The 576716-nt window shown below is 39.1% G+C and overlaps 3 protein-coding genes across 3 annotated transcripts; 2 read left to right on the forward strand and 1 right to left on the reverse strand.

The window, feature by feature from the left end:
• The first annotated feature begins 152373 nt into the window (after positions 1 to 152373).
• LOC134489119 (contactin-4-like) lies at positions 152374 to 403485 on the forward strand. The gene is made up of 21 exons (XM_063291601.1): positions 152374 to 152495; positions 153346 to 153521; positions 209179 to 209274; positions 246314 to 246517; positions 255741 to 255843; positions 257091 to 257275; positions 268396 to 268532; positions 270218 to 270347; positions 280806 to 280956; positions 312908 to 313035; positions 374166 to 374341; positions 376974 to 377094; positions 383326 to 383484; positions 385428 to 385577; positions 391393 to 391463; positions 395806 to 396040; positions 397938 to 398053; positions 399158 to 399344; positions 400124 to 400236; positions 400859 to 401027; positions 402578 to 403485. Exons 2-21 carry the CDS (start codon positions 153380 to 153382, stop codon positions 402676 to 402678), a joined length of 2874 nt encoding a protein of 957 aa, XP_063147671.1. The 5' UTR covers positions 152374 to 152495; positions 153346 to 153379; the 3' UTR covers positions 402679 to 403485.
• A 12188-nt stretch (positions 403486 to 415673) lies between these two features.
• TRNT1 (tRNA nucleotidyl transferase 1) lies at positions 415674 to 423781 on the forward strand. Its single transcript, XM_063291602.1, has 7 exons — positions 415674 to 416115; positions 417550 to 417743; positions 418799 to 418937; positions 421203 to 421329; positions 421604 to 421797; positions 422393 to 422646; positions 423502 to 423781. The coding sequence occupies exons 1-7, from the start codon at positions 415956 to 415958 to the stop codon at positions 423748 to 423750; spliced, it is 1317 nt and encodes a 438-aa protein (XP_063147672.1). The 5' UTR covers positions 415674 to 415955; the 3' UTR covers positions 423751 to 423781.
• Positions 423782 to 428970: 5189 nt separating this feature from the next.
• Positions 428971 to 458403, reverse strand: CRBN (cereblon). Its single transcript, XM_063291603.1, has 11 exons — positions 458280 to 458403; positions 449273 to 449385; positions 448319 to 448521; positions 446842 to 446991; positions 442742 to 442904; positions 437241 to 437303; positions 435507 to 435591; positions 434639 to 434754; positions 433695 to 433759; positions 431668 to 431799; positions 428971 to 430327 (listed from the first exon to the last, which is right to left on the reverse strand). The coding sequence occupies exons 1-11, from the start codon at positions 458344 to 458346 to the stop codon at positions 430144 to 430146; spliced, it is 1341 nt and encodes a 446-aa protein (XP_063147673.1). The 5' UTR covers positions 458347 to 458403; the 3' UTR covers positions 428971 to 430143.
• Between the last annotated feature and the right edge of the window lie 118313 nt (positions 458404 to 576716).

Consider the following 576716-nt stretch of genomic DNA (forward strand, 5'->3'; position numbering starts at 1 on the left):
GCTTCTGATCTCATCATATCATTGATTGAAAGTACAAATCAGACTAACATTTGCTGTGTGTTATTTTAAAAATAGTTTAAAAAAAGAAGCCAGATGTTTTTATCTCTTTTGCTTTTATACCTGAAATGATTCCATAGCTTGCTAGATAAATAGCATTTACAGTATATTACATGTGTTACTGAACATTTTTAGACTCCGCATGTCATGCACACTTGCAGTTCCAGTGGTATAGTCTCTTGAATTTCTTTCTTAATCTCCTGCCATTTACTGGTGGTGAAGGATGAACAAAAAACATGAAGGGACCCAGTTGATCTGTTGTGCACTCTTAATTTCTTTCCCACGGAAGGGAGGGAGGGAGGAAGGAAGGAAGGAAGGAAGGAAGGACGGACAACTTGCAAGCTATCACAAAGAATTATAAAAGCCTAGTGGGAGAATTTCAGCAGGCTAGGTTTATCGCATTTTTTTTTTTATGAAGTTAGGCACATGGCTATGGTTCATGCTCCATTTGGGCAGGATGTTATCGCTCCACAAAAGTAATCTACTCAGTGGATCCTCCTCTGCCTTCCTTGTTATTTATAACCATTCCATTTTATAATATTAGCTGTAAGACTCCTCCTTCATCTTCTGCTTGTGAAACTTAGCAAGCAGTTTATTCCCTACAGGCTTATTTCTTCCTATAAAGATGAAAGGGAGAGAAGTAGTATAGAGAAAAAGAAAGGTTAACAGGCTTCAACAATGATTGTTTATTGATTGACTTTAGGAAGATCCCTTTACTTACTCCTCGAAAGTTCTTGGAGGAAGCAGTAAAGAAAATCTGAATACCTGTAGTTTTTGGAAAGTGTCTGTATTTCCTAATACTTTATATTATACACTTCATTTATTGATAATGTATAATGTATAATTTATTTTATTTATATATCACTCTTCCCTATGTAGGAGCCCAGAGCAATATAGAAAAGAACAACAAAAAGTCCAATAAAACAATTGAATTAAATGATCAGGTATGAAATCAACAGTCCTAAAAGACAATGAAATATAACAGTTAAAACAAAAGCAGTTTATAATGCAATCTAGATTTGGAGGAAGAGCAGACATATCTTAGCTATTGCTTAAAACAAGTTGGCGAGCAGCTACACTCCAAATTCCATAATCAAGACAATGCCACTGAAAAGGTCACGTTCCTGGCCACCACACTGTGAGCTAAACCTGTTAAAGAGGGAGGAATTGTTTTGATGCCAATGAAAATATTTGCAAAAATTTCCGCTTCCTTTGGCTGAATCTTAGTTGAAGATGGCTTTTTATTTTAAATTACTGCTTTAGAAAGTTAGAAAAAATAAAAGATATTATTTTAATCCAAGAAATGAATATTTCATTGGATAGAGTCTGACAGATTGGTTTGTCTCTTACCAAGAGATGTCTAACTGCAGCAGCTAAAACACATTGGATGTGTTACATCTGTCACCACTACAGAGACAAAAATAAAGCCTGTAATTACAATATGGAAGAAACAAATCACAGTGCAATTACTCACAAAAGGATATGTAACAGACTGTAAAACTGCTGGCATTATATTCTTTCATTTTCACAAACCATTGTGCTAGATCCAGTAAAGTCTGCATAGCACTCAACAAATTGGTCAGGAAACAGCAAGCTAATTATTTATTGGTAAGAAAAAGTAATCAGCTGCTGATAACCATTATTCATTCCATGTTACTGATTTTCACACAGGATAATGATAGCTTGTCCAGTGAAGGGTTATTGTAAAATTCTGTCTGAAGGCTGATTTGCCTGAGAAAGCCATTAACCAGATATAACTGTATTAACTATGTAAAACATTTAAAGTGCTTGGGAAACAAAAAAAAACGAGTTTTTATGGATTGGGACTGGAATGTAATCAAGCATCAGCTATTTAAAAATCCGTGTGATACTACAGATAACTTTCATTAATTATATTAATTAAAAAGAAAACCTCCTGAATTCTTTAGAAGAATTCTTCTTGCACAGAAATAGCCTATTCAGATGTTAAAGACAATCATATACAGTATAGAGGATGATACCTGAGTTGGTCCAGGCAGTGCTTACTACACTGTTAAACCAGGTGTAGCTGTAAAGAGGACAGTTAGCAGCAAGGTGGATGGATTTGATTAGGATGGTAATGGATACACCACTGAGAGTTCTGAAAGACCAAATTGAAAAGACACTGAAACCTTATCATCTAACAACTGACTTCACTGTCATTGAGCAATTGATCTCATAAGGTCTAAGATATTGTTAGACATAGTTTCCCCCCCCCCCCCGTCAGAAGCATCCAACAAGGTGCTTCTGTATTGAAAGGATTTGCTGGTGACGTCACTGTTGCCTGGGGGATGCCCGAGCGGGCTCCTTTCGTGTCCCTGTTATTTTCCCACCAAAGGGGTACCTATTCATCTACTTGCATTTGCATGCTTTTGAACTACTAGGTTAGCAGGAGCTGGGACAAGTTTACGGGAGCTCACTCCATCACATGGTTCACACTCTTGGGTTTCGAACTGCCAAGCTGCCAGCCTTAATGGTTCTCTGACTCAGCGTCTTAACCACTGAGCCACCACGGCCCCATTAGACATAGTGGTGATATCTAACACATGTCCATATGTTTGGCCACATGTTACCATTGGGTTGAATTTCATTCTAGCATCTACAAGTTATTTTTAGTATTTAAAGTTCTCATAAAATGCAGTGGTGTTGTATACCTTGCTGACTGGAGTACATTTATGAATTGTTTATTCATTTAGTCGCTTCCGACTCTTCGTGACTTCATGGACCAGCCCATGCCAGAGCTTCCTGTCGGTCGTCAACACCCCCAGCTCCCCCAGGGACGAGTCCATCACCTCTAGAATATCATCCATCCACCTTGCCCTTGGTTGGCCCCTCTTCCTTTTGCCTTCCACTCTGCCTAGCATCAGCATCTTCTACAGGGTGTCCTGTCTTCTCATTATGTGGCCAAAGTATTTCAGTTTTGCCTTTAATATCATTCCCTCAAGTGAGCAGTCTGGCTCTATAACATTTATGAATATTTTATTTTTATTTTATTATTTTATTTATTTTCCATCCCGCCTTTATTGTTTTTATAAATAACTCAAGGCGGCGAACATACCTCATACCCCTTCCTCCTCCTGTTTTCCCCACAACAGCAACAACTCTGTGAGGTTGTTTGGGCTGAGAGAGAGGGACTGGCCCAAGGTCACCCAGCCGGCTTTCACGCCTCAGGCGGGACTAGAACTCTCCTACCACACCTGATTGGCTCTTGGGCTGAGAGAGAGTGACTGGCCCAAGGTCACCCAACCAGCTTTCATGCCTAAGGTGGGACTAGAACTATGCCTTCAAACTTATCTAATATGTCTGAAGAACAAATTTATACTCTTCACGATGAATATCTTATGAAAAAGCTATTTAAAGGGGAGTTAGAAGATATTGTAATAAAAAAACACATTTGTTTGAGCTAAAAACACATAATGGATCCTCTCCCCTCCCCCCAAAAGATACCAGATATAACAATTATGCTCAGATAGCTTCATTAATTTTAAAGTCTGACATGACAAATTTGTCATGTTCTTTCTCTACCTTTTATGCATCATTCATTGGGGTGAGTTGGCTTAGCATTGCCAGAATTAAAAAAGAAAAGAAAAGAAGAAAGCGATTTCAATATGTTTTCCTAGTATATCTGTTATCTAACTATTTATTCACATGGGAAATGTAGACCCCTCCTTTTTAGCACAATTTAGCACTTTACTCTTAAATTGGTTGTAGCAATTTGAAAATATCCACAGAAGCATCAAAAGTAATAATACTGTAAAGACTTAAACCATAAGAATAAAGGTTGCCTTCACTTAATGACCATTTGTTCAGTGACTGCTGAAGGTTACACCCGGTCCCCAAAGTTGTGGCTGTTGCAGTGCCCGCACTGTCGTGTGATCAGAATTCGGGTGCTTGGCAGCTCGCCATCGGTCATGACCACAGGGGTGCTTCAACTCCCGCCACCCGCCTGTCTCCCCCACATCTTTGCCCTTGTGGCTGCCCTGCACAGTGGCACTCCTTGGTGGCAGCAGTGCTCAGGCTCAAGTAGAACCCTGGGGCCTTTAGCGGTCTTAGCCAACCACCACTGCTCCCAGGCCTCTACTTCAGTGTTGGCCCCACGGGCTAAACCAGATAGGAATCACAACCAGATGAGCTAATTCTGCTTTATTTAAAGCTACACTGACAGAATCTTGCAAGTCTGAAAGTACAGTCCTCCCCGTCTCCATTATAGGCTGAGAAGCTAGGGAGGGTCTCTTCTGAGCCTCTGTCCCACCTACTCTCCAGCTGTGAGCTGTGCTGTCTCTTATCTGACCATTCCTTGGCAGCTTCTCTTTAACCAATCTCCCAAGGTCTTTCTCACATACCATTACATCCAGCCACAGCGCCGCCACCTAGGAGTGCCATTTCTAGCCCTGATCTCATATCTCTTGCTGCATTTGCTTCTACTTCAGCTGCAGCACCACCACCAGGAGTGCCACTATGCAGGGCAGCCAAAAGGTCAGAGGTGGGGGGGAATAGGCAGGTGGGGGGAGTTGAAGAGGAGACAGAGGAGGCAGGACTGGGGCTTGGGACTGGGAAGGACCAAGCCAGGAATGGCTTGGATCGGAGTGGGTCCTCACCTAATGACCAGTGGGACAGCAATGGTGAGTGTTGGGAGTGCTGTTGCTAAGTGATGCAGTCATGTGACATCGTGCGACATTGTGCGACATCAACCGCATTGCTTAGCGATGGAAATTCCAATCCCAAATACTGCTGTAACTCAAGGACTATCCATTGTGGATACAAATGAAGCAGGAGGTGTTATAGTAAAACCACTCAGCTTGTAAGCTAAATTGACAAAAAAATTGGTTCAGGCAGATTTTATGAGGAATGGAATTAAAGAGTTTCCACAGAGCTTCCATCACTGTTGGAAATGGAGAAAAGCTATGTTTACAAGTTCTTAAAGAGGGCATACTCATTTAATAATTTGTCATGTTATTTCTCTACCTTTTATGCATAGTTCATTACATTCACGTGGTATTCATTATATTCACGTATGAACTTACCCAATTTAGGCCTTAAATTTCTAAAAATAATACTTAAAACTCTGGATTATGCCTGTGTGTGAATAGAAAACTTGGAAAATTATCTGAAATATTATCTGCGTTCATGCTAAGAGCAACAAAAATAAGATGATAAAACGGCATAGGGTTTTTTTCCTTTCCTATTTAAATGTTTTTTTTTTAAGTGAATGTATATGCTTTGAGATGTAACATCTATTTTACTTGCCATTTACTTACTACAAAAGCAGAACGTTGTAGTGTTGTTATTTGGTGGCCTGCTAACAAATTTCACCAAGGTGATTTTGGGGGAACTTTGGAAGCCACCTAAAAGGGATCTGTCCGTTTCCAAACACAGGTCTGGGTGACCTTGGGCCAGTCCCTCTCTCTCAGCCCTAGGAAGGAGGCAATGGCAAACCACTTCTGAAAAACCTTGCCAAGAAAACTGCAGGGACTTGTCCAGGCAGTCTCTGAGAATCAGACATGATTGAAGGGATAAAACAAAAACAAAAACATTGATCTAGCAGCTTCCCAGCAACCATCACCAGCTGGTCGTCTACAGAGCATTGCAGATTGTCACATGGGATGTAAACTAAACAAAGGACACCACTTTATTTATTTATTTATCTATTTAAAGCATTTATACAGCCACTCATCTTGTATCAACTCTGGTGGGCTCCCAACCAACTTTTAAAGCAACATCAATAATAAAACAACCTAATACATACGTATATCTATTAAAAATCACAAACATTAAAAACCTGGCACCAAAGTTAAGCTTTCCCATGCAGTCCATCATTAAATCCTCTTGTCCATCTCACCCTATCCCAGTGTTTGGGGGAAAAGGCAGGTCTTAGGTGCTTTCTGGAAGGCTAGGAGGGTGGAGGCCTGCCAAAATTCAAGGGGAAGGGTGTTTCATAGGATAGGAACTGCCACAGAAAAGGCATGCTTCCTGGATCCCATAAGATGGCAGTGTTTAAGGGAAGGGACTCGGAGTGTGCCCACCCTATCTGATCTGACAGGATGGGTAGATGTCCTTAGGGAGAGGCGGTCCTGCAGGTAACAGTAATTGAAACCTGGCAGCCTTGAGTTTCAAGAACTGTTTTAAAAATTTCACAAGTCTTGCCAAAGAAGCAGAAAAATAATTACCTTTTTCACAGAGAGAGACATAGAGTTTGCAATTCTGGTAGCATTTATTTGATCTTTCAAAAATGGAATAAATTCTTTGTTTTAAAAAAAAAAAACATCCTTGCTATTTATATTTACAGAGTATTTCCTTTTTAAAATCAAAGCTTTTAAAGGGTTTTGTACTCCAAAAACTCTTCATTAGAGTAATACCATTGAACCAACTCTAGAGCGTCAGCAGTTTTTGTTTTTTTTTAACCTTCTGAGTACCAATCTGATGAATGGACATCCTGTGGTTAAGAAAATTACACACACTTAATACCTGAGGCAAGTGTATTGCAATCTCAGCATCATCTTAAATTATTATATTGTTTCTTTTAGCCAAAGGGAGTGTTAACACTTTCCTGTTATCACCCAAAGTGATAAATTATTTCCTGCATGTGTTCAAGGGCAATCTCAAGACAGCCTTTCACTGGTTATAGAATTAAAGAATGAACTAGTACACTTGCTGTACTGTGCACCTTTATTGTTACTTGTTCTCCATTTTTATTTCATATTTCATGGGTTTGTATATGAATTCCACACTTCAGACACTTTTATGTAGTTCTCTGATCAAAATGTTTGCTCTTTGTTTAACTATTTGGAAAAGTTGCCCATGACATTTTCTGTATTTCTTAAAATATCTCAGAATATGGACATTTCTCAGAAAGAATCTTAATGTTGAAAAGATATTGGATTTTTGTGATGGAGGACTAATTAAAATGTTCAGACTTAAGGGTCTGATGGATCTGGATGGTTTTCTGAATGCGTGTGGAGAATTTCCCATGTTGCCTGTTGGGAATAGTGTCAGTGCTCTAGCTGATATGTGGAATATAGAGGCGGCTTGCACAGTTGATATAATCTCTGCTAATTCTTAGAGCCAAATCATCCAATTGATGATGATGATTGCTATTGTTCCATTTTTATTATTTTAAGAGTAGTTGTTGACCCGTACTAAATATGAGATAGTAAGAAATCGTTATTAAACCTCCATCAACATTAATATATGTTTGTATCTAAAGCAGTTGGAGAAATCTCTGCTGAGCTTTTCATTGCAGCCTTTTAAATACTGCTGCATCTTTTCTTCTTTTTTCATATACAACATTCATAATAATGATTAGGTTGTTCTTGAGTATGACACCATTCCTTTTCTTATGTATTCCTATTATACTTTTACCTCCCTGTCTCAAATTATCCTCAGTTTACAATGTTGATGATTTACTGAAGCCTTTCTAGAAGTAATAGAACAGGAACATATTAAATACAACGATCAAGCGTAACTTAAAAGTAAATGGAGTTTAAAGCATGGAATGTTGTATGAAAAATAACAGGTACATAAATATGTGAACTATGTTATTGAACTGATCCTCAGTAAGGTGAAAAATGTGTGGTGAATCATCTATCACTGAACAAAACATTACAGAATGCAGTCCTCATCTAATTCTCTTGCCATTGTGTTCAGGCTTTGTGCTGGAAATGTATTGTTGTGTCCCTAACCCATAATTTATGTACTTTAAAAATATTTTAGGCCACCTTTAACAGTACAGCCTTCTCAATATGGATTATGTAATCATAAACTTGTAATAAAACAGAAATAATTAAAAATCAATAAATGCCAGTAACAATACAAATCAACATCTAGCACTGTAAAGAGTTACAGATGAGGCATAAGGAAAAAATGGTGAAAAGAAATGAGTCTTCTAAGAGCTTTCTTAACAGCTATAAAGATAGATTTATCAGAGCTTAGCTGACCACATACTCCATGGAACAGAGAACATAACAGAAGAAGGACTATCCCTTGTATCTGTCGTGAGTACTGATGGCGAGCAGGAGGGGGCCTCTATCCAGGGGGGAAAATGCATGCGTAGTACTGAGGAGTTAAGCAGCCATTCAAAGAGACACAGATCAGACCCGCCTTGACTTTCGGGGTTTATCTGTCTGGGTTTTTCCCACGCTTCAGTTTGTTAGGATTCTGTTAATGTAGCAGTAATAGACACTAGAGACCTACTCCTCGTCTCAGTGTGATTCCTGACTGTTAGGACAGTATCACCAACTTCCCTCTGCATCTTCAAGACAAATAATTGTGTATTTAATTAAATCCTTAATCTCTATCTTAAAGGATAAGATAAAAGTTGGTGTGCCCCTTTCTATTTCATTAGAAATAAAATGGTGGAGTAATGGAAAGCTGAATAGTTGAATAAATCAGTGCAAGCAAAATACACCCTTTTCCTACGAACAGAATTCAGCTTGTAAGCCTCAGTCCATCCTACATGGAGCCATCAGAGCATAGGGGACTCCTAATCTCTCTGTAAAACTTGTTGCAGCCATAGTAGTACATGCATAAAGCAGGGATTCAACAATTGTTGTTCTTTAAAATATAATTATGGTTTACATTTTATAATCAAACATAATGCAATATACTATTTCATCAAACAAAAGCTCCATCAAACATACAAAAAAGGTATTCTTCATTATCATGCACGTGGTTTTTAAATGGCACATATTGCACAACCTGCTACAGTTTTGCCTTGTGAGATACTGGCCTAAAATTAATATTGCGTGCCCATGTGTGGGCCATTTTTAATTAGTTGGCGCATCGTAATAAATACTGTAGTTTGGGATAATAGAAAAAATGAGAGTTTTTTCTTTGTTACCGTAGACTAAGAGTTAATTTTGTAATTGTACTTACATTTGCTGCAGAAGAAATCAGACACTTCTTCTTTCTATTTCTTTCATTTTTTTCTGCACTTTTTCTTCTTTCTTTCCTTCTTTCACTCTTTAATTAGTTTGTGTTAGTTTTTATGTTCTTTGTAAAACTTTTAATAAAATTTATTTTAAAAAATACTGTAGTTTGGGGAGGCAGGTCATCTTTCTCTTCCTTCTCTTTTCCCCCCATTTAAACCTAGGATGGGGAACTCATTCTTTCTTCTGTAGTGTAGAGGGAGAGAATCAAATAGTAGCTGTGATCAAAAGAGGGTTTTAATTCCAGAAGCCTTATTCTAAATCTGAGCAACAGGCTAAAAACAAGGGAACTTACTAAAGCAAAATACTCTGGTTATGAGAAAAATAATTTTTCATCAGCAGCTTTCTTGAGGAACTGTACTGCTGTGCAACAGGCCATTGTTGTTTCAGACTGAACAAAGATTAATTTAGAGGATAAATGACTGCCACCTGCCAATCATATAGAATGTTACACCAAGACTGAGATAACACATAAATTAATTTAGGTTTATCCTATTTGCCCATTAGCTGTGTTCTTTGTCAAAACCCACAGCTTAGGAAATAGGCAAATGCTATATATATATTGACTGATTATTAATTTACTAACAAGATATATACACCAATCGAAGAGAATATTTGTAGCTCAGGATTGAACTGTGGAGTTTTTGGTGCTCTCTGAGCCTTGTTGTTTTCTTGCAGTCAGTTCATTGCCAGACTAGGCAACATCTTCAGTGCAAAAAAAGATACAGACAGAAACAAATTTAAAAAGAGGTCATTAAAAAAAAAAATAAGCAACTCACAGTAGAGAAATACTTAAGTTGTTATGTGCTATCAGGATGGTACTTAAATTTTATTGTTACAAAAAGTTACAGGCAAAAATAGGGTGGTTTGGGATGACTCTTTCCCCCAGGCCCAGCAGTGATGATCCACAGTTGACTGTCAAGGGGTCTTAAAATAACCTATATGGAACACATCCTCTAACAGCACATATCCATGAGCATCCCTCTTACACATAATCACAACGTATTCTGAACATAATCAGCTTATATAATGAACATAATCAACAGTACAGGACTCTTTGAATCGTATTTGTAACAAAGGATGAGGGAAGTAATGCTTTTGTATATTGCGCTGTCTTGTCCTGATATATTATCACTTACTCCATCCCATCATATCCTTTCAACATTTACTAAAATTCTCTACATTCTGTGCCATCTCCACATTGCCTGTATTTCAACGCTCACTAATGTTGCCTGCACATCTCATGATTCATACGTGCAATATTTTTTCTCAGATATATTTCTTGAAAGGTCTTTATCATTTAAAATAGTACTTAATTTAATAAGTGAAACATTACAAGTTTTACAGTGGCCATTCTTTATTTGGAATTGGACATGGAAATGCAGCTGGTAGAATCTGGCATCATGCTGTTAGTGTTATTAGTAAATGTATATGGTCCTAAACCAAAAATTTGGATAATTTAGAAGTAATTTAGCTATTTTTACATTACAAAGAAATAGAAATGGTGTTTATGCTCTTCCGTGTCATGTGCCATAGTTCTTTTATATAGGGTCTCTCTTGCAAGTTCTTTTTATGATTAATTTATCTCTGAATTTCATTAGCACCTGGCATCTGATTCCCATGAAAAAATTATATCCCAGAGTAAAGATCTTCCAGTTATTGCTTAGGAGAGCATATTCTTGCTCCTTTCTACAGTTCACTATTATCTTGAGATAAGTGGCATAGAGAGATTAATGTTCATGACCATGCTGTTGGGTGATAATTTATCACTTCGCTATCAGTTCTACATTGCCCTAAATTTTTGTTTGCCAAGAGGTAACTAATAATAATCTACATTCCTTCCATTAAGAAAAATATAGAGCACAAAAAGAGTTGTTACACCTGTGTGAAAATTACCACAAAGTCTACAGAGCACTTCTTGAATGGGATGAAAAATAATGTCTCCTGCATTAACTATCATATAAATATAATCCAAAACTGCTTGCCAGGGGTTCTTGAAGGAATTTACTGTCCGCTCCCCAGTGTTTTCACTGGTTAAAGGTAAAGGTAAAGGTTTCCCTTGACGTAAAGTCCAGTCGTGTCCGACTCTAGGGGGCGGTGCTCATCTCCGTTTCAAAGCCTTGGAGCCGGCGTTGTCCATAGGACACTTCCGGGTCATGTGGCCAGCATGACTCACGGAACGCCGTTACCTTCCCGCCGAAGCGGTACCAATTAATCTACTCACATTTGCATGTTTTCGAACTGCTTGGTGTGCAGGAGCTGGGACGAGCAACGGGAGCTCACCCCGCCGCGCGGTTTCGAACCGCCGACCTTCCGATCGACAGCTCAGCAGTTTAACCCGCAGCGCCACCGCATCCCACTTCACTGGTTAAGAAAGCCTTTTTTTTTTTGCATGCTGAGGTCTCATCAATTTATACAAAATTCAGTACACTGTATTGAAGGCAATAAAAATCTACAATAACAAGGTTTGATGAAAGGAACCTAAATGTAGGCAAATAATGGCAATGTTTGAAAATGCAGCCTGTTTTTGGAGGGATCTGAGATCTTCCATTGTGTTAGGGACATCACTCATCAGGCTTTATGCTCAGGCTTGGCAATAAATCACCAATATCCAGACACTGAGTCCTTAGCTCAATTCTTAGCTTGACTTGGCAGAAAACTCACAGGCCCGATTCAGCTAGATTAGAATTTTTATTGTGGGCATATGAAGCCTCTGATGCAACAGTTGATTGCCAACCCCAGTGCAGAGATGTCAGAGATTTTCTGCATTCTCAAGGGTAAACTGTAGGTTTCTTCCTCCAGCCTTTTCAAATTAACAGCTGGTTGACAGGTCATTTAGTGGCCTTAGGTGGTTGAAATATTTTTATGAAATGTCAGTCTCTAGCCAGGGAACTGCTAGTAAACAGCCTCAGGCCTTACATCACCTGCATTTTCAGCCTAAGGAAGCCTAGCGGGAAACTACATCAACATTATCAAATCCTGGCCACATAGTCACATAAATTTAAACCATGATATAATTTGCTAATTTCAGGGTTGATTGGACTTCCACATCTAGCCATGGCATTGAATCAACCCAGAGTTGATTCATTCAGTAATTCAAACTTATTAAGCTCTGGTTTATTGTTCACTTACGAGTTTAAATTATATAATTGCCCAGAAACAACTTGTTGTATATTAAACCAAAAATGTGCTTAGCCCCTGACTTATTGATGAGTCTAGTGCAAACTGCCCACAGGACAAGAGAGGTAACAAGCCACCTTCACAATTGCTGGTAGAATAGAGGAATATTTAGATCTAACAGCATCGGATGAGTCTGCAGTCAAACATTACATTTTAATGTTTGGGGGATATGAATAAATTCTTTCCAATGTTAAGAGAGAAACCCTAACTTCAAAGTACTTACCATACTGTGGACCAGTGATCCTACAGAAATGTCTCTCTGTTCTACCCTCTCAGGAGAGGAGTAATTACATAAGTATACCCGAGCAGAATATTGCAGCCTGTTTTTGTGACATGTTGGTTTAAATTACCAAAAATTCAGCAGTAGCTCCCAGCGGAATATTATTTTTGTTTATCCCATCAATGGACAGCTTTTATAGATTATTTTTCATTATATTTGCAGTTAGAATGTATTGCAAGTTTATCTTGGCTTCCATCATCTGAGAGCAAGAATGAATATCTATTGTCCATATGGAAGGGCATGCTAATCATACGAAGATTCTCCGTTCAACCTATACTGGTTTCAACTTTTTAATATTTTATAGACAATGAATTCTTGCACCTTTATTCTGCTATAGGCAATACTTGCTTTTCATAAAGTAAAGCTCATTTCTTGTGCCTTTTGGAGCGGTAGGTCAAAAGCAGGAATAAAGAATATTGAATATTGATGTGGACAAATACTATCATTTACTGAATGCATAAAATACCTTATTCTTTGGAAAAATTACATGCTCCAGTAGATGACTATCTTAAACTTTTATTACTCAGATATCCTAGTACCTTGAATGCTATCATGTCTTTGTTTATTAAAACCTTTTCTGTCCATCTAATTTAGGGGATGGAAATTAAATACAAATTAAGAGCCATTGTGCACATAAAAAAGAAAAAGAAAAGCACCTATTGTGTAATAGTTTGGGAGCAGGGGCAGTTGTCAGGTGAGTGAATGCTTATGGTGTAAATGAGCTTCTCTTCTGTTGACTACTGTTTACTGCAGCTAATTACAATGTTGCATGAAGATAACTCTGTGCATGTTAAATTGATGCCAGGGGTTTCCATACTACCTCAGCTCCCACACAAAAAGGTATCCTCACTGCCCTTTGATTCAAATTTTATGTTAACAGAATTATGCAAGCTCCTAATTGTGAATTTCACCCTCCCTCACTAAATCACAGTTTAAGCTCCTTGCTTCTCTATGCTGACAACACTCTGGCTATTCTCTCTCTAATCCCCATTGGTCTTCATTGCAGCCTCCAGGCATTAGTTTGAATACTGTCATTCAGAAAGACTGAAAATAAACTAAAATGAAGCTGTTTGTTTTACAAAGAGATATTTATTTATTTATTTGATTTATATTACCGCCCCTCTCCCCCAGTGGGGGACTCTGGGCAGTTCACAATAAAAAAGATAATAAATATTACCAGTGTAAGTCCAAAATTAATGGTTACCCAGAAGAACAGAGTAAAGGTGTTTAAATAGTTAGGTATTTACTTTTAGTCCTTGATTTCCTGGATGAATAAAACCTGCAAAGTTACAGCCCAAGCTCAAAAGGCCATCAGATTTTCTAGCTGGTTAGGCAATCTCTGGGTCTGTTAATCCAACAAAGCACCTGAACATCTGTTTAATATAAATCATTGGGTAACTATTCCCTCTCAGTGCCAACTATTCCTCTGGAATTTAAGGAACTATGAGTTGATTTATAATATGGACACTAGGAGGGGTAGGAACTTCATAGTAACAATTAGGTTCTCACCTTGGTACAACAGATCATAAAAGAACCACATTTTCAGCCAAGATAATCGTCTACAAAGCTCAGCAACCATTTACAATCCTAAAATTGCAAACTGTGCCCACAGCAATGATAGAAGCTAGATACCAGTAAAGCTCTGTTGAACAAAGCCTCCGCCCTCATGGTTACTCTCAGATTGAGGATTTACAGTGTTATCTTCCATTCCGCCCATTATATTTATCAGTCTGTGAGAAGTAGATTGAAACCAGGTGGGCAGTCTCTCGGCTCAGTTGAGATGAAGAAAGATATGCTTGCTTTTATCTGATTTTAATGAATGAATGTCCCACTGCATAGCTATTTGGGGGGGGGGGGGACACAACACTGGCTGCACAAAAGAGTCATTTAAATCACATGGAAATGGTAGGTTGTGTGGGGTAGCTGGATTAAGGTCTCAGGGGTACTTTTAATTGTTTTGTAATATTAATAGAAGTAACAGACTATGGCTATTCATATTTAACAAGTAAACTTTCTAGATTTGCCAGCTGCAAGGGGAAGACCTTGGTTCCTGCTGCCATTATATTGATTAATGCTAAAGTGCATAACCTTCTGTTATTTGGCACTCACTTTTGTTGCACAGTGTTAACATGCTAGCAAAATGTGTATTTGAGTCACAGACTCCTTAGTATGCTAACAGTTATCTGTGATCCAATGTGTCTGTGATCAGATTTAAGAGCCACAGTTCAACACATTCTCAGAGGACTTTCTTGGGAACTGGTAAAGACTCCCATGTAATTCACAGAAGCATTGTCACTATTTCTTACCCAAGCCCCTGCATAATGCTCTACCATAGGTCATAAGACGTGCCTGTACTATATACGATCATCACTCTCTGAGTCCACTGAGAGACAGGGCAGATACCAATGGTATATTCTGTTTTGTTTCTTCGAAAAAAATTATGTAAGAATGGAAAGCAAAGTGTTCTCTCCTTGGTAGTTCCTTGATTAGGCTCTTGTTTATTGCTTGATTGTTTGTCTGGTGTTAATCCTGCTGTTAATATTTGCTTGTTTGAGTGTTGACTGCTGGCAAGGAAGTGTTTTGGTCTTTTAACATCTGCTACCCAATTTTGAGGAGTCCAAATAAGGATGAAACAGTAATGTGGTGCCTCTTTATTGTAGGAGGATACATGAATTGTGCTGGCTGGTGGGTTTTTGGGTTTTTTTTGATCCAACCGTGCTGTCCTCATTCGAAGATTTCCTTGCTTCCTCCGCTCATAGCTCTTTTGTCTACTGTTTTTCTCTTACACAAAATATTTCACAAAATGTACTGAAGGGCACAAGAACAAGCACAAATAAATTTCTAGGAAGGCTGCCTATACTTAAAAAAAAGCTCCCAAGAAATAAGGGGAGAAAAACCTATTTAGTTTAAATATTAAAATAAGCAAATATTTACATCCAAAGGGCCATCAAAGTTACAAAATGGTGCTGGAGAGTATTTCCTGTGGGGCGGGTTATGACTAAACTGCAACTCCATCAAAATGCAAAGGAAGTGCTGTTAATCACACATTCTTGAGAACTCAGTCTAGAGTTATTCAACTTGCAGTGGCCAGGGTTGTGCTTCTCTGGAAGCAGCAGAAGTACTATTTCTTAATCGTGGGATATACTGTATAAGTAACCAGTGTGACAAAGGCAATTTGTCTTCTGGATAGCATTTCTTCCACGAAGAATCACAGATTTGCTTTCTATGTTGGGCTTCTATTATTATTTTAAGTACATATGTTTTATTTGTCCAAATCTCTTTCCAGATGATTGCTGAGCCCTTGAAGGTTGGAATGTGTCAACATAATCTTAATTCATTTTTGTTGGTTGCATACATCTCTGTTTCCAGCTTGTTAAAGTTATGGTATTGGCCTTCAAGGTGCTAAATGCTTTGGGGTAGCTAACTTCAAAACTCTTGTCTATATATTTAAAATTAGCAAATATACAGAGAGACTATACAGGTTACCGATTGGCAGCTTTCTTTGAAATGAACCTCAAAGTCTTTTTATCTATTCTGAGTGCACAGAAAAAAATTACTTGGCCTTCTGACCAATGGAGAATTGCCAGGGTTTCTCATTTTGGTTTTGGAGCTGGAGACAGCTATGTTTCCATCCATAAAAACTGGAGAGATTTCTATCTGGTCTATAGGAATCTATCTTGCTAGGACCACTAAGACCACTGTAAAAGCAGTGGTCTGGGGCTTTCTCTTTCTCCAGGCTTACAATCTCTCTGGAAAAGCTGGTGGTCAGGTAAGACAGCTGTGGATCTCTGGAACATTCACTTCTACTTCACTAAGAATCTGAGGTTCCCAAACTGTAGATTTGTAAATGCCAATTGCTGGTTTGGGGAAACTGCAGTTAAAGGAAATGGTAGCTGGAACACTTGCTAATCAGATTTAATCTACCAAAACAAAGAGACAAGGAGATGACATTGTGGTAAGCCAAAAAAGAAACATTAATAACTACTTGACCATAATTTGATTGTCTTATTAGCTGGGAAACCCACTTTTGTCTGGATTAGCATATGACCAGGCTGATAACTAGGTGGCTTCCTAGAGGTTTGCTTGTCACACACCTATGTTCTTATTGTTTATTCGTTCAGTCACTTCCGACTTTTCGTGACTTCATGGACCAGCCCACGCCAGAGCTTCCTGTCGGTCGTCAACACCCCCAGCTCCCCCAGGGACGGGTCCGTCACCTCTAGAATATCATCCATCCTCCTTGCCCTTGGTCGGCCCCTCTTCCTTTTGCCTTCCACTCTCCCTAGCATCAGCATCTTCTCCAGGGTGTCCTGGCTTCTCATTATGTGGCCAAAGTATTTCAGTTTTGCCTTTAATATCGTTCCCTTAAGTGAGCAGTCTGGCTTTATTTCCTGGAGTATGGACTGGTTTGATCTTCTTGCAGTCCAAGGCACTCTCAGAATTTTCCACCAGGACCACAGTTCAAAAGCATCCATCTTCCTTCTCTCAGCCTTCCTTATGGTCCAGCTCTCACAGCCATATGTTACGACTGGGAATACCATCGCTTTAACTATGCAGACCTTTGTTGTCAGTGTGATGTCTCTGCTCTTAACTATTTTATCGAGATTTGTCATTGCTCTTCTCCCAAGGCTTAAATGTCTTCTGATTTCCCGACTGCAGTCAGCATCTGCAGTAATCTTCGCACCTAGAAATACAAAGTCTCTCACTGCCTCTACATTTTCTCCCTCTATTTGCCAGTTATCAATCAAGCTGGTTGCCATAATCTTGTTTTTTTTGAGGTTTAGCTGCAAGCCAGCTTTTGCACTTTCTTCTTTCACCTTCATCATAAGACTCCTCAGTTCCTCTTCGCTTTCAGCCGTCAGAGTGGTATCATCTGCATTTCTGAGATTGTTAATGTTTCTTCCAGCGATTTTAACTCCAGCCTTGGATTCCTCAAGCCCAGCACGTTGCATGATGTGTTCTGCGTACAAGTTGAATAGGTAGGGTGAGAGTATACAGCCCTGCTGTACTCCTTTCCCAGTCCATTGATCCATGGTCTGTTCTTACTGTTGCTACTTGGTCGTTATACAGATTCTTCAGGAGGCATACAAGATAACTTGGTATCCCCATACCGCTAAGAACTTGCCACAATTTGTTATGGTCCACATAGTCAAAAGCTTTAGAATAGTCAATAAAACAGAAATAGATGTTTTTCTGAAACTCCCTGGCTTTTTCCATTATCCAGCTGATATTGGCAATTTGGTCCCTAGTTCCTCTGCCTTTTCTAAACCCAGCTTGTACATCTGGCAATTCTCGCTCCATGAATTGCTGAAGTCTACCTTGCAGGATCTTGAGCACTACCTTACTGGCATGTGAAATGAGTGCCACTGTTCGATAGTTTGAACAGTCTTCAGTGTTTCCCTTTTTTGGTACGGCGATATCTGTTGATTTTTTCCAATCTGATCGCCATTCTTGTGTTTTCCAAATTTGCTGGCATATAGCATGCATTACCTTGACAGCATCATCTTGCAAGATTTTGAACAGTTCAGCTGGGATGCCGTCGTCTCCTGCTGCCTTGTTATTAGCAATGCTTCTTAAGGCCCACTCAACCTCACTCTTCAGGATGTCTGGCTCTAGCTCACTGACCACACCATCAAAGCTATCCCCGATATTGTTATCCTTCCTATACAGGTCTTCTGTATATTCTTGCCACCTTTTCTTGATCTCTTCTTCTTCTGTTAGGTCCTTGCCATCTTTGTTTTTGATCATACCCATTTTGGCCTGGAATCTACCTCCGATGTTTCTAATTTTCTGGAAGAGGTCTCTTGTCCTTCCTATTCTATTGTCTTCTTCCAATTCCGCACATTGCTTGTTTAAAAATAATTCCTTATCTCTTCTGGCTAACCTCTGGAATTTTGCATTTAATTGGGCATATCTCCCCCTATCACTGTTGCCTTTTGCTTTCCTTCTTTCTTGGGCTACTTCTAGTGTCTCAGCAGACAGCCATTTTGCCTTCTTGGTTTTCTCTTTCTTTGGGATGTATTTTGTTGCCGCCTCCTGAACAATGTTGCGAACTTCTGTCCATAGTTCTTCCGGGACCCTATCTACTAAGTCCAGTCCCTTAAATCTATTCTTCACCTCCACTGCATATTCCTTAGTAATATTAGTGAGCTGATATCTAGCTGATCTGTGGGTCTTCCCTAATCTCTTTAGTCTGATCCTAAATTGTGCAAGAAGAAGTTTGTGATCTGAACTACAGTCAGCTCCAGGTCTTGTTTTTACCGACTGTATAGATGTCCGCCACCTTTGGCTGCAAAGGATGTAATCAATCTGATTTCGCTGTTGTCCATCTGGTGAAGTCCACGTATAAAGCCGTCTCTTAGGTTGTTGGAAGAGAGTGTTTGTTATGCAGAGTAAGTTGTCTTGGCAAAATTCTATCAGCCTATGTCCTGCTTCATTTTGTTCTCCCAGGCCATGCTTACCTGTAATTCCAGGTGTCACTTGACTTCCCACCTTAGCATTCCAGTCTCCCGTGATACAAATAACATCTCTTTTAGGCGTGTTGTCCAGTAGGTGCTGCAGATCCTCATAGAACTGCTCTACTTCAGCTTCTTCAGCATCTGTGGTTGGGTCGTATATTTGGATCACTGTGATGTTAGATGGCTTGCCCTGAATTCGAATTGAGATCATTCTATCATTTTTCGGATTGTGTCCAAGCAGTGCTTGAGCCACTTTACTATATACTATATATAGTATGTATATGTATATGTATGTATGTGTGTATATGTATATATATATACATACATACATACATACATACTATATACTATACTAATACACACCTATGTATTAAGCAATTTAATTAATGTTTCACCTCATGCTTTCATTTTAGAGGGAAAAAAACCCATGTATTTTTAGAAGTAAAGTTAACAGAGACTCTACAAAAGGTCTCTCTTCACTCCTAGGACTCAATCAAACCTTTCAGCCTTCTGACTGTCCTTTTCAGACTCAGGCTGGGGAAAATTTAAAAAAAACCTCATACTAAAATCCAATATTTATAGCTCTACACAATGCCTTCAGAAGAGATTTATTTGGCAACACTGTCCATAGTAATGGGCCTCTTGAAAATACTTGATCTAGACCACCACTTGGGATGGTTTTTATATTCTAAAACAGCCTTCTCCAAACTTCAGATATGTGGATTTTAACTCCCAGAATTCTCAACAAGTTTTGTGCTAGCTTTGTAATTAAGGATCATCCGGCATATTCTATGTATAGTTTTTCATAATATTTGAACATAGAATATTGGATTTATATTTTGCTTTTCCATAAAAAGGTAGCTAATCATAAGAGTATAAAATACAAAATAATTTAATTAAAAGGCCAATTAAACTTAGAAATAAATGTAAATAATGCAAATGTAGAATATAATTCATTATAAACATAAAAAAACATCAACGGCATAGTAAAAGTGTTAAAAATTCCAATGACTAAATTTAAAAGATGCATTTTAACACTCTTTCTGACAGCAGAGTACCTGTAAATGCCATCATAACTCCATGGAGTGTGCAAGCCTCGTTGTGGGAGTGAAATAGGAAATGCATGCTTGAAGGGTGGAAATGATCAGATTTGGGCATCTTTAGAAGAGCCTTTACTGCAGAACCTGAATATTTGGAAAAGTTTTATACAGGGTAGGCACTGTTTAAACCATGAAGGATTTTATGTATTAAACCAAGACCCTGAATTGTGCTTTGAAAGCAACTAGGTTAAACAGTACAGTACAGAGTGATGGAATCAGAATACCTTTCATTAGTTAGTAGCTTTGCTGCTTCGTTTTGCACCAGTTTAAGCTTCCAGGCATCCTTTAGAAGCAGAATGTACAGATTGTATTGCTGTGTGAAGTAACCAAGGTATGGATAACTATTAGGAATGGGACAACTAGCACATTAAGTGTAATTATGCAAAAGTATTGCTTACTTCTGCCACCATCTGGAGCTCCAAGAGCAATGCTAAACCAGAAACCTGCTCTTTCAATGGAAAATAAGACTTTCAAAGGAAGTCTAATTGCATTAAACAGGTCCTATTTTCTAATGAATAATCATACAGTTGTCTTATCTGTATTTAATTATCATCTTATGTATGATAATCCAGGACAATTTTTCTACAAATACCAATAAATACTTAAATAACTAATATATATATAACTCATATTAACCAGCAGAACCAATTTAAAATGTTTTGGAAAATAAATAGAATAAAAAGGAATATGAAGTCACCAAACTTACTTCCTTGTCACATCATACACTAGGTATTTGGAGAAGAGCTCTGTATGGTGATGCCAAAAAAGCACAGGCTGGTGATTTCAGTCTATGAGATTCCACTGATCAAAGCCATGTATAGAATTAATACTTTTAAAACATGATAAAATGCTGAAGTGTTTCCAGTCCAGCTGTATTTATCTGGAATAGCTGGAATAGTTTCATTCCAATTTGTGATAGCCTAGAAACGACTAAGTACCTGTATTGTAGAAATGTCTTGTACCTGTTTTCTTCACTGCTGCATTTTGTCCAATGTGAAATACACAAACATGTTAGGCAATTCTGGAACAAGCCTGAGCAGACAACAGAAACTTTTTGCAAAGGTTACTTTTAGAACATTGTTGACTGATGGAGACTTTCTTTGGCCATTTGCATGTTGTTCTAATGCAAGGTTTTTCAACCAGTTTCCGTGGAACCCTAGGGTTCCATGAGAGGTCACTAGGGATTCCCTGGGAGATCACGATTTATTTAAAAAAATATTTCAAATTCAGGCAACTTCACATTAAAGAGGAAGGTTTCATTCTTTATTTTTAGTTTAAGAACACTGTTAATGCATATATACAGGCCTATGCATGAAACGAATATAATAATTTTGTAACTTCTGGCCTATATTTGAGCCTGAATGTACAGGGGTTCCCTGAGGTCTGAAAAAAATATTTCAAGGGTTCCTTCAGGGTCAAAAGGTTGAGAAAGACTGTTCTAATGTATGCATGGCTAATTGAGCCTACACAAATATTACTTTTTATTTGTTACTTTTATTTCTCTTCTATCATTCATCTTCTGTGTACCTTGTCAATTAATATATCCAAAACAATTATCTCTCTGAAATCTTGTATTTGTTTTGTGGATATCTGCCAAAAGCGTATTTTATAATTGCTTATGATTCAAATACTGTAGTCATCACTGATTACTTCAAATATATTGGATAACAATTTGCCATGCATTTATGTTTTCTGTGTCAGATCAGCAAATAATTTCATACAATGAAGAGCCCATTATTAAAGTTAGAGACCAAACAGAAGTAGCAAATGGCTTTAACTTTAGAGTAGTAAATTCTGATTAAATTGTTGGTCCTTTTAGGAAAGACAGAAATGATTCCATTTCATAATTTTATTTAAAGAGGCACCATTTCTGGTAGTGGATAGTTTAAAATTCATAGGTAAGAAGGCATGATAAATAATATAGAAGGGATCATTATTCATATTACCAAGGCTCATTCAGAGCCGCTGACATGCATTAAATTTTATTTGGCATATGACCATTTTCTGCTTTTCATAGTATGTTCCTTTTAGTTATGAAACTGAAATATTTTTATGTTACTTATGCATCTGATTTAGCTGTAATTGTGTAAAATTAATATTCTTGCTATAAGCACAAAACTGCTTGGAAGTCACAGGGTCAAAGAAGATGTATGTTATATTTGAAAATTCATTCTAATATAACTATCAGCCATTCTATTTCATATTTCATTGATACCACTGAAATTAGCTGACAGATTTGTGGCTTGCACCAGCCATCTTATTCAACCATGGCATTATTTATGTAATACCCATATAGTAACACATGAAAAGAAAAGTTTTGCATTTGTGTTGTATTATTCATAGTTATTTCAGTAAGGGTACCACAGTTTTCAGCCAGAGTTTGTCAATATTCTCCATAGAGGTTTGGAAATCAAATTTCAAATTCGTATAAATGAAGACAGAAATAGTATGCATTCATCTCTGTGCATACAGAAGTTTTTTAGAATTTAGATAACAATAAGCATTTTCTTGAATACTTCCTGCAGGGACATCTTGTGCAAAATTCATGTTCATGTATTTCTTTGTAGTTGGACAACTGAGCTGATGGATGGGTGAACAATTTATTATTGTTGTAGGATTATTTTTTATTATTTATGTATATTATTAGCAAATCCTAGAATCTGTATTATGTGTAATGTTAACGGTTAAACAAATACATTTTTAAAAGGCAAAGATGTTGGAAAGATCTAAAGTCCCTTCAGTAGAACACTACTGACAATGATTATTATTCCATTACAAGATCTTACTGTGTAACAATATTCCTAAATGGCTTACAACTTCATGAATGCATTCTTAGAAATCCATTGGGATAAAAGTCACTATGTTTTCATGTCCGAACACAAACATATTTTTGTATGTAGGTTATTTTTGTGTAGAAAGGGTTTAATGCACTGAATACTTATGCAATAGATTATTGTCATATTTTATTTGGAAAACTTGTTTAGTGAAGGTGACAGAAGGATAGTGTGTAATGTTGCTCCTAACCTTTCCTATTTACTACTGATATCTCAGCAGATTCTTACAGGGCAGTAAATAACAGTAGGGCTTGTGTTCACCCCCTAATGTTCCTAGCAAGTAATCTGTAATGGTTTCTCCAACAAAGATAGAACATGAAATAATATAATATAAAATATGCTTTAAAGCATCCCCTTTTAGAGAACCCAAGCTCACATATCCAGCTTTCCACGGTGAAGACAATTCTGCTGACCATGAAGAAAAATAAATAGAGATATAAATAAATCCTGTCAAAGGTCTTTCTTCATCTATTTGTTTCAATAGATGCAATTTTGTCCTATGAAACTTTATATACTACAACAATATTGTTCTATACAGCAGCTTTCCCTAATCTATAACCTCTAGTCAGAATGACAAATATTCGTTATAGATGTGTGTGTGTGTGTGTGTGTGTGTGTGTGTGTGTATTCTTATATTGCATTGGATTAATTGAATACAAAGTCCAGAACATTTGGGGACATGGGGCAGGAGAGTCTACCTAAAACTTCCAGCATTCTAAAATAAGTACAAGTCAACTCAGTATCAAATGTTCTCCAGTATTCAGTTTTATTTACATACGAGATTATACCAAGTAATGTCTATCTCCCTGCAAAACATGAAAAATGTAGTAGTACTACTCTTTCCAGCAATGTTTTGTTTTTTCCAATACAGTTCATGGAAATATACTTAAGGAAACACAGTGAGACTTACCTTTTGTTTGTAAAAAACTAATTGAAATAGTGTATATAACTTTAAACATGCAGTACTTTTTAAGAGAGTGTGTTGGCATGAAAGAAGTTATAAAAAACCTCTCAACAGCTGGAATTGTCTAAATTATAAGCAGAATAATTAATCTGAATGGATTCAAAACATAGGTTATGGACAATGGTGGTGTTTGCTGGGTAGAATGGCATCTATCCATGGAACTGATACCTTCTTCTCATTCCACCACCTGCATAAATCCCAGAACTGTTCCAGGAGGTTGGCCAATTCTCTGGAGCAGATCTGGAGTGTGAAGGTTGAGGGAGGAGAGGAGCAAAGGAAAGTCATGTGGCACAAAACCAAACAAAAAACAAACATCTGACTGAAGTAATACAATTCACTGTAGAAAGATTCACTACATCTATCAAAATTATTTTCACCTAATATTTACAAAACTGTTTGAACATGAATCCTTTATTGACTGATATCCTTCATCATTTGATGTTAGAAACAATAACAAAAGATATATGCATTTTTATGGTGATGATTATTTATTTTATTTATTTATATTTCAAATTTCTGTCACTGCCCGTCTCCCCCAAAAGGGGACTCTGGGCAGTTTACAACGAAGTAAACAAATTAAAACCATAAGACATAAATTACAATACAAACCATCATTATAAATAGATAAATATAAGATCCACGTGGCAAAAAGCTCTCACTGAATAAGGAGGGCACTACGGCACCAGCCACCCCCAGGAAAAACTGTTGTCCTTCCCATCCCAAGCAAGGCGGCAGAACCAGGTTTTCAAATTCTTCCAGAAGGTTGGGAGCAGAGGTGCCTGCCTCACCTCTGGGGGCAGAATGTTCCAAATGGCAGGTGCCGCTGCAGAGAAGGCTCGCCTCCCGGACTCACCAGATGGAATTCCCTTGTCAACAGGGTCTGTAGCATGCCCTCTCTGCATGACCTGGTGAGACAGGACGATGTAATGGGGGTGAGATGGTCCCTCAGGTACCATGGCCCCATGCCATGTAGGGCTTTAAAGTTGATAACCAACACCTTGAATTGGACCCGGAAGTAAACCGGTACCCAGGGTAGCTTGCGCAGGAGTAGTGTCACATGCGCTGATCTTGAGGCACCAATAACTACCTACACGGCTGCATCCTGGACCAGTTGAAGCTTCCGGATGCTCTTCAAGTATATCCCCATGTAGAACCTATTGCAATAGTCTGTATGGGAGATAGCCAGGGCATGAGTGACTCTTCAGAGGGCATCTCGCTCCAGGAAAGGGCGTAGCTGGTGTACAACACGAAGTTGCACAAAGGCCCTTCTGGCCACAACTGCCACCTGCTCTTCGAGCAGGAGTCACGAGACCAGGAGGACTCCCAGGTTCCTCACTGAGTCTGAATGGGGCAGCGCAACCCCATCCAGAACTAAAGATGACAACTTCCTGGATATGGAGGAGCCATCAACCCACAGCCACTTGGTTTTACCAGGGTTCAGTTGAAGCCTGTTGTTCCCCATCCAGGGAATATTATGATGTTTGTATGCCACCCAGAGTCACTTGTTTATGAGATGGACAGTTATATACATTTTGAAGTATAATATATATATTACTCTTTGTTCTTTCAAATAACTAAGCTATACAGAAAAGGTACATTAAATGCAGATGCTAAGATGCACATCTAATTGGATTAACAGTTGAATTCAAATACATTAATTGCTTTTGGGAACTGGAAGCTATATTTGTATGGAATGGAATTCTTTTTCTGTGCATACATTTCTGTTCACTGCTTAGAGTTGCCCTGGATGGATGGGAGGCGATATAAATTTGTTAAAGAAATAAAACAAAATATTTTTAAACACTCTGAGATCTTTGACTTGTCTTCACTATCTCTAAATTTCAATTAGGAATTTTCCTAAAGCTATGAAGTAGACAAATTAATCAGAAAGTTAGGATGAACTGTCATTAATAGCTAGCATGCTATTTCCAAAGGCTTAGAGTTTGAAGAGGAATGATATTGGGGTTGGGGGTTCAGGTGGAAAGGTAAGACAGAGAGTATACCTGAGTCACAAGGGAATGCAAACCATATTGAAAAGATGATGAGCTATTGATCTCCTGAGGGAATGTTCTGAAAACTTCATCTGAAAATGCTGTTTAAAAAAAAAAAAGCTTGCCAAAAGTATCAGGCATCCTGAAAGAAATTAGAATAGTTTTTTCTTGGGTTTATTCTCTTCCATGTTGAAGGGTTGATGTTTTTTGTGATGGAAGAGCAGAGAAGTAACAACTGAAAAGGCTTATTGACTGTCCTGATTGTACAGTATTGAGAAACTGGAAATACTTGATAGGGCATCTGTTTTGAATACTTATTCTACAGTTTCCATTATGTACGGGACACTGTCAAATTTGATAAAGGGCAGATTTTTATCCAAGGATTCAGATTTCCTTGAAAATTCTCTGCTCTCTCACTTATCAATAAATGGGGTTACACTGTGAAAAATGAATGCAAACAGTTAATATATCATCCAAGAATTCTTTCCCTAGTATTTATAGAAAGTTCTATCATTTGTATCTTTCCTGTTTCTGATAGTGAAGTCCTTGAACCAGTTACATCTTCCAAGTGAAACTTCTGGAAGTGTTTCAGAAGCAGCAGGATCTTGGTAGCTTCAGATAAAAGAACATAGATTTCCCACTGCACTCCAAGATGATGCTGTAGCTGTAGCAGTTCTTGTTTTCTCATGCTTTTGTTTAATTTTTCCATCTATTTTTATCCATTTTAATGTATCTCAAGGTCCTCTTGATTTTACTGGAATTGGAACTGTTCCCATATCAGTTAATGACAAAATACACCTCCTCTCCTTCCTGAAAGAAGACTGACATTTAAATGCATACCTGAATGCTCTGGAAAGTTTGATTCACAAGACTGCTTCAGCAATGTTCCTGCAGTCCGATTTACTGGCAAAACAATGCTCATTTGTGTCATCTATTCAAATTTAATTGTTATTAAGAAGAGAAATTGATACGCTGCATAGCTTTCTAAAATATCCCTGCCCTTTCAGCTGAGCAGATCCCCTCTGACTCAGAGAGGGCCAATACAGTGTCTCCCAGAGAAGCTGAAATACCTCCATCGGTCAGCAAGCAGAATATCCCTTTGCTTAGTGTAGCATCTGTGTATGTTCTCCAAGCAAATGAAATTTCCCTAGTTATCAAAAAACAACAAAATTGACACATACAGATAGACTTCCCATAAAACATTTGCTTTCTCAGCCAACTCCTACACAATTGCCAAAGGATCTGGGAAGCCAGTTTCTAACTCCTACCTCAATTTTGCAAGTGGAGTTAGAAACTGGCTTCCCAGCTCCTTTGGCAATTGTAGAATTGTCCTTAAATTTAAAACTTCAATCATCCTACCTATGGTATTTAAAAAAAAAAAAAGCTACCTTAAACTCTCTCTGCAATCTATCCCAGATGCATTTTTCTTGACATTGAAGGTTGCACCATTGCTACCCAACTCTGACTGCAGGCATAGTGCCAACACTTGCAACCATAAAACAACCTTGAACAACCAAAGAAGTTCTGATCAGTGAACTCTTAATTCTCTTAGCTCCACCAATCTTACCAGAAGAAACCCTGATGATGGATATTTTCTCTCAGTCATCAGGGAAAGAAAGCTAATCTTTTGAAAAGATGTGATTTAAAAGAAGCTCTCTACATAATGCTAATTTGAATTAACTCCAGCATCCAGTGTCAGACCCAAAAGTGCAGGAAAGTCATTTTCTCGGTATCAAGTTGCAAGGATATTGGCCCTTCAGATCCCAGCAAATGGCTTACACCAACTGCATCTTAATTTTTATTCACATCCCCTGGAACTTCACCCAGTATGGAAGCAGAATCTCTCCTGTCCCCTGCATAACCCCCATCAAAGCTGAAAGCTACAGATCTTGTTGACATAAACACTGTGGCCAACTCTGTGCAAAAATCAGACATTGCTTATTCCAATGGTTCCTTTATTCTCCATTGATCATACCCCACATAATTCAAATATGTGGGCTCTTGAGATCAATTCAGCTTCACATACACTGGCCTGCACGTCAGTCAAGGAACTCACCTCCACTATGGGTCAACTGCTGCAGAATGGCATTTATCCACACGGCATGCCATATGGCAGCTTTCATGGAATACTGCTAGTTGGCATGCTAAATGTGAAGATCCAGCTTTCATCGCTTCTTCGAGGCAGTATGAAATCCCTTGTTTCCTGTGACTTAGGAATGTGAACCTATAAAACTAAAAAATTAGCTACACCTTGTTAGCAACACCTAGCCTGAAGAGTGTCTGCACCCATGGGGATATTAGCAAACTTATTTCTTCTAAATTTTGTGAAACAGTTTCCTCCTGCGTAACTGTTTTGATTCACTAACAGTGGCCACTGAGTTGAAAAGGACACAAATTTGCTATTAATTAGCATAATCCCCTGCCTCCAAGTAGGCTTATCTCACAAACCAGCAGCATCTGGGACTAAAGACTGGCTGCTTGAACTGACAGCCAGTTCTCCAATTAGAGATGGTTCTAGTGGGAGATTTTAATACAAGATGGGTTCTGAGGATGAAACCCTCTTCTGACACTTCATGACTTTACTGGGATCATTTTCATTCACTTTGAAAGGTGATACCCTGACTCAGGATGCCCCAGAAAATGCTGTGTGCAAGAAACATCTTTGTACTAAGTGGTCAAACAAGCTAGCAAGCATTTGCAGTCAATTCTTAAAAGACTCCTGAAGTTCTACTGTTACAAAAGTCCATGGGAGATTTCAAAATGATCCATTCTGACTTAGGTATTTTTCAGAATATGAACAGATCAGTGCAGAAATATACAAAGCCCAACTTTATGCCAGTTTAGAATGTGCATGACACATTTTCTAAATCATGTTGATAAAAAATGTATTCACACTAAGACCCTAGTGATTGCCACACATAAAGCTGTCAGGGGCTGCAATGATTCACTTATCAGGAAACCTTTTACTCCCCCCCAAAAAATGAGTAAAGAGAATGAAGAAGTGGGTGAGCCCACTATCCAATTGGGACAGACTATCCAATCAGTTCAAGCTCAAAATAAAACCATGTTCGGGTACCATGTCTCCCCTTCAGCAACAAGATCCAAATAAGGATGGACAATTTAATATCCAAGGAAACCTGAGATGTCTGCTCTGTTTCAAACAAGAGTCAGGGATTCAGACATATACCCAGCCCTTTTGAATCCTTTATCTGATTGGGCCCCAGTTTCAAAGTCAGAAATATTCATCTTAATCACTCAGCTGAAAAATGGCAAAACCTCCAGAGAGGTCTGATTTTTCTAGAGTGGCTAAAACTACATGCCAAATGATGGGCCTGTCTTGCCCCCCACCCCCAAGAATGGAGCAACTCTGTAGTAGTTCTAAACTATTAAAAAGGCAACAAGACCAACCCAACTAATTACCTTCCAATCATCCTCCTATGCATAATTAGTAAAGTATATGTGAAATATCCCTACTAGAAACTAGATGATTAGGTGAACAAAGAAAGAATCTTAGCTGTGGAAAAAGCAGGCTTTACATCAGCCGTTTAATAGCAGATAAATATATCACCTTGTATCATCTGTCTGCAAAATATGCCAGTCTACCAAGAGGCACTCTTTATGCCATCTTTATAGATCTGATGCAATTCCTTACAATTATGATAAAAAAATAATTGATTTTGATCTATTAAGATCTTCTCCAATTAATAATAATGCTGCACAAAAATACCACAATGCAGGTCAAATGTATAAACAGTGGAAGACTCACTCTGCCTATTCAAACCTCCAAATCAATCAGGGATATATCCAGCCCCCTTCCTTACTTTTTTAACTTTTATTTTAATGATGTTGTACTGGCCCTTAAAAGACCTGACAGGATGCTCAGGATGAAGATGTCCACATGTTCTTCTGACTGATAGAAGAAGGCCATGAAGATGCAGACTGCCCTTGGGACATCTGCTAAGGACTGACCGGAGAGAATTTGGTATCAAAATGCCACCAGTCCACTGTGAGAAGGAACAAGGGAGAAGCTTATACTCCAATTTGGCCCTAGAAGAACCCCCACTACCACAACCATGCACACATACATTAATAAATTCAATTCAATTCATAGATAAGGTTAAGTAGAATCTTTAATACTTGCTAAATAACAGCTAATCTAAAACAGAATGAAAGATTCAGCTCTCCTTGACCCTTAACCATTGTTTAATATTCAATCCAAAAAGAGTTAGGTATAGATCATTGAGTCATATAATTGTTGCACAGGTAGAAAGAAGTCAAGAATTTTCTAAAGAATTTACACAGAAGAAAAGTCAGACTGTTATACAGAATATGTAATGTAGTTTCCTCGTGTTATTTTCTCAGATATTTGGACTGCATATACCTTGTTAAAGGACAATCAAATAGATTCCAACACAAACGGTACTGTCGGATGAAATTTGTAATGAAATTGCACTACTTCATTCAAGACTTTAATAGAAGATTGTAATGATATTTTCTCAAGTGGCTTAAGTCCTGTTTGAGTATTAGCAAATTAGGCAAAATTAGGCTTTTCTTTTTGAAGCTCACTCTGGTACATACCAGACTGAAGGTATTGCATTTGGACCTTGGACATTTTATTAATAGGGATCAACCACTGTTTCATGGCCAGATGTCATAAATATTTTTGGGGGGTGCCAAGGGTCAAAATGATGCAAAGGGTATGGGTCTATGTCATACACACAGGGAAGACTGACATTTTCCATGTTTTCTATTGTCGTCGTTGCTACTATTATTTGCAGTTGTACATTTTCCACCTTTAAAGCCTGGGAAATTGTGCTTCCACTTTTCAGTAGACTTCAGAATAGGAAAGAGTTTTGTAGATTACAGATTATGGAGTGAGGCACCAGGGATGGTGCCTCACTCCATAAAGACCATTAAGATATTAATAACTTGGGAGTATTCACAGGAATAGTAGTCCAACCACTACCTGTGTTGCTTAAAGAACATTAACCTTCCGCAGATATCCATGCTTAGATGTCTGCAACAGGAACATTTTCATGTTTACAACTGGTGTGCTGGCTTCCATACAGGCAAGTATCCTGATATTGCAAGAACCCAGCTTATGAGGAAGATAAGATGCATATGGAGAATAAGGCTGGTGTAGTGATTAAGGCATCAGGCTAGAAACCAGGAGACTCTGAGTTCTAGTTCTGCCTTAGGCATGAAGCCAGATGGGTGACCTTCGGCCAGTCACTTTCTTTCTCAGTCCTAGGAGGGAGACAATGGCAAGCCATTGTCCAGGCAGTTGCCAGGAGTCAAGGCTGACTTGAAGGCACCAAAAAAAAATAATAATAATGCATACATGCATACACACATGCAAAAAAGTTTTGTTCAAGCAGACATCCATATCAAAGACCTGAATATGAACATTCTACCACACATTTCATAGCTGCTTTCTGTCAAGGAAAAAAAAAAAGTAATGACAGCATAGACACTCTGCCCTACTCTGAACTTCCTTTTTACTATAGTTACAGTAGTTGTTTCATAGCAACCTGAAAACTGTACTTTCAATTCCCCCTCTTCTTTTTGTCTAAATTGCACTCATCCACAAATTGGACTTTAGTTTTTATTTTGAAAAGTGACAGTTTTGAGACAAATGGAGTTTACCATTTCTTTCACACAATTGCTGTCAGATCCTGACAGGAGTTAGAAGCAGCTGGGCAATAGGTTTGAAAAGATTTTCACAAAGGAAGAAAAAGAGTAAGAGGATGGATTTGACAATATCATACCATGGGGTACATGGAAATACACAACATAGAAAGGGAATGTGAGAATCCAGCCTGCCTCTGACTCAGAAAATGAAACTCTTTCTGAGTCAGAGGAGGAAATGGAAACTTACCGGGCTGAAACCGGGAAAGCAAAACCTAGAGATGAGTCAGCAGTGCAGGAAGAGTCAAAGGTGCTGATTGGCCACGATTCGGAGGAGGATTTGAATCCTCCAATCAGCACATGCCAGTGATGGGCAGAAAAGTGTGCAAAAGAGAAGGCAGCCCAATTGGCTGCAGAAGGGAACAGGTATGCGAAGGATCGACATAAAAGGCAGACACATGAAGAGCAAACTGCTGGAGACAACTGATCCTACAAGCCTGCAGCATCTGCAGAAGAGTCCCTACCAGTGTCGGAGACAGCGCCTGTTACCGAAGAGGAATCAGCGCCAGCATTCTGTCCTAACAACCAGGAAACACACTGAGACAAGGAACTGGTCTCTAATATTTATTGCTAGTACTTAACAGGAATCCTAACAAACTGAAGAAACGTGGGGAAAACCCAGACATATAAACCCCAAGGGTTAAGGCGGTCCTGATCTGTGTCTCTTTGAATGGCTGAACAATTCATCAGTGCTACGCATGCACTTGACAGTCTGGATGGGAGCCCCCTGCTCGCCATCCTTACTCATGACACATTCTCCACCAGAGGACTTGAATCCTGCTTCTGCTGCCACTGATGATCTTCTCCTTGCCAAACCCAGCAACCTCAGTCTCGTGTCCATCCTCAGATCTCTGTGGTCACCTTGTGTGTGTTCCGGGTTCACTTCTCACCACGTTTTGAGATTCCAGCTGTGTCCAGAGTCTCCAGTCCAGCCTTGCTGCACCTCCAGTCTGCAGTCTCGCCTCAAGCTTTCAGTGCAGCCTGGCAACGTTTCTAGCTCGCCGCTTAGTTCCAGGTCTCCCATGGGGCTTCAGTGTGCCTTCAATCTCCAGTCTCGCTGTGAATCTCCAGTCCAGTTCAGCCACGCTTTGGGTGCTCGACCTTGTTCAGGAGTTTCACACCTATCTGGTTGCAAACCTGAATTGCTACCTAGTCCAGGGCTTCCAGCTGAGTCCAGCCTTGTTCTGAGTTCCCAGCCTTGCTCCAAGTCTCTAGTCCAGAGTATTCAGCCTAGTCCAGAGCTTCCAGTTGAGTCCAGCCTTGCACTGAGTTTTCGACCTTGCTTTAAATCCCAGAAGTATCCAGGGGCCTCTGGTTAGGCCTGCCCAGTATTCCGGTGCCACCCTATTTCGAGTGGTGTTCCAGTTCAAGATCATTTGACTTCAGCTTCAGTAGCGCCTCGTACTGCAGCTTCTCCCAGCCCTCCAGTCTCTGTTAAAGAGTCCTGCTCTGCTGCCTTTCTGCCGTCTCCTCCTGCAATCTTGCCAGTTTCCTTGTTGCTGCCTGGTTGGTCTTGATTGAACTCAGTTCTTTCTTGATTCTAAGGACTTATTTATTGTAAATATTTATTTAATAACAAGTATTTTTGATATTTAATCTGCCTGGCCGCCTCTAAGTCTGATCAGGACAGGGAAGAACAACTTTGTGTGGTGATGATAATGGTGATGATACAACTTTATTAAAAGTCAGCTAATAAACTATATAAATTAAACTGGATGCTGATGGACCTTTTTTGCACTCTTTCAGCTTGGCCTGGTAGAGAATGCATTGAGTGTTCTGCTTATCCTCAGCCCTAAGTTAAAGAATATGGAAGTAAATACCATCTTATTGGATAGAGTATTTCTACATACTACTATACTTGGGGAGAGTCTGTGTCAGTGCTATGAATGCATGTGTGAGCCTATACGTACGCACACATGCATACATACTCTGTGTGTTTGTGTGTGTGTGTGTATTCAAGAGTGGAACAAGTTCAAGAGTGGAACTACCAGCAGCCACCTCCTCTACATGGATGACATCAAGCTGTATGCTAAAAGTGAATGAGACATTGACTCACTGATTACCAACATGGATCTACAGTGAGGACATTGGGATGTCATTCGGACTGGAGAAGTGTGGCTGGATGGTAGTAAAAAACGGAAGGTAGTCAAGACTGATGGAGTGGAACTACCAGTGGGCCACATAGCAGACATATAGGCCAGCTACAAATACCTTGGTATCCCACTGTCACATGGGAACCATGATTAGGAGGCAAGGAAGACAGCAACATCCAAGTATCAGCAAAGGATAAGACAGGTCCTGAACAACCAGCTCAATGGGAAGAACAAAATCCATGCTATCAACACGTACACCCTGCCAGTCATCACATACCCCACCAGTATAGTGAGCTGGCCAAAGGAGGACATTTATTTAGTTTATTTATTTATTAATCAAATTTATACACCACCCACTTCACTATATAAGTGACCCTGGGCAGCTTACAGATAAAAAGACATGGAGGCTGCTGATGTGAAGACCCGGAATCTCCTCACAATGTATGGAGGTTTCCACCCCAAGTCCAGCACACAGAAAAGAGGATGGGCAGGGTCTGGCGAGTATCAAAGCCACTGTCCTGGGTGAAATCCAGAGCATCCAGGAGTGCAGGTAGTCCTTGTTTAACAACCACAACTGGGACCAGAATTTCAGTCTCTAAGCGATGCAGTTGTTAAGTGAGGTATCATGTGACCAGACCTGATTTTCTGACCATTTTTATACAATCATTAAGCAAATCACCATGGCCGTTAAGCAAATTGCGGCAGACATTAAATGAATCAACGGTTCCCTATAGATTTGGTTTGTCTGAAGCTGTCTGGGAAGGTCACATGACCAAAGTGTACTGCAACTGGTTGTAAATGTGAGCTGGTTGCCAAGCGCCCAAATAGCGATCACGTGACCATGGGGGTGGTGCAACAGTTGTAACTTCAAGGATGTAAGTAACCTTTTTAGCCCATCTCCAAACTGTTGTTAAACAAATGGTCATTAAGTGAGGACTACCTGTACATCAGTAAGATGGCACCCAAAGATGAACTGCTGAGAGAATGCCTAAGGCAGCAGCAGACATGGAAGGAAGAGCAAGCAGGGGAAGTGCCATGGCAAGACAAGACCTTGCATGGGATGTACCATTGACAGATAGCTGAGGTAGCTGACCTTGGGAAATCCTACCAGTGTCTAGAAAGGGTTGGACTAAAAGACAGCACCGAGGCAGCACAAGAACAGGCACCAAGCACCAGATGCATAGAAGCAGGGGTCTATCACACTAGACAGGACCCAAGGTACAGACTGTGCAGAGAAGCCTCAGAGACAGTCAGGGCATGGTGTAAGATGCAGGCAGGAACAGCATACACTGAACAGCACAACCGAGTAGCTGGCATTGTGTAGAGGAGCATCTGCACAGTGTATGGGCTAGACCCTCCCAAGTCCAGATGGGAGTTTCCATGGAAGGTTGTGGAGAATAACAGGGCTAAGATCCTGTGGGACTTCCAGATGCAGACAGATGGGTAGGCACTGGCCGATCACCTGGACATCGTGGTAGTAGACAAGGACCAGATGACAGTGGTGGTGATAGATGTAGCAGTGCCAAGTGACAGCAACATGAGGAAGAAAAAGTATGAGAAGCTGGAGAAGTACCAGGACCTGAAGGATGAACTAGAGAGGATGTGGAAAGTGAAGGCCAAAGTGGTTCCAGTGGTGGTAGGGGCACTTGGGGCTGTGACTCCCGAACTGGGAGAGTGGCTCCAACAGATTCGAGGAACAACATCAGATCTCTCTGTCCAGAAGAGTGCAGTGCTAGAAACATCTAAGATATTGCGCAGAACCCTCAAACTCCCAGGCCTCTGGTAGAGGACCCGAGGTTGAGGACAATATATACCACCATAGGGTGAGAAGGGAATTCTTTGTATGTATGTATTATGTATTTATGTATGTATCTACGGTGTGTGTTTTAAATTCACTTTATTCACTTTAACCTCTTAGTAATCTTCCTTAATCTCACTCCCATAATGCATTCTTTCAGAGTTTTCAGAGAAACTGTTAGTGTTTTGTACTTGATAGATTTTTTTTTTACCACAATCTAATATTAATTTAACTTTGGCTATTATGCACAAGTGTCTTGAATTGAGGAAGTTAGTTGAATTGTGCCTTACTTGGTGTCATTAAAAGAAACTGTTGTGACTGCTATTACTTTTATAACTATTAGAAACAACTGGTATATGCATCTAGAGCACATATCTTTCACAAAATCAAAAATGGATTGTGCTGTGCTTAGCATACTTTATGAAATATCGTTGAAAGTGACTATAATAATAAGGGCAATAATAAACAATAATAAATATTTAGTACTATCTGTCCATAAATACCAAATTGCTTTTTAAATATTAACTAAGGCTCAGTACACCCCTGTGGAGTAGGTAATTATCACTGCTATAACCATTTTGCATATGAGATACAAAGAGATTAATGACCCTGCATATTACAAATAGGAAATGAAGCACACTGTTTATGTAAGGAGGTTCAAATTTTCTTTTTAATGAGATTGTTATGAAGGCCTCTGAATATTTCAAGTTGTGAATCTGTTCTCCCCCTCTTTTTTTTTTTTTGAATTGGTAATTAAGAGAGTTGGGTTTGTGAGCTAGAGGATCCTTGTAGGTAGTCATAAGCAAAGGAATTTAGATAAATATTTCGAATTTCACTAAAGATTTTTTTATCAGAATAGCAGATATTGTTAAAATCTTTTTAACCACTGTTGCTTTACCCCTCATATTAATGGTTTAGTTGTGAAATTATACTGAAATACACAAACAAATTGAAGAGTCCAGCTTACTAACACTTCATTGTTCCCATTTTATTGTAATTCACTTTTATTTTATTCAGTCAGCTCACCTCAATGTTAACTCAAGTCTAACATATTTTTTTTTCATTTAACCCAAGAGACTTCAGTGTCATTGGTATAAGTTGTATAAATAAATACAGTACATACATAAAAATGACTGAGGTTTGTTATTTTTCTGAGTTCTAGCCACAGAGTAGTAAGATAAAAAATATATAGTTTGTTGCAGATAGCTGCAGTATTGCTCATTTTAGGCAATCTCATCTTTGTCAAAGTTACACTTAGAATGTTTCTGACCCAGGTCTTCCATAGATGTTTCTTTGTGTGGTCTATTAAGTGACAACAGATCAACTAATGTGGGTCAAGAATTCTTACCATGCTTTACCACTTACCACTGAATGACGAATTACAACTTTTTCTATACATACATGAATGTTTATAAAGAGGAATAAAATAACATTAATATAAGGGGTGGGGGGAAAGGATGAATAGTCACTGAGAAGAAAAGTTTGATTATTGGTGGTCATCTGTCTACTATTTGATTCCAGTTGCTGGGAAACGTGAGTAGAACACAGCATCAAAGTATATGATCCTTTGTCCTGATCTAACATGGCTCTGCCTTTATTTCTCTAGGGATATATATCTGACATCTGGATGAAAGCTATTGTTTATTTGTGACACATGTAGAAAAGGGACAGGGCTCTGATCACACAGTTGAGGCTGCCATCTTGACTTTTTTTACCGTTTTTACACACCTGACTGGATTCTTCCATGTTGAACAATTTATTAAACTCCTAAACTGTCTTGAATTGCTGTGAAGGACTAGTTTCAAAACATCCCTTCCATTCAGAATTTTAGCTAGCTATGATGACCTTTGTCAGGATCCCAGCTTCTACATCCTCTCCCACATTTTCTGCTTCTCTCCATTTCCATCATTCAGCATCCTTAGTTGTTAATGAGTTGGTTTATGTTTTCTTCCACCTTCGCATTTTTCAGCATTGTTTAAGATCTTAATCCGTACATGTAAAGCTTACAGTGCCTCACATAATTAATAATAAAAAGAAGTAGTAGCTGTCTGTGCCACATGATTGTATGGCAGTCTTTGTAGCATTAATACCCAAACAAAATTAGGCTAGGAGTTTTTAAAATTTGTATACAGATATCTGGACAGAATTTTTGTATTTACCTAAAAAAAGAAGACTGTTTTTCCCAAAACAATTAACCTCTTAGATTCACTGATTAAAAGATGGAAATGAATTTTCTATCTAATATTTGGAGAGGGTCATTTTAAATTAAGAGTTTCCTTAATCGGTACATATGTCATGTTCTGTCATAGTAACTGCAAGAAGTGCCTTTTATATGCTTTGTTTTTATTAGGCTTATATACACATGATCACTGGTAGATGACTGGTCATATCTGAGTGAATATGTGGATAATGATTCAAATGTATTAGACGTAACCTTCCTTTTTCTTGCCCAGTTATGATAATTACTTTTCAGCTGACACAGCCTGCAGATGTGCTGCAGATGTGGTGAGAGTATTTGGAGAGATTAAAACAATGATGATGATGGTTATTTATTTAAATTTATTAGCGGCCCAACTCCAATGGACTCTGGGCGGCGTACAATGTGTGTACTTAAATCTTGCTCTGTCTAAGTGGGCAAGAATAGTGATACAAGATTCTATGCAACATGTGATTTATTAGACCTTCCATTTCTATGTCTATGTCTATTGAACCCCACTATATTGGATCTTTTATTATTACCATCATAGATTCAACATAGTATGCTAACAAACACAGGCAGATGAGGTTATATGACCCATGAATTGGGCAGTTTACTGTCAGAATAGGTAAAGGATGCCTTCCGAAGATTCTACATTTATGCTACCAACTCCTCCTGCCCTGGTTCTATTATGTGGGGTAAGAGGGGCTGAGAAAGAGTCACGCTACCAAAGATACCTTGTGAGTTTCTGTGGCTGAGAGTGGATATGAACCTGGATCTCTCAATCCTAGTCCAATGCCTTCACCTCTATACCATAATGGCTATGGGACTGAGAATTAAATTGTCTCTTTGGTGGATTATCTATGGAACAGGAAGACTGTAAATATTTTGTTTCATCTGGACATCTCAGCTGATCCATCCTTCCTTCCTTCCTTCCTTCCTCCCTCCCTCCCTCCCTCCCTTCCTGTCAGTCTTGACTCCTGATGATGCAGTTTTCTTGGCAAGATTTCGGAAGTGGTTTGCCATTGCCTGATTCCCAGAGAGATAGTGACTGGCCCAAAGTCAGCCATCTGGCTTTGTGCCTAAAGCAGGAAAAGAACTTACAGTCTCCTGGTTTCTAGCCTAATGCTTTAACCACTAGACCAAACTGGTTCTCTCAGTTGATTTCTACTGAACATTATATATTTCTGAACCTTCTGATCAGGAGATTTGGCATTGTGGAATTGATTCTCTGTTCTTTTTGGTGGACATGCTTTTTGTTTGTTTTGTGTGCAGGGAGGTATTTTGTTTTGTTCTGTTTTTTTAGAACTTGAGAACTTGATTTATGACCACAGTTGGGACCGGAACTTAGGTTGCCAAGTGATGCATTAACTGAGGCATCACATGACTGCACCCAATTCTATGACCTTTTTGGTGTGAGTGTTAAGTGAATCATATGGTCATTAAGTGAATCATGTGGTTGTTAAGTGAATCTGGCTTCCCCTGTTGATTTTGCTTGTCAGGAGCCGACTGGGAAGATTGCAAATGGAAATCATGTGACCCCCGGATGCTGCAACTGTTGTAAATACATGATGGTTGCCAAGTGCCTGAACTTTGATCACATGATTGTGGGGACAATGTGACAGTTGTAAGTGCAAGGACTGGTTGTAAGTCACTTTTTTCAGTGCCGTGTTATTTCGAACAATCACTAAATGAATGATCATAAATTGAGGACTGTGTGTATATGAGACACCAATTTGACGTTGTGGCTATTGACCTATAGCAATCCTCAGGGATTTATTTTATCTTCCATGGTATTGAACATATATAGAAACCATTAATGACATTTTGTGGGAGTTTTGAGTTCAGGGCACCAACATGACATAAAAAAAATCTAAATTCAAGAAAGCTGTTCTTCTAAATTCAAGAAAGCTGTTCTAAACCAGCATTTGATGTCAATAGTATATTCACTGAAGACCATTTGAAATGTAATACAAAGCAGCAGAAGTGTCTAATCCAAAGGCAGATTTTTTTAAAAAATGAGTAAATGGTTGTAATTCAAATATTTGGAGCCTAAAGTGATTTGTTTGCTGAAACAGCTGGTGAGGGGTCCTCTTAACGTCTTGTTTCTGTGTTTGTAACTGAAGCTGCTTTATGATTTGGTAATAATTTTGTATTTTATTTGTATTTTATAGTGTTAGCTTCTCTTGTGTAGGAGAGCTATAATAATTAAATAAACAGCAAATATGAAGTGTATATAACAAATATGTGACATATTGCATTTCAAAGATATCAGATGTTATATTCAGCTCATCATCTCAAACTTAGGAATTTTAATAGCTTTTTATAATGGTATACATTTAGAAGCTGGTTGTCCAGTCTAGAGAAATCAGCCTCAGTACAATTGTCAAAGCACTCTGCAGATGCAATCAACTATACAGTAGATTGTGTCTGATTCTACTTCTTGAAGTAGATTGAACAGCAAAAATAAAAGAGATATGAATTAAACAGGTGACATAAATAAAAGCTCAAAATTGGTAAATTGATGACTATTATCACCTTAATTTTATTCCATAATATCTCAAACAAAGAGCCATGATTGTAATACTTCCTGAAAAAAATCTAATTTAGCGAAACTAATATCTAGTAACTTATGTTAATGCAGGGTTTCTGAAACTCTGTATTACTATGACCCCCTAAAATGATAAATTCTTTTTTATGACCCTGTCCATTAATAAAACTAATGATTTCATTGGGCTAGGGTTAGGCAAGAAATACATTTACTATTTACTTTTAATAATTACATTGTATCTGTATATTAACCAAACTTTACAAATTTATGAAATAAAACTATTTGATTAGAAATAAAAACGAACTTTAAAACTATATTTTGAATGAGAAGAATAAGCTTGCTTACATAACCGCTTAAATCTGAATTAAATTTTTGAGGAAGCCATTCTCATATATGTACTATCTATGACAGCTTTATCCATTTCAGTTGCATTAAGAGCCTCAAAGCACAAAATACATCACACTTTAGTCAAAGCAAATTACAAACTTTATCAACATTTTTGACAGCAATGGGTTTTAGAGGATAAATGTTTTGTAAAATAGATAGGTGAGTAGAGAAATGTCAGTTCAAAATAACATTCTGTAACATAAATAATACTTTATGGAATACAATACTGTTGGCATTTCAGAAAACTTTTGTGCCTCTGCTATAGAATGGAAGGAAACAGAAAACCAATTTGTGAGGTTAGCAATATTCAAAAGTCTGAGCATAACTGCCATGCCTGGGGCAACTCTGTGACTCCCCACAAGGGGATCTAAGTTTCATAGCCCCTGCCTTACTGTTTCAAGTGTTAGATCCTTGTTGTTTCTGCCAGGGAATACTAAAACTATGAGTTATTAGAACTTTCAGTATCAATCTGCAATCCCAAATTGATGAAAGCTTGAGCTTCTTGTCCCATTACACTTGTAATATACCAAATACTACTGCTTTTAAAAATAAATTTATGTAGAATTAATCCAGACTTTACTAATTCATTTCGTTACCATTTAATTACACTGTTCATCATTTTGATGCTTTAGTCTATAACTATATAAATTTATAGACTCCCACCACCACCACCACCACCAAAATAAGTTTTAATTCATTTCATTCACTGGGTTCTTCTATCTAACAACTTACGTTATAATCAATGTCATTAACTTTAAGTTGTCACAACACTTTGAGCCCAACATTCTTCACTGGTTTTGATGCAACAGTCCAACACTCTAGCTCCTCTAGAAGTTGTCCCAGTTCTTTCTTACTCACTTCCCAGTTCTGTATCTTCTGCAATGACAATGAGCTCATGGACAAATTTATTCAAACCTATGCTTGCAAAAAGGAATTTTTAAATAACTGAAGAGTGGAAAGAATAATATCAGGGCAACATCACAATACATCAATATTTTAGCTTTTTCACAGCAATTCAAGAATTAAGGTAAGGCTTTCATTTTACTCCAATTATATACAGGTACTTGTTAGTTTTATTGATTTCATATGACCAGTGTTCAAAACAATAAATTCATTGATATTACTTTTATTGGCATTTTTTCAAGCACATAAACATGTTCCATGTGCAGCTATCATGGTGTCCTTTCAACACCTATCCAGTTGGTCTCTACTGTTTTTATCTGATATCTGGGAAATAAATAGAGTTGGGAAATTAATCTACAACTAACCAGAAATACATGTTTGATTGTAAACTGTTCCAGATTCAATGTTCAGTCTACTAACTAAAAATTCAGTCATTTTGTTTATATACTTTATAAATGTTTTATTGCTTTTTATACTTTATTATTGTTTTTCATTTTAATATAATTTAATGCTTAAACTTTTAACATTTGTTATTTGTCCTAAGAGTGGAAAATTGATGATGATGATGATGATGATGATGACAACGACACTAACTCTTTCTTTCTACAAAGAATGCAGTAAGTGTCAGGAAAAATAGACAAATAATATGGCATTATTAGAATAAATGTTACCTCCATTCCATACAGTAAAAGAAGTTATTCTTCCTAAATTTTTACTACTAGTCCCCAAGACTCCACCCATTATTGATTCAGGAAATATGAAGATTGCATCATGTAAATATCAATGCAAAGCACCATGGAGAGTTCCCTGCAGTAGTTAAATGAGGCCAGAGGAAAGGCATTTCTGTTTTTAGAGCAACATGACCTGCCATATATAGATAGCAAAGATAATATTCAGCCTAATTTCAGAGATTTATGTAATCATCTGTTATATGTCCATAGCAAGATTACAGCATTACTGGAATTCATGAGCTGTGCCTTTCTTTCTTTCTCTCCCTCTCTCTCTCTTTCTCTCTCTCTGTATTTGCAATGTGTTTGCTTTTAATTAAAGATCAGTCTTTTATATTCTTGATCATTGAACAAAATGAGCCTGTGTTTGGCTATCCCTTAACAGGGATTATGTGTCCTTATGTGTGCAAGGTCTTCAAACATGTGCATTTTTGATTCATGTGCTAATTGTGCAGGTCCTTGGGGGAGGGGAAGGCATAAAGCAGCAGAGCCCTGTATTTCCTGATTAATGCTGTTGTGTGCTGAGGCACACAGGACTCAGAAGAGAGCTGTTAGGCTTCTCCAGTCCCAGCTGAGAATATGGTTCCATTATCTCCCAGCTTCATAGACAATCCATAAGGGCCTGTTCTGCCTGGTTGATCAGGGTTGGGGAAGCAGTGGCTGAGAGCTGAGATCTTTGTTTGATTTGCTGTAACATGTAAAAGAGAAACTGGGACATTGTACTGTAAGTTCTGTAAGTACCAGTTTTTCCTTCTGAGCTGCATGTGAATGTGACTTTGCCTGCTACATTTAATTTTCTCTTCCACTGCTCTGTGGAATTGAACAGGCAAGATGGAAGGTAATCTGTTTACAAGCTGTAACTTCCTCTGCCTGTGTAAGATGTAGATATGAGACAATTGATTCATGTAAGCAGAGAAGTTGACTTTTTAAAATGGATCTTTATGTGCAAGTGTGAGAAAGTTTAACAGAATTATTTGGTATTTTACTTTATAGCATTGGATATTTCCCACTCCAAACATCTGGATGCTCTTTTTTTTCTCTGTTCCTTTATAAAGTAAGAAGGCAGTGACATTAAAAGACTATTTCTGCAAATAGAAGGATAATCAAAAAGCATTTGGCATGAACTGTAAACAGTCTGTTAACTCCCCTAAAATAACATTAAACTTATTTCAGATTGAGGGTGGTAAAGTATTGGTAAACTTAATTGTTTTGATCAATGCAGTCTATAGCTAAATGTCAGATTAGTTATATCGTGTGTATGTGTGTGTTAGAGTGTGTTCACTCTAACACACTCTAACACACATCATTTATGTGTGGAATCATTTATATAGCTGGAAACGTTTTACTGTATAAAACTACTAGAATGAGTTTATTTCTATGACCTGAATTTTTTAGCTAATTGTAGTAGGAATATAAGTGTTTTAAAATACAGTAGAGTCAAAATAGCCGTGCAACATGAATGTTGTAACTGACCTGCAAATTCATTGCAGAGCATTTTAGCACTCTGTATGGCTAGTTGAATTTTTCAAAAGAGTGTGTCTCATGTATTTCCTTAGATTTCCCTCTGTTTCTTAATGGCAGTTGACCCTAAAATATATGGTCTATTTATGTACTCTCTTCCAATGCCTGAACTCAATTTGGCAAAGGGAGTTCTCTTCTAAGCCATCCCTGTTCAAAAACCAGCATACTAAAGAAGTTGAATGAAACCATGTGGTGTCTTTTTCCCCCTTCCTTGAATAGGCAATATGTTTCAAAGCAGAGCAAAACCACAGGCTGTGAAGTATGAAAGTGCCTTACCGCTGAGGATAGAGTATGTTCTCATTAGGTTTGGTTGATGTGAATTGTTAGAGAAAAAGCAGAATGTTGCAATAGATAGTTAGATAGTAAAGAAAACATTCTTTAAGCCTTGGGGTCTTAGGAGTAAAATAAAGGAATTGTAACGGGAAGAAATGGCTCACAATGAGTATAGCTTCTCTCTCTGTGCTTCCAAGTGTACCTGAGTTATTGTAGCTTCCAGGTTTCAGTTGATGTTTCAGTTTAGAACTCTGTCTTCATGGAAAGTGCTAGTCCGAATTAAGTTGGTTAAATTCATAGAAATACAGTCATGGAGTTTTCTCTTTTCAGCAAGTGTGTTGAGATGAGTGTATGTGTGTGTATGAAAAAAGTGTAGCCTTGGTTTAAAAAAAAGATTAAATGTGTGTATGTTTTATACAAAGGGCATGTGAATATTTTTTCACTCTATTTTCTTTAACTTCAGTTTTTGTGTAAGTCTCTAACAAATTCTAGTGATACTAACATATCTAACTGGCTATCTCATATATGTCTATTTAGGAATAAATCCATCAGATTTAATAATGGGACTTGTAACCATGTATTTATAGGTTCCAGTGTTACTTTACTAACCAGCACAAATCTGATTTTCGCTTCTTACCAATATATAAGAATATCTCTAGTTTATCTGGCTACAGTATATGGATGAAAGAATGCATATAGGTGGGAATACTGCTAATGCTGACAAAAGCTGATAGAATGCTTAGAGAGTACAAACAAAACTAATCACTTTTCAAAGCTTGCTTAAGCTTAATTCTTTTTAATGAAAAAGACTGGCACTGCTAGGGTTTTCAGTGCATTTAGGCCAGTGACCTTAATAACTTTACATGGCTTTCTAATTGCTTGGAACAATTTGAAGATCTATGCTTCTGACTGCCTCCTTTGTTATATGAATGAAAATCTGATATAGGTGACAGCTGCAAAGAACAACCCTAGAAAGAACTGAATAGCTCTGATGGGATTAAAAGCCATGCTGTTCATTATGCATTGTGTATAAAATAGCTGACGTTAAGAGGTTGCCAGCAAAACCTTATTGTATCAGATAAAGCAAAGCAAAACAATATTTGAATCAGCATCAGATACTGAGAAATGTATATTGGGCTGAGCAGCGATTTAAAAGAAAACTGTTGAATCAGCAGTATTTCAGAATGTTCTCCAGCAATGGCAGGATCCTTTTAGTATGTGTATCAGTAAGAATCTGTGCAATAGCAGGAATAAATGGTTGTATATCTTAGTAGGAAAATGAGCCAAGCAACCATTTTCAGAGTGATAAGTGTGTTACCACATTCTTGTAAAAACAGACCCTTGTGACACTTAAAGGCAAATACACTGATCATAGAGTAAAACATTGTATATTTCAATTTATGTAATTGACTGTAGCCTAAAATAGCTTAAGCTACATTTCTTATTCTTTAAGATGCCACAGTAATCATTTAGGTGATAACTTTAGCATATAGAGAGGCTATATGCACACATATAGACAGGAATATTATGGACAAGAACAATGCTATTTATAGTGTTTGCAAAATGTAACTTATCTGACATTTTGACTTCATATTCTGTGTCTGCCATTCCTTTAAAACAACACCACCCCCAAAACTAGGGAATCTGTATTTTTTGTCTGTATTTCATCAGCATTCTTTGGCATGATGGAAATGAAACTGAAGGTGTGTCTGCTGGGTCCTAACTGTATGTTCCATCGCAGAGATCATTTTCTGTATTTTGACCACAAATTAATATCAGCATTTTAAACTTTTAAATGTAACAATGCTGCTCCTGAAAGAAGACTAATAGTTGCAGTAATTAGTCATATTCTACATTTGCCAGGCCTATAGAAATGGATAAAGTCAAATATAGAGGACACATGAAAAGGACAGTGCATGCATGAGAATATTTTCCCTAACATCTTCCCTACTTTATGCCAAACAAATTGTTATTTTTAATGGCCAATTTCTTTACAGTGTGCATTGTAGACAGCAGATGTACTATATACAACCCTCAGGAATTCTTACTGTTACTTACGTGTTAGTTTTCAAAAGGAGCTTGAATTCTGCACTTGAAGCCAGGTTATCTAGAGAGAAACAGCACTCTGTTCCAGCCCTGGCTTCTTTTCCTTCTTTCCCGTGTCAATGGAAATATGTGCATAACTTTAGGTGCCAATCCATCTTCCTTAAAACAGAGTGCTTGGGAATTCAGAGCACAGGAGCAGAACAAATTGTTGTTCTTTAATGTTTTGTACTTCATTTAATTAAAAACTTCCTATATCCCAGCTAGGTAACCAACTAAGTAACCCTACATGAATCAGAATCTGAACTTGTGAGAATTTGTATTTTATTTCCTGTAACTAGTAGGAGGAGAGAAAACGATTTTTCTTTTTTTACTATACCCAGATTCTGTGTAAAAGAGAACCTGAAAGCATACTGAAGTTTTGTTTTTTTTAATGGCATTCAATGTCTTTCAGAGAATTCAAGATAAGGATTACTGATAGAATCAATTTTGGAAATAACAGTTTGCTCCTTCTTATTCATAGAGTCTTTATTTGCACAATTTGGTAAATTGGATTAGTTCAGAATTCTGGCTTATTGCAAAAAGTATCAAGCTAACTTCGATTACCAATCATGCCTGCTTGCTTTTGTCTGCCAGAAGGAGAAGTTACATGAACCACAGTTCCTCTGTGTCTTGATTACCATGACCAAGAAGTCATTTTCCCTGTCCCCTCTGCAAAATTTTAGGAAATTAAAGACAAGGACAGACCTTACCTTCTGGTTCCAGCTTATCAGAAAAAAGGTGTTCTTTGGGGTGGGGTGGGGTGGGGTGGGGGGGAGAAGCAAACACTATCGCTCTTGATTTGTACACTGCAGTGAATAAATGACAGAGGTCTTCTGTAGTCATCCCTTGGGCTAAATGCTGCTCATTCAGGGTAAGCCATTTTAGCTGGTTAGGATAAGCAACCACAGCAGTCGTTCAGATGAAGGTACCCTATATGTTACACCAGTATGATTTAGTTGTTAAACATTGGACTAAGATAGAAGAGACCCACATTCATTTTTTAGCAGTAGAAGCTCCCTGGCTGACTTTGGGCCAATCATTTATCTCAGTGCAGCCTATCTCACAGGAATGTTGTTGTGAGGAAAAATTGGAGGAAGGCGAGCTATGTGCATTTCCTTGAGCTCCTGAAGAAAGATGGGATGAACATCTAATGGACAAGGAAAATAATTTTCTGTATAGTATGCAGGACATGGTCATGGGCATTAGTTAAGTGCATTATAAAATATATTAGCAGTCATCTGCTAATAACTTAATTGTGATTGATTCTTCCTGCAACAGATCTAGAGTTTCAGAAAGCCACCCCCCTCTCCAGGATAGTATAAACTGAAAAAGACTAACAAAATACACCAAGGCCAGTTTTCTTTCTTCTTTGCCAATTTGCACTTTGTAACCTGTGGCTCTTGTTTCTCAGAGGTCATATTTTTGCCTGCTATGTTGCCATTTAACTGTCTCTGTTACTAGAGGATGTGATGGTTCTATGGTACTTTAGTGTTCAGTGGCATCCTGCTACTGATTCCAGTTGTTGCAGATCAATAGCATGGAAGGAATTCTGCTCTCTTATGAGTTTATTCCATGTGCCAGTTTAACCGCTGACTGGACTACCTTTGGCCCACTTCAGTATGCATCTGTTGTGTTAAACAAAAATGGTAAAAGCAAGCACCCCTATTTAATTCACTGTGTCTGGATTTGAAGCAAGCATCTCCATCTAAGTCACTAGGCTGCATCCAACGGTGCTGCATGCCGTTTTCTTTTTCTGTCTTTCCAAGAGTCCACTTCATAAGATCCAAGTTAGATGGTGACAGCAAATACATACCCTCACTGAATCATGTGGACATTTTGAAGAGGGCATGGGTGAGAGGAAAAAGTGAGGAAGTAAATATGGAAATAGAATTGAGGGCCTAGGTGTCCAGACGATTTATGTATATGCTCAAATAGTGTGCACAGAGCAGTTCAAGCTTCTTTGGTGCAAGTGCCATTAAGCTTGTGCAGCCCTACTCAGCAGGGTCCTTTTGAAGTTTGTTTTGGTTTGGTTTTTAAATAAGAACCCTGCTAGACTAGGGTTGCATAAGCAAAGTAAACAAGCAAATTTAGCATGAAGTTTTTGCATGGTCAAAAAATTAAGGGAATAGTCTACATGTTACATTTATTTAAAACCCCTTCAACATCTTTGAAGCCTGTAGTTATTGTTAAGGCCATTCTTTAAATATTTTTATATCAGATCTATTTCTTGAAGTGTTACATATGAAAATGATAATATATCTCTTCAGACTGTTTCTAGGCACATTTACTTTGAATTATATATCTAGAAATTAGGACATACTTCTCAAATAAATGTGTTTAAAGTTATATTTCAAACATCTTTCATGGAATGCATTTGCTGTATGATGTGTCTTACAGAGAGAAAGAGGAAGGGCATGCACATGCTTGTTTTGATTAAGATGATGGGCACTCAAAATAGAACTGGTGATTTTCTTTAAGGGATGCCTTATTGAAGACAAAAGTATTAACATAATGACAGAGAACAGAATCATAATTTATTTCTAGAATTGTATCAATGTCACAAGCTGCTAAAATGATTAGATTTTTCCCTCCCTCTCTGTTTTGTGATGAGAATTACAAGGACAAATGTTGCCCCTGAATAAATATCCATACCATAATCTATTGAGCCAGGAGATAATTAAATATTTTATGTCATTAATGCAGTATATGAAAATAATTTACTTATGTTTCCTAAATATCAATATATTTGATGGGCAGTAGCCAACCAATGAAATGGAAGCACTGATTCAGGTTAACCTAGTAAGTCCTCTTTCTATTGTTTTTATTCTTTCTATCTAATAAATTAATTTTACATGATAAACTAACACACATTTATATAGCAGTCTCTGCATTCTTTAAACTATCACGTGAAAATCTGATTTCTTTATACTTGCAGCTCTGGATTTACAACTTTCTGTTGACTGCATTTTGTTTTGTGTTCTGAAACAATCACTCAAAATGTTTTCAGTATTGCTTAATAGTTATTACCCAAGCATTTGTACTGAAATGTCTAAAATAAAACGTAAGGATCATAACTAAGACCTTTATGTGGGAAGTTGAGAAAAGGGTTTAACACCCTTGCCTTCTGTTCATATGCTTGCTTTCTAAAAGAAGGAAAGACTAAAGAGAAAGTTAAGGGCTGTGCCTGGAACAGTCTTTTTTTTTGGCAAAGAAACACTTGTGATTTAATGTTGAAAAGAAAGAATAAGAAGCATTGCAAAGAAATAAATTACCTGCTCTGATGACAAACAAAATGTGATGGAGATCAAACATTTAGGAAAGCCCACCATCTCAGGCAGTTGGCAAGGAAAAGTCAAGAAGACAGCTTTAAGATTCTCCAGAAAGAAGCCCTTATATCAATAGGAAGAAATTTAAATATTTGGCAGAATGTTTGCTGCTCTCCACTAAAGTGTATTGGCACTGCAAACAAAATGTGCAGAAGGCCAAAGGAACAAGCTCATTGTGACCAGATGAAATTCAGGGAAACAGTTCCCAGAGAAAAGGAAAGGTTGTGTATGAGTGGGAAAAATATCAACAACACTGGGAGAAATGCAAGAACAGCTGTCATGTTTGCTGGTAAGTGGCCAAATAAATTACTATGAAACTTAAATAGCTTGCAGAGTAAAAAGGATATTTAGAGGTATCGTAGCCTCTAGCAGCTTTTGATGACTGAGCACATTAATACCATCACAATGCAAGCTTTAAAACAACCCCTATTCTCTGGGAAATTGTGAGAATCACACCAGGAGTATTGGAAAGAGTCAGTCTTTTTTGTGAGACAAATGCTTGTTTCATAGTTTTTATTTAACGAGAATAGTTTAGTGAAGGAGAAGTTAGGAAAGTAGCTAATTGCATCTGTGTATCTAGTGCTGTTTTACTTGAATACAATTCTTAAAATTCAAGTAAAATACCTGTATGTTATAGAGGTTTATCAAAACAATCCTTGTTTCTGTGCATGTGATGTGTTTATGTTGCTAAAACACTACCTGGATTCCTCTGGTCTCTAGGAATTGAGTACAACTCATGGGACTCTTCACCTTTTTTAATTAGTTGTGGTTAAGGGAAAGCAGTTTCCTTAAAGTTTTGTAGTTATATATGTTCAAGCACTATCCTTGGTTTAGTGATGGTGACAAATCCAGGCTGGACACAGGCCAACTACTGTTTGGGACTAGTGTCAAGGAGCACTACAAGAATAAACTTTTTTTTCTTAACTGAGCAGTGTCCTGCTCTCTTGTTATCCATTTTCTATTTCTTATACCCTGTTTCTATGCATGTATGCTTATCTATCATAACTTATCCTGGAGCCTACTTCTATACTCTAACTTTGCTCAGTTCCATAAGTTCTTAGTCCTGTTCTATTGCATCTTAGTTCTAGAACTATAACAATTAGTTCTCTATCTTGTATTCCAGTTCCATACCTTGTGCTTACATTCCCAGCTGACCCTAATCAACCCTAGGTGTTCTTAACCAGTTCAACATTTACATCATTTACATATACTTAGTTCTACATCTCACCTTTAACTTACATCCTTTTACTCTTTATTCATAATAGACGCCTGACTTCACATGGGCAGAGGTGTTGATGGAAAGGACTCTTTTGATATTTACCATCCATCACTGCAGAGAGCAGTGCATCAACCTAGCTAGGACAAATGGCCTGCAATGTCTATAATTTGTTAAGAATTGACAGTAAACAGCTGGCTGAGCAGTAAAGGCAAACTTGGAGTTATGTTGTCTTGGTACCATGCTAGTATCCTTGGTGCCAACCAGTATCAAGAATCCTCTCCTTCAATATTTATTTTGCTTGACTGTATCCTAGAAAGGAGATATAAGGAGACATAACTGAGTTTGCATAAGAAAGCTGTTTGGTGGATCAAGCATACTTAATTTAATGCTGAAAATTAATCAATAGGTTGCACCTCTTAATTATTTATGGATATTGAGCCTGAAATTTTAGGGCTGAAAGAGATACTTAGTATCATGAGTACTGATGGTGAGCAGGAGGGGGCCCCTATCCAGGGTGGAAAATGCATGCGTAGTACTGAGGAGTTAAGCAGCCATTCAAAGAGACACAGATCAGACCCGCCTTGACTTTTGGGATTTATCTGTCTGGGTTTTTCCCACGCTTCTTCAGTTTGTTAGGCTTTTCTCTCTAATGTAGCAGTAATAAAACACTAGAGACACATTCCTTGTCTCGGCATGGTTCCTGGCTGTTAGGACACTTACCCTTCTTTCAAATGATCTTCTTTTCTATGACACAATCCAAGCCCCCCAAAGCTAAATCCCAATTATCAAAGTAATTAATGTAACCCTAACCCTGCCCCAGGCACTTGGTGGACCCTACTGAATTCTAGAGGAAATTTGGGCTTGTTCCTTGGGGCTCTGGTACATGGTTCAACTGAGGGGTTGGTTGCTCCTGGAATGAGAGGATGACTGTGGCCTTGAATTGGATCGTGCCTATGCAGTCTCTCTCTGCTTGTGGATCCCAGAATGCAGGAAGTACAGGAGTGACATTGTGAAGTTGCTTGTGGTGCAGTCTTGCCTGATTATCTGGGAAGAGACAGGAACCTTGGAGCTGTAAGCTCAGCTATCTGTCTTTTAGACCCTGTCCCACCTGGTTGATTAAGATCTCCCAGGAGATGGCAAGTGGTTCAGCCCATGCAATGGTGAATGCTTCTCTTGGGAGAGGATGGTTCCATTCACCTTGAGGAGGTGGTTGTACATTCCCTCTTTAAGGGACCATCACTAGATCCAAACAATCTGGACTTGCTCACAGTGACTCATGCCTTAGTTGCCTTCCGTTTGGATTACCATAACATGCTCTACATGGGACTATCCTTGAAGAGTACTAGTAGAATCTAGTAGAAAGGGCAAAATCTAGTAGAAGGGGCATGCTTTGGGTCCCCTCTATCAAAAATATGTTGGACTGTAAAACTTTGCTTTCTCACTGACAGCAGCTGCCCTATGAAACAGCATCTCCCTGGAGATTCAGTTGGCCCAAGTGTGTTAGCCTTTCATAAGGCAGACATGAAGACCTGGCTGTTTCCCCAGGTATTTGGGTCAGGAGGTTATTGCTTATCCTTGGGTGACACAGGTTATATGTTGTGTTTTTTGTTTGTTTTTAATCCTTGTACACTGCCCAGAGTCACTTGTATGAGATGGGTAGCCAAATAAATAAATACATCTTGGAACTAACTAGAACAGTACACAAACATTATAAGTGCTTAGGACTTACTAGAAAACTATTTAATGCAAAATGCATCTAAACCACTGGCATGGGTATCTCTCTGTGGAATATTGATGCCCACATACCAGGTTTTTGTATATTATGAGGTTTCCTTAATTTAAAATGTGATTATTAAAGCAAGATACTTCCAGACACATTCTAGTTCTTGACAAGTTTTATGTCATGGATGGAAAAAAAAAACATTGGTGTGACTGACAAATTTTCCTTGAATGTTTCATAGCACAGGCATGGTACTGAACTTGGAGTAATAACTAAGGATTCTAGGTTTGCTTTGTTCAAGCATAGAACTGGAGATATAGATAATAAATTGCTAGGGGTCATCCTAATCCGTCAAAGAATGTTCAGCAAACATTTCAGTGAAGTAATAATGTTAAAGGTTAGAGAGGTGGAGGTGGGAACAGAATTGTTTTGTTGAGCAGGGCAGACTAAGTGGTATTGTACTGCTCTAAAAATAGAAATAGCATAATTATTGCTTGTCTGTACAAATCAGGTACTGTCCCTGATAGAAGAGAGGAAGTAGAACGGCAGTTTCATTAAACTCTGGCAAAGATGTCCATCATTTTATCTATACTTTTCAATTCTATTTGTATAACTAAACATTCAAATGAACTGTCTTGATGTTAAAAGTAAGCACAAAAACTCATGTGGCATTTTCCTCTCACGTATGTTAAGTAATGAGAGCCAGTTTGGTTTAGTGGTTAAGGCACCAGGCTAGAAACCGGGAGACCGTGAGTTCTAATCCCACCTTAGGAGCAAGCCAGCTGGATGACCTTGGTCCAGTCATTCTCTTTCAGCCCTAGGAAGGAGGCAAGGGCAAACCACTTCTGAAATCTTGCCAAGAAAACTTCAGGGACTAGTCCAGGCAGTTGCCAGGAGTCACTGACTTGAAGGCAGAAAAACAAAACATGTTAAGTAATAAATTCTTATTTTCTGGTATTAATACGTAATTTTAGGTTGTTTATTCTTTTAATGGATTAAGAGTTATAAGGAATTTTGATCAGGAAACATCAGTTTAAGCCGCAGCACCCAAGCATGAAGGAAAGAATGGTCTGTTGAGCTTCCCATAGAAATAAGCTGCCAGCCAGAGCATAGGACCCTCTAACTCAATATGCCAGTAGCTCCCAGATATTCAGGCAGATTCTGTCTCAGCCCTATCTAAAAAGGGCAGGGATTGGATATGGAGCCTACTGCTTAAATAGTGATATGCTTGGTTATCTCCTCCATTTTACTACTGATACAATAGGCATTTGTGATGGCTTCTGCAGACCTGACTCCATAGAATCCTCTATAATGTGCATAGGAGAAAAAATGTTCCTAACAATGTTATTTCAAAACAATTGATGATGTGATATTACTAATGAACTAAAAAAAAAATGCAGCAGTTGCTCTCTCTGTCTTTTCTGCCATGTCCTCAAGTCTGAGCATTTGTCTTGGGCCTCACCCCTCCTGATTCTTCATTTTTTCACATTCCGGTTTTTGTAACCTGCTTTGTTTTAATATGTTCACAATTGTCAAAATAGTTGGACATCTAAGTTCTTGATTTTCATTTTTTTCCATTTTTGAGACCTGATGGTATCTAGCCAAGTTAGAAATCTAGGTTTTTCAAGGAATATAGAGAGATGTGGAACTTGGTTTAAAGGTGGGGATCTACTGCTTCTAGTGACTTTTTGCTTGCCTTAAGCCCAATCTCTGTGCACTATTTAGCCATTTTTCCCAACGAATTATGGTTCTTCTTTCAACAGGTAATAGATTTTGAACCACTCCAATGCTGTTCATAAGATATTAAACTTGTATTTATATCTTGTTATATTTAAGTTACTGATGGTCTTGGTATGTTTGAGAAATTTCATCTTAAGCCTTCTGTTATTAAAACAGGACTTATACTAACTTGCCCTCTTCAGTTATTTGCCTGCCCTGTGTTATCTTTTGAGGCTGCTTTTCTTCTCAATGTAGGAAAGAATAATTAATGTCAAAGAGAAAACAAAAGGCAAAAAGCTGCTGCTGTATCAATTGCTCTTTTATAGAGAAACAAAAGACATCCATGCAGCATGTACTTGTAGTAATTGAACAATCTAGTGACATCTAGAATACTTTATTAATGTAGCACCTTATTAAGTTATAAATAATATGAACAAACTTAGTATCTGCTGGAGGCATGCTAGTTATTCATGTAATGAGGTTAGTATGAATGAATTGACTTCTCAGTGGTCTGATTGTGCTGTCTTGTCAACGTTACAACACAAATTGGAATTTACATCATAAGGGACTGTCAGAAGATAGGTAGAATTAAATTATCTGAGTAGATGTTCATGAACCCCCCACCCCTCCACACTAACCCATGGTGCTGGGGAAAATGATGTTGACAACATTAAAAATAAACAGTGCTTGCATAAGTCATATGGGAGTGTCAGTATATGAAAATCAGATTACTTGTTTTGGAAGTTATTGCATCATTTATGTTGCTTGTGTAAGGACAGCAATTACCAGAAGGTGTATCTCAGGAGACTTCACACAACACCCAGGACACTAATATTATTCTTCACAAGATTTCTGGAGCACTTTCTTTGGAGGAGACACTTTGTCTCACCAGCCTCGGCTGCTGTTTCAGCTTACATAACTTAGGAACCTTGTTCCTAATCAAGTTAAGAAGGCTGCTTATCTTCTCTTTTTACTAGCAGAGAAGTGCTTCCTCTGTACTTTTGGGAAAACTGAAGAAAAAATTCCTTAGCAAGAGATGCCATGGCTGATAAAACAGTTGATGAATGTGAATAAGACTTTGTCATTGTGAGACCATACTAGGCGCTCTCATTGTTTCTATTACATATTGTCAGCACTGTAATGTTAAGTGTTATTGTTATATACTAATAATATATTAGTAAATAACTAATATATTGGGGGATGGGAGGAATAGTGTATATTCAAATTATTTATCTCATCAACTATAGAGGTAGAGTTATAATCAGGCATTAGCTTTTTAAAAGAAAAGGAATGTACCCTTTAATTGTTCAGTAGCACAGAAGTCTTTATGCTAAAGTGAAGTGAAATATCAAATCAATTTAGCAAAGTAAACTTAACGAATCTATACACAGAGGGTTATTATTGTATATTTCATAGTGATGGAATACCTAATGTAGTCTCAAATAGTAATTTCAGACATTTTTAAATGTTAATCATTAACAGTATTTAACAGGCAGTATTTTAATTTAGTATGCAGTAGGATATTTCTTCTCTGTTTTAAAGTGTTTTTAAAATATTTAACGTATTTATGAGGATTGGTCTTCCTATATTTCAGCAATGTGTAGACTGTTGAATGCAAGAGGGAGGGAGGGAGGGAGGAAGGAGGATAGATGTAGGACAGAAAATGAGAAATTAGGCTTTAGGAGGATACAAATGCTTGGACTGGCTCAGTTTCCACAAGTTTACATTGGGCCCTGTGGGTAGAGCATGGGCAGGACCAGGAGAAAAAAGAAAACCACTCTGCTATTTATTCTGGACTGTCGTTCTTAGGAAATATTTTTAAGTTTTTTCCCAATGATAATTCCAGTTTCTACTTGTTTATTTACTTCTGAAAGCCCCATGATAGAGACCAGACCACGAAACAGACTCCAGGGAAGTCCAACACTGCTTTTATTAAAATGGACTGTTATAACAGAATCTTGAAAGCCTTATTTGCTTACTTCCCCCCCCCCCACTGCCAAATACTCCTGTGAAGCTAAGGACGTGTCTGAGTCATTTCCTCCTCCCCTCAGATTGTTTTGGGCTTGAGTCACACTTCTCACCTCCTCGCTTGGAAATGGATCTTGGCTTATCTCCATCATGGTTGTCTTCTTTATGCTCTATATCACCTCCCTCCTCAGCCTCAGTCCCCTCTCCTGTGTTTCCAGGAACCTCCAAGCCAGGGCCATGGAAACTAACTGCAGATGTGCTGCTCCCCTCATCTCATTGCTCTGGGAACAGATATGGCTTATCTCCATTAAGGTCATCTTCTTTACTCTCTATAATTTCCTATAAATCAATGTCAGACATGCCTCTGAAGTGGTGGTGATTCACACAACTCTATTGCAATAGAAATATTAGAACATTATTCCTCTCTCTTCTGCACTGGTCAGATCATACCTGAAATAGTGCATCCTGTTATGAACACTGTATTTTTGGAACAACATTGATAAACTGAAATACATCCAGAAGAGAACAACCAAGATGATAAGGGGCCCAGAAGGAAAAATGTATGATAAATGGTTGGAGGCACTGGGTATATTTAGTCTGAAGAAGAGAAGGCTGCAAGGAGACATGTTGAGCTATCTTTAAGTATCTAAAGGGTTGTCACATAGAATAGCAGAGAGAATTGTTGAAAGTTGTCCCAGAACATAGGATAAAAACAGTAAGTTTAAATCAAAAGGAAGTACATTTCAGTTGGACATCAGGACAGATTCCCAATTGGTAAAAGATAATGGAACAGAGTAGAACCAGTTTGGGGTAGTGGTTAAGGCATCAGGCTAGAAACCCAGAGACTGTGAGTTCTAGTCCCACTTAGGCACAAAGCCAGCTGGGTGACCTTGGGCCACTAACTCACTCTCAGCCCTAGGAAGGAGGCAATGGCAAACCACTTCTGAAAAATCTTGCCAAGAAAAGTGCAGGGACTTGTCCAGGCAGCCTCCAACAATTGGACATGATTGTACTTAGAAGATGGTGGACTCAACTTCCCCAGAGGTGTTTAAACAGATTAGATGGCAGTCTTTGGGGGAAGTTGTAGTAATGGAGTTTGGCACTGGGAAGAGGTTGGACAAGATGATCTCCAGGATTCTTCCCACCCCTTAAAAAAAATATATATATATATACATTTTATATAATGGCATGAAAAGGAAGAAAACAGGTAAAAGGAAAGTAATTTTCCCCCTTTCATCTTCAGTGCAAATGACTCCACCTTTCTTATTGATTCAAGTTCTGCCTATTATACTGCACGTATTTTTTTCTGCAAAAAATGTGTGATAGCATAAATCTTTGGGTAACACAGAAATACTTATTACAGGCATATATCTGTATTTCATTAATAAAATGGTATTTTCACAAATGTTACATGATTGGCTGTATTTCTGCAATACTGGATTAGTGGGAAAGTAGTCTGTTTCTTGGGATGGTAGCAAAACAAAGTCAGATGTTTGACTTTGGGATTTGTCATATATGTTCTCATCGTGGAATATATTCCCTGTGGTTAAAAAAAAAACACACACACAGACATATTTGCTTCATTTCTATATCACATATGAGGTGACCTGGCCCTGCTAGAGAGTCTGCATCCTCAAGTTCCCCATTAAAAGATTTATTTATTTATTTACTTTCCTTCAGCTGAAATGCATATTTCATTGCTGTAAGTGACAACTCAAAGGCTGGGTGTGACACTTCATTTCTTCCTCCTGCAGTGATACGATGACAGCTGTCGTGGGGAAGAAAAGTTTCAACAATTAAAATTCTTCCAAAGAAGAATTTTACAGCATAATGGGAATAACCTCTGGGGTGGGGGGAAATGCTGGGCCACCATGTATTTTGAAGACCATTATTATCTATGTTTAAAGAAACTCATCTTAATTTAAATTTCCTATTATAGTGGTATTATAATATTCATGTTAGAAATGCCACAAAAATATTCATTGCTTTGGGTTATATACATTTCAGTGTGGCTGTATTTTGTATGTTGATGCTTGTGAGTTGGAAATGATGAAAAGTTATATTATTATATTAGTAAACCATGATTTAGAAACTGTAACAGCAGGGATCAGCTAACCCACTAAGCTCCACATCAGCAAACTACATTATGACTTCACAGGTTGTCTTAACCCAGCCATTGTATAATACCTGTGTTTAGGTCAGATCAGATAAGGATTGATTTGAACTTGTCCTGAGCCAAAGTTCTACCACAATGTATCCATATGATCAAAACGGGTCCACGGCTACAATTATTTTTCACCTGAGCATCCAACATCTTGGGACAATGAGGGCAGAATGGATCTTTCAGAGCAGTGTTGCTGGCTGGGGAATTCTGGGAGTTGAAGTCCACACATCTTAAAGTTGCCAAGGTTGATAAACAATGTTTTAAAGCATCTTTTAGAGCTCTGACAAATGACAGCCCAGTGTACTGAAGGGCTGTTGAGTTCTAGTTTTCTGAGATGCATCACATGGATGACGATGGATTTGCATTTTGGATTTGAGGAAGAAATGAAACTAGTGCTCCCCCCCTTTTTTTTTTTTTTGTTCAGTGTGGCAGGTTGGAGGTGGGAGAGTTTCATAGAGTTTAAACGCACAGTTTTGTGACTTTATCACACATGTTTCTTGGTCTTTCCATAATTAGGTAGACAGTGTTCCCCTTTAAAAGATGAATTGTAGTTTTGATGTTACACAGGTTAGGAAATCAGTTTCTATCTTTTCCTCTCTTGCACACGTGCAAACACTTGTTATGCTGTCTATTTGTGCCCTCTGTATTTTCTACTTAACTTGGATTAAAATTGTGAGTTATTTTTAAATGTCTGTGCTACTTGCTAGAAAATAAGTTGATTCATCATTAAGTTGATGTTCTTAATATTTTCTTGTAAGTTCTAGTTTTTTATAAACTTTATTATTTGTGTAGCATGTAGGGGAAGAAACCACATTCTTGTTATGGTTGCAGAATATTCTTTAATCCATAAAACTTACGTTGCAGAGTCAGAAATATATAAGGTTACTAACAAACTGCTGTGTCTTCCTTTCTTTTCCTTCATATGTGATACTTAAAATGGATTGTCTGAAGGTCACAGTCATTTCGGATTAATACGCAATCTCCATCTGTCTCTTGTTTTTTAAAAATTTTGATTAATCTGTCCCAATCTAAACTGCAGATATGCTACAAAACATGACTCAAGATCAGATTTTTCCCTTTTCCTCCTTATTTGAGTTGATTTAGTACTCTAGCCCAGTCTTGTGTTTAAGAATTTGTCTAGCAGAAATACGTGACATGGAATAGTTGAGCAAGCAAGCTGTCAGTCGAGGAATGATTCATTCATCATAAAAGTCCATTTCTTCCATAATCAGTGGATGGATCTCTCTGTGTTTTCTCTGCCAGCTTGCAACAGGAAAATACTTTTTTTTTAGACAAGTGAGCTCAAGGAGTACTTAGTGGCTCTTTAATTTCTAGGGAGTTTTTAAGTCTGAACGAGCATATGGAGAGGTGTGATCCACTGTAATTTGGGGGTTTCCAAAAAAAAAAAAGCTTTGATAACATTTGTCACCAAAGATTACTAAACAAACCCAGTTGTTACAGTATAAGAGGATAGGTGTTCTCATGTATTGGAAACTGGTTAGAACAGCAAACAGTAGGAGCAAATGAACAATTTTCACATTGAAAAGATGTGCAAAATAGTGTGTCCTGGAAATTTTCATTGTGACAAAGCTTGCTGATGGTACCAAACAGTTTAAGATTGTGAAATCAAAATAGGATTGCATGGAGCTCCAAAAATTTATCTTCAGCTTGGGTAACTGGACCTCAAAATGCCATGTTCAGTTTAGTGTAAACAAGTGCAAAGTGATACTTGCTGGCACAAAAGAATTCCAGAATCTTCATACATATTAATGTGATTTTAGCTGGCAGTGACTGCTAAGAAAAGGGAACTTGGAACATGATAGATGATTAAGTAAAAATATTGAACCAGTGTGTGCGATGCTGGTAATAATTTTTTTTTTTAAGTTGAATTCTTGGCTTAGAATCATTAGGAAGTTAATTGAAAAATAAAACTGCCAATATAGCAATGAGCTTTTGTAAAACTTGTAATCATGTACAGTTCTGGTCAGCAGATTTTAAAGACTATTATAGAACTGAAAAAGGTCAATTACTAGGGGACTAAAGTAGCACAGTTGGGTGTCATGGTTAAGGTATTGGGCTAGAAACCGGGAGACTGTGATTTCTAGTCCCACCCTAGGCACAAAGCAGCTGGGTGACTTTGGGCCAGTCATGCTCTCTCAGCGCTAGGAAGGAGGCAATGCCAAACCACTTCTGAAATCTTGCCAAGATAACTGCATCAACTTGTCTAGGCAGTCACTAGGAGTCAACAGTGACTCAAAAGCACATACACAAAGTAACACTTATTTGATGAAAGACTACAGTGATAGTCAGCTTACACTGAGTAAGAGGGAAGTAAGAGTATGTAAAATTATGCATGGATGTGCAGAAAAGTTTTCTCCCTCTCTTCCAGTTTCAGAACTCAGAGTTATCCTTTGAAGCTAAACGTAGGAAGTCTCAGGACTAAGGAAAGGAAATAGTTGATACTATAATTGAGGCATTTCCAATCCCCAGACCCTCCAAGCTGCTTTGAATCAAGCCAGGTAATCATTTGCCCTCCTGCCAACCATGGAATGCTGTGAACCAATCTCTGCTCTCTTCCAATTGGTTCAATCAGGCACTGCAAAAATGATTATTTAATTGGTGATCTGCACCTTGAGATATAGAAGCTCCTGAAATAACATAATCTCCTTATCCCTGCTCCACACAGAAAGTGTGGAGCAAAGAAACTGTTCAAACTTAGTCTCTTAAACTTATCAATCCTTTTATATTTTTCTTGTAGTGTTTTTAATACTTTTACCTCTGGGACATTTTAAATCTTTTTTAAAGCATCTGATGCTTTTAAATTATTGCCGGTTTTATTTATTTATTTATTTATTTATTTTCATTTGCTTTGTATTTAGATTTGAATGGATCTTTGCCTGGAGAATGATTAGTCAATACATCTTAGATATAAACAAAGTAGATAACTATCAATTTGTTTATTTTTGGAAAAAGTTTTTTTTAAGGTTTGCTTTTAATGCTGCTAAATAGAAGTCAGTAGTTAACCTTCAGGACAAATATTCACTGCACAGTTCATGTATTAAAATAATTTAGTAAGTGGAATATACTGAATGAACAAACATTTTGTTACAGCCCAAGACCTGATCATAAAAGTTAACACTATTGGAGAATACAGCAAAATCTCAGTAATTAAGTAAGTTGCTTACTTCTGTTGTTTAGTTTAAACATAGTGAAGCCTTATAGCTTGGGCACAGGATTTAGCAATTGTCTTTTAGGAAAAAAATAAATACCATTGTTCTGAATGGCCAGGCAGTCTATTTATTAAGGACTGGATTATTTGGGAGTGCAATTCCTTGTAGAATCTACACCTTAGAAAATTGTGTTCTAAGGTTTTCAGTTTCATCAGAGTCACAGGAGCATCATCTGTGCAAATTATATCTACCATCCATGTTTGCAGAAGGAAGGGCATTGAAACATGCTATAGAGAATGCCCAGCAATACTGTGGTTATGATAACTTATATACAGTAGGTATTGTGCAGGTTCCAGTTTCCTTGATTCATTATATCGTCAGTATAGCCTTGGGCAGCTACAAGGTTATTCTAGAGTTCCATATCCTCTAATCTTCATTTGATGGTCTCCATTGCTTAGCAAAGCTCATGGTTAAAAGGAAATCAGGAGACATAGCCAAATGGAACAACTTGCTGGCTACAGTTCTGCACCATTTGTTTTGGAAGGTGTCCCACACTGAAAAAGACTGTAGGGAATATATTGATTTTGAGCTAGTAAGATGTAATGAATTGCCAAGTTCTACTTTCTACGCTAGGTAGCCCAGCCTCCGATCTGAATGTATTGTTAGGGACACTAAGAAAGTGTGACTGTCTTCTCTGAGATAAGTGAAGGTTTATACAAGGCTGCAGTTGCATTCAGTAGAGAAGCTGTGCTGATGTTTTCACTGCAAACAATTTAGTAGCTATGGGTACAACATACCATGATTCCTGAAGAATCATATATAGATATAGATAGAGAGATAGAGAGATTAGAAGATTTGAAGAATAAAATAAATGACCACACAAAAGGAAAAAAAAAAAGAAAATGAGAAAAGACATAATGGTTGGAAAATAAAATATCAGTCAATAAAGGGAATTTACAGTTGTCATAAAATTTAAGATTCATTATTTCATTGTTTAAATAATTAATAGAATATATAAAACTAAATTCATATCAATTGTAAATTACCGCAAACCTCTAAATGTTAATATTTACATTGATATCACCACTATTTGTCATTATCTAAAATAAATGCACATGATTTTATGAAAGAAAAAAGAAAAAAAAGCAATCAGTAAAAACAACATTAAGTTCTAGATTCCCTCCTATTGTTCCCAACTGGTGATTACATCACATTATTTATAAGCATTAAAATCGCTTCTGGTTACTATCTTTACATCAGATAGTAAAGGTAAAGGTTTCCCTTGACATTAAGTCCAGTCATGTCCGACTCTTGGGGGCGGTGCTCATCTCCGTTACAAAGCCGAAGAGCCGGCATTTGTCCATAGACAGTTCCGTGGTCATGTGGCAGGCATGACTACACAGGACGCCGTTACCTGCCCGCCAAAGCGGTACCTATTAATCTACTCACATTTGCATGTTTTCGAACTGCTAGGTTGGCAGGAGCTGGGACTAGCAACGGGAGCTCACCCCGTCATGCGGATTCGAACCGCCGACCTTCCGATCGGCAAGCTCAGCAGCTCAGCGGTTTAACCCACAGTGCCACCAGATATTTTCCCCTTTAACCCACAGCACCATCAGATATTTTCCCCTTAAAACCATAATGTAAACATCCAAGTTTGCCTTGTTGTATGACATGTAATATATAGGAAGCCATTCCTGCCTAATTTAGTCAAACTTATATTCTGGCTGTTTACAGTTACATTGCTGTGTATTCCCCAAGTTTGGTTTCGCAGTCTGATATTGTTGGCAAAGTCTCTTTCTTCCAATATCGAGCCACATTTGTCCTTGTGGCCATCAGTAGATAGAACGATTCTTAGCAGGAAAAACAGGTTTCAATTCAAGCTTTGTTTTTAAGCTTTTTTTGATTAATGTTGTGTATTTCTTTCCAGTACTTTTGATATGTTTTATACCATCTGTAAATCATTTTGCATAAATTTTCTCTTATATCATAACTTGGAGTAAATTTATTGAATTTTTCCATAACTCCTTCCAGTGTTGTAATGTGATTTTTATGATTTTGCATCCACTTTATCATACAGTTGTTTACTTTTTCTGTCTCTATGTCATATTTTAATAGCAATTTATATTAACCAGGCATTTGGTTGAAGCAAATAGACCCAAGCCTTCCTTAGTCCAATCCCCTCTTTTGCTTGCAAAGGACATATTAAGACAAGCATGGAAATTATCAGTGTCAAATTTGTCAAGCATCCAAGTTTTCTTCAACATCAGAAAGTCAAACATTTTTTGAAGAAAATGTTAAAAGTCTAGATTTGTGGGTTTAGCTGACCAACCTGCAATGTTCCAAGACAGTAGTTGCAGTGGGTGCTGTTGAGATGAGTTAGACATCTTAGATGTTTGACCAAAATCTTGTAGTGCTCAGCCTCAGAGTCCAGCTGGGTCTTTCCCCCTCTATTTGATATACATGTTGGAAGGCAAAGTCAACTCCTGCTGGCAGAGACTTCAATGGAGATATGAGAAGGAGCCCTAAGGAAGGGCCTACATTTTGAGGAGCAAGATGCCATAATCTCTTCCTTGCCAAAAAAAACCTTTATAGGTATAGATTAATAAAGATAGAAGAGGAAAGCAAACAAATATAGACATGCTAATCAGGAGGTGAATTACAAATCAGGCCAGGGATTTCTAACAATTGGAGGCTCAGGAGGTATTCTCATTCATCCTTCTGGTTCATGGGTGAAAAGAAAACACCATCAAGAGAAAAAAGATACTGCCAGTGAATCTCTGGCTACACAATGTATGGGAGAGATTTAATTTCTGGGATAATCTGATTTCTTCTCATCATCCATATGACTGCATAAAAAGCTTTGTGGAAATTTGAAAACAAAAAGGAGATATAAAATAGAAAGAAGGAAAGTTCATCTTCTGTAGGTAGCCCAGAACTATAGGTATGGTGTATAAGCAAGGTACTGTAAAACTCAGAATGGATTGAGATTGGCAAACAGTGCTAAGACAACAGAAAAGGCTTCTTTAGATATGCTGAAAAATAAAAGAAAGAGGAGAAAAAATTAGTATACTAGCAAACATACTACCAGTGAAGATGGTAAAATGCTAACAAGAAAGAAATGAGTTACTGAGCTTTAAGCAGGATTTAGACAAGCTGGAACGGGTTCAGAGATGGGCAACAAAGAGGAGACTAGAAAGCCTAAGTCCTATGAAGAAATTGAAGGAGCTTGCCTTGAGAAAACCAAATAATAGTTTTATTTTAGGGAGAATCAATCCTTTTCAAATACCTGAAAGGATTTTACACAGCAGAAGGTTGGGATTTATTTTCTATAATTTGAGTTCAGGACATGGAACGATAGATTTAAGTTACAGGGAGGCAGATTCTGATTGAATGTTAGAAAAAATTCCCAGCAGTTCAACAGTAGAATCAATTACCAAGACAGGAATTGTCTGGATGTGCTTAAGGGTAGGAGATACAGCTCCCCCCCCCCCCCCCGCCCATGGATTGCTTTAATTTAGATTCTTACATTGAACACAGGGTTGGATTTAATGGCCTAAATGGCCCCTTTCATATATATATATTTCTATTTTTTCTGTAGTAACTTCGTCAATATTCATATATATATATATATATATATATATATATATGAATTTTGATGAAGTGTGTGTGTATATATATATGTGTATACACACACACACATCCATATCCATATCCATATCCATGAATCTATCATTCTAACCCCATTCAGAACAGAGAGATCTACCACTGCTCTGGAATTATAATGATTTAATAAGCACTTCCCCCTTGTCTGGGTCCAGTTATCATCCCTCATCCAACTCATTACTGACTCCAGGCAAACATTCAGGGGAGCTACTTGATGAAGTTACTACAGAAAAATAGATTTCTACCTTGAGTATGTATATGAGTAAAATAAATGAATAAAATGCATTGTGCACTGCATACTGAAAGTACCCAGCTTCAGATCTCCTATTTATTTCCCTTAGCAGGTTCATGTAGATGCTGAAAAGCATTGGAGGCAGAATGGAATTGACAGAGACCAGATAATAACTCCCATTTTGAGGAATAGCTGTCTCCAAGAGGCATCGTTTGAACTCTACCTGAGAGATAGGAACAGAATCACTGCAATATAATCTCTTAGCAACATCACCTGTACCTCTTGTTGTTCTTATTATTTTCCTTTCCTACTTCAGTTTTGTTTTCAGATTTGGACTGTGTATTATTTAAGTCTGTTGTTTGTACTGTGATATTGTAACTGAGAGTAGCACAACTGCAGCAGGATAAAAATCAAATAAATGTACCTCATGTCCTTAGAGCTCTCCAATGATCCAGAAAGATACCACAGTTGATGGTACTGAAAACCACTAAGAAATAGACCAAACAATCACTTTTCTTCTGTTGGTTCCCAACTAAACCTCCTCTGTTAGTGTCTATTTTTTTAGCATCCATTAGTATCAAGTTTTAAGCCAAAAGTGATTCTTTCCCAAGCATGATTTTCGCAATATTCTCTTTAGCAAAATTTGTGGAAATAGATCAGAGGGAATTAAAAGACTTCCAGTAATTGAACTACTTTCAGTTAAGAACCAGTATGACTCCATGTATATTAGGATGAAAAGGTATGGGGTGGTGGGGGTGGGGGTGGGGGTTATTGTTGTTGCTGTTATTCCAACAGCCTTCTGATGAACTGGAAAGGATATGAATCTCTTCACTGATAATGGAGGAAGCTTGTAGCTGGTTATTTACAGAAGAGTCTTCTGAATCTCTATTAACTTGGGAGCCATCTCTTACAAATAGGATGAGCAAGGCAGAATCAATTCTATAGCCTCCTCTGGGCCAGTTTGAATGTGTTCTTCTGGTTCCTCCAGGGCTTCCTGCAGCTGAAAAGTTACCACTCCTTTGATCTTTTTGCTAAGCATGGAAGGTTAGAGACTGGCATAGACTTGTCCATCTCTAAGAAATCACATGCACAGTTCTTTAGAAGAGGTCTAATAATTCATGCATTCCCTCAGGATAACATTTATGATTTGTGTGTGTACCTTCAAGTCATTCTTGACTCCTGGCGACTGCTTGGACAAGTCCCTGCAGTTTTCTTGGCAAGATTTCGGAAGTGGTTTGCCACTGCTTCCTTCCTAGGGCTGAGAGAGAGTGACTGTCCCACGGTCACCCAGCTGGCTTCATGCCTAAGACAGAACTAGAACTCACAGTCTCCCGGTTGCTAGCCTGCTGCCTTAACCACTGCACCAAACTGGCTCTATTTATGATATAGCATTGCAGTTAGAACTCTAATAACATTGTAGTTAGAAGTTACAAGTCTAGTTCAACAAGGATCAGCAGACAGTTTATAAAATTTACTGTCCGGGTATAGAATGAAGGACCACGCTGAGGCAAGAATTGAATTCTAGTGTTTATTGTTCTACTCTACTTGACAGAATCCTGCTAAACTGAGAACAGAACTAGTAAACTGTACTGGAAAATCCCCGGCATACTAAGGTGGTCCTTTTCTGACTTTCCTGGCTGGGAGCCCAAGGGATTCTACACTGCGCATGTGCTTTCCCCCCTGGGAGAGGCCCCCACCTTCTTTGCCAGCAACTTCCATAACATCTACTGCTCCAATCAGCTTGTTCACATACTCAGCTGACATAAATTGCAACTGATGCAGTCTTAAGTTTTTAAGAAAAGTTAGCAGATATCCCCATAATGGACTCCATATTAAGGGCAATGTCCAGGCCCATCCCACTGTGAGAGATTGTATCCACATGCACAAACATAAAAATGATAATATTCCACCTAAACTCAGGAAGCTCTGTAATAGAAATCTTTCAAGAGGAGATGTGACTATGAGCCCCCTTGCAACACAGCCAACAACAACTCAATGGGCTCTGAATTTGTGGATGCAAATCATGCAGTGGCAGGACTTCAACTGTAACATGTGTCATTGCATATATGCCTTGTGCTGTTCCTTATCAGATTCAAATACAATCTTCCTCTACCTGTGCTTTAGCCACAATCCTTGTTATTTCAGCTCTAGTAGTTCACTGTATCTACAGAGCCATCTCTGACACAGGGTGGAAAAGGTGCTTAGGAGTGATTGTGTTAATTATCCCAGCAAGGTCTTCTCCTCCCTTTCTGACCCTTAATTTTGAATAAAAGTTCTTTAAAAAGTCACCAGCATGTAGTTGTTTGGTTGCCAAATGTTAGTGACACATCTTGGGGGGGGGGCGGGTATAAGCTGTTGCTGGGTTGCCTACCTCTGATCTAAGTTAGTGGGGAGATTTGAGGCATCCCTACCCGTGAAATACCTTCCTGGTCAGAATAAAGGAGCAAATGGATTATTTATGTTAATGGCTTACTTACAGCTGTTAAGCATCCATTATAGCCATCACAGATGAAAATGACCTAATACCATCTTATATCATAATGCTTTTCATAGGAGACAGTGAACATGTCAGGTACTGAATGCTGATGTATCGAATGCAAATGTGGAAATGGAAACAAATACTAAACTTGATCTTCCTAATTGCACACATCCTTCAACAAATTTTCTAACAGATGTTGGGGAGACCTCTATTGCTGAGAAAAAGTATATGAAATATTGAAAACAGACTTCCCTAAATGTAAAATTGCATTTTGTAATTGATGGTAAAATGAAATCAAAGGAACCAGATTGTCCTGCTGTTCTAACTAAATTTGATTTTTCCCTAAAGTAAATTATGTAAATGCTCTCATTTGACAGATTTTTGCAAGTATTACCAACTATGCAAATTAAAATATCTGTAACATTAACCTGTCATCTTTAATATCAGATCTGTGGTAAGTACGCATTGCTATACTTGGATATTGCCTATATATTGGCATACATGACATATGCATACATAGACACGCACATGTAAATAATATTATAAATTATATATTATATTACCAAAATAGAAATTAAGGTTCTAATCATATTAAATTCTGTGCAAGGCATTTTAAAAACTATAATGTGATCTGTGTACTTTCTGTTTAGCTTACTCTTTCCAAGGATCCTATTCCCTTCTTCCTTTGCAGCTGCTGAATTTGTGTCTCATTGCTCTCCATTTCTGTTTCCCCTTCGTCCATTTTCTCCTGTGTATATTTTTATCCTGCCTCTAAATTTTCTCTCCCACAGGTTTCTATTCTGCTTCTAGATTTCCCTTTGACACTCTCCACTTCCTGTCTTCTTTAATATTGATTCTCACTTATGCTGCCCAGTCATTCCTAATGATTTTTGACATTTTTAAGAGTGGAATGCTTCCTTGCACACTACATTATGAGTCTCCCTTGGCAGGATACAAGTAACTCCCATTGAAGTCATTAGGAGTTATTTGTAATCCTGTAAGAAGGAGAAACATTAAGCCATCTGAAATGGCTGCAGAGATATTGGACACAATGGGCCGGGGCTCAAAACAGTAAGAAAGCTCTTTCTCACAGACAGGTGAATGAATATAGAACTTGCTGCCACACAACAGTCTAACTAAATCAATCAATTTGAGAGGAGGAGGAATTTTCTCCTTGGTCAAATTACTTGGTGCCTGCAAGCACTGACTTTTCCTTGCCTTCCTCTCCCTTGTGGCATTTGATATTTCTTGGTTGCTTGTCTTAGGTGGCTTGAGTTGATTGCTTAATGGCATTTCTTATGTTATTTGCATCTTCTAATATGATAAGTATTTTATTCTTTCAATTCTCAAATTTGGCCCTTATTAATGGAACTGTTTCTAATTGAACATAACTTCATGTTTATCACTGGAGAGTTAACTTGGACTGGAAAAGAAAGAAAATTAGTTTGATTTTTTATCATGTGGTAATGTTCTTTTACTCCAGCTAATCAGACCTTTATTCCACTGACAGGAAGACACCTATTTGCATTGTTGTTTTGGACTCAATCTACAAGCAGAAATCTACATACTACTAAAACTCTCCTGTTTGTCTGTTTCTAACCTTCAATTGGCCAAAACAGTGCATCCCAGGGCAGCCATTTTAGAAGCAAGGTAGCTCAAATGGGCCAACTTAAAGAATGTATCCAAAACCTGGCACCCATGACTCCCATGGAATTGAAAGTTCAAGGATCTTCACACCAGTTCTATTAGCAAAGTTGTAGCTGCTGCAGTGTTGCCATGGTTAGCCATGGTTATATGATTGTGATTTCAGAGTATACTTCCCAGAAACCTGTAGGATGGGAGGAGCATATCCACGCCCTCTTTCCTGCCTCCCTCTGGCTCCTGTGCCCAGTCTGCTGGCAGCAAGTCCCAACGGGCAAGCAGGAATTGGCTGATTTGGAACCAAGGCCAAAACCTGAAATCTCTTAATGGTGGTGGGCAGCAAGGGAAGGACGGGGGAGCAACTTGGATGCCTGCTGGTGAGGTAGGGCTGGCTGGGGGGTGCCAGCAGTCAACAGGTGAGCCCTCTTCTTCCCTGGAGGGAGGGGCCCTTGTGGACATGCCTGGATGGGGACTGGGGGTGCAGTTTTCATTGTAGTCCGTTGCTCCCTTTTTTCCCCCTCCCCCCAGCAAAGTGTCTGGCAGTTCTGCAGGTCAACTGAGGAGGAGGAGGAGGGGGAGGAGGCTTCACAAGGGCTCTGCTGAGGGTAATGAAGGGAGGAGAAATGGCACCAGCCTGTATTATATGTGGAAAGAAGGATGACCCAATGGGTCATGGGTTGTCTAGTGAGTGTATAGAAATAGATACTTGACCACCCTTACACAGAATATTTGTCTACATAAGCCACAACTCATTTCTGAATGGTGCAGTTTCCCATATTTCAAACACCAGGTCTACTTCCTGAAAGGATTTAATAGTGATATTACAGATCTTCTCTATGAAAATTTGTTCTTTACTTCTAAGGTATGACCTTCTGTATATAAGAAGAATGTTTTCTAATTTCTGTTCTGTGCACTTAGAAACAATATTCCCCTCTAATTTTTGAACACTGTATTGTTGTGAGCTCAAAATGAGACCAAGAAATTACTGAAAAATCTTACCCAAATCCATGGTATTGATGCAAATGGTTTGAGAATTTATATACAGTTCAGCTGATCATTATATGTATCAGTTTCCACATTTTCTGGTCTTCTTTAAAAATGAGATTGCATTTTGTATCCCTGACCTGCTTCTCACTGACAACTACCAAACGTTTAGTAGGTTGATAACTCAAAGGTATTAGAAAGAGATCTGTGACAACTTGTTTTATTCTTCCTATCATGAGAAATCACATATTGTGATCTTGACTTTAAGCATATAAATTTATTCCTCAGAAATGAAAGAGATTTTAAAAAGAATGCTGCAAAAGGGCTCAATCCATAATACTACATAATCTGCATGTTTAACATGTGCAGTCTGAAGCATATTTTAACCTTTATGACCGAATGGTCTTTGATTCCATTTTGTAATTTCATGTCTTTTCTATATATATAAAATAATTCATTTATACAAAGGACAAAGAAGTGGCAATGAAAACATTTGCTCTATGGAATTAATCTGTTTATGGGCAGTTATGCACTGTAAACATGTTTCTGCTTATTGTGCTTTATTTTGTGCTGAGCGTCTTGGTTAAAATCAGTTACTATAGTGTGCATCACTTTAGATTCAAACTCCAAAACATGCTTCAGAAAGAATGGGAATGTTCACTTAAAGCAGCTGTATCTTTCCCCAAGGTTCTGCAGGTGCCCTCTGCAGCTGAGCAACTTTGGAGGGAGGGGGCCAAAACTGGAGCCCAACATACGTTTCCACAGCACACCCACTCTGCCTCCTGCTTAGGCTGCAGGCTTGCCCAGACAAAGCAGGAGCACTCTCAAAACTCGCTCTCAGCTTTTCTCCCTGTTTTTGCCTGGGCAAGCCAATCCTGGGCTGTTGTGGTCCCACAAAATTTGAGACTCTCTGTGATACACCAATTAACAAAGTGGTATATTAGTATATAGTCGCACCCTAATCCCAGTGAAGGTATTAGTTGTATCCATGGGACAAATACATTTATTATTTTAAGGATTGTGGTTCTGCGAAGTTTGAGAAGCTCTAAAAGAAGAAAAGGAGTATTTCTTTTTCTTTCCAATGGATGCTTCAAAACAAGGGAAGTGTGGAAATTGTAAGGAGGAAGGGGAGCTCCATTATATAAAGGATCACTTGAGTTTAGATTTCAGTGAACATGTTCGTTGTAATTTGTTGTGGAAGCAGAGAGTAATGCCTATAACTCTCTGCTTAATGTGTAGGACAGATAGAATTGTATTAATCCGTAATTGTGATCAATTTGGGGCTAATACGGATCATTTCGAGAATTCAGAATGTAGAAAACAAGCACATATATTACTTTTGTCTTTTCAAATTTAGTTTCCTGCTATGATTCTAATACTTGACTTCTGTTAGTTCACTGAAGAAATGGAAAATTGCAATCGCTGATGAAATAGGCCCATTTTTCCAAATCTAATATCACTTATTTTGGGTGAGAAAAAACTTGGTAGGCTTTTGCATTAAATTATACATCTGAACTGAATTCCTCAGTGCTTGCATAAATGAGAAACTGCTGAGTCAAATAATGCTGTTGGTACTGAATGGTTTTGTGGTGATATTAATGGTATGTTCTGAAGCAGATTTGTTTGATGACAAAACAGTAGTCTGTGTCGAACCAGCATTTGTCCACCGAAAACTGAATTAATGTCGATGTTGCAAAAATTATTCTGCAGCTAAATATTGCACAATGGATATGCCAAAGGATGCTGGGAGATAAATTCCAACAATTTAATTCTAATCTCTATTGCTCTGGGAAGCTTATTTTCTCAGTAAGAGAAAATACACAGCTTTCTAGATGCCATTAGTTTGAAAAATTAAGGGTGACTGTCTTTTTGTGTGAGGCAAGTAAAACCTTAATGGCATCAGAGGAGTAATAAAGAGCTGAGCTTCTAACCTTACATTTGAAAAGTCTGGGGTTCGAAGGCACGAGTTTTCACTTAATAGGGATTTTCAAAGATAGTAACTGTAGAGTAGGGATGAGGAGGCAGGTAAATAATCAGTTCCTAAAGGCTACATATATGCCAGTTTTCCTTGGCTTTACATACCATGGGAGGTGGATTTGAAATCACACATACTAGGACCTCCCCAGCTGGTTGTGAGGAGCAGATCTATATGTATGCATCTATATGCATGGCCAATCAATTTCTGTAATGGGGTCAAGTCTTAAATACACTTGCACTATTCCGTTAAGATTCATCACAAGGTTCAGCAATACGTTTGTGTGATTCTCCTTGGTTGCAGTTGACACTCCAACTGGTGTTCTTCAAATATTTTATGGGAACTGTAGAGGAAATAAGACACTTTCCCCTTAAGTGTCCATCTTAGCTATCAGAACCAAATATTCTTTTTCTTCCTAGTTATATCAAGTCAAATTTATTATCTTCTGTGTTGCTTTCTGTAACCTTCTTTCCCACCCCAACTGTCTTACACTGTGGAGCAATAGCTGTTTTCCATGCCAGTATCATCCCAGAGCGATAGAATGACCATATTCCATGTGACTTAGACTTATTCCAAAAGGAATGGCAGGAAACAAGCTAAAATAAGGGAAAGATTTAATCTTTGATTTTGAAAAAATGAATTTAAATGTATTGCATTTATTTGAATTACTTAATGTGAGACTGTGTGACAAAAGGGATTTCCTGCAGAAGCTGCTAGTTTTGCCCTACGTTGTTAATTTTGCTGTAATATTTGGGTGTATTATAATTTTAGAAAATATTGCAATAGATGTCCCTAGAAATAAATAGAGGATCTGGACTTCCTCATAAAAGGTGAAAGGAGATTCTCAGCTCAAGAAGCGTTTGAATACAACTGCAATATGCTTTTATCCTTAGCAGCAACCAGCAGATTGGTGATGCAGACTGACTTTTAACAAGGAAAGCTTTTCCAGATTTTGAAATCATTTCACATCATTTTTATTAAAAGTTCAGCTTTTTATACTTGGTTTTATTATCATGTCCTGAATTATAATTTGAAGAAATTCTGGATGTACTTGATGCACAGCAAGTGTTTTAATAGCAGTTCTGTAGATCAAAAGAATCTGGCATGGAATGTAAAGTTTCCTTTTGGGTGTTCAGTGAGGGCTTTTTAGACAACTCCATCACTGTGAGTCTCTCAAACAGAACATAGCAGTCTGTCACACTTGTTTATGTTAGCACTGTTTTTGGTTTGTTTCTATGATAGAAGAAAATCTGGAAAGAAAGAAAATTGAGGGAATCTTATTTTAAAATGGAAATTGTTTCCCATTTTCCAATGGAAAGATAGCTTTTCTTTTATAAGAACATTGAATTTTTCCAGGATAGCTTAAATTGATGTTTAAAGAAAGCTGATAAGAAGCAGAAATGAAAATAGCGTTTTTTTTAAATCCAGTTATCAGCCAAAGATATTAAAGGCATATAAAGGTAAATCATGAGATAAGAAAAGGAAAAGGAAATAAAACTAAATCTAGTTTACCCCAACACTATTCACTATACTTTTCCATAAATTTCTATTCTTGCTTCTGTTACATCCATATACTGATTCATGCTTTGTCTCTGGTTCTTTAAATTTCTCAACACTCTCCTTTTGAGGTTCTCATCAGTACCATCCAACTGTGAATTCCTTGGACTTCCTTCCTCCCAACTCATTCACTCTTCTTTCCTGTTATTTACTTTGTGATTCATTTCTCATTCATTCTTTCTGAATGACAAAGCACTTCAATATCCTCCTTCCATTTGGCTCCCTCACTTTTGTGTTCAGTCCATATCCATATCAGACCCAGTAATCTCCTCTTTCCATTTTGTCTTCAGCAGAGATCAAGGAACAGACCTCAGAAAGAGGGGAACTTCCATATCCTCAATATCTTTGTTTGTAGTTCCTTCCATCCACAAATTCCACCCTCATCCCTGGGCACGGTGGTCTCTGTTTATCCTCCCGCTCCCAAACCAGTCCCTTCCCCTCTCAGATCAGAACTACTGACAGACACAAAAGTCAAAGTACAAAGCCAGTCAGGATACTTTGACTTGTGAGGATATTGCAGATGGAACTGTTGGAGGAGATGGGGACACCATCTGTTTTCCATGAGCTTTCCATGTCTGGATCTGATGGATCATATACCAGTCTGCCTCTTCTAAACCAGTTACGTTCTTCCTTGAATTCTACTTCACCCTCTGCTCCTTTTTGTCCTTGAATGTGGACGGGGCATTCCATTATATACTTTTCTTCCTCATCCAAAGCCTTTCTTACTTCATGGTTCCATGAAACTTCATATTCATATTTTCCACTAGCATAACTCAATTCCTTGCACTATGTTCCAGGCAGCTTCCACATTGTCTTTCCTTATGTCCACTTCCCATTTATTCTGTTGGGATATTAATTTGTGTTCTTACTAGCTTTCATATAAGACTTGTACTTTTTCTCTGTACACTCATTCTTGTTTCATGTGTGTTTCTTTCATTTCTTTTCTTTTACTCCACTTTTGGCTATAAATAATGGTCTGTCCCACATTCCCACTGTCCCACATATAAATAATGGTCTGTCCCACATCACCCTCAGATCCTTCATCTCTCAGTCTTTCATCAGAAAGAATCAAATCAGTCATACCTTTAGATTTACAGTATATTGATCCATCTGTATAGTTAACCATGTATTTAACTCAAACAGACCAACCTGAGTCATCCTCAAGCCATACACAGCATTCCCTGCTAACTGTAAAGAATGTTATCTCACATTTTAGCCAGTGTTCCATAAATGCAACCAAGTCCAGTTTTACCCCAAGCATACTCATGCTATACAATGCATTGTCTGATATCTCAGTCTAGAAACTGTTGTGTTGTTTGCTCAGAATAACAGATAAGCACAACAGCAACCATAATCCATCTTTCCATGACTCATGAGGTGGAGCTACTTGGACCCAGTAACAAACAAGAAGTAGTGAAAATACAACAGAGAGGAGATTTAAAAAAGGCAGGATTGGAAAACCTGAGAACAGATGAACAAGAGAGAGAAATCATAGTTGCAGTACAGAGATTAAGGACCAAGGGTGTGTGGTAGGGGATTAGAAGCGATTAGATTCACTGAGGGGCTGGGTAGAAGACAGTGTGTGTAAAGTAGGGGGAAAGGGAAGCACAGTACTAACAGCTGCAACAGCAGGCAGAGGAAGCTTGATCAGGAAGTCACGAGGGAAGAGCATGATCAAAAAGGTAGTGCAGTGCAGCAGGAAAAGCAGTAGGTGGGCAGAGTGGGGAAACTATTGGGGGTTATTGTGGAGTGCAATCAAACCCTTTGGACCTGACTGCACACAGTTCAGAGATTGAACATTGCTGTCTTGCTATGAGGATTAATAGAATTAGTGATACTGTACAAGTAGGGGGCATCCATAGGATATAGCTGGCAGAAAAAAGTAATATTTTGGAACACTTGATGTGAAATGAAAGCATCCTTGCCTAAAGTATGAATGTATATTGACACCCACACAGAATATGTATTAATAGATTCAATTTGTTCCACTTGTTGCACCTCTAAAAGAAAGAAAAAGGATTATTTTGGGATAAATAGGACAAAATACTTGTCTGTAGGACAGTTGACTCTCACCCTTTCTGGAACAGAATAACAAATCATTTCTATATCATGCCAGGAAAACAGCAAGCATATTTCTGTGTAAGTGACAAGGAACTGAGCAAAACTTGAAGGGTTTTTTCCCAATTTGTTGCCCTCTGGAAATGTTGCAATATAACTCCAATCATCCTCCAAGCAGGTGCACTTTGGGTAAGGCTGATGGGAACTGTAACCAAATACTTTTGGAAGACATCAAATCTAAGAAAAGTAATCTATAAATAACCATAAGAAAATACTATAATAGGCATATGCTAGATAAAAGCAATACTGAAATTGTCAGTAAACTGTCAGTTTTGACAATAAAGAAACTGGATGAGATAGTGGAAACATACGCATTGCAGGATCCTTTCTACGATGTCTCAGTCTGTTTCTTTGCCTAGATTAGGACTGAATTTCATGACAACTGAAATTCAGCTAGCAAATGTGCTGCAATGAGAGGGAAATTTCCCATACATAAAAAAGAATATGACATCCAAACTGAGTTGGGAATTTCTTTTGGCTGATTTCTCTTATATGTGGGATCACAGTGAAGTGCGATCGTATTCTGGAATGAACAAGATGTCTAATAATTCACTACACATTTTCTCCATTTAAATGTCTTCCTCTCATCCTTAGCCTACAGAACTTGACAAAGCAGGCTGCTTGTTTATAGAGCAGATATGTTCTGCAGCGCTTAGTATCTCACACACTTGCATTGTGCATAATTTTGACTACATATAAGTCGGAGTAAGATACCAAGATATTTCGTGACATGACATATTTTTGGAGGAATGAGTGTGACTCCAGTTTGGTTCCACGGTGTTCCATCTCTCATGTGCTCTTTTTCCTTTCCTTTCCTCTCCATTCAAATGAAATGTGAAGGTAATTTTTGAAACAATGGGTTTTTATAAAGTTTTAATCTGTCAAATCTCTTAGAATACTTCCTCTAGGACTGAATTAAAGTCAATTATTTTTTTATACAAGATAAAGAACTAATTATAGTACAATAAGGATGCATTCTTTCTTCTTTGACAGTAACATGTACATGTGTCATAAAAACTCTGCAAATACTTATCTTTCAGAGGGTAGAGTTCAAACTGAAAATGTGAATCTCTCTCCCTTTTAAAGATTACTTTGTAATATTAGTACAGCTTTTCATTAAGAATATCTGCTTAATTTCCCAAGAAGATACAGAATATAACTTCTGTTTTCCAACGAACTCAGCAGAATAGCAGGACTATGGATTATTGCTTTCAGGGGGGAATATAGTCATCAGGAGATTTAGGGTGGATTTAAATGGTGAGGATTAAATAGATAAGGGGTGACGTTAGTTCTTTCCTCTCTTTTTAATTGTCATGTAGCCAGAACTATGTGGTAGAAATCAAATTAAGCAGTGAAAAAGAATGATTTCATTCTTAGTGGATGAAATGCAATACTGAGCAGATATCTGAGGGTGCTCAGGGTTTACAGAGGCAGAGATTCCTCCTTTCTAGTTTTGCTAACAGAAGCAATTCCATCCATTAGAAAAACTCACTGGATTTCATCCAGCACCTTCCCTACTGCTAGCCAAGACTCTCAAACCCTATCTTTCCCTCAGACATACAGTCTGTAGGGAGTGGCACTGCTTTGTTTTTTAAAATACACTGCATTAATAATCATAACACTTTGGTAAGCTATTCGTCTACCTAACTGTATGGTATAGATCAGCCTTTCTCAATCTTCTGAGCCTGGAGGAACCCCTGGAATATTTTTCAGGCCTCAGGGAACCCCTGTACATTCAGGCTCAGATACAGGCCAGAAGTTACAAAATCACTATATTCATTTTATGTGTAGGCCTGTATATGCATGAACAGTGTTCTTAAACTAAAAATAAAGAATGAAACTTACCTCTTTAATGTGAAGTTGCCCGCATTTGAAATAATTTTTTAAATAAATCATGATCTTTCAGGGAACCCCTAGTGACCTCTCATGGAACGCTAGGGTTCCACGGAAACCTGGTTGAGAAACCCTGGTATAGATTATTGTCTTTCTCCCAACAAAGTATAAAACCCAAAGATAGTATCTTCATTTCACACATCCCCTTTAAAATCATTTTCAACAGAGTACTTCTACTCGTTGGTGAACAAGGGAGACTCAGCAATGAGTACCTGTCACATTCAAATGTTTGTTGTTTCTCAGTAATTAGAGCAGTGCTGGACAGGATTTTGCTGGTCCTTGAGGTACCATTAAAGATGGCATCTCTTCTTGAAGGGATCAAAACCCTCTTCCCTTACCACCTATTAGATATTTCCTAATAAGAAGAGTAGTTGCAGTAGAATTTGTGCGATGACTACTTTGATTGCACATTTGGTTAGTCTATCTGGCTTCTTATCTACCTGTTAGAAGAAGAACTCACTGGTTATTCTTGGGAGGAGAAAAAGGAAAGAGATCTTTGGCTACCTTTATTTTTTTCAGTGCTGAGCCAAAGAAACAGAATAGGAATTTCAGAGTTCTTTCTGTCCCCTTTGATCACCATCCATCAATGGAAAGGTGAGATGTCAACTGAATAAAATAAAGAATTGGCAGCATGAGACATTTAATCTCAAGAAACACTGTTTATGTAATTTCTGTGGACATCCACACATATTTACCCTTTCTGATTCTCTATAACATTTTCATTTTGCCCAATTTTTAAAGAAAAGTGCCTGCATATTATACTTCATGTGGTTTAAATAATAAATATAATTGCTCATGAAAACCTTTGGCAATAGCTTTTTTAAGGTCAGGGATGTAGAGGAAAAGGATCTTGATTGTGAAAATGTAGGAGGCAAAATCAGAGCAGCTGTGTTCTTTCCAAGGCTTAAGACCCTGTTGAAGATAAATGATAACCTTGAGAAAGAAATACACAGCCTGGTTGATTAAATTAAATTACAATTTGAAAGTTCCTTGCTCCTTTTTAATGGGAAGCCTCCCTTTAATCTGACGTGGACTGTAGACCATGTCAGATTAAAATGCTTGCATGTTCATTTGTCCCCATTCCTTACTGTGTTACAGATCAGAGGCCAGCACCCCACATGGCTCAAAGATGTTGGACCTGTTTTCCAGTTTGGTGTAGCGGTTTATTTATTTGATTTACTTATCAAATTTCTCTGCCTCCCATCTTGTACACAACGACTCTGGCCAGCTTACAGATAATAAAACAACAGTCAGTAAAAACAGTACAATATAAAATCAATAGAATATAAATATACATAAATACCAATAAAAATATAAAGATACGGATATTAAATGTAAAATTCAAGATGGCAATAGTTTTGTACTTGGCACGATCACAGTACCAGCTACCCCCTGGTACTGTGGTTAAAGGTATCAGGCTAGAAACTGGAGACCATGAGTTCTAGTCCCGCCTCAAGCATGAAGCCAGTTGGGTGACCTTGGGCCAGTCACTCTCAACCCTAGGAAAGAAGCATTGGCAACCCACTTATGAAAAATCTCGCCAAGAAAACTTCAGGGACTTGTCCAGGCAGTCTCCAAGAATAGAGAGCCAGTTTGATGTAGTGGTTAAGGCACTGGGCTGGAAACCAGGAGATCATGAGTTCTAGTCACACCTTAGGCTCAAAGCCAGTTGGGTGACCTTGGGCTAGTCACTCTCTCTCAACTCTAGGAAGCAGGGAATGGCAAACCACTTACGAAAAATCTTGCCAAGAAAACTGCAGTGACTTGTCCAGGCAGTCTCTGACAATCAGACACAATTGAACAGATTTTTTAAAAATCCTTACTGTGTTAGATCAGAGACCAGCACCCAACATGGCTGGAAAATGCTGGACCTGTTTTCCTTTAGAGTTAAAAAAATGAGAATGGTGTTTTGGAGGACAAATGCTGGTGCTATTGCAGCTGCCTGCCATTTCCATTTATCTGGAATGCCTCTGCACACTACTATGTCATGGTAGTTTTCTTGGAAAAGAAACAAGATTAGGAGCCTCAGCTACTGGTAGAGGGCTTCTTAAGAGCCTCTTGGCTGTCTGCTTTACTAAACGTTTATTTTCTTTTAATGTTGAAGAAATGGTCAGAGGAGGAAGTCATCCTCCAAACTCCTGTGCTGGAGGAATACTGGCTCTATTCTGAGAGAGATCAGAGTGACTGAGATTTTGAGAGAGCTAGTTCACTGGCTCCTGTCCTAAGCATATGACAAAATTTGGGAAATGGGTGGTGAGCAGCATTCTATGAGAGAGTCTACTCATAGGATGTTTCTAAAGCAAACCACAAACTAATTTGAAAGGAGGTAAGTAATCTGCTGATATTAACATGGTAGTTGGAATGAATTAGTGGTCTTAAGAGCTCCCAACCCCCATAGACTTGTTAGACATCAAAAAGATAAATTAATATTGTTGCAGAACATGATACTACTATTATTATTGCATTACTTAGTTCTCTGCTTATCATTTTCTGGTTTTATAAATCTTTGCATCTGTGGTGTACTCTGAATCTGTTGCTTCCAGTCTCAGTGCTAGACTACTACTGTAGTAGGGAGCAGCCTTTCTCAACCTTTTTACCCTGGAGGACCCTTTAAATAATGTTCAGGTCTCAGAGAATCCCTGCATAAAAATCTGAAAAAATACGAAAACATCACAATATAATTAACTCCTAACCTATACAATCCATGTTTTACGATGTTTACAACAACAGCAAAGGTTAGGCTGGCAGCTACATTATGGCATGTAAAAATTCCCACCACTGTGAGTGCTAGTGCCACAAAGTCCCCAAAAACTATGTGATTGTTGTTTTTCCCCCAAATATGATCTCTCATAGAACCTGTAGCGACCTCTCATAGCACCCTAGGGCACCATGGAATCCCAGTTGAGAGAAGCTGGTATAGAAGTGCAGAGGAGTCTCAACAAATGATCCTGCTGATTCTGCTTGTTCTAGGGACTGAATTCTGTCTTGCAAAGTGCAGCTGAATAGTCAACAGAATGAAGTGGGAGAAGCAGGACCCTGGGAATAGAAATGGGCTTCAGTTCATCTGTGGTAATGTGGAAGGTTGACACTGCCGTTCTGATGACTTACCAAAAACAGATGGCAGACATGTTCCTAATATTGTGGCAGTCTAGAACAGGGTTTCTCAATCAGGGTTCCGTGGCACCCTAGGGTTCCATGAGACGTCACTAGGGGTTCCCTGGGAGATCAAGATTTATTTAAAAAATTATTTCAAATTCGGGCAACTTCACATTAAAAAGGCCAGCTTCATTCTTTATTTTTAGTTTAAGAACACTGTTTATGCATATATACAGGCCTACACATGAAACAAATATAATAATTTTGTAACTTCTGGCCTATATTTGAGCCTGAATGTGCAGGGGTTCCCAGAGGCCTAAAAAAAATATTTCAAGGGTTCCTCCGGGGTCAATAGATTGAGAAAGGCTGGTCCTGAAAATCACATGAATCTTTACAATAAACACCTGATTGAACCAAATTAAACAGTTCCCTTTTTTTTTTTCCTAATCCTCTTCCACTGAAATTCTTTACAAATCATTGGGAGATAACAATATTTAATTATCCTCTAATTTTCATGGAAGTAAATTTCACTGTTATCATTGGGATTTAGTTTTAGTTTAGGATAACAGATATGAAACCACTGAATTACTCCCCAGGATGTAGAACATTTCAGCATTAAGATTAAAAAAAAAACATGTTTAGGTTTCTTTATGCTGTTGTTTAGCCTGTCTTCTGTTTAGATGGTTAATGTATTCATTGTTCTCTGCCATGCACAGCATACTTCATTAAATGCTTCTTTATTTTTTCATCTAGTAGAATTAGTATACTGTAGCACATCAGTGACCTAAAAAAACATAAACAGGTAACAGCTGCTAAGAAACATATTCCCATTTTCAATTCTTTGGATGTGAATCTAAGCATAACTTATGGAATGACAACAAAAATGGACGGTGCAAGCAGTAGACTATATATGCACAGATCTCCACGGCAAACTGTTTTGCCTCTTTTTAGAGTTGGAAAAAATAGAATTACATCTTCAGTAATAAATGTTGCAAAGTTGAGAAAGAAATATATAGATTTTATAACTTCTTTTCTGAGTTTAGGGCATTTTCATTTGCTGAGAGTCTCTGAAAGAGTCCCTAAATGCTTTTCCAATTATGCCCATGTTGCTTCTTTCTGTGTCTTATGTTCCAAGTTCTTACAGTCAACTTTCCTGATCAAAATCCAATTATAGACAAAGGTGCCTTTCAAAACAATTTGTTACAGCTGAATGGAATTGCCAAAAGTAAGGTTAGAAAACCATCAGCACAAATGTGAGGCCTTTTCAGTGAGAACAGTTTAGATTCAAATTGTATTTAGATCCTTTTTCATCTCTTCAAGCGATCTGTAACTATAAAGATGTTGACTTCTCAGATTTATAAAGTTTTAATCCCTATAGTTGGCTTTGTTCATAGTCACTACAGCTAGATCCTGTGCTTAGGGGGTTTTAAGTCATGGAAATAAAAAGACAACCATGCATTTCATGGTATCTTATATTATTGATTGCTGTCTGAATATTGTTTAAGTAAAATTAAATGAAAACAAAGCTGCAATACTAAAATGCTGTCATGAGTTTGCTGGGATGAGTAGTATTTTTACATGAAAAGAATGAGCATCTTTCTACAAGAAATGTTAATAAACAGTTGAGTAGAAATCGTACATTTAAAATGATGGGTGGAGAGCTCTGGATTCATAGGGCAAAATATGATTCATAGTGCACACAGCCACACATACAGCCATTGTCAGAAATACCTTAAACCAAACGCATTTTATCCTGGGATCACTCACCAGCGGCAGATGGGAGCCAACAAGCCCAGGAAAAGATGCAATTGCATTAAGGTGCTCCTGAGAAGTACCTTTACATGCAATCAGATATGTTCCAAACCACATTTTGTCCTTTATAGCTAGATTTCTGCACAGCATTAAGTAACTATATTGAATGTATCTAGGAGCTGAAACATGGCAAACAGTATCAAGATTGGTACTGCAGGGTATATGTATTTTTTTCCTTCTGAGTTGCAGTTCTGATCTCCTCCCAACTACTGGAGGCTGACCTTGATCTCCACCTGAAGCTGGCTTGCATGATTGTCCACCCCATGTTTTCAGTTAAGGTAAGGAGAATTCTGAAAAAAAAAATGAAATCTGGCCTAAAAGCCCAGTGAGTCTGTTGCCAACTGTTTGTAGCTAATATGAACTGAGCAGGCTTGGCAAATGTTGGCTAATCTGCCATTTTGCTGTTCTCAATCTGTTAGTAGTTCATGTATTTGTGCCTTTGAGTCAGTGTTGACTCCTGGTGCTTGGACAAGTCCCTGCAGTTTTCTTGGCAAGATTTTTTGGAAGTGGTTTGCCATTGCCTCCTTAACAGGGCTGAGAGAGGGGGACTGGCCCAAGGTCACCCAGCTGGCCTTGTGCCTAAGGCGGGACTAGAATTCACAATCATCCAATTTCTAGCCTTAATCACTACACCAAACTGGCTCTCTTAGTAGTTCATAAGCAGTATAAACTTGATCATAGATTGAACATAACTTACGTTTTTATTCTATTATGCAACTATGGCAATAGTTTGGATAAACGGATGTGCTATAATTTTTCAAAATTAAAACTCTGTAGAGAGTAGAGCTTCTCATTTTGCTTGGAACTTTCTTTCTACTGTAAGTTATAGGGAAAGTGTTTTTATAGTCAACCCAGAATTTGTTTAGTATTTCAGAGGAAATGAGAAATCATTATGTATTTTATCTTGTTCCTTTTCCTTTCTCCAGTGCATGTATGAGAAGATGTTCTTTATCATGGTTACTGTAAATAACACAAACATACCTTACACTTCCTAAAAAAAATATGTGCACACAGAAACTTCTTCTTGACCTAGAGTAGCCACTTTGAACTTTAAAGCTGCTGTGGCTGTTTGACAGCTTTGAGGAACAGATGTAGAGAGGCACTTCAATTGTACTGAAGGGCCTCATCAAATGATTTGCCTTAGTTTATAGCAGGAAAATATGCATAAAAACGCCTATGAATTTCCATAGTGATTTTAAGAAGAAGAAGAAAAATCTGATACAATGGGATAAGCCATTAATGGTATATTTTACCAAGGTCTCTTGTGTGAATAAGTTCTGATTTATATTGGAATGGGGGGGGGGTGACTTACTTTTATTAGGAGACCTTCATAAAGCATGCTATAGTCCCAGTTCAGGGACTTACATTGTCTTGTATTATAATGTTCAGGTTTCCACTCCTAGTTAGAGAAATGCCATGCTTTACCATGAACCCAATACATCTGAAACTGCTTTAACCCTCAAAATAATAAAGGATTTATGGGGCAATGATGTGAGAATGTATAAGAGAATTGATGCAAGGATGATGAATTTGTAGTATCTTTCCTAACTTTCATCGGTAATATACTTTAAGTTCTTAGTAGCATGTGATAGATCCTGTAGATGTCAATACTACATAGCATTAAAATCAGCTTTACATTCTGATAGTGAACAGTAGAGCTGCAAATTTGTACTACTCATTGGGGCACATTGTCAACTCTCCCTGTTTTCAATGCTCTGTGGCTCAGGAATGGTAAAGAATGGGCATTTTTAGATTGCTGGAAGTTCAGCCTTGGTCAGTGGCTGAAAGTTTGTGCCAAGAATACCTTCTAGTGAGATACCAACTTTTCTGGGGTCTTGGACAGGCAAGTCACTCACACTAAATAACACACAATTTCCTATCTTTATCGCTTACAATATAACAAGGCTTTTTAAGCACACAGGCTTACAGCTTTCACTCCAACATACAGTACTCACCAAATTCACCAGAGTAACTGATCAAGGGACCTGAGGGGAATGAAGAAGACAGATTGTGATTCAGATGGTTTTGTGTACATGGGATCTAATCAGGTTGCTGTCTGGCCCTGTTTTTTTTTTAAACTCGGCTTACTCAGCTGTTCTATCATTGGTTGCTGTCATTGCTGGGTTAGGTAGGTTTCACTGCTTGATGTGTAATTTCCACCTAGTGACTGGCTTCCAGTCTAGACTAGTTTCAACCTTGGTCATTTACTCCTCTTTGCCTATTCAAGGCTGCATTCCTTAGATGGTTTTGTAGCCCTTTGCTGTTTTTCTCAGGCCATTGCCTTTATGTCATGCTACTGTATTCAGATGGAGTCCATAACAGTCTGCTTTGTTCATTCTGAGAATGTTTTCAGAATGAGGAAGGAAAAACAGCATGTGCAAATACAGTTTTGAACCTTGGTGAGCTTGCAATTCAAAGGCATGGAATCCATCTAGGAGGAAAGAACCATGCTGAAGTCAAGATTTAGATGTGGGAATAAGAACGATGTCCCCCAACATTGGGTACAAAGGGATGAGTGAAATAGATATTGTACCAACATCAACCAGGATGCTTTGCAATCTTACCTTTCTTGTAGCATCTCGGAAGCTCTGTTCTAAAAGATACTTGAGTCAGGGCATCATCCTTAAGAAAAGACTTTATTGAAAACCAGTGTTCCAGCTTTCAGGAGTTTGGCTCCTGGATGTAATTTTGCACAATTCCATGGCATAATGGGAGTCCTCTCATGTGGCAATGGGATTGACTTAAGTTCCTATATTAGTGTATCCTGTGGGGATAACAGCTTTCAAAGAGGTTCCATCTACCTCAGAATCCAGAGTCTTATAGAGCCTGTTTCATACCACATAAATCATTACTCTTAGGGGTATTCTTGAGTATGACAGTTGCCCTATATCAATGGCAAATAAAACTGTGATGCTAATTGCATTTTTAAACACATTACTTACATGTTTAAGGAATTTGGAGGTGGGGAGAAAGAAGTTCAACCCTTCCTTCCTGCTGTGATCATGACAAATACCCCACAAAATACTCTCTTCTGACAGAAACAGGAGCTTTGGGAAGGAAGGACATTTAAGTGGGATTATATGTGGTCCTGCAGCTGCAACTTATACACTAAAAATATTCATTCGTACAAGTAATGTATGTACCCCTAAAACTTGATGCCATTGATATATATCTGTTGCAATCAGGAGTTTACCACTGCATGCAGTTACAGTCTGAAACAAGTTCTGTATCCAACTCATAAAGTATATTGTAACCATTGTGTTTAAAATATTCCTCAGTTCTGTTGATCAGCAATTTTCTGCTTATCTACAATCAGCTTAATTACTATAGATGTCAGACCACTGATATCTATTTGGTTACTCTTTGTTCTTTTCAAACAACATCTCCAATTCACAAGATAGGAATTGTTCCTCATCTCAGCACATTGAATCTGACTTTAGCAGCATCTGAGCAGTGTTAACTTACAAAAGCAGGCAGGGTCCTCTGATAATATCACATCACTTTCTATTAGGTATGCAGTTTGTCTTAAACCCCAGACATTAGGAAGACGGATATCTAATAAGAACATATGATCAGATACTGTAGTTTTATTTTTAATCTAAACATTCCTGGCATGGATACTTAAAAAGATTCGTATATTTTACACTAAATATCATGCCCCTAACATGCGTACAATTTTATGTATTGAGAAAGGATCTCCATCAACCACAGAGGGAGTGATGTTTGAGACTCCTAATGGATTCAATGGAACAGGCATGCTGAAGTAAGGCCCACAGAAGGCAGGGAAATTGCATGCACACACATTCATACCAGCGTGCATCCATCAACGTCCGGACTACAGAATAGAGTCATACTTTGCTGAAAATACATTATCTTCAGACAAATAGCTAAAACGACTTAAGTGGTTTGCCACCTTACTGACCCCTTTCCCCAGCTGCCCTGGAGGCCTACTGGACGACAGCAAACTGTCACGCAAAAGGTTTCAGTTACAGTGGAGCGATTAATCTCAGGCCTTCTCTGCTGCTTCAGCCCATGAGCAATGAGGAGAGGATGCCCAGGCTCTTAGAGTGAAAAGGGACGGATATATTGCTGCCCCCTAATTGCTCACCCTGAAGGGCATTTGTCATCCCAGAGGGAGTTGCCATCTGTCCTTGTTAACATTTGTTTCCTGTAATGTTAGCAAATTCAGCCGTGTCAAAAGATAAAGCAGGTAAAGATAAACACTTAGTGGACTTAACAATTAATTCAATAATAGCTACTGGATCAGTGAGTTGACCCAGCATTTAATAGAGCTGCTTTGAGGTCATGGGATGGGATGGGGTAGAAAGCTAATTCCAAAGAGCATCTAATTTTTTCATCACAATATCCTTCCTTCTGTGCTGACTCTCTAACTCACAAATGCTTTTTTTTTTAAAGTGACATGATTTGAGAAGGGCTGTGGTCTTCCCTAGCTCCAAGCAACTTAAAAGTAATTGATGTGTCTGCTGCTGCTGCTGCTGTGGCAGATTTTGCTTTTATTCCAGTTGTTTTCATCTCTTTTCCTTCAGGTGTAAATTTGTTTTAAATCAAGGGGAGAAACAGAGAGTCTCACAGAGCATAAGGAGCTGTAATCCTAAATCTCATTGTAATATTGCTGTTTCTATTCCTACAGATTAAAGATTGGATATAACTTAAAAGAAGCAGCATTCTAATCACCACATATTGAACGTGGGTCTCCTTTGACATCAGAAACTGAAAATGAGGTTGCCATGGGAACTGCTCGTACTGCAATCGTTCATGTTGTGCCTTGCAGGTAATGTGTCATTTTAAAAACTTTTTTTCTCATTTATTTCTGATTTTTAAATGCCACTGTAATATTACACATTCATTCCAAAGGCCACTGTGCTTCATATGCCAATGATACAGCAGCAACAATAGCTGTCTTCCTGGCCCGCATTTAACTAAGAGGGTTGAATGGACTCCACAATGCTTTTAACTTTTTCCTTTTAATATTGCTACTATTTTTCATGCTTAGGTTCAAGGTGCTTCAAAGTTCAACCATTCTCTTCTGCGTATTTGCGTGTGTGTGTGTGTAAATTTAGAGAGGTTTGTTGACAAAAACAATTCTTTCCCTCTGCCATGATAAACATCCCATCTATAAGAAAGCACTTTTTGAAGATACTAGAGTTTGGGTGATTTTTTATTACTTCTGATAGTGAATGGTACAACTACAGAGTGAATAATGCAAATACAGAAATGGAATCCCTGACCGCTGTTTTCCATTAATTTGGGGGGGTTGTTTTTTCTCTCAGCCTCCATCTCCCTTTTTGTGTAAAGCTTCCTTGTTCTTGCATGTGTTTGATGGACACAAGGATTTATTAAAAATTTAATATGTGGTATGCAGTTTTACGTAATGAGGTGTGAGATTCACATGGTGGTCAGAGCTGTTGATCCTTTAAGCTTCATTGGGTTGTTAAACTACACTAAAGCAAATCAAAAGACGTTTTTGGGAAACGGACTGAACCAATAGTGACAGGTATTTGCAGCAAGCCAGGATTTCATTAAAAAGACATTACAGAGTCACAATGCAAGCTCCATCTTGTATATGTTTGCACATTGCATTGATGGAAATATAAAAGGGGCAGAGCTGACCACAATTTTGTTCACACACACACACCCGATCCCTATGTTAATAATTGCTGGAATTACATACTGCACTATTACAGGAGGAGAACTGGTGGTGGCAAGAATATGGCACTGTGCAATAACTTATGGTATGGCAGTTCCTAGTTATGTATGCACTATATGAGATTTTCTACTCATCTTGGCTGAGCAATAGTTTCCTCAAGACCAATACTGAATCAGCAATGCCTTTTCCAAGATACTTCATCAACTCCATCAATTTTCTTCCAAGCAATCATAATTCTCTTTATGTCAAGCAAGCAAGCCAGAATGTTTGAATGAAAAGATGGCACAAAAAGTTGATATTTGCTATAAAAAGCAAAGTTTTGAAAACTGAAGTTTTGTCAAGCATCCCTATGTAAGTGACAAGTGGCTGCTTCATTGTTTATTTATCTGTAAGGCTAAGGTATGGTTTACAGATTGTTGAGAGCTGGGTTCAAACCTGTGTTAAGCAAAAAACAAAGTACATTGTGTGTTTTCCTTGTTGATACTTAGCCTGTGAAAAGCCACACAATCCCAGCAAATTGTTTATGCAGTTGACTATAGTTCATAAAGTGATAGCTGGCTTTCTGTAATGTATGATGTCAGTTCCTTTGTCTCCATCTGAGCAGTTTGTAATGATGAAGATCTGGTTTTGTGCTTGCTTCCTGTCATATTGTACTTAACAGTGTCTTCTCACATAAGCAATTTTTTTAAAAAAAATCTTTATCTTGTTTTCCTATCTTTTAATCTACATTTAAAAAGTTATTTCATGTGCAGATGAAGAATATAGTGACTTCATTAGTCCACTAAAGTTAATTGTCAACTTGAATTTAAAAAGAGTTTTTTTTCCTTAACACAAGTTGACTCCTGAGCTGCTTAGTGTTTATAGTAGTGGAATCAACATTTCTTCAATGAAGTTTTTGGAAAGAAAGTGCTGTTCTCCATCCTGTCCATTTCACAATGTGTGACAGGGTGCTGCTAATGGGCATCCAAATATTTGCTTGGCAGCTGCTCAATTAGATAATTCATTTAAGATATGTCTGATATATAATTTGAGGTCTTTTACAAACACAGGTTACTCTGATACTAACATTATTATTCAGTTACTAAAATTTATGTGTTGCCCTTCTGCATATATACACTAAAGTAATTGTGTGATTGAATTTATATTCGGACAGGATCTGAGATTTTTAAACTATCCTTTCATTCTAGGATAAATGATTGTATGAATAGTGGTATGGTAATTTTTTTTCTGTATGGATTTTGCTGTCTCATAATTTAGAAACATAAATACAAATTTAAATAACCCAATCACATTTCAAGGGAAACAATTTCAAATTCAAGTTTCTTTTATTGACTTTTAAATGGCAGAATCTCCATGAATAGCAGCAGGTTTACGGGAGCTTCATGATTTTGACACAACCTTTCTGCGCATTACGTGTCTTAAATCTTAACGCTGTAGTTTGTTCAATTATCCTTTTATATATAAACAGCAATCCTTTATCCCCTTTTTGTGGAAGTCCTTATCATAGTCATTACACTGCAGATTTAAAACTTGACCAAAATGTGTGAAAGTTTTCCAGAGTTCTGTTCCTAATGTATTTTACAGAGCACTTGAACATGAAAAATGGCTTCTGTCTCTGAATAAATGTACTGTTTTTTCTTCTAAGTAGTATATTAATATAGGGTTGCTTGTCCTAACAGTATTTAATGCATAAATTATCCCCTTGAGTATATAACGAGGAAGATATTTATCCAAGACCATAGATCATTCCTTCATTGCTGGTGAGCATTCTTCTATTTCAGTGTTAAGTATTTCCAGACAGAAGTTGTCCTCCACTCTCCCTGGAATCCAATATGCAGTGCAACAAAACTCTGTCACAAATAGGTGACAGGACAGGATGGATACAGAGGTGGAGGAAGCTTTATAAAAACCAAGAGAACTATGACAGCTGCAGCTGTAATGAATGTTCTGTGATTGGTTTCAAGTTCAGGCAGGTGAGATGGGAAACTGTTCAGGGGGAGTTGTTAAATGGATAGATTTAAGCTCAGGCTCTGAAGGAGGAAGAGGAATGGTAGATTACTCAAGCAGGTGGCATGTGAATGAGCTGGAGGGATTTGCTTCTGGTTTCACTCTCTTTCAAAATCAGTAAATGGTAGAGGACTTTAATTATACGTCTGGGCTAGGTTAGATCCTTGCTGCAAAAGGCTTTTTTGTGTCAGGTACAACATTAAATGAATGTAAATTTAAAGAAATGTAATAATAAAAACCTTTGCTTTTTGCTGTGGTGTAGCACATTGAGAGAAAACTGCCTTTTTGAGGTATGTTACTACTTAAATTTGTTCCTGTGGAGGGGAAATGTAAAAATAAAGGCATATCCAAAAGGCACTGTAAAATTCTAACCACCATGGCTTTTCAATTTTCAAAGAACCAGCTTTAATTCTGCTGTTTGACAGAGCTCTATTTAAAACTAGAAATGAAATATAAAAAAATGCACTCAATATTTAAAACTGCAATAAAGTTAGACTGTGTGACCTAGCTTTAATTGCTTTTACTTTCCCCAAAATAAGAGCTGTTAATAAGGAGACTAATGTAACTGAATTTAGAAACTAAGCAAAGAAGTCTTCCAAAGTTCAAATTAGCCAGGTTTTGTAATATTTGAATTGGTCTAATCAAGAAGTATATTAAGAAAATATTTTTATTTTTTTTCTCATGAAATACACCATTTATGACTTAAAACAAAGTAGGGCGAGCCTTTTTTTCTGTCAAGACCAAAATCTATTTAGAGTAACCTGTTAGGGCCTCATGGCTGTGTTTAAAAAAAAAACTGCATGAAGGCACTTGTTCTTTCTCTAACACCTGTTTTTCTTTCTTTTTCTTCCTCCCTTTCTCTTTTTGACATTATTTCATGTGGAAAGGTACAGGGGTGGGTGGGGGGAAGCTATTATCAAAACTCTCAGCTGATCTCTTCATCTTCTTCATAGGCTGAATGCCACATACAATTGCATGAACAATTCCTGATGATTTCAGATTTCTTACCCCCTTTTCTGTCCTTCTTAAACAGCATGGGTTGGACTAGTTCTTCCTTAGAGCCACTCTAGTATATAGAAGGGTTTTGGACTGTGCAGAGCTTCTGATTCAATCTCCAAAAGGCACTTTGGAATATAGAGCAGCAAAGCACCGATCTGTGGTGTCCTAGAATAGTACAGTTCTTCTTTTACATAGTTGCTTTAAGGTGTTGCAGACAGATTCTCCATTTTCACTCCTATATGTTCTGAAGGTCAAATCTCATACAATGCACAGTCCTTGTTTTCAATTAAATGGAATAATGGAGGCAACATTTGGATTTTATACTTATTTTTATCTTCTTTTTATATTGGCAATTTGTATTTGCCTTTTTGTATGTTCACGGTTTTATTGTAAACCTCCCAGGGTCCCTGTTTTGGGGGGAGATGGGTGGTGATAAAATTTGAAAAATAAATAAATAAACATTGGCTCATCATCCTTTACCTTATGATCGTTAGCACGATCATTTATGCTGTCCTGCCTCTGGTTTCTAGAACAAACTTAGCAGCAGTCAGAGTGGTGCATACATTCTCTTGAGGTCTCAGAGCAGGGAGATACAGATTACATTATGTCTTGCCCCCAGGTACGGGGTTTTACAGCACTTGGAGGATGTGAAATTTCTCTGTTTTATCCCATCCTGCCAGCTACTGAGTACCAGGACCTAAAACTAATTCACTGTATATAGTGTTCCAAATATAAAAATCTCTAAGTTCAGTTCCTGGTAAAGGAACATCTGGCTCCCTCTGATGATTCCCAATAAGGATGGAACAGGTAGCATGGTGCTCCTGGGGATTAGTGTATTTTATACACTAGAATAGTTTATAATGAATATAAACTAAAGCATTCACCCCCATTTATTTCTGTGAATAGAATTCTGCTAATGAGATATTTAGATCCAATCATAAATAGGGAAAGAGGAGGAAATATATCCATACCCACCCAAAAAGGAGGTTGTCATCATAGTCTTTCTCTAATTTTGTATTTGAGCTTGATGTTCTGTTCCCTTGTTTAGCTCTTAATTAAAATGCATTCAGTAGATTGTGTACCTTGTTTAACATTTTAATGTATGCATCAGATATTGTGGTACTCTCTTTCTGAAATTAAGCAATAGTTCTTAACAGATTCATAACTGTACTAACACCAAAAGTTTTGGTGTAAATTATGATAAAAAAAACACAAATAATTCATTTAGATATTTTTATTTTATGCTACATTTGTTGATTAACAATAAAATATAGTTTTACCACCATAAATAATTTAGACACACCAATAGTTAACAGCCTATATCATATTAATTAGTCTCTAAAACAAGGCAGACATTGTAGCCGTTTATAATTGAGTACTGCCTAAGTTGCTAATCAATGAAAGAGGCAACTAATTAACATGCTAGCAGTCACCAGCTGAATAGAACTTGGAAATTTCTAACTTAATTAAACATCTAAGGTGTCTAAGGCAAAAATTCTTCTGTGAAGAAAAGTATTATAATTTTTAATGTGTTAAAATTATGAAAGGCTTTGTTTCTTAAAAAGGACAATATGTATTTTGCATTCCTATTTCATGTTGTTTTGAAAATTAGAACAAGATATATTGATATTGTACAATAGCTTAAACTATTAGCTTAAACTATTCCATAACTTAAGTATGTCCTAACTTAAGTATGTTCTTCAGACTTCCCATTTTTTAATATAATCTACATGTGAATAAATATAGATACACTTATCTCATTAAAAACTCTTCTGTAGTTTTGTTGTAATTAAATATCTGATGGTCACTGTGGATCTATAATAAATAGATTTCTCACATAATTTTCATACACAGAAATGTACATAATATGAGACACTCGGGAACTGTAAAGATGATGTCAGGAAAACTAAAACTCAGAATGAATTGAAGATTGCCAAGAATGATAGGATCAACAAAAAGAACCTATGTGTTTAAAAAAAAAATGAATGAGTGCATATGTGCTCCACCAAACATTGTGGAGAACAGGATGGAGGGACAGGACTGAAGCTTGAGGTTGGTAGAAGGATGGTCAAGGAATATGTATTTACTTTGACAAAGTTAAAATCTCCAGGGCCAGATTTAATGCATCCTCAGATACTGAGAGAGCTATTACCTTTGAGAAATCATGGAGAACAGGTAAAGTGTTAACTGATGGGAGGAAAAGAGGAATCAAACAATTACAAGCTAGTTTGAGATTGATATTGGGAAAACTCTGGAGCAGATCAACCATATACCAATCTGTAAACAACTTGAAACAGGTGTGTTAATTAACAGGAGTCAGCATAAAAGTTTACTAACTTCTTTAGTAGAATTTTGGGAATGCTATAAAGTTGATGTATCTTGATTTCAGCAAAGCATTTTACAAAGCATCCCAGGATATTCTAATTAACAAGTGAGTCAAGTATGGGCATGATATGAGAATACATACATCGATACATAACTGATTCAAAAAAATCATACTCCAAGGGTGTTCATTGATTCTCCTCATTTCCACAGGAGAGAGCTATTATATGGACTCCCACATTGTTCAGTTCTGAGCCTTTTGTTCTTCATTATTTTTATTAAAAAGTGGAAAGCAGAGATGGAAGGAATATTTATCAATACCAAGCTGGGTGGGGTAGCTTACAGGATTGTGATCCAGATTCAGTGGGGAAAAGATTATTTGCACTGATGTGAAAGTTAGTTTTCATATAGTCAAAAGTAGGTTAGATTATTATTGAAACAAGGAACAGGTAGATTTTTGTTTTTCTGAAAGAGAATTGCTTCTAGTGTCTTATGTAGAATGGGAGGGGGGGAAGATGCAAGAATTTGAACAATTGTTATTATAAATAGAAATTTCACTTTATACTCAACAATTGCCTGAATTCTTTTGTAATGCTTTCTTGGCTTTTCTACAAAAAAAAAAAATCACTTATCAGAAGTTCCTGGATCCTTGTGTGCTTGTTTAATTAGCTTCAGCCCAGACTGCTGAGAAAAAGGCTGACAGGTGGGTGTGCTCACATTGCATCTGTCAGCAAATCCCTAAAAAGCAATGTCTTTTCCTGAGCTTTTGTGGTAGAATTTAAGGAGTTCCAACAAATGTGTTCCATGCACTTTGAATCACCTTTCTAATTCCTTAGAAGACCAAAACCATATTCAAAATTAGCTTCAAAATTAAAGAAGTGGGATAGAAAATTATGGAGTTAAATTTAATGAAGATAAATGCGAAGTTCTTCACTTAAGATGGATACCTGGTTTGTTAATAGTATCTGTGCAGTGGTGAACCTAGTGTATTTGACACTTAGAGCAGATCAAAGGGTTGAGCAGGACTTGCAGGATCCAGACTGGCCCAATCACACCATTGCCAGCCTGCCCTGCTCCATTTCTATCACTGCATTGCAGTATTGCTGACCCCCAAACAGCTGATCAGCACAGCGCAGCAGCAGCAGTGACCCAACTCCACACCCACCATTAACTCCCCAGATAGCCTCCTCAGAGGTTCTTTTATTGCCTGCACCCAGGCCAGACCATCTCCACCGCCTGTCCTTGGTGTACCACTGTAGGGGGAGGGGGAATCTTGAAATAGTAGTTGATTACAAATTAAATATGAGTTAGCTTTATGACACTGCTACAAAGGGGACCAATGCAATTTTATGCTGTATCAAAAGAAGTATCATTTCCCAAATTATGGGTAATGCTTATTCTACTTTATTCTACATTGATTAGGCCCCATTTCAGGTATTATATCCAGTTCTGGACACCATACTTTATGAACTGGAAATGGATCAGGAAAGGGAAATGAAGTCAGTCAAGGGGCAGGAAAGTAAGCACTATGAAGGAATTTGAAAGTTTAGTATTAAGAAGAGAAGGAGGAACGAGGCAGGATACTACATACTTCTGTTTCACAGAAGATCCTTTCTCTATCTTTACGAAAAGCAAGGTATAGGGAAAAAATGGATTTATATTACCAAAAGGCAGATTTCAACTGAATGTTGTTGTTTTTTAACAAAACACACACACCCAAAAACACTCTGACAGTAAGAGTACTTCAGCAGTGGAACCAATTATCTGGGAAGGGTTGGGCTCCCCCTCAAGGGATGTACTTGTGGATATCAAAGCATGCTATCGAGAAAACTTTTATGTTTATTCCTGCATCTGGAAGGGTTTAGAGTTATGGCCTGAAGACTGCTTAGAATGCTGTGATTTTATGAACATTTATATATTTTCCTGAATCTAAATCAAGGAGAGACTACTGAGTGCACAGGCACAGGCACCTGATTGTTGTTGTACACTAAGAAACATAAAAATTCAATTTAAAAATTTCAAGCATATTTTCCTCTTCAAGAAGAATGGCTACTTCAGGAGCGAGTCAATGAAATTCACATTTGGGGGGAAAAGCAAGGAAAGGAAGGATGAGTTGTATCCTTGGGGAAAAAAAGTACTCATCCATTTGTCTTAGCAACTACAGTTAGTAATAATAGCAGTAGTTGTAATATAAGAAAAGCTGTTTGATCTGTTTGTTCATTAATCCCATGAAGTCATTTTAAGGAAGATTTTAACCAGTATTAATATAGAATATTGAAGAATTACAACCATGGATAACAGCTGCACCTGAAAATATGGAAAATAGTTTGATATTGGCCCTTTCTCCAATGGCATGCAGACAGGAGGATTTGTGCTAACAATGTACCACAGTATTAACAAACACATAATGTTTTATATGGCAGGAAAACTTGTCAGAAAAGGTTTTTGTTTTGTTTTTTAAGGCGGTGATGTGATGGTATTGGAAATTATGTGTGTGTGTGTATGTTCTTATATTACAACTACTGCTATTATTACTAACTCTAGTCATCTGCTAGCAGCAGGCTCCCACCCAGACTGGCTAACATAAGGTAGGACAGTGCTGATCATGAAAGACCCCAACAAGGGAACAAGCACCATCCGACTACTGGTCAATAACCTACCTCTCCAAAACATGGAAAGTCCTATCAGGCATCATAGCCACCAAGCTGCAGGACCATATGGGCCAGTACATGAGCACAGCTCCGAAGGGCATAGGGAACAACAACAGAGGCTCCAAACACCAGTTGCTCTTAGATAGAGCAGTCTCCTGAGACTCAAAGTCTAGACAGACCAATCTGAACATAGCTTGGATTGACTACAGGAAAGCCTATCATTCAATGCCACGCACACGGATCTGTGAATGCCTGGCTCTGTGCAAAGTCAGCAGGACACTAGGAACCTTCCTCAAGAACTCAATGGGACTGTGGAAGACAATATTGGAAGTCAACTGAAGACAAATTGCACAAGTGGCCATCAAGTGTGGCATATACCAAGGTGATGCTACTGTTCTACATAGGCTTGAACCCTCTCAGCCAGATAATTACAAGGAATGGATATGGATACCAGTTCAAGTGTGGAACTACCATCAGCCACCTCCTCTACATGGATGACATCAAGCTGTATGCTAAGAGTGAACAAGACATCGACTTACTGATCTACCTGACACGGAGCTACAGTGAGGACATTGGGATGTCATTTGGACTAGAGAGGTGTCACCGTATGATAGTAAAGAGAGGGAAGGTAGTTAACATACAGACCAGCTACAAGTACTTCGGTATCCCACAGTCACATGAGAACCATGATGAAGAGGCAACTACAGTGCCAAGTAACACCAAAGGATGTCCTAAAGAGCCAGCTCAATGGGAAGAACAAGATCCACACCATCAACATGTACGCCCTGCCAGTATAGTGAGCTGGCCAAAGCGGGACATGGAGGCTGCTGATGTGAAGACCCAGAAGCTCCTCACAATGTACAGAGGCTTCCACCCTAAGTCCAACACCCAGAGACTGTATACCGGTGGAAAGAGGGAGGCCGGAGTCTGGTGAGCATCCAAGCCACTGTCCTGGATGAAACCCAGAGCATCCAGGAGTACTTCAGTAAGATGGCCCCTAAAGATGAGCTGGTGAGAGAATGCCTGAGGCAGCAGCGGACATGGAAGGAAGATCAAGCAGAGGAAGTGCCATGGCAAGACAAGACCCTGCATGGGATGTACCATCGACAGATAGCTGAGGTGGCTGACATTGGGAAATCCTACCAGTGGCTGGACAGGGCTGGACTAAAAGACAGCACTGAGGAACTGATCATAGCAGCACAAGAACAGGGACTAAGCACCAGATCCATAGAAGCAGGGGTCTACCACACTAGACAGGACCCAAGGTGCAGACTGTGCAGAGAGGCCTCAGAGACAGTCCAACACATAGTGGCAGGGTGTAAGGTGCAGGCAGGAACAGCAGACACTGAATGGCACAACCAAGTAGCTGGCATTGGGTACAGGAACATCTGCACAGTGTATGGGCTAGACCCACCCAAGTCCAGATGGGAGATTCCACAGAAGGTTATGGAGAATGACAGTGCTAAGATCCTGTGGACTTCCAGATCCAGACAGGCAGGCAGGCACTGGCCAGCCAGACATTGTGGTAGAGACAAGGACCAGAAGACAGCGGTGGTGATAGATGTAGCAGTGCCAAGTGATAGCAAAATCAGGAAGAAGGAGTATGAGAAGCTGGAAAAGAACCAGGGCCTGAAGGAGGAACTAGAGAGGATGTGGAAAGTGAAGGCCAAAGTGGTCCCAGTGGTGGTAGGGGCACTTGGGGCTGTGACTCCCAAACTGGGAGAGTGGCTCCAACAGATCCCAGGAGCAACATCACAGCTCTCTGTCCAGAAGAGTGCACTGCCAGGAACAGCTAAGATACTGCACAGAAACTCCTAGGCCTCTGGTAAAGGACCCGAGGTTGAGGAAGACACGTACCACTGAAAGGGGTGAGAAGGGAATTTTTTATATATAAATAAAAAACCTCCTCACTTTTCACTCTCTAGTTGTCTGGTTGATTGGCCGGTACCTCTTTACTACCATCCAGCCATACTTCTCCAGTCCGAATGACATCCCAGTGTCCTCACGTAGATCCGCAACAGGTGGATCAGCAAGTTGATGTCTCATTCATTCTTAGCATACAGTAGTTCCACTCTTGAACATGAACTATATAGTGACACGATATGATTTCAGAATAGTTCCCTGAATTTTATCTGGCATCTCCTTCTGTTTCACACTATATATTGTGTGGTAAGCTACAAAGAAACCTGTTTTTTTTTCCCCTTGGCTTCTACTAAGGTTACAAGTTCCAATGGAGATGCATGTGTGTCAGTCAGTGGAGCAATGAGACTGGTTTGTTAAGCAAATCAGATAAAGAAGAAAGTCATATGAAGGGATGTTTCTTTATGATGAAAAATGAAGGAATTTTTTGTATATGGAAGTCTGTAATTTAATCTACAAACTAGAGAAAGAGGATTGAAATGGCACAAGTACATTTTCTAGCAGGGTAAGGACAACTAAGTAATAACAATAAGCACTAAATAACATTAGCTTGCTTGAGTTCAGAAACTGCCTCCTTTTATTTTACCAATCTGGTTATCCTCTAAATTCTGTAGAGAAATCCTCCCATGTTTGTTTCACATATTGTGGAGACTGGCTATGGCAAGATATAATCACTTTTCTTTGTTGCCCCTAAATTGTATAGCATCTTCTTTCAGGTGCTGCTTTCTGGCCAGTTGCCTTGCAGAACTGTTTTACTGTTTCACAGAACTCATTTCATCTCTTATACCTGCTCTACCTTATTATATTTGCTGTATTTTCTTTATTTGATAACTATTTCAAGCAGCAAAATATTAAGTTACAGCTAATCATGCTCTTCATTTTGCCTTTGACTCTTGCTGTTTTGCAATCTCTGGCCATTCAACCACTTTAATTTTGCTATTAGTTTAGAAGTGCAACACCTCTGTATATAAAGCCTTGAAAATAATATTTTGGAGGGGAAAACTGAAATATATTCAATATTCATTTTGATACCATGGTTTACTAATCTGGGATCACTTTATTGTAACACATATTGTTAGGAATAAATTATAAACAAGTTATTTGATTTATACAATTGTCAAGTTTGGTATATTTATTAGGTACGTGGGCATAATTTGGTCAGACAGTAATTATAATATATTTACCAATTGACATATTTTTAAATATTTTTGTGGGTGAGGAGTTCCTTTGTGATTATTGTATCTGTTGAAGCTCAGTTAAGAACAGGTCCACCAATATTTAGACAAAATTCATGGAGGGTCATAAACAGGTTCTTTATAATAGTTCCAGTGCTATTGCTATTTTATTTATTCAGGGACTTGGAGCATGTAGAGACAAAGCCATTTTTACAGCTTTACTGTTCAGGTTCTGAATTAGCAGCTTTAAAATTTTCACTCTTGTCACACATATAGGCGTGCACATGTGTACATGCATTCCCACATACACACACATCTACACATACCCCAACTCAAAGACTAGGTTAGAGTTCCAGAAGAATCATGATGAGAAACCCAGGATACATAGTATCGCTTTCTATCTAATGGTTCCCACTACCTGGCATGAATCAAGCATCAAATGTGATTTTTTATTTATTTATCTCATCCTATCTCCCTGATGTAAACCCTGTCCAAGCAACTGTGCTTTTCTTTGCAAATGTTAGTGTTTCCTTCATTGACTGTGTCAAGGCTTTTGGCTATTGTAGGTCATAACGGTATGTATCTACCAACAAACAACAATTACCATAAATCTTTACAATGAACAGGAATGTATGGTAGGTCTGAATTTGGAGAAACAAAGTGATTCAAATGAGGAAGAGAATGAGACAAGGATGTTCCTTCTGATGAGACTCAAGAGAAGAGTCTTTGCCATGGCAGTCACCCTTTGGAACATCATCCCCCCAAGGCCAGACTGGCCCCAGCCCTATTGGTCTTTTTGTTTTTGTTTTAATCTGTTCAATCATGTCCAATTCCTATCCTGCCTGGACAAGTCCTTGCAGTTTTCTTGATAAGGTTTTTCAGAAGTGGTTTGCCACTGCCTCCTTCCTAGGGCTGAGAGAAAGTGAGTGGCCCAAGGTCACCCAGCTGGCTTTGTGCCTAAGGCGGGACTAGAATTCACAGTCTCCCGGTTTCTAGCCTGATGCCTTAACCACTACCCCAAACTGGCTCTCAAAATTGGCCTTTAGGAAGTCCCTAAAGAAATAGCTGTGCCATCAGGCTGAGAGATCCCATGGAGGTGGGGACCCTGCAAGTTGGCTGTATTGTTCGTAGATGTTGTTTGGCACTCTCCTGTGTTTTTTATGTTTGGGGTTAATTTGTCTTTTTCACTGTTTTCACTGTTTTTAATTTTATTTATATGCATTTGTTGTTGTTGTTGTTTTTAACTTGTGAGCCACCCAGAGTCATGTATGTGAGATAGGCATCTATATAAATTGAAATAAATAAATGCCTATTTGACCCCGTATCTATCTAATCTACTTGTACAGCAAAGATACTATAGGGAAGGCAGGATTGGAAAAACTGAAGCAGAAGTAAAAATTGAAAGTGACAAGACTTTCAAATTTCAAATTATCATGGAGCCAAAATTGTTTTTTTAGCTGAAAATAAAGAACACCTAGAAAACTTGTACTGAAAGTAAAAGTAACAAAATCTGGGTTAATGTTAAATATTAAGAGAAAGAACATCAGTCTGTATGCTCAATAGTGTTATGATTAATGGTGAAGATGTGAAAGATCTTTTTTGTTTTGTTTTCTTTGGTTTATTAATATATAAAGGTAGAAGATAGTTGGAAGATTAATCTGTGGGAAAAGATAATGACAAATATATAGAAGATAATTAAAGCAGTGGTCTTTCTTGCATAATGTACAACTATGAAAGCTGGATGCTTAAGAAAGTATAACAACAAAAAAGATGACTTTGAACTATGGATTTGGAAAGGGTTCCTAATGTTGCAGTGGACTACAAGAAGGCCTATTAATCAGTCCTGGAATTATTATCTCAAGCATTGATCAACAAGCAGAAACTAACATACTTTGGGTATATTTTTCCTCTCCTTTTTAACATCTACATGAAACCGCTGGGTGAGATCATCTGTCTCCATGGGATGAGGTATCATCAATATGTTGATGATACTCAGTTATACATCTCCATCCCAGGGGAAGTAAGTGATGCTGTGACTGCCCTCTCCAGGTACCTGGGGACTGTGTGGGCCTGGAATGGGAACAACAGGCTTCAGCTGAACCCTGGTAAGATGGAGTGGCTGTGGGTTAACGGCCCCTGTGCTCCTAGGAATTTACCATCTTTAGTCTTGGATGGGGTTGCACTGCCCCAGACAAACCAGGTCCATAACTTGGGGATCCTCTTGGACTCACGACTTCTGCTCGAAGAGCAGGTGGCAGCACTTTGCACAACTTTGTCTTCTATGCCAGTTACACCCCTTCCTGGAGAGGGAGGCCCTTTGAACGGTCACTCATGCCCTGGTCATCTCCCATATAGACTACTGTAATGCGCTCTACATGGGGCTACCCTTGAAGAGTATCCGGAAGCTACAGCTGGTCCAAAATGCAGCTGCGTGGGCTATTTTGGGTGCTTCAAGATCAGCACATTGCTGCACAAGCTGCATTAGGTGCTAGTTTGCTTCTGGGTCCAATTCAAGGTGTTGGTTATCACTTTTAAAGCCCTACATGGATGGGTCCAGGTTACCTAAGGAACCATCTCATCCCTGTTACATCAACCCATCCCACCCACTCATGCAGAGAGGGCATGCTGCGGACCCCATCTGCAAGAGAACTCCATTTGCCAGGGTCGAGGAGGCGGGCCTTCTCTACAGTAGCTCCCATCCTTTGGAACATCCTTCCCCCGGAAGTGAGGCTAGCCTCTTCTCTTTTGGACTTCAGGAAACAATTGAAGACCTGGCTTTGTTACCATGTCTGGAGTGGGGAGAGGAAGAGCCACTCTTGGGGTTGGTTGGCTCCCTAGTCCTGCCGAGGCTGGTCTTGTTCCCCTTTGGGTGGTATTAGATCCGCCATTACTTGGATTTCATTACATTTTATATTTATTTATTGATATTGATATTTATGGATTAAGGGTATTATTTATGATTTTATTGAATTTTAAACTGTTTTATTGTGAACCGCCCAGAGTCCCCCATATGTGGGAGATGGGCAGTGATAAAAATATGATTGATAAATAAATAAATATGAAGTGAGCAGATGATTAATTGCATAAAGAAAAGCAGTTATGCTTAACAGGTTTGAGGGAAGTGAAAGAAGGGGAAAGCAGATGGATGGAATCAAAGAGATCATTGCAAGGTCCTTTGAATTGCTCCAGGTTATTATTATTATTATTAATTATATATATATATATATATATATATATATATATATATATATATATATATATAAAAAATCATCAACAGGACCATGCACGTAATGCACATACATACCAAAACTTTTAAAAGATCGCCTGATGAAGCAGTGGTGCTGATTAAGCTTCTCACCTAAAAGGAGTTTCTACTTATTTCAGGTGAACAGGTATGTTTCCCACTACTGAGGCTTGTTATTTGAAGGTCTTGGCATTGTCTGTTGACCTCTGTTTCTTCCTTTGATGCAGTATAGTGCTTAAGGTATTGGACTAGAACCTGGAAACCCAAGTTTAACTCCCCCCAGCAATGCAAGCTCACTAGATGACTTTAGACCAATCAGTCTCTCTCAGCCCAATCTAACTCAAAGGGGCGTTGTTGGGACAAATAGGGGAAGGAAGTGTTATGTATGTTGCCTTGAGCTCCTGAATGAAAGGCAGAATATAAATTAGGGAGGTAGGTAGAAAAACAGACAGACAGACAGATAGATAGACAATCACAATGCTTAGTATTAATTCAGCTACTTTAGGAGGACTAAGCTGTATATGTTGGATTGAGGGATATTTCATTTTTGTTCATTAGTTATTGTTGCAGCCATTTGCAGTCATTCAAGGAGAAACTTCTTCAGTTATGCAGCACAAATGCATTCATTCCTGTTACAGTGAAACAAAAGATGCACAATGTGTTTCATTGTACTGAACAGTTAAAGTTATTTAAATTATGCTTAAAGTTAACAAAAGGTTTGTTTGAAGTTAATTTGCTATACCAATAGCTGCTTTTGGTTTTATTTTCAGTGACAGAAAGTACAGATTCACCCTTTGTGACACCAAATGTATTTCTGCTCTCTAAGTTAAAACTGAGTAGAGATGGAATGATAACTTTTATAACAAAGCTACATTTCTCAGCTGTTTTACAAAAACACAGAAATTTGAACAAATTTTTAAAAGTTTAGGAATTCACTGAACGACAAATGATATAGAAAGAATATAATTAATGTTATAACTAGAACTCATTCTAAAAGTGGACTAATAGTATGTTTAGAAACGTACCAGAGCTAACAGAATTAAAAGAAGATGTTTGAAGAAGCAAAAATATCTCTAGAACTACACCCATGGTACATTTCAACCAATTTCCCAAAGTTGTTATGATATTAAAGAAGATTTTGCTGGATCTTTTTTTTTTTCTTTCAAGATCAGGAATTATAAGTATTTTTACCATTGCCAAACCCAGTGAATATTTTCAAGCCTCCTAGCTTTAATCCTTGAAAAACCAACACACACTCACACCCATGCTTTGATTTGAAGCAAGACCAGTAGGGAAGATTCTCTCTTGCAAAACTATATTGGTGTTTGTAACTTCAAATTCTCTGAGCTGTGCCAAAGGGACAGCTTATAATGTTAAACAGCATGGGGCTGGGCAACCTTTTATGCTTTAACTTTTAATAACTAAAACTGATGAAATGGCACCAAGACATTATATTCATGAAAGTGGCGAAAGAGATAAGACTCAGGCAGGATATTGCCTCCCTGCCCCCTGGTTGTCATAGTAATAAGAGCTTCCCTGCTATCTAGCTTTCCAGAGTGACCTTGATAGCTTACTCACCTTCAGCATTACAGTAAAAAAAAAGGGTTATACAAGATACAAATTGAGGACAAGAGCAAGTTCATGTCCATGAATACAACAACAGCAACAAAAACCTGAATGTTTCCTTCATTTCACTTTATTTAAAAATAAGTGCAATGAGCTTAGAACAAAAATCTTGCTTGCAATCCTTGCTACAAGGTTCATGGTGCAAGGGATTGTTATGTTGGGAGAAATGGCTTTAAAGGCAGCACTCACAAGCATGCACACACCACCTAGGCTACATTTGGTTAGTTTTGATTTTGGCTGGTGATTTTGTGGTTTAATGCCCAAACTGTTTAGTTATCTTCTGATTAAATAAAAAGTCATCATTAAACATATTGAACAAACCCAGTTATATTTTGTGTAGTGACAGCTGGGGAAGAAATACAAAACCCCCAACCAGAAGAATTAATTTAAGCTTAACACAACTATTCCTCAAATCCTAAATTATTCTTTTATAAAGAAGGTACAGTATCGAATCCAACTGATCAAGGCTGGTGGCAAGTAAAGTAGATGTACTACATATTACACAGAAATGAGATTAATTTCTCGGTCCCTACTAGCTTTAAACTGGACATTTCATGGGGAGGGGGGTAATTATAAGCAGAAGAGTACAAGGAAAGCTCTCTCTCTCTCGCTCTCTCTCTCTCTCACACACACACACACACACACCATTGTTTAAGTTACACAAGCACAAAACTACTGTCCCTCACATTATTTCAGAACTATATTTGTTAGGATAAATAATATCAGGAAGCAAGGAGAAGACCCAGCTGGGATTTAGGGGGAAGAAATCCTGCTGTCTATTATGGTAAGAGAGATACTTCTCTCTCTACCTCCCATCACCTTCTACGTCCATTTAAAGTGTTACTAATTGTTGTTTGATATTCCATCATTTATATTGCTAGATATCCCAACGGTAGCCAACTAAACTCTGAATGAAAAATGCTATAATCTTGATGAAAATAGTTTTGATTACTATAAATATGATTGTATGTAGATCAGCAGGTAATCAGATACAGCTGCAAAAGGAACTAAGATACTGTATATGGTGAAGACCGAGGAGAGATTCTGAAGCAAAATTGAAGAAAATCTCCCATTTCTGCTGTGAGTCTTATAATCTCCACAGTTGCAGTGGGACAAAATCAAGCAGTTAATGAAATAGGATTAGAGCAGTAAATTGGTAAAACAAGTTCAGGAATGTAAAAAAAAAAAGATTGAAATATGGATGTTGGTTTCAGTTCAAAAAGATGTGAATAAAATATATGGAAAATATTCTGCAAAGAATTCCATAGCTAGTGTGTGTGTGTGTGTGTGTGTGTGAGAATGAAAAAAAAAATCCCTTCTTATCCCTATGGGTGGTATGTGTCTTCCTCAGCCTCAGGTCCTCTACTAGAGGCCTGGGAGTTTGAGGGTTCTGTGCAGTATCTTAGCTCTTCCTAGTACTGCACTCTTCTGGACAGAGAGCTCTGATGTTGTTGGAGCCACTCTCCCAGCTTGGGGGTCTGGAATGCTACTATAACTGTGTGTGTGTGTGTGTTCATTCTCTCTTTCATTAGTTTAATCCCTGAAAGTATTTTGAATTGAATCAAGAATTTACAAAACAGTATTTTCAAGCAGCTCCTTCTTCTCTAAAAGGGAAGGGATTGTTATATATGCCACCTTGTGCTCCTTTTGTTATTCGTTCAATCGCTTCATGACTTCATGGACCAGCCCATGCCAGAGCTTCCTGTCGGTCGTCAACACCCCCAGCTCCCCCAGGGATGAGTCCCTCACCTCTAGAATATCATCTATCCATCTTGCCCTTGGTCGGCCTCTCTTCCTTTTGCCTTCCACTTTCCCTAGCATCATCATCTTCTCCAGGGTGTCCTGTCTTCTCATTATGTGGCCAAAGTACTTCAGGCTGTACCTTTAGTAGCCTTGATTGCCCAGTTCTGAGTCTGAACTCTTCTCTGATGTATCTTAACCTCTGCTCAACTAACAGAAATAGAATATCACATTTTTGCTCAGGTGTTAGAGATATCCACTCTGTTTCAGTTTTGGTCAAAACTATGAATGAAATGTAGCCTTTGAGTGTAATTTTTTAGATTTGTTTGTAAAAATAGTGGGGGGGGGGTTGTGGGGGTAAGGTACATTGTTATGAAGTCATTTTTTTAAAATGTCTGAATACTTACTGTTAGCAATCTGAAGCATTTAAGAAAACTTTATTCCTTATAAAATAAGTCATGTGGAGATAGGAAGAACAGAATCTCTGTTGGTATCTGGGACTTAATTATCTTAGGAAACTAATGGTCAGGAATAAAAGAAGAAAACTAAGCTTTTGTGCAATTCAGATAATATGACTCAAGGTCAATTGGTTACCTCCAGTATAATTGATCAGTAGATCAAAAGCACAGGTAGATATGTAGGCCAGTGAATGAGTTGTAATACTTCATATACTGTGTTTTAATAATTCATTACAGTGTTGCTCTTTCTTCCATGCAAGTAAAATAATCAGCAAGTAAAAAATTATCCTAGGTTTCTATTCAAACAATGCTACACCAGCTGGAGTGCTTAATTTTTCAGCCATCTGTGGGCTGACTTCTTGCCCATCAAGAGAAAACAATAAAATGTAATATGATAGACATTTGCTGACTTCAAAAGCCTTGCATATCACTGTGCTGATAACAAAAACCAAGACTTTAGTTAACCTGAACAACCTTAAAATTAGCTTAAGGAAGATAGAATGAAAATTGTTGTTCTGCAAGGCACTTTGAAGATCTTTTGGCAAGACTACTAGCGCAGCTCTTTGGAATTGAAGGTTGTGTCTCCAGTGGGTCTGGTAGTTTATGATAACATTTTAAACATCCAGTTTAGAAGTGAGTTGAGGTTGTTAAGTTATGTTAGTAGACGCCTGTACGTGCTTGGATAACATCCCATGCAACCCCCTTTGATGCCTGTCTATCTTTGAAATAGGAGGTGACACATCATACTTTAAGTATACATACACTGTTTCAAAGTTGTATACTTAAAAATATAAAAAATAAAAACACAAAACTTGGTAATACTGAAAGAGAGTTATGTAGTCCATAACCAGAGAAAGATATTAAAGGAAGTATTTAAGATGTCAGGGAAAAAGCTGCTGTGAGTGCAGGAGAAGATAAAAAGTTGAGATTTGTGTTTGAAGAAGATGACTTCAATGATGTAAACATAAGTAGAGATAGCTTGCAGCAGACAGCAAGAAAGGAAGGATTAGAAGTACAGGAGAATTTTAAGCAGCTTTCCAACTATCTACTCCACGTTCAGAGTTGGCCAAACTAATGCCCAAGATTTCACTTAAATGCCCACTGCTCTTGCTTTCCTTAGCAAGGCAAAAATGCAAAATTAAAGTTTATAAGCTTTCTTTAAGCAAGATAATGTACCAGTTATATAAAAAAACAGAATTGTCTTTTCATTCATTTTGGTTTTAGGTTCCCATATATAGATGACATTGTAGGAGGAGAGCTGTGTTAGTCTTTGGTAGGCAAAAATCAGGAATCTGCTAGTACCTTTTCCAACTAACACATTTTATTAAATGGCATAAACTTTTGTAATCTACAACTCACTTCACCAGGTACATGGAGTTGGTAACCTGATGTATGATTTAAACTGGAATGAGGCAGGTGGGGGGGTGGGGAGGAGTGGACGATGGTTGTGCAGATGCAGGTTACATGTGAGGCACAGTATAAGTATCTTATCAATTAACAAATATAAAATGTTAAAACCCATTGTATTTATTGAGACATTTTGGGATAGTCTGAAACCATTCTATGTATATGAATTCAGCAGTCCCTTGTTCTGTTGTGCTGTTTAGGCCTCCCTTTTTTTCCAAAATGGTCACTTTGAGAGTGTCCTGGGAGGATGAAATGCTCTGATATTTCTTTGTCCTTGTCTTCCATCTAATGTCAAATTTGGGTCCATTAATTATTTTGTAAAAAGTAGTCCTGTTTCTCCTAGATAGAATCTAGATTACTGGCTAATGATAGCATGTACCACCTTAGAGGAAGAGCATGTTAATTGTGTGTATGTAGTTGTTAGGGCCTGTTTTGCCACTGTTGGTGTAGATGTGGGGGCAAGGAGACATCTGGGTAGATTTGTTGCAGGATCTGGTTTCCTCATTAGCATCATTGTCCTGTTGTTTCTTGTCGCTTTTGGGAACCTGCTTCAAGTTGGGTTATAAAAACATGTCATGTGGTCTTACCAAATAAGCCAAATCCCCAAAACAGTTGTTTATGCATAGAAAGTGTTTAGTTTCTATAATCATTTATCTCCCGAAATCTTTTATTTGGATTAAAAGGGCTGGTATATTGGCCCATAAGATGTAGCAAATTTTTAACACTCTGAGAGTAAAACTGGACAGAGACATTCCACTTAGGGAAAGTAAGCAAAACTGTAGTCTTAGTCCTGGTTCAAGATAAATAGTCTGAGAAGATGTTCAGAGGCAGGGCAGAAACCCTATTCAGGTTCAAACAAAACACTGAGGTTTGTGACTTCTGGTAGGGTCATGGCAGACTGAGCAGCTGTGCCTGTGGGCTCCATGGGCGGAAGTGACAACGCAGCAGTTTTTTTTGGGCTCAGGCAAGTTTTCCTGAAGCCCAGGAGTGTTCTCCAGATGAAGGGAAACACCAGGAATTACTCCATCTGCCCTCTAGATGGCTGCTTGCAGCCAGAAGATCACAAACAGCATTTCACGTTCGACTGGTAAGAGCTAGCTGGGAGGCTGGGACGTCACCATTTTCCAAGCCGCACTGTAGCCTTAAAGGGACACTAAGACCGGCCACCCCATTTCTAAATCACCAAATCTATGTATTTTTTTAAGTATGTGTACCCTAAGAGAGGCTTTCTACAGTGAGAAGCAGGCTCTCTTGGTACTTATTGTTATTTTGGGGATTACTTTTTTTTTTTAAAAATTGTTTTTTAAGTTTCGGAATTTGTTTCCCTTCCAAATATAAAGGACGACTGAGAGTAAATAATTGTCTTCCTGTTATTATTTTGGTATTAAATTTGAAGATATTAGCATTTTCCTACAATTTGAATTGGCTGACTTAAACCTTCAGCTGTTTCTACTTTCCGTTGGGAACTGTCTGTTTATCTTACTTTCACTTTGTGTAAACATACTTCGGAACTTTTCTATATCTTTGACTTTCACTGGTTAAGCTCCTAGGGGATGCCATAATCTACTAAGGGAGACATGGAGGATTTTAAACAGATTTTTTCTGACTTCCATAGAGATATTAAACGGATCATTTCTGAATCCTATCAAGTTTTTATACAAGGCATTCAGGACATTGTAGAAAATATGTGCTCTAAAATGTGTCATCTGGTTGGGGATGTAGTGGATGAAATTGAGGAATTCAACAGTGATAGAAATCTTTCTTCTAAGAATGAGATTAGGATTTCTGTTGAGATGCTGGATGAAGATTGGATAGTAGAGTTGGAGAAATTCAATGGAGAGAGGGATCTGCAAGCAATAAGTAAAACTGACTTTTTGGTGAAATGTCATAAAAAGAAGGAGTCGTTATGTATGGGAGGTTTTCTGAAGAGAAGTTGGAATTTTGAGGGGGGCAGTTGGGCTGTTTGATGTTTTCAAGAGAAAAGCTCTGTGCACATTGTGGGGATATATAAATGCTTTGGTTTATTTTGAAGTGGGATAAGGGTTAAATAATGTTTATCTGGATCACTTTTAGGGTTTGACTGATGTTATTTGTTTTTAAGGATATGGATTTAGATTATTAGTGTATTAAAAATGTTTATTTGGATGGTTCTAAGAATTTGATTTAAGATCATTGTTTCAAATTGCTTTTCTTTTTTGGGTTTATTAAGATTAAGATTATTAAAACTGTTGTCCAGTGGTTAAGGTGCTAGAAACCAGGAGACTGTGAGTTCTAGTCCCACTGTAGGCATGAAAGCCAGTTGGGTGACCTTGGGCCAGTCACTCTCTCTCAGCCCAACTCACCTCACAGGGCTGTTGTTGTGGGGAAAATAGAAGGAGGAAGGTATGTTCGCCACCTAGAGTTATTTATAAAAATAATAAAGGCGGGATAAAAATTAAGTAAGTAAATAAATAAATAAATTCGTATAATGGCAGACAATTTATGTGCTTTTTAGTTTGACATTTATTATAGTAGATAGAAATGTGTAGAACAGTAGTAGGAAGGGAATAATTAAATTAGTGTTATTTTGGGGGGGGAAGTTGTTTAAGAGGTTTATATGATTTTTTTAAAGTTTTAATATAAGGGGAGGGAGTAACTACACAGTGATTTTTATAATGTGCTAATGTGGAATGATTTATAGAAATAATGTGGTTTTGGTTTAATATAGAGTAAGAGACTGATTATGGAAAATTTTTGTATATCTTTGCTGTTAAAAGTCAGAAGTCACATCTTTCTGTAATGTCGTAAAAAATTTTCTTTTGTGTTTTCACACCTTTTTTAGTTTTTCTTCCCTTTTTTGTAGGTTTTTTTTTGCTTTTTTCGTAGCTTTTATCTTTCTCTTTTATAACAGAAAAAACAAAAAACACTGAAGTTTGCAGGAAGACAAATGTGAAATGGAGACATGGCACAGACGACTTGTAACACCACACCTGCATTTACATCATTGTCTACTTTCCCAGCCTAATGCAGGATAATCTCAATTGAGCACGTTGTAGTTTCAGTGAAAATGAGAGGTTTCCAGATTTTGCACTGAAAATTGTCATCAGTAAAAATATAAAGGGAAAGAAAAAGGTAAACATTATATGAAAACAGTAGCTTCCATCCAGATCAAAGCAGCATAATTGGCTGCAAAGTTCAGGGATGGGAATTGCACTGGACAAAAATGGCTTTGAGATTTAACTTCTGCACCTGTGTCAGAAATTCATGGCTGTTTTTTTGTTTTTGTTTTAAGTCAGCCTCATTATCACAGCACCATCATGTCATATTCACACTTTTAAGAAATATAGTTGCCGTTTCAACTGTTTTACAGCTATATACATCAAATTTCAGGACATGTCATTTGGCATACAGTGTTGCGACTGCAGTTGTAACTGGTTTTGTGGTTGTAACAAAATGCCATTAACAGACAGGAGATGCACAGTTCAAAATTTCAGAGTGATGTCTTGCACAATTCACAGTTGACAAAACCTATTGCATCACATTATTCATTGTGTTTCATAGGTAGTGAGTAGGGGGGGTTGGGATGGTTTCTTGCTTTTATGTGTTCCTCCAATATGGAATAAAATTTCTGATGTAGCACCTGTACCCAGAATGACATACCTCAAAATTCTTTTATTGAAAATGTTAAACAGAAGGATAAGACTAATGCTAACTAAAATAGAGCAAAAAGAGAGAAAAGAGAAAAAGGAAGAAAATGAAAGAAAAAAAACTAAAGATGCAAAAAGAAAAAAAAGTAGAAGAAAAATGGAAAAGAAAGAAAAAAAGATAAAGAAGTGGCTTCCGATCTTCTTTACAGCAGTTGTAAGCACAATTATAAATTGACCTCTCTCTCTAAAGTTCAATTGTGACTCTTCTTTCTATAATCTATCTTACCTAATCATTAAAACAATAATTCTTATGTTCATTTTTTTATTTTTTTTGCAAAAGGTCCATAAGGGGTTTCCAGTCACCAACATTTAGATGTTGTCTTTTCTCTAATCAAGCAAGTCAGTTTGGCCATTTCAGTGAGTTCTGTCACCTTCACCAACCCTTCCTCTGTCATAGGTATTGCCAAATCTTTCCATCTTTGTGTGTAAAATAATATCACTGCAGTTATTATATATAGGAAACAATGTTCCATGACATTTTTCCAAATGCTTACTCATCAGTCCCAAGAGGAAGAGTTCTGGCTTCAGCTGAACGTTAATCTTTAAAATACTCTGCATCAGTGTGTGTATTTGAATCCAAAATTTTCTAGCTTTTTTGCACATCCACCAAGCATAATAAAATGACCCTTCTTGTTGTGCACATTTCCAACATAAATTTATACATTCTAGATCATTTTACTGGTGTCATTATACCAATGGTACAGCATTTTATAAAAATTATCTTTAAAATTAAACCATAGTGTAAATTTCAATCCTTTCAACCACATATTTTCCCATTGTTCCATGTGTATATTATAAGCAAAAATTTTAGCCCACTTTATCATTCATTCCTTAACTTGCTCTTCTTCTGTTTCAAGTTTTAAAGTTTATACATTTTAGGAATCACATGTAGATCGGTTGTACACAAATTTATAGCAAAATCAGTCTTACAATATTCAATATCATAAATTCTTATATCTACTTTAATTTTTTCTGATAACTGTAAATAAGAAAACCATTGACAACTATGTCCCAGTGCCATCAGTTGTTCTCGTGATTTTATTTTATATTCTCCTTGATAGAATTCTAGTATCTCACAGTATGTTAATCATGTGTGTTTGCCTATTGTTTCTCGTCTATAAAATGTTTCTTGTGCTGAGAGCCACAAAGGGTTTTTCCAGGCACAGCCTGGATTTGTATCTATTCCAGATTCCCAATATGGCACATCTAATATAATGATTTTCAAAATCCACATTAAGCTTGACTTTATCATACCACAGATACCCATGCCACCCATATCTCAGGTCATGTCTTTCTAACTCTAAAAGTCTTCTGTTTCTCAGCAACACCCTCTCTTTCATCTAAAGCAAACAACAAGCTGCATCTCATAACACCTTATATTTAACTCGTGGCTTTTTCTCTTGCCACTAAAACTTTTTGTTGTTTATTCATTTAGTCGCTTCCGACTCTTCGTGACTTCGTGGACCAGCCCATGCCAGAGCTTCCTGTCGGTCGCCAACACCCCCAACTGCCCCAGGGATGAATCTGTCACCTCTAGAATATCATCCATCCATCTTGCCCTTGGTCGGCCCCTCTTCCTCTTGCCCTCCACTCTCCCTAGCATCAGCATCTTCTCCAGGGTGTCCTGTCTTCTCATTATGTGGCCAAAGTATTTCAGTTTTGCCTTTAATATCATTCCCTCCAGTGAGCAGTCTGGCTTTATTTCCTGGAGGATGATCTTCTTGCAGTCCAAGGCACTCTCAGAATTTTCCTCCAACACCACAGTTCCAAAGCATCTATCTTCCTTCTCTCAGCCTTCCTTATGGTCCAGCTCTCACAGCCATATGTTACTACGGGGAACACCATTGCTTTAACTATGCGGACCTTTGTTGTCAGTGTGATGTCTCTGCTCTTAACTATTTTATCGAGATTGGTCATTGCTCTTCTCCCAAGGATTAAGCGTCTTCTGATTTCCTGACTGCAGTCAGCATCTGCAGTAATCTTTGCACCTAGGAATACAAAGTCTTTCACTGCTTCTACATTTTCTTCCTCTATTTGCCAGTTATCGATCAAGCTGGTTGCCATAATCTTGGTTTTTTTGAGGTTTAGCTGCAAGCCAGCTTTTGCACTTTCTTCTTTCTCCTTCATCATAAGGCTCCTCAGTTTCTCTTCATTTTCCGCCATCAGAGTGGTATCATCTGCATATCTGAGATTGTTAATGTTTCTTCCAGCGATTTTAACTCCAGCCTTGGATTCCTCAAGCCCAGCATGTCGCATGATGTGTTCTGCGTACAAGTTGAATAGATAGGGTGAGAGTATACAGCCCTGCCATAGTCCTTTCCCAATCTTAAACCAGTCCGTTGTTCTGTGGTCTGTTCTTACTGTTGCTACTTGGTCGTTATACAGATTCTTCAGGAGGCAGACAAGATGACTTGGTATCCCCATACCGCTAAGAACTTGCCACAATTTGTTATGGTCCACACAGTCAAAGGCTTTAGAATAGTCAATAAAACAGAAATAGATGTTTTTTCTGAAACTCCCTGGCTTTTTCCATTATCCAGCGGATATTGGCAATTTGATCTCTAGTTCCTCTGCCTTTTCTAAACCCAGCTTGTACATCTGGCAATTCTCGCTCCATGAATTGCTGAAGTCTACCTTGCAGGATCTTGAGCATTACCTTACTGGCAGGTGAAATGAGTGCCACTGTTTGATAGTTTGAACATTCTTTAGTGTTTTCTTTTTTTGGTATGGGGATATAAGTTGTTTTTTTCCAGTCTGATCGCCATTCTTGTGTTTTCCAAATTTGCTGGCATATAGCATGCATTACCTTGACAGCATCACCTTGCAAGATTTTGAACAGTTCAGCTGGGATGCCGTCGTCTCCTGCTGCCTTGTTATTAGCAATGCTTCTTAAGGCCCATTCAACCTCACTCTTCAGGATGTCTGGCTCTAGCTCACTGACCACACCGTCAAAGCTATCCCCGATATTGTTATCCTTCCTATACAGGTCTTCTGTATATTCTTGCCACCTTTTCTTGATCTCTTCTTCTTCTGTTAGGTCCTTGCCATCTTTGTTTTTGATCATACCCATTTTTGCCTGGAATTTACCTCTGATGGTTCTAATTTTCTGGAAGAGGTCTCTTGTCCTTCCTATTGTCTTCTTCCACTTCCGCATATTGCTTGTTTAAAAATAATTCCTTATCTCTTCTGGCTAACCTCTGGAATTTTGCATTTCATTGGGCATATCTCACCCTATCACTGTTGCCTTTTGCTTTCCTTCTTTCTTGGGCTACTTCTAGCGTCTCAGCAGACAGCCATTGTGCCTTCTTGGTTTTCTCTTTCTTTGGGATGTATTTTGTTGCCGCCTCCTGAACAATGTTGCGAACTTCTGTCCATGGTTCTTCCGGGACCCTATCTACTAAGTCCAGTCCCTTAAATCTATTATTCACCTCCAGTGCATATTCCTTAGGAATATTAGTGAGCTCATATCTAGCTGATCTGTGGGTCTTCCCTAATCTCTTTAGTCTGATCCTAAATTGTGCAATAAGAAGTTCGTGATCTGAACTATAGTCAGCTCCAGGTCTTGTTTTTACCGACTGTATAAATGTCCGCCACCTTTGGCTGCAAAGGATGTAGTCAATCTGATTTCGGTGTTGCCCATCAGATGAAGTCCATGTATAAATCCATCTCTTAGGTTGTTGGAAGAGAGTGTTTGTTATGCAGAATGAGTTGTCTTGGCAAAATTCTATCAGCCTATGTCCTGCTTCATTTTGTTCTGCCAGGCCATGCTTACCTGTAATTCCAGGTGTCATTTGACTGCCCACCTTAGCATTCCAGTCTCCCGCGATGAAAATAACATCTCTTTTAGGCCTGTTATCCAGTAGGTGCTGCAGATCCTCATAGAAGTGCTCTACTTCAGCTTCTTCAGCATCTGTTGTTGGGGCGTATATTTGGATCACTGTGATGTTAGATGGCTTGCCCTGAATTCGAATTGAGATCATTCTATCGTTTTTTGGATTGTATCCGAGCACTGCTTTAGCCACTTGACTATTAATTATGAAGGCTACTCCATTTCTTCTGTGGTCCTCTTGTCCACAGTAGTAGATTTGGTGGTCATTTTATGTGAAGTGGCCCATTCCAGTCCATTTCAGTTCACTGACGCCCAGAATGTCTATCTTTAATCTTGACATCTCACCAATAATCACATCCAATTTGCCCTGGCTCATAGATCTTACATTCCAGGTTCCAATGGTGTGCTGATCCTTAGAACGTTGGATTCGCCGTTCACCACCAGCACCATCGGCCGCTAGCCGTCCTTTCGGCTTTGAGCTAGCTGCGTCATCACGTCTGGGGCTAGTTGAGCTCATCCTCTGTTCCTCCCCAGTAGTATTTTGACCATCTTCTGACCTGGGGGTCTCATATTCCGATGGTATACCGACATATCTCTGGTTGTACTGATCCATTTAGTTTTCACGGCAAGAATACTGGGGTGGGTTGCCATTACCTTCCCCAGGGATCGCATTTAGTCTGACCTCTCTGTCATGACCTTCCTGTCTTGGGTGGCCCTTCACGGTTTAGCTCATGTCATCATTGAGGTGCTCAAGCTCCAGCACCACGACAAGGTAACGATCCTTTTGCCAGTGTTTAAATGATACATCAGTTGCCAAAAAAATTTGTCTGAAACAAAAACATCATTCTAGGCAAAACATTCATTTTTATCGCAGACATTTTCCCCAACAATGACAATTGTAGTTTCTTCCATCTTAACATAACTTTTTTAACTTCATTCCATGTAACATAATTATTCTGAAATAACATACAATTCACATTTGTCATAGAGATACTGAAATATTTTACCTTTTTCTCAATCTTAAAACCCGTTTTCTTCATCAGTTCTATTTGATCATTACTTCGTGTTTTCTGTTAACACCTTTGTCTTCTGATTATTAATGTTAAACCTGCTAGTGTACCAAATTATTTTAATTTTCCGATTAATGTCTCTATTCCTTTTCATGGATCCTCCAGAACCAACACCAGGTCATCAGCAAATGCCCTTAACTTCTAAGTTTCCTTTTTAATATTTACTCCGACAATTCTCTCATCTTACCTTATATCTCTATTCAATATTTCAAGAACTAAAATAAACAGGAGAGGAGACAGTGGGCATCCTCAAGATTCTTAAGCCTTCAATCACAGTAAATTGAAGCAGGGAAGTGGATTGAAGTATCCCATAGAATAAGTAAGCAGTTTATTAGTGTATTCAACAAAAGTATGTGTACATACTTTTAGTCAGATAGGAACAGAATTAAGTCCAAAAACTAAAGGAACAGAAAGCCTTAAAAAGACTGAGTGCATTCACATGACGCCATGCCAAATAAGGAGAGTGAAGATTAAGAGAAAAGAGATTCCAGACATAAAAGTGAGAATCCTGGGGAGGTAGAGGATGAAATGAAAATATTGAAAATCCCTTAGAAAATGATGGACTCTCTTTTTTAGAGATTTTTCAGACAAACTCATAAGCTAGTACTTCAGGCAGATAGTCATACACTGCCACACTCATGTGAAGCTGAAAATTCTGTGCAAGTACTGTCCCAGCATCTGGATAGATAGGGGAAAGTTGAAGCTAAATCCAGCTGTGAGAGTTTTCACACTGATAAAATGGGAGTCAGTTATAAAAACAATAAACAGATGCAATGTGCCTCTTCTTCCCAAAAGAGGGAGATGTCTGGCCCTCTGCATAGAAGAAGCAAGAGGAAATGTGTGTTCTGCTACCTTAAAATTGTCTATATGTAGGCGTCTTATTTGGAAGTAAGAGTATTCATTGTAATTTTTGTATTGTTATTTTTGCTTTCCTACTAATAAATATTATCAAAGCTCTTGGATTCTTACTTCTTTGAATTAACTGTTTCTAGTTCAGACAATAAGGAAACCTATACCAGCAGGATGGAATTGTTGCTTGTCCAAAGACATCTTGGCTCAGAGACAGTCCCAAGATTAGCTGAATGGGATCATTCTCTGGAATGCGCATGTCCTTCTAGACTCACAGCACTTGCTGGAACAGCAGGTAGAAGTTATGGCTGGAATGGCACTATCCAGCTGAAATTGATTTGCCAGTTGTGGCCCTACTTGGAATCACGTAACTCTGGTGAAAGTAGGTCATACCCTTTCCACCATGCACTAAAATTACTGTAATGCACTCTGTATGGAGCTGCCTTTGAAAACAACCTGGAAACCAGCTGGTCCACAACATGGTGACCAGGATGTTAACAGTGAGAACTGCTTCTGCAATGTGACATTTCTTCTCCATATCCTGCATTGGTTAACGATAGGTTTCGGAATCCAATAAGAAGTGTTTATTTTGATTTACAATGTTGTATATGGCTTGGCTTGGCTCTTGGATTCCTTATCATCCGTCTACCCTGGGGAGAATTTGCCCAGCCCTTGCAAGAAGTCAAAGGGACATAAATCAAAAAGCAATTGTTGCCACAAGGGTGTAGATATTTTGGAAGACGTATGCCTAGCAACTTCCTGATGGGTTTTTTTGCAAGGAGCTAAGACAGTTACTTGAATAGATGCTTGGAGGGTGACTGTTACTGGTTTCTGTGCTTTTTATGACTAGGCTGCCATGTTCACTGTGCTGATATGTTTCAATTCTGATACAGTGTATTATGTTGTTCTTATCTGTTTAATGTGTTTAAATTCTGTAATTGTAAACTGCCTGGAGTTGAGGCAGCTGGCCAGTATATACATAGTTGAAAATAAATAAATGAGTAAAGTTGCCCATGATGTTCGCTAGAACATCAGAGTGAACAACAGAATTGAATCTGTAGGTTGTGGTTAAAGAGGCGGGGGTTTCTTACTTGAAAAGACATGTTCAAGATCCTTGAACTGGATATTTTTAGGTTTGTTTGTTTGTTTGTTTTTTGCTTAATCAATCTGCTCTGATTTTACAGACAATACATTATTTCCTTGATGCATCATCTTTTATGGCTGAGAAGGCTGCAGGCATTATGTGGGAGACAGGAGGGTACTGCAATCACCATCTTAATCTGCCCAGAATGCCTCTGAATAGCTTTGTGTGATCTAGATGCATTACTGGAGATTAAGAAAGCAAACTTCTAGCTACCTTATTCAATATAGTTATTTGTACTGCCAGGTTATAAACCAAAATTATTATATTAAAACAAAACAAAACTGGTATTAGCAATCATAGGCTTCCATACTGAAGTTTATACATATACTGTAGTATATGAGTCCCAGTAGTTGGATGAATAAATAAGTTGTAAGAAGTTATGCAGAAAATTAAAACCTGGCTGATAGCTCCTTAGGCCTTCAGATGCTAACACAAACTTATAGATAAAGAGTTGGTGTAATGATTAAGGTACTAGGCTAGAAACTGGGAGACTGAGTTCTAGGCCTGTGTTATACACAAAGCCAACGGGTGACCTTGGGCAAGTCACTGTCTCTCAGCCCTAGGAAGGAGGCAATAGCAACCACTTCTGAAAATCTTGCCAAGAAAACTTTAGGGACTAGTCCAGGCAGTTGCTTGGAGTCAACATTGACTTGAAGGCACCAAAAAACAAAACACTCTATGCTGTTACATCATTCTGCTGCCATCGTTCTCAGATGTGACAATTATAGGTAATTGGAGACCATGAACTTCAGGATACATTTCAGATATGAGAGGCCTAGTATGTTTACATATAATGCATTGGGCAGTGCATATTTACAGTATATGTATCAAATGCCTCCAGCTTGACATAGGGTGGGATCCTGAAAATCAAGACATTTTGTGCAGTCTAAAAATCCAGTGAAAACATTGAATAATGTTCTGCGTTGCATTAAAATTGACTGAAATTTTGTTCCTGCAAAAATAAAGTCTTTGTGATTACATGTAGTTCATACTTGTAGTCTAATAGTATTGCAAAACGGAATTGGAAGCAGGCTTCTTTTTAGAAGACCACTTTGACATATGTTTGAATAGTACACATTACTACTGTTATCAAGATGACTGCATTGAAAATATAGCTTCAAGATATTATTTCATTGTGCTACAGGTAGTTATTTAAAACCATCAATTTACAAAAAGCAATTTATTCTTTTTCTCATGCTGTTAAAGCAAATTGGGATGTAATTAGATTTATATACTGAATACTCTCATTTGCATATCCAATTAATTCTTCCTGTTTTAATTTGCTAAGCTTGAATTCACATTAGTGGTAAAAATAATATTCAAATTATCAAGGACTCAGCCTACCTTTTTTATAATTCAGTCAAGTTATGTCATTCAAAATTGATTCTGATTCTCTTTTCCCCCCTTTTCTTTCTAAATCTTGAAAGCTATTATACAATAGGTGAAATTAATTTAAAAAATTAAAGGAGTTATTTAACCTGACCCAAACTAATGTGTTATAAATTCTATTATTTAAATCATCATCATTTATGTAATTATAATTCAAGTACTGTATATAACAAGGCTCATTTTACTTAACAAATGTAATGTTCAATTTGCCAAATTTTATGCTGCAAGTTGGATTACATATTTTTAACATACAAAACTTGTTGTGTTAGTTATACATTTCATAATAGTGATCTTTTACACTTAAAGACAGACAAAATTTAGAGCTGTTCTGTTTTCTCATCCTATCTCCTGCAAGTTTTTATCAAAGTCAGGGAGAAATCCATTGAATTTATTGGTTCAGCTGCATTTGAAGATGTTCCAGTATCAGTAAATGAAAGTTTAGTAGCTTCTCCAGTATAAGACTGAAAACATCAGTTTCGATCCCCATAGTCTATAATAAAAATTTGCATATTAGCTAGATGCTAATAGGTCTAAATCTGTTGCAGCTGAGAACACATCCTCCAATTTTTTTCTTCATCAGAGGAAAAGTAGCTTCTTAGATTTGTCACCTTTTTTTAATTGCTTAAAGTTTTATTTCACAGTTTAATTCTGAACATATACCTAATCTATTTTTTTTAATAATTTTATTGAAGTTTTTAGTGAACATAGTAAAAACTGGTACAAACTAAACTAGGAGGAAAAAGAAAAGCAAAAGAAAAGTTCAGAAAGTTCAGGGAAAAGAAAAAAAGGGAAAAAAGAAAAAAGTAGAAGAGAAAAAGAAAAAAGAAGCAAAGACAATAATAAAGAAGTGGCTTCCAACCTTCATCACACCAAGCATAAGCTAATATAATAACTTTTCACCCTCTTTTAAAATTACAAATAAGAAAACTCTTCTTCCCACAGCCTAAATTTTATATATGTGCAGTCCACAAATTGTCATCTTTTCAGTCCTGTTCAGCAAAATGTCCATTAGGAGTTACCAGAAATATCAAACAAATAGTTTTTTCCTGATCAAATAGTCCAACTTTATATTCCTTCTTTTTGCTGTTCACAATCTTGACCTCTAAATTATGTAAAATATTTTGTGGAAGATAAATAATATTCTCCCTACATAATTATAAAGTGTTTTTCATTGGAAAGAATCCCAAGCAATCCACTACCTCCCCTGGCTAAATGAAGGAACAAGCTGGGTATCATCTGAATCAAAAGACACTTCAGCATATATCTCCTGGATAACCTTCTTCAGCAGCTCTATGTAGCTGCCCGTAGCATGCTTGTATCTTCTCCAAATAAACATTAATATTACTTGTGATAAGATATCCCAAAGCAAACCTGTCATTTTAGGAGATAAGAAATGCCTAATTTGCATTTTAGTCAAAAATATAATATAGGCAAGTAGTACGTTTATAGTATCAATAGTGAAAATACTACGGTTGTTTATTTGGATAGGGTAGACTATCAGTTCTATGCTTAATAATACAAATGAAATATATAATACAGCCACAACTGTATCTTAATCTAAACCAGTTATTGAAAGCCTATTTTAAACTGAATTCCCAAGGCAAGATAATATAAGTTATTTGATAAGAAAAACAGCAAAATCCACAGCATAAAACTTTTTATAGGTTTATGATATCAGTCTCTCTGGTTGGTCATAGAAATTGGTGAGTAAATACACTCTTATGGGTGTATTTAGGTTTTGTCATTAGCATCATCATGGTTAGGTATAGACACCTATGTGTGTGATGGTAACATAGGTGTCTATACCTAACCATGATGATTCTAATGACAAAACCTTCATTGTGATATAATGATGCCAGCTCCACTAGTTTATAACTGCTTTGCAGTGTTGCAGAGAAATACATAAAGGTTTATATCATGTTGCAACATACATTTGGTTAGTTGCTCCCCATAGCTGCCCATGGATGTTAATAGTTGTATGTTATACTCTAGTGAACATGATAATGAATGAACCTAAGATAAATTGGGGAAAAGAGCATGTTACATTCTGAATGAATGTGATCCATTGGGAAAAATTCTTCTATTAGGTGACATGAATGGATAGATGTAAACTATAGAAAAGGTATAGAAAAACTGAGTGGCCCATTTGACCAGAAATGTATTAGAATGGTGATAGTTTGCTTAGAGAAAGCAAGGTGCTTTCTGGTGGTTCAAAACATAATAAAATACAGAAAACCACTGTAAATAGGGGGGAAAAGAAATGTAATACCTTGATCATACAAAATATTACAAATGTATTTTCAATTTATATGTGACTCTTTTCTAATATGTATTGACTAAAGCTCAAAATTCAGAATCATGTGTACATTGCTAACTATGTTTTATGTTCCACTTTCTTCTGAGTTCACTTTTTTCTCTGATGTTACTTCCAATTTGTTTCTGTTGCCTTTCCTTCAGGTGCTAATGATGATACAGATATCCTTTGAGTGGAACTTCTTGGCAAGTAAAGTAATAAGGAATATGAACCTTCCTAAATGATAAGGTTGTGTTGAGATCCAGATTTAAGGGCAAAATGTCATTTTGAACATGCATGGATACTCACATAGCACCTGTGAGAAATCAGGAAAAGATGTGAGACCAGAAAAAGGCATGGATTCTTTTTGTGTTCCTGACAGGGGTGCCTGCTAGCCCACGTACACTTTGAATCCCATTTTGCTCTTCAAAGCTGAAACTCTGCACAGCTCTAATAAATAAATAACTTAAGGCAAGCAGAACAACCTACCCTTGACAGATGGGAGTTGTAATATCTCCGAACCGCCCTTCAGGCAACAGTACAGAACAGAAAGAAGAATGGTGTTTTCACCCAGAAAAGAAATCCATTCCATTGTTTCAGTGGAAATAAATCTTTTAATTAAACTAGACCTAGGAATGGCATAAATCCATTGGTGGTTTGCAGAACGTCTAAAAAATTAATTTTTTCTCATTCCAACTCTCCTCTCTTCTTTATTCTGATATTCAAGTGGAGCCACACAGAGATTTCTACAGAAACTCTGGAGACAGGAACCTGAGAAGGAATCTGTGAGAATATTCTTGGCAAGCTCTGCCAGTAGTTAGAAATCTCTTGCAAGTAATTAATGTTAAGATACTGCAGCTAGTTGTTTTAAGTAACCATCAACAGCTATCTATGATGATAAAGATTTAGAAGTGATCATTTATGGAACTGTACAAGCATCTTTCCCATTTAATAATCTAGATATTTTTATATCCTGTTTTCACTGCATTGAAACAAAGAACAAACCCAGCAACAATAATAAAATGGGGCCATAACAAACACTATCTCAAGATAAATTCTAGCAGGGAAGGGTAGTATTTCCTTAGTTTTAGGCTTCATGTTTTGTCAAATTACAAATGTAATTCCTCCTAAACTAGGTTTCAATGGACTAGAGCAATTGTAGCCCAACATAAGAACAGAAGCAGTGCTCTGCTGATCAGACCTACAGAACATCTAGTCCAGCAGTCTGTTTTCATACCAACTGTACAAGGAGGCCCACTAGACTCCCAGTGGATGGCCTTGAGAGGTAGTCCCATGGCCATCAAGGCTAATAGCCATTCATCCCCATGTCTTCCATGAATCGATCAGACCCTTTTTGAAGCCAGCCAAGTGAGTAGCCAGCACCACATCTTGTGGTAGTGAATTCCAAAGTTTAATTATGTGTTGTGTTAAAAAAATAAAGTCCTTTTGTCCTGATTTATCCAGTATTAAATTTTATTGAGTGGACGTATCTAGACATATCCTCTTCACTCCTATCTCCTTGAGTAAAGTCTTTAAAAAAAAATTACAAAATAAATAATAAGTGCACCCTTGCCCAAATATCAAATAAAAAGTGTTTTCAGCTAACTGCTGAAAGGGACAGAAATATATCAATTTATGTGCATAGGATGTCACTCTAGGCCTGTCTGTACAAGGAGCTATAGCCCACTCTTAAAACTATGAATATATTGTATCCTAAAAATAATTTGATTGTTTAGAGGTATTTATTTTTAAGATACTTTGAGAAACTTCTCTATAGGAATTATACCTACCAAATCAACATAATTTTAATGTGTAGAAATATGCTGGTTTCAGTGTAATAAAAATAGTTGAAGCAGGGTATACATTTAAGCTATCTTTCATGACTTCTCCCTCATACAGAAATGCAGGTGGGATTATTTTACCTCTTTCCTCGAATAGTCATTTTCCTAGTTTCCATTTCAATTTTAAAAACATAAAAGGAAAAGTGCACTCTTTTTTCTCAAAGACATGTTATTGTTAAATTGTCTTATGCTCATCTGTTAAGCACTATGCAGAGGCATAAACATTCAGACCAGAAACATAGGTATATTGAGAATCACATACTTTATTTCCATGTTTAATTTTTCCCCTTGAGCTAATCCTACTCAAATACATCAAAGGACAATATTTATTACTTTTGATTGAAATTCGAGTCCATAGCTTCTGAGAAATTGGAAACCTGCTGATTTACCTCCAAGTATGCATTATTTAACTGCTACTTCATTTTAGAAGAGTTATATGCACTGCATGTGAAAATAAAATATATACTTGTTTTGGTGAAAATAGCACATTGTTTTCAAACTGTGCATGGTATTTTCTAAAAGAAATATGCCAACTCCTATGCACTGCATCCTTTAATAGGACTCCTCTCTTAAGGCTTAGCCTGGTCTCTATCTGCGCTTCACATTTCTCTATCAGTGTGTTTTATTTACTAAGGTTCTTATCTTTGAGCATTTCCCAACTTAACATCTCTCACCAAAACATCAAAACAAACATTTCCTCCAGAGAACAACTAGCTACACTTCATCTCCTGAGATACAATTATTCTGTGTTTGTCCTTAATGCCCTTGGGATACGATGATGCAGCAGGCGCTCTTTGTTCAGCCAAACACAGCCATCTCTTTGTTTGTTAGTGCTGTAAATACTAATTCATGCAGGTTTGCATCACACCTAAATTTCCTTTGACAGTTAACTAGCTGTGCTGAGCAAACTTCTATATAAAAGTTTCCTTTAAATATTTAGTTGCAGCTATAACTGTAAATGTTGGGAAAGGTGGATGTGAAGAATTTCCATACTTAGAGCTGGTTTTTCAAGGGTTCTGTTACTAGCCCTCTTTATAGTAATATTGTATTTATTCAAAAGGAAAATGACTTTTCTTCCCCAGATAACTACTTAGACGTGTATATGGAAACATATCTACAAGTATGTAACATACACACATTCACAGGAGGGAAAACACCGTTAGGATTGGTTGCAGTGATAGTTGACAATAGCTGACAAGTCAGATGAGCTAGGCCATGTACAGGAACTGTTGACAAGTTTATGAGTCTTTTTTCTTGTCTCTTCTTTTATGAGAGTACTGTCTTCAGCTGAAGAGCATCTTCATTTGTTACAAACAAGAAGCATGCAGAAGGATACAACAGAATGCTGCTCCCTGCTTCTCCTTTCCATTTGTGGCAGTAGATCACTGGCCATTGCATGTTAATGCCATGTATCAGGAATACTGTGCCCAATATTAGGTAGACTGCTTCATTTAAAAAACCAGCAATAATGTACCAGCAACATAAAGGATCATATTGGCAGCACTTTTCCAGTGCCTAAAGCTTCTTTCTTTTCAAAACCTACGTATACGGAAATCCCAGAAACTGAACTACATAAAATGTAATTGAGCTATATAAGATCTAATTCATCTATGAAACAGTGCATGTTTAATCTATAGAAGGGTTTTCATAGATGTTTTGGATTGCCTTGCTGACCTTGAGAAAGCTAAACAAAGTCAGATTTGGTTTATTTTTGAATAGGATACCACCAGGAAATCCCAGGGCCATAGAATAGATTGGGAAGTGGGGAAAAAAATTCAAAAGAAGAGAATGACAAGACACTTCTCTAATGTGGCCAAGAAAACAGAGGTTGAGCTGTAGTAGATTATGACTAATGGACTTCATGGGTGTATATGGTACAAAGAAAGAGAAGATGAAAAGAAGTTGAAAAGACATATAATAAGACAAAGCCTGTTAGAAGTCTGCATCTTTTAAAAGTAAGAGTAAGTCCAGCCTTACCATCAAATGCATTTTACTCTAAGGACAATTACAGTCCTATCCTTAAAAATAATTACATATGCCAATATGATATATCGAAATTTAGAAAACAGATTAAAGACGCAACAAGAACTATACAATGGAAGAAGGAATTTACTATAGTTAATGTATTTACAAATAACCTTAAAAATGGAGGAAATTTGAGAAAGAGTACAGAATTTGAGATACTTATACAAAAGCAAAATCATTTACTAGGACACATTTATAAACCATTGCTGAAATATGACAAAGAGACAGATGCTGGCTGGGGAATTCTGGGAGTTGAAGTCCACACATCTTCCAGTTGCCAAGGTTGAGAAACACTGATATAAACTCTGGTTGGTAGTTGAGGCTATAAATGGAAGAGAAGGCTCTATCAGTAAGAGGTCATTTACTTTTTACTTTTTTCATTCAAATGTAGCAATCCTTTTTTGTATCATCTTGCTTTTTTACTTCTTTGTATTCAAAATTTTAACAATAAACACATAGACAAAACATGATAAAGAACGCATTTATTTCAAAAGTTAAGAACAATAGAGCATTTCAGCCTTTGAAGCTGCTGAGTGCTCTAGCTCTTAGGTAAAAAAAAAAAAAATAAGCAAAAACCAAGAAAAGAATTACCCAGAGAGGGGTATTCTTACTGAATTGTCTTATTCTATTCTGATGATGAATTCATAAAACATACCACAGAAGCCTTACAATTACAGATGCTCTCATCTGCTTGTCTCAATAACATGCAAATGAAAAGACTCAGTGGTACTTCAAAGGGAAGATTAATGTTGTAGTCGGTAATAAACTAAAAGAGAAAAAGACGAATCCAATGTTTCAAAGAAAGGCCTGAGCTAGATGGAATGTCTTACATTAAGTGGTACTATAAAGTAAGAGAGCCCGGAAACAAGTAGCAGGAAGTTAGGTGGCTCTCAGAACAGAGGCAGACTGTAGGGAGTCCATTCAGTTACGGAAATCATCTTAGTGAATTTGAGTTGGATCCAGAAAACAACAGGGAGCTACTGATTCAATGTATTATATATGAACAATGCTTAGTTTTAAAAATACTTGGGGGAAAAGTAATAGCATGTCCTCAGAATCATTCCCAGGATTTACTTGCTTATATGTTTGTGTTAAAGTCTACTAACTTTAGAATCCTGTGCATACTTACTAGAGAGGAAGTTCTTCTGAACTCAATTTCTGAACATATTTATAAAAAAAAGATATTGTGACTGAGGTAGGTTATACCTCTCATTCTCTTCCAATGTTTATACTTCCCATCTCTGCCCCTTGCGTATAGATAGTGCAAACCTTAAAAATTAGACCATATGAAGAACACAGAACTGGCAGGCATGGGACAGATTAGACAATGCCTGTACAATCTCCCTTCCTGGACCATTACACTTACCTTATTGAAACACTTGCTTTTTCCCATTTTTAATCATTCTCTAAATTGTATGTACTGTATATACTGAAGTTTGAGTTATAGATTCAGTTTAAATGTACTGGGTCCTCATGCCTGATTCATACTTGCAGTATATGGGATGGTGGTATCCTGAAAACACATAATCGTATTTTGACTGTAGTATGTGATAAGTAATTATGACTTTCTTCCTCCCACATCCAGATAATTTCTCCATGCAGTTGTGTGTGTTGTGGGGAAGGGGATTCAGATCAAGATATAAGGCAGCATCCTTCATGAGTACTGCATTTCTTCATATTAGTTTCCACATTACCATTAGGCCCACCATACTTTTCATTAAAGTTATTACCTTTCACCAGTTTTTAGTTTCTTATTCTGGTATGTGCATACAAACATGCCCATCTTACTAGTACGTTTGGGGATAATTAACTATGCAAAATACAGAAAAAAAAATAAGTAAGCAAAAAATATTAAAATCAGCAGGAACTAAATCTAGTTTTCACCAATATATTCACTTATACTTCTTCATACCTGTTTTTCCTTGGAAACTCTCATTGTTTCTTCCACTTCCTTTTGCTCTTAAGATTCTTACCTCCTCCTATTTGAGGATTTCATCAGCTCTACCCCACCATGACTTTCTCAATCTTCCTTTTTCACTTGATCAATTCACTCTTCCTTCATATAATTGCTTTATGATTTGTTCCTCATTCTATATGAACAAACCACTTCAACATACTTCTGTCATATTGGTCACTCACATTTGTATTCAGTCCACATTCATTCAGCACCCATTCATTTAAGGAAGTGGGCAGAAGCAGATGCTTAAACACAGCCATTTTCACTTCTTTTGACAAATATTTATTCTTAATTCCTGTTGTTTTCATACTGTTAATATTATCTCGCTGTTTGAACGTCACAGAGAACTATAATAAATAAGATATAATTAATCCAGATACAAGATAAGTAAAGGAATTCTCTATCCAATAAATCAAGGTTTACTGGAATTATGTTATTGCATCTCAGCTGGGACATACATAGTTTAAAGCTATTCTGTTGTGTTTGATGCAACATGGTGCACTTTTCCAGAATCATTTCTATTGCCTAAGCGCTATAAAGGACTGCAGTTGGTGATAATTTAATTGGTGAAATAACAATATAGGTTTGAGCTACATGTCTTGTCATCAATAATGAGCATGTAAAAGGCTCTGGAAGAACTGCAATACAATTCTTGTAAAAATGTGGCAGTGTAGAGAGATCATTTTTCTTTTGCCTTTTTTAAACAATTATCCATAAATATGTTCTGGTGGAAATAGGTCATTGTCATTGATTTATATACCGAAGGCTTTCTTGCTTTTTGTCCAGCCTATTTCTTTTTTCTATATCCTGAAAGATCTGAGTAGCTTTGTAAAGATACTCCTTTAAAAAAAAAATCTATTCATATATAATCTGGGACAGGAGAAAAGTTGTAAAAATAGGTCAGTTTCTCCCAATTATCTCAGAGTATAATGAAAAATATATACTTAGTAAAGGATTTAAATGTCTGTTCTTTTATCAATAAGGAACTTTACAATAAAACTGTTCTTAAATGCTATTCCTGATTTATAGGGTTAAAATGAGGGAATAAATCTGATATTCCAAAACCAGGGAAGAACTGAGGGTAGGAAACCTGATTTTAAAATGCTTATTAAAATTGTTGCTGTATTTCTGTAGGTTATAATTCTGATGTGAGATCTAGGGCAGTTCCACACCATCACTATTTTCACTTCTTAGTCTTTTAAAAGCAATTCAAAATTGATTAGCAAGTGTCTTTGTTCCTTGAAATGCAGCAGGCGCTATTCTTGCTCCCTCTGGTTGAGCAACAGGAGAGCACAAAGAATGACATACAGTCAGTTTTGTTTATTAGGATGTTAATTTCTGTGATGATTCCCCAAAAAGCCTGAATGCTTGCCAAGAGGGAGAGCTGCAAAGCCACCAAGTCACCATCCTTCAGCTGCATTTAAAAGACACATGAAGCATAGAGCCTGAATTTTTAAGAGGAAGTGAATGGAGTCCAGGAGCCAGGGTAAGGCAAGGGTTCCTGATAATGAGGAATGGTTTCCTCTCAAATTCTACGGAGCCCAAGTGACTCTAGTGGAATACTGTCTTCTTTATGATTCTGGATGTGTCATAATGAGCCAGAAATAAAATGGCTCATCTGACAAACAGAGACAGTTGGTTTGTGTGACACAGCCTGCATTCAGCCATGGCTTCCTAGATCCACACCCAAACTTAGGCTTTTTGCTACCTAATGACAGAATCTGACCCACAGGAAAATGTTCCCATAGGAGGAAGAATGGCGTCTGAGCTGGAATCAGAGGTGAAGTCTTAACATTACCTGAAAACTTAGAAGAACTGGTGAGAATTTCAATGGGACGGATGCAATGGCCAGCCCAACCGAAGATGGATCTAAATAGCAGTGGGGGTTGAACATTTATGTAGCTTTATTTAGTAAAGAGCAATGTTGGCTGATAATCTTAAAATGGACTAAGCAGTTCTTTTTTTTTTTCTTTTCCTTTTTATCGTGTTGTTTTAAATACATTGTATTATTTCAATAGAGTGACGTTTATATAATATTAATCTATTAACTAAATTAACTATATATAGTTATCTATATAATTCTATTATTTAGATAACTTAGAGTGTTGAAAATAGAGAACAGAAAAAAATTAATTACCTGCACCTTATTAATTGCATTAATTACAGTTTTGGATATCAGTATTACAAGCATTAAAATGATTTGGCCTTTTCATTCAAATTTGAGTATAACATTGAAAAAAAAAGCAGTTGCAACTCGGATCAACGTATTTGTTATATAATAAAGGTTTCAATCTTAAGCAAATTAGTTAATATTAAAATCTCTTGTATTGTTACTTGGTATGTATATATATGTGTATGTGTGTGTGTGTGTTTGTGTGTGTGTGTGTGTGTGTAAATGTTAATGAAAGGGGAAAAAATAGATGAATAGAAATTGTTGTTTATTCGTTTAGTCGCTTCCGACTCTTCGTGACTTCATGGACCAGCCCACGCCAGAGCTTCCTGTCGGTCGTCAACACCCCCAGCTCCCCCAGGGACAGGTCCGTCACCTCTAGAATATCATCCATCCACCTTGCCCTTGGTTGGCCCCTCTACCTTTTGCCTTCCACTCTCCCTAGCATCAGCATCTTCTCCAGGGTGTCCTGTCTTCTCATTATGTGGCCAAAGTATTTCATTTTTGCCTTTAATACCATTCCCTCAAGTGAGCAGTCGGGCTTTATTTCCTGGAGGATGGACTGGTTGGATCTTCTGGCAGTCCAAGGCACTCTCAGAATTTTCCTCCAACACCACAGTTCAAAAGCATCGATCTTCCTTCTCTCAGCCTTCCTTATGGTCCAGCTCTCGCAGCCATATGTTACTACGGGGAACACCATTGCTTTAACTATGCGGACCTTTGTTGTCAGTGCGATGTCTCTGCTCTTAACTATTTTATCGAGATTGGCCATTGCTCTTCTCCCAAGGATTAAGTGTCTTCTGATTTCCTGACTGCAGTCAGCATCTGCAGTAATCTCCGCACCTAGAAATACAAAGTCTTTCACTGCTTCTACATTTTCTCCCTCTATTTGCCAGTTATCAATCAAGCTGGTTGCCATAATCTTGGTTTTTTTGAGGTTTAGCTGCAAGCCAGCTTTTGCACTTTCTTCTTTCACCTTCATCATAAGGCTCCTCAGTTTCTCTTCGCTTTCAGCCATCAAAGTGGTATCATCTCCATATCTGAGATTGTTAATGTTTCCTCAAGTGATTTTAACTCCAGCCTTGGATTCCTCAAGCCCACCTTGTCGCATGATGTGTTCTGCATACAAGTTGAATAGGTAGGGTGAGAGTATACAGCCCTGCCGTACTCCTTTCCCAATCTTAAACCAGTCCGTTGTTCTGTGGTCTGTTCTTACTGTTGCTGCTTGGTCATTATACAGATTCTTCAGGAGGCATACAAGATGACTTGGTATCCCCATACCACTAGTAACTTGCCACAATTTGCTATGGTCCACACAGTCAAAGGCTTTAGAATAGTCAATAAAACAGAAATAGATGTTTTTCTGAAACTCCCTGGCTTTTTTCATTATCCAGCGGATATTGGCAATTTGGTCCCTAGTTCCTCTGCCTTTTCTAAACCCAGCTTGTACATCTGGCAATTCTCGCTCCATGAATTGCTGAAGTCTACCTTGCAGGATCTTGAGCATTACCTTACTGGCATGTGAGATGAGTGCCACTGTTCGATAGTTTGAACATTCTTTAGTGTTTCCCTTTTTTGGTATGGGGATATAAGTTGATTTTTTCCAATCTGATGGCCATTTTTGTGTTTTCCAAATTTGCTGGCATATAGCATGCATTACCTTGACAGCATCATCTTGCAAAATTTTGAACAGTTCAGCTGGGATGCCGTCATCTCCTGCTGCCTTGTTATTAGCAATGCTTCTTAAGGCCCATTCAAGCTCACTCTTCAGGATGTCTGGCTCTAGCTCACTGACCACACCGTCAAAGCTATCCCCGATATTGTTATCCTTCCTATACAGGTCTTCTGTATATTCTTGCCACCTTTTCTTGGTCTCTTCTTCTTCTATTAGGTCCTTGCCATCTTTGTTTTTGATCATACCCATTTTTGCCTGGAATTTACCTCTGATGGTTCTAATTTTCTGGAAGAGTCTCTTGTCCTTCCTATTCTATTGTCTTCTTCCACTTCCGCGCATTGCTTGTTTAAAAATAATTCCTTATCTCTTCTGGCTAACCTCTGGAATTTTGCATTTAATTGGGCATATCTCCCCCTATCACTGTTGCCTTTTGCTTTCCTTCTTTCTTAGGCTACTTCTAGTGTCTCAGCAGACAGCCATTTTGCCTTCTTGGTTTTCTCTTTCTTTGGGATGTATTTTGTTGCCGCCTCTTGAACAAAGTTGCGGACTTTTGTCCATAGTTCTTCTGGGACCCTATCTACTAAGTCCAGTCCCTTAAATCTATTATTCACCTCCACTGCATATTCCTTAGGAATATTAGTGAGCTCATATCTAGCGGATCTGTGGGTCTTCCCTAATCTCTTTAGTCTGATCCTAAATTGTGCAAGAAGAAGTTCGTGATCTGAACTACAGTCAGCTCCAGGTCTTGTTTTTACCGACTGTATAGATGTCCGCCACCTTTGGCTGCAAAGGATGTAGTCAATCTGGTTTCGGTGTTGTCCATCTGGGGAAGTCCATGTATAAAGCCATCTCTTAGGTTGCTGGAAGAGAGTGTTTGTTATGCACATTGAGTTGTCTTGGCAAAATTCTATCAGTCTATGTCCTGCTTCGTTTTGTTCACCCAGGCCATGCTTACCTGTAATTCCAGGTGTCATTTGATTGCCCACCTTGGCATTCCAGTCTCCCGTGATGAAAGTAACATCTCTTTTAGGCGTGTTGTCCAGTAGGTGCTGCAGATCCTCATAGAACTGCTCTACTTCAGCTTCTTCAGCATCTGTGGTTGGGGCGTATATTTGGATCACTGTGATGTTAGATGGCTTGCCCTGAATTCGAATTGAGATCATTCTGTCATTTTTTGGATTGTATCCGAGCACTGCTTTAGCCACTTTACTATTAGTTATGAAGGCTCCTCCATTTCTTCTGTGGTCCTCTTGTCCACAGTAGTAGATTTGGTGGTCATTTGATGTGAAGTGGCCCATTCCAGTCCATTTCAGTTCACTGACGCCCAGAATGTCTATCTTTAATCTTGACATCTCTCCAATAACCACATCCAATTTGCCCTGGCTCATAGAACTTACATTCCAGGTTCCAATGGTGTGTTGATCCTTAGAACATCGGATTCACTGTTCACCACCAGCACCGTCAGCCGCTAGCCGTCCTTTCGGCTTTGAGCTAGCTGCGTCATCACATCTGGGGCTAGTTGAACTCATCCTCTGTTCCTCCCCAGTAGCATTTTGACCATCTTCCGACCTGGGGGTCTCATCTTCCGATGGTATACCGACATATCTCTGGTTGTACTGATCCATTTAGTTTTCACGGCAAGAATACTGGGGTGGGTTGCCATTACCTTCCCCAGGGATCGCATTTAGTCTGACCTCTCTGTCATGACCTTCCCGTCTTGGGTGGCCCTTCACGGTTTAGCTCATGGCGTCACTGAGGTGCTCAAGCTCCAGCACCACGACAAGGTAACGATCCTTTGCTGAAGTGAATAGAAATAGGTGAATTAAAAAACAAATTGACAAGAATTAAAATTCCAAAATTTAGAAAAAGAGAAAAAAGGAAAAGGAAAAAAGATAATAATAATACTAATAACAACAACAGCAGCAACAATAATAAACCACTATTAGGTTTCTGACTTCCCCCTTTTTAAACATCTGCTAATTTTCCACATTTGTGTACATTTAGGCCCCCTTAGAAGCAAAACTGTACGCTATTATATTTGCCATTTTGTGCAATGTGCTGTGTGTATGGGAACCATTCTTGCTTAAATGTAGTTAAAATTCTATTGTGCATATATACCGTTAGTTTTGCCATTGCTGCATATTCTCCAAGTTTAAGTTCCCAATAAGATATTGTTGGAATTGCGTCTTTTTTCCCAAGCAAAATTTGTTGTCACTGCTGTAAGCATTGTTGTTTATTCGTTTAGTCGCTTCCGACTCTTCGTGACTTCATGGACCAGCCCACGCCAGAGCTTCCTGTCGGTCGTCAACACCCCCAGCTCCCTCAGGGACGAGTCCGTCACCTCTAGAATATCATCCATCCACCTTGCCCTTGGTCGGCCCCTCTTCCTTTTGCCCTCCACTCTCCCGAGCATCAGCATCTTCTCCAGGGTGTCCTGTCTTCTCATTATGTGGCCAAAGTATTTCAGTTTTGCCTTTAATATCATTCCCTCAAGTGAGCAGTCTGGCTTTATTTCCTGGAGGATGGACTGGTTTGATCTTCTTGCAGTCCAAGGAACTCTCAGAATTTTCCTCCAACACCACAGTTCAAAAGCATCGATCTTCCTTCGCTCAGCCTTCCTTATGGTCCAGCTCTCGCAGCCATATGTTACTACAGGGAACACCATTGCTTTAACTATGCGGGCCTTTGTTGTCAGTGTGATGTCTCTGCTCTTAACTATTTTATCGAGATTTGTCATTGCTCTTCTTCCAAGGATTAAGCGTCTTCTGATTTCCTGACTGCAGTCAGCATCTGCAGTAATCTTTGCACCTAGGAATACAAAGTCTTTCACTGCTTCTACATTTTCTCCCTCTATTTGCCAGTTATCAATCAAGCTGGTTGCCATAATCTTGGTTTTTTTGAGGTTTAGCTGCAAGCCAGCTTTTGCACTTTCTTCTTTCACCTTCATCATAAGGCTCCTCAGTTCCTCTTCACTTTCAGCCATCAAAGTGGTATCATCTGCATATCTGAGATTGTTAATGTTTCTTCCAGAGATTTTAACTCCAGCCTTGGATTCCTCAAGGCCAGCTTGTCGCATGATGTGTTCTGCATACAAGTTGAATAGGTAGGGTGAGAGTATACAGCCCTGCCGTACTCCTTTCCCAATCTTAAACCAGTCTGTTGTTCCGTGGTCTGTTCTTACTGTTGCTACTTGGTCGTTATACAGATTCTTCAGGAGGCATACAAGATGACTTGGTATCCCCATACCACTAAGAACTTGCCACAATTTGTTATGGTCCACACAGTCAAAGGCTTTAGAATAGTCAATAAAACAGAAATAGATGTTTTTCTGAAACTCCCTGGCTTTTTCCATTATCCAGCGGATATTGGCAATTTGGTCTCTAGTTCCTCTGCCTTTTCTAAACCCAGCTTGTACGTCTGGCAATTCTCGCTCCATGAACTGCTGAAGTCTACCTTGCAGGATCTTGAGCATTACCTTACTGGCATGTGAAATGAGTGCCACTGTTCGATAGTTTGAACATTCTTTAGTGTTTCCCTTTTTTGGTATGGGGTTATAAGTTGATTTTTTCCAGTCTGATGGCCATTCTTGTGTTTTCCAAATTTGCTGGCATATAGCATGCATTACCTTGACAGCATCATCTTGCAAGATTTTGAACAGTTCAGCTGGGATGCCGTCGTCTCCTGTTGCCTTGTTATTAGCAATGCTTCTTAAGGCCCACTCAACCTCACTCTTCAGGATGTCTGGCTCTAGCTCACCGACCACACTGTCAAAGCTATCCCCGATATTGTTATCCTTCCTATACAGGTTTTCTGTATATTCTTGCCACCTTTTCTTGATCTCTTCTTCTTCTGTTAGGTCCTTGCCATCTTTGTTTTTGATCATACCCATTTTTGCCTGGAATTTACCTCCGATGTTTCTAATTTTCTGGAAGAGGTCTCTTGTCCTTCCTATTCTATTGTCTTCTTCCACTTCCGCGCATTGCTTGTTTAAAAATAATTCCTTATCTCTTCTGGCTAACCTCTGGAATTTTGCATTTAATTGGGCATATCTCCCCCGATCACTGTTGCCTTTTGCTTTCCTTCTTTCTTGGGCTACTTCTAGTGTCTCAGCAGACAGCCATTTTGCCTTCTTGGTTTTCTCTTTCTTTGGGATGTATTTTGTTGCCGCCTCCTGAACAATGCTGCCAACTTCTGTCCAGAGTTCTTCCGGGACCCTATCTACTAAGTCCAGTCCCTTAAATCTATTCTTCACCTCCACTGCATATTCCTTAGGAATATTAGTGAGCTCATATCTAGCTGATCTGTGGGTCTTCCCTAAGCTCTTTAGTCTGATCCTAAATTGTGCAAGAAGAAGTTCGTGATCTGAACTACAGTCAGCTCCAGGCCTTGTTTTTACCGACTGTACAGATGTCCGCCACCTTTGGCTGCAAAGGATGTAATCAATCTGATTTCGGTGTTGTCCATCTGGTGAAGTCCATGTATAAAGCCGTCTCTTAGGTTGTTGGAAGAGAGTGTTTGTTATGCAGAGTGAATTGTCTTGGCAAAATTCTATCAGCCTATGTCCTGCTTCGTTTTGTTCTCCCAGGCCATACTTACCTGTAATTCGAGGTGTCATTTGACTGCCCACCTTAGCATTCCAGTCTCCTGTGATGAAAATAACATCTCTTTTAGGCGTATTGTCCAGTAGGTGCTGCAGATCCTCATAGAACTGCTCTACTTCAGCTTCTTCAGCATTTGTGGTTGGGGCGTATATTTGGATCACTGTGATGTTAGATGGCTTGCCCTGAATTCGAATTGAGATCATTCTGTCGTTTTTTGGGTTGTATCCAAGCACTGCTTTAGCCACTTTACTATTAATTATGAAGGCTACTCCATTTCTTCTGTGGTCCTCTTGTCCGCAGTAGTAGATCTGGTGGTCATTTGATGTGAAGTGGCCCATTCCAGTCCATTTCAGTTCACTGACGCCCAGAATGTCTATCTTTAATCTTGACATCTCACCAATAACCACATCCAATTTGCCCTGGCTCATAGATCTTACATTCCAGGTTCCGATGGTGTGTTGATCCTTAGAACATCGGATTCGCCGTTCACCACCAGCACCGTCGGCCGCTAGCCGTCCTTTCGGCTTTGAGCTAGCTGCGTCATCACGTCTGGGGCTAGTTGAGCTCATCCTCTGTTCCTCCCCAGTAGCATTTTGACCATCTTCCGACCTGGGGGTCTCATCTTCCGATGGTATACCGACATATCTCTGGTTGTACTGATCCATTTAGTTTTCACGGCAAGAATACTGAGGTGGGTTGCCATTACCTTCCCCAGGGATCGCATTTAGTCTGACCTCTCTGTCATGACCTTCCCGTCTTGGGTGGCCCTTCACGGTTTAGCTCATGGCATCATTGAGGTGCTCAAGCTCCAGCACCACGACAAGGTAACGATCCTTTGCTGAAGGCTGTAAGCATATAACTCATTAAATTATGATGTTCTTGTTGATTTTTTCTGAGATTATACCTGGTAAGAAAAGTTGTGGTTTCATTCTGAATTTAAATTCCAAATATTTCTGCATTACACTATGTATGGCTTTCCAGTTCTTTGAGGGTGGGGCAGGTTTACATGTCCACCCCATGTGATAAAACATTCCTTCTGTTTCACACTTCCAACATTTATTACTGAATGATTTATCTATCTTAGATATTATTGATGGAATTGTATACCATCTGTAAAATATTTTGTACCAATTTTCCTTTAACTTGGTGTAAATTTTATAGATTTCGTCTATAGTTCTTCCCCTTGTTATGTTGTAACTGTTTCTTAAAGTTTTGCATCCATTTTATCAAACAGTTTTTTGTTTGTTCTGTCTCAGTCTCATATCTAAGTAAAACTTTATACTGTATGTAGGGCTGAGCAGTTCTGATCTGTATCAGGAGTGCTAATTAAAAGGGAACTTGAAAATTCCTGAAGTGTTCCAGGGCAAATCCAGAGAATATTTCCGAAGAGAGTTGTAGGTTTGAGTGTGGCCAAGACCATGAAGAGCAGGTGGTACCATGAGACTTTTTCTACTCAGTGCAGATGATCCTTCAGGGTTTGAAGAAGACAAAAGGTAACTCCTTCTACCAGCCAGAGAAGAGGGTGGGAGCCTCTACTAGGCTGGGAGAAAAAGCTAGTGTAGAATTTTATGGGAGTGAATCTGTTTTTGGAGCATTGCCAACACGGTGTGTACGGTACCTTTATTTTCAATATATAAATTGCAGGTTGAATTCCAAGAGCATTGTACAATGCCTGTGGAAAAAAATAGGGTTGTTTTATGCACTGAGTGCTTCCTAATCACAGTAAAAGGTAAAGGTTTCCCTTGACGTAAAGTCCAGTCGAATCCGACTCTAGGGGGCGGTGCTCATCTCCGTTTCTAAGCCTTGGAGCCGGCGTTGTCATAGACACTTCCGGGTCATGTGGCCAGCATGACGACTCGGAACGCCGTTACCTTCCCGCCGAAGCGGTACCTATTGATCTACTCACATTTGCATGTTTTCGAACTGCTAGGTGAGCAGGAGCTGGGATTAACAACGGGAGCTCACCCCGCTGCGCGGTTTCGAACCGCCGACCTTCCGATCGACAGCTCAGCGGTTTAACCCGCAGCGCCACCGCGTCCCTTCTCCTAATCACAGTAGTCTTGGTAAATTTCCAAAAATTTTTTGTTTGAGCTCATCTTTCTGCAGACTGATTTAAAAAAAAAAAATGCATATATCCTCTCCTAGTATCTTTGATCATCTAAAAAGGATCAGTTCATATAATCTTTACAGTGCTATTGGGGTATTCATAATTATGATTTCTTTTCCATTTTTAGTTTGCTTAGGGTACTGAATGATGCAAAACAGATTGGCATAGATAAGGAAAAATGGATAGGTAGATAATATAGTCAGTGACCATAAAATGTACATCTGCCTGTCATCAAACCTTAAAATAATAAAATTTAATACTCTGTGTAATTATGTCCCTATTGTTCTATGCAGCAGCACTAAATAGTCCTGCACTGAATGGCAGCAGCAACTGAGCAAATTTTGCAACTCTCCTAGAAGTCGTCATTGACTAAGCAGTTAAAAAGAGAATGATGGAGTCTTCTCAAGAATCTCCATGGCAGTCAGTTAATACAGACATAATTAAGTTTTTGCATGTCAGTCCTTTGAGGTAGGCCAGGCCAGGAAACTGATTCCAGAAGTGTGATTGGAACCATATTTATTGATATAGACTATAGTAAAGAATCTTGAAGGCCTGACTGCATTTTCTCTTCCCTCCCCTCCCTTTTATATCCCAGGGAGACAGTCAGAACCAGTCTGAGTTTCCTCCTAATGTTTCCTTTATTGGCCAGGCTTAAATCATGTTTGTTTACATGTTGTTGCAACCATACCTGCATAATTTTTCCAAGGTCATGTCTGAGACTCTTTCCATTGTATCAGGTTGGATGAAAGGGCAGTAGGGTAGGACAAGTTTCAACTTTCCCCAGTGGACAGGCAGAAGCATTCTTGCAGAGGGACACCAGTAAATCCCCCTTCTAATAATGATGAAGGCAGCATATCAAAGTGGCTAAAGTGGAAATTCTGATATGTGTTGGATGAAGGATGTCGGGAAAGTAGGAAGCTGCTGCAAACAGCCTTCCAAATAAACCTGAACTGGGTTAGCACATAGACCTTTTTGTAAATCCAGATAAAAAAGCTCCCTGTTTCAGCTCTGACAGGGCTGTCCATCCATTTGTGCTCAGATATTGAGTGAAAAAAGCCAAAAGATTTTAAAACTGAATTTATCTCTGTTATTCATAAAGCTGTAAAATTATCCTGAAGGTTCCTGAAATAGATTACATTTTAAGCCAGCATTTTAGGCAGCAGAGCCTCATTCATTCATTCCATTCATTCGATTTGTATGGCTGCCCATCTCAAATTCATGATTCTGGGCAGCTAACAATCCTTAAAAACAAGATACAAACCAGATAGCAATATTGTAAATAACATACATAGCAGGTGACAAAAATCAACTGACAACAACAATTAACACACGTGATGTGGGCTGAGCCACATATCCGAGGCCTCGGGCTCAGTAATAAAACAAGATTTTCAAGACCTTATGGCAGGTCAAGAGATTCAGAAGAGACCCTCCCTAATTTTTATAAAGGGGATGGGGGGAGAAAAGTACTTTTACACTTGCAAGATGGATGTCAGCCCTGCTGGTAGATCAGACAGGTAGCTCAGACAGGAAACACAACCAGATGTACTAATTCTACCTTATTATAAATTACAGTATCAGAATCTTGCAAGTCTGAAAGTACTTCTCTCCCCCCCATCCTCTTTACAGCTCAAAAACAAGGGAGGGTCTCTTCTGAGCCTCTTGCCCTGCCCATATTCCTGCCGTGGGTTAAGCTGCCTTTTATCAGACTGTTCTGTTGGTTGCATCTCGTTGCTCTGTCTCCCAAGGTCGTTCCCACATACCATTACAAGCAAGCCTCTCCTGCTGGATCTGTAGATACAAGTGAGGCAGATGGTCCTGCAAGTAACCTGGTCCAAGCCATGGGAGACGTTAAACCAGCACCTTGAATTGAACCTGGAAGCATACTGGCAACTAATGCAGCAATTGGTGCACAACACATAGCTGTGCAAAAGCCCTTCTAGCCACGGCTGCCATCCACTCTTTGAGCAAAAACCGAGACAAAGGGAAGGTTGGAAACCGGATGAAAATTATCCCAAACAGTCAGGTTCAGTGATGGCCTCTTGAGGATAGGTGGAACACTGTCTCTTTAAGGGATGCCAGAACCACTCCTGCTCTCAAAGAGGAATTCACCACCACCAGGACCCAACCACCTGTCACCTCCTGGGAGGCCCTAGCCAGCAAGGAGGGACATGGATCTAAAACAGATGGCCAAGCTAACAGGTGCCACAAGAACTCTATCCACTTCATCAGGCCCAACAGGATCAAATTCCTCCCACATAATCAAGCCAGACCTTACCCCAGTCACTTCCACAGGACTTCTTCCAAAGCTAGAATCCAGCTTAGTGTGAATCTAGTCGATGTTATCTGTCACATGCTTTGCAAATTCCTCAGAGTAACCTTGTAGGTAAGCCTCTGAACCACCCTCTAGTCCTCTGCTGAAATCAGGCCAGTTTCCAGTCTAAATATGGATTTCAACATATAATAAGGTGCATCTAACAGAGCCTTTAAAAATATGAGCAGCTTCAAAAGGGGCCACACTGTGATACTTACATATCTTTGTGTCACAGATGGAGTAACTTGTGGCCTTTATTCTATACATTGATGCTGGATTTTGGGCCTTTATAGAGATAGTCCTTATCTGTCTGTTCCGGGATATCAAAGCATAGAAAGAGATATTTTAATGACAGTGTGATTAATGCTATCAACTTCCCAGGAATTGTATGTTTTTTGTATGACAGGACTTTGGGAGAAAACCAAACTACTCTGGTTTTATTACCATTGTCTTTGCAATAAAGAACAAATGCCTGAGCCATTGTTCTAGGCCCACTTAGGGAAGCACAAGCCCAGCCAGCGACAGGCACTGAAGCTGGAAGGTCCAAAAGTGCTGACACAGAGTCCTCTGCAAGGTAGAGAACCCTCCTAAGAGACTTGGGGGAAGAAGGTAAAATGTAGCTGAGTCCTAAAGCATGTCGATGTTTTCATGTGCAAGCCTAGATGAGTAGTGCTTGCTTAAGACGCAAGGGAATATGAGCTGTGAAATAAAATAGAACCCTTCTGATGCTGGAAACAAAATTTGTATTAGCTTCTGGTTTTATTCCCTCTATCTGTATACACTGTTTGCCTCTTAGACTGATTTCAGACTCTACTTTTTTGAACGTGGCCTTGATATATTACATGACTGAATTTGTGGCTAGAACTATTGAACTGCCATTAACCCAGTTTAAGAATACCTTTAGACTGTTGTTGCCTCTTTGCTTATGGGTGAATGTCTGAAGACTGTATAATAACCCTGCTGTAAGTTTAACCTTTCATTTGCCTACTAAGCCCTAGACAAAACTGATAAAGGTGACATCTCCTTTGAGTGGAGCTTGACTTCTGCAGACTTAATGGCTATGTCTTTTAACTCTTTAAAACCCATTTTTTCCCTTTTTAGTCCAGAAACAATGTTGACTCATCAAGTGGAATTCTCTTATCCTGCTGCTTAGAAAATATGTTTATCTATAAATTAATTACATCCAAAAGTGTTTAAGAAAGTGAGGCTTGTGTGAACCTTGTCTCCATATAGGCTGCATTACAGTTGTGAGCTTGATTGAAATCCCTTGACTCCCAGCTGCTCTACTCATGAGTTGACTGCAAAAATCTCAGTTCCTGCAGTCTACTCACGACGAACAGCTGTCTGCAGTGCAAGTGGGTGATCTCATGATCTCTCCTTTATCTGGAAAGACAGCACTGGCCAGAATTTGCTGTCTGGCTGCCCATCTCCACTGCAATGCTGTCCTCGCTCCTTCAGGGACATCTAGTCTGCCATAGATCCTCACCCAGAAGCCAGACTTAATGGCTATGTCCATGGAGTTTTCTTGGAATGATTTGCCATTTTCTTTTTCTGAGAAGTTCTTTCAGCTTCCCAATTTCCCGTGTAGTTCTTGTATTTCTTGGTGTTCTCTTCTCAATTCATAAAGAGAAATACAGATCTCCCCTCTATGCAGATACAGTACACACACCTTCACATACACATACCTTCTATACCACATAAACACAAATGTCTCCCATGCTCAAAATCTACCAGTGTTTACTCATGGCAGCAAAAATGAAGCAATTTTGAGACCTTTTCCTGAGAGGAATGGGACAGCTGAAACACTGATCTTTGTTTCAATGAAAACACTACAGCTTCCTTGCTTTCATCATCTTTTTATCTGTTTCGTATATCCTGCCACTCAAGTCTTCTGGAGAGGGTAAAACCTTACACAGCATAGCATCCATGACTTCCACATTGCTGACCTGATTTTACTCTATATATGTTCTAGACTTGGTTCAGACCTGTAGTGAACATTGAAAGCTCCCTTCTCAGATAATTCACTGGTGTCTTTTTTAATGGAAGTAAAAACAAAACAAAATACTAGAGAGAAGAAATCACTATACTCTCCAGAGCTAAGACACAAATGGTGCCACATGGGAAATATGCTAGGGACAGAAAGTTTTATTGGTCAATATCTTTATCTAGACAGATGCTCCCATTCTGTCCTTGCCAGATGTGTCATGTTCCCCGTCTCAATGTTCTGTTAACATCGTAACGTTTCACATGTCAGACCGTTTTCCGTGTCTACCCGCCTTCCTCTTGGCTGAGTTTTTCCATTCCTGCGCTCTGCCTTGTTTTGAAACTTTGGAATGTATGTTTGGGTTTGCACTCCTGTTCAAGGTTACTTTCCCAGGCGCGTGTAACGGATCCTAGCACCTGGGAGGGGGTGCGTGCTGACGGGTGCTTGGGGCGGGACTGAATTGAAGGCAAGGCTTTTAAGTTTGTATTTCGCGCGCTTTGGCTCATTCTCAGCTTTCTCTGTATTTGCATACTATTCCTTTAATAAATCAGTTATCTTTAAGCCCGAGCTTGTGAGACTGAGTATTTGGGATTAGGCAACCATTACAAGATGCATGTACAGTTTATTCTTGGTTATTCTTGATTATGTATTTGATCCTATTGCTCTCTTTTGGTTGTAGCCTGGAAATTCACAATATATGTTTTTAATGGTCCAGATGTAGAAGATCCAAAATCCTGATCCCAAAGGAGACTTCCCATTTCTATAATATGCCTCTGCATGTTCCTAGAAAAGCACAGAGCAAGACAAAGCGTTTGAATGCTTTTGTTCTTCCTCCAGATCACAAAATTGTTCGTCAGTAAAGTAAGTTAGTGAGTTTCCTGACAAGATCAGGGTACAGTATTTCCATTAATGAATCTCCCATAGAGGCTGTTGACTCTGATTCCACACTCCCGTTCTTGAGTGACTCTGCTGATTCTCTTCCAGCTGGGCAAGGATGCTCTTTTGACCCTGGAGCTTGATAGATTCCCAGTGGAAGCACTGTCTCCTGGCTCAGTGGCTTTTCTGCCTTCTGGAAGCTGTGAAAGCTCCAGAGCCTTGCTCCAGGGCTCAGACTCTTTTGCAGGCAGACCTGTTTTTTCTCTTCTTTTCCTTTTTCCTTATCACAAAAATAAACGAGACAAGGCAAGGAAGGAGGGTGGATGCAGGGAGGAGGTTGACTTGCAGTCCCTTGGTCAACTACAGGTTGGCTCTGCTATCTTCATAAGCTACACTGAGGATAGTTGTTACCATTATAATACTGGCTCTGTGTGTCTGGGAAATAGCAACAGTGGCTGTACGGAAGGACCTTTATTTGTTTATGCAGGTATATATTTTGAAAAAAAAAATGTCACCCTTCAAAGCCCAATTTTCCAAGGGCAATTTACAACAGACTGAAACACTGATGCTGGAGGGGCAAAAGCTGTTCAATTTTGTCAGAGTTATAGCAGTAGTATAAGTTAACTTGCACAGTACTAATAACAAGCATAAACAACCTTGTAATCATGCATCAGTGGGAACTGTACAGTTCTTTAAAGAAGAAATTAAAAAGAGGAACAAGTTGGCTGTTTCATTTTTCAGTATTAGATTGTAAATACATTGGATACTGTGGAATAAAAATATTGTGTTATATTGCCACATTAGAAAACAACCAAGTGTTTATAATGATTGTGGTTATTATTATAGCAGAGTGAAGAACGATTGGCATGCATCAGCACTATTATAACATTTTCATCTGACTTTCCATCACCGCATCTGCAGAAATAGTTCTATAAAAACTAACCTGTAGCTGAAAACAAACTTGGGGAATAGTGAGCATGTAAATAAAATGCTCAGATCAATAAAACAGTGCAACTTGCTTTTTAATTGCGAGGTGAAACACAGGACACTTCTATTTTTATGAGTAGATCAGATAAGGTGTCATATGGATGCCTAAGATTTGTTCTGTTACAATCGTCTTGCAAAAAAAAAAAAAAAGGTTGAAGTAGAGGTTATGGAATATTGCTTAAGATGATGTCTTGTTATTAGGTACTTTCATTACCCCTTAACATGCTTACACTGAAATAAATTTCAGTCATGTGAAGACATTAGCTCTCCCTCTATGCCTAAGTATAAAAACATTCATTGGTAGCTTACTTAAGGTTTGTCAAATCTGTCTACTTTAGTTTTTCTCAATTTTTCATGTTTCCTTTCATATTTTGTTGCATCCCAAATTTGTGGGTGAGCTTTTAAATTCGTGACTGTTTTCTTCTGTGTATCATGCTGTTTTGCCTAATATACACATTCTGCATTGACTTTAGCCAGTCTATAATTTTTCATGTGAAAGAAGTTAACTTCTGCCACTAGGAAACAGGTTCTAAAACATACATGGAGTTTCCAAAGCTACAAAACGCTCCTCATGTAGAAGTACATCCTCATCTTATAAAAAGCCACATAATGTGTGTTGGTCTATGATAGCCAAAACAAACAAACAAACCCTCAGTCTGGTAGCACCTAACAAATGTTGTTTTGTTTGTTTGTGCCTTTGAGTCAGTTTTTGACTCCTGGCGACTGCCTGGGCATGTCCCTGAAGTTTCCTTGGCAAGATTTCGGAAGTGGTTTGCCATTGGCTCTTTCCCAGGGCTGAGAGAGAAGGACTGTCCAAGGCCACCCAGCTGCCTTCGTGTCTAAGGTGGGACTGGAACTCACAGTCTTCCTTTTTCTAGCCTGATGCCTTAACCATTACACCAAACTGGCTCTCTTCAATGTTAGACACAAGCTTTTGTGAGCTACAGTTCACTTTATCAGTTCCATGGAGTGACTAAAGAGGTGTAGGATTTAATTTGGGATGAGACAGAGGGAAGGGAAAGGAAGACAGGATGGTTATGCAAGAGCAGGTTACATAGGAAACAGACTACAAGTACTTTGTCAGTTAAAAATTGTAATGGGTTAAAAATCCATTTTGAGGCCTTTTGAGATAGCCTGAAACTTTTGATGAATGTGAGTTCAACAATCTCTTTCTTAATTGTGCTACTAAAATTTCTCTTTTTTTTCCAAAATGGCTACTTTGAGATCTGTAATTGAGTGTCCTGGGTGGTTGAAATGCTCTAATGTTGCTTTGTTCTTGTTTTGAGTCTTGATGTCAGACTTTTGTCCATTAATTCTTTTGCAGAAAGTTTGACCTGTTGTCCTACATAGAATCCAGAAGGTCATGCTGGCACATGATGGCACATGTCACATTAGAGGAAGAGCATGTGATGGTGCTCTTGTTTGTGAAGTTGCTGTTGCTGTTATGGTGCTGTTGATATAAATGTGAGTAGGCATCTGGATTTGTCTCAGGGTCTGGTTCCCATGTTAACATCACTGTCCTGTTTTTTCTGGTTATTTCATGTTGTGTGGTTGTCTTATGCAGGTATAGACCTGATACCCAGTGCCTGAGAAAGTGCAGTGTCTGTAGCTTATTAATAATGAGTTTGAATGGCTTGAGCTGTGAGCTGTAGATAACAAATATTCTGTTTTGTGGTCTGTTTTTAATAAGTCCTCTCTGGGAATCAATTTGGCTCTGTTGATTTGTCTATTGTTTATTGTTGGATGGGTAGCTCAGTCTCTTGAATATCTGGTTTAATTCCATTAGTTGAACATCTCTGTCAAGTAGATCAAAACAAATGTGGTTGAAACATAGAACCTAGCTATAGCTAATAGATATGGTGATATATTCTGAATGGTGATAGATTTGGTGATATATTCTGAATGGAAGCTAGAAACATGGATATCTTTAGGCTTCCTGTATAATGTGGTGTCTATGTGTCCATTTCATAGTTTTGTCATAACATCAAGGAGGCAGGTAGCTCAAGGCTGAGGTTGATGATGGGGCAGAAGTTGTTGAGGTCATGATGGAATTTGATGAGAGATTCATTTTCATAGATCCAGATGAGGAAAATGTCATCAGTGAATCTCAGGTAAATAAGCAGTTTCAGGGGATAAGTATTGTTCTAGGTCAGCCATGAGGATGTTGGCATATACTGGAGCCATGCATATGACCATGGCTGTGCCACTGATTTGCAGGTATATGTTAGATGAAACAGTTATGGGTGAATACAAAGTAATACGTGCTGATAGCAAGGTGTGCTGTGTTGACAGCAGTGATGATGTTCGTGATAGATTGAAGTCCATGTTTGTGGGGGAAGTTGATGTATAGTGCCTCAACATCCATGGTAGTAAAATGATGATGTTAGGAAGATTGCCAGTGGATTTCATTCTTGTAACTGTTATGTAGCTGGGAGTGCTGGTAGCGTAATTCTGGGTACGGAGTGCATAAAACCTGATATCTCAGCTGTGATGGTTCCATTGCTTGAGCAATGGGATAATTCATGACAGTTTTCTGTATTTTGGGAAGTAGGTAGAAAATGCTTGCTCGAGGTTCCTGGGTGTCTCCACACAGATGCCATCTTGTATGTCCTTAGGGAATTGTTTTATCAGGTTATTCAGTTTTGAAATATATCATCTAAGATCTTAAATAGATCTTAAATAGAAGCATTGTTTGGCATAATCTCCGGTATCTATGCTGAAGTGTTTAACCAATCATAGGCTTGTGGAACTGAACTTGCAGTAATATAGATATGTTTCTTCTGGCAGGAGATAGTAGGTTTGTTTGTTTGTTTGTTTGTTTGTTTGTTTTTTACCCTCCAAGCTTATATAAAGCTCAAAGATATCCAAAGATCAGAATTTTGATAGTCAGGGCTATCTACCAATTGATAATTCTTGGAAGTCCCTGACAGACTGCAGAAGTGGTCCTGAGAAATATAGCAGTTTAGCATTCCCCCTTGTGCTATTCCTTACTAGTACCCCATACAAGTAACTTATTACCATCCTCCAGTTGAGATTCAGTGAGTAGATGGAATCAGCATCTGGCAATGAGAATTTGGAAAGTGGGGTTAAGTTTACCTATAGACTCAGTTGAGGAGTGCACCACTGGAAGACCTGAAAGACCAGGTTAGGGACAGATTTTCTTGGAGTAGATCTACCTGTGTTCTGTGTGGTCACTAAGAGTCAACAATGACTCTTCATCAATCGATTGATTACTGTTCTGGTCCATTCCAAAGCTTTCAGTACCTCTTCTTTTAATACTGATAGTTTACATATCCTCTTTTTCCCCCTCTAAAAAAGCAAGCAGTGAGGAAATTCAGTGGATCCCTGGATGACTATTACTGAAAAGTCCATTCATGATGTGTCAAGGGAGTGACTGAAAAATACAAGATGAGGATTTTTAATGATTTATTTTGTAAAATTCTGTTGCTCATATAAGGTAAACTATTGATTCTTGTATGGGAAAATTACATGCTTATAGGAGCAACCATTACAAGCCATGATGTTGTTAAAATATATCTGGCGATGTCATGGCCCAAGCTCTGAGAGTGTGCAACATCACCACACGAATACACCACACGAATACAAAAGGAACAGATTTAGTATCATAGAATCATAGAGTTGAAAGGAACCCTGGAGGTCTTCTAGTCCAACCCCATGTCCAGGGCAGGAATCTTCAGACTATTCTAGACTTGAAAACCTCTAGTGATAGAGCACCCACAAGTCTAGGAGGCAGGCTATTCCATTGCTTAATAACTCTCATAGTATAGTGTCCTCCCTCAGACACTATGGAGAACAAATCCATACCCTCTTCCCTGTGATTGTCCTTCAAGTACTGGAAGACTGCTAACATGTCTCCCCTTAGCCCTCTATTCTTTAGGGTAAACATACTTAGTTCTCTTAACCGTTCTTCATAACATTTAATTTCCAAGCCTTTTACCATCTTTGTTGCTCTTCTAGGCACTCTTTCCAGTTCCTCAGCATCCTTCTTGTATTGTGGTGACCAAAACTGGATACAATATTCCAGGTGCGGTCTGACCAGTGCAGTGAAGGAATGGAACTATCACTTTCCATGATCTCAACATTATACCTCTATTGATGCAGCTCAACATTGCATTGGCTTTTTGGCAGTGCACCACAGTGATGATCCTAATGATCAAGTCGATCAAGATCCTTTTGAAACCTGAGCCTGAGTTTTTGGAAGTGGTTTACCATTGCCTGCTTCCTAGGGCTGAGAGAGAATGACTGGCCCAAAGTCACCCAGGTGATTAAAGCAGGACTAGAACTCATGGTCTCCTGGTTTCTAGCCTGGTGCCTTAACCACTACACCAAACTGGCTCTCTTTTAAATTAATGTAACGTACTCTTCTTACTGTACATGAGGCTGTCCCTAAACAATATTTCTGAACAGTGGCAAATTTTGTCAGGAATTACCTTTGTGTAATGCTTAAGATCAATTTTGTAAAAACTTCACTGATTGTCGATTGGTTTTAAAGCAGAACTTCAGTGCTCTTTTTGTTGATACAATCCTTAACAGTATGGAAGCTTCAGTGTTGTTATAACAGTATCTGCAATTTAAAATGGACTTGAAGTAGACTTCTAGCTTCAGCTTGTGTCCTGTTTGCTTTCTTATCTTTTTATTTCTTATTTTATCCCTGTTTTTTGTACCATTTAGAGTTCTGGGTAATAGATAATTCTGAATTGAGAGTTCTGGATAACTGGAGTATTTCTTACTATTTTATGACATTTTGGTTTGCCTTAATAGAGGTGTTTTCCATCAGTGGATTTTGATATATTTTTTTTATGAAGCAAAATGGCTAAATTTGTTCATTATTTGAAGTTATGGGCCCTAAGTAATTTCAGGGGAAAAAATAAAAAAAAAGTTGCCACAATAACTAGGAGAAGGAAGGAAACTAATTTGTTTCATTTTTTTTCATATGATGATACATAGGTGTGTGTGTGCGCGCGCATGTGTTTCTTATTTTAATATCAGAATTTTTTCTCCTCCTGGGAACAAAAGTTGTCCTTGAATATTTATTTATCAAATTTCATCACTGCCCACCTCTCCCAAATGTTCTATATGTTACAGTGTGGAGGGCTTAATAATTGTTCCTGTTTCAAACCTCTCCTGAATATCTGTGTATTCATGTCTCAGTTACAAATTAATTTTTTAAACAACTGAAAAAAAATGCAATTTCTCTCATTCTTTGTCTCTGTGTGGGATCCACAGAGCAATTTTATATAATTCATTCATATCTGATGTTTTGAATTCTTTATGCCAGATGGCTAACAGGTGCATGCTATGTAAGATTTTTGTGTTTAGTACTGATTTTCACCATCTGAGATTTTAACTCCCCAAATGAATAGAATAACGTACCAGCTTTTTCTTGCAAAAAGATTGTATGGGCTGCCGACTAAACAAATTATGAATTTGGTTATCTCAAACACATAGTGGTAGTAATTAGAGAGGCTGGGGAAAGAAGGAGAAGAATAATCAGTTAAATAATGCTAATTGGACATTGTTATCATTTATCCACTTTTTCCTTTTTTCCTTTTTTTTTTTTTTTTTGCTGACAGCTGCTCCTAGGATTTTCCATATATGTTAGTTGATGTATTTTGCTTGCTTCAAACCAAATAATAATTTCTAAGGGGCTGTTTGTATATTGTTAAGAAAATAATTTTGTTGTTTAAAGAAAAATATTAAAAGGTATGTGTCAGTGGTATTTTAATGTGTAATCTGCAAACGTACCATCAATTGAGTTTAATGCATTTTCATTTTTTTTCCTCCTCTGGCCGTTTATGCTAGTCACAAGTATCTTTGCCACAACTGCCTATATTATTTTGAATCCTAAATCTTTTCAAATGCCTAATTTCTTGATAAACTTATATGATATGCAGCTTTGAAATAGTTTCTGCTATGTCTTTAAAGCTCTCTGGGCATTTCCTCTACAGCCAGCTGACAAATGCAAGAGATACTCATTTCTTATTACTGTGTTTTTCTGATACTCAGCCATCTGTAATGGATGCTTGTAGACAGGCAAAACTCTAGGGGTCCTCAGTGGATCAGAATGCACACACAATAACTATAACCTAATATGTTCTTCCCCTGGTAAGGAAGTCCAGGAGGAACATTTGGCTACATTCCTGAGCAAAACCCACTCTTCCTCTCCCATGAGGTTAAATAGCCAGGAAGGAGTTTGGTCTAGGCTTTCGTTTTTGAATAGTCCCTGGGAAAGGAAAAGAGAAGTTCCACGTTCCAGAATCAATCACATGTAGCCTTTCAGGTGGAGAAGTAGGTCAGGTTGAATGTGTTAGTTTACTGTATTTTATTTTGGATGTGCTCAAAGCCATGCTTGATTTCTTTCACAGCTATTTTCTCCAAAAATATGTCTTTCATACCCCACGAATTAATTGTGATTTAGAAGAAATATCTTGTTTTGATATATAACTATAACTATATATAGTTATATAGGCAACACCTAAATGTTGCCTAAATGTTGTCTAAGTCTGAATGGGGCAATGATTTAATCTAGAGTTATCTTTCCCATTTAGCCACCAGACAGAGAAGTAGGATCCTGGAGCATTTGCATATGAAGCTGTGTATTCAAATCAGGGAATTTTGGTTAACCAGCACTTCTTCAGAGGCTGGGATCTGACCAAAATGATATTTAATCAACAATTGTTGGCCATAACATCTAATGCAGAAATGATATACCCATGATCAGTATCAGACCTGTATTAGTTAAGTTATACAAACAGAATATTACCATTTTTCATTGTGATATATAAACCATTTATTCCTGGAAATTTATACAGTACTATGTATCCCTATCATTACATTTTGTAACAGAAAAAATATATAAATTAATCTGTTGTTGTATGAAGTTTATCATTTCAGTTGGGTTAGCTTAAAGAATTAAGAGAATTTCACTTCCACAATTTTTCCAAAACATTCATAATGTTAGAAAACATCAATTACGCTTTGTATTTTAATTTAATTTTGGTTTCACCACACCCAGTTAAAATGGTTCATTGCAAATGCTTTTTATCTCTTGCTTGCATGATCATTTTAGTTCCTCTTTTCTAGTCAATTCCCAGCTATATATTTTCAAAACAGAATTACCAGAATTACCTTAAATATGGTCTGCCCTTAAAAATGGTCTGCTGATACAAATAAATGGCAATGTCCTTCCTTCCTAGTTTCTTATTTCCATCTTATGTTTGCTCCCCTTTCCACAAGTCTGTTTTTCCTATAAATTCTTTTAGTTTAAGCTGGTATTCAAGTGTTAAAGGAAAGTTTTTCTAACTTTTTAAACTTTGTTTACTGACAGTCTTAAAAATCCTTTTGCACCTTTTGATAACTTTCCTGATTTTTAATATAGATTTATTACATACTATAATTTATTGTGGAATATATTATTGTATCAAGTTACTTTATTCATATTTATGATTTCTGCACATTGGATATAACTATTACTCTGTACTTATATCTACAGAAATATTTTCATGATAAACAGTAGTAAATATACTTTATGTCCATAAAATCTAAACGTTATCACTGTTTATTATAGATGATAACATACTGCATGGACCAGTGTTTATCCAGGAACCAAGCAGTGTCATTTTTGCACTTGATTCTGAGGAAAAAAAAGTTAAACTGAACTGCGAAGTAAAAGGGAATCCTAAGCCAACCATAAGGTAACTTACATCTTTATCAACTATTTTGTCAGTATTCTACAGCATCCCATGATGCCTTAATGCCAATCAGACCTCCAAGAGGCAACCCTATTTTTTATAAAAAGAAATAAAATCTGAAATCTTATGTTATTGTGAAATATCATGAGAGATTCACAGAAATCGCAACTCATTCCTACCAGAATCCAACAAGATGTTGTCAATCTTGCACAATGTCTCAAGATTTCAGTGATATTTCAGATTTTGGTTATTGGTTGGAAGCATGCCCAGACCAACTGAGGAATTTTACAATTTATTGGAATCAAGTTTCCAGTTGATTGGAAAAGTTTGCCCATTTCTGTTCTCTAGTAATCAAGAGATTCTATTTCGTTCGTGGCTCCTGCTGGCAGGAGTAGAAAGCAGGATCAATGTAGTAGTATACAGCAGCAGACTTGCTTGTTTCTATTTTTTTCATGTTCTATATGCATAATTTTGGCCCTGTATAGTGTTTTATTCTTTTGCTGAAGTCATGTTCTAATGGCATGTTTTTAGTCACTAGTGTGCAAAGGGTAATTTACATTTAAATAAATAAATAAGTCTAAATGACAACATAATCTGTGAGGTGGTAAATATAAAGAGTTTATTCAATATATGGTATTGGACTAGGATATTTAGTTCTAGAGTGGTACAACTGTGATGTAAATATTAATTCATGTACTGTAGTATATAACATTTTAGACTTGCTCAGGAAATCATAACTGCTTGCTTGTTAGGAAGCAGATAATGCATTTTTATTGTATGCCTTTTTTTTCTAAATACCTAAACAATTAGTTAAAGTGAGCAAAATTAAAGTACCTCCTTTTTTGTAATATAGGTGGAAGTTAAATGGAACCATTGTTGACATTGGTATGGATTACCGCTATACTGTGGTTGACGGCAGCTTGTTGATCAATAATCCCAATAAAACTCAAGATGCTGGAACATACCAGTGCATAGCAACAAATTCATTTGGAACAATTGTAAGCCGAGAAGCTAAACTGCAGTTTGCATGTAAGTAGCAATTATATAATATGGCATATACTGCTTTGTTATAACATAATAGTAGAGGAAAGCTATAACATTGGCTATTTTAGAAGATTATGCATTATTCTATTTAGAATGTGTCCTGATTTCTAAAATAAATTATTCAATCTGCTTGGAAATATATTTTGACTGGTTTTGTTCTTGATAAGATAGTAGTAAATATTGGTAATTTTTTAGTTCGGAAGAAAAGAAAAGAGATCTATCCTTATAGATCTGATAAGGTTGTAAATGTTTAACATCTTCTTAAGCTTATGACGAACTCCAGTGTACATGAGCTTGCACGCTCTCTCTCTCTCTCACACACACACACATTATACAAGACTTCATAAAATTACCAACAGTTCAGTGATAATAATTTTGGCCTTCAGTAGGTTACTTGAATGTTAACTCTTTCAGATGTCTTCCTCCTGCCCCAACGGTGTATATTAGAAAACCATTAAACTGTAAATACTTCGTTGGTTTTCAGTGGTGAAAATAGGAATCAAAGGAGACTGATTTTTAAAGTGCTGAATCAGGCTCAGAGTTCTGAAACTGACTAGTATGCTCAGGAGATATGCCAGATAAATAGAACGACAATGAAATGTTTTGTTTTGTATTTCGAAGAGAACAAATTAATATATACTATTTTTGTTAAGCTAGGATGTTTCTCATTCAGAATATTGTGGGCTTCATTCTATCACATTAAGCTGCAACAGATTTGTTATATACAAATTATATGAACACAGCAATAGCATTTTCTTATACCATTTAGAATTTAGTGTGGTGTTAACCTAGCCATTTAGTAATTTAAAATAAGTATCTGAGGCATGGTTTACATGGTGTTTATGTGGTCTGAGCAAGATTCGACTACCTTGCTCTGAAATAATAATAATAATAATAATAATAATAATAATAATAATAATTCCTTTTATAATGCAAGTTACAAAATTTAAGACAGAAAAATCACACAATCCATTTTTTTATTATTATTGTACTGAATAAGAGAAAGAAGCTTAGCTAAAAACCATCCCACCAGAAGGACTAAGGATCTATTTCACACATTTAGATTATGAAAGTGTGCTCAAATATTTTAATCCATTATACACAATTGTTTCACTGCTGGTAAATGTTTGAAGACATTATAGTCCCTGTGTTTATGTATACATATTCTGGATTAGCTGTTTATCACCAATATGTGATATGATTGTTCATGTGTCATCAAGTCAGTGTCGAATCTTAGCAACAACATAGATAGATTTTCTCCATGATGATCTGTCCTAAGCGGGTCCTTCAGGTCTTCCTGTGGTGCACCCAACACCACTCTAAGTCCATCCAAAGTTATATGAAGCAATTGTCATTCTGTATGAATCATATTAACTTAATAGTTAATATTAGTCTCTCATTTTTTTTAAATTACTTCCTTGAGTGTTTACTGAAACAAATAAACATATAGTTAAACAGTCCCCTGCTTTTTGGGGAAGTCTATTTTCTTGTCCAGAAAAAGAGAAGATGTAATCTAAAATAGTAGCAAGATCTGGGGAGGAAGATATCAGAGGATCATCAGGTTATCTTCTGACTAAATGTATATTTTGTATCTTTGCTTCTTTTCAGTTTTTGGTTTTATTTCCACTGCTCCCAGACGAAGGGGGAAGGTTTGCTGCTTTCTCCATCCTTCCAAGGGCATAACTGGGAAGTGGAAAGGCCTTGGGTTCAGTGATCTATTCTCTCTCCAGCATAAAACAAAATAGAAGTTGTTATTGCAGCATCACCTTTAGAGCTTCAGGTTCATCAGACAGATTTACAAAAGGACACATCTTTTTCAGCTTACGGATATTCTATGAAACTAAGCAAGATTGAAAGATCTGGCAATGCTTAGCCTTGAGGAGAGATGATATGGATAGCACTTTTCAAATACCTAAAAGGATGTCATACAGAAGGTCAAGATCATTTCAGTTTTGTTTCAGAGCACAGGTAATGGAATAATGGATTTAAGCTGGAAGAAAGCAGATTCTGCTTGAATGTTAGGAAAAATTTCCTAACAGTAAGAGCATTCAGCAGTGGAACCAATTACCCATTGAACTGATGAGTTCCCTTTCTTGTCTGTGTTCAGCTGGACACTAGACAACCCTCTGTCTGAGATGCTTTAATTAAAGTTTGAACTCGATGGCCAAAATGACCATCTAAGATTCTGTGATTCTAATCTCTCTGCACAGAACCCATAGAATTGCAGTCTGAAGTTCTAGATGTTTGTGGAGAGTTCACCGAGTTACAGATTTCCTCTGAGACCTGGCCAGTTACTTTCATGGTTTCTGAATGATGTACCTTAATTCATCCTTTGTAAAAATCAGTGTATAGGGAAGATAACCTTGTAGCATTAATACCGGGGCTTAAAGGCAAGCAATTTCCCTCTGTGGAGAAGATCTATTTGCTTTCTTCCTTGCTTGATGAAATCAGGCCGCTATGGTGCCCCACCATCATTTGCTAGGCTTTATAGAACTGCCTTATGATATAAATCTGAGAGTTGAAAGCTAAGTTTGCTTTAATTTGTGAGCATAGAACACTGAAATCTCTCTTGTGCTTAATTAGATGTGATATAATTTTAGTCCAAGAGCACCTGTATAATTTAAGAAGCACTGAGAGTTGACCAAATATCTACATGGCTTGTCTGATTTTTTAATTAAGAAGATTGTCTTTTATAAGCAACAATATTTTAGTTTCTTAGCAATGAAGTAGCAAGTGCTGGCTCTTATGACCAACAAAACTTTTAAGTTAAGTTACAAATGATTTACATCTTGATTTGAAATAGTATGAGGGAGATAGAGAAATAACTGTGTTTTGAAGTTTGTTGTGTTCCTTCCTCCAAAAAAAAAGAAATGACATAACATTTTATGTTGTCTGATGGAGATGATAACATTGAGAAAACTCAAATACTTCCCACATAGGCATCCAGTACAAATCGCTATGATGAAAAATAATGAAATTTGGGTCACAATGTCACAATGCAAAATTCAGCCTTTCATACTGCATCCCATTGTGAGGTACAGTTACTGAAATCATGGAGTTTGTGTTGTGTTGCACGCTTTGTTATTTGCCCACCTTGGATGCCTGTGATTTCCTGCTGTTAGCTTGAAATAGGACACCCAGGACTTCCCATTGTTAGCTTGAAATAGCATTGAAAATGTTGTTTATCTTTAATAACTGTCTATGGATTTTTACAATGTCATTTATACTGAATTCTTTTACTGCTACTCAAGATGACCTGCACTGGCTGTTGTTAATAGACTCTGACCTACCCAAACATTCAGGCATTGTTTCCACCATGAGTTAGGATACGTTTACCCATAAAGCTTGAGAACTGAAGGTTAATTTTGGCTTAGAATCAGTGCTTTCTGTCATAGGAGGCGGAAGGAGTATTAGGTATGTTTGCCGCCTTGTGTAAGGCTTGCCTACCCTAATAGACTCAGACTCACAAGCAGGAACTTAATGATATCTGATTTATTAAAGAATAGTATGCAAATACAGAGAAAGCTGAGAATGAGCAAAAGCGTGCCAAATACAAACTAAAAACCCTCGGCTCAAACGTAATCCCTCCCCTTGCCCTGCCGTTGCAAACTCCCCCCCCCCCCAGGTGCTGGTAACCGTTTCTGCTGATGTCCTGGGAAAGGAACCTTGAACACACAAGATAACCCAAACACATTCCAATCCGGCTGCTAACATATAACAATCCCACGAGATGGAATCCTCCTCCCCTCCCAGACGAAACACGCATCAGCCAAATGACATGCGAAACATTACGATGTAACAGTAACATTGGAACGGTGAACATGACACCTTGAGTTATTTATAAACACAATAAAGGCGGGATAAAAATTAATTAAATAAATAAATGAAAATTTCCTCTTTGATGTGTACTGATGATTCTTCTATTAAATGGAGATGGCTCTGTCTCTTGGTAACAAAGTATAGCTTTCTGCTTTAGAGAGAAAAGACTAAATGGTTACATTTTGAAGACAAGAATATCCTTTGGCATATTGGCACTGCACCCTTTAAACTGCTGCTGCCCGACCTGCCTGATGCTGGGACTCAAACTAGCCAGAGAAAACTCTATTTTGATTGAAATGCTTGGGCAGCAACTTGTCAAGTGTTCAATCCAGATTGTTAGCTGCTGTGGTTCTCCATTGCTGTGAAATTTGACACACTGAAGTATCTATTTAAATTTGCAAAGAAGTCAGAATAGCTCAGCAATTTTTTCTAGAAATATATTCAGGTTACAAACTAACTTTAGTGCAAATGCTAAATGTGTGCCTCCAAGTTGTTGCCATGTCCTACAATATTTTTCATTGCTGTTTCACATGATAGTTGCCCTTTAAAACAGAATAAAATGTTATACACAAGAAATAAACTATAGTCCACTAATGAGATGTGGGTCTGAAACTAAAAAGGCACAGCATTATTTGCCATGCTAAAAAGTCTCCATGCCATTGCTAATCAGAATTACATGAAGAAAGGAATTCAGCTTTAACTAGTTCTTTTTTTTACTGAGAATCCAAAGTATGAAAGCACTGTTTTCAGCTGGGCAAACAAGTATATTTCAGAAATAAATCCTGGATAAATTCTGCATAAAACTGGACTGTTTAAAACCCAGGCTACAACCAAGATCCAAGGGGACTACAGTAAATTGTTCTGAGTTTATGTGCTGTTCACCTTACATTACTATATAAATTATGAACAGAGAACTGAGTAGAAAAAAATTGGTCTCATTTTAACACATTGTATAAGGAAAAACTACATAGCTATGCTGGACAGGGACTCACTTTAGTTCATGGTAAAAGTGTTGTTGGCATATCATTTGATTCAAGTAAGATTTAGGTTAGTTTACTATGTTTCTGCTGACTAATGCTCTTTAAACTGGCATACATCTGTTTTCTTTGGCTTGGCTTTTTACCTGTTGTGGGAGTGAACATTCTGTGTCGGTATTGCAGCAAGATTTCTCTACAGCTCCATAATGGTGGGCCTTACTGCAGAGGGAGTTTTCATCAAAGATCAGCTAGTAGTATTTATTTAACATCATATGAGGTTAGAAATAGACTTTTCAAGTTCAGCAGTATTGTACAAAACTTGTTTCATTCCAATATGAAACTAAAATCTGTTATAAAAGAAGTTTTAGGGAGAAGTTTGTATCACAACCCATCAGACATTTGTGAGCAACCAGAGCCAAGTTGTAGAACGTGCTCAGGAGGTCATTTCTCAAATAGTCATGGTTCAACAACTCATGCTTTCCCCCCCTACTTCTTGAACTTCTAGCCTTCACACCTGGGATTAGAGGAACATGTCAGAGATTAAACTACAGGTAGTTCTTGTTTAGCAACCAATTTGAACTGGCAACTTGGTCATTAAGCGAAGTGGTCACTAAGTGAAACTGCAACTGCGTTTATGATCTTATAGTTACTTTTTCATCACCGTCATAACTGCGAACGATTGCTGTATGAGGCAGTCACTAAAGAAGGACTACCTATACTGAATCTGTGAAGCACCAGCAGCCTTCATTTTGGAAATAAAGCAGTTTATGTATGATTGATTTTCTTTGTGAATAATGGACATCCATTTTTATTTTTTTATTTTATTGTGCGTGCATGTGCCTTTGAGTCAGTGTTGACTCCAGCAATTGCCTGGACAAGTCCCTGCAGTTTTCTTGGCAAGATTTCAGAAGTGGTTTGCCATTGCCTCCTTCCTAGGGCTGAGAGAGAGAGACTGGCCCAAGGTCACCCAGCTGGCTTTGTGCCCAAGGTGGGACCGGAACTCACAGCTTCCCGGCTTCTAGCCTGGTGTATTTTAAGCTTGACTTTTTTATTAGAAAAGAGAGTTGTTGCTTTAAATTTATTAGCAGCTTTTGCAGAACACATTTTATTGGATTTTTATTGATTTTAATACCACTCAGATTACCCCAAAAAAGTATCAGATGTGTTGATGCTTTTTCTGGAAGGTTTCTGCTAGCTTTAAATAAGTTATTTTTTTAAAAAAAACAGTATATTTCAGCAGATTATATGAATGGACTGCTGATATTAATGTCATAGTTACACCTAGATATTAAGAAACTTGAGTTACAGTATGCTTGGAACTGAATGCCTAGCAAGGACAAATGCTGATACAGATGATAAATTAGTAGTATAAATAAAAAAGGTAATTGGAGAATATTAATACGCTTAACATAAAAATGAGTTCCTTGGGTGACACATTCTTTCATTAGTTTAAAAACAGGCACACCCACACAGAGAAGAAAATAAGAGCCAGCAATGCACTTTGCTCCGAAGGGTAAGATAGCTCATCCATACATAATGAAAAAAAAGTATCCTGATTCAAAGGCAACGTATCACAAACTCAGTAGAGGGTGTTAAAATGTATGCGATTTGCAGCTAATATTGACCCATCTAATGATTTCTTTGGAAAAACTTTATTATTGTGAATGATTGACACTGGTTCCTTCATTTTATCTGATGGATGTTGTCTTTGCAAAACCTTTGTTCATCACTCTTTATTGAGCTGTCATTGTTTGAAAAACTGATTGAAAAAGCCACTGAACATTTTAAAATATTGTTTTCTGGAACTAGCCTGTTTCAAAGGCTAGATAATTGATCCAGGAACATTTTGCAACTTATAAGTGCAGTTGATAAGAAAAAAACAAACAAAAAAAGATCCTCCAAAACTATGTTGAAAGCAGTTGAGTGACTGTTCAGGAGAAGAAAACAAATGGGTATTCATCCAGTTTTAGTGTTCAGTATTTTCACCTGCAAAAATGTCTTACCCTATTAACTTGCCCTGCCTAATAGTGGTGCATGCAATAGTGTAACCAACCATACCATAAATAACATAAGAAAAATGCATTACACACATGTATCTAGCATTTACTCACCTTTTACTTCTGAAAACTCCTGTTTCACAACCAAAACAAAACAGCACAGACTCAAATATCCATTCATCTGCACAGGAAAGTCATACTTGCGAATCAGGCGTGGCTAACCACTGCTGTTATAATTACTCATTTCCTTTATATTAGTTAATATAGACAAAGTTATCATGGATAAGTTTTTTCCATTGAAATAAATAAGTAATTAAGTGCTTTCTCCAGGATGATGTTCTTTTCAAATAAAACCCAAATACAAATTAGCTCAGTGTGTTCAGTTAATATTAAAGGAATAATGTATGAACGCAGTATTGTGTAGTAGATAAGGACATGTCAATATTTTTTGTGACCAGAAGGCATTCATAAATTTGGCATTTTTTTCATAGAAGTTGATTTATGGCATTTTGTTAGTGGCCATCATATATATTTCATTGCTTGTGCAAGAACACCCCTTCCTGCACATCAATGGCCAGATATACTGAGCAGCTTGACCTTTTGTGACATACCAGCATTTGTCACTTGCCCAATTTCTATTTATCAACTATATTTATGAATTATCCATTGGTCTCCATAGTACCTCAATAATAATTTCTGTAAGCCCTGAGCTATAGCTTCATTATGAGTGCTTAGTAAAAGGCAACTTGCTTCTAAATTCCTACATATACAGGGTAATTAAAAGGCTATGATATTCCCCGTTCCTCCTCCAGGGAGTAAAGTAAAATGTGACATCTTCTGGAGGCAGCTGGTGTTTAATTTTCCAGTCTCTGTACAAGTGAAAGTGACCGGGAAATGCAAATAGCCTGGACTATGCAAGTCAAGGATAGAGCAGCTCAGAAAAATATTTCTTTTCTGCTCTGAAACACAAATATGAACAGAATCCTCTTATATTTATGCATATTATTACTGCTACTGCTGCTATCATTATTATTGTATCGATTTCTATCCTGCCTTTCAACCAAAAGGTTACTCAAGACAGCTAGCTATACTTATAAAAATAATTTTGTTTAGTTTGATTTTGATCTGAAAAAGTCTTCAATAACTCAGTGTATCAAAGATGATATGTTGATAAAAATAAGAAACTGGAGTTAGAAACCAGACTCTGAATGAATTATTCTTATTTTGATATGGTGTTCATCTAAGTTCATCTGTATTGAAAATGAGGGAAGCCTCTGATAATACCTGGACAGCTGGATTAATTTCTGAAAGTCAGATTATTTCTCAAATTTGGTAAAAAGCATAGTTACTTGTATTGCTATAAAAACACAATTACCTCTTATTTGACAGTATGTTTAAAAAGGAAAAAAGAACAGTGGAAATGGATTTGAAACACAAACAAATCTCCTTTTCAAAAAGTCCCTAAAATAGAATAAAAAGCTGGTGCTATCAAGAAAGATGGGAAAGTTTAAAACTGTTACCTATTTGGTAAGCAACAGTTATATCATTAATGGATCAAAGATATCAATTTGAGGTGAAATGGAGACTTATAATCATCAGTCATGGGACAAATAATAGTCATGATCAAAGAGTAAGAACAGCAGAACACCTGAGGACCTAGGATCAGGAAGCAGGGATCAAGATATTATGATTGAAGACTGAGTCAGGATTAAGGAATACATAGAACACCAGATGCAGAAGCAGACCAGAAGAAAGAGCCAAAGGACAATGAAAGCATAGAACAGGTTTTCTCAATGCCAGCAGCTTTAAGATGTGTGGTCTCCAATGGCTGGAGAATTCTGGGACTGAGCCAGGGAAGAAGAAAGAAGTTCTTTTATAGTCATTTCCGTCCAGAAGGATGTTTGTATATTGCTTCTAACTGTAAAAATCTCAAAACAGTTTACAGTTGTAAATAAGAGTATTACAAAGTAAAACATCTGCAACTAATAGGGGGAGTCACTGGCTTGTCAAGACCAGCACACAAAGCTACACTGATTTATATAGGATAGCAGTGATCAAAGTAGCAGGATCAGTCAAGAATCATGAATAAACTTCCTAGGCAAATTCATTCATTCAAATATTTCTGGCTTAAGCCCCAATGTCTTCTGAGTAGGTGTGAAAAACATTTCCAGGTGTGACCTCAAAGGCCAGTGAGAAAACTTGGAATATTTATCCCATTGTTTAGAAATAAATTAAAGGGGGGGGGGAGTTCTGTGAAATTTAAAAATACGTCTCCTTTCTTATTGTAATTTATATTTCCTTTGCCTGCTATACATTGCAAAATCACTTTGAATACAGTACCAAGGAGAAGGAAGGGCTGGAAAAGAAAAGAACATGAGTTACTTGCATTTTGCTAAAAGAACTCTTTGTTGCTCCTCCTGCCATAACTTCTGTATTTTCTTCAGACTGAGACATAATAGAAAAACTCAAGCATGAATTGGCTTTTCAAAATGTCTTTTATGTAAGCTGGCAGAAGAATAACCTTTTGTAACTGATAACCAGTCTTTGTTCTTGCATCACAGTCAGTTATGGTATGGCCTGTTGCTTTTTAGGCCCTAATAAACTTAATGTTAAGAAGTAGGCAGAATGTATTGAGCCAATATTACCTTCCTAGAGTTTCATCTCGCTTCTCTAAGAAACAGGCAACATAAGTTAGTTTCTTCTATTCATCATGTGTTGTAACTATAAAGGTTGGTTCACCTTGATATCATGGACCATTTGAAATTTAGCTATGAACCTCCTAGAGCTGTTGTGTTGTTTTTCCCCATCTTGGTTACCATGCCACATGCATGTAAATAGAGATGGATGGATGGATATGACATGTAGCATGCTATTCATTCTTTTTTTCCCCTATTCAATAGCTGAGCTTCACTGGGACTATGGTTTGTTTACTTCTGTCCTAACAGTGAGACACACACTGAGACGAGGAGTAGTTCTCTAGTGTTTATTACAGCTTCATAAACAAAATCCTAACAAACTGAATAAGTGTGGGAAAAACCCAGACATATAAACCCCAAAAGCTAAGGCGGGCCTAATCTGTGTCTCTTTGAATGGCTGCTTAATTCCTCAGTACTACGCATGTGTTTTCCCCCCTGGATAGAGGCCCCCTCCTGCTCACCGTCATTACTCATGACAACTTCCATTGTTATAAATCACCCATTAATGCTTATTTCTGAGGAGAAAAGAAGACATTACAACCCTCATGCTAAACTATGTTAATTTAATACCATTTGATTGCCATACTGGTATAATCATTCTATAATTTAGAATGACTAAAGCAGAGCTGTAGTTGCTACATATTCTGTTTTCTTTAGCAAGTATCACTTAGCCCTACTGGTTGAGGCAGAAGGTGATATCCACCAATTGTATGTCCTGCAAGTCAGGCCCGTATCAGTACAGCAAAGCCAGTAGCAAATAGTGGTATAAAGTAGTGGTATAAAGTCTTTCTTCAGCAAAGGATCGTTACCTTGTCGTGGTGCTGGAGCTTGAGCACCTCAATGATCCCATGAGCTAAACCGTGAAGGGCCACCCAAGATGGGAAGGTCATGACAGAGAGGTCAGACTAAATGCGATCCCTGGGGAAGGAAATGGCAACCCACCCCACTATTCTTGCCGTGAAAACTAAATGGATCAGTACAACCAGAGATATGTCGGTATACCATCGGAAGATGAGACCCCCAGGTCGGAAGATGGTCAAAATGCTACTGGGGAGGAACAGAGGATGAGTTCAACTAGCCCCAGATGTGATGACGCAGCTAGCTGAAAGCCAAAAGAACGGCTAGCGGCCGACGGTGCTGGTGGTGAACGGCGAATCCGATGTTCTAAGGATCAACACGCCATTGGAACCTGGAATGTAAGATCTATGAGCCAGGGCAAATTGGATGTTGTTGTTGGTGAGATGTCAAGATTAAAGATAGACATTTTGGGCATCAGTGAACTGAAATGGACTGGAATGGGCCACTTCACATCAAATGACCACCAGATCTACTACTGTGGACAAGAGGACCACAGAAGAAATGGAGTAGCCTTCATAATTAATAGTAAAGTAGCTAAAGCAGTGCTTGAATACAATCCAAAAAACGATAGAATGATCTCAGTTCAAATTCAGGGCAAGCCATCTAACATCACAGTGATCCAAATATATGCCCCAATCACAGATGCTGAAGAAGCTGAAGTAGAGCGGTTCTATGAGGATCTGCAGCACCTGCTGGACAACACGCCTAAAAGAGATGTTATTTTCATCACAGGAGACTGGAATGCTAAAGTGGGCAGTCAAATGACCCCTGGAATTACAGGTAAGCATGGCCTGGGTGAACAAAACGAAGCAGGACATAGGCTGATAGAATTTTGCCAAGACAACTCAATGTGCATAACAAACACTCTCTTCCAACAACCTAAGAGATGGCTTTATACATGGACTTCACCAGATGGACAACACCGAAATCAGATTGACTACATCCTTTGCAGCCAAAGGTGGCGGACATCTATACAGTCGGTAAAAACAAGACCTGGAGCTGACTGTAGTTCAGATCACGAGCTTCTTCTTGCACAATTTAGGATCAGACTAAAGAGATTAGGGAAGACCTAATCAGCTAGATCAGATCAGCTAGATATGAGCTCACTAATATTCCTAAGGAATATGCAGTGGAGGTGAAGAATCCATTTAAGGGACTGGACTTAGTAGATAGGGTCCCGGAAGAATTATGGACAGAAGTTGGCAGCATTGTTCAGGAGGCAGCAACAAAACACATCCCAAAGAGAGAGAAAACCAAGAAGGCAAAATGGCTGTCTGCTGAGACACTAGAAGTAGCCCAAGAAAGAAGGAAAGCAAAAGGCAACAGTGATAGGGGGAGATATGTCCAATTAATGCAAAATTCCAGAGGTTAGCCAGAAGAAATAAGGAATTATTTTTAAACAAGCAATGCGCGGAAGTTTAAGAAGACAATAGAATAGGAAGGACAAGAGACCTCTTCCAGAAAATTAGAAACATTGGAGGTAAATTCCAGGCAAAAATGGGCATGATCTAAAACAAAGATGGCAAGGACCTAACAGAAGAAGAAGAGATCAAGAAAAGGTGGCAAGAATATACAGAAAACCTGTATAGGAAGGATAACAATATCGGGGATAGCTTTGACAGTGTGGTCGGTGAGCTAGAGCTAGACATCCTGAAGAGTGAGGTTGAGTGGGCCTTAAGAAGCATTGCTAATAACAAGGCAGCAGGAGACGACGGCATCCCAGCTGAACTGTTCAAAATCTTGCAAGATGATGCTGTCAAGGTAATGCATGCTATATGCCAGCAAATTTGGAAAACACAAGAATGGCCATCAGATTGGAAAAAATCAACTTATATCCCCATACCAAAAAAGAGAAACACTAAAGAATGTTCAAACTATCGAACAGTGGCACTCATTTCACATGCCAGTAAGGTAATGCTCAAGATCCTGCAAGGTAGACTTCAGCAGTTCATGGAGCGAGAATTGCCAGATGTACAAGCTGGGTTTAGAAAAGGCAGAGGAACTAGAGACCAAATTGCCAATATCCGCTGGGTAATGGAAAAAGCCAGGGAGTTTCAGAAAAACATCTATTTCTGTTTTATGGACTATTCTAAAGCCTTTGACTGTGTGGACCATAGCAAATTGTGGCAAGTTCCTAGTGGCATGGGGATACCAAGTCATCTTGTCTGCCTCCTGAAGAATCTGTATAACGGCCAAGTAGCAACAGTAAGAACAGACCACGGAACAACGGACTGGTTTAAGATTGGGAAAGGAGTACGGCAGGACTGTATACTCTCACCCTTCTTGGACTGCAAGAAGATCCAACCAGTCCATCCTGCAGGAAATCAAGCCAGACTGCTCACTTGAGGGAATGATATTAAAGGCCAAACTGAAATCCTTTGGCCACATAATGAGAAGACAGGACACCCTGGAGAAGATGCTGATGCTAGGGAGAGCGGAGGGCAAAAGGAAGAGGGGCCGGCCAAGGGCAAGATGGATGGATGATATTCTAGAGGTGACGGACTCGTCCCTGGGGGAGCTGGGGGTGTTGATGACCGACAGGAAGCTCTGGCGTGGGCTGGTCCATGAAGTCACGAAGAGTCAGAAGCAACTGATTGAATAAGCAACAACATAAAGTCTTTATGTAAGCAGCACAAAAATGCTTTCCCAGATGTTTAGGTACAATTTGGTAGTTTAATGAAGTTCTTTAACCCCCATTAAAATGTAGAACGTGACATAACTCTTCAGAAAAGTTGTCTCCCTTGAGATAGCAGGGTGCTGTTGTAAACCATTTGAAGGATCAAGTCCCTCTGAGCCTTTCAAAAATTGCTCGCTGCAAACTGTAAAATGAAATCAAGTTTTGGGGAAATACAGCCTTACTCAAAGATTTTTCTCAGTGTTGTCTAGGAAGCATTTATTTAGGATTCATTCATTATTCATGTATCATCACACAAGCATTTTGAAGATTAAATGTGGGGAAAGACAAAGCTCATGATAGCACAGATGGTACAGGTGAAATGTGAACAGCGAAGGAGTTGTAAAGAACATGTGAGAATGAATTGTGCTTGGAAATCTGCTGCGTTGGGGATTCCAGGAGTCCAAAACTAACACTTAGTTAATAGCACAATGCCAAGAGAGACCCGTGTTGTTAGCAATGCATAACATCAGGGACTGCACACAATCACAGACATGCTTGGTATAAACAGGCAGAAAAGGCAAAGTTTTATTTTGCTGCTGAAAGCCTTTTAAAGAGTTCACAGAGGAGACTGGGGAAAAGGCAAGTTAAAAAAAGAGAATTAGCATTTGAAGCCTTTTGTTCTATTACAAGGAAGGGCAAAAACAGAGAAAATTGATCTCAGCTGTACTGCCAGTAGTGTATCTCACTGACATCGGTGTGAAAAGAATCCCATGTGGTTCTAAGAGGTATGGGCAACAGAAGGGCAATCTGTAATTTTTGCTAATACATAATAAGCAGATTTTGTCTATAGAACTAATTTCACTACAATCTCCTGGCTGCTATTCAGTCCAACTCAACTTGATCTACAAGATAAGGATAATACCACTGGCCTATATTACAGGGCCAATGTTAGAATTCCTGAGATTTTGATGTTAGGATGGCAATGGCACAGTGTACTCTTAATTAAGAACTGCTTGTGAGATTGGCTAGTTTCTTGGCTAAATCACTTTTGCGTGTACTCAAACAAAAGAGTATTGCTTCCTGTTCATGAATTAATCTGCAATTATTCACAAAAATGTGAATTGAAATACAAATACTTTATTTATGTATTTATAAGACCTATATGGTGGCCCATTTTATATACAATAATCCTAGGCAGCTCACTACAACAGCCAATAAAAAAACTGACTCGAAGGGGCGCGTGCACACACACACAGACAACAGTTAGTGGGACTAAAGCATTTTTATACAACAGCGGATTTTAGTGTGCATGGCATTGTTGCCAGACAAAAGCCCAACGTGCTTCATGTCTCTCTTTCTAAAACTGTAACTTTGGCTTTGTAAAAGTTTATCCACAATCAGTTTGTCAGCATCACAAAATTTGACAAATGAAATTAAGACTAATGGCTCTTTAGCAAGGCACCAGAAAAGCTTGTCTGGGAGTCTGCGTAAAGTAAGCCACTTGAAGAAATGCTGACTATATTTTCAACCTAAACTCTGTCTCTGCTGTGAAGCTGAAGAGAAGTTTTGTCTGCATGAGAGGCTGAGGAGGAGAGAGACAGGTTAGAGAATGCTTCCTTCGGTTCCAGTAACTGTCAGCAGAAGACCTGGCTGATTTCTGCTGTTATTTTTCTAATCCCATAGTGTGACCATGCTATGGAATCAGAGGATTGACACTAACAGAGGCATTCTCTCCCACTTTTGTCCCTAAGTTTCTTCTGCCACCCATAGCCAAAAAGGGGAGAGAATAAATACTACCCCCCCACACACACTTTTCTTGCCGAGGTGGGGAGAAGAAGTAGGTTTTTGCTGTCAGTTCTCTGATCCCACAGAGAACTGGGGAAGTGGCAGGCATAGGAGTAGTTCTTCCCTGCCAATGGCTTTGGGGAAGAGGGGCAGAAGAAGACCCATGAGTCTATAGCCAGTACCCCTGTGGTGAAGCTGTCCACAGTTCATTTGCTGTCAAAAAGCAAATGGCCCTGACAATCACTGGCTAGGGACCAGAGGAGGGCATAACCACAGTAGCCTTTTGAAACTGAAAAATCTCATCTTCGAGGCATAGCAAGAAAAGAGGAGGCTGCCTTCACAGTGCTCTGGGGGCAGGTTGAGGATGACACATATTCATAACCTCCTCCACACTGAGACAAGCAAAATGTGCAGATGAACCCTAAGTGAAAAGTGGCCTGCTGAGCCTGAAAAGGTATCTGTCACGTATGACACTGTTTTCATGGCCCAAAGCTTTACCTCCCAAGACCAGAAAGCCATGCTGCTCCCAAGCCCCACCACTAGTGATGGAACTTACTGGACTACCAGGAACCACAGGACAGAACTAAGCACTGCCAAAAGAGCTCTTGTATCTCTCCTTTATATGTAACACCAGAGAAAGGAACTCAGTGGGGTGTTCACAGCTGCTGCCTTTGTCTACTGCTATTCCCTCAAAGAACATGAGCCAAGGCAACTCTGAGGATCACAGTTCCATCTCCCTTTGGCTATTTCTGATTCCCTTCTTGCACTTGGCAGAAACAGACTTGATTGCCACTGGATTTTTATAAAAATACTGACTTTGGAGGGCTTGAAGGGTTTGGGGGATGCCCAAATTAGTTTGTTTATCTTGGTATAGCAATTCCTAGGATGTTTCTCAATTAATATAAATATATTTAGAAAGAAATAAAGCTGGATTAAACAGTTATTTTGAGTTTGTTTGAATATTTGGGATTATATCCATGTGATTAAAATTAATGAAACTCTAAAACTAATCTGTATGTTAGGAGGTCTTCCTATTTTTACTCCCTCATGTTGTTGTTGTTTTTAAACACATATATAAAAATTAGTCTGATGGTATCTCAAAAAACTAAGCTGGGTTAGATGTGATTAGTAGCTAAAGGGGAGATAGCCAGGAAATTCCCAGGCTGTAGGATAGATACTGATAAAATATTCCAGGATAAATTAGTGGCAAACCCCTTCCATATGCTTGCCAAGAAAACTGTATTGATGTGTTCATAAAATCACCAGAAGTCAAGAGAGTTTACTTCATGTAAATTATTTAATATTTTTTGTAACATGGGATTCTACTGAAATTTTCAGTAAACAAATTGCAAACACTTCTAGGAAAAGATGGATTTAATTTGCGATATACCCAACCTTGTATTTGGACAAAGCTGTTAGCCTCAGTTACAGGTTGGGATAAAGAGTTTCAAAATCTAGTTGCCCACTGGGTTCACTCTGAGTGTAATTGTTTGACTCTCCTAAAATCTTGGCAAGTCTTTCTTTCCTCAGGGGTCTGTTTCATTGTTAACAGTTAACACTACAAAATACATAGGGAAAGAAGTGTGTAAAATATTTCAAGTTCAGAACAACTTGTTCTGGTTTCATGGGGTACTAGCAGGGCCATTTTGAGCTTGGAACCCTTCCATTAAAGTTGGAACAATGTCAGAATATCTCCAGTGAGATTGGAACAACCTGTTTCAAGCTTGAAACAGCTGTTTCAGATGTGAAATATTTTGCACATCTCTTACAGAAAGTATTAAGTTGTAGACATTGGTGCAGCTTTTTATGAATAACCACCCGTTAAAGAATCCCCTTTTGGGGAGAGATGGGTGGGGATAGAAATTTGAAACATAAATAAATAATAAATAAATAAAAGTCCTATGAGAGAGTCCTGTAAACAATGCTATTCCTTCATTCTTAGTGTCCTGAGTAGTAAAGAGTGTGATCTTCTGACTGAAAGTGTCCGGTTCTAGTCCATTTCAATTAGCTCATGTGTAAGATGTCAATTTGCAGTTGATCCATCTGTGCTGAGCTTTCCCATGTTCATGTTTCTTCCCACTGTAATTCTCTTTGCAGCTTCAGATTCTCTTTTCCTATGGAGCAACATCAACATCAGCAACTAGACATCCTGAAGGCTTTAATCTAGCCAAGTCATGAACACCATTAGTAATCTGAAAGATCCTCAGCTCTTCCTCAGTATCATGTTGAGTGCCATCCAACAGTAGGGTCCCATTATCCAATAGTATATCATCAACTGTTTTATATTTCCTGTTCATGTAGTTTTCTTCATAAAATACAGGAGTGATTTACCATTGCCTTCTTCTTCATGCAGTATGAAATGAAGCCTTTGGCATTGTCACTAGAGTGATCATCTGCCTCCAGTATCTTCCTAAACCTCTGTTGTCTGATAGAGATGCCTACTTGCTTTAGCTAGGATCATACCTGCTGGGATTCTGTACTCTTGGCATGTACTTGTAGCATTCCTTGTTCATCCCTCCTAGGAACACCCTCACTACCACAATGAGACAGTATAGCAGGACTGGGGTGGGGGTGGATTTTTCACAGCTTGTACCTAAAATTGTAGGTTATTTCTCTCTGAAACTGAAATATATTGATAATATTACTATTATTTGTGTGGCATTTGGAACAATGAACTTGAGTGTATCTTTTTTAATCAGTGTGAAGTTTCTTTGTAAACAGTGAAAAAATGGGTCTTAAAATGACAGAGATTTTTACTTTGCATTTTTGGACAACTCAGAAAGGACTGGATAGAATATCCTTGTTGAATATGTAATTCAGGAATTACCCTATTGTTTAAAAATATTAGTCTAAAATTCACAAGATTGTAAACACTGTTATACAGTATAATGATCAGAGTTAAAGATGGAGACGTTCTTTTAGGCTGTCTCTAGTTCATGGCATTTATAACCATACTAAGAATTGTGTAAGGTCTGAGCTTGGGATAAAGCTTACCTAATTATTATACTATATTATATTTCTTACATCTCTGGATTCTTGGTATATATGTCATGTCCTGTCAATGTTTCAACTTTTTTGATAGGCAAGGAAGGTAATTTCCAATCAATTACCAACTTTCCTCAAGTGTTTACATTTATGATCCACACAAATTGTATTAGGTCATTTTTATTTAACTCTGCACTCGACTATAAATCCTACTATTTTGTAGTAGAATTGGTAGATGTTGTTTGCTTTTATTGCATTTTTATGTAATTGTAGTCAGCCATGACTTGAAAACAAGGTATTCATTGGAATAGCTGGCTGTGAATTCAGTGATTAACTCAAGCACAGACTTGGCACTAATGTTCTGCACAGTGGTCCTGTAGCCTCTCTGTTTCTAATCAAACTAACACAGGACATCTCTCTCTTCCCACTCAGCACATTTTCCGTGGAGAATGTCCTCATTCTGCCATTGCTGTTTATGTGATAAAGGAGCTCTTCTTCTTGTATTAAAAAGTAATAAATGCCTTGAGTCAAGCTTGACTCCAGGTGACTATATGAACACATTCATGCCATTTTCTTGGTAACAGTAAATTTTACTCTCCAGGGTTTCTATATATCCATGTGGAGAAATATTTTTTTATTCTAAACTGAATGTATTTAATTTCTCTTTGTAGGCTTGTTTTGTTTTTAAATTCACATACACCATACAGTAAGTAGTGAAAGTAAAATATTTCTATAAAACAGAAATAAAATAAGATTAAAAGATAAAATAAGATAAAACAAAATGAAAGAGAAAGATTAACTGAACATGGCTAGCTCAGATGAAACTTTCTTATTTCAAGTAAAACATTTTGATTATTGAGATTATTAGGACTAAGGTTTCACTGAAGAGGCCATCATAAATTATAGCTAGAAACAGATAAACAAGAAGGTAAACATTTATGGTTATTACTTAACTTGGGCAAGTTTAATCATATCAAATTGTTCCTAGTGAGGTTCTGCTGAATCTTGCTGGCTATTAAACAGAACTCAGAAACATAGGAGAGCACATCACTCTGATCATATAAAAGATAATTGAGATGAAAAGAATCAGTATGGCCTGGCTATTGAGTCAATGAAATACATTTGTCCTACAGATCTTGACAGGCTTGACAGTGAAGAAGCCTGTGGGCTGTTGTTTCATTGGCTCGTGACTTACAGTGGCAAACAGTCTGTAGGGCGTTACAGCCTGCCAGCATCAGAGCTCTTGGGAAATTTGGTATGGTGGTATCTAGCAGGCTGATGCCTGGCAATGTGGTTGCCTGAGAAGACATCATGTTCAATTTGGCGCACCGTATATCACACACGTTCCTTCCTGCATGAGCAGTGTATGCAGTAACTGCTACATTTTTATATGTTTTTGTCTTAGATTTTTAAATGGCTGAATTTAATTGTATATTATATATAAGAAATGTCAGCAAAACACCATTGGAAGGGCCTATAAATTTAGAAACAGCTTTTTAAAAATATTAGTTGCTCATGGGACACTCATATTATGAACATACTAAAGGTCCTGTTTAGTTTTTAAATCTTAACATGTATTTAGAGTTACAGAATGAACAAGGGGCATTAAGGCTAATTTTGATTCCTCAGTCTCCAACTTTCCAATCCTTAGGGAAAAAAATGCATTGCATGTGCTTAATGTGAACAGAATTTCCCATTCAACTGGAACTGTGATAAAGCTAAGTCCCCAGTCATAGAACTCTTTCAGAGATTAAATGTGGAACTACTGTACTGGTTCTTACATATTTGTTGTTTAGTTTTAATTATTTAATGTAACTATATTATTTATTGCTTGATTTTAATATCTGTACAGATAAATATATCTAGTAGATAAATTGCACAACTAAATCAATAAAGTATAAATTTGCTTGCTTATATTTATATACTTATAAATAGGCAACTTATGTTTGGTACCACTTCAGACTGCACATCTATATACTACTAAAACCCTCTTGTCTGTCTGTAATCTTCAATTTGGGCAAAACAGTTCATCATAGGACAATTTTTGAATCAATGTACCACAAATGGGCTAACATAAAGAATGCGTCCAAAATCCAGGACCCATTACTCCAGTGGAATTGAAATTTGGCAAAGTTGTATCCACTTCAGCACCACCCTGCCTTCCAACTATACTTCCCAGGAACCCATAGGTTGCGTGGCACAAGGGAAGATGGGAAGGGCATATCCCTCTGGCTCTTGCACCCAATCAGCCAGTGGCAAGACCTGATGGGTGAGCAGCAACTGGCTGCTTTGGAACTGAGACTGAAATTTGAAATCTTGTAACAGCAGTGGGCAGTGAGGGAAGGATGAGGGAGCAACTTGGATGCCTGCTGGCAAGGTAGGGATGGCTGGGGGTGCTGCTGATTGATGGGTGAGCCCCCTTGAAGGGAGGGGGCCCTTGGGGAAATGCTGGGATGGGGAGCAAGGGTCCAGTTTTCCTTGTGGTCCATGGCTCCCTTTCTTCCCTCTTACCGCAGCAAAGTGGCAGGTAGTTCCACAGATCAGCCGAGGAGGGGGAGGAGTGATTTCTGATGGGCCCTGCCAGCTTCGCACAAGCAAAGTTAATGGGGAAGCCAGCAGGAACTTGGAAGTTGGTTGCCCAAAGATGGCACACCTACAACAGAGATAGGGATTTTAAAATTGAAAGTTTTTAATTAAGTTCTTTACATAATAGGAAGACAGTCAACTCCTTTAGTTCTTTCAGCCCTAATATTGCCAGATAATTGGCCCATCTTAGACAACAATGGGTAACTTTTATTTCTATGAAGGAAGTCAAGAAACCGGCACAGCTCCCATATGAGACTCAGGGAAACTCAAGCATTGTCTATAACCAGCTAGTATAAACCAACTTTCTAAAAACTTGTTTCAAATAGAAAAATGTGTTTCTAATGTCACTCTACATAGGGAGACAGAGCTTATAAAAATAGAAACAAGGACATGGTTATATATATTGGAATATTGATTAAAGATTAATTTTAAACCTCGGGATCTGATATCTCTTATTCTGACAGATTAAATATTATTCTTCCAGGAAACAGCAAGTAGAAGACAAATTATAAAAAAATGGGATTTGGATTTTGACTTGTAATAAAAATACTTACTTCTGTCAAGGAATACATCTCCTTGGAAATAGTCTGTCATGACTTATATGCGAATAATGTGGCAGGTGGCAACCTTCTCCTTCTAATATCCACCCCATCCACTCTTCCTGCTGCTCTTTTCTGTCTTTGTTTCTCCATCCAACTTCACTCCTTGTGCAGCAAAGTTGGTTGAACTGTTTCTAGCAGAGGTCTAAATTGCTTCTTTCCAGGCAATCTTTTCAAATTACGCTGAGGGCTGTAGGTTGCTCACTGGAACATGGCTTTCAAAGGCAGCAGCACTTATCTTTTGCAGAACCTGCCAGTAAAAATCTAAGTGCTGTAATGTTTGGAACACTTCCTTTTTCAAAAGCTAAAATAATTGGGGAAATCACACCTAGGTTATCTTATGATACCAAATAGGAGCTTTGGTGTAGATACAGTAGAAGAAACCACACTGTCTTCACAGATTGTATAATTCAATAATGGAATTAGATATCACACAGCATAGTGAGGGGCATCATTGTTTCTAGGAATGGAGGCCCCACATCATTCAATTCTAGTTGCTTAGGAACTTTATGTTAGCCTCTGTAGAGCAGGGACCATGGGTTCATTAATCCAGAATTACTGAGTTTGATGTTCTATTGTCATGATGCATTCAGGATTTCATTATGTTTTAGTTTGGGGTTGGGTTTTGTTTTTTGTTTTGTTTTGTTGGGTTTTTTTGTTGTTGTTTTTTGGTATTTACTGATTGTATCCCTCCCTGACTCTTGTTAATATAAGGTAGATTATAAATATTTTATCAAATAATAAACTACATTTTGTTTTGCTAATTCAAATTAGATAGACTTTATTTATTTATGTATTAAAGGGTAATTTTTTACCAATTTACCAAACCAATTTTCCTCCCCTATCTAATATTCTCAAAATAGCCTAAGTTTGCCAGGATATAAAAGCAGAGAGGAAAAATGCTTAAATGTTTAACTTTTAAAGAACATTAAAAAGACAATTCCATTAAGGAAATATCAGTGATCATGTCTGTCTTTGTGGTTTCCATACAGCCAGAATGAGAACAATTTCTAACAACAGGCATAAACAGTCCTTTTCTTGTTTGACCAGGGCTGCTACCACACAAATTGTTTATCAGATGAACTGTCAGACTCCCTGATCAAATGTTCCCAGAACACACTTATCAGACTCGCATCCATCTTCATGAAACCCATGTTAGCAGACTGCGAGTCGCCAGCAGGGAGGGGGACTTTGACTGGAGTGTGAATTATTTTGTTTGGATTAGATACCTCTGCCCAAGGTTAACTGCCAGCATACTGTCCAAGCCATCTGCTGGTACGGGGAGGTGCATGCCCTTGAGGGTAGTAGGGGGGCAGGGATTAGAAGTTTGTGTGTGATTTTAAACTGCAGAACACGCGGGAAATGCCATTTGCAACTTTTACCTTGTATTGAACGCTTCACTTCATCAAAAAGTTAAATGCGCAAAAGTCTCTGGACTGTCATTGAGTGAATGCTCGAGCATTCTGGTCATTACATGAACCCTACAAGCTAGTATCATGGCTAGATTAACCAACTCTCTAGTTAGTTTTATTGCCAGATTAACCATTACTAAGTTTAACCAACAAGAACTTCTGCTTAAGTACTGTTATGATCCTGTAACATGGTAATATAGAAATAGGAATGTTGAAATAATTAGTACCTTATGTTTATTACATGGACAAATACTTTATGCAAGTCTTTCTTTGTTATTCCCTCACGTTTCTCAAAATTTATTTATTTATTTTTATTTATTCATCAAATTTGTCACTGCCCATCTCCTCCTACCAGAGGGACTCTTGGTGGTTTACAATAAAAGTAAAACTTTTTACAACTAAAAAGTAAAAATGTGTGTAATGATTTTCTAAAAGTACAGAAAAAAGCGCAAAAACAATAAAACAGTATATTTGAACATACAAATGCATGTATTGGTAAAATTAATAAGAACAGATTCATTATATTTGGGAAAGAGACTTACCCAATTGCTTATTTTATATAACATTTCAACTGGTGTGTAATCAGGTTTTTGTACTAACTTCCAAAATTGAAAACCAATATTGATGAGGACAAAAAAAAACCAAAAGTAAACATAGAAACCGAACAAAACCAAAATTAACAAAGTTGTCCATTTCTAAGGAGCACACCAAAAAAGTGTCCAGGTGAAAGTAAAGATTAACATGGGAAAAAGCTGAGAAATTCTAGCTTGAATTCACAGAAATTGGTCCATAATTATATAACAGGTAATTCACAAGTTGCTCCCTAAAATCTGATCGGGCATTAATAGAGTTGCTGCCTACTATATAATGCCTATATTTCTGCATTCGATTTCCCTTCCCTGTTTATCAATTAAAATAATGATGGCCAAAATTGGATTGATTATTTTCTTTTCTCTCCCATGTTCAACAAACTCTCTTCTATAGCAGATCTATGGAACTTCTCATTGCACAAGGAAAAGTGAACATTTAACAGTATTATCCAGTTCTGTTTAAGTTATTTTGATCCTAAAATGTAATGACTGTTTGCAGTTTTTCAGACAATATCAAGAGACGTTTTGCTTTAAACTACAGATAATAAAACACACTTCGTAACCTAATTCTGTCAGCCTTTTAATTGAATCCTAAATTACTTATGATACAATATATAATTAAGGCCAATCCTTACTCAAATCAACATTACTCTGTTCAATCATATCTTAATTGTGTTTTTGAGGACTTTAAACTGTGGACTCATCAGCCACTCTGCCTTTCAACCATTGTCATAGCAATTGAAAAGTGTGATCCTTTTTTTTTCCCATTAAAGAAAAATAAACAGGATAAAAGTTGGTCCTGAGGTCTACTAAGGTATTTATATTCATGGATAAAATTTTAAAAATGAAATTAATAAGTTCATTAAATTGGAAGTATGAAATGAATGATGGGACATTTACTCATATGACATGGGCCTGTTCTATTAATGTTCCATTTTGGTTTCATATCCATAGAATCATTCATATAGTGTTACAAAGAGCCCCTTAAGATGTTAATGTATTTTTAAAATATTTACTCCCAACTAAGAAAAACTATGGTTTTCTCAAGCATGACAGGAAAGGTAGCAAAGCAGCAACAGTAAGAACAGACCATGGAACAACGGACTGGTTTAAGATTGGGAAAGGAGTACGGCAGGGCTGTATACTCTCACCCTACCTATTCAACTTGTACACAGAACACATCATGCAACATGCTGGGCTTGAGGAATCCAAGGCTGGAGTTAAAATCGCTGGAAGAAACATTAACAATCTCAGATATGCAGATGATACCACTTTGATGGCTGAAAGCGAAGAGGAACTGAGGAGCCTTATGATGAAGGTGAAAGAAGAAAGTGCAAAAGCTGGCTTGCAGCTAAACCTCAAAAAAACCAAGATTATGGCAACAGCTTGATTGATAACTGGCAAATAGAGGGAGAAAATGTAGAAGCAGTAAAAGACTTTCTATTTCTAGGTGCGAAGATTACTGCAGATGCTGACTGCAGTCAGGAAATCAGAAGATGCTTAATTCTTGGAAGAAGAGCAATGACAAATCTCGATAAAATAGTTAAGAGCAGAGACATCACACTGACAACAAAGGTCCACATAGTTAAAGCAATGGTGTTCCCCGTAGTAACATATGGCTGCGATAGCTGGACCATAAGGAAGGCTGAGAGAAGGAAGATCGATGCTTTTGAACTGTGGTGTTGGAGGAAAATTCTGAGAGTGCCTTGGACTGCAAGAAGATCAAACCAGTCCATCCTCCAGGAAATCAAGCCAGACTGCTCACTTGAGGGAATGATATTAAAGGCAAAACTGAAATACTTTGGCCACATAATGAGAAGACAGGACACCCTGGAGAAGATGCTGATGCTAGGGAGAATGGAAGCCAAAAGGAAGAGGGGCCAACCAAGGGCAAGATGGATAGATGATATTCTAGAGGTGACGGACTCGTCCCTGGGGGAGCTGGGGGTGTTGATGACCGACAGGAAGCTCTGGCGTGGGCTGGTCCATGAAGTCACAAAGAGTTGGAAGCGACTAAACGAATAAACAACAAATACTGCTAATAATAATTTATTAAACTTATATGCTGCCCAACAACTCTGGGCAGCTCACAACAAAGAAAATGCAATAAAAATCAATAAAAAATAAAAAATAAAGATAAAATAAGACACAATCTTGGATTACAAATAGTATTTGTTTTCTTTTCATGAGCTGGCTCTATCACTATAATGAAAGGTCTACTTAATCATAATCTGCATGGGAAAATTGTAATGATTTGTTTAAAACTTAGGCCAAATGGTTTTTTGGGGGGGGGGATAACGTAATATTATACGTTTTTGTTGTTTGTTCTTTTTTTGTTCTTCTTAATTTTTTTTCTCCTCTTCTTTCTTTTTATATGTTAAAACTAAAAAATGAAATGAAACAGAAATTAGGTTATTGAAATCCTATCCAAGGACAAATGATCCCCCTCTTTTTCTGAAGTGGAAGATATTTAGCATTTCAATTTATTTCATTTTATTTATATTAATATTTATATACATATTTTATACAAATGTTTATATGTTTATTATAAGTCCACAGTATTTTATTCAACCCACTTTTATCCTTACTGTTCTCTAGTATAATTTTAACACTATACCACCCTGTCTTGAAAGTAAAACCTAATGACTGCCTGACCCAGGATTAACCAGGTAACTTCACATACATCTTGTAATTTGAACCATGATCATCACCGCCCTAATATGAGATTCTGTGGTGTACACCAGTCTTCACAAACTTGACACTCTCCAGATATGTTGAAATAGAGTTCCAATCAGTCCCTTCCAGAATGATAACTGGGGAAGACAAGTCTATACCATGCTGGTATCATTAGACACAGTACATCATTTAAAGCCAGACAACAACATTTTTGTTTAGAAGAGGAGAAGAAAAAGCACACAAGCATGACAAGGCTTCTACTATGGGTCAAATAAAGGAACTGCTGTTGGTTCACTATTATACCATGCTTTTAAAGCAAAATATCCCAAATTCATTTCCTGACTTCTGTATCTATGATCTGGAGAAAACTCATCTTGCATCCCAGAGAAAAATTAGAATTAAGATTAGGTTAAAATAAACCAACCAATTGTCTGACTTACTTTAAGGCAGCTTTCTATGTAGCTAAACTTTATATCACTGATATTCCTAACACCTGAAAACTTTATATCACTGATATTCCTAACACCTGAATGTGCCTGGAGTGGTTCTGAATGTGCACTTGAGATTACTGGTTATTTGCTGCTATTAGGGCCAGAACAACTTCCAGTGTTTAAATCAAATGCATTATGCAGACAGAAATACCGCATATACTTGCATATAAGCCCATCCATGCATAACCTTAAGTTATGCATAAGTTTTTAACCAAAATAACATGAAAAATGTGCCACCCGCAGATAAGCCAACACTCAAAATGCAGGTACTTTTTTAAAGTTAGGGGGAAAACCTACACTATATGCTCACAGACAAGCCCATCTGTGGATAAGCCAAACTCAAATTTTTTTGGTGTATTTTGGCACCTAAAATGCTTGGCTTTTCTGCAAGTATATATGGTAGTAAGCCAAAATAAATATAAAATTGCACATCCGCAGCTTAACCCATTTAGTTTAGGGGAAAAAATATAGGAGGGGACCATAGTCGACAGTATCATTTCTGACTCATAATGTCTCTGTGATTATCTTGTAATAATCTCCTTCCTACTTTTACATGACATGGGATAAACCAATGACCCTGTTTGAGTACTGTCAGAAGAGCAGTTTCTGTGACCATCATTTGAAACTACCTTCGCATTAAAAACACAGCACTCCCTCGTGCATTGCTTTTCTGACCTGCAAGTAGCTTCTTTGGTGAAATAAACTGAAAGTGAAACACATCTCTTTGATATCAGTGAGCTTGACTATAATTTACAAACTCCCATCAAGCCTTAAGTAATAATGTGGTGTTCTTATTTATAACCCTGAATGGAACTGAACAGCTATAAAACCCTTATCCTGTTGCCTGTCTTAAATGAAGACCCCCTTCTATCATGTCTCCAAGTACAGGATATTAGGCCTGTCATATCGTATCCTTTTTTTTTCTGCCTTTGAGTCAGTGTTGACTCCTGACAACTGCCTGAACTAGTCCCTTCAGTTTTCTTGGCAAGATTTTTGGAAGTGGTTTGCCATTGCCTGCTTCCTAGGGCTGAGAGACAGTGACCCAGCTGGCTTTGTGCCTAAGACAGGAATAGAACTCACAGTCTCCTAGTTTCTAGCCTGGTGCCTTAATCACTACACCAAAGCTGGCTCTCATATTACCCATAATATGACATTAATACTCTAATGTCTTCACCTCATATGCAGGGCCACAACTAGGGTCTGTGTCACCTGGGGCAAGCATGGATTCCACGCCCATTTTGGCGCCTCCCCAGTGCTCATTTTGGCGCCCCCCAGAGCCCCACTTGCCCCACATGCCCCACTTGCCCCCCACTAGTTGCAGCCCTGCTTGTATGCCAGACCTACACATTTTTGGTAGCACAGAGAATCTACAACAAACCGATTTTAGCACAAGAATAAAGATTACAGTTTACACATGCCTGAAAATTTAATGTTGAATCTTCTGTAGATTTCTAGGCACATATAGAAAGTGTGTAAATATAGAATACTTGACTAGTAAAAATACCTAATTAGAATCAACTTAATTTCCAGCAGACATTTTATGACATTTCCATATTAGAGCTATGAATCAGATTACTATCAGAATTGCACTACTTAACAATATAGCTGAGGAAAAATAGTCCATGTCAGGCCCAGCACGAGAATGACAAAGAATCAGTCTAGCCAAACTTCAGTTCTTTATTTGCTAACACAGCGTAAACAGAATCTTTCCAGACTAAAGCAACTCTACCTAACCTAAAGGGAAAGACTCTGGGAATGCTCTAGGGTGGGGCTATTCTGAATCTCTTGGTATTCCTGCATTTGCTTTCTGGACTGTGTCTCCTCTTATCTTGTCCTCTTTCTTGGAATGTGCTCCTTCCTTCCTGAGAACCAGCGGCATTGCCGAAATCCACCACATAGCAAATACTGTACGCATGTAAGTCTCCTGGTTTGGCTTGCTGTGTGAATATGTACATATATGTGAGAGAGCCAGCATTACATATGGATTAAGGTGTTGGACTAGGAGCAGGGAGATCCAGTTCTAGTCCTCTCTTAGGGACAGAAGCTGGCTGGGTCACTTCGAGCTAGTCACTGTCTTTAAGGTCTAGACTGGAAAGTCAAAATACCTCTGTCTACCAATCCACACTGGACCAGCATGAAGATCATGGTCCATAACCTCCAATGAAGAGGACTTCAACCTGCAGTAGATTGATCTGGGTTGATAATAAATTTATATATAGCAAAACAATATTGCAACAGAGATTACTTTTTATTATGTAGTCTTGAACTGAATTATTTGTATATTTATTTTATATCCTGCCTGTTATTTAAGAGCCTGTGGTGGCATAAACAGTATTCTCTCCTCCTGTTTTTACCACAACACCAACTCCGTAACAAGAGAGTGAATGGTCCAAAATCACCCAGTGAGCTTCCATGGTTGATGGTAGACTTAAACCTGGACCTCTCCTCTTCTACTCCAACCACTTAACTGGCTCTCTGAACTGAATTATTAATGTTCCCCAATTAATATCATATTAATGTCATATTCAATTACTTTTTTGTTATTCTTCAAATAACTCCAATATTTGATTCTCTCTTTTATGGATGTATATTAAAAACTAATTGAATTGGAGTAGATTGTTATACATATAATAATTGGATTTAATTTACTAAAATATACTTTCAGCTACTGTTTAAAGATTCCTTAGTGAATTTCTATTAAGAGGTGATCCACAGTTGGAGCCATAGACCTTAGTATGTCTGGTAACAGTATAGTAAAGGTAAAGGTTTCCCTTGACGTAAAGTCCAGTCGTGTCCGACTCTAGGGGGCGGTGCTCATCTCCGTTTCTAAGCCTTGGAGCCGGCGTTGTCATAGACACTTCCGGGTCATGTGGCCAGCATGACGACTTGGAACGCCGTTACCTTCCCGCCGAAGCGGTACCTATTGATCTACTCACATTTGCATGTTTTTGAACTGCTAGGTGAGCAGGAGCTGGGACGAGCAACGGGAGCTCACCCCGCCGCGCGGTTTCGAACCGCCGACCTTCCGATCGGCAGCTCAGCGGTTTAACCCGCAGCGCCACCGCATCCCACAGGGTAACAGTATAGTCACTCAAAAAAAAAAAAAAAAACCTGGGAGAAAGAGATAATTAGTGACAAGTAGTCTTGCAAATAATAAGGCCCTGTACCATGAAGGGCTTTAAACCCTAACCTTGAATTGCACTCAGAACCCCACTGCTAACCAGTTCAGCTTGTGAAGCAATGGTGTTACGTGGGTATATTGAGGCGCATCTATGCCCCTGCATTCTGGATCAGCTGAAGCTTCCAGGGCAGGGCAGCCCCATGTGCAATGCATTGCACAAGCTGTGTGGGAAAGACAGGAAAAGATGTGGTAGAGGCAATGCTTCACTGTGTGGCCAATGCATAGAATTCACAAATGGGGCAAACAGTTCCAAAGAATCATTGTGGGTATCTTTATAAATCCGAAAAGGTAATTTAGCACTAGGGGATATCCTGTGTCGATCCCTCTATGATCAAGAATCTCCGTAATCATCGGACAGAAAAAGAAATTAGAGCTGAAATAGAAAAAGACGGTAATAATAATATGTTATTTCAGTTATACTGAAATGATTTGGGAAAATGCATGTTCTGCTCACAACCACATTTCTGGATGCATTAAATATGTGCTAGAACAGCTAGTCAGGGAGATTTCTAGAAGAGATAAAGTTTAGGATTTAATTCTAACTAGTGCCCAGGATCCTGTTCACAAAACAATTTTTGAGCCAACTGGAAGCAGTGACCTTACTATGTTACATTCAACATGCCAGTTGTATTTTCCCAAAATATTCAGTACAGGAACATTTGACTTCAAAAGAACAAACTTCACAGAAACTTGAAAGGAAGACACAAGAGAATCAAGTCTCTTTAGAGTGATTGGACGTCATTCAAAACTGAAATAATAGATGCTCATGCTATATATACCCCAGAATAGAGAAGGTTCTATGAAATTGAAGAGGACAGCAGAGATAAAAGAGGACACTAGAGGACAGAAACTTTAATAAGTTCAAAAAACAGAACTCCTCCCAAATGAGAGCAAAACAAACTGGTTTTGACAAAAGAAATGCAAAATATAAAGAGGCCCCCGTGTATTTATGAATTTAAACTAAGAACTTTTAATATTGCCATCCTGGATTTTATATTTTATATTTATATTTATACTTTAGTGTAAGAGATACTGTTTTGATTGTATTTTGATCTGCTTTTAGTTTTAGTCTTACTGTAAACTGCCCAGAGTCCCTCTTTTGAGGGAGAAGGGAGGTGACAGAATTTGAAAAATAAATAAATAAATAAAATATTCAAAATAGAAAACTGACCACAGGAGTCTTGGGCCAATTGACAGGGTTTTTAAAGGTGTGCTAAAGAAAGTAGAGAAACTGCAAAGAATCTGAATTAATTTTTTGTATCCATAGGGCAGATACCCATGTATGAGCTTGCTTTTTCAAGAGAGGAATCAGCTAAGCTAAGATAAATAGAGGTAACAAGATGAAGTTATAGGCCTGCTGAACATAATAAAAATAAATTTTGGGGTCCAAGAATATGAAAATACTGATCTTCTGACAAAAATGCATAACTTCTTTTTAAGGTTGAGATGCGCCTCTGAGGACTGGAAAATAATCATTAAAAATAATAATAAAAATAGGAGGGGGGAATCAAGGGAGATTCAGGAAATTATAGGCCAGATGGTATAACACCTGTTATGGGTAAAATGGTAAAAAGTATTATTAATGAGAAAATAATTACATGTTGAAGAGCGAGCTTTCTTGAAAAGGAATCAACATGTTCTTTCAATGGTATATCGTATGTTATAAACTTGCTAGATTTTTTTTGAGGGTTTCAACAAGTATGTATACAAGAATGATCACAATAGACTTTGTTTGGACATGCAAACAATCTTTGATAGAGCATCTCACAAAAGCCTCCTGAGTTAAGAGGTATGAGAACAGGTGTTCTCATGGAACTGAAAATCCTTAAAAACCAGAAAACAGAGAGCAGGAGTAAATGGACAATTTTCTGAGATTCAGCAAGAATTGGTGCTGGGATCACTATTATTTAATTTGTTTGTAATCTTGTAAACCTCTTTCCTCCACTTTCCAATTCCTATGCCAAAGTAGGTGCAGGCAGGTATTTGAAGCCATGACAGGCCACATGACCAGTGACAGTGTTTTCTTCCCTCTGATGGACTTTAGGGGAGCGATATGGCTGCGCCACCAATGTGCTCCATGTCCAGGCAGCTGTGGGACTTAGGTCAAGATGCCAATCCATCTACTGCCCCCTCCCATTGCCTGCTATTCTGTCTACCTGGGGATCACCAGTCTGACCCTTCCAAGGTTCAGTTTGCTGTTTGTGTGTGTGCGTGTGTGTGTGTGTATACCTTCGAGTCAGAGGCACAAACTGCTCCCTGCAGTTTTATTGCCAACATTATTGGAAGAGGCTTGCCCTTGCCTTCTTCCTAGGGCTGAGAGAGTGTGACTGGCCCATGGTCACCCAGCTGGTTTTGTACCTAAGGTGGGAGTAGAACTCACAGTCTCTGGATTTCTAGCCAGTGCCTTAACCCACCATAGATAGTCCTTCTTTTAGCGACTGCCTCATTTAGTGATTGTTTGCAGTTACAATGGTGATGAAAAAGTAACTTTATGACCAATTCTCACATTTACAACCTTTGCAGGTCTGTAAAGCAAAGGAAAGCTGAAGTAAGATAATAAGCACAGTTGAGGTTTCATTTAGTGACCACTTCACCAAGTTGTTGGTCCCAATTCTGGTTGTTAAACAAGGACTACCTGTACACCAAACTGGCAGTCTTTCTCTGTAAAACCAAATAATTTAAATTGCAACTAGTATGCAAATGATTTAGTTCTGCATGTACAGATTAAAATACTCCAAATGTATGTTTCTTTTAAAATGTTGGTGCAAGATTCCATAAATCTCAAAAATTTAGGCCTGTAAATTAACTTGAGAAGTGCTGGGTCTTCATACTGATAATAAAGTCAGACTCTTCAGGTAAATATGCTTTGCAGAGAAAACTTTCTTTTCAGGAAGTTTGTTACAAATTAATCTTTGATAGTACTATTATGTACTAGAGGTGAGAGATTATGTGAATAAAGCCATTTACCTATGCTAATATTTTAATACGTTCACACCAGGTATTACACCATAGTGTGTCCATCCTTAGAATTTGAAGGTCATGGTTTATGTCTTAGCAGGTTTTCTGGAGCCAAAGAATTCTTTATCCAAAAATTATTTTTAAAAAATCTTGGTTTAGTGCAGAATGAGATTCAACTACTTTTGTTATGTCCTGTCCTCATCCCATGTGATTAATAATTTTATTCTAGTTCCTTTGCAAATGTCACAGAGTAGAAAAAGGGACAGAGACTTTCCAGACACTGCTCTCTAAATTTCATGTTGTTTTCCTTTTAGTTATAGTGCTTTTTGGTAAATAATTTGGGCTTATTTATAATATATACAGTGGCCTTAGCTTAACAAGCTGCACAAGGATTTCTGTACAGATTTTTCTATTAAGAGTTTTTAACATTTTCTAAACGATATTCCTCCTTCCCCTTCTGATTCACAGGTGAGCCCTATCTCACCTTTGATACGTTGGCTCCCTTAAAAGCTACAATATTTTCACTTCTCAGGCTTGCTTTTAGCCTAGAGCAGTGTTTCTCAAACTTGGCCACTTTAAGATGTGTGGACTTCAACTCCTAGAATTCCCCAGCCAGCCATAGTTTCATCAAAAGGCAGACGTACCTGTTTTCAGGTGGCTTAAGTATGCAGGAAGCTTCTAGGTGTGTGTAACAGTTTGCCTGATGCTGGCAAGATGATAAATGTGCATTAAAAAATTTGCATCTTGCTTTACCTCCATTGGATGGTAGACCTTCCTACAACTCAAGGGGTAACCAAATCTTTGAGCTAGTTTCAAATTTGCAACCTTTCCTAGAACCTTTAAAATAAACTTTAGGGCATCTCTGACTAAGCACTGATCCAGGTCTGAAAAAGAAAAAGTTATTTGATTTGCACACTGCTTTCTTTAATTGTACTATAGCACATGTACAACATATGTACATTTCAGGAAAACAATTACTTTTATTAAGATAGATCTCTGCCACACCCTCTAGGTTTATTTGCATTAGTATGTTTTTATCACTTCTCAATATCAGGATGAAAGTCTTTTTTTTTTTTTTAATTAGAGGAGGCAATCTTTCATGACATATTTTTTAAACTCAGAGACAAAGATCTCTGGTATTAGGGAATATTGCTGTTTTGAGATTATAATTCTATTGTATATCATTCCAATTATAAACCACTTGTATCTCATGAGACAGATTTTGAATTAGAAATAGCAGGGTAATAACATCTAATATTTTTTCTGTAAGGCAGAATATTAATCGTGTTTGCTTTCATAAATCTGTATTTAACAATGTGTAAAGAATTGATCGATCTCAGTTTTCCCTCTTAGTTTACTAACATGATGTACAATTATCTGCTATTTGAGCATATAAGAATATAGGGACTCAGTTTATAATACAGAGAATACGTAAGAATGAAGCAGTTCAAGCATGAATGTACTAGTCTTTGTACAGCAAGCCTCTTTAAGTATGCATAAAGGATTGTTCATGGGTAGTGGCCTTTGTTTTCTTTTGCAAAATAAAAGCTTCCATAGAATGCGCTGCAGGTTCCTTTGAAAGCAAATTCATTATGCAATCCAGGTGGCTATGTTTACTAAGAAATATGTCCGGCCAATTCAAATATGTCCTGGGTTTTCTATGACTTGTGGATATAGGATTTTGGCATAAATATCTGATATACACACATTTCCACTAACATCTCTAGATCTCACCACTGAATTACTTCAGACTTGGTTATCAAAGAATATAGATCAATATACTAGAAGTTCATGTCAACCAGATGGATTTCATTTCATTTTTCTGTTTTGGTCATGTATTGATATCCCCAAACATGCAGCTTTTATATGCTTCTAAGCTAACTCTCTCCCTATTTCTTCTTTTCCCTACATTCAATCCCCCACTCCTGCTACCTGACCTACTTAGGGATGATTAAACTATAACTTGAAGCTATTATGTGTTACAGGAAAGGCAGTCTCACTCTCAGTTCTTACTCCCTGTATCTTTCAATTTAGCTATTTGGCTTAACAACTCTAACCTTTCCGGCCTGTACCAACTTTACTGTGACCCCTGGGTTGCATTATGCTAGGAAATTAAATTAAAATCATGGAAAAGAATGCAGACATGTAATTAAATATCTTCCAAGTTGCATTTTCTATCAGAACTAATATTTAGACATCAAGGCAAAACATGGCTAAGGACACTGAATATATTTTGGCATATCATATTTCCTGATTGGCAAGCAACACAAGGTAATATTTTTTCAGGATTATCATGGTTTGACAACTATGGTTACTGTGTTAAAAATGGTATCGTTAAAGCCAGAATTCCACTACCTGAAGAGATGGTAAATTAAAGCAGAAACTGGTTTAAACCATTTGCTCTTTTTGTAGACTCAAACCATAGTTTGACTTTTAAGCAAAGGTTATTGGAAGCCATGATCTAACCAAAGAATGTGTCAATAAGACTGTCATATCCTATATGATTTTTTTACTATTACAAGAATTTTTTAAAAAATGTATGAAAATGGTTTATAGAATGCTAGGAACAATTTTAACAAAGTAAATACAAGCTTTCACAGTATCATAGCAGAAAGAGGAAAAGACACAAGCTGAAGTTTATCATAACATTCCCTTAACCAGGAAACTGGTTAATGCTGTCAGTTTAATGGCTTCCAGACAAAAGAAAATATGAAGCCATGATATGAAGTTTGCTTTTGAATTCTGGCTGCTGTCAATTTAATAGCTTCTCTTAAGAAAAGACAAGAAGAAGAAGATATTGCTGTATGATCTAAGAACAGATAATGATAAGACACCGCATGATTCAAATTAAATAATTCAGATATTTTCTCAACACAACAGAAATAAATAATTTACTATACTGTTATAACTGCAACAGTAAAATACTAAGGGATCTAAATGTTAAAACTAAGTAATAGGATTATAAAAGTTTATGATAAAAAATAAAAATGTTTCCTTAATAAACACTAAACTGCTAATCAAGTATGTATGTGCAATAGAGTAGAATAGAATATCTGTAGCTCAGGGTTGAACTGTGGAGTCCTTGGTGCTCTCTGAGCTTGGCTGTTAGCTTGCAGACATTTCATTATGACTAGGTAACCTCATCAGTGCGAGTGAGTGTAGGTTTGCTCCCTGTTTATATACAGTGGCTTGTCCTGTGAGTGTTGGTGTGGTGTGGTTTTCTCCTTGGTAGTTCCTTCATTAGGGGATTGTTTTCTGTGTGACTGTTTGTCTGGTGTTAATCCCTGCACACCTGGGTGTAGGAGAGGAGACAAACAGTCAAGCAGACAAACAAGCAGAAAACAATACCCTAATGAAGGAACTACCAAGGAGAAAACCACCAACACTGGCAGAGCAAGCTACTGAATATAAGCAGGGAGCAAACCCCACCCTCACTCGCACTGATGATGTTACCTATTCAGGTAATGAAACGTCTGCAAGCAAACAACTTCAGAGAGCACCAAGGACTTCTTGTGCATACATATATGTAAATAAATCTTGTTAAGGTCATTGACTGATGAAATATGACAGAGGACCAAAAATGTAAATCAACATAAAATGCATTAAAATGAATTATGTGTCAGTGAATTCTTAAAATTTAAAGGCGTAGTTTCCTGTGTAAATCAATGGCAGCAGAAAGAAACTTTGCAGCTGTCCTTGAGATGTTAGGCTTCCGGTCCAACAGTAAGATGCAATGGAAATCCTCAGAACTACTAAGAATACTATTAGTATTAGTATGTGGAGTATAAGAGCAGTTTGCCAGTTGCTGTAGAAAGGACATCTAAAAAATACAGAGACTGAAGTTTCAGGGTCCACCAGGTCACAGAGGCTGGTTTGTTTTGCAGAAAGGGCATTTACTATACCTTCCCTCCAGAATTGCAGAGCGTAAAACATTACAGCAAGCTGAGGAAACAGCTCTGCGGTGCATTGGGCAGGAAATACTGTATAGATAATTTGCTGGCATGAAAGGAGTCCTATGGATATGTTCCCAGTGTCAGTGATCTAATTTGCCCTGTTCCCTTCTACATGGAGAGCTGTGTCAGATTGCTGCTACTCCCATGGCCAGGGAGAGGGAGCAGAGTTGAAACTTGTTTGGAACCAGGTGGAATGGAGGAGTGGTCAAAGAAGCCCTAGTAATAAAAGCAGCTGGTCTTGGTATGTTTAGTATTGCAAAAAAAAATAAAAATCTGACTTAGTTCTCACCATGTTACTGACCCTTGGAAGGTTGGTTTCAAGCCCCTTAACTGCAGAATAAAGGAAGCAAGATTCACATGGATTTTCTGGAATGAGTTCTACTGCCAAGAGTACAAAATCCAGACAAGAGAAATAGGAACCTCCAGGCCTGCTTTATCAGTGAGTTTATTAGGTGAGGGTCTCTTTAAAGCATTTGCATTTCTTTTTCCCAGTCTCTCTGCATGATAGGCTGAGAATCTGTCTCTTTAGTAAGTCAATAACAGCCCCTCCCATCTGCTGAATGTTTGTGTTCCTCCTCTTGTCCTCTCCCAGCCTCAGCACAACCTCTCACATTTGGACTGCTCTCTGACTAGATTTTGAACTTCAGCTCACTCGTTGCTTTTGTTATATACCATATAGCTCTTGTTCTTTATTCCCAGCTGCCACCTTTACAAAGGGGTCCGCCAGGAGTAGGGGGATCAAGGGAAGAGGCAAATTACAAAAGCAGTACCACAACATCGCAATGCAAGCTGTGCCCATTTTGCAGATGTGCTGTGACTTTGCATGTGTTGCAACAAGGAACACTGCTTTAATCATTTTGACGGAGGTCAAAATCCACATCCTGTGGATGTCTTTGCACCTTGACTGTATTTCTGGCTCTTGCTGCCTTTGTGCGCCTTCTAACACTGAATCTGGACTGCGACTGAATATACAGTGTGTTGACTCTGTCCCTTGGCTCTGCAAACTTCAACAGTAGACAGGACAGTTTGTTCCAAACTCATAAATCATTGTTCCTGGTTTGGATATTAACTCATGCAAGGTGAAAAACAAAGTAACAGAAAATGGTCTACATATGGATACTTGTTATTTCATTATTATTATTATTATTATTACAACATTATTATGTATGGATCATTAGCCCTAGTTTTGATCACCCAAATTGGGGCAATATTTATATATACTTATGTAAGATAAAATGTCATCAAATATAGTGTTAAGAACAAATTCTTACAAATGGCAAAATTGTTCAATTGATGCTTCTGAACAAAATGTCCATAGTTAGCAATGATTATAGTAAGTTTAACTTATTTCTTCCTTTGAACTTGAACTTCTATAGTGACACATCTGAAAATTTAAAATAAATCCTTTATTAACCAAAGCAAATGCTAATTTTATACATACTGTGCAAGGTGGAACTGACAATTATTACCTTCATACAGAGATTTCTTTATACAGAGATTTAATCAAGGCTGATCTATTCCAGGAAGTACCTCAGGAATACTAAGAGTACTTGCTGCAAAGTCAAGAACTTTGACTTGACTTTATAACAAAGGTGACTTAAATGTGTCATCTAGAGAGTAAGGAAAATAACCTTGATGGAAATATGCAGGAACTGTTACCTAGGCAAAAGGGGCTGAAACAGTTTTTAAGTCCAGAACAACAAGAAAATATTTGGAAGTGGGTCAGATAGACATCTCCCTAATTCACCGGAGCATTAGAGGGAGGAGGAGGAGGTACAGCACAATCAGACTTGCAAGATTTTGTTATTATAGCCAATCTTAATAAAAATAATTTTAGTCTTCCCATGGAGTTGATTTCCTGATCTGGTCTACCCAATGTGGCTGACAACTGGAGAGAAAACAAAGTTTCTTGTGAAGAGAGGATTTCAGTTCATATGAGTATAATGCTTTGCAGTTATATTGTACCTTTCATCTTAAAGTTATAAAGCTCTTATCATAAATTAATTAACTTGGCCTCTTCAGAGGCAGTGATAGTTCGAGCTTCATTACACTCGTCATTTGAAATGAGCAAACCTTGACACAAAAAAGTTAAATAACTTACCTGAGGTCACACATCAAGTCAATTGAATAAATCAATAGTTTTTTTCTTACTGCACCTATATCATAGTCTCTGACAGCATCAAGTACAATATGGGTAACTTACATGATAAGTATGAATAGTAATAATACAACTTTTCAGAATAGCTCAAAAATGATCCATCGTAACTTTAATTAATAGCATAGGAATTACATTTAAGTTGAATTTAAATTCAATTGTCTAATTTAGAATGAAATCAAGTGGCTAGATTTAAATAATAAATTAGCGCCCCAAGGGCTGCTTCTTATTCTACAATACAGCTGTATTCTACAACACAATGTTGTACCTGGGTAAATGTGCTAAAGTATAGCTACAGCTAAAGTGAGGATCAAGGGCAAGCAATTTCTTTTCTTTTTTTCCACCATAAATCCAAGGTTATATAAGGACAAAAGGAGAAAGAAAAAGGTGAGCCAATCTGCTGCATGTCCTACATGGGATGTTGAAATTATTACTGAAGAAACAATAACGTGGAATCCATTATGGCAGATAAGATTTTTTTTTCCCCTTGCAGTAATTGCTGGTAAAACACCATTATTGTATGTATTAGGACAATTGCACAAACAACAGGAGATGTATGGGTGGAGCTTTCCCTTCTCCTTTATCTCTTGTGCCCAAGGTGAAATTGGACTGTTTAATTCTCATCTTTCCTTCACGAGGAACTCAATGAAAGAGAAGGGCTTTGTTGTTGTTTTTCAGATGATAGTGGATATCATTTGGCTGAAGCCCCTAATTTCTTAACAGGATCAGAAGAAAAATGATCTAACCTAGTACATTTCAACCTGGAGAGCTCAAACCCAGAAAAATTCTTTTACCCCCAGCCTTTGTTAATCACAGATCTATTATGACCATGGATGCTTCATTTTTGAAAGCGATTGATGCATTCATTTCTTTTTTTTCCCCTTCATTTCATTAAATTTATTTTAGCCACCCACTCCAGCAGAATCTTTTCTCTTACATTTTTCTCTATATATCTAAACTATTGGCAGTTGCCTTTCAAGGCAATAAATCCTTTCAATTAATTATGGATTTAATGTGTGCATGTGAGTATTGCTACAGTTAATTTAGCTATGGGTTACCAAATTTGTATGGCTATACTTCTGATTCCACACATTTCCCCATGTTTAATGAATGTATTTTCATTACTAGAAGATTCTTTAGCCAGTTCACAATTATCTTTTTATATGTTCCAAACCTTCCCAGGATCTTCCCAGGTGGGTTGTCAAAAATCTCAATCTTCTTTCTACATCACTATTACTTTGCTTTGTATTCCAGTAAACCATTCTATTCTCTCTAACTGAATCATTTAAATGTTATTTTTTTCTGGTTACTTGTTTTCTGACAAAGACTATCGATTGCTTGGTTTTATCAGATTTCCTTTGGGAGGTTTAGGTTGCTTACATGGGATCTCCCTTTCTTTTTTTCTTCATAACAGTAACCTTATGAATTGGGTTGAGCTGAAGGAGAATTACTAGCCCAAAGTCATCCACTGAGTTTCTGAGGCTGACTGGCAACAGATTTCCTTTAAGTTCAGAAAACAGAGGGAGCATGAATCTCCCAAGAGTGAATGTTGGTACAACAGCTTGTAGGAAGCCATGCCATGAGAGTCTATCTGATACCCATGCAACACTTTGTTTTAGTTTAACTGATAAGCAGACCCCAAGACTAGGAGGATGAACTTAGTTTATCACAGGAAACAGTTTCCCCTAGGAGGCAGAGAATGTAGTTTCTGAACTGGCAAAAGAAGGCATAGACTTAAGAAACAAGAAGAGAGAATAAAGGGGGTGTGATGTTAGGCAATCCAGATGGATCTTGACAGCATTGGGCTGCTGCTGAATTTTTACTGACTTTAGTATAATGCCTCGATGACTGGTAATCCTGAGTTGGAGTGATAGGTTTGAGGACGCTGCCCACCAATACTGAGTTCCGTGTCTATACACAGGATGGACTATGGGGAGCACTCTAGGAAGAGAAACAGCCTGGCCTCAGCCAATCAGCACATTTCCTGACAACATGGGGACTATTGGATGGACCATGCTGTAGGGCCCACTGTGTGAGAACCTCTACAGCCTGGGAACCCTTGCCCACTCTCACACTCAGCTGTATGGTGGGCAACAATTCCGAGACAGCACAGGCCTTCTGGGGAGAGGAGACTTGGCCAGGGAAGGCAAGCTGGGAAGCTGGAGCTGCCTGAGGAAAGGAGGAAGAAGTGGCCGGGTGGGTGGGGTGCACCTCTGGCTACTTCACCATGAGGATCTCTCTGCTGAGCAGAACATGGAAAAGATGGCAGGATTTAGTGAGATGGATTTCTAAAATTGTATCATCCTAGATATGATCTTGAAAAAAAATTACAGGTCAACCTGGTAATAAAATCAAGGATGGGGTGTTCTGATTAATAAAATTAATAAAACACTGCCAGCTAAGCAGATATGCCCTTTCATGCCAGTGTTGTGGCATTGCACGCGAGGATGACAGTGGAGGAGTTTGCCTCGTGATGCACATTTCATCACTGGTTCCCCTTGCCACTCTTCCTGCCTATGGCTCTCCCTTCTATTGTCACACTATCTCCTGAGTATTTGGCTGACTGATCCATTAATAACAAACAATTTGGGGTTCGTTTTGTTTTTTGTTCCTTTGTTGTCCTGTTTCTTTATTCTCTGCTTGTCTAACACCAGTTCTTTCTCAGGCCGCTGAACCTATTGCCTTTTCTTGACTATACGTATCTGGTTCGACTTCCTCAGTTACCCTTTCTGATTTCCTTGACTGATCCACTCTTTTGTACTTCCTTAAACCTCTCTCTGTATAATTCATATTTTCCAATTTACTTTAAAGAAATCCTTCTTTTACTGTGTACCTTCCTTGATAAATGGTCTTGAGAAGTGCCTCTCTCTCAGCTTCAGTCCCCCAGCAGCAATATGAGGATAATAGTATTGACTTACCTTTAAGCCTGCTGTAAGATTACCCAGTTAATGAATGTGAAGCGTTCTTCGCTCTCTTAAGTACCATTCAAATGTTAATTATTCTTATTACAATGTATCAGCTATTGCTCTATTTATTTCCTTTCTTTCCATATTCAGCTTTATAAACTCATTGTGTTGTATCCAGTGTATCATTTCATAACACAAACAACAGCAACGTTCACCAATGCAGTGAATTTCCCCTCTCCTCTACAAATTCCCACAGGGTCAAAAATATGCGTAGGTTTGGAGCGTGCTCTGGAACAGAACTGAGGGTCATGGGTAGGCCTGGGGGTTGCGGGAAGAGAAATAAATGGTCTTGGGAAACCAGTAGTCTCCTTCTAAACAGCTCTCCTTGTTTACTTGTGCTGTCTTTCATTAGCTATTTTTTATTTTCATCTGTTTCTCTTTTCTCCAAACACATTATACATCTTTCAAAAATGTGCAACCTGTTACAGACCTGTTAAGTCTGAGGTCTGCCCTATTTTTACGTTTCACTGTTGTCCTTTATGCCTTTGATCACACTCCTTCATTCACTTCCTAGCCTGTTTGAGGAATATGTTCTTGGTTCAGTTTCTCGCTTGCTTGTTTATCAGTGTTTACTATGTCTGTTATTAGTAATGTGCTGCCCTATCCTCTCCTTGTAGTGGTGGTAGGTACTGTTCTATTTTTGGTCTAACACGATATTTATTTTATGTATACTTCTGTAAACTTACTTGTTCTTTCAGTTCTCTGTTTATACTGACAACAGCAGTTCGTTAAACTCTTTATTCTCTCCTGTCAACAGAGTTTTGTTTTGTTTTGTTTTTGTACTGATGTTGGTATATAAGCAATCTTTGCTTGGTATCCCATTGTTTTAATTTTTTATCTCCATTTTTTTTATCTGGCTTTTCTGCGTTTAGTTTAATTTGGTAGTGGTGATTTTCTTTTTTGTTTCTCTTTCCATGTTTATATAGGTATTGGAGTTGCATTTGTTTTTATTCTGTCTTGCTTACTTGAACACACTGTCAACCATAAAGTGGGAGAACCCAGAACCCAGCAGAAGAATAAGATCTGCTGGATCTTTGGCTAGATCTAGATTTCTCCAGACTGTGCTTGAACAATTGTATAATAGTTATTATAGCTTCTCCCCTTCTTTACTTCCTGGTATGCCCATTTTCCACTTTTTGTTTTGAATTTTGCTGTCAGTATAATCTTCCTAGAATGAATTTTAACCATATTGTTTGCTGTTTCCTGTTTACTCCTCAAGCAGGAGGAGTGAACCTTGTGAGGAGGAGTGACTCTTTATCTTTTGTTTTCTAATTAAACTTTTGCTTCTTGCCTTTGCATTGCTCTCCCCCTCTTCTTGTGACATTCATGGAGCATGGGACAGCAACAGGCCTTCTCAGTGGTGGCCCCCACTGTATGGGACACTCTCCCCTTGGCTCTTACTCTACAGGTATTCCCAAAACAAGCCCGAAGAGCTTTGTTCCAGTTGGTGTTTGTCCCTTGGGTTAACTAAACAGTGCTTTGGATGAATTAGGGGTTTTGACTGTTGATTTTGATTATACATATATGTTTTAGTGCACCTCTTTGGATTTCTTTTATCCTTCCAAGAGTCCATTTATATTGGGGCTGGCTATAAATATTGTAAGTAAATAAATAAAATATTGAGTAGTCTGGCTGCAGGCTTTATATTGCCTCTGATCGTTTATTGCTTCCTTTTCTGCTCTCCTCATTATTCCCGCAGTTGTCCTCAAATGCCTTGCTGTTTGTTATTTCTACCACCATATTTTTCTCTGCCTTAACCTAGGTTTGTTTCACTTATTATATATGTATGTATTTATTTATAGTTATACCCATCTGGTCTCCTGTTGTGTGCTAAGCCTTGAGTTAATTGTCTTGATTTTGGCTCAGCATGTTGCTGAACTCAGCCACTCTGACCTATAAACCATAGCTGATAGCTTTCATGTTGGCTAAACTCAGTCAACTGTAATTCATTGCAATAACTTTTGCTTTCAAAATAATAGTATTGGAAGCTGCAAACCAAAGTGCTAATCTCAAGCATAATCTTTTTCCCCCAGTAGTTGGCTCTGTCATATCTATCTCTATCTATCTATCTATCTATCTATCTATCTATCTATCTATCTATCTATCTATCTATCTATCTATCATCTATTATCTATCATCTATCTATCATCTGTCTCATTTATATAAATGCCCATCTCAAAGAACATGAGTCTGGATGGCTTACAATAAAATACATCATAAAAAACTAACAATTTTAAAAAGCATTCTACAGTTTAAAACTCCAATCAAAGTCACCAACGACAGAGTAGCAGAGACAGCTATCATCATAGGCAATACAGCCGTCTCACTAATTCACCCTTACTTGAGATCCCCAAGCCCAATGACACAACCATGTTTTAAGGGACTTCCAGAAGTCTCACCTTGGGGGGAATAATGTTCACAGGGCGGGAGCCACAGCAGAAAAGGCCCATCTCCAAGGTCCCACCAGATGTAACTTCGTCACAGACAGTACCTGTAGCATACCACTTCTGCCAGACCTAATGGGGTGGGCAGATGTAATTGGCTGGAGGCTGTCCCTTAAGTAACCTGGCCCCATGTCATGAAGGGCTTTAAAGGTCAAAACCAGCACCCTGAACTAGACCTGGAAGCAAACTGCCAACCAGTGCAGCTCGTGGAGCAGAGGTGTAACATGTGCCATTCTAGAGGCACTCATAAATGCCCAGACTGCTGCATTTTGTACCAGCTGAAGCTTTCAAATACTCTTCAAGGGCAACCCCATGTACGGCACTTTGCAATAGCCTATCCAGGAGGTGACCAGGGTGTGAGTGACTGTGGAGAGCCTCCCGGTCAAGGAGCAGGCACAACTGGTGCACAACATGAAGCTGTGCCAAGACCTTCCTAGGCACAACTGCCACCTGCTCTTTGAGCAGGAGTTGTGAGTCCAGGAGGACCCACAGATTGTGCACTGGGTCTGTTTGGGGCAGTGCAACCCCATCCAGTACCAAAGATGGCATAGTCCCTGAATCAGAGGTCCCCAAAACCCAGAGCCACTCAGTCTTGCTAGGGTTCAGTTGAAGCCTGATGTTCCCCGTCCAGACCCCCACAGCCTCCAGGCACCACAATAGAACATCAGCAGCATTGCTTAATGTGCCAGGGGCAGAAAGTAATTATTGGGTATCATCAGCATACTGATGATACCGCACCCCATGGCAGCAGATGATCTCACCCAGCAGCTTCAAGTAAATGTTGAAGAGGAGAGAAGAGAGCACCAAACCTTGCAGAGCCCCACAAAAAGGGGGTTGAGAGTGGGATCTCTCCTCCCCTATCACCACAAATTAGTATGAACCCCAGAGAAAGGAAGAAAACCAACACAATACAGTGCCGCCCACCACAAATCTCCGGAGCCAGTCCAGAAGGATAGCATGGTCAATGGTATCAAAGGCTGCTGAGAGATCAAGAAGAGCAAGGATGGATACACAACCTCCATCCTACCCCCACTAGAGATCATCTAAAAGTGTGACCAATGCCATTCCCATCCCATACCCGGGCCTGAATCCTGACTGAAAGGGGTCCAGATAATTCGCTTCATCCAGAGTCCTCTGAGGCTTCTCCTCAACTTTGTTGTTGTTGTTTATTCGTTTAGTCGCTTCCGACTCTTCGTGACTTCATGGACCAGCCCACGCCAGAGCTTCCTGTCGGTCGTCAACACCCCCAGCTCCCCCAGGGACGAGTCCGTCACCTCTAGAATATCATCCATCCATCTTGCCCTTGGTCGGCCCCTCTTCCTTTTGCCTTCCACTCTCCCTAGCATCAGCATCTTCTCCAGGGTGTCCTGTCTTCTCATGATGTGGCCAAAGTATTTCAGTTTTGCCTTTAATATCATTCCCTCAAGTGAGCAGTCTGGCTTTATTTCCTGGAGGATGGACTGGTTGGATCTTCTTGCAGTCCAAGGCACTCTCAGAATTTTCCTCCAACACCACAGTTCAAAAGCATCGATCTTCCTTCGCTCAGCCTTCCTTATGGTCCAGCTCTCGCAGCCATATGTTACTACAGGGAACACCATTGCTTTAACTATGCGGGCCTTTGTTGTCAGTGTGATGTCTCTGCTCTTAACTATTTTATCGAGATTTGTCATTGCTCTTCTTCCAAGGATTAAGCGTCTTCTGATTTCCTGACTGCAGTCAGCATCTGCAGTAATCTTTGCACCTAGGAATACAAAGTCTTTCACTGCTTCTACATTTTCTCCCTCTATTTGCCAGTTATCAATCAAGCTGGTTGCCATAATCTTGGTTTTTTTGAGGTTTAGCTGCAAACCAGCTTTTGCACTTTCTTCTTTCACCTTCATCATAAGGCTCCTCAGTTCCTCTTCACTTTCAGCCATCAAAGTGGTATCATCTGCATATCTGAGATTGTTAATGTTTCTTCCAGAGATTTTAACTCCAGCCTTGGATTCCTCAAGGCCAGCTTGTCGCATGATGTGTTCTGCATACAAGTTGAATAGGTAGGGTGAGAGTATACAGCCCTGCCGTACTCCTTTCCCAATCTTAAACCAGTCTGTTGTTCCGTGGTCTGTTCTTACTGTTGCTACTTGGTCGTTATACAGATTCTTCAGGAGGCAGACAAGATGACTTGGTATCCCCATACCACTAAGAACTTGCCACAATTTGTTATGGTCCACACAGTCAAAGGCTTTAGAATAGTCAATAAAACAGAAATAGATGTTTTTCTGAAACTCCCTGGCTTTTTCCATTATCCAGCGGATATTGGCAATTTGGTCTCTAGTTCCTCTGCCTTTTCTAAACCCAGCTTGTACGTCTGGCAATTCTCGCTCCATGAACTGCTGAAGTCTACCTTGCAGGATCTTGAGCATTACCTTACTGGCATGTGAAATGAGTGCCACTGTTCGATAGTTTGAACATTCTTTAGTGTTTCCCTTTTTTGGTATGGGGATATAAGTTGATTTTTTCCAGTCTGATGGCCATTCTTGTGTTTTCCAAATTTGCTGGCATATAGCATGCATTACCTTGACAGCATCATCTCGCAAGATTTTGAACAGTTCAGCTGGGATGCCGTCGTCTCCTGTTGCCTTGTTATTAGCAATGCTTCTTAAGGCCCACTCAACCTCACTCTTCAGGATGTCTGGCTCTAGCTCATCGACCACACTGTCAAAGCTATCCCCGATATTGTTATCCTTCCTATACAGGTTTTCTGTATATTCTTGCCACCTTTTCTTGATCTCTTCTTCTGTTAGGTCCTTGCCATCTTTGTTTTTGATCATACCCATTTTTGCCTGGAATTTACCTCCAATGTTTCTAATTTTCTGGAAGAGGTCTCTTGTCCTTCCTATTCTATTGTCTTCTTCCACTTCCGCGCATTGCTTGTTTAAAAATAATTCCTTATCTCTTCTGGCTAACCTCTGGAATTTTGCATTTAATTGGGCATATCTCCCCCTATCACTGTTGCCTTTTGCTTTCCTTCTTTCTTGGGCTACTTCTAGTGTCTCAGCAGACAGCCATTTTGCCTTCTTGGTTTTCTCTTTCTTTGGGATGTATTTTGTTGCTGCCTCCTGAACAATGCTGCCAACTTCTGTCCAGAGTTCTTCCGGGACCCTATCTACTAAGTCCAGTCCCTTAAATCTATTCTTCACCTCCACTGCATATTCCTTAGGAATATTAGTGAGCTCATATCTAGCTGATCTGTGGGTCTTCTCTAATCTCTTGAGTCTGATCCTAAATTGTGCAAGAAGAAGTTCGTGATCTGAACTACAGTCAGCTCCAGGCCTTGTTTTTACCGACTGTACAGATGTCCGCCACCTTTGGCTGCAAAGGATGTAATCAATCTGATTTCGGTGTTGTCCATCTGGTGAAGTCCATGTATAAAGCCGTCTCTTAGGTTGTTGGAAGAGAGTGTTTGTTATGCAGAGTGAATTGTCTTGGCAAAATTCTATCAGCCCATGTCCTGCTTCGTTTTGTTCTCCCAGGCCATACTTACCTGTAATTCGAGGTGTCATTTGACTGCCCACCTTAGCATTCCAGTCTCCTGTGATGAAAATAACATCTCTTTTAGGCGTGTTGTCCAGTAGGTGCTGCAGATCCTCATAGAACTGCTCTACTTCAGCTTCTTCAGCATTTGTGGTTGGGGCGTATATTTGGATCACTGTGATGTTAGATGGCTTGCCCTGAATTCGAATTGAGATCATTCTATCATTTTTTAGGTTGTATCCAAGCACTGCTTTAGCCACTTTACTATTAATTATGAAGGCTACTCCATTTCTTCTGTGGTCCTCTTGTCCGCAGTAGTAGATCTGGTGGTCATTTGATGTGAAGTGGCCCATTCCAGTCCATTTCAGTTCACTGACGCCCAGAATGTCTATCTTTAATCTTGACATCTCACCAATAACCACATCCAATTTGCCCTGGCTCATAGATCTTACATTCCAGGTTCCGATGGTGTGTTGATCCTTAGAACATCGGATTCGCCGTTCACCACCAGCACCGTCGGCCGCTAGCCGTCCTTTTGGCTTTGAGCTAGCTGCGTCATCACGTCTGGGGCTAGTTGAGCTCATCCTCTGTTCCTCCCCAGTAGCATTTTGACCATCTTCCGACCTGGGGGTCTCATCTTCCGATGGTATACCGACATGATTAGGTCCTGGGTGAAAATTGTCCAGTATGGTAGAATCCAGCAATGGTTTCTTGAGGAGAGGGCAAACCATCCCTAAGGAGCAGAGAAACAACCCCCTCACTCACGGAGGAATTTACCACCACCAGAATCCATCCACACGACACTCCCTGGGCAGCTTTAGTTAGCCAGGAGAGGCATGGATCTAAAGAGCAGGTAGCCGAGCTTACAGTCCTAAGGAGCCTGTCCACTTCCTCCAGTCCAACAGGTTCAAACCAATCCCAGATAACAGGGCAGGAATCTGCCCTAGGCATCTCCCTAAGACCAGCGACAAAGCCAGAATCCAACTGAGAACAAATTCAAGTGATTTTGTCTGACAAATGCTGAGCAAATTCTTCTGCACAGCCTTATAGGAGGATCTCTGAGACCCCTCTACCCAAGACAGCATGTGTCACCCGAAACAAGGCTGTGGGATGGCTGTCTGCAGATGCAATAAGGGAGGAGAAGTTGGCTTTAATAGCAGCATTAACCCAAGTTCAGTCAAGTCCATCCCTCGTCAAGTGCCACCGGCACTCTAGACTTCTTTTGTTTCAACTCCCTCAATTTTTCCATGACCAATGGAAAATGACAGGATCTTTGAGAGGGGAGAAGTCACATGATCTGATCCAAAGCCTTGGCAGCCCTCTTGTTCCAAGCGGCCACCAGGACTTCAGATAGACTGTGCAAGGATTGTGCAAGGACCCCAACAGGGTCCATCAGTTGCCCAATGGCAGACTGGTGTAACAGGTCCTGCCTCCCTGCAGTGGATATTAGCAACAGAGAATCCCATTGTAATCAAGGCTAATTATATTGAGCTATACTTTAAAAAATTAAAAAGAGAGGATGCTACAGCCCGATAGTCTATTTGGAAGCATGCTAATCCACTCAGGAAAAAAAGATACAAGATGAGATGGTAGAGATCATTCTATGAGAGTAAATTGATTCAAATCAAATCAAATCTTTTATTATTGCAGGCCAAGACCAGTACACCTACAAAAATTAAATTAAACTAAACTAAACTAGGGAATGACCAGCAGCAAGGTGGATAGACTCAGTTACAATAGAGATAAGTGCACCACTGGAAATGCTGAAGGTCCAGGGACAGATCATCATGGAGAAAATCTATGTGGTCACTAAGAGTTAACAACAACTTGATGGTATGTAATCAATCAAACTAAGGGAAGACTAGTGCAGACTAGAAGCATAAGCTCTTGAAGTGGACAATAGAAAACAACACAAAACAGAAAAGTATGAAACTGTTAAAAACAACTGAGTACATAAAACTCTGAGCCATAAAATAGCTAACATTAGTCCTAAATTACGGGGGGGTGGGGGTGTAACTATTAAGCATGAAGAGCTACCTGATTAGAAAATAGAAATTAAGAATTAGAGGTTAAAATTTAGAACTAAAAGGTTGTGGGGGGGATAAAAATAGCTGTTTCAGATTACTTAAAATGATTATGAGCCTGCACACAGACACATCTGTCTAATACCAGCAGGGTGGTCAGGCATGCATATATGTATACATAATGCCATTTCAGGCCCTGAATAAATATGTAAAGCTATGAAGCCTGGAACTCTTGTCAACATTCTGAAGTTGGCACAGAATTAACTACAGACTTCATGGATGTAAATAGCTGTCTACTTGTGCCAGAATCCACCATGTTTTATATGTTGCTGCACAAAATTTTGCAATGCTGTACACAGTGGCAGGGTTCTCATCTGAAAGTAGCCAAGAAGTATGGAAATGGCTTGTACGGCCAGGATACTTGTGCTGGAACAGAGTAATGAGATCATCATGAGCATCTCTGTATGGGCAGTAGAGGAGGACATGTGTTATAGTTTCAGCCTGTCCAGTGGTACATGGGCACTATCTCTCTGCCAAAGGGAGTTCCTCATATCTGCCTTCAAGAACAGCCAAGCCAAAATAAAAGCCCTTCTGCGGTTTGAAATGTTGCAAATAAGGGAGGGAGGAGACAATATGCTGAAGTACTTCCAGAATAAAGTAGTTTGCGGCACCACACAAATCTGTCTGTCACTCTGTGTCCATTATCCTTAGTTTCATGACATGTTTTGCCTGATCATAACCCATAATCAATAGGGCATGTGAAAAAAAACCCAGAGATGAGAGCTCATGCCACAGAGGACTGGTAATTGTGCTGCAAAGTCAGAGGGGCCAAGCCATTAGGACATAGAGCTAATTTAAGCCAATAGTTGACAATGGCCATCCAAACTCTGGTCTCCAGCTTCAGTAATCCTGTCTCAAGATGTAGAATGGCATTAGAGATGCATTGGGGTAGTTGAAGGGCTGCAGAGAGAAACTTGGACTTGGTACCATAGAAGAGCTGTGTACCATAGAGGAGCTGGACTAAAGGCTTGGCTTTGAATAATTTGGGTGCTGCTGGGATGTACTTGAGAATAACGAAGGAGAACTTGAGAATAAGAACTTCAGAATAAGAGAGGAGCTCTTCTGTGCAATCTGAGTGATGTGATCAGTGTGGGCCTTTCTGGAGGCAGAGGCAGGGAGAACCACCCCTAAATATTTGAAATGCAGAATTTGCTCAGTACTGTGTCCCTCAATACTCCAAAAGGGACTGAGGATCTCACAAGCATGCCTTTTGATAAGTGAGTGTTTTGTGATTGGCCTTGTCTACTACAGCAGAAATTTTGAAAGAGTGCCCATAACATACTCTTGAACCTCTAAATATTCTCACCACACACCCCCCCCCCAAGGTTGAAGCTGTTACGGGAATCAGTAGTTCATAGTTTAGTGTGATGTGTGAAGCCAGCAAACTAGTAGAATGTGAAATGTGAAAGCATTTCTAACATAGACTGATTATGGAAGGTTGGGAAATGAATGCTTTGGCTAAGTTTCTCATCTGTAAACTAGGGGAAATAAACCCCTCCCTCACAGAGATGTTACAAAGATGAAGATGACAAAGATTGTAAGATACATTGCAGATTAAACATTTATAAATTTATTTTAGGAATTGCTAGGTTCAGTAGCTTCAGAAGGGGTTAACAGATCAGAACTTAACTAGAACATGAGGAAGTGTAAACACTCAGTTTATACTACAAAATTACAAATTACAAAAGAATAAGCTGTCTGTGGATGTGAGGTGGTTTACTGTGAAACTGTTGATCCAAAAACAGAGCACAATTAAGCTCATACAGATACTGTCCTGTCATAAATCAAAAGCAACTGTGTTTCTCAGGAGTAAAATTCCTAATTGCAAAGTTCTAAAAGAGCACAATCCGAAACTATTATGAAATAGAAACCATGCCACAGTGCTCAAAATACACACACACACACACACACACACTGATATATATATCAATCATAGCAGATTATGGATTTTTTGCATCAACTCTTTCAAATAGCTATTGTTTATCTTAGTAGCTTCAGGCTGCAAACAGTTTTGTGTCTCTAAAGCTAGTTTTTACTTGTTGAGTTGATCAGTCGCTTGCAACTCTTCATGAGGTGATGGAGGTTGTTTTACCAGGTCCGTCTGTCAGTAACTGTTTCTTAGAGTTCCTGTAAGTTCATGCGTGTGCCATCAGTGATAGTATCTTGTCTTATGTGAACCTCTTTTTCAATTACCTTCAATTTTTCCCAACAGCAGGCTCTTCTCCAGTGACTCTTGCCTTCACATTATCTGTCTAAACTAGATTCATTGTTAGTGCTTCCAGTGAGTAGTATGGTTACACTTAGTGATTTTTCTTCTGGCAGTCTAAGGTGTTATCAACAGTTTCCTCCAGCACTCCAGTTTAGTCTTTGACAGCCATATATTACAGCTGGAAAAATCATGGTCTTGACAATATGTACATTTGTTGATGATGTCTCTGGACTGTAATACGTCTAGATTTGTCATAGCCTTTTCCCCAAATAACACCCCTTTATTTCATGGCTACTTTCACCATGCCTGTACATTTTTTAGACCTAGGAAAGTGAAGGCTGTTATCTCTCCACATTTTCTCCATTTGTATTCAGTTGATATAACCTTAGGCTTTGTTTTTGTTTTTAATATTGAGCAGCAGACCGGCTTTTGCATTCTCTTCTTTCACCTTTAAGAAGATATCTTATTTCACTTCCAGCCATGAAATTGATATCGACAGCATATCTGAGGTTGCTAATATTTCAGCAGTTTTAATTCTAGTTTCTATTTCTTCTAGACCAGCAATTTTCGTATCTTAAGTCAATAAGAGGACAGTATGTAAACTTGGTACACTTCTTTCCTAATGTTGAACTATTTAGCTCCATATTCTATTGTGACTGTTGTGTCCTGACTGGTAATCAAACAAATTCTGGCCCACATTTTAAAGGACTCTCCATAATTTGTTGTAGTTTACACAGACAAAGGCCTTTGTTTAATCAGTAAAGCATCATTTGAATTTTTGTGGCAGAACTCTTAGTCTCTTTCCTCCTTTGTTTTGCACACCAAGGCAATTCTCCCCATTATTCCTGATGCTATTTTACTTCCAACTTTAGTGTTCTAGTCTCCTGTAATTAATATTACATCTTTCGGGGAGGGGGGGTTGCGTTGGTAAAGTGTCAACAGTTGTGACAGAACTGTCCATATTCCACTTCTCCAGATCTGTCATTGAAACATATAGTTGGATCACCATAATACTTATTGATTTGCATTCAAATTGAGATCATTCTATTACGAGTTTGGTCTGGTCTGGTCCCAGCACTGACTTTGATACTGTTATTTATTATTTATTTATTTGTTTGTTTCTCAAATTTGTACTACCACCCATCTCCCCCCAAGGAGGGACTCTGAACTCTATGTTACATCATTTGTTTGTTTGTTTGTTGATTTTGTTTTCTTGTGTCTTGACATTTCCATTCTGATAATATTAAGTTTGCCTTGGTTCATTGTTCTAATATTCCATGTTAGATAGATAGATAGATAGATAGATAGATAGATAGATAGATAGATAGATAGATAGATAGATAGATTGATTTTTGCAGGATCGAACTTTCCTTTTGCCTCTGCATCATATTCTAATAGTTATGACTAGATAATAGAAACATGTACTCAAAAAATATGGACCACATTTGTCTGAAATGTTACTTTATAAGAATCAAATTAGAGGTGTTTTAAATAAAGGCACAGTGTTAAATATCCAACATATTTTATTATATGTTCTTGATTTACAAGGGAAAGAAAGTGTTCATCAGAGCTAGAGGTAGGTCAGTCCATTCTCTTCTGGGACATTGTCAGGAAAAAACGAAGCCTCCTCTTTTCTTATAAAATTCCTAAAGTTAATCGGTTGCCTCAGAGAAAAACTGAACCTTGGGAGATGGGGATATTTTCATTGAGAGACCAGTTTGAAGGAAAAGGATTAATCAGTTTGTATTTCCATCCACCCACCTTGTTTCTGCAAAAGAAAGCAAGATGCAACTACAGCCCTTGCATTAGCCTAAGTTTGGAGCTCTATTTTTAGATCATATTAATATCTGTGTGTGTGATTAATTGTAAGCAAAGAACCATTGTGAGGTCATATTCTAAAAAACAAAACATTCTAATTCAGAGGGGAAAAGTACATAATGTGATGGTGTGAGTTTCTGATGTTACTATCAAGGCAACTGTATTATTTTCTTTTTAATAAGAAAAAATAAGGGATAAAAATCAAACTGTAATTTCTCACTTTTATAACAATATAATTGCTTTCCAGCTGTTCAATATATTTATCTCTTAGGAATTTTCTGAGTTTTCTGCTGTGCTGAACAACAATTTTGAGATCAGCAAACAATAGCTCAGATGCTGTTTTTTAAACTGCAAATGTATACGCAAGCAAACAACTGTAGATGGCAGTTTACTCAGTTGTTGAAGCTCTTCCTTTGAATTCCCTTGGCAGCTGAAATTGCTGATCAATAATGGGTGCCATGAGCTGGTTCACCAGTTATAAACTTGGCAATTAATAACTTTAAGCTAATGTTCAAGGCAAAGAAAAAGAAATGTATCCAAGAACCTAGTGTTGGTGGACACCAAGTTTATCATTTTGCAGTTTTTTTTCCTTCATATGGTTGTTATAAAAGGTGGGAAAGATGCATGTAGTATAAAATGGATTTTAGCTGCATCAACTCATCCAATTTATAATGGATCAGAAGTATGAACCCTTTGCTTCTTTTATTGGGTCTCTGAGTTCCTGGGGCCACTTTGTGATGATAATGCACATGGGAACTCTAATTTCAGCCTTTTCTTTTATACTCAGGTGAGGTGACTGGACATACAGTTAATGTGATGTTGCTGTTCAATTTCAACCTTTTTAAGATTCTGCTGTATACAGATACTCATTTCCATAAGTTAACCATCACAGAAAGATGATTTTCTGTGAGTTCCACCTTCCAGTGATAGACAAATAATAGAAGCATTCAGCGTAAGAGATAACTGATTGAAATAGCTAATAATACCAAAAGTATATTAAATTGCTGTCCACAATGAAGTCAGGTATTATTATGTTTAATGATAAGCCTGAACAGAGCTTTGTTTGCTTCCTAAGAAGTCCTTATATTTTTGATGTGTTGAGGATATTCTTGTGAGGAAGAAAAGTTGAAAGGTCCATCAATGGAAATTGCTGAACTGCCAGTTGTTATCACTGAATTGGCTTATGAGCCAGCTCAGATTTGATACACACCTTGCATTTGACAGTTAGGAAATCATTGTTCTGTACTAGTCAGAACTCATCTGGAAGTTCACAGAATAGAAGAAGTCAATAAAGATGGACAGGAATACATAAAAAAAACTTCTGTTAGGAATTTCTAAAGAAACTGTAGTTAGGAAAGGAAAAGAAGTGATGGGATATACTCTCAAATACTTGTGCAATTTTAGATAGAAGTTCAGTATCCGCTGCTGAAGAGAACAATCCTAAATTTATTTATTTATTTATTCTTTATATGATTTATACAGCCACCGATATCACACAAGTGACTCTGGGTGGCTTACAAAGATTACAAGACAGAAATCCCACCCCACCTAACCCCCTGGTGCCCAAGAATAGACAATAATCCCACTCACACACCCCAAAATCCATAGAGTAGTATAAATTTGGATTGAGCATTAGGAGAAACTTCTGAATAGTGAAATCCTGATCATCACTATGCAATTAGACAAGCACCATAATGCAATCTTGCACAATATTGAAGGATTATTATTAGCATTGGAAATATTCTTACAAGATGAAGTCTCATAAAATTTGGTAATTTTGCAACATTTAATTGCAAGATTCTGTTGGCATCATTTAGGGATATTGAAGAAACCGTCATGCCTGTGAGTTATGTATTACCAACCTGTATTGTACTGTGGTCTGGGAGAAAAATAGAAAATTTTAGAGAACACTAAAACATTTCTAACAGCAGTCTGTTGGTAATACTCTAATTCTGGATTTCCTGTACTTAAAGAATTTGAACACGATGTCTGTAAGGCCCCATCCAAATACATGTTTACAAAATTACTTCAACTTTGGTGATCACATGAGGCAGAAAATACAGCTGTCTCCACAGAAAGCAGTTGAAGTAAACAAAGGCTCTATCTTCCATTCTGATCAGGGAGAGGACTCTGGATTAGGGGGTCCTCACTAGAAAGATAATCTTCTCCCACACTGCCTATAGATGTTAATTCAGTCTAAACTGCCCTTCTTAGATTGAAACTGATTGTAATAACTTGTAATTGTATATTTATTTGTCTGTTCCTAACAGATCTTGAAAATTTCAAAACCAGGACAAGAAGTACAGTTTCAGTCCGACAAGGACAGGGAATGGTGTTGCTTTGTGGACCACCACCACATTCTGGAGGTGAGGAACAAAATTGCTTTGAGACTAAACTGTCCAGGCTTTTCAAAAGCAAAGCAAGTAAATTCATACAGTAGTTCTGCATATTAATGATGTGCAGTTAAGGCTTATTGAAACAAATAAGCTTTACTTACCTTTAAGTCTTGTCCTTATACTGATATACTGGTTCAGTGCAAATAATAAGTAGACTGCAGCAGAACCAGGTTCAGACATTTTGGATTCAACATGTTGAAGGAACTAGCAGGCATCTTAACATGTTGTGTAAACCAGATCATTAGTGTAATAATGAGTTTGATTTATTTGAGTATAGTGTGTTATATGAATACATACATTGTGTTTTATTAGTCCAGGTTCAGGTTTTATTATATTATATGAATGTAGTCATTAAATCATGACAAATTTACTACTCTTAGCAGGAATATTAATCTTTTGTTTTATTAGGTGATACTCTGTAATAGTATCAATTCACGTTTCTTGCATCTTTGGTCATTACTATTGTCTCATGCGATAAGCAAAAAGCGGAAACAAATAATTCCTTGTAATTACAAGTAAAGAAAAGAATGGTGAAGGTTTATTGTAGATCACCTAATTATAATTTGAAGATAGAAGTAGGAATAAAATGATACATAGTCTAGTTATATACTATAACTGTGTATCTTACAGAATTCCTGTTGACAAATGATTCTTTCCAGAACTGCACATAAGCATAGCACAAACATGCCCAGCAACCTCTTTTTTCTGCCATCTCATCCCAAGTCATCCCTGAGACAGCCTAAAGTCATCCTTACTGTTCCAGTATTAAAGTTTTCCATCCACAAGCAGGCAACAAACCATAGAGACTTTGATATGGATGCAGCCTGACATGTTTCATTGACCCCAAGGGGCAGAATCAGCCCAGACTTATTGACCACTTTAGGCTGGTGACTGCATGGCCCCTCTGCTATGGTTCCTGGACACCATCTTCCAGGACCATTCCTTGGGCAGTTTGAGGCCCACCTCAGAGACCTTAATCAGTGAAATAGTAGCTGACCAGTAGTGGCACTGGGGGTTGATGTAGACTGAAGTGGTGACTTCAAGGCACACTCCCTCCCACTGTGCCCATCAGCTGTGCCCATCAACTGTTTCAAGCTGCTTTTGAACATGAGTTATACAATGGTGAACAGAAGTTATAATTTAATATTATGTAATGTACTTTGAATACAGTTTCATTAATACATTTTTTTTTTTAAAAATTACTCTGAGGAACTGATAATCTTGCATTGTGTAAAATGATTCATTCTTCCCTGGGGAAACGGGATGCTTACCAAACATTGCTTTGTAACTGGAGCTAGCAGCACTGATGCTGTTGCTCCAAAAACAGGATTAGAAGGTAGCAGGTGGCATTTTCTACAAAAAAGATTTTATTTTAATATGATTACTATTACTGTAAAAGATGGTGCAAAACTATGCTGTTATGCTAAAATAGCTTTTTGTAGGTCTGCATCAATACTATATGACCATCTAGTGAAAATACTCCCTTCACGCTCTTGGGGTAGCCTTAACAATGAGCACAGGGGGACTGCTTTAAGCTGTTCAGTGTGGAGAGTTTCTATTTGGCGTGTATGTTTATAAGCAAAAAGATGAATTGGATTGCCAACACATCCTGGCAAATCTATATTTAAGAATGACTTACAGAGCAAGAGCACCCTCAGTAGTATTTCAAACAGCTGGTAGACACTTGGTGGACATGTCTAGACTTCCTTAGTTATCTAGTCAACATGTATTCATATTCTGCATATTTAAATAAAAGTGAAGGGTATAAGGCATCCTCTATTGTGCATGATTGAGCTTGGTATGTTATAAAACAGTGGACTAATTCTGAAGTAGTAGAGGGGAGAAATATAAATAAAAATTTGATATTAAAGGAAAAAGATGTGTTGAACAAATTGGCAAAGGACACGGTAAAAGCCCCTTCCTTTGTTTACCAAGAAGATTTTCAGATAAGGGCAACCTCCGCCCTGCAATCATTTATACAGATATGTAAAGGCATGTTTGGTTTGTCTTATTATCATGGAAAGTCCACCCACAGTATCCATATAGTATCATTTATTCCCTTTCTACTAGAGTTTTACTCAGCTATGGGGTCATTGAAGGGTTTATCCAAGGGCACCCCACTTCTCTGCCAGGCTAGGGTTCCTTTAAAGCTGCTTAACCTCTTCTAGAGCAGAGAGTGACATTGTATTGTAAGAGTGGCCTGTTTGGTGCAAATAGTATCTGGCTTCATGGCTTAAGCAGAGTATTCAGCCGCACAAACATTTTATTTATTTATTTGTTTGTTTGTTTGTTTAATTTATACACCACCCGTCTCACTGTATAAGTGACTCTAGGTGGCTTACAAGTAAAAAAGAGAAAAAAAGATCTTACAAAAAATTAACAAAGTTAAAAAGTCAGAGAGAACCATGCTTTTTGGTTTTTATCTGTATGTTGAAAATTTAATAAACTTTTAAATCCAAAAAAAAAGAAAAACCCAACCCAACTTGAGTGGGGTTATTACCAGATTCGTTCCTTCTCCTAAACTGCTTCCCCACCCCCAATCTGGCTGGGCCCAGGTCTCATCCCAATTACACTGACCTGTCCCACCTGTCCAGCAGGAGATGCATGTTATGAACTCTGTTGGCTAAAGAATTCCAACTTGCAGTGTCCAGGAGGAGAACCTTTTCTGCCATGGCTCCCACTCTGTGGAACATCTTGCCCGCTGAGGTGAGGTTGGCCCACACTCTTCTAACCTTCCAGAAGAGCATTACGACCTGGTCTTGCCAGCTACCATGGGGATCCTGGGAGTGGTTGGTGGGCTGAGTACGTTCCTTCTGGGTCATTGCATAAATTTTGGGCTTTGGCAAGGGTGTGTTGGGGACCACTTCTATCGCACAGTCCGTCTTTCTGTGGGGTGGGAGTTTGTCTGCTTCTTTCTCCCCGAACACATCTGCAAACTCCACATACCTGTCTGGCAAGCCTTCCAGGGCCGCTGCCTCCAGGTGTGTTGTTGTAGATGCCGCCCTCCCCACTGCAGCACGGGGAACTCGATCCCCTGTAGGTGCTTGGTAGAAGCCGTCTGTAAACGTGATTGTCCTGGTTTCCCAATTTATGTATGGGTTCCTTCGTACCAACCACGGGATACCCAGGATGATTAAGGGTTGGCCCACCGGTGCCACAACAAATTTCAGTCTCTCCCGGTGGCTGCCTAGCTGCAGCGCCACTTCTTCGGTGAATTGAGTGACCGGGCCCCCTCCCGCTGCTGAACCGTCCAATTGGGTAAATACTATGTGGTGCTGAAGTGGATAGTAGCGGAGCTTTAAATCAGCCGCCAGGTCCGGGTGCATTAGGCACCTGGAACAGCCCAAGTTGATTAGGGCCCAAACTTCGATAGACTTCACCTTGGACTTTAGTTTAACTTTGACGTACAGGGTGGGACAGTTGGCACTTACCCAGATGTCGCTGCGCCCATTCTCCTCCTCCACCTGCCCTCTGGTGCTTCTTAGGGCAGGTGGCTGGCGTTTTCCGCTGGTTCTTCTTCATCGCTCTCCTCCTCTTCACTGGAGTAAGGTAGTTCTTTTGCTCCGATCTCTCCCCTGGCCGCTGGCATCTTTTTGGGTGCTGCGGGTGGTTTGCCCAGCGGTTTTCTTGGTCTGTCAACTGCCTTTGTTTTCGGGCAGGCTGCCGCTTTGTGGTCCTCTTTCCCGCATCGAAGGCACTGCCCCTTGGCGAACCGTCGCTCCCTCTCCTCTCTCCAGGGTTGGGGTGCTGGTCTCACCGGTCCTGTAGTGGTTCGGGGCCCCTTTGCCGTCGCTGCTTGTTGCACTATCCTCTTGGCTTGCAGGAAGATTTCCTGGGCATTTTCCGCCTTACCGGCCAGCCGTATCCACTCAATTAGAGTGTTTGGGTCGTCTCTGCATAATGCCCACCTCAGCATGTTCAAATTCAGACCCTCTTTGAAGCGTTCAATTAGGGTAGACTGCGACCATTCCTCCACCTTTCCAGCCAGTGCTTGAAATTCCATGGCATAATCTGCCACAGATCGTTGTCCTTGGCTGATTCCCCTTAGGGATCTTTTTGCTCTCTCCTTCTCTAAGGGAACTCTGAAGTGCAGATCCAGCGCCCAGAGAAACTCGTCGACGTAATCGAGCTCTGGGGCATCTGCCTGGCATAGCCGGACATACCAGTTAGCCACCCTTCCTTTGAGTTTGTTCGCTATGGCATTGATTTTGCCCTTTTCCAAACGGAAACATGGACCATATTCCTCCATGTAATTTTTTGTGTTCGTGAGGAGGAACGATAGTGTGGCTGGGTCCCCGTCGAACTTGACCCCAAGGTCTTTCACTCCCACTCCCGGTGGGCTCCAAACCACATCTGGTTGTCTGGGCGTACCTCGGCTGCTGGGGTTCTCCGGTCTCGGTGTGGGGATTCCCGAAGCCAGGCTCTGGGCGGCATTGCCTCTGTCTCGTGCCGGCTCCAGCCTCTTCCCAGCTGTCGCGTCTCGGGGGGGGGGGAAGATGGCCTCCTGGCTGGTTCTACGTGGTGACCTCTGCCCGGCGTTGCCTCAGCTTCCTGCCATCTCCATCCTCGCCCCAGTTGTCGCGTCTCAGGGATGGGAGGGGGGGGTGATGAGCTTCTGGTGCCCGGTTCAGGCTCACCCCTTCCTTGGGATTCCCACTCGACTGACAATCTCAGGAGCAGCTGTTCAATTGACTCCAGCCTCGATTCCACTGTGCTTAGCCGCTCATCTGTCTGGAAGCCGTCCTCGGTCCGTCTGCTCCGACGCCTTCCCTCAGCTCCTGTGGTCGTTGGGGACAGCTGGTCCCGCGGCTTCTTAGACGCCCCGAACGTTCCGGGCAGGGATCCCGCCATCTCGTCCAGGGTGACCCACTCACCCTGCGACTCTCTGGTGGCTTTGAGTGTCCTGCTCCTCCTGGTCTCCTCCTCCTCTGAGCTTGATCCCGAACCCTCCTGGATTTCGTGCCGTCTGGGAGTAGGGTTCTTACTGATCGCTCGTGCCGCAGAGTCTGGTGACCCGTCGTCGGTCCTCGGGTAGCCACCTCTTCGTGGGTTGCGTCTTTCCATTGCCAACTTGGGTCCCTCACAGATGAGATCTGGATTAGTGCTAGTGGAAAATTTTTTTTTCGATTCCCGCCTTTATGTGATGGTTGCCTTGCTCCCAAAGAGACACGGACTCACTTAGATAGGCTAAGGATTTCCGGTTTAATGGGAACAGAATGCATACACGGAAAAAGACGGGAATGAGCACATGGCGTGCGGGGTAGCCCGTAAATACCCGCGGTGCGGACCTGGCCCTTCTCCACCCCCCATTGTCCCACAGTCCAGATCCGGAGTCTTGATGGGCGATCGGGGTGCGATACCGGGGTCTCGGGCGATCAGGAGGATTAGCGCTAATCACCTCTGTCTTCTTCCCATGTCCGGCGCAGGTGTGTCCCCCGGGGTAATGCAGAGATGTCCGGGAGATATGATGATGGCTTCTCTGGTCAGGGCAAAGGTATGCCTCCTTTGTCCTTTAATTGCATTTGTATCTGAGTGTTTAAAGGATTAGTATGATTCCTTCCTTCTTCCTTCCCTTTTCTGAAAAGGCATGTTCCCCGTTGTGATACATGATTGCATCGCAACGGGGGACATGACATTCAGTTGGACTTGGGAAAGGATGAAAACCCCACCTCCCAGCTGTTCACTCACCATCTGAATGTGAAACCCTGTTTTGCGATCTTCTGGCTATGACCAGCCATCCGGAGGACATGATGGGTGATTCCTGGGGTTCTCCTTGTTCCGGAGAACACTTCTGGGCTCCAAGGAAGCCTGCCTGAGCCCGAAAAAAATGCCACACTGTCAGGCCAGCTTGCGGGTCTTGCAGGAAAACTTGTTCAATCCACCACTGTGCCCACCGGAAGTCGGGTTGGGTTTTTCTTAAAGCCTTCCTTCCAAATACTTGTGTCTTCATAATTTATGATACTCTTGTCTCCGTTTACCTTTCTACTGCTGAGTTTTCTTACTGTAGAAGAATGTTTAACTCCATAGTCTTACTTCCCTTGCAACCTATTTATACTGTTAACCTCATTTCAATATATTTAGCCATTGACATTTGCCAAGCGATCAGAATATTCATGCCTCTAACACTTCATGTTTTTGATGTTCAGCGGACAACCCTTTGTTTTGTATTCATCATCCCCCACTGGACTATTTTTGTGTAATCACATTAGTTATTACAGTGCTTCTAAAGATATGCTGATAGCTTCTTTGCTGTTCATATAACACATCTGAATAGGGAAATGAGGTATCTAAAATGGGTGTCCTGAGACAGCTGTATATTCCTTCATTATTAACTTTCTAGCAAGTACTCAGCATTTGGTTTCCACAACTGAGCAAGCAGGTATATATTTTATATGAACTTCCTGTGAAAGTACATGATTCTACAACAGTTAGAGATGTAGGTGATGGGTCTATCTTATATTTAACCACAATGAATTAATTGTGCATTTTTCTCTCTTAAATACAACCTAGGCAGAAAACTGGCTCTCAATCACCTGGCCTGGCAGAAACTTTTCTGTTGGCCATTGTTATGAGAAATTCTGTATAATTATGCATAAGCTTAAAAATAAATCAGTTAAGTTGTCAAATTTTTTGTAGAGCCAGGTTCCAGTAGTCAGGTTACAATCAACAAAATGATATATGGTCATAGACCTTTACCATTCTAGTATTATTTATTGCTTCATTATTTATTACCCATTCTATCTTAAAGACAAATTACAATTACGTAAATTATTAAAATGCTTTCAAGAATACACAAAGATCAAAATGCATATCCAAATGACTACTGTAGAAACAAAACAAAGACTGCAGTTGAAAGGAAATCACTAACACCCACAGGACTAACATTCAAATAAGGGAATCCTTCTCTTCTCAAGCTCTTGCAGTTTCTCTGCGTGTGCAACATACACATAAGCAAGGGTCTCAGTCTATGGCCCCAGAGTTGTGAGCGGGCCCCCAGATCTTTCTAAAAGATGTCACCAAAATGTTATTTATAACAGTAATTTATACCTTGCCTTTCAAGATACAAATTCTACCAAAATAGGTTGAAAGTAATACTATCTATCATAAATCAACTCCCCTCCATTTCTATTTAAAATAAAACTACTGTGAACTTTCCACAAAAGGGAGGAAGGAAAAAGAAGATCATCCAGCTGGAGCTTCTTGAGATTTTTTTTTCCCCTTGATTTTTCCTTTTCTTCAGGGCAATTGGTGGTAGTGATTATGTAACTTATATAAAACTTTAATTAAGTAAATTGTGTAATTTTTAAATATATATATTAAGCAGAAAATTATCAAATACATGAGGTATATTAGACCTTTCAAATTAATTACTCTTAAGCAAAATAAATATTAAGATGAATTTAATTTTTGCATTATACTTGTCCATTTGTTTGTCCTAGCACACCACTGAAAACCCATATGTGGCCCTAAGCATTAAAATGTGATGTACTCTCGCCTTCAGCAAATAATCCGCATTGGATAGTGAGTTGTATAATGCCATCTTCAACCATTTTGGGGGGTTTTGAAATCACACTGTGGTCTTGAACATTGGAAAACTTCATAATACTAGCTGTGAGCAATTCCCTCATCCCTAACCTCTAGGTGATTCTGCTTTAGTTAGGTTACTTGCTTTTTAGTTACTGGATGCAATTTACAGTTTTTGAAGTAAAGCATCAAGTTCCCTGGATTCTTCCCAGGGTGGTCACTGTAACTGTAACCACCACACAGGATATACACTGTGTAAAAATAAAGAAATTTCCCCCACTCGGGGGGGGGGGCATTGAAAGTCATGTAAAACCCCATATGTGGGGACACAACATAAGTGAGATTGGCTCCCTCCCTCCTGGACTTTAGGAAACAGCTAAAGACCTGGTTCTGTAATTATGCCTGGGGCGGGAGAGAGAGTAGCCATTTCTGGGGATGGTTAGTTTCTTAGAAGGACCCAGCTCTGCCTGCAAATCATAAAGAACTTCCAGAAATTGAGGTTTTTATTATTTTTATTGTATTATGTATTATAGTGTTTACAGTTTTATATTTTTATTTATGTTTTATTGTAAACCGCCCAGAGTCCCTTTTGGGAGATGGGCGGTGATAAATTTGATTAATAAATAAATAAATACTGTAATATAATATCTGTATCTCTTTGTTCTGAGAGTCTAAGGGAAGATGGACTGTATATACCATTGTAATAGTAATTCTCTGAGATGAGCATCTCCTGAGGTCTTTGATGAATGATATTTATCTTTAAATCATTATCAGAGGGATTAGTGTCTTTTTTCATTATTTTAACATAACAGTTGAAAGCATCTGAAATAGAGTCAAAGCCTATAAAACTAGGTTAATAGTTTTGTGCATTTCCTAATCAAATAATTTAAACATTTCTGTCTCAAGACTTATAACTTATCAGGTCTACTTTAATCACACAAAAGAGATATAATTAATTTTCCATGTTCAAGAGTCAAGGATAGATAACCTCACATAATGTTCCTTTCCTCGTCAAATTACTAAATATTCTTGTGTCAAATATACAAATGAATGTGTTTTAGAAATAGATTAATATAGAAAAAAGCATAGTTCCAGATGATATTTTTGTATATTTATTTATTATTCACATTTCTATCATGGCCCATCTCCCCCTAAAAGGGGATATAATTTTATACCTTTTGTCACTTTCTAGAGGTCTCCTATCCAAGAATTCACAGTGAATTGATCACTAGGAGATCTTGCACTGTAAGGTCCTCCCTTGCTTTGGGTTAACTGACAGCATACTACTAGAAACCGGGCAAAGGACTGTAGGATGGTTTCTGTCAAGCATCTTGTCACTTGTTTTTTAACCAAAACTCTTTTCTCTACTTCATTTGGCATACAGTATATGGCCAAATGCTATTTTGGAAGATTAACTGTATTTGATTCAATACTATTTTCTTCCAAATATGATTGTAGTTCCTTTGTTGCAGAGCTAACTTAGAAGGTTATTTATTAATATATACTATACATGAATAATGATAAATGGTAATAATTTATGTACTTAGTGTATATGATTAACGTAAATTGATTGGCCTTATGGCAGATGGGAAGAGATTTCCTCTACATTCACAGAGATGTCACTGGGCTGCAACTAAAAAAATAATTGTAAGTAGGAAGAAAGCAAGTTTCTTCACTACAGTAAGCTGAGAATTTTTAGTTCTTGTGGTTTTCTTGTGGTAGCAAAGTGACTTTCTATCTTTGAAGTTAAAAGCTGTGCAGTGTAAATTGAGCTTGTGCCCGGGCTCTTGTTGTTACTGCTGTTTAAGTGTTTCAGGAAGAAATATTAAGTGTAAATTTATTCAAACTGATAACTAAGTAACACCAGCACAAAGTGTCTGATTTTTTTCCCCTGACATGACTTGGCAGCTGTGAGATAAGTACCCACCTTTTCAGAAAGGAAAACCACTGAATTAGACATTTAACCGTCTTCACATTGTATGTACAATCTGACTGTGTCCTCTTGCATCTAACTCTGGCACAAACATGACCTGGCAGTATCTTTTTTTCTGTCTTCTCCATAATGTTGCCTTACTGGTGGCAGAAGTATTATTATTATTATTATTATTATTATTATTAAAATGTGATTAGTAAAGAATACATCCAAGGAGTGAGAAAACTGCTAAAGACAAAACTGAATGGTAGAAACACCATCAAAGCCATCAATACCTGGGCCATACCTGTTACACGATACACTGCTGGAATTATTAACTGGACACAAGTTGAACTGGACAGTTTGGACCAGAAAACAAGAAAATTCATTACTATTACTATGCATTACATCCCCGTAGTGATATTGATAGATTGTACCTGCCCCGCAGAAATGGAGGCAGAGGTTAACTTCAAGTCAGACAAACTGTCGAAGAAGAAAAGCATGCATTGGCTGATTATGTAAAAGACAGTCAAGAACAAGCACTGATACAAGATAAAAATTGGAACTTATTGAATGTACGGAAAACAAAATGTGAATATCAAAATAATGTAATAAAAACACAAATAGAATGCTTGCAAGGAAAATCATTACATGGTCAATCTCTACAAAAGATTGAGGGGAAAGTGGATAAAGATAAAACCTGGCAATGGATTACAACTGGAATATTAAAAAAAGAAACTGAAGGCTTGATATTGGCTGCTCAAGACCAAGCTATTCAAACTAATGCAATCAAGGCCAGAACTGAAAAATCATCAAATGATTCAAAGTGCAGATTGTGCAAAGAAGCAGAGGAAACAGGAGATCATATAGTCAACTCGTGCAAGAAGACCGCACAAACTGACTATAAACAGCGACATAACACAGTCACCAAAATGATTCACTGGAACATCTGTAAAAATTATCATTTGCCAGTAATGAAAAATTGGTGGGGACATATAGTTGAAAAAGTAGTTGAAAATGAGCAGGTTAAAATACTGTGGATTTCCGAATACAAACTGATAAAGACTTGGCGCATAACACACCAGATTTAACTAGTTGAAAAGAAGAAAGTGTGGATAATTTATGTGGCGCTACCAGGGGATAGTAGAATAGAAGACAAAGAACTGGAGAAGATCACAAAGTATCAAGTTCTGAAAATCGAAGTTGAAAGATTATGGCATAAAGCGGCAGTGGTGGTCCCAGTGGTTATCGGCATACTGGGTGCCATTCCAAAAAACCTTGGACAGCACTTAAAAGATCTGGTAATTGACAAAATTTCCATCTGTCAATTACAAAATGCCACACTGCTTGGATCTGCACAAATACTACACCGACACATTACTCTAGGCTCTTGGGAAGAACTCAGTGCAAATGAAGGCCAACAACTGCTAAAGAACTGGCAGCTGTGATTTCACTTTGTTATGAATAATAATAATAATAATAGACTCCAGTCAGGGTACAGAATTAAAAGCGTCATAAGAACACACAAATATAGAAATACTAACACTTTGAGGAAATATAATTAACTAAATGCTGCAACCATATTGTTTATAGAGTCCTTATGTTCCTTGAGATTTAAAATTAAAATGAAATCGTTGTCAAGTGAATGTGGAGCTATTTCAGAAAATGCCCTCTCTGTCCATGGATAAAGAAGCAATCATTGCTGAAATTGCTTGACTTAGCAAAAACCAGACAGTTTCAAAATGCAGACGCTGGGGCCTGTGTTCACTGAGATGTGTGAAATGTGTATCGGTGGAAGTGTTCCAACTCTCTGCTTTACTGGATAAGAGATAAAGTAGGTAAACAGCACGCAGCTAAATGGCCCTGATCTGTTCCAGAAAATGTCATGGGAAAATGCTTTATGCTGCTATAAGAACATTAAATCTGGACTGGGATTTGGTAATAGAAGAGTATTCGTCTGTGTTAAGGTATGTTAAAATATAGTACTTATATCCCCCAACAAGAAATGAGCAGAAAGTCCAACTGAACTTGATAGAGTCCTGATTCTCATATTTATAGCGACAGTAACAAATAAATACAGCACAAACAATTGCTTGATTTTGGCAATGCAGTTTATAGCTCTCACCCTGCATTCTGGGGATCCTACTCTTCATTCCTGGTCTCATTTTTAGATTTTTTTTCCCCCCACATGCAAAACTAATTATATTTTAGACTTGCATTCTGGGTGAAGGTAGATTTTTTTGTAAAAACTGAAATGTGATGCAACCCACTAAATTGCATCCCATAACCATACCAGCATGATAACTATCAAAATATGTTTTATATTTTATGTGTCGGGTTGTTCTTGTTTAATATTGTGTGGTTATTTTTTCCCCTGTTTATTACTTGGTTTTGTTGTAGGTTTAGTTACAATGGCTTCCTCTGGGGCAATTCTTGTTACCCTTAGAATCCATAGCACGGTATCCCAAACTATTTGAAGTAATGTCAGCCACTTGGAGAGGATTTCAGGAAAGCCTCAAGTGAAATAGAGGATTTCTCTTAACCAAGGACTGTATTAAAGGTCTCGGAGCAACTTTTAGGACTAGTATATGTATCGTTTCTTCTGACATAAGCTAGAATTTGCTCCCAGAAGTCTATAGGATATCAAAAGGCAGTTTGAAGATACAAGTGTTGTATTCTTTATTATTGCATGAAAGGTAGATGAAAACAGATTAAAGAAACAAGCTAAAAAAATAAGCTAAACTGTGACAGTGGTCCCAAAATGTCCAAATGTTACTACAGGTAATCCTTAGGTTATAATGGCAGTTGGGTCCAAAATTTCCATCACTAAGCAATGAGGTTGTAAAGCGCAATGTCACATGACAGCAGTCCTGGTCACCATCATAACCCAGAGACTGCACAGGCCATTAAGAGAGGACCTCGCATGACTGGAGGCCTGGGCAAGCAGGCTGGTGGGAGAGAGCTGTGAGCAGATGGGTAAGTGCTGCAGGCAGGTGATTCTGAGCATGGGTGGGCCGGTGGGGACTGTGGATAGGCCAGCAGGGACAGATGGGCACTTCTGAGCACAGGCAGACTGGCAGGGGCCAAGGGGGCTGGCAGAGGCCACTTGCCATGTGTTTTGGAGCATAGGCAGGCTGGTGGGGCCCTCAGGCGGGCGCTACGAAACCCGGGCAGGTGCTACAGAGTGCAGGCAGGCAGGGAGGTGCCACAGAGTATGAGATCTTGGTATCCCTGGGATCTCATACTCCGTACTGGGGCTCCTTTGGAGAAAAAGCGGCTTATGGGAACAACCTGTGACCTTCCCTGCCAGCTTCCCCATTGATTTTGCTTGTGGGAAGCTGGCAGGGAAGGCCGCAAATGGCAATCACATGACTGTGGCTCACTGCGACATCAAAATCATGAGCCAGACACCCAAGTACCCAGTTCGTGATCATGTGACTGTGGGGACACTGCAGTGGCTGGAACTCTGAGGACCGGTTGTAAGTCCCCCTTGTTCAGCACCATTGTAACTTTGAACAGCCACTGAACAAATGGTCATAACTGGAGGACTACCTGTAAGAGTAACATGAGAAAAGTAAACTGAAATCTCTTGAACAAACAGTTGCCAAAATAATTCCATAGTTTTTCTCTGGATTAATATCTTTTATTATTTGACACTGAAATGCAAACTTAGATTTGCAGCTGAGAATTGTTTTTAATGTGGAATCACATATGCTCAATATGTGGAAGAAGCTTTTTTCAGGCTGTTTTTTGTGGTATTTTTTATGGGTACTGTATTTGTGTAGCACAGAATAGTATGAAGGAGCAAATTCATTCTGATCATGCTGATCTGTAGATACTAAGAATATACAGTATTTTCAGTGTAAATTCATTTTGTGTAAGAACTGACACCATTAGTCCCAAATACAACCTGACTCATGCACAATTGAAATATGCAGAATTCAGATTTATTGAGATCAAGTGTACAGAACAGAAGAAAGCTGAGATTAAAAGAAAGCATGCCAAAAGCAGTTCGTTAAAACATTCCAGTACCCAGCACTCCCCCCTCCTAGATCTTCTCCTTTGTCTTCTAACCATCAGCCATGCCAGCTGCAGACATCTCCGGTGATGTGACCTTGGCTCTCCCCCCTTAGTCCAAACAGCTTAGATTCTCACTCCTTGCAAGTCCCCCCTCCCATCTGACAGCTTGACACGTCTTGACTCAATCATGGCAGACAAACATGATGAGACGATTCAGCAACCATTGACTGCGGAGTCTGACATTTTGCAACATATTAATGTATGTCCAAAGTTACTGCGGTTCCATGATTGTGAAAGCAAATAATTTCAGCACTTTCAGAAATTGTAAGCCATCACCAAACACAGCCTGAAAGGCTAGGGATAGAAGATTGTTCACTTGGAATATAAAAGATATAAGCATAAGTGCAAAAGAGGCCTTGTTTTGGGGGGAGAATGATCAGGGCTGGGAGAAGAAATTCTGATCAAGGTCTGAGGGAAGTGAGATCCTGATGTTGTAGCTTTACATTCCACAAAGGATATATGACTGCCATGTTGGCTGTGCAGGCATGCACAGTAATAATGTATATACTGTACCTTTAATCTGTGAATGTATTTGCTCAAATGTATACCAGAAGTGTAAATGGAAGAATCTTAAAACATTAAGCAATTTTATAGTTTCTTGACCCTAGATTGCATACTAGTAGTCTTGTGGTAGAAGGATTTTATAAGATTTGCTCATTGCAGTAATGTGGGTTTTTGTATGATACAGTACTGGAGCATTTGCATTCTTTGATTATCCCAGATCAGAATTCAGTTTGACTGTTTCTGCTTCATTCAGCCACTAGAATTTTCAGAGTAGTTTGGGAATTGCACTTGATTTCTACTGCTAGGATGATTAAGCTATTTTACTTACATTCTTTCTTCCCTCTTCCTTTGCAAATAACCCCCAAATGTATCTGCAGGTGGATAAATATTGGGGTGTGCTATCTAAACCTCATATAATTTATGTATGCTTCTCATCAACTGTTACCTCTTAATCACTCAACTTGACTTGTCACACTGTCAATGATCTCCTTCTGAATGTTTAGCCCAGTTGCTACTCTGTCTTCAAGACATCTGTCACAGTGTCAGTCCTTAGGGATTTGCACAAAAGTTTGAAATTCTGACACATGTGCATTAACTACCTGAAGACTTGCCCCATTAATAACTGTCTAAAACTTTGAAAACTTCAAGTTTTCCAGCAAACATCTACTATTTTACCTTTAGATGCCAGGTGGGCTGCCACTTGATAGACAGCTAGAGAAAAGACATCTGGCATTTCTAACTCACACTGCACTCATGGAAACAAAATTTTAATAATAACACCACTCTGCAGAGGCCCTGGGAATAATGAAATTATATAGAAGATGTCATTAATTATGTTGTTTTCTTAATAGAGACTTTGTGGTATGCAAATGAAATATTAAATAAGGCACTTGAGCATCTTGTGCAATGTGTACTTGCGCTTATAATTGTTATTCTTCATTTACAATTTCTTAGCTACCAGCAAAGATAGCATTTCAAGAAAGTGGATCAGTCTGGGCACTCTGTTCAGTAGTAACATCTAATGAGCCCATCTCACCAAGTTCCCAACTATTGTTACTTCATTATTTGCATTCCAAGCAGATTTATATTGCAAGGGCAAAGAAAGAGGAGATGGTACAGAGGTAGCTTTGCCAATTGATGTTAACTATGATACCGATATTGTGTAATCTGGATCCTCACTTTCAGCTAATCCTTCAGAGACATCTAGCTGAAGGGGAAAAAAAAGAAAACCTTAACAGGTATTGGTATGTTCCATCAAAGCTTATCTTAGATGTTACATCTGATGTTGCCTTTTCATTCATGAAAATTGTTTGATCCAGTAGAGATTCATGGAATGGAATGGAATGGAATGGAATGGAATGGAATGGAATGGAATGGAATGGAATGGAAGGCATTATTCACAGTTTTTTTCTTTCTATTACACTAGGCTATGCCATGTCCTATATTAATCTAGAATATATTTGGAGGAAAGGTGCAGATGGATTTTAGAAATCATCTAAAATTGTTTTTCTTCCTTCTGTTCACAGAAATAGCTAATGGATAAAGTATTCAGCAAATAAAAGGAGACATTTTTTATACAATTCCGTATTTCCTATGTTCTTATGCTATGAAAGTATATAACATGTAAGAATACTTGTATTGATTACTCTTACATTACTGGGTATAACTTCAAAAATATAACTTCAAACTTCCAGTGTGTTTATTCCACTGATTTATTATTAACTAAAGGGCTTCAATTTTCAGATTCTTACAGAAGTTGTACTTGCTGGAAGATCAATATGTCTTACTTAAATTCAATTTCAACTGTATTCTCCCTATTTCTCCAGGTTTCTATGTATTTTCTATGTAATACTTTGTATCAAGTTTCAAATACACATTATCACTTCATGATATTGTTTATTTATGGAAATCGTTTGAATAATTTTTCTGTAACGTTGAATTATGCTGAACCATAGGATAATGCCAAGGAACAATAAAAACCTATTTGCATTGTCTTATGTCTCAAAGGGCCATCTTAACTTCTGTAACATTCCACCTTAGAGTTGACTATAAATATACTCCAAAGGAAAGTTCACAAACATTGCTTATTTTTTTTTTAAAAAACTGATCTAATCTCTTCTAGGTAAAATAAAAGGCTGATCAGAGGTAGTAAAAGCATGGCATTATTGGATTAGCTGGGTCACACTGAAATATGTTTCCAAACAAACAGAGGGTTCTTTAGCTTTACGGGAGCAAATACTGTATAACAGCAGGCTTTTAGCCTAACTTGACTTGAGATTTAAATAAAAAACAACTGAGTAGTTAAATCTATACTCAATTGATAGGCATATCTTTATTAGAGTGTATTAAAATGTTAGTAGTGTAAGTAAAGTTTAAGTTATATACTGGGGACGATAGAGGTATTTCAGAGAAAAAATACATTGTCTTTATATGTGTTCGTATCTGGAAGCTGGTAACAGGTAATGAGCATTAATGTCTAGTCAACATAATGTTTTATTCTGTGATCTCATTTCTATGTCACTTCTTATTTTATTTTCTGCTGACAAGATGAGCCACTAAGATATGTTATCTCAACTTTGCAGATTGAGTTGAGTCATTTCTTTAAAACCTGTCAGTGCTGCTCCATGGACAGATCAGCCTGTGATGTTTTGTTTTAAAGGGGGAACTTCTCACTTATCTCGGGCATAATGGCTGACATGAAATAGATGGCACAATGCATTAGCTTCATTATTTCATAAACATTTGTAGAAATTTTGAAGAGATTATGTATTTATGATATTTTTATTTTTATTTATGTAACAGCATTTCTATACTGTCCCAAGCTATAAGAATCTTGAACTGCATGAAAAAAATCAATAATAATGTTAGATGTATTAACGGAAATATTATTTTTAAGTGTACCAAAATTAATAGATCAGTTATTTACTGAAACTTACTTGGTTTTGATAAAATAAATATTGGTGATTGATATATCAATTGGGCTAACTTACCATTCAGAATACATAAACAGTAGTTTTAAATTTTGTAAAGTAGTCAGTTACATTTCTGTGTTTTTCTTTTTTTCATGTATTATTTAAGGCAAGGTAGATGTAGAAAATCAACTAAGTTGCAACACCCAGCCTATCATAGCTGTCCCTGAAAAGCTGGGATTGGACCTGGTTGGTATTTGGGTAGACTGGAAAGACAAAAAGAAAGTTGTGGAAGAAGTCATTGTCAAACTCCTGCTATATTGTTGAGTAGAAAATTACATGGGCAGAGACATGAAGTCAACAGACGTCAACTTCTTATCTAGGTTTCTTCAGTAAAGTTCTTATCTTTGCCTTCTTTAGGCACATCACTTACAAAGAGGAATTGATCACTTTCCTTCCTGAGAGTCCACATCCATCAAAAGCAAACAGGATTGAGTAAGCTGGTGGTAGCCCTCATCTCTTCACACACCCTATTTACTCCTTAAGATCTACAGACCAGAAATAATCCAACAATGCAGTTTGACTAAGTGGCATCCATGTGAACTGCCCCAGCATTGGAGTCCAAGCTGAGATAACTCTGACTGATTTTCTCCACAAAGAATAATGCAAATTGCTCACAGTGAGCATCCAACAATTCCTATTCCATCCCTCTAAGGTCTTAATGAAGAAATCTACACAGTGCTGGAAAGTAGTAGCAGTAGGAGTCACGAGCACGCTAGGCAAACAGCGGGTGCCAGTGCATTCCATTCAGTGTGTATTCCCATTGTGTGCCTGCTTACTCTCTTATAATCCCTTCCTCTCCAATGAAATTAAATACAAACATTAATTCCTTTCTTGCTAATTATCCTAGCTCGGGGGTGAGAATTCCAAAGGGCAGGGGAGCAGAAAAAGGAAAACTGAAGTAAAATCGTAAGCACAGTCATGGTCATGTGATTGTCCACTTAGCGACCGCATCACTTAGCAACCGAGTTGCTGGTCCCAATTCTGGTCACTAAATGAGGACTACCTGTACACTTCACAGTTTGGGAAACCCTGTTCTAACTGCATGGATAATTCTGCTTGTTCCTTTGGTTTCCTACCCAATAGAACCATAGTCTTCTGGCACATTTAAGACAGTTTTTAAAATTATATAAGTAGATTGTGATCCATGTAAGCTTATGCAATCACGCGTTTTTGCTGTTTAGACTCCAGTTTTATTGCAAAATATTTGTGACAAGTTCTAGAAACCCAACATAACAGAGCCTTTGTTTATTTGATTCATACTCACAATTCTTATAGCAGCTCCAGGCAGCATGCTTAGTACTTCCTCCTCCAGTTTTTCCCCACAACAGGAACTCTGTGAGGTAGGTTGGGATGCGACAGGTCTAAAGTCAGTCAATGAGTTTCTGTGGGTGAAGGGGACTCAGACCTGGGTCTTCAACTGCTACACTACATTGGTGCTCTAACTTTTGACTGAGAAATGGAAGGTGATCCATCCCCTGAAACTTTCCACATTTTCTGACCCCGTGCATCGTCATCTCCTGCTCATTCTAGTAGCCTAATTGCTCAGTTACTGGTGCTGCTTTGGGCAACTGGTTATTTATTTACACAGAGGATATGATTCATCCAGACAATTAATAAAACTGCAGTCCTTGAAGTAATCTATTTAGCATTTATATGGTGCCTTAAAAAAAATCAGTAGCTGTGTTGGTTTGGGCAGTGTTATAATAGCCAAAGTTATATGGTGAAGGGACAGGTTTCTTGCCAAAGGCCACCTAGGTATGAGGGACTACTTGACTAACTCTTCAGCTACTTGATTCCCAAATGTAGAATTTCCTAATTCTACTTCTAATTTATTTATTACTTTGTTTACTGTAGCAAAAATACACAAACATATACCTATAATCCAGCCAAACCTATCTGCTTCCTTTCTGAGATAGGTTTGGGTTTAACTGCCATAAATAGGAAAACTGCTGGATTTCAGTCTTATAGTATCTCCTCGTCTGTCATAGATAGAAACTGCTGGTGGTTTTTCTTCCCCAAGGCAATTTGAGTTAAGAATGTGCTGAAATCCCAAATAGCCTGTTTGGGTAATCATTAATGTTTACAGTTGCTATAGCAACAGTGATAGCTAGCAATTGACTGGGAAGGGAACCTGTTTATAAGAGATAAGCTGGGGCAATTATTGAACAGCTGTCAAATCTTTAACAGTTTTAAAGATAGAGGAGGCAAAGCGACAGAAGGGGAAGATGGTTGATTTTAAGACATCTAGTACAAGGCCTCAAACAGAATAATGATGCCTTGATAAAAAATAAAATGAATTTTAGTTTTGGAATAGCACCATTTAAAATATAATGGGTTGTCTTCACTGAGAATTCTGGGTGAGTGATAAGTTTGCTCCTGGAAAACATGAACAATGCCTGATGTGTATTGTTTTATATACATACGTACCATTTCTGATTACGTTTTTCTCATTGCTCATAATAACTACCTAGTTTCATATATTCACAAGCACTAAATGATATGGATCATGTCGTTAATAATACGGTACATGATCCACAGCATAATGGAGAAACCCACTGGCATTTTTCCTCTGTTTAAACATACCAACTAGCATCCAGTTCCTCCATTAACTTGTCTAGTTGCATCATATTGCTTCTATTGGAAAGATCCACTTCATTAGACTTATCTCCTCTACAATTTCTTTTACAGAAGTGCTACAAAATTCATTGCCACTCCAAAATAATGTTTGAAGTGCATCTGATTAATCACTGTTTCTAAATATTGTGAAATTAATATTTTAAAATATTCTTGTAAATGCCATTATGTTTACGACATATTCACCCTCTGAGAATTAGAACTTACTTCCAAGGATCTTACATGCCCCATGCCATATTTGTAAAGCAAAACAAGCAGGCAAGGCAAGTGGCAAATTCTGTTTGTTCTGTTAAATTATTAACTGTACATTTAAGAGCAAGAATTTTTTTTTGCTTTTTTATAGCATTTTTACACACTGCAAATGGCTTTTTTATGATTTTTGAAGAAAGATGTGAACTAAGCAAGATCACAGCAAGTATTATGCATAATGAATAATTTAACTTATGATACTCTCTCACCATAATATTCACTGGAGAGTTGATGAGGAAACTATGGGCTCTCAGCGGTCTATAGAAATATGTCCCACAGCTGAAAAATAGCAATCCCATACTGCAAGTAAGTAGAATAATATGCTTTCTGGGCTATGTTAATCACAGCTGAAATGTTTCAATTGCTAGGGTACATCCTTGACGGAGTCCCTTCCACTATATCTGACCAGTCACAGTATAATATTTCTAAAATATTATGTTCTGGCAGCAAATATATCAATAGAAGCCTTCTTTCCTGCTGCTGTCTCACTGTAATCAAGTGGAACTATTCTGGATGATGGATATTCCGATGAATCTCATCAGACTGTGGTGTCCAGAGATTTTGGGTGAAAATGGACAACCATTCTAAAGTATGGTGGAAGTGGTTGGAACACATGTTATAATCTGCCCTCAGTGCTCATGCTTTGGCATGCTTCCGTTATAAATTTTTTCAAACCACCTCCACCACATTTCAGAGTGTCTCCACTGTGAAACATGTAATTTCTACAAAGATGATTTTGCAATTCAGTTTGCTGACAAAATTGCCAATATTCTATTCAGTTTGAGGTCTGTCGTTTCAGGTACATATTCGGAATATGAGGTATCAGCAGCTCAGTCTTGCCCTGTTCATCTGCATTGGTTCCGTACACAAGAGTCTGAATCATTGTATATGTTCCAAGTTCTTGTGGGCATCTGACTGATCCTAAGGCAGGCTGAGTTGCTAAAATTATATAAAGTACTCTTCTAATATAGTCATCTTCAGTAACAAGGAAATGGCCTGTAAGTGGCAATCTTTTAAGCCTTACATTACCTTATATCCATTTGTGAACCTAGCTCGATCCTTTTCAAGATTACTCAGAAGTAAATCCTTACCCTAAAAGTGTTCAGGATTGATTGGAAATAATATCTCCACATATAGCAGAGGTTTATAAGCTGTATACATGAGCCCCGACATGTGCCCTATCCCCCAAACTAAATATTTCAATTTGTTATCATTTTAAGGCAGATGGAGGGTCAGGGGACACCCTTTTAGTATAAGTCTAAAATAGGTTCATCTTGGTTTAAAAATAAATGCTTCAGTTGTCCTTTTAAAATACCCATCCATTTTACAGCACAACTTGGCCCATTGTGGTCCTCTGCCACAAAATGTTATCTATCCCTAAAATAGAGCTTACTCCCAAGTTACTTAAATAAAGAAGAACAAATAAGGAAAGAATCTCCATCCACATTATATGGTTATCCACAGTGCATTGTAAAGTGCAGTCCAATTAATGTTTATTCACAAACAAGTTCCACTTAATTCTATTCCTGAAAAGGTAGACCTAGGACTGCTGCCTTAGCTACTTTTTTTTTCTTTTTTCTTTTGCCTCATTTTTGGATGCCCAACATAGGGGACAAAGGAACTTATCAAGATGAAAGGTCAATCAATGGACTGTCCTTCTCATAGTGCTAGTATCTGGCTCAGAAGATACTTTCATTTTAAGCTGGGAGCTCCACAGTAAAGTGACAGACTGGCAGGGGTATCCGTTTGTTCCGTGTAACTCTGTATCTGTATGTGTGTCAGGGTACAGATGCAGATAAGGATGAATGAGATGGAGGAAGATGAAAACAGAGGTTTTTTTAAAGCCTACTCAGGTAGTTGCAGGGTTGCCACAGTTGGATGATTCTGAGGGAAATACATGAAGTTTTTTCCTTCAACAAAGCCAAGCACTTAATCATTTTGTTTTGTACTTTGGGCCCCTAATGAAGCAGACTGCAGTCTAAGAAAATAAAAATGAAAAATAGTGGCATTTCAGAGGGAAAAAAAGGAAGAAGATGCTATGACTGGCATTTAAAATGGATATGATGTGTTCTCTTATTGCTAGACTATGTAACAAAAAACACCAGTTCCTTTTTAAGTTGCTAGGTAAGTCTCTGCAGAAATTCCTGTGAAAATCTGCAAGTAGATGACATTAAATTCAGAGCAAAGAAGCTGTCTCCCATGCTCTGTGACTGGATAAATCTCACGTAGCTGGTTACATTTGGCCTCCTTGAGACGCTATCCTGACAGCCTGCTGTACAGGATAGAGTGTTCCATCACGTCCTGCTCCATACTTTATAATGCAGAGAAGAGCAATATGCTTTTTCTATAGTTCCTATGGTGTAGAAAACATCACTTAATCACAGTATATGCTGTTCCATCCTCTGCCTATGGTGCAGGGTAATAAAGTTGTTACTTATATTCATACAGTTCCACTATAATCCACTGTAATCCACTATAAATTAACTATAATCAAATCATAAAACAAAAATGAGCAACAGCAGTGCTGCTGGAGAAGTGGGAGAAACAAGCTTTATATTAAAGTTATTAATCTAGGGCACTAAATATCCTGAGGAAATGTGCTAAGAAAATGTGTGTGTGTGTGTGTGTGTGTGTGTGTGTAACTATGTTCAGTTATTTCATTGTGGCCTGCAGAATTATAGATTTACTTAATTTTAATGTGTATTAGGAAGTTATAAAAATCTACTTCTCTTCAGACTTCCAGTGGGGACATGGCGGACTGAACCGCTGTGCCCATGGGCTCAGCGGGCAGAACTGACAACGCGGCATTTTTTTCGGGCTCAGGCAGGTTTTTCCTGAAGCCCAGAAGTGTTTTTACAGAAAAAGGAAAACACCTGGAATCATCCCATCTGTCCTCCGGATGGCTTCTTGCAGCCAGAGTATCACAAACAGCGTTCACGCTCGACTGGTAAGAGCTAGCCAGGAGGCTGGGACGTCACCATTTCCAAGCCACACTGTAGCTTTAAAGGGACACTAAGACTAGCCACCCCATTTCTAAATCACCCAATTTTTATATATTTTTTAAGTACACATACCCTAAGAGAGGCTTTCTACAGCAAGGAGAAGCGGGTTCTCTTGGTGCTTATCATTGTTGGGATCAATTTTTTTAAAAAAATTCTTTTTAAATTTTGGACTTTGTTTTCCATCCAAATATTAAGGAGGACTGAGAGCAAATAATTGTCTCCCTGTTATTATTGTTATAAATTTGAAGATATTAGCATTTTCCTACACATTGAATTGGCTGTTTTGAACTTTCAGTTTTCTGCTTCTACTTTCCCTGAGGAGCTGTCTGCATATCTCACTTTCACTTGTGTAAACATATTCCAGAATCCTTTCATATCTTTGACCTTCACTGTTTAAACTCCTGGGAAGCCATAATCTACTGCGTGAGACATGGAGGATTTTAAACAAACTTTCTCTGACTTCCACCAAAATCTCCACCGAGATTTTAAACAGATTCTTTCTGATTCCTACCAAGTTTTTATGCAAGGCATTCAGGATATTGTGGAAAATATGAGGTCTAAAATGTGTCATCTGGTTGGAAATGTTGTGGATGAAACTGAGGAATTTAACAGTGACAGAAATGTCTCTTCTAAGAGTGAGAACGGGACTTCTGTTGAAATGCTGGATGAAGGTTGGATAGTCGAGTTGGAGAAATTTAAGGGAGAGATCCAATTGCAAGCCATAAGTGAAACTGATCTTCTGGTGGAATGCCATGGAAAAGAAGGGGTTATTATGTATGGGAGGTCTCCTGAAGAGAAGTCGGAGTTTTTGAGGGGGGCAGTTGGGCTGTTTGATCTTTTTAAGAAAAAAGCTCTGCACATTGTGGGGATATGTAAATGCTTTGATCTATTTTGAAGTGGGATAAGGGTTTAAGAATATTTATCTGGATTGGTTTTAGGGTTTGTCTGATTTCATTTATCTTTAATGATTAGGATTAAGATTATTAAGATACAATAAAAAATAATAAATGTCTGGTTTTGGGTTTAATATGATTAATATTATTAAAACCTCCTAATCCAGTTCCCACCAAAGATAACATTTATTTAATTATTTCCTTCCTACTACTATTCTGTACATTCCCATCTACAATAATAAAGATCAAACTAAAAACACATAAAAATTGTCTGCCATTGGACTTCATAATACAACAGTTTTAATAATCTTAATCATATTGAACCCAAAACCAGACATTTATTTTTTTTATTATACCTTAATAATCTTAATCCAAATAATTAAAGATAAATGAAATCAGCCAAACCCTAAAAACAATCCAGATAAATATTCTTAAATAATTATCTGGATATATATTCATATATATATGTGTGTGTGTGTGTGTATTTCTTTTAATATAAGGGGAGGGAGCAATTATATTTACTTATTTTTATAATGCGCCAATGGAATGATTTATAGAAATAATGTGGTTTTGGTTTAATATAGAGTAAGGGATTGATTATGGAAAATTGTTTTATATCCTTGCTGTTAAAAGTCAGAGGTCACCTCATTTTGTAATTTCGAAAAATTTTCTCTTGTGTTTCTACACTTTTTTAGTTTTTTCTTTTTTTTTCTTTGTAGATTTTTTGTTTTTCTGTAGCTTTTATCTTTGCTTGAAACTTAATAAAATTCTTATTAAAAAATTACTTCCCTTCCATTAGTGTAGGGTATAAAACAGAAAATCTTACCTTATACTTCCTTGCTTGGTTTCATCTTGCATTCATTCTGTTTTCCTTTTGTATTAGTTTAAGGGAAGCTTATGTCCCATGCATTGTACCAGCCCTTCAACACAGTCTACCAAGATGCACTTTCAACACAGATCACAGGTCCTGTGCATAATCACCATCCATTATTTGGAACAAATAGATGGCGAATCTGGAACTGTGGAAAGATGAAACAAACAACACACACTTCAGTTCCTCTGAGTCCCACTGCAGCAGGTATGAGGCAAAATGACCCAGCATGGCAGGCCACACAAGAGCCTCAGGCTGCAGACAAGCCCTTTAGCCAAGTTACTGACTTGTTATTTCCTCCCTCAACACCATACCTGAGTGTCATCACCTCCACTCAATAGGAAGAAGCCATTCCAGCCAAACATGTCACCACTTGGAAGACTGAAGCCATCTCTGCCATCAACGCCAAACTGCTAAATCTTCATCAGATGAGCAGTGGTGCCTCTGGGCAAATACTAAGTCCTTTGGTAATACAGACAAGAAGAAAGAGAAGACAAATCTCAAAACATATAATAGATGTAATTCTGTCAGATATTCTTCAAGGCTGATGATAGGCAGAAACAGAGTTGTAATGAATTTATTTTAAATCTATGGCTTTCCTTTGTTTCAACTGAGTTATGACCTTTCTACAAAGTTATGTAGTTCTGTACGTCAGAGCATACATTTTGGCACTTTTGGAAAGTGAAATATTGGGTTATAGTATACCAATAAAAGGAATTAATAAGTTGATTTATCTTTTTCAGTTCAAGAGACTTCATAAATCTGAAAATAGTCTATTGCAATATTCCATTTTTAATAAGTTATGTGTCAGATCCCCCCGATCAAAGGTTTCACAGAAACCCTTATCGGAGTATCTTCCATCATTTCCTTCTCCCATGTTGCCAGATGGGAGGGGGTGTGAAGTGGTTTATTATGGCTATGGAGCACATCAAGGACACGGGGTTGAGATACGCCAGGAATACCATCTGGATGGGAGGGGGACTGACATGGTTTCATGGGAAAGGGGACTAACTAAGAGAATGTAGTTTTAAGTTAGGTTTGAGCGGGAAATCTTTATTCGCAGCTTGCCTTCTGTACCGTTCATTACGCTTCATTAAAACAGTTAAAGGAATCCCAGGCTCCTGACTGTGATTGTGTGAATGCTCGAATGATCAGGTGCTGACATTATGAATGTTCTCATTTTGATAATAATTTTAAACGTTATGCCTTGAATTTCATTTTATAATGAATGTAGTCATGTGTTATAATAGCTTTTCCTAGCATTGTTTCTCAGTTCTTTTTAATTTGCTTAGTAGTATGCCCATGTTTATTGGAATGTAATTTTTACTTGTCTTTCAGTCAGTCTTGATTCCTAGCAACTATGTAAGTCCATGCAGTTTTCTTGGCTACATTTTCAGAAATGGTTTGCCAATTATTTCCTCTAAGGGCTGAGACAGAGTAACTGGCCCAAAGTCAGCCAGTTGGTTTCTGTGCCTAAGGCAAGACTGAAACTCATGTTTCCTCACTCCTAGACTAGCACCTTAATCACTAGATCAAACTAGCTGCAGGTAGTCCTTGTTTAGTGACCATTCGTAGTTAAGATGATGATGAAAAAGTAACTTTATGACCAATCTTCACATTTATGACCTTCACACGTCTGTAAAGCAAAGAAAAGCTGATGGAAGATCATAAGCACAGCTGCAGTTTCATTCAGCAACTGCATCACTTAATGACCAAGTTGCCAATCCCAATCGTGGTCACCAAATGAGGACTACCTGTATTTTAAATAATATCATTTTATGTGATGGAAAATCTGTTATAAAATGCTGTTAACATCAAAGGGCCTAGGATATACAAGTGTATGAAATGGTTTTCTTAAAAAAAAAAAAAGCTCAAACCTTAAGAATGTTATTTTGCAAAACTGAAGTCAGAAGTCCTTCACTAGGAGCAACTACTATTTCACTAATAATCTTTCCTGTTCTTTTTGGAGGGGGGGTGTGTCCTGCTCTTTCTAAGTTATAGTTGCAAGGCTTCACTGTACTTTGGGAAGGGAGAGAGTTAGAGTTAGGAGTATTATCTAAATTAGGCACAGCTGGTTCTGAAGAAAACAACCAATTCTGCCCTGACTCCTTTTTCCTCCATCTTGGCCAGCCTGCTGGACTCTGCTCTTGAATCTCGCCTAGTGGGGAACCAGGCTAGCCTCAGTCCTAAGCCGTGGCACTACACATACCACAGGGGCCATGGCTACAGAGGCAGCTGGGGGCGGGGCAGGGGGGCAAAGGCAGCAAAAGTGTGAAGGCCAGCTCATAGAGATGGTGAGCTCTCTGCTTAGCTTGAACCTGCTAGCCTCTGCCTCTTCTTTGGAGCATTTAACAAGAGGTTCAGAAGACCTTGACTCCAGCTAGACTATACCCCTGTCCTAGGGATGGATCACACACACACACACACACACACACACACACAGAAACTGATATTTTAACTCTTTATTCCCGTACTCTTGCAAATAACTAATATACAACAAGTATTAGTAATAACCTTTAATTGTTTATTTAAGAAACATTCTAGAAACTTAGAGTCATCTGAAATACATTTCAAAAGTGACAGTAACTCAGGGGTTTTAGATGCTGCTAATGCATCTCCAAAATACTGTGAAACAATATTATTTCACTGAATATCCTGCCATTTCTAGATCCAACAAACTAAAAACTTCAAAAGAATATAAAAAATGTAAAATATTGAAGCAGTCCAGAAAATATGTCATGTTCTCAAAATATAATAATTTCATATCTTCATGATTGATTATTGATGAACCATTGTATTTTGCTTTAATATTTATATGTTAGGCTTAATGGATTTTCTAATGTGCTATAACAAATAGATTTCTTAGCATCTTTTGAGCTTTGCCAGCCCCTACTAAATTTTTAAAAATAAATTCAGCTTGCAGCGTGTGATTTGCATAGCCAATAGATTATCAGTACAGCATATTAAACAAGGTATTATAATATAAATGCACCCAATTAACTTGTAATGATTTAAACTCCAGAGTAGTTTGTTTTAGTTTTTCTATCAGTGCCTTGGCTGCTAGTTCACTGGATAACATTATTCTATAATGGCAGAAGCAAATTTCTACACATTTTCTGGTGTGATTTCACAGGAACCTGCGCTTCTACACTGTTTTCAAACCCAGCACTGCATCATACTTGCTTTACTGCTCTAGAATTTTTCCATGTCACAATAACTTCTGACATTGTACACAAAGACTTTGGCAAAATAAAAATATGAGTAGTAGTCTTGAGTATCCTGTGTAAATTAAGAAATGGGCAAAATAAGATAAATCAAACAAACTAATTAGGACTCAATTAGCTTTATAAAAGGAGTCTGTTATTTTACAGACATAATTATTAATTGAATCAGTTATTCAATTACTTTCTTTTGTCATAGTCATGTGTGTGTGTGTGTGTGTGTGTGTAGTGGCTTCTACAAGATATATATCCAGTAGTGTCTGAGTGGGAGGACAAAGGGAAGTCAGACTGATGAAAGCAGTGTCCCGTCTGGGGGAGATGGGCAGCGATAAAATTTTGATAAATAAATAAATAAATATAAGCCTCATCTCTTTTCTCTGTACATCAGAATATATAGACACCCAAAAAGGGCAAAGCTTGTAGCACAATACTACAACCTGTGGATCTTGTGGATACAGACACACATAAACACACATCTATACAAATATGAATACATATAAAAGTATTACATATTTTTTGAGGAGGACAAAACTGCAGGATTTGTTTCATCTGAAGTCTGCAACCCTAGGTTGACATGGTGGGGTGGTCTTCTTGATGGGAGGAAGAAGTAGGCTTAAATTCATAGTTGTCTTCATTTTGTATAAATACAGTATTTTATTTCTAGAAGGCTACCTTCTGTAAGTACATTTGTTTATTAAAGTGGTACTGTAAATATAGAGGAATTGCTATAGAATGCAGAATTGAATAGAAATTATAAATAAACATTTTAATAAATATTAAATAGTTTACAACCAGTTGCTAATTTTGAAAACATCTTAATCATGATAGCAAAGAGCTGAAATGCTTGGGACACAAGAAATGAAAATATTATCATAATCATCTACAGAATCCATGTTTACATTTGGGAAATAGACTTTGGGAAGGCTATTTTTGACCAAATATGATGTGCCTATATGGCATGAAAAATAAGGAAAATTCCAAAATGCTGTCAACTAGTTCCAACAGGCACATTTTATATGTTAAAAGGAACATTTGTATTAATTTAAAAATCCCAGACCATTCTAAGAAATTTTGATAGTTTATGTGGTGTCTATTTGAGAAACCATGAATTGCTCTATTGCCATGCACATGTCCTCCATACTGCCAAACATCTTGTTATGTGTTCATATTTTTGTTACTCACCAAACTGACCCAAAGCCATTTCATGCTGCATTGTAAGAGTCTGTTTATTCAATTGTTACAAATTGCCTATGAGACCACGACTGATTTTCACCTTCAGAGCAATTAGCAGGTGAAGCCTTATCACAAGAAATCTGCCAAGTTTGAAACAGATACAAATAGTAGTGGCATCCCTAAAGAACTCAAACTGCATATTTTGCATTTATATTTAGATTATTGTTCCATTCAGTCATACTTTAACTCAAACATTTATGGATTTCTTGTGTATAGAATAATATACCACCATTATTTTATTGCCAGAATTCATATGATACATATGAATTTAGCTGCTGTCTAAAAAAAACTGTAAGTAGGATCATAGTCCAATAATTTAAATAATTTAAAATGTCAACTGTTGGGGAATGGGGGAATCGAGAAAGTGTGAAATCTAGCATCAAATAAAGAGAAGCTTATTCATAAATAGGTCTGTTGTCCCAATTTAGAATCAAGGCTTATCTGCTAATTTTCTTTTGTCTCCATGCACACACCTCCTTCTACTTGGAACTATCAGTTGTCCACCCTCTGGGGAATCTCTGATCAGAGGGACCAATGACCTGCCCATTAACTGAAGACTGTCAGTTGCATGCTTCTGGGTATATTTTGACCACCAAAAAAGTGGTAGTTGTCTGCCTGCAAAATGGATATTGCTAATTGCCTGCCTTTGGAATTACTGCTACCACTGAGGGACTGGTATTTTTCTGCCTACTGAAAAGGAACTTCCTGCACTCTACAATTACCTCCTACCCACATTATTCCATTAGATTGCCCCCATATGTCCTTGACTAAGCTGTGTGCATGAGTCTTAAGAATCAGGCCAGGTTTCATTCTTCCTTGGTCTTTACCTAGCTCTGTGGTTCCCAAACTGTGTGTCATAGTGCCCTAGAGTGTCACAGTGAACTCACAGGGGTTCCACAGGATATTTTATTACTTAATAAGCAGAACTGTTATTGAGTTTGCTGCGGTGCCCTGGGGTATCGCAGCATATCATTTGGGAAGCACAAGAGGACCGTGAAAAAATTAGTGAGATGCTAAGGGTGCCATAAACTGAGAAAGTTTGGGAACTTCTGACCTAGCTGGATAAGATGTTACAATACTGAGCATTTGAAGTTAAATTCGTTAATTGAGAATGAATGAAAATTGAGACTGAAGGGAAAAGGGGAGAGGAAGAGGGTAGCAGGGCAAGGGGATAGTGGAATAAGGTCTTCCCAATATAGGTTGCTTCAGCAAAGGATCATTACCTTGTCGTGGTGCTGTAGCTTGAGCAACTCAATGATGCCATGAGCTAAACCGTGAAGGGCCACCCAAGACAGGGAGGTCATGACAGAGAGGTCAGACTAAATGCGATCCCTGGGGAAGGTAATGGCAACCCACCCCAGTATCCTTGCCATGAAAACTAAATGGATCAGTACAACCAGAGATATGTCGGTATACCATCGGGAGATGAGACCCCCAGGTCGGAAGATGGTCAAAATGCTACTGGGGAGGAACAGAGGATGAGTTCAACTAGCCCCAGATGTGATGACGCAGCTAGCTCAAAGCCGAAAGGACGGCTAGCGGCCGACGGTGCTGGTGGTGAACAGTGAATCCGATGTTCTAAGGATCAACACACCACTGGAACCTGGAATGTAAGATCTATGAGCCAGAGCAAATTGGATGTGGTTATTGGTAAGATGTCAAGATTAAAGATAGACATTTTGGGTGTCAGTGAACTGAAATGGACTGGAATGGGCCACTTCACATCAGATGACCACCAGATCTACTACTGTGGACAAGAGGACCACAGAAGAAATGGAGTAGCCTTCATAATTAATAGTAAAGTGGCTAAAGCAGTGCTTGGATACAATCCAAAAAAACGATAGAATGATCTCAATTCGAATTCAGGGCAAGCCATCTAACATCACAGTGATCCAAATATACGCCCCAACCACAGTTGCTGAAGAAGCTGAAGTAGAGCACTTCTATGAGGATCTGCAGCACCTACTGGACAATACGCCTAAAAGAGATGTTGTTTTCATCACAGGAGACTGGAATGCTAAGGTGGGAAGTCAGATGACAGCTGGAATTACAGGTAAGCATGGCCTGGGAGAACAAAATGAAGCAGGACATAAGCTGATACAATTTTGCCAAGACAACTCACTCTGCATAACAAACACTCTTTTCCAACAACCTAAGAGACGGCTTTATACATGGACTTCACCTGATGGACAACACCGAAATCAGATTGACTACATCCTTTGCAGCCAAAGATGGTGGACATCTATACAGTTGGTAAAAACAAGACATGTAGCTGACTGTAGTTCAGATCACGAACTTCTTCTTGCACAATTTAGGATCAGACCAAAGAGATCAGGGAAGACCCACAGATCAGCTAGATATGAGCTCACTACTATTCCTAAGGAATATGCAGTGGAGGTGAAGAATAGATTTAAGGGACTGGACTTAGTAGATAGGGTCCCGGAAGAACTATGGACAGAGGTTCGCAACATTGTTCAGGAGGTGGCAACAAAATACATCCCAAAGAAAGAGAAAACCAAGAAGGCAAAATGGCTGTCTGCTGAGACACTAGAAGTAGCCCAAGAAAGAAGGAAAGCAAAAGGCAACAGTGATAGGGGGAGATATGCCGAATGAAATGCAAAATTCCAGAGGTTAGCCAGAAGAGATAAGGAATTATTTTTAAACAAACAATGCATGGAAGTGGAAGACGACAATAGAATAGGAAGGACAAGAGACCTCTTCCAGAAAATTAGAAACATTGGAAGTAAATTCCAGGCCAAAATGGATATGATCAAAAACAAAGATGGCAAGGACCTAACAGAAGAAGAAGAGATCAAGAAAAGGTGGCAAGAATATACAGAAGACCTGTATAGGAAGGATAACAATATCGGGGACAGCTTTGACACTGGTTGGTGAGTTAGAGCCAGACATCCTGAAGAGTGAGGCTGAATGGGCCTTGAGAAGCATTGCTAATAACAAGGCAGCAGGAGACGATGGTATCCCAGCTGAATTGTTCAAAATCTTGCAAGATGATGCTGTAAAGGTAATGCATGCTATATGCCAGCAAATTTGGAAAACACAAGAATGGCCATCAGATTGGAAAAAATCGACTTATATCCCCATACCAAAAAAGGGAAACACTAAAGAATGTTCCAACTATCAAACAGTGGCACTCATTTCACATGCCAGTAAGGTAATGCTCAAGATCCTGCAAGGTAGACTTCAGCAATTTATGGAGCGAGAATTGCCAGATGTACAAGCTGGGTTTAGAAAAGGCAGAGGAACTAGGGACCAAATTGCCAATATCCGCTGGATAATGGAAAAATCAGGGAGTTTCAGAAAAACATCTATTTCTGTTTTATTGACTATTCTAAAGCCCTTGACTGTGTGGACCATAACAAATTGTGGCAAGTTCTTAGTGGTATGGGGATACCAAGTCATCTTGTCTGCCTCCTGAGGAATCTGTATAACGACCAAGCAGCAACAGTAAGAACAGACCACGGAACAACGGACTGGTTTAAGATTGGGAAAGGAGTATGGCAGGGCTGTATACTCCCACCCTACCTATTCAACTTGTACGCAGAACACATCATGCGACATACTGGGCTTGAGGAATCCAAGGCTGGAGTTAAAATCTCTGGAAGAAACATGAACAATCTCAGATATGCAGATGATACCACTCTGACGGCTGAAAGCGAAGAGGAACTGAGGAGTCTTATGATGAAGGTGAAAGAAGAAAGTGCAAAAGCTGGCTTGCAGCTAAACCTCAAAAAAACCAAGATTATGGCAACCAGCTTGATTGATAACTCTCAAATAGAGGGAGAAAACGTAGAGGCAGTGAAAGACTTTGTATTTCTTGGTGCAAAGATTACTGCAGATGCTAACTGCAGTCAGGAAATCAGAAGACGTTTAATCCTTGGGAGAAGAGCAATGACAAATCTCGATAAAATAGTTAAGAGCAGAGACATCACGCTGACAACAAAGGTCCGCATAGTTAAAGCAATGGTGTTCCCCGTAGTAACGTATGGCTGTGAGAGCTGGACCATAAGGAAAGCTGAGAGAAGGAAGATAGATGCTTTTGAACTGTGGTGTTGGAGGAAAATTCTGAGAGTGCCTTGGACTGCAAGAAGATCAAACCAGTCCATCCTCCAGGAAATCAAGCCAGACTGCTCACTTGAGGGAATGATATTAAAGGCAAAACTGAAATACTTTGGCCACATAATGAGAAGACAGGACACCCTGGAGAAGATGCTGATGCTAGGGAGAGTGGAAGGCAAAAGGAAGAGGGGCCGACCAAGGGCAAGATGGATGGATGATATTCTAGAGGTGACGGACCCGTCCCTGGGGGAGCTGGGGGTGTTGACGACTGACAGGAAGCTCTGGCGTGGGCTGGTCCATGAAGTCATGAAGAGTCGGAAGCGACTGAATGACTAAACAACAAAAAATATAGGTTGATGTTAAATTCTCACCATATTGCAAAGTTACTTTGATCTCTCTGTAGTAGAGATCAGATAGAGGAGGAGCGCTTGGGGAAATAGGCCAATTCAGGAGGCAAAGTACAGAATAATCATTCTCATTCTGAATTCATCTCTCCTTTGTAAAATTTAGGATGCAACACCAGATCTCATCTGGCAATCCATTCCTCTCACTGATTCTTCACTTCTCCATAGCTTCCTTGCATCCTTAAAACATCATGTTTTTCTATCTGCACAAGCATTTTTCCTAGCAACAGTTTGTGGTCATTGCCTTGTTTCTTTCTGTTCTTAGGTATTTTAGCTAGTGGTGGTTACATCTTGTTACATACCTGCAAAGGCACAAGGGGCTAATGCAGATCAGGGATCCTATATTCATTTGCCAAATTATGTCAGGGCAAAGCAAGAATCAATACTTCTGATAAGGCTTATTTCATTGTCTGTATCAGACAATTCCCTGCCTTCGTGCACTCCTCATGATGAGTTCTCCCAACGGGAAGGGGAAGTTGCCTCCTTCACATTTTGGTGACAGAAGAAATTCCAGCAACAAAACAAATTAATTGGATTTCTCCCAGATGTTTTCTAAATAAATGGCCTAGATCTACTTATTTTCTTGGTTTATTGCTTGCTAATACCCACAGCTCAGTGCACTGATGTTTGTTCAGAGAAAAAGAAAACTATTTTGAACATCTGTATTAGCACACCATTAATTTGGATTTGTGAAAAAAATCTTAAGAGTTTGCCTTTGAAAATTTGCATATAGCATTAATCTGTGTGCTCATTTCATCAATCAACCTTCATAGAATCTTTACAGCAGATCCTGTGCCATCATCCCTGAAAAAGGAAGAAGATAGAAGATGGTAATTACAATGATTTGAGGTGATTCATGATGTTTATGGAGGCTGCAAGCAACAACCACAAACAAACTAATTTACTGTGGATCTGTTAGCTACCCTTTGATGGTTTAGTAGTCAAGCTGAACTAGGAGCAGAGAGATCCAGGTTCCAGTCCACCGTCATCCACAGAGGTTCACTGGGGAACTTTGGGCCAGTCACTCTCTCTTGTCCCAACCTTTCTCACAGGGTTGAAAGAAAGCAAGTTAATAAACAAACATTCTCTCTTGTATTCTGTTTACTGCAGGGACCATGCAATTATATATCTCCTCTTGGCATTTTTGGATCATCTCCTTTAAATGCCTTTGGCGCAGAACCACATGGGTTTACAGATGCCATCCATATGTGGAAATAACTCCCTGTTTTGCCAAGTTCCATGGGAGAGATTGGACCAACCTATGCTGTCGCTGTTTTCTAACAAGCATCCTTACAATGCATGCACATAAGTGGCATCTGTTAATTCACAGTATGAGAATTATTTAAAATTCTGTAGGATCTCTTGAGAATAACGAAATAAAAACAGCAGCAACAAGAAATCACTTGTACTCAGGCTGAAGTACAGTGGCTGTAAACCGTTGCCTGCATTTACAGGAAAGCAAATTAAATTGTTTAGCAGTTGTAAATTAAACCAAAAATGAATGGTTTGGGGAGGGGGAATTTTTTGCTGAAATGCCTGCTGAGAACTGCTACCTTGTTTATTAGAAGCATCTTCTTGACAATAGCATGGGGTTACTTATAATTAGGTGCCCATGTGTAAATACAATGATTAGATAAGCCACATAAACATAAGCCAGTGAAGATGGTTTCCACTGGGGGGTGATTATTAAAGTGCAACAATCTTCATGCTTTTGTTAGTAAACATTTGAACATAATGTGTGCATGTAAGCTGAAAGTGAAATAATTATTGTTATGCGGCAAATCTGTTTGGTGGATTGAGCCCTTGTATTCTTAAATAGCATTACAATAGTGGAGGTCAATTACTATGATGACTCATTAAAAGGAATTAAACTACTCCTATAAAGCTGCAACAGATGGTTCTCTAATTCTTTTAATAGTCTTCTTAGGATGTTTAGGGTAATAGTCTTATATTAATATAACAAGATTATAGTGAAACCTAAGTGCTAGAAGTTGCTCACAAAGTATGTCCCTGTTGTTGCCTAATTTCCAAAGATATGCTATAAATTGGGGAATATTGTTGAATTAGTCATAATGCATTTGATTACTTCATATATATATATATATATATACACACACACACACACACACTGTGTGTGTGTGTGTGTGTGTATAATTATATATATTCCCCTTCTTCTAACCTTCAGGGTATATGAAGTTGTAACTGTACTATAAAATTATTAGGCAAATCAAGGAGAAAACAAACATATCAATATGGTTTGTTCTTAAATTCAACATGATGAGTTGCAATCAGTTGGTGAGTAAAAACATTTTTAATGGGGAATTTTTTATATTTGAATGCTACAAATTTCCAAATAATATATAGAGTGCCTACATAGCATAGTAAGTATTTCCAGATACCTAGTTTTAGGGAACTTGTGGCTTTGTTTACTTTTTATGACCCTGTACTTGTCATTGTTTCTGGCGTTACACATTAGTAAAGATAAAAGTAAAGGTTCCCATTTAGTTGTGTCCAACACTAGGGGGTGGTATTCATCTCCATTTCACGGTCAAAGAGCTAGCGCTGTCAGAAGACACTTCTGTGGTCATGTGGCCAGCATGACAGTGACGGAACGCTGTTACCTTCCCGCCAAAGCAGTGCCTATTTATCTACTTGCATTTGCATGCTTTTGAATTGCTAGGTTGGCAAGAGCTGGGCAAGTGCGGGAGCTCACTCCGTCATGTGGAGCTCAGGTCTCAAACCGCCAAACTTGCAACCTTCTGGTCAACAAGCCTGGTGTCTTAACCGCTGACCCACCACGTCCCTTTGGTGTTATACATTAGGCACCTTGTAATCCAGAGTTCCTGCTTGTCTCTTAGGCATTAGAATAGGATGCTGGAGTGTTGCCCAGGTCTTAGAGTTCTCCACATGAGGATTCCTTTATTTGTATTACTATACATGCAGGGTCAGATTAAGGCCAGTTTATGTCATGAGTAAGGACAGTTTATGACCTAAGCACAGGCCAACAATGGTGCCCCCCAATGGAAGCAAAACTCAAAAAGATGGAAACAAATGTGATATCAGATGACACTTTCAAACCAAACGTTTAAACTGGAGTCACTCACCATACCAAAGAAAACTTTTTTTAACAATGTAGATTAAAGTTGAACACAGCAGATAAGGACAATTACAAAAAAAAAATCATCTAAAGTTAAGTATGGCAGTGAAAGAGTTAAGGGCATGATAGCTAGGGGAAAAAAAACTCAGTGCCCCCCTTTCCTTGGTGCCCTAAGCTCATGCTTATTTTGCTGAATGGTTGCTCCAGGGCTGTAGATGTACATTTTTACTCTGTTAATCTAAAAATCAGAGTTGCCTTCTGAAAATCGGAGTGGTTTCAAAAATTAACAAGTGTATTCTATAGTATTATTAATTATTATTATTGCTTTATTTTCAGAACTGATCTATGCCTGGATTTTCAATGAATATCCAACTTTTGTGCACCAGGATAATCGCCGCTTCGTATCTCAAGAGACTGGGAACTTCTACATAGCTAAAGTTGAGAAATCTGATGTGGGAAATTATACCTGTGTGGTGACAAACACAGTAACCAATACCAGAGTGCGAGGGCCTCCTACACCTTTAATCCTGAGAAACGATGGTAAGACTTTTATTACATTTTAATGAGATTTGTAAGAACTGGTAAAAGGTGATAATTCTAAAGGGTAGTACTGAAAACCAATGTTCTATACAAATACAGTGAAAAGTAATTATTAATATCTGGCCCTGAACAAGAGTTGAGTTCAGATTATCATTCATTTTAAATATTTGAATAAACTTATGCTTGCTATCCTTTCTTAGAATAAGCTGAACTTTACAGGACTTCTGTGGGTATGAACTGGCAGGAAAATTAGCTATCTGGTCTCTCACATCTAGATCAGGAGTTGGCAAAAAAGTTCTATAAAGGGCCAAATCCTACCCCTCTTCGGCCTTTCAGGTGTGGCTGGCAGATCTGCAAGCCAAGGAGCATGGCAGCCATTGGACGGCACCAGACCAGCAGTAAGAAGGCTGCTGATCCACCCAGGATTCTCTGCCTCTCCCCCTCACCCCGAGAGCTTGGCTGAATCTTGGACCTGGCAATCTGCCACCCACCCATTCTAAGCTCATGGGACATACAAAACCAGGCAGCATGCCATCGTTTGCCAACCCCTGATCTAAATGATTATTTGAGTCATTTGCAGTAAGAAAGAAAGATTGAGAGAGTGTGTGCTAGGGTTCCATGGATGTAAAAACTAACTTGCACCCAATTTCAAGATTCAAGAAGAAAGCAATGATGCTCAGTCAATGTGAAGTTTCAGGGAAGTTTTTTTTATATATATATATCAATGAATGTGCACTTAAATTCCCTTTTAACTAAGGAACATTTTGTTTTTAAGGATTAGTTAGAATTCATTTACTGTTTAGTCATATATCTGCTTCCCCTATGCTGAGACACCAAGCCTATTGAAAGTAATGATGCAACAGTATATTGGTACAACAGTAGCATTCAGAGAGGTAACACCAGTAAGTGTTGTTAATGGCAAAAGCAGAAAGTAGTCATCAGGATAAAGATATGTGCAAGATGAGAAAGGAGGGTTCAAGCAGCCTCAGTCTCCATCCCCTCCATCCTGTTTCTCCCCTACAACCAAAGACTTAGGCAGCTTGACATGGAGAATATAGAGGGAAGCAAGTATTGATCCATCAGATGACAGTTCTCTATACCAGTTTTGGTTCAGCAACTGAAGCTTTAACACTCTGAGATGCCCACTGTACCAATTTCCCATTCCCCATATGCATTCACATGTATAGTGAATAACCTGAATTGAAATCAGTGTGTATCCTAAATGAATCTCTTTCCTTGCATCACTGAGAATTGAAGTATTTGTTTCAGACAAGGCTACATTGGGACCCCTCCTTGAGTTCTTGAAACACTTGCAATAATGCTTTAACATAATGATTGCTTTTAGTGCCAGCTGTAAAATATAACACTGTGTGCATTTTTCTAAGGAGTTTGGGTTTTACATCTACTGTATTGCATTTACAGTTACCTTATGCAAATGTTCATGAAAATATTCTTGAGATGTACTTGAAGGGTATTCTAGTATACTGCAGATTGCTGGAAACCTGAGTTCAGTAGTAATTATCTTAACGATCAGTAGTAGGAACATTAAGTGAAATAGGATAAGATTTGGGGCTTGAAGTGTTAATGTAGTTGAAGATACATTAAATTTGTATGATAAAATTAGGCATCATGAAATAGCCCCGCTATCTATGGCCTTCATTTTTTCTGCTCTACATTTCTGATAATTCAGCTGTTTAAATGCAATTCATTCATCAATATTCATATGCTGAGGCAGTAACTAGCAAGGACCACGCATTCAGGATGCAAAAAATAAATAAAAAGGCAATGAATGCAAACAAAAGAATACATGTTCTAAAAGTCTGACAGCTGCATTTGGATCCCCCTTTTTTAAAACTGACTTTGGCATGGCCAGTACATCTCAATATTTAAGAGGAATTATTTTCATTAGAACATATTGCTGTTAAATTGGTAGATTAAGTGGCAAATTTGTCAATATTTAATGTCCTGATTACATAAATAAGAGTTATATAAAGAAATTACACAATGTTCCTCTCCCATTTAACATAAAATACACAGTACTGAACTGTGTAATTTAAAACTTTGGTGTTAGACCGATTACATTACTCAAAACGCCTTTCCTATCTTAATTATGAGAGAATAAGCAAGATGAATAACAGAAAGATAAAAAAATATTTATTGGCAAAAAATGCTATGTTTTGGAAAACATTCAATCTTAAATCTCTGTCCTCCATGAACAATTCAAATAATTGAATACTTTTTTATAATACTCAAAATTCTTCATTAGATGAATAATAGAGAGTTTTGTAAACTGAAGTGTAATGGACAGAGTGCCTGTTACTTTTAAATGCCTAGTTTGTCCTTCCACATGGACGTCCATTTTTTAGCTATGGAAGAACTTGTCAGTACCAGTTTGGGGCATTGTTTAGCCCTTTCTCCCAGTGTTGTAGTCTGGATCAGAATTGTCCCCTCTCCTAAGATGGAAGCTGTGCTGATGAGAGTTTTCCTTCAATGCAAAATTGCAGCTTAGAGAGGGAATAGAAGAGAATGTCACTGGACTAATACAGGATCATCCCCCTTTCTTCAGTTTGGGGCTACTCCTCTGATAACAATTTCAGTTCCATAGTTACTACCTGAAATGGCAAAATAAACTTGCACCAGGAGTTGATAATGGATTAAAGCAACCCTTAATTTAGTATGGCCTGTTGGCTAATTTGGGGTGGGGATGTTAAGTATACTCAGAACACAGCCACTGTCATTTCCGATGAGAAGAAGGGTATGAGATTTATGAGGGGAGGAGATTAGAAAATAGACAGCTTCTAATTTCATAGTACGTCTTGGTTGGAGGTCCCTGCAGGAAGAAGACACCCTAGAAGGATGGGAAGTATCTTATCCTTGATTGGGACCCTCTGAAGTGCCAGTTTGTGTAATCCTGGATAGCTTTTTATGTGACCAGTTCTTTGCCCCTCTGTTTGTTTGTTCAGATGATAACTGAGTGCTAGTTTGTGGATGCAATTTTCAGCCTCATGTAACATGTAGTTAAACTATTCTCTCAGTGCCTTCCTTTCTTGCTTTTAAAAAACAGAACGTCTTTCTTGATTAGTTATATAATGACACAGTGTAATATGTCATGTGTTCTTCATCTGAGGTTGTATGTACCTAATTTTAAGACCTGCTAAGGATCAGATGATTGTTACTATGTCCTGTATGTAAAACCATAGAAGTCAGAGAGGGTGTACTTTCTTTTTCACATGACTGTAATTAAATCAAGATTTAAATTCTTTCATCTGTTTCTCCCCTCCACATGGTTCAACATGCTAGAAACTATTCTTTTTTGGACAGGAAGAACAATTTCTATCTATCATTTGTTTGTGTAATGGATTGGTCTGGGATCAGGCTGTTAGCTTGTGACTATGAGAATGAGCTCCTAAGTGTGCAATTTCAGTTGGTAGTTCTGAAATTTCTGGGGAAGTCTATCTGTCAGTTTGGGATGATGTGTCTCATCAGTACATTCATGACGACTATTCATTGCTACTCCAGGCTGAGCCAGACATGCTGTGTAAGTCTTAAGCTGGTGTCTGTAAGGGACTAGATGGAGAGAAACAAGCTTAGACTAAACCTTTGAAGATAACACCACTGTTCATATGTAAGCATTTTGGCTTCCCAGAATCATTGGTACCCTTTCTGGTTGGAGATGGGGTTATACTCCTCCTGAAGGGACAGGTCCATGAGTTGGTGGTTTCCTGGACCTACAGTTCCTGCTTGAAGAACAGGTGAGGCCTTGGCCAGTGAGCCTTTGCCCATCTTCAACCTGTATACCAGTTTATGCCCCACTTGGATCAGGAAGCCTTGGCAAGCATGATCAAGCCCTTATCACTATGTATTTTGCTATTGCAACACTCTTTGAAGGTGATCTGGAAGCTACAAGTACTCCAGAACACAATAATCAGGCTGCTGACAGGCAAAACTATTATTGTAGTATAACATTAGTTGTTAGCAGATTTCCAATTAACTAAAGGTTATAAATTATAAAGCCCCACATGGTGCAGTGCCAGTTTATAGGGATACCTTACTCAAAATTATTCTGCCCATTCTGTCAGGTCATCTGGAGAGCAGGGGTATGGGGGTGGGGCAGGTGAAAAATCAAGATGGCCATGTCCATACAATAAAAGCCCCAGTCCTAATATTGTGGAATACATTGCCCCAGAGAGGTATACCTGGCCTGGCCTGTGTAAACTGCCCAGAGTTTATACAAGTGTGTACTATGAATATTTTGCCTAGGTAAAACCCATTTCCCCAGGGAATAGCCACACCAAGGCACTTTCAAACTCACATAGAGGGTATATTGTTCTGTCCCCAGCTCAGGATGGTTGGATCACAGGTTCTTTTGAATTTGGAAGCAATGACCAGGCCAGTCTGAGTAAGGTAAAGGTTTCCCTTGACGTAAAGTCCAGTCGAGTCCGACTCTAGGGGGCGGTGCTCATCTCCGTTTCTAAGCCTTGGAGCCGGCGTTGTCATAGACACTTCCGGGTCATGTGGCCAGCATGACGACTCGGAACGCCGTTACCTTTCCGCCGAAGCGGTACCTATTGATCTACTCACATTTGCATGTTTTCGAACTGCTAGGTGAGCAGGAGCTGGGATTAACAACGGGAGCTCACCCCGCCGCGCGGTTTCGAACCGCCGACCTTCCGATCGACAGCTCAGCGGTTTAACCCGCAGCGCCACCGCGTCCCTTCCAGTCTGAGTACTTAGGGCTTTATTCCAAGGCAATATGTCATAATGACATAATACACCAGTCAGAGAATATTCAAGAATACTACAGAACAAAAAGAAGAAGAAAGGAAGCCCTTTATGCCCCTTCAGCCAGTCAGGGAACTCCAAAGAGATGACTATGAGTGGACCCCTTCACAGCTGGCAACTATTCAGCATCTTCCCAGTTAAGTCTCCCATCTGATGGGGGTTTCTGATCAGATTATATAGATTCCAGACCCTAATCAATAACACCTGTTTTCAATGGCCTCATCTCACTTGATTTTGCCAAGGACAAGGAGACCAAGTTGATTGTATCTTGTTCTTGGAATGCTTTCCCTGTTAACTGCCAAGGATGAGACTATCCCAGGGTTAAAGAGTATTTGTTTATACCAGATTGCAATGAGACCATAACAAGTTTTTGGAATGAAAATGAAAAAGATCATCCTCCTGTACACAGGTGTCCATACCAAGACAGGCCAAAATAAAGTATAACCATTTAGCAACTAAAATAAATGCTTGCTTAATACTCAGCCATTACATGGGAATATAAAGTTCTGTGTACCATGTACCTAAGGTAAAGAGGTATGCCCCACTATCTAGTTCCTCCTTGCCAATCTTCCAGTGAAAACACCATCACTACAGAAGCATGTGAGAGAGGATTCTGGCACATTGGTGTTGGTGATTATTACAATTACACCCTGCCTCTTCCCAATTATATAACTTAATTGGATTGTATATATTTAGGATACTTAGGCATCTCCATGGAAAAATGACTCGATAGCTAGAAAGTTATTAGAAATTGTAATATCATATTGCTCCTGAGTGCCTGTACATTGAGTGCTTGTTCCATCTTTATCTTTCAATTACTGTGCAAGACTGGTCACCTATAACTAGTATTTCGTATCTGCATTTCGTTTTTAATTCTGCTTCCTAACCAGCTTCTTAGGGCTCCTAAAAAGTAAAACTTTAGCTGTTCCTTTCTGCTTTTTTAAAAACAATATTTCTTTTTCATGTGTCTGTAGACCATGTTGTTTCTTTTTATGGTATGGCAGATTGAAAGAATGCTGCTTAACCCATTGGTCAGGCTTTTACAATATCAAGTATCATTTTCTCCATGGGGAACTAAAATGTATAAAAAATGGACATGGTCAAGCAATGGTAAACGTAGACTTATTGTTCAGACAATTCCTGGATCAATATAAAACCAGTTTGTAGCTCCTCTGCCAAGATGGTGTTTATCTAATTGTCCAAGTACAAGATAAAAGGCAGTCTGCGTGGCACAGAATTTGTCAGAAAATGGTCTTTGCTCTTGTCGTCCATAGTAAGGATTGTCTTCAAATTTAGGCTTGTCTTCCACAATCTATTCTAAGTATACTTTCAGCCAGTCCTCAATTAGCCTGTAAGTGCTGGGAGTAATCAGAGTGCAGAGAAAGAGTAACAGTGGCAACGGGGGAGCCATAGCTTTAAAAATAGCTTACAACTGGTAATCCATCCCCCTCAATTGAAGTAGTTTCATTACTTTTCACTGCACAGAACAACTTGTTGGCAAAGTCTCTCCTTTGATTTCCTGGGCAGTCTGAACTAGCAGAGCTGTTCAGTTCCCCATTTGTGCTGAACAAAGAAGGACCAAAACTTTAACTGTAGTTTTGTGACTACAGTGTTTGCTCGAGATCAGGTTTCTCTGGTGGTCTGAATGTAGACAGTTTCAGCCACATCTTTTGTGTATTATGGCAGCTAATGCCACCTATGGCATGAAGCTATGTGCAGCCATTTTTCAACCCCAGTTACAGCCTGTTGACATGGCTGAAGTAAGGCCAGTCAAAGATAAGAAGATGTTGAGACTGCAAAATGAGAAGTAAATAAGGTGCATAAGGAAAGCAAGGTGTCAAGGCTGTACAAGAGATAACTATGCAGATGGGGTAGAATTTAATGGAAGGTTAACAACAGGATATCATGTCAGGCTCCTTTGAGAAATTGGAGTAACCAGTAACATATTCAGAGACCATCATGTTGGTGGTTTGCAGCTGGGGAAGGCTCATAATGTTATTGAACCGGTTTGTTCCCAAAACGAAGCTGAGGGTTCAAGTCTGCTCTGGGGATCAATAAATATTAGGCAAGCCAAATATTACAACAACATCAAATATATCACGCCTGGGGTGGGAAAGTGAATAACCATTCTTGGGGGTGGCTCGCGCCCTAGAGTCCATCCCACCAGCCTGGATTTTATACCTTTCTTGGATTCTATATTTATTTACTGTATTTTATAATAATTGTTTTTATGAGATTTTAATGTTTATATTTGGAGCCTGATTTTATTGTAAACCGCCCAGAGTCCCTCTTTTGGGGGAGATGGGCGGTGGCTAAATTTGAATTACACACACACACACGCACACATATACTTGGACAGTCACAGTGAGCCAGCATCAGGTTCCTGGAAAAGTGCTGACAAACTCATGAGTAAGCAAAAGCAGTCAGTGGGGGACAATGCACTGTGCATGGCTATAGCATGATACCTTTGTCAGTGAGACTGCTCTGTGAATTGTGTAAGAGAGGTTATGATTATACAGGGATGGAAACATAGAACAGTCTCAGAATGTTATGCAGAAGCACTACAGCCACACTCAGGAAAGTAGCAAAGTTGTCGTAAGGTGCTCTCCACAGCTTTTAAACAATAAATAATGACAGGACATGAGATGTCCCTACACATGAAAGTGGATAAAAAAGATGAAGAAGAAACATTTGAGGGCATGTCACCATGAAGACAACTTCATTTCAAAACAGCTGAACAATAGCAGGACTTGTTTTTTTCTTCTCCAAACCATCTGGTCAGTATGAATGTGTGTGAAAAGAGAATGAATAGGAAACATCTATGATAAGCATCAGATCATCTCTTATCAATAACTATGAAGAGGGAACAGATATCAAGCAACCTTCTATATAGTTATATCCAATAATCTATGTAGTTATATCCAATCTTTTTTACGTTAAGCAGTTTTATGTGTATTACTTAATCATAAAATTGTGTTGTAATATATTTGATGTTGTTGTAATATTTGGCTTGCCTAATATTTATTGATCCCCAGAACACACTTGAACCCTCAGCTTTGTTTTGGGAACAAACCGGTTCAATAACATTATGAGCCTTCCCCAGCTGCAAAACACCAACATGATGGTCTCTGAATATGTTAGTGGAAGTCGTAGTCTATGGCAATCCTGGTGTAATCCTATGTTATCACTCATTTGATGTACGCCGACTAGAAAACAGTTGTCTGAGTTAGTGTTCAAGAAATACACATTTTATAAATAAAAAATAGGCAATAAGTTTTATTATACAAAAAACAGCACTAAATATCTCTATAGACTTGCATATTGTATGATCTTTACTTGACATTCCTTTTATATTTTGTCACTCTTTAGATGAGTTTCTGTAACTCTCTTGCATTCCAATTTTCAGCAAACTTCTAATAGAAAATACTCTGCTCAATGTGATTTTTTTTCTTTGTTCAAATTAAGCTTTGTTTTTAGCTGTTTTGCTGATCCTCTCTCCACAGCTGAAGTAGCGTTGCCTTCTGCAGACTTCTACAGTTAACATTCCATTCAGGAGGCAGCTGCTGTTATTTGCTTCCATGGATAAAACATCAACAGATCACTTTAGACTATAAGCCAGCCAACAGGGGAGCATCATCCATAACAGTCATAATGGCTCAGAATCAAAGATGCAGGGATTCAAGCTGTCTGTGAATTGTATTTTTGAAGATGGTAGTTTTGAATCTAAATCACATATTTAATGTCTTGTAATTGCAGGTTTTCATATTATACTTAATCCTGCATTTGCTACTATACATGGACAAAAATTAATATTAAGGATCCCAAAAAAAGATTAAAATGTAGTGCTTATTAGGTTAACTGAGTTTATTCTCCAGGAAGTCACATTAACCCATATAGGAATCAGTTCGGTTTATATGTTGACTGAGCATAAATATGCAAACCAATATTTAAGTTTTATTTATTTATTTGAAAATACTAATACAACGAGTGATTTACTAAGGCAGTTAAACCTGTATAACACTATAGAAGATAATTTGTCTTAATATTACTTGGACCTCTGAGTGGCCTACAGTGCATCATAAAAAGTTTTTGCAAAAGTTGTTTGTTCTGTATTAGTTCTTTAAAAGGCACTGGTTATACTTTATTAGCACTTTGCTTTTCATGGGAAGAATTTGAAAAAATGAAAAAATGAAAAAGCAAGAAGGCATGATGAGATGTAATCTTAGGCAGATGGCTGAGAGCTACAAACCAATTTTTCCCCTAGCCAATAAATGGGAGAAGAAGCCCCCATTGAGTGGCTGTTAGAAACATGGTCCTTTTTGAAGTAAGCAGATTAATTGGTCATGTAATGATAGATAAATCACCCCCAGTTAACTCTGGAATACTTGAGAATATGTAATGCGGAAATCAAGCCAGTTTAGCATCTATTATATATTCACAGGAGTGATGGGAGAATACGAGCCAAAAATTGAAGTGCAATTCCCAGAAACGGTTCCATCTGCCAAAGGAACAACTGTGAGGCTGGAGTGTTTTGCATTGGGAAAGTAAGTTTTTGCCAAGCACACATTCAGTGGTAGTGAAATGATTTTCAGATAGTTATACAGTCTACCAAATTGTGGGTTTTCTGTTTGCCACAATCTCTGTTCATTCCAGGACGCTTTCAACAAATTGCTCATTTTCCAGCGCTATACAAATTGCTTCTTGAAACAATTTCACCTTCTGGAATCAAACTAAAGATCTACCTGCTCTATTGCATCTAGTCCATCATTTAGTCTAATAACAAAAGTTATTGAGGTAGTCTGGGAAATGCTTATGATCCTTTTCCAGATAGGGCACACAAACCAACTCAAAATATTATATAAATTGGATGCAGAAGATAAATCTTGAGGACCTGATGAATTATTTGCTAAAAATAACTTTGTAGTATTCCATAACTATGAGAAAATTCAGTGTTAGGAATTAGCAGGAAAGTGATTTATTATAAGGGAAGTATAATACTGTTATAATCTGTCTGTGATATAGACCTGGTATACTGTGAGCCATTCTGATAAATTGATTCAGAATGTACCCTTTCATGGTTATGCTTGGTGGATCTGTGACCTGTACTAAAGTAGTCAAATTCAGTGTACCCTTTCATGTATTACCTGTTGTGAATAAATATCAGAGAAGACTGATATTTCTGTAGTCTGTTATTGAGCTTCCAGATGTGCTATCTGCTTGATGGACAAGACGCAATACAGCAGAGGCAATGTTTAGTTTGATTCCACAATTTTTTTCCTACATACTTTATCTAATTGTATATGTTCCAGCAAAGAAGAAAATCAATGTAGAATTGAGTGGACGGAACCTTGTTACATAAATGTCAGAATAGTACAGGCCCACAGGATGTACCCGTAGGATGCCCCTTCTTCAGTATGGTCTCCACCAAATATTTTGAGTTACATAATCATTGGAAAAGATCCGCATTAAGATATATGAAAAAAAGTCACCATCATTGGATGATAATAACTATAACCAGCAACAACCTAGGTATAAAGGTGAATAGTTGAAGATGTAGCTCAGATTTTCCCAACCCAGCACCTTCACAAGCATCCTATAGCATCCAGAACTGCAGAAATTTCCACTCAGTATAATCAGAGGTTGGGAAGATCTGATCTAAGTTTCGATTATCATATAATGGAATTGTTTTGCCTAGAAATTATCAATATATATTATGTCCGTCATAGTTCATTTAAAATTACATAGCCTTTACTATCATGTTGTTTTTTTCCCCTTTATTGTTCATAAATAGCCCAGTTCCTACAATCAGCTGGAGAAGAACAGATGGAAAGCAAATCCCCAAAAAAGCTCGGAGACACAAATCAAGCAGCATTCTAGAAATCCCAAACTTTCAACAGGAAGATACTGGCATGTACGAATGTGTGGCTGAAAATGTGAGAGGAAAGAACATGGCCAGAGGCCAACTGACATTTTATGGTACCCAGATTATTTATTTACCTGATTTTCATTATAGCTGAGGCCAAAATGCGGTAAATGCTTTGTTGCAATGTCAATGTTGATATTTCTCTTCAAATTTTGTATTGCAAATAGGTTTGCTCAGCAAGTGTAATTTTACATAAAATAAAAACCTCTTGAGACAGGCACATTGATTGAGGCTGTGAAGTGTGGGAGAAGTAAAAACGCTATGTCATGAGACAGAGATTGGTCTAGTAAAAAAACAAAATGCTATTGTAAAGCAATTTATTCTGTTTTTCTTCTTCATCTGTTAGAAAACATGCTGTTTTGAATAATCTTGGCAGTTCTGCCTTTAAACAAAATTAGGACTGCTTGTTTCCTTCATTGCTCAAGTCCTTGTTTCTGGCTGATTTTTCATTGGTACCAGTTCTTCATGTCAAGATCCAAATCTCCCCTTATACTGAGTTCTATTAACCAAGGCCTTGTTATGGTGAAAAGCTAATAATAAGCTCTATATTCAAGATGCTATAGGATGCTTGTGATGCTTGTGATGCTAACGCACAAGTGTTTGTGTTATTAAAGCAACTTAAGACAAGAACAGGCAATTTTTTGTGCCCTAAGGCCAGACTTGTTTCCTCCCTCCCTGTCATGAGTGAGGATGGCGAGCAGGGAGCTCCCATCCAGGCTGTAAAGCGCATGCGTAGTACTGAGGAATTAGGTGGCCATTCAAAGAGACACAGATCGGGCCTGCCTTAGTCTTTGGGGTTTATATGTCTGGGTTTTTCCCACGCTTCTTCAGTTTGTTAGGATTCTCTGTTATGTAGCAGTAATAAAACACTAGAGACCTACTCCTTGTCTCAGCGTGGTTCCTGGCTGTTAGGACACTCCCAGTTGAAAATGGCATTAGAAGGTATTCCATGATCTGAAGTTATTTCTTCCCCTCCTTTCCAGGATCCTGTTTTTAAAAATATTAAAGTAATATAGATTTATTTAGCCTATTAGAAGTTTAGTGTACTTACTTTATATCTAATTTTAAAGAAAAGCTGCCAAAACTGTTGGATAGCCAATAGCTTTATCCAGAAGAAACAATGTATAGACCAATTAAAGAGAATATTTGTAGCTCAGGGTTGAATTCTGGAGTCCTTGGTGCTCTCTGAGCCTTGTTGTTTTCTTGAAGACATTTCACTGAATTCCAAAGAAAATCATGCAGTCATTTGCGGGTTGGGGGTTGCTAAATTTGGGCAATGCAATCTCAGAGTCTCCAGCACTGCAAAATCAAAAGCTGAAAGAAAACAAAAAGCTCCCAGAGGCTGCAAAGGTCACCTGGATGCTGCCATAGGACTTCTAGTACCCATATGAATATCAGTGCTAAAATATTATATAAGCACCAAACTAGGTATGCCTGAGCAGCTTAGGAAATGAGAAGTTTTCTCATTCTCTCCTTACCATGATTACACCATTTTTTTTCAATCTGAAACATACTTGTTTCAAGTGAAACTCCCATTGATTCCAGTGGAGGATTCCTTTGAAAAGCAAAGAACATTAGAAAAGGGAATTACTTTTCAAATTACATACAAGTTTTGAAAATGAGTTCTACTTGCAATGAAAAAGAGTTTGCACTATTTTTAACATACAAGATGCAAGGAAAATAGAAGTTGTGCCAGAATTCTTGGTAGATGATGCATTGGAGAGCTAGATTAATTGCAATATCATTTTATGTTTTTAATATGAAAGACGTCCCTATTGTTGAGTTCTATACTCTTAATATAGTATAGAGATTTTAGGCCCTGTAGTACTTCCAGAATGAGCCAAGAGGTCTTTTATTCAAACACTGCTTTAACAACCGGGGCATCCATCCAAAAGTACAACCCAAAATACCTGTGAATTCTGGAATAGCATGCCTAGTATGTACTACAGAAATAGCTGCATACTGTACTATAGACTTCTTATGAGAAAAAAATGCCATATGCTGATATGTGTTTTACATGTCTGATCACTTGAGTTTACTTCACATTCTCTAGGGCATGAAATTGAATGTAGTCATTTACTACATACTGAAATCAAGCAATATATTTTGACCAGCCCTGCTATGCAAGCAATGAAAGAACCTGCATTTGTTGGAATGTGAAACGGGTGGGTGAAAAGGCAGGAGCTGCTGTCTGACATACTTTAAAGAAAAGCAACATGTTTTAAAGTGTTAGAAGGGGAGTGGCAATATCGAAGTAGTTCTGCTTCTGGCAGATGGGTTAGTCCTGGAAGGCTAGTAAGTTTAGGGACCATAGCTGCTCCAAGTCCCGTGGCATTACTACCTGGACCTGTCTGCCATGGATTTTTCTAGGGAAAGATTACTATTTCATTACTACTTCATTAGGCTTAAGGGTCTTAGCTATAATAGCACTTCCTTAGAAAGCACAAGAAACCCCTATCAACCTTAGACTGAATGTTCCACATCTTCAGTAAAACCACTTTCTCATTTCTGGGCATCTTTGTTTTCAAGCATGCTGTTCTTTTTTATCTCATACCTCTAAAGATTTCTCCAAATCTTGATCTTATATTGTTTCTTTACACTGTCTCCATTGTTGGTGTGACATTGCTTGTTTTGTCTGCTAGCAGCATTTGATAACTACTCTGATTCAGCATTCTTTTCTTTCTTAGTTTTTTTTTTAATTTGTATTAACAGAAATTTGTCAATCATTCAGTCAATTCAGTCACTCAATCATATGTTCAAATGATATTTGCAACTGATATACAAAAGATCACCCTCCTGTCTTTTCCTAGACCTTTTCTTCCAGAGAACAAGCATTAAAAAAAATGGTAGTGGTAGGAGACTCCGTTTTTCTCCCTTCAGATGGATCACTATTTAAGTCAAAGAAAAATCTGTGTTGGTTCTCTGTGTTTCTCTGTCATATAGTTTCTATTTCTGAATGTTCTTTCTCTATCTATACAGTGCTGTTATTTATCGTCTTCCTAATTCCTGTTGCCCTTTTTCTCAGAATTTGAATTATTCTTTTTTCAATCCTTGGTTTCTTTTTGCACTACCAGGAAGTGATTTTGCTTGGTTCAGTAGGTGCCAAGAAGATTGCAGTCTTATGCTTTCTAATCCTCAGTGCAGTCATGTGCATGTTCAGGAAAAGACTTCCTTGTAGAGTATTAGTTGGGCTTGCTCACAGCGCAAACAAGGTAAAACTGTTTGAGAGTCATGGACACTGGATTGTACTTTACGTTTTTGTCTTTTGATTATATTGTTGCTTCTCTGTGATCTCATTTTATAACTCATGTACTTTCTGAAACATTGGCAATCAAATTTTGTTTGAAATGCTTCTTCTTTTGAGTTAGATGTATTTAATACATTTAACTGCTATCTTTCAGTCAATGCATTCAGGGTAGTTTATTTTTCTCTTTTTGTCATCTTATCACTTTATAACAAGATTGAGATAATTCCTTCATAGCTATCTCTTTTCCTTTTCCTTCTGTCTTTCCCAATCTTTACTGTTTTCCTTCTTATTAATATAAAGAATAAAAAAATCTTAGTGCTTGTTTTGGTAACTTTTTCATTTGTCCCTTTCACCCACTTCCTGTAGGTTCACATCTGATTGTGCCCAGAATCTAATTTTCCAGTGACCTCAAGAATATCCCTACATTTCTTTAAGATCATGAATGCATATTTTTGGAATGTCCTTTTCCATGAATGTTTATTTGGGTTGATTTTTGAACTTGAAATGTCAATTTCTTTTGAAAACTTAAAACATTAAAACATTCTAAATTTCATTTTAAAAAAGGCTTTTCCAAATCTGTCACTATGCAGCAACCTGTCATGAAATTGGTATGGGTTTAATTATGAATGAAAGGCATTAAACATATATCATAAAATATGAATTTTTATCACTGCATATGAAAGTAGAAGTCCATTGGTTGGTGAGACTTGCATGTTATGCTCCAATGAAGGATGATAATGAAAGGACCAGGGATAAGTTTGGGGAAGAGTTGTGCAACATTCAGAATGAAGGCATCCCAGGGAGAAAACTTCATTCCTTCAGGTAGCAGGAATGGAAGGGTGGGATGAGAGGGTACAGAAAAAGTGACTGAGCCATTTGAAAAGCCAAAAATAATTGAAAATATAATTATTTGTTGAGTACTCATTTAGAAAAAGGTCATTTGGTTTTAGATATGTGATGTAAGCATAAGTCTATTCATATGTAAACATGGCAGAGGAATAAATCTAAATCTAAATGCAGCAATGATTTGATTGTTATTCATGAAAGACCTAGAATTAGTGAAGGATGCAAAGGTGATAAGAGTTCAAAATGTGAGATGGATCATTTCTTGGTAGTGTTAAGAATAGATCTTGGGGAAAATGGACATGGAAGGAAAGGAAAGAAACGAAAGAAACTAGAATGAATGCAGAATGATTTGCAGGAAGAGGAAGTCCAGTATGAAAAAAGTGTTAGAAGATGAACTACTTTCCCAACAGAATGAATGGAAACAGGAAGTGAAAGCTGCTTTGGACAAAGTGAAAAGAATTATGTTACAGAGTGGCATGTGATGTGGACTTCTACTAGTGAGAAAAAATGAAAAAGGATGCTTGGTGGAATGGGGATGAGAAAGGGGCTGTAGATGAGAAAAAATGTGCATAAAAAAATTTTCCTGCAAAAAATAAGGACATTGCATCTCATCAGGAAAAAAAAATGAGAAATTGTTTAATGTTTATAGAAAGAAAAAGATAAATACAAAGAATGTAATCAAAAAGAGCAAGAAATACTTAAGATTAGAAGAGACAAACAAAATGCAGAAATAGTTATCAGTTTGGGTAACTTGGTAAAATCCTTGAAGACTCTTTATTAAAGATGAAAGTAGAGGGAGAAGTTTTAAGAAGTGCAAATGCTGGTATAAATTATAGTGGGTACTGTGTGGTAGTAATGAATGTTTGTCAGAAGAAGTAAAAATGGATGTATATAAGAACCTGCTTATGCTCACTTTGTTATATGAAAGTGGAGTCACCTAGATCAAGAGAAACGAAAGTAAGTTGGATTCAGTTAAAAGGGTTACTTTAAGAAGCATATTTGATAAAACAAGGAGATGATCAAGAATAAATTGAATGTATACTGAGTAATCAGCCCAACAGATTGCAGTGATTTGATAATATAAAAAGAATGAAAAAGGATGGAATCTCAAAGAAGAGTGGATGGTTTAAGAGAAAGACTGAGAAAGTCATAGTTGAATGGACTTCAGATACTCAGGAAGGGAAAGGTGAGAAGTTTAAGAACAAAAGGTAATTTATGAAGCAATAAATGGATGTGTCAGACGCAAGGATGATTTGCAAGGATAGAAATGTATGGAGAAATATGTAAACCAGACTGAGTTACATTTCCTTTTCTTTTTTCCTGATTCCTGCTTCTAGGGTTGTTTTGTTTTGTTTTGTTTTGTTTTGTTTGTTTACTATATCTCTCCTTATCTGTACTTCACGTGTTGCTTACTCTGAAACAGAATTGCATGAGGGGTATGTCTGGACGGATGTGTACAGGAAATGTATCATGGTGAGAGGAAAAATTGCAATGCTTGCATTGTTTCTACTGGGTCAAAACTGCATCCAAAGGAATATTCCAAAGTATTTAATATAGAAAATCAAACTCGTCACTTACTTGCTGACTTTCTCAGTAAAATAATCTAGCACAATATATCCCTGGAGATTAAGATCTGTCTCATACAGTGCTGTTCTTTTAAACCAAGTTAACTGACAATGTAAAAAAAGGAAAATGAAATTCAAATGTCCTGCTTGCTGCACATAAACCAGACCATATTTTTGTCAGTAATATTATTACACACTTTGTAAAGCTGTTAAAAGACATAGACAGGAAGAAAGAGTTATTGTGCTGTTTTTGTTTGTGTGCATTTAAAAAACAATCTGTGCTCTAACATGTGACATGCAAATGCTTAACGTTCCCTGCAAGTAAACAAGTTAATTCTAGGGTGGGAATTTAGCTTCTCCTCTTCATCTCAAAAACGGAAGCTGGCTAGTCTTTGTTAGGGCAATACAATTTGGTTTCTATCACAAGAGCTGAAGATAATGGTAAACTTTAAGCATTTGGGGAATATTTGAAGAAAGAGGATGCAGACACCCAGAAAAATCCCTTTTCCCTGCCTTGGAAACCATAAAAGAAGATGGAATGACCAAAAGCTAAGAATCCTACTGTATCTATGATTATGCAAATATAAGAGCTACATGTAATATACCTGGAATGATCTCTTGAAATACAGAGACGTCTCTGATGTGCGATAATTCTATTCCATATGCTTAATAGCTTCTATCTAGATTCTAGGATAGTAGACAAAGGATCTCGTTTAGATGTCTTGAGATGAGAAACAGGTTTCTGTGGGGGGTGGGAGGGATTCTTGAAAACACTCAAAGGCCCACTATTGGCAACATTCAAAATTAAATTGCAATAAGAAAAAAATAGCAAGAATGTGGAAAGATGTCCTTCATGTATATTCAAAATAAAAGCAAGAGTAAAGAAACAATATACCAACTGTTGAGAAAATAAGGCAAAAGGCTTATAGATAACAAGGAAAGATAGGATATTAGCTGCCCAGAGTCACAGTTTGCAAGTTGGGTGGCTGTATAAATTGATTAAACAAATAAAGTACTATATTGGTTCAGTCTTCTCCTTCTGTGAGTCAACTGTGAACAGCAGGTTTTAGGAGCAGAACTGCAGCTTGAGCTTGATAGAATTATAATCAGGGAATACCTGCTGACCAGAATGTGTGTATGTCTGGTTTGTGAACTACTTAAATAATGGGATGAATACATCCATAGGCAGCTTGAAAACCATATCACAGAGTGCTCATAAACAACTCCTCATAAAATCCAAGTGAGGTGTCAAGAGTGATGCCACAGGATTCATTCCTGGATCCAGCGCTCTTCAACATTTCATTAATGACTTGGACAAAGTGAATGAGAGAACTCACGAGTATAGGATGAGGAATATCTGGCTTGGTAACAATTTGAAGGATCTTCAAATTGGAATTGATCTGAACCTTAATCTGAGTTACTAGAAATGCTGCAGTTGCAAAAAGGTAAATGCAGTTTTAGGCTGCATCAATAGATGTACACTTTCCAAATCACAGAAAGTAACAGTTTTATTCTGTTTTGCATTGATCAGATTCCATCTGGTCAGATCCTTTAAGGATTGAGGCAAACTGGTGCAAAGAATCTCCACTATTCTATCTTCCTCTTAACTCAGAAGTCTTAGTTTCAATGTTTATAAATGCCAGAGAGGAACTATCACCTTGCAAAATGCAAAGTCTTGCCCAAAAGGGGGGAAAAAAACAAGTTAAAATACAGCTGAAAGAATAACATTTTAATTCATGATCAATTTGGACCAATTAATTATTTTTGGCCCAGTTGAAATAGCAATGCTTACGACCTACACCGAGTTCAGGGCATTGGCAATGACTCCCTCCAGATTCATTTCTCTCTTGTTAGTTTCACAGCCAGTCTTCTAGTTCCTGTCATTGAGGATATCTAGGAATGCCATCTCTTTTCACTTACTGAGTCTGCACGACATTGATCAAAGTCTTCCATCATTACAGCATTTTTAGCTTTGAATGCCTTCATGATTTCTTTCTCCATGAAATTGTTTCATAGAATTGCTCACTTTCAGCCATATGGCTAAGGTGCCAATTGCACGTCTCCAGCTCTAGATTAATTTTAGGCCTAGCATTGCTACTCACAAAGGTGCCGCAAAGATTTTTTTTTTCTTTTTGATGTCTTCAGACTTAAAAGATATTACCAAATCTAATCTTTCACTGGAATATAAATATGTTACTGTCATATTATAAAGTTTTATTTACTTCACTTTTAAAGGCTTTTCTTGAATACTTGAACTGAATAACACAGTTCTTTCAAGCAGGCCAAGTTTTATACTTCCATCTTCTTTACTATACTTCTAAAGAAATTACACTAACCTGAACTTTAGTTTTAGTCTCCCTAAACTTAAATCTCAATGACTGTTTGCAATAGAGAAAAGATTTGTATCTCATTTAGAATTACAGTAGGAACTCTTATGAGACTTAAGGGAACTATCTGAGCTAATTCTGGAAGACCTGAGCCCCAACCTTCAAAACTGTATCAGAGTAATGTAGTAATTTGAACGGCTGTGATTGTATACATTCCAAGGGGGAAAAAGGAACTGATTGCATCTCTAGCCCGTTTCAGAAAAGTCAAAGTAGCTCATTCTACATTCCTTTGGTGTGAGCATGTGCATAATGATAGTATTGAACATTATGAAGTGTGACTGATACGGTGAAATTTTCTGTGAGTACAATGTATATAAATTGAGACAGTGTGAAGCAATCAAGAACCATGAACAGAATGTTTTTTAGTAGTTAAATTAGTAGCAGATCTGAATGTACAGAGATAGTGACATTATCTGAGAATGCTAAAGTCTTGCTGGATCATTGCCATATGATCTAGTTAAAGATCCCTCCCAGAAAAATTAGGGTCCAGTTTTAGGCTGATTAAACAAAATTGATGAATTAATTTTCGCCTAAATTTCCATATACTTGTAAGGAAGACACAAAAATATTGATTCATCACTCCGGTTAATACATTTCTCTCCATAATGTTATATTAAACATCAAGGCATGATTAAGGTCACAACATAAATCATACAATATTTATTAGTGGTCAGTCAGCAACCAGACATAGACCCCCGTTTTACTCTTTAGAATTGCCCTTCCTCCTCCTTGCGGGGGTGACATGGAAGGCATTTTAGTGAACCTTTGGTTATTTTTAACAGACAAGAGGGACCAATGGCCCTTAGCTTTTCTTGATTGCAGATGGTTAAAAAAATGGAATAAATAAATACCTGGCTTAATGGAGGCATGCAAATAGGAAGAAAGGGACCAACCCAAGTATTTTAAGCAGAATTGCTGTAGTACACTGGCCAGACCCAAGGAAGAGAAAAAAAATAAATATGAATTGTATGTATGTGTGAGTGTGTGAGTACATAAATAGATACAAAATAATAATTAAGTCCAAAATTAAGATAATACAAAATTATCAAACTATATTAAAACAAAATTATAGTCAAAATATAAGTTTGAATTTAGGGATATAATATTTAGTAAAATTTGTTCAAATGTATTTTATGTCCATGGAAGGTTGCTTTACATATTTTTCCCTCCCTCTCTCTCTCTCTCTCTGAAGATTTTTTTAAAATACTATATGATTGTTTCATTTGAAGTTTTGCATCGTTAATGTGTTGATGTATCTCTAGTATATTTTATATTTTGAACAAAAGTCCTTAAACTTTTCTTTTTGATAGATTTGTATTGCTGCTAGAATCTGCCTAGCATATGTAACAAAAAGTGTTCAGGTATCATTAAGACCTGAAACCAAACAGAACTATTAAATATATGTATGTTTTGGTTTTTTCAGAGTTATTATTATCCAGCAAGAAATGCTGAAAACAGAGATGGATTTAAAAGAATAGCTTTATGGTGACAAAATATAAGTTGATAATTTGACTATTTTTTATCTGATTAAATACAGATGGAATTTTGTAAAATACCCAGTTTCATGGAGACCTCTGCTGGTATTATACATATTCTTGTCTTTTTGTTATATATTACAAAAATGTATATAGACCTCAGTTATTCCCATTCTATAGCATATTTAATTGTCTAGCAGCTTTAAGATATCCCCAAATTATTCATTGTGTTTGTTACATGCAATCAAAGTTTGATAGTCTGCTTAATTCTGGGATACCTCTTTCTGAAAGTTACTTTCTGAGATCATTTAACTGCAAATAGTTAGATCTCTTATTACATATAATGGGGCTGTAAGTGTAACAATGTCCACAAGAGTAACCATGTTAATCTGCAGAAGAAGAAGAAAATTAGTCTGTCTTTGTTGATCCTAAAGTGGCTTGTTTTTGCCTATTTATCTGCAGTTCAGATTCATGGAAAGTATGTTCTGATTTTGCTTTAATACCTACTTTGGCTCTGTGATTACTATATTTTTCATATTTCTTATCATTATTCTTGGATCAATTTAATTGTTTTATCCTTCCCGTCCATTTAAACTGTTTTCTTCTAATGTTAAATTGGTTTTTACTACTTTTTTCCACATCCATACTACTATTGTTTATGTTTGCCTATACAAATTATAATTTTGATGATTGAAACAAGTGTTGGAAGTAACTGAAATGCACATGACTCTCTGTTACTTACAACCTAAGTATTTTGTAGCCTAACACATCAGTCTTCAAGGGGCACTATACTTGTCTTAATATTTCCAGTTTAATAATTACATTCTTCAGGAATTTGATCCATGTACATGTTAAGCCATAAGATAGATTTCAGGGGGAGCTTTATTCCCCCTCAGATAATGAAATATTTCATACTTTTTTCTGGACTCTTAAGTCTCTACTCCATTCTTGCAAGTTATATGCATAACAAAGAAAGTTATCTATAGAAATAATTGACATATATAGATTACATTGGTAAAGCAATACAAATGCTTATTGGTTTACCAGATTAGGTTTTTTTCTTTATTTAAGTATCTCAGGGATTATAGTTTATTACATTATTAGAGATACCATTAGAGGTTATTAAATTAATTGGTGATATAGATGTACCCACGAGAGCCAGTTTGGGGCAGTGGTTAAGGCAGCAGGCTAGAAACTAGGAGACCGTGAGTTCTAGTCCCACCTTAGGCACGAAGCCAGCTGGGTGACCTTGAGCCAGTCACTCTCCCTCAGCCCTAGGAAGGAGGCAATGGCAAACCACTTCTGAAATCTTGCCAAGAAAACTGCAGGGACTTGTCCAGGCAATGACCAGGAGTTAACACTGACTCGAAGGCATCTCCCCACAAAAATTGATATACCCAGGTTAGCATATTCCAGTAAATCACTGCAGTCCTCATGCTGAACTTCCTCGCTGTTTGATATATATGATAAAAGTGACCTGTATTTTTTATTACATTATATATTATCTGCTTTCATGGAAACATAGCAGTCTGATCCTTAGCCCACATTTCTCCTTTTTTAAAGGAAAGCATGCATCAGAATAGACATATTTGAAAGATCATGGCAGACAGAAAATAAACTTCTACTTAGCAAATGTCCTTGTACTCCTTACAGCTCCTCCCAACTGGACTCAGAAAATAAGTGATGTTCAGGTGGCTATAGAAGAAAGTGTCTACTGGGAGTGTAAGGCAAATGGGAGACCCAAGCCTTCCTACAGCTGGCTGAAGGATGGTGAACTTCTTCTCCCTCAGGTACAAGCAGTCTTCCAAATGTTGATGCTCTGAGGTTGGGGATTAACTTACAAGGATTTGTTTCAATGTCATGACCTTTTTTTCTTTCTGCTTATTTTGGTGCTGCTGAAAAAGAAAAACAACTAAAACCATGTAATCTTAAAGTTCCATCTGTCCCATTGCACACTTGTTGTCCTGCTGAGTGAACGTTACAAAATCACCTTGAGCTTTCCATATCGTTAAAACCATGTAATTCAAGTCATACTTTTCAAAGGCAGGAATCACCCTGGAGCACCTAATTTTCAACCAATATTCAGTGAAAGTTAGGCATTTAAGTGCCATTTTCTCCCTTTGACAAACATTTCACTGAATCAATCAGAACTGAGAAGCTGTGGGATTCCTTTCCAGGGGATATTTGCTTTGAAAAAAAAGATACATAAAATGGCTGCACGTTTTTCACTTGCTGCAACTCTGCAGGCAAACGAAATTTTGCCTATAACAAAACCTCAGTGAAGTGCTAACTGTGAAAAGCAAAAATGGGAATACAGCTATTCAGACTATAACCCTCCTTTCTTCTATTCTGTTTTTAGTGTCTAAGTTTTAATTGAATTTTATGGAATGTAAACAAGCCCTCTGGTCTGTAACGGTAATTCCGTTTCACTTCTACAGACCTCTGCTGACATGGCCAACAAGGGAATTGACCTACCGTTAGCAGTGTCACACTGAACTGCCTAAAGATTAATGAGCGATGGAAGGAAAGGAAAAGATCTCATCAGCACCCCTCTATTCCTAATCTCACCAGAGGAGATCATTCCAAGCCTTGATTGTCTCAATTTTGAGGGCAAATACTAAGCAACTGCTCATTCTCAACTGCATTTTGTGAAACTATTGCTGCCTAGATTCAGTCAAATAAAAGACTGTACAACATTAAATTGCAAGCCCACAGCTGAGAAAAAGCCCAGCGTTTTTAAGAAGATTATATTAGTTATATGTTAAGAGTTGCTAAAATATACTCAAATTCCTTTGTGTAGAGAAGCACTTTGCTGTTTTTATTATTATTGTTATTGTTATTGTGAGTTCTTTACGCGTAGGCTGAACACTGATTGTCCATTCTTTTGTTCCATGTGCTAATGTGACTTCCTTCATGCTGATCACTAGCAGATGGTTCTGAACTTAAATCACATTAAACTAAAGTAAGGATTATTAACAGATTATCATTATATCTTTGGGGTATAACAATTTTAATCTGGTGGGGTGCATAAAATTACTTTGCACCACTGAATGTGGTTACTTTTCCATTAACCTTCACGGGAGCATAAAGCTAATGACTATGTTGTTCCAAATTTCTGAAGAACTTGTCTGGCTAAGTTAGGCCATAAAATGCCATAGGACAACAGTAGTTTTAGATTCAGTTTAATGTGCTTCAAGGAGTTATTGATCAAAATAGTTCAGCTGTCCAATCACTGAGAACAAGGAGAAAGATTTGGTATTAAAGACAATTCTAGTATTGCTTCTCCCATCTAACATGATATAAATTTTGTTGGCAAAAATATTCCATCATATAAATTGTTTATGAATTTGTCTTTTTCAGCCTTAATATTGACCCCACCCACCTGTTTGTCATTTAAAATAATGTGATTGCAGGAATATATAAATTGTGAAGGGAAGTTTCTTATATTTACGTTATTCATTTAACCATTTTGCAGAAAAGACTTCAGATAGAACATGGAACACTCACCATTCCCAGCGTGAACCTATCAGACACTGGCATGTATCAGTGCGTGGCAGAAAATAGATACGGAGTCATCTATGTCAGCGCAGAACTGAGCGTAATTGGTGGGCTCCTTTTACTTAAAGCTACTGAAAAATTTCTGTTGCCCTAAGATGTTTTATTGCCTCTAATGAAGTCATTAATTTATATCAAAAATGTCTATGCAAAATGTTGATTTAAAGCATTTCCTGTAAGTAGGGGGTAATGGTTGCCCCTATATGTGAAACGTTTTATGTCACATTTTACTTTTATTTCTTCTTCAAACAATAATTTGCTTGTTTGCAATGGAAGAGGTTTTAGTGTGTGTTATCTAATGTGAAGATCGACATGTTATGGAGCCCACTGCACTTAAACACAGATACAAACAGATACAAAGCCAATTTCAGAAACCTATCCTGCAGACACTCATACAATATGTAGTGTCTTTCTTGGGCAGGGGCAACGATCCTTTCCTTTTTTCTTGCACTGCAAAGATGTAAATCAATTGGGTTTCTGCTGATCTTTGTGGGAGGAAAACACTAATTTTAATTGCCTTCACTTGGAGGATTCTTCATTTCAGCAGCCTAATAATGCTTACTGTTGTTTTCTGGGCTCATTTCACGATGACAGTTTTACTTTTTAAGGTCCAGTAAAAATTTTGGCCTTGTTCTACTTGAGGGGGGAAGTAGATAAGAAGGATGAGTCCCTTAAAGAGCTGTGTTCGTTGGGCATGCAGGACAGAGGTTTCATCCTGTGTCTTCAGAGTTGCCGATGCCTTATATGACCTCAATTTTTCAGAGAACTTTTGTAAAAGACAGTCTTTTAACTTGGCTTTTTAAATTGCGTTCATTAGTTTTATTGGGTTTTTTTACAGTAGTTTTATTCTTGGGGTTTTGTTTTTGTGAAATCTTTTATTTTAAAATTAATTTTATGCATTTTTTGTTATTTTTGTAACTTTTGCAGAAAGGCAGTATGACAAATTAATAATAGGTTGAATAATAAACAGTTCAGAATAATATGGCTTGTAGAATTACTAGATATCGTCCAAAGACCACTCAAGAAAGGCCTATCTATTTTCTGCCTCTTCCTGTCTAGAGTATACTTGTCTATTGCCAACTTGCACCTAACCATGCCATTGTCATACCCTGGCATTTATTTATTTTTTCTCTTTATCTTCATGACATTGCCTTCATCTTGTCCAGAATATGAGTCACACAGGCTCAGGCCTCCCTTAGCTGCACTGATATGAACCTGTGTTTTCCGTTATTCCAGCATGACCAAATAAATGCCTCATTCTACAAAATCTGTTTGTTTTCACCCATTAATTTGGAGGGTGAGAAAGTCAGCTAACAGTAGATGGTAATAGAAACAATGGAAACAGGGTAGGGACTGGGGAAGTGGGTAGAAAATTTCATTCCAGTGTTGTTGTCTTCCAACTCAGGGATGAATGCATAGCTCTTTAACACAGTCGTGGGAAAAGGTTATTTAACTGCTCACAACCATTTCCTAAGACTTCCATGATTGGAATACATACATTAAAATGTACCCTCTATAGCTGTGGATCTACACTGCTAGGGAATACTGACATTGTTCAGCAAACTGTCCTTCAGGAATGCTTGAAATAGGAATGAATGTATTCAACCATACCAGTTTCACATGTAGTCTGTTCTCTCTACATTTAAAAATATAAGCATAGACATTTGCCATCCCATTCCCTGGGATTTTTTTTTTTAACTTCCTAGTCTTACCTGTTGCCCTGGTATCTCCTGATGATCTCCCATTCAAGTTCTAAGCAGATCTGAATATAAGAACATAAGCAGTGCCCTGCTGGATCAGACCCTTGGCCTATCTACTCCAGCAGTCTGATCTCACAGTGGCCAACCACTGTACAAAGAAGCCCACTAGTCTCCCAGCAGATGGCCTCCAGAGGCTAATAGCCATTAATCCCCATAGCTTCCATGAATTGGTCCAACTCTTTTTTGAAGCCAGCCAAGATGGCAGTCAGCACCTCATCTCGTGGTTGCAAATTCTAATAATTACTGGCTCCATTAAGCTTTCAAAGCTAGACAGGATTGGTGAGATCCTGTTGCCTGCTGAGACACAATATATACAAGTACTCCTTGTTTAGCAACTGCCTTGGTTAGCGACCATTCACAGTTACAACAGTGATGAAAAAGTAACGTTACAATCAGTCCTCACATTTACGATCTTTGAAGGTCTATAAAGCAAAGGAAAGCTGAAATAAATTCATAAGCACAGTCATGGTTTCACTTAGCAATTACTTTGCTTAATGACAAAGTTGCCGGTCCCAATTGTGGTTGCTAAACAAGGACTACCTGTAATAGCACCTTGAATGTATACTAAACATAAAACAGAAGTGAGAGCAGGACATGGGCAATTGCCTAAATTAGAACTACCATATTAGAACTACATCAATACTAGAGGGCAACAAAGGAAGTTCTTGTATCTCTTTTCTATGTAGAGGTTATCCGGAGCTCCATGGTCAACATATGGTCTTAAGACTTAATTGTGGGAGCAGGAAACAAGATCTGCAGATACGGCATCTCAGGAACAGAATGTTCTTTCAAGCTCAGGCATGCCAACGGAAGTTCTTACCTGTATGTGCCATAGCATATCAATAGTGGAAGCACTTTTAGAAAAGAAAAATCACTCATTCTAGGTATTTGTTTGGCAGGGAAAGAGTTATTGAAGAAAAAGTATGAAGAATAGTCACTTTATTGGGGAACAAGGGAGACATGATAGAAAAAAAAGGATGAGAAGATTACAAATGTCAGATTGACAAACATGATGGCATTACTTATTAATAACCATAATGAAAACCTGCTGGGCCATTTAGTTCAGTTGTTGTTCTTGCTTTGTGTTTTTTTTTTCTCTTGAGCTACAAACTGCATTCATCTCCTGTTTGTCAATCCCAGAGTCCAAAAATTAAATGTGGCAGGTGTAAAAGATAAATACTGATTTAATACGATTCACATTTGAATAGCAAATGTGATTATGATACTTCGTAATGTTAGAGAATCGTTATTTCTTTTCCCAAGATAGATTTAGAAATCTGTTTGACATCTGATTAATATGTGATATACTGTATATCCATACTTTCCCCTTTTGTTTGTTTGTTTGTTTTGTTTTTATAGTTTTTCATTTAATTTTTCCCTTTTTTTTGCATTTTTTTCATTCCTTTCTATAAAACTTGTTAATAAATAAACAATAAAATATTTGAATTGATTAAAATTAGTTTACTTGAATATAGTTAATTTGATTGTTCCCCATATATACTGATTAATAATTTTTCTCTTCTGCTGTATTCATAAATATAGTTTTAATATTAAATTACATATAGTGACAACTTTTACAGATGCTTAAGAGTTGCAAGTAGCCCTGGGGACTTAGTTCTATCTTTATGTAATTACTGGAGCCAGAGTTGGGTAGAGCATTTATCTGGACAGCAATAATCCTATGATTGGAGTAAAACTGCAACATGTTCTGACAATACTTACCTTGCTGTATCTAAAAATGATAATGGGGGAGGGAAGAGAAAGAGGAGGGTAAAAATGAGGAGGATCAAAATAAATGGAATCATGTGGGTAGCGTTTGATCCCAGAATTGGGGCTGTGTACACTTTGAATATGATCTAGAAAAGGTGTACCTCCCTGCTATTCCCTAAAATGGTTTGACTTTTTTCACACTTCTGCATAAATCCCCCAAAATAGTGCTGCTGCTTTAGGAGTCAGGGTAGCTTTATGAGTGGATTCCTTAAAATAACAGCATCTCTTCATTTCCTGAAAAACATTGTGCTATTTTAAGGAATAGCAGAGAGGTGCTGTTGTCATGTAAGTTCCAAATCATTTCCGAAGTGTGTAGAGCCCTCCCATGTCTATTGGAATGCTTTACAGGTAGTCCTTGCTTAACAACCACAATTGGGACTGGAATTTTGGTTGTTAAACAAAGCGGTCATTAAGCAAATCTGACCTGATTTTACAATCCCCCCTTTTTTGCAGCAGTTGTTAAGTGAATCACTGTGGGCTTTAAGCAAGCCACATTGTCATTAAGTCAATCACATGGTTCCCCATTGCTTGCCAGAAGTCGGCTGGGAAGGTCAAAAATGGCGATCATGTGGCCATGGGACACTGCAATGGTCATAAATGTGAACCAGTTGCCAAGTACCCAAATAATGATCACATGACTGTGGGGACGTTGCGACAGTCATAAGTGTGAGGACTGGTCATAAATTGGTTTTTCAGCACCATTGTAAATCTGAACTGTCACTAAACAAATGGTTGTTAAGTGAGGACTACCTGTAGTGTCATACCAAAAGTCCTATTATATAAGCACATACTGTTTCTGCATTCTGCCACACAGAGAATGTACATACTGGTTGTTTAACAATCACTTGACAAAACTGTTGCTAATATTATAACTTTAGATCAACATAAAAAATCTGAGCACACTTGCCCAACCTGCAACCTTATTTATTAATCTTCCTCTTTTTGCTTTATGCTAAAGCTTGTGAAATATCGCTTTGTTCACTTGTGCTACTGTAAGAAACCTATTATGTGCAACAAACCTGAGAATCAATAAAAAGGTTTCATTTTTAAAACAGTGAATAAAGTTTTGATTAGATAATTGTTTTTATATGTGTGAAAGAGAATGTTCACTAGCATAAGTGTCATCTGTTCAGAAGATTTAAGGTGTTTTCTAAGCAGAATTTTATTTCTTGGTCATTTTTTAAAAATCAATAAGGGTAGATGTTTTCAGGGAAAACTCATCTTTCTGCTTCTTCTGGAGGAAAGAACAACAGAGTTCAGCAAAGTAGGATCCATAGTGGCAAGATTTAGGGATTTATTTCATATAAAAGGTGACCACAATTGAGACTGGCAATTCCTTTGCTAAGCGAAGGGGTCGCTAAATGGGAAATCATGGGACTGCAGCTGTATTTTCCTTTTCCCTACTCCCTCACCCTTTGGAATGCTCATCTTGGCAGCGCTGGGATAGCTGGCTCAAAACTGACAAAACTAACCAGTTTCATACCTTCGGCTTTTATTTTCCTCCTAACCACTGCCCAGCCCTTTGGAATGCTCACTCCAGTGCTGGGATAATTAGCAAGAAGGGAATTAATGTTTGTATTTCCATTCATTGGGGAGGAAGAGATTGCAAGAGAGCAGGTAGGCACACAATGGGGAATACACATTGAAAGCAATGTGCTGGTACCAGCAACTGCAAGCGCACTATGCAAACAGCCTGGTGTATTCCCCATTGTGTGGCTCCTTACTCTCCCATTATGGGCCTGCTTACTCTCTTGTAATCCCTTTCTTTCCAATCTCTGTGCTCTGCCAGGGGCAAAAAAAAGAAGACAACAGGTCAGGTACAGACCAACATGTACTGACTCTAATGGCAGTCATGTGTATGAGGGATAGCACCGTTGTAACTTTGAATGGTCACTGAATGAGGCAGTGGGTAAGTGAGGACTACCTTTATTATATTATTGTACAACATACTTATATGAAATGCAAATTATGCATAATACCAAAGTGCTCATTTTTTTCTTCTATTAAATTGCTTAGAGTACCTATAAAAAGTTTTGCCTAAGCATAAAGTACTCAAAGTTCTCTGAAGAGGTAACAGTGAAAGTAGGGACAATTCTTCCACATTTATGTTGCTACAAAGGAAATGACCTATACAACAGTTCCCAATTAGTTCAAAACAATTAAACGTACTGCAATCAGTGGATAAAATACACATTTCTCCAGATACTCACGTTGAAGAAATCAGTCTTGTAGGAAGTCTTGAAGGACGCGGTGGCGCTGCGGGTTAAACCGCTGAGCTGCCGATCGGAAGATCGGCGGTTCGAAACCGCGCGGCGGGGTGAGCTCCCGCTGCTCGTCCCAGCTCCTGCACACCAAGCAGTTCGAAAACATGCAAATGTGAGTAGATTAATTGGTACCGCTTCGGCGGGAAGGTAACGGCGTTCCGTGAGTCATGCTGGCCACATGACCACGGATGGGTCCTTAGGGACAACGCCGGCTCCAAGGCTTAGAAACAGAGATGAGCACCGCCCCCTAGAGTCGGACACGACTGGACTTTACGTCAAGGGAAACCTTTACCTTTACCTAGGAAGTCTTGAGGAGAATGAGATAAGGCTGTATACCCAGATCAGTGCAAGGGGTAATCATCGTACTGTAGTAGCTAGATCTGGCTGTGATCCAATTATTTAAGATGCATGCTAACTTGAAAAGGATAAGCCATTGTTCATTTGATCTCAAGCTTTGTTTCCAACTTCATGTAGATCTTGTCTAGAAAACAAAATCAGGAAATTAAATATATTCAAGGAAAGACACTGAAAAAAGGATCTCACAAATTTCAAAAATGAAATTATCAAGAAGAAGGTCTGTCTGTAAAAACAAAGGCACAATGATCAACAGCTCTAAAAAAGTTCATTTTTGTTTCCATAGGCTAATATTCATTTGAAAAAAAATAGGCCTTTCAAAGCATAACCAATCTGCACAACTAGCTTTTTATTTTTCTCTGTTGTGTACAAACTATTAAAGTTATAATGATTGTAACTATAGGGTTTTTTTGTAAAATGTAACTTGAAAAAACAATTAAAAAGCCGTCAAAGAATTATTTGTTATACAACCACTCCCCCTTTAACAACTGTTCACAAATATGATGGTAATTTTAAAAAATCTTTTTCTGACCAGTGCATGCATTTACAACCAAATGAGAGCCAGTTTGGGCTAGTGGTTAAGGCTCCAGGCTAGAAATTGGGAGACTGGGAATTCTAGTCCCATCTTAGGCACAAAGCCAGCTGAGTGACTTTGGGTCAGTCGCTCTCTCTCAGCCCAACTCACCTCAAAGGGTTGTTGTTGTGGGGAAAATAGGAGGAGGAAGGAGCATTAGGTATGTTCGCCGCCCTGAGATATTTATAAAAATAATAAAGGTGGGATAAGAAATCTAAAAAAAAGTCACGCACCTGACTGCACACCAGAGTGCGAGTACTGCTGGCATAGCCACATGAGAAAACCTTATCTAAAAGAGATGGCAGCAACCAGTGATCTTCGCAGCATCTCTCTCACTCTCTCAGTCATGTATTCACTCAGCAACCATTTCGCTTAGCAACAAAGTTGCTGGAACAGATTGTGGGCGCTAAATGAGGAGAGGGAGTATAGTTTCTGTATATGATGAGAGGAGCATGCTGTCTTATAAACCTGGAAATATGGGTGTTTTCCTATATACACGATGGGTCAATCTTTTGTTAAAAATCAAAACACATCTTCAGTGAATTATTTCAAAATAAAATTGAAACTCCTATAATCATTAAACAAATTTATGTGCACAAACACCATTTACCATACCAGAATTGTCTATATTCCATAACAAAATAAAGGGACAGTGGAATCTAAATATATTTTGTTAGGAGATAGTTGTCATCATTATCTGATATTTGAGACACTGCAGATCTAAAAATCGTAGTTCTTTACAAACTACATGCTGAGAATATCCAAATCTTACAGTTGACATTGACTTTAAATGCAGTGATTTGGTAGATTGTTGAGCACCAAGTCTTCTCTGAATAGTTTCTGTCTTACATTCATCTTTTTCTGAGGTTTTATGAAATCCCAATGGCTTACAAATATTTATGATTCCCAGTAAAATACCACAAATTGGAGGATATCACCTTGAGATAACTTTTGAAACAGAGACTTGGAAGTAAAATTCAAGCTTTTTAGCCTAATACTAAAGATATATTCTTGAGATAACTAGAATTGTTTTTTGTTTAGAAAACTGGGCTTCAGTGCATCTTGAGAAACTAATTCCACAAGCTAGATGTGTCTATCGGTTTAAATCTTTTCAAATCATAACATCTCCATGCAATATCAATATTGTCCCAGCTTTGCCATTATGTCTACCCCAAAAGGAAAGTAGTTGCTAAGTAACAAGCGGGCCAGAAGCAGATCCATTACACTGAAAATATGGTCCTAATTGGCTAGTTACAAAGAAGGTGCATGTCCATTGTTCAGCAAAACGATCATGAATGTTTGCATTTTGTCTGAATTAATTTGAAAAAAAAATGGATTGAGAGATCACATGAGTTTAATTCTATTGAGAGCAATAAGGGATGGAGGCACATTTTCCCAGTCTCCCCTCTCTGGAAGAGAATTCTATCCCCATCTATGGATGCCTCCAAGGATCAAATGTCCTTCCATAAACCGAAGGAGCTGTTTTCACTGAAGGGCAACTTTGCATCCGTGATCCTGTTCTAAAGTGTTCAATAACAACATAGATTTTGTTCTAGAAGAAAGGCCTTTTTTGGTTTGGTTCAGTTTGAATTTGTTGGGCCAGAGGCTGAATTAAGAGGCATTCTATATCAGGAAATACTTTTTAGGTCGTTTTAACCCTTGATTATTTAGCTACAATAGCTCCCGTAGGGGAGAGATGGGCGGTGAATAAATTTATAACTAACTAACTAAATAAATAAATAAATAAATCTCCCTGAAATATGTTTCCATCCTGCAAAAAATCACTGCAATGCCTGAAATGATTAGATGAGCTGACATTATTAAATGTTAAACATAAATCTATGTAGTGGAAAAACATTGCAGGGAAAAAGGCTATTATATTTAGAAGATTTTTAATTAGGAAGCCCATACAATGATATACTCTACTTTGAATGAAGCAACTACAGTCTCTCTGGTAACACTGATACCTGCCTTTTTCTGATAATGTCTAATATAGGAAGAAAAAAAGACTTAATTATATTTTTTATATAGTATCTTTCTGTCTCATTATTCACAAATCTCATCTTCACCACTTGATGTTCAGTCATAATGTCTTCCAATCTCGTAAGTGATTCTATGATGGTGTGATAGATCACTTATACTATAAGCAAGTAAATCTGATGGAAAACATAGTTGAGCTTAAGTTTTTCAGTGGCTGTGTGAATCGTTATTAGTACTCAATGCTAGTCCAGTTTTCCCTCACTAGATGCTTGATATGACAAACATTCATTTACCCCTTTGGACCCTGCAGCTGTTGGGGAAAGCTGATTGACATTATATCAGCAGAAACACAGAATTGGTCTCCTACTAATCACCTAGAAACAGACAGCAAAGAAAAGGTTTTCTCCAGATCTGCTTCAAAACCTCACCCCCAGAACTGGCCAACACAGTTTATTATCTCATTATCTTATACTCTTTAGGAGCTAAGCTATAGTGCAGTCAGCTGGTGAAAAATCAGTTTTGGATAGGGGAGAGGAATGAACTATTTCCCCTTCTCCACCTCAACAGAAGATAAATGGATCTGGTGTTGAGGAAAAGTGCTTACTACAGGCCTAACATTTAGGCCTGTAGTAATTGTTAATTTGTGAAACCAGGTTTAGACATAAAAGTGACTAAAATGTCACAATATAGATGTTAACTGGCTATGGATAAAGAGGCACATAAGGGTATAGGACTGGCATATATCCTAGAACGGAATGTGGAAGATCTAGTAATTCTAGCTAAATCACATCATTTCAGTCCCAGGGGTGTCTATGAGGTGAGGCTTAAAAAATGAAGATGGCAGGCAGAACTGTGCAACTAAAGCCCTATGCCTTTTAAATATGCATCACAAGCAGGTAAAAAGGGGCAGGACTTTGATTGTGCAGTCTACCTGCCATCTTGATTTTTTTTAACCTTCCTGCAGATGCCCCTGTTCAATCCTACAGTATAGCCCAGTGCTTTATTTTAATAATATCTCTATGTAAAATGTGTTAAGGCAATATGGTAGAATTACCTTAGCTGCAGATTTGAAAGTTTAAACTATATTCATAGTAGGTAGCCATTCAGAATTAGTACTGGTTCATTCATATACGTCATTTGTCATCTCCTAATTTATAGCCTTATTTGCAAGGATAGAGGCAGAGTGCAGAGATATGAATTGCTTCTGTGAAAAAAATTGCAAATTGTATGAGCAGATATGGGGTGATATGAAAGTTCTGGCTGCATTATTTGATTTGTGATAGCTATTTTACAGATGCAAGTTATCACTTAATGTTGTAGTCATGAACAACCATGAAGGTCATGAAGTTCCTAGGGAACCACATCCAATATTTGTAGTATCACTGAAATTAACATGTAGAAAGCATTTAATAATCTTGTTGGTTTCAATCCAACAAGATTATTATTGCTGCAAGATTACAACCCTGTTTTTCAGTGATTACCCAAAATACAATGTTCATTGTTCTAGATGATTTGTCAGCCTCTGGAATAGCTTTTCAGGAATACAGAGAATGTACCAAACAAAACAGTTAATGAAAACCAATGTCACACTCTCCACACAAATGTTTTCAACTTGTATGAAGGCATCTTTTGAGTCTAAATCATTGTTTTATTTATCACTTTTAATCACAGGTTGGGGGTACTCTGAAGACTGATTATTTAAACTAATAATGATACATTCTGAGATAATTCAGAATATATCAACATTCATTTCAAAACAATTTGATGGTAGTTTTCATTAATTCTGAGTTCTCTGTTGCCTTTCAGCTGTGGGTCCAGATTTCTCCAAAAACTTCTTGAAAAAATTTACTTTTGTTAAAGTTGGTACTGATGCGACCATTGAATGTAAGCCTAAAGCTTCTCCAAGGCCAACCTTTACTTGGAAGAAAGGAAAAGAGATCCTAAAAGAAAATGAGAGGTAATATATGAAAATAAGACTTGTGTTATTAGTTTTGTGGACCCGTTCTTGAAATTTCTCTTGAAAAAAAAAGTAAAAGGAAGAAGTATTCAACCTGTACTAATAACATACTAACTGTAAGTTTATTCAGGAATTAGTACTGTACTAAAACAGTACTAATTCCTGAATAAACTTACACTTAGTATGTTATTTCATTGTTCAGTTTTTTGAAGATCAGTATTTTAACTTTAAATAGTTTCACAAGTTACCAGAATGCAATCTCTTGGGAACTTTGCAGCTACCTATCATTTATTATTTGGCTTTCTAAAATTAATTCTTGTGTGTCCTGTTATAAAGAAATAATTGGACAGTTGTAAAATCTGCCAACTGTACTTCATAATCAACCTTTTAGATAAAACTTATTTAATGTGCATAAAGAAGTAAATACTATACTAGATGTATATATTAAAGTGTTTCTTAAACTTTTTTTATCTCAGGACCCCTTCCCACTTTTAAAAAATTATGGAGAGTTTTTGTTTGTAAGGGTTATATTTATCGATATTTACTGTATTAAAATTGATGCATTCGCTGCCACGATCACTTCTCACTATTGTTTGATGGGATTTTAATATTGTATTATTTTTCAAAATTGGCTGGCAAATAATTTTGATTTCATGGGCCCTTGAGAGGGTCTTGGGGGACCCCCAGGGGTCCTAGGACCACAATTTAAGAAACACAGAACTAAGTGAACAGAATGCCCAAAAGTACTTTCAACATGTTTTGTAACTGCATTGGAAAGGAACTTTTCTATTCATGTTTCATATAATACGTAAATTTACTCAATAAATTGTGAATCTACCTGGGATACTGCTTCAAGAATTCTGGAACTTACTGAACCATGTTATATGTCTTAATATTTTATTATTTGAAAGAATAATAGAGTAGAATGATGGATTATTACATAGTTAAGTATTGTATTTACATAATAATAAAGTAATAATAGTATAACATATATAAATCTGTCTGATCCCTGATTTAAAACATGAAAAACAAAAGATGTTCTCCAAATCTATGTAGCAGTTTTTAGGAGAACAAAGAACAGATCTTTAATATATGCGCCACTTTTATTTAGGAAGAATAGTCATGGTGGTCACAAACATCCAGGCAAAGTTGAACAACTCTTATTAATAGGTTAATGGTCTTGCTATTACATTCCACTGCACAGCCAAATGAGATAAATTTATGCATGTATTTATTTAGTCAGTCCATAGATAATTAACTGTATACTCTGACTTGAATCTAAAAAGTTTTAAAAACTTAAAGAAAAGCTTGGTGAAAGATATACATCTAATCAAAGAGAAAATATGTAGCTCAGGGTTGAACTGTGGAGTACTTGGTGCTCTCTGAGCTTGGCTGTTTGCTTGCAGATGTTTCATTACCCAACTAGGTAACACCATCAATCCTAGTGAGTGTGGGGTTTGCTCTCCATTTATATACAGTAGTTTGCCCCAACAGTGTTGGTGAGGGTGTTGTTCTCTCCTTGGTAGTTCCATAATTAGGCTGTTGTTTACTGTTTGACTGTTTGACTGAGTTGGTGGTTCCTTGATTATTTTATACTGCTTGATTGTTCATCTAGTGTTAATCCTGGTGTTAATCTTTGCTTATCTGGGCATTGATTGCTTGCAAGGAGGTGTTCTGGTCTTTTTGTTTCCTTTTTAGCTTTTTTTATTGTCTTTTTTGAATGCTTTGTAAATGTTGTTTGCCTCTATGTGCCTGTTGATGGCTGACTTGTCTGAGTGCCAAGCTTCCAGGAATTCCCTAGCATTTTGGATTTAGCTTGGCCTAGGATGCTCACAGTTTCCCAGTTGAAACTATGGTTGAGTCTGCCCACGTGTTGAGAGATTAAGGAGTTCTCATCATGTCTTCTGACTGCCAGTTGGTGCTCATGGATGAGCTCTGCTAGTCTTCTGCCTGTCTCTCCTACACAGTGGCTGCTACAGTCCTTGCACTGTATGTTGTAGATGAGTCCTTTTTTTTCTTCTTGGGCTATAGGGTCTTTTGGGTTACTTAAGATATTTTGAAGAGTTTTAGTTGGTTTGTGTGCTACGGTGATATCATGTAGTTGTAACAGTCTGTTGGCAGTTTCTGAGATGTTTCTGATGTATGGCAGTGTTATCCTTTTTATAGCTTGTGTTGGTTGTGCTGTGGTGGGTTGAGTGGTCAGGCCCTTTTTGATAAAGTTGAGTGAGTGTCCATTTTGTTGGAAGATGCTGTACAGATTATCTGTTTCCTTCTTCTGGTATTCTGGGTTCCTGCAGTGTGTTTTTGCTCATCTGAATAATGTTCTTACACAGCTCCTCTTGTGGGAGGTTGGGTTGTTGCTTTGGTAATGGAGCACTTGGTTGGTGTGGGTTGTTTTCTGGTAGACTTGTGTTTCTAATTTGCATCTTTGCAGATTTTCTAAATGCCAAGAGAATTGAGATCAAACACATGGAGGGTGTGTGTGTGTTTCCTTTTGTTTTAAATGAGACTTTTATAACTTAAACAAAACTGAGATTGATAAGGCTTGGGCAAAATGGAATATCTTTGTGAAATAGCATGGAAAATGTAACTCAGCTGTAATAGAAGTATTCACAATAACAGCTGAAAATATTCCCTTAAAGGCTCAGAAAGATTATTCCCTATCACCCCCAACCAGTGCTGTTTTCCCTTTCAAGTGGGTAATTCTTAAGCTATTACAAAAAATTCTCTTACCCGAATAAGACATTTTTAAAAGTTCCTCTCAATATTAAAAGCTCATTTAATATTCAGTTCTGAAAAAAGGATTGAAAATGTATTCTTTAATCACGGTTGTAGAAATTAATTTTGGAAAGTCATCCGTGCAAAATGAAAATAAATAAAACCAAACTGTTGTGCATCATGTTCCAATCTATGTTTACATGGTTAAGGGTAGGTTCTGGTGGTGTACAGAATTTTATTAATTCATGAAAAACAACTCAGTGATTTGCTTGGAATATTTGCAGTACAGTGTCATATTTGAACTGAGTGTCTAGACAAAGTAATAACATGAATTTTATGCTGTTGCTGGGTCTTTTTCTCGAGAAGCTGCCAAAGACAGCAAAGCAGAACCAAATGGGATATTTGATACTTTCTCAAGAGGCAGAGCTTATCTTGCAGATATAGATATAGATAAAGATAAAGATATAGATGTAAATATTGCTCTAGGTTTTGGATTCTTCTCATGAAGTAGAATTACTGTACGCTGTACCCTTAAAGAATAACCACCCCAAAGGTGTCTCTTACTGCTGCTTGAAAGCTATACATTTGCATTAAGAATTTTGCCCTGGGGTACAGTTACACCACTGCAGTTATTAAAAATACTTCATCACCATAATAATGGAAATCCTCTCTTGGAGACGTAAGTGCCATCAACACTTCAGAAAGTAAATTATTTAATACTGCAAAATGGATTTAGATATATTGTATCTCAGAAATTCAGATCTAGAAATAAAGAGTGTTCATTCATAAGCACTTGTTTAGAACTTAGGCTCATGTGCTGGTTTTCAAGAGTGTCAGTGTCTAGCCCTTACTTTCACGAGTAAATGTGACTTATAAAACCAGAGAAAGGCACTGTTGTTTAGACAGCCTGCAGATTGATGCTTCGTTTGCACCTTCACAGACTTCAGAACACCTTTTTGCTTTCTAATACTGTGCAGTCCTAGAAAAAATAGTAGGTAGTGCCTAAATTGGAATTAAGATTTATATAATATTTTCTACTTGAGCCACATTATCCTAATTCCTAAGACATGAATTTTGTTTTACTTTCATTGTGGGAAATTATCTTTTGTATTATCATTTGTCTTACAGTGTGTACTCTTGTAAAAACAGTAAATAGTAGCAGGTGGAGAGCTTAGTGTTTTCTATAGATATATTGAATATTGCATAATATATGAATCAAAAATCAATCCACTGATCGATTTTTCTAGAGTTTGTTCCATGTTGACTTTATAATTAAACCTGTTTGTGGTCACCTAGATTTCACTGGAGCATTTGAGAAATTGTTCTTTATATAATTTGAAAAGTATGGAAATTGTCTATGTGTATCCCCTCAGTTGAACCCTCAATCACGTCATAAAAACAGTTGGACACCCTCTCTCTATTTTTATTTTTTTACAATATTTTGTCATTATAGGAAGAGATCAACTGAATACTTCTCTAGGATAAATAATCTCCAACTTGATTATTATGATTGCTTTTCCAAGGACATACCATGCTAGCAGGTAGTCTTACTAGCTCCCTGCAAATTTTACAGTATCTGAAGAATGTTATTATATCCAGAGTAATCACCACATATAGTGGTGAACCCTGCTTACTAAACCTAGAACCCAACATGCAGATATACATGCAACACATTCACACCTACGTCTGCTGTCATTTGAACAACATTACTCCTGACCTTCAGGAAGTTTATGAAAACTTCTAAGTCAGTTTTCAATTATGTTACTGCATAGCAAGCATAGAAGTAGGTTTGGGGAAATCGCTATTTTTGAGTTCTTTTTTTCACTACCAGAGTTGTTTTGATGGGGCAGTCTACAGATGTTGTTAATGTATTATAATGCCTGCATGGGTTCTTTCCAGCAGAGATGCATAAAGGATTGGGGTTTTACAAATTTGATCTACTAAACATTTTCATTATTGTTCGCTATTGTCTTTCAACTTCCCAAATACTCAGTGCAGCTACTTGCTAAAATGTTTTAAAATATGAACATAAATTAATGATCATACTAATTTATTTATATATTTATCACATATTTTATACACCCCCAATCAAATCTGGGTGGTTAACAGTAAAGCTGTTTTTTTTTTTCCTGCCATTCATTCATGTCCAATTCTCAGCAACCGTTTGGACTAATCCTTGCAGTTTTCTTGGCAAGATTTCAGAAGTGGTTTGCCATTGCCTCCTTCCTAGGGCTGAGAGAGAGGCACTGGCCAAGGGTCACCCAGCTGGCTTTGTGCTTAAGGCAGGACTAGAACTCATGGTCTCCCAGTTTCTAGCCTAGAGCTGTAACCACTACACTAAGTAGAGCTTGTCCGGAACCTATTGTTACCTTCTATAAAACCTCATACACTCTGACCAATATAAATTACCTAAAAAATGGTTGTCCAGTTATTATCAGCTCAGATCAAATGTTGCTTTAAAATGGAGTATTATAAAAATAATATAATGATATATTATAGAAATAATATTACAAAAATAATATTGAAAAACCCTGTTCCTATAACCAATTCTGTTTCAGGCAAAATATCCTTGTACAAATGCAGGTGGGTGAAAAATTTGGTCTCTATTTTCAGAATATCTCATGTCACTTGATGTCAGGCTTGCTTTGCACACCTGCCATGAAGTTTCTGCTACACGCATCGGCTGCTATGCCAGGGTGAAAGGAAACCTGTGTCAGCTTTTGCAGCTTTGCAGACAGAGAGAATTGTTAACCGCATTCCTTCACAAGCACTGTAGCCAAAGATGGGCTGATAAGACACCTGGACTCTAATTAACTCTAAGGAATGGGGAGGGGGAAGATTAGGAGTAAGAAAGATCTGGTTTGTGAGATAGGGAGGAGAGACTATGTCAGAGGGAATGATTTAATTTGAATGCATTGGTGCCACAACATTATTCAGAGCTTTGCAACTGTCCTATGTAATCAGATTTTAATAAATGAATTGTTTTAGCTTCCTAATGGACTGTCTGGAGAATTTCTAAAGTTAAAATCCTCGTACTGGGGCCATCACAGAAAGCTCTGAATCACCAGTCCAATGGCAACCTGCCCTGAGGATGCTGTTCTATGCGAGGGAGCGGTACTGTCATGAGCACTGATGGTGAGCAGGAGGGGGCCCCTATCCAGGGGGGGGAAACGCATGCGTAGTACTGAGGAGTTAAGCAGCCATTCAAAGAGACACAGAACAGACCCGCCTTGACTTTTGGGGTGTATCTGTCTGGGTTTTCCCACGCTTCTTCAGTTTGTTAGGATTTTCTGTTTTATGTAGCAGTAATAAACACTAGAGACCTATTCCTCATCTCAGCGTGGTTCCTGACTGTTAGGACATCAATCCTAACAAACTCATACTCCCATTGAAAGAGGGAGGAACAAAAAATAAATAAATAAAGGAGAGACATTTGGAGAAATGTCTTCGGAAAATCAGGAAATTCGGCAAGCCATCCAACAATTGGCAGCAGCCCTGCAGCAACACCAACAACAAGTAGATCTTCAGATCAACACATTACAAGCAGCCATGCTACAGCAGTTACAACAACCAGCTCCAGTTAACCCACAACCGGTGCCAGCAGCAGCAGCAGCTCTGCCAGTAGTCTTGAGATCCCAGGGCAGTTTACCAGAGAAGTTTGGAGGAGAAGCAGGACAGTTGAGAACCTTTCTCACACAGTGCACAATGTTTTTCGACAGCAGACCGGCAGAGTTTCCAACACACCGAACCAGAGTCACCTTTATTTTAAGTCTGCTAAAGGGCCCAGCAGCCAAATGGGCTATTCCCATGGTGGAGAACAATGACCCAATTCTCAACGACTACCAGAATTTTCTGACAGGGTTCCAAGCACACTTTGACGACCCGATCAGAGAGGTCACTGCCAGCCAGGAAATTCGGAAACTCAAGCAAGGCAACAAGAGGGTGGGAATTTACATTGCTGATTTCAAGCTGTTAGCAGGAGATCTGGACTTGAAAGTGCCTTGAAAGACCAATTCAAATGGGCTGGATGAAGAAATTAAAAATGAATTAGCGCGCCAGGGAACACCAGCTACCCTAGAAGCCTTATATCAGTTGTCTGTGGTCATAGACGCCAGGCTAGAAGAGCTCAGACAGATGCAGCCGGGGAGAGGCAGGGACTTCAGGACACTTCCAGGATTTCCAGCTCTCTCCACAGCACTTCCTTACTCAGGACCAGAGGAGCCGATGCAGATAGGGGCGAGCAGGAGGCTTATTTCCGAGGCTGAGAGGCAGAGAAGGAGAGAGAGAGCCCTCTGTTTCTACTGTGGAGTCCCGGGGCATATGGTGAGAGCTTGCCCAGTGAGAAGCCAAGCAAATTCCATAAGAGCCCCAGGGCAAGCAGCAGAACCAAGAGCCACCTCCACCTCGACTTTCAACGAGGGAAACTCTGTCGGTCTCCCTCCACAGAGCTCAGCAGGGAGACCATCAATCAATTAAGAAGGGCTCATTCCGAGGATTCCAGGCAATCCTTTTACTACTTACCAGTAATAATGCACATAAACCCAGAGCACCAGGTCAAGCTAGAGGCCCTCGTGGATTCCAGAGCTTCCACCAATTTTATTGATGTACAGACTGTACAAGACCTGAACATCCCAACCATGGAATTGCCACATCCCATAGAAGTTGAGACCATTGACGGCCAGCTCCTCAAGGCAGGACCGATTTGAAGTTTCACAGAACCTTTGCAACTAACAACAGGAGACCACACTGAGTGGATCCAACTTTATGTCACTGCATCACTGAATGTGCCTATAGTCCTGGGCACACCTTGGCTGAAGATCCACAACCCACTGTTGAACTGGACTACGGGAGCAGTCTCCTTCCCAGCTAAGGAATGCCAGCACAAGATTCAAGCCGCTCTTCTCTCTCCAGCAACCAATGCAGTCACGGAAGCAGGGGGTGTCCAGTTGCCAGCCAAGTATGCAGATTTTGCAGACGTTTTCAGTGAACAAGAGGCCACAGCACTACCCCCCCCCCAATAGGGACTGTGATTGCACCATTGAGTTGATACTAGGAGCCAAGATTCCAGCAAGGAAACAATATCCCATGTCCCCCAAGGAACTAGCCACCTTAAAAGATTACTTGGATTCTAATCTCCAACAGGGTTTCATCTGACCATCTACTTCCTCAGCGTCTGCTCCTACCTTCTTCGTACCAAAGAAGCCTGACCCGTTGGCACCGGCAACCCAGGAGGCACCCATGAGAGTGGTCCATGATTTCAGCTCCCTCAATAAAGTCACGGTCAAGGAAAATTACCCACTCCCCCTAATATCTGATCTGCTGGATTGCTTATAGAAAGCACACATTTTTACTAGGTTGGACCTCAGGAATGCGTACAGTCTGATCCGGATGAAAGAGTGGCAGGAATATCTGACTGCCTTCAATACCAGGTTTGGTAAATTTGAGTACCTTGTTTTGCCCTTTGGCTTGTCTAATGCAGGAGCCATATTTTCCCGATTTATGAATCAAATTTTCTCTGATTTACTAGATAAGTATCTGGTCATTTATCTAGATGACATATTAATATTCTCTGAGGATGCTACAACTCATGTAACCCATGTATGTAATGTCTTACAAAGACTGAGAGAGAACAAGCTGTTTGCCAAGCTAGAGAAGTGTCCCTTCGATTTAACTGAATTACATTTCCTGGGCTATAGAATATCAACAGAAGGCATATCCATGGATCCTTCTAAGGTAAAGGCAATTCTCTCATGGCAACCCCCCCGAAATGTGAAAGATGTACAAAAATTTCTAGGATTCTACAATTTTTACAGAAGATTCATAAGTTTAGTGACAGGGCTAAACCCCTTGCACAGCTTTTGAAGAAAGGATTAAAATTCATTTGGGGGGAGAGGGAGCAAGCAGCCTTCCAAGAATTTAAGCAACTCTTTGCATCCCAGCCGCTTTTAAAGCATCCTGAGCCCACAAAGCAATTCATAATGCATTCAGATGCTTCAGATTGTTTCTGAGATGAAGGGTGCTGCAGGAGAGAGCAACACCACTGTGATGGGTTTACTAACAGATTTTACAGGGAGCAAGCTGGCATCCAACATGAGAGGCTTCCCCATTGAAGCCTATGACATACAAGGCAAAGAGTCACTACTGGAGAGACCTGAGCCCAGAGAGGATTTCAATCATCCCATGACAGGGCTGCGGAGGTTGGGAGCCTGACCCAAACCCAATTCTCAGAAGTGGAGTTTTGTCCGAACCCCTTGAGACGGGATCCAAAAGACATGGTCACATAAGATCAGGCGCAGTATGGCTCCGAAGGCAAGACCACTGGTAGCCATGGAGAGTGGGCCTCGATCCAAATCTGGTAAGTGAATCAGAAGGGTGGAATGCGAGGTGTCGGCGATCGGGAATCACATGACCAATTTGCAAGGTACAATCGAGATGAGCCGACAATTGTGGCAAATAGCCATAGTGACTACTGGCTAGAACATCTCAAGAAGCCTGTGGGAAGAATATTTCTCTGATCGACAAAGCACCACCTCTTTTGGGCCCCAGCCTGCCAATTATTTACCAGAGCTGAGACTGCAAGCTGGTGGTGAAGGCTTAGGAATACGGGATTTGAAAGTGAAGTTTGGAGGCAACCCAAAGCAGCTGGCTTTGTTCATGAACCAGGTTCGTGGATTCATGAATGAATGGGGGAGAGATTTGCTGGATGATGAGGCTAATATCCAGTAGGTGACAGCCCACTTAGAAGAGGAAGCAGCCGATTGGCTTTGGACCTGTTCGAAGCAGAGGCTCTGGAACTGGATAACTTTGATCAGTTTATGTTTGTGCTACAAAATCAATTTGAATATCTCCTAATCACAATGCGGGCCAGAACCAGTCTGCAAATTCTTTGACAAAGGAACCAGTTGGTATCAGAATATGCCTCCAAATTTAAGAGCCTAGTGGGAAAAATGACTGATTGGCCAGAGTCACTGAAAATTGAATATTTTAGAGCTAGCTTGAAACCTGAAACCTTGGAATGCTCCTTGGTGCATGACAAGGCAAACACACTACGAGGTTGGATTTGTCTGGCTGGAGAAGTGGAGGAAACATGAGCTCAAATAAGGCTACAACAGCGCATTCATGCAGCAGAGAAGCACCCCCCCCCCCACTGCTATAGTGAGTGTAGAGCAGAAAGAGAGACACAGAGCTTGGGAAAGAGAAAAGGAGGGTTGTACCCAGAGCAGAGCTTGTTTTAAATGTGGCAGAGAAGGGCATCGCATTGCTGAGTGCCCCTTGGCCAACACAGTTCCATGAAGAAAACCCCCCAGCTACAAGCCCGAGACACCAGCTTAAAAAGTCTCTGATGCCAGTTTTCTCAGCTCTGAGAGAAGGCAAGGGGGGCACTGAGCTCATGCCAGCAGGATTATCTGAAGCTGAAGAAAACTTGGCAGATAAAAGGTTCCAGGTGCCAGGAAACTGGAATTGCCTGTGCTGAATGGTGCCCAAGGGCAGGCAGTGGCAACCCAATGCAACAGGCGCCCAGATCCAATGGTGAGTGAACCAGGCCCAATTATGCTAGTGGGGACTAAAATCAACCCCCCGTAACTTTTACCCAGCTTGATGTGTTGGACATGCAAGGGGGTCCTGTACAATTTTATACTGAAATGGTGGAGATGAGAGTTGGGAGTCACAAAGGGACTTTGAGATTCCTAGTGGCCCCTATAGCACATCAATCTATAATACTTGGGTTAGCATGGCTGAAACAAAGGAATCCCAAGGTGGACTGGGCCACGGGGCAGTTGCAGTTCGTGGATGGGGTATACGGGGGTTGGAAGGAGCCTGAGCCTCCCCCGGATTTAGAAGCAATGGCTGACGTGGCAGAACTCCTGAAGCCTAACCTAGCCCCAGAGGAAACTCAGATTCCACTGCTCTATAAGGACCTAGAGGAGGTGTTTGGGGAAGTGAATCCGATCAGCTTCCTCCTCATCGAAAATCTGACTATGCTATTGAGTTGGAACGAGGGGCCCACTGTCTAAATCCAAACTATATTCTATGACTCCTAAAGAGATGGCAGCCTTATGGGAGTTCATTGACAAAAATTTGAAGAGAGGTTCCATCCAACCCACCACTTCTCCCATGGCTGTTCTGGTCTTGTTTCACACCAAGAAAGATGGATCTCTACATTTATGTACTGACTATAGTGGTCTCAATGCCATTTGCACCTCCAATAAATACCCTCTCCCTCTAATGAAGGACATTTTAGCCCACTTATCAAAAGAGAAATTTTTTTACAGAGCTGGATTTACGGGAAGCCTATTTTTGTGTATGCATAAGAGAGGGAGACCAATGGAAAACTGCTTTTAATTGCCTCTTGGGGGCTTTTGAGTACCTTGTGATGCCATTCGGATTGAGGGGGGGGGGCTGGAGTCTTCATGCACTTAATTAATGAGGTTCTGCTTGATTTTCTGTATAAAGACATGCTTGTGTACCTTGATATCTTAATCTATAGTGAAAACATGGCGGACCATATAAAATTAAAAACCCTTAAGAGACTGCTAAAGGCTCAGCTGTATGCTAAACTTTCTAAATGTGAATTCCATAAACAGCAGTTAGACTACTTGGGGTACAGAGTTCCAACAAAGGCATAGAAATGGACCCAGCCAAAGTACGGGATGTTTTGGCTTGGGAAGCACCCAAAACAAGAAGGAAGTTACAAAGTTTCCTCAGGTTTGCAAATTTTTATCAACAGTTTATTCCAAACTTCGGCCAAGTTGCTCTGCCCCTGTCCAATTTATTGAAGACAAAAGGAAAGGGGAATGAAAAAAAGGCTAAGAAGCCCAGGGCAGTGCTTAACTGGACAGCTAACTGCCAGCAAGCTTTCGACCAACTCAAAGCCCTTTTCATTGCAGAGCCAATTTTAAAACACCCTGACGCTTCCATGCCTCTTGTTATCCAAACCGATTCTTCTGACATGGCAATTGGTTGTGTTTTATTACAAAAAGACAATCATGAGGCATTATGCCCCTGCACATACATTTCATGCAAGTTCATTGAGGCACTGGCATGTCTGGGAGAAGGAAGCTATTGCTTTCTGCTACACGCTCTTAACTTGGTGCCACCTATTAGAAGGAGCCCCTCATTCATTTGAGGTTTGGACAGATCATAAAAATCTCCAAGTGCTCCAATCTCCCAGAAAATTGAATCCCAAATAGGTCCTCTGAGCACAATTTTTTTGCTGCTTTAATTTTACTCTAAAGTACCTTCCAGGGGGAAAAAATTTCTGGCAGATGCCTTATCCTGCCAACCCAAGCACAATGGTGAAAGGGAAGAGATTGTGGAGTCCATCATTCCTTCCCCACTGGGATTGAGGCTGCTGTAACTAGAAGTGCCAAACCGGACTCCACACCTCCTCCAGCAACTGACAACAATCAGTGGGAGCTGATTGTTGCCCAGCAACAAGATACATGGCCAGCATTCTCACAGAGCACAATGGAATTTGGTGGTGTGGAGCCCAAATTTATGTCCCTGACACTTTACACAAGAAAATCCTGGAGCGCTGTCATGATTCCAAACCTGCTGGTCACTTTGGATTCATAAGGACTCTACATTTAATCTGCAGGCAATTTTGATGGCCTTCCCTCAGGAAAGACATGCAAGATTATGTCTCTACCTGTCCTATTTGTACTACCTCCAAATGTAAAGTTGGTAAAACCACCAGATTATTGCAAAATGTCACCAATCCCACCCGGTCTTGGGACCAAATTGCCATGAATTTCATTGTGGAACTACCCAAAAGTAATAAGAAAACTTGCCTCTGTGTTGTGCCTGATTTATTTTCCAAACAAGCTCATTTCATTCCCTGTTCAGGGTTACCCATTGCTCCCCAGCTGGCTAAACTATTCATACAACACATCTATCACCTACACGGTGTACCCTCACATGTCATTTCCGATTGTGAGTCCCACTTTACCTCTAAACTTTGGAAACCTTTTCTTAAGCTCATAGGGGCGGAACAAGTGCTAAGTTCCCCTTCCATCCTCAAAATATGGCTTCCTATATAAGAAAAATAAAATTCTACTTATTTGTAAGTTTTAATCCTTCAAAGTAGACATAAAAGTAGTTAATATCAGCACTCATATAGAAACATCTTTGAGCATTATTTTCTACATTTTTAAAGAAGATTCGTTTAAATGCAATTTATCAGAGGCTTTAATGATGACTGTCTGCTACTTAAATTACCTAATAGAAGAAATTGCCTTTTAGTGACATGGTACTTAAAATCACCATACACAATTTGAGTTTCATAAGAAGAGTGCCATCTTGTTTTATTCTGCCTCTAAAACTTGAGAAAAACAGTGTAGCACTGTAATGTTTTCTATTGTATAATTGTATTCAAGATCTGGGCTTGTTGGAAGAAGTTTGAGCATTGTAACATTAATCCATGAAAAGACACTAGAGCAGCCTTTCTCAACCTTTTGAACCTGGAGGAACCCTTGAAATATTTTTCAGGCCTCAGGGAACCCCTGCACATTCAGGCTCAAATATAGGCCAGAAGATACAAAATTATTATATTCATTTCATGTGTAGGCCTGAATTGCAGGCATTAACAGTGTTCTTAAACTAAAAATAATGAAGCTTACCTGTTTAATGTGAAGTTGCCCAAATTCGAAATATTTTTTTTTTAAATAAATTGTGATCTCCCAGGGACCTCTCACGGAACCCTGGTTGAGAAACCCTGCACTAGAACAATAATTTATAAAAACAGCTTCCACAGACCCAGTTTGTTTTGTTTTCATTTGTATACTGAACAAATTCAGCAGATCTGTTCTTTCTGTTTTTAGCATCAATTTATTTTCTTTTGGAATTTCTTTTGGGATTGACTTGTTTTAACTTTATTATCAGTAACGTGTAAGAACAGTAACTTTGTGGTTAGCATTTCTTCCTAGATAATCTGCACCTATTTCCATACTTAGATTTGACTTCAATAATCTTGTAAATACCTGAAAATCATTAATAGACATACATTTTTTTTTCCTCTTGGCCTTCTCAAAAAGATGTCATCTAGTTCATGCTTGCCTTGAAAATATGAAATTAAACTACAAGGAAAAATTTAAATGGAGATCAAATGTTGCTTTCTAGTGTACACATATTAATAAAAGCTGCTATGAAACATTTCTTAATACAAAAGAACAATTGTGAAAACAATGTCCTTTTTGGTAGAACAAATCATTCCTTTTATTTTATGGTAGTTATTAGCATTATAACCTGCCAAAAATCTAGCTCATGTCTATATCAAACCTGGCTATAGGGTCCCTGGTGAGAACACAGGATATATGTTACCAGTGGCAATTTACTTCTTTGAATGAAGTACATTTAACATTCTGTATCAGATTAATATTAAGAATTTGGTATGAACTGGGGAGATGAAAAAATCTAATTGCCCATTTTTCATAGGCAATAGGCTAAATGCAGCTCAGTGTGATTGTCAATTATAAAGACCTCCTGAAGTTTCATTTCATTATAACCCTGTCCTTCTCCTGTGACCAAAGTACATTCCCAAAGCCACCTTCCTCCCAATCATACAAGAATCCATTCACCTTTGAGTTTTATAAGCAATTTATCTCTTACAAAATTGAATTGTTCTTCCAAGCGATCGCCACTCACAGTTGCTAATTATACTAGGAGTTTGGCCATTTCAATTGTCATTCAAAACTGGTCTATGTGATAATGGATTTCTCTGTCATATTTCCATATGTATAAAAATGAATGCTTTTTGAAATGGGGAGCGCAGTTCTTTTTATTTATTTTTGGTGCTGTTTAGAATTTCTGTGAAACTCTTCATAATTGGATGCTTTTTTTGTAGAGTTGTGCACCAAGCTCAGCAGAGTTGTTTGCTTCAATCCAGGATACCCAGGGTGAAACAAAAAGTTGTATTTGTAGATCTCTTCTATTATCCTTTCCACATGAAGGATGATATGATGTCAGTTCCAATGAAATGTCAGTGTATGCCCATATATCTGGGAGTAAGCTACCTTAAATTTAATGGAATGAACTTCTGAAATTTGTTTTATTATCCTCATCTAACACCTCATCAGCACTGTTGGAACTGTTAGCCACACCGCCTTGCACGTAATGCATGCAAACATTCAGAATCTTATTGTCTTGAACAAGGAAGCTTATACTAGGAGAAATTGCTACATAGAAATAAGTAGGGTTTTATTCACAAGTTTTTTATTTTTTTACATTTTGGAGTTGCTATGAATAGTGTAGGATAATCAGTTTTAAAAACTGTACATTTGAAGGATTTGTTCTTTATTCTGCTTTTTTTTTGTAGACCACACTTTCTGGCATTAAAGCTATCAAATTAAAATAAATTCTTCCCATCTTTGTTGTTGCAGCAGCATGCAACGTTCATTTCTTGTTGTCTTAAAAATGCCCTTGGCTAAATCACCCCTATGCACTATAAGGCACTATATTCCTTGAAGAATATCCTGAAGCTGATGTGTTAATGCTGAAAGACATATATATATATATATATATATATTTCCTTTCTATATACAATTCAAAAAAAAATTAATCTTCAAGGATATGAATGGATTATAGGCAACTCTCTAAGAAATTGCCTATCTTGTTTGAACCTATTTAGACATTATGTTGGATAGGAAAATACCCCTCCCCTTTAAAGTTTTTCAGAGACCTATTTTTAATACAGTAAAATCAGATAGGATCATTTTCTGAATTGTTCCCAAGCTATGCAAAATATTCTCTTGGGGGTTACTCTTATCATCATCTCAATAGATGAAGTGTTCAGAATCATTTGTTTAACCAGTTTAGTAGCAGTAAACTAGTTTCTTGACAGATCCACATATTTACTTATAACAGTAACTTTAAACTAATTCTTGGCAACTCTATATATCTACTTGGAAATCCAATGGTGATTATGTCAAAAAGATCTGTATACACCCCTCCATTATTTCCAATACTGGACTGTAACCATACACACCATGGATTATTCATGTGATGGGTAAAAACAGCCTCAACTCATATGATTCTCATCAACCTCTTTATACCAGTGAAACTTCTCATTCATTATTTGGAAGAAGTTCATATATTTCTAATTAGATGTACATTTTGTTATCTGTAAGTATCTCCATCTATAAGATATAGTATGCTATCCCCAAATATATTCCTTTTAATTGAATGAAATGTTTAGATTTATTTCTTCTTAAATATTGGTAATTCCTTTACAATCATTTATATAGCTTATGAATGGGGTGTGGTGGCTCAGCGGTTAAGACACCAGTCTTGTTGACCAGAAGGTTGTAAGTTTGGCAGTTCGAGACCTGAGCACCGCATGACAGAGTGACCTCCTGCACTCGCCCCAGCTCTTACCAACCTAGCAATGTGAAAGCATGCAAATGTGAATAGATAAATAGGTACCACTTCAGCAGGAAGGCTCCGCAAAGGATCGTTACCTTGTCGTGGTGCTGGAGCTTGAGCACCTCAATGATGCCATGAGCTAAACCGTGAAGGGCCACCCAAGACGGGAAGGTCATGACAGAGAGGTCAGACTAAATGCGATCCCAGGGGAAGGTAATGGCAACCCACCCCACTATTCTTGCCGTGAAAACTAAATGGATCAGTACAACCAGAGATATGTCGGTATACCATCGGAAGATGAGACCCCCAGGTCGGAAGATGGTCAAAATGCTACTGGGGAGGAACAGAGGATGAGCTCAACTAGCCCCAGTCGTGATGACGCAGCTAGCTCAAAGCCGAAAGGACGGTTAGCGGCCGACGGTGCTGGTGGTGAACGGCGAATCCGATGTTCTAAGGATCAACACACCATTGGAACCTGGAATGTAAGATCTATGAGCCAGGGCAAATTGGATGTAGTTATTGGTGAGATGTCAAGATTAAAGATAGACATTCTGGGCGTCAGTGAACTGAAATGGACTGGAATGGGCCACTTCACATCAAATGACCACCAGATCTACTACTGTGGACAAGAGGACCACAGAAGAAATGGAGTAGCCTTCATAATTAATAGTAAAGTGGCTAAAGCAGTGCTTGGATACAACCCAAAAAACGACAGAATGATCTCAATTCGAATTCAGGGCAAGCCATCTAACATCACAGTGATCCAAATATACGCCCCAACCACAAATGCTGAAGAAGCTGAAGTAGAGCAGTTCTATGAGGATCTGCAGCACCTACTGGACAACACGCCTAAAAGAGATGTTATTTTCATCACAGGAGACTGGAATGCTAAGGTGGGCAGTCAAATGACACCTCGAATTACAGGTAAGTATGGCCTGGGAGAACAAAACGAAGCAGGACATAGGCTGATAGAATTTTGCCAAGACAATTCACTCTGCATAACAAACACTCTCTTCCAACAACCTAAGAGACGGCTTTATACATGGACTTCACCAGATGGACAACACCGAAATCAGATTGATTACATCCTTTGCAGCCAAAGGTGGCGGACATCTGTACAGTCGGTAAAAACTAGGCCTGGAGCTGACTGTAGTTCAGACCATGAACTTCTTCTTGCACAATTTAGGATCAGACTAAAGAGATTAGGGAAGACCCACAGATCAGCTAGATATGAGCTCACGAATATTCCTCAGGAATATGCAGTGGAGGTGAAGAATAGATTTAAGGGACTGGACTTAGTAGATAGGGTCCCGGAAGAACTCTGGACAGAAGTTGGCAGCATTGTTCAGGAGGCGGCAACAAAATACATCCCAAAGAAAGAGAAAACCAAGAAGGCAAAATGGCTGTCTGCTGAGACACTAGAAGTAGCCCAAGAAAGAAGGAAAGCAAAAGGCAACAGCGATAGGGGGAGATATGCCCAATTAAATGCAAAATTCCAGAGGTTAGCCAGAAGAGATAAGGAATTATTTTTAAACAAGCAATGCGCGGAAGTGGAAGAAGACAATAGAATAGGAAGGACAAGAGACCTCTTCCAGAAAATTAGAAACATTGGAGGTAAATTCCAGGCAAAAATGGGTATGATCAAAAACAAAGATGGCAAGGACCTAACAGAAGAAGAAGAGATCAAGAAAAGGTGGCAAGAATATACACAAGACCTGTATAGGAAGGATAACAATATCGGGGATAGCTTTGACGGTGTGGTCAGTGAGCCAGAGCCAGACATCCTGAAGAGTGAGGTTGAGTGGGCCTTAAGAAGCATTGCTAATAACAAGGCAGCAGGAGAAGACGGCATCCCAGCTGAACTGTTCAAAATCTTGCAAGATGATGCTGTCAAGGTAATGCATGCTATATGCCAGCAAATTTGGAAAACACAAGTATGGCCATCAGATTGGAAAAAATCAATTTATATCCCCATACCAAAAAAGGGAAACACTAAAGAATGTTCAAACTATCGAACAGTGGCACTCATTTCACATGCCAGTAAGGTAATGCTCAAGATCCTGCAAGGTAGACTTCAGCAGTTCATGGAGCGAGAATTGCCAGATGTACAAGCTGGGTTTAGAAAAGGCAGAGGAACTAGAGACCAAATTGCCAATATCCGCTGGATAATGGAAAAAGCCAGGGAGTTTCAGAAAAACATCTATTTCTGTTTTATTGACTCTTCTAAAGCCTTTGACTGTGTGGACCATAACAAATTGTGGCAAGTTCTTAGCGGTATGGGGATACCAAGTCATCTTGTATGCCTCCTGAAGAATCTGTATAACGACCAAGTAGCAACAGTAAGAACAGATCACGGAACAACAGACTGGTTTACGATTGGGAAAGGAGTACGGCAGGGCTGTATCCTCTCACCCTACCTATTCAACTTGTATGCAGAACACATCATGCGACAAGCTGGGCTTGAGGAATCCAAGGCTGGAGTTAAAATCTCTGGAAGAAACATTAACAATCTCAGATATGCAGATGATACCACTTTGATGGCTGAAAGTGAAGAGGAACTGAGGAGCCTTATGATGAAGGTGAAAGAAGAAAGTGCAAAAGCTGGCTTGCAGCTAAACCTCAAAAAACCCAAGATTATGGCAACCAGCTTGATTGATAACTGGCAAATAGAGGGAGAAAATGTAGAAGCAGTGAAAGACTTTGTATTCCTAGGTGCAAAGATTACTGCAGATGCTGACTGCAGTCAGGAAATCAGAAGACGCTTAATCCTTGGGAGAAGAGCAATGACAAATCTCGATAAAATAGTTAAGAGCAGAGACATCACACTGACAACAAAGGCCCGCATAGTTAAAGCAATGGTGTTCCCTGTAGTAACATATGGCTGCGAGAGCTGGACCATAAGGAAGGCTGAGCGAAGGAAGATCGATGCTTTTGAACTGTGGTGTTGGAGGAAAATTCTGAGAGTGCCTTGGACTGCAAGAAGATCAAACCAGTCCATCCTCCAGGAAATAAAGCCAGACTGCTCACTTGAGGGAATGATATTAAAGGCAAAACTGAAATACTTTGGCCACATAATGAGAAGACAGGACAGCCTGGAGAAGATGCTGATGCTAGGGAGAGTGGAAGGCAAAAGGAAGAGGGGCCGACCAAGGGCAAGATGGATGGATGATATTCTAGAGGTGACGGACTCGTCCCTGGGGGAGCTGGGGATGTTGACGACCGACAGGAAGCTCTGGCGTGGGCTGGTCCATGAAGTCACGAAGAGTCGGAAGCGACTAAACGAATAAACAACAACAACAGCAGGAAGGTAACAGCGTTCCGTGACTGTCATGCTGGTCACATGACCACGGAAGTGTCTTCAGACAACGTTGGCTCTTCGGCCATGAAATAGAGATGAGCACCACCCCCTAGTGTCAGGCACGACTAAATGGGAACCTTTACCTTTATATAGCATATCTCTCTTTTCTCTTCCCTTAATATTTGTCATTTAAAACTACTTGCATTTATTCAGAATATTAGTCTCATGAGGAAAACATCTCCTCAGCTCATGCAGATGAATTAGTCATTAGAGCATATTACCTGGCTGATTTCACAGCCATCTCCAGTCTGTTTGTCAGTCACTGAAAAAGCTTCTGCAAAGTGAAAATAACTGGCCATTATCTTGAAGGAGATGAGAACAAATGATCCATTAACGATTGGCATTTTTCCATATATTTATATTTATATGTATATGTATGTGTATATATATTTATAAATATATAGAGATATAAAAGGAAGAACACTTGGTATTAATAGAAAACAGCTATAAACATGTTATTTAAAGTGTCTTTCCCCAAAAGATGGTATTTCTCTTGGTAGAACTATCTTTTTATCAGCTTTATAAACAAGGACAATGCAAGTTTTATAACTGAAGTTTCATTTAAATGTTTTGAAACACAGATAACATTCCTTTAATTTCTGGGTTAAAAATATATTGCTACCAAGCAAAGAAACTTCAGCCATTATTCCCAGGAAGTACTTGAACCAGAGATGACCCAATGCAATTGAATATTGGAAGAATCAGGACAGACCCCCTCCCCCCCAAAAAAATTATACAACATTTAATTAAATGTCCAAGTAAAACTTTGGAATTCATTACCATGAGCTTTGATGCCGGCTACCAGAAAGAGCTGGACCAGCTCATGGAAGTCATGGGGGTCAATGGGTATTAGCTTTGATGGCAGTGTGACTGCCTCTGAAGGCCATCTGCTGAGAGACTGGTGGGCTTCCTTGTGCAGTTGTTTGGCCACTGTGAGAACAGACTATTGGGCTAGATGGGTCAGGGGTCTGATCCAGCAGGACACTACTTATGTTCTTATGTATGTGGGGGGGAGGACCATTCTTCTGATTAAGCATGACTCACATATGCTTAATTAACAGTCTATATGAGAGGAAATCAGTCAGGAAATCAGAAGACGCTTAATCCTTGGGAGAAGAGCAATGACACATCTCGATAAAATAGTTAAGAGCAGAGACATCACACTGACTACAAAGGCCCGCATAGTTAAAGCAATGGTGTTCCCCGTAGTAACATATGGCTGCGAGAGCTGGACCATAAGGAAGGCTGAGAGAAGGAAGATCGATGCTTTTGAACTGTGGTGTTGGAGGAAAATTCTGAGAGTGCCTTGGACTGCAAGAAGGTCAAACCAGTCCATCCTCCAGGAAGTAAAGCCAGACTGCTCACTTGAGGGAATGATATTAAAGGCAAAACTGAAATAGTTTGGCCACATAATGAGAAGACAGGACACCCTGGAGAAGATGCTGATGCTAGGGAGAGTGGAGGGCAAAAGGAAGAGGGGCCGACCAAGGGCAAGGTGGATGGATGATATTCTAGAGGTGACGGACTTGTCCCTGGGGAGCTGGAGGTGTTGACGACCGACAGGAAGCTCTGGCATGGGCTGCTCCATGAAGTCACGAAGAGTCGGAAGCGACTGAATGAATAAACAACAACAACAATGATCTGCTTCTATTCAGTAAATTGACTTCATGTCCTCATTTCAGCATGGTGCAACCTTTACCACAGTGATAATAATATACATAAATACACTTTGTATTAAAAAGCTATTTATAAAGAAATTAGATTGGGAAGCTATTTATAAAGATATATGAGGGTTGACCAAACCTGACATTACTGAACTGCCTTTGTTCCTGGAATACTGTTTGCTGTGATAGTTAAGCTAGGAGGATGAAAAAGGAACACCACCTGGCTTTAATAAACTATACTGTAAGAACCTGATAAATATCATCTGCATAGCTAACATCTTCATATAGGGCTAAGGGTTAGCCTTAGGGAGCACACTTCTTTGCCTGCTTATGTGTTATCGGTGAAGGTCACAAATTAGTTTCTTCACTACAGTCTTGCCGCAATATGCCACAACCTTTTTAAAATTGATTTGGAAAATGGCATTGCCCATTCTTTTCCCAACACAGCCCTACGTCTTTTATATCTCTGTAAGAATGAGAAAATAAGAATGCCCTGTTTTGATGAAAAGTTTCCTGAAAAGTAGCTCACTAGTCTGTTCCAATATGGTCTCTAGAGCAAGCCAAGACAAAATTCTGGTGCTGTAGCCTTGTAAGTTCTGGGAATTTTTCAAAGGCATATTGTAGCATAAAGTACTCAGAATATTGCTTTAATCCTGTCAGAATGTCACTAAAACATAAAACACTGAAGCTATTTATTCCTGTACAGCAAGGGATACTAGCTGGTTATTATTTTTAAAAACATACTCAACGGAGTTGGGGTTTTATTTTTCTTCAACATTTTGTTGGTAGCTGTACATTTTATAGGTAAGAGTGAATCTTTAAATGAATCATAGGTCAGGGACAAATCAATAGATCAAAGTCACCTGAAACTGAAAAGCATGGAGTGAGAACAGTTTTAAAAGATCCATGGAAATTTTACAGGCAGGGTGATTAAGTAAAACATATTCAGAATTGCTTCATGAAACCATGTTTGTAAATACGTATATATGATTAACCTTACCTCCTGGTTCCTGAATGACACAATGCTATTTTTATGTACTTTAAAATGTAAAATTATATTAAGTTTATATAACTTTCTAAAGGTCTGACTTAGCTACACAGCTCTGTAACATGGAAGAACCCATCATATTTTGAAGACTTCAGAGTTAAAAATGCTTTACGTTTGATAAAAAGAACATCAATTTATCTCCTAAACCCAGATGTATTCTAAGTCTCGGTGGCTTTGAAATCTCTTGTCTGCTACAAAGATCAACTGCTACTGTATTTTAAAGATAATGTAATACATAGTAGATAAGATGACCTATCTCTATAGAAATGCAGAATACTTCATTATCAGCTTCATTTTTCCCAGTGCAAAATTATTGCTCTCTTTTTTATTGCTGATAAAAAAGCTAACTAAAAAGCAGTCCAGATGTAGCTCATTTGTGCTAACCTAGCTTTTAAATTGTATCAGCAGATTTACATCTCCAATTTTTGTCTAGGATTGTCAAAATTCATGGATATTAAAGGAAGCCCACTCCTCTATAAGAGATTAATGACTCATAAAAATACATTTTGAAGCATTTTGACACAGGAGCCTAGCAAAGGTGTATTCCAAGTTTACCTCAGAAGACAAATACTTTGTAAGAGCTATTTTGCATATTATCTGTTGGTGAGGATGTGCATTTTGGTTATGAAAATATATGTGAAAATAGACCCTTCATACTGCTGAAGAACATTGTTATATTATAAACAGGCTGCTTTGCTGTCATCTTATTCAGAACCCCATGGACTCTAATCTCATTAAAAATCCCCTTAGACCTTTACATCTGTATGTTTATTGAATAAATATTTATTTTATGTAAAATACCAGAATTTTTCACATTGATTTTTTTTTACTTGAAAATGTATTCCTTCAAGAAAAGCAAATTCACTTTTCATTAAACTGAAGCCTACTGCTATTTTAGACTGGTATGATATCAAAAAGGCATCCAGCTCAGCACATAACTCACAGTTCACTTTATGATTCAAAAATTTAACACCACATTTAATGCCATTCCAAGATGATGTGTACCTAAGGAATGGGAAGTGAAACTTATTTATTAATAGTATTCCAACTGAACGATAAAGTTTATAATAATTAAAAATTACTCAAGTAAAAATCTGAACAAGTTTAATTAGTCCCAATATAAACGTAGCATAAATAAATCTTATAACAAGAAATCATTAGGTGTCATTGAGTAGGGTTCAGATCTTGTTTGCTGTATGGTCTGATGGAATTTTTAAAGGATGATAAAAGTACTCCAAGCAGCTAACAGCAATCTTGCAGAGTAGAAGCATGAACCAAAAGAGAACTTGCACATTAAGCTTAATTACGTTCAGAAATAAATTCAGTCTTCACACTGTAGTTAGATGAAGAAAAATAGAGATAGCTTACTTTTATTCAGTAGATCTGGATACAGGTAGGTTCATAGTAGAAAGCACTTAATCATCACTAGTTCTTTGTAGACACTTTCTATGTGGAATAGAAAGTGTGCGTGCAAACGAGATGGTAGGGGGAGGGCTGCAGTCCTGCAGCACCTCCTGCTTGCATGTGTGCCAGAAGGGTAATGGAGATTGAAGCCCAAGAAGGAGGAGGAAGTGGAAATCAGGTGACCCATGTGACATTCCACAAGCACAATAGAGATACGACTACCAGAGAAACCCCCTTACTATGCTTGTGAGACAATGCTGAGTTGACCCCTGATAATTCCAACATGGTCCATCTTGGCCTGCCTTTAGTAATAACTCATAGCATTTCAATGGACATTCCAGTAATCGCTGTCAGGCTTTACCCAGGCATGGCAATAAATCCCTACCCAAAACCCACATTCATTGACTACCTAACAGCAGAAGTTTCACAGGTTCAATGCTGCAAAATAAGTTGCTTTATTGCAGACAATAAGGAAGTAATATTGTATAGCACCATGGATATGGCCTTGAAGGGAAAATTCAGAAGCCATTACAGATACAACAAGGGCAGAAGCATTCCTTAAGGAATGGGAGATAGTATTCAGAAGAGACTCAAGCTGGCCCCTCCCTGACTCAATGGGATATAAGAGGTAGGGAAGTAAAACACAAGCAGACTTTCAAGATTCTGTCACTATACCCTAACTCAGTAAAGTATCATTATAGCCTTACTTATGGAGCTGGTTTCTTGAGCTGGTCTAACTCTACTGACATATAATGCAAAAGCCTTGCATAATGCAAAACGAAAACAAAAACAGAAATCGAGTCCCAGATATATGTGAGTCCCAGAGTTTATATGCTATCTTTTTCCTCCTGCCCTTTCAAGTCAATATCCCCTCATAGGAACAGTCAGACTAACTGATTGGTTGACTCCTAATACATTCCAAGATACTTGCAATCTTCCCCAAATTCATAATGAAGGGATCTTCTTTCTATTGCTCTTTCACAGTCACTATACATTAGCCCTTTCTCTTTAGCTATTCAACAGTCCTTATTTATGAAGGGCATTTGGAAAAGGGACACTGAAAGTAATATGGGTATATATTGGGTATGAATGCATATATATAAGGAATCCCTTCTCACCCATATGGGTGGTGTGTGTCTTCCTCAACCTCGGATCCTCTACCAGAGGCCTGGGAGTTTGAGGGTTCTGCGCAGTATCTTAGCTGTTCCTAGCACTGCACTCTTCTGGACAGAGAGCTCTGATGTGCCTGGGATTTGTTGGAGCCACTCTCCCAGCTTGGGGGTCACAGCTCCAAGTGCCCCTACAACCACTGGGACCACTTTGGCCTTCACTTTCCACATCGTCTCTAGTTCTTCCTTCAGGCCCTGGTACTTATCCAGCTTCTCAAACTCCTCCTTGATGTTGCTGTCACTTGGCACCTCTACATCTATAACCACTGCTGTCTTCTGGTCCTTGTCTATTACCACAATGTCCAGTTGATTGGCCAGTGCCTGCCTGTCTGTCTGGATCTGGAAGTCCCACAGGATCTTAGCCCTGTCATTCTCTACAGACTTCTGTGGGATCTCCCATCTGGACTTGGGAGGGTCTAGCCCATATGCTGTGCAGATGTTCCTGTACACAATGCCAGCTACTTGGTTATGCCATTCAGTGTATGCTGTTCCTGCCTGCATCTTATACCTTGCCACTATGTGTTGGACTATCTCTGAGGCCTCTCTGCACAGTCTGCATCTCATGTCCTGTCTAGTGTGGTAGACTCCTGCTTCTATGGATCTGGTGCTTAGTGCCTGTTCTTGTGCAGCTATGATCAGTGTCTCAGTGCTGTCTTTTAGTCCAGCCCTGTCCAGCCACTGGTAGGATTTCTCAGTGTCAGCCACCTCAGCTATCTGTCGATGGTACATCCCATGCAGGGTCTTGTCTTGCCATGGCACTTCCTCTGCTTGATCTTCCTTTCAGGTCTGCTGCTGCCTCAGGCATTCTCTGAACAGCTCATCTTTAGGGGCCATCTTACTGATGCACTCCTGGATGCTCTGGGTCTCATCCAGGACAGTGGCTTGGACACTCACCAGACCCCACTTTACATCTTTATGCCTGGTATACAGTCTCTGGGTGTTGGACTTGGGGTGGAAGCCTCCATACATTGTGAGGAGCTTCTGGGTCTTTACATCAGCAGCCTCCATGTCCTCCTTTGGCCAACTCACTATGCCAGCAGGATATCTGATGCAGGGCATACATGTTGATGGTGTGGGTCTTGTTCTTCCCATTGAGCTGGCTCTTTAGGACCTGCCTTATCCTTTGGTGGTACTTGGTTGTTTTTGTCTTCCTTGCCTCCTCATCATGGTTCCCATGTGTCTGTGGGATACCAAGGTACTTGTAGCTGGTTTGTATGTCTGCTATGTGGCTGGTAGTTCCACCTCATCAGTCTTAACTACCTTCCCTCTCTTTCCTACCATCCAGCCACACTTCTTCAGTCTGAACGACATCCCAATGTCCTCACTGTAGATCCATGTCAGGTGGATCAGTAAGTTGATGTCTCGTTCACTCTTAACATACAGCTTGATGTCATCTATGTAGAGGAGGTGGCTGATGGTAGTTCCACTCTTGAACTTATATCCATATCCAGTTCTTGTGATAATCTGGCTAAGGGGGTTCAAGCCCATGCAGAACAGCAGTGGGGACATGCATCACCTTGGTATAAGCTGCATTTGATGGCCACATGTGCAAGCTGCCGTGAGTTGAATCCAGTGTTGTCTTCCACAGTCCCATTGAGTTATTGAGGAAGGTCCTGAGTGTCCTGTTGACTTTGGATAGTGCCAGGCATTCACAGATCCATGTATGTGGCATTGAGTCATAGGCTTTCCTATAGTCAATCCAGGCTGTGCTCAGATTGGTCTGTCTAGACCTTGAGTCTCAGGTGACTATCTATGAGCAGTTGGTGTTTGGAGCCTCTGGTGTTGTTCCCTATGCCCTTCGGAGCTGTGCTTATGTACTGGCCGATATGGTCCTGCAGCTTGGCAGCTATGATGCCCGATAGGACTTTTCATGTTGTGGGGAGGCAGGTTATTGGCTGGTAGTTGGATGGTGTTGTTCCCTTGTTGGGGTCTTTCATGATCAGCACTGTCCTACCTCGTGTTAGCCAATCTGGGTGAGAGCTTGCTGCTAGCAGCTGATTCATCTGTGTTGCTAGGCATTCATGCACTGCTGTTAGTTTATTTAGCCAGTAGATGTGGATTATGTCCGGGCCAGGTGCTGTCCAGCCTGTTCTTGGCCTGCTGTTGGATGTCTGCTACTGTGATGGTGACTGGTTCCTGCTCTGGGAGATTTCTGTGGTCTGCTCTCAGGTCCTGCAGCCACTTTGCACTGGTGTTATGTGTCTTCTCTTTCTCCCATATGTTCTTCCAGTACTGTTCAGTTTCTGCTGTTGGTGGCTCTGCTGTTACTGTATTGCTGCACTGCAGTTGGGAGTACACCTTGGATGGTTCTTTGGTGAACAGGGCATTTATCTTCTTGGCCTCTGCTTCTCTAGTGTATCTCCTTGGCCTGGTGGCCAGTCTCTGGGGCTTCAGATGGAGTCAGGCCCGTGTATTTTTTCAGTAGCCGAGTCTTATCCTTAATCTCCACACCCTTCTGTAGTTCCACCAGCTGACTAACTTCTCTCTGAGTTCCCTTGATCTTAGCCTCCAACCTCATGTTCCAGGGGAGGTATGTACTCCTGTTCTTCTTGATTATGTAGCCAAGCATCCCCAGGATTATAGTGGCTGTAGCATATACTAGTTCATTGGTTTGAGTTATAGTGGTAGTAGGGATTGTCATGAGGGCTCTGTTGGCATCTTCTAGCATAGTATCTGATGGTACTTCTCCACTGACCCTTGGTAATTGGTATATATAACAGAAACAATTTTTTGAGGTAAGGAGACCCCAGGTAATTTAGGGGATAAAAGTTAAGAATAGTAATTTGAACTAGGTTTGAAAAGAGGTTAGCAGCTAGTATTGATGGATATAATATCATCCTAACAGCAAGTCCCAGGTGGGAATGTATAATTATTAAAGCTGTAAAACATCTGCTTTGAAATTGTGTAAAGGAATGAAAATGTGTGGTGTACATTTTGTAACTTGAAGAAATAACTACCAGACATTCCTGGCAAAATGATAGCCATTTCCTCATGAGAAGTCAGAAGTGATTGAATAACTTTGTGTGTGTGTGTGTGTGTGTGTTTTCATTAATTACCTATTAATTTCCAGAGCCAGAATTTATTCGACTCAATGAAAATTCAATTAGCTGTGTATTTTTTTCTTAAAAAGTCTATTAGAATTAATTCATTTGGTATTAAAATAGACTATAAATTGTCTGTTGTCTAAGTGGTTTTTTTTAAATTACCAAACAGGTAAATGAATTCTCACTCCTTATTTCACCAGAAAACCCATATCCTGAATGATACTTCAGATAAAAATCATGTAGGCAACAGTAATGTTAATATGGGCTTTAGAAAAGATGGAATGGGCCAAAGGACTTTCCCTTCCTGTCATATCAGATGTATTGTTTTTATCAATATTTATTATATGAATATTTTATATGGATAGTTTTCTCAATATTGTTTTACTGAAATGGTATTGTCATACATTTATAGATTATATTAACAAATTATATTGTTAATTAGTTATATTGCATATCAAGTTTTGTTAATGGTTTTAGTCTGCTGTCAGTCATTTTGACTGGAGGTTCTTCTATACTGCTTACTTATTGAAATATAATAGAATCATTCAGTGATAGGATTTCATCATGTGTATTAGACTTAGTTCCAAGGAAATAAATGTCTGAGGTAGAAAACAGAATTCAGAATTTCAAGCTAAGAACTTAACAATATTATTTTTCTATCTGGGACACAGAAGTTAACTAAATGACTGGCTCTTAGTTAAGATTAGGTTCCCCAACTGTACAAAATACAGTGCATTTTGATGAATAGCATTTTAAGGCTAATATTTATAGAACACTGCTTATTTGTGGTATTTTTTAAACAGTAAGTGATGGCAGCTGAAAAACAAGTAACACTGATTAGCAAAAACAAAGAGACATTTCACAGAAATTCTCCTGTGTTCTAATGTTGCTGCTAATGACGTGGCATCATAACTGAGAATAAACTCAGAGCTTGAGAAGGAGATACACATTAAGTTAACAAAGATTATCAATCTGCACTAGTAATTACAATACTTAGTATTACAATATTTATTGTAAACTGCCCAGAGTCACTCTTGAATGAGATGGGCAGTGACAAAATTTGAGAAATAAATAAATAAATAAAAATCTATGTGCCGACAATGTGCAAAATGTCAGGGATTCTGAGAGAACTCAGACCCACTGTATCCATCTGGCCTAAACAACGTGTACCCTACGTAGGGTTATAGATACCTGAGCAGGCAAAGGAGGATAGAGACAATTGGAAAAGAGGCAAATGGGGGGAGAAGGAGGACACACTAACTGCTTAAAGTTTTTGGCCTCCACGACAAAAATTACAGCAAAAACCTGCAAAAAAAAAAGTACTTAGGCCTACATGTATATGAAATTACTTTTTCTAACATCATAAATACTACTTGTTCAATTGTAGTATTTTTCCAACAAATCTTTATTTTCAGGAAGATAAGCTGGCAATAACTGACAACATGCAAATTGACAATTTTTCAAATTTTACCTCAGAAACATAGGACATGTCATGTGATCTACTGACTACAATGATCATAGACCATAGAAGGGGCTGGATTGAAGCTGATTGCTAGAATCAGGGAATAAATAACATAACTCTAGGCTGTTGAGTCTGTTGATGGATGAAAGAAAGAAGCAGACAATTTACAAGGTCACAATACACGAAAGTTTGAATGACTGCTGTTGTGAAAACAGTCCAGGAAAAAAAAACCAAGATACTCAAAAAGCCAGACAATATTTGATTTTCAGGCTATGCCTGCCAGATGGAGGATATGAAGACAAAAAAGGAGATGTCTCCTTTTGCCAGACATCTGGTAAACCTAACCCTATGCCACTTAGAGCTCCTCTGTTATTCTTTTAGGGTTAGCATTGTTGGTTGATTCAGGAAATCACGGTACTTTATTTGGCTTCATTATTTTTATTCTGTCTCTCATGTGAGATGTTTTAAAAAGAGTGAAAGGATAGCCCCCTTTCCTAAAAGATTTCCTAGTTAGAAAAGTCACACGGAGGAGAGAAGTGACAGGAGACCAGGAGTATATAGGCCATATATGTTTAAACTTTATTCCTTAGCACCATCTATGTCTCTATACTGCTAAAAACCATCTCTGAGAAGCAGTTATCAAACTATCATTCCATAAAACGAAAGAAACAGGCAGGGTGCCTTAAATGATATTTTGGCTCTTGTTGAAATAAGCTTTTACATAGGAGTGAAAGCTTAAGCAAAGGTGTTATAACTGTGCTGAAAACCTGCTGAACCTGCATCTGCTGAAAAACTTTAATTTATTAAAAGTAAAATCACTTTCCTTCAGAGAACCAGTCTGATATAGTGGTTAAGGCACCAGACTAGGACTTCTGGTGGGGACATGGCAGACTTAGCAGCTGTGCCTGCAGGCTTAGTGGATGGAGTTGACAATGCGACAGGTTTTTTTGGGCTCAAGCAGGTTTTCCTGAAGGCCAGGAATGTTCTCCGGATAAAGGAGAACACCTGGAATCATCCCATCAGTCCTCTGGACAGCTGCTTGCAGCCAGAAGATCACAAATAGCGTTTCGCGTTTGACTGGTAAGAGCTAGCTGGGAGGCTGGGATGTCACCATTTTCCAAGCCACACTATAGCCTTAAAGGGACACTAAGACTGGCCACCCCATTTCTAAATCACTAAATCAATTAACGTTTTTTTTTAAGTATGCATACCCTAAGAGAGGCTTTCTACAGTGAGGAGAAACTGGCTCTCTTGGTGCTTGTTGTTGTTTTTGGGATTACTTTTTAAAAAAATCTTTAAGTTTGGACTTCGTTTTCCTTCCAAATATAAAGGAGGATTGAGAGTAAACAATTGTCTTCCTGTTATTATTTTTGTACTAAAATTGAAGATATTATCATTTTCCTACCCATTGAATCAGCTGATTTGAACCTTCAGCTTTCTGTTTCTAAGTTTTAATTTTACTAGAAGAAGTTTGTGTTCTGAGCTGCAATCAGCACAGGTCTTATTGATGTGATAGAGCTTCTCCATCTTTGTTTGCAGACTATACAGTCAATTTGATTTCAGTGTTCTCCATCCAGCAATGTCAATATGTAAAGTAATCTTTTAGGTTTTTGGAAGAAGGCATTTACCATAAACTCTGAATTTTCTTGGCAGACCACTATTAGTCTGCTTCCAAATTCTTTTCATACATCAAATTTTCCCATTATATCACATCTGTTTTACTTCAAACTTTAGCATTTAGTTACCTGTAATTAACATGACATCTCTTTTTGTTGTTGTATCAACAAAGTGCTGCAAGTCATCACAGAACTGTTCAACTTCCATATCTTCTGCATTTGGAGCATAGAATTGGAGCATAGAATTGGATCACCAATTTGGAGCATAGAATTGGATCACCATGATATTGATTGGGTTGACCTGGACTTGAATTTAGATCCTTCTATCATTTGGGGGCTGTATCCAATCACCGACATCCTTTTGTTAATAATAATGGATATCCTAATTCTTCTATTATTTTCTTGTCTACCGTAGATCTAATACTCCTCTGATGTGAAATGACTTATTCCATTCCCTCTCAGTTTGCTGGTTCCCAGAAAGTCTATGTTCAGTCTTACCTTTCTATTCTAACAAACTTATCTTGGTTCATGGTTCTGTCAATAATATACAGATATTTGCAGAATATCTTTTCTCTCTCATACATCAGGAACTGAAGTCCTTTGGGCTTTAATCCAACCACATCATAAGTACCAATGCTACCTGTACTTTTTGGGGAATGAATTGATTGCTCCATGAATCAGAAGTCACAATATAGGAAGAAAATGCCTATAATAGAATGTTAAATGGGATGGATTGTTGGCTCATGCAATATGATTGTGTTCTTAGATATGACCCTTAAGGACAGTTATAATGTACATTACAAATTTGTTGTAATATCTAGAACCACTTAACCAAAGTTAAATAACATTAAGTTTTCTTCTCAATTGTAATAGAATAGTTTCTTAATTGGTGGTCTCTCAATCTTCCTAGTTCCTTGTGTGTTATGTACCAAACCAATATAAGGAAAACTCATGTAAATGGTACCTGACATTAATGCCTTGCAGCCTCTAGAAAATTCTTTCAAACCAACTTCCATAACAAATGTCAATGGTTCTTAGCTATTTAAACTGTTTAAAATAAATCCTTCATTGTTTTTGTTTAAGTATTACCTGCATTTATCCATTTACAGACATACTATTTTGGAAGATGGAACTCTAAAGATTGCCAATGTTACCAAAGCAGATGCTGGGAGTTACACATGTATAGCAACAAATCATTTTGGGGTAGCCAGCAGCACGGGGAACCTGATTGTGAAAGGTAAGATATTACCTTTTCCAGGTCATTTTGTCTGAGCTTCAAAAGGACATCTTTGAATCTATAGATCTTGGAAAGTTTTAAAAATGATCTTAGATGAAATTTGCAAATAGACTTCTGAAAAGCTACTTTCCTGAAATATATATGAAAACATATAGGAATTAGGTACTTTGGAAAAGGCCACACTCACGTATAAGCTCCAAGGTTTGTAAAATTCTTAAACTGAATATATTGTTTTTGTTTTAGAAACATTTGTTTTTGCATCTCTTTTCTTCTGATTTTAATATATTGTTGCATCTTTTGTTAAGAAAATGTGTATTGTTCTGAAAATAGTGCACTCAGGGCAAGAATTTGGACCAGAAATCCACAGGCCACTCAGCAGAGTCAGCAGAAGAGTGAATAAGCACAGCACAATCAACTTACTAGAATGTAAGGCAAAATAATACACAATTCTTTTTAAAGATGATCCTCTATATCAGATTAGGAACAAGATTAGATAAGACCATTAACTGCTAGTATAAAATGAACTAACTGTACCATACTTGGACTCCCTTCATTAATAGATTTTTGTATTCGTTTATTTCTCTGTCTTTTGAAGCATGTTTGGTGCTGCATATGTAATTATTGCTGAAAGCTCCTTTCTGTATGCATTCTCTCGTCATGAAGAGAATTTTTTTACTGTTTTTAAAGCTAAGATATACATTTTTCCATTGGTTTTGTATTTGAGTGCCCATTTTAATTCCATGAGCAAATAATGGTTTATATGCAGAACCCCAATAGTCTCCCATTCAGCAGTTATCTTACAGGGCAACTTCTGCGTAGTTTCAACAACCCAACTCTTATCATGTGTCTGTAGTCTCTAGGCACATATATGCTTGGGTAGCATTTTATAGAGAAACATATAAAGCTTCCTTTATGAGAGAAGCTAACCAAGAACTGCATGTGGTTTAATCAGTTTTACCAATTCATTGATTTTTATGGAACTAGAGAAAATAGCTGCAATTAGGAAAACAGAGTGAACATATTTTGTTTTGCTTCCTCTTCCTGCTGTGAGGTTTCCCCATTCCTTCCTTGCTCCATTACATTGATACATTTATCAAGCTCCTGATGCTGCGACAGAAATGGTGCCATTATGTTTAGAAGAGAATGTTGCTTCTGTACACTTCCAAATAATTGTCTGTAACAAATAAAGACTGCAATTTTGTACACAGTTGAACTGGTTTGGGATTATGGTGTTAGGAGGCAAAAGTGCTGTTCGTTTTTCTCTTAATAACTATTAAATCAACACTAAAAATGGGTTATTATCTGCTTTATAATAGTGATAGAAGTAGTGAGTCTATAATCAAGCAAAAAATTGGAGCTCAAATTTTTTGTTTAGTACTCTGCTGGACAACACTGCTGGTTATCTGACTCTTCTAGCACTTAACTTTATTAATTTAAGTCAGAGACCCCTCCCCACAAAAATAAGTACTGCAATTGATATAAGATTTTTTTTAAAAAATCCTTCAAAATATATCAGTGTAATTTGTCTTGTTATGATAAAATTAGTACATATTCTTGTTTTCCTTGCAATACTAGTTCTATTTTTTCCCAAGGTATAAACCAACACATAAGTTTAATACTGTTGCCAATATTCTTCTTTTAACATTTTGGGGGAGATGGGCGGTGGCTAAATTTGAGCAATAAATAAATAAATAAATAAACATACCTCAAGGTTCCATAATGTATATATAGAAATGCTCTTTTACAAATTAAATGGGTCAGCAAAATATCAGTAGTAGCATTTCTAACTGAGCAGCTGTGCTGATATTGAATGTTTTAAATTAAACTGTACACTTTTGATGCGTAGTCTTGCATCTGATATAGTAAGTCATTATAAATCTGATAAACACTTTTCATCTCCCTCTTCTTGAGGATGGGAGAAGGAGTGAAAAAAGACCATGTATTGGAAAACAGATCAAAAGATATTGATGTACTGCTTTGTAATCCATCACAGTTTTATAACCCAGTCAGTTTAATTCTGTGGAGTCCCTGGTGCTCTCTGAGCCTTGTTGTTTTCTTGCAGACATTTCATTGCCACACTAGGCAACAACTTCAGTGCGAACAGGTAGAGGTTGCAGGTTATATACAGTGGCTTGCCCTGCTTGTATTGGTGGGGGTGTTGTTCTCTCCTGGGGAGTTCTTTGATTGGGCTGTTGTTTGCTGCTTGGTTGATTGACTTTGTTCCTTGATTAAGGTGTATTGTACTGTTTGGTTGTTCATCTGGTGTTAATCCTAGTGTTGATTTTTGCATATCTGGGTGTTGATTGCTAGCAAGGAGGTGTACTGGTCTTTTGGCTTTTCTATTGTCTCTTTTGAATGGTATGTAAATGTTGTTTACCTCTATGTGTCTGTTGATGGCTGCTTTGTCTGAGTGCCAGGCTTCCAGGAATTCTCTGGTGTTTTTGGATTTGGCTTGGTTTAGGATGCTCACAGTTTCCCAGTTGAAACTATGGTTGAGTCTGTCCATGTGTTGTGAGGTTAAGGAGTTCTCATTGTGTTTTCTGACTGCTAGTTGGTGTTCGTGGATGAGCTCTGCTAGTCTTCCGCCTGTCTGTCCTACATAGTGGCTGTTACAGTCCTTGCACTGTATGTTGTAAATAACTCCTGTTCTTTCTTCTTGGACTATTGGGTCTTTTGGGTTGCTTAATATGTTTTGAAGAGTTTTAGTTGGTTTATGTGCTACGGTGATGCCATGCGGTTGTAACAGTCTGTTGGTAGTTTCTGAGATGTTTCTGATGTATGGCAGTGTTATCCTTGTCATAGCTTCTGTTGGTTGGGTCGTAGTGGTTGGGTGGTGAGGCACTTTTTGATAAAGTTGAGAGGGTATCAATTTTGCTGGAAGATGCTGTACAGATGATCTGTTTCCTTTTTCTGGTGTTCTGGGTTGCTGCAGTGTGTAAGTGCTCATCTGAATAATGTTCTTACACAGCTTCTCTTCTGGGAGCTTGGATTGTTACTTTGATAATGGAGCACTTGGTTGGTATGAGTAGCTTTCCTGTAGCCTTCTGTTTCTAACTTGCCATCATTTCCTCTATTGATGAGTATGTCCAGGAAAGGTAGTATGTTGTTGTTTTGTTCCTCCCTTCTGAATTTTATTCCATTAAAGATGTTGTTGATGATTTCATGAGTTTCTTCCAGTTGTTTCTTTTGTATTATGACAAAAGTGTCATCTATGTACCAGATCCGTACTTTGGGTTGTATGTGTGGGAGTGCTATCCTTTCCAGACACTGCATTACAATCTCTGTTGTAAGTCCTGAAATAGGTGATCCCATGGGTGTTCCTTTGATCTGTTGATGACCTCAGTTTGACGACCTCCTTCTTTATCTTCAAACCCTTTATTTGATCATCTTGTCTAATGTCTCTATTCAGGACTTCTAAAACTAGAATAAAAAATAAAGGTGACAAAGGTGAACCTTGCCTTGTTCCTTTCTGTATATGATACGGCTCAGTTAAATCGCCATTTACAATAATACATGCTTTTTGAGGCACATAAATTGATTTAATTCCTTGAATAAAATTATCTCCAAAATCCATATTTTCCAAAACTTTGAACATAAAAGTCTAGTTCAAATTGTCAAAGGCCTTCTCTGCATCTAAGAAAACGAGAGCTGCTTGTTGTTCATTGTGTTGTTGTAGATATTCTATAATGTCCAAAACTATTCTCACATTGTCCAAAACTATTCTCACATTGTCTCTTAATTGCCTTCTGGGTAGAAATCCACACTGATCTTGGTGAATGAAGTCCTGTAAAATTTTCTTCATTCTTTCAGCCAATATTGAAGCAAAATTTTTATAATCATTGTTCAACAATGAAATTGGTCTATAATTCTTAGTTAGAGTAATATCTTGGCCTTCTTTTGATAAAAGTACAATATTGGCTTCTTTCCAAGAGTCAGGCATTGCAGAGCCCTGCAAAACAGCATTCATCAATCTTTGAAAAGGCTGAAGAAGCTGATCTTTGAAACACAATATACAATGCTGGCAAACCATCCGGACCTGGTACTTTCCCCAGTTTGGTTCTTTTTATAACTTCCACTATTTCAAAAGTAGTTATAGGATTGTTCATTAATAATTTCTTTGATTGTGAGAGTTTTGGTAATTTTTGTTTCTCAAATACTCATCTATCTTTTCCTTCTTGCCTTTCATACAAATTGGAAAAAAAGTTGTGGAACGATTTCTTAATTCCTTCATTATCCATTAATTCAATATTTCCTTCTTGAATTTTTAATATAATATTCTTTTCTCTTTCCTTCCTTAATTTATTGGCAAACTCAAAATGTCTCTGTTTAATATAATTCAGTTTTGTCTCAATTTCCCTCACAGTAAACATAGATAATTGTTGGTGTAATAATTTAAGTTGATGTAAAATACCAGTGGCGGACATCTGTACAGTCAGTAAAAACAAGGCCTGGAGCTGACTGTAGTTCAGATCACGAACTTCTTCTTGCACAATTTAGGATCAGACTAAAGAGGTTAGGGAAGACCCACAGATCAGCTAGATATGAGCTCACTAATATTCCTAAGGAATATGCAGTGGAGGTGAAGAATAGATTTAAGGGACTGGACTTAGTAGATAGGGTCCCGGAAGAACTCTGGACAGAAGTTGGCAGCATTGTTCAGGAGGCGGCAACAAAATACATCCCAAAGAAAGAGAAAACCAAGAAGGCAAAATGGCTGTCTGCTGAGACACTAGAAGTAGCCCAAGAAAGAAGGAAAGCAAAAGGCAACAGTGATAGGGGGAGATATGCCCAATTAAATGCAAAATTCCAGAGGTTAGCCAGAAGAGATAAGGAATTATTTTTAAACAAGCAATGCGCGGAAGTGGAAGAAGACAATAGAATAGGAAGGACAAGAGACCTCTTCCAGAAAATTAGAAACATTGGAGGTAAATTCCAGGCAAAAATGGCTATGATCAAAAACAAAGATGGCAAGGACCTAACAGAAGAAGAAGAGATCAAGAAAAGGTGGCAAGAATATACAGAAGACCTGTATAGGAAGGATAACAATATCGGGGATAGCTTTGACGGTGTGGTCAGTGAGCTAGAGCCAGACATCCTGAAGAGTGAGGTTGAGTGGGCCTTAAGAAGCATTGCTAATAACAAGGCAACAGGAGACGACGGCATCCCAGCTGAACTGTTCAAAATCTTGCAAGATGATGCTGTCAAGGTAATGCATGCTATATGCCAGCAAATTTGGAAAACACAAGAATGGCCATCAGACTGGAAAAAATCAACTTATATCCCCATACCAAAAAAGGGAAACACTAAAGAATGTTCAGACTATCGAACAGTGGCACTCATTTCACATGCCAGTAAGGTAATGCTCAAGATCCTGCAAGGTAGACTTCAGCAGTTCATGGAGCGAGAATTGCCAGATGTACAAGCTGGGTTTAGAAAAGGCAGAGGAACTAGGGACCAAATTGCCAATATCCGCTGGATAATGGAAAAAGCCAGGGAGTTTCAGAAAAACATCTATTTCTGTTTTATTGACTATTCTAAAGCCTTTGACTGTGTGGACCATAACAAATTGTGGCAAGTTCTTAGTGGTATGGGGATACCAAGTCATCTTGTATGCCTCCTGAAGAATCTGTATAACGACCAAGTAGCAACAGTAAGAACAGACCACGGAACAACAGACTGGTTTAAGATTGGGAAAGGAGTACGGCAGGGCTGTATACTCTCACCCTACCTATTCAACTTGTACGCAGAACACATCATGCGACAAGCTGGCCTTGAGGAATCCAAGGCTGGAGTTAAAATCTCTGGAAGAAACATTAACAATCTCAGATATGCAGATGATACCACTTTGATGGCTGAAAGTGAAGAGGAACTGAGGAGCCTTATGATGAAGGTGAAAGAAGAAAGTGCAAAAGCTGGTTTGCAGCTAAACCTCAAAAAAACCAAGATTATGGCAACCAGCTTGATTGATAACTGGCAAATAGAGGGAGAAAATGTAGAAGCAGTGAAAGACTTTGTATTCCTAGGTGCAAAGATTACTGCAGATGCTGACTGCAGTCAGGAAATCAGAAGACGCTTAATCCTTGGGAGAAGAGCAATGACAAATCTCAATAAAATAGTTAAGAGCAGAGACATCACACTGACAACAAAGGCCCGCATAGTTAAAGCAATGGTGTTCCCTGTAGTAACATATGGCTGCGAGAGCTGGACCATAAGGAAGGCTGAGCGAAGGAAGATCGATGCTTTTGAACTGTGGTGTTGGAGGAAAATTCTGAGAGTGCCTTGGACTGCAAGAAGATCCAACCAGTCCATCCTCCAGGAAATAAAGCCAGACTGCTCACTTGAGGGAATGATATTAAAGGCAAAACTGAAATACTTTGGCCACATAATGAGAAGACAGGACACCCTGGAGAAGATGCTGATGCTAGGGAGAGTGGAAGGCAAAAGGAAGAGGGGCCGACCAAGGGCAAGATGGATGGATGATATTCTAGAGGTGACGGACTCGTCCCTGGGGGAGCTGGGGGTGTTGACGACCGACAGGAAGCTCTGGCGTGGGCTGGTCCATGAAGTCACGAAGAGTCGGAAGCGACTAAACGAATAAACAACAACAAAATACCAGTATACACTGGGTTTTTCTGTAACTCAATTTATTTTACTTTAATTTGATCCAGGATAGTTCGCATTTTTTGTTGAGATTTCTTTTTTATATTACAATTATGGTAAATAAAGTGACCTCTCATAACTGCATTACTGGTGTCCCAAACAGTTCTTAGGTCAGTCCCTTTGTCCAAGTTGATGTCAAAAAAATCTTTTAAACTCCTCTTGCAATCAACCAAAACATTCTCTCTTTGTAAAATAGCTTCATTCAATCTCCATCTAAAAGCCATAGATGATCTCTTTATTTCAAACTTACTGTTTCAATGATGATGATCAGAGAAAGTCTTTGGTAAAATATCAACCTTACAGATGTTATTGGCTAAATTATTTGAAATCCATATCATGTCAATTCTTGAAAAGGATTTATGTCTTTCTGAGTAAAAGGTATATTCCCTTGCCAATCCATTTTTGTGTCACCAGGAATCTACGAATGCCAAATTGTCTATCATGTGAAAGAGGACTGTGGCAGTCTTCCTTGTTTAAGCTTAATTTCCTTTCAGATGTCCTGTCTGATTGTATGAGTCTCCTGTAAGGATATCACATCATCATTTAATTTCTTCAAATAATGAAAAATAATTTTTTTTGTGTGGGGCATTTTCACATTCCAAGTAAGTTAAGTGCAAGCCATGATTAAGCAGATATCTGATCAAAGTCCTTGGATGTAGCACCCATGTCTACACCGTGTAGAGCAGATTCTTGGGGTCTAGTTCCAGGTGCAGATTCCTCATCTACACCCCGATCCAAATTAGATCCATATCTAGCAAGAAAATCCTTGGCTTTATGGATGGAGGTCAGTCTGAATCTTTGCTGTTGGAACATAAAACTTACACCTTCCAATCTTTCCCATCGAAAAACAATTTTATTTTTTTCAGAATCTCTATTAAAAAGCATAGTCTTTTCCTCAAAATCCTTACAGGAATCTCTTTCAAAACAATTATATCCACATTGTCAATATTTAATCTTGATTCAAAGTGAGTTTGCAAAACCTGGTCTCTTATTTTCCTTCTAGCAAAATGAACCAAAACATCTCTTGGTTTATTATTTACAGCTACAAATTTTGGGTTGATGTGAAAAACTTTATCTGATTCATCCTCCATTCTGTCTTCCTCCCAATCCAATAATTTTGCCAAAGCCTGTAGGATTCAACAGTATTCTCCCCTTTCACCTCAAGAACTCCTCTCAGTCTCAGACAAAAATCCATGTCCCTAAGTTCTAACAAAGCCATTTTATCAAGCTCTTTTTCTCTCTTTTGCTCAGTATTATCCATCTGAGTTTCTAACACCTCCACTCGAGCCATTACTTGTTACCTCTCCAGCAGTTTTTTTTCCATTTGATGTTCCATCTTTTTCTCAAAGTCAGAATATGTACATTCCATCATTTTCTCAGTGTCTCCATATTTAATTTCCAACTTTTTCTCAAAGTCAGAATATGCATTTTCCATTTTCTTCTCAAAAGCATCAAAAGATTGTTTAAAGGTATTAGAAATTTCATCAATCATATTTCTCCTCATCTCCCCATCATCAGAACCATGATGAGGTGGTCTCCTAGAAGCCATAATTACTTCCTTCTGGTGGTTAAAATTAGCCAATACAACCAAATCTTAAAGTCAATGGAAAAATGCTAGAGACTGAGATTGTTCAAAACCGAAAGTCTTGCCACTAGAGGTGTTTATGGGAAGTATCCAATTAACTCGTTAGAAAAAAGAAACAACACTCACTTTCTCACGATAGCCATGAAAGTTCCGATTCCAACAGGACAGATTCATTAAATCCCAAAAGGAAACAATAAAAATACTGCCAGTTAAATCCAAAAAATATATAGTCTTTTGCTTCTATAAAATAAATCCACAGTTCAGTTTTCAGTTCTTTTTGCTCAAAACATAAAGTACAAAACCAAGTTCGAGTGCTCAACAGTTACGTTTCAAAAATAATGTACAAGTTACCAAGAAAAATCTTATCTCTGTCTTGGAAAAAGCCTCTTTTAAGCAAAGAAAAGGCAAGTAAATTGGTGCATTATGAAATGGGGTGGTCAGTTTTAGAGTCCATTTTATGATTATAATTCAACAACATATTGACATCTTTAAATCTTAATTCCCTTGTCTTATTAACCTTATCAACAATTACCAGTATTAAAAATATAAACCAATATGGAGCAACCAATGGGTATGTCTAATTCTTATGCATTAACATGCCTTCAAATTTGCCTCCAGCAAAGAAAGATAACCAAACCATATTAATATGGAGAATGAAGTATCCAATAAACCCAAAAAAGATTTTTGAGCACTTACACTAGTTTCACCTTAAGATCATTAGAGACACATTTACATTCGTTAATATTGCATTTTAAAGACCACTGCATTATTAAAATAGGATATTCCAATTCTTTATTCCATATTTCTCACAAATAACCACTATTTCTGTTAATAAGATTCTTCCGTTCTTCATATAACCAAATTGTTGGTTTAGCCTCTAAAAAAACTTCCTAATATACTTAGAAACATATAAAGAAGTGACTTCCAACCTTCATCACAAGTATAAACAAATTTAATAACTCTTCACCCTCTCTAAAGTTACAAGCATTTATCTCTTCATCCAATATCCCATCTCTTATCTATAAACAAAGCCATATAGCATCATCTTTTCAGTCCTGGTATCAGCAGAAAGTCTATAAAGGGTTGCCAGAAGTAACAACATATCTTGTTTTATCCTTGATCAGATAAACCAGCTTTATATTCCTTCCTTTTACTTCTAACAATCTTAATCTTTAGCTCATTCAAATATAGTCATTGGATTTGATTTCTCTTCATGTCTTCTTTGTCCCATCACACAAAGTTCTTCAAGGCTTTAACAAGCCTCTTTTGTGAATCCAGTAGGAAAAAATTATCCAGGTCACTCTCTTGGTTTGTCATTTGTATTTCCCTTTTAAATTTTAAAACCTCAGCCAGTTTCTTTTGTAAATCCAGTGAAACATTCTTTTCCAAGTCATTCTCTTGGCCTGTCAGTTGTAAATCCATTTTCAATACTATTTCTATCTTGTCAGATAAAATTTGTTCTACATCTGACATTTTTTCAAAAACTTCTTTTGGACATAATCTATCCATAGAAGCAGGCATAATTACTGACATTGTTGATATTGTGGCTACCATTTTCTGATTCCATTGTTCAAAAGTCTCCTTCAGTATTGTTATTGTCATAGCCATCTTGCAGGCTTGTATATCTTTCCTCTACCTAAAATCTTTAGTCCCCTCTAGTGTCCAGTTTTTGAAATCATGAAATTATTTATCTATGTTGTGTCTTTTAAAAACCAAAACAGGATCTATTTCCCATAAGAAGCTATTTGTACTTTATAATTAATTCCAAAATCTCATTGTAAAAGTTTCAATATTCCAATTTTATCTGGACCCTCAGTCTGTTTATAGTCTTATTTAGCTTTTTGCTATTTATTTCAGATTCTTTACATTCTTCATCTTATAATTAAAGTTTTGTTTCATTCAGGATTAAAGGCAGACTCACCCAGCATTTTCAAACTTGTCATTCCAAAGGTCTCTAATAGCTTAGAAGAGTTAATCAGAAATTTCTGAAAGTGATTAGAAAGTGAGATTTGAGAACTTGGTTTCCTTTAAAAGGCTCCACTGTGGTTGCAGACAAGGTAATCCTGTGGTCTCCCAGCACTCAAACCTGCAGAAAAACATTGTCCTGCGGTCTCCTCCTGGGGAGCAGCCATCCAGAGCACATGTGGGCAATCTACTCACTGGTTCATTGGTTCTTTGCCACGTTCATTGGCTCCACTTTCACAGAGCCATCTTCAGTTTGCCCTATCTCCCCCAGAATGATCAGAAAATTAAAAAAAAAAAGTTTTCAATTAATATATTGCCATTCAGCATTTTGAAGCAGATGCATATTGTTGATAAGGCCCCAAATGTCATCTGCATATATTAGCAATAGTGTTCAATTCCAGCCACCTGTATATGTGAACATTCACATGGGACACTATCGTTTCTGGTTCTGGATGGGGTCGCACTGCCCCGGACAGACCCAGTGCATAATCTGGGGGTCCTCCTGGACTCACAGCTCCTGCTCGAAGAGCAGGTGGCAGCCATGGCCAGGAGAGCCTTTGCGCAGCTACGTGCTGTGCACCAGTTAGGCCCTTTCCTTCAAACAGTCACTCATACCCTTGTTATCTCTCATATAGACTATTACAATGCACTCTACATGGGGCTACCCTTGAAAAGTATCCGGAAGCTTCAGCTGGTCCAGAATGCAGCTGTGCAAGCTGTTTTTGGTGCCCCCAGAAGGGCACATGTAACACCGCTGCTGCGCGAGCTGCATTGGGTACCAGTCTGCTTCCAGGTCCAATTCAAGGTGTTGGTTATCATCTTTAAAGCCCTACATGGCATGGGGCCAGGTTACCTGAGGGACCACCTCTTCCCCATTACATCAGCCCGTCCCACCCGATTGTGCAGAGAGGGCATGCTGCGGACCCTGTCTCTAAGACAACTTCGTTTGGCGGGGTCCAGGAGGTGGGCCTTCTCTGCAGTGGCACCTGCCCTATGGAACATGCTGCCCCCGGAGGTGAGATTGGCTCCATCACTTCTGGCCTTTCGGAGGAGTCTGAAGACCTGGTTCTGCCACCTCGCTTGGGGCGGAAAGGGGAATAGATCTAAATGGGGATGGCTGCTATAGACCACTCCTCTCACACTTGGACTGCTTTAGATTCTTGTGCCGCTTGGATTTTTTATTTTTTACTCTTATTTATACTATTTATTATTGTAATTTTATATTGTGGATTTTATGATTTTGTTTTAATTGATTACTGTAAACCGCTGAGAGTCCCCCGAAAGGAAGAGATGGGCGGGGACAAATTGTATAAATAAATAAATACAGATGTAGAGAATAGGGGAGATGACTTTGATAGAAATATGCAAGAACCATTGTATAAGCCAAGAGGGCTGAAACATTCTTTAAGTCCTGAGAAGCAACATAGTATCCAAAAGTGCCTTAGGCTCCTCCTTAATTCTCTGAGGGTATACAAAGATAGGTAGGTAAAGTAGAATCAGGCTTGTAAGACTGATGTTAGTCCCACTAGGTAGACCAGACCATAAAATCAACTCTACAGGAAGACTAGAACTATACTTTATTAAGATAGACTATTATAACAAAGTCTTCCTAGTGTCATGTTATTTGAAAGTGACACCTATTGAACTCAGATTTACTTCTAGATAAACATATACTGCATTGTTAGGAAATTTTAAAAAATCTTATTCTAGATAAAAAGGTTGTTGTTGTTTATTCGTTTAGTCGCTTCCGACTCTTCGTGACTCCATGGACCAGCCCACGCCAGAGCTTCCTGTCGGTTGTCAACACCCCCAGCTCCCCCAGGGACAAGTCTGTCACCTCTAGAATATCAACCATCCACCTTGCCCTTGGTCGGCCCCTCTTCCTTTTGCCTTCCACTCTCCCTAGCATCAGCATCTTCTCCAGGCTGTCCTGTCTTCTCATTATGTGGCCAAAGTATTTCAGTTTGGCCTTTAATATCGATCCCTCAAGTGAGCAGTCTGGCTTTATTTCCTGGAGGATGGACTGGTTTGATCTTCTTGCAGTCCAAGGCACTCTCAGAATTCTCCTCCAACACCACAGTTCAAAAGCATCTATCTTCCTTCTCTCAGCCTTCCTTATGGTCCAGCTCTCGCAGCCATATGTTACTACGGGGAACACCATTGCTTTAACTATGCAGGCCTTTGTTGTCAGTGTGATGTCTCTGCTCTTAACTGTTTTATTGAGATTTGTCATTGCTCTTCTCCCAAGGATTAAGTGTCTTCTGATTTCCTGACTGCAGTCAGCATCTGCAGTAATCTTTGCACCTAGGAATACAAAGTTTTTCACTGCTTCTACATTTTCTCCCTCTATTTGCCAGTTATCAATCAAGCTGGTTGCCATAATCTTGGTTTTTTTGAGGTTTAGCTGCAAGCCAGCTTGTGCACTTTCTTCTTTCACCTTCATCATAAGGCTCCTCAGTTCCTCTTCGCTTTCAGCCATCAAAGTGGTATCATCTGCATATCTCAGATTGTTAATGTTTCTTCCAGAGATTTTAACTCCAGCCATGGATTCCTCAAGCCCAGCATGTCGCATGATGTGTTCTGCATACAAGTTGAATAGGTAGGGTGAGAGTATACAGCCCTGCCGTACTCCTTTCCCAATCTTAAACCAGTCTGTTGTTCCGTGGTCTGTTCTTACTGTTGCTACTTGGTCGTTATACAGATTCTTCAGGAGGCAGACAAGATGACTTGGTATCCCCATACCACTAAGAACTTGCCACAGTTTGTTATGGTCCACACAGTCAAAGGCTTTAGAATAGTCAATAAAACAGAAATAGATGTTTTTCTGAAACTCCCTGGCTTTTTCCATTATCCAGCGGATATTGGCAATTTAGTCTCTAGTTCCTCTGTCTTTTCTAAACCCAGCTTGTACATCTGGCAATTCTCGCTCCATGAACTGCTGAAGTCTACCTTGCAGGATCTTGAGCATTACCTTACTGGCATGTGAAATGAGTGCCACTGTTCGATAGTTGGAACATTCTTTAGTGTTTCCCTTTTTTGGTATGGGGATATAAGTTGATTTTTTCCAATCTGATGGCCATTCTTGTGTTTTCCAAATTTGCTGGCATATAGCATGCATTACCTTGACAGCATCATCTTGCAAGATTTTGAACAGTTCAGCTGGGATGCTGTCGTCTCCTGCTGCCTTGTTATTAGCAATGCTTCTTAAGGCCCACTCAACCTCACTCTTCAGGATGTCTGGCTCTAGCTCACTGACCACACCATCAAAGCTATCCCCGATATTGTTATCCTTCCTATACAGGTCTTCTGTATATTCTTGCCACCTTTTCTTGATCTCTTCTTCTTCTGTTAGGTCCTTGCCATCTTTGTTTTTGATCATACCCATTTGGGCCTGGAATTTACCTCCAATGTTTCTAATTTTCTGGAAGAGGTCTCTTGTCCTTCCTATTCTATTGTCTTCTTCCACTTCCGCGCATTGCTTGTTTAAAAATAATTCCTTATCTCTTCTGGCTAACCTCTGGAATTTTGCATTTCATTGGGCATATCTCCCCCTATCACTGTTGCCTTTTGCTTTCCTTCTTTCTTGGGCTACTTCTAGTGTCTCAGCAGACAGCCATTTTGCCTTCTTGGTTTTCTCTTTCTTTGGGATGTATTTTGTTGCCGCCTCCTGAACAATGCTGCAAACTTCTGTCCAGAGTTCGTCCGGGACCCTATCTACTAAGTCCAGTCCCTTAAATCGATTCTTCACCTCCACTGCATATTCCTTAGGAATATTAGTGAGCTCATATCTAGCTGATCTGTGGGTCTTCCCTAATCTCTTTAGTCTGATCCTAAATTGTGCAAGAAGAAGTTCGTGATCGGAACTACAGTCAGCTCCAGGTCTTGTTTTTACCGACTGTACAGATGTCCGCCACCTTTGGCTGCAAAGGATGTAGTCAATCTGATTTTGGTGTTGTCCATCTGGTGAAGTCCATGTATAAAGCCGTCTCTTAGGTTGTTGGAAGAGAGTGTTTGTTATGCAGAGTGAATTGTCTTGGCAAAATTCTATCAGCCTATGTCCTGCTTCGTTTTGTTCTCCCAGGCCATACCTACCTGTAATTCCAGGTGTCATTTGACTGCCCACCTTAGCATTCCAGTCTCCTGTGATGAAAATAACATCTCTTTTAGGCGTGTTGTCCAGTAGGTGCTGCAGATCCTCATAGAACTGCTCTACTTCAGCTTCTTCAGCATTTGTGGTTGGGGCATATATTTGGATCACTGTGATGTTAGATGGCTTGCCCTGAATTCGAATTGAGATCATTCTGTCGTTTTTTGGGTTGTATCCAAGCACTGCTTTAGCCACTTTACTATTAATTATGAAGGCTACTCCATTTCTTCTGTGGTCCTCTTGTCCACAGTAGTAGATCTGGTGGTCATTTGATGTGAAGTGGCCCATTCCAGTCCATTTCAGTTCACTGACGCCCAGAATGTCTATCTTTAATCTTGACATCTCACCAATAACCACATCCAATTTGCCCTGGTTCATAGATCTTACATTCCAGGTTCCAATGGTGTGTTGATCCTTAGAACATCGGATTCGCCGTTCACCACCAGCATCGTCGGCTGCTAGCCGTCCTTTCGGCTTTGAGCTAGCTGCGTCATCACATCTGGGGCTAGTTGAGCTCATCCTCTGTTCCTCCCCAGTAGCATTTTGACCATCTTCCGACCTGGGGGTCTCATCTTCCGATGGTATACCGACATATCTCTGGTTGTACTGATCCATTTAGTTTTCACGGCAAGAATAGTGGGGTGGGTTGCCATTACCTTCCCCTGGGATCGCATTTAGTCTGACCTCTCTGTCATGACCTTCCCGTCTTGGGTGGCCCTTCACGGTTTAGTTCATGGCATCATTGAGGTGCTCAAGCTCCAGCACCACGACAAGGTAACAATCCTTTGCTGAAGAGATAAAAAGGAGCTTGATACAAATCCCTTTCTGACAAATCATCACAAAAATGTTACATATGCCTTAAATATATATTTTAAAAGGGAATTGATTTCATTGCTATTTTTATTATGATCTGCTCAGGAACTAAGAATTTGTGTTTATCATCTAATCACACTGTGGAGTTGTTAACTAAAATTTGAATGATAATGTTTTGATAAAGTTCTGATACGAACCTTGCACACATTTATTTAAGTATTAAATTTCAGGAAATTCAATTTAACCTGAGAAGCATTAAATGAACATTATGACGTGATCTGTGGAATACAAGTTGCACTTTCATATAGCATATAAAATTAATTTACAAGTTGTCTTGTTTTTTATAGTACCTCAGGCCAAATATTCCAATTCTTCCGTGACAATAAAAAACACATGTAGAGTTGCATGGTTTACATAAAAAATAATGTAGCAATTCTTAGATATGTATTGTTGAATGTCTTGAGGTTTTCTTCCCATAAAGTCATAAATATGAAGACAAATGTGAATGAGAAAAGTAATTCATATGGATCTGACTATATTCACTGATGGAAATCCTATCAAATAAGATGGGGTAAAATAGTGTTTCCTACTACAGAACTTAACTTCCAACAGACAGTCTCATGAGCATTACATTAATATAGTCTTTTACTTTTAGAATTCGTTTCCCTTGTCTTATGAGTTTGGTAGCTCTTCTTTACCTATCGCTTCATTTCTCATGCCGGTGTGTCTTTGTGCTCAGAAAGAAATCTAATTTCCGGGCCAATGTCTGTTCCTTTCACATGCCAAGCCTGCTCTCTTCTTATTTCGGGCTTTCTGCTCCTCTTCACTGCCAGATCCACCTAAATCTCCCCTTAGGAATACATTCCATAGGTATTAGATCTACAGTAGGTCAAAGCAGTCACTCCATTTAATGTTTGCATGTGGCTCACCTTGTGCTTTCATTTTTAGTTCTGTGGTTTTACACATTACTTGACCACTAAGAGGCAGGGTATAACTAGTTTCATCCTTATGGGGACTAATCAGGTACACACAGCCTTTATTGTTAGTATTAGACCTTACGTGATTCAAACCCCTCTTAGGCCATGGAGCTTTATACAGTGCAATGAGTTTTATGAACCTTGGGTGTCAACGTTTGCAGGAAGAGGGATATAAATTGTCCATTCCGTTCACAAAGTCTGTGCGCACCCAATTCATATAGACAATATTGTGTATTGGGGAACCTGGAAACTTTCCAGTCTCTGCAGCTTTAAAAGAAAAGAAAGATTGACATCAGTGAAGCTTGTTTTCAGTTAATTTTTTTGTTTTGTTTTTTAACCCTTTGCAGGAAGGAAATTAAGCAGTTTGGTGAAAGTTTAAAGCCCCCTCCCCCCAACACAAATCTTTTTTTTTTCCTTCAGTACACAGTCTGATTCATGGAATTTGCAAGTTAAGACGTTTTTAGTGAATGATAGAAATATTCTAGGACTGAGAAGGAAATTAAATTCCCTTTCTGCAGCCTCATCTTCATAAGTCTCATTGTAACAACAGCAACAGTGCCATAATGCTAATGTATATTTGTAGCCAGCATTTTTTAAAATGAGCAATACAGTTACTTAGCTTCTTTTTTTTTCCTTCTTCTTATGAGTAATTTCTTTATATTCAAAATTCCCTTTTGTGTAACTCTGTTTTAGATAATAGTCACTAGACACAGAGTTTTTTTAAGTAAACAGTGAAATCCTCTGTGATATTTTCTGGGTCTTACAGTACTTATTTTAAAATAAATCTCTGAGTCAAAAAGTATATTTCCCCCTTTTATTAAAAGGCAATTTTATTATAAAGTAAAATAGACAAAATTGTGTCAGTACAGCCCAATAGTAGTTTTGCATGGCATAGCTTTAACACAGTAAAATCACTAATGTGTTTCCGTACCAAGGCTGCTAAAATAAATTGTTTAAAAGATCTGTCTGAATGACACAAAAATGAACTAAGCTGTCCATTTCAAAGAGCTGCAGTATCTTCACGATGACTTCCACTTTTATATTCTTCCTATTCTAATAGTTATTCAATAGTTTATGTCTCACATTTGACAAATATTTATGAACCCATAACCTGAGATAACACCATCTTCTCCCCCAAATTGTAGAATATGTCAAATATCTTTATTAATTCCAGAGGTAGCTTTACATAGGTAGAACAAGACTTGCAATATCTGGAAGTTATTGCGGATAACTTATCTCCCACAATTTAAAGTCACTTTGTGGAAGTCTACTTATTTAAGAATCCAACAAAAAATTTCTAACTCTAACATAATTTTATGTTCCTTCCTAGTTCTATGGCTAATCCTCTGAGGGACTCCATACTCCCTCTTGGCCTATAGTATTGCCAATCTCCCATGTGGGATTGCTCCATTTAAAATCATTCTTTACCACTTCAAATTTGTAATACCTTTACCAAGTTTCATCTCAATAATGATATTTAAAGCCCTGTTTTTCCTTGCACAAACGGCATGTAACATTAGCCCTCACCTTAGCTAAATACATTACAATGTCATGTAAGAGCTTCTCTATCCCTGAAGTCATAGGGGGAATTGCTATTCCTACTTCTTGTAAGTCCATTTCTGCTGTTGTGTATATTTTACAAGCCCTTCTTAGGAAACTGTAAGGACTTTTCAAGCCATCTACTGAGTTTCATGTGGAGACAGTCGAGCAACAGTAGTTGTGGTATTGGCCCCAAGGCTGTCCTTCTGGGGCATGGTTGGGCAATTTTACAGGTATTTGTACTGTACCCCCAACGATGGCATTTATCATTTTCCCAGATTAAGTGCACATCGGATCTGTCCAGGGATAATCAGCTTCCTCACAGAAATCATAATCACCCACCTTTAAGCCTACAACATGTAAAGAAGCTTGTCTAAACTGATTCTTTAATTGCTGTATCATTGGAGGGCAGGAACACTTCTGCTTTAAAGCTAGTTTAACTCAGCATTCTCTTAAACACATAATTTGCTTTTCTCCATTATCCCATTTACCTGCCTTTTCCAACAGTTCATTTTGTTTTTGCAAACCTTTAACTGCCATTCCTTGTCTTTTAAGGACTCTCTTACCCACAATTTCTTCTAATGAACCTGTTTATTTTCCTGACCTCGTTCCTCTATCTCTGTCTCTGCACACTTCCTCTTGCTTGCCTCTCTCCCAGACCTCTAAGCAGCTTGCAAACACAAATGAAACATAGCAGCTTGCGAACATAAATGAAGCATAGCCACCTGTTTCCCCTTCGAGGCTGGCTTAGATGCCTTACTGTATTTTGCAAACAATTGTTTCGTGTATCGCAGTCTTTCCCACTGAGAGACTGGCAAAATTTGTACCCCCTTGCTATGGACAGAATGCGCCACCCGTGCTATTTATTGCTTGTGTAGCTTTTGCTATTACACCAGGGCCCATCCTAAGTGTGAGAGTTGCTTTCCTGCAGAGATATTCCGAGCAGAATCTTTTCCAGCTCCTCTGAAATAACAACTATATCCAGCAAGCTCTACTGCTTAACAAATCTATTCTTTTATGTATCTTCACCACAAGGCAGTCTGCCTACTCCCAGAAGCTTCTTGATCTCTTTGTGCATGGAACTGGCAAATAGAGAAAACTCAACCATAAGACCAATATGCAACACCCATTTCCACCCAGCAGCTCATCCTGCCACTGTACTTGCTGCCTTGCATACTCGTTACCATAGTTATTGTTAGGATTCTATTACTATTCTATCACTGTAATTAAAACGTTAAACAGAATTATATGTACCAAACAAGGATTCCTTACCCCAAGAAGCTTATACTGTAGCTTTATACTAGAGGAAGGCAGTAGAGAAGAAGGTAGAAAATAGCAAAACTAACTGGAGGCAGCAGTTTTCTTCCCACACCACTTGAAACACATTTTTCACGTGTTGAACAATTTCCAGTAAAGTTTATGAAATGTGTATGCATTTAATGTTTTAGGCACCTGTCATATGCAACATGTAGGCCATATGTTGTTATTACATTTTAGGACAATTGTGCTGATAGGCGCAATGTACAGTTGAAATTGCTTTTGCCTTTACAACAGAAAACTGCAATAGTTGTTTCTGCCTTAAATATTCCTATATATTTATTTGTAGTAATCCGGTTATCATAAAGATGGATAGCTGTTGAAAATGTAACCGTTTAATTATTTAATTAGATTAGGGGAATTATATGAGTGTTTCATTCTCAAAAGGCAACAAGAGACTTGAAAGATTATTTTTGCTTTGATGGCTAATAAGATATTACCGCACTTTAGAGACAGCTCTGTATTCCTTTCACACTGCATGCTGAGACTGCACAGAAACGATTTACAAATATTATATAATAAGTGAGTATAAAACATCCCCAGAATCCAAGTGGTAGATACTTGAATTAGGCGGCAGAACAAACTCTGTTACAAGCGATTCTCTTTTCCCAAAGGATTTAAAATCAAATCATGGAAATCCTATCTTCTGTTTTAAACTACCGTTACTTGTCCTTATGGGCCAGTTTGAGAAAAAGTATTAAATTTTATACTGCATTTGGTACCTTGACTTCACAGACTAAGGAAAGCAAACAAAAAGAAACACATTTTTTTTAAAAAAAATCATTTAAAAGTATGTTTCCCTTTAAACACTCAAAAAATTCTTTTCACATAACAGACTTATCCTAAAATAGAATAACTGTGTAGTAGATTCAGGAATATTCTTTTGATTTTTCTCACTTAGCCTCTCTTCTTGCTAAGCAGCAGACCAGTTTGATAAAGCCAACTTAGATTACCTGTTTCATATAGCAGATTGGCGGAAAGGGAAAAGATTATGTGCCATCAAGTTGCTGTCAACACTTAGTGACCACATAGATAGATTTTCTCAATGATAATCTTTCCTTAACCTAGTCTTTCAGATCTTCTAATGCACCCATCACCACTGTAACAGAGTTGATCACCCTGCTGCTGGTCATCCTCTTCTTCCCCTTCCTTCCACCTTTCCCAGCATTAGAACCTTTTCTAGAGAGCTAGGACTTCGCATAATGTGTCTGAAGTAGGATAATTTGAGCCTGGTCATGTGTGCTTCAAGTGAGAACTCTGGGCTGATTTGTTCGATGATCCGTTTGTTTGTTTTCTTGACTGTCCATGATATTCTCAGTAGTTTTCTCCAACACCAAAGTTCAAAAGTTCAATACCCTTTCTATCCTGCTTCTTTAAAGTCCAACTTTTACTTCCATAGAGTGTCATGGGGAATACCATTGCCAGCCCAATTCTTGGTAGGTATAGACACATCATGGCATCTGAATATCTTTTCCAAGCCTTCATGGCTGCTCTACCAAGTGCTAGCCTGCAGTGTAATTTTTGATTGCTTGTTTCTTTACCAATGATGGTTGATCCTAAAAGACAAGCTATCTACCACTTTGATATCTTCATTGTCAGTTCTAAAGCTGATGGTTCTACCTGATGACATTAGTTTGTTCTTCTTTCTATTTAATTTTAGTCCCATTTTTTCACTGTACTTCTTGACTTTTATTTCCAGAGCTTGCAGATCCTTTGCATTTTCAGCTATGACAGTAGTGTCAGCATAGCACCGGTTATTGATGTTTCTTCCTTCAATTTCAAAACCATGCTCATCTTCCAATCCAGGTTCCAGCAATGTTGGTTGAAAAAATAAGGGGAGAATATACACCTTTGTCTCACTCCTTTGCCAACTTGGAGCCAGTCTGTTTCAGCATGTTCAGTCCCTACTGTGACTTCCTGACTTATGTACAGTAGTCCTCACTTAGTCACCATTTCTTCAGCAATTGTTTGAAGTTATGATGGTGCTGAAAACATACTTTATGGCCATTTATTATCTTTGCAGCGTCCCTCAGCCACATGATCACCATTACAGTCAGTACACGTTATCCTGTGCCTAGCCTGTGTTTTTTTCTCCCCCCCAATTGCAGAGCAGAGAGATTGGAGAGAAAGGGATTGCAAGAAAGTAAGTCATTTGCTCTTCGATAGCAATGTGATTTGACATCGATAGCAATGTGATTCCACCAGCAACCTGGGGGTGAGAGCCATGGATGCACTATGCAAACTGCTTACTCTCTTGAAATCTCTTTCTCTCCAATCTCTCTGCTCTGAAAGGGGGGGGGGAGCAAGCGATTTCTGTAGACAATATCTCCTTTGCCTGGCCCTCCCCCCCAGTAGTGGCTTGAAAAGTCCTTACAGTTTCCTAATAAAGGCTTGTAAGATATACAAAATAGTGGAAATAGCCATCTTGGACTTACAGGAAGTAGGAATAATAATTCCTCCTATGACTTCAGGGATGGAAAAGCTCTTAGATGACATTGTAATGCATTTAGCTAAGGTGAGGACTAATGTTACATGCCGGTTGTGCAAGGAAAAACAGGGCTTTAAATATCATTATAGACATGATCTCCTTTGCCTGACCCTTCCCCCCTATCCCCCACAGAAAAGAGAGATTGGAGAGGGATTTCAAGAGAGTAGGCTAAGTGATCATGCTGGCAGCGGGAAGGTCAGGCAAAGGAGAGAGTGCCTACAGAAATTGCTTGCTTTTTTTCTCCCCCGCCCCCAAAGTGGAGAGATTGGAAAAGGGATTTCAAAATAGTACTGTAAACTGTTTGCATAACACACACATGCAGCTCCCAGCCCTGGGCTACAGTGCAATTGCATTGCTTTTGATGTACAGCATACAAGAGAGTAAGCAGGTACTCAAACATTCCAAAGGGTGGGGGTTGGTTAGGAGGCAAACAAAAGCCAAAGGTGTGAAACTGAATAGTCTTGTCTCTTTCCAGCCAGAAAGCAGTCACAGTCACGTGACTTTTCACTTAGTGACCACTTCACTTAGCAGCGGAGTTGCGGTTCCCTATTAGAGTCATTAAGCGAGGATTACCTGTATAGATTTCTCATGAAGACAATGATATGTTCTGGAATTCCCATTTTTCTAAGCATATTCCACAGCTTGACATGATCAACACAATCAAATGTCTTTCTATAATCAATGAAGCACCTACCAACTTCTTTTTGTTATTCTTTGGCTTTTTCAATTATTCACCATGCATCAGCAATAATGACTTGTGTTCCTCAGCCTTTTCTAAAACCATCTTGAACATCCATGTAGAGCCTTCTTTTTCCATGTTGGACTCTAATCTGCGTTGGATGATCCTAAGCATTATTTTGATTGCATGTGAAATTAAGGATATAATACAATAGTTTCCACACTCTGTTAAGTCTCCTTTTTTTGGTACTGGAATGTAGACTGACCTCCTCCAATCTATTGGCCACTGTATCATTCTCCATATTTTCTGGTATAGCTTGGTTAGAATCTTTACTGATTCTTCTTCTATTGCTTGCCGTATTTCTGTAGGTTCTCCATCAGTTCCTGTAGCCTTTTGACTTGGTAATGACCAGAGTGCTGACCTAAATTCATCTTCTAGTATTAGAGGTTCTTGTTAGTAAGGATATTTCTAAAATATCTTGGATGTTGACATCTCTGTTGTACAGTATTTCAGTATACTCCTTCCATCTTTGTTTGATCTCCTTTGAATCAGTTACGACCTGTCCTTTGGCACCCTTTAGTATACCAATTCAAGGTTGGTATTCAGAGACCTTTTAGAAGATTTTCCTTGTTTTTTTTTTCTTCATATCTTTTTCCAGATGTTGTTATAATACTGCTTTTTCTCTTTTCTAACAGTTCTCTGAAACTCTTTGTTAAGTTCCTTCCTGAGATCTTTGTCTTTTTTGGCTTTGGCTTCTCTTCTCTTGGAAATTTTCATGGTTTGCATATCCAGTTTGCTTTTTTCTGTTTCTCTAACATTGGCAGTCTCTTTTCACATTCATTCTTTAAGTTCATTCCACATTTCCTCTGATTTTCTATCAATGAGGTTCAAGACGTCAAAGTGATTCCTGATGCCCTCCTTGAAAATGGTGGGTATATGCTCAAGATCATATCATGGAAACTGGTTGGCTTTTTTCTTCCTCTTTAGCTTAATTTGGAATGTGCACATTTGTACTTCATGATCTGTTCCACCGTCAGCACCTGGCCAGCTCCTTGTAGCAATAATATAGTTAATTTGAATTCTGTGTATTCCATCTGGTGATGTTCATGTATAGAGATGTCATCTTGGTTGTTTGAAGACAGAGTTGGCTATGAGGAAATAACTGGCAGAAATTGATTAGTTGTTCTCCTGCTTCATTTCAGTCTTAAGCCATACAATCCAATTATATTTTCTTGCTTAAAGTTTCCAAGTTTGACGGTCTCCAATCACATCTTGCTTGCATGTTCTGTTGATTTCAAGTTGAACTTGATCATAAAACTCATCAGCTTCCTTTTCTTCTGTATCAGTGGTTGGAGCATCAACTTGGATGATTATCATATTAATAGGTCGTCCGCAAAGACTAACTGATATTATTTGGTCATTGATTACATTATAGCCAAATACTCTTCTTGCTATACCCTTCCTTACTAAAAAAGCAATACTATCCCTTCTTTGTTTTTCATGCCCTGAGTAATAAACAGTGTGAATATCTGACTGAAAGTGCCTGATCCCAGTCCATCTCAATTTGCTGCTGCCTAAGATGTCAATTTCTAGTTGTTTCATTTCATCTTTCACTGTGTTGAATTCCCTGTGTTCATGCTTCTTATGTTCCATGTTCTAACTGTAAGTCTGTTTGCAGCTTCAGTTTTTCTTTTCCTGTATGGCAGTGTCAGCAACTAGACACCCCAAAGGCTGTAATCTAGCCATGTCATAAACACTATTAGTACTCCAAAAGATACTCCAGCTTTTCTTCAGTAGCATGTTGAGTGCTATCCAACCTGAGGGACCCATCATCCTGTATCATCAATCATTTTATATTTTCTATCCATGTGGTTTTCTTGAGTCAAGCTTGTACCACCTTGATGAAAACCAGGAATCCTAATCGCTGGACTGCTAGTTGCATATGTGTCACTATTTTTTTAAATTCAAAACCGGTGTGCTATATAACCATAAATATTAATGGACACTGCTATGCAAAATAATAATAATAATAATGTTAAATTAAAACCCAATGATTCTTAAAAATAATTTAGAAGGCTCAGCTGGTCCAGAAGCACTTAATCCTGACAAAACTGAATGGCTATGGGTGCATGGTTCTTCTGGCCCTGGTGATTTTCTATTTGTGGTTCCGAATGGGGTTGCATTATCCTGTTCAATGCTGGTGTGCAATTTAGGGACAATCCTGAACTAACAGCTCCTGCTTGATCAGCAGGTAGCAGATGTGGCCAGGAGGGCGTTCACAGAAATTAATATGGCATGCCAACTGCACCCTTTCCTTGATTGGGAGTCCCTCTTCATGATCACTCATGCCATGGGCATTTCAGGTGTGGATTACTGCAGTGTGCTCTGTATGGGGCTGCCCTTGAAGACCATTTGGAAGCTACAGCTGGTCCAGAATGTCTTTGCTACATGAGCTGCGCTTCCTTTCATTGAGCTTCCGGGTACAGTTCATGGTGCTGGTTACCAGCTCAGGGCATAGGGCTTGGCTATCTGAGGAACCACCTCTAACCCATTATATCAGCCACGCCATAAGTTATGTCACAGTGGGCATACTTTGTGGCCCATCCATTAAGCAATGTCATCTGATGGCACATAGGAAGTTCACCTTCTCTTTTTCAGTGCCTGCCTTCGGGAAAAACATTCCCAAGAAGGTTCCAATTGCCCCAACTACACAAGTATTTAAGTGTTCTTTAAAATCTTGTCTTTTTTCCCAAGCTCTGGGATAGGTGAGTGATGTGCCAATTTAGTAAGTGTTGGTTTTGGTTGAGATATATGTTTACTCCTATCATACGATGTTCTTTCCATTTTTTTTTGTTTTTACGTATTGTTCTGGTTTTAACTGTATGCCTCTAAGAATTGATTTTGTGTTAAGTCAGCCTTATACACTGAAATAAGTTGAAATGATAAATATAAATAAAATCTTTAAATTTAAATGCAACTGCTCTCACCACCGCATTCTGAATCTATTGCAATTTCTTGTTGTTGTTGTTTATTCGTTTAGTCGCTTCCGACTCTTCGTGACTTCATGGACCAGCCCACGCCAGAGCTTCCTGTCGGTCATCAACACCCCCAGCTCCCCCAGGGACGAGTCCGTCACCTCTAGAATATCATCCATCCATCTTGCCCTTGGTCGGCCCCTCTTCCTTTTGCCTTCCACTCTCCCTAGCATCAGCATCTTCTCCAGGGTGTCCTGTCTTCTCATTATGTGGCCAAAGTATTTCAGTTTTGCCTTTAATATCATTCCCTCAAGTGAGCAGTCTGGCTTGATTTCCTGGAGGATGGACTGGTTTGATCTTCTTGCAGTCCAAGGCACTCTCAGAATTTTCCTCCAACACCACAGTTCAAAAGCATCGATCTTCCTTCGCTCAGCCTTCCTTATGGTCCAGCTCTCGCAGCCATATGTTACTACAGGGAACACCATTGCTTTAACTATGCGGGCCTTTGTTGTCAGTGTGATGTCTCTGCTCTTAACTATTTTATCGAGATTGGTCATTGCTCTTCTCCCAAGGATTAAGCGTCTTCTGATTTCCTGACTGCAGTCAGCATCTGCAGTAATCTTTGCACCTAGGAATACAAAGTCTTTCACTGCTTCTACATTTTCTCCCTCTATTTGCCAGTTATCAATCAAGCTGGTTGCCATAATCTTGGTTTTTTTGAGGTTTAGCTGCAAGCCAGCTTTTGCACTTTCTTCTTTCACCTTCATCATAAGGCTCCTCAGTTCCTCTTCGCTTTCAGCCATCAAAGTGGTATCATCTGCATATCTGAGATTGTTAATGTTTCTTCCAGAGATTTTAACTCCAGCCTTGGATTCCTCAAGGCCAGCACCTCGCATGATGTGTTCTGCATACAAGTTGAATAGGTAGGGTGAGAGGATACAGCCCTGCCGTACTCCTTTCCCAATCTTAAACCAGTCCGTTGTTCCGTGGTCTGTTCTTACTGTTGCTACTTGGTCGTTATACAGATTCTTCAGGAGGCATACAAGATGACTTGGTATCCCCATACCGCTAAGAACTTGCCACAATTTGTTATGGTCCACACAGTCAAAGGCTTTAGAATAGTCAATAAAACAGAAATAGATGTTTTTCTGAAACTCCCTGGCTTTTTCCATTATCCAGCGGATATTGGCAATTTGGTCCCTAGTTCCTCTGCCTTTTCTAAACCCAGCTTGTACATCTGGCAATTCTCGCTCCATGAATTGCTGAAGTCTACCTTGCAGGATCTTGAGCATTACCTTACTGGCATGTGAAATGAGTGCCACTGTTCGATAGTTTGAACATTCTTTAGTGTTTCCCTTTTTTGGTATGGGGATATAAGTTGATTTTTTCCAATCTGATGGCCATTCTTGTGTTTTCCAAATTTGCTGGCATATAGCATGCATTACCTTGACAGCATCATCTTGCAAGATTTTGAACAGTTCAGCTGGGATGCCGTCGTCTCCTGCTGCCTTGTTATTAGCAATGCTTCTTAAGGCCCACTCAACCTCACTCTTTAGGATGTCTGGCTCTAGCTCACTGACCACACCGTCAAAGCTAGCCCCGATATTGTTATCCTTCCTATACAGGTCTTCTGTATATTCTTGCCACCTTTTCTTGATCTCTTCTTCTTCTGTTAGGTCCTTGCCATCTTTGTTTTTGATCATACCCATTTTGGCCTGGAATTTACCTCCAATGTTTCTAATTTTCTGGAAGAGGTCTCTTGTCCTTCCTATTCTATTGTCTTCTTCCACTTCCGCGCATTGCTTGTTTAAAAATAATTCCTTATCTCTTCTGGCTAACGTCTGGAATTTTGCATTTAATTGGGCATATCTCCCCCTATCACTGTTGCCTTTTGCTTTCCTTCTTTCTTGGGCTACTTCTAGTGTCTCAGCAGACAGCCATTTTGCCTTCTTGGTTTTCTCTTTCTTTGGGATGTATTTTGTTGCCGCCTCCTGAACAATGCTGCCAACTTCTGTCCAGAGTTCTTCCGGGACCCTATCTACTAAGTCCAGTCCCTTAAATCGATTCTTCACCTCCACTGCATATTCCTTAGGAATATTAGTGAGCTCATATCTAGCTGATCTGTGGGTCTTCCCTAATCTCTTTAGTCTGATCCTAAATTGTGCAAGAAGAAGTTCGTGATCGGAACTACAGTCAGCTCCAGGCCTTGTTTTTACCGACTGTACAGATGTCCGCCACCTTTGGCTGCAAAGGATGTAATCAATCTGATTTCGGTGTTGTCCATCTGGTGAAGTCCATGTATAAAGCCGTCTCTTAGGTTGTTGGAAGAGAGTGTTTGTTATGCAGAGTGAATTGTCTTGGCAAAATTCTATCAGCCTATGTCCTGCTTCATTTTGTTCTCCCAGGCCATACTTACCTGTAATTCGAGGTGTCATTTGACTGCCCACCTTAGCATTCCAGTCTCCCGTGATGAAAATAACATCTCTTTTAGGTGTGTTGTCCAGTAGGTGCTGCAGATCCTCATAGAACTGCTCTACTTCAGCTTCTTCAGCATTTGTGGTTGGGGCGTATATTTGGATCACTGTGATGTTAGATGGCTTGCCCTGAATTCGAATTGAGATCATTCTGTCGTTTTTTGGGTTGTATCCAAGCACTGCTTTAGCCACTTTACTATTAATTATGAAGGCTACTCCATTTCTTCTGTGGTCCTCTTGTCCACAGTAGTAGATCTGGTGGTCATTTGATGTGAAGTGGCCCATTCCAGTCCATTTCAGTTCACTGACGCCCAGAATGTCTATCTTTAATCTTGACATCTCACCAATAACCACATCCAATTTGCCCTGGCTCATAGATCTTACATTCCAGGTTCCAATGGTGTGTTGATCCTTAGAACATCGGATTCGCCGTTCACCACCAGCACCGTCGGCCGCTAGCCGTCCTTTCGGCTTTGAGCTAGCTGCGTCATCACGTCTGGGGCTAGTTGAGCTCATCCTCTGTTCCTCCCCAGTAGCATTTTGACCATCTTCCGACCTGGGGGTCTCATCTTCCGATGGTATACCAACATATCTCTGGTTGTACTGATCCATTTAGTTTTCACGGCAAGAATACTGGGGTGGGTTGCCATTACCTTCCCCAGGGATCGCATTTAGTCTAACCTCTCTGTGATGACCTTCCCGTCTTGGGTGGCCCTTCACGGTTTAGCTCATGGCATCATTGAGGTGCTCAAGCTCCAGCACCACGACAAGGTAACGATCCTTTGCTGAAGATTGCAATTTCTAGATGATCTTTTTGAAGACCATTCGGAATTTCTTTCTTGCTGGGGCCACAGGTTTTCAGAAAAGTCCCCCCCCCACACACACACACACTTCTCTCTAGACCTTCCATTTCCCTGGATTTTTTCTGAAAAGTTGGGGAAATGAAGGATTTTTTTTTTTTTGAGTCTCAAGGTATTCATTGGTGTTGGCTAGGAGCAAGGGGAGCCCAATCAAGAAAAATGGGTGAATGACCACTTGCACATTTTGAAAAAGCTAATTACGGAATTTCAAAACAACAAAAGTAAAGGTCAGCACATCTTTCCAAACAACGGAGATAAAGGCCAGAGTGTATTTGATGTGTTTTAACTCAAGAAAACAAAGATGCTTGCTATTCCAGAGAAGTGGATGAAAAAACAATGGTGCCATTTGACTGGGATTGGCTGACAAGGCAAAGAATCATCTTGAAAAGATGATGGCAGTGCAGGGAGAATTGAACAGAAAAAAATATTCAAAAGGTACATGACTATATCTTGATTAATTAAGATTAATCTATTAGCTGGGAAGCCCATGCTTGATTAGATGGGCACACGATGGGGAGGAGGAAAATTAAAAAATTGAACGATATCTCATCTATTTGCAACTTCAGCATATCTATTCCTGTAGTGAAAAATGTGTGTGTGTTTTAAAACTTTGCCAATCTGATTTCTAAAGAAATGACTCTTTAAATAATCTGAAGGAACAATCTCCTGTATCCAAATCCCAGATATTGAACTTCTACCTTTGTGCTGACTTTTGAAGAAAGAGGGTAAGGGGGAAGTAATTTTTAAAATACAAGCCTAAAACTTTGATCAGATGTAATATTTTTGCACATAAACACAACACAAACTCCAAAAAGGCAGGACTCCCCAGTGCTCTCAACAACATGGGAGTTGTGCATTTCCAATGGAACAAACCATCGAAATGCTTCCTTCTTCCCTCTAAGGTTGGGCTGTGCAGGAAGGCAACAGCAGGCAGCATTCAGAACATCAGAAATGTTTGCTGCAGATTTGCTGCGCCATGGAAACAAAACCAGCTATAGTTATCCCAGAAAGAACATTTAGCAGTAGAGTAGTGGGTAGGGAAACAAGCTTTGGCCTCATCCTTCTCTGTTCACAGTGTGCAGCAGTAGTAACAGTAGCAATGTCAGCACCTGAATATAGAATCAAGAAGAGAGAATGTGAAAGAGAAAGAAACTGAGTTTGAGTGAATGAATGATTTCTTATCCATGTCTGTTGATGACTTGTACTGAATGTTTTAAAATGTTGGGAAAACAAAAGTTAGCACAGCTAATATACAAGATGTAATCTCTCTCCATTCACCCATCCACTGACCAACCCCCACCTACCAATCATTTTTACTCAGAAACAGGTTCTAATTCAGTGAATGTTCAACATACGGATATTCCTTGAGTATCACAACCATACTGTACATTCTGGCCCTAAAGCTACTTGTTATTCTTACATATGAATCAGAGTACAACAATGCATGTATGTATGTCTGCTCTCCAGGAGATCTGTCATGCTAAGAACACCAACCACAATGCAGAAATACTGTGTTGCTCACTGAAAACTCACTTTCCTCGGTCAGAAAGCAAATGGAATTATTCATGTGATGTATCACTGTATTTTAAAAAAAAATGGAAAGCACTTGATAGAACAATGTAATAATCACTATTTCAGCGACAACTGTCACACAAAATTGTAAAGAATCCTTTAGTCTAAACAATTCTGTCAATCAGGAAGACTATTCCACTGTATATTACTGCTGGTTTCAGTTGTCTGCACTTTGATCAGTTGAGACATGTGCCTTCTGCAAAATATATATTTATTGCAACCTTTATTTTAGCTATGACATCTACTGTGAACTCCATACATAAAAATATTCACTGGAGAGTACCAAAGTTGCCCAACTTGAGATCTCTGAGCTACTCAATATATATTGATTACCCCATTCATAAATCAGGCTCCAGAGACTTCCTATCCAAGACCATAGCCTCCTGCTCATTAATTTTGCAGCAGCTTATGTTCTTACACTATAAGGTTTTCTGTCTTCTCTTACTATTTATTTGCTTCTCTGCTTAAGATGGCTGTTTCCCCTTCCTGCTATCTAGTTCTTTTTATCCTTATAATTTTAATCTTATAGCTCAGTCTTGTTTTTCTGCTGGCTTCATCCTCTGTTCCTTATCAGATTTTGATTTCTCCTAATCTTTAATTTTAGGGTTATCTTTCTGTCTCTTTCTTTATTCGTCCATTTTGTTTCTCTTTTATTTGTCTAGTACTATTTAATTAAAAGGGCAGAGAAAATGGAGAGTGCTTTTGATGGATATAAAAAATACTTCTGGATGTGGGTGAACAAGGCTACACAAAGCGCCTCCAGGAGACTGAATGGAATTAAAAAGAAAGTGATGAAATGTTTGATGAAAGTGAAATGAGGGAATGCTGGAAGGAATATTTTAGAGGTCTGTATGAGAATGACAATCATATGTCCAAGAGTGGAACTGAAAGGAATGCTATATTAGTGTCCAAAAAAAAAAAAAAGAAACTAACAAAAAGAATGTTGAAAAATGGTAAGGCTACAGATACTAATGATATAACAGGAGAAATGTAGGCGTGGCTGCTTATGAAGAGTTGTTATTTGTTCAATGTTTGTATGAAGGCTGCACCTGTGCCTGGTGACTGGAAAAATGCTATTCTTGCTCCCCATATTTTCTCAAATGTGCGCAGCAGGTCCATGGATTCAGATGCAACAAACGCAGACCTCAGGTAGAAGCTGACAGATTTATTGAGCAAAGGAGAGCAAAAGAATAACTTCAACAGCAAGGTGTAAGACAGACAGGAAATCCTGAAAGGCAAGGCAGTAAACAGGACATGGCAGTGTTCAGTAGAGGAGTATAAATGCAGGACAGAACCTCACACCCCTGGGGCAGCTGGGAGCCCCCATCAAAGACGGCTGCAGATGTCCCCCAGATCGTTCCAGCCACTGTAGGCATCTTTTCCAGGTAGGCCCATGCTCAGACCCATCCACAGGAGGGTCATCCCAGCTTACTGAAACACAGCTATTATTTCTATTTCTTGTCTGTTATCAAAACTGTATCATCTAGCACACTCTCCTTGCACAGGTGATTGGCCTCATAAAGCACCTTGAAAAGAAAGAGGTAACATTCTTGAGTTAAGCTGCTAGATAAGCAACTGGAGCGAGGCTACAAAGGTTTGCTTTTAGAAATCCAAGGCCTTACCATGCACAGAAGTATGAAAGAGAAACAACCGCACATGGGAATGCACCAAAAATGGAGTACAACAGCTAAAACTGCTTGCCATTCCATTTCTGTCTCCAATTGTACTACACCCTATACAAAGAGAAAGGTAGCGAGAGTGGATGTGGAAAGTACGGGGGATTACTGTATTAAGTGTAGCTGTTTGATAAATACAGGAGTTGACAGTCAGCAAACTTTGGGAAGTGCAGTGCAGCTTTGTGTGGGACAGGGATTGCACAAACCAGGCTTTTCTTCCTTAGCAGGTTACTGAGAAAGGTATGAATTCAGAAAAGGAAGTTTGTTGTGCATTTGTTGATTAAGAGAAAGCATATGATACCATGAATAGACCTGAATTATAGGAAGGTTTGCAGAAATATCGAGTTGAATACAGAATGTGAAGGTCTGGAAATCAAGCCCCATGGGGCACACTTAAAGGATCTGTGGATGTTTAGCCTAGAAAAGGGATAACGGGGGGGAGATATAATAACTGCCTTCAAATATCTGAAGAGTTAACACATAGAAGAAAGACTAGACTTGTTTCCTATTGCCCCAGAGGGTAGAACTAGAGACCAGTGGGTTAAAACTACAAGGAGGTAGGATCCGACTGCTACATGAAGTGGTGAGTTCTTTTTCTAGAGGTCTTCAAACAGAGGTGGGATGATAATCTATCAGAGATTCTGTATTGGATTCTGCACTAAGCAAGAGAGTGGACCTGATAATCTCTGAAGTCCATTCAGTTTTATGTATGATACCCCCTTGGTTCTCAACGTATTCCTGAATGAATGTGTAAGGAATGTTTTGGTGATGATTAGAGGTCTGTTGGGTGGGGATGTGAGTGTATGCATACATTTATATGCAGATGAAGTCCTGTTACTGGCCGAGAGAACTCGAAATATTTGCAGCAAATGTTACATTGTTTGCACGATACAATGAGGAGTATGAAAATTACATATTCATTGCTTAACAATAGTAACTGGAACTAGAATTTCCACCACTAAGCAATGCAGTCGTAAAGCATGATGTCACATGACTGCACTGCTTAGCGATGGCAGTTTGGCAGTCCCTGGTTACCATCATTAAGCAAGGACCACATGGGTCATTAAGCAGGGACCTCATGTGACTTTACTCTGCTTGTGGGAAGCCAGCAGGGAAAGTTGCAAATCATGATCATGTGACCACAGGACGCCGCAACGGTCAGAAATGCAGGCCATTTGCCAAGCGCCCAGATTGTGATCACGCGATTGCGGGGCCAATGTGACAGCAAGTACTTTATAAGTACCATATGTTCAGCAGGCCGCAAGTTCAAACAGTCACTGAACAAGTGGTCATTAACCAAGAACCACCTGTAATGTATCAAAGAATGAATGGGTGATGAATGAATGTGGATTGAATACAAGTCAGTGACCAGCATGAAAAAAAGAAAATTGAGTTGATTTGCTCATGTAGAAAGAAAGAATGAATGAGAACCAAACTGCAAATTAAATATATGACAAATGATTGAGAAATGGGAAGAAGACAAAGAAAATGTTGTTTGGGTGGAATTGATGAGGTTCTTAGAGAGTAAGAGAGATGAGAAATTTAAAAAATTTAAAAAAAAAGTTTGAAGCAGTGCATGGACATGAAGGATTTTTAAAAATATTCTTGCAAATAACATTGCATTATTTTGGGATTACAGCAGAATCTGTATCTGTATAAACATAGATAGGACTGTGTTTTAATCCCAGAGGTCCATGATGTTTCTCTTCAGTAAACTTTGACCAGATCTATCCTAGCATATATTTGGAACAGTCTTGTTTTTGTTGTTCAGATGATTTTCCTGACTGCTGATTCAGTGTAATTTAGCATAACACCATAAGCAGATAACAAGAAATATATTGAAGATATCCATCTGGTTTGTATTGAATTGCTCGTATTTCATTTTCCGTGGTTTGTCACTGGCTTTACTAATTATCTCATTACAACAGCTTCACAATCAGAACAATTTAGCCATTAATTTGATGAAAGCCTTGCTGAAAAACAGCTAGATATTAAAAAGCATACATCTCTGACCTACAGTTTCTGAAGGTTGCAGAACTTACCTCTAATTTAATAAACAGTTTATACAGATATAAAAGTTGAAATTACAATTGATATAAAGCTTCACAATATCCACTTAAACCACATTTGTTTCCTGGTTTATAGAAAACCCTTTCAGCAGGAAACTGGCTATTCTGAAATACTCTGTAAAAAGCTAAATTTCATGTTTCATTTCCATCACCGGTTTTCAAAGACGTAATTGATCATATCAATAAGGGATGTTTCTTTGTTTCACTAGGTAAAACATGACAAAACACTATCATTTTAAAAGACGTGAACACTCTGCAGAAAGAGAAGTTTTATTCTGTGGAGTTCATGTTTTCTTATTTCTCTGCTCTATAAATCAACAGATACACAATATATTTCCCATTTTCTTACAGTCATACATTTCTCAAGAACTTGCTGAAAAGCAAAACTCTTGTGGCACACTCCCTGCCCAGCACAAAACCACACTGCATAGTCCAAATTTTGTTCATTGTCACCTTTTGTACTTTCTTAGAATTCTTCCAAACTCTTTCCCAAGTACACTTAACAAAATAATACTCCTGAAATGTCTGTGTTCACTCTTGCTGCCTTCCTATTTGTACAGGAGAACGATGTGATGGATTTCGGCGCTGCCCCTGGTTCTCGGGAAGGAGGGAGCACATTTCAAGGAAATAAGTGGACACATAGTCCAGGGGACTATGGTGGGAAAATGAAGAGGTTCAGGATAGCCCCACCCTAGAGTCTCCCAGGTTATTTCCCCTTAGGTTAGTTAGAGTAGCTTTAGTCTGGCAAGATTCTGTCTGTATGGTGAGAGCTAAGAACTGGAGTTTGAACTCACTGACTCGTCGCTGTTCTTGGGCTGGGCCTGACAAACAGCAACACCATCCTTCCAATCATCAGTGCAAATACAGTCTTCACAGACACATTAAACAAGTTATATAGCCATTCCACAGCAAAGCCAATGCATATTTTTAACATTTTTCCAGTTTCATCAACACCTGCAGCCTTACCATTTTTAACATTCTTATAGCATTTATGACTTCCTTTTTGCCTATTTCATCAATCATCAGTTTCAGTTTCCATCAGTATTGTTCTGCATTTTCACTCTCTTTTAAACTTAACTGTTTCTTGCTCTTTGAGTACATTCTTTGCAACTATATTTTTTTCTATATGTGCAATCTCTTATATCATCCTCATTTTTGTATTTTCAATACAATAGGCAATAGCATTTACCAAATGTGGTGAAGAAACAAGTTTTAGAGAAATGCTAAGGTTTAAGGTTCAGCTGCATCCTAGACTGAAAGAAGCTAAGTTCCTGATGGAAATAATAAAAGGTAAACTTTACCCCCATCGTCTCCCGTTGATTTCAAGACAAAAAGATTTGGTAGGTACGGCATGTTGTACCTTATGACAATATCATGCCAGTACATTCAGTCTGACCTCCTGCTATCCTTTTTCAGTAGATTTAATCCTGTGGCTACGTACAGCAATCCAGTATCTTTCTGTGTAACATCAAAGCAAATTTATGTCAACTCCAAATTATTTTATTGTTGCTCCTCAAATGCTTGAGGCGCTTGGGAATAGTTAGAGAGCTGTCTCTAAGGGAAAGTTTAAGTTGCACGTTTAATACATGGATCTTCATTATAAAATAGCAAGACAGCTGTTGCTCTTAGTGAAATACTTTGGTTTCAGGGCAGTGGTGAAGATTCTCCTATCTACTGAGTTAGCAGGCAGAATGCCTCAAGAAGCAGCAAAAGTGCTGACATTCTGTGTGGAAAACAAATACGGTCATTTTCTCCCCTGATGGGAAGTAACTGGGTTCCCCTCTCTCTTAATAGGTTTATTACTCTTTCTTTTGCACTCCATCTGGTATGTTCCTTTGCAGCTTCAAGCTGTTTAACAACACAGAGAATTTGGTTTGCAGTAAAAAAAAAAATCAATGAAGCCTAATTGTCCACTTACCATTTGAAGAGTGTTTTAGAAACTCTTGCAAAAATGGGATACTCACATTTTTGTACTGTTCATTTTAAAGCTGTGAATTATAAATTATAACATACTGGGGCCATCTTGTAAGATGCTGCAAGTTTTAGCTTGCAGATTTTTCAGTGCATTTCAGAAATGCACTGTGTTTACACCACTTTTTTGTCAAGGAAATTAAATGCTACAGACATGGAAAGAGTATCCATATAGTATAGTTTGTTCTTCTTCCTACAAATGGATTCCTTCCACCATTAGATTTTGAGGCTTGCCTCTAAGCCCTTCTGGTTAACCTTTACCTCCTTCATCCCAATGGTAGGAGGAAAAATAATTTACAAGAAGGCGCTTGGGATTTACTTGCCTAAACCACAGAAGAGAACCAATTCATGCACAACAGGTTGTGTCCGTGTGTGTGCGCGCGCACACACAGTATCTGTGCATCTTGCATTTTGGGAAGGTTTCAATAAGGGTAAAGTAAGAAAGGTAGCAATCACACACATAGAATTTTAATTCATAATCAGTCAAGTCGATGTAATGTGCATTAGAACAGAAACTTCAGAATGTGAGTAGAGTTTCTGCAAATAAGATGATATAAATCAGAGAAAGGGTGTGTATCTTTGGATTCTAGATGTGGTGCTACTTGAAGACCACACTGAATATTAAGTTTTACATGATAATGGCATGTGAATCCAATAAAAGCTGGCCCTTTAGCCAAAGACCGTTATTTAATCTAGTGTGAGTTTGGCAATATTTTTAAGCTCAGTGATATAGCAGCAAATAAGAAAACCTGATAGGTCTGCCTTCTTAATGAGACCAGGCATATATTATAAAAGTGGTGGGTGGCTGCAACCAGACTGAGCATATGAAGAAAAATGCAGCCTGCATAATGTATTGGTGAACAAAACATTAGATATTATCTATGCACGCTGGTACTCCAGATGCCCCGAATCACAGATGCTGCACACAGAAGTGTTGGTCTCTTCAGAATACAGGGCTTTTCATAATGAATTTTAAAAAATCCTCAGATAAGTATTTCCATATCCCTTGTACTTATGTGAGAGACATTGTTCTGACTTTGTGCTTCTTTATTGGAAGGAGTCAGTCCCAGAATAGTAATGAAGGTAGTGATGCATTGAATAACCTCCTCTGTGGTAGGTAACATTCTCCTGAGTTTCTGCTTCATTAATGATCTAATCTTACAGAGATAATAGAAGATTTACTACTCCTAGTGGAAGGATTGCATAGACTAAAAGTGAATCAGATAGAGATACAACATGCAATTTCTCCTTTTGGAAGTTATTTAGTTTTGCCCTAGAGTTTAATTTTTCCCTCTTGTTACCATTCTGCTAGCTTATATATATATATATATATATATAGGGGCTATTTCTGGAATTATAGAATCATAGAGTAGGAAGGTGCCACAGAGATCATCAAGTTCAACCCCCCTGCTCAGTGCAGGCTCTTCTAAAGCATTTCAGACAGGTGGTTATCCAGCTTCTATTTAAGAAGCTCTTGTGAATGGGAACATATGACTTTATGAAGCAAACTGCTCTTGTGGTTGAGAGTTCTTACCTTTAGGAAATTCCTTCTGATACCTATCCTGAGTCTACTTCCTTCTAGTTCCAACTCACTTGTTCTGGTTCTATGCTCCAAGGTAACAAAGAGAAAGTCCACTTCCTCCTCTCTATAACAACCATTTAGATATCTGAAGACTGCTATCACATACCCTCAATCTTCTCTTCTGCACACTGAATATACCCAATACATTTAACCATTCCCCACAGAAGTTGGTGTCCAGTCCCCTCACCATGTTCATGGCATTCACCTGATCTAGTAAACTTGTAATTCTGAGAGAAAAGGAGATTAGGTTAATCTGTCATGACTTCTTTGTGACAAATCCTTGATGGCTCTTGCTAATTGTTGCATTCCTATTCAGATACTATCAAACATGCTCAAAGACATTGTTGGGTTTCACATTGAGTTGACATGTATGTAATTTCCCAGGTATCCCTTATTTCTTTCTGTGACATTTATTCTCCTCTAGGCTTCTGAGATCTTGGCCATTCTGCTAATCACCAAGTCCCCACTCCACCCACATATATTTCTGTCTCTAGTATATTTTTGTATCTAAATAAAGGTACCACAGAACTCATTTCCTTCAGATCTTAAAAGGGAAAGATCTTTGTCAGGATTAAATAATGGATCATAAAACAAAAGCATTCAATTGGAAAGATCCATTTAGGCAATAAGGAGCCAGTTTGGTGTAGTAGTTAAGGCACCAGGCTGGAAACTGGAAGACTGTGAGTTCTAGTACTGCCTTTGGCACCAAGCCAGCTGGGTGACCTTGGTCCAGTCATTCTCTTTCAGCCCTAGAAAGGAGGCAATGGCAAAACACTTCTGAAGAATATTGCCAAGAAAGTTGCAGGGACTAGTCCAGGCAGTTGCCAGGAGTCAGTTTCTTTCTGCTGGAAGAAGCAATCTGGAGTAAAAGGCACAGAGCAGTATATATGACCTCCTTTCTTTCTCTCTGTAGAGGAGAACATCTCCTACTGCCACTTCTGAAGCATCAGACTGTATTATGAATTAATGGGTGGGGTGCATGAATAGCGGCCATGAAGTGAAGAACTCCTTCAATTCTTGAAATGCTTTTTGCTCTTGAGTAGACCATAAGAGCTCACAATCCTTTTTTAGAAGTTGAGACAGTGACTTTATTAGGGATGAATTTCCTAATGAATATCATTTATAATATTAGGCATTTAATAAATATTAAATGCCTAATATTAAGGATGAATTATTTATTAAATTAGAGATGAATTTCCAGCAGAAGTTAGCAAAGCTCAGAAAACATTGCACATATTTCACATTACCAGGCAGGGGGGATGGGGGAGGGTGCCCTGACAGTATGGATTGTACCTTTGCAGGATTCATCTGTATGCCTTCAGTAGAGATCCTGTACCCTGAATAGTTGAATTGAGGTAGATCAAATGCACACTTCTTTAGCTCAGAAAAAGGCTTGTGTTCATGGAGCCTTTTAAAGACATTTCTGACACACATATAATGCAAGAAAGAATCTTTACAAAAAATCAGCATGTTGTCTAAATATACCACTACATACTTGTCTAAAATCCAAAAATATTTTATTCATGAATCCCACAATTAACCAAGCCAAAGCATCACTATGTATTCAAATTTGCTATACCTTGTATCAAAATGCAGTTCAGTACTCATGTCCTTTCATTCTAATCAAACTTTAAGTGATTTTTAAGTCTAACTTTCTAAAAATGCATGCCTTTTGAGGGCAGTCCAGGAGATCTGAAATATGGAGTAATGGATAGGGTTCTCTAATAGTCACTCTGTTAAGATTTTTATAGTCATGGACAGTCCGCATCACACACACATGCACACACACCATCCTTTTTGGGGATAAAAAATGTTGGTGCAGATGCTGGAGATTTGGAAGAGTGAATAAATCCTTTTTTTTACATTGTCATCCAAATATTCTTTCAGGATGGCTGACTCATGAGTAGATGTGGGATACTTTCTCTTTGCTGGAATCTGGGCTCCTAATTTTAAATTGATGGTACAATCACATACTTGATGAGAGGACAATGCAGTTGTCTCTTCTTCCCCAAACACATATGCAAAGTCTGAATATTTATCTGGCAAGCTAGATGCTCTGTTGTGCTAGACTGGCCCAGGGGGAGGGGATGTGCAGTGCTTGTAACCAGTATAACCAGCATTTCAGGAATGGGAATAAAATCATCCTTTGTATCCAGTCCACATCTGGATTATGTAACTTCAGCCATTGCATTCCCAAGAAAATGGGTACTTATAAGAAAGCAGTTACATAGAATGGTAGGAGTTGTGTGTGTGATCTTGGATTGTCAGCTGCAAGAACTGTGCACTGCAAAACCAGCCCTGCTCTCCATGGCTGCCCATCTATTGTCTCTACCATTATTGGATTTTTGAGAGTCTTGGTTGGCAACCTTAATTTTTGTACTGTGGCTTCATCTATGAAATTAGTGGCCACCCCTGAATCCACAAGAGCAAAGAGCAAGGAGCTCTATTTTCTGGTCTGAATCTAAATAAAGAGTAACAGAAACAATGAAGCATGATTGCCTGCTGGATCATGACTTCTTAAGCCATTCCATACAAGATTCTATAATAGTACATATACTGTTATACTGCACATCAAACATGGTTTGGATTGCATTCTCTTAAACCAAATATTTTCTTGATTATTGAATTTTATTGAAATTTTAGTATTTTTCATGAATGATGCATAAACTTTTTTTTTTCCTGTATGTGTTAACAGTCAGGAAACGAAAGTAATATCTACATTATTTATTTATACTTATTATGTACCTGTTAATTTCAACAGCTTGTGGTTGAAATCATGACAATCAGTATTAGACTGACCAGTGGTTAAAATTCATCTCATAAGCAAAAGTAAGGAAATTATTTTACTGGCCATCTATCCCATCAACTACATTTTTACAGGCAACCCCAAGTAAGGCAATTCTTTTCCTGCCTTTTTAAGTACTGTCTCATTTTCCCCATATTTCTTAAAAGATATAATTACAGAATTTTTCATTCACTGTGGTATGTATTGTTAGATATGAGAAAAGTAATAATAAGATTGGTTTAGTCTCAGAAATTCATTCAAAACATTTAATTTTTTAAACTACTGTCAAATTTCATAATATGCTAATGAGATACTATTATCAAATCACATCAAGTGAACCACTTTATGTTATTGAAACAAAGCAAGATAAGGGGAGATGTAATAGAGGCAAATAAATCTCAGGGCTGTAAATAACAGGAGAAAGAGATTTTCTCTCTTTACCACAGAGTTAGAACTTGGAGTTATCCATTCCAGAACTGATAGGAAGAAATGCATTTTCAAAGAACGAAAACCCTGGAATTAGTTGCTGTTAAGGAAGCCAATTTGGACCCTTATAAAAGGAGACTTAAACAGGTTGATGGAGGAACAAACAATGGCTCCTGATATTGAAAGGTTTTTGCTACCTTCTGAATCCTAAATGGCAAGTTTTAAAGAGTGGTTGCTGGGAAGAAACTCTGAAGGTGAACTTTCTCAAGACCTGTAGACCTCTAGACCTGCAAGTTTCCCAAATGCATTCTAGTAAGAAAATGTAGCAGAGAATACTGGCCTTAGATGGGCCTATGGGCCCATCCATCAGAGCTCTTCTTAGGTTCTTATTAACATCTTAAAAGTATATGTAAAAGTAAAACATTAATTTTAAGTGATCATTAATAGCTTTTTATTTTTAGATTTCTTATTGGAACCTTTGGTTTTAGTAATTCCAAAATAAAATAGCTTTCATGAAAATCAACTGTATACACAGGCTCAGGCCAGCAAGCAGGTATTTTATTATGCCACCCATTAATAGTAGTATTTGCACACAATTAACACCACCCATCTCCTGCATAATCTTTTGCCATAACTGCCCATTCTTTTGTTCTTAACTTCCTTGCAGCAAATTATGCTGGTAGCTATGTTAGGAGGGATCAGAATTTGGCAGCAGGAAGCAAACAGCTCTGTTTGCAGCAAAGATTTCAAGACATATGAATAGTTTTCAAATACAATAGTTTACATTAGACACAGAGTTTATAGTAAAAAATATACCTGCTTGCCTTCCCAAAGATTTAAAAATGGTCGTCTTCACTGAAAATAGAGCTATTTCTTCTGTTGAATAGTTGCAACACTGAGTTTAAGGCAATAGAACAACCTGACTGGGTGCAAAACGAATTATGCAAACATTTGAGGAAAAATATTATAAAACATATGCACCACTAGCTAAGCATACTAAAACAACAACATTCTTAAATGCTACAGCCAAAAACAAAAAAAAGCAGTATTTAAATACTGTGATATTCAAATGGAATTGTTCCATAGAGATCTGAAAGAATATGTTTGAACAATCCTGAATTTAGAAACGTAACAGCAGTCAGAATCCTTATATAAATTGCAAAAATGTATTTACCAACTAAAACAAGCTGTAAGAAACAATAAGCAAAATATTTTTATAGTGAGGTTACAGCAGCAATGTTCACATTCAAAGAAACTGGAAAACAGATGCTTATTCTGATTAATGCAGATGATCTGTCACATACTTTAAACAAAAGGGGGATGAAAATTTGATGAAAATAAGGGCTTGGTATGTATAACTACCCCACCTAGAAATAACAGTGCCAAACAAGCTTGCATTCTAGCTCTCTAAAAATTATATATCAAAAGGCCTTCCATGTCTCCATTTGTTGAAGTTCAGTTATTAAGAAGTATACTAGAGGAAATATAAAGCTGCAGTGCAAATCTTTAAAATGGATAGTCATTGATGCAAGCCTCCCACCAAGGAACCAGTACCTTTTGCCATCCAAAAAAGGAATGCTGCCTTTGATCACCAGACATCAATACTACCAGCTAAAATACCTGTCCTGAATAATGAATGAAGGTTAATTTCAACCTGAAAAGACATTCAGAAATGAAATGGCATCAGAGGCTGTCACGGAGAGATGCTCAGAGGAAGCTCCATGAAGGCTAAACAAATAAAATCTCATCCGCTTTACAGAGAAGGAAAAATGTTTGTTTTTCCATGTAAACAGCAGTAGCATAATGTCTTGTTTTAATCACTTCATAGAATAGATTGCGGTTTTATTAAACCAAGGTTTTCCCCACACAAACATGACAAAAAGATTAATATCAAACTGACTCTGGAAGTGACAATAAAGTGACAATAAAATCTGTCACTTGACAGAACTTTTATTTGGTCTTTTATAGCCGCTGCATTGCTAACTGATCATCCTACAAAAATACAGTTTTACTGTTCCGTGTCACAATGTATTTAGCAACAAAACAGAGCACACATAGATACCTTAAATTAAACTGGCATGATTAAAAAAAACAAAACAGGAGTGTCTGTGGCAGCTAAAAAGGATAACCAGATAATTCAAAGTATCATCCTTTGCAAGCTATTGATTACACCCAGCCAATATCCATCTGTTCAAGAATGGAATAATCTGTTGTCATTACAGAAATGATGGTCATCTGACAGAGAAGGTTAATCAGATACTGAAGAAACCATGTGTGACCTTTGATAAATTACAAATCACTTTAGGATCAATCATCACATGCTATTAACACACTGCATTTTTTCCTCCCTATTTCCATTCTGCATTTCTAAATATTGAATCACGGAACTTTTTACATTGTGGAAATGAAGATGAGCAATGTCTCAGCCTTTTTGGTAAACAATAAAGATGCTCTAGTCCATCCTGGTAATTAGTCCTTATATTTTAAATATTTATCCAGTTTGTTTACTTTTAGGTTGGTAGTTTGAGGAAAATTTCAAGGCATTTTTTTCCAACATCTCAGGTTTCTCTGTGGTCTGACCAAGGCTTCCATATTTAGAACATGAATATCTATCTATCTATCTATCTATCTATCTATCTATCTATCTATCTATCTATCTATCTCATGAAAAGTTTGAGAGAGAGAAGATCAAACCAAAAAAAAAAAACCACTGTAATTGCACCAACTTTTCAAATTCAGTGCTTCATTTTAATCTTCCTTATCCAGCACACTACATAATATTTTGGCCATGAAAGTGAAAAAGTGCCAAAAATAATTTAAATACTGGTTAACTATGTTAAGTAGGTAAGATCTGTATGACTAAAATATACGCATACTATGTTTAAAGAGATACAAATTAACACATCTTCAAAGTATTTTGGTAATTGTTCGTGTTGCTATTGTACAGAATATACTGAGAAATTCTATAAATAGAAATATCTGGGACATTGCACTGCATTGTATACTTTAAAACTAGCTAGCATGTAACTTAAAAATATGCAGACCTCACAATTAAAGTTGGGGCATCTGTGATATATCTATATATCTCCCTAGTTATTGTATGCTACAGAGGAAGTCGTCTCATTTCTCATTCTACTTTTCTTAACAATTTAATTTACCAAGGCATCAATCCTATACCCAATTACCTGGGAGGAAGTAAGCACCGCTGGTTATTTTCTTTTTTGACGTGTACAAGATTGCATTGTTATCAACTAATTTTCCCTGCCTGCAGAGTTACTCCCACCTTTGCTTTTCTTTTTTCAAGTTAACTATTTTTACCCTCCATGGTTTTAAGACAGTGTGGGCAAAAACGTATCTGCAAAGCTATAGCAGAGAAAAGAATAATCCTGTTTCTCAATAATGTGAAAGCTTCTCTATAAAGACTCAGAAATGTATCTGTCATGAGTACTGATGGCGAGCAGGAGGGGGCCCCTGTCCAGGGGGGAAAACGCATGCGTAGTACTGAGGAGTTAAGCAGCCATTCAAAGAGACACAGAACAGACCCGCTTTGACTTTTGCGGTTTATCTGTCTGGGTTTTTCCCACGCTTCTTCAGCTTGTTAGGATTTTCTGTCTTATGTAGCAGTAATAAACACTAGAGATCTATTCCTCGTCTCAGCGTGGTTTCTGGCTGTTAGGACAGTATCCTCTTAAACTTCAACATTCTAATGCTTGTCAGTTTCTCATCCAAACTGCCAACAGAGCCATTTTAATAGTAGTAGTTATACTTACCACTACATGAATGAGTTTCTTCTGTCTTTGTGTAAACACGGCTCCGTCTCTTCTAATCTAGATTTGACCTTTGATGTTAATTTTGTTTTATGTGCTTCTCTGCAATATGTTGTATGGAAACATAACACTCTGTATTAGACCATTTATATCCTGCAGCAGCTGAAGCTGGCGTGCATAGCCCTTTCTTCTCTATTTTCTTCTACCCAACTTGAGCCCTTTGGAGTAGTTGAGCTGAGAGATCATGATTGCCCAAAGTCAGCCAGCTTGCTTTCATGTCTAAGAGCAGAACTGGTAGGTGACTTTCTTAGCTAGAAAAAGGTTTGCATAGTGCTTAAATGCAGTTTAATTTGAGGCACTGTGTATGTCAGCAAAAAATCTGATCATGTTTCTGCATGAATGCTGTTTACCCCATTTGTGGCACAGATTGAGTTGGCTGAATGATAGTAAGTATAATGAATAGGTGAACAAGTAGGTGTTCAGAGACAGTATCATAAGACAATGTGTAAAACTAAAGGAAATATTTTATTTTATAAATTTTGATCCCTTAAAATTCCATGGAACTAAGGCTGTTGAGGAAAATGTATTAATCAAATATCCTCACATTATAATTGAGTAAAAATAGTGATTTCAAATGGTGCAAAAATATTTCATTAAAATCCATTTATTTATTTATTTATTTATTTATTTATTAAATTTGTATGGCTGCCCATCTGAAACAAGTGACTCTGGCCAGCGAACAATCATAAAATCAATTAGAAACCGAATTACAATCACAATACTAAAAATTTAATACATACAGCAGCCAAGAAAAATATTACAATCCATAGATGTTAACATAACCAGGATACAGGGCCCTTCACACACTCAGGACCCCAGGCCTGGGCACATAACCAGGTCTTCAAAGCCTTACACAAGGCCAACAAGGTCGGGGCCATCCTAATCTTCGGAGGTAAGATGTTACAGAGGGCAGGCACTACAGCAGAAAAGGCACGCCTCCTGGTCCCCGCCAGCCAACATTCCCAACCTGCCAGACCAGGTTGGATGGGTAGAAACAACTGGAAGAAGACAGTCCCTCAGGTAACCTGGTCCCAAACCATGAAGGGCTTTAAAGGTGACAACCAGCACCTTGAATTGCACCTGGAAAAACACTGGAAACCAATGCAGCTCAAGAAGCAGTGGAGTTACATTTGCTGAGTAATCAACATCACTTACTACCTTTGCAGCTGCATTCTGCCCCAGCTGAAGCTTCTGAATGATCTTCAAGGGCAGCCCCACATAGAGCACATTGAAGTAATCCTGTCATGAGTAAGGATGGCGAGCAGGGGGCTCCCTTCCAGACTGTTAAGCGCATGCGTAGCACTGAGGAATTGGTGAGCCATTCCAAGAAGCACAGATTGGGACCGCCTTAACCTGCGGGGTTTATATGGCTGGGTTTTTCCCACGCTTGTTCAGTTTGTTAGGATTACTGTTATGTATTTAGCAATAAACATTAGAGAACAGTTCCTTGTCTCAGAGTGTTTCCTGGGAGTCAGAACAAATCCAGACAGGAAGTCACAAGGGCATGAGTGACAGCGAGCAGAGCTCCCGGTCCAGGTCCTTTGTGGATCTATGTAACCTTTCAACTTACTTTGATGCCAGATGCTTTGTTTGATGCCAGTTGCTCTTCCTCACCTTTTTCTTCCTATTAGTGCTTCTTTTCTTGGATTAATTTGAGACAAACAGATTAGCAAATAGGATGACATTATAGATAACCAGATTTAGTTACATTATGACATCAGTAAAGATACACAAAATCATTTCATGGTGAGAGGACTTGATTCCACTGCTACTTACCGAAGTAACTGGTAAATGAATAATCATAAAGGTCATTCATTCTGTGACAATGTCATAGGGTGCAGATAAAGCCAGGGGAGATAAGAATAACAGTAAGGACAGTGTGGCTGAACTAGTAAAAAATGGAAGGTAAATTTTTTGTCACTGTCAACAATCCTTCTTTCCAAATGCTTTTGTCTTGCTGTTGCTTGGCCAATTCACCAAATCTCCTTGCTGTTTTGCAATAAACAGAGAGAGGAAAAGCAGCAAAGAAAATGATAAGAAAAGGGTGGAGAAAACTTGCTCTGCTGTAGCAAAAGGCTGAAAAGACACTGCAGGAGTGTGGTGGCTGTGGGCAAAAAACAATGGATTCAGGGTGGAGATCTTTATATATATAAAGATACACACACACACACACACATAATGTATATAGTAGTTTTATTAAACATTACAATTAAAAAGATAAAAATAATACAAACTAAGAAAAAGAAAAGAATAGAAAGAAAAAGAAAGAGAAAATAAAAATATAGTAAAGAAAAAGAAAAGAAATATATAAAGAAATGACTTCCCCCTTCGTCACAAGTATAAACAATTTTATAACTTATCACCTTCTCTTAAAATACAACAAATGATCTCTTCTTCCCATCTCTCAACTTTATATTCCTTCCTTTTACTTTTAACAGTTGTGATCTTTAATTCCTTCAAATAATGTCCTAGAACTTGATTTCTTTTCATTTTTCTCTCTTCTCACAAAATTCTTCAAAACTTTAACAAGTCTCTTTTGTAAATCCAATATAGGACAGTTATCCAGGTCAGTCTCTTGGTTTGTTATTTGTATATCCCTTTTAATTATGAGAACATCAGCTGGTTTCATTTGTATATCCAGTGTAGCATCTTTTTCCATATATTCTTGTAGACTGTCTTTTTAAATCCACTTTCAGATCAGTCTCAGTCTTATCCTGTAAAACTTGTTCCTCTTCCATAACATTTTTTAAACACAGTTTATCTATAATAGGAGACATTCTTAAAATTAATTTCTGGGTCCATTTTTCACAAATATCCCTCAATATACCAATGTTGAAGTATTTTCCTCCATTCTGTATTAGTAAGTCAAATTCAAGTGTTCTTCTCCTTTAATTGTAATTTTCAGTTCCTTCTGGTTCCCTCTAGTGTCCAGTGTTCAAAGTCCCATCCTATCATGTTTTTTAAAGAGAATTCAAAACAACAGCATTTTCCCATGGGAAGGATTCTTATAATTAATTTCAAAATCTTATTTCAAATTCATCTGGATCCTTAGTCTGTTTGTAACTTTCCAAAATCAATGTTCTAATCACCCTTTTGCTGTTTATTCCAATAAAAGAGGTTTTTTGAAGTCCTTAAACTTGTAGTTGACATTTATTTCACTAAGGATTGAAGGAAACTCACCCAGTGCTGTAAAACATATTATTCCAAAGGTTCCTAATATCTGAAAAGCAGTTAACAAGCAATTTCCAGATGTGATTAGAAAAGGAAGTATGTGAACCCTGTATCCATAAAGGCACCAACCACAGTTCCGGTGAAGATGGCGTTCCCTCATCTCCCAGAGTTCTAAACCTGCCAGAGACGGCTGTCTTGCAGTCTCCTCTCAAGGAGGAACAGTCTGGCACACTTGTGGTCAATCCCAAGTCCTCTCCTTGTCCTGAGAGGAATCCAGAAGAGCCGGTCCACTTGCTGGCCCTTCATTCCGCTGCAGTCCTTGGCTCCACTCTCAGCAGAGCCATCTTTAGTTCTCCATTTCTTCTCTGGAAGTCCACGACTCAGGACAGAGATTTTGAGACAACAGCATGAAGCAGGAAAGGTGTTGTTTCTCCTTTTCCTTTTTGCTATTATGGGAGAAGTGGTGAGAAGCAAGAAAAGCAACAGGAGAACCTATGGAGGCAAAGCTTCTCTTGATTTTCCAAACTGCTCGCAAACAGTTCTCGAGTTGCTTAAATATGGGCAAAGAAGAACTAGATGCTCCATCACCTCAAGCTGAAATAATTGCTAATTGACCTCATTAGACTTGAATGGCTGGGAGTGCTCATGCCTCAGTGATGACCTTGTATCTCACCAAGACTACTTCTGCACCCCACCAGTAATAGTTGTACCATGACTGAAAAAGGGTGATTTAGAGGAGAGAGGTTCTACTTTGAAACCGAGGAATACTGAAGCACAGTCCAAAGATTTTGTTGTTGTTTATTCGTCTAGTCGCTTCCGACTCTTCGTGACTTCATGGACCAGCCCACGCCAGAGCTTCCTGTCGGTCGTCAAGACCCCAAGCTCCCCCAGGAGTCCGTCACCTCTAGAATATCATCCATCCACCTTGCCCTTGGTCGGCCCCTCTTCCTTTTGCCTTCCACTCTCCCTAGCATCAGCATCTTCTCCAGGGTGTCCTGTCTTCTCATTATGTGGCCAAAGTATTTCAGTTTTGCCTTTAATATCATTCCCTCAAGTGAGCAGTCTGGCTTTATTTCCTGGAGGATGGACTGGTTGGATCTTCTTGCAGTCCAAGGCACTCTCAGAATTTTCCTCCAACACCACAGTTCCAAAGCATCTATCTTCCTTCGCTCAGCCTTCCTTATGGTCCAGCTCTCGCAGCCATATGTTACTATGGGGAACACCATTGCTTTAACTATGCGGACCTTTGTTGTCAGTGTGATGTCTCTGCTCTTGACTATTTTATCGGGATTTGTCATTGCTCTTCTCCCAAGGATTAAGCGTCTTCTGATTTCCTGACTGCAGTCAGCATCTGCAGTAATCTTTGCACCTAGAAATACAAAGTCTTTCACTGCTTCTACATTTTCTCCCTCTATTTGCCAGTTATCAATCAAGCTGGTTGCCATAATCTTGGTTTTTTTGAGGTTTAGCTGCAAGCCAGCTTTTGCACTTTCTTCTTTCACCTTCATCATAAGGCTCCTCAGTTCCTCTTCACTTTCAGCCATCAAAGTGGTATCATCTGCATATCTCAGATTGTTAATGTTTCTTCCAGCAATTTTAACTCCAGCCTTGGATTCCTCAAGCCCAGCACGTCGCATGATGTGTTCTGCATACAAGTTGAATAGGTAGGGTGAGCGTATACAATCCTGCCATGCTCCTTTCCCAATCTTAAACCAGTCCGTTGTTCCGTGGTCTGTTCTTACTGTTGCTACTTGGTCGTTATACAGATTCTTCAGGAGGCAGACAAGATGACCTGGTATCCCCATACCACTAAGAACTTGCCACAATTTGTCATGGTCTACACAGTCAAAAGCTTTAGAATAATCAATAAAACAGAAATAGATGTTTTTCTGAAACTCCCTGGCCTTTTCCATTATCCAGAGGATATTGGCAATTTGGTCCCTAGTTCCTCTGCCTTTTCTAAACCCAGCTTGTACATCTGGCAATTCTCGCTCCATGAATTGCTGAAGTCTACCTTGCAGGATCTTGAGCATTACCTTACTGGCATGTGAAATGAGTGCCACAGTTCGATAGTTTGAACATTCTTTAGTGTTCCCCTTTTTTGGTATGGGGATATAAGTTGATTTTTTCCAGTCTGATGGCCATTCTTGTGTTTTCCAAATTTGCTGGCATATAGCATGCATTACCTTGACAGCATCATCTTGCAAGATTGTGAACAGTTCAGCTGGGATGCTGTCATCTCCTGCTGCCTTGTTATTAGCAATGCTTCTTAAAGCCCACTCAATCTCACTCTTCAGGATGTCTGGCTCTAGCTCACTGACCACACCGTCAAAGCTATCCCCGATATTGTTATCCTTCCTATACAGGTCTTCTGTATATTCTTGCCACCTTTTCTTGATCTCTTCTTCTTCTGTTAGGTCCTTGCCATCTTTGTTTTTGATCATACCCATTTTTGCCTGGAATTTACCTCCAATGTTTCTAATTTTCTGGAAGAGGTCTCTTGTCCTTCCTATTCTATTGTCTTCTTCCACTTCCATGCATTGGTTGTTTAAAAATAATTCCTTCTCTCTTCTGGCTAACCTCTGGAATTTTGCATTTCATTGGGCATATCTCCCCCTATCACTGTTGCCTTTTGCTTTCCTTCTTTCTTGGGCTACTTCTAGTGTCTCAGCAGACAGCCATTTTGCCTTCTTGATTTTCTCTTTCTTTAGGATGTATTTTGTTGCCGCCTCCTGAACAATGTTGCGAACTTCTGTCCAGAGTTCTTCCGGGACCCTATCTACTAAGTCCAGTCCCTTAAATCGATTCTTCACCTCCACTGCATATTCCTTAGGAATATTAGTGAGCTCATATCTAGCTGATCTGTGGGTCTTCCCTAATCTCTTTAGTCTGATCCTAAATTGTGCAAGAAGAAGCTCGTGATCTGAACTACAGTCAGCTCCAGGTCTTGTTTTTACCGACTGTATAGATGTCCGCCACCTTTGGCTGCAAAGGATGTAGTCAATCTGATTTCGCTGTTGTCCATCTGGTGAAGTCCATGTATAAAGCCGTCTCTTAGGTTGTTGGAAGAGAGTGTTTGTTATGCAGAGTGAGTTGTCTTGGCAAAATTCTATCAGCCTATGTCCTACCTCATTTTGTTCTCCCAGGCCATGCTTACCTGTAATTCCAGGTGTCATTTGACTGCCCACCTTAGCATTCCAGTCTCCTGTGATGAAAACAACATCTCTTTTAGGCGTGTTGTCCAGTAGATGCTGCAGATCCTCATAGAACTGCTCTACTTCAGCTTCTTCAGCATCTGTGGTTGGGGCGTATATTTGGATCACTGTGATGTTAGATGGCTTGCCCTGAATTTGAATTGAGATCAATCAATCATTTTTTGGATTGTATCCAAGTGCTGCTTTATGAAGGGTACTCCATTTCTTCTGTGGTTCTCTTGTCCACAGTAGTAGATCTGGTGGTCATTTGATGTGAAGTGGCCCATTCCAGTCCATTTCAGTTCACTGACGCCCAGAATGTCTATCTTTAATCTTGACATCTCACCAACAACCACATCCAATTTGCCCTGGCTCATAGATCTTACATTCCAGGTTCCAATGGTTGTTGATCCTTAGAACATCGGATTCGCCGTTCACCACCAGCACCGTCGGCCGCTAGCCATCCTTTCGGCTTTGAGCTAGCTGCGTTATCATGTCTGGGGCTAGTTGAACTCATCCTCTGTTCCTCCCCAGTAGCATTTTGACCATCTTCCGACCTGGGGGTCTCATCTTCCGATGGTATACCGACATATCTCTGGTTGTACCGATCCATTTAGTTTTCACGGCAAGAATACTGGGGTGGGTTGCCATTACCTTCCCCCGGGATCGCATTTAGTCTGACCTCTCTGTCATGACCTTCCCGTCTTGGGTGGCCCTTCACGGTTTAGCTCATGGCATCATTGAGGTGCTCAAGCTCCAGCACCACGACAAGGTAACAATCCTTTGCTGAAGAGTCCAAAGATAACCTCTTTAAACTATGGCAGATAATTTGGGAGCAAAAGTAGCAATAAAATAAATAATAAAACATATTTAGGATGTTTTCCCATCATTATAGAATAGTTGCATCTTCTCCTACACCTTGAAATTAAGAAGCAGGCTTATGGATTAATTGCACATATTCTACAATCTGCATTGCTGATTTCAGTGAACCCTACTTAACTGGGCAATAAACCAGAAGGAATGTTGACCGTAGCAAAAACTTTAATTCACTGTTTATCATGCTCTAAAATTTGACAGCAACTTTGTTACAGATCTTTTATGTCTTCTTTCCTCCTAGCTTTATCTAGTGTCTGCTTCTCATTCATCCACTTTTTAAATTGCATTTTGAAAGTTGGATGGGGGGGGAAGCATCTGCATTTTGACTGTCAGGCTGTGATTTATTACATGTTGCTTCATTTCAGGCTACAGCAGATAGTGTCCTATTGTATCATGTACTCTAGATTAACATGACACAACATGACACTATAATCTGCAAGCAAATAAAACAGTACTGAGCTGCTTGTTAAAAACAATGTAACCTAATGGACATACAATCAATAAAAAGCAGGGTGGTTTTGTTTTCAAATGGGGTAATTTGTTACTCAAAGGCCTATGCAGTGGATGGCTTGTAAATTCTAAAACATTTCTTGCAGCTTTGTGACAACATTAATGCTGAGAACAAACTCTTTGCACTTTAGTTTTACTAAACTAAGATAACCTAATAGAGAAATCTAGAAATGTATTTGCAAAATGTTGTATAACTAACTTAGTTGTGCTGTCTTCTATAAGAAAGGAAAATCACTTGGAAACTGGCCCCTTATAAAAATAAGAGGAATCTGCTCTTGTTCAGTGTATCTGAGTACACTGTAACACCAGCAATACCACAATGGTGGCTGCAAGGTGAAAATTGGCGCACAGCGACATGGTATGATAAGACACAGTTAAGTCCAAAGGTTGCTCTGTTATGTTTTTCAGGGATGCGTGAGGTCATGTTTTGGGTCAGATAACACCAAAGAGCCTCCCTTTATTAAATGGCCTTCTATCTCCTCCTCTACTGCCCATTCACTTTTCCTCTGGACTTATCCCACAGAGTTACTCAGAAGAGAATGCAAGAATTTTCTTGAACTTGCTAACATTTATGTAGTGAAAGGTAATGCCTGAGTTGGAAGTGACAACAGGTAGAAACAGCCTAGCTGGGCCAACAGCCAGCCTCTTTTCCAAAAGATTTTGCCTTAACCCAGTGCAGGTACTTAAAAATGCTACCTCTTCACACCACACCTGATAGAAAGCTGAGTAAAATGAAGAATAAGATTCCACCAATCAGATAGTTTACATGCCTTCCTTTGATAGATAGGCATAGCTCTGAGGCTTCCTGAAGATGTAATAAGGTGAAGAATAGGTTTAGTAAAGCAGTCCTAGGACTAAACGTTATCTCAATCCTTGCACTGATCATATGAAAATGAATTGAGAAAAAGATGAAACAATCCAGATCCAGAATGCAGAATCTACTAAGGCCATCTGTGGTGTTACTGTTTCCTTTGTTGTGAGTATGTGCCTATTTATAATAGCAAAGAAGTAATAACTTTAGCCAGGAAGTAATGTTTGTTGCCTGCTTGAAGGATCTCAGGCTTCTTTGCTACCTGCAGACATTCAGTTACAGTTTTTGTGGACATGCATAGCAAAAATCCTCTGCTTAGCCAGCAATCTTCTTGTTTTCTTCATTGGAAAAGAACTACAGCTGCAGTACAAAAAATTGCTGATAGGAACAGAAGTCACTATCCTCTGATCTTGCAGTGACCCCTACGGTTAAGAATGCTTCAGATCTCTTCTGTAAAGTGGAAATTGTCAGGACAGCTTACAAATCAGCTTGGTTCTGAGATACACAACAAAGGAGGTACTTTATTCTATATAAAGCAAGTGTTTACCAGTAAAAACTATGGAAATAGTATTACAGTCCAAAGCATCACCTCATATAATAAATAAGCTTGTGGCAATATGTGATGAAGAGAACTGTGAGCATGAAATCTTTGGTGGTCATAAATTTGGTTGTTTTAAGGTGCTCTAAGTTTTTTATTCAGGGCAAAAGACTGTTTGTTCATTTGTTTGTTCATTCATTTATTCATTCAACCAACCTATATAGCCTCCCATCTATCAGAAGGATTTCTGAGCAGAGAACAAGAATCAGAACCACAATTTAATTAAAACAAAATGCCATTTAAAACAACAGGGAGGCCTGATAAAACTCGCATCCATCAAGCAACCACACTGTGCAGGCTCCATGAACATCCTGGCCCCAGTGCCTGGGCAGAAAGCCCAAGTCTTCACTGCTTTCTTGAAAGCTGACACGGTTACCATCCATATCTAGGGGGGGAGGTTCTTCCATTAGACAGGTACCATGAAAAAGAAGGCACATTTCTGAAGCCCCAACATGTGGCACTATTTCATCAAGGAGACTCAGAGCACACCCACCCTGCCAGATCTAGTAAGACGGGCAGAAACCATCAGGGATAGATGGTTCCACATGTAGCCTGGGCCCATGCCATGTAGGGCTTTAATGATCCGCACCCTGAATTGAACCTGGAAGCCTGGAAGCCTATTGGGAGCAAGTGCAGCTCACACCATAGTGGTGTTACATGGGCAAACCACAATGTGCCCACTGCTGCCCATGCCACTGCATCTGGACCAGTTGCAGCTTTTGAATGCTGTTCAAGGGCAGCCCCATACAGAACACACTGCAATAGACCAATCATGAGGTCACTAAGGCATGAGTGACCATGAGCAGTGCTTCCAGATCTAGGAAAGGACACACTTGGTGTACAAGATGTATCTGCCCAGAGTCCCTCTTTTGAGGGAGATGGGCAGTGATGGCATTTGATAAATAAAAAATAAATAAAATTTGTCCAAAAGCTCTCTGAGCCATGGCTGCCACCTGCTCTTGAAGCAGGAGCTGTGAGTCCAAGAGAACCCACGGAGTGTGTACAGCTCTGACTGGGGGAGAGTAACCTCAGCCAGAGCTAAAGATGGCAAACCACTAGAAATGGAGGACCCTAAACTGCTTTAAGATGTGTCATACTCTTCTCTGTGTAAAGTGTTTAAAAAGTGAGAATCTATAACAAAAGTACACACACAAATATTTTGTGTGGTCATTAATTTGATTAAGGCAGTGTTGACTCTTAGCAACCACATAGATAGATTTTTTCCATGACGATCTGTCCCTAACTTTGTCCACAGGTCTTCCAACAGTGCCCCCATCACCACTGTAACTGAGTCCATCCACCTTGCTGCTGGTCATCCTCTTCTTCTCTTTCCTTCTCCCTTTCCCAGCATTAGAGCCTTCTCTGGAGAGAGAATAAGTCCGAAGTAGGATCATTTGAGCCTGGTCATTTGTGTTTTAAGTGATAACTCTGGGATGATTTGTACAATGATCCATTTGTTTTCTTGGCTGTACACAGTATTCTCTGGAGTCTTTTCTCCAACACCAAGGTCCAAAAGCTTCAATACTCTTCCTATCCTGCTTCAAAATCCAACTTTCATTTCCATAGAGTGTCACAGAGAATACCATTGCTTGCACTATTCTGAACTGTTGTAGTTATTAATGCTTACTTAAAATATAAGTTTTCTCCTAAAAATTATTGAGATATACTCAGAAAAAGGGCCAGGAACAGCAGAAGATACTTAGATCATATACAGTAGCTGATAGAACTTATTGGTTGTGGAAGAACAAGAATCTCTGACTGTTATTTGTTCAGCAATAGCAGTAACTAAACAAAAAATTACAGTGCCAAAGTTAAGACATTACGAAGGAAAAGGAGGAATGGATTTTTGTAACGGAATAATTCCATTCTAGCATTTAAAATATTTTTTTTTCAATAGAACATGTACTCAGAAGCTCCCTCCAGGGTTGAGTCTGCTGCCTGAGCTATTTTGCATGTAGCTGTGGATGGTAAATCATGGGATTCTAGTAAAAGGAAGACTCTGCAGCCTTAAAAATCTGCTGAGTGCCATACAGAATGGGAAGCCATTTTAAATGTAGCTTTATGGCTAAGCCATAAATATTCTTGATTGATATTTCTAATCACCTTGGGAATATAGAAAATAACAACATGTTGAGTCCAATAAATGCCGATTTTATAATTAGATGAACATTTTGACAATTCAGATGGGATATGTTTGATTAGCAATCAGCTTCATTACATGAAGACATCCCTGCCTGCCAGGTTTTTTTTTACTTCTCTGGTACACTTTTCAGTTGCTGCTGCAGTAAGGTCATTAAATAGAACTTTTCACTTTTTGAAGTCCTTGAAAACAGATTGGTAAGCTTTCTCCTTGGGGGTGATTTGTAAATTGCTTTGCAGAAGGCTTAAGCTCATGATGAATATAGCTAGAAAAAGTTTCATTGGAGTTGCATTTGGTTTTCATTTTTTATCAGATTTGTTTGAACCACTCACAGAATGCAATATGTCAAAGTATATCCCTGCTTGATTTTTACAAAACATTAATGGTTTTAAAAAATGATGCTTTTCCAGATACTGGGCATTTGTGGATTTCAACTGGATGAGATGTTCAAGGTTCATTTATTTTATTTTTTTAAAAGGGGGATTGGCAGTATTTGCAAATACTATTGCTTTTTTTTCTCCTTTAGGACCAAATTCTATCAAGTCCATATAACTTTAGGGGGTGCACAGATTGTATTTAACACATTTGCCAGATGAATTAATTTAGATATGTGCAAAAACACAGAAAACAAGCATACATAAGTACATACTCATTGTTCTATTTCATTTCAAGGTAAGCAACATTATGCAAAGTGTAGAAAAGGAGTACAAATTAATAATCAAAAGAAGTTAAAGTCATGAGGCCACAAATAAAGGGAAATATAACTAAATTTAATTTATATCTCCATTCTCTGTACCTCTTTCTATCTTTCTGTTCTTCTATACCACTTTTATTCCACCAATTTCATACTTTAAAAAACAAAAGCTTCACATCTTGCATGTTTTCAGTTTCTGATTAATTCTCTCCAAAGGTCTCAACGATTTCATTCAACCATGATTTTCCCACTTCCCCTTCCTTTCAACCTATTCACACTTCCTTCATGTACTTGTTTTGCAATTTGACCTTCATTCATTCTCCCATATGACCAAGCCACCTCAACATACTTTTGTTCCACTGTTAATTCACTTTTGTATATTCAGTCCACATTTGTTCATCACTCTTTTTTTCTCCTACACCATACACTGATTAATTATTCTGGTGTCATTACACCCAACTTATTTTTATGTTTCTCCAGACATATCCAACTCTTACTTCCATGTAACAAATTGGGCAGAAGCACATATATAGGGCTGTTTGCTCCTATTTCAATAAACATTCATTTCTCACAATGGACCACAGACTACCCACTACAAATACTCCTTGCACATTCTTGCAGAAAGACATTAAACAACTAAGGCATTATCAATATTAAACAACTAAGGGACTATCATCATTATTTTCTTACCTAAAGTTCATTATTTTCTTACCTAAAGTTCAATGTTGAACCACTTGCTTAGTATCCCATTTATTCTCATGCATGCTTTACTTCCATCATATACTACTATTACTGTATTCACAACGAACCTTCAGCTCCATATTTGCTCAAAGTGTAAGTCAACACTGTCACATCATTTTTACTTTCTTTTTCTAAGTTCTTCTTGGATACTAGCATTCATAGCATTCATTTCAACTCCACTCTTTGACATATCACTATCATTCTCATTCGGATCAAATTACTATTAGTTGCAAGCCCTCACTTCAGTTTCATTCCAAGTCATTTCATCACTTTTATTTTTAATTCCATTCACTCTGTTGAAGCTGGCTTGTTTAGCTCTTTTCATCCATTCCCAAAACAATATTTTATTCACCTCAAAATGGCTCTGCATTTTCTCTCCCTTTTTTAATCTCACAATCTCTTGCTCCTTGACTAATCTTCTTCCAGCTATATTTTCTCCTGCACACACATTATACAGTATCTTTCTCTCATTTTCAGTTTTTGCAGTTATCATTCTCCTATATGCATTTTTCTCATTCAAGCCTCTTAACTTCATCACTCCACCAAACAAACTGTTTTATATTTTGCATTAGCATAACTCCCCATGCTTTTGACACAGTCTTGCATGATTATTTTCACTCCATTTCATGCAACTTCCATTTCTTCTTTATATCTACTTTCTGTTCATTCAATTGGGAGATCAATGTGTTTTCTAACTTTTTCATAGAGGATTCCTGGAGCAATTCTACTTTCATCCTAATGTCTTTTATTTTCCTTTTCTTCCATGTCCATTTTTCCCCAGATGTACTCTTGACATTATCAAATAATAGTATGTCCCACCTTCAGAACTTGTCATAGTTAAGCACTAATTCTCTCAATATTTCATCATACACTCAAATCCATTATGGTTTTGATTCATTCTTTTTCCACATACGTGCATGAGTAGGCTTATGTTTAAACTACATATTCAAAATAAGCAGATATTTTTCTAACCATCTAACCTAATCATCAGTCTCATTCATTCTTACATCTCCAAATGGCCCTGTACTTTCTAATCTCAGTCCTACCCATCCATTCATGTCACTTAACTATTTTTTTCTTCTAGATTTCATTCATCCAGAACATTGAACAGCTCATCCCTAATCCTTCAATTAACACTGCTTATTGGAGCATAACATGTAACTATCACTCACCTTTAGATGTCTATTTTCATATGCACCCGGAACAATCTAGATAGCATTAATCTATACTTTCTAATATATCTTTCTGTCATACCTATACTACCTGACATAATACTAAATGTTAAAGACTAACATATTTATATATAACTAAAATTCATTTGAATTGAGGGGTCATTTTCTAATCAAATCTGAAGCATTTGAAGATGAAAAAAAGAAAGAGAAAAAAATCAGGCAATATTATCATAAGAATCGGTATTGTATAGACTCACATTCTTAAATATACAGTGTGAAAATATATAGTGTTGAAGACAAGAGAAGATGAATATGTAAGCTTGAGCAAATATCAAAATTTGACAAAGTGATAGCTGGGCAAGAGTAGCCATTTAGTGGTGTAGACTTTGTGAGAGAAAATATGATTGACTGAAACAGAGACAAATTTCTGGGATAGGGAGAAAAATTAGATCATCTAGGCAGCAAGCTCTAGGGAATAAATCAAAACAAAAATACAATCAGAGCAAGGCAGCATCAATTTTTCAAAAAAGGAATGGTTTAAATATTTTACATGTAACAAATAATGAAAAGGAAGGGAAAATATACTTGTACTGTCATGGACAGGACACCTGAGTTAGATATGTTGCAATCAGCAACAGAAATAAGTGAGTTGTTTTAAGACATGTTGTGGAAACTTAAATAAGAAGACTGAAAGTAAATGCAACTCAATAAATACAATAGGAAAAAAGCTTGTCATTTAGAAACAAACTAAAAACTTAAAAGTATATGAGAATGTCAGAATGAGTTGTAAAAGCAGAAGAAGATCTTCAGGTTGTATCTCCTTCCTCCAAAAAAGATGAAAATATGCAGTGTTATGTCCAAAAAAATAGTATGGGTCAGCCTAAGGACAGTTCTCAAGTTTTAATATATTGGAATGCCAATGTTAAAAATGGCTCACATAATGCCCATGAAAACATTGAAACAACCGAATCATGACGACTCATTTGCTGTATCCCCAAAAAGTCCCTCTCTTCTCCAACATCATAGGATATAATAACCTAGGAGTTATTATTCAAGAACACACCCAATCTCATGGGAAATGTATAAGCATGTCAACCATTTGAAGTAAATGTTCTAAAGCAATATTTTAAATCAAAGGGTTGTTTTTTTTTTAGTTTAATTTTGAGGAACAGAAGCAAATAGAGAAAAGGCAGAGTTCTGGGAGTTCCTAAAGGGTGCCAGATGGAGTAACACTTTTTCCTTAATTAAGAAAGGATGGCTGGTCAACTTCCCTTCAGAAGGGGACAGACAGCCCATAAGTCTACAACAAATGGCAATAAAGGGCAGTGACCTGTGGCTAGAGGGGTGTTCCTTCCACAGTACACAGTTGCCCACTGGACTGAAAGTGATTGCCTACAATGAAGTGAAGCACAAAAGACGAACCAGACAGCACCTCTTTTCCTGGCACAAGTCGTAAAATGCTACTTTTTATGTGTAGCAGGAAAAGATAGGCAGAGCTTACCTTCCCGGTGTGCAAAGAGTGGATGACCTCATGCGTTCCTGCCCTCAAAAAACAGACTTCCAACCTGGTCATGCAAATCAGTCCTTAGACACAGATGGAGCCTGTATACTATTGCCTTGGCTCAGCTTTCTGTGCCATTATTTTGTCTGTACTGTGGAAACAAAACAATAAATGATCATATAAGCAACTTGTGGAAGATTTCACTACAGTATTAAGAAGCTCTTACTCCACTGATGTCAGGGTCAGTCTCGCTTCGCAATAAGACACAGACTCACTTAATGGGTATTAAGGATTTCTGGTTTATTGGAATGATGGCTGACAGAACGAAAAACGAGAATGGGGGGTGTGGTGTGGAGGTGCCCATTTTATACCCTCTTGTATGACCCCGGGCTCCTCCACCCTCTATTGTCCCAATCCCTCTTGATGGGACCCTTGATTGCTGCATGGGCGTTTTCCCGGTGTCGTCTCTTGTCTTCTCGATTCTGGTGTTTCCTCCAGGGCACCAGGTGCAGCTTATCTCTGCTCATCCGATGTCCTTCTTTTCAGCTGCATATGGGTCCATGGGTGTGGGTGCTTTGGGTGCTTGTTTTAATCCCTGTTTTAATTATCTTCTTCCTCTATTCCTTGATGATCATGATCTACGTTGTGAGGCTCTTTGTGCCTTGCAACGAGGTCATGACAACTGATCACCAAATAGAATCATAGTCTACTGTTATCCAGACTTAAGAAATATATCTTCCAAATATGCACAGATGGACAGGACTCAACCCATGTGCTCCCCATCATCATTACTTGGCCATCAATGTCTTTGTATTACAGACTTCTCTTTTAGGGTTCACAAGAAAAATAATATGGGTAGAGCTGTATACATAAAGTCTTTTCACAATAATATTTGAACTCCAATATTCTTTTATTGGATGTATTTGATTCTTATTAGTTTGATTTACCCTCATGTATTCACTATATATGTGTGTGTTTATGTGAATGTGTCTATATGTGGGGTAATTTATGTTTCCTTGATATCCTTGCTTTTTAACAACATGACATTATTATAATTCTAATATCAGAAGTAATGAAAAGTTAATTCTGTCCTCTCCAGATTACTTAGGTATTCCTCATTTGTGTTATCAATATGGAAGATATAATAATGAAATTACTTCTGAAATTATTAAAGTTTAACTATATAAAAATTTTATGTATGTTAGTTAAGACACCTGCATTAAACTGGCTTTAAAAATTATTATGCCAACCCAATGTCATATAAAGTATTATTTAGGTTTCTAAACTATATATTTTTTAATCTGGTAAGTTATTCTTCGATATTATTATTTACAGATCCAACACGATTTGTGGTGGCACCTACCAGCATGGATGTCACTGCTGGTGAAAGCATTCTTCTGCCTTGCCAGGTATCTCATGATCATCCACTAGATATTGTGTTTACTTGGTCATTTAATGGACATCTGATAGACTTTGAAAAAGATGGGGATCACTTTGAAAGAGTTGGAGGGGTAAGTATTATTATTAGTAATTGTCTCAGACTTCATCATGAGTGTTGAGAAATAAAGGGTTGGACAGTATGCTGACATGCTTATAGAAACAAAGACAGTTTGTATTATCTGCCTTGTCAATTGTTAGCCCTAAGTGTGTTCACACTTATGTTCTCAAACCATAGCAGTTTATAACTTCAGCAATAAAATATTTCACTTTCCTAATGTCTATGTTATGAATTTAGCTTCCTGATTACATGATCCAAATACTTATTTCTCAGAATGTTCTGCTTTCCAGGTGTAGCAGACCACTAACAAAATATAATAAAGGTAAAACTGCATTCACGGGGAAACAAATGGGTAGTTATTCCTTCAGCATTTGTCAACATGCTGCAAAATTAATTGTCACTTTGTTAAAAACGAAGTAATATTGCAAAGCAATAACTGAAATCTTAGAAATTGCCAGTTTCTTTTTATAGAACTATAATACGTAGGGCAGCTGCACCAGTCCAAAATGAGAGACAGGAAGCTGTTTTTGAAGAGAAAGTAAGAACAGAAATCTGTACCTAAGACTGGTTGCTCCTATGCAGGACTGTACAGTTATGCAAAAAGATTCCCTGCTCATCACCTTGTCTTTAGGGCAGAGTTTCAAATTAGAGACTGCACCCCCCAAAAAAAAGAATCCATTTGAGGGGCATCATAGCAATTTCTTTACAATACAGCAGAAAGATTGGGGCATATCAGTCGACATTCGAAGCCCCAACCCCCAGGGATATTTGTGCTCATGATGACTCATCACTCTGTGTGTGCCTCGGAGGCAGGCAGTAGGGGTTCTGGGATTTTTCTTCTTAAACAGGTTTTGTGGCCTGAAAAAGTTAGAAAACCCATGTTAGGGTACACAAGCTTACTCACAGACTTACAATAAATATTGTCTACAAAGTTGATTCTATTTTTACTTTGCCTCTGCTGCAGTTATCTGCCACTATCAGATGTCTAGCCATGTTTCTGGTTCAGTGAGAAAACCAAGTAGCTGCTATGGTCCAAACAGTTCCCATCTCCCCTTAGTTTTCCTCTGCAGGACTATGGGATTCTGCAGATATTTTGGAAACTTTGGTCAACATTCTTAGAACATAAAACAAAACTTCCACAAATGCAGGAATTTCAGACACATAATAAAATAAGCTCTCTCTCCATGCAAGGGGCATTTCAAGCATTCTTTATAATAAGGCATATAAATATGTGGAAGGAAGGAAGGAAGGAAGGAAGGAAGGAAGGAAGGAAGGAAGGAAGGAAGGAAGGAAGGAAGGAAGGAAGGAAGGAAGGAAGGAAGGAAGGAAGGAAGGAAGGAAGGAAGGAAGGAAGGAAGGAAGGAAGGAAGGAAGGAAGGAAGGAAGGAAGGAAGGAAGGAAGGAAGGAAGGAAGGAAGGAAGGAAGGAAATATGGAATAGCCATTATAAAAAGGGTGGAAGAGTCAGAACTTCCAGTTACTAAAAGGCTCTAATGCTGGGAATGGTAGAAGGAAAGAGAAGAAGAGGATGACCAGCAACAAGGTGGATGGACTCAAGTTACAGTGGCAATGAGTGCACCATTCAGAGACTTGAAAGAACAGGTTAGCGATAGATCATCATGGAGAAAATCTATCTATGTGATCACTAGGAATCGAAAATGACTTGATGGCACATAATCAATCCATTTCCTTGAATCTAAACACAATTTAAATCCTAAAACCTATTTATTCCAGTCTACTCAGTATTATATAACACTGAATGTTATTACAATTCAGTTTTAACAGAAAAGTTTAGTCATTTTCAGCATAATTCTAGATCAAATGAAAGTATTTATCTTCTAAACTAACCAAAATTCCTTGTTGAACACAGTGGTAGTCCATCATATATGCCAAAGGTACCAGTTTTTTAAAAAACAGATTTCTAATCTAATCCCTCTTTCTTTGAGTTAAAAGATAACATGGAATTCTGGGTACTATTGCATGGCCCCACTCAGGTGTTTGCATGAATACACAAAATATTTCTGAAATAGCACAATCACACAGAAGCCATAGTTGAATTCATACAATTACTAATCATTACAGATATTTTGCTCTTCAAAAAACAAATTATATTGTTCCATATTAAGTGATGCAAAAACTTCTAGGTTGTAGTTCTTGTGACCTTATACAAACATGTGATCCATCTAAATCATAGCTGTGCCACAAGGCTGTGGAAACTACTGCAGATGTCTCATATTTGGGGTTAGGGTTGATTTAACAGATGAAGATAAGCAGAAAGCAGATGTCCAAACTGGACACTTGGGCAGAACATTAAAAAAAAACTTGACCCTTTTTTGGCAGGGAGTGATACCACATTTATGGCAAACTGTTTGACTGACCTGAAATTCTGGTGTCCTTTACAGGGAGCCATATTTTCCTGTCTTAATTGTGAGGAAGTTCACACAGTTTACATTATTTATTTTAATTTATTTAATTTTTATTTGTAGACCATCACATCCTCAGTAGACTCCAGGTGGTTTAAATAGGTCATGGCTTGCATTTCCAGCAGTTGATATAAATGAAATCCATTAGCCAATTGGCCTTCATGTGATAATGATATTCAGAGCTCTTATAAACTAATTGTAACATTTTTCCCTACTTTATCAGCAGGATTCAGCTGGTGATTTGATGATCAGAAGCATCCAGCTGAATCATGCTGGAAAATATGTCTGCATGGTACAAACAAGTGTGGACAAACTATCAGCTGCTGCAGACCTGATTGTAAGAGGTATTTGAATTTTGTTGCTGTTGTTGTTGCATAAACTGTTTTTACATATTGTTTTTAATTAAGTGTTGTATGCCGCCCAGAGTCACTTTTGTGAGCTGGGCGGCTATATAAATATCAATCAATCAATCAAAACTACTGCAAATAATATCTTAAAACACAGCTCAAGAGGTTTTTGTTACTTCAACTAGATATCCTAAAAACACCTCCAATTGCCTGTGCAACTACAAGAGAGAAATGTTTAACATATGCTAATAATCACTGTATTATAGTTCAGTAAAGAACTAAAATATTGCTCAAGGCATGAATTGACTCCACTTTGATATGTGGGGGGGAGGGTTGCTTGTTTTTTGTTTTTACGGCATGCAATGTGCATATGAGGCTGACTGTAGCCTGGGAAGGAAACTGGCGTGCATGCTTCACTTGCTTTGGCAGCAATAATTTGCTTGTAGCCTTTTTGCCCTTTCTTTTATTCTTTTCATCTCACACTATCCGCATCAGACTTCGGGTGACCTCTTGGTCGTGTTACTGTGACCGAGTACTGTGACCAAGTCTCAAGTACTGTGATCACGTTACTGTGGCAGAGGAGCTTTGCTCTCTTGTTCTCCACCTTTTAAGCATTATTTAGTAAACGTACTGCTGCTACAAAATGCAAATGATGGCTCTTAAAAACGATCACTGTGACCCCAAATCACTAACCTTAGTGCCACATGTTGGCTACATCAGTTATGCAGTCACCTCAGGGCAAACCCTGACTATACTGCTTGACTCATGCAGGTAGTTTAGTTTGCTTACTTGACCGGTACAGTCAAGAGGCAACGTTAGTCAGATAGATTTTTACTCTAAAAGCTATACATTAATCTGGTGGCAATTTTTTATTTTCCTGGCGCAAGGTCAATGTGGGCTTGGATATTTTGTGGGAAGTTGTAACAAGTAAGGTGAGGAATGCTTTTGCAGTGTTCTTAGAATCTAACCTTCCTGACTGCCCTTTATATCAAATGCCTCTTTTCTGGAGAGTCTGACCGCACAATATCAGTCATCCATGGAGGGGGCAAGGAGGACAAGTAGCAATCATCCACAACACTGCAATGCAAACTCTGCCCCTCTGCGCTTGCATGAGGCACTGCATTGCAAGTGTGAAAGGGCAGAGCGTGCATGACCTCACAATATGCAATTCATCATTTTAGCATTACTGTGCTTAGGAATGGCTGCACATTTGTCAGTTAGGTAACCATTTGTATGCTGTCTTTTAATCATGTGAAAACAATGTAATAAAAGAAGTTGAACTCTGTCAGCTGCAGTGATAAACAAAACTGAACAATCAAAGAGGCAGAGAGAAAAAATCAGTAATACAGTATTTCTGTACTGTAGTCCAAAGGCTTATTTTATTTTATTTTATTTTATTTATTTATTTTCCATCCTGCCTTTATTATTTTTATAAATAACTCAAGGCAGGGAACATACCAAATACTCCTTCCTCCTCCTGTTTTCCCCACAACAACAACCCTGTGAGATGAGTTGGGCTGAGAGAGAGGGACTGGCCCAAGGTCACCCAGCTGGCTTTGATGCCTGAGGCGGGACTAGAACTCACAGACTCCTGGTTTCTAGCCGTTGCCTTAACCGCTAGACCAAACTCATATATAAAAAGCCACATTTTTCATTGCTTGGGGGCTGGTTATCTGAGGAAATGTCTATCTGTCTATCCTGTACAATCAGGGAGAATTGGCATGCATAAGGTCTCATCCAGTAAACGATGTCATCTGATGGAACCTAGAATTGTCTCTTCTTTTTACACTGCCTGTCCTTTGGAACAACATGTCTCGGAATTCTGTTTCACCCTCACCCCGACCTTGTTTAAAAGTGCCCTTAAAACGTAGTTGTTCCACCAGGCGTTGTGGTAGGCCCCTTGTATGTTATATGACTTTTTTTAGAGTTTGGTGGGTGTTTTCCAGATGCCTGTTGTTCTTTTGTCTGGATTTTTAAACTGTTTTAATACAGAAGGCTGTCCAGGTTCTGATGGCCCTATAACTTTAAGAAATGAAATGAAATGAAGCAGCCAACAGAATCTCTTTTAGGAGGATCTTGTATAGTTTAGGTGCCACCGTTAAGAAGCCATCTTTCATAATCCCATCCCCAAGATTTGAGACAACAGATAATGGAACATCCATTGTTGGTTTCAACACAGAGGCCACCTCAAATGGAAAGGGGCAGTTCTTAAGAATGAGACTCCAGGGTATGTCTTGCACCTGCTCAACATAATATGTACAGGAGCAAAGCTAGTCTTGTTGTTGTTGTTTATTCGTTTAGTCGTTTCCGACTCGTGACTTCATGGACCAGCCCACGCCAGAGCTTCCTGTCAGTCGTCAACACCCCCAGCTCCCCCAGGGACGAGTCCGTCACCTCTAGAATATCATCCATTCACCTTGCCCTTGGTCGGCCCCTCTTCCTTTTGCCCTCCACTCTCCCTAGCATCAGCATCTTCTCCAGGGTGTCCTGTCTTCTCATTATGTAGCCAAAGTATTTCAGTTTTGCCTTTGATATCATTCCCTCAAGTGAGCAGTCTGGCTTTATTTCCTGGAGGATGGACTGGTTGGATCTTCTTGCAGTCCAAGGCACTCTCAGAATTTTCCTCCAACACCACAGTTCAAAAGCATCTATCTTCCTTCGCTCAGCCTTCCTTATGGTCCAGCTCTCACAGCCATATGTTACTGCGGGGAACACCATTGCTTTAACTATGCGGGCCTTTGTAGTCAGTGTGATGTCTCTGCTCTTAACTATTTTATCGAGATTACCCACCCCAGTATTCTTGCCGTGAAAACTAAATGGATCAGTACAACCAAAGCTAGTCTAGGTTTTGACAAAATAGAAATGTGGCCCTGTTGTACTCAGCTCTTGAATAAAATGACTTGTACTGATTAAATGCAATAAATAAAATTTTGTCAATCAGACAAATACCCTGATCAGACTTTACCCATATTTATTTTGTCATGGCAGCTGAAAATATATACATCAGTCCTATATCTTATATGCTTTTGGTTTAATTCAGTATTTTTTAAAATATTTTCCCCCTTGAAAAGCCTTGAAAATGGAAGGCTTACTATTCCATTCTAGCCATTCTAGAGTAGCTGGGAAGTGGGAGAATGGAGAACATGTTCATTGTCCATTTAAAAATGCAGCAGCGGTTTATCAGCTGCTCTCTCGCAGGATTGAGATATATTGTAGCTCGAGTAAATGCATGCTCCATTTAATGAGAACAAGGTTCGATGAACAGTTTAAATACTCAGAAATTAGGCTGCTAAATATTTAAAATCTGTAATACTTGAAGTTCTTAAGTATATACATCATTTTGGATGGAATAATCTTACATTTTATTAGGAGTCTTTTAGAAGAAAATACATTACAGGGAGCCACGAACACAGTGAATTACTTCATCCTTGCATCTGGAGTGCACTGTTGTAGGTTTTTTAATGCTCCATTTTCTAGCCACACTGCACCATCTGGTGGATAGAAGGAAACACCAGCCAAGCTTTCCCTTCAGTTGCTGGTGTTCATTCATGATGAAAAACATACATTTGCTTAACCAAACAAATGAGATAAGGCCTGACTTAGCTAAAAACTTGCTAGTTAATGTAAATGACGTTCCATTTAAGTGTATTAACTTAGCTGCACCACCACATTTGATAAAATAAACTTGCAGATGATTTTCAAAAAGGATCTGCAGCACCTTACTAGAAGCTTAGTTGTTAAGCGTATGCTTTCTGATGAATTGCAAGTCAATTTTTTGAAAAAAATCACAGCCTTCATCACAAATCCCATTTAATCGTATTTTTACATTTTACATTTGATGTGTTACTATGGAATCTATCTGGGAAAGACTGTGCTGGATGCTTCCAGCAAGAACACTGAAACTATTCACTTTCACAGCTAGTGAATCTTCTTAAAGCAGCCATTTCAAAAGCAGCATAGCGAAAGATTATTGGATTATGCACTACAATATACCACACACACACACCCTTCTAATGAACAATAGAAAGAACTATTATGGGGAAGGAACCACTGTGACTAAAAACTTAACTATAATCGTAATTCTGTGCTTGCTTACTTAACGAATCAGTCGTACTATATTCAAAGGGTTTACTTTTGAGTAAATACAGCCTAAGGTGACATTTAGAAAATTTCTTAATGTTATTACTGAAATTAAATTAAATTAAATTAAATTAAATAGTATGTCTTTTGCAATCAATGGTCCAACATATATATTTAGTAAGCAAAATCTATTAATTTAATGGCTTAACTGGAAGAAAGTTTCAGGATAGCACTGCCAAAATATGTGTTTAAAAAACAAATATATTACATAGAAAATTGTGTTTATACTAACAGCCAGAATCATTAGAGAGCCTTGAGAAATTGCATGCCTGTCAATAATTGATTTATGGAATATGTATGTACAGTTCAAGATGTATTGTTAAGACTTATTTAATACTGTATGTCAAAGTTCCTGACAGTAAAGCCTGTAGTATAAAATAAATAAAAAAGATTGACTTAATCTATTTAAATGTTAAATCTACTTTATTTTTAAAGTTTCATTTTCAATATCATTTTGAAAAGAGCAGCTAAAATTGTGACTTCAACTCTCAGTCATCACTATGATTTCACCCTTAAAACAGAGATTTCCCATCTATTTCCTGAGGAATGGAAGACCTCCAGAATGTGGGATATGGGGAAAAGGAATGTAAAAAAACAAAAACAAGGTACCAAATAGAGGGGAATGGGATGAAGCCTCCATGTGCACAGAAGTACAATTATTGGGCTAATAAACTCACATCATTCTTTAGGGGTATGGTTTGGTATAACCAATATGATTCCCAACTATGTTACTGTAGGGAGGGCAATTGGCTAACATTAGAGATAAGAGACAGAGACAGAGATAGAGATACATACACTGAAGACTCTTACTGTTTATCATAGGCTGATCCTCAGTCAGTAAATATTTTTCCTAATAAAGTCTTCTATTCAGAAAGGCATTCTATTGGATTTTGGTGAACATCTGGAATGAAAATATTCCAGAACTGGGGAAATCCTCAGTGAATAGATTTCTTTGCCCTCGCTGCTCAGATCTGATGCCCAGTTTGGCAACAATTCATCTCCTATCAAAAAATCCAGTGCTGCAGGTCCGTAGCAAGGTCCCCAGGTCAGACAAGAGAGTATCCACATCATCTCTTTCATCCAAGAAAACCAGATACTGTGAAATAACTCATGAAAACATTTTGCCTCTCCCCAAATATTAACTATTTCTAAGCTCACTGCAATGTTGCATAAAGATATCCAAGAGTTTTTCTACTTACCTTTTTCAAATGCTTGTAAAGAAGGAATATCTAAAAGATAATATAAGAATGTTGTTGAAACTATCCATTTCCAAGAAGACATGCAAAGATTACACAGGATAAGTGCTTCAGGCTAATTCACACTTGTCTGAAAAGATATACCACTGAACCTACAGGGTTTGCTTCCATACGAATATGAAGAAGAGTAAGAATAGAGCATTCATTAACTTCCTTCTGATAACATTTTAGTTCCAGATTAGAAAGATTTTAGGAATTTAAACATTTTGTATTTTTCACCATTGCAAATGTTCTTTTTCATTTATTTTTAAGTTTTCTTATATATCCTTTTTTTTTAAGTGAGCTATAAGCAGCAGCTATTGATCCAAAGGATTTTCCAAGTCCTTTTACATGGGCAAAAATAATACTTGTGCCTCATCTGCTAAAAATAAGTACATAACTTTAGTGACTATTTAAAGTTTAACTATGTCAAAATAAACTTAGAAGACAAAAAAAAGTTTTGTAACAGAATTTCATTCTTTGTGCCAAGAACTTCAATTGATCCAAATCAAAAAGGTAATGCCCAAAATATCCCAAACATTTCAAGTCTGTTATAGTTAACATCACCATCATGGACACTGAAAACTCTGTGGAAGTAGGCAATGCAGAATGGATCAAACACTGAAATCATTGGGCTACTTTGGACAATATATTTTGCATCTGGATCTCCTGCAGTTCCTTCTACCAAGAACACATTTTTATAATATCTTTCTTCTTCTTAGAATTGAACAGGAAAGTCTTGCAACATCTTCATCTTAAATGTGGACTACTTCTGCAGGCTATTATATGCTATGTATGTCTCACTGAGGGGAACCAAAAGATATTTTTGTTTATTTTGAATGTTTCATAACAGGTCCACCTGGTCCACCCGAAGCTGTGACAATTGATGAGATAACAGATACTACAGCTCAGGTTTCTTGGAGGCCAGGAGCAGATAATCGCAGTCCCATTACAACATACGTTATTCAAGCAAGGACCCCATTTTCTGTGGGATGGCAAGGAGTAAATACAGGTACACAAACATCTTAAAGCACATAGTGAGATTTTAAACGTTTCTATATATACAAAATGGTCATGTCAGCAGGAATCTGTAAGATGTAATCTTGATAAATAGAAAATATAGTATATACAATGACCTTCAAAGAAGAATAAGAGAATCAATAATTCCTACAAGTTCATATTCATCGTGTTGTTCCCTTTCATGGTAAGCAACATTGTACAGTGCACAGCAAGGCATAAGAAATAGTAAGTCAAGGGATTAAGATATGAAATAAGAAAAAGAGAAGGAAATATAACTAAATCTAGTTTATACCAATTCATTCATTCAAGTTACTCCTTTCTATATTCAATCGGTATTCTTTCACCACACATTCTTTCTTGACCCTATTTTATTTTACTATATGCAGTGCTTAACTATCCTATTCCTGCTCCATTCAGCTTTTTGTTTTTCTTGACACAGCCAGCTTTCCATGTGACAAAGTAGATAGAAGAATGCTTTTATGCACAACTTTTTGCTACTTTTGAAAAACATTGGTTTCTCTTTACAGACCATGTACTTCCCACTACCTTGTTAACCAGTATTTGCACATCTTGAAATTTCTCCATACATTTCCCATCTTTAGTAAATGTTCTGCCAAGGTACACAAATGCATTTACTTCTCTAGTTTTTTTTGGTTTTTTGTTTGCTATGTATGTATAACTTGCAGTTACTCCATTTTAACCCAGCTACCTTGTTCCATCTTTATTCTGAGATCCATATTGCTTGTATTATATGTTTTATGTAATCTTCCTGGGAATTATTCCAGTTCTCACCCAATAACACAGCATCGTTTACATACAAAATTAGATATATGTTTACAGAATTAACCAACACACTTCTAATTTCACCAAAGCATCCTTTATATATTCATTCATGAATACATTAAACAATGGACATATTACACATCCTTGTCCTATTCCCTTATTTGTTACTGAACCATTAGTTAAGCATTCCAAGACATACATGTTAAGCAAACAATGTCATACATGCTTTACATATCACACATCAGACATATTTTATTGTGTGTTTGCTCAAAGCATTCCTTAAGTCAAGCCTATTCACTTCATCATACACTTTCATTAAATTAAGAAGCATACTGTACAATAGACATTTCTTAGTCATACATGTCTTAATTGCCTGCTAAAGAGCAAAATTTAATCCACACACGCTATGCCTGGAATAAAGCTGCACTTCCCTTGACAAATGTTGCTCATTGTTAACACTCATATTTGTGAAAATCATTCTAGAATTAGCAAGCTACTTTTCTCTTTGAATAGGAAAACCACGTCATTCTACCTATGTCAGGCATCAATGCAATCTTCACACACAGGTCAGACAAGTGATACGGCCATTCAATCCGCAAACAACATCCATATTTTAAGCTTTTTCCAGTAACTTCATCTGTACCTGAAAGAGTTACCATTTTCAACATTCTCACAGCATTTTTTAATTTCCTTTTTAGAATTTTTCCTTGGACACTAATACTGTACTTACAGCATTCATTTCAATTCTATAATTTCAGTCTCAACCTCATACACATATCTATACTACTCCTTCCAGTGATTCCAAAACATTTCATTAACATTCTAGACAGACATTCTTCTGTTATATAATTGATGTTATAACTAATCAATTAAGGTAATCAATTGATCAGCATTGGTTCTACCTCTTCTGCACCCATTTTGTTACCATTGATGAAAAATAAGACCAGCCAGCTCATAGTTAAGCTCTGTAGCCTAATAGTCTATTATTTCCGCTCAGATTGTGTTCTGTTGTCCTGCTATGCAGTGTTTCTTTGGCATTAAATTTTGAATTTTTAAAATCAAACGTACCTAATGTTTTTTTTAATTATACAGTGACTATCAGGTATAGGGGGTTTTTTTCAGTCTCTCTCCTGACCCACAAATTTCTTCTAGTGCCCGATGTTATTGATGGGAATACATTTACAGCGACAGTGGTAGGCTTAAACCCATGGGTTGAATATGAATTCCGAGTAGTAGCTGCCAGCCTTATTGGAATTGGAGAGCCAAGCAAACCATCAGAGAAACGAAGAACTGAAGAGGCTCGTAAGTAGGATTCGAAAAAGAAACAATATTTGTTGATTTTGAATAAAGCACTTTAATAAAACACATATTTGGCATACAGGTAGTCCTCACTTAATGACCATTTGTTTAGTGACAGTTCAGACTTATGATGGTGCTGAAAAAACTGACTTACAGCCAGTACTCACACTTATGACCGTCGCAGTGTCCCCACAGTCACATGATCACAATTTGGGCACATGGCAACCAGTTCACATTTATGACCATTGCAGTATCCCATGGTCATGCGATCACATTTTCAACCTTCCCAGCTTCTGGAAAGCAAAATCAATGGGGGACTGCATGATTCACTTAATGACCATGTGGTTTGCTTAATGGGCACAGTGATTCGCTTAATGATTACTGCAAAAAGGTCATAAAATCAGGTCAGATTTGCTTAATGACCACTTTGCTTAACAACCAAAATTCTGGTCTCAATTGTGGTCATTAAGCGAGGAGTGCCTGTAAATACTTTCACAAGTAAGGGAGATATGGATTTAATATAATATGATCGCAAAATCTGTCTTCTAATTGGCTGCGTTTTCTTCTCCTGTGAAAGAGACAACTGTTCATGAGCATCATCAGGCTCCCTCCTCTTCTGACTTTTCAAAATTATTTTGGCTAAAAATGATAAATGGGAAACTGGCATATTGCACAGGGCCAATCTTCCTAAGATGAAGCAACTGATGGCAAAACAAATTATTAAGGATGACACTGTGCTTCCCTTCACTGGATGTGCTCAATTGGGGGCTGGAGAGCCATTTTTCAGGGCTGCTTGAATTTGGATTCCTGCACTAAACTGGTAGTTGAACTTGATGGCCTAAGTTGCCTTTCCCAACTGTATGATTTTGTGTATCAAACCGCTGGGTAAAAATGGATTTCCACCAAATCTATCCCATAAATATGTCTTAGTACATACAGTGCTTGATAATAATTTGATGGTAATAGGACAAAGCAGAACAATTATTCTGGTTCCTTGTGGAATCATAATTGGTTTTGCTCAACAGTAGAGGTCATTTGAGCATATATTTTACTAGATCCATGTTAGATATGTGATAAAATTATCCTAACTAGTATAGTCACCTTTCAATTTTTTGTTTTACACACATTATACTACTTAAACAATATTGTTCCATGGGAAGAAAATAACAGACATATTCTGAAGTTATTAAATTTATCCATTTTGTTTGTTATATACTTGGAAACAAGAAAAAAGAAAAAAAATGAGTACAATATTATTTTAGAATTAATTCTAAAGAAATAGGAAATCATTGTAGATATTATAACTTTAATTTTTCCAGTATCTGCGAGGGAAGCAGAAGACATGTAAATTATCCAGTTAATTAAACAACCTACTGTTGAATAAGCCTTATTATTCATATGTTTGTTTATAATAAACTATACTTACTTTCATACAAAAATGAGACTTACTATAGGAATAGTAATTTTTAAAATGATTAGCCAAAGATAATTGGCCTCTGAATGTTATTGGTCATCCTCTTTTAAAAATTCTCCTCGGTATTGGGGGGCAGAATAAGAATTCCCACCTGAAGAAGTGTAATGCATATTGTAGGTTCCTGATTGCTCATCAATTGTAGTAGTTGTAATTTTAACTGTAATTGTATTTTTGTTCCTTTTTGATGTATGCCACCCAGAGTTGCATTGTCCAAAATGAGCAGCTACATATATTTCTTAAATAAAAAAATGAAAATTATGTGACTGACAAATGTATAATAATATCCCACTTGCAAAGCATTTTAATAAATATTCTTATTAATACATTAGAGTATGATTTAGATTATTCATTACATTATGATTTATATTTCTCTTTTTTATTATAAGAAAGTTATTTAATTCTTTTTCCCCCTCATTTTTAAATTGTTTCCAAAAGAAAAATTACCTCTTTCCTCTTAATAATTTATTTATGTTTAAAAATCAGCAATAAAAATACTGAAATTCACTAATAAGTACACTTAATATGTACAGTTTTATGGATGGTCCAAAGACTACAGATTATAATATCACATGACAGGCAGCAGAGATATCAGAGAGACATGAATATTTCTAAAAGAAGCATAACAAAACAACATTCTGTAACAAAATAATTATTTAAAGAGTGCAGTACAGTATTGTTAATGGTTCATAGAATCCTCAAGCTCTTGCTAAAAAAGGAAGCTGGTGTAAAAACTGATTTGTAAACTTGGCAATACTCAAAAGTCTAAGGTTCAATCTGCCTCTGATGCAATTTTTTAAAAACTAAAGACCTCCCTCACAGTTCCTTGTCACCCTCCGGGGTTGTGACCCACAGTGTGGGAAAGTTGACTGAAGTCATTAGTGGCAAGGATGTTAAGGACATTGGTAGCAAGGCAATTATGCAGGAAAAGCACAATGAATAATACTGCACTGAAAAGCAAGCATCTTAACTAAAAATATTGTTGTTTATTTGTTTAGTCACTTCCGACTCTTCATGACTTCATGGACCAGCCCACGCCAGAGCTTCCTGTCGGTCGTCAACGCCCCCAGCTCCCCCAGGGACGAGTCCGTCACCTCTAGAATGTCATCCATCCACCTTGCCCTTGGTCGGCCCCTCTTCCTTTTGCCTTCCACTCTCCCTAGCATCAGCATCTTCTCCAGGCTGTCCTGTTTTCTCATTATGTGGGCAAAGTATTTCAGTTTTGCCTTTAATATCATTCCCTCAAGTGAGCAGTCTGGCTTTATTTCCTGGAGTATGGACTGGTTTGATCTTCTTGCAGTCCAAGGCACTCTCAAAATTTTCCTCCAACACCACAGTTCCAAAGCATCTATCTTCCTTCGCTCAGCCTTCCTTATGGTCCAGCTCTTGCAGCCATATGTTACTACTGGGAACACCATTGCTTTAACTATGCGGACCTTTGTTGTCAGTGTGATGTCTCTGCTCTTGACTATTTTATCGAGATTTGTCATTGCTCTTCTCCCAAGGATTAAGCGACTTCTGATTTCCTGACTGCAGTCAGCATCTGCAGTAATCTTTGCACCTAGGAATACAAAGTTTTTCACTGCTTCTACATTTTCTCCCTCTATTTGCCAGTTATCAATCAAGCTGGTTGCCATACTCTTGGTTTTTTTTAGGTTTAGCTGCAAGCCAGCTTTTGCACTTTCTTCTTTCACCTTCATCATAAGGCTCCTCAGTTCCTCTTCGCTTTCAGCCATCAAAGTGGTATCATCTGCATATCTCAGATTGTTAATGTTTCTTCCAGCAATTTTAACTCCAGCCTTGGATTCCTCAAGCCCAGCACGTCGCATGATACAACTGCATACAAGTTGAATAGGTAGGGTGAGCGTATACAATCCTGCCATGCTCCTTTCCCAATCTTAAACCAGTCCGTTGTTCCGTGGTCTGTTCTTACTGTTGCTACTTGGTCGTTATACAGATTCTTCAGGAGGCAGACAAGATGACTTGGTATCCCCATACCACTAAGAACTTGCCACAATTTGTCATGGTCTACACAGTCAAAAGCTTTAGAATAATCAATAAAACAGAAATAGATGTTTTTCTGAAACTCCCTGGCCTTTTCCATTATCCAGAGGATATTGGCAATTTGGTCCCGAGTTCCTCTGCCTTTTCTAAACCCAGCTTGTACATCTGGCAATTCTCGCTCCATGAATTGCTGAAGTCTACCTTGCAGGATCTTGAGCATTACCTTACTGGCATGTGAAATGAGTGCCACAGTTCGATAGTTTGAACATTCATTTCCAAATTTGCTGGCATATAGCATGCATTACCTTTACAGCATCATCTTTCAAGATTTTGAACAGTTCAGCTGGGATGCCGTCGTCTCCTGCTGCCTTGTTATTAGCAATGCTTCTTAAGGCCCATTCAACCTCACTCTTCAGGATGTCTGGCTCTAGCTCACTGACCACACCGTCAAAGCTATCCCTGATATTGTTATCCTTCCTATACAGGTCTTCTGTAAATTCTTGCCACCTTTTCTTGATCTCTTCTTCTTCTGTTAGGTCCTTGCCATCTTTGTTTTTGATCATACCCATTTTTGCCTGGAATTTACCTCCAATGTTTTTAATTTTCTGGAAGAGGTCTCTTGTCCTTCCTATTCTATTGTCTTCTTCCACTTCCGCGCATTGCTTGTTTAAAAATAATTCCTTATCTCTTCTGGCTAACCTCTGGAATTTTGCATTTAATTGGGCATATCTCCCCCTATCACTGTTGCCTTTTGCTTTCCTTCTTTCTTGGGCTACTTCTAGTGTCTCAGCAGACAGCCATTTTGCCTTCTTGGTTTTCTCTTTCTTTGGGATGTATTTTGTTGCCGCCTCCTGAACAATGCTGCGAGCTTCTGTCCAGAGTTCTTCCGGGACCCTATCTACTAAGTCCAGTCCCTTAAATCGATTCTTCACCTCCACTGCATATTCCTTAGGAATATTAGTGAGCTCATATCTAGCTGAACTGCGGGTCTTCCCTAATCTCTTTAGTCTGATCCTAAATTGTGCAAGAAGAAGTTTGTGATCTGAACTACAGCCAGCTCCAGGTCTTGTTTTTACCGACTGTATAGATGTCCGCCACCTTTGGCTGCAAAGGATGTAGTCAATCTGATTTCGGTGTTGTCCATCTGGTGAAGTCCATGTATAAAGCCATCTCTTAGGTTGTTGGAAGAGAGTGTTTGTTATGCAGAGTGAGTTGTCTTGGCAAAATTCTATCAGCCTATGTCCTGTTTGGTTTTGTTCACCCAGGCCATGCTTACCTGTAATTCCAGGTGTCATTTGACTGCCCACCTTAGCATTCCAGTCTCCTGTGATGAAAATAATATCTCTTTTAGGCGTGTTCTCCAGTAGGTGCTGCAGATCCTCATAGAACTGCTCTACTTCAGCTTCTTCAGCATCTGTGGTTGGGGCGTATATTTGGATCACTGTGATGTTGGATGGCTTGCCCTGAATTTGAAGTGAGATCATTCTATCGTTTTTGAGATTGTATCCAAGCACTGCTTTAGCCACTTTACTATTAATTATGAAGGCTACTCCATTTCTTCTGTGGTCCACTTGTCCACAGTAGTAGATCTGGTGGTCATTTAATGTGAAGTGGCCCATTCCAGTCCATTTCAGTTCACTGACACCCAAAATGTCTATCTTTACTCTTGACATCTCACCAATAACCACATCCAATTTGCCCTGGCTCATAGATCTTACATTCCAGGTTCCAGTGGTGTGTTGATCCTTAGAACATCAGATTCACTGTTCACCACCAGCACCGTCGGCCGCTAGCCGTCCTTTTGGCTTTGAGCTAGCTGCGTCATCACATCTGGGGCTAGTTGAACTCATCCTCTGTTCCTCCCCGGTAGCATTTTGACCATCTTCCGACCTGGGGGCCTCATCTTCCGATGGTATACCGACATATCTCTGGTTGTACTGATCCATTTAGTTTTCACGGCAAGAATACTGGGGTGGGTTGCCATTACCTTCCCCAGGGATCACATTTAGTCTGACCTCTCTGTCATGACCTTCCCGTCCTGGGTGGCCCTTCACGGTTTAGCTCATGGCATCATTGAGGTGCTCAAGCTCCAGCACCACGACAAGGTAATGATCCTTTGCTGAAGAATTAAAAATATACAATATACAAAAACTCTGAAAAATTTAGGAAAAGCAAATTTGGTTATGCAAATTGCCTTGAAACCTCAAACAACTGGTTTTGTCCTAAGTCCTAACATCTTTATATCTGAAATCATCACAATAAGTTATTATAACATCAGACAGATAAAAGAGCTTGCATTTCATATTGGTTGCTGCAATACTGTATTGTTCTTCCCTTTTTCAGTTCCTGAAGTCACTCCAGCCAACGTCAGCGGAGGTGGTGGCACCAAATCTGAATTGGTTATAACATGGGAGGTAAGTGTTGTATGGATTCAGGAGGGAAATAACTTGTTTTCTTAATGTCCCGCTCACTATCTCTGGCTTGAAATGGTTACATCAGGCAGTAATATGCAAAGTTTTTTTTTTAATGATGAATTGTTCTTGCTTCTCATATTTATGTCTCCTAAGTCCAAAAAGACTGTAGCATTGGAACCTGGCAAGTAAGAGTGGGAATAAGCTAGGGATGTTTTAGGATTTTATTTGCTCCACTTTTTAAAGTTGTTAGATTTATCAAATCATTCTAACTCAGTGCTAATTCAGCTATTCTGAATGTGAGAGCCAATGTGGCATAATTGTTCAACTGACGGAATATCAATGTCACAAATCTCTGCCTGAGACGTTAGGCTGGTTTTATATGTGCTTGTGCTAGTTAATAGCACTTGCTTTCTCTCTTCCTCCCTCTCTCTCCTTTTCTCCCAACTATGACCAAGGAGGAAGGTTATTTTTGGACAATTATCTGCTGGGAGGGATAGCAAACCAGCTACAACCCTCCTTTCACCATTGCCAAAGCCAACTTATTTTTCTCTTCTTTTCAGAAGTGAAAATGTATTTAAACAGTTTGTCAGGAACATGGTTTATGGAAGAAATATAATGAAATATGATGAAAGTTAATAAACTTAGAAACTTTGCAGACAGGCCTCTTATCAGGTAGATTGCCTCAAGAGCAGTCTGCTTGCTTGCTATTAGTTTCAACACACAGTCTGGTTGTGTTCACATCATCGTTAAAGTAGCCATGCCCTTTGCTTCAAAATTTACACCTTATATTTTATCTGATAAAGTAGAAACAGAACACAAATGCATGAAGAGAGGCATTGGTGAAAAACTGGAGAATCTGTGATCCAGCAGTCTGAACAGTTTCAAAGGCATAGGCTTTGCTATTTCTAAAGAGAACTACATGAGAGCATGAAATAAGTATGTTTTACAAGTTTCACTGAGAAAGAGGTCAATAAAGGGAACATTATAGTATTGCTACCTTTCTTTCTCATGCAGAGGATTATAAAGACTTTTTATAAAGCTGCTTGTTCTTACTTATCCAGTGAATGTGAATACATAAAAACAAATGTGGCTACAACTTTGGTTGTTCACTTTCTGAGCTAAAAGCTTTAAATCCTTTTCTCTCTCTCTCTCATTTTCTCTCTCTCACACACACACACACAGATACTTTCCTTAAGTCAAAGTTTAGCTGGCCAGTTTAGACTCGAGGTCCAAAACAGTCAAAGTGGGAAATCTACCATATCATATATGATGGCTCTGAGGCACTATGTGTCCAGCCTATTTTTATAACTTCTTACAGGCTTGGCCAATCATAGGCATATACTTTTCTCATGCCTCTTAGTATTTATTGATTGATTGATTAATCAAATTTGTAAGGCTGCCCATTTCTCTGACAAAACTCTGGGTGTTGAACATACCATATAAAACATTAAAATCACAGTCTGGTTGTGTTCACATCATCGTTAAAGTAGCCATGCCCTTTGCTTCAAAATTTACACCTTATATTTTATCTGATAAAGTAGAAACAGCACACAAATGCATAAAGAGAGGCATTGGTGAAAAACTGGAGAATCTGTGATCCAGCAGTTTGAACAGTTTCAAAGGCATAGGCTTTGCTATTTCTAAAGAGAACTACATGAGAGCATGAAATAAATATGCTTTACAAGTTTCACTAAGAGGTCAATAAAAACCACAAAAAATCTGGGTCAAGGCCCTCTCATTAAAAACACAAAACACCTATGTCATACATAGATCCACACCAGAGCTCCCAAGCTAACAGCCTGGCCCCAATGCCTGGGGAAAGAGCCAGCTTTTCCCGACCTTCCCAAAGGCCAATAAGGTTGGAGTTGTCCACACCTCAGGGGGGTGGGGGGTTATACAGGGCAGGTGACATGGCAGAGAAAACTACTTCCTAGGAACTTCCTAGTGACATCAACTCACTGAAGGGATGCAGAGCATGCCCGCTCCGCAAGATCTGCTGGCATGGGCAGAAACCATTGGGGAGAGGCAGCCCTGAAAGTAGGGCTGTTAGGGTGACAACCAGCACCTTGAATTGCACCCAGAAGCCTGTTGGGAGCCAGTGCAGCTCACATAGCTGTGGTGTTATGTGGGCACTTCATGCTGCACCTGGTGCTGCACATGCCTCTGCATTCTGGACCAGCTGGTTTTCCCCTTGGGTGCATCGCCTTATCCAGTTCACTTGAGAACCACCTTTTCTTTTGCCAGTTACTTGTTGATTCGTGTTGTTAGAAATTGTAATTCTGATATTTTTCCATGTTACATAGCTGAAATCTACCAGAGCAAATCCTTCTGCCTCTGTATCCTACCTTGAATGGGCCTCACATATTCCATCTTTCATGCATGTCCATTTCTTCACACAAATACATGACACAAAGCATACAAAATATACAGTATATAGGAAGCAAACAAATATGAATCATATAATATACAGTATATGATAAGTGGTAACTGGGGAGACTTCCCAGCCATGCTCAGAAAAGCATTCAGGTATAACACAGCAGTTAACCTTTATTGCTAGCTGTTTGACTGTGAGCTCAAAGAATGAACACAAGAATCTTAACTGTCCAAACATAAAGTCCAAAGGAAAAATTGTTACACCCCCACCCAACAAAGCATTTATAAAGGAGTCTAGCAGTTCACAGTTAAAAATCTCTGCAAGCTTGCCAGCAGGATGAAGCAGCCAAGGCTGTTGACCTGCTCTCCTCCTGATATAAAGAACAGGCTTATGTGCTGTCCAATTAAACCAAACAAAAACAGGTATGCAGAAAGATAACCATCAAGAGATTGGGGCTTTATGTTGCACTGGTGTCATATCGTAGAATTTCCAAGCTGGGTGAAGTTATCTGTGTGTAATTCATACAATCAGGTCTTGGCTCTTTGGGCCAAAAGAGCTCCTCTGGAAAAGCTAGCAAAGGTAGAGAGACTACTGAAAGAAGATTTCAGGGATGAAATAGCAGCATCCTACACCAAATGTAGAGCGACCATTTCAGTCTTGTCCCAGAACTGCCAGAATTTCACAGTTCAGCCAGCTCTGCTTTAATCTTAGTAGGTACACTTTACCGGGCTTTCATTTTCCACCACCTGCTTCAAAGTTTTCACATTTTGATTGGACCACATGGAATTCCAGGAAGCTTATTGGATATTCCTTGTTTACAAGACTGATACTGGTGCAAGCTGACAAGACAATTTGTTCATCTGTATCAGTCCTTCCTAGATCAAGATTATGGGAGAACAGGGTGTATAGAAGTTTTGTAAGATCACTCTTCTGCCTGAGGCAAAGAACAAGATGGCATACCCTCCTCTCACATTCTGCATTATACATTTACTGGATAGCCCAGTGATTCTCAATCTCAGCAACTTTAAGCTGTGCAGACTTCAACTCCCAGAATTCCCCCAGCCAGCATGAATTTGTATGACACCTGAGAGGTGCAGGACAGTGCATATATAGAGCACAATGGATAAAGTAAAGAACTGATGGTTGATACCTTTCATATCATCTGTCACCCTGAAGTGGTTGTCTCCTTCTGCCTAATAATTCAGCCAACCCTGATTATGTACAGTACATTTTCCTTTCAAGCAAGAACTAGTCTATACCTCATAGAAATGAGAGTGTAACTGATAGAACTGGAAAAACTCAGGCATCAATTTTCCATTTAAAGTAATGCTTAAAAAACCAGAAACATTTCCAAGCTCCGCAAAGATGCTTTTAGAAAAACCTAAGCAGTTGCTAACACTCTTTTCTTCATCCACCTCAAAGATACTGTAATAGAAGCCTTGCTCACATTTGTGACTCAGAGATAAAGAAGAAGGCTAGTCAGCTGTTCTTGTCAAGAGTTGTAGCTGCCATATAAAACAAAAAGTAATCCTCCATCTGCATAAGCAGTTCATTCCATTCTTGAGTATAACCTTTACTTGGATCAGACCACAGCTAATGCATTTATGGGAGACAATAAACTTACAATAATCTCTTTGCAGATGGCAGTTAGATGCCTCTGCCTTGATTACTAACCGTCGCTAATGTTTATAACTATAGTTGGTTCTTTTTCTGACTTACACTATTTTAGGACCAAAGGCTTTCAAAAGAGCAAATAGACTATTAAAAGGGCGTGAATGGTCTGAAACAAATTAGCAATAAAACATAGGAGGGTTTTAGAACTGAGTGCTTATTTCCTTTGCCAAGAATAAAATGTTCCAAGGTGAACTTCTTGGCTCTACTAAATTTCTCCGGGATAAATATTACAGTGCTTCTTTCCAAGCACATCCTGTTCATCAGCCGATTTCCATGTTTCTTCTCTTGTTATAGACAGTGCCAGAAGAGTTACAAAATGGAGGAGGGTTTGGTTATGTTGTTGCCTTCCGTCCAGTCGGTACAATAAGCTGGATGCAGACTGTAGTGGTTTCACCTGATGCCTCCAAATATGTATTTCGGAATGAGAGTTTACCTCCATTTTCACCGTACGAAGTTAAAGTTGGAGTGTACAACAATAAAGGAGAAGGTCCTTTCAGCTCTGTCACAGTTGTTTATTCAGCTGATGAAGGTAAGCATGGCCAAATAATCTGGCAGTATATGATAAGCTGGCTGTTTTCAAAATGGCCATGCATCCCTCTTACTTTTAATGTCCACATACAGTATGCTGCTAAGAAATGGCATGTGCCCAATTTTAGGACTCATTCTCTTGCAAATTAATATTAATCATGGTGACATTTTGTTTGAAGAATGAGATAATTCATTTGAGACATGCATTATGTTGCACTGCTCATTGAGAGGTTTAAGAGGGCCTTTTAGGTCAAAATATTTTCACAAATTAAAATGTTAATTTCTCATTTTAATGCTTAATGGCACCATTATCAGGGTTGGCAGTATATGCAGTAGTATGTTTGCATATTGTGTTTAAACCCATTCTGAAATTACATTAGGATTGTGATAATATGTTTTGTAAAGCCTTTTGATAATTGGTAACCCTATTTTATGTGTGTGTGTGTGTGTACATATATACAGATATGCATAATTAATGTCTGTTGAGCATTTATTCTCTGATGAGCGGTACTGAAATTTAGCTCTTCTAATTATAAACTATTCCCTTATCGCACTATAGCAGTACATATTTTTCTAAATTAATTTTAGCAATAAAATCTTACTTGATGTTTTGAACATAATTGGATAATCCCCACAGTGGAGATAGTCATACTTAAGTTTGGTCTAATGGTTAAGGCAATGGGCTAGAAACCAGGAGACTGAGAGTTCTAGTCCTGCCTGAGGCATGAAAGCCGGCTGGGTGACCTTGGGCCAGCCACTCTCTCTCTCAGCCCAACCCACCTCACAGGGTTGTTGTTGTGGGGAAAATAGGAAGAGGAAGTTTTTGGTATGTTCACCGCCTTGAGTTATTTATAAAAATAATAAAGGTGGGATAGAAAATAAATAAATAAATAAATAAATAATCCTTGCAAGTTCAGTCTTCAAAGACCTGAATCTAATCACCATACTCTCAAAGTAATCTCAAATAAAGTCTTAACTCAAGAACAGGTTCTGCCTAAAACTCTGGAAATCTGCTGTCGGTCAGATTTGAAAATACTCGGCTTAGCTCAACCTGATTACAGTCATGTTCAAAAGATCTGAAAGCCGAAAATAGTCAGGACCAACTAGCTCCTCTTCCAGAGGCTTGCCATTTTTTTTGTTTGTTTGTTTCTACAGCCGCACATAGTTTCCATGCACAAATACCTATGAACTCAATAGTGGGATCCCTCATGTGTTAATTGTAGGCTGTTTTTAAAAGACGTATTAAAGTTTTTATCACATGTCCATGAGTGTATACAAGCAGGAAAAAGATTAACATCCACCTAACTAGGTAGATTTTAGACAGATATAAAATAGATAAATTTTATGATAAATAGATGTCGCCCATCTTGTCTTCTGCTTGTATCATTTACGTAAGACGTTAACATTTATAATGTGATAGTGAATCCAAGAAATGGTTACTGTAATCCAAAAGATGGTGACAAGTCTAACTTGAGTTAGAAATTATGTTAGATATGAAGCTGCCAGTGAAAAAAGGCAACCACACAGCTTTTTTCTACCATCTCTCATCTTCAGACCAACGCAAGTACAGTATTAGCTACAATGGAGGCAGAACAACATTTGTAATTATTTCTAGTTCCCTCCTGAGAGTAAGAACGAACCATTCAGTTTGTTCTTGGCCTCACAGTCTGTTAAGTTGGAGATTCCAGATTCAGTGTTACACAAAATCTTGATATGGCTTGAGCAGAAGTACCTTCTGGTAGGATGACTGGATGCCGTACACAAGCACAATAGCTTGATCTTGAGAGCTCTGATTAATCATGTGTAAACCAGGCCATTATTTAGCCTAAGGCCATCTATACCTGATTTTATCTTGTTGATTCCAAAATCAAGAGGCTAATCATTGTGCTTTTTTTTAGAACCCACCAGAGCTCCCACCAACGTCTTTGCCAAAAGCCTTTCTGCTTCAGATATAGAAGTATTTTGGTCTTTGCTGCCAGAGGCCCAGAGCAAAGGAGGAATACAGGGATATGAGGTAAGTGCAGTACATTTTCATTCAGGAGTGTTGTGGCTAATAAAGTTTATTAGTTTTTAATGTATAAAAACAATTAACAGATGAAATGCAAATCCAATTGCTATCAATGAGCATCAGGATCATATGGCTGCAGTTCTTAATGCATCATGCTGCAAATAAAAACCTTAGATTTTCACTAAGTGCATAAACCATCAGTTATCTGCTATCTCCAAACATTCCTTATATTGTGCAACTTATAGCCTAAATACCATTTTGTGTACTGTGTTACAAATGCAGTATTTCTTCTTATGCACACAGGAAGCCTAAGTAAATACAAATATTGTTTTTTAAAGTAGAAATTAAAATGGGAAATTCTACTTCTATGTCCTGTAGAGAATACACTGTCCTGAAAACATGCAATTAAATGGAACATTAAGTGATATAGGCAAGAAAGTTGTTAGTTGTAACATTTGCTAGGAAGAGATTACTTTCTTCATGCATGGAAGAAATATTTAGAATGGCTGCTGCATCCTGAAATGCAAGCATTATAAAGATTTAGAAAGAGCTGAGAAAGTTCTAAAAATAATCTATTCAGTAACTAAGGTGCCTTGTTTTTTGTTTATATTTAAATTGTATCAAGATTTATGGCAAAATATTTTAGCAGCAAAGGTATTAATAGCACATGTCTCATTTAATATAAAATCAGAAATCATTACCCCTAATTTTAACCAGTACAGCTTTGATCCTTCAAGAATCCAAGTGATTATGGAAAGAAAGTTCCTTGCTTACATAGGTCATATAAACATTTGAAATATTGCACCTAATTGGCCCAAAACAGATTTGTCCCAAGCAGAAATTTAATTCACTATTAAGATGATAATAATAACAATAACAATGTTCAAAATAGATCAGTTTTAACAATTGGTATTTTATCAACAAATTTCATCAATTACAAATTTGGTAGTGCCAATTTAAACCTACATAATGGGCACAGATGGATTCCTTTAAAGACATAAAGACTCGTTTAAAGGAAGCTTTGATCTACTTGGAATGTAATGCAGATGGTATAAACTCATTCAGCTGTAGATTTCAAATAAGTATATTCAAATAAGTGTGTGTGTGTAGGTTAGATATTGGAAACATGGAGATAAAGAAGAGCAGGCTGGAAGAATGAAAACCATGACCAATCAGACTTTTGCAAAAATCACCAACTTGAAGAGCAGCGCTTTATACCACTTGACTGTCAAAGCTTACAACACAGCAGGAATGGGACCACCCAGCGCTGTAGTCAATGTGACAACCAAAAAGCCACGTGAGTATGGTGGGTGGGGGAAGACAGGATTTTTATGTCAATGTACAGGTAGTCCTCACTAAACAATGGTGATTGGGACCAGCAACTCTTTACAACTTTACAGTTGTAAAGTGCAACGTCACATGACCACACTGACTTACGATGGCAGTTGCAGCAGTCCCAGTTGCCATTGTTAGATGAATCCCGCATGACTGCAGCATACCACGGTCATGTGATTGCCATTTGCAACCTCCTGCCAGCTTCCCCATTGACTTTGCTTGTTGGAAGCCAGTAGTGAAGGACACAAATGGTGATCACATGACTGCCAGACACGGAGACAGCCACAACTACAAGGACCCATCATAAGCTCTCCTCATTTAGCACTGTCATAACTTTGAATGGCCACTGAAAGAGTAGTCGTTCAATGAGGACTACCTGTATATTAATTGGTTCTACTTTTGTGAGTGCCCCTATTAATTCCTGCTTCATCCTTAATCCTATCATTAAGACTCAGAAAATGAAGAGCTGGCCAGGGAAAATAAATCTTTGTTTTCTGTTCAGAACAAGGCCTACTCCCACCTGTCATCAGTGTTGTCTAATTCTATTTTATATCGATTTGTCATGTTAGATCTGCTGTTGAGTTTTAATATATACTGTACATTTGTTTAACTGTTCATTAACTTACAAACTATAGGTGTTCATCACAGAGCATCTGAGATACATTATAGACAAGGCTATGTTATTATGTAAGAAAAACCTTGCTTCTTAATAATATTCAAACTCCTATATTTTGAATTCAGCTCCAAGTCAGCCTCCTGGAAACATTATATGGAATTCATCAGACTCTAAGATTATATTGAACTGGGATCAAGTTAAAGCACAGAATAATGAATCTGAAGTGAAAGGATACAAAGTAAGTAATGGGCAGGAAAAAATAATGATTATTCGTACAATTAATCTGAATTAATTATGAAAAACATAAATTGCATTAATAGAATCACAGACTGAGTTAGTTCACTTGGGCTGTAATCCTACTCCCATTACTAACTTTCTATAAAAATAATTAGTTGCCCCTAAATATATCTAGGGACGGAGTGGGCCTCTAGCAAAACTGCATGTTTCCCTTCTGTTTCAATGGCATTAAAATATTATTCAAAAACAAGAATTAGCATTTGGTAGTTTGTGCAGCAAGTACAATCATGCAAAATAAACCTGCCTAAACCAGCCTCAACCTTTTATCATGGAAGCAGCCTAATATATTCCTGCTAATCAGCCTACAACATCCCAGAAGGTGAGGGATGTCTTGTGTCCCTAGAACTCCTGACCTCTCAAAGCTAATGAAAATAACAGCTTTAGGAAATAAAAGTACATCTCAGAAGTTCTTTCTAATCTACAGTAAGACATGACCCCTAGAAAACAAGATTAATATTTTCATTAGAGAACATGAGAGGTTATGATATGTGCCTAGAAAAAGAAACTATTTCTATTACAGTGTAATTCTTTTTTATTTTCCCTTAACCAAATATATGTTCCAGGTGTTCTATAGATGGAATAGGCAAAACAGTATGTCTATTATAGAAACAAACAAAACATCTGTAGAACTTTCCTTGCCCTTTGATGAAGATTACATCATAGAAATAAAGCCATTCAGTGATGGAGGGGATGGCAACAGCAGCGAACAGATTCGAATTCCAAAAATAACAAGTAAGAGTGTTCTTTTTTATGGTATTGATTCACCTAAGTATAAAGTGTATGAGTTATTTAAAAAAAAAAAACTGTGTCCCTTTCTACTTTTGCAACTTCACATTTAGCCTGAACAGATGAAATCTGTTTTATCCCCGATAACTTTAAAATGCTAGATACCCGCACACCCAGACCTATTGTTATTTCTTATCAGATTTTTATTACAGACCATTTTGTAGTAAATCTTTCAGTTTCTCTAGAACCAGAAGTGTTCCATAGATGTAGCATAGTTCGAAAGCTGGTAGGAGGGGATTAACATAAGACAGTATCTTCTTGCTGGAAGCGGTACAGATATAAAGCAGCTCCATCTATTTCATTAAAGCATAATTACTTCAGATTATAATTTTACATGTGTCAGTGGAAATCATAGTAGGGAAAGCTGGCACAACTGGCAACTACACTCTTTTGGTTTCTGTGTGAGATGTAACGTACACAGGTTTATTCAGAGAAGTAAGTTTGAGTGCCCATCTTGTCTGATATAGGTCTATTCCATTTTACATTCCAATCATGCAGCAAGACAGAAAGACATAGATGATAAAGAGATGAAGATGCCAATTTTAAACTATATGCATGAGGGGTGCATGAGAAATAAGACTCACCCCAACTCCCTCCTAGCTAAAAAGACAAGCTGGACTATTCTTGAAACTCCACACAATGCAACATTTCAACGAATAATCGTTTGTTTCATTTGTCATTAAGGTTTGTTGGTACAGATTTGGTATATATGGTATGAGGTTGGTATTTTAGCTGAGGGTGAGACTGTACATTGAACCAGAACATTTCTGTACAAGGGCAAAATACTACTCCTGTTTTGGGGGATCTGACAATATCTAAAACAATACTGCCAGAAGAAAATTAAAATGCCATAGCATCCTTTGTAGTCACTGCTTCCTTTGCCTCCAACACAGGACTCTGCAAGTATTCATTGAGCTATCATTTCCTTACTCACTTAATACATTTGTTGTCATAATAATTAGCAGTCTTGTCACATTTTGAAATTCCCAAATTCATTGAGACATAAGAGTTTGTGGACTAGAAACATTTTCATCAGAGGCATGAAACATGTATGACATGTACGAAAGATTATGAAAGATGAAAGACATCCTTGCAACTAGCTACTTCCTGGAGGAAGGCAGGAGTAAGCTATTTTCCACATTGCTGCCAGAAAAACTGTGGATGTCTCCTCGGAATCAAAAGAACCTGAGCTTGACTTCAGGCCATCTTTACCTTATAGAGTGATAATGGTGAAAATGGCAAAGAAATACAGAACATTACCTCTGTACAAGCTATCCCTTCATTAGAATGAAAAGGGAGTAGCTCTGCATGGCAACGGAAGCTTGAAATAGAGGAATCTTTTCCCTCTGTTTAGACATATTTAGCATGTTTTACAGTCTTTATATAAAAGCATTTTATCTGAAGCAGCAGTGTAGAAATCTGTGCATGGCATCTGATGCAGAAGCAGGGTATGAAGTTGCAGTACAGTAAACATCTTGATTTCTTTCTTCTCTTAGATGCATATGCGAGAGGGTCAGGAGCTTCAACTTCAAATGCTTGTACGTTGTCAGCCATCAGCACAATAATGATTTCCCTCACAGCGAGATCAAGTTTATGACAAAAAATATGGAAAGGACTTCCTGTTTATAATATAACTAAGCAACATTTAGCTAGTTGTTTTGAAGCCACCCAGTACTAAGTAATATTGTTGTTCAAGTACATCTTACTACTGGAAAAAAAAATGTTTTATGCTTCTCTAGGAATGGCATTATACAGTACTTCCTCAAAGCAAATATATCTTTGTCTGAAGTTTCCTTGGAAACTCTGCAATGCACTGAAAACATCTGTAATACGATGTTACCAAAGCAGTTTACATATGTCCTTATATGCATATTTTTATTATATATTTAGTGTTTTATAGACTTTTTTAAAGTTAATATATGATGTAGATATTAATTTCTTTTTCCCCTCTGCTATGAAATGCTATTGATGACATTATCATTGCAAAAATATATCGTTTGGAATGTTTCATGCCAGAAGGTCATAATTGTTAATAACTGATTTCAGATTGATTGTACAGATTGACAAGAATGCACATGTTCAGAATTCTTTTAGCCTCAGTCCATTTTGTCCAGGTGTGTGTGTCTATTTGGGCATGGAAAGGATTCCCACAGGTATTTGATGAAGCCTGCCTTTTCCTTCGGGCCTTTAAATTTGCTGCACCTATGCACAATGCATTTCAGTGCCTCAGAACATTGCTTACAACTTGAGGCTTCCATAGTGGCTCACTCTAATTCACAGACTGCTTCCCCAAAGAAGGAAGAGAAGTGGATGCTAGATAACCATAATGAAGCATAAAAATCATGCTCCTTGCAAACCAAGGTAGGCATCTAGAGGATGGGGCAGGGAGGGAGGGAGGGAGAGAGAGAGACAGACAGACAGACAGAAGAGGAAGATTCAGTGTAGTGACTTTTCAGGATCCCCTTCACATATGCAGAATGGGATGATGAATCATGCCACCATTCTTACAAGACTGCATTTTTTATCAGATAAATACACTAATTAAAAAAACAACATGCTACATGTTTGCTTTCAGGTTTTGTGGAAGTTGATAGCATTCTTTCCCTTATGCTAATGTTTTGGTAACACATGATACGATTTTTTACCTGAATGTACTGATTTACCTTTCTATAAAATTGAACAAACATGAAACTATCATTCATTCCACTTATTGTCAGCACTCTTATTGTAATGCATACCAGACATTGGTATAACAAAGGACAAGATTCTGAGTGTGGTGAAAATCTGAAAGTTATCAGTTCAACAACTTATATTATTCTTTATTTAAATAAATAAATGAAATCCTGGATTTTCACCATTTTAATCATGAAGTCTTGAAGACTTTAAATGCTGATTTCTTTTCTGAATGAATTTCTTTTGACAATTACATGCAAGCTACAATTCTCTATAGATTGGTTTCATAAACTGAATTATAGGATTATCTATGTTCTATGTTTATATGATCTTGCTTGACTAGGGGTCATTTTAAAAGTCTAATAAATAATATTCTACAGAATCCTTCTCTAAAAGTAATTTTTCCTTTTAAAAAACAATGTATATGTCTGGATATCACATTGAATTTCATATAGCTTCATTTTAGTGTTCTGAATACAAACATTTAACTTTCAGGGCCTGCCATGTCTACATCTCTACTATATTGATAAACCCCCATTAAAATCTGACAAATGAATTCAAACCATCATGTTTTTTTCATGCAATTGCCATTCATTGGAGTAAAACTAGTACTGGAGCAGAGTTTTGTGAATGCCTAATCCAGTGACTTGAAATGCATGTAGTTGCCGTATTGCACCTGTAAAGGTCTATACAAGTCTGCTTGTGCAGAATTCTGTGCACGCACAAGAACACTGGATAATGGCCAGAAATTACAAGAAAAATATATTAATAGAAAAAGATTTTTGTTACTATGGGAAATATTTTGTAATTATGCTCAGATGAAACAATGATAATTAAAATAAAAATGACTTTTTGAATTATTTTCCCCAACTTTAAAAAATATACCGCAGAGGTTTATAATTTGTTGTTCCTGATAGTTTAAATTTTCCTGCAACTTGTCTCTTTTGCTTCTAAAACATACAAAGAAACTTTTAAAACATTCAAAATATATTTATTAAATAACTCATAATCAGGTTTCCACTTGTGTAAGTTGGGGATGTTAATCAGAGAAATATTGTCAGTATTTCAAGCTGTGTTCCTTTCTTTGTTTGATATGGTTACTTCTATGTAAAAACAAAAACAAAACAAAAAAACCCACAAAAGAAAGAAAACGAAAGAAAAAAAGCCTATGTAGTTTTTCTCCCCAGTGTAAATGATATTTATCAGTGATCTAGCAGATGTAATCTTTTTTAAAGTTATTGGTAATAAATATTCTGTTATTTGTAAAGATTCTTGTCTGTGTGCGTATGTTTCTTGTATTCTTGCTGGTTTTGGTAAATAACCCCATGACACCTTGATTTCAAACACTTACAGAAAGTGCTTGAAAAAAATTTCACTTGCACAGTAAACTGAATTATGAAAATACATTGACCCAGTGGGTTGCGCTCAGTGTTTTTCAAAGCAATTCTAACTACAACAAAAAACAAAAAAACCTGAGGTCCCATTCCTTGCTGAAAAGCCATAGCAATAACATCAACAGGCAAATGATGACATCCAGGCTAGATGTCACACCTCATCCTCTGCCACAGGCTTCTCTTTGGAAATCTGGCCTACTTCAAACAAGAATAATCATCATCCACATGCAGATTTTACAGATAACAATAACAAGGGTTCTTTGCAAATTCAGTATAAGCCCCAGTCTGATGAAATCCACAAAAACCCTTTTCCCTTCCCTGAAATCCCAATACTGCATCATTTTTGGCTTGTAGAGAAAGAAACTCCTTAATTAACATGGCAAGTATGGACACAGGATTACTTCAGAACAAGGGCAGGATCCTTCTACCCCTTCCTCACCCCCATAAATATGACCATTTGCTTAGCTTTAATATTGATGCTGCTTATAGAGCCAAAATTTCCATTATACAGACATAGAACAACCATGTATATATCTTACTGACTGGATTGGACATTTAAATAGTATAAAAACTGAGTTAAGAGGAAAGGAATAATCCTATAGGGAGCCCAAACATATCCATATGGCAGTCAGACCTGAGAAAGTTGTGGGTACTTTCCCCTGGGCAGGGAGATGACTCAGTAGGACCCTCTGAATAAATTCAGTATCCAGCTAGTCAGGATATACTTCATTTGGAGATACCCATCTCTAGCTGAACTCACTCATACAGTAGAAAGCAGCAGCAGCTGGTGGCTAGCACTGATCTACCTCTCTCCTGGCAAGCCTTTGATTATTCCACAGAACCACTTTGAGGCATCATGGCCCAGGCCTCCTTATGACTGGACTTAAGCCAAGCCAGCATGCCCGTACAAGGCAGAGTCCTACTGGGGTCCTTCAGTGAGCTGTGCTTGCCCAACGAGGTAACTGGGCCTCCAGGAAATGAATTTAAACCTGCAGTATATTATCTATGTTGAGAGAGCCAGTTGGTGTAGTGGTTAAGCATCACACTAGAAACTGGGAGACCATGAGTTCTAGTCCTGCCTTAAGCACAAAGCCAGCTGGGTGACCTTGGTCCAGTCATTCTCTTTCAGCCCTAGGAAGGAGGCAATGGCAAACCACTTCTGAAAAACCTTGCCATGAATACTGCAGGAACTTGTCCAGGCAGTCTCCGAGAATTGGACACAACTGAATGGAATAATAATAATAATAATAAAATAAATATTTATTATTCAAATTTAATTACTGCCCATCTCCCCAAAAGAGGGACTCTGGGTGGTTTACAATAAAATCAAGCTCCAAACATAAACATTAAAATCTCATAAAAGCAGCGACATCACAATTAGTATGTTGTTGTTTATTCGTTTAGTCGCTTCCGACTCTTCGTGACTTCATGGACCAGCCCACGCCAGAGCTTCCTGTCGGTCGTCAACACCCCCAGCTCCCCCAGGGACGAGTCCGTCACCTCTAGAATATCATCCATCCATCTTGCCCTTGGTCGGCCCCTCTTCCTTCCTTCCACTCTCCCTAGCATCAGCATCTTCTCCAGGGTGTCCTGTCTTCTCATGATGTGGCCAAAGTATTTCAGTTTTGCCTTTAATATCATTCCCTCAAGTGAGCAGTCTGGCTTTATTTCCTGGAAGATGGACTGGTTGGATCTTCTTGCAGTCCAAGGCACTCTCAGAATTTTCCTCCAACACCACAGTTCAAAAGCATCGATCTTCCTTCGCTCAGCCTTCCTTATGGTCCAGCTCTCGCAGCCATATGTTACTACAGGGAACACCATTGCTTTAACTATGCGGGCCTTTGTTGTCAGTGTGATGTCTCTGCTCTTAACTATTTTATCGAGATTTGTCATTGCTCTTCTTCCAAGGATTAAGCGTCTTCTGATTTCCTGACTGCAGTCAGCATCTGCAGTAATCTTTGCACCTAGGAATACAAAGTCTTTCACTGCTTCTACGTTTTCTCCCTCTATTTGCCAGTTATCAATCAAGCTGGTTGCCATAATCTTGGTTTTTTTGAGGTTTAGCTGCAAACCAGCTTTTGCACTTTCTTCTTTCACCTTCATCATAAGGCTCCTCAGTTCCTCTTCACTTTCAGCCATCAAAGTGGTATCATCTGCATATCTGAGATTGTTAATGTTTCTTCCAGAGATTTTAACTCCAGCCTTGGATTCCTCAAGGCCAGCTTGTCGCATGATGTGTTCTGCATACAAGTTGAATAGGTAGGGTGAGAGTATACAGCCCTGCCGTACTCCTTTCCCAATCTTAAACCAGTCTGTTGTTCCGTGGTCTGTTCTTACTGTTGCTACTTGGTCGTTATACAGATTCTTCAGGAGGCAGACAAGATGACTTGGTATCCCCATACCACTAAGAACTTGCCACAATTTGTTATCGTCCACACAGTCAAAGGCTTTAGAATAGTCAATAAAACAGAAATAGATGTTTTTCTGAAACTCCCTGGCTTTTTCCATTATCCAGCGGATATTGGCAATTTGGTCTCTAGTTCCTCTGCCTTTTCTAAACCCAGCTTGTACGTCTGGCAATTCTCGCTCCATGACCTGCTGAAGTCTACCTTGCAGGATCTTGAGCATTACCTTACTGGCATGTGAAATGAGTGCCACTGTTCGATAGTTTGAACATTCTTTAGTGTTTCCCTTTTTTGGTATGGGGATATAAGTTGATTTTTTCCAGTCTGATGGCCATTCTTGTGTTTTCCAAATTTGCTGGCATATAGCATGCATTACCTTGACAGCATCATCTTGCAAGATTTTGAACAGTTCAGCTGGGATGCCGTCGTCTCCTGTTGCCTTGTTATTAGCAATGCTTCTTAAGGCCCACTCAACCTCACTCTTCAGGATGTCTGGCTCTAGCTCACCGACCACACTGTCCAAGCTATCCCCGATATTGTTATCCTTCCTATACAGGTTTTCTGTATATTCTTGCCACCTTTTCTTGATCTCTTCTTCTTCTGTTAGGTCCTTGCCATCTTTGTTTTTGATCATACCCATTTTTGCCTGGAATTTACCTCCAATGTTTCTAATTTTCTGGAAGAGGTCTCTTGTCCTTCCTATTCTATTGTCTTCTTCCACTTCCGCGCATTGCTTGTTTAAAAATAATTCCTTATCTCTTCTGGCTAACCTCTGAAATTTTGCATTTCATTGGGCATATCTCCCCCTATCACTGTTGCCTTTTGCTTTCCTTCTTTCTTGGGCTACTTCTAGTGTATCAGCAGACAGCCATTTTGCCTTCTTGGTTTTCTCTTTCTTTGGGATGTATTTTGTTGCCGCCTCCTGAACAATGCTGCCAACTTCTGTCCAGAGTTCTTCCGGGACCCTATCTACTAAGTCCAGTCCCTTAAATCTATTCTTCACCTCCACTGCATATTCCTTAGGAATATTAGTGAGCTCATATCTAGCTGATCTGTGGGTCTTCCCTAATCTCTTTAGTCTGATCCTAAATTGTGCAAGAAGAAGTTCGTGATCTGAACTACAGTCAGCTCCAGGCCTTGTTTTTACCGACTGTACAGATGTCCGCCACCTTTGGCTGCAAAGGATGTAAACAATCTGATTTCGGTGTTGTCCATCTGGTGAAGTCCATGTATAAAGCCGTCTCTTAGGTTGTTGGAAGAGAGTGTTTGTTATGCAGAGTGAATTGTCTTGGCAAAATTCTATCAGCCTGTGTCCTGCTTCATTTTGTTCTCCCAGGCCATACTTACCTGTAATTCGAGGTGTCATTTGACTGCCCACCTTAGCATTCCAGTCTCCTGTGATGAAAATAACATCTCTTTTAGGCGTGTTGTCCAGTAGGTGCTGCAGATCCTCATAGAACTGCTCTACTTCAGCTTCTTCAGCATTTGTGGTTGGGGCGTATATTTGGATCACTGTGATGTTAGATGGCTTGCCCTGAATTCGAATTGAGATCATTCTATCATTTTTTGGGTTGTATCCAAGCACTGCTTTAGCCACTTTACTATTAATTATGAAGGCTACTCCATTTCTTCTGTGGTCCTCTTGTCCGCAGTAGTAGATCTGGTGGTCATTTGATGTGAAGTGGCCCATTCCAGTCCATTTCAGTTCACTGACGCCCAGAATGTCTATCTTTAATCTTGACATCTCACCAATAACCACATCCAATTTGCCCTGGCTCATAGATCTTACATTCCAGGTTCCGATGGTGTGTTGATCCTTAGAACATCGGATTCGCCGTTCACCACCAGCACCGTCGGCCGCTAGCTGTCCTTTCGGCTTTGAGCTAGCTGCGTCATCACGTCTGGGGCTAGTTGAGCTCATCCTCTGTTCCTCCCCAGTAGCATTTTGACCATATTCCGACTTGGGGGTCTCATCTTCCGATGGTATACCGACATATCTCTGGTTGTACTGATCCATTTAGTTTTCACGGCAAGAATACTGAGGTGGGTTGCCATTACCTTCCCCAGGGATCGCATTTAGTCTGACCTCTCTGTCATGACCTTCCCGTCTTGGGTGGCCCTTCACGGTTTAGCTCATGGCATCATTGAGGTGCTCAAGCTCCAGCACCACGACAAGGTAACGATCCTTTGCTGAAGACAATTAGTATAAAATGCAATAAATAAATATAAAATCCAAGAAGGTATAAAATCCAATCTGGTGGGAGGGACTCTAGGGTGCGAGCCACCCCCAAGAATGGTTATTCAATTTCCCGCCCCAGGCGAGACGGCAGAACCAAGTCTTCAGGGCCTTCCGGAAGGTCAGGAGTGAAGGGGCCTGCCTCACCTCCGGGGGCAAGATGTATAGCATATGTAGACCGCAAGAAGCACAGCTTTCTAAGGTTCTTGGAGCAGCTCCTGCTGAGTTGGGTTTCTCAGCCTGGAAGATCCAACCAGCCTTATCTTAGCAGCTAGGTACAAATCACACAAGCCAGCATTATAGCAATATTCTCTTCATGAACTTATCTGAGTCATCAGTTCAAGAAAGATTGTAAGTTCAGGAAGTTGACCCAGCTAAAAGCATTGGCAAGCTGGTATTGATAAGAGCCTTCTCCTTTTCCCTCCTTCTCTGAACTTCTGGAAGGTCTATCTATTACCAATCCTCTGGAAGCAGGACTACGCAATGGAAAGGTACACCAGTCCCCTTCTTCATTTTAGTAGACATTCCAGTAACCACTGAAAATGGAATTCATAGTTCCATTGCTATAGTCCCTGGTGTCTTTTCATGTAGGTCCTGCAATATAGTTCCTGTCTAGAAATGTTAAGAATTACAGGGAAGGCATTTGGGTTATGCCTGATAGCCATGAGTATACTTGTAAAATCTGGTATGAGTCTTCCCTAAGGTCATGTTCAAATAAACTTACAAATGGGTAAGCAGAAGTTACTAAAAAGGCACAGATATCAACTCAATTTGATACTGGCCTGAAAAGATTGAGACTGTGGGCATTCAAAATTCTCTCTGTTTTAAAATTTAGCAGCACTTCCAGCCAAGATACATCCTTTAGAAAATTTAAGGCAACCTATTTAGTGACACATCATCCTCCATTCTAATTCTAAGGTGTAATATGATGGTCAGCAAGCTTCATTAGTAAAGCTGTAAAAGGCGTGAGGTCTAACGAACTGATTCCATGCCCAGTGAAAATATCTGAAAATGATAAGGAAACTTGTCCTCATGTACTAAGACAATCTGTTTCACTTCCAATGTTTTTTTTTTCCTTTCAGTACAAAAAAAGGTCCACACAGTGGACAGTTGTAGCTTTCCACATGTCAGATTTTCATGACTGAACAATACAGCTTACAAAAAACTTTGAACTGAAACTGTGGCTTGCAAAAGATTAAATGGTTTACTAAGCAGTGGATCATCAGTGATCCAAGGAGATGAACATTGACAAAAGAAATCATAACTTTCTTCCCCCCAATGTGGTTGCTTATCATAACCTTAGGCATAATGGAACGTGGTGGCATTGACACATCAAGCCCAGTATAGCCTATAGGAAGCGGCAGAAGATTTACAAAACATTTTTCCCAGTACTATGTGGAAATACAAGGGATAGCCCATGATACCTTTTGCATAGAAGACACTATCAACCTAAGGTCCTTTCCTTTCAGTGCAGGGGGGCAACCTGGGATCTTTTAGATGGTGCTGACCTGTAGTTCCCAATAGCCACAGCCAGTATGTGCATAATAGGAAGAAATAATGAGAGTTGTAGTGCAGCAACAGCTGGAGGGCCGCAGGTTTCCCATCCATGACTTATAGCCTCTGCCAGACTTGTTACACTATCCAGTGTTGCATATCTAAGCCTTTGCATATTAGCTTTCTGCAAAAGGTGGCATGTAACTTGTTCAACCCCTTCCTGTTGAAGTGTTAGTATACTTGGAAACACTGCAACAGCTGGAAGAAATATGACTGTATATACAAGTAAAGTTCATTCCTCCCCATTAAAAAAAATTGCTTGCTATCAGTAATCACAGCAAGAGACCTTTAAGGTGTCAAGAATCCTAGAAAGCTTCTTTGCACTACTAAGTTGCAGTAATTTCCTGCTGAAGCAAAGTCCTTTGGTATTGTCAAAACCCCTAAAAGTCCAATGTTTTGCCCATTTTTATTTCTGAGAAATAATAAAAAATAGAAACATTGGTCCAGTCATGTTGAACTAATCTACATATGTTTCATGATTAATTATATTCTAGGGGCCTGCAGCCAGTTTGACATAAAAATGCTAAAACTGACTGTGCCGGCTTTACTGAGATCCCATGGTCATTTTATGATGCTGTTTGTGTGCACACACATGAACACTCACAGAGAGCTGTGAACAGTCCCTTATGTTCCTAACTCAAATGGTTTGTAGTTCAAACATGGATTACCATTCTACAAAATAATACATAAAACATATTGAAATACAGTATGAACTTTATGACATACACATTTACTAAGCTATTTCTGCTGTAAGGAACACATTAACTCTCTTAGCAATTGCTATATTATTGTACTAATGCAGAAAAGTTTACATTACAAAACCCAACAGTATTTAAGACAAAGTGAGCAGCTTACAGAACTCACTGTGCTACCACTACAGCATATCAGAATCCTGGAACTTTTATATTTAGGGAGTGTAGGGGCTACAAAGTGGGACGCGGTGGCGCTGCGGGTTAAACCGCTAAGCTGCCAATCGGAAGGTCGGCGGTTCGAAACCGCGCGGCGGGGTGAGCTCCCGTTGTTCGTCCCAGCTCCTGCTCACCTAGCAGTTCGAAAACATGCAAATGTGAGTAGATCAATAGGTACCGCTTCGGCGGGAAGGTAACGGCATTCCGAGTCGTCATGCTGGCCACATGACCCGGAAGTGTCTATGACAACGCCGGCTCCAAGGCTTAGAAACGGAGATGAGCACCGCCCCCTAGAGTCGGACACAACTGGACTTTACGTCAAGGGAAACCTTTACCTTTACCTTTAGGGGCTACAAAAGCACAAAATGGCACATGTACCTTCACTCAATCTTTGCATCAGTATGAACCACGCCTTTTATATCAATATCCTATTATACAGCCATTTTAGTTTTCTACCTTGTTTTCTACAACAACAAAAATCAAGGAAAACTGGTTGACCTGGAGGTGATCCATTCTGTAGAGGCAACAGCAGGCTTTTTTTCCCAGTACCAACTTGGCTGACTCTGTAAAAAATGGCCCTGAAGCTGAGTATTTGCACAGAGTGTTAACTGCTTTTAATGGAGCAATACCATCACTTAATCAGCAAAACATTCTCAGGGCTTCATACCAGTAATCGGAAAGAACAAAATAATGTCAAAGGAACTTGCTGGATAAGATCAAAGGTCCATCCAGTTTAGCATCCCATTTCCCACAGTCCCCATCAGGAAACCCATATAGTTCATGAAAGCACTGGTCCATTTCATAGTTACTTCCAAGGGGATGCCCCACAAAGGCATCATGATAACTAAGTAAGAACTCTGAAATTGTTTATTCCTTTTTTTAAAACCATTTAACCTAGTAACTTGCACTACATTTTGTGACAGCAAAGTAAATTATGCATTTGAACTGCCTTAAAGACAACTTGGAAGCTGAAATTGATACAGAATATGGCAGCCCACATACTGCTTCCAGCTTTGGGAGTGCATACCAATTCTGCGGGTCCCAGACTGGTTGTCAGGTACAATTTAAGGTGCTAATGTTGACCTATAAAGCCTGTTATTGTTATCTGCAAGACCACCTGCTCCAACCAGAATCAGCCTGACCCACTATATTCTATAGGGAGAAGCTGCTTATGGTCCCACATTTCTGAGACATGCAGGGTTGAGGCTAAAAGGCAGTGCTTTTCTGTTGTGGTGCCAATGCTTTGAATGGCAAAGCACACACACACACGCAGATCAAGTTTCCTATTGATCTTCAGCAAAATATTGAAAATGGAGTTATTCCAGACAGTGTTCTCTTAAGCCCTGACACATTTTTTTCTTTATTTTTGTTTTCATTTGTTGTCATTGATGTTTGTTAGGGATTTTATTACGATATAGTTGTCTTATAAGTTGTATCATGGATGTCTATATTATTTACTTTATAAACTACTAAAGGTCATCATTATGGTGTTACATACATTTAATAATTTTTTATTTTTATTTATTTGAATTTATTATCTGCCCAACTCCAATGGACTCTGGGCGGTGTATAAAACCAGAAAAAACATAAAAAGATCAAATCAGTTGGACAGCCCAGACTAAAATAATCTTATAAACAGGAAAATCAAACAAAACAGAACAGGAACCCTAGACAAATAATAAAACATCAAGAATAATTATTGTTCATAATCAATAATAGAAATAATTGAATACATTTTCTGCATTATTATTTTGTTATATTACCAATTTTCCATTGCTTGGCTTTGTGTGACATTTTGGTCATCTTACTAATAAAGTGCATTGCTGTGCTGTTTCTACTCACAGCTGTCATATATATTTCAAAACAATATATTATAGGAGTATTAAGACTTTCTTGATCATATGTAGCTACCTAGCACAAAAGAAAAAAGTATTGTTGCAACTGGTATCTATATCAAGATCTTAATACTTAGACGCTTCTGAAAAGAGGCATCCTAGCAAGGGATCTGGCACTGAAGGGCCTAATCAATCTTATTCACATGGAGATGAATTTCATTATAGAACTACATGTAAAAGTATATTAAACCAATTTTTCTTCAAAGACAGTAAAGCTCTTTGACCTACCTCTCAAGATCTTTTATTTTTTTTGGGGGGGGGGGTTCAGTCTTAACCCCTGAAATATACATTTGGCTCTAGTGAACAAACTGGCATGTATTTATGTAAAAGGCTCACATACTCAAATCAGAGTCTAAGGAGTCAGAACCTGTTTTGGTGGCAGAAGTCAACAGATACTGCCATTTGACATACACTGAGTTACAAAACTGGCTTTCATTTCTCCTAGTGATAATCACAAAGGGGAAAAAAATATTTCATATGAACAGTAGAACCACAGAGTGAGTATCTCAGAGGTCTCCTATTAAATGGTGTTGCCCTTGTGCAGCACACAACCAGCACTCTGGGTTGCAGCGACCCTGGCGCAAGTGACACAAGGGTTCATGCAACACCCTAGTTGCAGCCTGCCAGCTTGTGGTTCACGCAAACCTAGCCCGTTTCATAGTCTGACTGTTAAACGGAAATCATTGCAGGTTCAGGGGACAGTCTAAGCTGTGAGTCCCAATACTTCTTCCCGTATTTTTCCCGCTGGGGTGTCCAATATGCAGGGCTACCAGATTCAGGCCGAGAAAATCTGGGCGGCCAGTAGCAATATTTCGGAAAACCCTAACTCTGCTGCCCTGCCAAATATCCTGCATTCATTTGCATGGAAGAGACCGCGGACCCTCTGTTCCACTTCACTGAGAGGGTTAAGTGGGATTCACACATCCTACCGAACCATAAAAACTCCGTTATGTGAATGCAGCATTTGCAGCGTTAACTGTGATTTCTGGCTTAGCATCGTATGCAAACCTAGCCAGCTGTCGTTTCCTTAATAAAGTAACGGTAAAGTACCCGCGGCTCATCGTGATTTGTGGACCAAGCCTTAAAGGTAACAACGACAGGAGTCCCGAAAAAGGCCGCGTCTCTCGGACACAAGCAAAATACCAGTATAGGGCGGCATCTTTATGGCGGGGGAAAGCCCCTGAACGCAAAGGGCCTCGGTGGGGTGGGGTGGGGTGGGGAGGGGAGGGGAGGGGAGGGGAGGGGGAGGAAAAAGCCCGGCCACCCCCGCTCCACAAGGCGGCGAACGCCCCACGAACAAGCCGAAAGAGCGCGCGCGCGACCGCCGAGAAAAGCAACGCGGTCTCGGCCGCGTCTCCGGAAGGATAAAAGCGCCGCCCTCTAATGCGAAGGAGGAGTTACTCCGTTGTAGCGCAGGCCTCCTGCTAGTAGCAATTGGCGCTCCGGGGTGCTTCGTCTGCCTCCTGAGCCGCGGCGGCCCCCAAGTTCGTAGGTGAGTGAGGCTGCCCTTTCCCGCGCCAGCACACGTTGCACCGGCAGGCCTGCGAAGGCAGAGGGAATCGGCTGAATGCCCGGCCGGTGCGAGCGCTCCCGGCAGGCCCGGGAACCGAGCGTGGCGTGAGCTTTTTCGGCGGGCCGCTCAATCTTTGCAGCGGCCGATATTTTTCGAAGGCCGTCGAAGCTGTGCGGAGACCGTTCTCTCACCCATCTAATTGTAACTTTCCCGTCGATCTGCTGGGCCTCTCGGCTGCATCATGCCTTCCTTTGGTATTCATTAACTCATGGTTTCGTTTCGTTGTTTCTTTTAAGATGTGGAAACATATCATTCTTCTGAGCTGTAAGGCAGGCGAAATCCTTGCTCCCCGCAGCAGAGTAGGGCTTGCAATCCTTTGTCGGAACTTAAGAACCATGAAGATAGATTCTTCCGAATTTCAGTCCCTTTTCACGCCAGGACTGAAGAGCATTGCAGGTACAGGTGCCTCATTTTCTGGCTTGGGAGCTGGGATAGACAGGCCGTGGCCCTCCAGTTGCTGCTGAACTACAACTCTGAGCATCCCTTACCATTATTAGGTTGGCTTATTTCTGCCGGGTGATGTAGTTTTGCAATACCTGGGGGAACAGTTTCTCAGCCCTGCTTAGGACTAGAATTCCTGATAATTGTAAAAACAACAGTGAACAAGAACTGGTAATTTAATACTATTTGTGTTTCTGCTTCACTATGAAAAGTGGTAATGGTTTTATTCCAGTACAGGTAGTCCTCATTTAGCAACTGCCTTGTTTAGTGACCATTTGCAGTTATGGTGATGAAAAAGTAACTTGATGACCAACCCTAACCATTACAACCTTTGCAGGCCTGTAAAGCAAGGGGAAGCTGAAGTAAGATAGTAAGCACAGTCAGTTGCACTTACTGACCACTTCTCTTAATTACTGAGTTGCTGGTCCCAATTATGGTTGCTAAATGAGGACTACCTGTAGTAACTTCAGCAATAAAATACCTCATTCTGGTGCGCACCAGGGTACCAACATAAACTGTAGTAATTATGGTACTCTCCATTGCATTGGGATTATGACTAACAGAAGAGCCAAAGTTCTTTAACAGCTGTGTGCAAAAGCATCTACAATATCTGAATTTGTTTCTCATGCAAATACAACTTACCAAAAAGTACTTATCCATGGGCCACCAAGACGTTATACATTTCTCTCTCAAACTATTGGTGAAAACAGATTGAGACTTTAAGAACAAATAAGTAAGTGTCAAGCAAATCAGTCCTGCTGACTGATACTCAATTGCAAAGTACCTTTTTATTCAGAAGGACAAATTTGATTCTTTCCATTCATCGTATGAGAGATGGGTGTATCAAAGGCTTGGTCACTGTTTCCAATGCAGTGTGACGTGCAAAGAATATGTGTTACTTGGGGATGTCATATCAAAATACATTTACCTGATTTCTGTGAATCTGAAGTTGTCATGACGTTAGCTGAGGGAAATTTGGAGATATATTTTAAAATGCATAATCCAGACATGTAACTTACATGGTGCTTTGTTTTAAAATATGGTTTGAATTATTTGGCTGCTTTTATGATCTGTTAGGATATACCTGCCTTAATGTCAGATGTACAAGCAGGTTTTTTGTATCTGTATCTATAAGAAATATGGCAGGACTAACCTAGAGGGGCAACTGCCCTTCTATGCTTTGATACAAGTGTAAATACTGACCAATCCTGCAGTATTTGATTGGTCTTAATCCTGATCAAGGCTACTGTGCATACTTACTTAGTATCTTTCTTACTTAGCTTCCTTCATATACCATTTTTACTAGAAAAATTTGTGGGACTGTCCATCATTTTGTCTTCTGCAAGATTTTTTCTCTCTAAATTATTTTTCTTCTATTTCCACACACAGAATTATTTGATAAAGAAAATTATGAACTAAGAATAGCAGGAGGTGCTGTAAGAGATTTACTCAGTGGAATAAAACCACAAGATGTTGACTTTGCCAGCACTGCAACTCCTGATCAGATGAAGGAAATGTTCCAGGCCATGGGTATCCGTATGATCAACAACAGAGGAGAAAAACATGGAACCATCACTGCTAGGGTAAAAGGATTTTACAAACTTTTAAAATGCGAGATAGCTAGAAAAAGTATTTTGGTAGAAAATCTTCTATACATTTATGTTCCTAAGGTTATAAAAAAAGACAGGTAAAGTGTCTTCAGGTTGAGCTTGAAAGCTAGCACATATATCTTTGTTTGATTTTTCCATTAGTAAATAGAAGAATATGGACATTATTTGTTGCCATGTGGCATCCTTCCTTCCCCCTCCCCTTAAGCCCACCTCACTGCTGGCTGACCTGTAATGTCAGCAAATTTTCGGGAATATTACAAGAGCAAAGAGAGAGACTGATGGGCTAAATGCAGAACATGCTGGCTGGGGAATTCTGGGAGTTGAAGTCCAGACATCTTAAAGTTGCCAAGGTTGAGAAACACTGCGCTAGCCAGTATGCTTTTTCACCATGCTGGCTGGGAATTCTGGGAATTGCAGAAAGTGCCATTTTAGAGAAGTAAGGCCTAGAACACTGTGCCTGAGCTACAGAAATTTGAGGCACATGGGGTAAGATGAAATGCCTCTGGGCCCAGTTGTAACTGATAATCATTGTACATTTTCTTTTTCTCCATTGCTGCAAATTAGAAGCCGGTTTAACCCAAGACAGAGAAACAATCACAGTTGCATATGAAAGTACTCTGTAGTATATGTTTTTGGCATAATCATAGTATGCTTATTTATAAAAGTTAGAAATTTGATAAATAGTTGTCACTAATGTAGAAAGAAGAAGAAATATACTTGAGTGGAAAAGCTGAGGGCAATTAGCTTGGATCCTGGGTAGGAAGAGATTCCAGATACGGAATGGGGGCAAGTGGAGGCAGACTTGAGGGATGATCGGCTGAAGAGGAAATACTGGATTTGGGTTCTCTGTAAAGGAGAGTTGTCCATTATTAGCTGTAAAAGGAAGAAACGGGTAAAGGGATGTTTTACTGCGGAAAACAAAATGTGAATGGATGTTTTTTCAATATTTTTGCATTCTATCTAATACGAGATTTGAAAAGGGATCCTGTTAGCCAAATGAGAAGTTATTTAACTTTTTTTTGCTGCAGCTCAATGAGGAGAACTTTGAAATTACCACACTGAGAATTGATTTGCATACTGATGGGAGACATGCAGAAGTGGAATTCACAACTGACTGGGAAAAAGATGCAGGAAGAAGAGATCTCACAATCAATTCTATGTTCCTAGGTAAGCTATTTTTCCATCTTAAAAGATGGCATAGTTCTATAAATGTTCTCTCACCTGAATGTTCTCCTATACCATATTTATCTCTAGTGGTTCTACAGCTACACCCAGAGACAAGTATATCCACCTTAGTGAACCTAAGTAGAGGTTGAAAGTCAACTGGAAAATTATCTTGTCTGGAGCTCTATATCTGCAGTAACTTTAAGTTCCTTGAAGGAGAAACTTGGTACAGAAGTTACTATAAAATTGATGCCTAGTATTGGAAGAGATGTACTGCTTCTAAGCTAAGAATTCCCAAGATTACTAATAGGTTCTGCATCTCCCTCTACATTTAGGGCCATAATTTATAAGCCCTGTCTGTGAGGCTAATTCAAAAGAAAAGCCCACAGATGTACTGTTTTAAGACAAATATTTATTTAATATTGGAGAGTTCTTAGGGTGGCTGTATTGAGCTGATGTAGATTGAATTTTGCTGCTGATTGTGGTTTTATGTTTTTAAACTGATTATGGACAGTTTTTGTGTATTGCTTTTTAACCTTTTAAAATGGTTTTTACCTGTTGTGAGTCACCGAAAGTTGCTTAGATGAGATGGGCAGGCAGCCATACAAATTGAAATAATAACAACAAGTGTTGGTAAGAAAAACAAAAAAGTCTGGATAGTGGACATTGCAATTCCTGGAGATAGCAGAATAGAAAAAGAACTGGAGAAAATCACGAAATACAAAGATCTGCAAATAGAAGTAGAGCAACTGTGGCAAAAGAAAGCAAAGGTAGTACCAAAAGTAATAAGTGCCTTGGGTGTGATTCCAAAACATCTGGAATACTACTAGAACATCATTAGCATTGGCAAAATCACCATCAGTCAATCACAAAAGGCAGCTTTACTTGGAACAGCTTACATCCTGCGGCAATACCTTTAATACCCTCAAACAACATCTGCCTATCCCAGGTCCTTGGCAAAGACTTGATAGGTGGATAAAAATGCCAAATCCATTCTAAAAACATCTGGCTGACTGTGCGACCAACAATAATAAGGGCTACAGATACCCAGACAGTAAACTCTTAGCTCCAAGAAAGATACAAACCAGGCTTCTTTTTTTAGCCTGAAAAAAATGTACAACACTTCCTTGAAAATTTAAAAATAGCCAGTCAAAGCATTTTTCTGGCTCAGGTTACTAGACAGATTTCTCCAGACCAATCTACCTCCAAACAGCAGGTCAAGGACAGCTAGTGCCAACGGATAAATTGCAGCTTGAAAGGAAACAACTCTGCAGGATCATTGCAAAGGCTGGAACCCAGTAAGATGATGTGTGGGAGTGTGTTCCCCAGGTTTCCATGGGTTTTTATAGAATTTTAATTGATTTTTATTCTGATTGATGGGTTGTTTTTACTCTTTTGTGCACCAGCCACCCATGGTGGTGGTTATAAGTCTTTTGCAATTCATTTACTTACACATTTATTTTACATATCATATATGCCAGTGAGCCTCAGAATTCAACCTTGCACAAGTTTAACCCAGATTTTACATAGTACAAAAAGTAAAAGCCTGAAACTCTTACTCTGCTCTCTGGCAGAAATTTGATTCTCCAGCAATGTTTCTCCTCTGAGTATGTCCTTGAATGAGGCACTCTAGAATATACTGATACGTTGTTCTGCCATCCTACCCAGTTCCAAAATTCTTCAAAATTAAGTTGTGGACAGTGGGGTTGGTAACATGGTGCCTGTAATTCCATTAAATGGCACATGTAGAATCCCTCAATTCAAATATAGACATCTTTTAAAATAAAGCATGTTAAAGTCTTTTGAGATAGCGAATTCCCATGAAATTTAGCAGCATTCTTGCATTAGATTTCAGTGCTGAGAATACTGAAATCTCACCAGATTTGGGGCATGTTTTAAAAGAAAAACCACATTTTGGGTGCCTATACCATTATACAGAATAATACAATGGTGCCTGTCAAATCTGAAAAAATTGCTGACTGTTGCTTAAAGAAGTCAAGATTGTTAGCTCAAAAAATGTAGCATGGCTTCCTTCCCAGTAATCATGTTTCATCAGATCCATCCCTTATCAGCTGATGCTGAGTATTGAAACCATTTTTTTTAACTTTGATTTTACAAAGTGAATGTTGCAGCCTAAACTATTTGAGGATTGGTGGTAATCTTGCTCTTGCCTTGTTCAAATGCTAAAGGTGAATGGAGCTTCAGAAAGTCCCTTTTGAAATGAAGTTACCATAATTTCTGATAAAATACATTTCACTTGCTTGATAGGTTTGGATGGCACTCTTTATGATTACTTCAGTGGTTACAATGATTTAAAGAACAAGAAGATCCGTTTTGTAGGAGAAGCCAACCAGAGAATAAAAGAAGATTTTTTACGAATTCTCCGCTACTTCCGGTAACAGTTTTTTATTTCTACATGATAAGGGCATTGGCCAGCTGGCAGAGAGTTAGCTGCTCCTTTGTTCATTCCTTGGTTACAGTTCACCTGGAGATCACCTACAGAGCCCTGACTTACTGAGTTGTGTATGGCACCCATTCATTAGTGGCATTTGGACATAAAATCTCTTCCCTTTCCACTGTTGGTGCTCAGTTTGCCTAAGTATATTTACACCTTGATAATTTATAAAAACAATTGTATTCTAAGTCCTAAGACAAATTCTTTTCCTTAGATTTTATGGGAGGATAGCTGAAAAGCCTGATGACCATGATGCCCAAACTCTGGAAGCCATCAAAGAAAATGCCAAAGGTTTGGCTGGAATATCTGGCGAGAGGATTTGGATGGAATTGAAAAAAATTCTTGTTGGGAAATATGTAAATCACCTCATTCATCTGATGTATGGACTTACAGTAACTGATTATATAGGTGAAAAGCTCAGTAGATGTTAACTCCTGTACAGATGTGAATGTTAGAGATAGAGAATGGTATATCTCAGTGACATATCCCAGAGTACCTCATTACATCTTTGATTTTGAAAACGGGCACATACTAATCCTCCTTCAAAGATCTTTGGAGTTCCTCAGTGATCCTGGCTTGGGAATTTTAGATACCGAAGTTTCACAACTGCAGGGCATCCAGATCGGGGAAGGGTGTATTAACTCCTAAAACAGGTTTTGTCCCTGTATTCCTTAGGGTAGTGTGGACATGCTGGTTGGGGAATTCTGGGAGTTGAAATTCATACACATTTGGCAAGGTTGAGAAACACTGCTTAAGGGGTTACTATTGTCTGCTAGGCCTAAACAAACCCTTTAATATATAGCCCTGTTGTGTACATTGATTCTAAAGTGACAGGGCCACCAGAGTTGTGATTTTGCCATTACTTGTAGTGATCCTGTTGGCCATTGTGTTTGTCAAGGAATTCCAAGTACTGCTTTGTTAGTAATCTTAGTTAGTTTCTGATAACTTTCTAATGGTTGAAGTATCTTATTCTCAAAATCCTTTTTTATGTGTGTCCCCTTAGGATTACCTGTTAATGGGAACTTACAGGAGTTTGGCACAGTCTGTAAAAATGTTCAGAATCTCTTTCCAAAACCAATGACCATTCTAACGTCACTGTTAAAGGTTCCGTGTGATCTCTCAAAATTGGATTTAAGACTGAAACTATCAAAAGATGAAAAAAACCTTGGGCTATTTCTAATGAAGCACAGGAGAGACTTGACCAAAGCTTCTGATACTACAAAGCCTCTTAAGCCATACCAGGATTTTGTTTTAGATGTAAGTACAGTAAAACTCTTCAGATCAATTCTCAAGTTTTGTTTAGCTTTTTATTTGATCTGTTTGGAGCCATCTTTGTCCCCATTATTTAACCAGACACATAAACTAGGAGTTAGGAAGAAGGCTGTGGGAACATGAGTGCTGGCTCCTTAAAAACAGATGGGGTTTCCCTATCATACGTAGCCACAAACAAACCATATAATGTGTAGGCACTGAAAAAATAGAAACTTATGTACTCTCTATTTTAAAAATGGTGCCAAGTAAAGCTTGCACTTTAAGAAGACTTCGGATTTATTTTTCAAATTTGATCACTGCCCATTTCCCCTGAAAAAGGGAACTCTGGGCCGTTTACAATAAAATTAACATTAAAACCATAAACATACAAAAATACAAACAGCCAAATATACATAAAAGATAAAAATAAGTATAATATCCAAGTGGTGATAAGATCTGATTCAGTGAGGCGGGCTCTACGGTGCCAGCCACCCTCAGAAAAAACTATTCCCCTTCCCACCTCAGGCAAGGCGGCAGAGCCAGGTCTTCAAGTTCTTCCAGAAGGCCAGGAGCAAAGGGGCCTGCCTTACTTCCGGGGGCAGAGTGCTCCAGAGGGCAGGAGCCGCTGCAGAGAAGGCTCGCTTCCTGGACCCTGCCAAACGGAATTCTCTTACCGACGGGGTCCGTAGCATGACCTTTCTTCATGTTTGGGTGGGATGGGTCAATGTCATGGGGATGAGACGGTCCCTCAGGTAACCTGGATTTATCTGATTGGAGGTACTTTGTGTATGTAATTAGTAATTTAAGAACCATGAATGCTTCATGCTCAGATCTCTCATTTTGTTGTGTTTATTTGTGAAGTCAAGGGAGGCTTCTGCAGCATCCAGAATCCATGAACTTCTGAAGTACCAAGGAGAAGAACAACTTCTGAAAGAAATGCAAGAGTGGTCTATCCCTCCTTTTCCTGTAAGTGGCCATGACTTAAGACAAATGGGAATCTCATCAGGAAAAGACATTGGGCCGCTCCTGCAACAGTTACGAGAACAGTGGAAAAAAAGTGATTACCAAATGGATAAAGAAGAACTCTTAAGCTTTGTAAAGAAGGCATGAAAACAAAGGGCGATTAAACAAAACAAATTTTGTATGAAGTTCTGCATGTAAATATTTTTCTCGAGTACATTTTCATTTCAGGGTCTTTCAGAATATCAGGATTATTCGTATTTCAGTTGTAAAAATAGGGTTATTTTGTGTCCATGTGGTAATACAGTATATCAATAACTTTCATACATATTTTACTGAACTATTAACCCTAAAACGTGCAGTTCAAGTAGTAATGACTCAGAGAGAGACTTCAGTGCAGATTGACTACCTGGTTCTTCAAAAATATGCCTTGGGTTGACTTGACTTTAAGAAGCAAGGGAGGATTAATTTACAGGAAATTAACACTGCAATTGTATGCATGTTTACCCAAAAATGATTTCCATTCAGTGGGGCTTACCCTCAGCAAGCATGTATCACCTTGAACCTCAGAGTCAGATTCTAGCTGGTTTGGATGATGTCAAACATCATTTCACTGAATATCAAATTACATTATTGACACTTGAAGTTTTGGAGGTTGAAGAAGATTAAAAGGATGGTATTTCTAATATTTCTATTGAGCTGGGCACTTTTCACTCATTTTATTTTCCGTGCATCTAGAAAGATTCCGAGAATTGATAAAAACTGACTTTTTAAAATTATGAATTATACAACAATGTTCCTGCTATGATCAAATAGGCATTCATCTATCTACTGGATTGTATGCCTGGTTTTTCAGCTTGCATTGTATGTTATAAATGCCTACAGTGGTTTATAAATTGATTCTCTACGACTTACCTAGTGCTGTAAAATGAGTCACAATAAGCTCAGTGGGATTAGTTCTAGGCAAATAGGTTTAGGATTGCAGTCTAACATTTTCTTAGCAGGTTGTGTGTCAAATTCGGATAATGACAGAAGATTTTGTCCACTAGGTGGCAGATATATAGGGACAATTCTTATATTGCAAATAATAATTACTTTTTACTTAAGTGCATCATGAAAGTCCTCTGGGTGGGAATGTAGCAAATTCTGATTGGCTGTTTCAGCAGTTTAGACCTCAGGACCAAGTTCTAATAATTGGAAATCTAATACTTAATTTGATCATAACGCTGTCAGGGTAGCTATTCAATGTCTGTTAGGAGGTTACCCTATATATTTTGTATTTTCTCTAGTTATCCTTGCTTGTGAAAAACTCATTTCTGAAAAACCTCCCCCAACATTGTGCCCTCTAGATGTCCCTTAATTCCAAGTCAATACGTGAAGGACACCTGGTTGAGGAATATGAGCATAGATACAAAACATTCACCCTAATGAATGCATTAGTTTTACAGAAAAGCCGCTGTATTTCCATGAAACTTTTCTGCACCCCTTTAATCTGGAGAGTTAGAGCCCTGGTTTCTTTTATCTGCTTTCTCTCCTGGAATTCACTTCAGATTCCATAGGGTTTTATGGACATGCTTAGAGAGTGTACCACACTATGCCATAGGGATTGGAGGGGTGGTCAACATTCTGGTTTAGACTGCAAAAAGCTTCAGTGTGACTGTTTGCTCTGATTAATGGAAAGGCTTGAATTTGATCTTGTCCTATTCTGGAATGAAAATAACATACAAAAGATGAGGGCATTTTGTATCTGGATACAGCCAGAGAAGGCCACAGTCATTGGGGTTGTAGGATGATGATCTTGTAAGTCAAATTTTGAATTGATTTGTAAATGCAAAACCAAATTATTTCTGTTTATGGTCAGAGACTACCACTCACTGACACACAAAGAAACTAATATAAAACTGTAATTAGAGATCTGGGCACAATAGGACAAATGGTTCATAAACTTTGCTCTACAGGCCTTTATCTCTGGACATAGTTACTATTTCAATGTTTATAATGCCAAATGGTATTTGCAAAATAATGGACTTGTGGACATGTCCATATGGTTTATGCAAAATAGCCAATGCTTTAAAGGAAAGACTTGAATAGCTACAAGTGGGACAATGCAATGGATGTTTTGGGGAGTCAGGGTCCAAAATGCTAGGAAGTGGCAAATGGGAAGTAAGTATGGTCAGACAGCTTGTAAAGAACATGTTTCTTAAGCCCTTTCCATAAGGAGACTTTCATCTTATCCTCCCTGTCCAAGCTTTTCCAGTCCTAAAACAAATGCTATTTACCTTAGTTATTTTTGCACTGCTATTATTTTTGCTTCCCAAACTCCAGGATTATTACTTAGACCAGCTCACAAGTGTCCTTGCCACCAGAACTTCAGATAAGCTGAACAATGATCCTGCCAGCCAACCAGCTGGGGAGTAGATTCTGTCATAGCAGTTATACTTCATTTTCCCTTCATGGTGGTTTCCATGACAATTTTTAAAAGCCCATCTGACTGGAGGGTAAGCAGCAAAGCTGACCTTCTGCTCAATTTTAGGAGACTGGTGAAAAGACATCAGGGGGCTCCAGCAAGGTTTTGGCATAGTGGCTTACCAGAATGGGCAGGTGGGTCCAGGTGAGGATACATACTTAATGGGTCTTCCAAGCATCACTGTTCATGCTGCAAATTGCCTTTGTGGGTGTTCTATTTGCAGTACTGCAGAACCTGAAGGCTCTGTGCCTTATGGGGAAGATGGACTGTGTGGGCACAGAGCCAAGCCAGGAGCATTATTTTAAGTGCAAAACATATATGACTAAGTGAAATTCCAGTCACATTAAAAAAATGCTCAATTGGAAAAAAGTTTAACCAAAGTCTTAAAAAACCCAGAGTCTTGGGTGTTGAAAACAATGTTTTTTTACCAGAACATATTTATAAAAAAAGTTTGAATATTAAAAACAGAAATAAAAACCTTAGAATTTTGTGATTTTGAGTGTTCAGAATTCAGCCATAGAACTGAAGCAAGGTTCAGTTTAAAACAACTTCATGAAAGCCCCTGATCCATGATGAACTTGACAAAGCGAAAACAATGAAGTTCTGAAAATGAAATTCAAAAGGTGAATCAAAGTGGGGTATAAAAATACTTTTAAGTAGCAGTATCACATGGGAAAAATAGTACTAATATGACTTCTATCTAAACAGAATTCAGTAACATGAAGCTCTTTAAAAAGTTGCTTGCTTCACACCCAATCAAAAGTGATACACAAGCCTTGAGATATTATTTGTCCTGTGTTTTGTATCGATAGTAGTATACAAAGTTATGAATTTACCCGAGTCAAAAGGAAAATGGAAAGTCAGTTTATTTGGACATGGCTTGCTATTAAAGCAGTGAGAGTTTGAAAATCACAACTAGAATTACCAAATAATGTCTGATTTAGAATTTTAATAGGAATAAATGATATAAAAGTACTTTGTTGAATCTGCAGCAGCTTTCATTTAGTTTGTTTCCAAGAAAAGGATGGTTTAAAAAAGACAGAAACAGTGACAAGCAAAATAAAAAAAATGTTATGTAGAAATAATTTTCAGATGTTTAGTGGTACTGGTACTGTTTTTAAAAAGTTAAAGATGTGAATATTTGTAGTAATCAGTTTATACAGTAAGCACTCATTCTTTAATTTTATTATGTTTAAATGCCTTAATTCCCATCTTTTTTTCCCCCCTTTTCTCCAATTTTTGGAAGTAAATCCCACAGTATGTATACAAACATAGAAAAACTGAGCTAATAAAGAGCCTTAATAGTTTTATACTGGAACTATAAAGCATACGCGTTACAGAATTATTTGGGAGGACAACAGCCAATTAATAGCAGGATATATTGCCTTTGCAGTAACTAGAACTCACACTAACTTAAGAATTAGAATATGCTATTAGTTTAATAATTTTAAGTCCATCACAGAGTGATGAATTTAAGATTAGGAGTAGGAGATACAGTAGTTTGAACATTATGTGAAAATTGAAAAATTACTTCTCCACTGACTTTGCTTATGGGAAGCTGGCAGGGAGTGTTGGCAAACACGATCGAGTTTAGACTTCCTGCTGGCTTCCCCATTGACTTGTGGGAAGCTGGCAGGGAGCACTGGAAATGATCATGTGACCACAGCTGACCGTAACATCATGTTGGTGCTGAAGTGGCCGCAGCAGTGTGACGCTGAAGCAGCCACAACTTTTCCAAATTTCAATCTCATGGGAGTAATGGGTCCTGGATTTTGGATGCATTCTGTAAGTTAACCCACTTGAGGTACCATGGTTCAAAATTTTTGCCCTATGATGCGCCATTTTGCCCAATTGAAAGTTACAAACACGAGTGTTTTAGTAGTATATAGATATAGAAAGACCTATCATACATGATGCAGGCTATTAGTGAGAAAATTGTTATTAATGAAAAGTGAGGGTAGTGCTTCTGTTCCTTCACCTTTAGGAGCATCACCCATTGGGGACAGATCTTAGCATACTTGTGATACTCAAACCTACCCAGTGAGCTGCTGAACCAAGACACTGATTTAAAATACAGGACTTCACTCTTCCTTCCATCTGAATTGTGACAAATGAAAAGCTTGTTCCATATGATGAGACAGAGTAAGAGAACAGATCTATTAAGATGGGTGTTCCAATGTAATCATTACATTTTACCTATGGCAGAAAAGCAAAGTGTGTGAGCGTCAGATTGGTGACTGATTTTACTAGGCTCAGGAATGAGATTAAAACAATGTACTTTTACTATGGGAAGCTACGTTACCTTGCTCTCAGACTATAACTGAAAATTCAACTCCTTGGCCACCAGTTTATCCAGTAGCAGAACCAAACTGGCGGGAACAAGAATTTCAGGAACCTCACCCCTTGAAACACTGAGTGTATCTTTAATTATAAGGCTGACTAGCATTCTGATTTAGCTCATTATAGACTGACCTTCATAATCCAGTGCTTTCAATACATTTTTATGACTAACACAAAACAAATTGAAAAAAAAAATCTAAAATGTCCATTTAGTAAGATGTCCTTATCCTTGCTCTATTCAAAATGAGGTTTTAGCTAGTATTGCTTTTGACTAGAAGAGAGATGGTGTTGAAGGACAAAAGAAAAAGGTAGTTCAATTCTAGCTGTGATGAGAAATAAAAATGCCATTGTACCAGAGGTAGGAGACTTTAAGGAATTAGCCCTGAGTCACAAACTCATTTGCTGGTATATAGTACATTAAGAGTTCCTTTTAGGGGTGAATGACACACTCAGAATATGTTTTCAACTTATAGAACAAATGTCATCACTGAAGTTTGGTGTTTGCTTCAAAATAAACCTCTCTCCCCAGGAAATATGATGCTATGTATGAAATTACTAAAATGTTTCAGCAATGTTTTTATTTCAGCAAGGTAACTTAACACATATTATTAACAGGATCACTACATATATCTATAAAATGAATCTGATACCTGCGGATTTTGCTTACTGAAGTGCATTCTGTGAAAACAATGTATTAAGTCTTTATTCCTTCTTTTTGGCACCCATTCTATACCATATCATCTCCTGAAAAACAACAAGTTTCTATGGGAAGCATTATTACCACACAATCTTTCAGTTTCAGATAAGAAATTACAAAGAATAGTAAGATGTCTGCTGTTTTCCCATACCAAATATATAGCTTATGAACAAGTTGTGATGCCAAGTTCTTAGACATGTAAAAAGATACATAATGCTTCAAAACATTTAATTACAAACATCTGTAATGTGATTAACTGAAATGTACTAGAGCTATTGATCTGGAAAATCATACCCTTTATTATGATGCTAGAGGCATAAATGACTAACTTATGTTTCTACTTTTTAAAAAAGAAAGTCTGAAGATGCCAAATGGAGTGAAAATCCTGTAAAAGAGATAAAGCAAACACAAACAGCCCAGTTGGATTTTGTTTTAACAAAGGAGTTGCATTCCGTAAGTTCTTTGAGCAGCAGGCTTCAATGTGTGCTTCTACAGCAGCTACAGAATGATCCCAAGAAGCCAAACGCCCCTTCCAGAACGTTGGGCCTCCTTGTCTTTTAAGGCTTATTGAAGCAAATGCCAGTACCTGCAAACTAATTCATACAGGTAGAAAACAGGTATTCTAGTAAATTCACAACATTCTACAGGAAAAATATTTTAAAACAGCGAGCAATAGGTTATATCTATCATTATGCACACCTTAAGTTATACAGTCTTCATGTCAGTTCTACACAGCTTTATCGCCTCAACAATAGTGTATGTCTTCTTACATTATTAAAGAGCAGCTGTAAATCTGAGCTGTTCAATTCAGTGCATGCCAGATAACTTGAAATCATCTGCTTTTCTCACTTTTCATCTCACATTTTGTACATCTTCTTCCAAATTCAAAGTATTAAACTTTTCAGGGCCTTCGGAAATAACAGTGCTTTTTTTTTTTTCATGAAGTTCAAATATATAATCAGATACCGGAGGCAGCATTTAATACTTTTATCTTCGAGACACAAACTGCTTTTAGTTTGTTCAGAATGAGGTGACCAGATCAAAGGCAAAGCAATAGTGATCTTTCTTGCCCAGGCTCATTTTCTTTTTCTGGAATCCTTGGCAGCAGAGCAGAACGGGTCAATCCCCAGAATTTTTGAGGTGACAAATCCTTCTTTGTTGCTGTAAACTTCCAACCCATATGGCTTCCACAGATCCTACACTGAGCTATAGTCCATGCATACCTAGAAGTGGACAGCATTTATGTTAGCCTTTATGATTGACAAATATATTTACAAGGGCAAAATACATTTATAACAGCTCTAAAATCACATAAAGCAGAGTTCAAACTATGAAAGTTATTATAGCATTTTAAATAAGGATTCACATGCAGGCACATTGGCAGAATGGCAGACCTTCATACTGAACGTGAACAACGAAATTTCAGAGATTGCTTTAAACAATTGCTTTATCCCTTTACCTAAGGGACTGTCTCATCCCTGTTACATCAACCCATCCCACCCAGTCATGCAGAGAGGGCTCGTCTGTAAGAGAATTCCATCTGGTGGGGTCCAGGAGGCAGGCCTTCTCTGCAGCAGCTCCCGCTCTTTGGAACATCCTTCCTCTGGAAGTGAGGTTGGCTCCCTCCCTCCTAGACTTCAGAAAACAGCCGAATACCTGGTTTTGCCGCCTTGCCTGGAGTGGGGAGGGGAAGAGCCATTCTTGGTTCTTGGTTCCCTAGTTCTGCCGGGACCGGTTTTATCCCCTTACGGGTTGAATTAGATCAGCCGTAGCTTGGATTTTATTGCATTTTACATTTGTTGATTATTGGTAGTGTTTATGATTTTACTGAATTTTAAATTATTTTATTGTGAACTGCCCATGGTCCCTTGTGCAGGGGAGATGAGTGGTCGTAAAAATATATGATAAAATAAAATAAAATAAAATAAACAGCTTTGTCCAGGAATTTTCTAAAACACAAACCATAAATGTGTTTTAAACTGTTTTAAAGTTTTAAAGTGTCAGATTTATTCTCGGGTAGCCGGCTCAGGTCGACTCAGACTTCCATCCTTCCGAGGTTGGTAAAATGTGTACCCAGCTTGCTGGGGAAGGCAATGGCAAACCACCCCGCTATAGTCTGCCAAGAAAACGTCACGAAAGCAGCGTCCCCCCAAAGGGTCAGACATAACTCAGTGCTTGCACAGGGGACCTTTCACCATTTTTTCACTATTTCCAAACAACTGTCATTCTAATAATATTTGGGGACTGAGAATACTTCCCCATAAAATGTCAGAATTGGTTAAACCAGATATGGTTTGCACAAATTAAACATGCACTTGAGTCATAAGAAATTTTGAGATGGCTTAAAAAATAACGCTCTTCTTTGTGAGAGAAACGATCCAGGCAGTGGTCCCTTCTGTCCACATTTGGCACTGAGGAGACGGTGTTAATGAACCTTCCCTTTCCTTTCTACTTACATTTTAATTCCTCTGAGGGTGGGCACATGCAAGGAAGCTTCTGCTTCAATAAAGGATAAATAATGCAAAATGGCTCATTGAAGGTAAACAAAGCAATATATAGTTACCCAGGAAACCAGCTGTGTTCTGTGGAAGATCTGCCACTCAGATTCAGATTGCAGGCCTTGTAGACAGTAAGGGTCTCATGCACATAGCCATGAGGATTCACATAGGCAGCCATAGGTCCACATAGCGATAAACTACGAACAGTCACAAAACTCAATTATGGCAAAACCACAAAACTGAACTGTGTATTTCCGAGAACCACACCTCCAACTGAGTATTTTCTTTAACAAACTTATCTATGTCTGTCTGTCTGTCTATCTATCTAAGCCTGACACAGCCCCCAACATGTGGGGCATTGCAAAAGCTCGATAGTTAGAGGGGATACTGGCAAGAGTCCCCTGATGGAAGGAGATGGGCGGAGATAAATGAGAGAGAGAGAGAGAGAGAGAATGGAAGCCAAAGATGGTATTTGCCAAGCTGCACGTTTCTGGAGTCATCCATGTCATGTCAACTTCTATGGTTTATTCTCAGAAGTAGAATAAAATTATGTTATCTCACGAAGTTCCTCCAATTTTCATCTGTATATATGAAAACCATCAATGTGATCATACTTCACACTATATCTCTGTACCATCTGAATCAGGAGAGACTATGCAGACTGTAGCTGGGTAAGAGCCAATATTATAGGCAAGAACCCATCAAGACAAAGATACTGTAGATAGATATTAATTCCCCTGTCTATGAATTAGGGATGCTAGCTACCTTAGATGAATTTATGTTCTCTGTGAAGATGCAGAGATGGAGGTATTCCTAAATGCATGTTTACCAACTGAGGTTCAAGTAGCCTTCATAGTTAACAATTTTTTCCAAAAGATGACTGGTTCATTAATCTAATTCCAGAATACAGCCTCCTTGTCACAATGATAATTGACTTAGTAACCTCAAGGATGAACCACTGCCAAGGAACTTCCATGGGGTTGTCTTGGAGATTGGCTCAGAAGCTACAGCAAGTACAAAATGCTTTATCTGGACTGGCAAAGCAATCCACTTACAGGGATATTACCTCTGTCCTAAAGGAGCTGCACTGGATGCTAATATCCAACCAAGTCAAGTTCAAGGAGCTTATGATGACATATCAAGCCCTATACAACCTCAAACCTAATTATGTGATGGGTTGCCTTCTTATAAATCTATACAACAATTAAGATTGAGCACGAAAATGTCAGAGTTTTCTGGAAAGTGTTTGGCCCGAGAGATCAGAAAAAACACACACCAGGCATTTCTATAAAAATAAATGTATTTACAGAAAGCACAAAAACATAAACAGTTTCATATCCAGATATCCTGGATAGGCTCAAAAGCTTCTTACATAAACATATTTACAAGCTCAGACACACGCACACGTGCTCTGAGTAGAAAACATGCTGCTACTGTTTTCTGCTGTAAACAGAAAACTAAAAAAAACTTTCTGGCGGCAAGCTTCCCCTTAGGCAATTTCCTTATATGGTCATTCTTTTCACACCCAACCCAAGGATACTTAAGTTTGACCTGTTCACCCTGCCAGAGTGATTTGTTACCATAGTAACTTAATGGCTTGCTCCTTGCAAAAAACAAAGAAATACCAACAGAAAAGTCCCAACAGGTCTACACTTGTGAGTAATTGCAGCTACTCAAGGTACACTATTTTAGACACTGGATCCCAATTGTGAAATTTCCCCCTTCCTTAATCACAACTAGCACTGAATCCTCTTAGCTTTCAGTACTAGCTGAAGATTCTCACCCAGACTTTTACTGCATTGTTTCATGTGTTACTGTTATTTTTGTGGTCACATTTCAGTTTTAACTTCAGTAATTTTATATTGATTTATGGTTTTATTGTATCATGGGTACAGATTATTTTAATATGAAACAGGAACAAGTTTTATGAATTAATATACATTACTTAACTACCAAACGTCTGGATAACTTCCAAATAATAATTTTATATTTGTTTTTATTAAAAGGTACCTGCTTTTTTTCCAAGAACCTCCTGTTGGCATATTATATGAGGTGGTACAAAGAGATGTACGAAGTAACTTTAAAATCTCACCTGAATATTTCATTCTTAGTTGTTATTTCTGTGTCTTGGCAATGCTTACAACAAAGAGAGGTACACTACAAACAAGAAAGCAAATGTTAGTGAGAAAAAGAAAATTGAGTTTCTGACCAATAAACTCAACTTTTTACTTGTAAAAGACTTTAGATATAAACTGCAATTCTATAATTCAAATGACTCAAATATCTAAACAATAATGTTTTTGTAGGTAACTATATCAATTCTTATTCTACCCAAATACTATAGTAAAATAAACAGGTTTACTTGAAATTTTACATTTTTTTCAAAAAGAAATCACTGCAAAATGTGTTTACTTTCTAGAACATTCAGTTCTTGCCATGAAGACTAGAACCAAATTACTGAATAATTATTTCAATAAAAGTATAAATTGTTTTGGAGGGGTATCATTTGATTAGAATGTTTATTATTATCTGGAAATTATCCAGAAATGCATGGTAAACATCTGTGTTTTCACCCCCAGCCCCGACTCCTTGGTAAAATACATGCAAACATTTTATCAGCTCTTCAAACTCACAACCTGATGGAAGTGGGAAGGTTTTTTTAGTTTGTTTAAAGAGAAAGGAAGTGAGATTACATGTGTAGATGGTTCACATGTACTTGCTATCACATGCAGGTTAAACCATCACTGGCTAGAAAAGTTAAATTGTTAATTTAAGAACCTTATGCTGAAATTACCCTGATACGAAATATTCACATGGCCACAACAATGCTGGATAGCCCATCTTCTCTGAACATTGATCAGATTAGTAAAAGCTAAAACAATTATTATTTTTAATATGCAGGACACAAGTAATATATTGGGTGATCTTTTCAGCATACATTTCACTTTTATGCAAGTCTCCTCGAAAGCAAGTCCCAATAGGAGTTGGTTTTATTAAGCATAACATGACTGAAGAAAGTTAGTCTCATTCACTCACTTTGTTCATAATATCTAGTTCACAGCGCAGTCGCTGAACAGCACTACCAATTTTAAGCAGCTGAATTCGCAAAACATCATCAATAGGTAGGCATGCTGCAACTCTGTAGGAAAAATCTGGAAGAAAAACAATGTTCATTCTACATATTTAAGAGAGACAAAAGACTGAAGCAAACCACATTAGGCACAGCACTAAAAATTAACTGTCATAATTTATAGTCAACTTCTCTTAACTTCTGCTCAGCTGGAACAAATCAGATTGCTTTCTCCAAATAGACATTAACTATAGTTGGGCAGAGTTATCTTTAGTTTTATTATAGTTTGCATCCTATAAATGTAATAGGGCCTCACGGAGTAATATAATTATAAAAAACAAGCAAATCTGCAACTTTGACAGCGTGATGATATTGCTTTTCTGATGCAACTATATAAAGCCACATTACACATACAGCAAATTAGGGCAAATGTACAAAAACCAGATTAAAGAAAGGAATGGCAAATTGATATTTACAGTAATAGTTTTTGTTTATTACTGTGTTCATCTGCAGAACTACATAAAGCTGTTTGTTCTTCTACAGGGATTTCACATATTAGTGGTAATATACTGTACATTGTTACTCAACAAATGTAAGCTGCAACACACAAGATATTGTAAGTGGTTGCCACACAGGAGTGTAACATGTGGTACTACTGATGATTTTCTAACAACTTGTGTAGGTGGGTGTAAATCTAACTTCTTTGTAAAAGTTGCATTAAAAATAAAAAGCTGCAGAAGGTTGCCCTATAACTCACTTTTGATGTATGATCAGTTAACTAATAAACTTATTTAATGAAGAATATTACCAAGCATACAACTTATTATTGAGTACCTATTGGATTTGATGGAAGCGATTCATCTTTAAGATTTTCATCCCACTCATGAAGCTGCTGCTTGACTCGTTCCATCAAGGTTTCCTTGTGTTATAAGAAAAACCTAATTTAAACATAAAAACTTCTTTTTTTGTTAATAAAATAAGAAAAAGGAATTGAGAAAAAGGGTTTCTCATTATAACTGCAGCTTAAGTTCCTCAAAACTAAAGTGCTATATTTTGAACACTGGCAGAGATATTAAAAAACAACATAAAGATGAATATAATTATCTTGTTCACTGGCAGTAAGGACAATTAACACCTCCTCCATTGTTTGAAAAGTTCGGAGGGGGATCGCTTTGCCCATGTTCAAATTACTTGGGACAAATCTATACTGTATGTATGTAAAGGTCCTCCATCATGGGATGGAGATGATGTTGGCCCTGTATCATTAAGGGGATAAACTGAGGATGAGATACTGGCATAGCTAGTCCACAGAACAATGCCCTGAAATGTTTTTTTCACCAGATACCAGAATTCACTTTGGTATGCCAAATGCAGGCAGACCAATAATTAGCTCAGAATGAAAGGCAAAAAGGGAGATGGTGGCAATTTAACACAATATGGTTTATAATTCTACCATCAGAAGGAGCTTAATATGCCGAAGGCATCTCATTTTATTTATTTATTACATATACTTCTATGATGCCTCGTCAACACCAACAGCTTACATTTAACAAAAACAAAAAATTGGTACCTTAAAGCAGCAACTATAGAGTAGAAACATATAAAATCTTATAACCACCATTAAAACCAGATATTCCTTCTGCCTTGAAAACATGAAATAGTCAAAATGTCATTGAGAGAAGGGGTGTTTCTGCCATCCTTGGAGGAGAAAGTGATACACGCCCTCATCCAAAAGCCACCCCAGACCTGACAATCTTGGAGAACTATTGCCTAGCCTTCAACCTCCATTTTCTAGGGAAATGGAAGCAGATTTTTTAACACTTATGGGCTAGAAACAACACTGATTCCCCTAGCCACAGTCATTCATGCACTTATCAGGATTACAGCAATATGTTCCACATGGTCTGCCACTGAAGATGACACTTGTTTTACGGGCACTGCATTGGTTACCAATCAGTTTCTGGGTGCAATTCAAAATGCTGATTTTAACCTTTAAGGACCTATATAGCTTGGCAATTAGGTACCTGCAGGATTGCCTCCTTTGTATGGAAATGGCCCTCTCAACACCCCCTGTGCACATTTCCTGCCCAGCATGCCATGGCACACGTCCTACCAACATTTTTTAATGGAGTCCCAGGCCTCTATGATCTGAGGAACGAGGTCTGTATACAATGCTTCTTAGTTGCACTCCTTATATTATTAATCTCCCTCCACAGATTAAGCTGCTACCCTCATTGCTGGCCTTCTGGAAGCTACTCAGGATAGTTGTTCTGCAAGATGTTTGGAGAATGAATGGTCACCATTCTGCTTATTGTATTATTATTCAATTATTTATTTTGGAGTTATGTTTAGTGAGTATTTTTTTATGATGTAAAAAGCTGGGGGTTGCTTTCTGAATCCCATGACATACAAGCAAATAAACCAAGCAAAGTAAAAGCACAATTCAAATCATAGGAATGCATAAACACACTAAATGTACACCACCTTATTTGAAATCTAAAAGAATGCATAAGACGTAAAAAGTTGAACACAATACAAGGCAAGACTGAAATCTTCATTGATACTTACAGCATCATATAAAGAATATAACCAAGATGGCCAGGAAGTCAGACTAGCACAGTGAAACTTGCGCTGTAACACAAACATATTTTCTTTATTATAGGTCTATAGTTTTGTACATAAAGTGTTTCTCTAAAAAAAAAATCAGAAAATTTGAAATATTTCATATAATAATCTCCTTCCCACCCACAATTCATTTTGCAGTGGCATCACTATTCACCCATGTTCCCTGTCACCAAGGAACAGGCACACCATCGGAATCTCAGAACATCTAGCTGGAAGTAGCAGAAACTTGCTTTAAAATGAGTGAAACCCATTCCAAGCACGTAAGTATTTGAATTAAACATTACAAATATATACTAATTTTAGGCACCATCAAGTCACAGTATTAATTTCAAAGACTGTAGTTTAATCATCATTAAATCATCATTATTATTATTATAGACATGCAGTATTTTTATAAATCCTAGGAATCAAATCCAATGAATCTCACTGATATAATCACAGGGTGAAATGAATAAACATTGTCCTATTTTCATCTGCTAAAATCTGTCTCTTTAACTAGAGATGAACTACAGCCACTCCTGGTTTAGCAGCTACCTTGTTTAATGACCATTTACAAATACAACCATAATAGTAATAATATAAAAAAATCATTTTCCAACCTATGTGCACACTTGTGATCAATTTTCTGCACCTGACAACAATGCACGCCAAAGTGAGAGTAACACTGGCATTGTTGCACAAAATAACTTTATCTGAATGAGGCGGCAGCCACCCGTGATCTTTCAGCGTCTCTCTCTCGCTCCTTCTGCCACATGTTCACTTAGCGACCATTTCTCTTCTGATTTATGGAATGGACTGTGGTTGCTAAATGAGGAAAGGGTGTAAATGCTTAACAGGCTTATATCTAATCATGCCTCTGCATTAGCAGAAAGCGCTTAAGCAGGAAAGGGCATCTCACGTTAACCAATCTTCTACTTAGTGCAGTCCTCGAAGATACTCTTTTGCCCCATCCCAAGAACCCACAGAACAACTTTTCAATTGTGTGAGGTGCTGCAGGAGACTGCGAAAAAACAGCTTGGCTTGCTGTCTTTCCTGGCAAACCCAACCCCCAGCAGACAAACATTCATAAAAAAATAAAAGAGGGGGGAAAAACCCTCTGGCAGGCCTCTTCTGACAACTATCTAAATGGCAGGAATCAAATGTGTGCTAGTCCAACTAAAACATGAACTTTATATTTAAAAATCATAAAACATTTTGCTGAATCATCTTTTTAAAAGAAATGCATTTAGAAAAATAGTGAACAGTCTGGAATACAAGTCATTTCTGCAAGAATCCTCTCATTAAATTATGGAAGGGCAACTTCAGTCAGCCTAGCATTTGCTAAGTCCCTTGTCCCGGAGTCAGGAGGGTTATTCGCTTCACCAAAAATTACCCTGCCCCTGAAAGTTAATTCCTCTTCACCCAGATGTTTTGTTAATCATCCAGGAATACTCAGCCCCCCTTTAAGCCCTGAATAACTCTTGAAATCCAACATATTTTGGAAAAGGCTGGTGCAGGTAATTCTGCAATGGATGCATCAATGTTCTGTTCTTTCCACATAGCATAATTAGGCTGAAGTTATTTTGTTATGTTATGTTACTTATCACAATGCTCTACGGTGCTGTCGTCACCTCAGAAGAGTTCACACTTCGTGCCAGCTTCCCCAGTGACTTGTGGGAAGCTGGCAGGGAGCATGGGAAATGATGATCATGTGTCTGTGGCTGCCTGTGGCGGTACAGCAACACAGCTGCACTGAAGCAGCCTCAACTTTTCCACATTTCAATCCCATGGGGATAATCCCTCCTCCTTGGCTGACCTGCGGAACTACCTGCCACTTTGATGGGGGGAGGGGGAACAAAGGGAACCACAGACAGTGGTTCCAAACTACAAACTACACCCCATCCTGGAGAGCCCCCAAGGGCCCCCTCCCTCCGAGGAGGAAAAGGGCTTATCCATCAACTGCCGGCACCCCCAGCCAGCCCTATCTCGCCAGCAGGCATCCGAGTTGCTCCCTCGTCCTTCCCTTCCCACCCACCATCTTTAAGAGATTTCAAATTTCGCCCTTGGTTCCAAAGCAGCTAATTGCAGCTCACCCGTCGGGCCTTGCCAACAGCCAGGGGCACAGGAGCCAGAGGGAGGTAGGAAAGAAGACAGGGATATGCCCTCCCATCTTCCCTTGCACCACCAACCTATAGGTTTTGGGGAAGTGTAGCTGGAAGGCGTGGCAGTGCCGAAGTACCCTTGCACCTTCTGGGAAGTCAATAAACCAGGTACCTATTTTTCCATTTGTCTTCCAGTAGCTAGCATTGAAAAATCCATTGCCTCAAAATAAATACATTAATAAATAATAAATAAACAAGCCTCTATGCAGTACAATTTATGGTGCTGGGCATGCAAAATGCCAAGAATGAGGTTACTGAAGTCTTTTCATGGAAGTAGCACCCATTTCAGTCTTTTTCAGCCCAAACTGGATTATAATTCTCATCCTCCCCAACAATGACTGTTAGCTGGGGATGAGAGCCCAGCATATCACGAGAGGAACAAGTTGCCCTTCCTCAGAAAAGATAAACCAGCAAGTCAATACAGGAAAAAAAATACTTAGCTTTCTAATCATAAAGCAAGCACTGAAGGAATCTGGTACTGGAAGATTATTCTAACACTTTAAAAAAGTTAGTTAAACCAGTGCTTTGGGGAATAATTGCATTTCTAACTCTGAACTGAAAGAGTTTATCACAGCAGGTGCACAAACAAGTCAAGATTATTACGAAAGCATGCATTTATAAAAAATATATATGATTGCTTTACAGTGACAGGGAAGCAAGTTTTCAGCGATATCTGGCTAGGAACAGATAAGGACAAAAATGCAGAAAGATATAAATTTCCACTATGCATCCCTAAAAGGCATAAGAAACTGATTAAAATATAAAATATAAATCTGTGCATGACTGATATATGGAAGAAATATCTAGTGAAAAATGCTAAGGAATGAAGCACAAATTTCAAAATTCAAAACCCTTTATTTTTATATATCTAGACAAGAGAGAACACATTTCTTTCTGATCAAAGAACAAGTCTTGGTTCCACTTTTATACATTTTTGCTTTTAATATAATATAATTTGAATTTTGGACAAGAGGAAATTATTTTAAAGCTTTATTTTAATGTTCTTGGCTTTCAAATCACTTTCTAAACTCCTGTTTTTACTGTTTTGCCCTATTTTGTCAGGATTTTGTGTGAACATGTTTTAGCATCTCATTCTCCAGTGAAGTTAAGATGTCAACTTAAGATCTATTTTTCTTTAAATACATAATACAGTTCTCTAGGACAAGAGCTAAGTATTGGGATAAGTTCTATTCCTAAAGACTTCACTAATTCATAAAACACTTTTTTGTGTGTGCCTTCAAGTCAGTCTTGATTGCTGGTGACTGCCTGAACTAGTCCCTGCAGTTTTCTTGGCAAGATTTCGGAAGTGGTTTGCCATTGCTTCCTTCCTAGGGCTGAGACTGGCCCAAGGTCATCCAGCTGTTTCATGCCTAAGGTAGGACTAGAACTCACCGTCTCCCAGTTTCTAGCCTGGTGCCTTAACCACTACACCAAACTGGCTCTCTCATAAAAAACACATGATCAAAATACCTGCTACTTCTTCTCTTAGTGTTTCTTAAGTGCCAACAAATATCCTGAATTTCTATGGGGAGATTAAAGCCATTGTGAAGAGGCAGCTGCTAGCTTTACCCTCTCTTCTTTCCCCTTGAAGTGATGTTTGAAAAGATGGTACATTCAGCTTCCCATCAACCAAAGTGCTGGGGTAGCCTACTAAACCTATATATAAGAAGTCTATACAAAGAACTTAAAGAGGCATTTTGCAAAGCATCTTTGAAGCAGTAAAAGCATTATATTCTACAGAAGTCATGGCTGACTTGAAAGCTATTCTCTGTTATCTGTGCATATATGTATATACAGAAACATATCCATCAGGACATGGTAAAGAAGTATAGTAAACATCATTCTGAATTGCAGTCCGGTCTCTTAAAATATGGTGAAGACATTAGATGAGTTCAGAAGTGTCCCCCTGTCCCCCATAGAAATCAAGAGCAATTGCCTACAGCCCACAAGTTTTAATTAGAGGAAAACTGTCAGGAACAGTCAGGAGTAAAATGGTTCTAAAACACAGTGTATGTATGACTCTAGATGCAAAATATAGAATGCTCGCTTAATATTTAGGTCAGTTCTGAATCTAGCTGTGTTCTAATTAAACACTGTTGAATTAAACTGAACTCACAATGCTGTAACCTCATGAAACAGACTAATTGTGCACATTTGCATGTATGAGGCAGATAGCCTGGAGGTTAAATGTCAATACAATCAACCCATCATCTTCTTCCAGTCTATATGAAAACATTTGATAGCAAAGCAGCAAGAAAATTGTTCTCATGGGGTTTATGTGTCTCAGACGTTACTACATACTGCATTAAGGTCAAAACTGCCAGCCAACCTGACCTTGTCTAGCTATCCATGAGAAAATTACATAAATGAAACCTTCAGCAAAATGTCGCATTGCAGAATGATCTTGTTCCATACCACCAAGGCATCCTATTATATTCCCCTTTATCCTTGCCTCCCCCATTTGCTCCATGCTCTGAATCTTCACTGGTTACTTTAAGGCATCTACAAGTTTTCCTAAGGTATTTTTAGTACCTCTTCAATTCTTATGTACGATGTTGTTCTAGCTATTAATCAATAAGCCTGCTATTAGTATATAAAATACAGCACACCTCCAAACTGATCTTGAATTTGTCAATGATTCATCTGCCTTCACGGCATGGTGTCATAAAGGAAGTGTATGCCAAACCCCAACTGGGCACCTTCAATTTTGTGCTGAGAATGCGAATCTCAGAATTCCTAGTTTGCTAGAATTTTGCACTGTAGGCTACAAGTCCAGTTGAGCTCCTGACCTTTGTTCTACCAATCCCTATGGAACAATATGATGGGTAGCATCTTCAAATTGCAGCCTTTCCCAACTGGTTGTCCTCTAGAATTATAGATCTTAAAATTGCCCCCGTTGCTGGTCATACTGTCTGACAATTCTGGGAGTGTACTCATGATACATCCAGAAGGCACTGGGCTGGAAAATAATTTTACCTCCCCCTACCCTTTTCCCCTAAAATTAAGCCTCTGTTAGCTTCCTTCCTTCTTTATTCCTACAAAAACCATCCTTTCCTTCCAAAAAAAGTAACCAAAATGTAATCAGAATTAACTATGACTTTCTAAGATAAAATATGTTACCAAGCACTGGTCTGAACTGATAAGCCACCAAAACAATAGGCAGCCACTAAAGTAGTAGCAGCACCAGCACCAGCAGAGGGTTGATAGATACCATCACATTTTGCACATTTTTTTAAAGAGATACAGAGATGGAATTTTTATTGATTTTTGAAATGTCACAAAACAACATAATTAGCTTCTGACCTTTTGGTATTTCTGTCGCCATTGATGTATCTGTTGATCCTCCCATGCTGCGGGCTTAGAAGAAGGAAAAATGTGGCATCTGCTGCGGGATTCCAGCTGCACTGCGGACATAGTTGAAGGCAGCACTCGCTCAGGAAGGATTTGTACTTTGGCCTGCTGTAAGCTGATAAAAAAATTCCATACAGTATGCACCTTGCACCTATTCGCTTCCATGGGCTACATAAGCATGGCTAGTTATTTACGTCTTTTAGTTACATAAACCTCTTGAAAAGCAGGGTAGGACATTGCACATTTTAATTTAATTCAATATACATTCTAAAAATCTCTTTTTCACGATTTCACCTTATAAATACCTTCCACCCATCTTTTTGACTTAGCCTACTTCAAAAATGCCATGGGTGCACTTTAGTTGTTTCAGGTTAGAACTCAGCCTGTTCTTTTAAAATGGGAACAGTTCTAAAGCCAGATAGTAAAGTTCTGGTCTCAACGTTTTTTGTGACTTGCTTCATTCAGTTAATTTTAGTATTATTCAACAAATATTTGACCACATAAAAATGCATTTTTACTTGAATACCACTTTAAGACATATGTGTAATATAATTAGTCCCAACTCAAAATTAGCAAAAATAGGAAGTAATGTGTAATCTTGGGAAAACATTATCTTTGCCCAATTTAAAAAATCGTACTAAAAGAAGTATAATTTTTACTTAAAGAATCGTACATATTTGGGATATGTTTGCACAGATCCTGCTAACAAGGACCATGTATGAGCTCTATACATAAAAATAAATTGTTGAAAAAAATTGGCATTTACTCCTGTAATTCAATAAAATAAGGTTTTAAATTTTAAGTTTCCAAGGGGTTGTATTTCATGTTGTTATGTAAATATTTTGTATGATTTGGATAATACCATCACTATCGTTAAACATGTCTGATTGCAAATAGTTCCAGAGTTCCAACATGGCTCATCAGTGACCTCTGCAGATTTGTTTAAAGTTTACTTTGTAGTTCTTACATTGTCTATTAACATCTTTCATCTTCGTAAACTAGTGAAACAAAATTAAAAAGGGACCGCCTCACCCCCATTACATCGACCCGTCCCACCGGGTCAGGCAGAGAGGGCATGCTATGGACCCTGTCCATGAGAGATTGTCAATTGGCACGGTCCAGGACGAGGGCCTTCTCTGCCATAGCCCCCACCCACTGGAACAAGTTGCCCCCAGAGATAAGGCAGGCCACCACTCTCCCAGCCTTACGAAAGGGGGTCAAGACTTGGCTGTGCCACCTCGCTTGGGGTGGGAGGGGGGGATAATCTGTCATGGGGGTGCTTGGCACCTTGATGCGGCCATGGGAAATTTTATTAAGATCAGTCTTGGATTTTATATTGCATATTTTTTATTTTATAGTTTTATGTATATTTATATTTTTATATGAATCTGTTTTATGATATTTTAATTATGTATTGTTTTAATTCACTTGTAAACTGCCCAGAGTAGTTTCTCAAGATGGGTGGTGTAGAAATATGATAAATAAAATTTTAAAAATAAAGTAAGAACTTAAAAACTTATTTTAGATTTCATTCTGTTGTTAGTAGAGAGCAGTTGTCATTGTCAGAAGACAAGAAAACCATGAAACAAAGCCAAATGACTAGTGGACCAGAAGACACAAGAAACAATGGGTTTCAATTACAAGGAAACATATTTCACTTGGACATCAAGAAAAAAATCCTAATGATAAGAGCTGTTCAACAATGGAACAGAGATCCTCAAGAGGTAATGGATGTGGAGCTGTTTAAACAGAGGCTAGATGGCCATCTCTCAAGGATGCTATGGAATTGGATTCTTGTATTGGGTAAGGGATTGGACCAGATCAGGATTCTCCAAAGTGGTCAATAGTGACCCCCAAGGGTCAACAGGACTGTCCAAGGGATAACTGTTGTTGTTCTTGCTATTATCATTACTATTCATAGTACTATTAGTTAAATAGTATTTATTAAATTATATTCATGTAATAAATGTTGGGGGCTCAATGAACAATCTGAAACTTCATGAAGGAGTCAATGAACTGAAAATTTTGGGGATCCTTGGCCTAGATGATCTCCAAGGTTCCTTCCAACCTTCCATTATGATTTGACTGATAACCTGTGTGGAGTCATGAGGAGAAATTAGCATGCAGGCAGTCTTATTCATCACAGACTCTGATGAGTCTATCATCTGAACACGATCTTGTTATTAAAACAATTTGGTCATGCATAGCATTTAGGTATATAGCCTCCCCAATCTGAGCAGCTCATTTCCTTATCTAAAGTGCAGACCCTTTACAATATAACCAAGGACTACACTTGGCCTTCGAGTAAAATTATTGGGGAGGAGGTAGTGAGCAGGATAAGAACACAAATTAATCTGATTTAATTAAATTTTTAATCTAAAATCAAAATTAAAAACTGTAAATCCAATAAAAACTATTGTTATGAAATAAGAACAGATAATATGTTATATCCCAAGTGTTTAATAATTTTTGACCTGTCATATTAAAAATTACAATTCAGCAGCAACACTTGGAGGGCATTTGGGGTACTACCTTGCAAATTTATAAGGGAAGCAGAGTATAGCCCTCATGCTCAACGATCTATATTTTTTAAAGATCAGAACAGCTAGACAGTATTCAACACTAGGCCTATTCCAGCAGATTGGCATATGATTGCCCATGGTGAAGCCAATGTGAAACCCACAAACGGGACACAAACACAACAGCATTCTCCTGCTCTATTCTTCAGCAACTGGCTACATCTGTTTTATCTGGATGAAGATGGACTACAAGTGTCATGAAAGAGTTATAGTCTTATTTCAAAACATTTTCTTAAGATATACAGCTACTGATGACATTAATGTATGCTGCCATCTTGTGTTCAAATGGCTATATTCCTAGGATATTTTTTTTTTCAACTGTGGAAAATATATAAATTATTTTCAATATGCTGTACAAAGGAACTGATGCAAATGATAGCCCACTCAGCACATTTTCCCCAGAGCTTCCTTTTCAAAAAGTGCATTCTAAGTTCCCCCCAAATTTAAACTATCTGTATCTGTATCTATCTACATTCTCATGTACAGATCCTTTAATGTCATTTTTTCTGTGCATTCTTCATCATGATACAAATTCTTCCTAAAATATAATTCCCCTAATATGTTTTATGCAACTTTTGTACTATTAAATCCATGTTCGCAATTATCTTTTAATACATTCCAATTCATATACAGTTCAGGAAGAACAAACTGGATAAGTTTGAAATAACTCAGGAAGCAAACCCATCTGTTATTTCTTACTCAACCTTAGTTAATTTTAAAATGCTAAGAAAGGTTTGATCTGGTAAGTATATGAATGGAAGTCTCCAAGAAAATACCAGGGCTGTAGATTACACAGGGAAACTGAAATCCTGAAAAAAAAAGTTGGCATCCACTTCCATGTTTCTAAAAAAACAAACAAAAAACCCTGCATAGTTATCTCTATATAGTCAATAGATGCTCCTTAATTTTTTATTAACAGTAAAATATGAAGTCATTAAAACTTAAAAAGTTATTGTCATGATTTACATAAACCAATATTTTCATGTCTCTAACACACTTGCAAGAAGAAATGGATGTGTTTTTTGAGGATACATATTGTACATCTTAAGAAATATTTTCAGCATACCAAATACCAAAGTTGATCCAGGAAAAGGAAGTCATACCATAAATAAGTTGTACTGTCTTTACTTGAAAAGTTTCTAAACCTTAAAATAAACTTACAAATATTTTAAACTAAATAAATGGGATAATGGATAGTAACATTAATAGGGCTTTTCTCTGCAGATAGTTAAACAGTGTTAAGATGTTTATGATGATTATTATTAAACACTTCAGTAATGGGTCAGCCATAACAGCAAACATAATCACCCAGGATCAGTACCATACAATTTCTCATACTATTATAAACAGCTTGTAAATAGATATTTCTGAAGATTTAAAGATGATTATTTTGCACTAGGAAACTAGTAAGAATATATTGGATGTTAAAAGGTTCTCCTGTTTAACAGAAGTAAATAGCTCCTCTACTCTTACCCATCTGCTTGGGTTCTTATTTCAAGTACTTTAAACCGCTGTCTTCCCACAGCTTTTACTTTGACAGTTTCAATTCCATATTCCTGTTCTTCCCGATAGGCATAAATTTCAGCTGTTGTTCCAAAATGTGCTTCTCTTTCAAGTATGTTGCTAAAGAAAAAACACATTAAAATAACATGTGATAATTGATTATTCAGCTTAGAATTACCTACCACAGAAATCAGCAATGAGTTCCAAGGTTTCACTATATAATCAAAAGACAAGTCTATGCTCCCAAGTTGCCCAGTTTTGTGCCTCCATATGAGCTATTCGTCTTACCTGTAGCTGAAGATTCTAATGCATTTCCTTACTTGCATTTTATGTTATTTTATTCTAGTATTATTGAACTTTTATCCCTGTACTTTTAAATTCTATATTCTATATTTCAATCTTATTCCTTGTTATATATATTATATTTATACATACTACCTGTCAATTGATCTATGTATATTTATATTCACTTACTCTTTAAGTTCCATATCATTGTTTTTTGGCCTTATGGCTGTAATAAAGTTATTTGAATTGAATTCCAAAGATATCAACATCTTTTTACCATATTAATCTTCATAATACTGTATTTATGAACTGTGCTATCAGGTTCTTTTGAGATCATCCCTCAATTTATAAGTGACAGTTCCCAGCTTCACTTTGCATTTAACTCTGTATTAGGCAGCCATATACGGAAGGGGGCTACCAGCTCAAGGGTCCCCATTACAGAAAGGTTTTGTCATATGAAATGGTCTCCTCCATTCGAATGAGAAATAAAGGAGCAACTTGTAGCATAGTGATTGCAATGCATACACATATCCCCATTAGCAGAAACTAATAATCCTTGAGAACTATGATATTGTAGGGCAGGAACTACAAAAATTATTAACTTACAAAAACAGTGACAGATATAACTGTCACCAGCGGTGGTCAAAGCCATAGTCTGACATAAGATTGTGTAATAACCAAAAAACTGCTTACTGCAAATTATAACATATACAGAATCAATGAGAACTTAAGGATAGTACAGGAACTTATAAATCTGAAGTGGCATTATAAATAATTGAATACAAGAAATACTTTGAACAAAAGTTGGACACACTTGACTCAAGCAGTAAGAATTAAAGTTTGGCTCTTCTTTGACATATCACAGCAGAACATCCTAAAAAAGGCTCTCAATATTTTAGCTTTGACATTGAATGATACTGCATCAGCAGAAGGATCCCTAAAACCCTTCAAAATCACAATTATAGAAGCTTCGCTCTGCCCAAAGCATGGGAGAAATTATTTCTGCAATAAGGACTCTGTAGGTGCGTCATATGAATATTTTGTCACACAACACAAGTTCAAATAATTTTTCATATTAAATTAAATGTGACAATTCCTATTCACACTGAGATCACAATATGTATTCTAGACCTCAGAACTGCAAATTTATTTACGTATTTACCTGTATGCAAGAACAGCAAAAGTTCTGTCTCTTTGTATTAAGTTCCGCACCATGCTAACCTCTTGGGGGCGAAAAAGCTGAAGAGGCAATGTTTGTCCAGGAATCAGCATCACCATCACATGGGGTAAAACTGGAATTGTTTGACAGCTATCATCATCATGGACAGTCCTTCCATGAAATTCTTCCATGTCCGATCCTAAATACTTCCATTTTTTAAAAAAGGCACAATTAAGTGGGAAGCTTATCAGTTTCATTTGCAATTTATAAATACAAAACTTAAGAGAATCCTGGAATAAACTCAGAGAAACAAAGTATAAAAATACTGAAACTCGATAGTAGGGCAGCCACTAGTAGTTTCCAAGTTTACAGCAACACCATTGGAAGAGAATACACCAAGCAGTAACAGAAATATTTCATAAAACAGCTTGTGATTCTCTGAAAGATTGCGTAAGAAAACAAATGTAAGTGTACCTAGCTTCAACTTCTGTTTTTTTAGCATGAGGGAAAAACCCCCACACACATTCTGGGTTCACTCTGTATGAAAGAGCATTAAATGGATACCAAGATGGGGAACATGTTTACATATTCAATTCTCCTGCTTGCAAATTCACTTCAGTCAAAATATTGCTGTTTAGGCGCTAACAGCCTGCATATGGTTACACTGGGAATTAGAAATGTCACATACATACATACATACATACATACATACATAAATAAATAAATCCACTTGATGGATAATAATCCCGAGCACATGCACCAGCAAAAGGAACACTTGCTAACTGTAAACAAAGTAGTTCAATTATACCAAACAGTGCACCTAAATTATAAAGCTACTAGCATGATGAATTTAAGTGCACCAGTTCCAAAGAAATAGAGTCTGTTTCAGTTTACAACATGGAACAATAAGCCTACAAAAAGGCAAGCAGATATTCTATGACAGTACTATTCACGTACCACATGAGAGGTTGGCAGGCTGGTGTCAAAATTAATGATGTTTGGCTTTTCAGCATCCTTGCTGTCCTGATCTTCAACTTCCATTTCAACATCTTCCTCTTCCTCACTCTCAGCTAACAAGTCCAAAACAAGTTTAAAAATATTTTTTAAACCTGTAAAAATATCATAACTCAAACATTAAGACACACCAAACAGAGTTAGAACACATTTTGCACTTAAAACAAATTTAAGTTCTGTGTATAACACACTCTGTGGCTGGAACATTAAGAGGGATACTGTAATTGCATGTTTACAAATGGAGAAATATGTTAACAGAGACAGACACACTTCCTATGGAGAGTCATCTGATTTTTTTTTCCTGTTCCTCACGAACCTGCTACAGCCCATACCTGAGAGTGACTTTTTTTTTAATTTTGGAAACATTGCTTCAGTATAGTTAGGATAGCATTAAGCTCAGTATGGTTCACGATTGTATTATTTCCTACATATTTTATCAAACTGGGTCAGCTTTTATTTCATGCATAGCGCTAATTGAACAAAGAAGTACTTACTACATTCTGTTTAACTCTTTCAATACTTGATCTATTAGTGGATGTAACTTTTAAAAATACAATATGTTGCCTTTCACTGTTAATACCAAGATACGGTTCATTCTCTACCTCTTGATATCTGTTTGGATTCTTCACATTCTTTTTTTTTGAAACAACAACAACAACAAGAAAAGAAAGCGGTCGGTGAACTTGCACTGCATGTTGGCTGAGGAGCCTAAAGCCTCTGAGGAGGGATGACTCATTTTACTGCAGTGGCACCATGGAAAAAAAACCCCAAGAGGCTTCAATCTCCTTTCTGTAATATCGGCAAGGTATTTACCGGCCAAATATACTCTTATCCTGTATTATCTGAAGATCTAAAATGCCTTAAAATGAGCTAACATCACAATACTATAGCTTATATTTACTACCATGCAACAAGGACATGACAGCAAAAAGGAAACAGTATTTTCCCTTTCAGTTTCATTTTTAAGGGCAGCATCAAATCTCAGGGCAGAACCATCTCCATTCAAAGGAGGACTTCCAATCCATAATGCTTGCAACAAGCTCAAATCTACCTAGCTGTTCACATTTTTTTTCCACTCTTAAGATATTTCCTTCTAAATATAAATAAGGAATATTATAAAGAACTAAGAATATTTCAGGAAAGGTGACCCAGGTTCTGCCCCTCCGATCGGCAGAGAAGCCAGCTGGGTGACCTTGGGCCAGTCACTCCCCCTCAGCCTGAATCAGCATCAGGCCCTACAACAAACCAGCTAGAAAGTAAACTGCCTCTTCACATTATGCACCGATAGTGTGCTGTGTGAACTCCAGCCAGCTCAATGCAAAAGAAAAAAGAAAAGGCAGACCCAGGGAATAACAACTATATTTCAGGAAATTAGGCTATTCAACAAAATATCACTATTACTAAATGCAGTTAATATATGATCATACACCATTCTATTCAGCTCTCTAAGCTGAAACACATAAAATAATTTTGACCATGGCTTTATCACTGGCCCTATATTCAGTTTATATGAATATTATGTTTGTATTTCACAACCAATTTTATGTGCAGATTTTCCCCCTTAGATATTATAATCTGCACCAACTGATCTCCTGAATTTAAAACAAAGACACACATCTTCCTTCTAAGAATTAGCAGCTGGGTCGTCTGTTTCACAACTGCAAGTTGAAAAGCACCCTGGGAACCCACTGCAGGATTCCAGGAAGCTTGCTGAATAGTGCAGTTTAAATTCTTTAGAATTACATGAAATCTGCAGTCAGCAGGCACTGAATTATGCAGTGTCAAAGTGACACAGATGTGGCCCCATTATGACATCAAATGGTGGAAAATGAAAATATGACTTTTTTTCTCAACGTACAAAGATGCAACACGAAGGCCGTGCATTCTTCTTGAAAGCAGTAGTAAGCTTAACTAAGTGAACGTGATATGATGCAATTCTGTCAGTTTGGCACTTGCACCAATATGGGATTCAGATAGAAGAAAAACAAAATAGCAATTACGGAGACAGGCCAGGATATACTGATTACCCCATATACCCTTTATTAGCATCTCCAAGAGAGCCAGTTTGGTGTAGCGGTTAAGGCAGCAGGCTAGAAACCAGGAGACCGTGAGTTCTAGTTCTGGCTTAGGCACCAAGCCAGCTGGGTGACCCTGGACCAGTCACTTTCTCTCAGCCCTAGGAAGGAGGCAATGGCAAACCACTTCTGAAAAACCTTGCCAAGAAAACTGCAGGGACTTGTCCAGGCAGTCTCTGAGAATAGGATGTGATTGAAGAGATTAAAAAAAAAGGCATCTCCAAGCAAAAGTCAAGAATCCCACTTCAGTCGGCCTATCTTTCCCCTACTAGTACATATGGGAATCTCTATTTTCCAACTTATATCTACACAATATGATGCTCCTTTCTCCTTTTAAAATGCAAAAAATGTTGGTACACCCTACTTTTGAAGGAGGCTAACTAAAGGAGGGTACATAACTCCATCGCAGAGGAAGAATAGCATCACCTCCACTGACAAAGATCCCGGGGACACTGTGAGGTTGAGTTCTCCCAGAAAACTCTGATGAGTTACAGCAATGTTTCTCAACCTTAGCAACTTTAAGACATGTGGACTTCAACTCCCAGAATTCCCTAGCCAGCAATTCTGGAAGTTGCAGTCCGCGCTTCTTAAAGTTGCTGAGGTTGAGAAACACTGGGTTAGAGCACCTCCTCAACCATAGAAACTTTCTCTGCAAATCTGTTTCTGAAAAGCAATTATTTGCTCAAATATCTGTTTGATATTAATCAGAGGAACAAGAAAGTGGGCAGGATAAATCCACATAGCCTCCTCAACACCTCCACTGAGGTGTTTAAAATGCCCAGTTACTTGCTTGTAAACAGACAGCCTGTGGAAGTACAGCAAGCCACTCTTGAGTCAAGCTTGATTCCTGTTGACTATATGAGCATGTCTCTGTAATTTTCTCAGCAGTAATAGGGAAGTGGTTTCGTTTGCCATGACTTTCTTCCCAGATTTTTTTTTTTTTTTTTGGTATCCAAGCCTAGGATCTCCTAGGTTCCCAGTCCAAGTATTAAGTAAGCACAATTTTGCTTAGCTTTTGCAGAAAAAAAATATATACTCTGAAGAGACCATATAAATCTTCCCTCCACCCCTCTTTTTCAGGTGAGCTAAGGTTCCCTGGATGTTGCCAACCAGAAAACGTTCAGCCGCTTATAATTTTGTTTAGAAAAATATTGTGAATTATCCCTTATGATCTTATAGTGTATTAACCTTCCTATAAGACCCATGTTCTTTTTAAAATTCAGTAAGCAAGTCCTCCGAAGACTGGGATGCCAACAGAGAAGCACTAGGGTGGCACGTGGCCTTCTAACGCACTGGGTGAACCCCCAACATAAAGTCCTGCAAAACTTGCCAAAGAATTTTAATTTTTAATGTGGCAAAAGAAGAAAATTAAGTACATACAAAGTAATCATTTAACTGCATTTGATTAATTAAAACTAACCTTAAATCAAATTTTGGTTTTTTCCTGCCTTGCCAAATTCTTTGTTCAGGCATCACTTACTTTCTCAGTACAACTACTGCTACTCCACAATGTAGTCCTTGGTCTGAAAAAAGTTGTTCACTTCTCATCTATTTCATCAGCCATACCACCATTCTTTGCCATAACTCCTAAAGCAAAACCATACATTCTATCCCTTATTATTCCACTAAGAGACACATTCAAGTAGCAACCTTAATCATGGGAATAGCACTATTGTATTCTCAATTGCCAAAAGGCACAGATCAAGCCAGAGCATCTGTTGCAGGTGAGGAAAAAAGCCCCATTTGTTTATCAGTATTCAGACTGGTAACTAAGACAGGAACACCGCTAAGCAATTACGCTAATACTCTGTAGGACTAAATCTGGTAATTGTTTCTACAAACTGCATGCATGGACCCTGAATTACATGGAGGAAAAGAAAATTTGAATCTAATAAACCTTATAGCCTTTGATGAAATGTGGCTTGTACTGTAGTAAGCCAACTTTTATGGATGCCTGTTATACAGACTGCATTTCACTAGTGTTGAATATGGGTTCCTAATATAGCATTAGCCACAATCCCAGGGCAGGGACAGTGGGGAAGTTAAAACTATTCAAAATATCCTAATAGCTTTCAGAAACACTGTCCCACACAAAGTTGGTTGTGAGTCTCTGCTAGTAAGATTAGGCTCTAGGGATCATATGGGAATGCTGCCTCTATACCAATCTCCTGCTGCACGGTAGCCCCCTTACCAGAGCTCCTTGAGCGTGTTTTGGGGTTGATATTGAAAATTTGCTACTGGAAGATTTTAATGCCTTCTATGGGCATGGAAGCTCATGGTTACCCTGACAATCATGATTATGCAAGTGATTATGGGATCAACTTACAGTAGTGGTCACTACTCATTCTAGTGGTCTTTATCTCAGGAAATTATCTGAATTGGGAGGTATCACCATCACCCCTTGCCATGGTCAAATCACTCCCTCTTAATCCTAGAGTTCACTATAACTACTTCTTGCTACAGGGAAGAAGAGTCTACTGGACCAGTCTGTCTCAGGGGCCCAGCGGATTCTTTGCGGTTTCAAAAGGAAGTCTGGGATTATTCCTGAGACTATGATGCTCATTAGAGCCAGTTTGGTCTAGCGGTTAAGGCACCAGGCTAGAAACCAGGAGACTGAGTGTTCTAGTCCTGCCTTAGGCATGAAAGCCGGCTGGGGGACCTTGGGCCGGTCACTCTCTCTCAGCCCAACTTACCTCACAGGGTTCTTGTTGTGGGGAAAAGAGGAGGAGGAAGGAGTATTAGCTATGTTCGCCACCTTGAGTTATTTATCAAAATAAAGGTGGGCTAGAAAATAAATAAATAAAACATCATTGATGTTCAACTAAGGTACTCATCACTGCTTGGAATGAGGGGATATCCATAGCCTTGGACTGAATTGTGCCTGCGGAGCCTCTCTCTGTCCTTAGATTGCAGAAAGCTCCTTGAACCTCTGAGGAACACCAGAAGATGAAAAGGCAAAAGAGGAACCTGGAACACTGCCAGAGGAAAACAAGGAGTGAATCTGATCAAACATTGGTAAGATCCTTTCTTAAGAACTAACCTGTAGCAATAAGAGCAGCAAAACATAATTTTTTTCCTGCTTTTATTGCATACGTAGACAGCCATCCCTTCCAGACTGGGATAAGTACAATGCATCCATTGTAGCCTTCTTGAACTCTTGGGGGTTTTTATATCATTGATATGGACAAGCTTTGATATTTAGGAAAGGGAGGTACAGCATTGTGTTGGTTCTCTTCCTTCCTCCACAATCATTTCCAGTTAGTGTTGGTAGGAGAGAAGAGATCTAACCCAAGGCCCCTGCTTATGGGATTCCCCAGGGTTCTACTCTCTCTCTGCTCTTATTTAACTTCTACACGAAACTGCTGGGTGAGGTCACTACAGAATCAGGCACCATCAATACGTCAATGATCCCCAGTTATATACCTCCACACTAGGCCAACTAAGCAATGCCGTCAAGATTCTTTTCTCCACTGTCTGCAGAAAAACAGGATTCAGTTCAATCCTAGCAAAACAGAGTGGCTATGGGCTTGACTCTGGGAAATCTCCAGCTTTGGTCCTGGATGCGGTCATACTCCCCTAAACACAACTGGTACACACTTTGGTGATCCTCTTGGACTCTTAGATCCTGCTGGAAGAAGTGGCAGACAAGGCCAGGAGAGCCTTTGTACAAATCCATCTTGTACATCAACTGTACCTCTATCAGGAGGCCCTATTCACAATCACTCATGCTCTAGTCACCTCATGTCTAGACTGTTGCAATGCACACTACATGGGGCTGTCCATGAAGCTCTTGAAAACTATCCAGAAATGGAAACTGGTTCAGAATGTAGTGGAACTAGTACTTATAGATGCATCTTACATGTGCCCATATAACACCATTGTTTCACAAGCTGCACTGGCTCCTTATAAGCTTCTGGGTGCAATTCAAGGTGCTGGTTATTACCTTTAAAGCATTCATAGCATAGGGGTCAATTACTTGTGGCACTGCCTGTCTCCAACTGTCTCTGCTTCTCCCATGAGAATCAGCAGAGTGGGCATGCTTCAAGTCTCTTCCATGAAACAGTATCATCTCAGGACCCTTCTCTCTCCAATAGAACATCATTCCCCCTGAGGTTTGGATGGTCCCAAGCCTTCTATCCTTCCCCAAGGACCTAGAGACTCTTAAATGAATTATGTGTTTGCTGGCTTCAATTGTTCCTGTTATTATTATTTCCATTATTCTATTATCCTGTTGTTTCACGTTCCAAAGATTTATCATATAATATAATATCATAACTTATTTTGGGTTCCGTGTTTTCATGTTTCTTCAAAATGTAAGTCACCCAAAGTTGTTCTTGCAAGCTGGGTAGCCATATAAAGCTAATAAATCAGTAAATACAGATAGCATTTCACTATTACCTGAAGTACCTGTTGGTCTGCACACTGAACACTTTAGCAAGCACATTACAATTCTGTGTCCATAACTTTGGGACATTTTACACATTTGCATTTGTAGAGTTTTTTCCTTTCTTTTCATTTGAAGGTTGTATATTTCACTTTCACATTTCCAAATCACTATAACTTCCCCTTCTTTTACATACCAATAATCAAGTAGTATATAGCACATAGCAAGGGCTCAGCCTTTGATTTTTTCTATGTAAAACTATTCATCTTCAATTTATTAGGGAACAATTTTGCTTTCATGTGAAAGTATTCAAGAATTTTATTTTCTATCCGACCTTATTTTTACAAATAACTCAAGGCAGGGAACATACCTAATACTCCTTCCTCCTATTTTCCCCACAACAACACTGTGAGGTGAGTTGGGCTGAGTGTGTGTGACTGGCCCAAGGTCACCCAGCCAGCTTTCATGCCTAAGGCAGGACTAGAACTCTGTCTCCTGATTTCTAGCTCATTGCTTTAACCACTAGACCAAATAAAATAAAAATAAATAAAATTTTACTTCTTCACTTTAAAAATACTCATTCTGCTTTCACAGAGCCATCATAGACACAACCAACATTTTTGTAACTTGCTGCTGCTCTAAAGCTACCTGAATGGAGAAGAAGCAAATGGAAGACTGCTGTACAATGAAATTTGTAGATCATATAAACAATTATTTTGTTTTGAAATTATAGTGACTAACCAGGAAAAATATTTGTACCATATCATATGGTTCAACAAAAGCTGAAAATATAAATTATAATTTATAATTATAATTTCAGATAAGGGATAAAAGGGCAATCGAAATTATATACCATCCCTACACAAAAAAGAATTCAAGGCGTTTTTGTTTAGAAAATAAGGCAACTAATTAGTTACAGTGGTTTACAAAATAATGTAAAAATAGGAAGAAAGGCTAAGTGGGTGTTTCTAAAGTCATGTAATGAAATTTTCTGACATTATTAGCTTCAGAGTGGACAAAACATTTTCAAGCAACTATTAGTGTTTTCTAAAAACAAGGTATGCTAATAATCACTGACTTAAAGGATTCTAAAAGGAAGCTGAATAAATTCATAACGACTTGCTTTTAAACAGATGGCAAGGATTTCCAGGCAAAAGAGAAATAGTTTACACTTGGGTTTGTGACTGGCTGGAGAGAAACCTTTTCTTAGACGAACAGCAGAGGGCGGTCTGGATACATATTCTGTATTAAACTGCTTAGAGGCCTGTGATTCCATGCTGACTAAAATTAGAAATCGCTTTTCTGCAACCAATGTAAATAGAAAAGCTACCAATGCTTTTATAGTGGGACTTTTAGGTGGTTTATTTACAAGGGTCTATAATACTTTGGTGAAATGCCCACGTTCAAAGGCTGTGGGAGTCCAAAATACCAGTTGGTGGAAACCAGGATGAATTGACTGGCCACATCTAAGCCAAAGCTGTTTTTTTTTTAACCTTTTTAATTCACTTTATATTGTGCTCCCTAAACCGCAACTCTCCTTGTTTCCTTAGACTAATACATCTTTGAAAAAGAGATTTTAATATTGCAACCTTACAAGCCTCTGTACTCCAGCTCCTTATACCGCAGACACCCAGGTTGGTTCTGAATGTTGTCTCCAGCACAATGCATCCTAACCATCAACAGCTTACCTCCTTGTCTCATACCTATTCAAGGGAAGATTTCTGAGCATTTGACAGAACTGGAGTCAGGAAATGCCCCACCCCACCGTTCCAGATCTCCTTTCTAAGGCATACAGGAACTACTGAATAGGAACCACTCCCTGCAGATGTCATGCCACTGCCCACCCTGCATCCTGCCTTTTAATCAGTCCTTGTTGCAAATTCTGTCAGGTTCCATCACTCTTTCCATCTCCAATACTACAATTCCTAAGAACTCCCGCCCGCAAAAGTACTCCAGGATGAAAATGTTCCGTGAGCTCATTTTCTTTCTTTGATTATCAAAGCAAATCAAATAAACCCCTTCACCCAGACTCACCTCTTCCCTTCCCTGGACTCCGGCGCATCAGGTCCCCGTCCCCTTCCCGCTGGCCGTGCTCCTCTCTTGCCCACGCCGGGCCTCGGGTCCCTAAACCTGCACCACTCAGCCCGGGGTCCCACTCTTTCAGGCCCAGCCTTTGCCCCTTCGCTTCCTTCCCTTTACCCCTGCATGGCCCGAAACCCAAATCGCGCCCAGTCCATGCCCATGCCTTCCAGAGTTTCAGGCCCACATCGCCAAGCGGTGGGGAGGACAATCGGCGGGTCTCCCCACTCGCTCCTTCCCTCCTCCCCAGGCCCGCCCGCGGCTCCGCGATCCCGCCGAAACCCCCCACCGCCTGTTTCGGAGACCCCCGACGGCCGGCGCCTCCCCGTCCCCTTCCTCCACGCCAAGCGCTCGCCGCTGCGCTCAGGACGCTCCCCGGCTTCCAGCGACGTAAGGTGGGAACGGCTATTACCAGGGAGGATCGGCAAGTGGTTTCCCATGTTGTTATCCTGTTCTCCGCCTCCTTCATCTGCGGCCATCGCTGTTTACCCGGAGAGGAGTCTGGGAAGGCGCTGCCGGCAGGGGAGGGAGGCGGAGGAGGCGGCCCCTGGGAGAGGCGCTCCGCGGCTCCCGCTGCTGCCCCCAGCGGTTCGCATCGCCCGAGAGCGCGCCGGAGTCTCCCGGGACGGCGGCTCTGCCCGGAACAGGGACGGCGGCCCTGGTGCGGAAGACGCGCGGGAGGGTTGTCGTCTGCGTTCCCAGATGTCATTCTGTGGGCTGGAAAGAGGCGCAACCGCGCACATTCTTACTCCAACTAACAGTCCATGTGCGCAATCAAATTTATTTTAAGTCCTGCAAACAGCCGCACATGGGTTGCTTCTCACAGGTGCAGCCCTTGAAAAGTGATTCCTCTCCAGGTTTCTACCTGCGGAAGATTTGTAGCCCTGCCCACTTTTCCTCTGTAGTGAAGAAATGTTGGGATAAGGTATAAACCATAGAGGCTTCAACAATATTGGTTTGGTTCTGTTTAATAAATTGTCGGTCTGTTCAGATCAAATTTTGTATTTTTAATTGCTAGCCAAAATTAAATTACAGACTCTATAGTGGCCTGGAGGTTGTGATGCAATGGATGAAGGCCAAAAATATTGCTGCTGCATCCAGGTAAGGCAGCAGAATTATAGATAGGTGAGGTCCTCCTGTATGAGGTTGCCTTCCCTCCAAAGGAGTAGGGGCACCATGAAGGAGTCTACTGAATGGTCCAGTCTCTCACTAGAGGAGCAGGAGCAAAAGGGGGGGGGGAGAAGGGGTCAGAATATTCAAGGTGGGGGGTGAGCTTTGATTGCAAAGCTGCTCCAGCTGTCTTGCAGATTTTGACTCCTCTGCAGATATCCCTGCATTGGGTGCCACTTCGTCTTGTACCTCAACTGATATCACATGGGGGGAGGGGCTGTGTGCTGCTTTGGCTGGTATATCAGCTAATAAAATAACCCAGTCTACTGAGTCCATACCCAATCTTATTTGGATTGCTGCAGTGTGCTCTACAAGATGGCCTGGATGCTGTGACAGATGCAGCAGTTATTAAAATTCAGTGACTACATTGTACTGGTTGCTTGCAATCAGGCAGGCCAATTTTAAAATGTTGGTATTAATCTATAAATCAATAATGATTTAGGACTTGGATATTAAAAAGATCCCCTTACCCAAATCACCCAACACATGCAGTAAGTTCAGCTGGAGAGGCTCTGCCCATGTCCAATCATGGGTTTGAGTTTTGGGTTTTGGCATATAATGGCTAAGAGTAGGGTCCTTTCAGTGACATTGCCCTAGTTATGGAATTCTTTCCTGTGAGATAATCAAATTCTCCCTTCCCTTTGAGAAAAGAAGACATAACTGTTCACTTGGTACTGATGGGATTCATATTGCAGGACCACACTACCTACCTATTTTGAGTGAATAATACTGAAAAAAGGGATGGGCTGATTTCAGACTTAAATATCATGTCCTTTCATTTTCTAGAAACTCCATGGTCCACTAATATGTTTTAAGATTACAAAGCTGCATTAAGTGATCCTGAATAGATGGTCTTGCTTATTGATGTAGCTTGAGGACTCTATAATGTAGTCACTGTACAAATAATATTGGGCCTAATCAATGCCTCAGTTAGAGGCTGAGATTCCCACTTGCAATGTTTTGAGTGACTATTGAAAGAAATGTAGGATATAAATATAATCATAATAGTTGCTTCTTGGATCAGGCCAGCACTCTTTACAAGAATCTATATAATTCTCAGGTTGTATGGTTTACTGAAGTTACTGATGATTTCCAAGGGTGGGAAGCTTGATGCCTTCAGTTTTTGACCTCATTAGCTCCAGCCAGCATGTCCAATGATGAGGTATCTTTAGTCCAAAACACTGGGGCACTGATTACATGCAGTGGTTTTTATCTTTAAATCTACCCTTTTCTAATGACTATAAAATATATGGAATTTACACTGACAAGTTGATTAGGAACTTCCATGTTATACTTCTAGCCGTCCAATGCTATTGTTGCTATCGTTATCCTTATGTAGGCTGACTGCATACATTATTATTTGTTGTGATATCAGCCTGATGTGGACTTCCGGACTGTCGTATTTTGTTTCCTTGTGGTCAAGATTGATTGAAATGTTTTTGCTCTTAGAATATGTATAATTTCTGTATTACACAGGCATTGTTGTTTATTTGTTCAGTCGCTTCCGACTCTTCGTGACTTCATGGACCAGCCCACGCCAGAGCTTCCTGTCGGTTGTCAACACCCCCAGCTCCCCCAGGGACGAGTCCATCACCTCTAGGATATCATCCATTCATTTTGCCCTTGGTCGGACCCTCTTGCCTTCCACTCTCCCTAGCATCAGCATCTTCTCCAGGGTGTCCTGTCTTCTCATTATGTGGCCAAAGTATTTCAGTTTTGCCTTTAATATCATTCCCTCAAGTGAGCAGTCTGGCTTTATTTCCTGGAGTATGGACTGGTTTGATCTTCTTGCAGTCCAAGGCACTCTCAGAATTTTCCTCCAACACCACAGTTCCAAAGCATCTATCTTCCTTCGCTCAGCCTTCCTTATGGTCCAGCACTTGCAGCCATATGTTACTACAGGGAACACCATTGCTTTAACTATGCGGGCCTTTGTTGTCAGTGTGATGTCTCTGCTCTTAACTATTTTATTGAGATTTGTCATTGCTCTTCTCCCAAGGATTAAGCGTCTTCTGATTTCCTGACTGCAGTCAGCATCTGCAGTAATCTTCGCACCTAGAAATACAAAGTCTGTCACTGCTTCTACATTTTCTCCCTCTATTTGCCAGTTATCAATCAAACTGGTTGCCATAATCTTGGTTTTTTTGAGGTTTAGCTGCAAGCCAGCTTTTGCACTTTCTTCTTTCACCTTCATCATAGGGCTCCTCAGTTCCTCTTCGCTTTTAGCCATCAAAGTGGTATCATCTGCATATCTGAGATTGTTAATGTTTCTTCCAGCGATTTTAACCCCAACCTTGGATTCCTCAAGCCCAGCATGTCGCATGATGTGTTCTGCGTACAAGTTGAATAGGTAGGGTGAAAGTATATAACCCTGCCGTACTCCTTTCCCAATCTTAAACCACTCCGTTGTTCCATGGTCTGTTCTTACTGTTGCTACTTTGTCGTTATACAGATTCTTCAGGAGGCATACAAGATGACTTGGTATCCCCATACCATTAAGAACTTGCCACAATTTGTTATGGTCCACACAGTCAAAGGCTTTAGAATAGTCAATAAAACAGAAATAGATGTTTTTCTGAAACTCCCTGGCCTTTTCCATTATCCAGTGGATATTGGCAATTTGGTCCCTAGTTCCTCTGCCTTTTCTAAACCCAGCTTGTACATCTGGCAATTCTCGCTCCATGAATTGCTGAAGTCTACCTTGCAGGATCTTGAGCATTACCTTACTGGCATGTGAAATGAGTGCCACTGTTCGATAGTTTGAACATTCTTTAGTGTTTCCCTTTTTTGGTATGGGGATATAAGTTGATGTTTTCCAATCTGATGGCCATTCTTGTGTTTTCCAAATTTGCTGGCATATAGCATGCATCACCTTGACAGGATCATCTCGCAAGATTTTGAACAGTTCAGCTGGGATGCCGTCGTCTCCTGCTGCCTTGTTATTAGCAATGCTTCTTAAGGCCCATTCAACCTCACTCTTCAGGATGTCTGGCTCTAGCTCACTGACCACACTGTCAAAGCTATCCCCGTTATTGTTAACCTGTATACCTCCTATACAGGTCTTCTGTATATTCTTGCCACCTTTTCTTGATCTCTTCTTCTTCTGTTAGGTGCTTACCATCTTTGTTTTTGATCATACCCATTTTTGCCTGGAATTTACCTCCAATGTTTCTAATTTTCTGGAAGAGGTCTCTTGTCCTTCATATGCTATTGTCTTCTTCCACTTCCGCGCATTGCTTGTTTAAAAATAATTCCTTATCTCTTCTGGCTAACCTCTGGAATTTTGCATTTCATTGGGCATATCTCCCCCTATCACTGTTGCCTTTTGCTTTCCTTCTTTCTTGGGCTACTTCTAGTGTCTCAGCAGACAGCCATTTTGCCTTCTTGATTTTCTCTTTCTTTGGGATGTATTTTGTTGCCGCCTCCTGAACAATGTTGCGAACTTCTGTCCATAGTTCTTCCGGGACCCTATCTACTAAGTCCAGTCCCTTAAATCGATTCTTCACCTCCACTGCATATTCCTTAGGAATATTAGTGAGCTCATATCTAGCTGATCTGTGGGCCTTCCCTAATCTCTTTAGTCTGATCCTAAATTGTGCAAGAAGAAGTTTGTGATCTGAACTACAGTCAGCTCCAGGTCTTGTTTTTACCGACTGTATAGATGTCCGCCACCTTTGGCTGCAAAGGATGTAGTCAGTCTGATTTCAGTGTTGTCCATCTGGTGAAGTCCATGTATAAAGCCGTCTCTTAGGTTGTTGGAAGAGAGTGTTTGTTATGCAGAGTGAATTGTCTTGGCAAAATTCTATCAGCCTATGTCCTGCTTCATTTTGTTCTCCCAGGCCATGCTCACCTGTAATTCCAGGTGTCATTTGACTGCCCACCTTAGCATTCCAGTCTCCCGTGATGAAAATAACATCTCTTTTAGGCGTGTTGTCCAGTAGGTGCTGCAGATCCTCATAGAACTGCTCTACTTCAGCTTCTTCAGCATCTGTGGTTGGGGTGTATATTTGGATCACTGTGATGTTAGATGGCTTGCCCTGAATTCGAATTGAGATCATTCTGTCGTTTTTTGGATTGTATCCAAGCACTGCTTTAGCCACTTTACTATTAATTATGAAGGCTACTCCATTTCTTCTGTGGTCCCCTTGTCCACAGTAGTAGATCTGGTGGTCATCTGATGTGAAGTGGCCCATTCCAGTCCATTTCAGTTCACTGACGCCCAAAATGTCTATCTTTAGTCTTGACATCTCACCAATAACCACATCCAATTTGCCCTGGCTCATAGATCTTACATTCCAGTTTCTAAGGGTGTGTTGATCCTTAGAACATCGGATTCGCCATTCACCACCAGCACCGTCGGCTGCTAGCCGTCCTTTCGGCTTTCAGCTAGCTGCGTCATCACGTCTGGGGCTAGTTGAACTCATCCTCTGTTCCTCCCCAGTAGCATTTGGACCATCTTCCGACCTGAGGGGTCTCCTCTTCCGATGGTATACCGACATATCTCTGGTTGTACTGATCCATTTAGTTTTCACGGCAAGAATACTGGGGTGGGTTGCCATTACCTTCCTCAGGGATCGCATTTAGTCTGACCTCTCTGTCATGACCTTCCCATCTTGGGTGGCCCTTCACAGTTTACCTCATGGCATCATTGAGGTGCTCAAGCTCCAGCACCATGACAAGGTAACGATCCTTTGCTGAAGATTACACAGGCATACCACAGAGATACTGTGGGTTTGGTTTCAGACCACCACAATAAAGCGAATATCGCAATACAGCAAGTCACATACATTTTTTGGTTTCCCAGTGCATATACAAGTTATGTTTACACTATACTGTAGTCTATTAAGTGTGCAATAGCATTATGTCTAAAAAAACAATGTACATACGTCATTAGAAAATACTTTATTGCTAAAAACTGCTAATCTGTTGGATATATGGTGCCGATAGACTTGCTCGATGCAGGGTTGCCACATCCGTTCAATTTGTAAAAAAAAATGCAGTATCTGCGAAGTACAATAAAGCAAAGCGCAATAAAACAAGGTGTGCTCAAAGAGTCAGACATGACTCGGTACTTGCACAGGGTACCTTTCACCTTTCACCATCATCACGTGCCTGTGTACAGTATGGCTTAGTCCAGATGAAAGCAGGTCTGGAGATACGGGATATTTTTACAAACAATGTTTCACACATAAAATTCCTGCACTGTGATTCACTGCTTCATTTTTGGTAATGCTACCAAAATTTGCACTAAAGGATATATTGTTTTTAAAAGGTCAGGCTTCTATGTAATTAAGTAGTGTTTTCTATTATTTAAAGCACAATAAAGTAATACATTAGTACATTTCCCTGCCCTTTCCTTCCTTATATTGCTTTGTCATTAGTCACTCAAAAAGTGCTCTTGCATCCTTTTTCTAAAATAGCATGAGTTAGAATAACCCATTAGGAAGAAAAGTCATCTTTCTTTGTGTACTATACAAATTTAAAGAAGACGCTGTGTAAGACGCTGTCTTATCTTGGTGGGGGGTTTGACTGGCCATCAGCTCTTATACCTGTATCGCAGGTACACTGCTTGGAGCAACTGCTGTTGCTTTCATAATTCTTGATCAGAGACAATTAGACAGGAAATTCAGGATTATAAGTGTGATTTTTTTCCCTTATATAACTTCTAAGTAAAATGAAGTACAAGCTCTCACTTAGCGACCACAGTTGGGACCAGCAACACTGTCACTAATTGCCATGATCACTAAGCAGAAAATCATATGACCACAACAGGCTTACAACCTCACTTCCCATTTGGTCATTAAGCAAGTCACCATGGTCATTAAGTGAGACATCACATGACCATGACTTGTGATTTTACTTCTGCATTCTTCATTAATTCTGCTTGTTGAAAGCTGTTTGTGAAGCACATGAATGGTGATCTTGTAACTGCAGGACACAGACGGTCGTAAATGCACACCGGTTGCAAAGTGCCCGAATGGCGATCATGTGACCATGGGATGCTGCAACAGTCATAAATGTGAGGAATGGTCACAAAGCGGTTTTCTTTACACCATCATAACTTTGAATGGTCGCTAAACGAGGTAGTCGGTAAACAAGGACTACCTGTAAAGCTAAGCGAACAGGATAAATGCAAATAATTATTATATGGAGTTGTGTGTGTCATGCAAGTGTGAGTGATATACTGTATGTGATGCAGGAGTAGGAACTTGAGAAAGGAATACAAACCACAGTTCTCATATGAGTAGATGAGCTGAAGATATTTATAAGCTCCGAACATTAGGATTCCAGCACAGACAGAACATAATAAGCTGAGTTGGGTAGACAAGGTTTATGCAAGAGGATTTATTACACTTCTGTTCAGAGGTCAGTGGTGTTTGATTGGTTTTGCAGTGTACATATGCAAGGGCAGCAGTAGTCTTGTGAACCATTTCTCCAATGGCATGTTTGCCCAAAAACTACATGGAATAGGAACCCTATATAGAGGGGAGCTATTGAGGAAGCATGAATGAATGACTTCCTGTGCTTTTCTTCTGGGTTGACCTACACTAACCTAACAATATAACATCCTTAGAAAAGGAGTATAGTAAGTTATTTTCCTAGGTGCTTCAGTTAGGACACAGAATCTTCTCTGTTTCCCCTAGTGAGAAAGCAGTGTTGATTGGCAGCTACCTTTAGCAGTTTGTGCTGGAATTGAATTGAACAGTATGCAAAAGGGATACACTCTGGGGATAGCATGCTTTCCTAACATTGTGTGTTCTCCATTAAAATTATAAAGAGCGCTCCAGTTATCACTAATAAACTTCCTGGTCATCATATTTTGTGCCGTATAAAAGAAGAAGTGAAATGCTTATGGTGACAAGTAAAGCAATTTACTTGGGAACAGGATATGTATATTTTGTGGATTCTCCATATCTATAGAAACCCCTGCATGGCTGCATTCCTCTAATGACAACAATAGAGATTTTGGTAAGTTAAAAAGTTACAAAATATTTTTTTATAAAATCATCAATGAGTACTTTTTTTCACCATATATGATTGAGAACATATATTTTTTAAGCTGGATTTCAGTGAAGAACAATGGTATTTAATAGAGAAGGCTGAGATATTTTTTCAGCACAACATTTTCATTTAATAAGAAATCCAGCTGTCAATTCCTTGCTTAATTGGTATCAGTAGTTGAGAATGTATTTGTGTTCAAACATGAATTAAACTGCAGCAGTAAACACGCTTAATGATTACAGATTGTCTTATCAGACACAAGGTAGCCCTGATGTTTTACTGTCTGACATACCTGCATAACAAAGAGCTGGCACATTTGTCAGTGCTTCTTTTCACAACCAGCTTAGATGACAAGCATGTTTGTAATTCAACTAATTACAAAAGGGCAGCTCTATAAAGACATCCATTAAAATTACTGAAATGTAGTCCCATAAGTCATGTTAGTTCAAATTGTTAAGCTTTTTTTATTCCCTCCTTCTTCCTTCTTTCTTTCTTAGTTTCTTTTCAAAAACAAAATGGGGCAGAGAGGACTGATAGGTAAAAGGTTAAAGGGAATAATGATGTGCATAGTGTGTGATTTTGAAGGACACTAAGATTATTATTAGGAATCTGGAATATTACTGAAAAAACAAAGAATGTTGAATATTCACAGCCAGTAAATTGGGTGTGTGTGTGTGGTGTTTCACAAAATACTTTAATTGAGATATACTTGTTTGAACTGGATGTCTCAAGTAAAAGTCATAGAGAGACATGCTGCCCCCTCTGTCCGTAAAGCCATGGCCCCAGATGTTTGGGGCTGATGGGCATTAGCTGGATTTGGGGAGCATGTTATAAACAATCTCACAAATACCTGCCATGACCAATGAGAAAAGATTGAGATTCATTTACCAGAAAGCAAAATGGTGAGATTTTTCTGGGCCACATCCTATAATTTCCTGGGACACTCTGTTCCTCTATGGTTTAACTTTCTCATCTGGACATGGAGTCCTACTTTCAGACAAAGCACTAGGCTGTAGCTGCCCACCATTTCAGCACATTCCAAACAATGTCCCCAGGGTTTTCATGGAAACCCAGAAACATTCTTGGAAATAAAGATTTTGTTTGGGGTTGACAGTTTGCTTTGCATAATGCTAGTGTCCCATTGCATTTTTAAAATTAAAATAGTTTAAAAATTAAAAATGAAAAGAAAGGAAACTTGATAGGCACTTGCTGAAATCTCTATGCAGACATGAATACCTAGAGGTGTTACTTTGAGGACTCAAAGTTTAAACAATTGAAGCCTTATATTGCAAGAGATAATGTAGGCCATACAAGTTAGGAATTCAGAGTCCAACACATATTGAGCAAGTTAATGGAGGGTAGTGTAGTCTTAAGCTTGAACTTTTTAGCTCTGGAGGAAAAAGAAGCAGCATTGGCTCCCAAATCTCTAGATGATTCTTCCCTCAAGCTTCTTTGGCTTTCTCTGACCTGGATTGCCTGAAAATATTTGGAAATCAGGGATATTTTTATTTGGATAGCAGGGATATACTTTGGTATTGTCAGTAGTTCAAAATTCAGTGCTTTTTCAGATGGTAGGTACCTTACAATATTTCATGCCATGCTAGAGATCGTGGTAGATAAATTAACAATTTAATATAAAAATGCAGTATAAGCACATCAATGATTCAGTGTTTTGTAATTGTAAGAATTGCAAATTTTGTTCCTGAACTGAAAAAAAAAAAGCGAAGTCCATAAATAAATCTAAATGCCAGAAGTTTAATTCAAAACTATGTTTTCCAAATTAAGAAACACCAGATATTGGCTGTAGGAAACATTTAAATCCTTCAGAAATGTTGATGTTGTTGTTTCTTTAAAAATGCTTTGCTTTTTATATTAGTACTGATTCAGGTTTGAATAATTATGGAGATTGAGTAAAGAACTGGATTTGAAATGACATCTTTTGTCTTCTCAGGAGTCAATTGACAGGAAATATTGATTAATTCCAACATTTCTAATATTCTCAAGAGCTGTTAGTTTTTGTACCTAATTTAGTATATATAAAGGTTTGAGATCTGGTTTTTTTATGTACAGACATCAACACAGGCAGTATCACCATATTGATTTTGTCTGATTGAATGGGTGCCTTTTATATTTACAGTTGTATTATTAATTTTTATGCTTTTTTCTATTTTTAATGAACTACTTGAAATATTTAACTAAATAAGCAAGCTATATCCTCATGTGAATTAAACTCACAGGACAGATTAATAGTAAATGCTTGAAAGGACTGAAAGAAAAGTGGAAATGATTCCTCGTAAATTAGAACAGTGCATAGCTTATATTCAAACATGGATAGAAACTATTGATTCACAATTATATGAATCTGGAAATACAGCATAATATAGTTCAGAAATGGTTTCTACACAGTCCAAATTCTGCAGATCCAATGGCATCTTACTTGTGATTGATGACATGCTAAGAGAAAAAAGTTGCAGTGTTTTAATCAGATGCAAACTTATTTGCAAAACCTGAAATATAAAGGAATTGCACCTGAATATTTAGCCACCAGATGGTGCCTGTGCGTTTTGACTCAGTTTGAAGAGCCTCTGAATAGTTGCCGTGGTATTTAGAGAAGTGCTATGCCATAAACATTTCAAACAGAAACATTTACTAAACAAGCAAGTAAAGTGCAAAAACAAAAATCATACTCCTGATAAACAGCTGCAGTATTACTTCCTACTGTATGTTAGTACAATTAAAGAAATTGTTGTGAACATCCACTGAGTATAAATTCATTTCTCAGCCAGAAAGGATCCTGCAATAATTTAATAGTGTTTTAAGGGAGTAATACAAATTGTTGCCTATTGTCAAGGACAGTTTATAAACATGAAGAGTTGTGATGTTTAACAGTAAATTCCACCAGAGAAGCGAGGATTTACTGAGCGGCAAAGTTTGTGGGTTCGTGCAGGCTCTAAAAGGAGGATGGAATCATAAGGCTTGGTAGAAGACTTCTGATTCAAATTGCCCATGGGCTGCACAGAGCATCCTTTCCTAAAACCCTAACCAATGCCTGATCAGCCTGATTGAGGGATGTTATGTAGAGTGAGTGAACGAGAGAGGGACTGGGAATTGGTTATTGAAATAAAACCCCATTTTTATTACTTCTGTTTTATGCCTGTGATCTCGTATCTACTGTTGCATAAGATCCCAAACCTTTCGGCTTTGGTCCTTGAGTGCAGCCACCTCTATTTCTCGAAGTAGAAGGCAAGGATGCCCAGATTAGACCCTAGAAACTTTGTCACAGTGTCTATATCCACTTTCAAAGCTGATGTCGAGATAGATTCCACTTTGGTATCGCTATTGATGCTAGGAATTATTTTCTTGCCTTTTTCCTCTAATATTTAAAATTATCAATTGTGGTACTTTTTTGGATGCTACATTTGGAATTACTTTAGTGCAGTCTGTTGGAAGTGATCCTATTCTGCCATTTTAATTATTTTGAATATATGCAATTCACTCAATCCACTATCTAGTGCTGAACATAAGCCAAAGGATTCCATTACATATGCAACACATTTTATTTAATTGGGCAAGTTTATAATTAGTCTATTCTAGTATATCAACAATACTCTAACTAGTTTCCTTTCTTTTTTTATAATAATTTTATTAAGATTACAACTGAAAATATAAAAAACTAATACAAACTAAAAAAATATAAGAGTAAAAAGAAAAAAGAATAGAAAGAAAAAGAAAAAAGTATACATATATATATATACACATATACATATGTATATGTGTGTGTGTGTGTATATATGTGTGTGTGTGTGTATGTGTATTTTGTGATGTTTTCTTATATACATACAGTATACATATGTATATAAGGTGACGGCTGGGGAAGGCAATGGCAAACCACCCAAGAAAACATTGTGAAAGCGGCGTCCCCCCAAAGGATCAGACATGACTCGGTGCTTGCACAGGGGACCTTTCACCTTTCACTATATATATATATATAATATATCTTCCTCCTTCATCACAACAAGAATAAACAATTTTAGTAATTTATCACTTTCTCTTAAAATACAACAAATGCTCTCTTCTTCCTGTATCTCATCTCTTAACCATAAGCTTGACTATAAACAAAATCTTAAAGTCTCATCATTCATTCCTGGTCAACAAAAGTCCATTAAAGGTTATCAGAGATAACTACATAATCTATTTTAACCTTGGTCAAATAAACCAACTTTATATTTCTTCCCTGTACTTTTAACAAACTTAGTTTTTAATCCCTTCAAATAATGTCCTAGAACTTAATTTCTTTTCATTTTTTCTTTGTCCCTTCTCAGATCAGAAAATCTTTAACAGATCTCTTTTATAAATCCAGTATAGAAAAGTTATCCAAATCACTCTTCTGGTTTGTTATTTGTATGTCCCTTTTAATTATTGAGACATTAACTGGTTTCATTTGTATATCCAGTATATCATCTTTTTCCCTATCATCCTTGTAGCTTGTCATTTTTAAATCCACATTCAAATCAATTTCAGTATTGTCTGGTAGAGCTTGTTCCTCTTCTGTAACAGCATTTACGCACCACCTATCTATGATGGCAGATATTCTTAAAAGTAACTTCTGAGTCCATTGTTCACAAATATCCTTCAAACATCCACTGTTAAAGTATTTTGTTTCACTTCTGTGTTAATGAGTCAAATTTAAGTATTTTTCTCCTTTAATTGTAATCTTTAGCTCTTCTGGTTCCCTCTAGTGTCCAACCCAAAGTCCCATCCTATCATGTTTTCCCCCTGTAAGGAATCCAAACAACAGCAGTTTCCCAACTGTTATAAATAATTTCAAAGTCTTATTTCAAATCCATCTGGATCCTTAGTCCATTTTTAACTTTCCAAAATCAACATTTTAAACACTCTTTTGCTATTTATTCCAAAATTAAAGTTTTTTTAAGTTCTTAAACTTGTACTTAAAACTTCTTTCACTAAAGAGAAGGAGATTCACCTAGTGAATGTGATAGAGACTTGCCATTCTAAAGTTTCTTAATATTTAAAAGGCAGTAAAAAAGGAATTCCAAAAGTGATTAAGAAATGAAGCTCAGCTGAGCTTTATGTCTGTAAAGGCTATGTTACAACTTCCTCAACTCTCAGCCATGTGACTAACCCTAAAGCTGACCGCAAAAACCTCGGTTCCTGTGGTCTACAAATGAGGAGCAACTGTCCAGAGTACACGTGGGCAATCTCATGATCTCTCCTTGGGAGAGATTTCAGGAGCTGTCCTGTTCAGACTAAGAGGCAGCCAGACAATTATAAAAGAAATTCTTTTATTCAACAACTATTTACATCAGTAGCAGTTCATACTAAGAAAAAACCATCAAGTCCATCCAGGCAATGATAAGCAGCAAGGTAAGTCTACAGAATCAAAGGCAATAATGCAGTGAGGTAAAACTTGATAATGCAGCAAAGTGAAACTCTGGACTGGAAGCAAGTGTGAACATGGCTGGAGAAACAACATCAGATTCAGAGCTAGGAACAGGGCTAGGTGTAGCTGAAACAGCTGGACTTGGCTTGGAACTGGAAGCAGGACTAAGCATGGCTGGAGCCTCTGTTGGAGTTTGTGCAGTGTGCTGGAAAGCATTTGGCATGAGAGATCAGAAAGAAGACACTAGGCATTTCAGCAAAAATAATTGTATTCAAAGAAAAACATAGAACATAAACAGTTTCCTCATCCAGAGCCCTGGATGGGTCAAAATCCTTAAATACAAAACATATTTACAAGCTCACACACACACACGCGCACGCGTTGAGCAAAAGAGCGGCTGCTGAGCTGAAACACAAACAGAAACCACTGGCAGCAAGTCCAGGCAAGTTCCCCACGCATGCAGGCAGCTTTTCCTTATTTGGTCATTCAACACTTAACCTTTTTCACACCCCAACCTGAGAACAATGAAGCCTGACCTTTTCACCCTGCCGACACTTAAGAAAGTATTAAATTACCATGGATACCTGCAGTCTCTGTGACTTGCTTCCAACCAGCACAAGCAAATACCAACAACCGCTAGACAAGACTTGGAACTGGAAGCAAGGCTAGGCATAACTGAAGCAGCAGAACTCAACTCGAAGCTGAAGACAAGGCTAGGCACGAATGGAGTAGCAGGACTTGACTCAGAGCTGGAAACAAGGCTAGGCACGACTGGAGTAGCAGGACTGGACTCAAAGCTGGAAGCAAGACGATGCATGCAGAAGGTGATGTGGCACAGCTTGGGCTTGACTCAGCAGGAGTTGAGCATGGCTCAACTCAGCAGAAGCAACAACATGTGGCACAGAGCTGGGAACAAGACTGGACTTGGCTTGAACAGCAAGACATGTCTGGGATCCAGAGGCAGGTCTAAGCCTGGTGGGAACAGTAGCATGGGGCTTGGAACTGGGAGCAGGACAGAACTCGGCTGGAGTGGCAAGTCACGGCTGGGATCTGGAGGCTAGACAGTTCTTGGCTGGAGTGGGAGAACTTGGCTGGTTTCTGGAGGCACTTGGCAAGAGCAGCAAGATGGGGCTCGCTGCTGGAAACAAGGCTTGATTTGGCGGGAGCTGGGAGCAAAGTTGGAGGATCCTCAGAGGCAGGAGAATCTGGCACCGATTCTGTATTGGCTACAGTTGAGGCTTCACTTCCCGGCAAGGACTCTTCTGTAAACTCTGGCAGCTCAAAGGATTGGTTGTCTCCGGCAGCGTGTTCTTTGCACTGATGCCTTTTTATCCTGCCCTTTTTGCATAGTTTCTTCTCAGTAGCCAATCAGACTGCTTTTTGCCAGGTGCGCTTCTCTGCTGTCCTCTCACAAGCACTTATTGGAGGATTCAAGCCTTCCTCCGAATTCTGCCCGGTTAGACTCTCTAAACCTTCCCACTCTGCTGAGTCACTTTGGGTTTCTATTTCCCCAAAACCTTCCTGGTAAGTTTTGTTTTCCCCTCATGACTCAGCATAGGTTTCCCTTTCTGAGTCTGATGCAGACTCAACCCTTACAGGAGCCATGATCCAGCATCTGTCTGCCAATCTCCACCATAAACCCTGTCCCTGCTCCGGAGCTGCTTACTAGTTTCCTTTCTTAATGAAGCTAAGGCTTCAGTGGTTGAAAAAAATAACCTCCACAAATATTGGCAAGATTCACAGCAGCTTGAGTTCATGGATAAATGGGTGAATTTAGATAACCTGTTTTATGCTGGAACTCCAGATGTACAGTACACTGAAGGGCAAACTATGTGCACTTGGAAACTGGGAAGCCCTACCTTGTTTGTCCACTCACCAGCTGACAAGCACAATCAGTCCAATGGGAAATAGTTGTGTATGTGCATGCCTAAATGAGAAAGAAGGTGCAACATGTGATGGTGTGATGTTTGTGAATGGGGCAAACATGTATTTATGTAATCCAGTCACTAGCTTACATCCTTCATGAACTCTGAGCCTGAAAAATTTGCCTAGTTATGATGTTAATTGTGCATTGATTCTCCAAGCTGAACAGATGCAGAAACCCTTGGAAGATAAATTTCTCAATTCCTTTGATTTTGCTATATCAAGAGATCCTCTGTCCTTTTGTGGAATATTTTTTTTTTCTATGAACTGAACATTTTTGATCATTCTACCTCAAAGTCATAAACTGGGCACTTAATCTTATTTCTGCTTGTGCTGGAATTATTTTTCATTTTTTTTCTCTCAAGATATGGTGAGATTCTTTCCTTGGCAACTGCTGTGTATTTCTTTGCTTCAGGTTTATCCCAAACTCCTTGCAATCTGGCTACAGAGTGAACAGTTTTGCCGTGGTAACTTGTGGTCTCTCAAGACCATCTTGGAAACCAGCTGAATCGGAATTTTATTAGCACTAATAAAATATTAGTGCTATACTAATTTTATTAGTATATGTCCCTTCTTTGTTTCTGCCTCCTCCTTCCTGTTGATCTCTTAATCTTTCTCTATAGCATTTATTTGTCATTTGTCATTTAATGAATAGAATATTTTTACAACTTTGCAATCCTGTTTAACTGCACCAGAGATAATTTGCTGGTTCCAGGTTTATAAGGAAGTAAGGAAGCAAATAGGGGGAAAGGATACAGATTTCATATGTTCAGCCACTTTTGGCAGTGTTTTGCTTTTATTTTAAAGAGAGCTGAGCTGGATGAGAAAGCTGACAACTTATGTACACTGATCTGGCTGAAGGAGGCAGGTCAGCTGGTATGCATCCAGCTTCTCCCAGTTGGGTGACTCTGTAGTAGAATAAGCTAGAGGAAGTAGGCAGAGATAAGATCAATATCTCCTTTATGTGGAAGAAAACTAATCAATGTCAAACATGTATCTCAGTCTGGAGACCAGGGATAGATTGGAGATTCTGTTAGCATACAGTCAGAATGCCTAATGAAATTCCTGATTGAGCTGGCAGGCTGATCTCAGAGATGCTGTTAGAGATCCTAAGAGTGATGGTGCTGAGAGATTTCAGTATCCACTCTGGGGCTGATTTGTCTGCAGTAGCTCAGGAGTTAATAAGACTCAGGATAGGAAGAGTCGTAGGGTAGTTGGTATTTGGTTTTGATCAGAGAGGTGTGCTGTGGATGGGAATGCCTCAAGTTTCTCCACTGTTATGGATGAATCACTTTCTCTTTAAGGGATTAGAGGCTGAAGCAGAAAAGATAAAGCACAGGTAGAAGAAGACTCAGCCCAAATCTGTTAGGGTGTTGCCTAAAGCCTATCAGAAGGAAAACTCAAATTACACAAAGAAACATTTTTGTCTTGCATGAATCGTATCTGTGAGTTCATGGCTGGCTGAGTGGCATCAGGTCATGAGGAGGTTGAATTGTAATGAAATGATTGAAATTATGGAAACAAAATGATCCAGGTCCATGGTTTTCTAATATTCCAAATTACCATGGTGAAGTTCTTTTAATACTGCATGTAATGTAACTCCTCTATTAAGTTGGTTGCATCTTGTAATTCTCAGCTGGGCTTCAGCGGCTAGGAAAGGTTTTCACATCAGTGGTCTGTTTTAATTAATTTCAGTTCATCTGAGATGACTGAGAACCATTCCTGCTAAGTTGATCAATGGGTACCCCAAGGAAAATCATGGCCCATTTATTTACATTTCTCCCAATTATTCCCCTCTGCTGAGAATTGCAGTTTATCTTCTTTGGGATAAGAAAGGCAAGGAGAACAATAAAATACTAATGAGAGATTTAGGTTTCTTTATTGGCAGCTTAAGGTCTTTATTCAGCAAATTAAGTAAGAAATAATTTTTTATCTAGACCCCTTTCAGTCAGGTTTCAGGCCCGGTTATGGGACAGAAATGGCATTGGTCGCACTTATGGATGATCTCTGGTGGGAGCGGGATGGAGGCAGCGCATCCATCCTGGCTCTCCTTGACCTCTCAGCGGCTTTCGATACCATCGACCATGGTATCCTTTTGGGGTGGCTCAGGGAGTTGGGGGTGGGCGGCGTAGTTCTGTGCTGGTTCACCTCCTTCTTCCAGGGCCAGACCCAATCGGTGTTGATAGGGGAGGAGAGATCGGCCCCACAACCCCTTCTTTGTGGGGTGCCGCAGGGATCAGTACTCTCCCCTCTTCTATTCAACATCTACATGAAACCGCTGGGCGAGATCATCCGTCACCATGGGATGAGGTATCATCAGTATGCTGATGATACTCAATTGTATATCTCCATCCCGGGTGAAGTAAGTGATGCCATGACCACCCTCTCCGAGTGTCTGGGGGCTGTGGGGGCCTGGATGGGGAACAACAGGCTTCAGCTGAACCCTGGTAAGACGGAGTGGCTGTGGGTTAATGGTTCTTCCGTATCTGGGACATTAACATCTCTGGTTCTGGATGGGGTTGCACTGCCCCAGACAGACCCAGTGTGTAACTTGGGGGTCCTCCTGGACTCACGACTCCTGCTCAAGAGCAGGTGGCAGCCGTGGCCAGGCGAGCCTTTGTGCAGCTATGTGCTGTGCACCAGTTACGCCCCTTCCTGGATTGGGAGGCCCTTTGAACAGTCACTCATGCCCTTGTTATCTCTCATATAGACTACTGCAATGCACTCTACATGGCGCTACCCTTGAAAAGTGTCTGGAAGCTTCAGCTGGTCCAGAATGCAGCTGTACAGGCTGTTTTTGGTGCCCCTAGAAGGGCACATCTAACACCGCTGCTGCACAAGCTGCACTGGGTACCAGTTTGCTTCCAGGTCCAATTCAAGGCTTTAAAGCCCTACATGGCATGGGGCCAGGTTACCTGTGGGACTGCCTCGTCCCCATTACATCAGCCCGTCCCACCCGATCGTGCAGAGAGGGCATGCTGCGGATCCCGTCTCTAAGACAACTTCATTTGGCAGGGTCCAGGAGGTGGGCCTTCTCTGCAGTAGCTCCCGCCCTGTAGAACATGCTCCCCTCAGAGGTGAGATTGGCCTCATCACTCCTGGCCTTTCGGAGGAGTCTGAAGACCTGGTTCTGCTGCCTTGCTTGGGGTGGAGAGGGGAATAGATCCACATGGGGATAGTTGCTATAGACCACTCCTCTCACACTTGGACTGTTTTAGATTCTTTTGCCACTTGGACTTTTTATCCTTACTCTTATTTATATTATTTATTATTGTATTTTTATACTGTGTATTTTATGATTGTTGCTTTTAATCAATTGTTGTAAACCACCCAGAGTCCCCCGATGGGAGGAGATGGGCAGGGACAAATTAGATAAATAAAATAAATAAATAAATAAATAAATAAATTTGAAGTCTCAGCTTCTGTACAAATATTTATTTATTTATTTTTCAAATTTCTATCACCGCCCATCTCCCCCAAAAAGGGGACTCTGGGCAGTTTACGATAAAATTGACAATTAAAAACCATCAAACACATAAATTACAACGCAAACAACCAAGATAAATAAAAATAAAATAGATATAAAATCCAAATGGCGAAAATTTATGACAGCGTATGCACATCCATTCTTAATGTAAAGTTGTGTGATGTGAGGAAGAGGGTTTATTGTGGAATGGCCAAAGTGACCATTGCTATATACACTGTACAAAGTAACAATATTGATTAACACTGCCATTTTGGTAATAGGAAGCTGCTTTATAGGAACTGAACTATTTACCTCTAGAGCCAGAATCATGTGCTTTTGCCAAATAGCAATCAAGGTTTAGGCACAGCCTTGCCCTTTATGTAGGCTGTCCTAACAGTGAGACACACACTGAGACGAGGAGTAGTACTCTTAATGTTTATTACTGCTACATAAACAGAATCCTAACAAACTGAATAAGCGTGGGAAAAACCCAGATATATAAACCCCAAAGGCTAAGGCAGGCCTGATCTGTGTCTCTTTGAATGGTTGCTTAATTCCTCAGTGCTACGCATGCGCTTTACAGCCTGGATGGGAGCCCCCTGCTCGCCATCCTTACTCATGACATCACCCTCCCCTCCAGATTCACATTCCATTTCAGCCCCTTCCCCTCCAGAGACTTGATAAGATTTGCCGTCTGCTTCTAAGGTCCCATGGGAACTGGGCAATGATGGAAAGTCTTCAAAGGAAAACTCCTCCAAGGACGAATCAGTGCTGCTCTCCAGGTCTGATAACGCTTCTGGCCCAGGTGGCCGCTGCTGGAAAATAGCTAGATAATTAGAAGAGTCGTCCCCCCTCCCCCCTGGGAAATGCACGCCTGAGGTGGAGGGATGCGGGCCCCCCCCCCTCCTCTGTAACTGGAGTCAAGGCTTCAGGCGGGGGTGGAAGGTACAAACTTACGAATTCCTCTGCCTGCTCATCCAAGTGAGGAATCTCTGGTAGAGTGCGAGGCTTGGGTTTGTGAGGGAAAAGCTGATGGAATCGATGAACCAGTGCTGGAGCATGTACATCTCTGGCATTCTCCCACATGCGCTCTTCCTCAGGGTACCTTGTCCAGTGTATGAAATATTGGATGCCCCTTCCCCTCCTCCTAGAGTCCAGAATTTCCTCGACTTCGTATTCCTCCTCCCCCTCCACAATTACTGTAGGTGAGGGGGGGGGGCAGTTGCAATCGTAAGGCACTTGAGGGAGGGCCTTTGGCTAGCAATGATCTGTGAAACACTGTGTCATGTTCGCCGTTTCAATGTCTTTGATACATCGTAATGTTTCGCATGTCATTAGCTGGATGCGTGTTTCATCTTTCACGGGAGGATGAGAGGGGTTTATCTCTTGGCTGTGCTTTTGGAATGTATTTGGGTTATCTCTTGTGTTCAAGGTTACTTTCCCAGGCTAGCAGTTCTGACGGTTGCCAGCACCTGGGACGGGCGGTGCTGCTGGTAGGGAGGCGGGGTACGTTTGCACCGAGGGGTTTAAGTTTGTATTTGGCGCGCTTTTGCTCATTCTCAGCTTTCTCTGTATTTGTCCTAAGTACCTGAATAAATCAGATTTCATTTAGCAACCTCTTGTGAGTCTGAGTATTTGGGCTGGGCAACTATTACACACTGGATGGACTTTCATGGATGCTGGTAGCTGTAAACGATAAGCCACTGGATTTATCTGCTGCACCACAGTAAAAGGGCCCACAAACTTAGAGTCCAATTTCTTGGAGGGTCTGGTAGAGTTCAAAAACTTGGTAGAGAGCCACACTCTATCTCCTACTGCAATCGCTGGCCCCTCTTGTCTGTGAGCATCTGCCGCCCTCTTGTAAGCACTCTTTGCCCTGTTCAGCTGCTCCTTTAACAACTCCTGTGCGGCTTGTTGTGATTTAAGAAAATCAGCCGTGGCTGGAACAGTTCCCTGCTGGGAGGAGGTGGGCAACACCCGAGGGTTAACCCCATAGAGTGCCTGGAAAGGGGACATCTTGGTCGAGGATTGCACAGAGTTGTTATAAGTAAATTCTGCCATGGGGAGCAGGGCTGGCCAATTGTCTTGCTGATAAGTGGTGTAACACCTGAGATACTGCTGTAACCATTGGTTAATTTTCTCGGCTTGCCCATTACTAGCAGGATGATGTGATGATGACAGGTGGATCTGGACCCCTAATGACTGGAAAAGGGCCCTCCAGAACCTGGAAGTGAACTGTGGGCCTCTGTCACTCACCAAGTGATTCACCATGCCTCTATACCTAAAAACATGGTCCATGAACAACTGCGCTGTGGCTTGTGCAGATGGGAGGCCCTTGCAAGGAATAAAATGCGCCATTTTTGTGAAAAGGTCCACCACCACTAGTATGGAAGTCAGCCCCTGGACCGGGGGTAAATCAGTGATGAAATCCATGGAGATTGTATCCCAAGGTCTACTGGGGGTGGGTAGGGGTTGCAAGAGTCCTGTGGGCTTCCCTGGGAGAGGCTTGGCTCGTCTGCAGGTGTGACAAGAAACAACCTAACCCTTTATGTCTGCAGTCATCTTAGGCCACCAGTAGTCTCTCAGAGCTCTATGGAGAGTTTTGAAAACACCTCCGTGGCCTGCCATTTGATGGTCATGGCAAAGTCTCAGTACTTCTTCCCTCAATGAAGGGGGAATATATAATCGCCCACTATGCCAGAGGATTCCTGCCTCCACATTGAATGGGGGGGCAGTGTCTTGTGGGCCCCTCTGGAGGTCATCCATCCTGGCCCTGGCATATGGGTCCTGTTGCTGCTGAGCTCTGACTCTTGTAAATAGGTCCTCTGCTTGTCTGCCTGCTGCTAAATTCTCTGTCTGGTTCCCCCTCATAGACTGATCAAAGTTGTGAGTTGTAATATAGTAGCCTGTACCTCCTGGTGAGTGGCGGGGGTTGCCTGAAAGGATCGAGACAGGGCATCTGCCAACCAGTTTTGCGCCCTGGGCACATAAGAAATAACAAAATTGAAACAGGAGAAAAACTGACTCCATCTGATTTGGCGTGGGGTGAGGGATCTGGTGTTTTGTAGAAGCTGTAAATTCTTGTGATCGGTGCAAACTTTCACAGGAAAGGTTGCACCCTCTAGCCAATGCCTCCACTCTTGGAATGCTGCTTTAATTGCCAGCAACTCCTTGTTAAAAACATCATAGTTTCTCTCTGCTGGTGAGAGCATGCATGAAAAAAAGGCACATGGAAGCAATGTATTCTCGGTTTTGTTTGTATATTGCAATAACACCGCCCCAATGGCAATATCGGAAGCATCTGAATGCATTATGAATTGCTTCGTGGGATCAGGGTGTCTTAACAGCGGCTGGGATGCAAAGAGTTGCTTAAATTCTTGGAAGGCTGCTTGCTCCCTCTCCCCCCAAATGAATTTTGATCCTTTCTTCAAAAGCTGTGTGAGGGGTCTAGCCCTATCACTAAAATTCTTTATGAACCGCCTATAGAAATTGGAGAATCCTAGAAATCTTTGTACATCTTTAACATTTTGGGGAGGTTGCCAAGAGAGAATTGCCTGGACCTTAGAAGGATCCATGGATATGCCTTCTGTTGATTACAGGAAATGTAATTCAGTTAAATCAAAGGCATACTTCTCTAGCTTGGCGAATAGCTTGTTCTCTCTCAGTCTTTGTAAGACATTATGTACATGGGTTACATGAACTGTAGCATCCTCAGAGAAAATTAATATGTCATCTAGATAAATGACCAGATACTTATCTAGTAAATCAGAGAAAATTTGATTCATAAATCGGGAAAATATGGCTCCTGCATTAGACAAGCCAAAGGGCAAAACAAGGTACTCAAATTTACCAAACCTGGTGTCAAAGGCAGTTAGATATTCGTGCCCCTCTTTCATCCGGATCAGATTGTATGCATTCCTGAGATCCAACCTGGTAAAAATGCGTGCTTTCTGTAAGCGATCCAGCAGATCAGAGATTAGGGGCAGTGGATAAGTTTCTTTTTTTGTGAGTTTATTTAAAAAACTGAAATCATGGACCACTCTCATGGGTGTCTCCTGGTTTGCAGGTGCCAACGGGTCAGGCTTCTTTGGTACGAAGAAGGTAGGAGCAGACACTGGGGAAGTAGATGGTCGGATGAACCCCTTTTGGAGATTAGAGTCCAAGTAATCCTTTAAGGTGGCTAGTTCCTTGGGAGACATGGGATATTGTTTCCTTGCTGGAATCCTGGCTCCTGGTATCAACTTAATGGTGCAATCACAGTCCCTATGGGGGTGGGTAGTGCTGTGGCCTCTTGTTCGCTGAAAACATCTGCGAAATCTGCATACTTGGCTGGCAACTGGACCCCCCCCTGCTTCCGTGTCTGCGTTGGTTGCTGGAGAGCGGAGAGCGGCTTGAATCTTGTGGTGCTGGCATTCCTTAGCTGGGAATGAGATTGCTCCCATAGTCTAGTTCAGCAATGGGTTGTGGATCCTCAGCCAAGGCGTGCCTAGGATTACAGGCACATTAAGCAATGCAGCTGGATGCACTCAGTGTGGTCTCCCGTTGTCAGTTGCACCGGTTCTGTGAACCTTCTAATCGGCCCTGCCTTGAGGGGCTGGCCGTCAATGGTCTCCACTTCTATGGGACATGGCAATTCTATGGTCGGGATGTTGATGTCTTGTACGGTCTGCACATCAATAAAATTGGTTGAAGCTCCAGAATCCACGAGGGCCTCTAGCTTGACCTGGTGCTCTGGGTTGATGTGCATTATTACTGGTAAGTAGTAAAAGGATTGCCTGGAATCCTCGGAATGAGCCCTCCTTAATTGATTGATGGTCTCCCTGCTGAGCTCTGTGGAGGGAGACCGACAGAGTTTCCCTGGTTGGAAGCAGAGGCGGAGATGGCTCTTGTTTCAGCTGCTTGCCTTGGGGGTCTTACTGGAGTTGCTTGGCCTCTCGCTGGGCAAGCTCTCACCATGTGCCCCTGGGCTCCGCAGTAGAAACAGAGGACTCTCTCTCTCCTTCTCTGCCTCTTAGCCTCGAAAATAAGCCTCCTGCTCGCCCCGATCTGCATCGGCTCCTCTGGTCCTGAGTGAGGAGATGCTACGGAGAGAGCTGGAAATCCTGGAAGCGTCCTGAGGCCCCTGACTCTCCCCGGCTGTATCTGTCTGAGTTCTTCTAGCCTGGCATCTATGACCACAGACAACTGATATAAGGCTTCTAGGTTAGCTGGTGTTCCCTGGCGCACTAATTCATTCTTAATTTCTTCATCCAGCCCCTGTTTGAATTGGTCTTTTAATGCATTCTCATTCCAGTCCAGATCTCCTGCTAACAACTTCAAATCAGCAATGTAGATTCCCACCTTCTTGTTACCTTGCTTGAGCTTCCAAATTTCCCGGCTGGCAGTGACCTCTCTGATCGGGTCGTCAAAGTGTGCTCGGAACCCTGCCCAAAAGTTCTGGTAGTCGTTGAGAATTGGGTCGTTGTTCTGCACCATGGGAATAGCCCATTTGGCTGCTGGGCCCTTTAGCAGACTTAGGATGAAGGTGACTCTGGTTCTGTCTGTGGGGAACTCTGCCGGTCTTCTGCCGAAAAACATTGTACACTGTGAGAGAGAGGTTCTCAACTGTCCTGCTTCTCCTCCAAACTTCTCTGGTAGACTGCCCTGGGATCTCAAGACTACTGGTGGAGCTGCTGCTGCTGCTGCTCGGACCAGTTGTGGGTTAATCAGACCTGGTTGTTGTAACTGCTGTAACATGTCAGCTTGTAATGTGTTGACCTGTAGATCTACCTGTTGTTGGTGTTGTTGCAGGGCTGCTGCCAATTGTTGGATGGCGAGCCGAATTTCTTGGTTTTCTGAAGACATTTTCCAAATGTCTCTCCTTTAATTTCTTTGTTCCTCCCTCTTTCGATGGGAGTAGGAGTTTGTTAGGATTGATGTCCTAACAGTGAGACACACGCTGAGACAAGGAGTAGTACTCTAATGTTTATTACTGCTACATAAACAGAATCCTAACAAACTGAATAAGCGTGGGAAAAACCCAGACATATAAACCCCCAAAGGCTAAGGCGGGCCTGATCTGTGTCTCTTTGAATGGTTGCTTAATTCCTCAGTACTACGCATGCACTTTACAGCCTGGATGGGAGCCCCCTGCTTGCTATCCTTACTCATGACATAGGCTGACCATATTTCCTTGAGACAAAAACGGGACATTGGGATGGCAAAACGGGACGGGGTTAAACTTATGTAATAGTCCATATTCAGGAAAAAGACGATAAAAAAAGTTATCGACAGTAAGCTGGGAAGGTGCAGGAGGGGGAGGTGCGGCAGTGGTTGGGTCCGGAGAGGCTGGTGCAGGGGTGGCATTGGGCAGAGAGGTTGCAGGAGGGCTGCGAGCGCAGATGGAGGAGAGGAATGGAGGAGTCTAGTGAACGGTTGTCTGACAAACTATTCCTCTCTGGTGCACCTTTTTATTTTATTTTCTTCCTGCCATTTTGGCCTGAGAGCCAATCGGCTTCTTTTCTCCTGGGCATGCTTTTCCGACTGGCTTCCACTGCACTGATTGGCGGCAGCGACTCTCCCTCTTACTCACCACCAATCAGCTGTTCCTGTGGTTCCCCACTCTAGGTTTCCCGCCAGATTGAGAACTACTGCCAAGTCAGCCTCCTTTTCAATTTCAATTTTTTCCTGCTTTTCTCAGTAACGGCTCTAACATTTTTAAAAAACAGGACAAAATTGACATTTATGTTAAAACAACCGGACGGTTGGGAAATGTTAAAAAAATTGGACTGTCCCATTCAAAACGGGATGTATGGTCAGTCTACTTTATGTCACCAGTTCATGATCCTGCTACTGAATATGTCAGGCAGTGAATCTGGGATTTCTATATTTCTGGTATCAGTAAGCTGCAGTTTTTCCTTATATGGCTGATTTCATACATTGCACTTAAGGACTAACATAGTCCATTTTGTTTGGTTTAACATGATTTGTGAAGCCAGCTAGCATGGGATTTGTAAAGCATACTTTATGACAGTGTTACACGTGGAGCTGCAATGCTTAAATAAATAGGAAATTCAGTCAAATAGCTATGAATGTCTGGAAAAACAACAAGCAATCTAAAGTTCTGAGTTGTTATTTTAAATGCTTCTGTTGCTGCTGTTGATTTGAAAGGCATGTTTAAACTGCAGTAGATGAAATGCTAAAATCTAACTCTTGTTGGGACTGATTAATCACTTGATTCAACCAACCATGTTATGGAAGGAAATAAAATCTGATCTGGCTATAACTGCATGAAGTATTTGGTGAAGAACCAAATTGCAACTCAACGTGTTCTCAAACACAGAAATCCAAAATACACAGAACTGGAATATTCATGGAACACTGACATTGCAAAATTTTTGATCAGGAGATATTTCATGAGACAAAACATACCATTAAAATAGACTTTCATAAAACACAATAACTGTTCCAATAGAATTAAAGCCAAACTAGGCAGCTGCTAATTTTAAGCTGTGGTCTATAGAAAAGTGTAATTGATATTTTTTTTCCTGTAGAAAATCTGTACCTGAGGTGGCTAAGAGTCAACACTGATTTGATGGCATATCTTCAAAGTTGGCATTTTATGTTGAAACAAACCTGCCTCATCTTTTTCATATTTATACTGTCTTCTGAGGTTAGTAACAAAGAAAAACACCCTAAGAACCCATCTAAATGCATATATATTGTATGACCTCCCAACTGAAGATTGTTGTTGTTTATTCATTTAGTCGCTTCCGACTCTTCGTGACTTCATGGACTAGCCCACACCAGAGCTTCCTGTCGGTTGTCAACACCCCCAGCTCCCCCAGGGACGAGTCCGTCACCTCTAGAATATCATCTATCCATCTTGCCCTTGGTCGGCCCCTCTTCCTTTTGCCTTCCACTCTCCTAAGCATCAGCACCTTCTCCAGGGTGTCTTGTCTTCTCATTATGTGGCCAAAGTATTTCAGTTTTGCCTTTAATATTGTTCCCTCAAGTGAGCAGTCTGGCTTTATTTCCTGGAGTATGGACTGGTTTGATCTTCGTGCAGTCCAAGGCACTCTCAGAATTTTCCTCCAACACCACAGTTCAAAAGCATCGATCTTCCTTCTCTCAGCCTTCTTTATGGTCCAGCTCTCGCAGCCATATGTTACTACAGGGAACACCATTGCTTTAACTATGCGGACCTTTGTTGTCAGTGTGATGTCTCTGCTCTTAACTATCTTATCGAGATTTGTCATTGCTCCTCTCCCAAGGATTAAGCGTCTTCTGATTTCCTGACTGCAGTCAGTATCTGCAGTAATCTTCACACCTAGAAATACAAAGTCTTTCACTGCTTCTACTTTTTCTCCCTCTATTTGCCAGTTATCAATCAAGCTGGTTGTCATAATCTTGGGGTTTTTTGAGGTTTAGCTGCAAGCCAGCTTTTGCACTTTCTTCTTTCACCTTCATCATAAGGTTCCTCAGTTCCTCTTCACTTTCAGCGATCAAAGTGGTATCATCTGCATATCTGAGATTGTTAATGTTTCTTCCAGCGATTTTAACTCCAGCCTTGGATTCCTCAAGCCCAGCATGTCGCATGATGTGTTCTGCGTACAAGTTGAATAGGTAGGGTGAGAGTATACAGCCCTGCCGTACTCCTTTCCCAATCTTAAACCAGTCCGTTGTTCCGTGGTCTGTTCTTACTGTTGCTACTTTGTCGTTATACAGATTCTTCAGGAGGCATACAAGATGACTTGGTATCCCCATGCCACTAAGAACTTGCCACAATTTGTTATGGTCCACACAGTCAAAGGCTGTAGAATAGTCAATAAAACAGAAATAGATGTTTTTCTGAAACTCCCTGGCCTTTTCCATTATCCAGCGGATATTGGCAATTTGGTCTCTAGTTCCTCTGCCTTTTCTAAACTCAGCTTGTACATCTGGCAATTCTCGCTCCATGAACTGCTGAAGTCTACCTTGCAGGATCTTGAGCATTATCTTACTGGCATGTGAAATGAGTGCCACTGTTCGATAGTTTGAACATTCTTTAGTGTTTCCCTTTTTTGGTATGGGGATATAAGTTGATTGTTTCCAGTCTGATGGCCATTCCTGTGTTTTCCAAATTTGCTGGCATATAGCATGCATTACCTTGACAGCATCATCTTGCAAGACAACTGAAGATAATATTGCTAAAACATTTCTCTGAGAAGCTGTAATACATTTGTATCATCATATTCATGAACATTTCACCTCCAGTTTTCCAAGTGAGATGGCCAGCATCCAGTCAAGGAATCTTCTTTACTGAAAAAAGAAAAAGAAAATTAGGTTAATAATTCAGGTTTATATCATGTTGAGATATATATTGATGGGCTATTTATTTAGAGCTGTGTGTGTGTGTGTTTAATTATAGTCTATAATCATATTTTCTTTGCTTCTGATACTGGTAATTAGAAGGGATTCTATTCAGAACTCCAGGAGAGTTATTACAGGTATTTATGGGCATCAGTGGGGAGCATGAGGGGCATGTGACAAAATGTGCATCATGATATTACGAGGCAAACCTTGTGACTTGCATACTTGCATCCAACATTGGAACACAAATATGAAAGGACAGGGTTTGCACTGATACGATGATGCCCATTTTGCCATTTTTGCATCATCATGGTGGCTTGCAGATGCCTTTCTCAACATTCATGAGTAAACTTGATGCTTATTTCCATTGGCACTGTAAAGAAGGGCAGCCAAGCCCCATCCCACATTCAGTGACACTTAGCTACATTTGAATTGAAGCAATGTTGAATCCAACTGAAATATGGCTTCGGATTATATCCTCAAAGAGATTAACCCCCCTCCCGTTTCTGCTAAATATCACCTTGGCTATGTATAGCCTTATATTTTTATTTTTCTCTGGGATATCCTTTTAAGTAGACCCAAAGAGCTTCTAGGAGAGGAGGCTTAAATCCTTCTACCATTCACTCTATGGGCTCAGCCCTGCCATTACATGCTGGTAACAGTGACAACAAGTGGTCACTAGGGAGCAGCCCAAACACTTTTTTTCCTTTTGATTTTTTTTATAAGGACATCATGGTTTTGTGTGTGACATGCAGGCCGGAGTCTAACTTAGGACAGGTATATGACCATTTTTTAAAATAAAGTCATAAATTCATAGAGTTGGAAATATCCATAGAGAGGTCATCTAGTCCAACTCCTGCTCTGTTTGAAGACCTCTAGTGAGGGAGAGTTCACCACTTCATGTGGCAGCTTGATGAGCTAACAGCTCATACAGTGAGAAAGATCTTACTAGTATCTAGTCTGAACCTTGACTTGGCTCACATCTGGTTTTGTTGTTTATTCGTTTAGTCGCTTCCGACTCTTCGTGACTTCATGGACCAGCCCACGCCAGAGCTTCCTGTCGGTCGTCAACATCCCCAGCTCCCCCAGGGACGAGTCCGTCACCTCTAGAATATCATCCATCCATCTTGCCCTTGGTCGGCCCCTCTTCCTTTTGCCTTCCACTCTCCCTAGCATCAGCATCTTCTCCAGGGTGTCCTGTCTTCTCATTATGTGGCCAAAGTATTTCAGTTTTGCCTTTAAGAACATTCCCTCAAGTGAGCAGTCTGGCTTGATTTCCTGGAGGATGGACTGGTTGGATCTTCTTGCAGTCCAAGGCACTCTCAGAATTTTCCTCCAACACCACAGTTCAAAAGCATCGATCTTCCTTCGCTCAGCCTTCCTTATGGTCCAGCTCTCGCAGCCATATGTTACTACAGGGAACACCATTGCTTTAACTATGCGGGCCTTTGTTGTCAGTGTGATGTCTCTGCTCTTAACTATTTTATCGAGATTTGTCATTGCTCTTCTCCCAAGGATTAAGCGTCTTCTGATTTCCTGACTGCAGTCAGCATCTGCAGTAATCTTTGCACCTAGGAATACAAAGTCTTTCACTGCTTCTACATTTTCTCCCTCTATTTGCCAGTTATCAATCAAGCTGGTTGCCATAATCTTGGTTTTTTTGAGGTTTAGCTGCAAGCCAGCTTTTGCACTTTCTTCTTTCACCTTCATCATAAGGCTCCTCAGTTCCTCTTCACTTTCAGCCATCAAAGTGGTATCATCTGCATATCTGAGATTGTTAATGTTTCTTCCAGAGATTTTAACTCCAGCCTTGGATTCCTCAAGACCAGCTTGTCGCATGATGTGTTCTGCATACAAGTTGAATAGGTAGGGTGAGAGTATACAGCCCTGCCGTACTCCTTTCCCAATCTTAAACCAGTCCGTTGTTCCGTGGTCTGTTCTTACTGTTGCTACTTGGTCGTTATACAGATTCTTCAGGAGGCATACAAGATGACTTGGTATCCCCATACCACTAAGAACTTGCCACAATTTGTTATGGTCCACACAGTCAAAGGCTTTAGAATAGTCAATAAAACAGAAATAGATGTTTTTCTGAAACTCCCTGGCTTTTTCCATTATCCAGCGGATATTGGCAATTTGGTCTCTAGTTCCTCTGCCTTTTCTAAACCCAGCCTGTACATCTGGCAATTCTCGCTCCATGAACTGCTGAAGTCTACCTTGCACGATCTTGAGCATTACCTTACTGGCATGTGAAATGAGTGCCACTGTTCGATAGTTTGAACATTCTTTAGTGTTTCCCTTTTTTGGTATGGGGATATAAGTTGATTTTTTCCAATCTGATGGCCATTCTTGTGTTTTCCAAATTTGCTGGCATATAGCATGCATTACCTTGACAGCATCATCTTGCAAGATTTTGAACAGTTCAGCTGGGATGCCGTCTTCTCCTGCTGCCTTGTTATTAGCAATGCTTCTTAAGGCCCACTCAACCTCACTCTTCAGGATGTCTGGCTCTAGCTCACTGACCACACCGTCAAAGCTATCCCCGATATTGTTATCCTTCCTATACAGGTCTTCTGTATATTCTTGCCACCTTTTCTTGATCTCTTCTTCTTCTGTTAGGTCCTTGCCATCTTTGTTTTTGATCATACCCATTTTGGCCTGGAATTTACCTCCAATGTTTCTAATTTTCTGGAAGAGGTCTCTTGTCCTTCCTATTCTATTGTCTTCTTCCACTTCCGCGCATTGCTTGTTTAAAAATAATTCCTTATCTCTTCTGGCTAACCTCTGGAATTTTGCATTTAATTGGGCATATCTCCCCCTATCGCTGTTGCCTTTTGCTTTCCTTCTTTCTTGGGCTACTTCTAGTGTCTCAGCAGACAGCCATTTTGCCTTCTTGGTTTTCTCTTTCTTTGGGATGTATTTTGTTGCCGCCTCCTGAACAATGCTGCCAACTTCTGTCCAGAGTTCTTCCGGGACCCTATCTACTAAGTCCAGTCCCTTAAATCTATTCTTCACCTCCACTGCATATTCCTGAGGAATATTCGTGAGCTCATATCTAGCTGATCTGTGGGTCTTCCCTAATCTCTTTAGTCTGATCCTAAATTGTGCAAGAAGTAGTTCATGGTCTGAACTACAGTCAGCTCCAGGCCTAGTTTTTACCGACTGTACAGATGTCCGCCACCTTTGGCTGCAAAGGATGTAATCAATCTGATTTCGGTGTTGTCCATCTGGTGAAGTCCATGTGTAAAGCCGTCTCTTAGGTTGTTGGAAGAGAGTGTTTGTTATGCAGAGTGAATTGTCTTGGCAAAATTCTATCAGCCTATGTCCTGCTTCGTTTTGTTCTCCCAGGCCATACTTACCTGTAATTCGAGGTGTCATTTGACTGCCCACCTTAGCATTCCAGTCTCCTGTGATGAAAATAACATCTCTTTTAGGCGTGTTGTCCAGTAGGTGCTGCAGATCCTCATAGAACTGCTCTACTTCAGCTTCTTCAGCATTTGTGGTTGGGGCGTATATTTGGATCAGTGTGATGTTAGATGGCTTGCCCTGAATTCGAATTGAGATCATTCTGTCGTTTTTTGGGTTGTATCCAAGCACTGCTTTAGCCACTTTACTATTAATTATGAAGGCTACTCCATTTCTTCTGTGGTCCTCTTGTCCACAGTAGTAGATCTGGTGGTCATTTGATGTGAAGTGGCCCATTCCAGTCCATTTCAGTTCACTGACGCCCAGAATGTCTATCTTTAATCTTGACATCTCACCAATAACTACATCCAATTTGCCCTGGCTCATAGATCTTACATTCCAGGTTCCAATGGTGTGTTGATCCTTAGAACATCGGATTCGCCGTTCACCACCAGCACCGTCGGCCGCTAACCGTCCTTTCGGCTTTGAGCTAGCTGCGTCATCACGACTGGGGCTAGTTGAGCTCATCCTCTGTTCCTCCCCAGTAGCATTTTGACCATCTTCCGACCTGGGGGTCTCATCTTCCGATGGTATACCGACATATCTCTGGTTGTACTGATCCATTTAGTTTTCACGGCAAGAATACTGGGGTGGGTTGCCATTACCTTCCCCAGGGATCGCATTTAGTCTGACCTCTCTGTCATGACCTTCCCGTCTTGGGTGGCCCTTCACGGTTTAGCTCATGGCATCATTGAGGTGCTCAAGCTCCAGCACCACGACAAGGTAACGATCCTTTGCGGAGCACATCTGGTAATGACCCACAATGTAACCAGTATACAATTGTAGGTGCTATGGGTCCTGAGGTCACATAGCATATTCATCAATTTTTGTTGGTTGTGGACCAGTTGTTTTATTGTATTGGTTAAATGTAGTTTTGCTAGATCTTCCACATGCTTCAGCCAAGTTTTCTCTGAAGCTGATCACTGTACTTTCCAACCCACAGGGTATGATTGCCAGAGCAATCGATATCACACCATGCAGTAAATGTGTCCAAACCTCCATATTCAACAGTTCTGAATTTCATCACCTACCATAGATCGGTTGCAGCACCATTCTTCAATTGTTTCATTTTGTATTTTGTCATAGATTGAAATCCCTAATATTCAGTGTAAGTAGCGTAAGCTTTTTCAAATGCTTTTGAAGCAAAATCCAAGATTCAGCACCATACAGCAGCATTGGTAGTATTAATGATCAGTAGATGTGTATTTTGGTAGCAGTGTTTATCTTGTTTTTTTTTCCCTAGAGGCACCATGTTAGTGCTCCAAAGGCTGAGGCAGCTTGGTTGATTTGATTGATGTTGGTTGATATTGGCAGTGATTATTGATTAATATTTTCTGTTCTTGGACATTTGAGCCAAGATATTTAAATCATTCAACTTGCTCAAGCTGGGTTCCATCATACAGTACCTTGATCTTGTCTGTATTGATAGTTAAGCCATATGGATAAGAGAGAGATTTTATATCAAGTAGAGTGTCATTGGTTTCACTTTCACTGTTGGCAAAAACCACAGTATATTCAGCAAACATTAGATCTGTGATGAATTCATCTTGTTCAAATTTAGCAGCACACCAAAGACTTTCCACATGATTGCATTGACCACAGTGTTGAACAGCAAGAAAGATGCAACAGCCTTGCATGTATAAGAAGGGACATTTTGCCATTAACATGAACAGAATTTCATGATTCCTCATATACCTGCTGCAGGAGGCATACTATTTTAGCAGACTTACCTTCTGCTGTGAGCGCGTCCATAGCATTGGCCAATGGACGCTGTCAAATGCCACTTCAAGGTCAATTAACACAGCAATGAGCCTCTTTCCACACCTGATGTGTTCCTTAAGCAATGGCCATAGTGTTGATTCCAGCATACTATTCAAGGCATTTATTAAAATGGACTTCCAGTGGGGACAATGGCAGCTTGAGCTGGTTTTTTTCCACTGTCTGCAGACTGACCTTTCAGAGTGGCTTTTTTTCTTGGTCTCAGGCAGGCTTCTTGGAGCCCAGAAGTGTTCTCTGGATTAAGGAGAACCCCAGGAATTACCCCATGTGTTCTCCGGATGGCTGGTCACAGCCAGAAGACCGCAAAATGGCATTTAGTGATCAACTGGTAAGCGATCAGCTGGGAGGTGGGGCTGTCATCTTCTTCCCAAGCTGTTCTTAAAGCTGCCCACCCCATTTCTATAGCACTAAGTTTGTTTTGATTGAATTTTACCATAGAAAGGCTTTCTACAACAAAGAAATGTGGAATCTCTTGGTGAGTCTCATTATTTTTGAAAATTATTAACTTGGTAATTTGGCTTTTTGCATAATTTGTTAAATTGAGATTTAAAGAATTTTATTTTTTTATTTTTTTTAACTAAAGGATTTTTGATTGTTTCATTTTGTATTTTGTCATAGATTGAAATCCCTAATATTCAGTGTAAGTAGCATAAGCTTTTTCAAATCCTTTTGAAGCAAAATCCAAGATTCAGCACCATACAGCAGCATTGGTAGTATTAATGATCAATAGATGTGCATTTTGGTAGCAGTGTTTGTATTGTTTTTTTTTCGCTAGAGGCACCATGCTAGTGCTCCAAAGGCTGAGGCAGCCTGGTTGATTTGATTGTTGATATTGGTTGATATTGAATATAAAACTTTCTGTTCTTTGTTGAATCTGCAGATTGGAGTTCTGATCTATTTGCTTTCACTTTCCCGTGGGAATGCTGTTTGTTATTACTTTTTATTTTCCTGATAGATAAAAAGGCTGGAGAGAGTGTTCAGTTACAGCTTTAATGACTTTACTTTCCTGAGGCACTAGAGGGTGCCATAATCCATCTTACTGTCAAGAAATATGGAGGAAATTAATTTGATATTTAAAGATCTCTATAATGCTGTTATTCAAGTCCTGGAGCATTTCTCAGAATTTGTGGAGACCAAATTGTTACAAGAATCGAGAGAAACTGATAAGGCTGAAAACTACCTTGAGAGTATAGTGGTTTCTCCAAAGAAAAAGATGAGAATTGGTGACTTACGTTTAAATAGTCAAAGGAAAATTGAATTGTTGAAAGTTGAAGATAGGAATATTGTTTTGCTACCACACCATGATCAAGAAAGAGAATTAAATTCTAGAGGCTGGAAGATTTTGGATGACTATTGGGGCTTTTTAAAGCAGGTTGTAGAATTTGAAATTGACAGGAAGACAGCTCTGTACATAATATGAGATATGCAAATGCCTTGGTTTATTTTGAAGTGGGATAATTGTCTCAATGTGTTTATCAGGATGGTTTCTTAAAGGTTTGAATAAATGGTTATGCTGTTTTGAAAATTCCTACATTTTTGGTAAATGCTTAGGTTATTGTTTAGATGTGGTTATCAAGATGGTTTTTTAAGGGTTTAGATAAATGTTTATGCTGTTTGGATAATTCTTATATTTTTGGTTAATGTTAGTTTAGTTGGCAGAAAGGAGCAAATTATAGTGAAGAAGGGTAGTGTTTGTTACTATATTAGGTTCCAAATTATGTTTGAAGGATTTTATATGTTTTTCTTTAATTGGGACAGTAATATTGTTTTAGAAGGGAATGTAATAATGCGAATTTAAATGCTTTATAGAAATAATGTTGACTATCATATGAATTGGAGTAAGAGATTGGTATTGATTGATGTATATCTTTGTTATAGAAAGTCGGAAGTCACTTTGCAGTAGTTCGTTTTGTGTTTTTTCACATCTTTTTAGTTGTTTCTTTTTCTTTGTAGACTTCTTTGTTTCAATCTTTTCAGTTTTTATGTATATTTTGAAAATGCTTTAATAAAGTTTTCTAAAGAAAAAGGGTATTTATTAAAGTAATCCAACGAAGCTTCAGAAAAGAACAACTGGGCTAAATCTACTTTCTTGTAAATATAACCCTCTGGTTTTAGTCCTGCCTTTTGGGGCAATGGAGTTTAAGGCCACTCCCTCTTCTGTATGACAGTGCCTCAGATATCTGAAGACTGCTATCATATTTCCCTTCAGTCATCTTGGCTGTACGTGAGCATACCCAGATCCTTTAACCATTCCTCATAGGGCTTGGTTTCCAGATTCTTCACTGTTTTGGGGACCTTCTTTTGAATTTGTTTCAATTTGTCATTGTCTTTTTTGAATTGTGATGCCCAGAATTGGATACAGTACTCCAAGTATGGTCTAACTAGGTAAAGTACGACAATTATTTCTGTGATCTGGACTCTGTGTTCCTGTCAATGCACCCCGAGATAGCACTTGCCTTGTTAGCTGCCACCTCATACTGCTGGCTCATCTTTAACCTGGGCTCGACAAGAACACTCATGTTCTTTTTACCTTTGGTACTGCCCAGCCTGGTTTCCCCTATAATTGTGCCTTGCATTTTTCCTACCTAGATGAATAACCGTACATTTCTTCCTGTTAAATTCCATCCTATTTATTTCAGCCCATCCTGTCAGGATCATTTTTGAAACTACTCTCTTTCTTTTAAAGCTGCAGTTCGCAACTCTGAACAAGGTATTTTACTACTAAATAAACAGAACTGTCCTAACCGCTCCCAGAGCACCACAGCTTTGGATGTGAGTTCCCAAACAGCACACTGTGAAAAGAATACTGACACGCTAAGGAGTCTGTAAACAAAGTTTAGGAATCTCTACTCTAAAATATTAGCCACCTCTTCCAGCTTTGTGTCATCTGCAAACTTGATATGCATCTCAAATCCTTCATCCAAGTCTGAGAATGATTCTGGGGTCACATCTGCTGGTCTTTCAGTACCCTGGCTCTGGAGATTTCACTTTAGCTACATTTTCTCTTACCCTTCTGCTTGTCTGTCCTAAGCTGCAGCTCCTTTGTTCCCCCATGCATTAACAAGGGCAGGTAGGGCTCCATTTCCTTCAGAGAAAAGCAAATGCAAAATGAAGTTAAGAAGCACTGTCTTCTTAGCATCACCCATTATGAATTCACTGTTTTCTCTTCACAGTACACCTATAGCTTTTTTGCTTTACCTTTTGTTCCTATGTACCCAAAGATCTCTTTTTGTTGTTTTCGGTTTATATTCCAACCCTTAGCTCATTCTGCACTTTAGCTCAGTTTGAGGTGTTTTTCTTTTTCTTAATTTCTTTTTAGCAGAGACCTAATGTGACTCCCACACACACACAAACACACACAATATTTTTGGGTTTGATGAGATAGCTAAGCTTGTGTTGGGGGTGAGCATTCTTGCCCACTACAGAGGAGTGAGAAGACATCTTTGCCTGTTCAGCCAGCAGAAGAGATCTTCACAGATCACATATCAGACACTGAGACTGACTTTTTTCTACTGCCGCCATTGCCATCTGTGCTGAGTTTTCTAATACAAATATTTTGTTCTTATGGCTGCTGAGTTTCTCCTATTTTCTTTGCCCTTCATGATGAAATGCATTCATCACCTATGACAAACATCTATAAAGCACTAAAGTCTGTTCTTTCCATCTCAATGAGCTATAGAATTGTTGTCATATTACTTTCAAGGTATTGTATTGTATGGCTGTGCGGCAGACTGAATTGAAAGGAGAAAAGGTTATTTGGAGCACGTGGAGATGTGTGTGTTGCACCTTTAGTACCTCCTTGGATTGGAAAATGCCTTTTCCTGAGATTGTATCTCAGCCTAGGAAAAGTTGCATCTTCTTTAAGTATCGTAAATAGGTGTGATGTGAGCCCCAGGCTGGGCAAGAATAGGAAGAAAAAGGAGAATATGAGTTTAATATTTCCTTTTATGGGAAGGTACAAATAAATGGTACATTTGGGACCTTGTAGGAATATGTTTTCCTTTCAGACCGATGAAGAGGACGTAAAAAGACTGGATTACAACAAATAAATGAATGCACTGCACAGATGTCATAGTTATTCTGAAGTCCAGTGGAATAGTCTATGAAAGCAATCCAGTGTTAGCCATTTTCTCTTTAGAGAGAATATCTCCCAATGTTACCTAGAATTTTTAGGCTTCATTATTAGCTTTTTTTAAAAGGTGATATTAGCATTTCTAACATGGCAGTCTAGGCCTCTTTTCTAACCTTAGGAACACATGTTTTTCTTATGGGCCAAGGCCATTTCTTCAGGTATGGGGGGAACTTGTTTTTTCAGCAACTAAACAATAGGCAGCATACTGTAAAAGTCCTTGAATACACTTTCAAGTTTTAAACATACAAACCCCTCTGGGAAAGGGAGTGATGTAACCTGTAAATTTGCCACTTGTGGATTGTTATTTAGAATCAATGTTTTCTGTTGTTCAATTCTCACATGTAATCAATGTCTTTTATAGTTTGATTACTTCAGTATCACATATTCTGAATGTATGTATCATTTGTTTCTGTATCCTATAAAAGGACTTGACTTTTAATAAAGGCTTTTGCTTTTGCCTGAATTACTGTGTGATTCGTGTTTTCGGGTAGGCAAAAAGCCGCTTTGCAATGTTAGTCTCTCTCCCAAATTCAGGGACCAGGTTTTTATCAGCTCCAAACTTGGGGTGCCTGAGTTTCTAGGCAACACCACTTAAAGGAAGCTTAATTGCATTGATAGTGCATAGTGTATGCATGCATCAGTTAATTTTGCATTAATTCTCATATTAATAAAAAAATCCTGTTTCAGTAAAATACTTGAAACAGGTCATACAGGCTATCAAATGCAATTCCCTGCTTGGCAGAGGAATTCAAATTAAGGGGAGCTTACCCCATTCTTTGGTCAGTGGTATCTTGTTAAACTGCTGTGAATTTTTTTCTACTCTTCTACCTGAAGCTGCCCTCCTGTAAGACCATAATTTAAAAGCATTATTATGTGTCATGCACTCCGGGTCCATAGAGAACAGGTTTAAACTTTCTTCTGTATAATAATTCTTCAGATATTTGAAAGGTATCCTCATATCACTCATTGATAGTCTTTTCTCAAAATTAAACTTATACTGTTCCCTCCATTTCTTCTCATAAGACTTTGCTCCTAATCTCCTCTTCATATTCACTGCCTTTCTTTGCAACTGTTCCGGTTTGAATCTTGCTTAGTTATGCATTCAAGGTGGGGTCCGAACTGCGCAGAATATACTGGAACTTACTCCCCATAATTTTGTAATGTTTTTCCCATTGTGCAAATAGAGCAGCTTCCTTATGTAACAGTGAAATACCAACAGAAATATACTGAAGCCTTACAAAAGTCCTGTAGCTGCTTAGAGGAATTGTTAAGAGTAAAAACAAATTCTTCTTGCAAGTGTTTGTAAGAGAAATATCGAAACTTAACTTTTAAAACAAGCAAACAAATTTGTCATAAACAAATCAATAAAGGAATGCATTACTTTCCTTCTCTCTTAGTTTACACTCCAAAAAATGTTTCAGTCTAGGAAATACTTCTGGTGATACAGAGCTGCATAATCTAAAGAGAAAATTGGCAAACTAGGATTTGGTAAGCATGCCTAATTTGCAGGATTAATGTGGGGAAAAAGCCACCAGTCATCCACAGTAGGGGTGCGTTTACACTCTTTCGGCTTTGGCACTATCTTTGCTGAAGAAACCTGTCTAGAACAGGCCTAGCTACCCTTGCGTAGGCCAGATTATTCCATTATAAACTGTGGATGACACCTTTGTATATTTGGAACTGCTTAAGTTATACAAATGATACAATGCTGGGAAGCCGTTCTGCCAACTTCATTGGATCCAACTAGTGATTAATTGGGAATAGAATATTTTGCTTGTTGCTGAGCTGTGGCCCTCTGCTTGACAAAACGTTTTAAAATTATCATGTATTTCTGTATTTTGTCCTCACTAATTATTTATCAATGAAAGCAAAAGAGGTGATGAAATTATGGAATGATAACATTATTGTTCCTATATACAGTATTTACAAGTGGAACCAAAAGTATTAAAATTACTGTGTTACCATCATTGTTATCCTCTTTTTCCTCTTCCTCCTCTGCTTTTAGGTTTTGGAGGTACTGAGTTAGAAAAAATGTACAACAGAATGAAAAGAAATTGCTTCTGAAAAAATAATTCAGCTAACATCAGCATATAAACGTAACTGAAATTGAACTGTTCACTCAGTATAGCCAGCTTTAGACACTCTGAGAATGTCAATACACAAAAGTAACACTTATGATGAATAAATTGATTTTCTTGCTTCTATACATCAGGTAAAAAAATGTTTTGATTATATATTTAGCTCCTAAATGGAAACTTATTAGCAGAATTTCATTTCATGCTTGCTTGCACCTGCAATTTTTTTTATCCAACGGAAAAAGTGTTTCATTTAGTTTTATTTGTTGTTGTCTACCATTGTGTTTATTTTCAAAAAGGCTAGCTATCATAGAGAAGGCATACCTGAAGTATCTCTGAGGCATTACCTTCAAATATACAGCTTTAGATCTTTTCCCATTTAAAACTAAGCTTTGATAAGCTTTAAAATGTTACTATATTGGTTATAATTTTTATGTCTCGTTGGCAACGCGTTCTAATGATTCCTGAGAGGTTTCATACATTTCCTTCCAAAAGAATAAGAACTGAAAGAGGTCTTCTGTCTGTAAGTCTGACTGTCTCTCTCACACACACACATATATATTGTACACACGGACGCACACGCACACACACACAAACATCAAAGATAGGCACCACACCTCCTCCAATTCATTTCAGTGGGGCTTGTACAGGAGCTGTTGCTGATGAATCTTTGTTCAGACCCATCCATTTATATTTAAGGCCATTTGGCTTTGCACTACAAATACAAATTTATTACAGTATATTTCTATGGTGGACTGGCTAATCATCTCCTTTGTCAGGCAGATTTAATGTATGTATGTATATGCTGCCTTTCAGTAAACAGCCTTTCAGTGAAGAAACTGCAGTTTGCTGTTTTGAGGGTATAGAAAGAACTCTGGGGGAAGAGTTTAAGGCAGACAAAGTCTCGGAAATCTGGGTACAAGCTTTCACTCAGGGAGCACAAAATGGTTTAGAAGATCTGCTGTTGTATAAAAATGCTTCTTTGTGTGTGTGTGTGTGCGTGCATGCGTGCGCATTCAAGTCAGTCTTGACTTCTGGTAACTGCCTGGACAAGTCCCTGCAGCTTTCTTGGCAAGATTTCAGAAGCGGCTTGTCATTGCCTCTGTCCTAGGGCTGAGAGAGAGTGACTGGCCCAAGGTCACCCAGCTGGCTTCGTGCCTAAGGCAGAACTCACCGTCTCATGGTTTCTAGCCTGATGCCTTAACCACCGCACCAAAGTCTACTGTCTACACTTAGGTAATTTCACAGAATCACAGAACTGGAAGAATAATTTAGACCAGTGGTTCTCAAACTCAGCAACTTTAAAATGTGTGGACTTCAACTCCCAGAATTATTTTACATGTGAAGCCTGTCCTGACCATACATTATATTGGGTAAGAGCTATGACTGCACTCATGCCTTTTTAATAAATAAGGAAATAGAATCAGGATTGATACCAAAGTCTGCTGATGTCATTGAATGGAAGGGGAAGGTAAGGACCAAAATTATGTGCACGAAATTGATTAAGAGCATGCTAAAAGTTGGAAGGTGTGTTTGGATAGACATAACTAAGGAGGTCAGACAGAAAAATTATGACAAAGGATATTATAAAGCAGAAGAAAAATGGCCCCACAAAATGAATTCTTGCAATTCCTGTCTACTTGAAAGTATGGATTGTTTACAGTGTGACTTGCTGTTGCATTTTTTTCTTGGACTGTAAAGCTGAGGGTAGAAATCCCACTGTTATTTATAGAAATTCAAATTGATGGCCTTGTGCCTGTGCTGTACCGGAGTATATGCATGACTTGTGAGTCAGGGATATGACTTGGAGCCTAGAAAAAGGAGCTGGAGCATCACCTATATGTTGTTTAGTAGGAATAATGAAGTGGGGTTGATTAAAGTGAGATAGCCACATTATTTCATGTTGCTTAGTAGGACTGTGTGTGTGTGTGTGTGTTTTTAAAAAAACCAGGTGCAGACATGCAGTCTTGCTACTGTGTTCAGCTAGCATATCCTGCTTGCATACATGATGTTCCATGCAACTAGAAATATGTGCTTAACCCTGTTTCTGTGCAGGAACAGCCCAGCCACCCCTGAATAGGATGAAATATATTGTGCAAGTTAGTTCTCACCCTGTCAAAAGTAAACAGAGAGCCAGTTTTGTCTAGTGGTTAAGGCAACAGGCTAGAAACCAGGAGCCTGAGAGTTCTAGTCCTGCCTGAGGCACGAAAGCCGGCTGGGTGACCTTGGGCCAGTCACTTTCTCTCAGCCCAACTCACCTTACAGGGTTGTTGTTGTGGGGAAAATAGGAGGAAAAAGGAGTATTAGATATGTTAGCTGCCTTGAGGTATTTATAAAAATAATAAAGGCAGGATAGAAAATGAATAAAAAATAAAAATAAAATAAACAGCTGGATGCTACATCAGGCGGTTACCAAACTTAGGAACAGAGAGAAACTGTGCCTTCTTCCCGAAGAGAATCACTTCTAGCTATTAATATGGAGTGAACAGAAGAAAAACACAAGAAATTTGAACTGTTACTGTTATAAATAAAGCTCACATTTAAACAGTCAGCCATTGTTGGAATTCTTTCATAATGGCTTCTTAGTTTTTGGACAACAACATCCACTTATCAGAAGCTCCTGAATTCTTGTGTGTCTGTTCATTATTTCAAGTCCAGCCAGCACCAAGAATAGCCTGACGTGTATATTCCTTGAGAGTTAAACTACTATGAGAAGAATCAACACTCTATCCATTTATCTTAAAATATTTCAGTCCCTGTGATGATTCCAAGACAATTCTGTTGAAAATAGAAGCATACTTTGAATGTGTTAACTAACATAAATGAACCCTAAATTATTTTTTTCAACCTAGTAACATATACAGTATAAGATATATGTATACTGCCTTCAGATTTAAGGCAAATTAAAAACCAATATATCAAGTTACTTTCTTGTTTAAAAAAAAGACAACATAAATGAATTCTTCAGATTAAATTTCCTTGTAGTAGGTCAGTACAAATTAACAAATTGTTAAGCAGTTTTCCCACTGCTGTGTTTGATTATAATCAAGTCAGTAAAAGTCCTTAATTAGCATTTAAAAGATTATTTTTTAAATATTATTGGAGGAAGGAGGAGGAACAAGTTAGTAAAAGTGCTTATTGTAACATTTAAATGAATAAAAACTCAGCTTAAATATATAAAAGGAAAATGATGGAAGCTGGTTGGAATTCCTTTAAAACATGAAATAATTGAAGCTCTGAACATGTCTTTTAAAGCACAGAAGTGAAATTAGAAACCTGGCTTCATCAATATTTGAAATGCATCAACGATGTCACAGTATCATGACATATTTTGGCATGAATCATTTTAATTTACTGTTACAGTGAATTATTGTATTGATTCAAGAAAATAAGTAAATTCTTCATGTGCCTTAAGTTGACAGAACCATACAAAAACAGAATGTATCTTTTGGAAAGCTGTGTTTCTAAGGACACTATGTTCTCTGTAAGGGGAATAGATTACATTCAGTTATTACAGTATATATTTCATATATTATTTGTTTATTTAACAATATTAATGCACCACCTTAATCAAGAAAGACTTGGGGCAGTACATAAATCTTCTTAACCTATTGAGAGATTCCATTTTTATTCGGTTTGAGTGCAGAAACCTCACAGGCGGCCCATTTTATATATAATAAAAATGTAGTTTTCACTAGAGTAGGAAAAAAACCAGAAATGTGCTGAAAAGTTCTTCCTGGGGGAAGAAAAATTGTATTTCCCTCTTGTCTCTTGCCCATTTTGTCCAGATTAAAATATATTCACTTGGAGGTTAATTCAAATATAATCATTAGAATTATTATAAGAATATTGAACTTGTAAGCAAATGTATGATGGCAAAGTTATCTGTTACAATGGAACCCCACTATTGGGTGCCCTGAAGAATCCAATTCTTGGATTACTAAACTTGATCTGGCTGGGCTAAGGGAAGGGCAAGTTTATTTTCCATTTCCTCTTCCTTGGGATTACCTTCCATTGGTTTCAGTGGGAGGGGACGGATACAGGCCAGTGACGAGATGTAAATGGATCCATTTCCAGTTTGGAGGTGTGTCAGAATGCCAAGAGAGGGCTCTGGATCAGCAAGATCTCCACCAAACCCAAGAATTACCCTTCAGTACTCCTCTAATCTACTGTTGATGCTCTGATCTTAAAGAAGGAAAACCTCTGGTGGTTTCTACAGTAGGGTTGGGACAGAATGCTGCCAAACTAGTAGCAGTGCAGTAGCACTTGCTTGTTAAATTACAGAATAACCCACATTCAGTAGAATTTGCATCTTTCTGTAAAGATGTGCTATAAATGTGTAGTATAACTCCATACATTTATCTAGCTCATTTCCTGAATCCAGGAGAATCCTTCTTCCGACCAGTTGTTTCAAGCTTTTTACATTTTTACAATTTGATCTTGGGAGGGCGACCCAGAGACCATTTCCCTTTCCAAGGAGATTGAATGGGGATTTTTTTTCATGCAAATTATGTGCTTTGTTTAAGCACATACCACTGGGCAGTGGCCTTTTTCCCACTAGTGGTTGGCTTGGGAAATTTTGTACAAACATGGCTCTTGTTTAGAAAAGGAAAAAAGAAAAGCTTGAAATAGTGCTTTCATCAGGAAAATAAAGCCTGCAAACTTTCATTAGTAGATTAACATATAGCCTGACACACATCAATTAATTAACATGGAGTTCCATATATTCACTCAGAAGCTTCAGTAACTCTTGAATTTTATAACGGTTCTGGACTACAAATAAAGTTAGTTTTCTCAATAGAAATAGGTGGTTTCTTAGAAACCTGTGAAGTTCAAGGTCTTTGGGGGAACATGCTTTAGAACTAATTCTCAGCAAGGCAACCTTTCTAAAGCAATAACTATTATGGAAGGTGGAAGCAGTGCATGGTAAGTCTCTGTGGGTATTCATGTGAGGTTTACAAGGGAGACTTAATTATACCCAAAAATCAGGATTGTCTGCAGTTCATAAATGAAATCTCTTTTACCAAGGCTGAATACTTTTCACCCTTGCTCATTAAATCCTTTAAGATGATAAACATTATTGCTTCTTTCCTGCCTGGTGAGATCAAGCACAAGGGAATAGCTTTTGAAGATAAACGATAAGTCTGTCAAAGGGCCCACAGAGTCTGCGGCTGGAACTTATTTTCTGTGCCAAGAAAGGCACCAGAGCAAGTCTTAAATCAATTCTGTCTTACATGGATTCCCATTTTAGTTTGGGAAGAAAAGAGATGCATCATGCATTTTGATCCTGAACAATATAAATGAAGAGCTAAATTTAAGTGGAATCAAACGGCCTTCCATTTTTATTTGCAGGCTTCTTACAAATATTGTCTTCAGACAATGCACAATTAACCAGGCTAATCTATTACAAGACAAGACTAACATGGATGGCTTGGAAAAAAGGACTAGATTAATTCATAGGCAGGTCTGTTAAGGGATATTGGACTTAAAGACTCTTGTTTCTTCTAGGTCAGGGGCACCATGCCTCCAAATACCAGTTGCAGGGGAACCATAGGAAGAGAAGGGTTATTCTTCCATCTTCTGCTTGTGATCGGAGGCAGCTAGTTCCTCACCAAGTATAGCTAGAACCCTTTCAGAGGATTACCAACTTGATGTTACTGGAGCGCTCAGTAGCCCCAATGACCCTGAAAATAATGGCTGTGTGGGACTGTGAGCTCTTGATGGGCTCACTCTTCTTTTTAAGATTCATAGGGGAGAATGAAGTGAAGAGAAAGGTAAGAGTAATCTTCAGCAGGTATAAGGACAGTTTGCAACCATAAATGAAACCAACCCACCTTCCTAGGATCTCTGAAATCAAACATGGAAGAAGGATATGATAAATCACTTATTTATCATTGCCTAGAAATCTGCATACACACTAAAACAATGGTAGGTAATGAGAATTCCTGGTCAGAAGGCACTCCTCTAGTAACTCGGGAAGAATATCAGATCTTCAGGAGCAAAATTGGAAGTGATGATACAACCAAACCAACTTGGTCACATATACAGTTCAGAGCTGAGACATTAGAAAATAATGGAGTGGCAATGATAGTAAAAAAAAATGTAATATACACTTGGGTATAATCTAATAAATGACAGGAATACATACATACATACATATGTATAGTATATATTTACAACTTTATTCTTGAAGCAGAGAAACATACTCTTTTTTTAAAAATCCAAGTGCTTTTCAGACCAAGCAGTTATGAAAGCAAGGGAAAGAGGGTAGGTGAAACAATGTAGGATGACCAAATGCAGATTCTCAGTGTCTAAAAAGAATAGGCAAATAATAAATAATAAAGTCATGTACCAACATCACTTAATAAAAATTCTCTTGTAACTTATAACATAATGTAAATTTCAGTTCTTTCAGCCACATATTTTCCCATTGTTCTATCAGTATATTGTTTCCAAAGTTCTTAGCCCATTTTATCATACGTTCTTTTACTTGTTCTTCTTCCATTGCATATTTCAAGAAAAGTTTATACATTTTAGTAATTATATATTCATCATTAGCACATAATTCAGTTTCAAATTCTGTCTTACGTTGTTCAATTCCGAATGTCCTTTTATCTACTTTAAATCTTTCTCTCAACTGTATGTATGAAAACCATTGAAAACTAAATCCTTCCTCGGTCAACTGTTCTTTTGACTTCATCTTATGTTCTCCATGTTCTTGTTCTAATAACTCATGATATGTCAAACATTTCTCTTTGCCTGCTGATTCTTTTCTATAAAATGCTTCTTGTACTGAGATCCACAAAGCCATCTTTGGGCTTAATCTAGGGTTGTATCTATTCCATATTCTCAATATGGCACTTCTAATATCATGTTTTTTAATATCTATATTCACCTTAACTTTATCGTACCATAAAAAACCAGGCCACCCAAATCTCAGGTCATGCTCTTCCAGTTCTAAAATCCTTTTATTTCCCAGTAACACCCATTCTTTCATCCAAATCAAACAGCAGCCTGTAAAATACAGTTTCAGATTAGGCAGTCCCAGTCTCCCTCATTCCTTTGCATCTTGAAGAATTTTAGATTTAACTCTTGTTTTTTCTCTCTCTCTCTTGCCATATAATCCTAGATATATATTTCTGCCATTGCTTAAATGGTACATCAGTTGTTAAAATAGGTATTGTTGGAAACAAAAACATCATTCTAGGTAATACTTATTTTTGTCATAGAAATTCTCCCCAGCAGTAACAATTGTAGTTTTTCCCATCTTAACATGTCCTTCTTAATTTCATTCCATACCTTAACATTATTATTTTGAAATAACATACAATTCATGTTGGTCATTTTTGATCTTCCATCTTCATATTTTTATCAATCCAGCTAACACACCAAATTCCTTCAACTTTTCCATTAATATCTCTATTCCTTCCATAGGATTTTCCAAAATCAGAACAAAATCATTTGCAAGTAGCCTTAATTTGTATACTTCTTTTTTAACTTCACCCCAGCAATTATCTCATCTTATGTCCTCCTATGTGTACTGTCAAGTTTTAGAGGGTGGATGCTGAAGAAGAGATGAATTATCCCAGTTTTTTTCCCATAAATATTTACCTACTTCTCTAATCCCCATTCTGCCAATAATTATTCAAGCACAATGAAGGCAAGTGGAGTGGGGGAGAACCTTAATCTTCAAATAGGAGAAGCAGTGCAGATTGTCTATTTCTGTTTAGTCCTTTTTGTTTGTGTACATGTTGTATTAGAGAAGGATTGGAAAGTCAGAACATTATTGTCCACATAGTACTGATGACAGGATTCATTATATGGATGGCAGCTTTTTCCCACTCTATGTTTCTGTCAACTATAATCATTTGCTTTTCTTACAGATTAGGAATAAATGACAGCCATTCAGAAAGCATGAATACAGTAGAAAGCAGAATGCATACAAGTCCCCATCCTGCACAGATCAGCCCCTTTGAATGGGGTATAGAAATACATACTGGTGTAAATACTTTGAAGAGGTAGATAAATGCTCATTCCTTAATTTAGATGTTCTCACTTACATCCAGAGGGGCAGGCAGGCACAATCAAGTGGTCAAAGCCCATCTCTTTTTAAACATGTCTTGCATGCATCCACACATGTAAAAAGAAGGGTGACTTGGCTTCAATTGCCTGGTTGCACTTGCCATTTTCACTTTGTTGACTTCCTTGAGGATGCTCCAGTCTACATCCCTTTCTTAGTACAGGTAGTCTTCAGTTAACTATGGTAATTGGGACCAGAATTTCCATTGCTAAGCAACATGGTTGTGAAATGTCACATCACATGAATGTACTGCTTAGCAATGGCAGTTCCGGCTCTTCCAGTTGCCATCATTAAGCGAATCCTGCGATGTTGTTAAGCGTGACATCACGTGGTTGCCATTTGCAACCTCCTGCCAGATTCCCCATTGACTTTGCTTGAGACATGTTCTTATTTTACTCCAATCTAGTCTAACATTTTTAATCGGGGAACATCTTTTGAATAAATATATCATCAGTTGAATAATTTGACTACAAATGTGTGACCCTTTAAAGTACAGGAAGTTATTACATGTTATGTTTGTGTTCTTATAGTTTACTGTTAATCTCTTTTGGGTTTCCCTTAAAGAACAATTCAGTTATCCCTCACCCGCAATTGCCTTTAATTTTGCTGTAGGTAAATCTGTTCTAAATGTCATAGCTGTGCATTTTTGTGCATTGCTGATATCATATTTATGCAATATTAATATAATTTTATGGTGTATGGCATTGTGCTGATACAGCACATAGCATGTCCTACCCTTAGCTTTTATTCAGCAATGCAGGAAATCTTACAATCAGGTCAACCATTTTGTGACTGAAAGCATATATTGAATTTTTAATTGGTTTACAAATCTAATCTGCATTAACTAATGATAAAGTTTTGTAAGAAAACTGTGTAATTGCTTGATTTGAACATCATGTTTGAGATTAATTTCATAATAACAAAATGTATTATGCTTAACAAAAAATAACTTGCTATATTAATTATAAAACATAAAAACACAATAATAAACTAAATTTTCTTAAATCAGTATTAAATATCAGTCTGTTAAGATAGGTACACTAAAAATTTCCAGCCAAGAGTGCTTAAGAGGAAGTGCATTGAATATTGTATTGTTTCCAAAATTAAAAAGTTTCTGTTCTTAATTATCGGTACTGATATGATAAAGATTTTAAAAAGGTAAAGACTCCAATCCAAGGATCAATAATGGATATATTATTAATTCTAAAATCAAGGAACTTGGATGTTGGAATGCAGTAATAGCAGTAGTATGTGCAGGGATGCTGGCAAAATTCTCCCACATTAGACTTGGATCTCCCTAAAGTTTATTTCAGTAGTGAATGTGTAAGACCCAAAATTCTCCATTTAATTATATTTTGATCCAAGCCAGAAGAGAATTCTTGTGGCTTAGAAATCTCCCCACATCTACCTGTCCCATCTCTCCATACTAATCTATCACCCTTTCCTTCTCTCATCTGTTCTGAGTAGCAGATGTGTTAGTGGTCTACTTTCCATCACCCTGTTTAATAGAGACACCAGGGCATAAGAAAATGTAGCTTTCCATGCTATCTCTAGTTTTGGACTAAGTCTGATCCATTAATGTCAAGGCCTGGTATTGACATCTTTGTAGGATCTCTTTCCTTATTATGTGAAGCCTAGAATAAGGCAGTGTGTTTCTTTTCTCTACTCCAGTATTTCTCAACCTGAACAACTTTAAGATGTGTGGACTTCCACTCCCAGAATTCCCCAACCAGCCTTGCTGAAAGTTGCTGAGGTTGAGAAACACTGTTTCTATTCATTAATAGAGAAAATGGCTATGGCTCTTTTTAATCCTCCCCTGTAAGACACTCAGTGGTCCAGAATTTCTCTACAGAAATGTGTATAGATGGCTTTAACCTGAGACTACAAATCCCCTCTGCTACATAACCGCAGCCTTTTACCTCCAAGTTTACAGAGATAGGACAAAGCGACATCTCTTTGACTGTCTCCTGGTCACTGTTCTAAGTAACAGCAACCTTCCCAAGCAATACTGCAAGTTTTTCCTCTTAAATTTGGCACAACCTTCATAAGATCACATCTTGTTGATGAAAGTAACCATTTCCTCAAATACATTCTGCAGTGTTCCTAAAGCTCCTAATAATTCTTTACTTTGAATTGGACCTGAGCCTGCTTTGCTTATTCTTGAATTAATGGTCAGAGTGAATTCTCTCCTTCCATTCTCACTCTCCAACAGTTTCACCATCTATGCAAAAAAATTGTGATTTGGGTGACTGTTGGTGGTCTGTTCATAAGTGTCACTCTGATTTGAGGATGAACCAGTTGATCCCAGAATTTTCCTTCCGTTCCTCCCTCCCTTCCTCCCAAGGCATTTTACACAAGCAATTGTCAAAAGGATTTATTGCTATTCATTCATTCATTCATTCATTCATTCATTCAGGTGTAGCATCATGACTACTCATATCAACAATTGGAGCCAACATTTTGTGGAGTGCAGGGCGGATAGAGGCTTAGATGAGTAAAAATATATCCTGTATTACCACAACTCACCTCAGGGTTGAGTTTCACCTGAGGTAGAACACAGATCTAGTTAAAACTGTTAACTTTTTTTACTTAAAATTAATATCAACAGGCTAAAGTGATTTAAATTTTAGTTAATTAGTTTACAGATCCAAGATAGCTAGATGATAATCCTATTGGTCTCGATGCCACAAAAATAGATGAACAGAATTATCAATCGAAGTGAATATTTGTAGCTCAGGGTTGAACTGTGGAGTCCTTGGTGCTCTCTGAGCCTTGTTGTTTTCTTGCAGAAGTTTCATTGCCAGACTAGGCAACATCTTCAGTGTGAAGTGGGACTGGGCCTTGCTCTCAGTTTATATACCTTGGCTTGCCCTGCTTGTGTTGGTGGGGGTGTTGTTCTCTCCTTGGGAGTTCCTTGATTGGGCTGTTGTTTGCTGCTTGGTTGATTGCCTGAGTTAATAGTTCCTTGATTAGGGTGTATTGTGCTGTTTGATGGTTCATCTGGTGTTAATCCTAGTGTTGATTTTTGCATATCTGGGTGTTGATTGCTGCAAAGGGGGTGTACTGGTGTTTTGGCTTTTCTATTATCTCTTTTGAATGGTATGTCAATGTTGTTTACCTCTATGTGTCTGTTGATGGCTGCTTTGTCTGAGTGCCAGGCTTCCAGGAATTCTCTGGCGTTTTTGGAGGGTCCACTCTCTCTTCACACTGAAGATGTTACCTAGTCTGGCAATGAAACGTCTGCAAGAAAACAACAAGGCTCAGAGAGCACCGGGGACTCCACAGAACAGAATTATATATTGATATGTTGTTTGTTGTTTATTCGTTCAGTCGCTTCCGACTCTTCGTGACTTCATGGATCAGCCCATGCCAGAGCTTCCTGTCGGTCGTCAACACCCCCAGCTCCCCCAGGGACAAGTCCGTCACCTCTAGAATATCATCCATCCATCTTGCCTTTGGTCGGCCCCTCTTCCTTTTGCTTTCCACTCTCCCTAGCATCAACATCTTCTCCAGGCTGTCCTGTCTTCTCATTATGTGGCCAAAGTATTTGAGTTTTGCCTTTAATATCGTTCCCTCAAGTGAGCAGTCTGGCCTTATTTCTTGGAGGATGGACTGGTTTGATCTTCTTGCAGTCCAAGGCACTCTCAGAATTTTCCTTCAACACCACAGTTCAAAAGCATCGATCTTCCTTCTCTCAGCCTTCCTTATGGTCCAGCTCTCACAGCCATATGTTACTACGGGGAACACCATTGCTTTAACTATGCGGGCCTTTGTTGTCAGTGTGATGTCTCTGCTCTTAACTATTTGATCGAGATTTGTCATTGTTCTTCTCCCAAGGATTAAGCGTTTTCTGATTTCCTGACTGCAGTCAGCATCTGCAGTAATCTTTGCACCTAGGAATACAAAGTGTAATGGTTGCCTAATCCCAAATACTCAGTCTCACAAGCTCGGGCTTAAAGATAACTGATTTATTAAAGGAATAGTATGCAAATACAGAGAAAGCTGAGAATGAGCAAAAGCGCGCCAAATACAAACTTAAGAGCCTTGCGTTCGAACCAGTCCCACCCCGAATGCATGACAACCAGCACCCCCTCCCAGGTGCAAGCAACCGTTACACGCGCCTGGGAAAGTAACCTTGAACAGGCTGGCAAACCCAAACATACATTCCAGTGTTGGGAAACAAAGAGGAGGGCAGGAATGGAAAACCCCCAGCATGAAGTAACGTGAATATAGTAAGCAGAAAGGTTTGACATGTGAACCGTTACGATGTACACAGATCATTGAAACGTGGAACATGACATATCGCCCACCCCCAGAAAATTGCTAAGGGGCCGGCTTGGTAGGGTAGGCAGAATGAAAGCGATTCACAAGGATAGGTGAACGAACATCAGTGGCAGCCACCCATTCGGGATGAGGGAAGTGTTTCCAGCGAATAAGGTATTGCAAAATAGAGCGCTGGCGACGAGAGTCGAGGATGTCGGCCACTTCAAAGTGTTGCTGGTTATCAATCAGGATTGGAGGAGGTGGGACTGGTTGGGGGTGCCAGCGGTCGGACGGCAAATACGGCTTGAGTAAACTGCAATGGAAAACAGGATGTAAACGTTTAAGGTTGTGTGGTAAATCAAGTTTAAAGGTAACAGGGCTAATTTGCGCAACAATGGGAAATGGCCCTACAAATTTAGGACCCAGTTTTTTGGAGGGTTGTGGGGACTTAAGGAATTTTGTGGATAAATAGACTTTGTCCCCGACCGCAAAGGTAGGTTCTGGGGAGCGCTTGGCATCGGCATGTCTTTTGTAGGTGGTTTGGGCGTGGGCTAGAGCTTGTTGAATATTGTGCCAGGAGTCTTTGAAAGTGTCAGCCCAGTCTGTGAGGGAAGTCGGAAGTGGTTGTGAGTGCGGGAGCTCGGGTATTGGGACGAACTCACGCCCAAAGACAGTCTTAAAGGGAACTTGTCCAGTAGTTTGATGAACGGCGTTGTTGTAGGCAACTTCTGCAAAGGGGAGTAAGTCAACCCAGTTGTCTTGTTGATAATTGACAAATGCTCGAAGGTATTGTTCTAGAGTAGAGTTAACGGCTTCAGTAGATCCATCTGTTTGTGGATGCCAAGCAGTTGAAAGGGCTTGTTTGGTGCCAAGGAGTTTCAAAAATGCCCGCCAAAAGTGTGACGTAAATTGTGTGCCTCTGTCAGTCACCAAACGGGAGGGTATTCCGTGGAGTCGGTACACGTGAAGGAGGAACAGACGTGCGAGCTGCTGAGCGGTAGGAATGGAGGCACATGGTATGAAATGGGCTTGTTTAGAAAAGAAATCTTTGACCACCCAAATGACGGTTTTTCGTTGGCTGGGAGGCAGGTCAACAATAAAGTCCATAGATATGTCCTGCCATGGGACAGATGGGGTGGCAACGGGTGTAAAAGTCCCTGTGGTTTGCCAGTCTTGCGTTTTGTCATGGCACAGACAGGGCAAGTAGTGACATATGTTTTAAGGTCTTTCAGCAAAGATGGCCACCAGAATTGGCGTTTGAGCAAGTGGAGGGTTTTGAGGTATCCAAAATGTCCAGCTAATTTGTCATTGTGGCATCTCTGGAGGATCGTTTTTCGTAAAGCTGCAGGAACGTAAAGACGATCGTTCCGCCAGGCAAAGCTGTCCGCAAAAGTTACAGTGTGTTGGTTTGCTTGCAACCAAGTATCAGTTTCGAGGTGGGAAAGAAAGTGTTGTTTCAAATCTGAGGGAATTGGCAAGCGCGCTGGAGTGGAGGGAGGTGGAGCGGAAGGGGGCTGAGTTTGTTGCGCTCGCGCTTGGCTGCGCGTCACCGCTGCCAACCCCAATTGTTTTTCTGTCCAGACAGTACCTTGTATTGATGGCCCCGGGCCAGCATCTTGTGGTCTCCGGGAGAGGGCATCAGCTAGAAAGTTTTTCTTGCCGGGTATGAATTTAAGAGTGAAATCGAAGCGACTGAAAAATTCAGCCCAGCGGAGTTGTTTGGGGCTGAGTTTGCGGCTGGTGCTTAATGCTTCCAAATTCTTATGGTCCGTCCAGACCTCAAAGGGGTTGGACGCCCCTTCTAATAAGTGTCTCCAGGTTTCCAAAGCTGTTTTTACAGCAAAAGCCTCCTTTTCCCAAACATGCCAGCGTCTCTCTGTTTCCGTAAATTTACGGGAGAGATAGGCACAGGGCTTTAAGGTGTTAGAGTTATCAGATTGGAGCAGTAAAGCTCCCACAGAGAAATCAGAGGCATCCACTTGCACTATGAAAGGCTTAGTGGTGTCAGGGTGCTGCAGAATTGGTTCTGTTGTGAAGATTTGCTTGAGCAACTCAAAAGCTTGTTGGCAAGCAGGAGTCCATTTAAGGAGCGCTCCCGGATTTTTGGAACGGCACGTATCGCCTTGCGCCTTGGTTTTTAGCAGTTCAGTGAGGGGGAGGGCAATTTCTGCAAAATTTTGGGTGAATGCCCTGCAAAAATTTGTGAATCCTAAGAAACTTTGTAATTGCCTTCTGGTGCAGGGAGGTTCCCATGCCACAATGGCTTCAACCTTGGCAGGGTCCATTGCAATACCCTTAGCGGAAATTCAGTATCCCAAGTAGTCTATTTATGATTGATGGAAAGCACATTTGGATAATTTGGCATATAATTCTGCATTCCTTAACTTAGTAAGCACTTGACGCAGCAAGTGAACATGTTGAGACATGGTTTCAGTATAAATCAATACATCATCCAAATACACCAATACCCCCTTAAAAAGGTGGTCATGCAAGACCTCATTGATAAGTTGCATAAAAACCCCAGGGGCACCAGAGAGACCAAAAGGCAAAACTTTGTATTGGAAAGCACCCAGAGGACAGTTAAAAGCCGTTTTCCACTCGTCCCCTTCCTTTATGCGAATGCGAAAGTAGGCTTCCCTTAAATCCAATTTTGAGAATATTTTGCCTTTGGACAGATGTGATAACATGTCTTTGATTATGGGCAAAGGATATTTATTTGATATTGAGACCGCATTGAGCCCGCGGAAATCTGTACATAACCTTAAGGAACCATCCTTTTTTGGTCTAAATAGAACAGGTGCCCCACCGGGGAGTTTGCCGGCTCAATGAAACCCCTAGCTAGATTTTTGTCAATGAATTCCCTTAGCGTAGCTAGTTCTTTCGGAGACATGGGGTAGATTTTTGGCGGAGGTAATTTCACATTAGGGAGGAAGTCAATGGCACAGTCTGTCTTTCGGTGAGGTGGCAATGTATCTGCCTCCTTCTCCCCGAATACCTCAGCTAGATCCTGATATTGGCTGGGTAATCCCTCGAGAGGTTGGAGTGTTTGTACAGTGGTGTGCGCTACCCCTCCACCCTCCATGTCGTCTAGGAGATCCTTTTCGGGTACTTTGTAAAATCCATACGCAAAGGTGACAGTTCTATGTAGCCAGTTGATGAAAGGATTTTGTTGTACGAACCAGGGCATACCTAAAATGACCAGAGGGCCCCCCACTGGAGCTACAACAAATGGTAGCTTTTCCCTATGGGAACCCATTTGTAAGGCAACAAGTCCTGTGGAATGAGTGACTGCTTTTCCCCCCGCCATAGTTCCATCCAATTGGGTGAAGATCATAGGTCTTGGCAAAGGGAACGTGGGCAGTTCCAGGGCTGCTACGACATCAGGGTGCATAAGGGAACGGGAGCAGCCCGAGTCGAGCATGGCCCAGACTTCCACAGTTTTGGTTTTTGAGCCTATTTTAACTTTTACAGTCAGTGTAGGGAAATTCCCACTCACCGAATCGTGGTCACGCCCGGTTTCTTCCACCTGCCCAACGGCGCCCTTCAGGGCAGGTGGTAGCCTTTTCCCGCCGGCTGTTCGAATTGTAATTCCTCTTCCTCTTCCCCGAATGGTAGTTCTGGTGGGTCTAGCTCCGCGATGGCAGCTTTCATTTTCCGTGGCGGGGCAGACGGCTTCACTGAAGGTTTCGCCTGTCGTTCCTCTGGACGACGTCTGGGGCACGAAGTGGCGTGATGCCCTTCTTTTCCACATCTCAGGCATTGACCTTTGGAAAACCGTCGTTCCCTTTCCTCTTCCCAGGTTTTTGGTTTGGGGCGGCTGGCAAGTCCAGTCGTACGCGCTCCTCTGGCAATTCGGGATTGTCTAAGTTCTTTAGTATGGGCATAGGTCTGCAGGGCGTTTTCCGCGCTGCCCACCAACTGAATCCATCCGTATAACGTTTTAGGGTCGTCTCTTCCCAGTGCCCAACGGAGGATTTCTGGTTCTAGCCCTTGCTTGAACATCTCAATTAAAGTTGGCTCGGACCAATCTTCCACCTTCCCTGATAAGGCTTTAAATTCAAGCGCGTAGTTTGCAACGGAGAGGGACCCTTGATAGAGTTTTCTCAGGGCGTTTTTTGCTGTCTCTTGGGCTAAAGGGTCTTCGAAGTGTTGTTTAAGTGCCCACAGAAAGTCATTGAAGTCCTCTAACTCGGTTGCCTCTGTTTGGCACAGTTGCACATACCAATCAGCTGCCCTCCCTCTCAGTTTGTTGGCAATAAAATTGATTTTGCCATGTTCCGAACGAAAGCTTCGGCCCCAATCCTCCATATAATGCTTAGCATTAGTAATAAAGAAGGAAAGTGTAGTGGGATCCCCATCAAACTTCACCCCAAACGGTGGGAAGTTTCTTACCGGCTCGGCTGGCTGTGGCGGCTCCGTAAATGTCAACGTACGCCGAGCCCCCAGGGGTGGCCGATCTCTGGGCAGTCTTGCCTCTCGCCCCCCCCCCTGGCGGGACGCTCGAGTCCTGCTCCTTCCCCTGGGTGGCAGGGTGCTGTGTCTTGGGTAAGCCAGCTGTGACGGCTCTTCCTCCCAATCTTCCTGAGTTGGCTCTGCACCCCTGGGGAGATCCTTTAGGATTGTCACTATCAGATTCATTTTGTCCTCGATTGCTTTTATACGAGCAGGAGTGACCGGCTCTCCCACTGGTTGGTTGGTTACCACCACCCTCGGTGACAAGGGGATTTCGGGCTCCCAGGATAGTTGTGGGGACCCCCTCCCCGGTGCCCTTTCCACTATGGATTTGTGTTCACTCCGGAGGCTCTCCTGCATGGATAGCAGCAACTCATCTAATTGAACTTCCCGCATTTCTCGACGTGCTGCTCATTGCGCTCTCGAAGTTAGAGCGGGCCGGGTCCTTGTCGAATCCTGCTCTTCCTCGCTCCCTTCACTCACGTGAAGCTGTTGGTTGGTCATCGCTAGCGCTCCCTCTTATCCAACGTTTGGATGGGGCTAGTGGAAGATGATTGAAATGATTCTCAGCTTTATGTAATGGTTGCCTAATCCCAAATACTCAGTCTCACAAGCTCGGGCTTAAAGATAACTGATTTATTAAAGGAATAGTATGCAAATACAGAGAAAGCTGAGAATGAGCAAAAGCGCGCCAAATACAAACTTAAGAGCCTTGCGCTCGAACCAGTCCCGCCCCGAATGCATGACAACCAGCACCCCCTCCCAGGTGCAAGCAACCGTTACACGCACCTGGGAAAGTAATCTTGAACAGGCTGGCAAACCCAAACATACATTCCAGTGTTGGGAAACAAAGAGGAGGGCAGGAATGGAAACCCCCCAGCATGAAGTAACGTGAATATAGTAAGCAGAAAGGTTTGACATGTGAACCGTTACGATGTACACAGATCATTGAAACGTGGAACATGACACAAAGTCTTTCACTGCTTCTACATTTTCCCCCTCTATTTGCCAGTTATCAATCAAGCTGGTTGCCATAATCTTGGTTTTTTTGAGGTTTAGCTGCAAGCCAGCTTTTGCACTTTCTTCTTTCACCTTCATCATAAGGCTCCTCAGTTCCTCTTCACTTTCAGCCATCAAAGTGGTATCATCTGCATATCTGAGATTGTTAATGTTTCTTCCAGAGATTTTAACTCCAGCCTTGGATTCCTCAAGCCCAGCTTGTCGCATGATGTGTTCTGCATACAAGTTGAATAGGTAGGGTGAGAGTATACAGCCCTGCCGTACTCCTTTCCCAATCTTAAACCAGTCCGTTGTTCCGTGGTCTGTTCTTACTGTTGCTACTTGGTCGTTATACAGATTTTTCAGGAGGCATACAAGATGACTTGGTATCCCCATACCACTAAGAACTTGCCACAATTTGTTATGGTCCACACAGTCAAAGGCTTTAGAATAGTCAATAAAACAGAAATAGATGTTTTTCTGAAACTCCCTGGCTTTTTCCATTATCCATCGGATATTGGCAATTTGGTCCCTAGTTCCTCTGCCTTTTTTAAACCCAGCTTGTACATCTGGCAATTCTCGCTCCATGAACTGCTGAAGTCTACCTTGCAGGATCTTGAGCATTACCTTACTGGCATATATATTGATATAGTTTTCTTATATAGTTAACATTTTTATTAGCAAATATATTTTGAGATTTGCTAACAAAAGATGATAAATTCATGAAACCTGGCCTAAAATCTTATTTTATTTTATTTCTATAACAGATATCATTATATCAGATATATCAGATATATCAGATATACAGTTCTAAATATACCAGTCTATTTCCATTTATATTTTAACATCTCCTTTCCAAATGTGATTGCTTCTATTTAAATACACATTTGCAGTAGGTAAAGACAATGATTCAGTTTATTAGATGGCAGCTCTCAGAGTCAATTGTAGAGACTGTATATAGCAACAACAGCTGCTGCATACTCCATGTAGAGTGTTAGGGGAGAGAAAGAAGTGAATTTTAGCAATTAGTCATAATTTGCATGCCTTCCTCCAGATAACCAAGATGACAGGCTAAGCAGACTAGCTTCTTAATATGAAATATTAATTGAAGTTCAAGGATGTATTCACCTACAGCTTTTATTTTTTTGAAGATGTAAACAAGACATACAAACGTGCATAACTGTTCACATTCAATTATTTCTATACTAAACTAATAATTGTCATACAATTTAAATTGGTTTGAAAAAGATGCAGAATAGATAAATGTATAAATGACATGAATTCTGGCTGGTTAAACTCTGCAGTATTTGTGTATACTATGTATGACAGAAAATTTGTGAAACCTAATCTCATGTAGTGTTGGAAAAGGATCTCTCTTTGATCTCATGACCATACAAGAGAATGAGAAAGGAAGTGAAAAGTAAAACAAACAAAACAAAAATCTCAAAACAAAAATACTAACCATGAATGTTCTAATTGGCTCTCAGCTAGGAACAACTGCTTAGGAAAAAGATAATGGAATGTTGAATAGAAGCATTATCATGGAATACTCAGTCTAGTAACAGCATGCTGCTGGAACACATATCTATGATTCATTTACTTTTAAAAAAAAAGTTGTATATGGCTGGGATTCCACTTTAAGATTGTTATTGCTGACCTGGAAAAGAGATTGTTAAGAAATAATGAAGAACGTATGTCACATGGAGAAAGTCGAACAAGATTGTGTTTTTAGATGTGTATGTGTGTATACCTATATATCTATGTTGTTTAGTCATTCAGTCGCTTCTGACTCTTCGTGACTTCATGGACCAGCCCACGCCAGAGTTTCCTGTCGGTCATCCACACCCCCAGCTCCCCCAGGGACGAGTCCGTCACCTCTAGAATATCATCCATCCACCTTGCCCTTGGTCTATATCTGTGTCTATATCTATATATCTATCTACTGTATATCTTATTATCTTATACTAGACTCAGCAAAAGCCCTGGTACTTTTATACTTTTATGTCAGTATTGGATTTTATGGTTGTACTTTTTCATCTCACCCCTCTGGGTTTATTGTGAATTAGGTTTGGATGCATTTCTGCCAGTGTATTGGCCATCCATATCCCCTCCTGCCACCAAGTATAGACCTCCTCTGTTAGCTTATAAACAACGTGAAGGAAAACATGCTGAGGTCTATAAATTCATAAATACAACGGGAAAAATGTGCAGAAACTTAAATTTCCATTATATATTTTATACATTATACATTATATAATATAAATTTCCATTTATAATTTATATTTATATTTATACTTTTATGTAAGAGATATGTTTTTATTACTGCTTTTAGTTTTAGTCTTACTGTAAACTGCCCAGAGTCCCTCTTTTGAGGGAGATGGGCGGTGATGAAATTTGAAAATAAATATAAATAAATTCTCCTTTCGTTCTTTTACCTTTCATGCAATGCTAAAACTCATGGTCATTCAGTAAAATTGATTGTGCTACAAAGTTCAAGACAAAGGGGAAGAAGCTTCAGAATACATAGGTAAAATCCTTTTCTTCTAGATGTGGCAATGACCTTTACTTTATTAAAATGAGGGCTTGACCCAATTATTTATTTGAAAAATTAAAGTTGCAGTATACTTTGTGGTTATGATTGCTACTTGCTATTTAGTTCTGACTTCTGGACTGATCTCTTGATAAATCTTGGACAGCTGTCTTTCTACAGTCCATCTCCAACAGAGCTGAAAAACCACATCAAAACCACAACAGAGCTAGAAAGATCTTATGACTCAAGTGTGGATCAAGATGAAAGTGTTTTTAGGGCTTTCTATCTTGGAGAATGTAATAGACAACTTATTCTAAGTCTGAGAATATTTCACAACTAAATTAAAGTGATAGTTTGCTTGCAGTGATAATAGCTTGTCACAATGGGTAGTTGCTAAAGAGCAGTGTTTCTCAACCATAGCAATTTAAAGATGTGTGGACTTCAACTTCCAGAATTCCCCAGCCAACAAGGCTGGCTGGGGAATTCTGGGAGTTGAAGTCCACAAGTCTTAAAGTTGCCGAAGTAGAAAAACACTGCCATAGAGCTTGATTCCTGGTTAGCTCCAGAAGTTCCTTTTCCAACATTCAGTTAGAATGTTGATCTATAGGAGCCTTACAGACATTGGGGATTTAATAGCTACTGATTATATATCCACTGAAAAGTATTATCATAGTTCACAAGAAGTGAAATGCAACTTGCACCTGTGGAATTTGTGGTCATCCAATTGTACGTGCAAGTATTTCCTTATGCTGTAGCTATCAGCTGATGAATTCTTATGAATGCTTCATCCATTACTGTGTCAGCTTTGAAAGCAATTCAGGTTGCCTCTATTTTTGGGTGGCAGATCTTGAGAGTGGACAATGGTGCCAGGAATTTGTTTGCTAAAATTGTGGGCTGCTCTGTGCACCCCAAGTTATTGTGCTTCACTTAAGATACTATCCGGTCAGCTATACTGAGTAAATTTGTTCAGCTTCAGTAAATGAGAAGATATTCCATCATGCTCTTTGACTCAGCAAAATGACTTCGACTAGCTTTGAATTTGATTAACCAGCTCTCTTTCATATTCTTTAGAAATCAAATCTGCACATGCAGGAATAGAAGTGGAATAATTACTATACTAAAGGCTTCAAAACTAATGCACTAGCCTGAAAAAGCAGTCTTCCCAGGTTTATAATATACATGATTAAAATCTATTTCCAGTAATTTCTTCAGAATCTAGACACGTTTAGCAAGTATTCAGCAGATGGGCAATTTTGTAGGTAGCAAGCCTTGGAAAAGACCCCACTGGGATTTTCTTCTTCCCCATTTGGGCTGTTCTTGCAGTTCATTGCTGCAGGTAATCTTTCTTTAAAATCCCAGTCTGCTTAGAGGCTCATCTGGTTTCTTAGGAAAGGCTTCACATGAACAGCTTTTTGACTCCTTGGAATCATTCTCAAGGGCTTTTGTGGCATTTCACACGCCGAAGAGAAATTGAGTAAGGTTTTATGAAAATTAATGAATAAAAACCCTATATGTTCCAGCAAATAAAAAGATCATATCCCTGGGACAGATTGTCTTTTAAACCAGTATTTAGATGCATTCCTGGAATGAAGTACAGATGAAATTATAAGAGAGATTCAAAGAGAAAGAATAAACTTTTTTTGTAAAGATTGGAAGGAAAATAAAGACAGTTACTATACTATCCTACCTTTTATGTTCAGTTCTGTCCCACATACCAATATATGAATTATTTCTGCTTTTGACTTACAAAAGGATACCTAATCAATTCCCACATACAGGCCTTTACAAGAATGAACAGTGTAGAATGTGCCCTCAAATGATAGAAACAAAATGATCTATATCCAAAGATATTTTATTAATTACAACACAGAAGGTATTATCTACAGTATATCCTAGCATGTCAGCGTGGATCTTTTTGTAAACTGGACACACTTTAAGGAAATTAGAAGTATCAACCACTAGAACATAAAAATAGAGTTTGGAATCAAATTATAAAGGCCCCCTTCATGTAACATCGCTTCTAGTGCAGTGCATTCAGAGGACCACTTCACTTGGCAGCAATCCAGCAGAAGTGTCTTCTGCTGCAAATTTTTGGGCATTCAGGTGACATAGGGAGGCCACACCAAGGACATGATTGATACTTTCAGCAGTGGGTTCTTATAGGCACTTTGGTCTCTTATTAAATGCCCCTTCAAATGATCCACGTAGCCCTCTGTGGTGTTATATCATACAAATACAAAATAACTCCCCCAGAAAAGGAGTCTGGGCTGCATTCATCAAGAAAGGAGATACTTTGTGGATTTGCTAGTATTGGAACTTGCAAAAGAAGCATTTCTTCATTTCTCCTGCCCTCTTTTTTGGCAGTTTGTTGACTTTTATAGCATATTCTTCTAAATCTTTCTATATTTATCTTTGCTCTATCTGAGAATTATGCCAATCTGGCAAGGCTAGTTGCGGTAATGATTTGGCACCCCAGTATTAGTTGATCCATTTGATGAGCTTTTCCCTGTGTAAAAATGTCACTGTAATAGATGGTCAGAATTGCTGTAGATGGCAAACATGCCATATATTAATTCATGCATATAAAGAGCTAATGATCTGTGGAGGATATGAAAGGTTGAACAATCTTTTCCTTTCCTGATATAAGCTGATAGAAAATACTAAACAGATGATAAAAAGCTAAATGGTCAGGATGTGGAAATGCTTCAGGAGTTCTCTTTGTCTTCTTGGTTATTAGATGCTTGATTCAGTAACTGTAATCTGAAAATCAGTTCTGGGTCCCTTAAAGACAGAAGCATAATGTCAGAGGGAAATACAATGGAAAACATTATCCGGCCTAAAGACTTTCTTATCGCTAGGTTCACAAATGTAAACCTGAGAAGTGCATGAGAACAAGACATGGGTGTGTCTCCTTTCACTCTTCTGGATTATGTACTGTATAAAAAAAGGTCACCTCAAGCATCAAACCAAAATGAACATGCAATCATCAGGGACTGAAAATAAAGGTTACTCCATGCTAAGATGGCATCAGAAGTCCCTGCTCCAGTTTTTCTGATTAGAAAAAAAGCTTCATTTGCAAGAACTGAATATTTATGAGACACAGCTTTTAGGCATATTTGCAGATTTATAACATACTCCCCAAATAAATATTTTATGAGCATTTACAAGGTTATGCATTATGGTTTTATTTTCTCTGCATCATTTTAGATGGACAAGGTACAGTACAGCCAATCACTACAGTCCAAATCTATAGCTTTCTTTAAATATATATTAAAAAAAACCTTGAAAAACAAAACAAACTTGTTTTAAAAGAAACTACTCTGCCAGATTTGAGACCAATAATCTGATTCTGAGATCAGATGGGTACGACCATGCCTTTTCTTGCACTGACATAAGCCAGCCAAGATTTTATGCTTGGATATTGTACATTTGTTTCCTAGTTACAGCAGCTTCAACACAACCACTAGAGAGAACATAACAACTGCACAACTCCAGCAACCTGTCAATCATCCCGTGCAGATTGAAGTTTAAAAAATAAAAATCAACAATTCCAATTCCCTACACATACAATGGATGAGACAGAAAAAGAATTGAAGGTTGTTATAATTTGTAACTACTAGCTAAAATATTCTACAAGTTGTATAATTAACTGCATTCACGTGTGTGTGTGTGTGTGTGTAGATGATATGTGATAATGCTAAGATACAACTCACAATCTATACCAGATGGGAAGCACAGCCAAGATAAGTCAAAATGTGAGATTCTGAGTTGTCAGCTAGTGGACTGAATTTGATTTAAAAAACTGATTTTTATGAGGAATGTGAATAAAGATTGACCTGACAAAAATAGCAGTAATAGTAAGGGGGGGGGGCAATCACTAAATTTCTTTTTATTTATGCAACACTATAAACAAAATGTTACTTCACTCATGTGACAAGGCTTTTGAGAAGGTTTAAGCCTTGTTTAGATAGGGTTAAGGTTTAAGGCTGTAAATTATGTAAGTGGCATTTCATCTGACAAAATGATGTTATCTTTATATCAAAAGTTCATTCATGTGAGGGAGACATCATTCTTTGGGGAGAATGCACCAAATTAGATTATATACTGCCCTAAATGCAAATTTGGAGCATCAAATAGCTGACATGTTTTCCATCAATGTTTACATTATTCAGTGAAACACATCCTGAAAAAAGAAAAAGACAAGCATCAGCATGGATTCCTTTGCGCACTTAAAAGATTAGCGGGCTGACTGTATTGTGCTAATATACAGCTAAATCTAAAACTGTGCCAACTAGTAACTAGAGAGCTAGATTGAAGGAAGCTGTTGCAATTTAGAAAGTTTTAGGCCTCCAACTGGCTGAAGGAAGAACAAGTAAACAGCGTTAAGCCATAATGTGGTTTAGGACCAGATGAATACTCTCAGCAAAATGCAATGGTCTGAGGAGACAGCACAAAAGAACCTGTGGTACAGTGGCTGTGAGAAAAAGAATTACGGTATAATTTCACTTATGTTTCTGTGAGAAAGATAATTTGATTTACTAGAATCCCACATAAATCCCCAAACTTTAGCCAGCTTGGGAACACTACAGATAGTCCTTGGTTATCAATAGTAATTGGGTGTAAGCACTGACACTTTTAGTTCCAATAAAAACCCATCTCATGCACAACAGTGAAATGCACATTCTAGGTTTAATGAAACACGTGTACAAAGCAAGAGAAAAAGCCATGACTGAGGAAGAAGCACCAAACGGCTTCACTAAAAGCCTATACAGTCCATCCCTGCCCCCCCTTCATCACAGATCCATTCCCATCTATCTCCCAACAATTTTTCTCCAGGCACAAACGTCTCCACCTCTCCACCGGTGTGACCCTGATTGCAGGCAATTAGCTCAAATAGCAGCAATTCACATTGCTGCCAGCCCCCTCTCCCCCTCCTTTCTGACACGCAGTAAATTATCATGGCAGGTACACACGATCAAACAATGCAACCATTCTTGGATCGGGGGTGGGGGGGAGCCTGACATTGGGACTTGGAACTCCATTGCTAAGTGACATGGTTGTAAAGCACAATGTCACATGACTGCTCCAATTTATGATGGCAATTCTGGCAATCCCAATTGCTGTCATTTGGCGAATCTCACATAGTCATCAGGTGTGACATCACATGATCACCATATGCAACCTCCTGCCGGCTTTCCCTTTGACTTTGCTTGTCAGAAGCTGGCAGTGAAGGTTACAAATGGTGATCATGTGACCATGGGACACTGCAACATTGTAATTGCAAGCTGGGTGCCAAGTGACCAAATTGCAATCACATGACTGCGGGGATGCTGCAACAGCTGCAACTACAAGGACTGGTCATAAGTCTCCTCATTTAGTGCTGTTGTAACTTTGACCAAGTGGTTGCTGAACGAGGACTGCCTGTCCTTGGAGATGTGTGAGTATGTCTGATAATAGGTACTGTAGAAGGAAATAATTTGTTTGGGGGGGACTTTTTGGTAGAAAATTTCAAAATGTTTGGGAAGGAAATTTGGCCTGTTCTTTTAATAAAGACTGGCTCATTTCCAACTAGCTCTGTTCTCTCCAGTTTTGAGACATAGAGATAGTCCTTGTTTAATGACTGTCTCATTTAGTGACTGTTGGCAGTTACAACAGTGATGAAAAAGTAACTTTGTGACCAATGGTCACATTTACAACCTTTACAATTTTACTTTGTCTGTAAAGCAAAGGAAAGCTGAAGCTAATTTTTGATGCAATTGGTATGATTGTGTGATGTCAAAGGAGATTTTGCTGGGTCGGCAGCTGACTAATATAAGTGTGTTGTGGGTCCAGGTCCAAATGTTCTCTGCTCGAGTGGGGAATGGTGATTTCAGAAGTGCTAATAACCACACTACTAAAAGAATGCCTAAGGAAATCTAATTTATAAGTAGCTATTTTATGGCTTTGACAGTCTCAGAGGCATCACATGCTATCACAGGCAAAAATATGACCTCCCCTCCCCTCCCAAGAAAACAGTTGGCAATGTCCTTGGAGATACAGTATTAGTAGATTGACAGTTCATGAGATTATCAAGAAAGAATAGCAGCACCTTTGTCTAGAGACAGCTGGCTATCATCTTCTGTAAGTCTGGAACTGAAAGATAGCATGCTGAACCACATTTAACACAGCAGCTTTCATGTTTGCATTTATAAGCTGCTGCTTGTCCTCCTGTGACAACCACTTGTGCTAAATAATCAGGCAACTAAATGAACAGGTTATAAGTTTATTCTTATTTATTCTGTGAGGCTTATTGAGCATATCCTGTTGCATGGAGGCAAACCAAAGAAACCCAAAAATGAAGGAGGAAAAAGCCACACTTGCACATACCAAATCCAAACTGAAACTATCAGCATTTATTTTAATCATGAAAGAGTCATCGGTCAAAATAATTCATTGTCAATACTAGACTCAACAAACATTTCATCAAATAGATGATGTACTAAGAATTTTTAAACAAGGGCAAGCCAAATCCCAGACTGAGATAAATTTGCTGTGGAGATGTATGTATGTACGTGTGTGTCTGTATGTGTGTATAGAGAGAAGGGGGGAGGGAGGGAGGGAGAGAGAGAGAGAGAGAGCACTTTGGCCTAATCATCTTAACCACTTTTATTGTGTGGCATCTTTTCATTCATGCAAAATGAATAATTTCCTTCTATAAAGCAATATAAAGCTTTCCAAACCATTAAGACGTGGAGCCAAGGAATGAGATTGTTTATAATTATTCTACATTACTAATGCATTAAATTGTCACCTTTATAATATTATGGAATATTAGGCACAATAGGGAGAGAAGATGAGTGAGTCCTGGCTATGGGACTGAGATAACAGCTCATTTGCTTGGATTTCCTTGAAAATTAATATCAGTAGTCATAATTTTCAGAGCTATCTCTGTGCTGCAGATAAAATAACAATCTTGTGGCATAGATTCCATGTTCATTAACTCTGTTCATTTGATGTATAAAGTGTTGTCCTTATGTCACTGGCCATGAGCTGGATGTTGTACTACCTCTTCCTGGTTGCCCTATCTCCTAGAATTGTTTACTCTCCTTAAAATTCACCAATGTTTCATTCAAAACTAGATGGGGCAAGATGAGATGTCATGTTCAGTTCTGATGTGCAAATGTCACAATCCACAACTATTTATTGAGAAGAATTCATATCAAACTCATTGAGATTCATTTTAGTAAACGAATTAAGAATCAAACCCTATGTAGGATCAAATATATTTCCTAGCAAGGACATTTATCAGGGATGTATCAGCGTGCTCTTGGATATCTACCTGGTGCCCTTATAGATAATTAATTTTGAATGCCTCTCGCAGGCATTTGTAGAAATGGAATGATGAGTGTCAGCACCCCAGCAGTTTGTTTGGAAGTATGGTCATCTGTCCAGAAAAATAACAAAGGTCAGCTGAGCAGACAGGGTCCAGGGGACTAGCAGAGAGGATGGACTCAGCACTGTGTTTTCTGGTACTTGGGAGCACTGTGTCTGGCTATGCTTACTGTAACAACCATTTTGTGAATAGGTAAAGCAACCCGTGGCAGCCAATTTTTGAGAATACCCTCATTGTGGGTATTCTCACAAAATTCCAAATGCACTCACCAACCCCCAAATTTTACCTTTTCTTGCATTTAGAAGCAAATCAAAAGTGTAGGTTTCTTTGTTCAGGAACGACTCAGATTAAAAAGTACATGTAAGTGTATGTAGCCTCATTGTTTTGGTTTCATCTCAGGAAACACCTAGGCTATTTTTAATATGCATGTGCAAATTTCCCCACTATTATTCCTATTATTAATCTTGTACAGTATAACTGCCTTTGGATGAAGCAATAATATTAATTTTGACCTGTATCAGTCAAGGTGTATCTTATGGTTATTTGTCTCAGAATGACCCAAAATCCTACATCTCTCTGATTTAAAAATCAGATATGTCTGATGTACCCTTTCAATTTCATGCTGTATTTCTGCCCCTTCCCCCAGCTGAAAACATTTAATTCAATTGATGAAACGAGGTCTTTAATTAGGCATGTTAATGCTGAATGTTAAATGTCTCTCCTTTCCTTTTATTTATTTGTCCCTTCGAACCAATCTTGACTCCTGGTGACTGCCTGGACAAGTCCCTGCAGTTTTCTTGGCAAGGTTCTTTGGAAGTGGTTTGCCACTGCCTCCTTCCTAGGGCTGAGAGAAAGTGACTGGTCCAGGGTCACCCAGCTGGCTTTGTGCCCAAGGTGGGACTAGGACTCACGGTCTCCTGGTTTCTAGCCTGGTGCATTAACTGGCACTCTTACTTTTATTAAAAGCCAGAAATATCCATTATTTGCAGTGTCAGGCAGACATTTTCCAGCACCAGAATATCATTGCTAAATGCCATTTTTAACAAATTCTAAAAGACGAGCATAGATGTATTGTTGAAAGTCTGAAAGTATTTTAAAAATAAGAAGATAGTGCAGCTCTCTGCTTCATGTACATACAGAGTGCACAATAATGTATATGAAGAGTTTAAATACTGTGTAATACTTTATGCTGGACAACAATTGCTGAAATCACAGAACGTGACCGTGAATGGAATATTTAATTTTCAAGATCATATAGAAGAGAAGAAATATGTGTTTTTGGAACATCCCTCATGCTTATGCTCTAGTAAACCTCTGTTTTCTTCACTTTAGTCATATCAAATACCTTTACCACCTACGTTCATTTTTCTGTCCAGTACTATCAAGGCAGGTGTCAGGGATAGGCATCATTTGAACAATTGGCCCCCAAAGCCTACTGAATCTCTCATTACTTCCTGGCTCTTCAAGTACTTAGACAGTTTCAAGAGCCAGGATAATATATCCTCAAAATCACCTTTAGTATTCTCTGTAAAGTGGCATGAACTTTATTTGATCGGGCTAGATGAGTAATAATGATGCAGTGACAGTAATAGTAAATTGATCCTACTTCTTGTTTATTATGGTAAAGTGATAGACGCATGTCTCTTGGCTCACCTCTATTTCATTATCAGATACTTCTCACTCCTATGTTTATTATCTGGGGAGCCTGATTTCTGTCTATTCTATGAACTGATTGTGCCTGAAATGCTGTTGCATTGTCTCTTGGAATAGTAAATGCTCTTTAAGAAGTATGTGTCATCTCTTGTTTTAGTTATAATGAAACCCACCTCTGCAGACGCCCAGCAAAACTGACTCTGAAAGTTCACTGTGGGACTGAACTACAAATGTCAAAGCTTTAATCATGAATGCCCTCCGGGTTTGTGTACTTGCTTAATTATTGTGCCATTCAACCACTACCTAATAAGATGAGAAGACTCCAGCTGTGCCTTTGGAGACATTGAGATTTTTCATGAAATGTCAACGACTGCTATGACAAAAATTTCATTGGGGTAAGAAGAAGTTTACGTGTGCATGTGGTTTCACTTTTCAGCTCACTGTTGAAGTATGTTTCTGCACTATCATAGAGGAGACAGATTGTTTCATGAAGTCCACATTTAATGAGTCTGCCATCAACAACCTGGTGGCTTAGCAGTAAATTAGGGCACAGCACCTGAAAGATTTTTGCAGTTTCCCTCTTGTTCTTGAGCTCTCTGGGAAAGGCTAGTGCATCTGGTTAATGAGTATGTAATATCTTAGCTTGGCAACATCACAACAGAAGCACTAAATTAACACAGCAACATTGCTGCCTTTAAACCAGGAATACATGACCTGTGGGGCTGAGGGTCACTGTTGACCTTTGAGTGATGTGCCGGGCCCCAAACCAAGAAAAGGGAGGGAGTAAGACAAGAAGTAGGGATAAAAATGACATTTAGTGTCATTAAGACTATATGATTAGTTCCCTTGTATTTAATCATTCATGTTGTCAGGCTTTTAGTCAGGCCATGGCCATAAATCTGTCTCTATGAATTCCAACCCCTTCTCCTTTTGAAGGTGATGATGGAATAATGAAATTTATATCACAGATACAACTACAGGTAGTCCTTGACTTACAATCATCAGTTTAGTGCCCATCCGAAGTTACGACAGCACTGAAAAAAGTGACTTATGACTGGTCCTCACAGTTACAACCGTCGTGGCGTTCCTGCAGTCATGTGATTGTGATTTGGGTGCTTGGCAACCAGCATATATTTTATGACAGTTGCAACATCCCAGGGTCATGGGAGCGCCATTTGCAACCTTCCTAGCCAGCTTCCGACAAGCAAAATCAATGGGGGAAACTGGATTTGCTTAATGACTGCAGTAAAAAAAGTAATAAAATCAAATGCAGTCATATGATACCTTGCTTAATGATTGCACAGCTTAACTATGAATTTTCCAGTCCCTATTGTGGTCATAAGCCGAGGACTACCTGTAGCTGTAATAATGTTGAAAATCAGCTTCTACAAAATATAAGGATCTTTCTATTTAAGTATGTCCAATGTTTTAACCAAGTTTCTTTCTCCTACTTTTAAATTTGAATGGACTGGTAGCTACATTTTTCTCAGGCTTTTCTGTTACAGCCACCTGCAAATGTTTTACAGGATGGCCTTGTTGCTTTCTCAACATCCTTCTTACTGCCCTGCCAGATTCCTCCTTAATACATGTTTAAAAAGTATGTACTATTTGCCAGCAACCATTGGAGAGGATCAGAGTCTTGGGAAGGGAAAAACATAGAGAACACTTTTTCTTCCCTCTTAGGATCTTTGTCCCCAGTATGCACAGTCACTACAGAAAGCAATAGTGACCAATACAACATTGGTTTATCGAGCCATTGTTGTTGTTTATTCGTTTAGTCGCTTCTGACTCTTCGTGACTTCATGGACCAGCCCACGTCAGAGCTTCCTGTCGGTCGTCAACACCCCCAGCTCCCTCAGGGATGAGTCCATCACCTCTAGAATATCATCCATCCACCTTGCCCTTGGTCGGCCCCTCTTCCTTTTGCCCTCCACTCTCCCTAGCATCAGCATCTGCTCCAGGGTGTCCTGTCTTCTCATTATGTGCCCAAAGTACTTCAGTTTTGCCTTTAATATCATTCCCTCAAGTGAGCAGTCTGGCTTTATTTCCTGGAGGATGGACTGGTTTGATCTTCTTGCAGTCCAAGGCACTCTCAGAATTTTCCTCCAAAACCACAGGGCAAAAGCATCGATCTTCCTTCTCTCAGCCTTCCTTATGGTCCAGCTCTCGTAGCCATATGTTCCTACGGGGAACACCATTGCTTTAACTATGCAGACCTTTGTTGTCAGTGTGATGTCTCTGCTCTTAACTATCTTATCGAGATTTGTCATTGCTCTTCTCCCAAGGATTAAGCGTCTTCTGATTTCCTGACTGCAGTCAGCATCTGCAGTAATCTTCGCACCTAGAAATACAAAGTCTTTCACTGCCTCTACGTTTTCTCCCTCTATGTGCCAGTTATCAATCAAGCTGGTTGCCATAATCTTGGTTTTTTTGAGGTTTAGCTACAAGCCAGCTTTTGCACTTTCTTCTTTCACCTTCATCATAAGGCTCCTCAGTTCCTCTTCGCTTTCAGCCATCAAAGTGGTATCATCTGCATATCTGAGATTGTTAATGTTTCTTCCAGCGATTTTAACTCCAGCCTTGGATTCCTCAAGCCCAGCATGTCGCATGATGTGTTCTGCGTACAAGTTGAATAGGTAGGGTGAGAGTATACAGCCCTGCCGTACTCCTTTCCCAATCTTAAACCAGTCCGTTGTTCCGTGGTCTGTTCTTACTGTTGCTACTTGGTCGTTATACAGATTCTTCAGGAGGCATACAAGATGACTTGGTATCCCCATACCACTAAGAACTTGCCACAATTTGTTATGGTCCACACAGTCAAAGACTTTAGAATAGTCAATAAAACAGAAATAGATGTTTTTCTGAAACTCCCTGGCTTTTTCCATTATCCAGCGGATATTGGCAATTTGGTCCCTAGTTCCTCTGCTTTTTCTAAAACCAGCTTGTGCATCTGGCAATTCTTGCTCCATGAATTGCTAAAGTCTACCTTGCAGGATCTTGAGCATTACCTTACTGGCATGTGAAATGAGTGCCACTGTTCAATAGTTTGAACATTCTTTAGTGTTTCCCTTTTTTGGTATGGGGATATAAGTTGATTTTTTCCAGTCTGATGGCCATTCTTGTGTTTTCCAAATTTGCTGGCATATAGCATGCATTACCTTGACAGCATCATCTTGCAAGATTTTGAACAGTTCAGCTGGGATGCCATCGTCTCCTGCTGCCTTGTTATTAGCAATGCTTCTTAAGGCCCATTCAACCTCACTCTTCAGGATGTCTGGCTCTAGCTCACTGACCACACCGCCAAAGCTATCCCCGATATTGTTATCCTTCCTATACAGGTCTTCTGTATATTCTTGCCACCTTTTCTTGATCTCTTCTTCTTCTGTTAGGTCCTTGCCATCTTTATTTTTGATCATACCCATTTTGGCCTGGAATTTACCTCCGATGGTTCTAATTTTCTGGAAGAGGTCTCTTGTCCTTCCTATTCTATTGTCTTCTTCCACTTCCGCGCATTGCTTGTTTAAAAATAATTCCTTATCTCTTCTGGCTAACCTCTGGAATTTTGCATTTAATTGGGCATATCTCCCCCTATCACTGTTGCCTTTTGCTTTCCTACTCTCTTGGGCTACTTCTAGTGTCTCAGCAGACAGACATTTTGCCTTCTTGGTTTTCTCTTTCTTTGGGATGTATTTTGTTGCCGCCTCCTGAACAATGTTGCGAACTTCTGTCCAGAGTTCTTCCGGGACCCTATCTACTAAGTCCAGTCCCTTAAATCTATTCTTCACCTCCACTGCATATTCCTTAGGAATATTAGTGAGCTCATATCTAGCTGATCTGCGGGTCTTCCCTAATCTCTTTAGTTTGATCCTAAATTGTGCAAGAAGAAGTTTGTGATCTGAACTACAGTCAGCTCCAGGTCTTGTTTTTACCGACTGTATAGATGTCCACCACCTTTGGCTTCACAGGATGTTGTCAATCTGATTTCGGTGTTGTCCATCTGGTGAAGTCCATGTATAAAGCCGTCTCTTAGGTTGTTGGAAGAGAGTGTTTGTTATGCAGAGTGAGTTGTCTTGGCAAAATTCTATCAGCCTATGTCCTGCTTTGTTTTGTTCTCCCAGGCCATGCTTACCTGTAATTCCAGGTGTCGTCTGACTGCCCACCTTAGCATTCCAGTCTCCTGTGATGAAAATAACATCTCTTTTAGGCGTGTTGTCCAGCAGGTGCTGCAGATCCTCATAGAACTGCTCTACTTCAGCTTCTTCAGCATCTGTGGTTGGGGCGTACATTTGGATCACTGTGATGTTAGATGGCTTGCCCTGAATTTGAATTGAGATCTTTCTGTTGTTTTTTGGATTGTATCCAAGCACTGCTTTAGCCACTTTACTATTAATTATGAAGGCTACTCCATTTCTTCTGTGGTCCTCTTGTCCACAGTAGTAGATCTGGTGGTCATTTGATGTGAAGTGGCCCATTTCAGTCAATCTCAGTTCACTGATGCCCAAAATGTCTATCTTTAATCTTGACATCTCACCAATAACCACATCCAATTTACCAGTATAATCTCTTTAATACTTTTCTCACTTCCAGCACAACTAATTAAAGGTACCTGTCACTGATGAACACAATTTTCCCAACCAATGTAAGCAGGGAGGTTATCTAAAGTAGTAATCAGATAGTTACCAAAAGTTGCCTTGTAGAAATACAGAAAGATTCCAGAAAGATGTCCCAGTATAGAGAAGAGAAGCAGCAAGCAAAAAGCAACAAATCACATAACAAGCTGTAGAATAGAGAAGCTTTTTTATTCTACACACACTTACACACATACACACAGGTGCAAGCACAGAGCTCCTTTTTGTCTCCTATTTTATAACCTAAAAATGTTGGATTCCGACCAGCTGATTTTCATCAATCAATCTTGTCATGGAATTTTGTTGCAAGTTAATTTAGGTAGGAATCTGGTTGTTCTAGTTGAGCACTTCTTGGTCATGGAAGTTCACATTCTGGCTTTATCCATCAGTTATACTCTCTTGGTCTTTGTCACATCGTTGTTTTAGCCACCCTATCATATTATTGTATTTCCATGCACCTATGTGTTCAAATGCAGGGCAGTTATTTAGACTGAGTATTCATCATATTGTTCCTTATGTTCAATATATATCTTGATCACTAAAAAAAAGGTGTTTTCTGGGCAAGCCTACAAAGATGCTACACTCCATTTTCCTCTGATTCAGCTAGCCTTTGGTTTCTGTGGGTCCAGACTACCCTTCCAACCCAGCGGTCAAAACCCAGGTTTTCAGGAGCTCCCAGTGTGTACCTCTGAAGAATAATAGGAGGAACCTATTAAGATTTCACTACACTAAAGGCACAAGACTGAATACCTCTATCTATGTTGCCTCCACCCCATTATAGTACTTCAGAGCTGGATAGACCTGTTGCCTGAAAGCAGAGGTGGAAGAAGCACTTCATGGAGAAAAGTTGAGTCATGACAAAGTGAGTATGTGGGTTGAAAGAGAAGGATTGCCTATCTCTCTGGGGAGGGGACTGAAAGAAGAATGAGATATAAAGCTGCACGTTATCTTTGTTCTTATTAAATTATACATGTGATTATTTCTGTGTCAACCTTTTTCAACTATTCTCTCTTGTTTATTGTTAAGCTATTGTGTCCTGATTACCAGGAAACACACTGAGACGAGGACTTGGTCTCTAATATTTATTAGTAGTACATAACAAGAATCCTAACAAACTGAGAAGGCGTGGGAAAACCCAGCCATATAAACCCCAAAGGTTAAGGCGGTCCCGATCTGTGTCTCTTTGAATGGCTGAACAGTTCCTCAGTGCTACGCATGCGCTTGACAATCTGGGTGGGAGCCCCCTGCTCGCCATCCTTACTCATGACATCACCCTCCCCTCCAGATTGATATTCCATTTCAGCCCCCTCCCCTCCAGAGTCTTGATAAGATATGTTGTCTGCTTGTAAAGTCTCATGAGAACTTGGCAAAGAAGGCAATTCTTCAAAGGACAACTCCTCCACGGACGAAGCGGTGCTGCCCTCCCAATCCGATAACGCCTCCGAGCCAGGTGGCTGCTGCTGAAAAACATCTAGAGAGTTAGCAGGGTCAGCCCCCCTCCCCCCTGGGAAATGCAAGCCCGAGGTTGAGGGCTGTGGTTCCCCCACCTCCTCTGTAACTGGAGTCGAGGCTTCAGGCAGGGGCGGGGGGAAATACACACTCACGAAGTCCTCAGCTTGGCCTTCTTCGGCCTGCTCAGGCGAAAGAGGAATCTCGGGTAAAATGCGAGGCTTGGGTTTGTGAGGGAAAAGCTGATGGAATCGATGAACCAGTGCTGGAGCATGTACATCTCTGGCATTCTCCCACGTGCGCTCCTCCTCAGGGTACCCTTTCCAGTGTATGAAATATTGGATGCCCCTTCCCCTCCTCCTAGAGTCCAGAATTTCCTCCACTTCGTACTCTTCCTCTCCCTCCACAATTACTGGAGGTGGGGGGGGGGGTAGTTGCGATCGCAAGTTACTTGGGGGAGGGTCTTTGGCTAGCAAGGCTCTGTGAAACACTGGATGGACCTTCATGGATGGTGGGAGCTGTAAACGATAAGCTACTGGATTTATCTGCTGCACCACAGTGAAAGGGCCGACGAACTTAGAGTCCAATTTCTTGGAGGGTCTGGTAGAGATCAAGAACTTGGTAGAGAGCAACACTTTGTCTCCTACTGCAATCGCTGGCCCCTCCTGCCTGTGAGCGTCTGCCGCCCTTTTGTAAGCACTCTTTGCCCTGTTCAGCTGCTCCTTTAACAACTCCTGTGCGGCTTGTTGCTCTTTAAGAAAATCAGCTGCGGCTGGAACAGTTCCCTGCTGGGAGGAGGTGGGCAACACCTGAGGGTTAACCCCGTAGAGCGCTTGGAACGGAGACATCTGGGTAGATGACTGCACAGAGTTGTTATAAGTGAATTCTGCCATGGGCAACAGGGCTGGCCAATTGTCTTGCCGATACGTGGTGTAACACCTGAGATACTGCTGTAACCACTGGTTAATTTTTTCGGCCTGCCCATTACTGGCAGGGTGATGCGCTGATGACAGGTGGATCTGGACCCCTAATGACTGGAAAAGGGCCCTCCAGAACCTGGAAGTGAACTGTGGGCCTCTGTCACTCACCAAGTGATTCACCATGCCTCTATACCTAAAAACGTGGTCTATGAACAACTGCGCGGTGGCTGGTGCAGATGGGAGGCCCTTGCAAGGAATAAAATGTGCCATCTTTGTGAAAAGGTCCACCACCACCAGTATGGAAGTCAGGCCCTGGACCGGGGGTAAATCAGTGATGAAATCCATGGAGATCGTATCCCAAGGCCTACTGGGGGTGGGTAGGGGCTGCAAGAGTCCTGTGGGCTTCCCTGGGAGAGGCTTGGCTCGTCTGCAGGTGTGACAAGAAGCAACGTAGCCCTTAATGTCTGCAACCATCTTAGGCCACCAGTAGTCTCTCAGAGCTCTATGGAGAGTTTTGAAAACGCCTCCGTGGCCTGCTGTTTGGTGGTCATGACAGAGTCTCAGTACTTCTTCCCTCAATGAAGGGGGAATATACAATCGCCCACTATGCCAGAGGATTCCTGCCTCCACATTGAAAGGGGAGGCAGTGTCTTGTGGGCCCCTCTGGAGGTCATCCATCCTGGCCCTGGCATACGGGTCCTGTTGCTGCTGAGCTCTGGCTCTTGCAAATAGGTCCTCTACTTGGCTGCCTGCTGCTAAACTCTCCGTTTGGCTCCCCCTCATCGGCTGATCAAAGTTGTGAGGTTGTAATATAGCAGCCTGTACTTCCTGGTGAGTGGGGGGGTCTGCCCGAAAGGATCGAGACAGGGCATCTGCCAAGCAGTTTTGCGCCCCGGGCACATAAGAAATGACAAAATTGAAACGGGAGAAAAACTGGCTCCATCTGATCTGGCGTGGGGTGAGGGATCTGGTGTTTTGTAGAAGCTGTAAATTCTTGTGATCGGTGCAAACTTTCACCGGAAAGGTTGCCCCTTCTAGCCAGTGCCTCCACTCTTGGAATGCTGCTTTAATTGCCAGCAACTCTCTGTTAAACACATCATAGTTTCTCTCTGCTGGTGAGAGTAGGCGTGAGAAAAAGGCACAAGGAAGCAATGTATTCTCTGCCCTGTTTGTATATTGCAATAACACTGCCCCAATGGCAACGTCTGAAGCATCTGAGTACATTATGAATGGCTTCGTGGGGTCAGGGTGCCTTAAGAGCGGTTGGGAAGCAAAAAGCTGCTTCAACTCCTGGAACGCTGCTTGCTCCCTCTCCCCCCATACGAATCTTGAGCCTTTCTTCAAGAGCTGTGTGAATGGTCTGGTCCGATGGCTATAGGCCGGGGCAAAACGGCGATAAAAATTACAGAATCCTAACCATTTTTGTACATCTTTAACATTTCGGGGAGGTGGCCAAGAGAGAATTGCCTGGACCTTAGCAGGATCCATGGATATGCCTTCTGTGGATACTATATAGCCCAGGAAATGTACTTCAGTTAAATCAAAGGCACACTTCTCTAGCTTGGCGAACAGCCTGTTCTCTCTCAGTCTTTGCAAAACATTACGTACATGGGTTACGTGAGTTGTGGCATCCTCAGAGAAAATTAATATGTCATCTAGATAAACGACCATGTATTTGTCTAGTAAATCAGCAAAAACGTGATTCATAAATCTGGAAAATATGGCTCCTGCATTAGACAAGCCAAAGGGCATAACAAGGTACTCAAATTTGCCAAACCTGGTGTCGAAGGCAGTCAGGTATTCGTGCCCCTCTTTCACCCGGATCAGATTGTACGCACTCCTGAGATCCAACCTGGTAAACATGCGTGCCTTCTGCAAGCGATCTAGCAGCTCCGAGATTAAGGGCAGAGGATAGGATTCTCTCTTTGCTTGTTTATTTAAGAAACTGAAGTCGTGGACCACTCTCAAGGGTGTCTCCTGGGTTGCAGGTGCCAACGGGTCGGGCTTCTTTGGTACGAAGAAGGTAGGAGCAGATGCTGGGGACGTAGATGGTCGGATGAAGCCCTTCTGGAGATTGGAGTCCAAGTAATCCTTTAAGGTGGCTAACTCCTTGGGGGACATGGGATATTGTTTCCTTGCTGGGATCTTGGCTCCTGGTAACAACTCAATGGTGCAGTCACAGTCCCTATGGGGGGGTAGTGCTGTGGCCTCTTGCTCGCTGAAAACGTCTGCAAAATCTGCATACTTGGCTGGCAAGTGGACCCCCCCTGCTACTGTGACTGCGTTGGTTGCTGGAGAGTGTGGAGCGGCTTGACTCTTGTGGTGCTGGCATTCCTTAGCTGGGAAGGAGATTGCTCCTGTAGTCCAGTTCATCAACGGGTTGTGGATCCTCAGCCAAGGCGTGCCTAGGATTACCGGCACATTTAGCGCTGCAGTAACATAAAGCTGGATCCATTCAGTGTGGTCTCCCACTGTGAGCTGCACCGGTTCTGTGAGCCTTCTAATCGGCCCTGCCTTGAGGGGCTGGCCGTCAATGGTTTCTACTTCTATGGGGCATGGCAATTCCCTGGTCGGTATGTTGCAGTCTTGTATGGTCTGTGCATCAACAAAATTAGTTGAAGCTCCAGAATCCATGAGGGCCTCTAGCTTGACCTGGTGCTCAGGGTTGACATGGACTCTTACGGGTAAGTAGTAAAAGTCTTGCCTGGAACCTTCGGAATGAGCTCTCCTTAATTGATTTACGGTCTTCCTGCTGAGCTCTTGGTAGGGAGACCAACGGAGTTTCCCTGATTGGAAACAGAGGCGGGGATAGGTCCTGTTTCAGCTGCTTGCCCTGGGGGTCTTACTGGAGCAGTTTGGCCTCTCGCAGGGCAAGTTCTCACCATGTGCCCCTGGGCTCCGCAGTAGAAACACAGGGCTCTCTCTCTCCTTCTCTGCCTCTCAGTCTCGGAAATCAGTCTCCTGCTTGCCCCAATCTGCATTGGCTCCTCTCGTGCTGAGTGAGAGGCTGCTACAAGGGGAGTTGGGAATCCTGAAAACGCTCGGAGGGTCTTGCTTCTCCCCGGCTGCATCTGCCTAAGCTCCTCTAGCCTGGCATCTATGACCACCGATAGCTGATATAGGGCTTCTAACGTGGCTGGTGTTCCCTGGCGCACCAGTTCATTCTTAATCTCCTCATCCAGCCCCTGTTTGAATTGGTCTTTTAATGCACTCTCATTCCAGTCCAGATCTCCTGCTAACAACTTGAAATCAGCAATGTAGAGTCCCACCCTCTTGTTACCTTGCTTGAGCCTCCGAATCTCCCGGCTGGCCGTGGCCTCTCTGATGGGGTCGTCAAAATGTGCTCGGAAGCCTGCCAAAAAGTTCTGGTAGTCGTTGAGAATTGGATCGTTGTTCTCCACCATGGGAATAGCCCATTTGGCCGCTGGTCCCTTCAGCAGGCCTAGGATGAAGGTGACTCTGGTTCTGTCTGTGGGAAACTCTGCGGGTCTGCTGTCGAAGAACATAGTACACTGTGTGAGAAAGATTCTCAGCTGTCCTGCTTCTCCTCCAAATTTCTCTGGTAGACTGCCCTGTGATCTCAACATTACCGGTGGGGCTGCTGCTGCTGCTGGTGGTGCCGGTTGTGGGTTAATCGGAGCTGGATGTTGCAACTGCTGTAGCATGGCAGCTTGTAATGTGTTGATCTGGAGATCTACTTGTTGCTGGTGTTGCTGTAAGGCTGCTGCCAATTGCTGGATGGCGAGCCGCATTTCTTGGTTTTCTGAAGCCATTTCTAAACGTATCTGTTTAATTGCTTGTTCCTCCCTCTTTCGATGGGAGTAGGAGTTTGTTAGGATTGATGTCCTGATTACCAGGAAACACACTGAGACGAGGACTTGGTCTCTAATATTTATTAGTAGTACATAACAAGAATCCTAACAAACTGAGAAGGCGTGGGAAAACCCAGCCATATAAACCCCAAAGGTTAAGGCGGTCCCGATCTGTGTCTCTTTGAATGGCTGAACAGTTCCTCAGTGCTACGCATGCGCTTGACAATCTGGGTGGGAGCCCCCTGCTCGCCATCCTTACTCATGACAATTGGCTTGTTTGCACTGTTTATTCAATATTGTAGGGCCTGATCTTTTATTATGCATTTACTCATTGACCCTGTAGTAATTTGTATTCATTCCTTTTGTGTCTGTGTTTTTTAATTGTTGTATTAATTGGATAAGTAATGGTTATGAGTAGTATGGGATCTGTTGTGAAGAATAAATGTTTGTTGAAATAAGTAAAAATAGCTGTGTATAACATGTTTCTGCCCACATTTTTATAAGAAAACAAGAATTGGGTATATCAGAAGAAACATAAAAGAAAGTTGCATGAAACCGGGTACTTAAGAAATGTGTGCAGTAGAACAAATGGACGTAGGGAAAGAATGAATGGGTGCCAAATCAATGTAGATCAGTGAAGATCATGGCTGGCTGGGAAATTCTGGTTGTTGAAGCTCACACATCTTGAAGATCCCAAGGTTGAGTAGCGCTGATGTTAATTTTTAAGGACAGAATGCTAATGAGAGATATAATGGTGTAATCTAGTTTAGTTGTCTTTGCTTTTCTTGATCTTATCTGATGCCTTTAATTTCTTTTGCTTATTGTTTCTTGCTGCCTTTCTGTGTTTTTCATATCGTTACTTACCTAAAAAAGAATAGCACGCTCAATACGATTGGATATGTTTTGAGGTTTTTTTGAGTACAACATTGTAGAAATGAAGTAAGATGAATGCTTTTACAATATTTTCCTATCTGAATCTCATCATATCCTCACAGCAGTAGGTTATGGTGAGATAACTTGAAGTGCCTTGAATTAAATGACTGAGCAAATCTTTGAACCAGAGTTTCTCATATCTGTACAGTGGCCTCTAAATAAAAACAGGTCTTGGAAATAATCTAGCATTTGCTGAAATTTAGAATGTTCTCCTTTTTATCATATCCTGCTTTTTGGGGGAGCCAAAATCACCGGACTGTCCAAAGCAGCAATAAAACAAACTTTTTGTGCATGGTCTCATTCTCCCCTTCTCATACATGCACACATTCAGATGCAATTAAATCATACCTTTGGACCATAAACTCATTACACAGAATGGCTACACTCAGAAGTTATACAGAGATCTAGATGGCTTTCACCCTGATGATGGTCAGGAAGCTATTAAAGACCTGGCTTTTCTCCCAGGCTTTGGGGCAGGATGATGGTTAAGCCTCCATTGGATGGGTTCTTTTTGTTTATATGTTTGTCTTCAGGTTGCTCATGATTTCTAATTCTAATTCTATTTCTTTTTCTTTTTTGCATTTTTCTTTTTAATTGTAAGCTATCCCAAATCATTGGGAGTTGGGCAAACTCTGAACTTTATAAATAAATTGTATAAATACATATATATTAAGCCACTGCTCCATTGATGTTCAGATTCTGCTGCTTGGCTCTTCCTGGCATCAGAGCTGAAATAACAGATGCTCCTTCCATGGTTTGCTTAGTACAGCAGGATCTGTCTTTTATCTGAAAAGGCCACATGCTTCATTTACTGGGACTCTCATCTCATGTAAATGATAGGCAAAAGCGGGTGAGGCTACTGACTCTCTTTTAATTCCTTCCTTCCTTCCTTCCTTCCTTCCTTCCTTCCTTCCTTCCTTCCTTCCTTCCTTCCTTCCTTCCTCCTTCCCTCCCTCCCTCCCTCCCTCCCTCCCTCCCTCCCTAGCAGGATGCCAGGAGCAGGACAGATTATTTTTTGCCAAAGGCCTAAATTTTGGCGTTTTGGTAAAAGGCTTTCAAACTTAGGCCATAGGGTGACAAGTTGCTACTCTGATTTACCAACAAGTCAATGGAAGTCAGGTTTACCATCTTTACCACTAGCAATTTGGCTTGTATTGCTCATATGAAATAGAAGGCAAAACATGCAATTTAACTGCATTGAGCAAATACGGAGAAAACAAGGGAGAACTGGAAATGTTTTTCTCACTAGTTTAAGGACTTGAAGGTTAAAAAATGTCTGGCTCTTCACTTCCATTCTCATGTACTGCCTATCTCTTAAAAACATATTTAGTTAGATATTGAATTCTTAATATCCAATTTTTAAAATATTTCTCAAGTAACCCTGAGGTTTTTATTGATGGTAATATTTCAAATGAGCCATATCTGGTCTGTGAACTTTCTTCCTAGCCATGCTAATAGAAATGCCAAGTTTCTGATCAAATGTGTATGAAAAGTTCTGGGAATTAATTATTGTAATTATCAACTTAGTGGATTTGGAATGCAGATCTATTAAAAAGTGGGCTGTTAATTTATATTAAACTGCTGATTGCTATGTCCTGAATCATAAAAGCCTAAGTAAGAGCACGACCTCATTTGAAAAAGCCAGATTTCAATAGCTGGCACAAAATTTACAGATCTACTGTGTGAAGGACATACTAATTAAATGATTTTAAGTGGAGAATAATGACTTTATATGGGAAATCATTTGTCAAAGACAAGCTACTAATATTAAGGAAATATTATGTTTTATAAAATATATTTCATTTACACAAGCTGTGAAAAGAGTAGAAAAAGGTCTGGTTGCTGTTGTTCTTGTTTTCAAGATGCTTTAGTCATGACAGTCTAGATTACTGGACATCACAGCGGGCCAGGGTGAAGAACCTTCTAAATCTAGGTATTGTTATATAGTTCAGGTAGCTTGCTGGTTTCCACATAGGGGTAGAGCTGCTTCAGAGAAGATGTTTAGGTAAGGAGGTGGAGCTAATTTGCCATTCTACATCCAATTTACATGGGTTTATCATTTTGACTACCTGATTATAGGTTAGCATATGATGGGCTTCCAAATATAATCCTAATGAATGGAGTTCCTTTTCCATAATTATTCTCCAGTGTATGATTGTCAGCCTTACCAGGAATCATGACCCAGATAAGCTAATTCTACTTTATTATAGAGCTACATTAATAGAATCCTGCAAGTCTGAAAGTACAAATCTCCCTCTGTCTCCTTTACAGAAGTTAGGGACGGTTCCTCCTGAGCCTCTTGCTCCATCCACCATGCAGTAGGCTATTCTCTCTTTTATCTGACCATTCCCCAGGCAGCATCTCTTTACGCCATCTCCCAGGGTCATTCCCACATACCATTACAATGATGGGACTATCGCCTAGTGCATGTGGAATCAAGCCAACTGGAAAGAACATTTTTTAATCCCAAAATCAGAAAGGCTCATAACTGCCTTTATTTTCAGTAGCCCAGCTTCTCTTCTCAGAGCTTCCCTTGTCAGCTTCCCTTCTCTTCTATATTCTATATTCAGGACACTTCAAGGGACTTGAAATATTTTCCCTAAGGATTTAGACTGAACTGTCTCTAAATGGGCACAGTTACAGTCAGTCTTACTTGGGCACGATACAATAATTGGGGAATTACTTTGGCTGAGTAGAATTTTATGGCTCCTGGGATGAAGAAAGCATCTTTAGTTTGATGGACAGTGGCTATAGCAGTGGCAGATTGTGATATTTTGCACGATGAGGTCTGTGTGACTGATGCAGCCACCAGATGCCTGGAGGACAACTCCTAGATATTTGAACATTTTAACTTGTTCAGTGTCTTCTTCATTTATTTGCTATTTGTGGATTCAAGGCCATTTGGAGAAAACTAATACGTTAGTTTTAGAATGGTTTATCAATAACTTTTCTTCCTCATGGAATTTGGCTAGGGATTATAGTGAGTGTCTTAGCCCTAGTGGGTTTTGCATTAACGTAGCTGCATCATTGGCATATAATAAGATTGATATATGTTTGTTCTAAAGTTTTGGTGGAAAAAAAGGAGAGATCATTAGCTAGCTAACCATTGAGTTTATTTAGAAATAAAACAATTGGGATATTAAACTATTCAATAAAGGTCAGGAAAAATGTTAGCTTATTGAAGAGACATCAAAGGAATTGAAATTGTTTAGCCTTAAGAAGCAATACTGAATGGAAATATAATAGCAATCTTTGCATATATGAAAGCATCTCAAGACCTGTTTCATATTACCCTACAGTACAGGATATGGAATAATGGGTTTAAGTTACAAAAAGATAAATTCTGATTCAAAATTAGAAAAAAACTTCCTAATCGTAGGAGCAGTTCAACAGTATACCGGTTACCCAAAGAGGTGGTGATATAAGGGCTGAAGATGATGATGATGATTATGCACTGGCATTAGCATTTAGCATCTCTGTAGCACACTCCTTGCTTCACATATATTGTTCTCAGTGTGGGCCTGTATTGCCATCAACACATTGCAAGCGAAGACCTGAGCTAAAAGCATTACGGCTTATCTCAGTCCACTTTGTGGAATTTATGGCTGAGGTCAGGTTTGCTCATGCATTTACAGCTCAGTTGAACACACTGAGACTTTTCTGTGAATAAACATAGATAACATGAAGTTGGATAGGAAAGTTATTAAATTTATTTATTTATTTATTCAATTTCTATAGCCGCCCATCTCAACTAGTGACTCTAGGCAGCTTACAACAATAAAAACCATAAAACGATAAAACAATCACAATTACAACAATTACAATACAAAATAAATATACATGGCTGCCAAGTAAACAATGTAAGATGTTAATACAACAAAGAAACGGGACCATTACCACACTCAGGGCCCCAGGCACAGGCACATAACCAAGTCTTCACAGCCTTACAGAAGGCCAACAAGGTTGGGCACATCCTAATCTCTGAGGGGAGAATATTCCAGAGGGCAGGCGCTACAGCTGAAAAGTCACATCTTCTAGTCCCCGCCAACCAACATTCTTTGGCTGATGGGATCCGTAGCATGCCCAATCTACCAGATCAAATTGGATGGGCAGAAACAACTGGGAGAAGTGGTCCCTTAGGTAACCCAGTCCCAAGCCATGAAGGGCTTTAAAGGTGACAACCAGCAACTTGAATTGCACCCAGAAGCACACCGGCAACCAATGCAGCTCCCATAGCAGCAGTGTTACGTGTGTCGAATATCCAACTCCACTTACTACCCATGCAGCTGCATTCTGCACCAGCTGAAGCTTCCGAATGGTCTTCAAGGGCAGCCCCATGTAGAGTGCATTGCAGTAATCCAGACAGGAGGTCATGAGGGCATGAGTGACTGACCAGTGTCTCCCAGTCCAGGAATGGGCGCAACTGGCACACAACCCAAAGGTGTGCAAAGGCCCTCTTAGCCACAGCTGCCACCTGCTTTTTGAGCAGGAGCTGTGAGTCTTTGAGGACCCCCAGATTGCATACCGGGTCCGTCTGGGGCAGTGCAACCCCATCCAAGACCAATGATGGAAAAACCTTGTCACCAGAAGGCCCACAAACCCAAAGCCACTCAGTCTTGCTTGGGTTGAGCTGAAGCCCATTGCACCCCATCCAGACCCTTACAGCCTCCACGCACTGGGTCAGGACATCCACAGCATTACTCAGGTGGCCGGGGGTGGAGATATAAAGCTGGGTATCATCAGCATATTGATGATACCTCACCCCAAACCATTGAATCACCTCCCCCAACGTCCTCATGTAGATGTTAAATAGGAGAGGGGAGAGAACCAAGCCCTGAGATACCCCACAAAGTAGGGGACATGGACTGGACCTCTCCCCCCCATCAACACCAACTGGAACCAACCCGGAAGGAAGGAGAAGAACCAGCACAATACTGTGCCACCCACCCCCAACTCCTGAAGCCAGTTCAGAAGGATACCATGATCGATGGTATCAAAGGTATTGAAATTACCTATATGTGGAATAAATTTTCAAAAACCAAGGACTACATGGGAAGCAGAGCTTGTGATATGCTTGCACATGTCATCTGTCATGAATGAAGCCAGGATCTCAGAGGTTCTGCAGCCTCCTCCTTTTCTTGAGGGAATCTCATCAGCTCTCAAAAATAAGGCATATCCTTGGGTCATGGACATTAGTATACAAAACTAGAGAGCTGCCGTCCTCTGTTTCTTTCACTGGCAGAAGAGGAGAGGGTTGAGTACCATATATTTATTTAATTTCAGGATTGCTTCTTGTTATGTCACAGCCATGCAAATTTAATAATCAGGGAGAGAGAGACAGGGAGGGAGGGAGGGAGAGAGAGAGAAGTCCCTGCTACTGGCTAATAAAGTTCATTAAATGTATTCTCCATATTGCTATGGATCAACTGGTTGAGAATAATCTATTATTCAAGATATGCATTTCCCTGCTTTTAGGGCTACCATACCTACACTACAAAACTCCAGACTACTAGATGGCATCAAACCAATTTCTGTATCTCTTTGCTGGGATCTACTGACCCACCATTTTTTTATTTTGCAGTCCAGATCTGGCAGCCATACATAAATTCCTCATCAAGCAGCATATGTCAGGCTGTACACTGGGATTTGTGAAAATAGCTTTTACAGTAAGAGGGGTGGAAGTTCAGTTTACTCAGACTCTTAAGAAATTATAGCAGCCATCCAAACTTCTAGAGGCATTTCCCACATCATTTTCCAGTGACACAAAATATAAAACTAAGATGGCATGTCAACTTTAAATGATCACTGGGGAGAGAAATGCTGCTAACTGCTCTTTCCTGAAGTAATTATCACAGGGACAAGACCTTCTCAGGGGTCTGCTCGGGGGAAATGCCATTAGCTGCCTTTCCTCTCTTGGTTTTTTAAAGCTTTTTGAACTGTACATGCCTTTAATCTGACCAAGCTTAAATGAAGGAAAATCTGGTGATAGAAGTCATCTAGTTATGCATCTGATGAAAGCTTATGCTATAATAAAGGTTTCATCTCAAAGGTGCCTCATTTTATTATCATCTTTGAGAAATTTGCTAAGTCATATGGGAGTTCCAATAGACTCTGAGAATGTCTATGATGTACGCAAGTACTTCTCTATTCATTTCAGTAAAGGGGCCTCATCTTTTTTGACACTTGGCCTTTCCATTGTAGTCTATGAACTCCCAGTACAGTATGTTGGATTAAAAAGACTAAATTGCCCACAGCCATGAAGCACACCTAATGACCCTAGGATAGTCCCCAGAGGGAAATAGAAAAATAGTATATATGTATAATAAATAAAATAATGATAGCTCCATTTGTATCCTGACTCTAACAAATGACTCTTATACAACCTCATTTTATGATATCCCAACTTTGGGGACTGTTGTAGAAGTACAATCCACCCAAAATTACAAAACAAAATTTGTTGTGATGCATACAACATCCTGATTCTCATCTTCCCATTAGATTACTTTTACAGACAGATAAATTAAATTAAATATAGCTTCTATATAAAATGATGCAATAATGCTAATAATAATGCCAGCAGACTGTTCAGGTGCCTGAGTTTTGTGCACACCTGCACCTTTGGGACTCAGGAACAGTTATAGCTCATGGCAAACATGCATTTGCGTGCCTCGGTTTAATTTCCACCTGCCCCTCTACCTTTACTCAACATGCTGTTCAGGCAAATTAGGTTCCCCTCTGGGTGTGCATCCTAGCCCTCAAGCTGACTGTTACCAGATATGGACACTTTCTCAGGAGTGGAGAGGTATGTGCTCTGATGCCTCAACCTGTCCATCCCTATTGGAGGACCTGTCCTGAAAACTTTGAACAAATCTGGAGTATACCAAGGGCCACTACTTCCACAGGCCCAGAGCAATATTACATCACAATACTGTCTTTCCTTCTATAGTCTTTGCTTCTAATATCTTATTTTGTACTAATGCTGTACCTTGAGGAGCTTTGTTACTCTTGCCTGAAGGGGAAAAGACTAATGCAATTTACAAAGCTTTCTGCAAGGAAAACAAATTATACAATCAAAGAAGAAGGAAAGGAACCAAGTTTTAGAATAAGCAAGTCAACATATTTTTTTTCATTTGTTAAATGGTGTTCAAGGCCACCAACAGCAATAATACAGCTACATAAAAGAAGCAAGAAAGCATAAAAACCAGGCAGGTATAACAATGAAATTAGTAAAAATAACCATCTTCTAATAGGCTTCTTGTTGATTGCTGTGAGAACAGAATGCTACAACTTCAGTCCAATAAGGCATGAAGCTTTATGGTTTTTCTAATCCATTAAAAACTATTATCCAAAAATCAAGGTTTTTTATTGCACAACATCAGCTAGGGTATGATAAAAGTAGAAAAATCTTCCCCTTCTGATTGTGACTTAACCTGAACTGAATCCCATAGCTAAGCAGGAATAGCGGCAAAATTCTTTCATGTGAGGCTCAGAAGAAAATCTCAGGGGATCTTGAAAGCCCATCTCAAATGAAAGGAGAACCTTTCATTTTCCTTCCCAAATCCCTGATCCTTACAGCATTGTCCATGACAGTGTTCTTTCCTTACCATTTAACATCTTTCCTGGATAGGTGGTAGCTTGACCTGATTTAGATGGAAATCTTTTCCTTTCTTCAACACCCCAAGCCTGATGACTTCTGGTTGTAACTCTGACTCATTAATGCTCACTAGAGTGCTATTTCTAAATTATTGTGAGCTTTTTATTTTAAGGCCTAATCTCAGAAACTCACAGCACAAGCCACAATGGATATGTGAAGTTCTTTATTAGGTCTTTACCTCAGACTGTCAAAGCCACAACTGGCTCCACTTCCTCCTCCCTCCCTCCTTTGTCTTCCCGCCTTTTCTTTGTCCCATCCCCTTCCTCTGCATTGACAGCTTGCATGATGGTGGCCTCTCAGTCTCTCAGTTGTGAATGGGGTTGCTGCCATCTGCTCTCTTCTTATCCCTTGCCCCTTCATTGCTTGTAGTCTCTCTTCTATCCTTCCTTCCCTTTGATGTGTAAGGTTAGAGCACCCAGGTGCAATTAACCATTGCCCCTGGGTTCTCCATTCTTACATGCCACCTCCCTGCAGAAAGATGGCCTCCCCCCCATTTCGTCCCCTGGATACAGAGGCACCTGGCAAAAAGAGCTAATTAGGAGGTACATATGACAAAGCATTCTGTTTAAACTATGTAGGTTTAGTGGGATATTGCTTATGGAACGTCTTGACCAGGCAGGGTGCTTGGACATGGTGGCTCACCACCCACTCATTTTCTGTGTCTGTTAGGTGTTTCCAGCATACTAAGTATTGTAAGCCCCCCCCCCCCATAGTCTGGAGTCTAGAATTTCTTGTATCTCGAAGTGCTGTTCACCGTCAATCAGTGTGTGTGGGGGGGTGGTTTAGGGTGCCATAGCGTCAACGTTTGTACTGGTTTAAGAAGACAGCAATGGAAGACTGGGTGAATATTATGCAATGTTTTTGGAAGTCGGAGTTGCACTGTGACATTGTTGATAAGTTGCGTGATTGGAAATGGGCCGACATACTTTGGGCCGAGTTTCTTCGATGGCTGATTCGATTTTAAGTATTTAGTAGAAAGATAAACCATGTCTCCCACTTTTAGCGGCCACTCGGTGGACTTCTTTCTATCAACATATTTTTTGTAATCAGCCTTGGTGTCGTCAAGTGCCTTGACAATTGTCGGCCAGCTGTCCCTGACTTGTGCAATCCAATCATCCAAGGAGAGTATTTCAGTGCGGAGTTGTGGGAGTTCCGGGATGGGCATGAAGTCTTGTCTGGTGGTGACCTGAAATGGCATAAATCCTGTGCTCGCGTGTACTGCATTATTATATGCTTCCTCGGCAAACAGGAGTAAATTGACCCAATTGTCTTGCTGGTGGCTGACGTAGCAGCACAAGTATTGTTTGAGGATTTGATTCCTCCGTTCACTCGCCCCATCAGTTTCTAGGTGGTGGGCAGAGCTTAGGCCTTGGTCGACACCAATTAACTTGAGAAATTGCTTCCAGAATCTGGAAGTCAATTGAGTTCCTTTGTTACTTATGATACATTTGGGAGTACCGTGAAGGCAATAGATGTGGTGAATGAACATCCTGGCCAGTTGACTGGCTGTGGGAAGTGTGGCACATGGGACATGAGACTGTTTTGAAAAAAGGTCGGTGACCACCCATATGACCGTCTTCTGTTTGCTTTCAGGGAGTTCAACAATGAAATCCATGGTGATTTGTTTCCATGGGTGGCCTGGACTCGCCACATTTTTTAAAAGGCCTCTAGGCTTGTCTCTAATATGTTTAGCTATGGCACAGATGGGGCAAGCTGCTGTGTATTCCTCCACATCTTTCCTCAAGGTTGGCCACCAAAATTGTCGTCGAACTAAATGAAGGGTTTTCACAAATCCAAAATGTCTCACCACTTTGGCATCATGGCAACGCTCCAGGATGTTCCTTTGTAGGGTCTCTGGGATGTACAATTTCTCACCCTTCCACCACAGTCCCATACTTTCCACAAGGAAAGTTTTATTGGAAGTCAGCCAGATATCTTGTTGAGAGTCAAGTTGGATCTTGGCTCTCAAGTCTTTGTCCCCCTTTGCTGCTGCTGTTTGGCTCCGTGTAGTAGCTGCCAGCCCAAATTGGGTAGTTGGGATGATGGAGTCTACTAACTCCTTCTGTAAGCTGTTGTGTTGGGGTAAGCTAGAGAGGGCATCCGCCAAGAAGTTCCTGCCTCCCGGTAAGTATTTCAGTGTGAAGTTAAACTGTCGGAAAAATTGTGCCCATCATATCTGTTTGGGGTTCAATTTCTGTGGAGATTTTAGAGCTTCTAGGTTCTTGTTGTCCGTTCAAACCTCAAATGGGTGAGAAGCCCCTTCTAGTAGGTGTCACCATGTCACCAAAGCCCACCGGATTACAAATGCTTCCTTCTCCCGCACGTGCCAGCGTCATTCGGTGTCTGATAATTTTCATGAGAGGTAAGCGCATGGCCTCAATTCACCAGCATCGTCCTTCTGTAGCAGAATGGCTCCAATTGCCACATCTGAAGCATCCTCCTGGACTACTAGGGGTTGTGTGGGGTCAGGATGGCGTAGAATCGGTTCTGATGTGAACAATACTTTCAGTTGGTCAAATGCATTCTGACAGTCAGAAGTCCATTGGATCGGAGCTCCAGGCCTCTTTGCTGCCTTTGAGTTCCCTCGCTCCTTTGTTTTCAGGAGGTTGGTCAGTGGTAAAGCCACCTGTGCAAAGTGTGGGATGAATTGTCGGTAAAAGTTTGCAAATCCCAAGAAGCTCTGTAGTTGTCTCCTGGTTCGAAGAGGTTCCCAGGTGATAACGTCTCTGACTTTAGCCGGGTTCATCCCAACGCTGGAGATTCTGTATCCCAAGTAATCCAACTGCTTCTTATGAAATTCGCACTTCGATAACTTGACATATAAGTGGTTATTTAGCAGTCATGTTAAGACTTCGTTGACAAGTGCCACATGGTCCTCCATTTTTTCAGAATAGATGAGGATGTCGTCCAAATAAACAAGGATGCCCCAGTATAAAAAGTCATGTAGAATCTTGTTTATGAGATGCATGAAGACACCTGGTGCCCCTGTAGTCCAAATGGCAACACAAGATATTCAAATGATCCTAACTGGCAGTTGAAGGCGGTCTTCCACTCATCACTCTCTCTTATACGCAGCTGGTAATATGCCTCTTGTAGGTCAAGTTTGGTGAAAATCTTGCCCTTTGAAAGGTGGGTCAACATAACCCTCATCAGGGGAAGAGGGTATTTGTTTGAAGTGCAGACCGCATTTAAGCCTCAATAGTCTGTGCAGAGCCATAAGGACCCATCCTTTTTAGTCCTGAATAGTACAGGTGCAGCCATAGATGAAGTAGCAGGGCGAATGAAGCCCCGTCATAAGTTTTTATCGATGAACTTGTGAAGGACTTCAAGCTCGTTGGTGGTCATGGGGTATAGTTTTGCGTTAGGGAGTTCTGCCCCCAGGATAAGTTCTATGGCGCAATCTGGTGAGCCCTAGGATCATGGGGTGGTGGACAATTGGTGTTATGAGGGATCTCAGGACTTCTTTATGCTTCTCCACCTGCATAAGTATTAGCTCGGTACAGTATTTGACAGGGCCCCCTTTCATATCCCCCCCCCCTCAAGCTGGGTGAAGGTGCTGGGGTTTTCTAATTTATCCACCCCTAGCTTTAGTCTGGCCACCATTGTAGGGTGTAGTAAGTTGCGTGTGCACCCCGAGTCTAGTAGTCCGGTTATTGGAATGGGGTCCCCACCTCTTAGTGTTTTCAATCGTGCATGCACCAGCACTACTTGGTACTTCCCACTTATCATGGGGTCTTTGCACCCATCTTTCCATGCCTGCCCTTTGACACTGTTTAGAGCAGCTCACGTCATTTCTTGATGGTGAGTTCATCTTTGGTAGAGGCTTCAGAGTCCTCATATGACTCATGCTGTCCTTCTCAGAGGCTGCCGCTGCCTTGAGTTTCTTAGCTGGGGCCTTTGGGTTGCTTGCATTTGTCTTGGGCTGCCCCTGCTTCATGAGGCCTGGGCAGTTGGCTGCTCAGTGTTCCTCCTTCCCACATTGAAAGCACAAGCCTCTACATGCTCTTCGTTCTTTTTCTTCAGCTCATGGCCGGTCCACCACCCATCGTCCACTGAGGTCTTTTGTAGTGTTGTAGTGCTGTCCTGTGATGTACAATCGTTGTTGGCATTGCACTTGGGCTCACACTTCCTCTACCTCTCCTGCTAGGCATATCCAGTCTCTCAGTGATTTGGGGTTTCCTCGCTCTAGGGACCACTCTAGGATCTCGGGGTGTAAGCCTCCCTTGAAATACTTAATCTTTAGGGACTCTGGCCAGTCAGTTAGCCTTCCTGCTAGAGTTTTAAACCCTATAGTATAGTCAGAAACCAATTTGTTCCCTTGTCTTATGGTCTGCATGCTGGCTCTGGCTCTCATTGTAGCCAGTGGGTCCTCGAAGCGTTCTTTTAGTGCCTTCATGAAATTCGGAAGGTTTTGTAGTTCAGGGGCTGCTGCCTCATGTAGTCCCTCCAGCCATTCAGCTGCCTCTGCCCTGAGGTGCCCCGATACATAGCACACTTTGGCATCCTCTGAGTGAAATGTTCCTTCAAATTCACTCATAAACTCTGACATGTGTTAGAAAACATGCAAGTTGCTTGGGGTCTCCAGTGAATTTGATATCGAGGTCTCTGTCCCCATAAAACTCCTCCCTCATTCTTGGGCTGCTCAGCCCCCCTGTGATTGGTGGTTCTAATTGCCAAGTGCCTGGGGTGACACTTCCCCAGTTTTTGGGCCTCCTTGCTGTGTCTGGGCTTATTCTGTTTTCTCCTATAGAGGGCACCCATCTCCCTTGTAGCTCAGGGATGGCTGTTGCTGTTCCATTTTGAATGTCTGGTGTTCTGACTGCAGGCAGCCCTCTCTCTCCTCATGCTCCACGTGCCTCCCTTAGATTCCACTGCCTCTTCAGGACCTCATGCCATCTCCCCCCAGGTGGGTAATCCTCCTTTTCTAAACATCACTACCCTAGTCTGACTGGGTTGCACCCCTCTCCCTATTGCTGCCATGCCATTTGCTTCAGCTCTGTTCCTTAATTCAAATCTCCCACCTTTGGTTAGCTCCGCCCACTCCTGCATTCCCTTCATTCGCTTGGGGCCCTCAACTCTCGTGTACTCTGCCGTCCAGGGCTCAAGGTCTATGGGTCCCAGGGGTTCATTGCCACCCTCTCTCCAGCCACAGCCCCCCCATCTTGCCTGCGATTGCTCCTCATGCCGCTCCCTCTCCCGTTCCTACTGGATTCCATGTTCTGGGCTCAAACCTCTGGAGCAGGCATTCTACTGCCCCGCACGGGGCCGCCATATCTTGTTCCAGCCTCGTCACTCTGCTCCCTGATCCTGCTGGTAAGCCTCTAGTTTTGGGGCCAGGGTTTTCTGCTCTTTCTCCCTCTATGCTCACCCGCAATGGAGTTCCTGGGGTAGGCAGGTTGCTCGGGAACCACGTTTCACTCAGTGGGGTGTGTGGAGCTTCTAATCGTCTTGGGGTTTGCTCTGGGTAGGCCTCGCGGTTCTGTAGTTTGGCCTCCTCCATTCTCCCCCCATTTGAGGTGATCAGCCTTCCGGGGTATCCGCGGTGTCTCCCCATGTTATTGCCTCATGTGGGTCAGTGTTGGGGCATTCCATTCCCTCCGGTAAGGCCTCCATGCTGTCAGTTGTGGCTTTCTATTTTAAGGCCTAATCTCAGAAACTCACAGCACAAGCCATGATGGATATGCGAAATTCTTTATTAGGTCTTTACCTCAGACTGTCAAACCACAACTGGCTCCACTTCCTCCCGCCTCCCTCCTTTGTCTTCCTGCCTTTTCTTTGTCCCACCCCTTCCTCTGCATTGACAGCTTGCGTGATGGTGGCCTCTCAGTCTCTCAGTTGTGAATGGGGTTGCTGCCATCTGCTCTCTTCTTATCCCTTGCCCCTTCATTGCTTGTAGTCTCTCCTCTATCCTTCCTTCCCTTTGATGTGTAAGGTTAGAGCACCCAGGTGCAATTAACCATTGCTCCTGGGTTCTCCATCCTTACAATTATTTACAATTTTTATGTAATGAATTAACAGTAACAGTAGTCACTGTTAATTTATTACATAAAAATTGTAAATAATACTTACCTGTAGTCTTCTTATCCAACATTTTTGCTCATCCATGGTTGGTTAAAAACAACAACAACAGACCTTGGTATCTGCATAAAGCTTTTTCATGCATCTGTGATTATGGCTTGGGGTTGTTGTTATGGTTGTTGTTGTTTGTTTATTTATTTATTTATTTTCTATCCTGCCTTTATTATTTTTATAAATAACTCAAGGCAGTGAACATACCGAATACTCCTTCCTCCTCCTATTTTCCCCACAACAACAACCCTGTGAGGTGGGTTGGGCTGAGAGAGAGTGACTGGTCCAAGGTCACCCAGCCGGCTTTCATTCCTAAGGCGGGACTAGAACTCAGTCTCCTGGATTCTATCCCTATTGCCTTACCCACTAGACCAAACTGGCAATATTTTAAAGTAGATCATGCTAATCAGTAATGATAACCAACAGTCACCCAGTCACCTTCTTTGGCCAAGTGAGGGACATAAACCTGGGTCTCCCTTCCTCAAGCCCAACACTTAGATTTTCAGTAATAATTTGATTAGGTTGAATTTCATTTTGATTAAATCCTCCAATCCCAAGATTATTATTGTGACTAGAAGGTTTCCCCTTGGGATGTTTGTTAGCAGCTGTTATTAGGTTATAAGATTGGATCACAGGTGATGTTCCTGCAATTAATCTCAGGAAATTTAGGGTACCTTTTTTCCCCCAAATCATATATTATCTTGAAGTCTTACCAATTCCTTAAGAATCTGCTTCATTTTCTGGGTCAGGCATTATCTCCTGCACTTCTGAGTACACAGCCTCCAGGCACTGGTTCAGAACTTCTAGGGCTTCTCCAGCTTGGCCCTGGATTGTGATATATAAAACTGTCATCAGTATGTCCTGAACTGTCCTGAACTGACAAGACCTCTCCAAGCAGTTTCATCTGGTTACTGAATAATGTGTCCTGTAGGAGAGATTCAAGCATATCTACTACATCACCACCTATTGGAACTACTCATACAGGTAGGAGTAAAATCACCATAACCCATGCCTACAACTCCCAACCCTTGCAGGAGATCCAGAAGGATACCATGGACAATGGTACTGATCAGTGCCAAGAGGCCTAATAGAACCAATAGGAATGTACTACTGCCATCTAGGTTCCAATGAAGGTAATCCATCAGAGTGACTAATTCCATTTTTGTTTTATGACCAGGCTTGAATCCCATCTGGACAGAAGCCAGATAACCCTTTTCCTCTACAATTCTCTGTAGCTGATTCATTACAACCTTCCCTAAAAAGTTGGAGACCAGACAAAAACTAGCAAACATGGTCAAGTCAAGGGATGATACTTTTAGGAAAAATGAGGGTAAATTCCCAGAATGCCTCAGTGGTTAAACATCAGATATTTTTCTTCATTCATTTTAGAAAAAGGGAACAATTAAAATATGCAACACAATCACATCCTTCAAATCTGTCAAATAAGAGATGATGTCTGCATGCCCATTTGATTTCAAGTAAATGAAAAGAAAAGATATGCCAAAGAGCTGACTCATTGTTGCAGTTAGGCAAATGTCTTCGTTGCAGTGAATGAAGCTTTGATATCAAACACAAAATACTCAATGAATTTTCAGTGGCAACTTCCAACAACAACTTGTCAGCTGATAGCCAGCAACATTTAAACCAAACCCCTCTTGATATGAAAAAATTGCTGCTCAACCAAGTCATGAGACAAACTACTGTTATATTGAGCAGTGGTCATGGGCACAAGGGTCTTGAGTAGTTCAGAGGGTGCTCCTTCCACTTCTGGACCACAATTGGATTATTATAATACATTTTATAGGGGCTGCCCTTGCAAACTCCAGAAGCTGCATTTGTTTTAGGTAACCAAATTGATTCATTTGGAAAGTACTGTCTTATTTCATCATATTTTGATCTTGATATGCTTTTTAAAAAATCTACTGATGTCCTGTTCAGACTAAGCACCAGACAGGTTCTCAAAGAATATTCATTATTAATAACTATTTACAATAAGTAAGTCCTTGGTATGCAAGACTGGGTTAAGCAAGCCCAACGGGGCCAACTGGATTCAACTGGAACATGAAGGCTGGAGCCTCTCGAACTGGAACAGAACTGGAATAATGCTGATGCTGAATCTTTGACTCACTGGACCTGGAACAGGACTACAAACAGCAGACAGGGATGAGCTGGAGGCTTGGAGCAGGAATCAAACTCAGAGCAAGGTTAGATGCTGCTGGGGGTTCTGGACTAGGCTGGTTACTCTGAACTGAAGACTTGAAGACAAGTCTTGAAACTGGAACAGGGCTGGGCTTGGCTGGAAGCCCTGGACTGGACTGGAACCTCTGGACTGGAAGCTTGGAGCAAGACTTGGAACTTGGATCTAGGCTGGACTCGGCTGGAGGCCCAGGACTAGGCTGTATTCTCTGGACTGGAGATCTGGGGCAAGGCTTGGAACTGGGAACTAGTCTGGACTTGGCTGGAAGTCCCAGACTAGGCTGGATTCTCTAGACTAGAGATCTGGAGCAAGACTTGGAACTTGGAACTAGGCTGGACTCAGCTGGAAGGACCTCGTGGTCCACAAATTCAGATCCCAAACAGGATAGATGTGAAACTTCTGAACAGGCTGGAGTCTGCAAAGCGTGGTCATGTAGAACTGTGGACAAGTGGCGGTGCTGTGAAGCTAAAGCCGACTCACACTGCTGGGGGTATCGTGGAGATTCATGGCTAGAAGCAAGGCGAAGGCTACTGGGCACGGCTGACTCAGTTTCCTCATAGGCAGCAGAAGCAAGATTCAATCCATCTTCAGAGTGGAGCTTGAACACTGGTTCCTCTTTGGCCACAGACACTGACTCCGATACCAGTAAGGACTCTTCTCCCAAAGCTGCAGAGTTAGAGGATCTGTTGTGTCTGGCAGCTCGTTCTCGACGCAGCTGCCTTTTATCCCGATCTTTGGCATGCTTGGAGTCTCCTGTAGCCAAACAGGCTGCCTTTTCCTTCTTGCATTTTTCAGCCTGTCTCTGGCGTGCACTGATTGGCATATTCAAATCCTCCTCCGGGTCTCATCCAATCAGCATTGCAACTTCTTCCCGCTCTGCTGAGTCATGCTGGACTTTTGTTTCTCCGATTCCAGCCCGGTAAGTTTCCAATTCCTCCTGTGACTCAGAAAGTGAAACTAATTCTGAGTCAGAGGCAAGCTTGGTTCTGACAACTGAATATATTAAGTCATCCTGAAGATAAAGAGTATAAAGTATTAATAGATCTTATTCAGTATATGTTGTGATTGATCAAATTATATCTTTGTCTCTGATAGTTATCTTCGGGATTCTCTGGGTGCACTCGTTCCCTCATTTGAGGAGATGGGATATCTGCCTTGAGAGTCTTGTTCACATTATCCCATGAAAGAGTTTTTACATTCAGCACAAGCCATCCTTCAGCAGCTAAGACCTGAAATACATGTTCTGAGTAGGTCAGTTATCATGGGATTGGGAGGAAAGTTGAAACCATAAGGGGAATGTGAAGGGAAGCAAAATGCAATAATGGAAAACTGTTTCAAACAAATTTAATTGGTCATTATCTTTTGCACCAAGGGGAAGGGGAAGGAAGAGGTTTTCTCCAGGTCGGCTTTTCTACCACTTCACTCACCTTTCCATGGGTTCTTAAAAATGCAATCTTATAAATATTTTGTACACTTGATCCCTTACGTCATACAGACACTGCTTTCCAGAAGAAAGGATGCTGACAAAATGTGATAATTATGGCATACTCAAGCTCCTGTTCTTTTCTGGTTAAAAACTTTGGCTCATTTGAGAAATTGCTCAATATTTTTTTAAAATATAAATCTAATAAATATACTTGATTTTAGATGTAGAATGAATATATCAAAACTGCCAGAATCCTGCCAGAATTCAGAAAATGTAGATTGAATTGCATAAAAACTTCAGCCCTGCATCTTAAATAATATCACAGTATTTATCCTGGCAACATTTTTGGAAGTGGGTTGCTGCTGCCTTTTTCCTGGGGCTGAGAGGGAGTGACTGGCCCAAGGTAACCCAGCTGGCTTCACATTTAGGAGGGATTAAAACTCACAGTTTCCCAGTTTCTAGCTGGTGCCTATAACCATTACATCAAACTGGTTCATATACGACTCTGTATAAAAGTGTTCAGTATTCTTGTTCAAATTACTATTACAAGTACTTAATTGAGTGCTCTGAGATGCTTGTATTACATTAGTATCCATCCCACCTGAGAATGTTGAAACACACAAACTTATTGCTAACAAAATGTATTACACAGATCTGGCAGAGCATCTGGGACCTGCAACATGAAGGAATACAAGGTGACCACTGACTCATTAATTGTAAACAGCATCAGCATCTGCACTGAAATCTACAGCTAATCTAAATCTAAATCTAAACTATCCCTTAAAAATCTAAGTGATAAAATTCAGCCCAGAGGAGAAAAGCTATATGTAATTCTTCCTTAACCAGTTCCTAGATTAGATTCAGTCCTAGACAGCTTTCTTACATCAATTAAATAGAAAACAACATAGAAGTCATTTGATGATTCTAGCAATGCTTCATTGTAAACCAAATTTCTTGAGATTTTTTTTCAGGGAAAAATAATTATGAATAGATTAAGACTATATTCCCAACCAGTACCATATCTGCTCCTTATTCCCATACTTATTTGCACCCATGCTCATTTCTAGCTTGTTCTATATAGCTTTGGAAATAACACTGATCCTTCAAAGGATACATTTATGGTGTCTGAAAAACCTTTAGATATCAGTATGATCTAAATCTGTCCCAAGAAAGATGTACCTGCTCCAGCTATGGTAGAGTTTTCGATAGACCAGTGTGAGTAATGCAACTTTTATGTTGAAAACTGTGAACGGGCACTGGTCCTCAAAATATTTCACATAGTAATTAAAGTAAAAGAGAAGAGTTTTTGAACAATAGCCCAGGAAAGCAAATAGATAATAATAATAATGGATGGTTGAGTATATCTAATGGGATACCATCACAGTTTAAGAAAATGCAAGTCACACACTATTAATATTTATTTATTAACATTTATAAGTCGCTCAGTATTTTTAGAGTTGTTCAGCTACTGAATCTAAATTTCCCACTCTTGAATAGATTTCTCCCCTGGACACCACATATATAAGCTGCTGGAGTTTGATAAAGCAGAATGGTATATAACCATACTTCAACAAAGGATCATTACCTTGTCGTGGTGCTGGAGCTTGAGCACCTCAATGATGCCATGAGCTAAACTGTGAAGGGCCACCCAAGACGGGAAGGTCATGACAGAGAGGTCAGACTAAATGCGATCCCTGGGGAAGGTAATGGCAACCCACCCCAGTATTCTTGCCGTGAAAACTAAATGGATCAGTACAACCAGAGATATGTCGGTATACCATCAGAAGATGAGACTCCCAGGTCGGAAGATGGTCAAAATGCTACTGGGGAGGAACAGAGGATAAGTTCAACTAGCCCCAGACATGATGATGCAGCTAGCTCAAAGCCGAAAGGACGGCTAACGGCCGACGGTGCTGGTGGTGAACAGCGAATCCGATGTTCTAAGGATCAACACACCACTGGAACCTGGAATGTAAGATCTATGAGCCAGTGCAAACTGAATGTGGTTATCGGTGAGATGTCAAGATTAAAGATAGACATTTTGGGCATCAGTGAACTGAAATGGACTGGAATGGGCCACTTCACATCAGATGACCACCAGATCTACTACTGGGGACAAGAGGACCACAGAAGAAATGGAGTAGCCTTCATAATTAATAGTAAAGTGGCTAAAGCAGCACTTGGAAACAATCCAAAAAAACGATAGAATGATCTCAATTCGAATTCAGGGCAAGCCATCCAACATCACAGTGATCCAAATATATGCCCCAACCACAGATGCTGAAGAAGCTGATCAGTTCTATGAGGATCTGCAGCACCTACTGGACAACACACCTAAAAGAGACATTGTTTTCATCACAGGAGGTGGAATGCTAAGGTGGGCAGTCAAATGACATCTGGAATTACAGGTAAGCATGGCCTGGGAGAACAAAACAAAGCAGGGCATAGGCTGATAGAATTTTGCCAGGAGAACTCACTCTGCATAACAAACACTCTCTTCCAACAACCTAAGAGATGGCTTTATACATGGACTTCACCAGATGGAAAACACCGAAATCAGATTGACAACATCCTTTGCAGCCAAAGGTGGCGGACATCTATACAGTCGGTAAAAACAAGACCTGGAGCTGACTGTAGTTCAGATCACAAACTTCTTCTTGCACAATTTAGGATCAGACTAAAGAGATTAGGGAAGACCCACAGATCAGCTGGATATGAGCTCACTAATATTCCTAAGGAATATGCAGTGGAGGTGAAGAATAGATTTAAGGGACTGGACTTAGTAGATAGGGTCCCGGAAGAACTATAGACAGAAGTTCGCAACATTGTCCAAGAGGCGGCAACAAAATACATCCCAAAAGAAAGAGAAAACCAAGAAGGCAAAATGGCTGTCTGCTGAGACACTAGAAGTAGCCCAAGAAAGAAGGAAAGCTAAAGGCAACAGTGATAGGGGGAGATATGCCCAATGAAATGCAAAATTCCAGAGGTTAGCCAGAAGTGATAAGGAATTATTTTTAAACAAGCAATGCATGGGAAGAAGACAATAGAATAGGAAGGACAAGAGACCTCTTCCAGAAAATTAAAAACATCGGAGGTAAATTTGAGGCAAAAATGGGTATGATCAAAAACAAAGATGGCAAGGACCTAACAGAAGAAGAGATCAAGAAAAGGTGGCAAGAATATACAGAAGACCTGTATAGGAAGGATAACAATATTGGAGACAGCTTTGACGGTGTGGTCAGTGAGTTAGAGCCAGACATCCTGAAGAGTGAGGTTGAATGGGCCTTGATAAGCATTGCTAACAACAAGGCAGCAGGAGACGACAGTATCCCAGCTGAATTGTTCAAAATCTTGCGAGATGACGCTGTCAAGGTGATGCATGCTATATTCCAGCAAATTTGGAAAACACAAGAATGGCCATCAGACTGGAAAAAAATCAACTTATATCCCCATACCAAAAAAGGGGAACACTAAAGAATGTTCAAACTATCAAACAGTGGCACTCATTTCAGATGCCAAGATCCTGCAAGGTAGACTTCAGCAGTTCATGGAGCGAGAATTGCCAGATGTAAAAGCTGGGTTTAGAAAAGGCAGAGGAACTAGGGACCAAATTGCCAATATCTAATGGATAATGGAAAAGGCCAGGGAGTTTCAGAAAAACATCTATTTCTGTTTTATTGACTATTCTAAAGCCTTTGACTGTGTGGACCATAACAAATTGTGGCAAGTTCTTAGTGGTATGGGGATACCAAGTCATCTTGTCTGCCTCCTGAGGAATCTGTATAATGACCAAGTAGCAACATTAAGAACAGACCATGGAACAACGGACTGGTTTAAGATTGGGAAAGGAGTACGGCAGGGCTGTATACTCTCACCCTACCTATTCAACTTGTACGCAGAACACATCATGCGACATGCTGGGCTTGAGGAATCCAAGGCTGGAGTTAAAATCGCTGGAAGAAACATTAACAGTCTCAGATATGCAGATGATACCACTCTGATGGCTGAAAGTGAAGAGGAACTGAGGAGCCTTATGATGAAGGTGAAAGAAGAAAGTGCAAGAGCTGGCTTGCAGCTAAACCTCAAAAAAACCAAGATTATGGCAACCAGCTTGACTGATAACTGGCAAATAGAGGGAGAAAATGTAGAAGCAGTGAAAGACTTTGTATTTCTAGGTGCGAAGATTACTGCAGATGCTGACTGCAGTCAGGAAATCAGAAGACGCTTAATCCTTGGGAGAAGAGCAATGACAAATCTCGATAAAATAGTTAAGAGCAGAGACATCACACTGACAACAAAGGTCCACATAGTTAAAACAATGGTGTTCCCCGTAGGAACATATGGCTACGAGAGCTGGACCATAAGGAAGGCTGAGCGAAGGAAGATAGATGCTTTGGAACTGTGGTGTTGGAGGAAAATTCTGAGAGTGCCTTGGACTGCAAGAAGATCAAACCAGTCCGTCCTCCAGGAAATCAAGCCAGACTGCTCACTTGAGGGAATGATCTTAAAGGCAAAACTGAAATACTTTGGCCACATAATGAGAAGACAGGACAGCCTGGAGAAGATGCTGATGCTAGGGAGAGTGGAGGGCAAAAGGAAGAGGGTCTGACCAAGGGCAAGGAGGATGGATGATATTCTAGAGGTGACGGATTCGTCCCTGGGAGAGCTGGGGGTGTTGACGACCGACAGGAAGCTCTGGTGTGGGCTAGTCCATGAAGTCACGAAGAGTCGGAAGCGACTGAACAAATAAGCAACATATAACCATAATAAAAATAAAATACTGTCTTTCAACCTTAAACTGCAGTCACAGCTGATATAACAAGCTCCTGTTATTGAGTTAGCAGCTACATTTGTAACTGATTAGTAGCAGTATCAGTGGATGAATTTTATGAAAAGGAGGGTTCATGGGAAATACCAATTTGGAGACTACAAAAATGAGTTGTTCATGTCTCACTGGTTTGGATACGACCATATCTTTAAATGATCCACTCAGCTTTCCTTTTTCTCTTAGTAAGTCATTACTCTGTCATTCTCCCAGGCTGCCAAGAGCATGCCTTCTAACCATATGCATTCTATAAACCTCAAAAGCAGCTGTTTCCAGACCGCAGTTCAGGAAGCATTCAAGAACAAATTACATAAAAGTAGATTAGCTGCTGTATAACGGCTTTTCAAATGTTTCTATCAACCACCCACCATAATCAATGCTTCTAGAATCTGATGTGGGCACTCTCTTCCTGTGCACTAGGGATCCTTTCTGTTGTGACCTGAATTTCAAACATGAAGTTTGTATATTTTTGCCTGATGAACTATTGTAATTATAATTTCATTGGGTTAACTGGTGGGAAGTGGTCTCTTGTCTGTCCTTCTTGGCAGATTATGCAAACCATTTCATGTACCTGCTCTGCCTCTAGATTGAGTTGCTGCTTGTGGATGCAATCGCTGTCAGCATCAGTCCATCCTTCTGACTATGCAGGGTGGGTGAATCTTGATTTTATTGTATATAAGCAGTGCAGGAAGAATCATTAGTTAGTGTTGGAAATTAAACATTTTTAAAGTTAGGAAGCCTGTCCTCTTTTACACTGTAGCATCTTGGTGGATACCCAAAGCATTTAAGTCTGAGGGAACAGACATAACATATGCATACTGAATCAGTACTATTCATCATTGGTTCGTTTTTTGCATATAATTTTTTATTGAGGATTTTGATTACAATAGTAAAACCTGATACAAACTAAACTTAAAGAAAGAAAAAAAGAATAGTAAGAAAGAATAAAAAGTACAAGAAAAAATAAAAAGAAGGAAAGAAAAAAGAAAGGATATGATGAAGAAAAAGAAAAGAAAGATATAAAGAAGTGACTTCCAACTTTTATTACAACAAGTATAAACATATTACAGACATATATCTGTTCATCCCATATCTCATCCTTTATCTATAAGCAAATCCATAAAATATCAACTTTTCGATCCCAGGGTGAGCAAAAAGTCCATAAAGGGATATGGAAAATATAAAGAGATGATAAACTTGAAAATTCTACAGTTTAAGATGTCTGGGAAATTCCTGTTATTGGGTGCTTTAGAAACAATAGATAATCCCAATGAACAAAGTTCCAGGAGTCTTAAATTCTAAGATTCTAAGTTTTAGTTACTGAGCAGTGGCATGATCTGTAACTTCACTGCTATTTGATTGTTCTAAAATTCCTTTATGGCTTCATATTTCATTTTATAAGTAGGATATGCTTTAATGTCATTTGGGGGACCAAATATCTGGAGATTGCTCCAAAGGAAATCAGCTCCTATGTGTGGCTTTCAATGTATTTTGTTAAGTAATAATTCAAACGTTTCAATATGACTTCAAAGAACCACAGAGGAGAAGAACCATATATTATTTATAGTTATTTTTACTTTGCCTTTCAGCCCCAAAGGCATTTTCTAAGTTAAAAGACAACAATACAATAAAGATCACAGTTCAATCACTACAGCCAAATCACAACACCCAAAACCAGGAGTATAAAAATCAATTAAAAAAACAGCAGGAGATAGCAGCATGATATGAAGTAAGTTGTCTGCTGGATCATTGCTATCTTAAAACAAAAAGACCTTGAAAGCAAAATTTTCAAAACTGAATGTGTAAAGGATGGTTCTGGTCCAATTAAAGACATCCCTGAGCTGTGCTACAGGGCAGGAAACTAAATGCATTTGGAGGGGAATATTGTTTCTACCATTAAAATTTTCTATAGAAATGATCTACTTTCCACTACAACAATATATCTAGGCTTTGTTTACACAGTGAATTAGAATCATACCAATTTGAAATCTCAATTAAAGTGTACCAAGTTCTATTAATAATCACTTTATTTATATGTAGTTGAATATCTGTCTAGAAGTATAATAATGAGTAACTTCGACTAGATTTAGGCCCCTGCAACTCTTTCCTCCTCCTCCTAACTTATTACACTTAAAATTTTCAACTTTTCAAGTAACTATCAATTCAAACAATTGGTGCTACATGATGTTCTCATGCAACAAAGTTTGATCTTGTTGGATCTGAGGAAGTGGACAGGATCCTCCGGACAGGAAATGCCAGCACTTGTCATCTAGACCCACATCCCTCCTGGCTGGTGAAAGTGATGGTTAATACATCCTTGAGGGAGGGGGTGTTTCCAACTGCCTTTAAGGAGGTGCTGGTGCAACCCCTCCTCAAGAAACTATCACTGGACCCTACTATACTGGATAATTTTCATCCAGTCTCCCACCTCCTCTTTTTGGGGAAACTGGTTGAGAAAGTGGTGGCATTACAGCTCCAGAGGGTTCTGGAGGAAACGGATTATCTAGACCCCTTTCAATCAGGTTTCAGGCCCAGATATGGGAAGGAAATGGCATTGGTCGCACTTATGGATGATCTCTGTTGGGAGAGGGATGGGGGTACTGCATCCATCCTTGCTCTTCTTGACCTTTCAGCAGCTTTCGATACCATCAACCATGGTATCCTTTTGGGTCAGCTCAGGGAGTTGGGGGTGGGTGGCGTGGTTCACCTCCTTCCTCCAGGGCCGGTCCCAATCGGTGGTGATAGGGAGTGAGAGATCCAACCCTCGACCCCTCCTGTGTGGGGTGCCGCAGGGTTTGGTTCTCTCTCCTCTCCGATTCAACATCTACATGAAACCGCTGGGTAAGATCATCCGTCACCATGGGATGAGGTATCATCAGTATGCTGACGATACTCAGTTGTATATCTCCATCCCAGGTGAGGTAAGTGATGCCGTAGCTGCCCTTTCCAGGTGCCTGGGGGCTGTAAGGGCCTGGATGGGGAACAACAGGCTTCAGCAGAACCCTGGTAAGATGGAGTGGCTGTGGGTTAAGGACTCTTCCGTATCCGGGACTTTGTCATCTTTGGTTCTGGATGGGGTTGCACTGCCCCAGACAGACCTGGTGCAGGTGGCAGCCGTGGCCAGAAGGGCCTTTACACAGCTTTGTGTTGTGCACCAGTTATGCCCTTTCTTGGATTGGGAGGCCCTTCGAACAGTCACTCATGCCCTTGTTATCTCCCATATAGACTACTGCAATGCGCTCTACATGGGACTACCCTCAAAGAGTATCCGAAAGCTTCAGCTGGTCCAGAATGTGGCTGCGCGGGCTATTTTTGGTGTCCCTAGAAGGGTGCAAATAACACCTTTGCTACGCGAGCTGCATTGGATACCAGTCTGCTTCCGGGTCCAATTCAAGGTGTTGGTTATCACCTATAAAGCCCTATGGGACCAGGTTACCTAAGGGACTGCCTCTTCCCTGTTTCATCAGCCTGTCCCACCTGAACATGCAGAGAGGACATGCTACTGACCCCGTTGATAAGAGAATTCCATCTGGTGAGGTCCAGGAAGCGGGCCTTCTCTGCAGTAGCACCCACCCTCTGGAACATCTTGCCCCCGGAGATGAGATTAGCCCCATTGCTCCTAGCCTTCCAGAGGAAGTTGAAGACCTGGCTTTGCCACCGGGCTTGGGGCAGGGAGGAGAGTAGTCATACTTGGGGCTGGCTAGTGCCTTGAAGTGCCCTCCTATACAATGGCTGAATGAGACCACAGCCATCTGGATTTTATTATATTTGGTAGCTCTGTGAAACTGTTTTATAGTGTGTTTTATATTGAAATTTTATTATAAATTTATTGTTTTATATTATAAACTGCCCAGAGTCCCTCCACTCAGAGGAGATGGGCGGTGACAAATTTGATAAATAAATAAATAAACAAATAACTGCCCAGAACTGTGGACAGTTTATTGGAAGGCAAATATCTCAGTGGTAGTCCATATGCCAAAACAATTTCCATAATGCCAGACATGCATTTGTGGTACCCCTTGATGATATTTGCAGATTCCCCAAATTAATTAAAAATACATTCTGATTTTTTTTCAAATGGCTGAAGTCTCACCAGATTTCAAGTGGAGCACACAAGATATCAGGTTTGTCATGTGAGATCATGCATGAATATATTGGTAAGACTACCAAAATTTCACAAGAACTGGTAATCTCACCACCTTTGACCATTTTTAATTTTAAAAAATATGGAGCGTTATATACTCCATTGTATGAGATTGTGCAATGGCATTCAACACATTTCAAATGGCTGAATCTTGCTAATAGTTGTTAATGTTTAAATATATTGCATATACATTCAAACTTTAACTGTATATTGCATATTCATTCAAAAGTTTACTGCTGATAAGATGGGGTCTATTGACAGACTAAGAGCCAGTTTGGTTTAGTGGTTTAGTGGCTAGAAACCCAGAGACTGTGAGTTGTAGTCCTGCCTTGGGCATGAAGCCAGCTGGGTGACCTTGGACCAATGTATTCTCTTAGCCCTAGGAAGCAGGCAATGGCAAACCACTTCTGAAAAACCTTGCCAAGAAAACTGCAGAGACTTGACCAGGCAATCTCCGAGAATCGGACATGATTGAATGGATTAAAAACAATTGTCAGACTGCTGGTGGGTAGGCCCCCACTATAGTCAGTATTGTTCCACCCCCCACACTATCTGTCAGGGCATGTTTTTTATAGATGTTTAGTGGCCTCACATGAGGCTGTTAGACCCATACAGAAAAGAAGCCAACATAATGCCTGACCAGCATTAAGTGGCATTAGGAGCACAGATGACTGGTCACTCCTGTTGCCAAAGCCAAAACAGTCTTGGAAGGAAGTTGCCAGTGACAAGAGGGGAGGAACTTGTCAAGCACTGAAAGAGCTGGGCAAATCCCCACCCTTCTTTCATCATGACTGTAGTGACCTCCAAAGTGCTACAAATTGTGCATGCAGGAAGGCTGGTTCGAGGAGAAGACAGGAAACCTCACATTGACATTGGATCACATAAATGCAAGGGAGGGAATGGGCTCAGGTATGGGCTGGGGATGAGGCAAAGGCTGGTTTATGTCCTTAAAAAACAGTTAGTGACACATCTTTGAGTGCCAATTTTTATGTCCTTAAAAAACAGTTAGTGACACTCTGGGCAGCTTACAACGTAACAGAATAAAATACAGTGTTATAAGAAAAAAACCCAAGATAAATAAAGAGCAAGTAAAAATAAAGAATAAGATGGTGAAACCAGCCAACAACACAGAAAACATAAATAAACACATTGCATAAGGGGCTCCAGGCCCCCTAGGGTGGGGCCTGGGAGAACAGCCAAATCTATAAGACCCTCTAGAATGCCATAAATTATTTAAAAGTTTGGTCTATAACAAAAGCCTATTTTGTTGAGCACAGCCATGTGCAACCTGTTTGTTTAGTGCTGCTTAACCTCTTTCAGCTTGTGGGAAAGAATCACGGTGTCTAATATATACAGTTTATTATTTCAGCTGTTAATTGTGCACACAGATTAACCAGCATGAAGTGAGAAATACAAGCTGGGTGAATAGTTACTTTGATTTGGCTGCTTGCATGTCTATCTAGCTTTCTTTGGAACATGTTAAAATAGCTCCGCTAAGTCTTCTATGTCTGAAGTAAAACATTTCAAAATACTCTGTCTGCATAAGCTGAAACTCATTAAGGAAAGCTTGTAGGCAGTCAAGTGAGGGAAAAATAATCACATCGTGTGACATTCAAATGATTTAAGGGGTTCACAGCACATGGAATATGGGTCCCAGAAAGTCACCTAGGTGCTATACTCACATAACCTTCCCTTCCTCCACATTGGTTCCTGCACAGTCCCTTGTCTGGTGCCACTGCTAACCTTATACCTGCTCTGCTTGCAATGGTCCTAGTTGACCCACCACCTCCACATGCTCCTGCTGCTTTTCTTGCACAGTCCAAATGCATGAGGCCAGGCCAGCAGTGAAGAAACAGCAGGGCAGGATGCCCCAAGCTTTGTTGGCCATTGGAGAATGAGAGCAAAGCCCTCTGCTTCGGCAGTCTCTGCAAACGGATGTGAAAGAGGTGTGCTATGCTGTTTTGGTTGCTGCCAGACTGTCCACAGACCTGCCCAGTGCTCAATTTAGCCCTATGCTCAGCTATGCCACCACCATAGCACCAGACTCTGTTGGGATTGAGGAGGGACCGAGAAGCATGCTGCTTATTGCCCTAGGGCCCCTGCCGTTACCTGGGACCATAGGTTGGGACTTGCTGCTGATGAACCCAATAGCACCAGGCCCCACATTCCTACCCACCCATCTCATTTGGCACCTGTCAAGGCTGGAGAAGGAGACGAAGGCAACTCCAAGTGGAGAGAGAAGTGATCCAGTTAACACAGCATCTCAGACTTTCAGAAACCATTTGACAGAGGCCCCCACCAAAGACTCTTGACTAAGGTTAATAGTTGAGGATTAAGAGAGCAAGTCCTATCGTGGAGAGGTAACTGGCAGAAGGACAAGAAACAGGGTAGGAATAAATGGACACTAAGATGCTACTCTGAAGTAGGAGGGCTGTTATGGAGATGCATTTTTTAATTGTTCTGTTTTGTTTGTATGGTTAAAATGGGGGCAGTTGCTACAGCTGTTTTGTAGATTGCACTAAACTTTTTTAGTGTTCTGCAGCAGATGTATGCACATTTGGCTACTTCAGTGAAATACTGGGAGATTCTTATATCACAATATCTTATAAATCTTCTATGTGAGACCAGATGGGAAGCTAAATTTGAAAGTATTAAAGCTGTACAATTTGAAGTTTCAGAAACAACATGAGAACACAAAGACTGAGCTAGCCGATGGCATTTTAGAAACAAAGAAGGACAAAAATTAGCAGGTGATGTGGTTAAGGCTCCAGGCTAGAAACCAGACCGTGAGTTCTAGTCCCACTTTAGGCATGAAAGCCGGTTGGGTGACTTTGGACCAGTCACTCTGTCTCAGCCCAACTCACCTCACAGGATTCTTGTTGTGGGGAAAATAGGAGGAGGAAGGAGTATTTGGTATGTTCCCCACCTTGAGTTATTTATAAAAATAATAAAGGCAGTATAAAAAATAAAATAAAAAATAAATAAACATAAAGTTAATTTCGATGAACAGAAATAGCAAATGGACAAAGCAGAGCTTTTTTATTAATGTAAACAGGATATAGCTAACATAGCTATATTTCATTTTTCCCTGCAAAATCATGAATGTAGCTCTAGGTTTTATGGAAAGAAATTTTCAATAACACTACAAGTCTCCTAATATTTATAATGTCATAGATAATGTGAATGGAGCAGAAGTTGAAGGAGGACTGCTAAAGGTTAGCAAGATAACTTACAGATCCAAATAGAAATAAATTAGATGTGAATGGAAATGAATTTACAGAAGAAATTGTAGCTTTGTTGGGATGTTCCTGGAAGAGGTAAACAGCTGTTTCTTGGTGCTGAAGTATATTTTGAACAAAAAGCTCCAATGCACATTTCAAAGTTTAACCATTGCACTCAACATTTTCTTTTGCATGCCTGTCTCAGCAGGTTCAGCAGGAGAAAGTTTTTCCGAACTGAAACTCAGGAAAATCTGATTAAGATCTAAAATGAGTCAAGAATGTTTGACAGGTCCTGCAAAAACCGCAGTTGAAAGTGATATTGCTTGCACTTTGAATTTGGATAAACTGATAGCAATGTTTACAGGACAGAAAGCAAGGAAAATAACGTTTAAACGTGTTTTCTTTTCTTTCTGCTAAAAGAAGCATGTCTCTAAAGAAGAATTTGAATTTTTTTAAAAATTAAAATAGTAAATATTTAGATTTTGTATCCAGTATTTTTTTTTCTTTGTTGTTTATTTGTTTAGTCGCTTCCGACTCTTCGTGACCTCATGGACCAGCCCACGCCAGAGCTTCCTGTCGGTCCTCAACACCGCCAGCTCCCCCAGGGACGAGTCTGTCACCTCTAGAATACCATCCATCCATCTTGCCCTTGGTCGGCCCCTCTTCAGTTTGCCCCCCACTCTCCCTAGCATCAGCATCCTCTCCAGGCTGTCCTGTCTTCTCATTATGTGGCCAAAGTATTTCAGTTTTGCCTTTAAGATCATTCCCTCAAGTGAGCAGTCTGGCTTTATTTCCTGGAGGATGGACTGGTTGGATCTTCTTGCAGTCCAAGGCACTCTCAGAATTTTCCTCCAACACCACAGTTCAAAAGCATCGATCTTCCTTCTCTCAGCCTTCCTTATGGTCCAGCTCTCGCAGCCATATATTACTACGGGGAACACCATTGCTTTAACTATGCGGACCTTTGTTGTCAGTGTGATGTCTCTGCTCTTAACTATCTTATCGAGATTTGTCATTGCTCTTCTTCCAAGGATTAAGCGTCTTCTGATTTCCTGACTGCAGTCAGCATCTGCAGTAATCTTCGCACCTAGAAATACAAAGTCTTTCACTGCTTCTACATTTTCTCCCTCTATTTGCCAGTTATCAATCAAGCTGGTTGCCATAATCTTGGTTTTTTTGAGGTTTAGCTGCAAGCCAGCTCTTGCACTTTCTTCTTTCACCTTCATCATAAGGCTCCTCAGTTCCTCTTCGCTTTCAGCCATCAAAGTGGTATCATCTGCATATCTGAGATTGTTAATGTTTCTTCCAGAGATTTTAACTCCAGCCTTGGATTCCTCAAGCCCAGCATGTCGCATGATGTGTTCTGCATACAAGTTGAATAGGTAGGGTGAGAGTATACAGCCCTGCCGTACTCCTTTCCCAATCTTAAACCAGTCCGTTGTTCCGTGGTCTGTTCTTACTGTTGCTACTTGGTCGTTATACAGATTCTTCAGGAGGCAGACAAGATGACCTGGTATCCCCATACCACTAGGAACTTGCCACAAGTTGTTATGGTCCACACAGTCAAACGCTTTAGAAGAGTCAATAAAACAGAAATAGATGTTTTTCTGAAACTCCCTGGCTTTTTCCATTATCCAGTGGATATTGGCAATTTGGTCCCTAGTTCCTCTGCCTTTTCTAAACCCAGCTTGTACATCTGGCAATTCTCGCTCCATGAATTGCTGAAGTCTACCTTGCAGGATCTTGAGCATTACCTTACTGGCATGTGAAATGAGTGCCACTGTTTGATAGTTTGAACATTCTTTAGTGTTTCCCTTTTTTGGTATGGGGATATAAGTTGATTTTTTCCAATCTGATGGCCATTCTTGTGTTTTCCAAATTTGCTGGCATATAGCATGCATTACCCTGACAGCATCATCTTGCAAGATTTTGAACAGTTCAGCTGGGATGCCATCATCTCCTGCTGCCTTGTTATTAGCAATGCTTCTTAAGGCCCATTCAACCTCACTCTTCAGGATGTCTGGCTCTAGCTCACTGACCACACCGTCAAAGCTATCCCCAATATTGTTATCCTTCCTATACAGGTCTTCCATATATTCTTGCCATCTTTTCTTGATCTCTTCTTCTTCTGTTAGGTGCTTACCATCTTTGTTTTTGATCATACCCATTTTTGCCTGGAATTTACCTTCGATGTTTCTAATTTTCTGGAAGAGGTCTCTTGTCCTTCCTATTGTATTGTCTTCTTCCAATTCTGCACATTGCTTGTTTAAAAATAATTCCTTATCTCTTCTGGCTAACCTCTGGAATTTTGCATTTAATTGGGCATATCTCCCCCTATCACTGTTGCCTTTTGCTTTACTTCTTTCTTGAGCTACTTCTAGTGTCTCAGCAGACAGCCATTTTGCCTTCTTGGTTTTCTCATTCTTTGGGATGTATTTTGTTGCCGCCTCTTGGACAATGCTGCCAACTTCTGTCCAGAGTTCTTCCGGGACCCTATCTACTAAGTCCAGTCCCTTAAATCGATTCTTCACCTCCACTGCATATTCCTTAGGAATATTAGTGAGCTCACATCTAGCTGATCTGTGGGTCTTCCCTAATCTCTTTAGTCTGATCCTAAATTGTGCAAGAAGAAGTTTGTGATCTGAACTACAGTCAGCTCCAGGTCTTGTTTTTACCGACTGTATAGATGTCCGCCACCTTTGGCTGCAAAGGATGTAGTCAATCTGGTTTCGGTGTTGTCCATCTGGTGAAGTCCATGTATAAAGCCCTCTCTTAGGTTGCTGGAAGAGAGTGTTTGTTATGCACATTGAGTTGTCTTGGCAAAATTCTATCAGCCTATGTCCTGCTTAGTTTTGTTCACCCAGGCCATGCTTACCTGTAATTCGAGGTGTCATTTGACTGCCCACCTTAGCATTCCAGTCTCCCGTGATGAAAATAACATCTCTTTTAGGCGTGTTGTCCAGTAGGTGCTGCAGATCCTCATAGAACTGCTCTACTTCAGCTTCTTCAGCATCTGTTGTTGGGGCGTATATTTGGATCACTGTGATGTTAGATGGCTTGCCCTGAATTTGAACTGAGATCATTCTATCGTTTTTTGGATTGTATCCAAGCACTGCTTTAGCCACTTTACTCTTAATTATGAAGGCTACTCCATTTCTTCTGTGGTCCTCTTGTCCCCAGTAGTAGATCTGGTGGTCATTTGATGTGAAGTGGCCCATTCCAGTCCATTTCAGTTCACTGACGCCCAGAATGTCTATCTTTAATCTTGACATCTCACCAATAACCACATCCAATTTGCCCTGGCTCATAGATCTTACATTCCAGGTTCCAATGCTTGATCCTTAGAACATCGGACTCGCCGTTCACCACCAGCACCGTCGGCCGCTAGCCGTCCTTTCAGCTTTGAGCTAGCTGCGTCATCACGTCTGAGGCTAGTTGAACTCATCCTCTGTTCCTCCCCAGTAGCATTTTGACCATCTTCCGACCTGGGGGTCTCATCTTCCAATGGTATACCGACATATCTCTGGTTGTACTGATCCATTTAGTTTTCATGGCAAGGATACTGGGGTGGGTTGCCATTACCTTCCCCAGGGATCGAATTTAGTCTGACCTCTCTGTCATGACCTTCCCGTCTTGGGTGGCCCTTCACGGTTTAGCTCATGGCATCACTGAGGTGCTCAAGCTCCAGCACCACGACAAGGTAATGATCCTTCGCTGAATTTTTTTTCTAGATATAGCTTTAATTTAATTTATGTTCCATTTTGAACTGACACCTTTCATTGCATTTTGCAGGAATCCATTGGCAATGTTAATCTAGGCCTATTTAAACGGGGCAGGACTCTAAGCCTGGTGTTGCATGTTGTTGTTTATTCGTTTAGTCGCTTCCGACTCTTCATGACTTCATGGACCAGCCCACGCCAGAGCTTCCTGTCGGTCGTCAACACCCCCAGCTCCCCCAGGGACGAGTCCGTCACCTCTAGAATATCATCCATCCATCTTGCCCTTGGTCGGCCCCTCTTCCTTTTGCCCTCCACTCTCCCTAGCATCAGCATCTTCTCCAGGGTGTCCTGTCTTCTCATTATGTGGCCAAAGTATTTCAGTTTTGCCTTTAATATCATTCCCTCAAGTGAGCAGTCTGGCTTTATTTCCTGGAGGATGGACTGGTTTGATCTTCTTGCAGTCCAAGGCACTCTCAGAATTTTCCTCCAACACCACAGTTCAAAAGCATCGATCTTCCTTCGCTCAGCCTTCCTTATGGTCCAGCTCTCGCAGCCATATGTTACTACAGGGAACACCATTGCTTTAACTATGCGGGCCTTTGTTGTCAGTGTGATGTCTCTGCTCTTCACTATTTTATCGAGATTTGTCATTGCTCTTCTTCCAAGGATTAAGCGTCTTCTGATTTCCTGACTGCAGTCAGCATCTGCAGTAATCTTTGCACCTAGGAATACAAAGTCTTTCACTGCTTCTACATTTTCTCCCTCTATTTGCCAGTTATCAATCAAGCTGGTTGCCATAATCTTGGTTTTTTTGAGGTTTAGCTGCAAGCCAGCTTTTGCACTTTCTTCTTTCACCTTCATCATAAGGCTCCTCAGTTCCTCTTCACTTTCAGCCATCAAAGTGGTATCATCTGCATATCTGAGATTGTTAATGTTTCTTCCAGAGATTTTAACTCCAGCCTTGGATTCCTCAAGGCCAGCTTGTCGCATGATGTATTCTGCATACAAGTTGAATAGGTAGGGTGAGAGTATACAGCCCTGCCGTACTCCTTTCCCAATCTTAAACCAGTCCGTTGTTCCGTGGTCTGTTCTTACTGTTGCTACTTGGTCGTTATACAGATTCTTCAGGAGGCAGACAAGATGACTTGGTATCCCCATACCACTAAGAACTTGCCACAATTTGTTATGGTCCACACAGTCAAAGGCTTTAGAATAGTCAATAAAACAGAAATAGATGTTTTTCTGAAACTCCCTGGCTTTTTCCATTATCCAGCGGATATTGGCAATTTGGTCTCTAGTTCCTCTGCCTTTTCTAAACCCAGCTTGTACATCTGGCAATTCTCGCTCCATGAATTGCTGAAGTCTACCTTGCAGGATCTTGAGCATTACCTTACTGGCATGTGAAATGAGTGCCACTGTTCGATAGTTTGAACATTCTTTAGTGTTTCCCTTTTTTGGTATGGGGATATAAGTTGATTTTTTCCAGTCTGATGGCCATTCTTGTGTTTTCCAAATTTGCTGGCATATAGCATGCATTACCTTGACAGCATCATCTTGCAAGATTTTGAACAGTTCAGCTGGGATGCCGTCGTCTCCTGTTGCCTTGTTATTAGCAATGCTTCTTAAGGCCCACTCAACCTCACTCTTCAGGATGTCTGGCTCTAGCTCACTGACCACACCGTCAAAGCTATCCCCGATATTGTTATCCTTCCTATACAGGTCTTCTGTATATTCTTGCCACCTTTTCTTGATCTCTTCTTCTTCTGTTAGGTCCTTGCCATCTTTGTTTTTGATCATACCCATTTTGGCCTGGAATTTACCTCCAATGTTTCTAATTTTCTGGAAGAGGTCTCTTGTCCTTCCTATTCTATTGTCTTCTTCCACTTCCGCGCATTGCTTGTTTAAAAATAATTCCTTATCTCTTCTGGCTAACCTCTGGAATTTTGCATTTAATTGGGCATATCTCCCCCTATCACTGTTGCCTTTTGCTTTCCTTCTTTCTTGGGCTACTTCTAGTGTCTCAGCAGACAGCCATTTTGCCTTCTTGGTTTTCTCTTTCTTTGGGATGTATTTTGTTGCCGCCTCCTGAACAATGCTGCGAACTTCTGTCCAGAGTTCTTCCGGGACCCTATCTACTAAGTCCAGTCCCTTAAATCGATTCTTCACCTCCACTGCATATTCCTTAGGAATATTAGTGAGCTCATATCTAGCTGATCTGTGGGTCTTCCCTAATCTCTTTAGTCTGATCCTAAATTGTGCAAGAAGAAGTTCGTGATCTGAACTACAGTCAGCTCCAGGCCTTGTTTTTACCGACTGTACAGATGTCCGCCACCTTTGGCTGCAAAGGATGTAATCAATCTGATTTCGGTGTTGTCCATCTGGTGAAGTCCATGTATAAAGCCGTCTCTTAGGTTGCTGGAAGAGAGTGTTTGTTATGCAGAGTGAATTGTCTTGGCAAAATTCTATCAGCCTGTGTCCTGCTTCGTTTTGTTCTCCCAGGCCATACTTACCTGTAATTCGAGGTGTCATTTGACTGCCCACCTTAGCATTCCAGTCTCCTGTGATGAAAATAACATCTCTTTTAGGCGTGTTGTCCAGTAGTTGCTGCAGATCCTCATAGAACTGCTCTACTTCAGCTTCTTCAGCATTTGTGGTTGGGGCGTATATTTGGATCACTGTGATGTTAGATGGCTTGCCCTGAATTCGAATTGAGATCATTCTGTCATTTTTTGGGTTGTATCCAAGCACTGCTTTAGCCACTTTACTATTAATTATGAAGGCTACTCCATTTCTTCTGTGGTCCTCTTGTCCGCAGTAGTAGATCTGGTGGTCATTTGATGTGAAGTGGCCCATTCCAGTCCATTTCAGTTCACTGACGCCCAGAATGTCTATCTTTAATCTTGACATCTCACCAATAACCACATCCAATTTGCCCTGGCTCATAGATCTTACATTCCAGGTTCCGATGGTGTGTTGATCCTTAGAACATCGGATTCGCCGTTCACCACCAGCACCGTCGGCCGCTAGCCGTCCTTTCGGCTTTGAGCTAGCTGCGTCATCACGTCTGGGGCTAGTTGAGCTCATCCTCTGTTCCTCCCCAGTAGCATTTTGACCATCTTCCGACCTGGGGGTCTCATCTTCCGATGGTATACCGACATATCTCTGGTTGTACTGATCCATTTAGTTTTCACGGCAAGAATACTGAGGTGGGTTGCCATTACCTTCCCCAGGGATCGCATTTAGTCTGACCTCTCTGTCATGACCTTCCCGTCTTGGGTGGCCCTTCACGGTTTAGCTCATGGCATCATTGAGGTGCTCAAGCTCCAGCACCACGACAAGGTAACGATCCTTTGCTGAAGGGTGTTGCATTGGATCCCCAAATTTCTCTTATTCAAGGAATATAACAGAAAACTCAGTTTCTAAGAACTTAATTGTTTCTTTAACCTTTTCTTCCTCAAAAGAATAATCCTCACGTAATTCACAAGCACACACATACCCACATGCCACTTAGCATAGCAATGTGAAGATTGGGATGGTTGAAATGACTGATTTATGTACTGCAGGGCAGTGCTTTGAAGCGGGGAGGGGAATCAAGCCAAGTGTTTTGAAAAGCTTGTGGTATTTGCAAAGCTTTTGCTGGGCACATGCATTGCAATATGAAGAGAAAGCATACGCTGCTCAGTTGAGCAAGGGACAATTAAGTGGCTGTGGCTGTGCAGTTCGGGGGCAGCGGGGAGGGTTACTAGGACCCACAAAACTTTATAAATAAAATTTGATGGATACTACCAAGATTATTACCAAGGTTTTAGGCAGTCAAACCAGCATTCTAAAACAGTCCAAAGATTTAGAGATAGTTTAGTTCTTGCAATAGCATTGGCCGGATACTAATGTCAATATAAATACCAATATTGATTTTAAAAATGAAGAAAAAAAATTCAAAAGAGTAAACAGAGCAACATTTTACTCAGATCCTTGGAGGTGAAGTGGTAATTTCTAGCTTATGTGTCTAAACGGCCTGAGAGGCAGATACAACAAATAAATATTTTCATCTTAGAACAAGAAAGAGATGAAATAAAAAACCAGGAATCTCATGTTACCCTGAGCCCCTTAGCTCCCCAGTGAACTCTTGTACAACAACTGCCCTCTGAAATAAACCCAACACTGAAAAAGTCTCATTTCCCCATATCTTGGCTATAACCAGCAGAACTTAAAGGACCATCCTCCAACTTTTCAGGAATCCTCAAGATCAGCTCCCTGAGGGGAAAAGCAACAGGACCTTCCCTTCCAGTGGCAGTGGTTTCATCTAGGCTCCATAGTAGTCTGTTTCCATCATAACTGACCATTACAGTCATGATCAAACATACAGAAGTACCGCAGTAGCCGAGTTCCTCTCCTCCCCTCATAATGTACTCTCCTTGCTTTTGACTTAAAATATTGTCTGTGTGCAACCAGAACCTAATTAATATGGGCTTAGTCAACTATCATGGTTAAGCAATCCATGGCTTAGCAAAATGTATGAAGCAAGTCAGTAGTAAAGAATGGCACATGGACCAATTGTGAGATGTTCATCCCCTTAGGGTGCCATTTATTGTACCTTTGCCCTATCTTCCAATCACATTTCATTTGAGTGATTCAGGTTTTTATCAAGTATTGTTTCAAGGCACTGTGTTATTTATTCCTTCCTGAAGGCTCATTCATAAAACAATAGCAGCAAATGGCAGGAGATTAGGGGAGAAATCAAAACATTAAACTGCTGGAGC

Source organism: Candoia aspera, chromosome 2 (genome assembly GCF_035149785.1).
Source record: "Candoia aspera isolate rCanAsp1 chromosome 2, rCanAsp1.hap2, whole genome shotgun sequence".
In the NCBI taxonomy this organism is placed as follows: Eukaryota; Metazoa; Chordata; class Lepidosauria; order Squamata; family Boidae; genus Candoia; species Candoia aspera.

What these genes read in the sequence shown, in the direction of transcription:
- LOC134489119 (XM_063291601.1), top strand. Translation starts at nt 153,380, where the DNA reads ATGGATTACCGCTATACTGTGGTTGACGGCAGCTTGTTGATCAATAAT. An exon ending in ACTTTGAAAGAGTTGGAGGG is followed by an intron (nt 374,342 to 376,973) that starts GTAAGTATTATT and finishes CTACTTTATCAG; the next exon opens with CAGGATTCAGCTGGTGATTT. An exon ending in ATGGCAAGGAGTAAATACAG is followed by an intron (nt 383,485 to 385,427) that starts GTACACAAACAT and finishes AATTTCTTCTAG; the next exon opens with TGCCCGATGTTATTGATGGG.
- TRNT1 (XM_063291602.1), top strand. Translation starts at nt 415,956, where the DNA reads ATGTGGAAACATATCATTCTTCTGAGCTGTAAGGCAGGCGAAATCCTT. An exon ending in AGGACTGAAGAGCATTGCAG is followed by an intron (nt 416,116 to 417,549) that starts GTACAGGTGCCT and finishes TTCCACACACAG; the next exon opens with AATTATTTGATAAAGAAAAT. An exon ending in TACAGTAACTGATTATATAG is followed by an intron (nt 421,798 to 422,392) that starts GTGAAAAGCTCA and finishes GTGTCCCCTTAG; the next exon opens with GATTACCTGTTAATGGGAAC.
- CRBN (XM_063291603.1), bottom strand. Translation starts at nt 458,346, where the DNA reads ATGGCCGCAGATGAAGGAGGCGGAGAACAGGATAACAACATGGGAAAC. An exon ending in TTTGCTGTTCTTGCATACAG is followed by an intron (nt 446,992 to 448,318) that starts GTAAATACGTAA and finishes TTTTTTCTTTAG; the next exon opens with CAACATACTTGAAAGAGAAG. An exon ending in AACTAGATATTATGAACAAA is followed by an intron (nt 433,760 to 434,638) that starts GTGAGTGAATGA and finishes TCTTGTTTGTAG; the next exon opens with TGTACCTCTCTTTGTTGTAA.